Source organism: Malaclemys terrapin, chromosome 24 (assembly GCF_027887155.1).
Source record: "Malaclemys terrapin pileata isolate rMalTer1 chromosome 24, rMalTer1.hap1, whole genome shotgun sequence".
In the NCBI taxonomy this organism is placed as follows: domain Eukaryota; kingdom Metazoa; phylum Chordata; order Testudines; family Emydidae; genus Malaclemys; species Malaclemys terrapin.
The window spans coordinates 16,611,506-17,099,092 of record NC_071528.1 but is presented as its reverse complement, the minus strand read 5'-3'; the positions used below and the strand labels follow the sequence as shown (position 1 = coordinate 17,099,092).

General features: G+C 49.8%; 9 protein-coding genes and 1 long non-coding RNA gene across 18 annotated transcripts; 7 read left to right on the top strand and 3 right to left on the bottom strand.

The window, feature by feature from the left end:
• Positions 1–345: 345 nt before the first annotated feature.
• LOC128828664 (uncharacterized) lies at positions 346–7,413 on the bottom strand. Its single transcript, XR_008443221.1, has 3 exons — positions 7,347–7,413; positions 5,339–5,465; positions 346–2,116 (listed from the first exon to the last, which is right to left on the bottom strand). It is a non-coding gene; the product is annotated as an uncharacterized LOC128828664 (long non-coding RNA).
• Positions 7,414–7,567: 154 nt separating this feature from the next.
• On the top strand, positions 7,568–117,325 carry INSR (insulin receptor). Of its 2 annotated transcripts, XM_054013498.1 has the most exons (22): positions 7,568–7,657; positions 21,499–22,050; positions 77,813–78,128; positions 81,318–81,463; positions 81,893–82,037; positions 82,274–82,488; positions 84,617–84,743; positions 86,768–87,018; positions 89,457–89,624; positions 91,834–92,035; positions 95,310–95,345; positions 96,688–96,962; positions 97,234–97,376; positions 100,306–100,465; positions 101,279–101,378; positions 103,486–103,553; positions 104,780–105,009; positions 106,421–106,531; positions 106,627–106,786; positions 107,790–107,919; positions 108,160–108,294; positions 110,012–117,325. In XM_054013498.1, exons 1-22 carry the CDS (start codon positions 7,582–7,584, stop codon positions 110,364–110,366), a joined length of 4,101 nt encoding a protein of 1,366 aa, XP_053869473.1. In that variant the 5' UTR covers positions 7,568–7,581; the 3' UTR covers positions 110,367–117,325. The 2 variants fall into 2 exon arrangements, with proteins under 2 accessions (XP_053869473.1, XP_053869474.1); XM_054013499.1 differs by lacking the exon at positions 95,310–95,345.
• Positions 117,326–128,615: 11,290 nt separating this feature from the next.
• Positions 128,616–212,113, top strand: ARHGEF18 (Rho/Rac guanine nucleotide exchange factor 18). Of its 2 annotated transcripts, none has more exons than XM_054013418.1 (31): positions 128,616–128,708; positions 146,526–146,662; positions 147,829–148,331; positions 152,181–152,385; positions 153,222–153,336; positions 154,654–154,711; positions 155,286–155,330; positions 155,705–155,785; positions 156,283–156,388; positions 157,096–157,249; positions 173,550–173,617; positions 175,484–175,547; positions 182,558–182,702; positions 183,687–183,799; positions 183,961–184,101; positions 185,577–185,827; positions 186,623–186,748; positions 188,180–188,297; positions 188,734–188,982; positions 193,274–193,350; positions 195,840–196,018; positions 196,552–196,643; positions 198,017–198,205; positions 198,887–199,024; positions 199,472–199,596; positions 200,533–200,589; positions 201,065–201,112; positions 201,735–202,202; positions 203,440–203,767; positions 206,675–206,797; positions 206,891–212,113. In XM_054013418.1, the coding sequence occupies exons 2-31, from the start codon at positions 146,648–146,650 to the stop codon at positions 207,034–207,036; spliced, it is 4,527 nt and encodes a 1,508-aa protein (XP_053869393.1). In that variant the 5' UTR covers positions 128,616–128,708; positions 146,526–146,647; the 3' UTR covers positions 207,037–212,113. The 2 variants fall into 2 exon arrangements, with proteins under 2 accessions (XP_053869393.1, XP_053869391.1); XM_054013416.1 differs by lacking the exon at positions 128,616–128,708 and adding an exon at positions 132,497–132,657.
• Positions 212,114–220,791: 8,678 nt separating this feature from the next.
• PEX11G (peroxisomal biogenesis factor 11 gamma) lies at positions 220,792–236,915 on the bottom strand. Of its 3 annotated transcripts, XM_054013455.1 has the most exons (5): positions 236,814–236,915; positions 236,519–236,707; positions 234,716–234,894; positions 231,593–231,643; positions 229,063–230,678 (listed from the first exon to the last, which is right to left on the bottom strand). In XM_054013455.1, exons 1-5 carry the CDS (start codon positions 236,883–236,885, stop codon positions 230,453–230,455), a joined length of 717 nt encoding a protein of 238 aa, XP_053869430.1. In that variant the 5' UTR covers positions 236,886–236,915; the 3' UTR covers positions 229,063–230,452. The 3 variants fall into 3 exon arrangements, with proteins under 3 accessions (XP_053869431.1, XP_053869429.1, XP_053869430.1); XM_054013456.1 differs by lacking the exons at positions 229,063–230,678; positions 231,593–231,643; positions 234,716–234,894 and adding exons at positions 220,792–221,529; positions 222,656–224,462; XM_054013454.1 differs by lacking the exons at positions 229,063–230,678; positions 231,593–231,643; positions 234,716–234,894; positions 236,519–236,707; positions 236,814–236,915 and adding exons at positions 220,792–221,529; positions 222,656–224,462; positions 225,297–225,345.
• A 3,838-nt stretch (positions 236,916–240,753) lies between these two features.
• On the top strand, positions 240,754–249,664 carry TEX45 (testis expressed 45). Its single transcript, XM_054013495.1, has 8 exons — positions 240,754–241,321; positions 242,488–242,591; positions 243,246–243,340; positions 243,473–243,588; positions 245,396–245,514; positions 246,014–246,215; positions 248,755–248,843; positions 249,404–249,664. Exons 1-8 carry the CDS (start codon positions 240,754–240,756, stop codon positions 249,590–249,592), a joined length of 1,482 nt encoding a protein of 493 aa, XP_053869470.1. The 3' UTR covers positions 249,593–249,664.
• Positions 249,665–267,927: 18,263 nt separating this feature from the next.
• ARRDC2 (arrestin domain containing 2) lies at positions 267,928–274,093 on the top strand. Its single transcript, XM_054013494.1, has 8 exons — positions 267,928–268,236; positions 269,268–269,334; positions 269,552–269,699; positions 270,469–270,571; positions 270,943–271,199; positions 271,710–271,872; positions 272,139–272,290; positions 272,390–274,093. The coding sequence occupies exons 1-8, from the start codon at positions 267,960–267,962 to the stop codon at positions 272,441–272,443; spliced, it is 1,221 nt and encodes a 406-aa protein (XP_053869469.1). The 5' UTR covers positions 267,928–267,959; the 3' UTR covers positions 272,444–274,093.
• Positions 274,094–330,935: 56,842 nt separating this feature from the next.
• Positions 330,936–347,312, bottom strand: IL12RB1 (interleukin 12 receptor subunit beta 1). The gene is made up of 15 exons (XM_054013731.1): positions 347,137–347,312; positions 343,751–343,865; positions 342,683–342,852; positions 341,975–342,132; positions 340,283–340,328; positions 339,417–339,527; positions 339,164–339,237; positions 338,548–338,764; positions 337,929–338,102; positions 337,308–337,406; positions 335,507–335,653; positions 334,956–335,099; positions 334,284–334,380; positions 334,110–334,191; positions 330,936–333,461 (listed from the first exon to the last, which is right to left on the bottom strand). Exons 1-15 carry the CDS (start codon positions 347,174–347,176, stop codon positions 333,012–333,014), a joined length of 2,124 nt encoding a protein of 707 aa, XP_053869706.1. The 5' UTR covers positions 347,177–347,312; the 3' UTR covers positions 330,936–333,011.
• Positions 347,313–368,110: 20,798 nt separating this feature from the next.
• Positions 368,111–430,238, top strand: MAST3 (microtubule associated serine/threonine kinase 3). 4 transcript variants are annotated; one of them, XM_054013450.1, is made up of 28 exons: positions 368,111–368,239; positions 369,802–369,891; positions 396,029–396,117; positions 396,754–396,826; positions 397,607–397,627; positions 399,834–399,912; positions 401,101–401,258; positions 403,901–403,976; positions 405,229–405,438; positions 405,540–405,641; positions 406,741–406,873; positions 408,886–408,953; positions 409,512–409,597; positions 410,309–410,517; positions 411,554–411,692; positions 411,986–412,118; positions 412,330–412,495; positions 414,048–414,149; positions 415,234–415,356; positions 416,660–416,769; positions 417,488–417,642; positions 418,176–418,408; positions 419,281–419,481; positions 420,092–420,318; positions 420,531–420,653; positions 422,458–422,594; positions 423,342–423,523; positions 424,251–430,238. In XM_054013450.1, the coding sequence occupies exons 1-28, from the start codon at positions 368,193–368,195 to the stop codon at positions 425,462–425,464; spliced, it is 4,686 nt and encodes a 1,561-aa protein (XP_053869425.1). In that variant the 5' UTR covers positions 368,111–368,192; the 3' UTR covers positions 425,465–430,238. The 4 variants fall into 4 exon arrangements, with proteins under 4 accessions (XP_053869425.1, XP_053869426.1, XP_053869428.1 ...); XM_054013451.1 differs by lacking the exon at positions 397,607–397,627; XM_054013453.1 differs by lacking the exons at positions 423,342–423,523; positions 424,251–430,238 and adding an exon at positions 423,151–423,318.
• A 9,160-nt stretch (positions 430,239–439,398) lies between these two features.
• On the top strand, positions 439,399–476,474 carry PIK3R2 (phosphoinositide-3-kinase regulatory subunit 2). Of its 2 annotated transcripts, none has more exons than XM_054013487.1 (16): positions 439,399–439,481; positions 457,436–458,183; positions 463,336–463,428; positions 464,078–464,140; positions 465,324–465,455; positions 465,627–465,828; positions 466,619–466,704; positions 467,141–467,246; positions 467,508–467,606; positions 468,080–468,260; positions 469,070–469,195; positions 469,619–469,701; positions 470,047–470,223; positions 470,581–470,652; positions 471,331–471,501; positions 471,713–476,474. In XM_054013487.1, exons 2-16 carry the CDS (start codon positions 457,844–457,846, stop codon positions 471,903–471,905), a joined length of 2,124 nt encoding a protein of 707 aa, XP_053869462.1. In that variant the 5' UTR covers positions 439,399–439,481; positions 457,436–457,843; the 3' UTR covers positions 471,906–476,474. The 2 variants fall into 2 exon arrangements, with proteins under 2 accessions (XP_053869462.1, XP_053869461.1); XM_054013486.1 differs by having other exon boundaries at positions 469,619–469,761.
• Positions 476,475–478,567: 2,093 nt separating this feature from the next.
• Positions 478,568–486,564, top strand: IFI30 (IFI30 lysosomal thiol reductase). Its single transcript, XM_054013385.1, has 7 exons — positions 478,568–478,733; positions 481,570–481,752; positions 481,999–482,073; positions 482,886–482,981; positions 483,561–483,713; positions 484,892–484,960; positions 485,355–486,564. The coding sequence occupies exons 1-7, from the start codon at positions 478,611–478,613 to the stop codon at positions 485,427–485,429; spliced, it is 774 nt and encodes a 257-aa protein (XP_053869360.1). The 5' UTR covers positions 478,568–478,610; the 3' UTR covers positions 485,430–486,564.
• Positions 486,565–487,587: the final 1,023 nt, after the last annotated feature.

Sequence of the window (487,587 nt, the reverse complement as noted above, 5' to 3'; positions counted from 1 at the left end):
ATAGCCTTAAAAACACCTTAATGAACAGCATAGAGTCAAGGCTGATGTAGTTAGGTCAACATAGTGTCAGTGTAGACACTGCGTTGCTTATGTCGACTGTTACTGGCTTTCAGGAGCCCTCCCATAATGCCCCACACTACAATCGATACAAGCACTCCTGGTGAGGACACACACTGCTGACACAAGAAGCAAAGTGTAGGCATGCACAAGTGATGTAATTACTGTGGCGGCTATATACCGACATAAGTTAGGTCAATTTAACTTTGTAATGTAGACATGGCTTGAACTAAATACACGTTGGGAAAGATTGTTAAGCAGACGTAAAAAGAACAGGAGTTCTTGTGGCACCTTAGAGACTAACAAATTTATTAGAGCATAAGCTTTCGTGGACTACAGCCCACTTCTTCGGATGCATACAGAGTGGAATAAAGCAGACGTGGTAACACATGGTGGAGATGGTCACTTGGAATGAAGTGGGCAATTGCAGGTTAGATTGGTTTCAGAGTAGCAGCCGTGTTAGTCTGTATCCGCAAAAAGAACAAGAGTACTTGTGGCACCTTAGAGACTAACAGATTTATTAGAGCATAAGCTTTCGTGGACTACAGCCCACTTCTATATGCATCCGAAGAACTCCTGTTCTTTTTGCAGGTTAGATTGTTATGCATAAAGGGGTTGAAGTGGGCAATTAAGGGTATCAGGCAGTGTGGTATGTTACAAACTGTTGTAGTAAGCTATAAAGGCAAATTGTTAAGTCAATGGTGTCTAGCCGAGCTATGAATTTAAGTTCACAATGTTACCTCATGACAGGTTTCAGAGTAGCATCTGTTACAATTGTTAAGTTCACAATGTTACCTCATCTATATTCTCTCTCATATCCTGGGACCAACATAGCTACAATAACACTGCAAAAAAAAAAAATAAAAAAAAAAAATCAAATACATTATGAATGTAAGCTGTTCGTTGTGACCCTTGTGATGATTGAGAATTTCCAATTTTCCAGTGCTTGGACACTTCTCTTATCAGTGTTTTACAAATGACATGCACATTTATGCATGTCACAGCATTATACTTAGATAACATTATCTTACATCAAGAAGGAAAAATTTTAAATACATGATAGGAGAATGTGATTATCTCAAAGTTCCCCATTAGCAGTTGTTAAAAGATAAATTAATCATCTAGGGAAGTAACCAACGAACAAAGAAAAAGCTCATTGTTTTGGGGTACAGTTACTGTGTCAGATAAGAACACACCTTGTGTACTCAAAGGCTGTCTACATTTACCATCTTTGGGGGAGGAGGAGGTGGGTGTGGGTGTATATGGATTCAGTGGGGGTATCGTGAAGGCGGTAGGATAGTATTTAATGTATCAGCCCAATGATTTTGGCAAAGCGTCTTGAAGTCCATAGAAATTAAAACAGGAAAATGTCTACAGATCATCTAATCCAACTGCTAACGGAGCTCTAGGGAAAAAATGCATAAACAGAAAGGTATTGGCTCTGCTCCTCAGAGCCCACACAGCCGCTAGTTTATCTGATCTTGCAGACAGCATACTGTAGCATTAACAACATGTAAAACTGGCTGCCTGGGAGAGATGCTGGGGAGATTGCACTCTGGTGTTCTAATCTGAAATTAGAAACTGAAAGTAGTATCTTGGTGAAAGATAAACCTGTAACTTTAATCCTTCTGTGACAAGTTGCAAACCAGTATCAGTCACTTGATTTGGGACAGCTTGGCAGCTGGAATAGAAGGAAGTAATGCAAATGGAGCCCTACTGACACAGGTATAAATCCTACATGAGCCAGGGGTTCTAACTGACATTTGGTCTTGCATCTTTAAGTAGATAGTCAGTGGCAGACTAATTCACATTCGTAGTCTGAACAGTGCAGTGTTACTGTATATGCAAATACACTTTAAGATAAAAAAATTCTGTATTTCAGCTGTTTCCAAGCACTTCAACAAGTTTGGAGTCTCAACTGGTCACTAGTAAGAATCTTCCCATCCCTGCCGCAATGTTCTGTTTGTGCATGTGCATTTAGGTTGGATTTAGTGGTTGTTTGCAGTGTAAAGCAATTGAAGGCAGTCTTGGTGATCTCCAATGCTGTGTTTTCATTGTCCTAAATGGAGGGGATTGCAAAATACAAATAAGTAGCAGAAATGGTGAAGGCTAACTGAGACTTTAAACATTCTTTCGGTTTTAATCATCTTGGGTATTGTTTGTAACTCGGACAAAGAAGCTTGTTCAAAAAATATGAGCTAAGATTTTCAACAGCAACTTGTGATTTTTTTTGGGAGTCCCGCTTGAGACCCTTTAAAGGATCTAGATTTCCCCCCCCCCCCCAACAGATGGCAGGTGCTCAACACTCCCTAAAAATCAGGACTCTTTAGGAGAGCCTCAAATGAGGTTCCCAAAAATGGAGGGCCCCCTCTCCCCAAAAAATCATTAATCACTTCTGAAAATCTCAACTGTGATTTTTAAAGACCATCCAATATGCTAAGTGTTAATAACACAGACTTGCTCCCAGTCTGCAGTACAGAGTGATTTTTCTCCTGTAAATGTCAGTATATTTCTATATCCATTTAAGGGTTGTTAACAAATAAAACCGAGAGGGAGGAAGCTGATAACCAAAGAGCTGAAGGGGGAGGGATGGACACCTAGGGTATATCAACTCTGTAATGTAAGCCCAAGATTAGTAGCACTCCAGTAAACAGATCCTGGGGTTGTTAACCTTACGCTTGAGCATCTATACTCATTTGTAACCCCAGGTTAGGAATTTCTGAACCTTGGGCCCGAACCTGGGCTCCAGCATCTACATTGCCCGAGCCCAACTATGCCTATCCCACACTTCCTAGCACCATCCCAAAATGTGGCTGCCGTAGTCCTATGTTTGTGGTGCAGTGTGGGAAAACTTGACTGTCTAGAGCAGTGCTTCTCAAAGTGGTGGTCCGCGGACTGGTGCCGGTCTGTGAGCCATCGGCTGCCGGTCCGCGGCGAGTTTCCTCATAAGAGTGTTGAATAGGATAATAATATGGCACCAGTCCCTGGCACATTGGAGAAAAAAATTGCCTGTCCCCCACATCAGATAGCTTGAGAAGCACTGGTCTAGAGGACAAAGTTGGCCCATGGCATTGTGGGATATTTTTGGCAGACTCCCAGAGCACAACTCCAGTGGGGATGCATCTACATTGCAAAGCAATAGGACTTGAACCCTGGGTGGCAGCTTGACTCAGGCTTGGACCCTCCACCCCCTGGGTTAGTGCTATTTGCGCATAGATGGAATGGGGGGAGGTAGGCTTGAGTCAGAGTTCAAATCCTGGGCTACAATGCAGTGTAGACGTATGACCTCTAATGGAAACACACAACAGTATGACATTTACAATAGGCACTCTCTCAGGCTCTCACAACTGAGGCCCAATCTGGCAGGGGCTGAATAACCCTCCTGAGACTTTATCCAGGGCAGAGATTACTACTTTCTTCAACTCCAAGGAAAATATATTTATCTTTAATCAACTTCTTCTAGATAAGCCCAAAGCAAGATCAAGTGTGTGGAGGAGAGAGCATTCCTACCAGGCCAGTTCTGCCATGTGAATACAGCCATACATCAGGCAGAAAGACATACACGTTGAAGGATTTGTCACACACAACACCAGAGAAAATTCAGCAGAGTGTTGTTGCTTAAACCGCACTTTTTGGCTTTCTAACCATGCTGCAAAGGTGAAGCCTGTTACATAAGTACCAACCCAGTTACTCATGACTCACCGTGGAGTAAAGAAGAGTGAAATTTGGGCTCAGCAGCAGCAGCCCAAACTCCCAGCCATGTGCTCTAATCACCAAGCTAGGGAACCTTAAACCTTTTCACAGTATGGACCACACCTGAATAGTCTCATGGACTAATTCCTCTGTGGTTTGTGAGCGGGTGGACCACTTTCTCACCCATTCATGATTGTGTAATATCCCTGTACCAACTGCAGTAACTGTTTACATCGAAAATTAACAGTGGGAAACTATTTAATACAAATTAGTAGATGGAAAAAAGGAGGAGAGCCAACACCAAGTGACCAGCCAACTCTCTGCAGACCACTGGCAAGTGCTCTGCAGTCCACCAGTGCTCTACGGACCATAGTTTGAGAGCCTCTGCACCAGGTTACCTATCAATAAATATAAAACTGAAATAAATGGTCTGGTACTGGAGAAGGAGAGGCAAAGATTTTGGGAAAGAATAATTGTTTACTTATAAGGCATGTTAGAATTATAAACTCTGTATTAAAAGAGTTTGTATAACTCACAATCTGGCAGCAGTGGGACTGTGCAAATATCAGACAAAATTATTGGAAGTAGTTCTCTTGGTTGCCAGGAAATGCGTTGTGATGCATTAGCTCAAGGACAAACATTTAAAGAATGGAGGAAAAGCATCAAAGTCTGTATCCCACTGGAGCAAGAAGACGACCAGACCTTTGGAACATAGATCTGGACTGTAATCTTAGGCACTGAAAAGGCCAATGGTTAACATAGCATACCCTCTCCTGCACATCGCAGGGCTGAACTCTAGTAGAACTGAGCTTTTTTTGTCAGGAGTTCTGTTGGGAGTGAATGAAAGAATGCTAGTAAAATTAAGATTTTTAAAAGAACCATATCATTTTCAAGGTGGCTTTTAGCCTACGTGTAGAACTGACTTGGCCAGCCAACCAACACTAAAAACAAATGACTGTTTCAGTAAACCTTAGATATATGACTTATGCACTTCTAACTTTAAGAAGTCAAAGCTAGTATGAGCGTGAAACTATTTATTCTTGTTATAACTTTTAAAAGTGATATAGCTTGAATATCACCCAAAATGTAAACTTCATCAAAACAATAAAACAAATCAACACTGCAGGGTGTGAAAGCGAAACATTGCAGTACAAAGGCCCTGAACTTGCAAAGACTATGCACTCAATAGACCTATAGACCGTGCACAAAGTTAACCATGTACTAGAATTGGGCCCTAGACATTAAATCTAACTGCAGATGAATGTGAAACTGACTTCTGATTTTTTTTCATTGTAAACAAGAATGTAAACATTGACCAATAAACTGGATTTTAAAATATACGTGTTTTAAAATATTGTTATAGCATCTTGGATAAAGATATCTGTATACAACATTTTTTAACCAGGGCCTTGAAATTAAGTGATGAATTCAGATACATAGTAAAAGTTCTGAGATTCAAATACTGTCACATCTTAGCCATTATATGAAAAACATTTTCTTTTAAATCTGTAAAGGTTATGAAAACAAACTTGCAATTTCACCTTAACTAAATTAATTTCCACAGACTTACAGCAATGGCATGGCATACCTCTACTCAAAGGAAAATACGTGTAGCTTTCCAGACTGCATGATTTTGGAAAGGTCCCAAATTCTGGCTCTCCAACAGGTTTAGCCTATTCCTCAAAAAGGTCAGCCTGTTGCAGAAGCCCTTCATCCTACAAAAACAAGCACCTTCACAACTGCAACCTAATGAGGAAGTGGGGGACTTGTAGCAAAAATTGCATGCCCTCCCAGGCCAGATCCTGGTACCAGGTGGGGTTAACCATGGCTAGCTGACACTATGGTCCTTGTCTACATTAACTACAAAGTTGGGGTCAGCATTGCCTCAGCTAACTAGATCCTTAACATTTGTGTTTCTATACAAGAATGTTTCCTAATGTTGAGAAGGCCTGTGTGTGCAATAGGGACAGCATTGGTGACTGGGGTGGCACAGGGTGAGGAATTTGGGCTGCTCTACACATGGTTTTTGGACTGCTGTCATCTATCTTGGTTTAGAAACCAACAGTTAAACGGGTGCAACTTTGCAGGGCAGTTAGCCAGGTATAAAGGTGCTCATCCCAGTATTCAAGGCCCTGTACATCTCCTGCGCTCCAAAGTGTTACATAAATGTGACATTCTTAGTTATTTAATAATCTGCCATCATTCAAATTCCCTTTTATTCTCCTATCTGCTGCTGCTCAGCTTGGCTGTTCAGTGTCTGCCGGTGTGTGACAGTGGTCTGGGTCTGGGATGGATCTGTGCATTTGCAGGGCTGGGCACTCTGCATGGGGGTAGAGAGGGAAGGGGACTCCTGTGCACAGAGAGAGGGTGCCAGGGGGGAAGGGCTGCCTGGTGGAGGGAAGTGGTGGTGCAGTGGCACTGGTCCTGGGTGCAGGGCATGTTAGTACCCAGGGGTGGGTGCAGAAGCACTAGTGCTGGGTGCCAGGCACGGGGGGTGAGGAGGCCAGGTGCCAGGCACTGGGGGGACAGGGGATGGACACGGGGTGAGGGGGACTGGGTGCCGGACACAGGGGGCTGAGCACTGGGGGGCGGGGGGCTGGGTGCCGGGCACTGGGGGAAGGGGGGCCGGGCACTGGGTGGAGGGGGGCTGGGTGCCAGGCACTGGGGGGCGGGGAGCCGGGTGCCAGGCACTGGGAGAAGGGGGGCCAGGCACTGGGGGGAAGGGGGTTGGGCACGGGGGGAGGGGGGCTGGGTGCCAGGCACGGGGAGCTGAGTACTGGGGGGAGGGGGGCTGGGTGCCAGGCACTGGGTGGAGGGGGGCCAAGGGCCAGGCAGGGGGTGAGGAGGCCAGGTGCCAGGCACTGGGGGGACAGGGGATGGACACGGGGTGAGGGGGACTGGGTGCCGGACACAGGGGGCTGAGCACTGGGGGGACGGGGGCTGGGTGCCAGGCACTGGGAGGAGGGGGGTCGGGCACGGGGGGGAGGGGGGCTGGGTGCCGGGCACTGGGAGGAGGGGGGTCGGGCACTGGGCGGAGGGGGGCTGGGTGCCGGGCACTGGGAGGAGGGGGGTCGGGCACTGGGAGGAGGGGGGCTGGGTGCCGGGCACTGGGAGGAGGGGGGTCGGGCACGGGGGGGAGGGGGGCTGGGTGCCGGGCACTGGGAGGAGGGGGGTCGGGCACTGGGCGGAGGGGGGCTGGGTGCCGGGCACTGGGAGGAGGGGGGTCGGGCACGGGGGGGAGGGGGGCTGGGTGCCGGGCACTGGGAGGAGGGGGGTCGGGCACTGGGCGGAGGGGGGCTGGGTGCCGGGCACTGGGGGGCTGGGGGCCGGGGGCCGGGGGGGGGGTGCGGGCCCCCGGGAGCGGGGTGCGGCGAGGGGCGGCGGCCGGGGCCGTGTGGGGAGTGAGCCGGGCTCCGGCAGCTCGTCACGCCCGCGGGGCCCGGAGCGGGGCGGGCTCCCTGGCCGCGGGGCCCGGCAGGTGGATGTCGCCTCCCCGGGGCCCCTCCCCCGGCCGCGTCCCGTCCCCAGCCCGACTCCGCGCCGCCTCTTGCCGCCGCCCGCCCGCTCCCAGCTGACGGGGGCAGCCCCTTGTTTACCGGCCAGGGAGGCAGCGGCGAGCCCGGCGGAGCGGCGCGGCGCGGGGCGAGCCCGGGCAGGACGAGCGGGCAGGAAGGGGCCTGGCTCCCCGCTTCCTGGGCAGGCGGCCGGGCGCTATAAGGGGGCGGCGGCCCCGGGCTCTCGCCGGAGATGCGGCTCCGGGCGCGGCCCCCGAGCCCGCGAGCGGCGGCCTGAGGGCGGGCGGGCGGGAGCGAGGCGGGCCCGGCCCGGACCATGGCGCTGAGGGCGGCGGCGGCGCTGGCGGTGGCGGCGCTGCTGGGGGCCTGCTGCGGCCCGAGCCGGGGCGAGAGTAAGTGGCGGGGGCGCGGCCTAGTGGGCGCGCGGGGCCGGGCGGCTCCGTCCCGCTCCGCGCCCCTCAGGGGGAGCCGCGCAGCTGGCGGGGGCGGCGGGGACCCGGGGCCGGGCTCGGGGCCGAGCCGTGCGCGGCGGGGCGGGGCGGGGGGCGGCTCCGCTGCCCTGGGCTGTGTGGGGAACAGCGGGGCCGGGTTACGGGGTGTCCCCCCCCCGGGCGCTGCCCCCCGGGTCCCGGAGCTGCTCCCAGGCCCGGCCCGGCCCGGCCCGCGGGTAAAGGTGACTTTACTCTGCCGAGCTGCGCTTGTCCTACCTGGTTCAGCAAACCCAGCCCCGGGGAATGGAGACCTCGAGCTCTCCTGCAACTACACACACCCCATACCGCTGTACCCAGCGCCATCCTTCAAAGGGGAAAACCTCTTGTTCCAGACAGTGTCCGAGTGTCCTGTCCCAATAGGGCACTCTGGGAGCTGGGGTCACCCCCACAGCCCTCACTTGGTACCCTGCTTCCCAGCCGGTCTGCCACCTTCCCTCCCATCTACCTTGTACCTGAGCAGCCAGACCTGGGTACGAGCAGACTGCCTGGATATTGGAGCAAATGCTCCAGGACTCTTCGTCCTTAGCTGTGGACTTTCTTGCTTTTAATTTTTTTTCTGTCACAACCAGTGTATTTCTTAAATGTAGGTTTTGGGGTCTGAAGTATAATTATGTGCAGGAGTTGTCTTAAATTATCAGAAAATAGCCTACTGCATGTCTGAATGTTAAAAGGGAAGTGTTCTTTGGAAGCTCCCAGAAATTCAACTAGTGTGCGAAGTACCTGCCTATAGCTGAGATCGCCTTTTAAAAAGATACTGTGGGTGTTTATTTTGAACAAACAAAATTCCTTTAAATAGACTTGGTCATGAGTAAAATACCTTATTCCTACTTTGCTTGGCCTACTCTAGTTGGAGTTATTTGTTTTTGAATTTTTATTTTATTTTGATTTGGGGATAAATGAAAAATCTTTAGTTTTCTGAGTTGCTGGTAACTTTACCTTAGTGGCCATTAATATTTACTTCTCCAAAATATTTTGAAATGGGACCTCTAAATTGACTTCTGAATCAGGTTCTAAAACTGTTTCTCTTAAATGTGGCATTTGGCATGTGAAGGGGGTATAATTGTATCATCTGTCTATATATAAAATAGGGATCTGAGAGACTTAGCCCATGCTTTTCTGTTGGCATTTACGCTACAAGTAATAGAAGGGTAGCCGTGTTAGTCTGTATCCACAAAAACGAGGAGGAGTCTGGTGGCACCTTAAAAACTAACAGATTTATTTGGCCATAAGCTTTTGTGGGTAAAAGTACAACTACAAGTAATGCCTTTGTGGGTCTAATTTGTTTTAAATATGACAAAGCATGCCACTCTAGCCTTTTCTATGCCATGTTAGAGGATTCTAACTGTAGTTCCCTCTCACTTCTCTCTTTTTTTGGTTAATTTCAACACCAGATGTAGTTCCAGAAGGCTCTTAGCTCAGTGTAGGCTTAGAGTTGCAAGGGTATGAAATTAACCACAAAAATATTCTTAGGCAGGCCTTGTAGTCTACAGGTATTAAAAGCAAGGGTGTGGAGAGAAGTTACATTAAAACAATAATAGTAAGAACCTGCAGTAGAGGGATTGGGGCGACTCATAAATGAAACTCACAACTATCTTAGTTAGCTAATGTCAGACCATTGTTTTCTATGGCTGATTTTGTTGGATAAGGTTGCTTAAATAAATTACTTTAGCTAGATTTTTTTGTTTTAATGTAGAATGTTTGTTTGTTTTTATAGAAAATGAAAGCACCCATTAGTAAATATTTTCATAAAGAGAATTAAGTACTGAAATTTGTTCATTTAATAACTTTCATTGTACTTGGCACATTTCCCACAAAAGGAATTAATATCAGTAGGGTGGTTCAGAGTCCAGATACTGCAATGATGGACTTGTCACATACATACAATAATAAAGGGTACAAAGCAGGAAACACCTCTGACTGCTGGAAAATCAGGCTATTTGGCTGGTCGTGTAATCAAAAATACCTCCCCCTCTTCACTCACAAGCTCTTTAAAAAAAAAAACAAAAAAAAACAATTATTTATTTATTAACAACAAATCTTGAAAAGGATTACTATTGTATTTTTCATCTAGGAGTTGAGGTACAGTCAGCAAGCAGCCCAAACTGTGGCCTGTGGAGATATGTGAAGTTTTCTCTCTCCAGTGCACAACACTAATATTAATACCGTTACAACTTTAATCCACGGACCTCAAAGTTCTTTACAAATTGTTACTGTTACAAATTGCTGTTATTGTGGCTTTCTGTAGCACCTTTTGTTCTTGGATTGCATGTGTGTTTATGAACATAATGAATTAATTCTCACATCATCCTTGTGAAATAGGGAAGTATTATTTCTGTTTTACAGATCGAGAAATGGGAGCAATGCCCATAGAGTCAGATTATAGCAGGGCCCATAATGGAATTTAAGGATATTTCTACATAATTTTATTATTTAAACAGTGCCATTAGTGTCCTAGGCATGTTACAGATGTGTAGGAAGATGAGGTCCCTAGTCCAAAGAATTTTCAGTTTAGTCTTGACTCCTGTTTCTCTGCTCTAACCACTAGACCACATATAAAACTCTGTCTTTGTAAAGCTCCTTAAAAGATGCCCCTCCTTCCCCCAGTTCTTTTAGTTCTATCATATGCTGAGCATCACCCTGGAAGTCAACTTTGCTCCTGTGAGTTTATAATATGAAAAAGTCAATGGTCGCTACAGTTATACAGGCCTTCTCTCTTGTAGTTGTAGGGTTCCATGAAATATTATTTTATAAATGGAAACTGTCCTCTGCCTGCAGCCTGGAGAGGTCCTAAAATGAAAAGCACTTATCACCAAAAATAACCTGTTGAACCTTTCACAGGGCAGTCCTGGGGATGGCCATCTTGCTGAAAAAAGTTAGAGACAAGGTGGTGAGGGAATATCTTTTATTGGACTAACATCTGTTGGTGAGAGAGGGAGAAGTTTTCAAACAACTCAGAGCTTTTCTTCAGGTCTGGGAAAGGTACAGAGAGTGTCACACTAAATACAAGATTGAACAGATAGTTTAGCATAAGTAGCAAATATTCTAGGGCAGGGGTTCTCAAACTTAATTGCTCCATGGTCCCCTTCTGCAACAAAAATTACAACCCGACCCCAGGAAGGAGAACTGAAGCCAGAGCTCCCCCCACCACCTCGGGTTGGGGGACACAGCCAATGCCCAAGAGCTTCAGCCTCAGGTGTGTGTGTGTGGGGAAAGCGGCCTGTAACTTGAGTCCCATCACCTAGGGCTGAAGCCCTTGGGCTTCAGCCCTGGGCGGTGGGGCTCAGGCTTCAGCTTCTGCCCCAGCAAGTCTAATGCCACCCCTGGTGACTCCATTTAAAATGGGGTCATGACCCACAGTTTGAGAACTGCTGTTCTAGGGGATCATTCCAGATGAAGTGGCCTGGTAACAGCCCTGTGGTCATAAGACAAAAAGGGGGATTAGGGGGTTACAGATTGTTGTAATGAGCCATAAATCTAGTGTCTTTATTAAGACCATAATTTTTAGCATCTAGCAAAGTTATTAATTTAAGCTTCCAAGCTTATTGTTTGAAAGTGTTGTGTAAGTAAAAAAAAGTTCTCATTTGTGAGACTGGCAGCATATCTGCCTCATGGCAGAGACTTGAGGCCTGACTGCTTCCTCTGAAGTCAATGAGAGCTTTCTACCTGAACTCAAACTCCTCTAATATCTACTTTTTCACCCTTTTGGTTGTCTAGTTCCGAACACCTTGGCTCAGTGGATTCATCTTTGGTTGCTCCAGTCTGTCATTTGTCTTTGTAGAGGACAGGCACAGCAGTAAAGAAATAGGCTCCTGGGGCAAGGGATAGCTCAGTGGTTTGAGCATTGGCCTGCTAAACCCAGGGTTCTGAGCTCAATCTTTGAGGGGGCCATTTAGGGATCTGGGGCAAAATCAGTACTTGGTCCTGCTAGTGCAGGCAGGGGGCTGGGCTCGATGACCTTTCAAGGTCCCTTCCAGTTCTAGGAGATAGGATATTGTCATTAATTAATTTATTTATAACTTTAATATATAGAACATAAAAATGGTATAGAATCCCAGGTTTGGGGCGGAATGCAGAGTGCAGCAGGCCAGGCTATGGCATTTGTGTGTGATTGGCACAGGAGAAGCTGTCTCCAGGACACAGGGGAATTGTCCTTGCCTTAGCAGAGGCCTTCTCCTTTCTTACCTACAGGAATGAATGCAGCAGCTGCCTCACAAGGTCATCTGAGGTAGCTTAAGGGTAAATGAACAGACTCTCACCTTCATCAGAGCCTTACCTGAACCTGCTTCACCACACAGACCTCGCTATCAGGGGTGGCAAACTGAAGTTTAAAATTAAACAGTTTAACCATTAGATCTTTTTCTGTTTGTTAAACCATTAAAGTAGGTTGAAAACTGGCTTTTGCAGTCCCTTGCATTGAGGTCTGACCTGGCTGGTAGTACTCATGACCTCTCATCTCAGCAAGGTGGACAACCCCAGTCACTAGATTCAGAAATTGCCATACAAGTAAGAGAGAGAAATACTCAGAAGCGCTCTTTCCTCTTCCCATATCATATTCCTCAAAACAAGAGTTTATTATGTGTAAAGTGTCATGCTTTTGGATTGAGCAAAATGAATGTTGTTTTCTGTTAGTGATTCAGTTACTGAGGCAGGCTGTATACGTTTAAAAAACTATGGCGTTAATATGTTAAATGGTCTGTGGTCTTCTTTTCATGAACAGTACTATGTTATCTCTGACTTAATGGATAAAGAAACAAAGCTCTGGAGTAGTGAGTCATTAAGGTTTATTATCCACACTGTTTACTATAAATAAAGTTTAGGTTCCAGAATTTCTCCCAGTCACTGTATTTTGAAAACCAAAGCTGACATCAGATGTAGTTTCTCCATTCAGTACCTTAGTATTGCTGCCAAACTAGTTTGTACAAGAGGCTCTGCCTGTCTTTACGGCATGTATTTTAGAAAAGTTGCTGTGCCTTGCCATTTAATTCTTTCTTGGTGGCCTGATTAGAAAGGTCTAGAAATGGTTTATTTTATTTATTTAATTAAAGTTACTTTGAATAACTTGATAACCGAGGATGCAGGAGTATTTTTTACTCCTCCCATATGGCTGCTGTCCTATTTGGCTGTCCCTTCCCTTTTTGTTGTATGGTGGAGAGAGAGAGAGCATGCAGCCTGGGCTTGATGCCTATTCCCATTGAGATTAGTGTCCAAATGTATTATGTGATGTCATAGATAAAATTTGGCTCACTATGAATGTTGTCAGCAACTTTAGTGGGAGCAATGGTGGACCCTAGTATATACAATATGGTGGAGCAGATATTTGAGGCTCGATCCCTTTCCTTAAAGTTTCCAACATCAAAGCGGAACTCCGCTTATTTGTCTTGAAGAAAAACTCACTAACTGGCTTCTGAACTTTTGTCTTTCTTTTGGGAGCTAATTTGACCATTTTTCATATTCCGTTGTTGCTGAATTTTTCCCCAAGAAGAAATTGCCAAGAGAAGCTGGGAAAAAAACCCTTGTTCCTTTGGTAATATGAAGTTATAGGGCTGACGCGAGAGTGGCAGCAGCACAAATAGAAGGCTCAAATAGCTGGGTGGAATTCAACAAATATATTCAGGAAAGACTTTTTTTTCTATTCTACAGTTCTGAAGTTTTATAAAATATTCTTAACTGTCTAACTTTGTGATGCACCATGAAATGGTGTTCACATAGCATGGTGATGGCCGTAGAATGAGAACCTGAATAGAATAAGAAGTCATGAGCAAAATCCCTTGTAAGTCAATAGATAAATTATGTTTTTTTTTAAGAATTTCCACAGAAATGTGAAATTCTACAAAAGTTTCAATACAATTTCATTTAAAATTGCTATAACCTTAGATAGGTTTCAGAGTAACAGCCGTGTTAGTCTGTATCCGCAAAAAGAACAGGAGTACTTGTGGCACCTTAGAGACTAACAAATTTATTGGAGCATAAGCTTTCGTGGACTACAGCCCACTTCTTCGGATGCATAACTTAGATAGGTTGTGCCTTTAAAGAAGTTGTTGGGTATTTTAGAAAAGAAGCTCTTGACCCGTGATTGTTTTTTCTAAGGATTCACCTAATGCTAACTCTTAAGCGATAAAAGACTTGGATAGTTAACTTACCATTGCATCCATATACTAAATAATTTGCAGTCTGCTATATGTGTGTCTAGTGGCCTTGAACCCTGAGCTTTTATTCTTGGTAGTAATTCCTTTCTTATGGAAAAGACTTGAGTAATATTTATTGTCTTTTTCATTTCCTAGAAGTTAACTGTATATATTTAAATTACATTAAACAGAGCTTTATATGTGTCAAAGTAGCTACTCCTGTATAACAACTTTGTCTGCTGAAACTTGTTACCTGTGCATTTGGTAAGCAGAAACCAAGAATTAAGCTGATTGTGTTACTAATCCTATTTTAGTTGCACTTGTGGTTTATGCATTGAATATCAACGTATTGTGATGGTTTTTCTTTCTGTTGTTTCTCCTTTTTCTAGAGGAAACCTGTGTTTTAAGTGTCAGGTTAAGTTTTATTTGGTAGTCGATTTATGTTCTTTATGAAAAATAGCTTGATTTTTTTACCTTTAATAATACTCCTGATCCCTTTTTAAAAATTAAATTTTAATAGAAAATATTCTCTTTTCTGGCAAGACACTTGAATCTGCTAATGGGAAAATAATAAAGAAACTTGCCTCCCTAGCCATCAGTTTTGCAGTTTGTGTGTGGCTGCCGAGAAGTGCATGTTCCTTGCTTCAAAGCATCCTTAGAAGAGTTTGCTGAAGTTTTGATGCTTGGCACCGATTAACTAATAATCATGTTACTGCTCCTACATATTCCTCTTTGTTGCCCCAAATAGCATGTGTCCTGGCACTTCATGAGAAGCAGCAACAAGGCCTCCAGCAAAGTTGTTGGCCTCTTGGTATGGCCAAAAATTTAAAACTGTATTTGTTATTTTGAGATGTCTTGATTTTTAAATGGAAAAATGATGCTGAAAACATTTGCTTTGTTAGAATGAACAAACTCCTTACCATGTCATTTCCCCCAGTTCCCTCCAAGATTATTTCATATCTTGCTAGCTATTATCTAATTTAGTGTAAGGCTAGTTACTAGGTTGGCAGAAATAGTGCATATAGATGAGATACTGCTGAGCTAAATGTAATAGTTTGTATGAAATTTTAAGGCTTTGGGGGAAAGCCCCACTTTGTGGGTGTCACCCCCAACATGCATTTGCTGTCCTGAAAGCATCCTTCCCCTTCTAACTTGCTCTGAAGAAATACTAAAACCATCCATGTATGATGTGTTTAATTTTCTCCCAATATTTCTCATGTTTGGGGTGCCCAGTGAGAGAGTTTGTTGATTCCCTCCCACCTTACCCAGAAGCAAGGGTGGGGTAAAAGAGGTTCTTGTTAGCTGGTCACAAGATTCCCTGTCCCACTTTTAAAGGCAGACATTTTGATGTGCTGTGTACATTGTAAAATTCTTCTGCTAATGATTTTTGAAGCAACTTGGATGTAATGCAAAAAAAATCCCATTGAGTAATATTATTGCTCAGTCTCTAAATATTGCCAGGTTTAATTTTTATTTGCAATGAATCAGTTTTATGAACAATTGCTATGAGGTTTTCCTAGAAATTATATACAATTGTTTTTTTAAAAAACACCACCACATTAGGGGTCTGTGGAAAACTGAGCTCAGAATATTCATTGCCTTTAAACTGCTAGGTTGTGTGTTACACCAGTTAGTAACTTCTTAAAATGGCAACACGCGTGGTGGTTGTATAATGAGTGAGGCTTATGTATATCGTGGCACGTGGCCAAAGGCCTTGTGCTTCCAGCACCCAAGAAGTGTGTTGTGGGAAACAAGCCTTCCCTGTAGTGTGTTCCTGCACGCCCTTGCAAAGATTTTTGCTTCTCTTATGCTTTCAAATGAGTCAAACAAATAGAACTAAGCGTTTTTTAAAGACTAATCTAATGCACTGTGAGCCTTTTTAATATGTAACTTTGAGTATGTTTTACTGCAAGATCCCAAACGCTAGTGTCTTTGAATGCATTGGACTCAGTAAGCTACTGTGAGAGTAGATGGGTTCAAGTGGATGTGGGTGGATGAGCAAGAAACTAGGCCTTATCTGTGTGGCTAGACTCCTATGTTCATGCAGGGGGTGGCACTCTCAATCTTTATTCCTTTATAAGCTGCAGCACCTATTTTCTGTTGGTAGGGTGCTTTGATTAAATTCTGATTTAACACACCAATCAGTAAGCAAGCCAGATCTCAAATATTAAATGGCTTAGTATTTAAAGAGGAGAACCCATTAACTGTGCCTCACTTATTTACAAGCTAATCTAAGTGGTCGTATTGTGAAAGCGTACATTTAGACAGCTTTAAAACAGTGACTTGCCTACCAGGCCATAATGGCCCAAGATACTTGGAATTCATCTTGAATGTCTGTGTTCAGTGGAAGAGTCTCTGTTAAGAAACCACATAAATGACTTCAGGGTGTGGTGGTGGTGGTGTTGCATATAGTCTTTGTGAGGAAAAAAATTCATAGTGTAGCTTTCATATGCGTGTAGAAGAGAAAGTAAAGGTTGCAGGAAAAAGTTACAACAGTCTTTGGAAGAGCTCTTTTCAGGGTGAAGTAGCTACGGTGGCTTTATTCTATAAGAGAACCCAAGTGATATTATTTTTTTAAGTTTAAAGTTATTACTGTAAATGTCAACTGTTAAACAAAACTGTTTAATTTATGGTTTGATTTGTATTTGAAGTGGATAGAAGGCCTCTATAGTAAGTTAAACTAGTCTGCCTTTGCGTTCAGTGTTGTGTCCTTTGGACTCAAACATTGAAAAGTACTCTTGGATTGGTGGCTAACTTGATGTTTTGGGGTTTATGAAAGAGGTAAAATCTGAATTCAGTTGCCTAATGTTACTCCTGTTGGCTTTATTAAAGTAAATGTAATGAAACCAAGTTAAGACAATCTGTTGGCCAACTTGCGAAGTACTGTGCTTTCAGGCTGAAAGCAAATCTTAGTAGTAGTATGTGTGCTAGGTACGTCCATGGCACTGAATACAGGAAAAGTGCAGTGTTGTTTTTAAGATTTATTTTATACTTACTTGCAAACCACATTTTGCAATTAATCTGCTAGAAAAATGGCTAAATTATTCCAATTATAATTAAAAATCTCTCGCTGCCTCTTGTGTTGATAAGAAGCTTTGAATGTGGATTCTAAAGCTTTCAGCCACCCAATCCTCATTTAGATTCTGATTCAGGAAGGGATTTCTGCACATGCAGAGATAAGTCTTTACTGAGATAGCAAAGCAACTAGACAAGGAGAATTCTCACAAGTATGAAAGTTCTAAACGTATCACGTTTATGTGCTAATTAAATTTCTATGGAAAATTGTTTTAACACCTCAGCAGAAAGCAGGGATGATATCAGTGATAGAAATCAAAGATAAATGCATCACATGCCTTACAAAAGTTAAAATGAAGAGGCACAAAATGCTCTGTCTAGACTGAACATGCCTCAGTTGTTGGTGTTGTTTTGAAAAGTAGCCAACTTTCAGTCTTGAATTTCCATATAGTGATACTCAGTTGCACCACTAATAGTTAATACTTTAATTTGTGCAGTGCTAGCAGCATGCTAAGTGTTTTACAGATAAGTATGGAAACTATCCACTTGCCACAAACAGTTCTGTGAGCATGAACAGGGTCTAGATTTTAGAAACCTCTCTTCTAAAGCTGTTTTTATCATGTAGTGCCATAAACGTGCATGTTTATAATACAGCTGAATAAGTCTACTCCAGCTAAAAGCTTAGTGTATAAAATCATCTTAAGCTTTTGCTTTAAAAAAAAAATTTGACTTCAATTCAGATTAATGGGAACAGATTTAAATAATTCTATCTTGGAAGATTTGACCCTGATCTGTGTGGTACTTATCTAAAGATCACAGGTAGAAGGAGTGACCATGAAAGGTGCTTATTGACAGTGAGGTATTTGAGTAGTGGCTAAAGAGTTTTAAGAACAGAATTCGATGTAAAGAATTTGTAGAGGTTTATTCTCCTGTACCTGTGACCTTTTAAAGGGATCTCAGTCAAGGGTGACAGTCTGCAAATTGTACTTAAAACTTTCATCTCACAGCAACAAAACAGTGTATACATGCAGTGTCGCTGTGGCATCTGATGCAATCCGAGCAACAGAGCTGTTTGTATGGATGTTAGTTGAATTAGGTTACTGGCTCTGGATGGTATAATTGAGATAGAAGTTCATAATTTGCAATAGAGATGAAAAGTCTGTATGATCTTGCACGGTTTTGTTTTCAAAGGCATTTATTGGTAGCTGCACTGGAAGATTGCTAATTAAGTACGCAAGTAGATATACTGGTACATTCAGGTATGGAGTTAGACATGCAGGTAAATGTTATTAATGATAACTGTTTTAGTTTAGCATTGTTGTTTACATACAGTTCGATAAGTAGGTGATTGGTCTGACATTGTAATATCCAAATAGAAAATCCTGGATCTTCAAATATAACTTTTTGAGAGAGGAGCTGTAGACTCTGAATCAGAAGAGCTGTCACCAGGGATCATTTTGAAGAATGCTTCCAAAGGAATTTTGATAGGTTAAGGAGACTGCAGCGTCCAATGCTGTTAGAGACACACACATTTAAATAACTCAATACGTAGTCCGAATACTAAGGTTAGAACCAGTTACTAAAGGAGTTATAACTTTAACTAACACTGGGATAGGCTTAGTATGTCTCATGTTACTCACATTTTGGTTAGTAGCTCCTGCTCTGCAGATTGCCTCTTGCAAATAAAAGGTAGGATTGATGTATAAAAGCAAACAAACCAAGAAAAAAAACCCACCCAGATTTAATGCTGATTTTCTGTTCTAGTGAGTTTTTAGCTCACTTTCCACTTGACTTTTATTTTGTGGTGGCAGAATGTTTACAAGCATCCAGGAATACACACATCTTTCTCCTCTGACAGGAAAAGAAGGGTGTATGCTAACGGGATTTTAGTATCCTCGGAGTGATGTCAAGAACAGGTTAGATGCAGCTGGTGCAAATTGGTATTTGACTACTACTACCATCTGACCTTTTCACTTTAGCCTTTTACCTCTCTTCCTCCCCATCCTTGTTTACCTGAAGCAGTTATCCTGCATTTGGGAAGGCAAGCTGTTACCAGCAAGGGTAGGATTCTGCTTCATGATCTGTTTCTGGGGATGCTGCAATGAAACATATGCTATATCTGACCATCCAGAGGCTGTGTACGCTTGTGGAACCCTCCTTGTATCCTGTGCTGATTAGGAAGCAAGTTCGCCCTGCCATTGGCATAACATCTTGCACAACAGGATTTTGTTTTAATATTTCCATGAACAGAAGTTTTTTTTAAAGAGAACTTGTGATACAAAAAGGCAAAATATTATCCTACCAAACCCCCTCTCTCCTACTAAAGGAAATTCAGGAAGATGGGAAAAGGGTTACCAGATTCCATTTAGTCCATCCCCTTAGACCGTGCTCCTTACAAGGCTTTGTCCTGTCCCTTTACAAAAAATGCCAAGAAATGGTACTTTTGTTAAGAGTGCCAAGAGCCCTATACTGTGGATATGTTATCAGTCCAAGTGCCATATGCATTTTTATGTGCATGCAAATTTTACTGCCTTGTAGATTGATCATTAGAACTGTATTTATTTTTCTGGAATGAATTCATTTCCCTCATTTCCAAAAATCCTTTGATGGTAACTAGTATTCCAGATGATAGGGGGTGAGGTGGGAGAAAAATAACCTTTTTCAATCAGACTAGGAAGGCAATTGAGAGTTTCAGGGAGGATGTTCTAGAGAGGTCATGGTGTTGGGCATAGAGAAAAGAATTTTGCATTAACAGTTGAAAGTTTGTGTGAAAGGGAAGAGCAGGTTGGTGCTAAAAGAATAGAGGGGATGAAGAGCAGTCTAGAGAGAGAGACGAGATCTGACAACAGCGGGAGCAAGTCCACGGAGGATAGGAAAATCAAGGAAGATAACTTTGACTTGATACTGAAATATATGATCAGCCTGATTTGAAGAACAAGGTGATGAATTGTGCATTCTGTGCAGGTGAGCAAGGGCTTGGGGGTCACAGGGAACAGAGTGGCAGTAGTCAATACAGCTTGTTCAGCCTGGGGTGATTGAAAAGGGAAAGAAGAATCAGTAGACAGAGTGAGGGATGTCTGCCTCCCCTCCCTTATTGCCTTGAGGAGAGATGGACTGAGCTGAAGATTCAAAATTAGAACCCAGATTTGGTTCCTTCACTTGGCAGTGTGGCTAGACAGAAGGCCTGAGCTCTGTGATGCAATAGTGGAGTGGGTAACTTCAGCAATGGTTTGTTTGGGGCTTTGCAAGACATCTTTTCCTGTAGTAGGCTTTTTCAGTAGACTCTGTGTTTTGATACTGTAGTTCTCAGCCTGGTTTTGTAAAAAGACTCAGTCACATGTGGATTTTGCGCTGTCACCCAGTCCTGCACCAGCTGTTGCAATTGATCTCCTTGGTGAATTTGTTTTCTGTGCCTAGAGCAGGGGTTCTCAGGACAAATTATTTGGTGGCATCAGAGTGCTGGTGGCCATTCTCACACTTTTTCCTAAAATACTTATTAGCTTTAGGAAAAACAAACAAATATGCACATATACATGTCCAAATTATTGTAATTTATTTACTGCTAGCTATAAGTCTGTTGTGAAAAGTGATATTAATAAACATACAAGTATCACTTTTCACAGCAGACTTACTCAGCCCTGGATGGGAGGTCAGGGAAGGCAGACTGGGACTGGAGCCTGAAGCCCCACAGCCTGAGTTCAAAGCCCTGTGTCTCCAGCAACCAACACCAAGGCAGTGCACCCAGGAGCAACAGGGAGGGGGAGGGGCCGCGACTTTGCCTCCCCCACATCACAGCCCGGGAGACTGGCTGCAAGAAAAGCCCCAGCTGGCAGCATTTGAGAAATGCTGGTCTAGAGTTGTAAATACACCCAGGTTTCTTTGGTTCCTTGTTTCATTGGTACCTGGTCTTACGTTTCTGTTTTTCTTCTAATTTGAGCCATGTGTGATTGTTCACTTTGCCAGTTTTCTCTCTGGATTATTGGTTCTATTGAATAAAATGCTTAACTAGATATTGCAGGGAAAAGGTTTCCAACCTTGGAATGTAAAAACAATAAAATAAACTAATCTAGAAATATCATTATTACCCTCTCAATAAAGGCCAAGCTAGAGTATAGGCTGAGTTCTTTCATTTTCACAAAATTTCCTTCGCTAGCTCAGTCCCCTGCATACGATGCCATATTGCCCAGTTACTCCCATTAAATCCTTTTGCATTAATTGCATAATCTGACATGAGGTAGGTATGGTGTTCTCTTTAAATACTTGCCAAAAATCCTTTGCTGAATACATACTTATTCGTCTCTTGTGAATGACAGATGGCTGTCTAGAATACTGTTGCTTCAATGTGGAAACTCCATTCACAGCAAACAAAAAATTCTAGAAATTGCAGATAACAAAGACCTATGAAGTCTTCTAGCCCACACCAACAGGCACATATATGCAGGATTGTTCCTTGCAATATTTCCTAGTGCTTAAGCCATACTACTTTAAAATGTACACAGTCATGTTCCGACTGTGCAGTGTATTGTACAGTGGTTGAACTTTTTTTTTTTTTTTTTTTTTAAGAAAATGGTCACTTGCTTATTTCTGTTCTTTGCCTTCCAGTTTGCGGGAGCATGGACATCCGGAATAACCTGACCCGGTTGAATAGGCTTGAGAACTGCACTGTGATCGAGGGCCACTTGCAAATATTGCTGATGTTTAAAACCAAGCCTGAAGATTTCCGTGAGCTCAGCTTTCCCAAACTGACTATGATTACGGACTACTTACTGCTCTTTCGGGTATATGGCTTAGAGAGTTTAAAGGGGCTTTTTCCCAACCTCACTGTGATTCGAGGAACTCATCTCTTCTTTAACTATGCTCTGGTCATTTTTGAGATGGTTCACTTGAAAGAGATTGGCCTTTATAACCTGATGAACATTACTCGAGGTGCAGTGCGGATCGAGAAGAACAATGAACTGTGTTACTTGTCCACAATCGACTGGTCTAGGATTTTAGACTCTGTGGAAGACAATTACATCATTGCCAACAAGGATGACACGGAAGAGTGTGGAGATGTGTGTCCAGGAACTGTGAAAGGAAAAAGCAGCTGCCCATCTACTGTAATAAATGGCAATTTCATTGAACGCTGCTGGACCCATGATCACTGTCAAAGAGGTAGGAATACAGAGCAAAATATTGTTTTGATTTTGAGAATGCTGTGCTGGCAGCTTTGGCACCATCCTTGCTGCCATTCAATATGTCTAAGTACTACTATATATATTCTCTGATAAGCTGCTACCTTTTATTTCAAATGTGGATTTACATTTGTCTTCAAATGTAAAAAAGAGCACAGTTAAGAGAGTTTATGGCATTTTAATTTTTCAAACATTTTCTTATTGCACAGCTTCCTTTTTAAAAGGACCCCATTCTAAAATAGCTAATAATACCCTAAGCTGCATATTCAGCTTTTTAAACTGTTCCTGTAATTTTTTTTTACCTCTCTCCCCAACCCCACCCCTGGTTATGTGACTAATTAATGGAAATTTCTTCAAGATCCCCCTTCCCCAAAATAACATCATTATCCACCTGTCATCTAGCTTCTTTATAAAGAAAATTACTGAAATTTTAAATTTGTAAACAGTTTAATGATCTGTGTGTATGTGCACGTGCTCTTTCTTCAAATGAAGAATGTGATTATATATAATGTTTACATTTCAACTCTGTAGTTGCATGGTAACTTTAAAAAGTAAATACACATTTAGTTTGCTTGCTTGCAAAGTCATTCACACACACACTCTCTCTCTCTCTCTCTCTCTCTCTCTCGCATATTTTCGTTTCCTTTTACAAAACTTGGTCAAAATATTTAGAGTGGCAACACTTGTAATTGACATCCAACTTGAAAAACATACTTGATAAGTTGTATTTTAACTTACTTATCTTTGAATTCAAGAGCTCTGCAATTTGTGTTCTCAGTAGGAATGTATATTTACTTATTCTCTGCCTGCCTACCTCAAGTTGTTTTGTTTTGTTTGTTTGTTTTTAAGTTAATTGTTTTTAATCAGTCATAAGTGGTGAAAGTGTTAACAAACATGCACACTAGTCTCCTGGTAACTATAGCAGAGATTAAATGACAGTTCTCGAGCTGAATGTGTTACTGGATCCTTGCTGCTTCTGTTCTTGTGCCATCCACAATAATCTTCAACCAAGGTTGCCTTAAAGTGTGTGATTGTTTTGCTAAGCTTAAGGTAAGCTTGTATGAATTGTACTCTGGTTTTTGTTTGTCCAGGGGGTTCTCTGGAACAACTCCTTATGCCATAGATATCAGTGTCTTGAAATCTGATCTTGAAATCTGCATTTCTGGGGCTTACCTGGTGACCTCAAACAACTATTTTTTTAAACTACTGAGGCTGAGACGAAATGCAGTCAGTTGATCTGTCAAAGTTCTCAGTAGGATCATTGTTTTGGAATAAAATAAACCTTGCTGAGGTTTATATTTGGAGTTTAATAAATTAAACTTAATGCAGGTTCTTCATTTTGGTATTTGGTGCGTAGATGCTAAGGTGATGGGTGCTTTAAATCCGTGATTCTCAAACTTTTGTACTGGGGACTCTTTTCACATAGCAAGCCTCTGAATGCAGACCCCTTTTTTAAATTAAAAACACTTTATATAACACCATTATAAATGCTGGAGGCAAAGCGGGGTTTGGGGTGGAGGCTGACCGCTTACGACGACCCCCCACATAGTAACCTCACAACCCCCTGAAGAGTCCCGACCCCCAGTTTGAGAACCCCTGCTTTAAATGCTTAAGGTAGATACATAGTGACTGTAGAGAATATGGAGGGAGAATTTTGCCTAGCTTTCTCCAATTTGAATTTCTGAAATGTTGGCTTTCCCTCTTCCTCCTCCGTTGTTCATAGAACCATAGAATATTAGGGTTGGAAGAGACCTCAGGAGGTCATCTAGTCCAATCCTCTGCTCAAAGCAGGACCAACACCAACTAAATCATCCCAGCCAGGGCTTTGTCAAGTCCGACCTTAAAAACCTCTAAGGATGGAGATTCCACTACCTCCCTAGGGAACCCATTCCAGTGCTTCACCACCCTCCTAGTGAAATAGTGTTTCCTAATATCCAACCTAGACCTCCCCCGCTGCAACTTGAGACCATTGCCCCTTGTTCTGTCATCTGCCACCACTGAAAACAGCCGAGCTCCATCCTCTTTGGAACCCCCCTTCAGGTAGTTGAAGGCTGCTATCAAATCCCCCCCTCACTCTTCTCTTCTCTTCTGCAGACTAAACAACCCCAATTCCCTCAGCCTCTCCTCGTAAGTAGTGTGCTCCAGCCCCCTGATCATTTTTGTTGCCCTCCGCTGGACTCTCTCCAATTTGTCCTCATCCCTTCTGTAGTGGGGGGACCAAAACTGGATACAATACTCCAAGTATGGCTTCACCAGTGCCGAATAGAGGGGAATAATCACTTCCCTCGATCTGCTGGCAATGCTCCTACTAATACAGCCCAATATGCCGTTGGCCTTCTTGGCATCAAGGGCACACTGCTGACTCATATCCAGCTTTTCATCCACTGTAACCCCCAGGTCCTTTTCTGCAGAACTGCTGCTTAGACAGTGGGTGCACAGCCTGCAGCAGTGCATGGGATTCTTCCTTCGTAAGTGCAGGACTCTGCACTTGTCTTTGTTGAACCTCATCAGATTTCTTTTGGCCCAATCCTCCAATTTGTCTAGGTCACTCTGGACCCTATCCCTACCCTCCAGCGTATCCACCTCTTCCCCCCCCCCCCCCCAGCTTAGTGTCATCTGCGAACTTGCTGAGGGTGCAGTTCATACCATCATCCAGATCATTCATTGTTCTCATTTTCTATTTGTAGAGGTATTGTCATTCCCTGCACTGCAACATTTCCTCTAGTCACAGGAATCTTTCTTTTAAAAAAAATAGTTGTGTTGCTGCAGAGACAAGATACATAAAATAACTTTTGAATCCTCCCTCAACCTGTTTGCATTGCCTGAGCTGAAACATCATGAATAACTGATATATTGATGAATACTTTCATGTCCAGTGTTTGAGCTGTAGTGAGTTACATATTATGTGGGAGAATTCTCCTCTCAGAGATCATTGACTGATAGAAAATCCACATGCATAGGGACAGCAGAAACTCCAAGATGAGCCATGTGCCTCTAGGAAGAGAAATTTGTCCTTCATCTACTGCTCCGCTTTCTCGGCCTTAAGAAGGTGAGTATAGTAGTTGCTTCCAATTATATTAAAATAAAGAGCTGTCTACCTCTCTAAACAATGTTAGACGTCTTCCCCTTTTGAACTGAAGTGTTCACCATGTAGTGACGTGTTCTGAATGGGAGCCGTGCTCTTCTGAAACTCTGGCCCCAGTTGTGGGTGCTGAGCGTGCTTTAAAGTCTCTGGCCTTTTCACTTCAGGGAAGCTCTTGCAGCTCATCCTTTAAGGTATCTGAGGCTTAAAATTTACTGCTCAATTCCTGCCCATTCCCCAAAATAAAATAGAGACCGGCTTGATTCTGATTGTGACTGTTACACAGCAGTTTATTTGTAGAGCAGTTTAAAGATATATAGTCACTCCTTCTGGCGTCACTCTGCTGTCTCTGTGGTTCAAATTATGCCATGATTGATGATTGGAGCGTGGATTAAATACCTCTATTCATCATGGAATTTCCCTTACCAAAGTTATATATTTGGAGGGAGCAAGCAGAGCTTTAATTTTCTAGGTAATGCTGCTAATAGAGGGATCAGTATTTTTCCATTCAGGAGCAAATAAAGGAACAGCTCATTTTAAAATTTTACCTATCAGGCTCTTGTCACTTACTTACCATTATGCTCTTGCACTTGGGATTTCTCACATGCTCTTTTCCTTCATATGACATGAGCCTGGTCTGCTTTTCAACAACAATTTTCAAAGTCACAGCAAATTGGATTAAACATTGCTAGCCCTGCTCTGAGTCAGGCTTCCCAGATAGTTCTGCTTCAACACTCAGCTCCCCACAGAGAAGATCCATCTGACAAACCTTACTAAGTCTGGCCTGCTGGGACTCCACTGATGAACCGCAGTAGGGGAGCAGGATGAGTAGAGACACAGAAAAGTCTGGTGTGGCTGGTGCTGGAGGGTAGCTAGGGAGGCAGCAGACCTAGGGAGCAGGGCTTCTGTCTGTCCAATTTGCCTCTCCAGTAACACTCCATACACTTCCCAAGCCCAGCTTCCTTTTCTCCCATCACCTTGTCTACTGCACATCCCTGACCCATTTCATGTTTACTGTTTCTCTTTCTTTGTTTTTACTAGGGCTGTCAATTAATCGCAGTTAACTCATGTGATTAATTCAAATTAATCGCGATTAATCACAGTTAAACAATAGAATAGCAATTGACATTTATTAAATATTTTGGATGTTTTTCTACATTTTCATATATGTTGTATTCTGTGTTGTAATTGAAATCAGATTGCATATTTTTATTATAAATATTTGCACTGTAAAAATAAAATTATTTTTCAATTCACCTCAGACAAGTAGTGTAGTGCAATCTTTGTTGTGAAAGTACAACTTACAAATGTAGGGGTGTGTGTGTGTGTGTGTGTGTGTGTGACAGACATAACTGCACTCAAAACCAAAACAATGTAAAACTTTAGAGTGTGCTAGTCCACTCAGTCCTACTTCTTGTTCAGCTAATTGCTAAGACCACCAAGTTTGTTTACATTTACAGGAGATGCTGCTGCCTGCTTCTTATTTATAATGTCATCTGAAAGTGAGAACAAGCGTTCGCATGGCACTTTTGTAGTTGCAAGGTATTGCAAGGTATTTATGTGCCAGATATGCTAAACATGTGTGTGCTCCTTCATGCTTCTGCCACCATTCCAGAAGATATGTTTCCATGCTGATGATGCTCATTAAAAAATAATGTGTTAATTAAATTTGTGACTGAAGTCTTTGTGGGATAATTATGTGTCTTCTACTCTGTTTTACCCACATTCTGCCCCATATTTCATGTTATAGCAGTCTCGGATGATGACCCAGTTTTAAGAACACTTTCACAGCAGATTTGACAAAATGCAAAGAAGATATCAATTTGAGATTTCTAAAAACTAGCTACAGCACTGGACCCAAGGTTTAAGAATCAGAATGGCCTTTCAAAATCTGAGAGGGTTGAGGTGGTGGAGCATGCTTTCAGAAGTCTTAAAAGAGCAACATTCTGATGTAGAAACTACAGAATCCGAACCACCCAAAAAGAAAATTAACCTTCTGCTGGTGGTTTCTGACTCAGATGATGAAAATGAACATGCATCGGTCCGCATTGCTTTGGATCGTTATCAAGCAGAACCCATCATCAGCATGGACACATCCTATGGAATGGTGGTTGAAGATCAAGAGACATATGAATCTTTAGCACATCTGGCACGTTAATATCTTGCAATGTCGGCTACAAAAGTGCCATGCGAATGCCTGTTCTCATTTTCAGGTGACATTGTACAAAAGAAGCAGGCAGCAGCATCTCCTGTAAATGTAAACAAACTTGTTTGTCTTAGCGACTGACTGAACAAGAAGTAGGACTGAGTGGACTTGCAGGCGCTAAAGTTTTACATTTGTTTTATTTTTCAATGCAGTTATTTTTTGTAGATAATTCTACATTTGTAAGTTCAACTTTTATGATAAAGAGATTGCACTACAATACTTGTATAAGGTGAACTGAAAAATACTATTTCTTTTTTACAGTGCAAACATTTAATCAAAAATAAATATATAGTATGCACTGTACACTGTACAAACAACATGTTTGTAATTGAAATAAAAATATTTTAAAATGTAGAAAACATCCAAAACTATTTAAATAAATGGTATTCCATTATTGTTTAACAATGTGATTAATCATGATTAATTTTTTTAATCGCTTGACAGCCCTAGTTTTTACTCCTTATTTTTATCAGTCCTAATACTAAAAACATTGACTTCTGCTTCATAGCTAACTGTGTTTCAGCAAACAACTATCCACAAGGCACATGTCCAAGTCTCTGAATCACACTCAAACAAATCACTAATTCTTGCCAAGAATTTTTTAGTTGGAAATCTATAAAGTGTTATTTCCAAACTAAAAGTATCTATTTCAGTAAGATTTCCATCACTCTGAGGTCAGAGTTAAGGTTGTGCATGAGAGCAATTGCGCTCACATTCTCCGGTGAGATTTTGAGGCAGTCTGGTGTGTATAAGGTGTCTCTTCTATAAAGACTTTTCAGTCATTTACTTGTGAACCAAGGGTGGACTGATTTTTATATCACCAGTTTTAATCCTGATTTAAATCTGCAGGTAGGAAACCATGATTTAGGTAATTTTAATCTTGTTTTGCATTTATATATTTTTAGTTATTTTCTTAAAGAAAAGTTGATTCTCATTGGTTTTTAATCTTTGAAACATGTTGAACATGCTACTAAATATAGCCTTTACACTAATTACATTTGGTACTTCTTTTTAGTAACCAGAAAAATACACTACATACACTTTTATTTAAGTAATTATATAGCTTAACATGCATTTAATCCGCTTCTTACATTTCTTAACATAAATGTAAAAAGTTATTTACAGTTTTTCTATTTACCAGATGACTTTTTACTTGGGGATTTAATAAACAAAATAAGTATTATCTGTAGTTTAGTTCATGATTGTTTTTGGTCACCATGTCCTTTAAGATTTTAGAACTAGTAGATCTCACCCAACCACACCTGGTTTGTATTCATATATTGGAAGTGGAGAATAAGTTTTTCTGTCTTTTCAATTCCCATTTGGTTTCTTAATAGACCATTCAAAATTCACAGACCTGAACTAGTTGAATAAACTCACATGAAGAAAATATTCTCTCTGGACCTGCAGAAGCCATTACTGCTGTCAAAAGCTGGTATAGCACTTCAGCAAACTGGTTCCAAGTGCTCAGCCAGTGACTTCCACCACTTCAATAGTTTCACTTTCTTGAAAACTTTGACAGCAGACTTGTACTGCTTAATATTTTTTACATTCAGTGATTAATTGATTATAGTAAATTTAGGCCTTAACAATGGTTGTCCGATTTTGAGTTATTTCTGTTTTTAAAAAACAAAAATAATATTTAATTTAAATAAAAGTATAATTAAAAATCATTTATTTTTATCCACCATTTTCTGAATACATGATCCAAATTATTTGGAGGAGGGGAGAAGAACCAGGAGAATGGAGAGCGGGGAGAGGAGAGATGGATCAGTGGTGTGTAGAGAGGTGTGGTTTTTTTGTTTTTGTTGGTTTTTTTTAGTGTTTGGGTTTTTTTTAAAGGTAAAGTAACTTAATCTAAACTCAGTATTTCCCAAATGAGAAGCATTTACCCTAAGGTACGCTACTGAAATGTGTAAAAGAGGAAGAAAGGTGAAATGGATGAATAAAAATGGGCTGTAAAACAAGACTTGTAATAGCTGGATATCTATCTGAGAGCTGCATTTGCAGAGATGAGGTTCTCATGTCCCTCCCAAATAAACTGTCTGTAACATTCTCTGAAAATCGTGATGTCCGGTATCTGCGGAATTAGAAGTCTGTGTGACTCACTAGTACAGGTTACTTACCAAGTCTGCAGATATGCACTTTCTTCTAGTCCCTCACATCAGTTCGTACAGTCTAGACCAGAGGTAGGCAACCTATGGCACGCGTGCCAAAGGTGGCCCGCAAGCTGATTTTCAGTGGCACTCACACTGCCTGGGTCCTGGCCACCGGTCCAGAGGGCTCTGCATTTTAATTTAATTTTAAATGGAGCTTCTTAAACATTTTTAAAACCTTATTTACTTTACATACAACAATAGTTTAGTTATATATTATAGACTTATAGAAAGACCTTCTAAAAATGTTAAAATGTATTACTGGCATGCGAAACCTTAAATTAGAGTGAATAAATGAAGACTCGGCACACCACTTCTGAAAGATTGCCGACCCCTTGTCTAGACTGTATAGTAGAGCTAAACCTATTAAAACAAAAAGTGGAGGGTATGTGTAAACACTTCAGGAGAAATTCAAAAGTGATGAATAAGGTGGTGTAAGTTATCAGTCAATAAGTAGGTCTAAGGGACTATGATCTGGTCTGGTTTGCATGCTGAAAAGCTTCAAGAGAGGGACATGGACTGGAATGGGTTACCTAGGGAGGTGGTGGAATCTCCTTCCTTAGAGGTTTTTAAGGTCAGGCTTGACAAAGCCCTGGCTGGGATGATTTAGTTGGGAATTGGTCCTGCTTTGAGCAGGGGGTTGGACTAGATGACCTCCTGAGGTGCCTTCCAACCTTGATATTCTATGACATAGCAGGAAAAGTAACTAGACAAAGCTTGTAGGACTTTGTCTTCAGGTTTCTGGAATGTTTCTGCAGCAAATAGGCTTGGAAGGTGGAGAGAGTCCCTCCAATCTTCATCTGTCTCACTGATTGGGAAAAAAAGGAAGAGATTGTGGGGATGAGATAAGGCAGCTTTTTTCTGTTCCCTTTTACAGGGGACAAAACCATAGCAAAAACATATGATCAATGCTCTTATAAACTAGTGTGAAATAGACCTGATGGCTCTTAAAGATGCTACTGCTCACCGAAATTCTGAAACCGTGAATATCTTCAAGGCCGGTCTGAATAATAAAGTTCAGAGGTGTGTGTGGGAAATGTTTTGTGATGTTTACTTAGGTAGAAATATTACTTAGCAACAACTTCCTGTGATTTGTATGTGCTGGGAATTTCTGTAACCATAAACTTGGTTTTATCACCTCTGTGTGGGAAAAGGGCCTTGAAGGCAGTACAGAACAGACTTAGCCAATCTCAAGGGCAAGATATTTTTAAAGTTTTAAACACAAAGAAATGTTTCCAGTTGCTAGCACATGAAGTGGAAGTGCTCTTTTTATTTGGAGATCTGATAAGAATTGGCTGACCCCCCCAATCCTGTGCTAACAAATGCCAGATGGAAGTTGACACCCGATAATTTCAGTGGGGCGTCTGTTCTGAACCTTGCCAAGTGACAGCTTTATTGAGCACATACAGTGCTTGTGCTTGAGGCTATTGTGATGCTTGTAAAAGACTGGGCATCCTAAACTAATTCAGTTAAGAGATTTGTGGCACTCTGTGGCATGATGTAACACCCCAATTCTGAAGAAAAACAGATAATGCAGAGAGGGATTACATTTTAGAATGAATTATGCAAATCACTTTTTAAGAAAGTGCTGTCCACTTAAAAGCAACACAATAAAAAAAACTGGCACTGTGCAGATTTCTACTTTGACTTTTCTCTTTAGTTTAACCATTCATCTGTCAAGGGAGCCACAAGAGGAATAGATGAGTCATTGTGTGATGGGTTCGATCACAGAGACCCCCTTGGGACTATCACCTGATGTGCTGAAATTACCTCTGAGCCCGTTTTCCCTCCCAGCTTGGGACACCAGAACCCTGCCTTGTGGAGCCAGACACGCTAGCCTGCTGCAACACAGACCCAGGGTCTGGGCCACGCCCCCAAAGCTGCAGACTTTAACCAAAAACAGCTCAGCAGGTCACCTATCTCCAGCACCCAGACACCCAGTTCCCAATGGGATCCAAACTCCAAATAAATCTGTTTTACTCTGTATAAAGCTTATCTAGGGTAAACTCATAAATTGTCCACCTTCTATAACACTGATGCACAGCGGTTTGCTCCCCCATTTATTAATCACTTACTCTGGGTTCATTAATAAACATGATTTTATTAAGTATAAAAAGTAGGATTTAAGTGGTTTCAAGTAATAACAGACAGAACAAAGTAAGTCACCAAGCAAAATAAAGCAGAAACAGGCAAGTCTAAGCCTAATACATTAAGAAACTAATTACAGGTAACATCTCACCCTCAGAGATGTTCCAGTAAGCTTCTTTCATAGACTAGACTCCTTTCTAGTCTGAGGCCAATCCTTTCTCCTGGTACAGTCCTTGTTAGTTCTAGCAGACATCTCAGGTGGTAAGCAGGGGCATTCTCGTGACTGCCCCTTTGTCCTGCCCAACCCCCTTTTATAGCTTTGGTACAAGGTGGGAATCTTTTGTCTCTCTGGGTCCCCACCCCTCTTTCTAAATGGAAAAGTACCAGATTTAAGATGGATTTCATTATCAGGTGACATGTTCACATGTCACTGTAAGACCCCAGCCTCCATTCTTCCTGGGCTGGCCCACACATACACAGGAAGGTTTGCAAGTCATTTACAGTTCATTGATTCTGAAGCACCCTTAATGGCCTGCAGGTTCTACCTCCTGCAAGACCAGCATTTGAGACATCAGCTACTCTTTGACACGTGCCATCTAATGCAGAGAAGAATTGGTGCTGTGACACACAATGAGAACACAGGTTCCCAGACGAAGCAAAAGGCTTGCAAGTAATGGGTATTGAGAATTCTCTGTGATGCCAAAATAGCTGCATCACTGTACATAAATCCTGTCGCAACAGAAAACATGGCAAAGAGAGAGCAAGCATTTCCTTGCCTCTGCTGCTACAGTGGAAGCTGGAAATGTCTGTGTTCCTGTTGGTTCTAACGTGCCATTTTCTTTTTGGTTATGTCTGGACTTGGAGCTGGATGAATGATTCCCAACTTGAGAAGACAAACTTGTGCTAACTCTGATAGAGCTGGTGAACCGAAAATAGAGTGTAGCCACGGTGCCACAGGTGACCGGATAAGCTAGATACACTGAGTACGTACCCATCTGACACCATAGGCATGTACTTGGGTGGCTAGCTCATCTTGCTTCCATGGCTACCCTCAATTTTTCAGTGTGCTAGCTCAATCAGAGCTAGTGAGAGCATGTTTTCCTCATGCTGGCAATCGCGTCCCTAGCGCCAAGGCTAGACATAGCATTTGTTTTTTCCATGGTGTATGTCACTGCCTCATTAGTCAAGGAGGTTAGAAAAGAGTTAACATTCTGCTTTTTTTTTCTCTCTCATGACCTGTATTCACCAGCTCTCCGTGCCTAATATGTATGACTTTGCATAGTTACACTAACTTTCCACTCTCCATAGCCTTATTAATAGTCCTTTACCTGTTCGGTCTTTCTGGAAAGGTTTGGTATAAACATCATGGTCCCTCCCTCTTCCCTATGTTCCATATAAATAAGTGGGTGTTTTTTTGGTTTGGTTAAGATCCGGTGAGAATAAAACACTTTCTGCTCGAGGACTCTCGGGTGCTGCCTGTTGTCTTCTGGCATCAACTAGAGCTCCCACCAGCATAAAGATTTAGGTGCTTAGCTCCCTCTGGTTCACCTGTTTCTTCTCTACCTCTTCAAAGTCTCAGTTCTGAGCCAAAGAGAGCTAGGTGCCAAAAGCTACTTTCAGAGGAGAACTGTCCCTGATGCCGAAGGAGGAGGAGGATTAGCTCCTATGTCAATATCAGTGAAGCCCTATGTGATGTAGAACCGTTTGACACTTTCAGTGCCACTCACTAACTTTGTGTCTGACACCTAGATTCTGTGTTGATAGATAGAAAAACAAGTTACAGGGAGGAACAAAAAGTGTATGTATGTATGGTTTGTTTTGTTTTGGTGGAATGTTTTATTTTTGGCATATTGGTTCTGAAAATCTGACTGTGGATAGGAAAGAGATGTACTTGTACCTTTCCCCTCCTCTCTGGAAAGTGACCATGAATAAAATAGCAATGTAACAACATGTTAGTAATGTATAAAATAAATCTATCAACTGCCACAGAAAACAGAATTTAAGAAATTTAAAGTCTCATCCTTTCAATGTAGCTTCTAATTCAGGCAACAATTTCATTACTTTTCCTTTACGATGCGCACCCCTAGGTTTTCAGGAAAAAAATTGAGAACTGGTGTGGGGGTGGAGGGAATCCCTCTAAAATCTGCTTTAACTAGTTTCCTGCATCACTTCTCATGTTGAGCTAATACTGTGTTTAAAAGACATGAATAACCAGAAAGTTCTCACTTGTTTCGGTGAGCGGAGCAGTAGCATTTTTAAATTTATCCTGGCAAATAGACTATGGATTTTAAAATACAAAGCAGCCCAAATTCTCAAAATTATTTTTCAAATATTTAAATATTTGTAATGAAAAGTATTGATGTAACCGTCTTTCGTTTGTAGTATGCCCAATCCAATAGACTGTAGATGTGGGTTCTACCAAAATGGATTTCTGCCCTCTACTCTCTGTAAACTGAGGGGATGAAACTAGTCTGGCTAATTTTTCATCTTATGAATAATTCACAGCCCTCTCAGGGTTGAAATGCAGCAGCTGGTTGATGTAGCACAGCAACACTGAACATCAGTAAGGAGTAAGGAAGAATATATCAAACTGTTGCACTAAAATCTCAGGGGCAGGAGTAATCCTCAAGCAGGAATTTGGCCAGGACGCAAGGGTTGCCATTTGGACTTTTAGCAAAAGTGCTGAAGGATCTTCTATGATCAGATAATTAGGGGCTCAGTTTGTCTCCTCTGAAAGACTGTGGGTCTTGCAGCACAGTGCCTCCTAGCATTAACTTGGGGGAGGAAAGCAGCTTGCTTAATACACCTAATAGTAAATCGTGCCTCGTCCCTCCATAATCTCCTGCAAGATGCACTTACGTACTCAGACACATTCAATGAGGGAGAGAATTAAAAAAAAAAAATTTTGGACAAACTCATTCAAGTCAGAGTGAAACACCAATCTTGCCTGCGCGGTGATGCACAGGAAACACCCATCTCCACATTGCACACTTACAAATGAAGACTGTTATTTGACATGAAAACAGCTACTGTAATTTTTGCAACACATGATGCAACTAGATAGAAGTTACTAGGAATTGGTGCCCAAATTAAAGAGCGAGAGTGATTGATTGATTGTTTTAATGAAGAGCAACATCTAGCCAGCATCAAACAGACCATGGGAGGAGGGGGGAAGTCAAATGCAAAACAATCAAGTGCTATTACATCAAGCTCAAGTCCTGCCACAACCCAAATTTCAAAGCTCTGGATTACAAAACTGTAAAGCAAATGAAGGGAAGAGGAATGGGGATGGAGGGGAGAGAATAAAGATTATTTTTTAAAAAAGCAGATCTGATCACAATCCAAGCTAGCTTCAGGATTTAACTAAGGTTGCAATAAGGAACACAATCTTACCCAGCTAATGTTGTGCACCTGCTTCTCACATCCTTTTTTTGGGAGGGAGGGTGGGAAGGGAGGAGAAAGTTCCCCCATCTCCTAACTGGATGTAGAATACAATGTTCTACTTTCTTTAAGGACTGTCTACCTAAGAGGCACCACAGGCTACTTTTCAACCTTCCTGGTAAGACACCAATCAGAGAGGCCATATAGCTACTCATAAAAAAATCTCTTTCTCGAACCAAAACCATAACTCTGTTAATAGGGCTGTCTGGCACTTAATGCTGGGTTTTGTGGAGGCACAGAATATTGCATATCAGACTATTGTGTGGAGAAAATAGCTTCTAATTTTAGAATAGATCCCCATAAGCAAAGAAAGGGGATCTCAGTACAAGTTTTTTTTTCTGTAGCAGAAGAGTGAATTTTACTCCATTCACCTTAGCTAATGTATTGGCAGCACAGTTTAACCCTGTCTCTTTTGGCCAATGCAAATTCAGTGAAAGTATCAATTATCCATCTCCTCCCACAAGGCAGTGTCTTCTAGTAACCCTACCTGTCTTGCCAATCATCTATATTTTGTCTAACAAGGACTAATCCAGTTCCTTAGTTCTTGTAAACAAGACAACTTTGGCATTTTTGCCACTTCAATTCCATCCTATCAGAAGTATTCTTGGCATGCCATCCTCAGTAATTACAAGTTGTCATCAGCTTTGGACTTTTTTTCTGCTTAAAAAGATCCCCAATCAAAGGACTTTTTTGGCTTTAGCACTCCTCTGAGTAAAACCTGAAGGCCATCAGTACTCTCCACCTTGGGAAGCAGACTGTAGGTTGAATACAGATCCTCACTCATTGCATTTTGAGTAGAAAAAGCAGTGGATTTGTCATCCTAATAAACCCCTGGGAAAGTAGCTCGTTTGAATATATAACGCCAGAGTCTAATCTCCGTTATAAGGTGTGTCTCAGTGCATATTTTTGAAAAAGTCTGTTATTGATGCTGCATGGGATTTTGAGCTAAATGGTGGATCTTCCTTGCTTTGAGGGTAAGGTTCCCATGCAGTTCTGTACCAATGAAATGCAAAAGTCAACTTCACAAATTTCTTTATGCTGCATTTCCTCCTACTACTTCTAATTGTACACTTACGGCCAGATCACTTCTGAATGTACTCATTTAATTTCACAAATCAAGCAGGATTGTTCTAGTTGTCTAGGATGGGAAGTGAATGAAGTTTTAGGGAGCAGTGCTTTTTCTGTGCTTTCTTACCAAAATGGCTTAGGCCTTTATCCTGGTTTGTTTGTTTTGTTTTGTTTTTAAAATTAGCATTTGAGAGAAATTTTACTTATTTATCTTTGACATTAAGATTATTGCCTTAAACTATTCCTTTTAAAGGTACCAATTTTCGACTTTTTTTTTGTAAGAATCTTTCTCCAGCCGGAATTGAGTTTAACAAGTATTACTTGTGTAAATAAACTGTGTTGAAGTACTGTGATGTAAGTGTGACCAATGCAAAGGTGTTCCCAACACAGGGCTTAAGGATTTGAGGACCTTTTGACTCCATTATGAGGTTAGTCAAGGAGTAGTCTGTCCTGGAGGAAGTGACACCAAACCTTTCTCATGTTGTAACAATAGCTGTTGAAAAGTTCAGCGATTGTGCTTCCCGAATTATATCCTCTAATTGTGTGTGACTTCCTATTGGAAAGGAGTGAATGAACTTACTGCGATTTTATGTTTTTTATTAGGACACCTTGTAGCGCTTTGCTGGCTAAAAGGAGTGTTGAGTGGTAGGAGGCTGGGAAGGTTCCAGTTGTGAATATTTGGCAAAGATTTCAACTACTTAATCCATGCCCATAATTTATTCGGATACTGCTGTGGATCCGTGTTCATGCTTGCTGTCGATGGCATATTGCATATGAAGCCAGTGCTCTGTGGTTCACTTGTTAACTTGTGAAGTACTTAACTGTGCATGTCAGTACCTTCTCCAGATGGAAGATGGGAAGCTGGTGGCACTATGGCAGTTGAGCTAAGGCCACCCAGCTAACCTTAAATTTGCTTTCTCCATGGCTTGCTTTTTCCCCGTTGTGAAGAGGATAATTAACTTGAATGTAAAAGCTTTCTCAACTCCTCTTCTTCAAGGCTTCTATTTAAATAATTAAATAGAATAGTTGTTGACATGTCTCCAACTTCTGATTTAAAGGCTTTTTTACCTGGGAATTTACTGCCTGCCTTTTTTAAACGTGTAAGAATAGCTCTGACAGGAGTTACCAAAAATGGTACCTCTTGAAACCAGGAGAGAGCTGCTGGCAGGGTGTTCTTGGGGGAGTTCCTCGCCTCTAAAACATAATTTCTTTGTTGCCTCACCAAAGGCTGAATCTGCTAAGTAGGCATGTTGCAAACTCCAGGGCTCCTTCTCAAGCATCATGGAAGACTGGGGGTCCCTAGAAAGAGGCGCAAGAGAGGAAGGAAGATTTGGATGTGCTCATTTGGTATGCTTGGGTAGAGATGAGGTCTCTGTCTAGGAGAGTCTGATGAATCTAAGTATTATACTGAATATTGTCTTCCATTTTAATTTTGTGACTGCATGTTTTTAGTTCTTGGGAGGTACCTAAAGCTCTGGACAGGTGCTAGAGAAACAAATAATAACCCAGCTAAGGAATTAAGTGTGACTTTAATCTTTTGTATAAAAGTTGCTCATTTTCAAGTCAGTAAAATCTACTGTTAAGTGTTTTAAAAGTCATGGTTAGCACTTCAAAGGGCTGTGCAAACATGAGCTGTTTATACCAACCCCTTAATTGTACCTGCACTTTGACTGCTTCAAAGTGTTGTGTTGTATTGAAATTTTGTTTCTATCAGAGTAATGAGTGTCACAGATATCAAAAATGTTAGTGTCCACCAGTGTGCGTGTGATGGAGGCTATAATGTTAAGAGCTGTTGCTTTGGAGAAAGGGAGGTTTCATTTCTCAAGCAGTTCGTAGAATTTCACATCAGTTGTTTTTCCACTTAACATATAAGGCTTCTGGAGACGTGCACGTTGCTGATCGTTTGGAATTGCTGTTGCTGTTGGTGTGTGGCCACGCTGGAATTTCTGGGCCTTGACATGAGGAGCCCTGCCTGTCAGACTCCGCTCAAGTTACAGGGGAAGACTGCTGGTTTTTAAGTCATGCATATTACATTATTGCACACTGCATGCACCACAAGATTGTTTTTAAAATACTTTGTTAGTAAAAGTATTCATAAAATTCAAATACCAGAGACATGGTGCTTGACTATACAAATAAACAACACAACAGATGTACGTACTACAGGTTACAATTACATTTATTATAAGTAATATTAGCAAGAGTGGCTTGTTTTTCCTTGTCTTTAGTCTCTAAATGTTGTCTTTCTGAAGCAGGGTATATTGCACTGGGAGTGTTTACATAACTTCAGTTCAGACTGAATATGTCCAGGAGACTTCCCTCGTAAGTACCCCTCAGAAGCTCCGAAAAAGCCAGAGACAAAATGGAGTTCTTCACAGTGTGATGTCTGACTGTCTGAAAGCCTCACCCAGCATGCTCTTAATACAAATTGAGGAATTAGGATTTGAGTTTTCAAAATAAATTTGAAATGAAACCTTTAAAAGTTGATGTTTCTTCTTGCTTCTTCTGTAAATCTGTGCAGATTGATGTAGTTCTTGCCAAATTGAAAGGATAACCTGCAAAGCAGTGTTACTAGCTGACTTGGTGACAGGGGCAATTAGGTGGAGGCTGAGTTGTAGGTACAGTGATTTGCCATGGCAATGAGACAATGATTCTGGCACTTCATTGTCACTGACAAGGTTCTACATCCATGGAAAGACTAGAAGTCTAGGGGAGAAGTGAATCATGTAATATATAGAGATTACTTTCTCCTCAGGATTATTGTAGTGTGGAAGCAGAGGCTATCTACAGTGCCATTCACGTGATTTGTGTGTAGCGTTCATGCCTTCTTCAAGGCTTGAGTAATGTGACTGTGGCTTCACATAAAATTATGAAAGGTCTGTTTACAAATAGACCTCTTCAGCATATATGGCATTACTCTGGAGAGTATAAAATGTAAATTTCAGCCTGCTTAGTACTTTAATTTTAGAGCATGGGCATGATAAACATTGATCAGCATAGATCAAACATTGATCAAATATATCACATTTCAGCATGTTCAGATGTTTCTGATAACTAAAGGAACTCCAGATTTCATTTTGGAACAAAGTCTTTTCAGGCATAACTGTGGTTAGATAGATTATCAGGCACCTGTATGACAGGAGCTAACTATGCGAAGAATAATTTAGTCTGAAGAAGTAGTATGGCTTCAAATCCTTGCTTCCTATTGAGATTTAAAGGGATTGAACTCACTGCAGTGAATTGCAGAGTATTTTCTTAAGGTAGTGTTGCCTAGTGGTCAGAGCACTGGACTGGGACTTTGGAGATCTGTGTTCAATTCCCAGCTCTGCTGCTGGCCTCCTGGGTGACTTTGGGCAAGTCACTTCTCTGTGCCTCAGCTTCCCCATCACTAAAATAGGATAAAGATACTGAGCTCCTTTGTAAAGCATTTGGATATCTGTGGGTGAAAAGTGCTGTATAAGAGGTAGGTAAATAAAATAATTATAAATAAATATAATTTAAAGCTGCAACAGGATAGCACAGCACTGGATGAGCAGATGTTAAACAAGAGCATTGTTTTCAGTAAGAGCCTGTCTATACTGATATTTGAAACAGTCTTAGCATTTTCAAGCAAAAATCCTGTGCTGTGGAGGTGCTCGCATGACTTCAACTCTGTGTAGACAGGATCCCAGACAAATATCTTCTTTTTAGATGGATCTTGTCTGTATTGCAGCTCTTCCAAGGGGCTTTATCTACACTAGGTTCATTTTAATAAAATTTCCTTCAGTTGCTACCACTAGTTCAGCTCCACCAGTGGGTAGCATCAGTGTGAGTGTTAGTGTAAAGGGATCAGCAGCTGCTAGGTTTTAAACTGCTCTCATCTAGACCTGGAATAGCTTCAGTTAGGGTTGGCAACCCCATGCTTAGCCAGTGGACTTCCATCAGTTCAGTGGTTTGATTTGCTTTAAAACATTGATAGTTGACCTACTGCTTGAATATTTTTTTATTTAATTTCAATTATTTTAATAGATTATAGGGATTGAAATGTTTCAAGCAGTGTATGTGGGATCTGTAGGTTGACTTTAGGCTTGTTTCCTTGATTATTTTTAGCACGTCATTGAACTTAAAGGGAAGTAGAAGTGAGAACATTATTTAATCAGACCCTGGTGAAGATTAGGCAGATGTTTCCTTCCAGTGTCCATTGCTGGCAGAAAGCTCCTGTAAAGCTTCCATTGTTTGTTGCTATTTGCGTTGTTCTGATCTCCCTGTGTGTGTGGAGTGTTTTTAATGACCTTTCTGGTATAAGAAAGACCCCAGGTCAGGATGGATGTGAAGCTGGGGAGAGAAGCCTTTATCCGTGATCATTTCTGCAAATAGGCTGTTAAGTTTTCCTATTTCAGAAGTTAGTCTAGCCTTTATCAACAGTCTTCATAAACTTGGCTAGGCAAGACATTTTCGCAACTTCTTTTGTTTATTGCATTGGTGTGTTCTTCTCTGGTCACTTGTGCAATCCCTTTGGGGGAAAATATCTAAATTTAGAAATGCATTTAAGACTAGGATAGGATAATACTTTCATTGAGAAAAGCCATACTTAATGCATCTTTGGTGGGTAGGTCTGCATGTCAGCTTGTGTAAGTATCTAGGCTAGCATGAAAATTATAGGGTTGGTAACTGGGCTTTTGTTCTGAGAGATGCCTACTCATTATGTGGAATGCCTTTTGTAGAAATCTCATGAGCAAGCTGACTTCCTCCACTACAAATATGTTCTCTCCTCCTTTTTGAATTCTGCCATTTTCCTTGCTAAACAGCTCTAATTCTCCAACTTAATTTTGAATTCTATGCCCACAGTTCCAGCCATCTTTTTTCCACCTTGACTTGTTCCTCAGGCCTTGGCTACACTGGGGCTGTACAGCGCTGCAACTTGCTGCGCTCAGGGGTGTGAAAACGCCGCCGCACCCCCCCCCCCCCGAGCGCAGCGAGTACAGCGCTGTAAAACACCAGTGTAATCGGAGCCTGCAGTGCTGCACGCTCGCTCGCAGCGCTGCAAGCTATTTCCCTTGGAGAGGTGGAGTACTTGCAGCGCTGCGAGAGAAAATTGACAAAATATGTGACCACCCCTCCTCTCAGCTTGCCGTCTCTTCCTTGCAGGGTGGATAAAAAGTTAATTATCTAGTAAATAAGCAAATACATTCACCATTTTCTAACATATAAAAATGTACAGTTAATAGAATCTTAAAATATTAAGGTATATAGTTATAGTGTGCCAGTCTAGGTAGCAAAAGGATGTACTAAATATAGTGAAATGACTCTTTAGTGTAAATCACATGTTTTATATCAACCAATGAGAATGCACCTTTCTTTAAAATTGATTATTTAAATTCAGGTGTTCCACATAATGATTTAAATCATGACTTAAATTGTTGATTTAAATCACCTTGATTTTTAAATCAGTCCATCCTGATGTGATTTTTGGACACCAACTCAAAGGAGCAGGCCTGACATGCTTGTCAAAAAGCCGCACAAGAGCGGAGTTGTAAGCACTAGTTAGTTTAGTGTATTTACAGCTTCGTATCATTATCTCGATCTGTACTTTGTGACACTCACTCTGCCTTTAGCAATTCTGCAATGTTTTGAAATCAAACTCCATGTTTTGAGGTTTCTTGTTTGATTCCCTGGAATTTAGTCAGAACTCTGAAGTTGTTCTTTACTTGCTCAGATGGATGGGGTTAGGACGAGGCTTTTCATTTTTTGAGGGTTGTTTTTTTTTTTTTAATGTTTGTTTTAATGCACATACACATGCACATCCCATAAAGCCCGCCATTCCACCTACTATAAACAATAGGAATAGAAGAGAAGAGCAGGAGTGAAAACAAGCAAGGAAAGGAGGAGAAAACAGGTGGAGAATAAGCTCTCTGACATGACTGGGCCATTCAGTGTTCCTTACGGCTTGGCAGTGAGGGATGGAAGGGAGTTCTGCCGCTGAAGACCTTGGTCCAAGGCGGTCTTGTCTCTAGACATAGGAGCTGACTGCTGAGGCACCCCATTGACTCCATCTGCTGAGCAAGGTAACTGAGGCAGAGATTATGAATGGGTTTAGACACCAAAATGAAGATCTTGAATTGTAGCCTTTGGCCTTTTCAATCAGTGCAGCTCACTTGCAGCGCTATATAAATTGATAGTAAAAGAAGTAGGGCTGTCAAGTGATTTAAAACAATTAATCCTGATTAATGCTGATGATGGGTTCTGCTTGATAACGATTCAACAAAACAGTGCAGACCAATGCATGTTCATTTTCATCATCTGTGTCAGATGCCACCAACAGAAGATTGATTTTCTGTTTTGGTGGTTTGGGTTCTATAGTTTCCGCATCGGAGTGTTGCTCTTTTAAGACATCTGAAAGGATGCTCCACACCTCGTCCCCTCTCAGATTTTGGAAGGCACTTCAGATTTTTAAACATTGGGTCGAGTGCTATGTCTATCTTTAGAAATCTCACATTGGTACCTTCTTTGCATTTTGTCAAATCTGCAGTGAAAGTGTTCTTAAAATGAACAACATGTGCTGGGTCATCATCTGAGACTGCCATAACATGAAATGTATGGCAGAATGCGGGTAAAACCGAGCAGGAGGCATACAATTCTCCCCCAAGGAGTTCAGTCACAACTTTTAATTAACATATTCTTTTTTTAATGAGCGTCATCAGCATGGAAACATGTTCTCTGGAATGGTGGCCGAAGCATGAAAGGGAATATGAATGTTTAGCGTATCTGGCATGTAAATACCTTGCAATGCCAGCTACAAAAGTGCCATGCGAACACCTGTTCTCACTTTCAGGTGATATTGTAAATAAGAAGCGTTATCTCCCGTAAATGTAAACAAACTTGTTTCTTTGTCTTAGCGGTTGGCTGACCAAGAAATAGGACTGAGAGGACTTGTAGGCTCTAAAGTTTTACGCTGTTTTGTTTTTGAGTGCAGTTATGTAACAAAAAAAAATCTACATTTGTAAATTACACTTTCACGCTAAAGAGATTGCACTACAGTACTTGTCTGAGGTGAATTGAAAAATACGGTTTCTTTGGTTTATCATTTTACAGTGCAGATATTTACAATCAAAAATAATAAAAAGTGAGCAGTGTACACTTTATATTCTGTGTTGTAATAGAAATCAATATTTGAAAATGTAGAAAAATATTTAATAAATTTAAATTGGGATTCTGTTAACAGTGGGAATAAAACTGCGATTAATTTTGATTAATTTTTTTCATCATGATTAATTCTTTTGAGTTAATCGCATGAGTTAACTGCAGTTATTAATTGATAGCCCTAAAAAGAAGCATGTCCGTCAAATGTGCAAAGGTACTGTGCAGATCATGGCTTGGTGACTTGCTTCAGACTGCAGCAGATGATCTCATTATACTTGTTCGTTGTCTTCTGCACTCCTCTCGGTCTTGGCTGCAAAAAACTGGACTGGAGAGTTTGGAAACAATCCAGTGAGGGAGCAGCAACTTACTTTGCCATGAATAGGGTTGCTTCAGCTGGTAACAGACAAAGAGGTTCATTTGCTGTGTGATGCACCGGAATTAGACTGTTGCTATCCCTATTAATGCTAACCAGTGTCACATGACTAAACTACACATTGCACTGACCATCCACATTGTTTTTTGCCTGCTTGTGCCCCACCAGTCCCCAGAGCTGGGGCCAAGGATCCAAGAGGAACAGAGGGAGGAGGATGCTTTGCCTCTTCCACCCCCCCCCCCCCCATCACCGCCCAGGAGGCTGTCGTGGCTGCACAAAAGCCCCTGGTGGCTGAGTGTGGCCACGGTGGCTGCATTTGAGAAACGCTGTGCTAGTGCCTCCTTGCAGCGCAAGCAGATCGGCTCGCTCTGCCCAGAGCACGTTATAACAAGGCTCCGTTAACTTTCTGCTTTTTACTGCCAGCTAATAAAACACTTTGTATGCATTTTAAATTCATTTTATTGGTATTTAATAGCATGACACAGACCAAACTGCAACTTAATAATCCTGTTAATCCTGGGCTGTTAACTAGCTGCTGTACAGGGTCTTTGAATCCGCTGCAGCTGGGAAGAAGAAATTGCCTGTAGCAGAGTGAAGATCAATGGGCGTCTTAAGACACTGAGTTCAGTCTCCTTAAAAAAATCTGTTTATTTCAGTGAAGACTAAAGATGCTGTTTCTCCCTGGAAATGTCCCCATCAGTTTCCTTCAGCTGGTTGTGTGCAGGAGTTTATCATGACTAGCAGACCCTGTTCATTGGAGGCCCAACACTGAGATAGAAAACGATGTAGCACTGGGGCAGAAGTGCGTTGCTGTTTCTGGCCACCCTGTGCCTGTCTCCGACCAGTTAAGTTTCATGAGCACCTAACAATTGCTCTGGCTCTTAGGGTACGTCTACAGTATGAAATTAATTCGAAGTTATTTATTTCGAATTTCCAGAATCGAGTTCATATATTTGATGTTGTGTCCCCATTAAAGCGCATGAATTCGGCGGAGTGCGTCCACAGTACCGAAGCTAGCATCGAATGTCGGAGCAGTGCACTGTGGTAGCTATCCCACAGTTCCCGCAGTCTCTGCCACGCATTGGAATTGTGGGTTAAGCTCCTAGTGCATGGTGGGGCAAAAACATTCTCGCGGGTTTTTCTGGGTGTGTGCCGTCACTCGCTCCTCCCTCCGTGAAAGCTATGGGAGACGCCATGCTGCCAGCAGACGGAGCAGCATGGTGCACCACCTGTTTCCTGGTATGTTGCATCTACTTCGAATGTCCTCTCCTCTTTCTATCTGCTCTTTCATCTAACCATTTCCCGCTGTTTCTTGGCCATCGTGAACAGAGCCGCACAGCTTCCGCCGCAAACTCTGCTCACGCTTCTGCCGCAAGCTCTGCTCTTGCCACTTTTTCCATGTTGTCTTTCCTGGGCTCCTGTGGCAGCTACAGAAGGCAACAATTCCCCGCCGTTTCTCGGCCATCGTGAACAGAGCCGCACAGACAATCTGGAGAAAGCGGTGGAAACTGTCCTGGGCTTCCATGGAAGCTACAGAAGACAACCATTTCCCGCCTTTTATCGACCATCTTGAACTGAACAGCTCATTTTGTGCCCTTTTTCAAGGATTACTCGTGCAGGCACCATTGCGTGGCAAACATGGAGCCCACTCAGATCTCTGCTGCAGTTTTGACCATTGTAAATACCTCGTGCATTATCCAGCAGTATGTTCAGTACCTGCAAAACCGGGCGAGGAAGTGACGACAGTGCGATTACTATACTGATGAGGACATGGACACAGATATTCCTAGATGCACAGCATGTGGCGATTGGGAGTTCATGGTGGCATTGGGCCAGGTTCATGCCATGGAACGCCCATTTTGGGCCTGAGAAACAAGCACAGACTGGTGGGATTGCATAGTGTTGCAGGTCTGCGAATTCCCAGTGGCTGCGAAACTTTCGTATGCGTAGGGCCTCTTTCATGGAACTTTGTGACTTGCTGTCCCCTTCCCTGAAGCGCAAAGACACCAAAATGAGAGCAGCTCTCACCATTGAGAAGCGACTGGCCATAGCATGGTGGAAGTTTGCAACGCCTGATAGCTACCGGTCAGTCGGGAATCAGTTTGGAGTGGGCAAATCTACAGTAGGGGCTGCTGTGCTGCAAGTAGCCAACGCAATCATTGATCAGCTGCTATCAAGGGTAGTGTCTTTGGGAAATGTGCAGACCACTGTGGATGGCTTCAATGCGCTGGGGTTCCCTAACTGCGGCGGGGCGATAGATGGAACGCATATCCCCATCTTGGCCCCGGCACACCGTGGCGGCCAGTACATAAACTGCAAGGGGTACTTTTCCCTGGTGCTGTAAGCACTGGTGGATCACCATGGGACATTTCACCGATATCAATGTGGGATGGCCAGGAAAGGTGCATGACGCTCGCATCTTCAGGAACTCTGGTCTGTTTGAACAGCTGCAGGAAGGGACTTACTTCCCAGACCAGAAAATTACTGTTGGGGATGTTGAAATGCCTATAGTTATCCTCAGGGACCCAGCCTACCCCTTAATGCCATGACTCATGAAGCCGTCACAGGCATCCTGGACAGTAGTAAGGAGCAGTTTAACTATAGGCTGAGCAAGTGCAGAATGGTGATGGAGTGTGCTTTTGGACGTTTGAAAGGACGCTCGTGCAGTTTACTGACTTGGTTAGATCTCAGCAAAACCAATATTCCAATTGTAATTGCTGCTTGTTGTGTGCTCCACAATATCTGTGAGAGTAAGTGGGAGACTTTTATGTTGGGGTAGGAGGTTGAGGCAATTCGCCTGGCTGCCAATTTCGCACAGCCAGATAACAGGGCACTTAGAAGAGCGCAGCAGGGCATGCTATGCATCAGAGAAGCTTTGAAAGCCAGTTTCATAACGGGCAAGGGTACGGTGTGACAGTTGTATGTGTTTCTCTTGAAGTTACCTGCCCCCTATATATATGAAAGGAAATAAAGTCAAAATTGTTTAAAAACTGTTCTTTATTATTTGATGCACAACGCATTGAGAGAAATTAGAAGGTAGACTGGGAGTGGGGGGATGGTTGGGTTAGGGGGGAGGAGGAGGAGGGATGGACAAGTCCAGAAACCAAATCAAAAGTTTGCATATGCCAGCTTTCTGGTGCTTGGGCGATCCTCTGGGGTTGAGTGTGTGGGTCCCCGTAGCCTCCCCCCTCATGTTCTTGGGCGTCTGGGTGAGGAGGCTATGGAACTTGGGGAGGAGGGAGTTTGATTATACAGGGGCTGCAGCAGAAGTCTGTGGTCTTGCTGCCTTTCCCACATTAGATCCACCATACAGCGCAGCATGTCAGTTTGCTCCCCCATGAGCTTGACCATAGCGTCCTGCCTACTCTCATCGCGCGCCTCCCTCCTCTCTTCGTGTTCCTGTAATGCTTTATGGGACTCCACAATTGTTTGCCTCCATGCATTCAGCTGGGCCTTATCAGTACGGGAGGACTGCATGAGCTCAGGAAACATGCCCTCCCGAGTTCATTTTGTCCGCCTTCTAATCTGGATCAGCCTCTGGGATGGAGTAGATAGGGGCCAAATTGAAACATTTGCACCTGAGGTAGGAGAAAAAGGGAGGGTAGTATTTTAAAAAATTCATTGCAGAGAACAAAGGGGGCACTTTGGTATGAGTAAGCCATCACACACGGCCAGGCAACAGAATTCATCTTGCAGGCAGCCCCTAGGGGCACGTGGTGTTCTGCTTCTTCTACATTCATTTCAATGCTTTCAAACTGCTGGGCCCCCTTTCCCATGACAAGCAATGCCTGGTGGGTTTGCCATATAAAAGGAGGGCCTGCGGGCTCTCTGGGATGATCACTGCACGCAACAACGCCCCCCACTGCGTGGCTCCAATCAGGCTCTCACTCACCAGAAGTACCTTCTCCAGGGTCATGGAACAGGAGCCCGCCTTGGGAGTGAGGGGAGGCTATTGGATCCAGCGTTAAGATTAGTTCCGGCTGTGGGGGGAAACAGATTCCCCACTTGCCACCTGTGCACTGTCCTCCTCCTCCTCCTCTTCGGTCTCCAGTGTCTCTTCCTCCTCGCTCTATGCAACTCCCCCTTTGCAGGTGTTCACAGACAGTGGTGGAATAGTGGTGGCATAACCCCCCATAATTGCATGGAGCTCATGGTAAAAACAGAATGTATGGGGCTGTGACCCATAGCGCCCATTTGCCTCTCTGGCTTTTTGGTATGCTTGCCTGAGCTCCTTGATTTTTGTATGACACTGCTCTGTGTCCCTGGAGTAGCCTCTTTCCGTCATGGCCCTGGAGACTTTAGCGTAGGTATTTGTGTTTCTTTTTTTTGGAATGAAGTTCTGCTATAACAGACTCATCTCCCCAGCGTGCGATGAGATCGAGTACCTCCCGTTCGGACCATGCTAGAGCTCGTCTGCGAATCCAGGACTGCGTGATCTCCTGTGATGGTGGACTCTGCATGGTCGCCTGTGATGGTGGACTGTGCTGATGGTCACCTGTGCTGCTGGTGACCAAACAGGAAATGAAATTCAAAAGTTCCTGGGGCTTTTCTTTCCCACCTGGCTAGTGCATTGGAGTTGAGAATGTTGACAAGAGTAGTCACAAGAGAGCATCCTGGGATAGCTCCCGGAGGCCAATAATGTCGAATTGTGTCCACAATACCTTTAACCTGGGATTGCGATCTCGATTTAAGTGCTACTCCACTTTCCGAGGTGGAGTACAGAAATCGAATTAAAGAGCCCTTTAAATTGGAAAAAAAAATTTGGTCATGTGGAAGGAATTTTTTTTTTTCGGAATTAGCCGAGTTATTTCATAAATAACAGGCTAGTGTAGACCAGGCCTTAGGAACATAAGAATGGCCGTGCTGGGTTGGACCAATGGTCCATCTAGATTTTGTCAAATCTGCAGTGAAAGCGTTCTTAAAATGAACAACGTGCTGGATCATATGGCAGAATGTGGGTAAAACTGATCAGGGGACATACAATTCTCCCCCAAGGAGTTAAGTCACAAATTTAATTAACACATTGGTTTTTTTTTAACGAGCGTCATCAGCATGAAAGCATGTCCTCTGGAATGGTGGCCGAAACATGAAGGGGCATACGAATGTTTAGCGTATCTGGCATGTAAATTACTTGAGGTCCACAATGTTTGCTGAGATCTCGTCATGGATTTGGTGAGGGTCTCAGCATCTTTGTCAGTCCTTGCTAGGCTGGCCACCATGAGCACAGAGGTGCCCCAGGTACATAGTGGGAAACCCTAGCATTGTACGAGTCTTGAAAATGGTATTGGTCTTTCTTTGAGAAATTTATCATAGCTCCAAACAGGTATGTAACTTGTAAGGAGTTAGGAAGTGAAATATGCTTTTCCTATCCTGGTGATCCATGAAAAGATAATTGTGGTGGTCTCGTAAAACATGTCAACAGAAAGACTTCCCTTTACATTCTAGTAACAGTAATGTTGTTTTTGGAAGTCGCGGTCTATGGGAAAGGAGGCACCTGCAGTTAATTTTATCAGTTCCTGTATAAATAAGGCCCCCTTAGCATTCCCAGCTCACAGTTCAGAAGGGTCATGGCATTGTGTACTGTACTTTCTTATTTTATAAATAACATTTTAATTTAGTGCTGATAATAAAACCTTGAATTTATCTGGCACTCTTTCATCACCAAGTTCATACAAAGAACTGAGATTCTCAGTACATTAATAACGGCCCCCGGGCCAGGTGAGTGTCATTGCTACACTCTGAGAGAAACTGAGACTTGGTGTGTCCAGTGTAATAGGGAACGAAGGGTGATGAAGGTAGCCAGAGGCAATTAACTTGAAGACCATGAATAAAAAACACTATATTTTTCTAGTGCATTGTTGTGATGCTTCCTGGATCTCACTTGATGAGACCATAGTTAGCAACCTGGTCTTGGACATAGTACTATTCTCTGTGCTAGTTGACGAACAACGATCACTTTGTAAAAGAAGTGTGTAAATTTGATGTTTCCTGTTCCTTTTCTAGGTTTTTCTGGATTTTTTTGTTACTCTGGTAGGCCCTGTTAGCAACTCTTACGTACATTGGCTTTTATCAGTTATATCACCAGCTTTTAGTATTGCCTCTGGATTGTTAAGAATGCTACAGTCACTGTAGCCTTGGCATTCACCATCCCCTGCCTTCAGCTGAGCAAGTTGATCTAAACTCCCTTCACCCACTGTGATCTGCTAGGCATCTGGGTTTATACCGTTACTCAGTATTTGGACTTCTTCTTTATTTTTTGATAACACAAGCACTGGGAAATGGTAGCCCTTAGCCTGCAAAGGGAAACCATTGGTAGGGTTTAAACTTGAGCTCCTCTGGGCTTGGTGACACTAAGAAATGGCTCAAGGAAGCAGAACACAGTGCCAAGAAAGAGTTACAGAATACTGCTTTCCTTACAGCAGCCATTTTAGAATCTCTTATGAACTCTCTCCCCCTTACAGAGTGTCTAACTCCATACTCTTGTTTCACATTTGTATGTAGTTGGGATTTTTTAAATAGGCTCTGATCGTCCACCTTAAATTATATTAACTTGTTCTTTCCTGAGTCTAACATTCCCCTGTATTTCCATGTTTGTTTGTTTGTTTTCCCCCCAAGTATTTGAAAGTCAGTCCTATTATTTTCCATTTTCAAACTTTTATTCCCTTCTGTGGTGGGGTGATGCCTCACCAGCACGACGCCTCCTGCTGGTCGTCTCGGGAATTAGCTCTTCCAGCCAGGAGCGCCTTCTGCAGGCCGGTGTCTCGTCTGCCGCTGGCCCCCATGTCCCTCCTGGCCCCCGGTGTCCCTCTCTGTCAGGGTTCTGCCCCTGGCAGTAACCCACAATCTGGGTCTCCCCACCCTGGGGAACCCTCAACCCTCTATCCCCACCTTGCCTCAGTGGCTACTGCCAGTCACCATCTCGCCCCCGCTCCCTGGGGCGGACTGCAGTCTGTAAACCACCCATCATCGGCCAGGGGGTTAGGACCTGCTGCCTTTGCCTATCTCTGGGCTGCCCCTCTGCAGCCCCAGTACCTATTTGTAGGCCTGCAGCCTGGGGCTCTGCTAGACTGGAGCTCCACAGCTCCCTCTGCCCTTCCCAGCACGGCTCCACCCTAGATACCCTTCTCAACTTCCCAGACAGCCAGGTCCTTCTCTCTCAGTGAAGCTAGAGAGAGTCTCTCTTTCAGTCTCTGGCCTTCAGCCCCCTTTTAGGGCCAGCCATGGCCTGATTGGGGCGTGGCCCCACCTGTGACTGTTTTCCCCCCATCAGCTTAGCTTTTCCCCCAGCCCTCTCCCAGGGCTGTTTTAAGCCCTTCAGGGCATGAGAAGGGTGACCACCCTGCTACACCTTCCCTCCTCCATCCCCATAGTCCCCCAAAAAGCAGCTTGTGTGTGCACTCAATCTGGATGCCATCTCAATATGTTGCTACCAAATAAATGGGCATGGAAAAAATGGATTGCCATGACAGTTTGTAGCAGGTCCTATATAATTTTTTTTTAAATAGTACTCTGCAAATGTTAATTAACAAATGCCCAGTGTAATACCATCCTATTCAAAGAGCAAGAGAAGCACTTGAAAAAAAATGTTTCTCCTGTTTCGCTTGGCTTAGCGGGTAGAAAGTTCAGAAGATGAAGTGTTTCTACAAAGGTGAGTGTTTAAAGCACAGTACAGCCTATGCTAGGCAAAGCTTAAAGTTTTGAGCCATGAAAGCTCTCGCCTACCCACTGATGAGGTGGAAGAATCTGTGTGAGCTGCAGGTAGCATAGGTGCAGAGTTTTTCATCTCCCCCTGGCTCTGCCCAGGCCCTGTCCCCACTCAACCCCTGCTCCGCCCCCCCACCCCGCCTCTTCCCACCTCACCCCTTCCCCACCCAGTTCCGCCCCCTACCACAAACGCACTGCGCCCTCACTCCTCCCCTTCCCCCCAGCGCCTCCTGATGCCACAGAACAGCTGATCTGTGGAAGGCACTGGGAGGGAGGGGGAGATGCTGGTTTGTGGGGCCTGCCAGTGGGCAGGAGGCGCTGGGGGGGGGGGGGGGGAGGTTCTGGTAGGGGGACTGCTGGTGGGTACTCAGCACCCACCATTTTTTACTCGTGGGTGCTCCAGGGCTGGAGCATGGCATCTATGGCAGGTAGCATTCTTATGTCCCTGTGGAATGAGGTGTCCCTCTCTGATTCCCCTTCTGTCTCCTCGAGAATATTTTGGCATTTTGGAGCCTCTTTCTATGGGGTGCCTGCCTCTGTGAGCTTCCCACAAGTTACAAACCAAGGGGAAAATAACAACCGTATTAAGAAGGGGGAAGAGTGGTCCAATTGTATACACAGCTGTGTCCCTGTACTGACTTCAGGACCCAGGTGAGGCTTGCCATTCTCATTACCTGTGCTGCAGGGCAAATGCTGTCTGCCCTGTAATTGAAACCATGCTAGTAGTAATTATGTCTCAACAGTTTGCAGATTTCCAGCACAGATTACATGGCTAGTGTTGACTGGGATTTTTTTTTCCTGAGAGACATGGTGGCTGTGTTGTGCTGTCAGTGGATTGTCCCAGGTGCTTTTATAACCTGGTTCTCCAGAACAAATTGCTGTCCACAGTAGTCATGGTGAAACTGCCATGGGCCCTACAGATATCTGTTCTTTGTTACCATGGAGATAAGTAGCTTAGAAATACATAAAATTGAAATTCTCTGCCCTTGAACTTCCACAGACATTGAGGGCTCTGTATGGATTGTAAATTCAAATAGGAATTTTGGCTTGGCTACAGGATGCCCAGTTAGTCTTGTAACACAGGAAAAGTGCTAACAATTAAACTTTGTCATATGCAGCAGTGCTATAAGGGTTACTGCAGAATTGGGGGCAGCCTGCTGTTCTGCCTAGGGTAGTTGCAACTGCACTGTTTCTTTCTGTATAGCAGTGCCTCGTCTACAGTACTCTCCTGCCCTTCTTGTAGTTGCTGTGGTGTGTTAACATGCATATGCTGGCCTATGGTTTGATCCTCTTGTTAGAATTTATTTCAGATGAACTAGAAGCCATGTAACCACATCGTACCTGACACTTCTCTATCTTAGGCACTCTCATTATGGTGCTAGGTGCAGTATAAGAACTAAATAGAAAAGCGCGTCCAATAGAAGAACACCTGCAGTATCTGGAGATTCTCTTCAGAAGTGGCTGAATTCGCTTTCTGTGTTGGGAGGTTAAAGTTTGGAGGTTTTGAGAAGGGCTGTGTTAAGGTTATAATTTCATTGTGTTGCCATGACTATAATTGTAGGCATTTGTATATATTTGGCACAGCTACCTGTGTATTACACTTGAAATAAAAATAGTTCAGTTTAATAGGATACTCCTCTTCTTTACATGCTATTCCCAAACCTTTAGGCTGCAGATAAAAACTCCTATAGGATTGTGTAGCGTACATTCAGACCCCATATGTAAATTTCCCATTATTTGTAAATCATGTGATTGGTTTTTTTCCTAAGGAAGGTAATGTTTATATTTATCAGAGTACACATTCCTAATAGCTGCAGCCTAATAAAATGTTGGCTTGGCTTCCAAGATTTTACTAGCATATTTTCATGCCTATCCTCAACTCTTTATTAAAGCAGACAAGCCACCATTAGGAGTGAGAGAAAAGGCAACTTCATAAGTCTTATCGAAACAAACCTTCAATCAGGTCTGGCCTCATCCAGGTTTATTATATTTGTACTTCCTCACCATGCTGTTTATGGTAAGCTCATTGCATTTGAATCCTGTTATTGTTAGTTTAAGAAATATTGAAACCAAACCATTCATTTGTAAAACTGTTGTGAAAACATAACCAGTTTTATTTGTAACCATTAGCAGAACTACATGTTCCTGTTTGTATATCTGAATACATAAGGCTGGATGAGTAAAGTGTTTTTTAGAAGGGAGGTAAACCTTCAAACTTCAGGGCATGAGTCAATCATTAACTGCTGGGGTTGAGTGGGTTAGGAGGAAGTGTCTGTCTGCTCTGGGTAGGTATTCCATAATTGCAAATTGGGCAGGGGGTGAGTTGCACCTTCCTGTGACGCAGTTGGTAGTGAGCACTCTTGGAGGCAAAATACTGCACTGGATAAACCAAGGGTCTGATTTGGTGTATCTTTTCCTATGAGTATTAAAGCCTCAAACCTTGAGAGGTAATGCTGCACCAGCGTTTCTGTTCTGCACCCCATATTTGAAGAGTTTATTACTCTTCCATAAAACATTTGCTTCAACTTGAAACTTGTTATGCATGGTCTTAGTCCAGATGTGTGAGTAGTTCACATTTTAAAATCATTCTTTCTCCCACCTTTCTTGGCACCGACTCCAAGCCAGCAGAACTTTTTTGTATTCCTTTTAAAAATCAAGCTTCTAAATTAACAAGTATTTTAAGCATTTTCTTGTCATCTAATATGATATACTGAACCTGTGCAAAACTAATGTCTCATGCAAAATGTGTAAAACATCCAATTTTATATAAAATAAATGTCAGGGTCCTTGCAGAAGGATTAATGAAATAGTCTTTATATTGCAACTTGAACAGTTTTTTTTTGTCAATTTCTTTACTAGAAGAAAATCCTTTTTTAAAATCCAACAATATTTAATCCGTGATTTACTTGTTAAATGCTGCCACTTCACAATATCTGTCTTCGAATGTGCGAAATAATATACCACTCATTAGGGTTGTGGTAGTAGTAACTTCATTGTGTGACTCTCTTCAGTCACTTCTAACCCCTTTTGGATGAATAATCTCAGGTCCGAGATGGCCATGGGTGTGTGTAAAGTTCAGTCAAATTCTGGTTGGCCATTTTTGAGTTAACAAAGAATGTCAGGGGGGAAAAGAGGTACTCTGGGCAATGCAGAGTTGTGCTCTAAACGTTCAAATAGACCATGTCCTCAACAAGGAGAGAAATGGACTAATTTTGAAGAAAAAAATCAGTTGAGAAATCAAGAAGTGAAAATTATACACTATGCACATAAATTTCCACTAGTAATTTCAAATTCCTAATGACCGAAGTGGAAATTATGGCTAGTCTACCTGTATGAAAATTTGCCCACGAGTGCAAACTACAGAGCTCTAAAACAATGTAATAAACACATTTGTATTTTGTTGTTACATACAAACCCACTGCATTTATTTAATGCAGTGTGTGATTACTCTGAAGTTTTCTTCTTTCTCTTTTTGTTTAGAACAAATATTTTTTTCTCACTTAATACATTGTTGTTGACATGATATGAAAGTCGGGAAATTCAAAGTTTTAGTTCCCACAGCAACTGTAACTCTACCATGTTCCACTTGCATGCGTGTGTAATATACATAAAGGCAGAGAAGTTATTGCCTTATACAGTAAGAGGGGAAATTATATACACGAGTGGGAAGGGAGCACAATGTAGTGTTTCTGTAGGACGATGGCTTTGAATTGTGTTACTCTTGTGTGTGTAACATTGCACAGTAAAAGCACACTAACCTGGGCTTTGGCATTGAACTGCAGAGATCGCAGCCAAAACAAGCCATTTTAAGCTGTCTCAACATTGGATTCAATTTTTTTCCTCCTATGTTTTTCTTCTAGTTATAAATATTCTTCATAAATTAAAGTTCACGATGAGAGACACTTGCCTTAAATCCATACATTTTATTAGTATAATGTGTCTTATTGAATTTCACCCTGAGAATTATATAGAATAATTCACATGGAGAGAGGATCTATTTTTTTCTTTTTCTTTGTCTGCAAAGGGTTAAGTGTATGTTTGCTTTGTGCAGAGATAGAAAAAGTCGTTGAATGGCTCCCTAGCCTAGGCAGCAAACACATTGGCTAAGGGTGAGGGCGGTTCTCCTGTCAGAGTTGTTTCCTGACCTGGATTTCTGAGGAACTGGAGCCTTTAATTTTTCTTAATTGTCTTGTTTGTAATCAAAACACATTTGGGTAATACTTGAAAACCTCTCTAATTGTGAAAAGAGTCTCCTTTCCTTTCTGCTTTACTTGTCAAGCCACTGTGTAGAAAAGATGTTTGTACAGGCAGCCTTCCGACTGCCTAGCATGGATCGAAAAGAAGGATCCATGTTGTTTGCGTTCTAGCTATGTTGACATAGTATCGCATGAGGAAGGGGTTTTTATTATGAAAAGACAGGAGCCTATCAGTCCCTGAACTAAACAGCCATAAAATAGGGCTTCTCTCTCACTCTCTAGAATAAATAAATCGATGTGCACATAGTCTATGATTTCCTTTGAATCTGTTTTTAAAGTATTTATAATTTATACAGTCTTTTAATTTCACCTAAACTTCTACCAATAGTTGAATGTTCTACTGTTTTATCAACTCACTTTGACAGAACATATCTATCCAAATCATACCAATGTTAGGGAACTCAGAAGAAATAGAACCTTCCCAAACTATACCTTTTATCTTTTTTTCGACTCAGTGCGACACTGTGCTGCTAATCCAGTTATTTCATACAGAAACAGGAAATAAGGGCTAATCAATGCAAATATTTTTATGATGCTTAAACATTCAGATTAGGCTACTGATTAGTAGCTGGATTGTTTAGTGTTTAGCCCTTTTCTCTGCTTGCTTGTGTCTAGCGAATATTTTACATTGTTGATGTATTTTGTCTGCAGGTGAAGCACAGGAAAGTAATTTAAAAAATGCAAAAGGTCCATAGGCTTGAAATTCCACTGTATAAACTCTGTCCCCTCTGCTGGGCCTCCGCAGCAGGAAAAATTGTCATCTTGAATCCATAATCAGAAAGTTTTGTAAAATGCATTATTTCCTGAGCCTTCGGAGACACTCTGGCCTACAAGTTAAATATTTGTTCACCACTGGAACAACAGGTTTGAATCCCAGCACCATCAACTCTATCTTCCCGTCCTCTGAGGGAAATAAATTCGGTACTGTGCCGTTTACTGGTTTTCAGATGGGGCGTTCAGGATGGAGCAGGGCACTTTTTGTAAGACTAGGTTTTATCCTGGTGTCCTGGCCAGAATGTCTCCTCAGAGCAGCAGTGTTCAGGGTGCTTGCTTCTGATCTCTACCCCAGAAGTGGCTGCATTTCAGTGTCTCTCTATTTCTAAAGCTCTTGGAATCCTTTTTCTCCCATCACTTGTTGTGTTGTTGTGTCTCACTCCAGGCTCACACGAACCTTGCCTCCTGGGTCCATGCCGCCCTGTCAGTGCTGGACAATGCTCCCAGAACTTCCCACTCCCAGTTAGTGTTCCCACTGGGGAGAGGGCCGTCCACCTCAGTTGACTGCTATATCCTGCAATGCTGGGCATGTTTTTAAACACAAAGAAGAGATGGACCTGTCTGTGTTGGCTGGCAGTTCTGGGGTGTGGGAGGAACAGTGCAGCGAGAAGTGGCTGTACCCTCCATTAGCTTTTGGAGGGAGTGGGCCATGGAGAGTCGCACAACCTGAAACCATTTAGGGATGTGAGAGGAGAGGTTAAATGGTGGACGTGAGGCCACATAGATACTTAACAGAGGCTTACTCACACCTTGGTTGAAGGGTTTTTATTGTAAAAAATAACTAAGTTATTTAGCATTTGTAGGGTTACCAACTTTCTATTTGCAGAAAACCGAACACCCTTGCCCCACTTTCTGCCCTGCTCCTTTGAGGCCACACCCGCGCTCACTCCACCCCCCTCCCTCCGTCACTCTCTCTCCCCTACCCTCGCTCACTCATTCGTTTTCACTGGGCTGGGGCAGGGGATTGGGGTGTAGGGGGGGAAGAGTGGTGGTGAGGGCTGCTGGTATGGGCTCTGGGGTGGGGCCAGAGATGAGGGGTGCGGGGTGCAGGAGAGGGCTGCAGCCTGGGGCAAGGGTTTGGGGTGCAGGAGAGGGCTCTGGACTGAGGCAGGGGTGTTAGGATGTGGGAGGGGGTATGGGCTCTGGGGTGGGGCCAGAAATGAGGGGTTCAGGGTGCAGGATCTGGGATGGGGTAGGGGGTTGAGGGGTGGGGGTGAGGGCTACAGCTGAGGGTATGGGCTCCTGGATGGGGCCAGGGTTTGAGCTGCAGAAGGGGGATGGGCTGCTGGGGGTGGATGAGGGCTCTGGCTGAGGGTGTGGGCTCTGGGGTGGGGCCGGTGTTTGGGGTTGCGTGGGGGGGTGCAGGCTCCAGGCGGTGCTCACCTTGGGGAGCTCCTGTGAAGCTGCTGGCATCTTCCTCCAGTTCCTAAGCAGAGGCGCAACCAATTGGCTGTCCCTGCTGCCCGTACCTGCAGGCACCGCCCCCTCAGCTCCCATTGGCCACGGTTCCTGGCCAATGGGAGCAGGTGAGCTGGCGCTGGGGCCAGGGGTAGCATGCTGAGCCCCTGTGGCCGTTCCTCCACCTAGGAGCCAGAGGGAGATGCTGGGAACTTCCTGGGAGCCATGCCGAGCCAGGTAGGGAGCCTGCCTGTGCTATTGACCCTTACTTTTAACGGCCCAGTCAGCAGTGCTGACCAGAGCCATCAGGGTCCCTTTTCGACAAGGTGTTCTGGTAAAAAAACCAGACACCTGGAACCCTAAGCATTTGTATTGTGGCTAACCTGGTCAGGGACCACTGTGCCAGGTGCTAGTACAAGCACATAGTAAACAGTCCCTTTCCCAAATAAATGCCTAATAAAATAAGAGTTGTCCTGGCTGCCTTCCTTTGTTCAGTGCTGTTTATAGAAGCGTGAACAGCATTTGCTACCAGTTTTTATTAATGCTCCTTCTTCTCTTCTGCTTCAAAACAGCTAAACTTCTATTTAGAGAAATCTCCAGCGTGGAGAACTTAAACCAGTTTCTGCTCTGTGAATATTTGCAGCCAAATTCATAAGCCATAAAAAATAAGCATAGGAATTTGGAGTCCTGGTTTTTATTACAAATATAAAAACCTTGTGTGGCATATTCTAAAATACATGCCAGGTACATTGTCATTAATAGTCCTGTGTGTTCTGCATTTGGGCTTGTTCTCTCACAATTACCTGCCTGATGCATGAAGTCCTTGCTGCAGTGAACATTAGTCTTTTAGAATCTCTTGGGAGCTTCATAGTTCAAACCCTGATGTTTCATGATATTGTCAGAGTTTAAGGCAGAAGGGGCTACTAGTTGGACCTCCTGTATATCACCAGCCTCCAGCAGGAACGTGCACACGCGTGCACACACATGGGAAATAGCCTCTTCTCTTCTTGATAGAACCTATCCAATATATCCTGACTTTTTTGCTTTTTTTGTTTTCTATGACTTTCTCCAGCTTTTTAGGAGTATATTTAATAAGGGCAGGAATTAAAGATGCGGTAAACTTCCTCTATTGTCACTAGCTGTGTTTTAGGGTATGCTACGCCGCAGTCAGAGGTGTGATTGCAGCATGGGCTGGCATACTCACACTGGCACTAATCTAGCGAGGCTTAAAAATAGCAATGAAGACCCAGCAGCAGGCGCTTCAGCGAGGCCTGTAGTAGCACAGCAAAGGCCCCGGGTAGGTATCCATGTTGCTAGCCTGTGCTGAAGCCCATGCTGCCGCATCTCATTGCTATTGATAGCTGTGCTTAGGGTTACCAGCTTTTGACATGCAAAAAAAGACCCAGCACTCCCCCTGCCCCAGACAAGCCTGCCACAACCCCAACCGCCAACCACAAGGCAGCTCCGCAATCCTCCACCTTCAGCAGCCACTTACAGTATTTAGAGTGATAACACGTATAGAGAAGATTGATAACATCATTGATAACAAACGGGTGTTTGTTTTATCAACACATTTTGCCAGCCGGTCTTTGTAGACTCTTTCATTTAGCCAGTTGTCACTGAGTGTGCAGTTTCTGATGGAGTTTTTTTCCCCCCCGAGGGTATAGTAGGATCAATCGCATCTTTGTCCTTATCTTCCATTATTTAATATGCCTCGCACTTCTCCTCACTCTTGCGTGACTCAAACCCTCTTTCACGCACATGCGGGGTGCAATTGCCTGTTGATAGGCAGACAGCTGCTGTGTTTTCAGCAGTTTTGAGCTGTTGTTTAATTTATGGAAGTGGGAACACTGTAGCATCTTTAGTTGGACACAAACTTTTAACATTAGATATCCCAGTGTATTGTGATGATAATGCAAATCTTTAGACCCACATAATAAAACCCTGGCAGATTTAAATTATTTTTTCTGGCAACTGGCAAATCCATAAAAAAACATCCAGGCCTGTCAAATACCAGCCAGGTGGTAACCCTAGCTGTGCCAGCTAGGTTAGACCTAGTGCGAGTATGCCAGCCCATAAGATTGCAGTGTAGATATAGGACAGGGATCGGCAACCAGTCAGGGAAAGCCACTGGTGGTTCGCCGTCCCTGGCCAATGGGGGCTGCGGGAAGCAGCGGCCACCAAGTCCCTAGGCCCACGCCGCTTCCCACAGCCCACATTGACCTGGAATGGCACACGGCCAGTGGGAGCTGCGATCAGCTGAACCTGCAGATGCTGCAGGTAAACAAATCATCCCGGCCCGCCAGTGGCTTTCCCTGACAGGCTGCATGCCAAAGATTGCCAATCCCTGATATAGCGAATTATTGATGCCTCTTTGTGTAGTTGGTGGGGGGCACATATGGAAAGAGCCAAACCTGCAGAAATGCAGTACAGGACACTATTGATAATTGTGGCTTACTCCACAATGCCCCATCATTCGTGTACAAAACATGCACATAATACGCAGGCCTTGCTTGAAAAAACCCAAGCATATGCTTTCTAGCTCTGCACAGAAATCCCACCAGAATGGCTGCCTGCTCGTATGCTTGCTGCTGTAGGCGATTGCGGTAGGGTGTAAGTGAATACGCAACACACCCATGTAGGTGAGAGCACAGTGTGATTAGTGTGAAGACACCTTCATACCTAGGACTTTGCTGATCCCTTGGTGGATCAACAGCTTGTGTGACTGGCTTGCTGGAATCGGATGCTGTTCAGATCGCCTGAGCGTAAGTTATTTTCCTCTGCTCAGCTTGAGCATTTCACACTGGTGATGGCGCTCTTGCTCTGGCCTCCTTCCACTGTAGGCTAGACCACGCCTCCATCTGGTAGCCTAACGCTGCGCATAATGGCATTTTACTGTATGTTCCTTGGCATGGGTACGCCCCTGGAAAGGAGATCTGGGTTCAATTCCCACTCTGCCAAGACTTCCCGTGTGGCCTAGGAAATCACTTCTCTGTGCCTCCATTCCTCTGGAGGAACACCCTGTGACAGTGTACCCCATAATGCTATATGAGGACGGGTGCTCATAAATGTATGTATGATATAACTGGAATAGGGTTTTGCTACATATGCCATAACATATCTATGTAAAGGTTATGATCTACTGGTTATGTTCATCCTAGTTTGTATGCAGGCACCAGGCGTGTGTTCAAAGTTATGAACATTGGCTGTATAATTGCTTGATTCTAAGTAGCCTTAGTTAGAACATTTGGTCACTTGGGAAAGGAATGTGCAAATTAAGTGCTCAATCAGGAAGCACTTAACAGACAAAAGAGCTTGGAAGACTCCAATCCACATAAGAAGTCTATCTGAGGATGTTCAAGGTAGCATGTGGGTAATGGCTGCTACCTGCAAGTCCTGAGTCATGCATGGGCATGTGACTTGCCCATGCGATTCCGAATCTCCATTTTGTGACTGGATTCTACACAGGGTGAGGAGGGGTTCTCCACCCACAAGAGAGTCTGTTTAAACCCCTGGGAGATCCTGCCATTTTGTCTCTAACCCCCTCCCCCCCCGCCCCCAGGATACTTGAAGGAAACTGGAACAGAGGACAGTAACTACAGGGGGTGTGAGTGATTGCTGGACCCAGGCTAAAAGGAAGCATTCTGGAACTGGTGAGGATCTTATCTGTATTTAGTTTGATTAGACATAGATTTGCGCATTTTATTTTATTTTGCTTGGTGACTTACTTTGTTCGGTCTGTTACTACTTGGAACCAATTAAATCCTACTTTCTGTATTTAATAAAATCACTTTTTACTTATTAATTAACTCAGAGTATGTGTTAATACCTGGGAGAACAAACAACTGTGCATATTTCTCTATCAGTGTTATAGAGGGCGAACAATTTGAGTTTACCCTGCATAAGCTTTATGCAGGGTAAAATGGATTTATTTGGGTTTAGACCCCATTGGGAGTTGGGCATCTGAGTGCTAAAGACAAGCACACTTCTGTGAGCTGTTTTCAGACAAACCTGCAGCTTTGGGGGAAGTAATTCAGACCCTGGGTCTTTGTTGGAGCAGATGGGAGTGTCTGGCTCAGCAAGACAGGGTGCTGGAATCCTGAGCTGGCAGGGAAAACAGGAGTAGAGGTAGTCTTGGTACATTAGGTGGCAGCTCCCAAGGGGCTTTCTGTGATCCAACCTGTCACACACACCCCATCTCACAGGGTGTTCAGACTTAATCTATTGTTCTGTGAGGTGCTGAGGTACACGGTGAAGAGCACTTACACAAGTGCCTATAAATTAAACAGACTTCCCTTAATGTTACCTCGTATTGCCTCTTAACTTCTTCCTATGTGCTTCTTATCATTCATGCCCTGTGACCCTTGTTGTGGAATTCCAGTGACTATTTTAAAAGCATTTATTAAAATTCACAGATTCCAAGGCCAGAAGGGACCACTGTGATCATCTAGTCTGTTCTCTTGTATAACCCAGACCATAGAACTTCCCCACAGTGGTTCCTGGAACCAGTCCTTTAGAAAAATATCACATCTTGATTTAAATCATGTCAGTGATGGAGCATCCACCATGATGTGTGGTGTAAGCAGTTCCAATGATTAATTACTCACTGTTTAGAAATGTACGCCTTGTTTTCAGTCTGAATTTGTCTAGCTTCAACTTCCAGCCATTCTGTGTTAGATTGAAGAACCCATTATTAAAAGTTTGTTCCTCATGTAAGATATTTATAGACTGTAATCTAGTCACCCTTTAACCTTCTCTTTGTTAAACTAAATAGACTCAAGGACCTCAATCACTATAAGGCATGTTTCCTAATACTTGTGGCTCTTCTCTGAACACACTTTCTGATTTATCAAAATACTTCTTGAATTGTGGACACCAGAGGAGGACACAGTATTCCAGCAGTGGTTGCACAAGTGCCAAATACAGAAGTAAAATAACCTTTCTACTCCTTCTCGAGATTCCCCTTTTTATACATCCAAGGATCGCATTAGCCCCTTTGGCCATAGTGTTGTACTGGGAACTTGTGTTCTTCTGATTATCCACCATGGCTCCCAAATCTTTTTGAAAATCACTGCTTCCCAGGTTAGAATCCCCAATCCTGTAAGTATGATCTACATTGTTTGTTCCTAAATCTATACATTACATTTAGCCATATTAAAACCCATATTGTTAGCTTTAGCCTGTCCCCATTCGTTATTTATCACTCCCCCAATTTTTGTGTCATCTGAAAACTTTATCAATGATGAACAAAATGATCTTCCAGGTCATAGATTAAAAATATTAAATAGCATAGGGCCAAAAACCAGTCTCTGGGGGACCCCACTAGAAACACCTGTTTGATGATTCTCCATTTACGCTTACATTTTGAGACCTATCAGTTAGCCAGCTGTGAATGCATTTAATGTGTGACATGTTAATTTTATCTCTAGTTTTTAATCAGTGTCATACAGAAGAGTCAAATGTCTTAGAGAAGGCTAAATGCATTATATCAACATTATTACATTTCTCAATCAAATTTATAATCTCAGCAAAAAAAGGATAGCAAGTTAGTTTGATAGGCTCTACTTTCCATAAACCCATGTTGACTGGCATTAATTATATTACCCTCCTTTTTAATTCTTTATTAATAGAGTCCCATATGAGACGGTACATTATCTTGCCCAGGATCAATGTCAGACTGACAGGCCTATAATTACCAGGGTCATCCTGTTTGCCCTTTTAAGATAATAGCACAACACTAGCTTTCTTCGAGTCATCTGGAACTTCCCCAGCGTTCCAAGAACTATTGAAAATAAACATGAACAGTCAGCAAGCTTCCCAGCCAGCTGATTTAAAACTTTTGGATGCAAGTTATCCAGATCTGCTGATTTAAAAATGTCTAACTTTACTAGCTGTTGTTTAACATGCTCCTGAGATACTAGTGGAATGGAAAGTGTGTTATCCTATGATGTAACTACACCTGTTTTTCCCAGATGCAGAACAGAAATATTTATTGAACATTTCTGCCTTTTCTCCATTAGTACTGATAATCTTACCTTTTCCAGGACCAATACCATTGTTAGGAATCTTTTTATTTCTAATATTCTTAAACTCCTTATTGTCCTTATCTCTGCTGGCTATAAATCTTTCCTTGTGTCCCTTCGCTTTTTGTCAGTTTTCTACCCTTCTTAGCTTCTGATTTATATTCATTACTTTCAACTTCCCTTTTCTTCTATTTGTTATACATTTTATTGCTGGCTTTACTTCCTCTCTAAAACCAGGTCATTTTTTTAAATCAATATGCCCTTGTTCCTTTATTGTGGGATTATGATTTTTGGGGGGCATCTAGTAAAGTGTTCTTAAACAAGTCCCAATTATCATTCACATTTTTCTGATTAAATTCTTCCTCTCAACTAATTTGGCTCCTAAGTGTTTTCAGCTTTTTGAAATTTGGTCTTTTTAAAGCACTAAGTATGGTAGTATCACTAGTCTGGACTTTATTCTGTTTGCACATCATAAATGTGATCAAGTCGTGGGTGTGCCTACACAACAATAAAACGCCTGCAGCTGGTCTGTGTCAGCTGATTCAGGCTTGTGGGACCAGGGCTTGCAGGGCTATAAAATTGTAGTGTAGATGTTTGGGTTCATGTTGGAGCCCATGCTCTGGAACTCAATGCGGGTGTTTTATTGCAGTGTAGACATACTTTAAGTTACCATCAATTTTTACTTCTGTGAAGACCAGGTCTAATCTAAAACTCCCCTGTGTTGGATGCAACACTTTTAGAGTTAAGAAATTGTCAGCTATAATATTTAGAATTCCAAGGATGTTTTACTACTGACCGCTACTGAGACGTCCACTGTATGTCACACAAATTGAAATCCTTCATGACCATGCAGCTTTCCCCCCTACAATTTACACATAGGTGTGTAAGGAGCCTGTCATCCTGTTCCCTAGTGTGATTTTGTTGTCTATAGCGGACACCAACAGATACCCCATCTTGTGCTTTATCTGGTAGGACATTGATCCATAAGCATTCAAGATCATTTTCTTCTGAGTTACCTGTGACTTAGAAACAGGTATGCCATTTTTTGACAGAGTGCCACTCTCCCTCCCTTTGTGCCCACTCAATCCTTCCTAAATAAACATTAGTTTCAACATTCCAGTCATGGGAATCATTGCACAAAGGTTCAGTAATACTGGCTAGATCAAATTTATGCTCATAAATTAGCAATTCCACTTCCTCTTGGAGTTATTTAAAATAACAAAGTCTGAAAATGTACAAAAGAGTTGATGACTGCATAAAATATCATGGAGAACCACCTTAATTACCCAAAGCTTTAGTCTGCAAACACTTTATTTTTACTTTTATTTCTTTGTATTTAAATGATGATAATAATAATAATAATAATAAAGATGTGTATACAAGGCTTTAGTACCCTAAGGCATAATGAACAGTACAACAAAATCACATTAGCATTAAATCAACCATTCAGATAGGGACTCTGCCAGCCTCCCACCTACAAAAAAAAGCTCCTTTCCACCCAAGTTGATAAGTAAATGATTAAAAAAATTATTATTCTTTAAAATGTAAATGAAATACAGGTTTATTTAAAAAACACATTTAAAATTAAATATGCTATTGACAGGTTATGTTAAGGCCTAAACTTATTATAATTTATTAAATCGTTTAAATTAAATGCAAAAAATATTTAGCAGTATATGAGCAACAAAATGATTAAAGGTCTAGAAAATATGACCTATGAGGGAAGGTTGAAAAAATTGGCTTTGTTTAGTCTGGAAAAGAGAAGACCGAGAGGGGACATAACAGTTTTCAAGTACATAAAAGGTTGTTACAAGGAGAAGAGAGAAGAATTGTTCTTCTTAACCTTTGAGGATAGGACAAGAAGCAATGGGCTTAAATTGCAGCAAAGAAGGTTTAGATTGGACATTACGAAAAACTAGAGAGGTTGTGAAGTCTCCATTGGGGATTTTTAAGAGCAGGTTAGACAAACACCTGTCAGGGATGGTCTGGATAATACTTGGTATTGCCATGAGTGCAAGGGACTGGACTAGATGACCTCTCAAGGTCCCTTCCAGTGCTATGATTCTATGTTTGCTGCCAAATTTTAAAGAAAGTCAGATCAATGAACTGGTGGAAGTCACTGGCTCAGCATTGGAAACCAGAGTTCATTGAAATTCTAAACCAGCTTTTAACAGCAATAGCCTTTCCTGTAGGTGCAGAGAGAATATTTTCTTCATTTCAGTTTATTCAACTAGTTCATCTCAATAACGAGTTCGTTCAAAGTTAAGAAATCAGGTGGGAGTTGAAAAAAGCAGGAAAGCTTGTTTTCCTCATCCGGTCTCTGAATAAAAATTAGGTGTGAGGGAATGAGATCTGCTAAAGTCTTGAAGAACATGGTTACCAGAAACAATCAGTTAAGTTTATTAACTACAGATAATACTTTTTTAAAACAAATCAATTAGCTTTTAATGCAAAACATGTTTTGATTAACTTTATTCTTGTGTATCCAGTACATCTAAGGTGGTTTTGTTTAATTAAAAAATAAAATCCAGTTTTTGTGCATTTTAAATTGAATTTCCATGGAACTTGATACAATTGTAAGTAAAAAAATCAACTAGTGAACAGGCAATGTGTCGTTCACTGATTTCTAACATAATATAAAATGGAAAAATTGAGAATCTGAATAAATGTAAGTTAAGCTATGTAATTGCTTAAGTAAATGTTTATAGATGTAGTATGTCCTTGTTAACAAAAATGAAGCACCAAAATTAGCATAAAGGCTGTATTTAGTTGCAAATCAACATGTTTTAATTATTACCAATCAATGAGAATCAACTCTTCGTTAGGAAAATAAGTAAAACATATAAATCATAGAATATCAGGGTTGGAAGGGACCTCAGGAAGTCATCTAGTCCAACCCCCTGCTCAAAGCAGGACCAATTCCCAACTAAATCATCCCAGCCAGGGCTCTGTCAAGCCTGACCTTAAAAACCTCTAAGGAAGGAGATTCCACCACCTGCCTAGGTAACGCATTCCAGTGCTTCACCACCCTCCTAGTGAAAAAGTTTTTCCTAATATCCAACCTAAACCTCCCCCACTGCAACTTGAGACCATTACTCCTTGTTCTGTCACCAGAACAGTCTAGATCCATCCTCTTTGGAACCGCCTTTCAGGTAGTTGAAAGCAGCTATCAAATCCCCCCTCATTCTTCTCTTCTGCAGACTAAACAATCCCAGTTCCCTCAGCCTCTCCTCATAAGTCATGTGCTCCAGCCCCCTAATCATTTTTGTTGCCCTCCGCTGGACTCTTTCCAATTTTTCCACATCCTTCTTGTAGTGTGGGGCCCAAAACTGGACACAGTACTCCAGATGAGGCCTCACCAATGTCGAATAGAGGGGAATGATCATGTCCCTCGATCTGCTGGCAATGCCCCTACTTATGCAGCCCAAAATGCCTTCTTGGCAACAAGGGCACACTGTTGACTCATATCCAGCTTCTTGTCCACTGTAACCCCTAGGTCCTTTTCTGCAGAACTGCTCCCTAGCCATTCGGTCGCTAGTCTGTAACGGTGACTGGGATTCTTCCATCCTAAGTGCAGGACTCTGCACTTGTCCTTGTTGAACCTCATCAGGTTTCTTTTGACCCAATCCACTAATTTGTCTAGGTCCCTCTGTATCCTATCCCTACCCTCCAGCGTATCTACCACTCCTCCCAGTTTAGTGTCATCTGCAAACTTGCTGAGAGTGCAGTCCACGCCATCCTCCAGATCATTAATGAAGATATTGAACAAAACCGGCCCCAGGACCGACCCTTGGGGCACTCCGCTTGAAACTGGCTGCCAACTAGACATGGAGCCGTTGATCACTACCCGTTGAGCCCGATGATCTAGCCAGCTTTCTATCCACCTTATAATCCATTCATCCAACCCATACTTCTTTAACTTGCTGACAAGAATACTGTGGGAGACCGTATCAAAAGCTTTGCTAAAGTCAAGGAATAACACATCCATTGCTTTCCCCTCATCCACAGACCCAGTTATCTCCTCATAGAAGGCAATTTGGTTAGTCAGGCATGACTTGCCCTTGGTGAATCCATGCTGACTGTTCCTGATCACTTTCCTATCCTCTAAATGCTTCAGAATTGATTCCTTGAGGACCTGCTCCATGATTTTTCCAGGGACTGAGGTGAGGCTGACTGGCCTGTAGTTCCCCGGATCCTTCTCCTTCCCTTTTTAAAAGATGGGCACTACATTAGCCTTTTTCCAGTCATCCGGGACCTCCCCCAATCACCATGAGTTTTCAAAGATAATGGCCAATGGCTCTGCAATCACATCCGCCAATTCCTTTAGCACCCTCGGATGCAGCGCATCCAGCTCCATGGACTTGTGCTCATCCAGTTTTTCTAAATAGTCCCGAACCACTTCTTTCTCCACATAGTGTTGGTCACCTCCTCCCCATGCTGTGCTGCCCAGTGCAGTAGTCTGGGAGCTGACCTTGTTTGTGAAGACAGAGGCAAAAAAAGCATTGACTACATTAGCTTTTTCCACATCCTCTGTCACTAGGTTGCCTCCCTCATTCAGTAGGGGGCCCACACTTTCCTTGACTTTCTTCTGGTTGCTAACATAGCTGAAGAAACCCTTCTTGTTACTCTTAACCTCTCTTGCTAGCTGCAACTCCAAGTGTGATTTGGCCTTCCTGATTTCACTCCTGCATGCCTGAGCAATATTTTTATACTCCTCCCTGGTCATTTGTCCAATCTTGCACTTCTTGTAAGCTTCTTTTTTGCATTTAAGATCAGCAAGGATTTCACTGTTAAGCCAAGCTGGTCGCCTGCCATATTTACTATTCTTTCTACACATCAGGATGTTTTTTTTTTCCTGCAACCTCAATAAGGATTCTTTAAAATTCAGCCAGCTCTCCTGGACCCCTTTGCCCTTCATGTTATTCTCCCAGGGGATCCTTCCCATCAGTTCCCTGAGGGAGTCAGTCTGCTTTTCTGAAGTCCAGAGTCCGTATTCTGCTTCTCTCCTTTCTTCCTTGTGTCAGGATCCTGAACTTGACCGTCTCATGGTCACTGCCACCCAGGTTCCCATCCACTTTTGCTTCCCCTACTAATTCTTCCTGGTTTGTGACCAGCAGGTCTAGAAGAGCTCTGCCCCTAGTTGGTTCCTCCAGCACTTGCACCAGGAAATTGTCCCCTACACTTTCCAAAAACTTCCTGGATTATCTGTGCACCAGTGTATTGCTCTCCCAGCAGATATCAGGGTGATTTAAAGTCTCCCATGAGAACCAGAACCTGCTATCTAATAACTTCTGCTAGTTGCCAGAAGAAAGCCTCATCCCCCTGGTCTGGTGGTCTATAGCAGACTCCCACCACGACATCACCCTTGTTGCTCACATTTCTAAACTTAATCCAGAGACTCTCAGGTTTTTCTGCAGTTTCATACCGGAGCTCTGAGCAGTCATACTCCTCTCTTACATACATGCATAGTGTGATTAAAATAGATTATTTAAATAAAGGTTTCCTGTTTGCTGATTTAAATCATGATTAAAATCTGAGCTTTAAATTGGATTAATTCAAATCAAAATTCCTTGTTTCCACCCCTTTTCCATTTTGGGGATTTTAATGTTGTAAAGTCTGGCTTAGGTTTTTGTTTGCTAGTAATTCTGTGATGTATCTTACTCTGAACCAGTATGCGTGGAGCTTAAAAATGGAGTGGAGAGCTATATACCTGCCTTCTAGTTTCTGCACCAAGAGCACTAAGCCGCCAAGCATGGTGAGAGATGAATGAAACAGACAGACTTTCCTCTTTCATCCAATTTTCACATTTGATGGCTATAGAATTGATAGGTTTTGGTGTGAGATTTTGGGACTGAGCTCTGGACTTTTCTGTTGATTTACTTCTGTTGGCAATATTTTCAGTAAACTGCTGGTTTGGTTTTTGTTGTGGTTGCCAGAGTTGTTCATTTAGTGCCAGTTCCAGGTTGTTTGCTCATTTTTTAAGCATAGGTCTCCTTTTGATCTACCATATTGCGCTATTTAATTATAAGCTCTGAATTAACTCTCTGCCACATCATCTGTTGCTGGACCACGTTCTGTGTTTGTGGGCTGATGAGGAATTATGTGAGCATGTCTTTTTGCAAGCTTCCCAGTTTATTTTTATGTTTAGCCCAATATAAAGGATCAACTGCAAGTTGTTTTTGTTTGTTTGGCTACTCAACTTAATTACCACTTCTAAGTATCAAGTTAATAAAATAAGCATTATTGCTCTAGGAGTGCAAAAACTTTGCTAATGTAAAAGGGAGGAGGAGGGACAGCTCAGTGATTTGAGCATTGGCCTGCTAAACCCAGGGTTCAATCCTTGAGGGGGCCACTTAGGGATCTGGGGCAAAATCAGTACTTGGTCCTGCTAGTGAAGGCAGGGGGCTGGACTCAATGACCTTTCAAGGTCCCTTCCAGTTCTAGGAGATGGGATATCTCCATTTGAAGGGGGGGGGGAAAAAAAGTGAACCCACATTTCTGTATTTTTCTGTATTTTAAGTCGGAGTATCAATTTACTATACTTAACTGCTACTTAAAAGTATGTGGGTGAACTGTTCAATTTAAAAGACATTTGGTCCAGCCTTCTTCCCCTCTGCCTCATTGACTTTGATGGGAAGTATGGCTGCAGAGCTGAGCAAACCTGTGCATTTCTCTTTCCATACTTTGAGCATTAACTAGAATTTTTTTGTTTATTGCTTTTCGCCCCTTAAGTGCTGAAAGGAAGATGATTCACTATTAGCAAAAAAAAAAAAAAAAAAAAAACTCCATGTAGTTCTTCACCTAGAAAAAAATAAAGCAATTATGCAAAGTATTCTGATAGTTTATAGGCCTAGTGCATTACTTACAAATCATTGCCTTCATACTGAATCATTCTGAAATCTGTGGCTTTGAAGCCAGAATAATGAACTGGTGAATGTTCTACAGGAAACAAAACTATTAAATTAGATGTGAAATTTCTTTTCCCAGTGTGTGTGTGTGTGTGTGTGTGTGTGTGTGTACGCGCGTGCAAAGTTTCCAGTCACACAACAATGGAAGCAGTCACCTGTTACTCCTTTTTAAGTTTCTTATGTGAGTCTTTGTAGCAGTAGCACACACTTGTGAAAGCAACAGCTCTCTAGGGCTCTTTTACTGACATCAACAAACACTGGATTTGGCAAGGTTTGAATGATCAACTAAACTGAAAGTTCAGTTTAAATATCATTAATAGCATTCTTCTATGGTTATCCAGTTAGTTTTAGTTGGTAAACTATATATTATGTCACTCTAGTGTTCTCTGAGAGAATTATCTGCAAAATTAAGGAAAATAAGCTGTCATGGGATAAGAGGGAAGGTCCTCTCATGGATTGGTAACTGGTTAAAAGATAGGAAACAAAGGGTAGGAATAAATGGTCAGTTTTCAGAATGGAGAGAGGTAAATAGTGGTGTCCCCCAGGGGTCTGTACTGGGATCAGGCCAATTCAACATATTCATAAATGATCTGGAAAAAGGGGTAAACAGTGAGTTGGTAAAATTTGCAGATGATACAAAACTACTCAAGATAGTTAAGTCCCAGGCAGACTGCGAAGAGCTACAAAAGGATCTCTCAAAACTGGGTTACTGGGCAACAAAATGGCAGATTAAATTCAATGTTGGTAAATGCAAAGTAATGCACATTGGGAAAACGTAATCCCAATTATACATATAAAATGATGTGGTCTAATTTAGCTGGCATCACTCAAGAAAGAGATCTGTGAGTCATTGTGGATAGTTCTCTGAAAACATCCACTCAATGTGCAGCGGCAGTCAAAAAAGCAAACAGAATGTTGGGCATGATTAAGAAAGGGATAGATAATAAGACAAAATATCATATTGCCGCTATATAAATCCATAGTATGCCCACATCTTAAATACTGCATGCAGACCTGGTTGCCCCATCTCAAAAAAGATGTATTGGAATTGGGAAAGGTTCAGAAAAGAGCAAAAAAAAATGATTAGGTGTATGGAACAGTTTCCATATGAGGAGAGATTAATAAGACTGGGACTTTTCAGTTTGGAAAAGAGACTACTAAGGGGGGATATGATTGAGGTCTATAAAATCATGACTGGTGTGGAGAAAGAAAATAAAGAAGGGTTATTTACTCCTTCTCATAGCACAAGAACTAGGGGTCACCAAATAAAATTAATAGGCAGCAGGTTTAAAACAAACAAAAGGAAGTATTTCTTCACACAATGCACAGTCAACTTGTGGAACTCTTCGCCAGAGGATGTTGTGAAGGCCAAGACTATAACAGAGTTCAAAAAAGAACAAGATACATTCATGGAGGATAGGTCCATCAATAGATATTAGCCAGGATGGGAGGGATGGTGTCCCTAGCTTCTGTTTGCCAGAAGCTGGGAATGAGCGACAGGGAATGAATCACTTGATTATTACCTGTTCTGTTCATTCCCTCTGCGGCACCTGGCAATTGGCCACTTTCGGAAGACAGGATACTGGGCTAGATGGACCTTTGGTCTGACCCAGTATGGCCTGTCTTATGTTCTTAAAATTCTTTTCTCTCCTGAGACTGGCATACAGGGATTCAGCACAGAAAAACTAAAATAAATGGCTTGACTGGCTATTTTTAGTGTCCTACATGAGGGCTGTAGATTGTGCAACTTGTGGTTTTCATACATGTTCTTACTTGAACTTCACAGGTGTATTAAAGAATGTGTGTCTGAAGCCTTTATTCTATATATACAGTGCTCGATTTTCTTGATATTTGCAGTTTGTGTAGAAGCTTCAGCTTATGCAGTAGTTACTCTTCACAGTCTTTACACATTCACAAATTACTCTGGATCCAGAATACACAGTGTGCAGGTGTTGGTTTCATTCTTGTCATGCTTAGTCCTGATATTTCCTTCTAAGCTGGGGGCAAAACACCTCCATGAAAATATTTTTATACACAAGGTTTCCAGGGGTTAGGGTGGGATTAAAATGTATTTTGGAGTAAACTAGGTAATCTTTGTCCAAAATGTTAGAACTTTTATAGTGAAAGTCAGGAGGCCTACGTGAGAGGAATCCAGGAAAGTGGCCTGTCTCCTGTTGCCCCTGGGTAAGGTGATCAGATGTCCCGATTTTATAGGGACAGTCCCGATATTCGGGGCTTTGTCTTATATGGGCGTCTATTACCCCTCACCCTGTCCCGATTTTCCACACTTGCCCACTGGTCACCCTACCCCTGGGACTTGCTCATACTTAGAGCCCTTCAAATACATGGATAGCCACAAATATCTGGATCCACAGATGCAGTTGTATTGTTCAACAATTTTGTGGATTGGATGTGGATCCAAATTTTTGTGTCTGCGCAGGGTTCTCTAGTTGTACCTTTCCTGGAAGAAAACAAAGGACCCTAAACGACCAAGTACTAGGTCTGAGTGTTTAGCTCACTAGTTTGTGTCAGTGTGAAAATGGCATGCAATACCATGCAAGTCCTGCTCTTGCAACTATACATTCATTGCACTCTGCCTGGGATGTATGGGAGGGACATTGTATCTCCATTATAAGGATAATTTGAAGTTCAAGCTGTATCAGTGTAATGATGAGAGAAGTAAAGGTGTGAATAGTGAACTAGCCCAGTCTGAGGAGGGTGAAATCTTGCCTAGAGAAAAAGTGAGGGTGGAGTGGCTGTCTGGAAATTGTTTCCTCAGCTGGTTAATGTTGTGAAGGCAATAAAGTGCCTTGGCAGCAGGGAAGATTTGTACTGAGTGTTTCATAGAATCAGAGAAGTGTAGGATTGGAAGGGACCTCGAGAGGTCATCTAGTCCAGTCCTTTGCTCTCAGGGCAGGACATTAATGTTTGTCATTAAACCATTTGTTATGGAAATTGTAGCAGAAATAGAGGGGGTTCTGATGGGTCACAAGAATGATTAGGAGCCTCTCATGTTGGGGAGAGACTGAAATGACTGGAATTGTTTTTCTTAGACAGGATATGTGATACATGTACAAAATAACGAGTAGTATAGCGCAAGGGGACATTGGAAAGGCAGCAAATTCAGAATGGATAGAAGGAAATAATACTCTTTCACACAACACCCACCTAGCCTGTTGGATTTACAGATCTAAGACATCATCGAGGCCAGCAGGATTGAAAAAGGGCTTATATCTGTATATGAATAGCAAGAAAACCTAGAGTAGTTATAGTAAATATTAAAAATAAGAGGTTTTTTTGAGGGATAGAAGCCTTCCTGCTAGGGGCATAAGCCACCCCCTAGCTAATTGGGGTTATGAGGAAACTTTTCCTGGGGTGAGGCTATCCTATAACTGGCTAATGCAGGATTTCTTACATCTTTCTCTGAAGCAACTGGTACTGGGGTAGATGTACCCTAGCTTGATTCAGCCTAGCAGTTCCCATGTTCCTATGGATCTTCGCTATATTTCCCAAACTGTTTAGAAGATGAATCGTAGGGGGCTTTCAGTTGCATGAGTTCAGTTTTGTGCATGCTGAGGCTGAGTCTAGGAGATGCAGGAAAAAATGTTCTCTTGACCAGGCTGCATGGAACAGTCGTATACATAAGAGATTAAAATTAGCTTTGTGATCATTAGAATTCAAATTTTAGACCTCTAATGGCTGAACATAAGACTTGCCAGACTGGAACAGACCAGTGGTCCATCATCTGGGGAAAGATTGAGTGAACAAAATTTGATTTGTTTAGTCTGGAGAAGAGAAGTCTGAGGTGGGAAATAAGTCTTCAAGTTTGTAAAAACTTGATATATAGAGGAGGGTGATTAAATTGCTTTCCTTATCCACTGAAGACAGGACTAGAAGTGGAATCCCCATCATTAGAGGTTTAAAGAACAGGTTAAACAAACACCTATCAGGGATAGATAATATAGTGCAGAGGACTGGATGACCTATTAAGGTCCCTTCCTGTCCTACATTTCTGATTCTCTGGCCATGGATAATACTAGAAACTTCCAAGAAAGGCATTAAATTCCTGTAATGCCCTTAATTCTGCAATATCATACCTTCTTCCTAACAAGGGTGATCCCATTATAAAAGCATCAATGGCATATTGTACTGTTGAGCCTAGACACTGCTAATTTCATTGAACAAAACTAAGCCATATTCTAGTATTCATCTGTTTGAGCATATTAGGCAAATGTATGTTAAACATAGTATTCTAGTCCCTGCACATGGGTACTCCCCCAGTTTGCACTTTCTATGTTCGTGCCTAACATCCAGAAAACTGAGCTCTGGGGGCTAAGGGATTCTGTCTGCACTACAAATATAAATGTGTTGTGGGAGAGACCCTATACCAGTAGGGTTAAAACATGGTTCAGTCTTGCAGTGTAGATGGAACCTAAGCTTGCTCCAGGTCATGTGAAAGCCTTGGATGCATCCAAGGTTTTAGTATAGTTGAAGGACATGTTTGAGGTTCCATGTGGTCTACAGAATGGACGCATGTTGTAGTTGAGATGATTGTATCTGTAGTGAAGGCACAAGCCATGTTGACTTCTCCCCTAGGTGTACAGAGCGCAAACTATGCTGACTGGACCCTTGCTTCTGCTACACATTCACGTTTTGAACCCACACTTACATATAGCATAACTCTTGCACCATTTGGATGGGATTTTTTTTTTTTCTTCCCAGGCAACAACATACCAAAACTGTGCCCTCTGGCAGGGCTCAAGCCACTGCTTGTAACTGACATTGTGGAGGCAAAGCATGCTACCATAACAGGGTTTAGAAAATTCTTTCCCACAAGGTTTCAAGTCCCGTTGTGGGCAGAGTCTTGTGTTGCAGCCTGTTGCTAACAGTGGTGCTGGGTTATAAGAACTGCCAGGTGAGCCCTGTGGCGTTTTACACCTGCAGATATGCTTATCCCTTGAGTGTTTAATATTGAAAGTCGTGTTTGCAAGTGAAGTATTTTATCTGTTCAGGGAAGGTTTATGCAAATTGTAAGTGTAAATACAGCTTGACTCTTTCTGTATCTGTAGGTGGGCCCAGCACAAATATTTTGTCTTTACCACATAGTGGCTATAAAAAAAAAAAAAAAAAAAAAAAAAACCCTCAAAAATGCTCTAGATTCTAAGAATTTTACACTAGGTTGATTGTTGGGTTTCAGCCACTTGGCCAAGAGCCCTTTGTCAGATGACCAATGTGTGTATATTTCACTAGTTTTAAAATAAGGTCTTGTGAGGGGGTCCTGCGCTTCCATGAAGAAGCAGTGGGCTAGCTATGTGATGGGCGTCTGTCCTTGGGGGACATGGTGAGGACAGGAGCTGCTCCTCTGACTAATCAGGGAACTGGACAAGAGAGGAAAAGGAAAAAGTGATTATGTGGCCATTTTTGGCAGAAAGTGTGGCCAGCTGTATGAGTCAGTGGCCAATGAGGTACAGAGTTACCTGGTCTGGTCTCCATAGATGACAGAGTTCAACTAAAGATTTCTTAGAGAGTGGCGGTGAGAACCAGTTCTACAGATGCCACCAAATGCACCCTCAGACCAAAGGCCCAGAACCTGTTCCCCGTGGGCAAAATGTCCATTGACTCCAGTGAGAACAGGCTCATGTTCTGATTGGATACTTGACAATACATTATAGTCCAAATGGTATTCGTTATCCTACAATTAACTCTACTCCCACCCATGCTGCATCCCTGTCCTTAAATCTTGCCTACTGTTATTTCATTCGCCACACTGGATCAAAGCTGTTTATATTTGGCTTATTATGATCACTCTGTTAGAGTTGTTTTCAGACTTTCATTATAACATTCTGAACTGAAGTTCATTGGCTGTGTTTTGAATGAAGTAATTGCATTTGATTTACTCCTCAATCTAACATTAATAGTAGGACTAAACCTGAAAGTCCTACACAAACAGTGAGTGAAGTGGCAGAAAGGTACTTTCCTTTAGCACTTTTCGGTTTGCTCAATGGCCCCGCAGTTCGTCACTCAGCTTTAGTTATGGTATTTGCTCCGGGCTATATTGCTGTGTGGTTTCTGGTACAAACCCAAACCACTCGTTAACGAGTATTGTGAAGCACTGAGTAGTGGATAATTAAAAAAAAAAATAAACCATGAAAACCACAAGCAGTAACACTTGTGGGTTCCCTTCTTCTTGGGTTCTTTGGGGAGGAATGTTGAAGTATTTATATTGGGTACCCTTCTTCTAGGACCTCAGGCTTGTCAGTTTCCCCTCCTCTTCTTCCCCAGCAAAGATCATGACAGGTTAGTATAAAGCTAAGAGACCATTGAGAATATCCAGCTAATGCCAAGGACTAAACTAAAGGATCATTGCAAATAAATTTGCTGCATCATCATTAGGAGCTTCCTTTTGAGTGAGTTGTGAGGAGCTCCATTTAGTTTAGTGGACTGAGGAACTGGAATCTGATCATTCTAATTGGTTATCCCAAGGTCTGAAAGCTCTTACTGTATGAGGCTTATCATTCATTATCCATTACCACCTGGGATTTGATATTGCAAAGTCATCAAAGCACTTCTTGTGAGCCCCAACGTGCCGTACGTAGAACGTGTTCTAGAAAAATAAAACTGAGATTAAGAACTAGAAAAATCTGCTTTAAACCTACATTTAAATAGGACCAATAAGTTGTCAAGGTGGATGTACAGAGGTAGAAGATGCCACCTCCATGTAGCAGCATGGGTGAAAGCCTGGTATTTGGAACTGGCAAGTGGAGATAATCAGACATCCAATTCAGCTTCTGAGCAGGTGTCGCTACAGAAACTAAGAGCTTGTCTTCACTGAGGAGCAGTGTGCACTACAGGCATGTGATTTCTAAAGCAAACAAACGTGTTGTGCACTAACTAGTATGTGCAGACCCTGCAATGTGCACTAGAACTTCCCTACTGTGCTTTAACATAGTACGGTTTGAAGAGTCTACACATTCCAATTAATGTGCTTTAGAAATCGCACGCCTGTAGTGTACATTACCCCACCATGTAGACATGCCTGAAGTTGCAAAGCTGGGGGGATGATGCTGTGCAGCGAAGGGACTTTGGGGCCTTATATCAGCAGGCTCTCAACAAGTGCTCAGGTGTTTTTCATTTTTGTCTTTGCAGTTTGTCCATCTGCTTGTAAGTCACAAGGCTGCACCTCTGATGGTCACTGCTGTCACAGCGAATGCCTAGGCAACTGCTCGGAGCGCAACAATCCTGAGAAGTGTGTGGCTTGCCGTAACTTTTACCTTGATGGCAAGTGTGTGGAGACCTGTCCAGCCAAGTACTACCGCTTCGAGGGGTGGCGTTGCGTGACCTTCAGCTTCTGCCAGGAGCTGCACAACAAGTGCAAAAATGCCAGGGAATCGGGGTGCCATGTTATTCACAACAATGAGTGTGTTCATGAGTGCCCATCGGGATACATCATGAACTCCAGCAAGTAAGTGATGTCCATGTTGTTGCCCAGTGTTGTTGCTTGAGTTGTCAATTGTGTATCACACTTATTTAGACACACACACTTGCTGTAGCATAGGGTTTGTATTCTATTTCTTGATTGAGAAACAACTCCAGTGTTACGTCTTATTGATTCATAGACTTTAAGGCCCGAAGGGACCATCGTGATCAGCTAGTCTGATCTCCTGCAATACATCGCAGGTCACAGAACCTCACCACCCATTCCTGAAATAGGCCCATAATCTCCGGCTGAGTTACTGACGTCCTCAAATCTTGATTTTAAAGACTTCAAATTACAGAGAATCCACTATTTACTGTACTTCAGACCAGCAACTGGCCTGTGCCCCATGCTGCAGAGGAAGGCAAAAAAATCACAGGGTCTCTGCCAATTTGATCTGGGGTGAAATTCTTTCCCAACCCCAAATATGGCAGTCAGTTAGACCCCGTGACCAACCCGCCAGACACCTGGGAAAGAATTCTCTGTAGTAACTTAAAGCCCCCCATTTAATGGCCCATCTCCAGCTGTTGGAGATATCGTTTAATAGCTGTTGTGGATGGGCCATATGGCATTGTAGGCAATCTCATCATACTATGATAAAGGGACAATGTAACAAACAAGTATTGCATGTGCAGAAGAGAGGATACAGTCTTTCTGACTATTCTTAGGGCTTTAAGGGCAAAAGAATAAAATAATGTACATAGTTATATGCTGTTGATCGCAGAAAATCTGACTCATCACAATAAAATTACATATTGTGATGAGTCAGATTTCCTGTGAATATCTGTAGTTTTGTGTTCATGTACATTTGCTCCTTGATTAACAAATCAGGGAATTCATGCTATGGCTGGATTTTTGAGTCTATTTCCTGTTTTGTATTTCAAACATGTGAACCAAGAGCCCCAAAAGTGGGCTCTGCATTGCTTGTGTAACAGCAAGGTCCTCCTCTTGCCCGCCCCTGCTCAACCAGTCCTTCTACCACTGGGACTTGCTCACAATGTCCTGGTGCTTTTCCTAGAGGAGATGACCGTTTTCCTCTGAATTATACTGGAAGTCGGTGCTGGTGTCATAACTGCAAGAACAGCTTGTCTTTTTACTGCCATTAAAAAAACAGTCTCCTATGTCCAAAACACATCAATATAAATCTGTTTACCTTTTTTAAATATAGTTCTATGAACTGCCTTCCAGCTGTTGATAGAGAAATCCTAGGAAAGGTCCTGTGTCCTGTTCATGAATTATCTGTTTGGTTAACTCCTTTAAGATGAAGGATGGGCCTGGCTTTCTTGCTGTTGGGTAAAATTAATCTCTTACAAATAGCATTAATTAACCCTAAGAGCAGGAGCTACAATCTTGTCCTCACAAAGAATCATTTTCCCCTTCATGTGAATGACTTTGAAAAGCCATGGGCTTAAAAAGTTCAGGATCTGGCATATTAGCAAGAGGGAACAGAGAGCTGTTGGTTCTGGAAGATCTTTACAATATTTTTTCTCCAATAAATACCATTTGAGTTGGAGCTCAGCATGCAAACATGCCTAGGTGAGAAGAAAAGTAGCTGTTTTCTTTCCTTTGTCACCATAGGAATTTCATCTTAGTAGAGGAACAGGTCAGTGCTTTGAGTTCTCTCATTTGGATTTCTCTGGGAGGTTGGCTGGTTAATTGTGGGCTTAATTTGCATAGGACAAGAAGCAATGGTTTTAAATTGCAGAAGCGTCGTTTAGGTTGGACATTAGGAAAAACTTCCTAACTGTCCGGGTGGTTAAGCACTGGAATAAATTGATGGAGGTAATGGAATCTCCATCATTGGAGATTTTTAAGAGCAGGTTAGACAAACACTTGATGCGTCTGATGAAGTGGGTATTCACCCACAAAAGCTTATGCTCATAGACTCATAGACTTTAAGGTCAGAAGGGACCATTATGATCATCTAGTCTGACCTCCCGCATGATGCAGGCCACAAAGCCGTCCCAACCCTTTTCCTTGACGCTGCTGTTGAAGTCCCCAAATCCTGTGGTTTAGAGACTTCAATTAGCAGAGAGTCCTCCAGCTAGCGATCCCTGCCCCATGCTGCGGAGGAAGGCGAAAAACCTCCAGGGCCCCTGCCAATCTACCCTGGAGGAAAATTCCTTTCCGACCCCAAATATGGCGATCAGTAGAACCCCGAGCATGTAGGCAAGATTCTCCAGCCAGACCCTCATTGGCCATTATACTATTTACCAGCGATGGCACGCTGTTCCTTTGACGAAACTCACGTTATCCCATTAAACCACGGCTACCCCTTTGATAAGGGATGCTCTAGATAATACTTAATCCTGAGATGAGTGTTGGGGACTGGATTAGATGACCTCTCAAGGTCCCTTCCAGTCCTATGATTCATTGTTGAATTAAAATCAAAGCTACTTAGATCAGTGGTTCTCAAAGCCGGTCCGTCGCTTGTTCAGGGAAAGCCCCTGACGGGACGGGACGGTTTGTTTACCTGCCGCGTCTGCAGGTTTAGCCGATCGCGACTCCCACTGGCCGTGGTTCGCCGCTCCAGGCCAATGGGGGCTGTGGAAAGGGCGGCCAGCAAATCCCTCGGCCTGCGCCGCTTCCCGCAGCCCCCATTGGCCTGGAGCGGCGAACCACGGCCAGTGAGAGCCGCGATCGGCCAAACCTGCAGACGCGGCAGGTAAACAAACCGGCCCGGCCCGCCAAGGGCTTTCCCTGAACAAGTGGCAGACCGGCTTTGAGAACCACTGCTCTAGATAATACTTAATCCTGAGATGAGTGCTGGGGACTGGATTAGATGACCTCTCAAATTCCCTTCCAGTCCTATGATTCATTGTTGAATTAAAATCAAAGCTGCTTAGACCATTAGATGATTCCTTCTTTATCAGATCTCTCATTCTGGTTTTGATCCTCAGACTGGTGAGGAGAAATTGTCCTCTGTCACAATATCTTGTATTCCAGTGCTGGGACTTCAATGAAGAAAAAAGTAATTTTTAGGAATATTCAAGTGTTATGTGAGGCTGTTTAGAGCCAGGTATTATGTGTGATGCAAGTAAGCCGCTCAGCATATTGTCAAAATACCGTTGCGTTTTCAATTGATTACCCTGCATGTATGAATTCTGATGGAGAAGCCCCAGTTTATGCTCTGCAAAAACATCTGTCATATATCTTCTGCACTCTCTTGTTTTTCAGCCTGCACTGTTCTCCATGTGCAGGGCCCTGTCCGAAGGTTTGTGACTACGGCAAAGAGAAGATAATTGATTCAGTGACATCTGCACAGGAGCTTCGTGGCTGCACCATCATTAATGGAAGTTTAGTCATAAACATCCGTGGAGGAAGTAAGCTCTGCATCTTATGAGCTGCATCAGGGAGAACTCGCAGAATGTGGAAAAGCATGACAGTAGGGAGAGAGAACTGCATGTCAAAAAAGACAATGAGGCAGTGTCCATTGAGCCTGAGATCTCTGCAGGGCTTTTAAAGCTTTGAATGCGGAGAATTTGTTTGCAGAAAGCGTGCTTCAGCCCCACAGTGATTCAGGAATTAATCCCTCTATGTAGTTAGTTATTGAAACGTAAGTTAAGTTTCATAGATTGAAGGCTAGAAGGGATCACTGTGAACATCTAGACTGACCCTCCTGTATAACACAGGCCATAGAACTGCTCCAGAATAATTCCCAGAGCAGATCTTTTAGGACAATAATGGGATCTGGTACAGTGCTCATCACCATGGTATCAGAGAGCCTAAACCTATTGTTTCCCTCTCCCCAGATAACATAGCAGCTGAACTTGAAGCGAATCTTGGCTTGATTGAAGAAATCTCAGGTTACCTAAAAATTCGCCGCTCCTATGCCTTGGTTTCTCTTTCTTTTTTTCGTAAGCTACATCTGATTAAAGGGGAGACGTTAGAAGCTGGGTGAGTTTTTATATAAGATGCTTCAGTCTATTACACATTGGGGGGGCCAATGTAAGTCATCAGGAAAATGTTAGCAAATTATTTTTAAACGTGTGTTTAATTGCAATCTGCCCATAGTTGCAGCCTGTCCTTGTGATACTCTGTGTGGGGAACTTTCATGTGATGTCTGGATTAGTGCATGAGAAAAGCCAGTTTAATAATGAACCCATCCTCTTCCATTCTGTCTCTTCTCACAGGAATTACTCCTTCTACGCCCTTGACAATCAGAACCTGCGCCAGCTCTGGGACTGGAGCAAACACAACCTCAGCATAGCAAGGGGGAAGCTCTTCTTTCATTATAACCCCAAACTCTGCTTGTCAGAAATCCACAAGATGGAGGAGATCTCTGGGACTAAGGGACGTCAGGAGAGGAATGACATAGCCCAGAAGACAAATGGCGACCAAGCCTCTTGTAAGGAAGCTTCATAATGTGAAGAGATCTGTGCCGTGTGCACCCCCTTGCTAACCTCCTTGTCTGTCTTATGAAGTTCTCAGGGCAGGGACTGCCCTGGTGCTCTCTGTGTAAAGCCCCAGGCACATCAGTTACTCTGTAAGCTAGCTGAAGGGACACTCTCAACTTGCGACGAGTTAAAAGTAGTTTCAGGTCTGATCTCTGCCCTCGCGGCCCCCTGCCAGCTTTTGTGGTTATATGGTTTTTCCCCACAACATTTTGTGGTGCCCTTCCCCCTCCCACTCTTTGACTGGGAGCTCTTCAGGCAGGGTCTGGTCAGCCTTGTGTCTTTGCGCAGTGCGTCACATGCCACAGCCTCGATCCTGAGTGGGGCATCTGGGCCCTGCTGCTGTACACATGTCTAATTGTCTCCTTTCTCTGTGCGATGGGAAGTGGTGACAATGAACAAATGCTGCAAAATAAACTGAAAAGGAGAGAGTATTTCTGCTCAGTTCGTCTGGAGCGGTTGCTGTGACAACCGTCGGAGAAACTTTTGAAGCAGAAATGTGACTTATTTTTAAAGGCTGGCAGTTTCCTTTCAAGTAATAATAAGGAAGGTCCCATGTCAACAGAGCTAAGGAATACAGAGGGGGCAGCTTTGCCTCCAGCAGCATTCCCAGGCCTTAGCCTGAGTGCTCAGAGCCAGCATCTCACCCTGTTCCCAGCCAAAGATACCACTCAAACAGGCTTTCCCATGGCTGAGCAGGGCACAACGGGTGCCAGTCGAGCCTCTCAGACCCGCTCCAGCCCTAGATGAGGAAGAGGGAACTGGATCTGAGGGTGCTGCCTCTGCAGGATTCCTATCCCCGCTCCAGCCAAACAGCAGCAATGGGCTTTTCCCAGAGCCAGAGGGCGCTGCCTCTGCTGGCCCAGGGAGTGAGCGGCTGGATCTGGGGCCCAACCGTGCTCTTGTGTGGTTGTGTGAGACTCTTGGTGCAAAGCTGCCAGGCAGGCTGTCCAGTTTGTCTTTCAAGCAGCCCTCCTCCCTCCCACTGCTACCTCTGGTGGGCTCAGCTGTGGTTTGCTCCTCTGCACCTACCCATTGTTGATGTGTTTGGCTTTTTGTTTGATTCAAGTCTAGTTTTCAAATTGGCAGCATCCTCTTTTATACAAAAGAAAAAAAAATCCATTGTTTTTTCTGGACTCGGCACCAGCAAACTTAACAGCCTTCCTCCCTCGTGCAGCTACTGCAGAGATGGCAAATCCAATCAATGCTTCACAGTTTATCCTTCCTGGGTCCCTTGGAAATAATAGACTGTAAGCCTTCTCACCTTGCAATGGCTTCTGTCGTTCATGTTCTTCCCTGGCAGGACTGGGCATTTCATCACAGTGGAGGCAGACGCTAGAGCAGCTTCACAAACCATTTCATTGGTCTTGTCTCTGCAGACTAGCATGAATTTTAACCCATTTAGGCTTTAGATTTCTGTCTGTCTAGGATTGAGGCAGCTTTTATTTCTTTATCGCTTTAAATAATTGACTATGGGTTCTCCTGGGTCTCCATTCTGTAGACAGTCCAGATGTAAACATCGGATTCTTCACTAGATTTGGCTTATTAAAATCAGTTCAGCTTTGCTTTTTCCTCCATTTTTCTGCCGCTCAGCCTGGCTCATTTTTGTCTGCACAATAGTAGGTAGGTGTGTCACCATGGCAAGCATGTGCTGTATCACTGCTGCAATGTTAAGCAAAAAGTCCTATCTCCGGTTCTTGCTTTAATGCTTTTTATTCTCAATGCCAGCTCATGTAAGTACAGTTTCTTTTATAAGAATTTTTATAAGAGTGTCAGTTGTTTCTTACCCAAGATATCTGCACAGTTTAAGCAAGTACTAGTAGGTAGATCTGACAACAGACATCTCACTGAACAGAGAACCTGTAAACTGGATATGTTGAGCAAACCAATCAATAAGTCCATTGGATTGTTCACAATCCTACCATTTTACAACTGTAATCTAAAATATACAGTTCTTCCTAGCTCTAAGCATTTCCCAGAGCTTTGGTTCTAAAATGTGTTTATGAGAAACAGGAACTTAAAAGAAACCGCATCAGTTTTAAAATAAAGTAAAAAAGCAATATCCTTTGTCTTTTGCTTTAGGTGAAAATGAATTGCTGAAGTTTTCGTCTATCAGAACATCTCATGATAAGATCCTACTAAAGTGGGAGCCGTACTGGCCACCTGACTTCCGTGATCTCCTAGGATTTATGCTTTTTTACAAGGAAGCGTAAGTTGAGAAGTCTGTACGATAACTCTGGGGAGATGCCAACTCAGATGACCCCAAGCCACGCAGTCCCCTAGTAGCTCAAAGTACTTCCACAAACTATTTCTGACCTCAAAGAGCAGATTTCAGACCAATCACTGTTACCACTGTTTAATTCTTGTAAATGTCTGACCATTTCATGTACATTTCCAATGTCACTTTTCTGCTGCACAGGTACTAATTATGATCCCTGCGTAGCTATGTCAGGTACAGCGAAAATACTCTAAAGAATAACTTAAAAATCAGAATTGAAGCTCATTCAGTTCAGCACTTATTACAGAAGCCGTAGATTTTTGTCACCTCTCCATTTGCACTGAGGAGTGGGGCATTTCTGTTCCCTTTCAGACTAGAGCCATTTTTAAAAAATCAGGGATATCAAACTGGCTCTGCTGAGGCCGGCCGGCCGCAATTGGCCTGAATTATAGCTCACCCCACACATCCAGAATTTCTGTGAGATGTGGGAGGCGTTCGTTGGTCCATGGGCTCAAATCAAAACCCTTGTCAACAGGCAGAAAGCTAAGTGGATTGATGACACCAGCGGTAAAATAAAGATTTCACAAAATCCCTTCCCAGGCAACTGCACCCCCTTTCGTGAACTCAGAGCTCTGAGCTGTCCCATGGTAGGGAGGTCTTGCACAGCTCATGAGCTGTAGCTTGCTTGGGGAGCTAAAATGCATTGTAAGGAATGGTATTCCTGGACCCTCTGACTGGAGATTACTGAACTTCTGGAAAGGAGCATTTATTTCCCTGTTTCCTGGTGAGCAGGAGAGAGCTCTATAATACTTAATTTTAAAAAAATTATTTAAACAGTAAAATTTGACTGCTTCAGTTTAGCTGATAAGAAGGCAGGACTGGTCAATATGACTCTGTGCTTCCCAAGGAGGGCGACTTCCTGCTGAAGTCCCAGACGATAAATATTTCCTTCCCTATGTGCCAGATGTTCTGTAGGGACTACCTCTGCCATGGCCCATCTCCTGCTCGCTCCTTGGGGTTAGATTCTACTGTGGCTGGAGGAATATTGGTCTTTCGTATCTGGAATGGTTGTAGAGCCCATGCCCCTGAATTCAGTTTTTAAAAAACAAACCAGCCCAGATGTGAGAAGACTCTGGGATTCCTGAGCATCTTTTGGCTCCTTGAGTGCTGCTGTGTTGTTTTCTCAGCGGTGGGCAATGCAGCTAGTGACAAGAACTAGTTTCAATCCTAGAGAGAACTGTTCTTTCCGCATGGGGTGACTCAAGCAACTGTTCTGAGCTTCCTTATACCAGATCAAGTTACAGCCACCTTTGTCTGATTGCCATTTCATTCCATTCTCCTAAACCAGCTGTAAATCGCAGGCTTTCCTTTAGCAGGGCGGCAGATTGAGTAGGGCATCGTTTGGGACAGGCTGTATGAACAGAAGGGCAAACACCTGTCTCCATATGTTGAAGCAAAAATAGAATTCCTCCATTTTTGTTTGTGGAGAAGCTTTGGGTTCTGGCTGCCTCCTGCTTCAAGACGTCAGCTGACCGTTTGGAAGAAATGATGCCCATCCCCCTATCCAACCCCACTCACTGCTAGGCCTTTGCACCGTGGGCTCAGTGGGTTCCTTTGAGGTTGTTGCATTTTCCTTTATCTGACTGCTGTGGTGAGAATAGTGTTCTGCAGACGAGTGGTTGCTCTGGCTTGGTAAATCCTGTGTCTGTGGAGCAGTGACTGATGATGAGTTGTGGCACCATTAGACAGCTGGATGTCAAGATTACAGGGTTCCTGACAGACTTCCTGGATGGACAGACTCCCTTCACCTCTCTGTGCCTCAATTCCTCCAACTGATAATAGCCTCCCCCCGCCTGGATGTTGTGATGCTCTGTTTGTAAAGCTCTTGGCAATCCTGGGATAAAGGATTATCATGGTCTTTGGTGTTTCATATTTGTTGTGATTATTTCCTAAAAACCTGCAGTTTGGATTCTATTAACGTGAGGCCTTTGTCCTTCTCTTTCCCTTGGAAAAAGTCCATATCAGAATGTGACTGAGTTTGATGGACAAGACGCCTGTGGATCAAATAGTTGGACAGTGGTTGATGTTGACCCTCCCCCACGGTCAAATGAGCCGAAAGCTCAGGCCCAGCCGGGGTGGCTCCTGCGGGGGTTGAAGCCGTGGACTCAGTACGCTGTGTTCGTTAAGACACTGGTCACCTTCTCGGACGAACGAAGGACATACGGTGCAAAGAGCGAAATTATCTACGTCCAGACCAATGCTACTGGTGAGTTCTGTCCCCTGCTGGAAAGGCGTAACGAGTGGAGTACCGCAGGGGTCTGTTTTGGGACCGGCTCTGTTCAATATCTTCATCAACGACTTAGATATTGGCATAGAAAGTACGCTTATTAAGTTTGCGGATGATACCAAACTGGGAGGGATTGCAACTGCTTTGGAGGACAGGGTCATAATTCAAAATGATCTGGACAAATTGGAGAAATGGTCTGAGTTAAACAGGATGAAGTTTAACAAAGACAAATGCAAAGTGCTCCACTTAGGAAGGAAAAATCAATTTCACACATACAGAATGGGAAAAGACTGTCTAGGAAGGAGTACGGCAGAAAGGGATCTAGGGGTTATAGTGGACCACAAGCTAAATATGAGTCAACAGTGTGATGCTGTTGCAAACAAAGCAAACATGATTCTGGGATGCATTAACAGGTGTGTTGTGAGCAAGACACGAGAAGTCATTCTTCCGCTCTACTCTGCTCTGGTTAGGCCTCAGCTGGAGTATTGTGTCCAGTTCTGGGCGCCGCATTTTAAAAAAGATGTGGAGAAACTGGAAAGGGTCCAAAGAAGAGCAACAAGAATGATTAAAGGTCTTGAGAACATGACCTATGAAGGAAGGCTGAAAGAATTGGGTTTGTTTAGTTTGGAAAAGAGAAGACTGAGAGGGGACATGATAGCAGTTTTCAGGTATATAAAAGGGTGTCATAAGGAGGAGGGAGAGAACTTGTTCACCTTAGCCTCTAAGGATAGAACCAGAAACAATGGGTTTAAACTGCAGCAAGGGAGGTCTAGATTGGACATTAGGAAAAAGTTCCTAACTGTCAGGGTGGTTAAACACTGGAACAAATTGCCTAGGGAGGTTGTGGAATCTCCGTCTCTGGAGATATTTAAGGGTAGGTTAGATAAATGTCTACTAGGGATGGTCTAGGCAGTATTTGGTCCTGCCATGCGGGCAGGGGACTGGACTCGATGACCTCTCGAGGTCCCTTCCAGTCCTAGAATCTATGAATCTATGAATCTATATGGCAAGGAAAAACATACCCCCCCAAACTCCTTGCCTGAATGGTTCTTGGTCTCTCCACTGGCGCTGTGTGCCCGAATATAATGCATGCAGGCTCCTCGTTCATTCTTTGTGCATGATCGTGTTCACACGCTGGTGTAACCCTGCTGCAGTGTCATCAAGTGCCATTGAATCTGGGATGGGGGAGGCCTGAATTTTTTTCTGTGCAGGACATTTCTCCCTTCATTTCTGTTTGTTTGCCTGGTAAAGCAAACTGTTGAATCAGGACAAACCAAGTAATGTTGGAAAAAGGTGAGTCTTAATGTTCTGAGGCCTGGTTGGAAGACTATAAGGAAATAATTTACGAGGGAATTGACCATTCATTGGGGAGAGAGCTGAATTGAATCCCCATAATTACTTGCTTCAGTGCTGGCAATGTGTGTTTTCACTGTGCAAAACACACAAAATATAAAGATAGTCCCTGTCCAGAGAAGAGACAGGTGAAATCAGGTGCATTGAAAGACCCAGAGTAAGCTTACTTTTTTTTCCCCTTCTCTTATTGTGATGATGATTATCAGCAATGAAGTCAGGATCAGGGTCAGTTTGTGTATGTTTAATTCAGGGGGCAGTGAGAGGGCTCCAGTTTAGTGAAAAAAGTCGATAGACTGTACCAGACAATAGGTGAGACTGGTACTGGTACTAGCACTGCCAGGAGTCCTGTGGGGAGGGCAGGGTAGCTCTGATCCTCCTGTCTCTAAGTTGGGGCTGGCTGAGAGCGGTAACACAGTAACTCTCATAGACTTTAAGGTCAGAAGGGACCAGTATGATCATCTAGTCTGACGTCCCGCATGATGCAGGCCACAAAAGCTGACCCACCCCCTTTCCCTTGACTCAGCTGTTGAAGTCCCCAAATCCTGTGATTTAAGGACTTCAAGTCGCAGAGAATCCTCCAGCTAGCGACCCCCGCCCCATGCTGCGGAGGAAGGCGAAAAACCTCCAGGGCCTCTGCCAATCTACCCTGGAGGAAAATTCCTTCCCGACCCCAAATATGGCGATCAGTTGAACCCCAAGCATGCAGGCAAGATTCTCCAGCCAGACCCTCATTGACCATTGAATTCTGGGACCCCTGCAGATGGTCACAGGACAGACGGTTTGGGGAAAATTCGGGGCTGGGAGGGTGTTGGGATCATTCTGCAAAAAGTAACTGGGTGGTGGAAGCCAGGTGTGACCTGCTTGGTTGTAGGCTGGCTGTTGGTGTCAGGGCTGTGAGCCATGGCAGCATAGCACAGAAGGCACCCAGAGTTGCAGGGCAGGCAGTGACACAATCCCTCCCTGGTCTGGGTTGAATCCCAAAGTGTCACAATAATTCTTGCCTCGTATCCTCGGTCTCTTTTGGTACAGTGATCTGAGTGACCTCTGTGTTTTTCTCCCTTCAGTTCCCTCAGTCCCATTAGATCCAATATCGGTTTCCAACTCTTCGTCCCAGATCATTCTGAAGTGGAAGCCGCCCTCTGAGCCGAACGGGAACATCACACACTACCTGGTGTTCTGGCAGAAGCAGCTGGAGGACAGCGAGCTTTTCGAACTCGACTACTGCCTGAAGGGTAGGTGCCCTTTTTTCCCATCCCGCATCCCGGGTTTAACATTCAAGCTTCCGGCCTCTGCTAGTCTCATACTACCTGTGGGGTTTCTTTCTCTGTCATGTGGGAGGTGGGTGGGACACAGGATCATGGCGTGTTAGTGGATGATGCTCTTGGAGCACACAGTGATGTAGCCAGAGCTGTTAAGGCTGTGTTCTCCCACTGTCTTTTTTGCATTGACCTGGTTGCTATTGCCAGGCCTGCCATCAGAGATTGTGAGGAATGGCTGGTTGGTTGGTTTGAACACAGTAAAATCATATGTTTTAAGCCTTCTGGGATCTGCCTTCTGCTCTTGCTTCTCTTAATCTGGTTAACCAGTTTTATCAAAGCTAATAAGAGTGAGATGAAAATATTGTTGGGCTTCTGGAGACCTGGGATCAGATTAGTCTGAAATGTAACCCCCTCCATGGCTTCCAGATCTGTTTTGGGGCTAAAGAGATTTACGGGTGTCTTTCCAAGTGTCATGACTCTTCAAGCACAGATTGGAGCCAAAGGCTGTTTCACATCTGCAGACTAGAGACTTCTAGACCCAAGGTGTGAGAGGACTGGCTGTCTGAATGTTTCATGAATCCAGCAGCCCCTAGTTACAGGTTATAGGCTTCACCCACCCCAGCTGGCAAAGTCATGTTAGAAGACCCTTTTGGCTACAGCCAACAGTATGCTGTGCTTAATCCTGGTTTGAAAGCCAATGTAGACAAGCCCTTAAACATGTCACCAGTGAACAATGCCCTGCTGTCTTGCTGCGTGTATCATAAACATCCATTGAAGTGGTGAACTCTACCTCACCTATCAGAGAGGTAGCCGTGTTAGTCTGAATCTGTAAAAAGCAACAGAGGGTCCTGTGGCACCTTTAAGACTAACGGAAGTATGGGGAGCATAAGCTTTCGTGGGTAAGAACCTCACTTCTTCAGATGCAAGTAATGGAAATCTCCAGAGGCAGGTATATATCAGTGTGGAGATAACGAGGTTAGTTCAATCAGGGAGGGTGAGGTGCTCTACTAGCAGTTGAGGTGTGAACACCAAGGGAGGAGAAACTGCTTCTGTAGTTGGCTAGCCATTCACAGTCTTTTGTTTAATCCTGATCTGATGGTGTCAAATTTACAAATGAACTGGAGCTCAGCAGTTTCTCTTTGGAGTCTGGTCCTGAAGTTTTTTTGCTGTAAGATGGCTACCTTTACATCTGCTATTGTGTGGCCAGGGAGGCTGAAGTGTTCTCCTACACGTTTTTGTATATTGCCATTCCTGATATCTGACTTGTGTCCATTTATCCTCTTGCGTAGTGACTGTCCAGTTTGGCCAATGTACATAGCAGAGGGGCATTGCTGGCATATGATGGCATATATAACATCGGTGGACGTGCAGGTGAATGAGCCGGTGATGTTGTAGCTGATCTGGTTAGGTCCTGTGATGGTGTTGCTGGTGTAGATATGTGGGCAGAGTTGGCATCGAGGTTTGTTGCATGGGTTGGTTCCTGAATTAGAGTTGTTATGGTGTGGTGCGTGGTTGCTGGTGAGAATATGCTTAAGGTTGGCAGGTTGTCTGTGGGCGAGGACTGGCCTGCCTCCCAAGGTCTGTGAAAGTGAGGGATCATTGTCCAGGATGGGTTGTAGATCACTGATGATGCGTTGGAGAGGTTTAAGCTGAGGACTGTAGGTGATGGCCAGTGGAGTTCTGTTGGTTTCTCTTTTGGGCCTGTCTTGTAGCAGGAGGCTTCTGGGTACACGTCTAGCTCTGTTGATTTGTTTCTTTATTTCCTTGTGTGGGTATCGTAGTTACCTCACCTAGGACCCTACTTGTAACCTGTGATCGGCCAATATGTACACCCCTTTCAGGGCTGAGGAGGGCATCAGCTATGTTGTATGCTGGCCCAACGTGGCTAAGCGGAGCTGATTTAGTGTTCGGAAATTCATTAGACTGGAGCATCCCTGGCTGGATGGTTCACTGCTGCTGGTATATATGTGACAAGCTGCCAGCCAGGATGCTGCGTCTGGATTTCAAGACTCAATGTGGGGAAGAGACATGCCAAAAGGAATGTCAGCTCAGTGACCTTCAAGGAATAATCTGGAAATAGTTCTGACTTTTTTTTAAATCTATATGACTTAAACTGCTGTGCCAATCAGCTAATGACTTTTGCAAGGCGGTGTGTGTGATCTAAGAATTCTTTTCTCCATAGGACTAAAATTGCCGTCGAGGACTTGGTCTCCCCCTTTTGAATCTGAAGACCCTCATAAATATAATCAAAGTGAAAACGAGGACATCAGTGGAGACTGTTGTTCCTGTCCAAAAACTGACTCTCAAATACAGAAGGAGCAGGAAGAGTCTGCCTTCCGCAAAATGTTTGAGAACTATCTGCACAATGAGGTGTTTGTCCCCAGGTAACAAACTCTGCCACTGCTGCTACGTTTAGTTGGCTTGGGGTGGGGAAATGTAAATTGACAAAGACTGAAGGCAGGGTTTGGTCATGTTGCCAGTCTCTCCAGGGCACTATGTCAGACAAAGATATCTACAGGGCTGTCTAGAGCAAAATCTGGATGGATATGTGGCTGAGACTGGTGAAACTAGAACTCAAACAACTGATGTTACCTCAGTTTTGGGAAACCCCAGTTTGCTGCATGATCTCGGCATTCTCCTCAGCCTGACCTCATAAACTGAGAAATCTCAGCGAATTATTAAAAACCTGGAAGCTTATTTAAACTCATCTGATGCCAGAAATGACCGTTTCTTCTGCCTGAAACTTTTTTGCAGCTTTTGCGCAATAGCCACTTAAAAATAAAAGAAGAAAAAGGGAAGTTTACCATGCCACAGCCTTGTCTTTTACTGCGGTATTTGCGGTCTTCCCTGTACTTAGCATGGGAAATACCTCCAATACCATGAGGAATGTAACTGCTGTGGGTGGTAAATGGCCTGTTTTGAATGGCACACACTGTGTCACATTAAGTGACGTTGAATGTGTTCGCACTTCATATGAGTTACAGAGAATGCACTATGGGAATCAAGTTGGGGTTGGTAGTAATTTTCTCTCTAAACTATCATAATGAGTTTCAGACATCAAATCTGTTCTCTGCTGGTTGCACTTAACCAGAAAATATTTATTTGCAGCTGCCTGACAAAGGCCTAGCTATGACAATGAATGCTTTTATTTAAAGTGCAGTACTAAACAGCATTCCTCTCTCTGAGCCTGAGTGAGTGATGCCTGCCATTGGCACATGGAAGCATCTGCAAAGTCCCTTACTTCTCTATTTTCTTGCTGCTTGTGCTGTGGTGATGAGCAGGTTTCAGTGTGAAATGTAGAGCTACAGTGGCATTGCCCAGGACTCTGTGTACTCAGCAGGCAGAGAGGATACAAGCCATTATCACATAGGCAATATCCTCTTGATCTAGGCAAACGGTTCTTATAATGTGATTTTTAATTTTATTGTGCAGCCAGCCCAGGATGCTTCTCAGGCCAGTTTCTGGGGTATGTATTCTAAGAAGAAACCAATAACCAAGACACCACCTTGTCAGCCTGCTAAGGAAGAAACCTCCAGCCCTGTTACATTAATTAATTCACTAATACAGGGCCCCTTCACTGTCATAAGCCAGCAGCAGAGACGCAATTCTCCTGACATCTAGTCTGCCTGCTAGGTTGACTTTTGTGATGAGTGGCAAAGTGAATTAGAGGTTGTTTTGCTGCTGTTTCTTGCCTGCTAGTCTGCTCCAGGGCAACTTATCCAGGGTCTGGCAGCAAAATAGGATATGTATTTAATTCCATATCTCATTTCTGCTGCCGCTAACTGCCAGTGGCCTCCTCCCTAACAGCATTGCAGAGACCCCTACTTGAAAGCAGAGCCTGCTTCGTCATGAAAAGGAAGACCAGGCCCTTGTAGGAGACCAGCAGGAGGCTTATGAAATTGTGCAGGGTTGTAAGCAGAAGGTGGTAGGGGTAGTAAAGAGGGGGCCCATCTCTGTCCTGATTGCCTCCCAGTTGGCTCTCCTTGCTTCCTTTCGGCTTTTTTCTTCCTCTTTCCCCCTTCCCTGTTTGTTACAGGAAACCTGTTCCCCAGGCAATGTCTGTGCCCAAAGCCGTGCCCTGCCACAGACACACCCAGCCAGCCTGAATCCCACTGCTTCTCTCTTTTTTTTTTTTTTTTTTTGTCTGACCCACTCTCAGGACTCGGTCTGGGAAGGAGTGTCACAAGGACTGCTCCCTGGCCAAGTGCAAGGCGGACTGAGTGGGGGTGGGGTGGGACTTGCACAGAACTTGTAGGCTAACTTCCTTTTGCATTGATAGAATAGGCTATGGATTTCTTAAGGCACTGCCTTCCCATAGCCCCCTTCCTAGCCATCAGTAGGGAACTTTTCACCCCAGCTGTGAGATTCGTGACTTCCTCTTGCAGCTGAACGCAGTGGTGGTCACAAGCTGATGTTTTGTTTCTTCTTTATCACATGGTTTGCTCTTGTACTGAAAACAGTTTCACACAGGGATGAGCAACAGTAAGGAAGAGGCTTCCAAAGCAATTGGAACGTGAGAGCTCGAATTGGGGTGGGGAGTATTGCATCGGAAAAAAACAGAGCGAGGCTCAAATGCCCCCTCCTCCTGAAGGCTCACACCTGAGAAAGGACTATATGGCTGCTACTGAGCCACTAAATGCTTCTGATTCAGCCAGGGCCATCCCTGGTGGGTGTTCCCAGGTGTTTCCCCTTCTCTGGGACTGAGCACTCTCTCACAGCGCTGCTGGACCCAGCCTCTCTGGGGGACAGGGAAATCTGGGAATGGAGACCAGACTGGGTATTTCACATAGCTAACCACTCAAGCCACCTGAATAGCCTTGGGTTGTATTGAAAAGAGAGGCTGGAATGACAGCGAGGAGAGCAGAGAGGATTTAGCAAGGGAGTTGCCATAAATCTAGGAAGGGTTAGTTAATTATTTTTTGTCAAGATCCAAATTTATTGGTCAAGGTCCAGACTCCAGAGAAAATTTAAAAAAAAACAACAACCCAACAACAATAATAAGTAAATAAAAAGATTTTGGGGTCTGTTCAAAAGCGTCTTGCGGTCCAATTTGGCCCATGGTCCGATCTAGAACAATAAAAGACTTGGAGTTCTTGAGTTTGCAGCTTCAGAAGCTTTTCTTATTCTCTAGCATTTTAAGAGTTCTTTCTGTATTTTTCCATTCACAGCTCTAAGTTAGAGGAGAGTGCCGAGTAGCACAGCTCTCATCAGGGAGATTACTGTTGTACTTGTGAAAAACAAAAATAATCCCGGACTTGGGAAACTGCTGAGTCAGCACTTTGTAAACAGTGGGGAAGAGCTAAATTGTGAAGTGTAAACAAGATTCTAGTTAACCATAAAGATTCCTCGGGATGGGTGGGAGGTGATCTGTTTTTAATTGTGACCTAGTATTGCATCTTTGAACTCTGCCTCATTATTAGAGAGCACAGTTCAGAGCAATGCGCAAGTTAGGAGAACAACAACTTAAAAATGGTTTGTCTGGAGTTAATTAGTAATTACAGGAATAGAAATCTAAAGCCGAGAATGTGCTGTGCTGAGCCTGCCATTTGGGGTCACGTTCTCTCTTGCCAGTGAATTTGTCTGTATTACTGTGCGAAACATAATGTTTAATTCTACATTTTCTATCTGCTTTCAAAGTGGCTGCATTTGTTTTTTCAGAAAAATAACATCAGGGAATGGAACTGAGGACTCTAGGTAAAGACCTGACCCATGCAATCACCTGCTGCAATTTTAGTTAGCCAATCATGTGCTTGATAGCCTGAGGGTGGCAGTGGAAAGTTCAATTCAGCAGCAAAGATTTGCTTCAACGGCTTGTTGCATTTGTAAACTCTGGAGATGTTCATAGTGCTGTTCCTTTCAGATGACTCGCTTTAATAGCAAAGATCACAATTGTCCCCATTAACATGTGATTTGGATTTTAACGTGTTTGGTAAGAGAGTGATGGAAAATTCTCATTGAGGGAAACAGGGAACATGGATTCCCCTCATGCAACTAACATTGATTGTTCCTGGCATAACTTGGATCCCCCAATTCACTCAGAGTTCCCAGCCTGAAATTCCTAGTTGCAAATGTGATCACAGGATTCAAATGCTGATTGTAACTGTCTTGATTTAACATAATTTGGGGGGGGGGAAGAGGGGGGAGAGAATCAGGCTGGTGCTTGGAACTGAATTCTAGTGAAACAAAAATGTCCCCTTTTTCTGGTTTTGAGGTTAACTAGCAGCTCTCTCTTACAGTATGGGGGACTGCCAAAGTCATGTCTGACAACTTGATAGTCACAACAGCAAGAAGTTGAAGTAAATCTGCTAACTAATATACAGTAATTTGAAAGAAAAACTTCAGTTAACCACTACTGAATGTTACTAATGTGTGCGATGTGAGTCTTGCAGTACTGGGATCTTTGTTTAACTTTATTCTTTAAAATGTTGAAAAGAACATTCAAGACCTGGTTGGTGTGAAAGGGTGAAAATTCTCTTCATGTACAAAACAGAAACTATAGGGCTCAGAGTAGTGGGCACACTCCAGTGAGCCATGAAACCAGTCTTATGAGTTTTAAATGCAGGTTTAGGATGCCTGGAATATGTGCAGCACCCAATATGCTCAAACTGAGGGCTTAGGACATGATCCCATATGGTCAAAGCTACAGTAAATGGGGGTGAAGTCTTGAGTATTGCAGTCTTGTTAAGGCACCATCCTACCTCTGTAGAACCCAGAGATTAATAACATCATTGCAATGTTCAGCTGCGCTGAATTGGGAGAACTTGAGTCATTGCATACTTTGGCCTTAGCTTTTATTATTTCTATGTACAGTTATGAAACAAAGGTAGATCAAGATCACAGGCACCACTAAAAGGTAACGTTTCTGCAAAGACATTGAGACAGGGTTGTTAGAACAAAAAGTTCTGAATTCTTTAGTTTGTGCTGCATTGCAAGTGCACTCTACTTGCATTTGAGTTTTCAGATGAACTCTGAACTCCCAGATAAATATGTTTGAGCTAAATATGGTGAATAATTTCTTAAATGTGTTGTTCTGCAGGCCATCACGAAAACGAAGAGATCTTGGCAGTGTGGCTAATGCCACTGTGGTGGTACCCACCATCCCATCTTCGTTGAATACCTCCTCTGCAATAGCACCTGAAACTGTAGAGGAACAGAAACCTTTTGAGAGAGTTAAGTCTAAGGAGTCCTTGGTTATCTCAGGTCTGCAGCATTTTACAGGGTATCGCATTGAGCTCCATGCTTGTAATCATGATGCCCAAGAATTCCGGTGCAGTGTCGCAGCATATGTTAGTGCCAGAACCATGCCAGAAGGTGAGTTGCCTTTACTCAGCTTTGCTTCAGGGGAATCTAATATTTTTAAATGGCCGTTTTCTCGATGTGTTAGCTGCATTTCAGAAAATGCCTTGGGAAGCTCATGCTGATGAACTAGGCTGTACCTATTGCTAATAAATATCCCTGTTCGTTGGTTAGGTGGGAAAGGCTGACATATTGGGCTGGGCCAGGTTTGCATTTTGTAAAATATTTTAGAACTTAAAGAAAGTTTTTTCTAAACATAACTTTGTAACAAATCTGTTGGTTTTAGCAAAGGCTGATGACATTGTTGGTCCAGTTACCCATGAGCTGGTCGAAAAAAATGCTGTTCATTTGAAGTGGCAGGAGCCAAAGGAGCCGAATGGGCTAATTGTGCTATATGAAGTGAATTATGGGCGTCTTGGGGAGCCAGAGGTGAGAGCTTCTTTCATTCAGCCTGTCCATGGATGGTATGTGAGTAGGTGTGCACTCTACACCCTTGCTCTAACATGGGGAGATAGCTAGTAGTGGCAGCTGGGAAGTTGAATTTGCATATTGCTACATTCCCTGGACTCATCTCCTCCTTATCAAGTGTCAGGACAAGATCAGAATTGAGGCTGTTTGAAGCAGAGCCCACCAACTGCCTCCATCACCACTGGTTCGGTAGCTTTCTTGGTATGGACATATTAGAACGGAAGACCAATGAATTCCAAAGTGTGTGTACCAAGGAATGCTGTGACACAGCCGGCAATCGTGTGGGCGCCAGAAACTTTGGTGGCACAATCAAATTGCCAGTGATGGACGTAAACTGAATATAGCAGCACCCCCTTTAAAGAGCTAGCCAGAGTGCGATGTGGATGGTGCTCAATCTTCAAGGAGACCACATCCCTTTGGAATTTGCCATGATGATAAAAGTGCCCTGGAATGTCTGTCTTGGTAATCATAGAATATCAGGGTTGGAAGGGACCTCAAGAGGTCATCTAGTCCAACCCCCTGCTCAAAGCAGGACCAACTCCCAACTAAATCATCCCAGCCAGGGCTTTGTCAAGCCGGGCCTTAAAAACCTCCAAGGAAGGAGACTCCACCACCTCCCTAGTAATGACTGGCTGCAGCTATGCACTCCCCTCCTGCAGGAGTAACACAGAGCACAGCTCTGCCCGTAGGTGTATCACTATAGCTGCAAGGGAGGACTGGCTGCAGGAGTTCATGGAAACCAGCTGTGGAAGTTCTGTTTTTCATGATGTTGCTCCGGAAATGCAAGGCATTCCACCCTGCCCTATTGTTCTAGTTTGTCTGGTTTCTTTTTTGCATGAACTTACCAGCTACTCTGGCACAGAAATGTGCCCACTCTTACCCTCTGGGAGTGTGTTCCATGGTGATGGACAGCACTACATATCGGTGTCCTCAGCATGAGTCTCTCATTTGTTAGCCTGGTGCAGGGATTTCTGTAGGGATTTTAGTGCACAGAAAGCTATGGAAACAATATAGATGTAAATCTCAGCTGCTTATTGCGAAACAATTGAAGTTGCAGTTCAAGGATATAGTAAATGGCAACCCTGACCCTGCAAGCTGAACTGCATGGGCAGAGCCCAATGCCTGGGCAGGGTTCCAGTGGGGCTCTGCATGGGTGGAAGGGTTTGCCTGCCCAGTACAAACGGCAGAATTGAGGCCCAGTACAGCAAATGGCATACGTCCCACCTGATATAATACTACTTAACAATGAGAGGCAAATCCAGGATATACCATTATAATGGGGAAGATCGGAGCATTCCAACACACAATTATTTGTCTCTTTGCCATTCAGGAGAACTATGGGGGGGAGTCCTCATGCTAATAACCTTTAAAAGGTATCCATGGGAGGACTTCATTTGAAATAGCTTGTGATTTAGCTCGTCTTCCTTTGGTTACTTGTTGTAGCACTGTGCTTGGTATGAGCTTCCTTCTTGGGTGATCAGCAGAATACTCCACTTGCAGAGTTAACCTTTGGACTAACATAGCTGTTGTTCTCGTTTGTTTTCTTGATCTTTGGGCAACATGTTTTTATGGCTTTTCTTTCTTTGCCTTTCAAATCCAACTCTCAGGGTGATATGCAGCCCTTCCCTCCCTGCAGTGGGCTGGGTATGTGCTGAGATCGGTGAATGATTTCATGAATAAATAGTGTTAGGAATAAACTACTGCTAGTCACTGAACTTCTTTGGGTGTTAAATATGTGCCTAAGTTATGAGTTGGTAGGAAGGCTGAAGTCTTGGCCTTTCTAGCTCTCCCACCCTTTTGTTTGTTTAAGAACTCTTCTTTTGGTGTTTTGAATGTTGATTTGATGCCAAATGAAAATCACCATTAACAAGGGTATTAGAATTCTCAGCGGCTTTCATAGGAAACTGCCCACTGGCTGCAATAAATCATTATGGCGTTAGCTGAAATACATTTAAAAGCCACCCAAATGTTAGTGATATAAATAAAAGCCCTTCCTAGACATCCTTCTGGACAAAGGCAAAAGGACCCTGGGGACTCATGGCGCTCTCCTGTTCTGACTTGCAGTAACTGTATTTGATTGTTTATAAACAATGCAGGTAATAAGCTGCCATGCTGTGCTCTGGCTGCCTGCCCACTAGCGTGTTCAGATACATAGGAATGTCTGCTCTAGCAGACTCTGAAATCCACCCCAAATGCCAGAATTGCTCTGTTGTTACATGGCCCAGACTCTCCACCCAAGTACAGGTGCTGGAAAGCTTAACTAATCTGGGCTCTGGCAGTGAGCTGGGGGTGAGGGGAGACTCCAGAATGTGGGGATAACCCTTGCTAGCAGCATCCACCTATTTACATCCCATTGGCAGAGCCAGCCCCCACGAAATCAGGCCCTGAGTGACTTAGTGCTTTAGAATTTATAGTCTAAACCCACCACCTGGAATCGCACTTGGAAACGTGCAGGGAGCTAGCACCGATTATGGTGCTGCAGTTCATCTTCCCCAGCGCTGGTGTCTGGGAGAGTTCTGAGGAACAGCCATGTCTTGAGGTGCAAAGGGCCCGGATGACTGCAACAGGGGCTGCATGTCAAAGAAGTGCACGTGCTTGTTTCATTGGGCACAGGTGGAGAGCAGCGCTCTTGAGTAACAGCCTTAGGGCAGGGCAGATCTGAGAGCTCATAATTCATGGTCACAAGTTGCTATTTCCAGCATCATCTCAGTCTCCCTAGACACGGAGCTGTTGTGCTGTGCCCTCTGTCTATTGGGGTTCAGCAGGGGCTGGGCGGGGAAGATTTGCAGATTAATTTGTGGAAGGGAGGTTGATTGTTACAGGCCTCCTGGCTGTGCTGCATTCTTCAAGAGGCAGTGAAGTAAAGCTGTCGTTTTCCATCCTCCTGCAGGAGGCACACCGCTGCGTTTCTCGTAAGCAGTTTGCTAATGAACAGGGCTTTAAGTTACGTGGACTACAGCCTGGAAACTACAGCGTCCGAATCCGAGCCACCTCGCTGGCAGGAAATGGGTCATGGACAGAGCCCACATATTTCTACGTGGCTGACTATTGTGAGTTTGCTTATTCAAAGTTTAATGTTTTAATAGAAATCCGGGCTATTCTCTGGAGAGGGAAGCACAGCACAGAGCAGGTGCACTGGAATAGAAGTGCATGGGGAAAAATACGGTGATATGGGGATTACAAGTGGCAAGCGCATTAGAGAAACTTGAAAATCAGTCTCTTAAAAGCTGATCTATTTCCCTCACTTATTTGTTAACGCTGAGGTCACAGTCCTGGGTGGCCGTGCATTGCTTGCCAATGGCTTCAGGGCAAAGCGAACTGTCTTCCTGTGTGTGAGCTTAGAAACCTCTGGAAATGGGCTCTTTGAAACTGAAGAGCTGCCTTCTGCATTGAGTTAAATAGCGAGAAAAGCAATCCCATCCACTTTGTGTCGGAAATGGCTTTGCTCTGCATTGAGTTTGGGAGCACAAGAAGGCAGTGGAGATGGGAGATCATTTGGGAGCCGCCTCTGGTTCTGTTCAAATTTCCCATCATCAGGGAAGTTCCTAAGCACTTTGATTTGCCCACATTTGACATGAATTAGCTAGCTAGCTGGCTCGTCTGCAGCCGTCAAAGTGCTGAGGTGCTTGCCAATCTCGTTCTGGGTGGAGCACAGCAGGTTTGGATAGGAAGAGATTCCTGCTTTGTGCACTGTTGGGCCAACTCTGTAGTGGCATGGAGCACCTCTGACTCCTGTCACTTTGGCAGAATCTCACCCTGCACTCATGGGTGTGCAGGTGTTCCTGGGGGGATTTCAGTCAAGAAAAGGCTAAACTGCTTGGAAGCCCACGTAACACTTCTCTCTCTCTCTCTCTTTCTCTCAGCGAACACTCAGTCTAATATTGCTGTTATTGTTGTCCCAATCCTTTTTTCCATAATAATTGTTGGAATTATTGGAGCTGCCTGCGTATTTGTGAAAAAGAGGTGGGTGATATGTATCGCTCTCAGCAGAACAAAAAAATGTTTTACCAAAGAGATATGCTAGTAGTTTTCTGTGGCTTTATAAAAGAGGTAACAGATTTTAGCAGAACAGCTAAATGACTTGTCTAGGAAACATCTTGCATTTGGAGATCTAAAGTTCAGGAGCTGTTATCTGTCCTGTGCTTTGGGAGTTGTTTTAATTGCATGGCTGTATGTAGACTCTAAGGGCATATCTACATGGCAACTAGACAGCTGCGGCTGGCCCATGCCAGCCGACTCTACTTTGCGGGACTGAGGCCACAGGGCTGGTGGAGCCCGGGCTCTAGGACCCCGCAAGGTGGGAGGGTCCCAGAGCTCAGGCTCCAGTCTGAGCCCAGAAGTCTACACAACAATGAAACAACCCCGTGAGCCCAAGTCATAGAATCACAGAATATCAGGGTTGGAAGGGACCTCAGGAAGTCATCTAGTCCAACCCCCTGCTCAAAGCAGGACCAACACTGACTAAATCATCCCAGCCAGGGCTTTGTCAAGCTGAGCCTTAAAAACCATTAAGGAAGGAGATTCCACCACCTCCCTAGGTAACCCATTCCAGTGCTTCACCACCCTCCTAGTGAAATAGTGTTTCCCAATATCCAACCTGTCCACATGAAAGACCCCCTAAGCTTATTTCTACCAGCTTAGATTAAAAACTTCCCCAAGGCACAAATCCTTTCCTTGTCCTTGGACGGTATTGCTGCCACCACCAAGTGATTTAGCCAAAAATTCAGGAAAAAGGCCACTTGTTCTTTTAAAATCCTGAAGTCTGTGCTTCTGGTTCAGAATGATCCCACCGCGCTGCCACCATGTCAGGGTTCCCCTAGACCAGGGGTTCTCAAACTGGGGGTCAGGACCCCTCAGGGGGTCATGAGGTTATTACAAGGGGGGTCGCGAGCTGTCAGCCTCCACCCCAAACCCCGCTTTGCCTCCAGCATTTATAATAGTGTTAAATATATAAAAAAGTGTTTTTAATTTATAAGGGGGGTCGCACTCAGAGACTTGCTATGTGAAAGGGGTCACCAGGACAAAAGTTTGAGAACCACTGCCCTAGACCCCTCCCACTGCAACTTGAGACCATTTCTTCTTGTTCTGTCATCTGCCACTACTGAGAATAGCCGAGCTCCATCCTCTTTGGAACCCCCCTTCAGATAGTTGAAGGCTGCTATCAAATTCCCCCTCATTCTTCTCTTCTGCAGACTAAATAACCCCAGTTCCCTCAGCCTCTCCTCGTAAGTCATGTGCTCCAGCCTCCTAATCATTTGTGTTTGCCTTCTGCTGGACTCTCTCCAATTTGTCCTCATCCTTCTTGTAGTGGGGGGCCCAAAACTGGACGCAGTACTCCCGGTGTGGCCTCACCAGTGCCAAATAGAGGGGAATAATCACTTCCCTCGATCTGCTGGCAATGCTCCTACTAATACAGCCCAATATGCCGTTAGCCTTCTCGGCAACAAGGGCACACTGCTGACTCATATCCAGCTTCTCATCCACTGTAATCCCCAGGTCCTTTTCTGCAAAACAGCTGCTTAGCCAGACGGCCCCCAGCCTGTAGCTGTGCGTGGGATTCTTCCTTTCTAAGTGCAGGACTCTGCACTTGTGCTTGTTGAACCTCATCAGATTTCTTTTGGTCCAATCCTCCAGTTTGTCTAGGTCACTCTGGACCCTATCCCTACCCTCCAGCATATCTACCTCTCCCCCCAGCTTAGTGTCATCTGTGAACTTGCTGAGGGTGCAGTTCATCCCATCATCCAGATCATTAATAAAGATGTTGAACGAAACCAGCCCCTGGGGCACTCCACTTGATACCAGCTTTCTATCCACCTTATAGTCCATTGATCCAATCCATACTTCTTTAACTTGCTGGCAAGAATACTATGGGAAACAATATCATAAGCTTTGTTAAAGTCAAGATATATCACATCCGCCGCTTTCCCCATATCCATAGAGCCAGTCATCTCATCATAGAAGGCAATCAGGTTGGTCAGGCAATCAGCCCCGCGAGCCCTAAGGTGACAAAAACACAAGGCACAAAACTGTAGAAATACTGAAACTTTTTATGTATCTGTCTTGCTTCCAGACAAACTGAAGGACCAACTGGGCCGCTCTATGCATCCTCTAACCCGGAGTACCTGAGTGCCAGTGATGGTGAGAGCATGCTGCAGTTCTGACCATTCCAGTGCTTCACTTGGTTTTGAATTATGACTTAGGAAACATGGATCAATGTATAAAAGCTTAAAGGATGTTCTTGTCCCTTCCTGGGTGGGCAAATGCTGCTACTAGAGCAATTCTAGGGTAGAGAAGAGGAGCTCAGTTAGTTTAAAAAAAGATAAGCCCACTTTTGGGTTGGCGATAACTATTGGGAAGTGGTGTGCTCTTAACATGCTCACTACTTCAAGCTGTGTGCTGCAGCATAGGAACATATTTTACTGCCACTCTTGGCTGTAGTTTTTCTCCAGGTTTTTTTTGCTCAAGAGTCTCTGGTACATTGATGCTTTGCAAAGAATATCTAATGGGATCACAGTCAACACCTGCATCTTTCGCATGCCCTGCATTTCTCAGGGCTGCTCTGTGTAATCCACTGAAAAGGGTTTGGAAAGGAGTTTCCTCCCTTTCCTGCTGTAGGAATGCCTGTCAGCTTGGACAAATACACTGTGTTTAAGCAAAGTACTGTGCATCTAATTTCATTGTGTTCAAAGGCGTAAGAAGGGGGCTGTTTACTGGAATCCAGCTTTAGCTTATTTCTTTACTGAAGCAGTCATGTTTGTCCTCTCGCCCAGGCTTCTGCAGTACAAGGCTGACAGTCTGAAAAAAGCAAGATTATTTTAAGATGTTGAGTTTTAGAACAGCGTCTTTGTATCCGTTATTTGTTTAGATTTGTTATATCTTCGTGGAAAGTGAGCTCGGTGCGGAATAGCACATCCAGTACAGGAGCGAGACATGGGCGTTGGAACTAGTGAATGCAAATGCTGGATGTCTGCTTGTGGATCATAATCCCCTTTTGACCTGCATTATGCACTTGCTGCTGCGTTCTGTCACTCATCCTGCAGATTCTCCCTGGCACACGCTTTGCAAGACTCAGTCCTACTGTCTGTGAGACAGATGCTCCTCGCCTCACCCCTTGTGCAGACATTTGCACCGGGATAAAGTGGGAATGAAATACTGCTGTCTGATTAGGCAGTGTTTCACACCCACATGTAAATGGCTGCACAAGGCGGGGGTGACTTTGGCTCCCAGTCTCTAGTCTAGCCCCTGTCTTGCTGAGGTGGTAACAGTGTCAAGGCCTGGGTGTTCCTGTCTCCTGTGCCTGATTGCAGAAACCTCTCTCCAGTAACCGCTCTGCTCATTCAGAAATGTCTTTCTCCATGTGACAGTTTATGTGCCCGATGAATGGGAAGTCCCACGAGACAAGATTAACCTTCTCCGAGAGCTCGGCCAAGGCTCCTTTGGGATGGTGTATGAAGGGATAGCCAAAGACATAGTGAAAGGGGAGCCAGAGACTCGGGTAGCTGTGAAAACCGTTAACGAATCTGCCAGCCTCCGGGAGCGCATTGAGTTTCTGAATGAAGCTTCTGTAATGAAAGGGTTCAGCTGCCATCACGTGGTAAGTGAAGTTTCTCTGCATTAAATGACTTGCTGGTGAAAATCCCACCTTTGAACTAATGTCCCTTTAGTGCTTTATAATGCTAGAGAATCAGGCTGAAAAAATGGTTAAAAGGGAAGCAAAATCCATCAGTGAGAGAGATTGGCAGAGTCTGGAAAATTCATCTTCCTGTATAATTTCCCTTGTGCTCTTTCAACCTCCCTCCCCCCTTCATGATAGAGCCCCGTGTCCCATGACAGCACTCTGGGATCTTGCTACAGAAGTGTTGGTATGACCGGAATGGGGCCAGTTATGGTCACTCAATTAGGGTGAACTGAAAGAATGGGGAAGACAAAAAACTGGTGGATATTCCAATACTTAGATTTACCAAGCCAGCATAAAACAGCTTCTTTATTATCTTACTAGTTACTCAGAAGTCCAAACAACACAGTTCTTTTAAAAGTGATCCAGCCTCAGGCCTCCAACCAGGTACCTAAGTCAAATATGATGATTTCTGAAAATCTTATTTCATCATATAAAAGAAAAGGTTCTACCAATCCCAAAGGATCAGACACATTACCTCCCAGGTTAATGAATGTTTCAGATCTTAGTCAAATACACGCTACAGCCAATTCTTATTAACTAAACTAAAATGTATTAAAAAACAAGAGAGAGAGAGAGTATGGTTAAAAGATCAATATACATACAGACATGAGTTCAATCCATTGAGGTTCAGATTCATAGCAGAGATGGTGAGCTTTGTAGTTGCAAAGAGTTCCTTTAGAATTCAGTTCATAGGTCATAGTCCAATGTCCAAATCTCATATTCAGGGCATACCAGCATAACTGGGACCCCAGTCTTACGACTCAAACTTCCCCTGACGACGCCTAAGCAGATCTGAGATGACAGAATCAGGACACAAGGGTCTTTTTATACAGTGTTCTAGCATCCACTTGACCACACAGTCCTGGTTAAACAATAGGCTTTTGATGTAACCTTTTGCTTTCTAAACATCAGTAATTAGTTACACAAATTAACAGAGGGCAATTTATCCATTAGGCAGTCTATTACAGACTTCAAAGAGACATATAGACAATGACATTATTTTACCCAAGATTCATCTAAATGTTAATATTCCCTTTTGATCTCGTCTGCTTACAGGGAGCATCTAAGATACACACAATTAGTATTACTTCTAACAATATAGGTTTGCATTTCAAAGTTCTAGCCTATTTAACATGAATGGCCCTAATTTATCATTCACGTACCTTTCTAACATGACTTGAAAGGTGAGCTTTGGGTCATTCAGCCTGCGAGCTGTTTAACCCTTTCCAGCCATGCATCACAGTTGGTTTCATTGTAAACTCCATTTTCACAAATGTGCCATGCCCAGACACAACGTTAAGGGAGAATCCCCATTTCTGTTTTTCAGGTTCGCCTCCTAGGGGTGGTCTCAAAAGGACAACCCACACTGGTTGTCATGGAACTGATGGCACATGGAGATCTGAAAAGTTACCTTCGCTCCCTCAGACCTGATGCTGAGGTAAAGGTGGGAGAGAAGCGATATTGGAGGGGGTGGGGGTATCATACAACAGACTGACTTGCTTTGGTCTTTAATACTTTCTGACTTAACTTCAGAATAACCCTGGCCGTCCCCCACCAACTCTCAGAGAGATGATCCAGATGGCTGCAGAGATTGCAGATGGTATGGCTTACCTGAATGCCAAAAAGTTTGTCCACAGAGACCTTGCAGCCCGTAACTGTATGGTTGCAGAAGATTTTACTGTAAAAATTGGAGGTATGTAATGTGTGTGTCAAATCTAATACTAAGCTTTCCCCGTTGAGAAGGAGTTCTGTGAAATCCTAGACTAGTGCTATAAAAAGCCAGCTGATCTCCATTGGTTTTTAACTGTCTTTAAAGTTCTACACTAAGGTGAATCTTCTTTGTCCAATATCTTTTCCTGAAGGACCTGCAGGCACTTTGGTAAGTGGATTGTCTAGGTGAGCCTCACTGCAGCTTCTATAGCTTCTACTGAAATGTAGTTAATAACTTCCTCTAATGAGAGCTCCTCAGGAAATGTCATATTATTTCTTGCTTCCATGAGAACTGTGACAGAGAAAGTATCCTATTCATGGAGCATAAACTAAAAGCTAAGGACTGCTAAAGATATAATTAGGCCCAAGGACTAGTTTTTATGGAGGACAAATGTCTAAAACAAGTTTTAACACCAGTTGAGTCAATAAAATTTAAAAATAATCCAAACCCCACTCAAAGCCTCCTCTGGCCTCAGGCCAGCCACCTGGAATTTCAGACCAAAAGGAATTCTGTTTTCATCAAACGAGTGGGAAGAGATCAGTCAAAATAGGGCTTAGTTACAACTGTGAGCGTGAATGGTACCATGGCTGCATAATAGTTTAGGAAGGAGATGGGGGGAGGGGGGAATGTGCTCATTCCCCCAATACTCTCAAGATAGCAGCATGACTGAAAGTTGGGGTGTCATAGGCGCAATAGCCTGACCCTAAGGAAAGGAATTGTTTTCTGTGGTGTAACTTAATATAGTTGGAGTAACTGGGCAGCAGGACAGACTCTAAGGCAAGCGACTGTGGCTCCCACAGTGCAGAGATCCAGGAGAGGATTGTGGAAGACACCTGTGGAATGAAGTAGGCAGGAGTCCTGCGCTGTGGGTACCTGGCCCTGCCTTCTGTGCTGGTACACCGTGTTAATGTGCACGTGTTACAGAAATCGGAGTCCTTTCAGCAAGGACTGGGCATTAGTAATACATCCTAATTTCTTTTGTCAGACTTTGGCATGACCAGAGACATCTATGAGACCGACTATTACCGTAAAGGAGGCAAAGGGCTACTGCCTGTGAGGTGGATGGCACCCGAATCGCTAAAGGATGGTGTCTTTACTGCTTACTCAGATGGGTGGTAAGTTGCACTCTGCATTCCGTGATGAATTGTAGCAGGAGCCCTAATAGGGACATGGGTGACTCGATCTGTGTGTGTGTGGGGGGGTAAGTTCTTCAGAGAACAGGAAATTATATTTTGAAACCGCTTCTTAAATATGTAGTGCATCTTCTAAAATCTCCCTGCACCAAAAGTAAGCTGAACATTGTCTTCTCTAGATCCTCAATATCAGTCTGATCAGTGGTTCTGGTCTTTTCTCAGGTCATTTGGAGTTGTCCTTTGGGAGATAAGTAGTTTGGCGGAACAGCCATACCAGGGACTCTCTAATGAACAGGTGCTAAAATTTGTAATGGATGGAGGATACCTGGATCAGCCAGACAACTGTCCAGAGAGACTGTAAGTACTAGAGGCGAGTGGGAACTGACCAAGTTATGCTCCTTTGGTTAAGGTATGGCCAGTGAAAGTGGCTGTAATTCCATCCCCCTCCCACCCTGATGAACGGAGGGAGCAAAGCTGAATTTTGAGAGCCACCTGACAAAGAAATGTTGTCACCCCATCCTGAGTGACCCAGAGATGAAGAGGAGAGTCAAGGGCAGCTCAGGCGACCAGAAAGGAAAGCCAAACTAAACTGGGCTGTATGATCATAAGAAGAGAGAGTGCACAACAGAGGGTGTGAAGGCCAGAACACAGGGAAAGTCTAAAATATAAATAGGCCAAAACAAAAGGCCTTTTCCCATCACTGCATTTTAATGCACAGTGATTCACCTCTGCAGAGTGATGTGCCAGGGTTGTGCTTGCTTCTCTGCAGTTCCTAGCCAAGTGGCTGGAAATGCTGGGGAGAGGCTCGTCAATCAAAGGGGGAGGGGGCTAACGCACTGTAGAAGCTGTCTGCAAATCGACACCTGGTCATACGTCTGTGTTAGACAATTCCACCTGGTTTGCTTCTAGGCATGAGTGGTGGCCACTTTCCATGCATTAACTTTCAGGAATCCCTCATATGATGAATGGGAAGGGAGGGCGCAAAGTGTCTTGTCTTGTGCTTTTTCCTGTCTCTCAGGCATAGCAAGGGCCCTAGTTAGTCTGTCCTCTCCAATGGTTTTGTCATCCCATCAGCGTTTTATCCTTGCCCAGCGTGTGCTCCGTGTTTGATTCTGTAGCCAGCCTCAAGGGAGCACTGAAACTCTCCTCTCGGATGATGGGAATAACAATAGGCTAACCCCCTATGGCCCTCAGGTGGGGGGGTTACTAAGAGAGTGATGGTGCTTAAGAGCTGGAGTGCTAGCTCCAGGGTTTAGTTTTTAAAATGGCAGTGGAGCTGTTAGTGCCCTGCTACCCAAGCCTAGCCAGCTCTAGACTGTGTGTTGTCTGGCATGTTAGCCATCATCTTCCAGAGCCTGCATTTGGAACGTGAACAGGACCTGGGCTGCCCACAGGAGCAGCTGGGAGGAGGAATGGCAGGGCAGGTAGAGATGAGAGGGATGGGGAAAGGGCAAACACTGGAGGTCAGAAATACAGGGAGGCTTGAAAAGAAAACCTCTTGTAGAGAGAGAGAGAGAGAACATTAAGCAGACTTGGAAAAAGAATAAAATATAGTATAAATTGGCCATGGGAAAATTGAGACTGGAAATTAGAAGAAGGTTTCTGATCATTACAGGGGAGAGGTTCTGGAACAGCCTCTCAGGAGCAGTAGTGGGGCAAACAACTGAACTAGTTTTAAAATGAAGCTCAGTAAGTTTTATGAACAGGGTTATATGATGGGGTGGCCTGCAGTAGCAGCGGAATGGGCTCCATGGCCAGGAGGTTCTTTCCATTCCTGTGTTTCTACAATTGAATTAATCTGAGGGAGTCATGGGCCCTGACAGACATAGAAGGAGAGGAGCATGAGGCTATAATAGGAAAAGTGGAGACCAGGAAGAGAAACTGGAGAGGAAGAGAAGAAAACATAAGAGACTGTAAGTGGAAATGTTCGACCCGGGAATCAGAGAGTTGACAGCCATTGCAGGGAGTTTGTCCCAACATTGGTTTGGATATTAAATGACACCAGCCCCTGCTCAGGTCTATGCCTGTGAAAGAGATTCCCAGATGCTGACTCTCTTCTATGTCCCCTTTTCAGGCACAGCCTGATGCAGATGTGCTGGCAGTACAACCCCAAAATGCGCCCTACCTTCATCGAGATCATTGAGATGCTGAAGGAGGACTTGCACCCCAGCTTCCAGGAGGTGTCATTCTTTTACAGTGAAGAAAACAAACCTCCTGAGACAGAGGAGTTTGAGATGGACTTTGAGAACATGGAGAGCATACCCCTTGACCCTTCCTCCTATTCGCAGAGGGACAAAGTACTGGGGCGGGACAATGGGCCCTCCATGGGCCTCAAGGGGAACTATGAAGAGCATATACCTTACACTCACATGAACGGTGGCAAGAAAAACGGGCGGATTCTGTCCATGCCTAGGTCGAGCCCTTCCTAACACCTCCTGTTTGGCCCAAGGGTTGTGTCTTTGCTTTTCCCCTCCGTGAATCTCAGGACTCTTGTTGTTGCTGCCACAGCGTATGACATACAACTACAAATTCTCTGTTCAGATTTTTAATCATCCTATGATTAAGAGACTCTTTTTTTGACAAATTGAGTGGTTGTCAATGGACTTATCTGTGAACATAAATGGAAAAGGTTTCCATGGTGGCTGTCCCTTCTGTAGCCATGGTTCAAAACAGGAACTGACCTTGTAAATTAGGTTGAAAGAAGAGAATCCACATTTGCCAACAAAGGAAATGAAAATCAATGATATCTGAGCTACATTATAAAAGTGCAGAACAAAACTTCTGCAGGACATAAATGTTCTCAGTAGAATTCCAAGCTTTATGGCATCCTCTTCAGAAGTGTTTCTTTCACTACAGCCGAAGGATTTTAACACCCATCAATTGGACACGCCATTTCCTCAGATTGACCAATAGCTGCTGCTTTCATACTTTTTTAATTAGTTAAATCAGAGTGTGTGTGTGTGTGTGTGTGTGTGTGTGCGCACGCATAGTATATATACATGGTGTGTGTGTGTATGTGCGTGTGTATATATATATATATATATATATATATATACACACACACAAATATACACTTCTTTTGTACATAAGTTTTGTATGTTCTCACAGAAGCTTTCCTCTTCTTGGAAGTGTGTACTCCTCTTTTTCCCAGTTTCCTGGAGTGATTGAACCCAAAACAGATTATTTTTGTACTAAGGACTCTTGGGAGTAGTTTTCTCTCATTAGCATATGAGGAAAAATATGCTAGGAGCCAAAGGAGTAGAAATCTGAGATTTGTGGCTACTTTCAAGACCAAACAAAACAGGAACCCCTGACCTGATATCAAGCTTTCTGTCCTTATAGCATTGAGTATATATATTGTTTGTTGTAACATATTTAAAATGTTTTTAGTTTTAAATGTTAACTACCATATAAATTATTGCGTGTTTATGATTCTTTTGGGGGGGAGGGGATTGGGGAGTTTGTTTGGTCTTAAAGTGGTCCATGGATTTCAGAATGAACTTTATTTTAGCTGATTACCCTCTTAGGAACTATGAAGCACATGTTAAGCTTGTACTTGACAAGGCTTTAAAATATAGTTTCGTGATTTATATCACACAGTCAGCCAGCTCCAGCTAAAGCCCCAAGATAAAGTTGTTTGGACTTGAGTTGGTTGGCGGAGGCTGACAGACAAAGCATTGCCTCAGCCCTCCGTCGCTCTGCTACTTCACTTTCTTTCCCTTCCATGTGCACTTTCCCACAGACATTGGAGAAAACGGCGCCAGGTGAAAGAGCAAAAACTCTAACAGAACAACAGACACTAACCCAACCCAAAGGGGGAAGTGCCAGGCTCCTGGCTCCATGAGTGGAGCCGAAGCTGAATGTGACTGTGGTGAACTAGTCTGTGCCTGTCTGCAGCCTGCATGGGCATTTGGCCTGGCACAACAAGTGGGACTTTGGCGTTTTCCTGAGATACCTGCACCGTGCCCCGTGGATAGTTACGGGGCGGTTTTGTTCTTAGCCAACGCCTCCAGCTCTTCAGGATGCTAACTTTTGTGTTTTGGGCTGGGCTTTGTTTTGCTGCTGTTTGCATAAAAGGCAAAGCTGTTTAGCTTAGGGTGTTAGAAAAGCATCATGAAATTACATGTCTCCTACAGTGATGAAAGGATGTACTGTCAGGGAAAGGGGCTGAAGCAGGGGGGGAGTGAATGTACTAATAGGCTTGAAAGAAGCAAATCCCTAGATGGTGCAGGCGATTGTAATGCAGGTGATGGTTTCAAAGGGAGACCGAAGGTGAAAATCAGCAGTTTTTCTTTGTGACCCCTGTGCTGGGTGCAGTCCTGGCTCATCTGGGTGGGGCACTAAGCATGCAGGTGTGTGGCTTGTTACTCCAGACCATGTGTGGCTGCTTCGGCGTCCCTGCAATTGAAAGACCAATCACTGAAAATAAAATAAGGGTTGGTGCTAATAGGGAGCACATCACTGATCCCTCCCTGCTAACCCAAAACTGTAGACGCCTGGTAGTACGGCACCTAGATAAAGGATTATGGACTTCCTGCACCTCTTGAAAGGAACAGCACCCCCTTATGTTTGTAGGGCCTGACTCAGTTGAGACAAAGGGAGAAGGTACAAAAAGATTGTTCACAAAATGAGATGCAAAATGTATTGTATAAATCTGAGGCCAGAACGTCACAGGTCGAAAGGCCTAGCTTGCATTCTTGTGCTTTACAAACTAGTAACTATTTAGCAGCTCTACACTACACTGCAGGGAAGAAGTATTCACACACTTTTCTAATTGAGAGAGGTTTTCTTATTAGGAAAATTTTTATTTATTTTAATATAAAATAAATCACTGTAAAAACAAACAATTTTCTTTCTTAAAACATACAAAGCGTGTACATTTTTATCTTTGAAAACTAGGCAGGAGGGTGTGGTGGGTTTTTTTGTTTTTTGTTTTGTCCTATTCTGGCACAGTCTACCTCAGTATCCCATAAGGCTATTTTTAATATTGTGCATCTCTAGACTTGATGAAATATTCTGGTCTGGACCTATTATGAATTGGGGAAAATCAATATCAACTGATTGCAATACGAGGGACCATTCATCGGAGGGATGGGAGAACAGCTAATCGTTATTTATCACTTAACTTAAGCAGTAACGACCAAAGACCCTATTTGTGGCTCTAAGTACACAATGGCCAAATTTGACTGATGCAATCCTCTTAGTTCTGCTATGATCAGGAAAATATCCTGATATGGACAAAATAGCAATTCCCAGGGCTAAATATTTTAAGTATTTGGACGTTCTTCCTGATGCAGTGCCCTGAAATAGAATAAATGGCGTTTGTTTGGAATAACATGTGACCAGTGTGGACCAGATAATCAACAGTGCGTAATAGATCTAGTTTGAGTTGGACAGCTTGGATCATGTCCATGTTCTTAATTTATACCAGTGTGAATCTGGAGTAAGTGATAGCAAGATGTGACCCTGAAAGTACAACTTTCTCACCATATTGTTGCTTTAGGAACATTGCAGAATTGAAGTGATTGTCTCTGGCTGTTATTGGCATTGTAGAAGACCTTATATGTACACAAATATTGGAACCCCGTATTGGGTTTGGCTAGCTTTAGTTGATATTGGTTGGCCCTGTGTAGTGCACATGACTTGCAATGTCCAGCTCTTTGAAGAAGGCAGGGAATACATACTGTGTTGTGTGGTCCAGGCAGTCCATTCACATTGCATAAATATATGTTCCTCAATGGGTTACTTCAAACTTCTTTTCTCTTTCTCTTTCTCTCTCTCTCTGCATGCGTGTGTGGGGGTGCGGGGGTGGGTGTTGAAATCGAGTTCCTCTCAAAAAAAAAAAAAAAATCAGTTGTTACAGCACTTAGCTTTTAAAGCTGATGCTTGTTTTCCTGTAGAGGTGAGAAGCACAACTGAAAATGCTCTGCTAAAACCCAGCGTTTGCTTTGGGAAATCTTCATTTTTAGCCCACAATTGACATTGTGGTCCATGCTGTTGAAATTGTCATTATTCTGAAGCGTGTTGGGGCTCAGAAGAACCCTGGCATTGTGTCTTGCTGGGAACTACTCCTGTAACCCCAGCCCAGAGGCAGCAGGGCCCGTGCATGGATATAGTTGATGAGATCTGTGTGTGGTGTATGACAGTTTCTGGTTTTGAGCTGTTCCTACTACCTCATTTGCAGAAAGGGTGTTAGCAATAATCGGCTTGTTCCTAGTCCCTGGGGAGCTCTGTTGCTCTCATGAACTTAACAGAGTCATATCAGAGCTGAAAATACTGTGACGGTAACAGAAGCACAGCACGTGCTGAGGGAGAAATCCTGCCCTTTGGTGAGAGGCGAGGAGGAGGAGAACAATGTCCAGGACCCAGGGTGGAATGGCTCAGGATGAGTAGTTGCAGCACACTACTGAGAAGCCCTCTTTCTCCTTGTCCAAAACGTGTCTTTCTGGCTATCATTGGTACTGATGACCACAACCTATGTCTGGATGGGCCCCCCTTCCTAGCAGTCACCTGAGAACCCGTGAAGCAGGTAGGAAGTTCTCCACATCCCCCACTGCGAAAGGTGTCCAGCCCCATAATGAAACACTATTTCTAAAGCTAGCAAAGCAGAAGAGATGAGCAGTGAGTCCCTGTGCACGGCTGTCTTTCTGTAACGCAAACGTTAAAGCGTGAGAACAGACAGGTTTCTCAGAAGCATTTGCACGTTAAATTCAGTTGCCACTTCCTGAATGCCTCTTGCGAGGCTGGTGGTACTTCACTTGCAATACAGCACACCTTGCACTACAAAAACCTATCTGCTAGGTTCAAAAAATGTCTGTTGTGGCTACTTGTAAATATTCTATCGTAAAATAGAAGAGCTGATTATGGTAAACTAACTGGGCCAGCAGTGATTAGGTTAGACATGTGACATGACATAGACCAAGCTGGAGCTTCACAATCTTTCTTACATTGAGTAGTAAAGCAGCTACATCAGATGGGAAAAGGCTGCTGTTAAGTTGCTAAAGGGTACTCTGGATTATGGGTAGTATATCTGTTTCCTGTCAAATTTGTGTGGTAATATTGGGACACTTTTTTGATTAATTTTTAGTATGTTGCATATGATAATGGTTTCTCTTTGGAAAATCTCAGAGTTGTTTCCCATGCTATTTACCTAGAATATGATGGAGGAGGAGGACAGGAGTGAGGTAGATACTGTGCCAATTATCCTTGAGCCTCATTTTCTTGGGGGAAGGGGAGAGGAGAGCAAATTCCCTCTTGAATATCACTGTGCTATGAAGAAGGGGCCTTGAGGAGCACTAAGCCTTCACTACAGAGCTGGTGCCTCCAGCTATTACTGAGACTGTACACTTGCTTTACAAGTTAGAAATCAAACCAAAATTTTTTGTGCCATAAACGTTTGCTAAAGAGGCTCATGGTGGGAGCCCCGTCAATCCATGTGAGATGGGTTCCGAGGCTCCGCTCTGGCATCTCGAATAATACCAGAGGAAGCAAGAAAACTGCAGGAGAACCTTTGATCCTCTTTATTTCCTAGCCTGCCTCAAAAGCCGCCTGACTAAACTTCTCTTGGATCTTCTCTTTTACTTGGAGACTAGGTGGGCATGTTTTATGTCATGAACTAATTGCCTTTGAAAGCACAGCTGGTGCCGCCTGTCAGTTTCCTATGAGTAATGTCCAGGGAAAGGAGCTGTTGAATGAATTGGAATAGAGGAATAGTAACTTCAGAAATACATAAAGTCTCTGAGATAAGATTAGTTGTTGTTTCTATGAACTTAAATTAAAATTGGCCTTTTTATTATCTTCTGCTTGGCTCGATATTAACTCTGCTTGCATACTGTACACAAATGTTGATGTAAGAGCATTAACATGCCTCAGCCTGTTCTGTTTTGGCTTGCCTTGTTATGAAAATCATAAGAATGAGGCCAACACTAAATTTTCCTTTGGAAGAATTTGAATATTTGAAGGCAATTTTAAAACTTCTGTTTTTATCAAATACCTGCTGCCATGAAATATGTCCTTTTTAAAAAAAAAAAACAAACTATTCGTGTCTTTCCTGAAGATAAGCACTTATTCTTGCAGTTTAACAAATGTACTGCACCACAAAGCAAGCTATAAGAGTACAGGTGGAGAAGTGGTGATTTTTTTCTTGTATAATAAAGTTAGTATTAATTTTTACAGTGTTACTCTTTTTTTTGCTGAAGTAGTTGCAGTCAGCAAGAAAGAACGTTCCTGAAAGTCTTTTTTGTTCTTAACGCCCTACATTGTCCAAAATCCTAGTAAATGGTTCATTTCACTCATTCCAGAAAATCATGATTGATAGACGCTTTGGCCCAGACTTCAGTGGTTTGAGCATTGGCCTGCTAAACCCAGGGTTGTGAGTTCAATCCTTGAGGGGGCCATTTAGGAATCTGGGGCAAAAATCTGTCTGGGGATTAGTCCTGCTTTGAGCAGGGGGTTGGACTAGATGACCCCTTGAGGTCCCTTCCAACCCTGATAGTCTAATTATGAACTACATGCCTAACTTTTCGAAGTACTTGAGTAAATCTCATTGACTTAAATTAAGGCATGTGCTTGAGCAACTAGCTGAGTCAGGGCCAATATTAACACACGGCAAAGTATATTCCCAGTTCAGCTCTGGCTTTGTATTACGTTGAACTGGGAAATATTGACTCAACTAGAAAGTCCTTGCATTTCTCTGATGTACTATCCCCCTTGTTACCAAAGCACTCTTATCTAATTTAAATTCTCCCAGCAGCACCCAGTAACCCTTCAACACCCATTACTGAATATTTACCCCCATCCAACCCCTAAAGATGGAATTTTTAGAGAGGCCACTTTTGACTTTGGAAGACTGAATTAAAATTTTAAAATCCTACTTAAAATTAAAAACTTTAGCTTTATGTGGGATGCAGATACACTTGTTCAAGTATCAAAACAGTAGGTTGTGTTTGAGGAACTACGCAGATGTGGGTACTGGTCATCAGCTTTATCAAACTCAGCCAAAAGTGAATATTGTTCTGCTTGTACCTTAAATAAACTGAAGGCAAATCCAGTTAAATGTTAGGTGAAGTTCCGTGAAGTCTTTATATTTTCTGTGTTTAATCTTGCTGCTCCTGCCTTCCTTTCTGCACACACAAGATCCCAGAATGCTGATAGTCTTGCATATACCTCTTTTTTGAAATAAAGTAAAGGATCAAAATGTGCCATGGTTTTAAAAAAAAAATTTAAAAAAAAAAAGCTTGATTTATTTTTTCAATGTTTTCATATAAGAGCCAAGCAGTGACAAGTATAAAAAATACCTTTGAATATTAAAAATCTTGCTGTGTGTAAGATATTGAACAATTAACTGTTTATATTAAAATTCTGAATAAATTATCCCAGAATAACTCTAGTAATTTGTGTCTCTGCTCTCTGTGCACTGAATGCTGCTTCACCACATTAAAGGCGTTCGATTCACCTCTTGGAATAAACGATACTTTCACTGGCAAAATGAATGGTGTTAAGAAAAAAACGGTCAGACCGGCCAATTTATAGGCTTGTGGTTTGAGGTGTGTTTAACTCCTCTGCATAATTGCTTGTGTGATCTGTCCTGGGTTCTGGCCTTAGGGCAGAGGAGTGTGTTGCATGAAGCCATTAGATAAACATTGGCAAGAAGGAACGCCTTCTGCCAGGAGACGTCTGGAGCTGCCTTTCTGTTACACCAAGGGGAAAATTAGTGTTTGATTTGGTTTGTTTTTTCCCCCCACTGTTGCCTTTTGGAGAGAACTTGTCCCACACAGGCAGGTTAAATAAGACTGTTCCAGGCACCTCCTTCATGCCTAACCAGAGAGTTGATAGAACATGCTGATGACCCATCTAGTCTGGTGTCCCGTGACAAGCATCAAGCAGTGCTGGATGCATTGGAGGCAGATGTAAAACCATTTTTTTATTCATTTATTTATTTTCCCACTTGCACCTTGTTTAATTTTTTTACCAGAGGGAGAAATTTCCTTCCTGACCCCAACTGAAGATCAGCTCCAACCATGAAGCAGGATTTATAGTTGCTATTGTAATTGCAGATATTGTTTCCTACTCAGTTAAGTAATAGATCCTGCTTACAATTTCCTGAGTCGTAAGGCTCAATAGTTTCCAGTGCCGGGCAGTTCTACACTGTGTAAAAAGCATCTGCTTCCATTTGTTAGAAGCCTTGTCGCTCTGTGTTATGGGATGGAGTGAATGCGAGCCCCCGATTGGCTCCTCATACTGCTTCACAGACTAGAGCCCTAATGCTGCAATGAGCCCAAACTCTTCGAAGAATCAGGGCCAAAATACCCCTCATCTTTTTAACCTCTCCCTGTGTGAATGTCCACTGAATCATGTGATTATCAGCGCCTGTCTCTAGACCTTCCTTACTCCTGTAAGAAGGAACCCAAACTGAACGCAGGATTCTAGGGAATGGGCATGCCACCAATTTAAAGAAGAGCCTGTTGGTATTTATAGTACAACATAACCCTGTTTTCCTTAACTGCTGCTGAGTGGTGAGTGAATGTCTGCGCAATGCCTAGGAGGTTATTTTCCTGGGAGGCCAGCTAATTCAGAACCCCTCAGTGTGTGAGAGGAATTCAAGTTGTCCCTTCCTTGGGCATTATCTTACACTTACAATAGATAAATTTAATCTGCTGTTTTGTTACCCAATTTCCTAGTTTTGTTAGTGCCTTCTGAATCTCCTTGCAGTTCATCCTTCTCTTCACTAACGCAGCCTGGACTGCAACCAGAAAATACAGCCACCTGTATTCCACCCCTTAGGCTAGGAAAGGGGGTGGCCTCAACTTTTTAAAACTATGCCACTTGAAAATGTTTTACCTGCTGTTATTACAAGTAACCCCTGAAATGGCTAGAACCAAAAGACTGGAAGGAAACTTTCCAGTTAGTTTGCTGTGTAGATTCACCGGCCTTTTGTATAGTCTTTCCCCTCTAAGATCAGCCTTCTCTGCTGTTCATCTGGGCCTATCACAAAGCAGCAAGAGTGAGAAGAATGTTTTAAAAAGAAACTATGTTGGTAAAACCCATAAAAATTGATTTTGGGGAAGTATAGGACCTGAACTGCTTTTCACTCAGTTCCCCCTCCCAAAAGGACTAGATTTCAAGCACTGATGGCATTTCTTTTAACTGTGGTGTCCCACCCACTTGGTCTACAGGTTCATACAGTGGACTGCCACGTGGGATGCTAACATGTAACGTGTTGTATGTGTCATAAGATGAGAATGGTACAACTTGTGGCATAGACCGTGATCTGTGATATATCACGGAATTGTTGGGGCTGGGAAAGCAGGTGTCCGACGGTAGGTTCTTGGGTGGAGGTGCAGAACTTTTCTTCTGACTCACCCTTGAACCCAAACCAGGTAAGTCTCATGAGCCCCACTAAGGAGCTCACCAGGCTGAGTCTGTATCTGATGCAAGTGGGGGCAGAGGCAGAGAAATCCTGCTCGGGAGGGAGCTTGTGGGCTAAGGATTATGGGCTTGTGTCCCAGAGGTGCTGAGCACCTGCTGTGCCCGGTGACTCCAGCTGGAGCTGTAAATGCTCTTCTCTGTAAGGACTGGCTTGTGTTGGGGCTTTCCTGGGGCAAGCTGCAGGGAGGGGGACAGGGTCTGGGTGACATCCATGGTGTGAGTCCTGTCAGATGCCACCAGTTAATGCAGACCATTGAAAAGGTAAATCCCTTCTTCTGGAGCAGGAACCATCCATATGCCCTCTCCAGGCAATTCAGCATGGTGGTTGTGCTCCTTGCCCAGACACTTGGCTATGGCTACAGCTAAGTCCCCACAAGAATTCACTCAGCTCAGGCAGATGTATCGGACTCTCACCGAATGGGCTTTTCCTGGAGATCAGAGCGATTTACACAACTGCGCAACGGCAAAAGGAAAACGTGCTTTGTACCAGCAGCATGAATCCAAACTGAGTGTAGTGCGCAAGAGGAGCTGCAGCTCTGGTAAGGATTCATCCCGCACGGTCTGATCTCCGTGGAAGCCTCGCTCGTGGTCGGGGCAGTGGTGGCTTGTTCTATAGATCGTAGCAAACGGTTGGGGAAGAATCTTCCCCTGGCAACTGTAGTCACGGTCCAGCCTCCCTGGGCGATCAGGAGAGCGTGGCCTTGAGACAGAGGCAGGAGAGACTGGCTCGTGCGCCGCACGGCAGCAGCCTGACGCTGTCTGGCCTGTAGCTTTAATAGCAGCAGCAGACGAGTTTGGCCTGGAAAGACACAAATTGGCTCAAAGTCTTTGGCTTGGGAATAATACCAAAAAGCTGCTTGTGCAGCGGCTGGCGACGGAGCAGTTTAGCAATCAGCACAAACCAGGTTTGCACAGTTCAGTAGGGCCAGAGAGGGCACCTCCACCCCCCCCAGCCCACGGGATCTGGCTGCACAGAGCCTTCCTGATTCTTAACAGTCTTAGGACCTGGCTTCCGAATGCTAGCAATCGCCCCCTGGGTCTGGAGAGAAAAGCCAGCTGGAGTGGGACAAACCCACTGCCTGGCGGGACGAGAGCAGTATCTGGCAGCCCACGTGGCCATGCTATCTGGGTGGCCTGCCACTGGGCTCAGTGACTCTGCAGGGCCGTCTGCATGATCCTTCCTGCGTGCTCTCTAAATGCTAGAATGTACTGGAGGGCATCTCCCCACCCCATAGCCAGTCACGCACATGCCACAGGAAACCAGGTGCTGGGAAACCCCTCCTGGTGGCTGCTCCTCAGGGGCTGGAGGTCTCCCACTCTGCAGTTCTGTGGGAGCCCAGTGGCCTGTCCCAGACCAGGAGGTGGCTATTCACTTTCCGACCTGACACCACCTCTGTCTCCCCTTGTGAAAGCAGAGCCTTGGGGCCAGGATCCTGTCTTTGGGGGGAGGCGGGAAGGAAGAGGCTGGTCCAGGTCACTGTTTCCTTGACATGCGGCACATTCTCTTTCCATCTCCCTGGTCAGGGGTTTCTCGTTCCTTCCCCTCCGAGGCTGGGGGACAAGTCAACCCCCCACCCCACTCCTTTCAGCTGACAAGCTTCTATGCATTGAGCATCCCAGGCTCATTCCCCTAATTCTGGGAGCACTGGGGATGAGAAGATGCCAGACTGGGTCAGACCCAAACTCCATCTGATCGGTCTCCTGTCTCCCACAGTAGCTGGCACCAGTTGCTTCTGAGGAAGATGCAGGAACTCCATAGTGGGCACTCCCGGAAGGGCTCATCTTAACCCCTAACAGATATTAGCTTGAGGCCTGAAGCTTGTGGCTTTAGCTGTAAAAGGCTTTGGGTATCCGTGGCACTGAGCTTCAGAGCCTGTGTCAATTGACTGACTGCGAGGTCTACAAATGGCAGTGTAGATGTTTGGGCTTGGGCTGGACACCGGACTCTGATACTGTCCGGGCTCCAGCCTGAGCCCAAACGTCTACACTGCAATTTTAGCCCCACCGCCAGAGTCCCACAAGCCCTAGTCAGCTGATGTGAGTCAGCAGTGGCCATGCCACGAGTCTCTTATTGCAGCCACAAGTACTCCTATTCTTCTTATTGCAGCGTTGATGTAATCTTTGTTAACGCTGTGTGCAATCCTGCTTTGAATCTTGCTCAGTTCTTGGCCATAATGACATCTTGTGACAGTGAGTTCCACAGACTAACTTCATAGTTTGTGGAAATGTATTTTCTTTTGTCAACTTTGAATTTGCCACCTTGCCTCTGGTACTTTGCATCCCTCCCGCCTGTCACACTGAGCATTGTTGGCTGTGGGAAATGGTTATTTATACGTTAAACAAGTAAACAAAAAATCTGAGGAAATTCCAATCCTGAAAAATGAGGGAATCCAGTGCCCGTGGGGAGCAAAGGGAACAAGGCAGAAGACCGAACTGAGGTCACAGGAATGGCCATGGGCTGGGTCAGACTAAGGGCCCATCCTGCCCTGTGCCAGACTTTTCTGAAGAAGGTACCAGAATTCAGTAATGGAAAATGATAGAGCAACTTGCCAGGGGGAAGTGCCTCCTGAAATCCTGTTAGAAGCTTGGTTATGCCCTAAGGCCAGGACTGTTTATCTTTGCAAGGTTTTGTCCCGTCGTTTAGTTGTGGATGTTCTCATTACTCCAAAAGAAGGCTCATTTTCTTCTGAATCCTGCTAAGCTCTTGAACTCAGCAAGATCCCGTGGCAGTGAGTTCCAGAGACTAATTTAGGGTTACCATATTCAAACATTTAAAAAAGAGGACACTCCACGGGGTCCCTGCCCCAACTCTGCTCCCTCCTCTGAGCACCCCGCATTCTCCCTCCTCCCTCCCCCTCTGATCTTGGTTGGGGGTTGCTAAGTGCTTCCCTGCTCCCCACTCGCCCTGCAGCCCCTGCAGCCTCTGTGCCCCCTGCTCCCCACTGACCCTGCAGCCCCTGCACCCCCCACACCCCTGCAGCCTCTGCGCCCACCGCCTGCCCTGCCCCTGCCCCCCCTGCCCCTGCAGCCTCTGCGCCCACCGCCTGCCCTGCCCCCCCTGCCCCTGCAGCCTCTATGCCCCCGTCTGCCCTGCTCCTCCTCGCCCTGCAGCCCCTGCACGCCCCTGGCCCTGCAGCCTCTGTGCCCCCTGCTCCTCCTCACCCTGCAGCCCCTGCACACACACCCCGCCTGTCCTGCTTCCCCGCTCCCCCGGCAGCGGCTTCGGATGCTCAGCGGCGACCGGGGCAGCGCGGGTCTCTGCAGCCCCGGGACACGCTGCACTCCCTTCCTGCCGCGCGGGGTGACGGGGCTGCAGGAAGGGTCCCCCAGTGGCCAGGGAGTCCCCGCCCGTGAGGAAAGCCCGAGCCACTGGCTGGGCCTGGCCTCCCCATGGTCCTGCGGGCTCGGATGGGGCCCGGTCTGCGGCTGCGCGCCTCCCCCCCCCCCCCATCCGAGCTCGCTACAATGTAGCCGGGCGGCAGGGCTGCACTGCAGACCTGACGGGTCGTGCTGGGGCCAGGCAGCCCCTGGCTTATGCTGCCTCCCTATTTCCCCGGACATGTCCGGCTTTCTGGCAATTCCCCCCGGACGGGGATTTGAGTACTAAAAAGCCGGACATGTCCGGGGAAATCCGGACGTATGGTAACCCTAGGCTAATTGTGCATGATGTAAAGAAACAAAGTAAGACCTTTTATCAGTTGTTTAAACGTCATTGACTGTTCTCTTGCCCTTGTATCATGAGCCAAGGTAGCAACGGAACAGCAGGCACGGCCCACCCTGCCTTGTCTAAGACAGGGCCTTTCCATGCAGGCAGGAAGCCTGGCTAACCGTGAACTCGTTTCAGAAGAGGTGTGAGTGTCAGGCAGCAGCTTGTGCAGTGCACTGCAAGGTCCGGTCTGGAACGTGATCAGCTCCCAGCTAGAACTGCTGGCTCGCCCAGAGGGGGCTCACTCCTGACCTGCAGCAGATCTTGGCTGGCCCTGGGAACTGGGAATCTCTTCAAATGATCAGCCCGTGACTGAGGGGTAGCTGCCCCCATGGCAGGGTGCGGCACTGTTCATTTGGAGGCTGTTTTCTCATTTTCTTGCTCTCCTCTTCCTCCTCCTCTGGAGTGAGTTCTAATCCTTGGGGGCGGGGTGGGGAGCTTCTGCTGCCAGCAATGTTATGCCTGTTTGTTTCCAGGGGCTGTTCCCAGACAGACGGGGAAATGTACCAGTGTCCCACAGAGGGACACGCATCAGCCCAGATCAGCAGTTCTTGGGGCCATCTGTATTCTGGCTCCAGGTCCAGTCAGCTGGTCTGATCAATGCTAGAGACTGCCGTGCCTAGTAGCTGCAACATCAGCTGCCTAGAGGAAGCACCTTTGGACCCCCCACTCTCCTGGCCGCGTGCTCAGACTTGTGGTTGGCCGTTCCCGCTCTGCCCAGGCCTGGTTTGATGACGGGTTGAGGTTCTGTGGGATCGCAGTGCTAAATGCTTCACGCATAATGCTCGCCATCCTGCTGCTGAGCTCCACAAATCCATCATGCCGTCAGAGCCGGGCCCAATGGCAGACCTGGCGTTTCAGGCCCCACCATGGCCGGTGCTCCCCAGTCCTTCCTGCCCAGGGCAGAGACTCTGTGTGCTCACTGCTGCCCAAGCCCCTCACTGCTCTCTCCTGCCTTGCCCATCGCCAGCCATGCCAGGTTCCTTTGTTAATACTGAGAGCCTGCACCACGTTGTGGAGCTTAGCTCCCCAGAATGCCATCCCTCTTCTGCGGTTAGCGCTATGTAATCGGTGCTGCAGCTCTGAACGGTCCCCAGTCCCAGATCGCAATCTCTGCCCTCGCAATTGTGACGGTCTTGGCCCCATCTTGGCTCATGCTGCGCCAGGCCCCCAGAGCCCTTGGTCCTATCCCTGAAGGCTGCTGTTCACTTCGTACTGTTACGAAACACCGGGCAGCTTGTTGCATTTTATCAGTGTTTCCCTCACCCGACCATGCTGGAATCTGCCAGGGATGCACTGGAGAGAGAGTAAAGGGCTGAATAATCGCCGTGCTGTACTGATGCCATCTAGTGCCTCTAACAATCCGGGGAGAAGCCCCTCGTGTACTTGCAGCTGGCTGAGAGTCCGCACCAGGTAATGGTCCCGGATGCAAAACTCACATTAAAGTGCTTGAAATAGCGCAGCCACCTTTCAAACTCTTCCATATAGTCCTTAAAATACGACCGCAGCGCGATCCACCTGACTTCTAAACTAAGTCAGGACCCGGCGTCTGGTGTGCACACATCTCCCAGGACTACAAAAGGCAAACCCACCTGCTGGGCCTCAGCCACAGAGTTCAGATCCAAACCTTCAGGCTCTTCGGTGTCACACAGGAGCCAGGTTAGACGCTTGTATCTGGCTGGGGATTTTCTCGGCGTTTAGGAGTGTTTGGATCCCAGGTTTTGGTTCAGGCCCATCTCTCGTTCATGGGAATTCAGGGAGGCACTAGACACAAACACAGATACGTCCGTCCCGGTGAACTCCCCTTTCTTCTTGTTGAGACTCTGCCTGGAATATAACCAGCATCTGGCTTGGTTCCGGGGCATCATGGATTCCACACTACAGAGCCTCTTGCACAAGGTCTTCAAACCACTTGATTAATGCACGAGGGACGCTGCAGGTGGCCTGCAGATCTGGATACTGCAGTGCCTACGCTGGCCTTTTCCTGAGGAATTCTCCGCTGAGATGAGAGGTGCCAGCCTCCTAGCCATTGCCCCCGGAGTTCTAGCTGCTCCCAGCAAGTTGAGATCACACTAGTAACAACTCTGGCAGGGGGGTGCTGGAACAACTTGTACAGTGTGGGGCTGAGAGCCATTGAACCAAACTGTAAACCCTGTCTATAATGGAAACCACTTAAAGCCAGGGGGTGCGGCAGCCCCCCTGCACCCCTAGTTCCAGTGCCTATGCTCTGTCTACGCTGGAGCTGCCCCCCCATTGCTGCCCCCACTAAGCGGCACCAGTGCTGTGCCTCTTTCTGTCGGCAGATCCCTTGCCAGTGTCAAAGGGGATTGCTTTAAAAAGAGCAGCAGTTGGCTGCATCCTTCTGGAGCCAGCAGCACTGAGGGGCTCTTTAGTGCTGGTCTGAAGAGCATCTGGACGGAGCAGCTTGCGCTGGAGTCCTGCAAAGGTGAGAGAGCAGCCGAGGCGGTCTGTAGGTAACTCGTTTGGCTGCATTGTGCCGTGCTGGCGTGTTATGGAGATGCTACGTTCCTGGCTTGAGAGGCAGGGTCCTAGTGAAAATATTTATCCTTTAGAACAGGAAGGGTCCAGATGGGCTGCAGCTCTGCCAACAGGTTGGGTGCAAATAAAAAACATCCATTAATCTCCTGAACGTGCCCACAGTGAGCAGATCTTGTCCAGGGCATGCAAACCTCGGCCTACTGCTGCTCTCTGTGCTCAGGATTCCCTTGCTTTGTCTTTGTGGGGGCTCGTTGTAGCAGAAGAATCCCATGCACCACTACAGGCTGGGGACCGACTGGCTAAGCGGCAGTTCTGCAGAAAAGGACCTGGGGATTACAGTGGATGAGAAGCTGGATATGAGTCAGCAGTGTGCCCTTGTTGCCAAGAAGGCTAACGGCATATTGGGTTGTATTAGTAGGAGCATTGCCGGCAGATCGAGGGAAGTGATTATTCCCCTCTATTCGGCACAGGTGAGGTCACACTTGGAGTATTGCATGCAGTTTTGGTCCTGCCACTACAGAAGGGATGAGGACAAATTGGAGAGAGTCCAGTGGAGGGCAACAAAAATTATTAGGAGGCTGGGGCACATGACTTACGAGGAGAGGCTGAGGGAACTGGGATTGTTTAGTCTCCAGAAGAGAAGAGTGAGGGGAGATTTGATAGCTGCTTTCAACTACCTGAAGAGGGGGTTCCAAAGAGGATGGAGCTAGACTATTCTCAGTGGTGGCAGGTGACAGAACAAGCAGCAATGGTCTCAAGTTGCAGTGTGGGAGGTCTAGGTTGGATAGTAGGAAACACTATTTCACTAGGAGGGTGGTAAAGCATTGGAATGGGTTACCTAGGGAGGTGGTGGAATCTCCACATCATCATAGGACCTAAACACATCAGCCACACCATCAGGGGCTCGTTCACCTGCACATCTACCAATGGGATATATGCCATCATGTGCCAGCAATGCCCCTCTGCCATGTACATTGGCCAAACCGGACAGTCTCTAAGTAAAAGAATAAATGGACACAAATCAGACATCAGCAAGCTGTCCTTTTCTAACCAGACCTGCAGCACTCACTGATGGCTGGGGCTCCACTCTGCACATGGGGCTCTGGGGGAAAGGGAAAGCTCTGTGGCCATGTGGGGATCCCAGAGCCTGCAGGGACAAATCCTTGACGTTCCCCAAGGGCAGAGCATAAAGCACCCAACCACCATTAGACCTCCCTGGGTATCATCCCAGCCAATGTCCCCCCAGAGCTGCTGCTCGGCTCCCTCGAGCTTTGGGTCAGATGCCTCTGCAGTGGTGAAAGCAGCTGTGGCTGACTATGCCTTGGTTGGGCAGGACGGGGAGGTGGGCGCTGGACGGGGGCAGTAAATGCAGAGCAGGGAGCAGGAGGCTAACAGCACCTGGCTTGTAGACCGACACTCCCTCTCCCTTCTGCTAATAGAGCAAAGTAGTGTGTAGCACCCCCAGCTCTGGACCGGGACCCCATGGTGCGAGGTGCGCTCCTGGAGCCGTGAGGGACTGAGGCGCACTCTCCCAAGTGGCCTGGGCACGGTGGGCCTGGAGCAGGTGCGTGGCAGGTGGCTGATGCTAGGAAGGTGGGGATGGGAGAGAGGGAAGGTGACTGTGTTTAAGAAAATCCAACAAACTGTATTTGGAAAACACTCTCCCAGCAAGAGGCCAGGGCATGATCGGGCTCTCCATTCCCCGCCCTTTGGGGCACCCCTGCGCCTCGCTCTGCTGAGTGGCTGTTTATAAACAGGAGCGCCAGCAGCTTGTTACGTGCTATGCAGCTAGAAGCAATGTCCCTTCCTCGCTTGATCTGAGGGTGACTCGCCCCCCATGCGGCTGGGGCACCCTGCCCAGTGTGGGACAGTCTGAGCTCAGATGCTTATCAGGGTCTTGCAGCAGAGGAGTTAAACCTTGATTCCTATTCACTCTTGTGGTTTCCTGGAGCCCAGAATAATAGCTGTTCCAAGCGCTGCCGAAGCCACGGTCTCAGTAACTGGAGTACGAGCGACGCTTGTTCTGGTTAGGGCTGGGGCTGGATTGGCTCGCCACAGCATGAAACAATGCTCACACCAGTTAGGCTGCAAGGATATGTCAGGAAGGATCCTGCCCTTGGTGACTCTGAACCAGAAACTCCCTTGTGGCAGCACGTCCCAGGACTTGCAGGGCCCAGAGCTCAGCCATCTGGACAGCGGTGCTGAGGGCGAGGAGATGCCCCCACTTCCTTTCCTGGGTCCCACTGCTAGAGGGAGGGAGCAGGTCAGCCCTTCACCTAGAGCTCTCCCAGGAGTGGTGGGTTCGTTTGGGCTTGGAGCCAGCCTGGGGCCCAGACAAGGAAAGCGTTTTTGTGGCATCCAACTCCCCCTCTTGCTTGGAGAGCAGAGGAGGGTCTGTCCCGCTGGTGAGTCGGTCTCCATTAGCCAGTGCCAGTTGTACTGCGTGGTGCAGTATCCCATCATCCCACCTCTTCCCCTGTCATGCTGGGACCCCGTCTGCAGACTCGATCTGCAATTGGCATCTCCTGTTTGCTTTCATGCATCACTGTAGGGCTGCGCAGGGCATCAGGCAGGCCATGCTCAGGGCCTGGCAGCAAAACACTGTGACAGTGGAGCGCTCCAGAGAAAAGGGCACGAGGCTGTGGATACTGGAAAGTATTAGGCAACCTCCCCTAGGAGCCTCGCTGCTTTCTAGGAGCGCCGGAGGGAGGTGGGGTGCTGAGCGCTTGTGCGCAGGCAAGTGCAAAGTGGTTTCTCTTTGAGCGGAACAGGAAGCCATTTGTGGCAGTTGCTGGCCGCACATCCACTGCCGACTCGGGCTGTGCTGTGAGCTGCCAGCCTGGGCGCCCCTGGGGTGCTTCTGGGCTTCTCCTGTCCATGTCACCCAGCAGGGTCACTGCAGGTATCTGCAAGCAACGGAGCTACCTTGGTCTGAGCAAATCGCAGGCCGGGGGGGGCGGGTTTGTTTGTGACTCAGGAAAGGGGAAGTGGCAAGAGGATTGATTGAGCCATCAGCTACTGACACTTCTGAGATGAGCCTTGATGTGTGTCTTGTCCCGATACCCGGCGGAGACTCCCGGGGCCTGGGCTGATGAGACTGCTGCCGCAGTGTACTGAGGAGAGGCCTCCCACGTCCTGGGTAAGTCACACTCCCGGGCCCTGCCTCGTTGTTTGCTTGCTGCAATGGCCTGTGGGAGAACCGACTAGCTCTGGGTCGTGGGCTTTTGTAACTCACCCCCCCACACCACGCCCGCTGCCTTGCTGCAAGGACTGGCCCCTGGGAAGGCCCCTGGGATGCAGGGCTCCAGGCCAAGACGGGGGATGTTTGGGGTAACGGGAGAGGTTGAGGGCAGTGGCTGTAACTTGAGGCCTCCCCTCTGCCCCTGTCTGTGGAGGTAGCTGAGGCATTCGGAAGCACTGGGCTGGGCCAGCTGCTTGGGGAAGATGCTCTTGGCCTCAGGTAGTGAAGTCTCTGGGGTTGGTGGGTCGTGTGGTGAGAGGGGTCGCAGTGCCGCTGGCGGCAGAGGGAGCTGGGGTTTGGGCACATGCTGCAGCTGCCCCTGGCTCTAAAGCAGGGTCAGCGTTTGTGTGGGGTGTGTCTGGCACCCCACAGTCATCAGAGGGCAGCCCTGCACCCTGGGAGGGAGGGAGGGAGGGACGTCCCTCCCTCCCTGATGTTCAGTCTTTCTCACCCTAGCGTAGCGCCCCGCCTGCGCCCTGGCCCCGGGTGCTAGAACCCTGCTGGGATTGGCCTGTTCTCCTCTGGGACCTGGGGGCCGTGAAACCTGCCGGGCACCTTGTCCCTCTCTCGCAGTGACCTGCAAGCCCCCCTCGGTCCGCAGTGCACAGGCAGGAGCCTGGCCCAGCTGCCCAGGGCCGGCCTGCCTGGGGGCGAGATGATGGCTCAGGTGCCAGCCGCCAGGTGGCAGCACCGCACGTCCAATCGCGCAGAGGCCTGTCTCCCAGCCTCACAGCAGGAACCCTGATGTGGGTGGCCCCCGTCATCCCCACACATTGGGCAACTGGGCGTCTTGTGACTCAGGCTTCCTGGTTCCCACGGTAGCCGGCCCCAGGCCAGGCTCTCGCCTGGCTGGCTGCAGACAGGCCCTAACCCTGCGCCGCCTCCCCCACGCCTGTTCTCCTTTGCAAAGGTGCCTGCCCCCAAGCTGAGGTGAGGGGCTTCTGTGCTGCTCCCAGGTGCCTGCGGGCGTCACTTCGTCAGGAGTCCCAGGCACCAGCTGTCCTCCCGCCCGCTCCAGCGGCGAACCCCCTTGCACCTAGCACCTCTGGCAGCTTGCCCAGGGGAGGTACCTTCAGCTCTCCCCAGCTCTCCCCTGGGGTGATGGCTGGACTGTCCGCATCGGCCTGCATGCACAGCTCCCCACTCCAGGAGCTCTTCCACCCCGCAGTGGGGGCTGGTGTTGGTCTGACTGGCGAAGCAGAGGAGGAAGGGGCACCCGTGCTCTGCAGGCCATGGTCTGGGACAGGAGAAGGTTGTGGGGCTGCCCCATGGCTCCTGAAGGAGGAGCCCCACTGGACTCCAGGCCCCCAACACCCACCCACAGCACTGAGGGAGGAGGGGTGCCCTGGAGCCATGGCTGGGATTCTGGAGGAGAAGCTGGCCTGGAACCCGGGCAACAATCTGGACCCAGCCCTATGGGCCCTGTGCAGTCCAGCAGCTGGAGCCTCGCCCAGGGACTGGCTTCAGGGCATGTTGCTAGCGAGAAGGACCACGTCCCCCACGGGGTGGTGTCACCAGCCTCATGGTCTAGGGAGGGGCAGTGGAGACGGGCCCAGGGAGTGACTGACCCCCAGTCACACAGTGAATTGGGGTCAGAACCAGGAGCCCTGGCTCCCAGCTGTAAGCCACACCCTGCTAGCTCCCTCGGGGCCTGTTCTCCGGCGGCTGGATGCCCCCAGAGGGCAGCGTGCAGGGAGGGGGCCAGGAGGGGCTAAGCTTACCCACTACAGCCTGAGGTGGCTGCCTCCCCTTCCCCTATGCCCAGGGGGAGGAAGTCCCACAGACCAATCTCGTGGAAAGGAGCACGGGCGCTGCATGGCCATTCAGCCTCAGAATAGGTTCAGATGGGAGGAGAAGCCCCAGCTCCCACTGGAACATCTCCTGGCGTGAGCTCGCTCGGCAGACTGGAGGGACAAGGCCTGGACTGACGCTGTGACAGCGGGTGAGAGCTCTGAGTCCCTCTGGTCCCCCACTGGTTCAAGTGATCCTGTCACGGGCCCTGGCCTGGGTGGGGCGTGCGCTCCGCTCCTGGGGTCAAAGCAGCCTGAGCGTGGCTCTCTATAGTGCAGGCAATTCTCTCCCAGGCCGTTCCCAGCTGAGGCGATGCTCTCCCTACTCTGGGCTCTGTCCTGCTCGTCCCGCTCTGCTCTCTCCTCTGGCTGTGGCTGGAGCGGCAAATGCTCAGACTTGGTGGCCGAGGAGACCCCAGAAGCCAGTGCCTTCTGCTCCACAGGGTTAGGTTAGCAGGGCCTCCCACAAGGCATTTCTTGGAGAAGCAGGCTTTGAGGGAGACCAGCCTGAGAGCAGGGCCTGGCCGGGGACAGGGTCTTTTCACCCCAGGCAGCCTGTCCTCTACTTTGTAAAGAGTCAGCCACGTAAGCGAGGCCTGGGAAATAGTGAGCCGTGGGGAGCAGACTCGGCTGTAGGGAGATTGCCTAGATCAGTGGTTCTCAACCAGGATTAGGTGTACTCTGGGAGGTATACCCCAGAGGTCTTCCAGGGGGGACATCAACTTACCTAGATATTTGCCATGTCTTACAACAGGCTACCTAAAAAGCACTGCTAAGTCAGTACACACTAAAATTTGATACTGCCAATGACTAGTTTATTCTGCTCTATATACTATGCACTGAAATGTAAGTACAATATTTATATTCCCATTGATTTATTTTATAATTGCATGGTAAAAATTAGAAAGTCAGCCATTGTTCAGTACTAGTGTGGCTGTGACACTTTTGTAGGTCTGATTTTGTGAACAAGTAGTTTTAAAGTGAGGTATCATTTGGGGGCACACAAGACAAATCCGACTCCTGAAAGGGGTCCAATAGTCTGGAAAGGCTGAGAGCCACTCGCCTAGAGCTCAGGCAGGCTTCCCATGGCTAGAGCTCTGCTTTCCCAGCCTTGCCACAGGGCCAAGGGGTTGGGTAAAAGTTTGGGGCATCAGCTGGAACAAAGGGGTGGGGGGAAGTAGGCTGAGTTACCAGCACAAAGTCAAGGGGTCCACTCAAATTTTGGGTGAAGGGTCAGGTCTCTTATTCCATCTGAAGCAGCTTGACGATGCGGGCCCCCCTTAGCCTGATCAGATGCTATGGGGAAAAGGAGCTGGAGACAAGTCTGTTCTGGGGCAGTTTCTCCTGCTGATGGTGGGTTTGCTGCAGAGCTGCCCAGAACTGCTGGCTTGTCAGAGGGACGGCTTCCCAGGCCTGCACTGTGGAACTCGCTCAGGCTCTGCCTTTGCACTTGGATACGCTGCCAACCAAAGCTGTAAACGCCAGGCCCGTGTGCGCGTGGTGGTCATCCTCTGTTTCCATGGTACGAGTACACGGGACCCCGCAGCACTGATTGAGTGGCTGATGGATTTGGCAGGCTATCATCATCGTGACCAGGAGTGGAATGGGGAGCTGTTTGCCAGCCAGGGGAAAGTTACCGATGTGCTAAGAGCTTGTTTTTGTATTTAGTTTCAATCCGGTAAGTAGTGCTTGGTGCTTAGGGAGCAGAGCCGTCGTCCTAGGGGCACTCACTACTGCAGGAAGGGTGCGCGGCTCCTTCGTGCAGGTGGGCAATATGAAGCTCAAGAATTTCCCTCTGGCTGCCTCTTCTATCAGCTGATACTTTTGACAAAACACTTGGCTTCTCCACTCCCCCTCTTGGCAGCTCCAGGGCTGGAGTCTGCAGAGCTGCCTCAGACCGTGCCGTGCTCTGCCTTGCAGCGACTGCATCCTCGCCTTCTGCTTGGGCTTTGTCCCCCAACGGGGCTCGGAAGGCTCCCCAATGGCAGACTCGCTGCTAAACCACTCCTGGCCGTCGTTCTCAAAGCGCTGGATGAAGAGATGGTCGTTTAAGCGAGGTAACGTCCCACCCGTGGGCCATGGACGCTGGTTGGAGCCGTGCTCGGTGGTCCTGGGTAACTGCTGCAGAGTAGTGCAGACACCCAGACCCGGAGCTAGCGGAGTTTTGGCTTGCTTTGGCAGAGAGGCTTATGTTTGTTTAGAAACGAGCCTTTCCTTGCCGGAGGGGATGCTGCATAAATATTTGTTCATGCTTTTCCTTGCCTTTAATCTTCTCTTCGGGGCACCTTCAGTGCTGCTAGCAGCTGGGTAATTGGTTAAATATCAGTCTTCTGGTTTGATAATGAACTTGATTCATTGCTCCCAGAGGCCTGGAGAGCCTAAAGTTTATAGAGGCAGCTGCCTCCAGGTGAACCTCTGGAGTGCTGCAGGTTATGTCATGCTGAGAGCTCAGCTCCCAGAGCCATGTGTGCAAAGGGGCTGAAGGCCTCTGGTGCTTTCAAGGAGACCCCCTGGAACTTGTGGGCTAACAAAGCCTCAGCACTTGACAGGAGCAGCCTGTGATTTGAGGAACGTGGTGCGCCGCACAGTACTGAGTAAGGCCCCCGCGGTGTTATTGAGCGGTGACAGAGGAGACTGATTCTGGTATTAGGGTCCTCAGCTCCCAAACACCGCATAACTGTCCCTGAAAATGTTGTGTTGCTTTTGGCCAACACTAGAGCCAGAGGCCTGAGGAGCATGAATTTCGCAGTCACTTGGGGCTTGGCTCGTCCTATGCAGACATCATTTCCCCAGTGAATGTTTACAGCGTGCAACTGCCACGCTGCTCTGATGCTTCCAGGTATTTTTACCTGCGATGTCGGAGCTCTCAGCCTGCTCCTCCCCCTCCTTTTCACCTGGCTCTTCTCTCCCCACATCCCTGCCTGCCTTTTTCCCCCAGCACTCCCCTCTCCTGAGTGGACGAGCCTTGGATACAGGGTGGATCTGAGACTCAAACTGAGCGAAACACGGAAAGTCATTCTGGACGGGAACCAGAAATTGACACAGGACTAGGCTCCCAAAAGGCTGATTCAGGCTAACCCTTTCCAAACCTGGATGTGCTGTGGCAGCTGGCTGGGGCACAGGGAGATGTGAGGCAGCTGATGAGAACTGAATTTTGCTCAATTCCAAATTAAGCTCATCTCCCTTGTAACGAGGTCGTGGTACTAACTGGCTCCTACGCATTGGGCTGGAGAGTGTCTGTCTCACACCAGCCCCCCTCCTGCAGCGCCGTAGGGTCTGCACACAGGGTTCAGCGAACACTGCCTCAGAACAGATTGTCCTTTTGGGCGTTTGCCTCACGTGCACGAGACATTCAGCCGCAGCTCAGCTCCGCCCTGCAGGCCTGTGCTGCTGCCGGGGATGCACTGTCTCTGGGCCAGCAGCAGAGGAACCAGACTCTCAAAATGCATCTGAATCCCCCACTTCCCTCCCCACAAGTTACTGTATCTGGGACCTTCCAAAGTGCTTTATCAGTGTGACAAACACAAACTGGGCTGGGCTCACGCCATCCTCCACTGACGTGCCGCCGTCTCTGGGGTGTCACAAAGGACTTGTGAAGGCAGTGTGCCCCAGCTGGTGAATGAGAGACATCCCTGCACACACATCCTTCATCCTGAGCCATGTGGTATGGGCTCTAAGCACTCATCTAGTGGGGACCGCCTGTTAACCACATCGGTGTCAAACAGACCCTAGCTGCTGGGGAACTCAGGAGCCGAATACCCCTGTGAGATTCTCCGGGAGCCTTTCTCAGCAGGACCCTGGCAAGCTCGCAGTCCAGGTGGAGCTGGTTTAAAGAACAACGCCAGCGCTTCGCTCGCCTCCTGCCCAGCGGCTGCCCCCACGTGGCTGAGGGCTGGCCTGTGGGGAGGGAGCAGGGGATTTGTGTCAAGGAGTGAGATGGGGAAAGGGCACTGGGCTGTCTTCTGGGTCTCTCAAGCCTAGAGCGGAGTAGGGCAGGCGAAGCAGCTACCAGCCTCAGAAAATGGACAGGGGGTGTTTGGTTCAGCAGCACGAAGGGAGTGAGAACACGCGCCCGGAAAACAAACCGGTTCAACAGTAGCAGTCATTGCCAGAAATCCTGACCCAGCGCGGTCAGAAAGGGTCTGGAACCGGTGACAACGTGCTGCCGTTTGCTAAAGGAAGCTCCGAGTACGGCACCCAGCAGGCTCGGGGGCTGATTTAGGGGAAAGAGGAAGAAGCTGAGCATATGTCACTTGGCCCTGGGCCCACGGCACAAAGAGTGATTGCTACGGGGAGGGGGAGGTCCCGAGGGTGCTACGAGGGGCTACACCCCACCGTAATGGGGAAATGGAGACCGGACCTCGCTGTGACGGATCCGGCTGCGTAATCCTCTCTGGGGGGAGCTCCAGTGCTTGGGAGAATTGAACTAAACTGGACAAAGACCTAGCAAATAGACAGCCAGGAACCACGCTGCCCTGGCGCCCAGGAGGGACCAGAGGGGACCCAACCGGGACCTTCTGCTGCCTGTCTCCCTAAAGTAGTGGTAATCGAGTTCAGTGATGAACATCATCCCCACGTCCCTGCGTGGGTGCACTGGTTGTGTGTGGGTTCGTTTCCTTAGCAGTCAGCAATCCCTGCCTGAGCCCAACAGCCAGGCCTGGGCACTGCTTGGAAGAACGGCTGGAGACTCCCCTGTATATGGCTGAGAGTTACTGTTTGAGTCAGACAGCTTGTCTCCCCTCCCTCAGCCCAGCCCTCATGAGCGAACGGCTGCTCACGCATGGCATTGGCACATGCACCAAGGGGCCGCACTCATTCAGAGCCCCCAGGAGTGGCAGGTTTATTGTGCACTCTGCAGCTGTCTTAGTCTGTAGCTCTAATAATCCGGAGAACCAGCCGTAAAGGGTTGGCTTTGGGGCCAGGAGGTGGCTTCCTGATTTTTCTTTTTCGCTCTTAAACTTGCGGTTGTTATAAGTTTCCAGGAGTCTCTGTTCAGGCTCCTGGGAAATCCCCCCGGCTGGGGCCCAGCCATTCCTGCTTGTGGAATGATTACACGGCGTGGTGTTGCTGCCTTTCTTCACAGTGTCTGGTGTTACCTTTTAGAAAAAAGAAAGTAGTGAGAATGCCTGAAACGTGGAGACCCTGAGCTGCGCCTACGGAATGTGCACTCTTGATTTTTCTCCAGCATGCTTCTTCCCCAGGCGGTTCGCTGACTCATTCACTGAGCCTCACAAAACCCTGCACGCTATGGAGTGGGGGAAATTGAGGCCCAGCTAGGGGGAAATGTCTTGCCCAAGGTCATATAGTGAGTCAGTGGCAGAGCTCGGAATAGACCCTGACAGTCTGCTTTGCTCTAACCACTAAGCAGGTGCAGCGTCCACATCGGATTCACCTGGTAGCCCAGTCTGCAAAGAACCAGGGACCGGTTTATCAGAGGTAGCAGCAAGGACTGCACTGATTGGGCTTTAATCCTTCTTGGTGGTGGTGGTGGTGGTGGGATTTAACCCCTTGTGGTGGGGTTTCCTGGCACTTTCACACAGACTCTGCTTTAACTGAGTGGAACCTGCTGAGCTTGTCTGTATATCGTCAGAGCCAGAGAGGAGCTACAGGCCTGCGTGCCAGTCTGTGTGCCCCCAGAGATGGAACTCTCCTGGCCTGGGCCAGCCCTAGGGGCTGAGGGGCGCAGGGAGTTAACCTGAGCCAGTGGCACAGAGTGGAAGAGGCTCCAGTGTTGTCCCTTCCTTTGGGGCCTGGGGGCAGATTCACCCAGGCCACAGGCCTGCCCTCTCCTAGCTGCTGGGCATTTACACACGTCCCAAACTGTCCTGTCGTGCTGCATTTCCCTTCCCTTCTCTCCGTGCAGGAGCTCCGCTCCGGGACCAGGTGTCAGCCATGGAGCCGGGCTGTGGCTGACCCTTAAATCAGACCAGGCTCCCAGGCTGCTGGTGGGGCCCGTTCCAGTCCTAGGGAACTCGGAGACCATTTCCCCACAAACTCAGCTCTGGGGATTCCACGGCCAGGCGCTCGCTCGCTCGCTGCAGCAATACCCTTTTATGGTTCCCAGCCAGAGGCGCGTTAAGCAACCACAGTCCTAATCTGCTTAATGTTTCCTTAAAGCAAACAGTGAATGCTCTTGAGAGCGTCACTCTGTCATCTCATCTCCAGCCTCCGGCTGAGCAAAGGTGGGAGCTGCTGCTGCCTGCCGGAGGGGTCTATCCCCACCCCTCCAGCTGTTGCTGCATTGGGCCTGCCTGCCCCGAGGAGCCTGCATCTTTTACAAAGGAGAAACACACAGAGCCCAAGGCCTGGTCTATGCTTCAAAATTAGACAGTCCGAGCTATGGCTCTCGGGGAGGGGATGCATTTTGTGACCTAAGCCCCATTGACGACGCAGCCAGGTTGATGGAAAGATTCTTCTGCCTGTTGGCGAGGAAAAGCCCCTTCTGTTGCTGTGGGAAGCATCCACGCTACAGGAGCGCAGCTGCAGCACCGCAGTGATACTGTGATAGCGCCCGCGGTATAGACACAGCACTGGCCCAGCGACTGCGCTGAGCCCAGAGGCTGCAGGTTCCTACTCAGAGTGTGCTGTTGAGTGCGGGGAGCCTAATGCTGCGTGTCCTGCCCCGTTCAGGGCCATGGACTTGTCCAGCTCTCCCAGAGTGGCGCTGGGGATGCAGGGCCGGCTCCAGGCACCAGCACAGGAAGCTGGTGCTTGGGGCGGCCAATGGAAAAGGGCGGCACGTCCAGGTCTTCGGCGGCAATTCGGCGGCGGGTCCCTCAGTCCCTCTCGGAGGGAAGGACCAGCCACTGAATTGCCGCTGAAGAATGAAGCGGCGTGGTAGAGCTGCCGCCGAAGTGCCGCCGATCGCAGCTTTATCTTTTTTTTTGTCTTCGCCACTTGGGGCGGCAAAAAAGCTGGAGCCGGCCCTGTGTGGATGCCCCTTGCCACGCAGTCTGCTCCTGTGCTTGGCAGGCACGTGTCTTAGTCCTGCCCTGCAATATTGCTCCAGGGTCACTTTGTCCCACCTGGGCCTGCCCTGCTCTCACTTGTGCTGTTGGACTCAGAAAGGTGTAGGAGGGGAATCCTGCCTCTGGGTTCCTGCCAGGCTACTTGGGGGCTTCCTTGGGGCCAGGAAACCCCTCCCACTCAGCAAAGGACGAGGGATCTTCTCAGCAGTTGCTGAGTGGCTGCTCTGTGCAAGTGTGGATTGGGTCTCGCCCAGTTGATTCTTGTGTGCACACCAGTCTGTCCAGCCAAAATTTGAGAATTTCAGAGGCTGGTTTGCGAATGTGGTGCGCCTGTCCACATGCCAAGCTGTTATGCTTGGTGACCAATTGTGTGTAGCTGATAGTGGTGCTGACTTAGTAGGAGACTCTATCCTGGGAGGGACTCTCGGAGCTGCTCGTGTTACGTGGATTAGATCAGGGGTTCTCACCCTTTTTCTTTCTGAGCCCTCCCCACCCCCCAACATGCTATAAAAACTCCAAGGCCCACCTATGCTACAACTACTGTTTTTCAGCCCTGCCAAGGTGGGGCTCCGGCTGGGATTTCTGCCCTGGGACCCAGCCAGTCTAATGCTGGCCCTGCTTGACAGCCCCCCTGAAACCTGCTGACAGCCCCCCAGGTGAACCGCTGGATTAGATGAACATGGCTGATGTGACATCACACCCTACCTCACAGTCTGCACTGGCTCAGGGCAGTCTGGGAGGGTCTGTCAACTTGGGCATTTGCTTCTCTTGGCAGTTGGATGAATCCAGTCGGACCTTCGGGGCATCCGACAAGGCTCCTCTTGTTTGCTTAGTCTTTGGCTCCTGGGAGGGTTTGCTGGGGAGGTATGTGGATTGCTTTGCTACTTGGCTACCCCTTCACCTCGTCTCTCTCCATGGTACTAGCTGGAAAGGAGTCACTGCAAAGGTAGCGTGGGGCTTAATTTGTCATGTCTGGCTGTGCACACATTGCCTAAAATGGTCTCCCAGCCCTATAGCTCTGGGCTCTATATGCTGCTGAGTAATGATGCCTTGCTGTGCGGGGCTGTGTTATGAAGTTTACGGGGGCTGGTGTGCAGGACTGATTTATCGAGTGTTGAATAGGAGTGTCTGCAATGCACAGAGAGGATCTATGTTGTGCTGTGGGGTGAAGTCTGTGCCTCTGTCCAGATCCCCAACCCCGGGATGGCATGAGGAGAACAAACTGAATGTTTTCCAGGATTCCAAGAGTGCTGGTTCCATTCCAGGGTTCCACTTCAGCACGGAAGATTGAAGGCCGCCGTGTAAAGGCGCGATGGGCCTCTGTCTGGAGCGGCTCCGGCAGGCAGGACGCGGCTGCTGCTGTTAGAGGAAAACACTTTATTGGTTTAACTTCGACGCGTGTGACTCAGAGCTATCACCCACCTCGCAAAACGCGTGTCAGTCTGCAGTGACTGCCTGGTCCCTGCAGCTGGCTACCTTTAGGGCCCTGACAATTCCCTTTCAGAGAAGGTTCCCTGTTTCAAAGGAGGCATGGAAACAAGAGGCTTCCTTTTTCTTCCCTTGTTCTAGACACCTCTCATTATGAAAGCAGAACTTGCTCCCCTCCCCTTGGGCGCTGCTAGCTGAGCAGTCCCTCCTGCTAGTGGCATATCTGACATGGAGGCCAGTCACTGTGAAAGTCTTGGGGATCCTGGCGGATAATCACCCTAAGATGAGCTCCCAGTGCGATGCTGGGGCCAAAAGGGCGAATGCGATCCAGGTCCATGGGAGGGTCTACATCGGTGTCTAGCCCTGTCCGTCAGGAGTCTCTTGGTGGCTTTCATCACACGGGGCATCCAACTAACTGCCTATTTACTCTCAGCCCAATGCCTGTGCTGTAACCAGTCAGCTTGATTTAGGTTTGTGACGTGACTAAGTGTGAGATGTCATCTCCACTCCTGCTGCTACCTATTAAACCTGAGGAAATCCAGCACAATCCTGTGACAGAGTAAACAAAAGCCTTTAGAAATCTTGGGACATTTTAATGGGGGTGTTTATGCTGATAGCCCATAAATAAAAGATTAAATTCAAATGTCTTTTATGTGGGATTTCAGTGTAATCTTTTAGGGTTTTTTCTCTCATATGAACCAATTAATACATATGGGAAAAAATAAAATTAAAAATGCATATTGCCAGACACTTGCCTCTGCTGATTGGTAGCAATTGTAATTTGAAGTCTCTGGAAGGAACACATAATTCTTAAGATTCAGGAAGGAAAGATTAACAGCCATCAAATAGCTACATCATTGCATGCCAAGTTCCATGTAACGCATTAGCATCCAGAGGGAGGTTTTACGCTTACTCTAGGACAGTTCTGTAGGGCTTACCCATCTTGAGGCTGGTTGGCCTCAAGGAGCTCCTGGCCCTCAGAGACCACGTACGGACTCTGGAGGCAAGGGTGGTGGAACTGGAGGAGCTAAGGGAGGCAGAGAGGTATGTTGATGAGGCTTTCCGGGACACTGTCGAATTGTCCCACCTCCAGTCAGACAGCCCCTGCGCTGTTGAGGAGGATGAAAGGCCCAGGGAAGCAGAGCAGTCAACGGGAGCAGAGGGAAACCTTCCCATAGTTGGGACCCTCCTTCCAGACGTTGCTGGGGTTGCCTCTCGCACTGAGGTTACCTCTCCGGGGGAGGGAACTCCAGTTGCTAGGAAAAGGCAGGTATTAGTAATGGGAGATTTGATCATTAGAAACATAGATAGCTGGGTTTGTGATGACCGGGAGAACTGCATGGTGACTTGCCTGCCTGGTGCGAAGGTTGCGGATCTCTCGTGGCATCTAGACAGACTTATGTGTAGTGCTGGGGAGGAGGTCGTGGTACATGTAGGTACCAATGACATAGGGAAGGGTAGGAGAGATGTCCTGGAGGCCAAATTTAGGCTGCTAGGGAAGAGACTGAAATCCAGGACCTCTATGGTGGCATTCTCAGAAATACTCCCAGTTCCACGTGCAGGGCCAGGTAGGCAGGCAGAGCTTCAGAGTCTCAATGCATGGATGAGATGATGGTGTAGAGAGGAGGGGTTTACATTCATTAGGAACTGGGGAAACTTCTGGAATGGGGGGAGCCTATAAAGGAAGGATGGGCTCCACCTAAACCAAAGTGGAACCAGACTGCTGGCACTAAACATTAAAAAGGTTGTAGAGCAGTTTTTAAACTAGGAGATGGGGGAAAGCCGACTGCTGCAGAGGAGCATGTGGCTCGGACAGAGACGTCTCTTAGGGGAGAGTCTAATGATAGAGAATCTCCAGGGTATAGTCAGGAGCAGAGGATGGAAGAGGATAAAGTAGGGGCCAGATCAGATGATAAACATTCACATAAAAAAGAATCTGATACATCAGAAAAGGACAGACAAATAAACAGTGACAAGTTTTTAAAGTGCTTGTACACAAATGCTAGAAGTCTAAATAATAAGATGGGTGAACTAGAGTGCATTGTGATAAAGGAGGATATTGATATAATAGGCATCACAGAAACCTGGTGGACTGAGAGCAATCAATGGGACACAATCATTCCAGGGTACAAAATATATCGGAAGGACAGAACAGGTCGTGCGGGGGGGAGGGGGAAGTGGCACTATATGTGAAAGAAAATGTACAATCAAATGAAGTAAAAATCTTAAGCAAATCCGCATGTTCCATAGAATCTCTATGGATAGAAATTTCATGCTCTAATAAGAATATAACATTAGGGATCTATTATCGACCACCTGACCAGGACGGTGATAGTGATGATGAAATGCTAAGGGAAATTAGAGAGGCTATCAAAATTAAGAACTCAATAATAGTGGGGGATTTCAATTATCCCCATATTGACTGGGAACATTTCACTTCAGGACGAAATGCAGAGATAAAATTTCTCGATACTGTAAATGACTGCTTCATGGAGCAGCTAGTACGGGAACCCACAAGGGGACAGGCAACTCTAGATTTAATCCTGAGTGGAGCGCAGGAGCTGGTCCAAGAGGTAACTATAACAGGACCGCTTGAAAATAGTGACCATAATACAATAGCGTTCAACATCCCTGTGGTGGGAAGACCATCTCAACAGCCCAACGCTGTGGCATTTAATTTCAAAATGGGGAACTATGCAAAAATGAGGGGGTTAGTTAAACAGAAGTTAAAAGGTACAGTGACTAAAGTGAAATCCCTGCAAGCTGCATGGGTGCTTTTTAAAGACACCATAATAGAAGCCCAACTTCAATGTATACCCCAAATTAAGAAACACAGTAAAAGAACTAAAAAAGAGCCACCATGGCTTAACAACCATGTAAAAGAAGCAGTGAGAGATAAAAAGACTTCCTTTAAAATGTGGAAGTCAAATCCTAGTGAGGCAAATAGAAAGGAGCATAAACGCTGCCAAATTAAGTGCAAGAATGTAATAAGAAAAGATTCATAGATTCTAGGACTGGAAGGGACCTCGAGAGGTCATCGAGTCCAGTCCCCTGCCCGCATGGAGCCAAAGAGGAGTTTGAAGAACGGCTAGCCAAAAACTCCAAAGGTAATAACAAAATGTTTTTTAAATACATCAGAAGCAGGAAGCCTGCTAAACAACCAGTGGGGCACCTTGATGATCGAGATACAAAAGGAGCGCTTAAAGACGATAAAATCATTGCGGAGAAACTAAATGGATTCTTTGCTTCAGTCTTCACGGCTGAGGATGTTAGGGAGATTCCCAAACCTGAGCTGGCTTTTGTAGGTGACAAATCTGAGGAACTGTCACGGATTGAAGTGTCACGAGAGGCGGTTTTGGAATGAATTGATAAACTTAACATTAACAAGTCACCGGGACCAGATGGCATTCACCCAAGAGTTCTGAAAGAACTCAAATGTGAAGTTGCGGAACTGTTAACTAAGGTTTGTGAACCTGTCCTTTAAATCGGCTTCTGTACCCAATGACTGGAAGTTAGCTAATGTAACGCCAATATTTAAAAAGGGCTCTAGAGGTGATCCCGGCAATTACAGACCGGTAAGTCTAACGTCTGTACCGGGCAAATTAGTTGAAACAATAGTTAAGAATAAAATTGTCCGACACATAGAAAAACATAAACTGTTGAGCAATAGTCAACGTGGTTTCTGTAAAGGGAAATCGTGTCTTACTAATTTATTAGAATTCTTTGAAGGGGTCAACAAACATGTGGACAAGGTGGATCCAGTGGACATATTGTACTTAGATTTCCAGAAAGCCTTTGACAAGGTCCCTCACCAAAGGCTCTTATGTAAATTAAGCTGCCATGGGATAAAAGGGAAGGTCCTTTCATGGACTGAGAACTGGTTAAAAGACCGGGAACAAAGGGTAGGAATAAATGGTAAATTCTCAGAATGGAGAGGGGTAACTAGTGGTGTTCCCCAAGGGTCAGTCCTCGGACCGATCCTATTCAACTTATTCATAAATGATCTGGAGAAAGGAGTAAAAAGTGAGGTGGCAAAGTTTGCAGATGATACTAAACCAGTTAAGACCAAAGCAGTCTGTGAAGAACTTCAAAAAGATCTCACAAAACTAAGTGATTGGGCAACAAAATGGCAAATGAAATTTAATGTGGATAAATATAAAGTAATGCACATTTGGAAAAAATAACCCTAACTATACATACAATATGATGGGGGCTAATTTAGCTACAACAATGTCCACGCAGTGTGCAGAGGCAGTCAAAAAAGCAAACAGGATGTTAGGAATAATTAAAAAGGGGATAGAGAATAAGACGGAGAATATATTATTGCCCTTATATAAATTGATGGTACGCCCTCATCTCGAATACTGTGTACAGATGTGGTCTCCTCATCTCAAAAACTGATATACTGGCACTAGAAAAGGTTCAGAAAAGGGCAACTAAAATGATTAAGGGTTTGGAACGGGTTCCATATGAGGAGAGATTAAAGAGGCTAGGACTCTTCAGCTTGGAAAAGAGGAGACTAAGGGGGGATATGATAGAGGTATATAAAATCATGAGTGATGTGGAGAAAGTGGATAAGGAAAAGTTATTTACTTATTCCCATAATACAAGAACTAGGGGTCATCAAATGAAATTAATAGGCAGCAGGTTTAAAACAAATAAAAGGAAGTTCTTCACGCAGCGCACAGTCAACTTGTGGAACTCCTTACCTGAGAAGGTTGTGAAGGCTAGGATTATAACAGAGTTTAAAAGAGAACTGGATAAATTCATGGTGGTTAAGTCCATTAATGGCTATTAGCCAGGACGGTTAAGGAATGGTGTCCCAAGCCTCTGTCTGTCAGAGGATGGAGATGGATGGCAGGAGAGAGATCACTTGATCATTGCCCTCTGGGGCACCTGGCATTGGCCACTGTCGGCAGACAGGATACTGGGCTAGATGGACCTTTGGTCTGACCCGCTACGGCCTTACTTATGTTCTTATGTATACTCATCACCCAGTTCGATGCTGGACAGTCCTGCTTGAGTAGAAGATCATTAAGCCAGCCTAGTCTAAACAAGTCTAAACAAGTGAACCACGTGCATGAAATGTGTAGTGTTGTCATTGCAGAGAGTGAATTTAAACAAGTTGAGAGTAGTTAGTTCAGATTTCCTGCTGTCAGATACGGGGTCAGCAATAGAGATCTACAGAATACTTTGTTTCATTTCAATTTTGAAGTGTGTTGTGGTATTCCTTGCAGAGTTAGTTTGTCCTGTTGGGTCAGCTGGAGCGTTTGGCCTCTTACAGTCTCTTGCTTTGTTCTCTGCATCTTCAATTATCCACCACAATGTTTGGTCCGGTGGCCTGGCTTCTGTCCAGTGTGTTCCTTAGAGATGGCATCTGAATTCTCCATGAGTCACGCCATGGTTAGAGATCATGGTTAACGTTTTCAGGGTGGCTCGCTACATAGGAATGTGCTGTAGTCAGCAGGATGATGCATTGTACCGTGAACCATGTCAAGCCTTTGTTTTATTTCTCAATGAGCGATCGGGTTGGGTGCATACACATGCCTCTCTCTCTCTCACACACACACACACACACGCTCCACAGTGCAGAGGACACGGACGTAGGAGCGTTCTGACACCAGAGAATTAAATCCTTCCATGCTGCTCAGGACTGTCATTAGAACCCCAGCGTATGGCTCTAGCCTCACACCTCCTGGGCTGTAGCCTTTAAGAATAAAGGATGAGAGTAAAATTGTTGGATGTGTTTAAATCTTGTAGGTTTAGCATCTGCATTCCCATGGAGGGCAGCTGCCTGTGGGCCCTCGAGCAAACTCATAGGACTATAAACCCCCTGAGAAGTGCCTCAAAGCTTGTGACAACTGTCTGCAATCCAGGTCTGGAACAGGGCATTGCCCCGACTGCTCTTTACGTGCTTTAGCTGAGAATGCTAATTTCCTCTTTTCAAGGACAATGACTCTTTCACTGTTGGGACTTATTATGAAACAGCTTTTCATCCCTGCAGTATTCATGTGTGGGGCTGCAGACACTGATCATGGGCTTTCATGCCATGAGTCTGGAGGAATCCTTCCCCAGCCAAGGATGCAGATGCACGTGACCAGGCTGGTAGGAAACAGCTTGCACCCCATTGTTCTGAGTGACTTCGGCACTACTCTGTGGAGCCCTTCGGGTAAAATCTGTGGGTGCTGGACAAGCCCATCTTTCTCTGGGACAATCCAGACTATCCAGGTGAAAGCAGGTTACACACATGGTGGAGATGTGCATTTATGGAGAACAGAACCTCACCTGCGCTGAAGAACCCTGGCCAGCGAGGGGAGGAGATGGGGGGCACCCAAGGGCATTCCTTGGTGGAAGCCATGTTCTCCTTATTGCACAGAGTTGTCTCTGGGTGTAGCTGATCTGGGCTCTGGGCCCCTTTTTCTTCAGTGTCACTTTGGAGTATCTGGGAATTTGTTCTGCGGAGAAGGCAACTGGAACGCCTGTATGGGACTCCTCCCAGCTGACAGGTGCAGGGGCCTATGGGCTCACCGAGGGCTGGGAGAACAGTGCAGGTCGCATGCCATGGAAATCACCTGCTGCACAAAATTCTGTCACTTGCACACTCTAGGGCATCCCACCTCTACCTAGTGCTCAAGGTGTAGCCCGGTTCATTTAGGCACCCCCACCCTTTCCCAGTTCCTAGGGCTCCAGGCACCTAACTTTACCCCTCTTCCGGGCTCAGAGCACATACCCATTCCCTGTGGACTCAGGGCTGAATCTTTTGCGGGTTTATGGGGTCTTTTACCAGTGAAAGAGTCTTACACAGTACTATCCTACTTAACCTGTATTAACAATCACCAAACCAGATGCACACGCTAACCGTACAGTGCTCACCACTTCCACTCCCAATCAGGCAGATGAACTTTTCTTGATGGCCAGTCAGGATCAGGTCATCTGGGGGACTCCAGTTTCTGCACCATGTCACTGGCAGAGTGTTGAGGTCTGGCAGCTCTGATCTTTGGGGCGGTGTCCTGGAATTGGTTCCCCAAAGAACTTCCTTTTGGACCCCCGTTTATATAGTGAAACTTGAGTCCTGCTTAGCTATACCTTAACCAATCATTTTACTAACCAATTCTAATATATTGTAACAAAATTCTCTAACCTAATCATCCCACCACCTTAATTAATTTACACCTAGCAAAATTAATTATGTAACAGACAGAAACAATCATGGGCGGCCGGTGACCTGGCTGTCTGGGGAGGCTAACCCCCAGCCCCTCCCCTTGTGCCCATGGCCCCCCAGCCCCGGTGCGCCGCAGCCACAGCTCCCCCAGCCTCGGGGCTCTGGGCGGCCGGGCAGCGCGGCTGAGGTCACAAGGGCCCCTGGCACGGCCACCATGCAGGAGCCCGGGGGCTGCGTGCCATCTGTCGGGCACTGGGGCTGCCCTGTTCTGCACTCGCTCTGCGTGGCTGCATCTGATCCATTGCTGCCCTTGTGGCTGTTCCCGTTTCCCTCTTGCTGAGCGACCGTGACCGTCTCTCTCTTGCAGGGTCAGACTGCAAGCCATGCTCGCGGGAGTTCGCTGCCAGCGGCATCCCCACGTCAGACTGCAGCAGCCCAGACACCATCTCCCCATCCCTGATTGCTGAAGATGAAGTCTTCTTCACCAGCATGGCAGAGGAAAAGGCAAGTGTGGCCTACAGGTCTGCTGGCAAACCACTGTCCTGGGGGTGAGAGTGCTGAGTGCGCAGTCTCCAGCTATGTAGGGGCTAGGCTGGAGTATCCAGTGTACTTCCTGTCCTCCACTCCCATCCACAGCCCCCGCTGGAATCACAGGGTCTGTGGGGCCGCCTCTGACCGGTGGTAGTCTCGCTGTTCTCCGCAGGGTGCTGTGGATGGACAGTTGTTTCTCTGGGGAAAGTGAGTGAGATTTTGCTGCACCCAGGATGCTCTGCTCAGCCAATAGCTTCACTTGCAGAGACCTGACGCTTGAGCCCTTGGCTTTGGGTCTGGATCCAAGTGAAAGGGGTCAGAGGTTAGTCAGCCCAGCCCCCAGCCAGTGTTTGTATCCCCCACGCTCTGGCTTTCGATTCGGTCTCCTGCAGAGAAGGGTAGAAATGTCCTGGAGGATTTGCCCTGGTATGAGACTGGAGAGCAGGGCCACTGGGGAGCCTGGAGGGCTTGGGAGATGCACGTCCCCTGTTCAGGGGGCAATGACACACTCCCCTTCCCTTGGCATTAGTGGGAGTCAGGCACAGGAATGTCACATGCCATAGGGCAGAAGCATGAGGCATTCCCGTGCTAAGGTGGCAGCACAATTCACCCACCAGAGAAGCCCTTTGTGCCCTGCTCTTCCCCCTCCAGTGTTGAGACCAGCGACTGCCCTGCTCTGGGCATGCAATGCCTGCCCTGAGGCAAAGTGCTCTTGGCGCGGGGCGGCAGCACAAAAATCTCACACATCTGAGACGTCTCAGTCCTCAAAGCCAGCCAGGTGATCAGCCATAATCATCGGAAAGCCTAACTCCAGCCCTTTGCGCCTCTTCCCCTGTGTACATGGCGACAGCGATATCTCCCCCCACAGGGGAAGGTGGGCTGGAAGCTTGGTGTCTTTCCGAGGTGTCAGCAGGGATAACACATTAAGTGTTAATATTCCAAAGCCCCAGAGGGAGGGATTAGCTGCCTTTGGACGGGCCCAGCTGTCTCCTGGTTTGTCACAAGAGGTGAAAGGGAAGCTAGTGAGAGTGGGCGCGTGCCCCTTTCTGAGGCCCAGGCAGCGTGGTCTGCCCCAGCCATGCTCTGCTCTGCTCTGCCTGGTCTCGTCCCAAGGTATTAAGCTGTTGCTCCCTTGGCAGGAAGACTCGTCGTCTCCGGAGCCGGATGCGCTGATGGGTGATGTGCACAGCAGCACTGAGGATCTCCTCTCCATAGACTTCGCTCTCCACGGCACAGAGTATTACAGAGACCTGGGGCTGCCGAACCTGCCAGAGGCCGGCGTGACTCCAGCAATGGCCATGCTGCCAGAACAGACAGGCCAGGCGGCACCCAGCTGTCCTGTACCGGAAGAGAAGCCTAGAGGCTTGGGGCGAACGCTTGTGGGCATTGCCTGCCCCGATCCCATCTCCGGCTCAGTGCAGTCCAGGGAGGCCAGCTGCCATTTCCTGAACAGTGACTCTGCTTGCTCCTGTGGGGCAGGGCCCCAGGACCGCCCCCCTGTGGGGGGGTGCCTGGCAGAGCAGGGTAAAGGACTGGAGTTGCAGGAGGATGAGCAGTCCTTCCCCGCGCTAATGAGATCCATGTCCACCTCACGGAGGCACAGCTGGGAAAGCCCCGTGTCCCCTACAGAGAGCGGGCGCAGGTACGGCAGGCTCAGCCAAGCTTGTGTGGGGCCTGTGGGGGGAAGGAGGGAGAGAGGATGTGGTGAAATGGCAGCTTTCCAGACGTCTGGAATCAGGGTTCGAGCCCCCGGCAGGTGAGGGGGGGCTGCTGCTTCCTCGGCCTGGGATGCACCTGCATTTGCTGTGTGACAAAAAAACTCCCCTAGGCTGGGGGTAGGGCCAGTGTCCCACTTCTGGGCTTCCCGCGATTGGGAAGGGGGCAGTTCTGGGTCTTCCCCTTGGTTATTCATGTTGTGGCTACATACGGCACCCAAGGGTCTGAAGCGGGCCCACGTCCCGAGCAGGCTTTTCAGCATAGCTGCTGTAAGCCCAGTGTCTGAGGGAGATGCTGCTTCCTTCCCCAGCCGGAACTCCCCAGAGCTGAGCGCTGGCTTGTGGCTGTTCACCCCAGGCACCAGACTGGGCCCTGGGGCCAAGCTCCCCTCTAGTCGGAGGTGGCAGGACCAGGCTGGGAGGAGCTGCTGGCTTGACAGTGACTGTGCCGTCTCTGTTCTGCCCCAGGACACCCCAGCCCCAATAAACGTTCGGGCAAAGGACTCCAATTCCCCGGGTTGCCCTGAGCCACCCATCCAATGGGCCTGCTCCCTGCCGACATCTCCGCTCCTCCCCCTGCAAGAGGCTGGCTGGCGCGGCCCACCCAGAGCCGCAAAGGCCTGTGCAGTGCTTTGGCTGGAATGCGCAGGCAGCCCAGATCTCTCTCTGCTGCTGGGTGGTCCCCTTCCCTAGTCAGCCTCTGCCAAGGGAGGCCTGGAAGCCTCCCACTCCCTGTGGTGTGTGGGATGTAAACTCTTGCAGGAGGCCTGGGTGTGGGGGGCTGGGAGAGGCTTTTGCACCATCAGCCGCTTGGCAAGGGGCAGCAGCAGCAGCAAGAAGGCCCTTCCCAGCAGGCCCAGGAGCTGGAAAGGGGATCTCCCCTCCTGGGGTGAGTGGGGTCCCTGCCTGCATCCCTTTGCCCCAGTGGGGGAGCCCTGGAGAATGGCACCAGCCCATCCTTGTCCCCTCCGCTCCGGCCGTGCCAGCAGGAGAAGGTGTTGGGTGCGCAGCTCTGCCAAACCAGCTGCTCATGTGCTCCCAGCACTGACTCTGCCCTCCCTGGCAAGCCACATCCTCCTCAGGGTTCCTGTGGCTGGATGTTCAGTGGGTAAGGCTGAGCCAGGGCTGGGGCTGCCGCCTCCGCGTGTGCTCTGTTACACACAGGCCTCTGGGCAGGATTTCTGTGAACTTGTGTGTCCTTGGGATGAACATATCGATCTGTCTGCCGGCAGGGAGGGAGCTGTGAGCCAGCAACGACTATTTTTATTTCCTCCTCCTTATAAGGTGCCCTGGAATTATCTTGGGCTGAGATCTTGGCAGTTCTTTATCAGGCGCAGGCTTCGGTCCTAAGACCTATTGTTGTTCCATGTGCTGTGTATCGTTCACGGCTTAAGTTGTGGCAGGAGCCTGGGAGCTAGTGCGCAGGCGGCCGGCAGCAAGCCACGGCCTTGGTCAGTCCCCTTTCTGGGTGATTTACGACGTGTGGAGAAGGGGAATGTGTCTGGCTAGCAGGAGCCAAGTGACAAGGATCAGCACCGAGGTCCCAAAGGTAGCATCAGATTTTCCATTGGTCTCTATTCATCACTTCGCTCCTATGAGGCTGGCATCCTGGCAGTGCTTTCCCTCAGCACGCTAGGGATCCCCAGGGCCTTGGGGGGCACGGGAGAGTTATCCTGGCCCGTGGCCCCGAATGAGAATTTCTTTGTCCTGCCTGTTTAGCAGCTTCCACTGTAAGTGGGTGGTAGCAGGGTTTACAGGGCAGCTTCACGGCAGTGGCTCCCTGCCTGCAAAATCAGGCTTTCAGAGGGAAAGCCCGATGTGATCTCGATGGAGTTTTAGCCAACAGGAGTACAGCATTCAAATGGAGTCAGGCCATGCTGTCTGGGCAGCTGTCCGTGTCTGTTCCAGAACCTCACAGGGGCGGGGCAGGGCTCAGCAGTGTTTGCTGGCACAGTCTGCCCTGCGGGGTAGGGGCAGGTCATGGACATGCTGATGATTGGAAAAGCTCATCTGTAAATTCTAGAGTGATGCACCAAATGCACCACAGAGAGCACAGCTCTGGGCACTGGGACTGGGCATAACAGATGCCATCCATGCTTACCATGGGCTCCCCCATCATTTTGTGGGTGGGGATGTACAGTGGCTGGTAAAGTTGGGCTGGAGCCTCTAGAGAAATCATCATCACCCTCTGATCGTAGGGACTCTCTAGATCACTCCAGCTTTGCTCTGAGTTACACAGTGTAACCGGAACCCTGGAAGGTGCAGCTGTAGCGTAGTTATTATCTCTTGCATCATCTACCCTGGTCCTCCACCCGCCCTCTCTCCATCCGTCTAGTTCTAAGGTGAAAGCAGTACAGAGAAAACGTATTAAAAACACGAAACGAGCCCACAAGCATGCTAATGAGCTCACCAGAGATCATTCCTAATGCCAGCTGGTGGACGTCCTTCAAACCCCCAGGGGTTTGATGTGTCTACAAGTAACGGCTTTAGCTCAAAACAAGAACCACCATGAATCGGTCACACTCTGCTTTCTACAGGTCAGGCTTTAGCTCCTCAGATTCCAGGTAGTAATTAGCAGACAGTGGTTCTGTCCTCAAGGCACAGCTGGGTCTGGTGGTGTGAATTTACATTCATTTCCCCAAACCCACTTCACTTTGTCCCAAAAGAGCCTCCGTGTCTGGCCCGTTGTTTAGAACAGACCTTCGAGGCGCACAGCACTTCACAAGGTTTACTTCGGCCACATCTCCCCTTAGAGAAGTTGCTTCCAATTCCCCAATAATCCATAAACTTAGCGTTCAATACAGTGGACTCTACCCCACAGATAACTTAAACTTAATTCAGTGCTGCGAAGGGTTGGGGCCTATCTTATAGCACCTCCTCCTACGTACCAGGCCAGGTTTGCTCTTGGAGAGCCAGCTTGCTGTCTGGGGTCGTTCTGTCTGAGCTCCCTTCAGAGAACCCAGGGAAGCAGTTTCTAGCTGGGTTTGCTGTTTATTTTAACCCTTCTGAACAAAACAAATCAGACCTCACGGATTCTTCCCTCAAAGTCTGTGCAGGCGGAGTGGTCCCTTCCCCACGTCTGGCCCTCACACCAATACCTTCAGCAACTCAAAATTCCTGGCTCTGACCTCAGAGCCTCAATAATCCAGGACTTCCCACAGTCTCCATTCTGCCCATTTGGTTTCTGGAGCAATTCCTTTCTGCAATGGCTCCAGCAGCAGTCCGTTAGGGACACAGCCCCTGCCCCTCAGCTTTCTGGAGTCTCTCCCTCTCTTATAAAGATCAGCTAATTAAGTTTCTGCTCGCCTCTCAGGTGCAGCGGGCAGGACTTGCAGGTAGCCAGCTGCAGGCCTCAGACCCCAAAGGAATTGTGTCCCTTATACCTTCACAAATACGTTTTTTCCAGGCTATGGCAGGAAATTGCCCTATCTGTCACCCCCAGGCTGCTGTCCAAAGTAGTTTGTGCCTGTAACAGATCTTTCTTGTCCTCAGCTGGCATCCCCTAGAATGGGGACGCAGGTGTGGTTTTATTTAGCCAGCCTCTGCCCACCATCCACAGACTAACGGCATGAATCACTGGCTTGGGCCCTCACTGAGGGCCAACAACCTTTGTGGAACAGACGTGTCTGGTGCAGAATTGGGCCTGGATTTCCTGTCTGTCCCTGGGGATGAGGCCCTTGGACAGGTGGCTGTAGAGGAGGGCACGGACCGGTGTCCTCTGTTGACCCCCTTGCTGCCTTCCCATGGTCTAAGCTGGTTTCTGTTCCCTGAACTAGGCTAAGCCTGGATGCCTCCGAGATCGCCAGTGACCTGGAGCAAGAAGAGCTCGAAAGGAGCCTGCCCTGCCTGGCTTCCTGTGTGTCCCTGGAGCTGCCCACGGCTGGGGAGGAGGCCTGGGGAGGCCATGGCAGCACTCTGATAAAAGTGGAGATAGAGCCCCTGCATCTGAACTTCGCCATCGTGCCCGATCACGAGGACACAGTGAGTGGGCATGAAAGCCGTGCCCGTGGCACACTGTGGGGAGGGGGAGATGCTGGACTGCAGGACACGCAGGCTCAACCTGTGCCCCGTCCCTCCAGGCTCTGTTCCTGACAGCACTACCCCCAGGGACCTTGGCACCTGTGAATCCTCGACTGTGTCCTCGCTCTGCTCTGGGACAAACCGCTCCAGCCCCTGGGCCCCGAGGGGTCACGGACACATGTTCCTGCATAATAAAAACGTGGGTCACTTGGCAGCTTCTGTGCCATGAGGCTCTCAGACCCCATCAGAGCCCCAGAGAGGAGGGACATCTCCCCCATCTTATAGATGGGGAACCTGATGCAGGGGTCACTGAGAGTCCAAGCCAGTTAGGAACAGAGCCCAGGTCTCCTGATTAGCAGCTCCACCCAATATCTTTGTTTCTTTCTATTCACTATATGTAAAAAGGACACCTGTACAAAAGTTCTAGGCACCCTAGCATGGAACCAGCCGGTAGACAACAGATATCACAGCAGCATATACTTCTTCCACGCCATCCTAAAGCCCAGACCCTCAGCCCTCCCTAGAAACTCTAGAAAATAGATGGGTTTTCCAGCGTGTGCTGTGATCATAACTCTGGTTAAATACCAAAGGGTGGCACGGGATGTCCGCCTATTCCCGGGGTTTGTTTCCAGTGTAATCAGTTTTGAAGGGAGGCCCTGATTTGTGCTGTGTGGTAACTATCTGGCTGTGACTTCCACCAAGACGGTGGGGTGGGGTCATCAGCAGAGCCCTGCAGGTGCTCAGGACCGGAGTGAACCACGTGCCCCTGAAACGTTGCTGATTCTTGTCTTTTCCAGGAATATGGCAGCAATGGGAAGAGACTGAGGTCAAAGTCTGTTCCTTCCGCCTGCGACAAGGTTTCCTCTCCTCGAATCTCTCACAACCTGGAGGTGTTGCTCCCAGTTGCCAAAGGTGAGTAAATGCCTGGCATGAAATAGGTTAATTGTACAGACGTAGTCTTAGGAATGTGCGCTAGCAGGAGACCCTGTGGAGAATGCTGAAGTCTGGGCAGACCTGGGTATGGACTCGGCCAGCTAGCCCATGACGCTCCCCATTTAGCTTCAGCGACACTGTTTGTTGCATGCTAGCTGAGTCAGAGCTAGCGTGATTATGTCTTCCCAAGCCAGAAATTACAGCCCCGGGTGCGGTGTAGACGTACCCTGAGTCTGATCTAAGGGATTTCTATGCCCCCGTTACCATGGTATGTGATGTCATAGCTGTCTCCAATGACACACTGCCACAGAACGTGTCCGTGGCTGGGTGCGGTGTCGGATCCCTGGTTGCACACAACAACAAGCAGTGTCCTATGGACAGAAAGCCGCAGCCCAACAACGCCGTCTGTACATGAACCTCAGTCCCACCTGCGGGGCACAGTGCAGGCTTCCCCTGGTAACCGAGCGTCCAGAACGGCCCGTGAAGTGCAGCCAGCAAGTACTGAGCCTGCCTGGGATGGGATAAACCAAGGCAGGGCACAGCCGTTAGAGCAGAATCACAGAGATTCTCATTCCTGGATTGGACGGGCTTTAGGAAAGCAGAGGCAGGCTAGAGAGAGAACTGACCATCGCCTTGCTGGGTGTCCTATTGGGGTTTATGATCCCTTTGTGAAGTTCCCCAGGAAAAGCTGCTGACACACAATCCCTGCCCAGAAAGAGCCCCTTGCCCTTGATTCCTGCCCATTCAGAAACCCCTTGCTTCAGAGCAGGGTGACGAGACAAAACTCGTTCGCAAGCATGAGGAACCCACGAGAACACCAGGATTTGACCATGGCCTGTCACCTCCAAAGCCTCCCAGCTCGCAGGAGCTCTGTTCTGTCCACACCCAGGGAGCCTGCTGCTGAAACCTCCATTAATGAGCCCACCAGGCTGCCATCAAGCAATCTGCATGTATCTCCGGCCCTCAGCTGGGAAGAGACGGGGAGGGAGCAGAAAGAGGATGTATTGGAGAAGTAGTGCAGGAGGTCAAGTAGCTTGGCACATATGTGATGAACTGAGCTCTTGCCCTCCGATTTCAAGGAGAATGTGAAGGAGGCAGAGCAGAGAACGGAGCTAAGAAGGGACACCTTCTTGGGAAACCAAGGCAGACTCCACAGCGACCCTCCTTCCCCATTAAAGGGAGAGTGGGAGCCCAGCAGGCCCAGGGTTAATTGTACCTAGCTTGAAATGTGACACTCTGCCAAGGGACAGCCAGGGAACTGGCATCCCCACTGACCATGTTCTCCCTGGGTTCCAGGTCTTGAACCGCCTGTGCTGGAGACGATTGAAAAGGACCATGTGGCCCCAGACCATGTGTAGGTGTCAGTGATTCTCTATGTTCTTCTGAGTTGCTGGGGATCCAGATTCAGCCTCTAACTGTAAGAGAGCAAGAAACGGCGGTGCCATGAGCAGTGGCAGTGCCTGCTCTGGGACGCGCCTCGGTCCCAGGGGATGCTCTGGGATGCGCCCTGGGCTCACTGAGATTGTCAGCCAAACAGCTGGTGTTTCATGCTGGGAGAGGCACAGTGTGGCCCTGTAGGTAGGTCTCTGTACCTGGCATGCTCCCTCCACCAGGGCTACCCAGAGTATTCAGGGGGCCTGGGGCAAAGCAATTTTGGGGGCCCCTTCCATAAAAAAAGTTGCAATAGTATAGAATACTATATTCTCGTGGGGGCCCCTCTGGGGCCAGGGGCCTGGGGCAAATTGCCCCACTTGCCCCCCCCCCCCTCTGGGCAGCCCTGCCCTCCACCAGCTGCTCCTTCCTAGTCACCAGGGTACGAGGGCTCTTGCTATCCCCAGGCATGAATCTTGCCCTGGGATGGCCTGCGTGGGAGTTTGGAGCAGCGGCCAGTGGGGAGACTTCCTAACCCCCTTTCTTCTCCCTGGCAGGCTGATCGTCCAGCAGGTGCTGCAGGAGCTGAAACAGTTTCATGGGTGAGTGTGGGGCTGGGAGAGGGGACCTGTCACCTGGGGGCTGGACTAGTCTCATGGGCTGTCCTACCACCCAGTGCCTCCTGGGACAGCTCCCATGCAACAACCCCCTAGAGTGCACAAGGCCCACCAGGATCCCCCCAAGACCTTCCTGGGAGCTGACATCCACAGTGTACATGGGCCCCAACACCAACCTGGGAACAGGTGTGCAGGGCTTGCCAGGCACCCACACGGAAACTGCCCCACACCAACCCCTCCACAGGGTGGGCAGCGCCTGCTGGGGTCCCCCTGGACAGGCAAAACTTGCTCCCTTCAGAAGCTCTGGGGAAGTTTACTCTTCCTTCCAGTCTGATGCCTTGTCCTGTTCCCCTGCGCAGGGTGAAGCAAAGGGCCTGCACAGCTGAGGGCAGCAACGAATCCCAGCAGAACCTCACCTGGTTTGAGTTCCTGACTAATGAGTAAGTGAGCTGTTGGCAAGTGTGCCCCATGTCCCCATCCCAGCTCCCCACCTATCCAGGCATCCCAGCCAGCTGTCCCAGGCAGGATCAGGGCCCCATTGTGTTGGGTGATGCACAGATGCAGCCCCTGCCCCAAGGAGCTTACTGTCCAAATAGGCGGCAGGGTTACTCTCCTCCTCTTGTAGACAGGTGCTGCGTCACGGAGGGGAAGTGACTTTCCCAAGGACATGCAGGAACAAGCTGGGACTTGAACCCAGGTCCCTGGAGAGCTCAGCACCTTCACCACAAGGCTGCAGATGTGGGAGGCGACTCGCACAGAACCTGATGCTCATGAGATTTGGGGAACTCAATGTTGCGGGGGCCTGACAGCGAGCTCCATCGGGAGGCTCTCCTGGGGGCATTGTGCGTGGGGCACATACCTGTCCCAGGGCTTCCCTGGCACTTCCCGCCCCCCTTGCCTTCCCTTTGGATGAGACCGGTTTCCTGGCTTGTTTCAGGGCTGAGGACAATGGGAAGAGTGACAAGATTGAGAGAGGCACCAAGGTGAAGCGCCGGCTGAGTTCCCTGCGGAACCGCGTCACCGGGTCCTGGCAGAAGGATAAGGTGAGGGAGAAAACCGGAACCCATGAGGGGCTTGCAGCACTGTCACCAGACAGGATGTAAGCTCCCCTGGCTCTAGGGTAGGGTCCAGCAGGGCTGCTTTGGGACACGACAGCAGCCCTGTCCCTAGTACCACCTGCTAGGAGTGTCGCTCCCTGGGCCTGATTTGCTCAGGACTTGTCCCGGCTGCCCAATGTGCGGGGAGTTCCAATCAGGGAGGATGTTTCCTCCAGGTGACAGCACGGCCTCCTGTGTGGGGCAAGGGTGAGGAGGGGTCTGGCAGGGCTGGCTGCTGGGCTGCCCTGGGGAAGCTGTCCTCTTTCCAGTGCATGGACCCCGCCCGGAGCACAGCCCATCCCCAGGCAACACCCCCCGGGCAGGGAGCAGGTGTGAGTTTATATTCTAGGGTGTGGTACAGATGTTTTGCTGCACACAGGCTGCATCCTGCCCTCAGTCACATGAGCACCCACCCTAGTGGGGCTGCAGAGGTTCTGGGGCTGTCTCAGTCCCTGGGGAACACATTCGGGCCAGGCACTAACCCCACAATTGAACTAGCACTAATGAGCCCAACGTCCCTGCTGAGGGGTCAGCTGTGTGTGTGTGTGTGTGTGTGTGTGTGTGTGTGTGTGGGGTCAGCTCTGTGTGTGTGCGCACGCACCCATAGCGAACTCCTGCTACTCTATGCCATGACACTGCTTTCCCCCTTCTAGGGTAAGAACAAAGACCAACAAAAAGAGAGAGAAAAGAGCCAAAAGTGGAAAAGGGTCAATGGGCACCAGCTGGCGCCAGGGACTTTCTCCAGCTTCACCAGCTGTTCACTGTGTGCCAAACCTCTGGTGAATAAACATGGTCTGCAGTGCCTGAGTGAGTATGGCTGATACCATGGCCTGGCTGTACCTACCCACCCTCCCTTCTGGCCTGGCTTGGCCTGGCTGTGCTTCCTGCCTGGCCTGGCTGTACCCGCTCCCCCATCTGTGCCTGGCTTGGCCTGGCTGTACCCGCTCCCCCATCTGTGCCTGGCTTGGCTTGGCTGTACCCGCTCCCCCATCTGTGCCTGGCTTGGCTTGGCTTGGCTGTACCAGGAAGCCTGGCCTAGCTGCTTTGTTCCCAGACTCCCAGGGCATGGCACCCTGTTCATTCTCATTGGTCTTAGCTGCCCAGGCATCTCCTGTCTCTTTCCCAAAGGAGGGCTCAGGGTCAATTTGTTCCTTTACATTTTATATTAACAAAAAAGGGAAGGTCAGGAAATGCTCTGTCCTTCCGGAGTAGCCCTGAGAGCATTTTTGGGCCTGCCTGGGGCTAGCCCCGCTGGGCTGCCTGGGCCCAGTCTTTCCTTCCCAGAGACACAGATGTTTCAACTCCTCACGTGATGTGAGAACAGACATGGGGAGTCAAAAAACCATCCAGGGCTTAGTTAACCAAAGCCAAAGTGAAATGCTGTCTCCCTCCCACCTCACACACACTGGGGCTTGGCCCTCCCCTGTGGGGCTGCATGGAGAGCGCTAACACTGTGCAGAGGCAGGACAAGCTCAGTGCATCTAAAGAGAGGGAAAAACATCCCTAGGCTGCGGGGGGAGGGCTCTCCTCTGTGGAATGTGCTGGGCAGACCTAGGACTTTATCCTACTGCATGTTCTCACCCCTGGGCCTTGTCCCCATGCTTGGTGCGCGGGTGAAGCTGCTCAGGGCACTGCAGAACATTGGCCTGCCAGAAGGAGCAACAGGAGTTTGGAAATGGCAGGTTCTCTTTCTGCACCCCATGCCCCTTGGCAAAGCTCACGCCCAAGCGAGGGATCTTCAGAGGTGCTCAAGGTCAGTAACACCTTTCGAGGGGGAGGAAAGGACTGGCCACCCCATGTGCTCTCCATGGGAAACATCTTTTCCTTAGCGGCGCCTCGGTCTGGCTCTGAGGTGTAACAGGGGCTTTTACAGACACAGGCGGACCCGCTCGTATAGGGCCTTTAGCCGGGTTTGTAACACAGGCTCTGATTGTTTTGTATTGCGGTAGCTCCTAGAGGCCAGGCCCTGCTGTGCTGGGTGCTGCACAAACACGTAACAGTTCCTGCCCTAGAATCTATGAATCTATGAATGAGATCCCACCAGCCATGCCTGGAATGAGGGACACCCTATGGTATAAAGTCCCTTAATGAGGGAGGTGAGGTGGGTAGCCCCCCCCCCCCCCCCCGGTGTAGACAGTGCTTCTCCTGTCAACGTAGCTACTGCCTCTCAGGGTGGTGGAGTACCTACCCCGTCGGGAGATGCTCTCCCATTGGCATAGTCAGTGTCTTCACTAAGCAGCACTGCTGCAGTGCTGTAAGTGTAGACAAGCCCTTAGAAGTGAGATGCCAGCAGGACTGACTAGGATTCAAACTAAGTGGGTCATCTGCAGCAATTGTGACCCCAACACTGGAGTCTAGATGGAGACAGCCCCCATTCTCAAGCATGGAAAAGGCGGTGTGTCTAATTTAATCCTTTCTCATAAACATGCTCCCAATGTTTATGTAACAGGAGTTTAGATGAATCCCAGGAAGCCACTGCCAGGAGTAGAGCTCTCCAACTCGGCTGTGCCATGGAAGGGAGCCAAGGGTTTGCCATTGAATGTGTTACAGCAGGATTGTCTCTGTTCTAGTGGATTAGGTTTGACCATTGGGGGTTTTTCTGCACCCTGATGAGTGACGGGTTACATGTCGAAGGCTCTGTGAGGCAGTGTGCAACCCTCAGTCCCATGGGCATACGAAAGAGGGTCTGTGGAGATCTACCTGCCAGGGACATGCTGAAGTCTATAACTGTGGCCAAAGCACTTTGCAGATTTCAGGGAAGCTCTTCTCCTCTTTGAGATTCGATGTACTAGTGTGTTACTAAACCCTCGTGAATCATAAAGGCTGGGGGACTGGCTGGCTCAGGTATCAGCAATGGCATATAAAGCCTTTCACCCTGATATCACTATTGCCCATCTGTCCCAGTCTGACCCCCTGCTGGCTCTCAGTGGAGAGACTCAAAGGATCTTGGAGAATGAACTCCTGTTTAGACCCCAGTGCTGGGCTGAGGAATATTGGTGAAGGAGGCTTGCATTGCTCTGACCCATGCTATACCTGTTCTGTGGCCATCAATCTCTGGGGTTGTTGGGCCAGCATCTTTCACTAGTGGTGAATTAATTTCTGAAGAAGAAAACAGGCTCAGACATCTCTTCTTTGTCGCATGCTTGGGTTTTGACATATTAATGTGACCCCCTCGTCTTGCCAGTTGTTTAATATATTGATGTCTGCACATTTTTGCCCTGGGCTCCCCAGTGCAGCACCAGTAAGCTAATGTAGGCAGGCAGTGCTTGGCCTGGAAAAGGGCTGAGTTCTGTGAATTCCAACAGGAAACTTCTGCTAATAGCCCTGACAGAGGCCAGAGGACTCTGAAAGCCAGCAGCAAACTTGAAACTTGACATTTCTAGAAAGAGAGAGTGCGGCCTAAAAGCTTCTATTTAGGGAAAAGAGAGAGGGGAGGTTTGGCTATTGTGACATGGTGACAGTGATAAATGTGCTGGGAATCCCATCTGGAATGGGAAATTACCGACAAGAGTCCAAATAAAACAACCAGCAGAACCAGAGAGCCCACGAAAGGCCATGGTGATACTGTGCTAACATTGCTGTAGGCCGGAACCAGGCGAGACTTCAAGCAATCTGTGAAGCTGACTCCAGAAGGGAACCTAACTGGGAATTTGCTGCCACATATCTGCATCTTAGTGGATGCTCATTGCAACACCAGGAGTTTAGAGAAAGGGGGCAGGCTGCCTCTTTGCAGTCAGATGACTCTGTTCAGTGCTTCTCCTTTTCGCTTTTCATCTCCTTTTCCTTGCAGTTCAGCATTGCTTTTTTACTTGCCCCTCTGTGGAACAGTTTCAGGATCCTGTTCCCTCCGTTGCCTGAGACAGCTCCAGGATCTTATCTCCCCTGCCTGGGGAGTGGATAAGCAGGCCTGAGACTGATGGAGCTTCTCTTGATGACATGTCTGGGTTGTTCCCTATCTCCTATTTGTTCAGTGCCAATAACAAGTGTTTTATCGTGTAGATTATTAAACAGCATTGGAAGGATAATGCTGTTTTCTTTGTCACTAGCCAACCCTCATTTGGGTTTGGTGACACAGTATTTGAACTGGTTGATGTGCACACTCTATACTGATGTTTTTCAGATGCCCCCAGGCCCCCAGCATAACATGTTTTTCCTGTGCCAGTTTTGAAAAATTATAGTGACACGCAGGGCTGGATTTAGGGGCAGGCGACTGCCTGGGGTGGGAGGGCCGCCGGGCTCAGGGGGCTGTTTTTGTTGTTAGTGTCAAAAGGGAAAATAGAATCTTTGAAGTAAAATGTTTCAGGTATTCTGTAGGTGGATTCATTTTTCACTAACCTCCTAGAATGTCCTGGACCTTTGCGTGCAAATTGATTGTCTTATATGACAGGGATAAATCATGCATGCAAATAATTCATCAAAGTTGTGAATTGGGCTACAAATACAATAAAAAATAAGGTATTCAAAAGTTTAACAAGTGAAGGGAGAGCACTGAAGACGCTCCTTGCCTGGGGCACCATTTGGTCTAGGGCCAGCCCTGCTGACACGGTCTAGGCTGCATTGCACTTGCGTATGAATCTCATCTCAATGAAGCACAAATACAGTCTGTTTCTTAGGATGATTCTGTCACCAGATGACAGCCTTCTGTTTACCCCCAAATGGCATCCTCATTTTTATTTATTATTTGTATTCCCACGGAGCCTAGGAGCCCCAGTAAAGGGCTAGGTGCTGTACAAAGACAGAGCAAAAAGATGGTTTCTGCTGCAAAGAGCTTATAATCGAAGTATAAGATAAGAGCCGACAGATGGAGACAGGGCGTGGGAATACAAGGAAACAGAGACTATATAGGCCAGCATGATAGGCAGTGGTCCCAGCACACCAGCGGTCTAAACATGCCCCAAGTGTGAAGGGCAGCCTGTGTGTTTGAAAATTTAACTAGTCAGTGATGGAGGCTGGCATCCTGGACCAATCAGAGGTGGGAGTCGACATTTGAATAGTGAATGAGAGAGGATCGGCAGGGTGGTGCTAAGTCATGAAGGGCCTTGGAAGTCAAGACAAGCAGTTTGTTTGATATGATAGAGACAGAGAACAGTGGAGGGATTCAAAGAGAGGGATGTTATGTTCAAGGTAGGGCTAGGAAACTGATCTTTACAGCAGTGTTCTGAATGGATATGAGTAGGGCAGGACTGCATTTGTTAAGGTCAGTGAAAAAGTTGCATCTCATCATTAGGCCAGACACAGTTATTTTCAGTCCTTGTCATGTCTGGGTCCCCTCCTGGAATCTGGTCCGTCACAACTGAACTTAGTATTATGAAAATAACTAGGAGAGTTCGTTGTTTCAGTTTGACAAAACTGATGGCAAAATGAATTTAAGTGTCTCATGTCTTTTAGGGCTGTGTTTAATCATTGACATTCAGAACTTTGTGTCTGATCAGTTCAGAATCCAAGTAGGGAAGAAAATATGTTGTTAATGATAAGATGAGGCTGTAGGTGAATTATGCTCTGTTCACTGTAGGATGGCGTTTGAGCATAGACAGTGATTGAACAAAATACTGCAGTGTCTCATCCACTTGAATATGCAGCTTTGGAACCATTTCACAAGAAACAAATGGACTTTATAGTTAAGGACAGTATTTTCATTCTCAGTTGTGCTTCTACACAGTTTTGCTAATGCACTTCAGTACCATCTGAGGCACCCAACTCTCCTCATCATTGCAGTCAATCCTGCACAGCTTTGTTGACACAGCCAAATCCTGTCATGCAAGTGACATCCTAGTTTTGCAGTCCTGGGCTTCTCTTGAGCAGACCTGGACAGTTCCAGATTTTAGTGTGTTGATTCGGTGATAACTAGGCTGAGACCCTAAACTTATTTTGCTTTGAATACATGAGCTTGTGTTGCTTTTTTTTTTTCCTAAGGGTATTTTAGTAGCCAGATACTGGAATCAAAGGATTAGCTTGCTTGTCAGAATCCTTCTCAATAATGCAAAAAATAAAAATAGATTGTTTTTATTTCCAGCAGAGTGAACGTATTCATTCATATAATACAGCATACAAGCTCTGCATCAAATGCGGAAACTAAACTTACTTTACTGTATAATGTCTCCCTCTATGGCAATAGTTGCTTTGGAAATACATATTCATATTAATGCCTTCCACTCTGCTGGCTGCATGGGACACACGGTAACTCATAGCTGAATTCTGCTTGAAAAACTTCTCCATTGCTGCAGGATGCCCTGTCCCTGGCTGCAATTGTCTTAGCTGACAAAGATTTCAAATACCACTTTGGCGCTGTCTTTATTGAATGGAAAATTGCATCATAAGTTTAATACCACATTTAATGTAACGCCCTAAATGATCTTTACACAAACATATGAACTACCTTGCTAAAGCTGTCAGTCGAGGTATTATACACCATTAATTACAAGCCCAGCTATTTTTTTCTAATCACAGACTTTTGCTGATGAAAGGCAGGGCTTCTGGAAAGCCCCTTTGGTGAAGATTCTGTTTATCTATAAGCTCCTACAGCTCACGTAGCTCTTTGAGAGGAAGAAAGTTTTGTCATCCATCCCTAGGATTAGGTTCAAATAAGTTATTGGTCCTATTTATAAAATGCCAAATGTTCATAAAAAAACAAATGCTCTTGTTTCAAGTATTTGAAGAGGGAACTGACTTGCTGTCTGAGCATGCAAAGAGACTGTGAGCAGTGGCCAGTGGAAATGGTCAGGGAACCATAGAAGGGGTAAATAGCGTCTCCTGTGGATTCCTCTCCTTTACCTGTGAGGGATTCTTTGTGAGTTTGGATGGGCCCTCATTACCTGCTGCTCTAAACCTGCACCCTCTTGGAGAAAGGGTGTTGATGTGGTTCAGAGAAGCCCCTCAGGGATCAGTTCTCCATGAGATCGATGTTCTTTTCCCTACAGATCCTGGCTTCCCACAGGCTTTGGAGGCCAACCTCCTCAGTTCCTGAAGGGAGTATTTGAAAGAAATGCTGAGATGGCCCTCACAGAATGACCAGAACTCCTCACCCTTCTGTCTTGCATGTCACTGATAAGTAGGCTTAATGAACACAGAGCTAGGGTGCCCCTACGCAGCACATGAAAGCCAGTGTGCTGGAAAACGACAGTGCAAAGCATCTTGCTGATTGGGAACCTTGGTCTGAGCACACAGCTTGCATGCTCATCTCAGCTCTGGCCCTGAATCTATCTATGCAGCTGGGCCCACTGCTCTACCTCCCCACGGGGTTTGCAAACTGCTATATTGAGCCTCTTTATACAAATCTATCTCAGTTAGGGGTCCCAGAGCTCTGGCTTCAGCCCAAACCTGAATGTCTACACTGCAGTTTTACAGCGCCTCTGCCTGAGCCTGTCAGCTGACATAGGCCAGCCACAGGTGCTATACCGCAGTGTAGACGCGGGTCTCTTCTTGGAGGCTGACCTGCTGAGTTGTTTAAATTTTATATTGTGGCAGCACCTAGAGACCGTTGCAATGGGTCTGATGTGCTGGGGACATGGCCAGCCACGGACACTACCCCACAGCATTGGTGGTGGTGGTGGGGAATCACTGACAGGCCTGGCTTGTTGCGAGCCTCGGGGTTCCAGGTTTAGGCCTGACTTTAACCTGCCCCCCCAATCACAGACCTCCCCCTCCCAGTCATACCCTTTGCTCCCCCCTCCCAGTCACAGACCCCCCTCCCACTCACACCCTCTGCTCCCCCATCACAGACCCCCCCAGTCACACCCTCTGCTCCCCCCAGTCACACCCTCTGCTCCCCCCATCACAGACCCCCCCCCAGTCACACCCTCTGCTCCCCCCATCACAGACCCCCCCCCAGTCACACCCTCTGCTCCCCCCAGTCACACCCTCTGCTCCCCCATCACAGACCCCCCCAGTCACACCCTCTGCTCCCCCAGTCACACCCTCTGCTCCCCCCATCACAGACCCCCCCCAGTCACACCCTCTGCTCCCCCATCACAGACCCCCCCCAGTCACACCCTCTGCTCCCCCCAGTCACACCCTCTGCTCCCCCCATCACAGATCCCCCCCAGTCACACCCTCTGCTCCCCCCATCACAGACCCCCCCCAGTCACACCCTCTGCTCCCCCCAGTCACACCCTCTGCTCCCCCATCACAGACCCCCCCAGTCACACCCTCTGCTCCCCCCATCACAGACCCCCCCCAGTCACACCCTCTGCTCCCCCCAGTCACACCCTCTGCTCCCCCCATCACAGACCCCCCCCCAGTCACACCCTCTGCTCCCCCCATCACAGACCCCCCCCAGTCACACCCTCTGCTCCCCCCAGCCTGCAGTGTGTGTGTGTGTGTGTGAAAGAGGCACAGCCCCCCCCATCTGGCGCATGCGCAGTGCGGCTCCTCTACCTGCCGCGCTCTGTTTCCGGGTCAGAGGGGCATTTCCTGTTGCCTGGCGGCGGCGGCGGCTCCCCCCGGACCCTCGGTAAGTGCCGGGGGCGGGTGTCAGCGCCGCCGGCCTCGCGCTCCACAGCCGCCGCCCGCCCACTGCCCGCGAGCGCAGCCGCCTGTGGGGCTCGTCGCGAACCCGGCCGGGCCCAGGCTCTGCCCCGCGGGCTCTGCAGTGGGCGCGGCCCGGGGGCCCGAGGGCCCGAGCCCGCCCGTGGAAGGGACCAGCCTGGCCCGGCGGGCGGGGGCTCGGGGGGGGGGGCGGATTGTGGGTTTGCCGGAAGTTCTCGGACCCGCTGCAGAGCAGAAAGGGGGAGCCCGGGGGGGGGGCGGAGCCGTTCCCCAAACGCCCCTGGCTGGGGGCGGGGGCCGGGGGGGGTCGCTGGATGGTTCCCTGTTCTGCCCGTTCCCTCTGGGGCACCTGGCCCTGTCCGAGCACAGGACACGGGGCCAGATGGACCTTGGGTCTGACCGGGCTTGAGTCCTCCTCGCATTCGGTTTCAATGTACTGGGCATGGCTTCCCTGACCCCAAACCTGTAAAATCCCTCAGCCCCTCCTTGAGGCTTGAAGTGTGTGTGAGAAAATCCCAGAGTTTAGGGGTGGAAAAGCCCCAGCAGGGGGTCTTGTATCTCCTGCTTAGGCAGGGTTGTGCCTTATGCGGCAGTCACTTTCTCATGGTGGAAAGACCCTGGTACTGCCTAGCTGTGTAAACGAAAGGGGTTTCTTATTTTGTATTCTAGCTGCAGTGATTGTACGTACAGCACATTTCCCACTCTTCAGTAGCTAGGCGGGTAAAAACTCCCAGCTTTTTCTGTGGGCTGCTGCACTGTCTCTCTAACTGGTCTTGTGTAAAAACAACGAGGAGTCCAGTGGCCCCTTAAAGACTAACAGATTTATTTGGGCATAAGCTCTGGTGGGTAAAAAACAGTTCCCTGGGAGCTGATAGTTGGAGGCTTATATAGCAGTAAAGCAGTGTACTAAAGTAGAGGATAACTTATTTTAGTTGATTTTATGTTGTGATGTACATAATCAAGTTGGGGCATTAGGAGATGAGCCCCTGTCTTAGGCCTGGTCTACACTAACCCCCCAATTTGAACTACAATACGAACCTTCAGCTACGTGAATAACGTAGCTGAAGTCGACGTACCTTCGTTCGAACTTATCGCGGTCCAGACGCGGCAGGCAGGCTCCCCCGTTGACGCCGCGTACTCCTCGCGCTGAGCAGGATTACCGGAGTGGACGGGGAGCGCTTCTGGGTTGGATTTATCGCGTCCAGACAAGACGCGATAAATCGAACCCAGAAGTTCGATTGCCTGCCGCCGAACCAGCGCGTAAGTATAGACAAGCCCTTAGAAAGCTGACCATCTGGGATGTTTGAAGGAGGTTATTTTCTCATATTTGGGCAGTTGCTTTGTGTCATATTCATTCACTTTTCCTGTAGGACAGCCAGGACTTTTATTTTTTGACCTATGTAAATAAAACACGAGTCTTCAGAACAGACTTGCAGAAAGAATATGTATTCTTTGCCTATTCAGTATTTTTATAGTATGAAATAAATAGAATATTCTGAAAAAAAAAGTAAGTAGAGTTAGTGTCTTGTCTTGCTGTCAGATACATGGGATTAGTTGTACACATTTTCCTCTGTATTTAGTTTTCATAGGAAAATTTTATACTGCAGTTTTTTGTTTTTGTTTTGCAATATCAGACTGTGTATGTGTGTCAAGTCTCCTAAGCAGAATTAGTAATGTACTGTCTAAGAGTTTTATACTGCATGCCCGTCACCATAATATCTGGCCTTCTTCCACCTAAAATCAGCAGCAAAAGTGAAGTCACTAATGGACTTCCTGGAGTCTTTGGCACATCTCCCTTATGGAGGTTAAAAACTCTGCTTGAGTGTTTGTTTGGTACTTACAGCTGCAAAGCAAAAATACACATATGAAATATGGCTCTTAAAAAGGAGCTATCAGACATTTTGTGCTGCCCTTCCACTTAGTGTTCACCTATCAGATGTTTTAAATATCTTTTGTAATTATGTCTCAGTTGCTAATTCACTCCCTTAGCTATAACTCCATAATGCTCATAATAGCATGTTTAGACACACTTTCAGCACTTGCAATTTGCAGTCTGAGAAACTTGAAATGGAACAAATTTTTATTTTAGGTTAAATTGCTCATTTTGTATTGCAACAGTTCAAAAAGAAACAAAGTGCCTGATCTGAATCAATTTTGTTACTGAGTTTGTGTTTAAAATTTTTTGTGTGTGGTGGTGGGAGTGATTTGAAAACTACTTATCTAACACTTAGAATGGAATTTGTTAAAAACAAATAAATTGAGAAAACATCCCCTTGCTTGTTTTAGGAGCGAGAATAGTCTTAATAAGGAAAATGAAATTACTCAATAAGTACAGGTTTCATTGCTTTTCAGCATAGATTGTTCTTGCTGCTACATCAGATTGTACAGTTTTGCTTCTGCTCTACTCATTTAGGTGTTAGCAGAACAAGCAGGTGCCAGTCACTGGAGCCACTAGGACAAAGTTAAATCTGTTCTGAACTGATTAGGATACATGGCCTGGATTTACTGAATTCAGAAACTGCTGCAAGTTCAGCTGAAACTCCACTTCCCTGATGAGATTGTCACAGACAGTTCCCTCTTCTGGAACTGTGTACTACCGGTAGTAACAAAAGAAACTGATTGCATATCTTCAGGTCTATTCATCTGCCTTGGACTATGGATACATCAAAATGTTTATAATATTTCATAGATCTTACATAAGAACAACTTAATTTCCATAAGCATGTGATGGTGTGTTTTTAGTGACTAATCCTGGATGCACTGGTGTTGGAAAGCACAGTTTGTGATTTAATTCTAACTATTTGTGCTGTGAATCAAAATGGAGTTACAGCAAATTAGTGTTTTAAAGCATACTTTTAAACAAATACCTTTATAGTTAATCTTTCAGAAGCACATTCATCATGAACTACATGGCATTTCCTATAGAGTCAGGCTAGAGAAATAATCTTGTTTTTCATACGGAGAGAAAAGGTTCCTTTTTGGTCTCTGAAGAATCCAAGCATGTCTGACAGCAGAGAAGTCGTTAATGTCAAGGGAAAGGTATTGGTTCACAGTTCATTTCGGTTAGGTCAGATCCATTAGGTAGTGAGTATATCCTTGGGCAAGCTCTGTACCTTTGCAAACAGTGACAGAGATTGCCAAATCTTATATTATAACTGAATTGTGCTTCAAGGATGTTTTCAGTCTTTCTCTGTCTAATTTAAAAAAACCAAATGCTCCAGAACCACATCGTGACTATTTTAGCAGTAAGAATTCAACCTAATTACAGCATACCTAGATGTTAGCCACAACTGATTTGCAAATGACCAGTTAAGAGTGATTTTACTAGGCAATGCATTTATTGTCCAGGGGGCAGGGTCATGCCCACTCATCATGCCTGGTGAGTCAGAGCTCCACACAGGAGCCCAATATTAATTATTGGACATTCTCGTATCTGCCTGTCAGTCTTGTTCTAGTTGCTATGGGAGGGAATGTATTGGCAGGTCCAATTTGGCTTAATGGGTCAGTGACTTGTCACTGTGGGTCAGCATAACCTGGCAACATCTCTTGGGCTATCTAATGTGTTGTCTAATAAAAGCACTCCTACATGTTGACTTGTAAATTAGTAGTGCCGGTAGCAGCATACACCCTGAGTAAATATTAGCTGAATCCTAAATTGTCGGTGGTGGTTCCAGAGCAGCTGGATTTTGATAGGTGCTGAAAGAATTTCAGTATTCTCAAATTGTGCAAGATATCTTGTTACATTTTAGCCTGTTGGGCTTATGGTACTGTCTTAAATATTGTTATGAATCTCAACAAGTCTGGGGGAGAGCTGTTTATTTTTATATAAAGCAGAATTTCAGATCAGTCATACACCTCAAATGTTTTATTTAGCACTTTGTTTTGTATAAACTAACTTTTGGGAAGGCAAGGAGGAACTTTTGTATTCTACTAGAAAATAACTTTAATATCTTTGGTCATTAAAATGATATTTTATGATGTTTGTTATTGACTATTTGCTCTGGAACATTGGAATTGCCATACTGGATCAGACCCATTCTCCATCTTGTCCAGTATGCTGTTGATGAGTACAGATGTTTCAGCGGAAGTAAGAAACTCCACAGGAAGCAGATGTGGGATAATCTGCCCTCCCGAAAGGCCTTCTCTTAATCTCTAATAATTAGAGTTTGGTTTAAATCCTGCAACATGAGGTTTTAGTTCCCTTCCAATACTCTTTTTGTTAGTGTTAATTGTTATAACTCTGGGTTTTTTTGTTAAGCATATAAATGTCCATTGCCTCTTTGAATTTTGCCAAATCCTTGGCCTTAGTAAAATCAGGTGGCAGAGAGTTGCACAATCTAATTATATGTTGCATGAAAAAGTATTTTCTTTTGTCAATTTTGAATTTGCCATTTTTCAATTGCAGAAGCTCCCATCTATCTTTTCTAGACAATCCATTATTTTATTTACTTCTTATTAATCTCCTTTCTATGGTAACAATCTCAATCTTTTCAATTACTCGTCATTTGAGTTTTTCTATGCCCCCAATCATTCTTGTTGCTCTTCTGTGAACCTCTCTAATTTTCCAATATTCTGTTCAGAAAGGTGCTCTGAAGGAATAGAGAATGCGGAAAGCTCTTGTGTTTAGAGAGAAGAAATCAAATCCACCAGTCTGCAAGAGAATGAACAAATGTATATTATTTCACCTTTAACTATAGTGGCTGCTGCACTACAATAAGAAGGATGTCAAATAGATATAACTGAAGCATATTTTATAAAATTTGGTGGGATTATAAAAGGCTTTATTGGTTTCTTTCACTCTTTTCTTTTCACATTGGGTGGGCAGTTTCAGATACAACACCTGCCCATGAATTCTCTTGCCAATCTTTGAGGCTTTACAATTGCATTTTTTCCTATTTTCTAGTGTGTTTCTCTCTTCCTTGCTGTGTGAAAGACTTCTACAACAAGGGAAACAATGAAACTGACTGCTCACACAGTACTGTCAAATACATAATTAATCTCCCAGATTTGGTAATTTTAGGTGTTGCTTGTAACAAAGATAGGTGAACAGTTTTCAAACAGAAGTATATTTTTCAATTGATGTCCCTTTTAAAGTTATCTTAACAAATACATAAGTCTAGAGAATAGGACATGGTCTTACTAATCATTAAAGAAAAAGGAACTGTTTAAGCTAATCACTGAGGGCGGATGTACCCTTAAAACGCTGCATCGGCACAGCTGCAGCGCTTAAGTGAATTCCCGTCACCATAGTTAATCCACCTCCCCAGGAGAAGCTCTCCTCTACACTGGGGGTTAGGTTGGTATAACTACGTCGCTCAGGGGTGTGGATTTTTCAACCCCCCGAGCAACATAATTATACCGATATAGGTCTGTAGTGTAGACCTGGCCCAAGTCGATGATAGATTTAAGAGTAGAGTGATACAAGTGTCCGATCAATTTGATCGATTGAATGTTCATGGTAGCTTTTTGTATTATAACTTTGTAAGTGAATAAAAGATTTAGAGAGTCAATCTGAAGATTTCCCTTTTTACAATGTTTTAAATATATTTGTAGTCTTTTGTGGAAATTTATTCAAGCTCACCCAAATAGTTATAAATGGAATTCTAATGAAGCTTGTAGGTGCTTACAGTCAGCATTCCTAGGTGTACAGGAAGCTGAGAGATTACTTTTACAAAAACATGACATTAGCAAACTATAAAATGCATGTGTACTGACGACGTTACACCTGTGACCTTTTGTCAGTGGAACACCTAGACTTCAGTTTAAACCTATCAAGCGCTGTAACAGTGGCATAATGTCCTTATTCTTAATTTCTTTTTTTTAATTTAATTGTGTTTAGCTGGTGAAAGGTGCTAGATTGACGGCTCTGGACACTGGTTATTCACACAGCTGGTATAGTGCAGGCAGTGATTGGTTGGGGCAGCGTTGGGGAGAAAGTTATCCAATGTGCCTCAGTCCTGCCCCAAGGGTAAGAAGGGAGTTCAGTCTCCAGGGCCCATTCAATCAGACATAATGTCATTAAATACTTTGTTTCTAATTCCTGTTTTATGGTGGTTTCATTCTACAGTTTACTGGTTTGTTTCATGGGTGCGTTTGCCATTGGGCACTTCATTATGTCCATTCAAAAATCCATACCAAATATTGAGAGCTTTTTTTTGGCAACTTCCTGACTCTGCTGATTTTTGTTTCCCTTTTTTCTTTTAGAGCTCTTCATTTTGTGGGATGCTTGTGTTATTTTAGTGGGTTCATCAGTTTGTACCCCACGTAGAATGGCTAATACAGAATTCTTTCTTCGGTTTAAAGTTAGGACTGAAAGCACTTCTAATACATTTAGCATCATCCAATTTCAGTATCTAGTTCATTTTTCGCAGTATTTCTAGTTTTAGTTGCCAGAATTAAGCTTTTTGCAGAGATATTTTCTATTGAAAATTCTGTATGTGACATGCACGTACACCCCTCACATGTGGAAAAAGCATGCCCATATGCACCTTTCATTTCCAGTTGTCATCCCATCCTCTAACGGGCCTGAGTCTGTGACTGTTATTAATTTAGTGAGAGAGACAAGGAGGGTGAAGTAATATCTTTTATTGGACCAACTTCTGGTGGTGAAATAGACAAATTTGGAACAGCACAGGGCTCTTCAGGATGTTACCTTATCCTCCTTGTCTCTCTAATAACCTGGAACCAACATGGCTGCTAACATTAATTTATTTAGATATTTGGCCTGGATAAGCATGTTATTTGTATTCTCTTCTCAGACATCTATTGTAATTGTGGAAAATACTGCTGTGTAAATGAGCATGTAGCGATCTTACACCAGCAGTACTTAAAACAGGTCACCCTAGTTGCTGCTGACTGGCACCATAACGGGTTATATTTCTGCATGGATGAAGATTTCTTGAACAGTTTTCCCCAGTGCATTAGGCACAAACAGCCTTTTCTCAAGCAGTTACAGTGCAAGTGTTCCTGTTCTAGCTGTCACCTTAAGCATGTTTTGTGTCCATTGCAAGAAGAAAAAAATCAGGTTTCCCTTAATATTTGAGTTTCTGGTGTCCTGCTTCTGTTGTCTCCAGATAAGGAAAACATCTTAATTTACAGAGGGCCAGGGGAGCTACTGGAGGATGTGTGAGAGTGGTCCCCTCCGCCTTGCCCACCCCTTGGGTTATAATTATTTTGATGGGGAAAGGGCATTGGATTTAATCTTGGTTGGAAAGGTCTTGTGTGTTATCTCTTATCTCAGGATGTTCTAGTGCCATGATGTGGAAGCAATTGCCTTATGCCATATAAAAGTGGTGGCATCTGGATCATTGACACTACTTTGAGGGTCTTTAAATTAACTGAAATAGGCAACAAATCAGTTCCTAGTCACCATCCACATGTAAAAAGACTGTGTACATTGTACATGAAGAATTACCCTAGTCTCTGAATTTGTTTGGTATATTGTCTGAATTAGGTAACTTGATTCAGTTTGCTTTGGAATAACAGTTCAGAATCTGAAGAATATGGTGGTCTGACAGAGGTGGAAATGAACCAGAAGAATATTAGTGAATAATGTGCTCTTTACATAAAGCAGTGAGAGCTTTTAACAAATATCATCCTTACAAGAACTACTAGAATTAATTACATCTGTTACTTGCAAGATTTTCTGACAGTTATATTTTTGTTTGGGTGTGTGTTTCTCTGCTTTGTAAATGGGCATGTAATGCTCATTTTTCGTTTCATTAATGTTTGTGAGAATGATTTTGAAATATGAAGTTTATGTATACTTTTCATTTTGGTGAGGTGGGGAATCAGAGGTGAGATTAATGAAGAAACCAGCAACCAGTTTTCTTCCTTGAAGTTTAGTTAAAAGGTGGTGGCAAAGGAATAGACTTGATTAAACAAGAAATGGTTCATACATGCATATGCATGCACGCATACAACAAAAAGAATAAACTTGCAATATATAAGGTTTAAATATTGTAAGTTATAATGGAGATATACCTATCTCCTAGAACTGGAAGAGACCCTGAAAGGTCATCGAGTCCAGCCCCCTGCCTTCACTAGCAGGACCAAGTACTGATTTTTGCCCCAGATCCCCAAGTGGCCCCCTCAAGGATTGAACTCACAACCCTGGTTTAGCAGGCCAATGCTCATACCACTGAGCTATCCCTCCCCCCGGGATAAAAGGGAGCAATTAACTGCACTTTTGTAGGAGACTGAAATATTTCCTATTGCCATTAGGAGACCATGCAAATGAAGAATATTGTTCTGTGCCACTGGGTTACAATATGAATCTGCTATATCCATTCTACTGTACTAGGGTTGGAACAAGCAGCATATTTATGTGGTACTGTTCCTGCCTTAGGTTGCCATCTGGAGATGCCCCAAAGGTGCTCTGGTAATGGTGTTCTTTCATACCCAGTACATCTTGTTGGTATGAGCTTTTCTAATAATGGCTCTTATCTTTATTCTTACAAGTTTGAGCATTTTGGTGTAAAACCAAGAGTTGAAATTTCACAATAAATATTCCCAATGGAATACCTGGAGTCATTTCCTGATCCTTTCAAATCTGAGAAATCGGTTATTTCTCTCTGTCGAAATGGGGAGGGTAAGAATAACTTACATATTTTGTACATTTCAGACTGTGCAGTGAATGTCCACAAGAACTGCAAGACCTTACTGGCTGAATGCAGCAGTACCAGACCCAAGGTTGGTTTTACAACTTTTCTTCCATTATAAGATAGGAGTAATATCACCTAAATACAGGTTTCAGAGTAGCAGCCGTGTTAGTCTGTATCCACAAAAAGAACAGGAGTACTTGTGGCACCTTAGAGACTAACAAATTTATTTGAACATAAACTACTCCTGTTCTTCTCACCTAAATAGTGTGTTGTATTCAGTGGAGTTACTCTGATTTACACCAGCTAAGAATCTGACCCTGTATCTTCAAATCCTTGAATAGTTTTAACTGGTCCAGCTAGTATCCCTTGATGGTTTATGTATGTGTGAGGAAACTGAGGCAGAAATGTAGCCTTAGGTAAATCCGCCTAACAATTCAGTGTTAGATTCACCCTCAGGAATTCCTGGCTCTTTTGAGCCCATTATTTGTTCCTGAAACATTCTATCTCTCTAAAAGCAAATTATGCATATTCTTAATTTTTGTTAAGAATTTTTAATGCCACTGCATGGATAAATAAGTAACACAGCATTGTTGGTCCATGTTTGAGGAGGCTTGCATGAGAGGAGGGAGGTTGATCAGAACAGTTACCTGCTAATTATAATCCGAGCTCTGTAGAAATAGTGGTTTCATGTTCTAAACTGTAAAATCTTCTGAATCTTTGCAAGCCATGGCTCAATGCCTTGACTTCTAGCCAAGCAGTTAATTTTTTACTTATCTGTATCGAAATATGCTCATAGGATTCCATATAAGGTTATTGTGTGGTCATAATCAACTATGTATTTGTAAAAAAAAAAAAAATTGTAGTCCATTCATGTGTTTTAAAACATGGTATTTGAATATTATTTCCTCCTTCACTTACCTATTGAGACTTGCATTCAAATTTAGGTTTTTTTTTTTTTTTTTTTTTCCCATGTGCAACTGTTGACTTCAGAGACCTAAGGCAGAGCAGGGAGTAATATGGGGAAGAACAGAGAGTACAGAACAGCTCAAGTCTTGGCAGTCAAGAGACGAAGGAATCAATTTTCAGCCCAGTCCTGAGGGCAGAATTATTGTTGGTTTTCTACTTTGAATTTTCACATCATCCTGTTTTTTTTTGTTTTTTTTTTAACATGCAAACACTATTGCGCCTATCTTCTGTGCAATAGAATGTTCCATTTGCAGATACAACTTTCTACAAACTCTAATACATAACCAGGCTCCCACAAATCACTCTTGGAACAAGAGAAAGGAGAGAGAAGTAGGCTGACATAGAACAGAAGACAAAATAAATAATAAAATGCAATGAGACCCCCATAATAATTACCTGCTACAGAAATGTATTTATTTTTCCTGCGTATTGACATCTTGGCTCTTAACAGATTGACCTTTGGACATTGCCCTATTATACGAATGAGGACTTGTCTGTGTGAGAAAGTTGCACTGATGTAATTAAAGTTATGTTTTAAATTGCTTTAACTAAACCTTCACAAAGACCTGTGTAGACACTCTACTTTTGGTTTAAACCAGCTTAAACCAATTAGGAATTGGTTTAAAATAAGCTACCCTTAACCTGAAATAAGTGTCCACATGGGTTTTCGCAGTTTAAATAAAGCTATTTAAATCACATCTTTAAACTGTGCAGCTTTCTGATGTAGGCAAGGCTTAGCCTTGCTTATACTCTGCAAAGCATTCTTAGCATTTATTTGTAATTTTTAAGTCTAGATACATTGTTTTGTTTTAGAATGTGAAAAAATTTTAAAACTTTTTCTACAAAAGCTTTTGCTTTCCTAGTTTAAGTGTAAGGATCCACCTGTAATCTGTAATTCATGATACTGAAAATATGGTTCACTGTGAAATGATGCTCTCATCTTTGTAGTTAAGGGCACCCTTTAAGAATTTTTTTTTTTCTCCTATAGCAGAAGGATTTGCAACACAGACCTCCTGGATCCCCACAAAGTTCACCCCAGTGCTTTTACCCAGGTTTGTACTAAAGAATGATTGCTGTGCTCAAGGCTTGTCTGTTGAGTTTTATACTTTTTTCTTTAATATGTTTTAGAAACAATATACAGTGTATTATTGAAGGTTAGAAAAGGTCTCGTTTAATAAGATGACTTCATTTTTCTCCATTGGGAATGAGCTAGAAGCGCTTAGAAGTCTCCTATGTGTTTTTATCCGTTTATATTTTTATTCTATTTTATACCTTCTTGCTGTGTAACCTCAAAATATTGCAGTGAAGAAAGATCGATAAGCTAGTTTCTCATTGATTGCCTATTCTCTGGCTTCTGAAAAGACTAGAACTGTGAACTGGAACCTTCATTTTACATCAGATTTTCATAATTGTCTATTAAAAATTTGCCTGCAGCTGGTGCTAGCTAGCAGTCTCTGAGACAAGCAGGCATTAGCCGTCTGAAAGATATATCTTTGTTGTCATAAATTTGGAAAAAGGATTGGGGGGAAATATTTGAAAAGAGCAGTTACTTTGAAGTATAAGCTCTGAAATAGCTTTTTGCTATTGCCATGAACCTTTCAAGCACCGTTATCAAATAGACAAATCATTTTTCTCCCCCCACCCTCCCTATGGCTGTGGTGCTGAAGCTGTGCTGAGGCCTTTTGGATCCCACCAAATGGGCATTTTCACCATCACAGAACTTGCTCTCGTCAAACAGTCTGTAAGATTCTGCACCTTTGCTCTGAGTTGTTTCTAGAATTTGGATACTGGTGTTTATTTTGAGGTACAGCTATTCTTTTCAATCAGTGATTACATAAAATGCTAACAAGGTGTTCTCCATCTAGTGGGTCATAGTCAGCTCTCTGTGTTAGAACTGTTCTGTGTTTATGCCCATGTAAGTGAGATCACAGTCCAGCCCTGTGTGTGCGTAAATACAATTGTAGGTGGTAGGAGTTGACAGGTGAGTGTTCAGGGGAGAAACAGACTCCTCAGGTTGTAAGATGACTCGGTTGATCATAACAAGGACAAAATTAGTCTCTGCCTGGATGTATTGGTCTCTGTTCAGTTGTGTTACTCACTGAGACACATTGTAGATGAGGATGTCTGGTATCTGGAGTGCCAGTGTGTGTATGGTAGGTGGTGGCTGACTTACATTTCAAGGTTTGTTTGTTTTTTTAAACGCTTTTACTGTGGAAACAGCACAGGGGGACTAATTGTTAGAATAAGATAAGTGACTGTTTTTGTTGCCAAGAATGGCTTTGTCTCCTTATGGAGAGGTTTAGAGACTAAAATAGGAAACATGAAAGAATAATGAAAATGGAAAAAGTTAATCCTAGGTCTTGTCGTTGGAACAACTCTGTGGTATACAGTCTGGTCTGGGGTGATGAGCTAACAGCAATCAATGATGAGACTCAGCAGTGTGCAGACAGTGCTAATTGAACTCAGAAAATGACTTTTTCTTTAGTGCCGACTCTGCTAGGTAGACTGAAAAATGGGAACATAGTCAAAAGTAGAAGGACTAAGAAGTTGAAAAGAACAGCTAATGCCATGGGCAGTACATGTCTTTACTCATAGTATACGCTGTATTAAAACAGTAAGTTAATACAGTGGGCATTTTTTAAAGTGAAAGTAATTTCAAGAGTAGGTCCTAAGATGCAAGGAAACAGCACTGAAGGCCCCAAGATCGGTTTGGCCTTATTGGCATTTAGGAAGATTTTGTGTGTGTTCTGCTTGGTTTTGGCAGTGAAAAGATAAAAGCTGTTGGATTTGCTTATAAATACATATTGAAGGACTTTTTGGAATGTGGATGACGGTTCTGAAAGACTATATTAGCCTCTTTAATACTGTAGCTTTCCTTAAAGGCACTATATCTGCCACATACACTTTAGTAAATTTGCAGTCTGAAATTCTCAAGGAAATTGGCATATACGTGAAAATATTACACACTTGGTGAACAAATTTGCTTCTAGCCTGATGGTTCAGCGGACTACCAAAAACCAATTTTTTGCAACCTTCCTTTACCAAATTCTAGTCCTATCTAGTGTGGCATTGGCTTAATGTCTGAAATATTGTTTGTTTAGAAGATGATGGATATACTGCACTTTCAGGGGATGGTTTGTTAGCACTCTTCCTTCTCCAGCTTTTATAAAAGGGCCAAAGCTATTGCATCAATAAAAAGAAGAAATTCACTTTTAAGCCAGGAAAGTCTGAAGTCATTTTCTCAGTATAGTTCTGGAGTTGCTGTAGAAGACAGCAGGTTGCTGTGAATTGGACCATTCCTGGCTGGTGAAAGCAAGCTGAGAAATACTGTGCCTGTTGTTAGCTGAGGTTGTCGCCATTTCCCTGCTGGAGACTGGATTCTCGCTATCCTCAAGGACATTGAGTCCTCTGCTCAAGAAGCTACCCTTTGACGCTGACCTTGCTAACGATTGACCAGTATCCATCCAATCTTCCTTTTCTGGCAAAGTCACTGAGTTTGTGTCAGGAAGCTCTGGCTTCTGATTGGGCTGTGGAAATCAGTCAGGTTTCAGACTTGGGAATGAGACACATAGGTTCCATTGGTAGAGGATTTCCTCTTGTTGATGGATGATTCTCTTGGGTCTGTCAGCTGCCTTTGCTACAACTCACCGCTAGGTTTTACTGATACATCTGCACTTCCTAGCGGCAGGGACAGAGTTGCTTGTTCTACTCCTTTCTTCATGAAAGGGTGCTTTTGGGCAGTTTCTCTTTTACCTGGAGGCAGGTCACTGTAGGGGTCTGATTTATTATTCCTTCTGTACATGGGCAGGAGGAATAGAGGCTACATTGTTTTCAGTATACTGATGATCCTTGGATCTATGTCTCTTGTATGTCAGACTTGGCAGGTACAGTGGAATGAGTGATTTGGTGTCTGTGAGTGGGATGTGGATGATAGGGGCTTGCTGAAGTAATGTTGGTAGGATGTGGGAACCAACTAGGAACGTTAAGGAAGATGACATTGTCCATCCAGAGGAGGCAGCGACCTGTATTAGAGGTTAGCAAGTTCAAGGTTTTATAAAAGAGGGAGTCCCTGGTTGCTTAGATAGCAGCTGAGGCCCAGGGCACTCAGTCATGTGCACCTGACTGTCAGATATGGACCTTGCCTCAGTTATCCACACCTTAGTCTCATGTCACAGTGATGATAGGTGGCATTCTATGTGAGGCTGTACCTTGGGACTGCAAGGAAGCTGAAGTTAATGCAGAGCACTAAGGATTTTTGTTAAGTAGGGTTTCACTCAGGGGACACGTAACCTCTGTAATTTGCACTAGCTGTCTTTTAGCTGCCAGGTGGTGGTCAGGGTTAGTAAACAGCCTCAAGCAGTTTGGGACTTGGCTACCTAGATTAGGCGGCATCACTTCCCAAGTAACACTACCGTGTTTGTGATCATGTGCTCAAGGCAGCACCTCTACTCCATTTTCAGAAAAAAGGGGGTAGCGGCAGTGTTAGGGGAAGGATGTCTGACTTTGGAACTCGCTCCCTGCCTTGTTAGCCTGGAGGGGTTAGACTAGATTTGTTAGCCTGCAGGGGTAGTGCAAAGCCCCCGGCTTTTGATAAAGAATAGTTGTGACTTGATGGTCAAATGAATGTGGATATTCTGTTGTATTTTGGGAGGTGAATACTATGAATCTGTATGGTTTTGTCTCGGTGGCTTATTTTTGAATTTTATTCTTATTTAAAGGGACCCAGTCAAGTTGAAATATAGTCGGTTAACAGCAATTTCAGAACCTGCACCTGCCAGTGTGTGGTGTTTTACCATCACGCTTTGCTAAATTTTAAAATGCTTTTCTGTCCCTGGTTGTTGTGTGAATGACCCATGCAAACTGGGGGGCTGACCCACTTCATATATGGAGCAGGGACAACACAGTCAAAATGACTATATACAAAATGCTTCATATATGCAGTGTAAACAAATTGAGAAAAATAACTGTTGTTGTCTTTCAGTGGTAGTGATCTTAGGGGCTACATATAAAAATAGCAGGTGAAAAAACTCCTTACAAAAGTGAGTGTGTAGTTTTTTTTTTTTTTTAATGTTGATGGCCCGTTTCGTTCTGGTAACTATCTGGAGCCATGGCTATGTGTTTGTTAAAATATATAAAATCTTTACAATGCTAGCTTCTTTCTTCAATCCTTTATAATGGGTTGATTGCCTTTTCTGAAATGTTGTTTAAACAAGATTGTTTGTAGGCTTTAAATTGATGCTATTAAAGATTTACTTTAATTGGTAAGGTGGACTGTAATTAAACTGAACTTGCTTCTTTCTCCCCACACTTTTGCATTACTTTTTCTATATATGTGGGCCCCTTGTTTTGACAGATGAAAATCCAATGGCTCAGTACTACAAACTCAACACATCTTTGAAACCTAGAATTATTCGAGTGAGATTCTAGTTATATAGTAAAATGATGAGAGATGCAAAGGCTCACGATATTAATACATGCCCAGATGACATTCTTTACTAATGAGGTATTGTGCTAGTGTATTGAATCTGGGCAATATCACTATGAGTAGGGATCTAATTACCGTAACCTTTTTTTGTAGAAATCATAGAGAGATGGGTTGCAATCATATATTTTAATGCACCCTTCAGAACAGTGGTTCTCAACCTGGGGCTGGGGGGCTGTGAGCAGGTTTCAGGGGGATCCACCAGCCATGGCGAGTATTAGACTTGCTAGGACCCAAGGCAGAAAGCCAAAGCCCTGCCACACAGGACTGCAGCCCCGGGACCCCAACACCCGGGGCTAAAGCCGAAGCCTGAGCAACTTAGCTTCTCAATGCCCACTGTGGCGTGGGTGGCTGGGCAGTTGTCCTGCTTGCTACCCTCTAACACCAGTTGTTGTGGGCCATGAAGTTTTTATAGCCTGTTGGGAGGGCTATAAAAGAAGGAAGTTGAGACCCCTGTTTCAGAATCTTGTTCCAAGTGGCATTGTCAGGACATAAGTAGAGCCCAGTGTCTCGCCACTCCCCCCAGAATAGAAGCCTGACCTTCTAAAGTGCGCAACATCAAAGACACTGTTACTTAATGGAAGGTCACCACTGTCTTAAAATAAGACTTTTGAGAAGATGCAGTTCACCTGGAACCTGAATTTCAAACGCCCGTGATACTCCCAGAAGGGATACTCGTTTTTGGGGCTCTCTTGAGTGATTGTTGACGTGATCTTATCAAGGCTTAGTTGCAAATTTGTTACTTAAGTGAACAGAAGATCAGTTTGCAGTTGCCATGTTGGTGCTGTGGACTAGCAGATGTATGGGTCTCCATCAGCGACATTCAGGACCTCTGAAAATCAGATTCAAGCTGTTTGTTCTAGATAAGAACTCCAAACACTGAGCCTCTAGACACAGAACATCTCTTTAATTCTCGCTTTTTGTTATGATCACGGCATTAAAATATTATGTTCATGATAACAATAAAATGATCTTCCCACGGACTTTAATCAGGGTTTGATACAAACCAGCTGGCTTTGTAGGCCAACATTTCGCAATAAATGGAACATTTTCTCATGAAAGGCTGGATCTTGCCACCTCTTAGGCACTTAGTCCACTGAAGCCAGTGGAACTCTTCCTATGATCAAGTGTTTGTGGGATTGGGTCCTAATACTGAAATTGATTTTGTATTTAAAGACTTGTAGCCTCTTCCTCTGAAGAGAAATTCAGTAGCCATTGGCCCTCCTCGCGTGGAAGTCAATAAAACAATACACAAGGGGAAATCTCTGGCATTTGTATATTCCCTGGAATAGCAAGTTGAACATGATCCATCTGCTGCTTAGCTGAACACTAATTTCTGTAGCCTGGAGTAGTAAAGTCTATACTTTCATTGAGGTGTTTTGGTAGCTTCACCAATCCAAAGACTGATTTATACATGTCACCAGAACTGCAAGATGGAATTAAAGCCCCATTATATGCACATATTAGTGATTATATTTAATAATCCCTGGTTTTTAAAAACTTTACCCATATATCTGTCCTTGGCATCATCATGCTCCCCATTTGGTGGAATTTGTGCTGCTCCCTTCCTCCCTTGAGTTCCCTTCATGAGCTTTCCACCTCTCCTCTTCTGGCTTTTCTTTCTGGGAGTCAACTCTCTTCCTGCCCCTCTCATTTCAGCAGAGCACTCCTGTGGGTATTAAGAGCACTTGGAAGAAAGGGCAGCTGCAGATTTAATCAGCGATGTGAAGTTTTAAAGATTGTGTCTGGCTGGTTTCTCCATCTGTGACTTTTCTAAAATCATTATGAAAAATAAGATTAAATTAATGCATTTCGTCTCCAGTTCCTTATTTTACATTGCAGGCATTAATACTAAAAAATTATATCTATTACAGGCTTCCATGCATTGTATACTAGTGATTATAGGTTTAAATATCTTTCCAGTTTGCAGTCTGTATAGATTTTAAAAGAATTGAAAAGTTGAAGTATTAAAATTCAGTTTAGCTGTGGTATCTGTTAGTGTGTGTATAAATCACTGTGTAGCAATAAGCATGTCAGAGAACTGTTGGGTTTTTTTGTGATCTGAGATTTTTCTTGTTTGACATGAAATGTTCTATGCCCTTGTACAACAGAGTGCGAATAATTGTGTGTAGATTATGGTGTTTTACTAAAGGAGAAGATACTTTGTAATTTCCACACTAAATGGGCACAGCAGGGACCAATTTCCTGCACTTCAGACCTGCTGATTTAGCCAATACAGTACGTTAAGTGGCAGCTAGAAGGATCACAAGGTAGTATAAAAACAGTGCATCTGTGGGGCCACTTTACTGCCCTAAATCGTAGGGCAGCCAGTTGCAAGCATGGGGAATCCAAATTCAAAAAGCAGTGGCAGAAACAACACAATGCCAGCTCCCCCAGAGCTGTCTTTTTGTAGCTCTTTTTCAAGAAAATGGAATGAGAATGTCTTTTTGGACAATGAGCTCTTGACATCCAAGATCTTGTCTGCTCTCCAGCCACGTTCAGAGAGGAGGGGTTTGAGAGCAGGCAATTTGCAGTGTGCTCCTCACTTTTTGAGCACCAATTCAGTTTTTGCTTCTGTAGCAGCCTCTCTGAAGGAGCAGCCCCGAAGTGCCCTTCTGGGATCGGATGGCACCCCAGTTCTGTCTCGGCATCTCGGCATGACTATCACCCAAAGAGGAAATTCGCCGTCTGCATTGAATACTGCTGTTTCTGTTAATAAATTTGGGTAAGTAGACAGCTTCTCTTTTAAGCCACTTTGTTTTTCCTACTGTACCTGTAAAAACAGTTACAGAACTAAATCCCTTTCAAATGAAGGACATGCATTTATTGCAAGCTGTAGAGAGTATTAGATGAACCCTTACTGCTGAATTGCATTGAGAAATGCTCTCCAAATGGACAGCTGTTTGTTTCTTTGTGAAGCTGCAAAGTCTCTGTAGTTCCTTTCTGCTATAGATAAAATACCATGGATTATGGTGAAATTTGGATTGTGGTATTTGAGTACCCTTGCCCAAGCTTTATTGTCCATCGAAGTCTTTTGCCATTAGGTCTCTGGAAACCTAGGAATAGTTTCTTAGCCTGAATTTTTTGGGCCAAGTAGTGTACTTGACAATGCTGTTTAAATTGAAACAGTCCCCTATTTTAATCAAGGGATATTTCAAAGCTATGTATCACATTTTTGTTTGCCACAATTATGTCCTCAATATATGTTCCATTTTATGCATCCGAAGAAGTGAGCTGTAGCCCACGAAAGCTTATGCTCAAATAAATGTGTTAGTCTCTAAGGTGCCACAAGTACTCCTGTTCCTTTTACAATTATGTGTGTCATTTTATTGATGGAGCTGTTAGTTTTGACCCTACATAGGGAATACAGTGCCCCGTCCAGTTCATCAACATAAAATTAGGTGCTTTTAAGATGTAGTACCAAAAGTTGTTCAAGAGGTGATTGGTCAAGAGAAGAGAATAAGGGACTTTTAATTTAAACTGGAAATGTATCCATCGAGTTTCAATGTTTATTACCAAATTGCATTTGACTATTTCATGTCAAAAAGTGAGGATAGTCTTTGTGTTTGTTCTAACAAATTAGCTCCATAATAAAGGAAGAGTGCAAATTAAAATGGTTTGTTACAGATAATTTAGTTGTGCTTTTCTCTCAAAAAATTAATATTCTATGTTAAAGTAACACAGTTGTATAATTTTTTTGGCTATTTAGACCAATCACAGGAGAAATGGATGAAGGGGATTCGGGATTTATAAAATTTAAGCAGACATCAGATGATGTTGTCTCACTTGCACCTTCAACAGCAGAATCCATTTTTCTGGAAGGTATGGAACTTCTGTCTTTTGAGGATTTCCTGCTGTGGTTTTTACAAATTGAGTCTCAGAGAGACTATTGAAATGTTTTAACTCCTTTTTATGTTCATAAAAGTTATTGCGGATATGTCCAGGGCATAATGTTAGTTAAATGGAATGTGCTTTTGATCTAGATGTATACTTTTCCTCTCTGAGAAGTGAGATAGAAACAGATGCTCATGAGTTTGAGGCAGAATCTTGGAGTCTCACAGTGGAACAGTCTTATGCAAAGGAGCAAAAGAGAGCAGTTATGAAAAGGCAAGATGTCATTTATGGTAAGAACAATTTATTTCTGTCATTTACATAGTGCTTCTATTTTAAAATGTCTCCTATTACTATTTTGACTAGTATAATAGGATTCAGTGATTTCACTGCCTCCCTGTTTTCCCTTGTGCTTAGAAGCCAGGATTGTGTGAAGATTTCCCCTTTTCTACCGCTGGACATGCTGTGTACTTGGGTTCTGATTTGTTACATTGTGGTGTTCAGATTGCTAATGTAAGCTGTAAATTCCACCTATCAAACAAGGCACTATTCATAGCCACCATCTCGAGCCATGATCTGAAGAGGATGTAATCTAATCAGGGTCAAACTTGGTCACTACTTGATTGGAAGATTTCCCTGGAAAGCGTCGGTCCCTTAGTAGAGCAGTGATCTTTCCTCAGTACTGATCCAGTGCCCCAGAATGGTGTTTTTATGCACACCAGTGTGGCTGAAGGCACAATCCTTCTAATGAGACATAAACTTAAGACTCCATGTTCTTAAGGATCCCATGGATCCTTTTGCAAGAGTAGGCTTGTCAGCCCTGTTGTCTTGGCCAAATTGCAACCTATAATCCTAAAACTCCCTCTAGGGTTTTAATTGGATTATAAGGAGTCTTCATTTCTCCTTTCAAGAAGTGTTTCCGGTTCAGAATGCTAGCTCGATTCCAGCCCAGAGATGAATGAAATTTATTTTTTTTATCCTGAAGTTCTTCACAAATTGCGTGAATAGGGATTATTATTGCTGTCGACATTGATTACTGTTTCTGCGCTGCATACTTCAAAATGTTTACGGCTGCTTCATAATGCAGACTACAGAGTTTTAGACAGACTAGAGAATTTAGCTGTCAGATTTGCACAGTCCTCAGTTGTGTTGCATGCCCAGCTTTGAGCTGATCTGTGGAAAGTCTTTAGCACTACCATGCTGGTATATTGCTGCTATAGTCCTTGGCATGTACTGGTGATACTGCTTTATTACTGTCTGGGAGAAATCCAAAAGCATCATAAATGAGTTTTCCTTAGGCACAGGGTGGCTTCCGTAGCTGTGAGAGTATCTCATGTCCCATGTTTCTATTCTAATGAGATGTTTAGATTACACTAGTTCAAGGTCTCCTAAGCTTTGACTTGAATCATAATAGAAGCTGTCAGTCTTCACCTGACCACTGTAAAAGTAAGGCTTTTTTATGGATACTGAAAGCACTCCCTCAGAGGAATGCACAAACTTCACAGCATCCAACACACAACAGTATAATATCGTCTGTCAGTTTCTCTTGCCAGTAGGAAGTGGTGGGTGTGTTTTATAAATTCAGAATGAAGTAAAATAGCTGAGCTGTTGATGCCCATCGTTATTTCAATGCTGCCTTTGCTAGCAACATGCACCAGAAGTGTGGTAAGTGGCTTGCGATGGCTGCTGACTTTCACAGCCTGCTGTGCTAGATGCTTGGCCAGCCGCTGCCTAACATTTCTAAACGACTAACATTTTTTCTCTCCAGAGCTCATGCAGACTGAAATGCATCATGTCCGAACACTGAAAATCATGCTGAAGGTGTACTCCAAAGCACTGAGAGAGGAGCTGCAGTTCACGAACACTGTCATCAACAAAATCTTTCCTTGTGTGGATGAATTGTTGGAGTTGCATGGGCAATTCCTGTTTCAATTAAAGGAGCGACGGAAGGCGTCCTTGGAGGAAGGCAGTGACCGGAATTACATTATCCAGAACATTGGCGACCTCTTGGTACAACAGGTGTGAACTAAGCTCTAATAACGTTAGTTAACGCTGTATTTAACTTCTCAGAACTGAACTGTAATATTGAAGTTGGGTTGTGTAAAGTTTGAATGTAGTGGGCCCTTGACAAAACACTGGGTTTAAAGTGCTCCTTCCAATACCACATTTGTCTTTGGCTTCCAGAAATGCAGCTGGTCCCTAATCGTGTGAAATGTTGAACATTTCCTTTGTGTATTTATGCACAACATGGCATGCTCCTGGGAAGGGCTTGGTGCTGCTTCTTGTCCACTCCAAAATTAAAGCAGCACACCACTGAAGTTCTTCAAAGGAGAATCCTCACATCCCTCCTGAACACAGCTTTCCTGCATCAATTGCTGACCCTCTTGGGTTATAAAGACTCTTGCTGTAGCTGGCCTTCCCTTTTTTCAGCTACTCTATATGCTCTCCTTCACTTGGAATGATGCAACAGAAACTGTCTTACATCACCACCAATTTGATGTCCCCCTTGTCCTTTCCAGCTCCAAAAAAGCTCCGAGTTCGAGTCCCAGAAGCTCTTACTCACTTTGTTGTCTTTCTGCCAGGAGTAAGTGAATATTTGGGTACATCACTGTGTCTGAGCCACTCCACTTGCTCAATGTCTCCTATTTCTGGTGCAGGAGAAGAAGCTGGAATAGCAAAGAAATTTGACCCCAAAAGCCAATCAGCACAAAGCCTAATTAAACCCAAGAGTGTTAGACTAGCCAAGCTCTCTAGGAGTAACTGGCTGCATTTTAAACTGGCTAATTTAATGTCCTTCCTCATGTTTCCAATTAGTTTTCAGGCGAAAGTGGAGAGAGAATGAAAGAAAAATACAGTATGTTCTGTTGTGGTCACAATGAAGCCGTCAGTCACTATAAGGACCTGCTGCAGAGCAACAAGAAGTTCCAAAACTTAATAAAGGTAAAAAACCCAGCCAGTGACCCAGTCTGTCCCATTTCCAAAGAGCGAAATAGCTCTGATTTCTTGGGTTTGGGTTTGAACCAGTCTTAAAGCTGAAAGGAGTGTGAGCTTGTTACTTGGGTGGTTCCTTCTCTCTCTCTCTCTCTCTCTCACAGATGTCTCATGAGCAGTTTGCGTGTAACAAAGGCCACCAAGAGAACTACCGCTCTAGAGAGGCCTGGTGGATAGAGCACTGGACTGGGTCTCAGGAGACCTAGGTTCTATTCCTGGCTCTGCCACTGGCTTGTTATGTGACCTTAGGCAAGTTGCTTCACCTGTCTGTGCCTCAGTTTCCTCATCTCTAAAATGGGGATAATCATTCTTTGAGATCTACCATAAAAAGCGCTGTATAAGAACTAGGTACTATTGTTCTAGTTTTGCCCACTATGACATATCTCCAGAATCAAGAGACTGGCTCCAGGGCATGTCACTCTCTTGTGCACTGGAATGTGCAGCCTAACATAGGTAGAACAAAAGAAGCTGCAAATGGAAACATTTGACTATAGCCAGTTTGTAAGGAGTTAACCTGAATCTTAGAGGAACATTGCACGGTCCAGATGGATGAAATTTTCTAAATCCTAGAGGTCAGTAATTCTGAGTATTTCCCACTATTGTTCTAGATTCTAGATCTTCTTAGGTGGTGTCTTTTAAAGGGGACAATTCATTACTGTCAAGAATTTAAATAATGAGTTTAAAAGTGCAGTGCATTCTGTTTTCTGCGAAGAGAGGATCCATGAATCTGTAATCCATTATGCTGCCAGAATCCCAGAGTACCTGGAATCGTACTGACCGTTGGGGTTCTGATGCTTTCATTCATAAGTGGATCTGTACTTATTAGCATTAAACTCCAGAAACCCTGGTAAAGGAGACACCTATACATCATTCAGTAGCAAGTGTAATTCAGTTCAATTCTATTGTTGAACCTGATTAGAAGATGTTTATAAATATATGATTTAAAAGTGGGCATATTATAAAAGAAAAAAGAAAATCCATCGTTAAATGGGAAATCCAACAATTTGAAGTTGGATTTTGCTCTGCTTTGGTCCAGGTCTGTGTTGTACTAGCTGTAAATAACATTTAAAAACAAATTTTTCCTGTGATGCAAGTCAAAATAACAACTTTGGTTTGCCGGGTGCAAGAGATGCCTATTGCTAGTTTGTGATTGACACTAATGGGGCTGTGGTGCAAGAATAGCCACAGTGTCATGTAGTCAATGGAGATCTTGTTGCATAAAAGAGAAATTTCAAGAGGTAAGGAATGTGTAATTGGGGGCGGGGAGGAGACGGAGGGCTATCTCAAATGCAGATTGTATCACAACATGCAGTTTATGCCACGTAGAGTTGTCTAACCACTTGCTCGTTTTTTGTTGTTTTTTTGTTTTTTGCTCCCTAGAAAATAGGTAACTCTCCTATTGTGAGGAGACTTGGTGTCCAGGAATGCATCCTCCTAGTCACTCAACGCATTACGAAGTACCCAGTGCTGGTGGAGCGTATTATTCAGAATACAGAAGGTATATGGGGTGCCCTGTAATACCTGCCCCCCCTGCCCTGGCTGTCTTCCTTTGCACCACCCTCTTCTAAACATGGAGGGTTGTCTGGGACTCCCTTTAGGCTCTGCCGCTTCACTCCTTTATCAGTTGAAGGGTTGTTCTTGAGCCACAAAAATCAGGCTATGGGGCAGCATTAGATTTAACTCTAAAGACAAGAAATCTTGGTGTTTTAGCCTCTTAGTTTGATCAGAATTTGATGCTTTGGCTTTTTTCAGACTTTGGCTACAGAGAAACACTTTGAACTCCTAAGCACAGAGCCTGTCACATTAGGTGATGTTTGGGATTTGTTTAGAAGGGGCATTGTGTGTCCTGGAAATCTAAATAACTTTCATTTTATGAATTATTTCCTTAATTTCTGTAGCAAAGTCAGACTAACCAACACTCTGCCTCTTTATAGCTGGCACTAAGGATTATGAAGATCTGTCCCAGGCACTCAGTTTAATTAAGGACATGATCACTCATGTAGATGCCAAGGTAAATGAGTGTGAGAAGAGGCAGCGTCTTAGAGAGATTATGTACAAAATGGAGCTGAAATCATCAGGGAAATTCAAGAATGGGCTGCTCTTCCGGAAGAATGACATGGGGCAGCGGCAGCTCCTGCTGGATGGGATGCTGTTCTGGAAAGCCGCATCAGGGAGGCTCAAAGGTAAATAAAAGAGCTGAAAAGGGGGAAAAACACAACTGGAAAACAAGATTTCCATTTGTTTGTTACTGATCGATTGAGTAGAAAGTCAGATGATGATGATAACCTGCTAGTTTCATAGGATCCTGGAGGAAATAGCACTTGTTCTATTCCTGACTTGTCAAATAAGCAACTCTGTAATGGTACACGATAAGTTCCTTATGCAGTTTGCTTATAATCTGCCCAATTCATATGGGAGATCTTTAGATAGATGACAAGGTGTTGAGTCAAACCTTCTTAGACTCCTGTGAAAAGACATTATCTTGTGCGAGCTCCGGTTCACACTTTGAAAAATTGTCATGTCAACCTCATGACACCTTCCTTCCACCAACTGACTGACTGGTCAGAAAATCAAAATGGCTTCCATAAGCTGAACATGTTAACCACTTGTTTGCTGAAGAGTACAAGGGGAGAGCCTCATTGGCTCATCTTATGTAGCTAGAAGTATCTGGTGCCTGTGGATTTCACACAGTTCCATAAGATTTTGCTCTGGGACAGAGGCATGTTCCCTCTTGAGCAGATTGGATTTATTTGTTAACCTGTGCCTCAGGAGAACTTTTCATCTTCAGAACTCTGCAAATATTTTAATGTGTTCCTTTTGTATTCCTGCAAAAAGTGCATTCGATCGGGCTGTGTATGTGACCATTGCAAATTTAAAGGAATAATATACCTGATATTGCAATGCTGATCATATGAAAGGCCTGTTGAACAGTGTTTAGAATAGTTGTGAATAGTTAGCAAGTATTTCCACTTTTTCCACTTACCTTAAAATTTTTGCTTCTTTAAACCTAAGCTTTTCTTTGGGATGGAGGTCCATAATCATAATGCATTAGAAATAACTACATGGAGCTGCAGATAGGTGTCTAATCTATATCTGATCTTCTGATATAGGCTGTGCCTATCACTAGTATCTGAGAGCAATAAGTATGATCAATCCCCTATGTATTTGATGTTGCCAAAGAATTTGCTTTGGAATCCACCTGGTTGCAGAACCTGCTCCAGAATCTAAGCTTTCCTTATTTACAAAGATTGTTGTGGTAGAAATGACCCTTACACTCAGGTCATGTTTTTAAGCAATGCAGTAACAATGGCTCTGTGGGGTGATCTACTCCATTCCTCTCAATAGGTTTTAAATCTCAACCCCAGCTAATTACAGTTAAATGTCAATATTCTTAATTACTTCACTACTGATCACTTTAACAGAAACCTGCTGATCTTATCCCAGGATCCCAAACTGCCTAACATGCCTTCTTAGGGACAAAAGCCCCCGCTAGTCAGCCTCTGACTTGACCCATGACAGTTAAGTGGTTTTGCTTTTTAGTCCTAAGTGGATCACAGGATCTGGTACAAGAGGTGAATATAGTTGAACCGCTCGATAATAGTTACCATAATGTAAATAAATTTAACATCCTTGTAGGGGAAAAAATGCCAAAGAAACCCACCATGGCTGCATTTAATTTTAAAAAAGGGGAACTACACATAAATGAGGTTAAACAGTAATAAAGACAAACTGCCTGCAAACTGCATAGAGGCTACTTGAAAACCCCATAATGGAGGCTCAAACTAAACATCTTACCCACCCATCCTCTGCCCCCAAACAAAAAGTAAGAGAACAAAAAAATGCCACTATGGGTAAACAGCAGAGTAAAAGAGGCAGTTAGAGGCAAAAAGACATCCTTTTAAAATTGGAAGTCAAATCCTAGAGAGGACAGTAGAAAGGAGCATAAACTCTGGCAAGTCGAGTATAAAAGCGTAATAAGGTAGGCCAAGAAAGAATTTGAAGAGTAACTAAGGACACACTAACTATTAGCAAAATTTTTTCAAAGTACATCAGAAGGAGAATGTCTGCCAAACAGTCAGTGGGGCCACTGGACGATGGAGGTGCTAAAAGAGCACTCAAGGAAGACAGTGGTGCTGCAGAGAAGCTAAATGAATCCTTCATATCGTACCAGTGCAGAGGGTATAGGAAAATCCCCATACCTGAGCATTCTTTTTAGGTGACAGATCTGAGGCCTGGTCCACACTAACCCCCCATTTCGAACTCAGGTACGCAAATTCAGCTACGTTAATAATGTAGCTGAATTCGAAGTACCTTAGTTCGAACTTACCGCAGGTCCAGACGCGTCAGGCAGGCTCCCCCGTCGATGCCGCGTACTCCTCTCGCCGAGCTGGAGTACCAGCGTCGACGGCGAGCACTTCCAGGATCGATTTATCGCGTCTAGACAAGACGCGATAAATCGATCCCAGAAGATTGATTGCTTACCTCCAGGTCCGGCGGTAAGCAAAGTGTAGACCTACCCTAAGGAACTGTCCCAGCTTGAGATGTCAGTAGAGGAAGTTTTGGAACTAATTGCTTAATTCAGCAGGAATAAGTCACCAGGACCAGATGGTATTCACCCAAGAGTTTTGAAGAAACTCAGATATGAAACTGCAGAACTACTAACTGTGGTATTTAACCTATTGGTTAAATCAGTCTCTGTACCAGATGACAGGCGGATAGCTAATATGACACCAATTTTTAACCAAGGCTCCAGAGTCGATCCTGGCAATTACAAGCCAGTAAGTCTGACTTCAGTACCAAGCAAATTGGTTGAAACTATAGTAAAGAACAGAATTATCAGACCCAGAGATGAACATGGGGGAAGAGCGAACACCACTTTTGTAAAGGGAAATCATGCCTCAGCAATCTATTAGAATTCTCTGAAGGGGTCAAGAAGCATGTGGACAAGGGTGATCCAGTCAATGTAGTGTACTTGGGCTTTGGAAGATTGGAAACAAGGGGTAGGAATAAATGGTGAGTTTTCACAATGGAGAGAGGTAAAAGGTGGGGTCCACCAAGGATCTGTACAGGGACCTGTGGTGTTCATGCCTTTTTCCAGATAATTTGTGAATATGATGAACTTAAGTGGCAAAATTTGTAGACAATACAAAATTACTTGGATAGTAACGTCCAGAGTTAACGGTGAAGATTTACAAAGGGATTTCATAAAGCTGGATGGCTGGACAAGAAAATGGCAGATGAAATTCAATGTTAAGTGAAAAGTAAGGAATCCCAACTATATGTACAAAATGATGGGGTCTAAATTAGCTGATACCACTCAAGAGATTGTGAATTCATCGTGGTTGGGTCCCTGAAAATATTCGCTCAATGTGCAGCAGCAGTCAAAAAAGCTAACAGTGTTAGGAACCATTAGGAAAGTGATAAATAGACAGAACTATCATAATGCCACTATATAAATCCATGGTCCACCCACACCTTGAATACTACGTGCAGTTATGGTCATCCCATCTCAAAAAAACTATATTAGAATTGGAAAAGGTACACAGAAGGGCAATGAAAATAATTAGGGGTATGGAACATCTTCCATGTGAGGAGAGATTAAAAAGACTGGGATTGTTCAGCTTAGAAAAGAGATGACTAAGGGGGAATATGACAGAGGTCAATAAAATCATGAATGGTGTGGAGAAAGTGAATAAGGAAGTGTATTTACCCCCTTCACATAATTTCATCATGTAACCCTAGTTCTTACGTTAATAGGCAGCAGGTTTAAAACAAAGAAGGAAGTCTTTCTTTCCACAATGCACAGTCAACGTGTGGAACTCGTTGGTAGGGGATGTTGTGAAGGCCAAAAGTTATAACTGGGTTAAAAAAAGAATTAGATAAATTCATGGTGGACAGGTCCATCAATGGCTATTAGTCAAGATGGTCAGGGACGCAACCCTGCTCTTGATATCCTTGGCCCTCCAACTGCCAGAAACTAGGACTGAACGACCGTATCACTTGATAATTGCTCTGTTTTGTTCATTCCTGCTGAAGCATCTGGCACTGACAACTGTCAGAGACAGGATACTGGGCTAGATGGACCGTTGGTCTGAGCCAGTAGGCCATTCTTATGACCAATATAAAATAAATAACACAAGGGCTACTTGTCTATATTCATTTTAGTAAAAGCATCCATTTGTTGTTTATTTAAAATGAAGCTGCAGAAAATGAGAGTCCTTGCCACATAATTGAGGTCTAACTTGGTACGGAGTACACAGGGCTTTGATTATAATCCATCCAGGTAGGCTGCATCACAAAGTGGCTCATCACAATGTAGAATAGTACTGAAAGGCTTCTGGTACCAGAACATTCTCTGTAAATCATCTGCACTGTTTGACATTTACACTGTATTGTTCACTCAAGTGCTTGCTTGTCTGCATCAAGTCTTTTGTCTTTTAAAACCATTTCATTTTTCTCCTGTTGCCTTGGTAGATATTCTGGCTGTCCTGTTAACTGATGTACTTTTGCTGTTGCAAGAAAAGGACCAAAAATATACTTTTGCATCTGTGGTATGTATTTTTCTGCTTCATTAAAATATTCATATTCATTCACAATATTCATGAAAGTGACAGTGACGTAAAAGAAGAATGTTGGTAGTGGTATTCATATTAACTATGTATATTATGGTAGTGATCAAGCTCCCCAATTGAGATCGAGACCTCATTGTGCTGGGGGACTGCACAAACATGCCTGACTGGTCTATGGAATTCAGACCCATATACCAGCTAATATGGAGACTCCATCTCTGTGGGTTGGGAATCTGTCACCACTGGAAGTGCACGTGTCATTGTACATACTAGAAACAGAAGAGTAATGAGAGCGGAGTTTGTTCTAAACTAATGTCGCCTTGTGAGCTGCAGGAGCACCCACTTAGAAGAATCAAAAAGAGAAAATATCCGAAAGAAAAATATGATTAGAAAACAAACCAGGTATCTTGGGGTCACATAAGCCAAACCTGGTTCAGCCCCAGAACTTTTCTTAGTACGGAACTACTAACCCAAGCAAACTCTCTCACTTTCTGTGGCATTGAGCACTGTTCTGTGTTCTTTTCACTGCTCCCCATATTGCTGAGTTCTGTCCTGGGTTGTGTATGCTGGCAGCATATGAGGAAGTGTGCTAGAACCCTGCTTTGAAAGGCCCCGATAAACAGACCTTTAGAGAAGGGGGAGACTGCTGCTCAGCTCTCCTTCAGTGTGTTAATTTGAGGCTTGATGAAGGAAAAAACCCTGTCATGTCATCTGGGGAAATGGTAACCTGTGACTAGGGTAGCCTCCAAACTGCTGGCAACTGAGATTTTCTTATGTAAACGTAATGAGCACTAACCCATATGTAATTACTGCAGCAATTCGGAGCACTCGTGGATTCACTTGTTTTTCAGGGCCTTTCCTAGTGGTTCTTAGGGCACTTTGTTAGCGAAGGACAGATGTGTACATTTGGAACTGACCAAAGTTCAGTTGTGACTGTAACAGGATTTACTAATTACAATTTTGAAAGGGTTTTTTTATTTTAAATCGTTATTTACTTTGTCCTGATATTTTTCAACCTATCAAGACTGGGGCTGAATTTCCCTGGCAAACCGTATCACTTGACTTCAATGGGATTTAAGCAAGTACTTAAAATTTTAAGCATATTCCTATGATTTCTGGGTAGAGGTATTTTTCTTGAATTGGGGTGTCTAACTGTAAAGTTGCTGCACCGGGGCTTTTACATCATATTCATCCATTCATGACAACACACACCCAGTCTGACTTTCATAGCACTGGAGTAGAGTGGAGTATTTGCTTCTGGTCTGTTTCCCAAAACATACTCATTCAGGTTGAATGTTAAACCCAAATGTAATACCTGCAAAACTACAGCTGGAGCACTTGGATAGTTGTCATGAGAAATGTTTGAGTTTCCTCCTCCGCCCCTCTGTGTGGCTTGCAGCCTTTGTGTCCTATGGGGCTGTTACTGTATTTGCAAAGCTACTTCATAGCTCAACTCCTGCTACAGAAGAACCTAGATATCGTGTGTTAGAATGCTAAAGAGCATGCAGCCTCTCGTCACCACCCCAAATCTCTAATCCCTAGTGGAGGGTACCTTGCCCGGGGGAATATTCTGTCCATAGTCATGGATTGATCTGTTCTTGGCACCTTTATATGTATGGGATCTGTTTAAAATAAGCTAAATATTAATCCCCCCTAGATAAATTAAGAGAAGGGAAGGGAGTGAATCGGTCTACCTGGCTCTCCTGCATTGTCCTAGTGACCCCAGCACACAGCTTGCATGGGAGCCCAAGGACAGTTGGCAAAACTTAGTTTTCTTGATGTCACAGTTTCAGGAATCTCCTCTGCTTCCCCTCAGGATTTATGCAGTGGAAATGGAACATGTTCAGCAGCCTGCAAAATAACTCCTTTCTCCCCTAGTGCTGGGTTATCTAAGTGATGTACATTGGCTGCAATACAAAGTGTAGCTAGGGACACTAGTTACAGATATCACCCTTTTAGAAACCGTTTATCACAGAGAGCTGCTGTTAATATGTTATATACGAAGGGTTTTACCTTTTGGATCTGGTTTCAGTTTCCTAAACCTGAAGGTGACTCTCTAGCCCTGTCCTATGAGCTAACCTGCCAACTTGGCACCACCATTGCTTCCTGCTGTTCTCTCCTTTCATTTTTATATTCATGTCCAGTGATGTTGGTTTTTTCCCTGTTCTGTTTTTATTACTGCCAAAAGAAGCAAAGTCCAAACTAGTTCATGCTGCCCTCCCTCCTGGGGAACTCTGAAGAGCCAAAATTCACAACTCGCAAGTCTCATGTTTTTAGAATGTAGGTCCTTGAGACTCATCTGTTCTGTGCCATGCACGGGTGCAATATAAAATGGCCCCAGCAATAGAACTGCACCGTTGCAGTTTGTCTTCTTTGGTCACAGACAGACAAGAAACCTTAACCCTAAAGATGCTGTGTGGTCTAGTGCTTCAGCAAAACTTAACACATCAACTTATATTTCTGTTCTGCAGGACTCTAAGCCACCAGTTATTTCATTGCAAAAGCTAATTGTAAGAGAGGTAGCTAATGAGGAGAAAGCAATGTTCTTAATTAGTGCCTCATTAAAAGGACCAGAGATGTATGAAATTCACACCAGCTCCAAAGAAGAGAGAAATTCTTGGATGGCGCACATTCGCAGAGCTGTGGAAAGGTAAATTATGACTGAAAGTTGGAGGGTTTGATTTCCTGATTGTGTGTTTGATCTCTCAGCACAGCTGAAAGTTCTGCTTGTGGGGTAAAGATAAATTTGACTAATCTGGTCCCTCATGCTCCATTTCACATCCTTGCTAAGGTATATACTAGTCATGTCAGTGTGGCTTCTCTCAGGAGGCCAGATAGATTTTACTATCTTTTAGTTTTCTGTTTTTGCTGTTGTATTTCATGCTCTTGGTAAGAGTGGAGCATGTTGCTTTGTCCATGCTTACCTAAAGGAGACAGATCACAGCAGATATGAGAAGATTAAGGGTTTTATTGGTCAGTAACTTGACCTGGTCAGAAGATTGAGCCTCCCTAGGAAGCGTGTTTGCCCACTACCTGACATAGTAGCGTTCTGGATGCGAGATACAAACAGGCTGCAGGATAAAGCACCTCCCAAGCAAGGATGCAAGATTTGGACCAACGCTTTCAGTAGGTTATCTATGCATAGATCAAATCAATCTCCTCCTGCTTTGCCTCATTTTATAGCTGCCCTGATGAAGAGGAAGGAACATTCAGTGAGCCTGAAGAAGAAAGGAGACTGGCTGAAGCACGAGTTGCTAAAATAAAAGAATTTCAAGGTAATGGTTTATGCAAGTATCACTAACTCTTCATGACCCTCTTATTCCTGGTGGCCACTTAATGACTAAGAATGTGAACCCATCCTGTGATAATTTCAGGCAAACTACTATTGTAGGATTGCAGGTAAATTGGGCTTTTCCTACTGTTAAATAACACATCTAAAAAATCCCTCTCACTTTTTGTTGAGATGTGAGAAAAATGATGAGGGGTATGGAACAACTTCCATATGAGGAGAGATTAAAAAGACTAGGACTTTTCAGCTTAGAAAAGAGACGACAGTGTGTGTGCGGGGATATGATAGAGGTCTATAAAATCATGACTGGCATGGAGAAAGTGAATAGAGAAGTGTAATTTACTCCTTCCCATAACACAAGAACCAGCAGTCACCCAATGAAATGAATAGGCAGCAGTTTTAAACTAACATAAGGAAGCATAGGTGCTGACTCCATGGGTGCTCCAGGGCTGGAGCACCCACGGGGAAAAATTAGCGGGTGCTCCGCACCCGCCGGCAGCCAAGCTCCGCACCAGCCGGCAGCCAAGCTCCGCACCTGCCGGCAGCCAAGCTCCCCCCTCCTCGCCTCCTTCTCCCCCCTGCCCCTGCAGCGTGCTGTGTCCCCGCTCCTCCCCTTCCCTCCCAGTGTTTCCCGGGAGCGGGGACTTGGAGCGCTCAGGGGAGGAGGTGGAGAAGGGGCAGGGCAGGGACTTGGGGGAAGGGGACAGGGCTGGGGTGGGAAAAGGCAGGGTGGGGTGGGGACTTTGGGGAAGGGGTGGAATGGGGGTGGGGGGTGGGCTGTGCAGGGACGGGAAGAGGCGGGGCCAGGGGTGGGTGGGGGGGGTCGAGCACCCACCGGGGACAGGGGAAGTCAGTGCCTATGTAAGGAAGTACTTCTTCATATAACATACCTGTGGAACTCATTGCCTGGGGATGTTGTGAAGGCCAAAAGTACAACCGGGTTCAAAAAAGAATTAGATAAATTCAGCGAGGATAGGGACCAAGATGGTCAGGGATGCAAACCCATGCTCTGAGAGTCCCTAAACTTCTGACTGCCAGAAGCTAGGACTGGGCAATGGGATGGATCACTCACTAGTTGCTCTGTTCTGTTCATTTTCTCTGAAGCATCTGGCACTGGCCACTGTCAGAGATAGGATACTGAGCTTGATGGACCATTGGTGTGACCCAGTCTGGCCATTTTTATCTGCTTCCTTTTCTGCCATTTGCCTCTTTCTGGCCATTTATGATAGTAAGAGCTTCAAACAAACAGAAGAAATACAAAATAAATCAATATGATCTTCTGAAATTAGCATTATGTTTCTGATACTGATTTTACAAACAGCTTTGTAGGGTTTAAATTAGTTTGTTTTTTTCCCCTAGACCGTCTGAGCATGAAAGATGATCTGATTTTGCAAAGTCTAAATGAGAAACAACAGATTTATCTAGAAATGTCTGAAATGAATGGGTTTGAAGATCTTTCCCAAGGAGCCCGATCCAAACTCCTCTTCAGGGGGGAGACCTCAGAGAATCTGCAAGGAGAGGTGATCCTGAAATCTGCAGTGACAGAAAGTAAGTGCAAAACAGGAACATGTGTTTGTGTGTGTAGGTAGAGAGATACAGCTGCAGATAATATAGGTCCTATGTATAAAGAGAGAGAGGCTATGGGGTTTATTGGTATCTAAAAAGTTAGTACTTGGGTAGTGCTATTCAGACTCTACATTCTCAGAGCCCTCCTGTGAAATGGGTGATGTGGACATTCCCTACAAGTTACAACAATATTTTTTAAAAGTTAGATCGAATTATGGAGCCTAGACATGAGTCTGTTCAGATATGTGGCTACTGAGTGCCCCGACAGCATGCCAGCGTGCACTGAAATACTGTGCAAGGGTCCCAAATGAAGGGAGGTTGGGCTGCCTGTGAGAGCAAGGATGGCATGAGCACAGACAACAAACATCCCCTTAATTGGCGACTGATGTGTGAAGAGTCATTGATTTAGCCTTCTGAAAGTCCATCCAGACTGGCCTAATGACCTGAGTCCCCATTTGAGGATGAGGCCTCATCTTTACATGCATCTTTCGGTTTCAGAGTATGAGGTAAGGGAAAATACGTCTGTGCTGCAAAGAGGCTCAGTCTGATCTCTAGATGCATGTCAGAGTTTTGAATGGTTGTATACGTAACATAATAGCATGGTGCCAATGCCTCATTGTATGGACATGACTCCTTAAAATGACCTGTGCTTCTCTTCCCTAGTTGAGAATCTCCAGAACCTGATCTTCACACACTTAGCCAACGGGACCGGTCGTTCTGAAGACAGCTGTGGGTTGGGGCTACCCAGGAGAGCGGAGACCTTTGGGGGATATGACAGCACCACCACAGTGCCAAACAAAAGTAAGACTGTGGGGCCTTCGGGGATCCAGTACAGGACTGCAGACCCAGTGTGTTAGTGAGAGGAGCTGGCATTCTGGTCACCTTACTGATCTTTTCGGTGAAAGCCCAGGATGTCAGCTGTTCTCCAGCACAGTCGTTCTGGTACTAGCCCCATGGGCTATGATGGCTGTTGAAATTGCCGACGTGGATGGTAAAATGGCTTGGTGTTGGTAATCCTGATGCGGCCATTCCATTGTTGGTGGCTTATGCACGTTTCTGAGTGTCCGATCGATGATCTTGATGGTGATTGAGTAAATCAACAAATTGCAAAACTATACAAACTTCCAACCCCAGAGTTGTTCTGCTTTTGCCCATTAAATTGTTTCAATTTTTACATCTTTTTCCTAATAGAAAGTACCCAGTGTTGCACAGATTGGTGTGTGTTGACTGGGTTACTTTCTTTTTCAGATGGTAGTTTTAAGAAGAAGGTCTGTGGTAATGACCAGAGGCTGAGGGACCGGAGAGGCCCTGCAATAAGTTCAGATGTGCAGCTCCAAGACCTTCCTCTTGATGCAGAAGAAGGACCTCCCACAGTACGTTAGTCTTCACTCCCCCTTGTAAATGCATATCCTGGTAGTCCTAGACAAACATGGTGGTGTCAGAGAACAAGTCACTGAAAACCAGAAGTCCCAAAAGCTGCTGCTGTCAGCTCCTTGGCAGAGTCCTACCTCGTGTTAAATAAGTTGGCTCCATTAAGACTACTGTTCTTTAAGGTTGAACTCGTGGTTTGTAGTTTTACATTTGAAGTGCAAGAATCGGCATGTACTTACTTTGGCAACTTTTACATTTGTAGTGCTTGTCCATTATGTACTGTTTACATGTAGTTTTTAATGATTGTGCATCTATTTCAACCTGGAATTTGACTAAAATATTTCCCATGTCCCTCCTCAGTGTGAGAGCCCTTGGGGAAGTTGCCTTTAATTAAGGCCATCTAGGTAATGCCACACAGTGACATATCAGGAGATGTGTGTTGTAATGGTCCCACTCCCTGTGCTTCATTTTTTCTTCAAATTAATGTTCTTAGCACTAAAATGATTTGGGGAGTTTCATAGAATAGAACCTAATGTGACTCATTGCTTTAAATTGGATTCTTATCAGCATTAGTCATCCATTTCAAAATGAATTTTTAAAAAACAAGAACATTCTCTTTTGATACTTGAGAAATAAATTATTATTGGACTATTTCTCTATGGTACTTTACTATTTACTTGTATTGAAGGAATATGGTCTTCTAGGTCTGCAAACACTTGCAGTGCTTTAAATGGGTCTGACACTGCCCAACTGAAATAGGGCTAATCAAATGTTCTCTATTGAAATGACGGTTGTAAAATTTCCATATGAATATGCCTGCTCCCATTGTAAAGCTGAGAGCGTGACGACAAAGCAGCCTGTGTGCACTGACGCTGAGAAGAGCTCTGTGCTCTTATCTACAGTATGCTCTAGGACATCTGTTGCTTGTCTTTTTCCAGAGTGATGTAATGAGACTGGATTACAACAGCAGTTTTCAGCCCCTCCTGGAATCTGAGGTACTAGAATATGCTATGTTTGTGCTTTAAGACCGTGTAAGGCTCCATAGTATACAAAAGAAAATATAGCATTTTAATGTTCATAGACTCAGAAACTTGTCAACAACCTGGACCTTCCAGTTAGTTACTTGGATATAATCAATGCAGAGAGTAAAATCCAATCTGAAAATGAAGATGGGTTTTAGGTATAGTGAGCTAACTACTTCCCATTCACTCTCAGTCCACTAAGGTGAAACTGAATCTCTGAGAGATGGCTCGAGCAGCTGCGTGTGTGTCATAGCTCCATGCTGGTGTGTTGGAGGAAACCAGCATCAAGTCCTTAAACTGAGGAAAGCCTAACACGAGGATTGCTGCCCAGAATCCCAGCGTGGTGTTAGTGGGCACTGATACTCTAGCTGGACAACAGATTAGTACTGCCCAAATGAATGTTGCCACCATAACCTCCCCGGAATATAATGCCTTTTTCTTTCCTCAGCTTGTCCAACGGATACAGAGGCTGTCCCAGTTGCTCCTCAGCCTTCAGGTAAAATGCTGCTCTCCAAGAGATCTGTTTAAAGCTGAACTAATCAGTCTGCGGAAATGTAGGTAGTGATGGTCGTTTAGTACAGCACTGGAAACGACCGAGGTCCTGCGGGGGCTGCAGGGTTTGTCTCAGACTTGGGTGCCAGAGTAACCAATGCTATCCCCAGTATTGCAGAGGCAGCCTAGCCCCCTGTGCCTTTATAGGATGGAATCCTTCGCTCCCTTCTTTCGACCTCTCTGAGCTCCGTTTGGTTTCCTTACTGCTGAGATCCTCCGTACTTCCCACGATGACCCTCTAGAATACACACACCACATCTATGTGGACGTGTATAGATAATCCCGTCAGATACAGACTGATAATTAGGTTCAAAAGATGGATCATTTTGAATGATGCAAGTTAGTTTTTTTGGCTCAAGGTCACATGTTGTACCAAGTTAATGGCAACCACAGGTTCCAAGTGGGAATTTAGACCCCTCGTGCTGAGGGGAATGGGTTGGGTAACCTAATAGGTCTCTTTACCTTCTGAGATTTATACACTGGTAGACAATGCAGTCTCTGACCTCGCTTCTCCTGTATTTTTCAAGCCCATGTGTCTTATGACTGAGTTGTGTTGTTTTTTCCAGGCAGTGATATCACAGCAGGACAGCTACATTGAAATCCAGCGAGCCACCATCATAGATCGGGAGAAGCAGTATCGGCTGCAGTCCACGCGTGGGAACCTGCTGCTAGAGCAGGAAAAGCAGCGCAACTTTGAGAAGCAGAGAGAAGAACTGGCCAATGTACAGAAGCTTCAGAACCAGCTGAAGGTGGAACAGCAGCGTTGGGAACGGGAGAGGGACCGGCAGCAGAGGGAGTTTGAAAGTATAGAGGCACGGTTGCAGGAGCGAAAAGAGGAGACTCGGCAGCTGAAGGATCGCTTGAACCAGGAGAGGGAGGAGCTGGAGAGACAACGAGAGGCCTATCAGCATGACCTGGAGAGGCTACGGGAAGCGCAGAGAGCAGTTGAGAAGGAGAGAGAGCGTGTGGAGCAGCTAAAGAAGCTGAAAAAACAGAATACGGTGTTGGGCGCGTTCTCCCCAGAAATGGGACAGGTAAGGACTGAGTATCAGAGCGGTAGCTGTGTTAGTCTGGATCTGTAAAAAGCAACAGAGGGTCCTGTGGCACCTTTAAGACTAACAGATGTATACTGAGTAAGGACTGAGTTGTCTTGAAGTGGATGCTTGATTTCTAACTGCCACCTTCACATAGACTTCCGAATGGAAGTCTCGCTTCTTTACAGCAGTTGCTACATCTTAACCACGTAACTTTCCCTGGGGACACAGCTGCCTCTTGCAGGGTGTCATTGCACCTTCCTCTGAAGAAGCAGGTACTGGCCACTCTTGGAGACAAGGCAGTGGGGTAGATGGTCTTGTTGTGATTCAGCCTGGCAACTTGCGTTCTGCGGAGCGTGTGATAGAAGTTGAGGAACTTGCATTTGGTCCTATGGCTGGAATAGGATTTGTTAAACGAAGGCACTGTACTCTGCCATGGAGATGATTACACTAGAGGGGTTTAGTGGTGACATTCTGTCAATTTCCTGAATTCTGTGCTTTTAAATTCTAAAAACATGCTCCCCCTCCAAATTGTGACCTTCTGCCTCTGACTGCCCCCAGCTCCACTGGTTCAGCCCCGCTCCAGGGGGAGGACTCCAGCCACAACAGGCAGCATTGAAATGACAGGGCTGTAAAATAGGTGCCCAAGCTCCCTTGCTGTGTAGAAGTACAACAGGCCTGGATACCCCAGGCAGAGTTGCAGGTGATAGTAGCTCAGCCCAGACACTTCTTAAAGCCTTAAAACTCCATTTTGTTTTAAATGCCTATTTGAGCCCAGAGCACACCTGCCTGCTGGATGTCTGTGGGCGTAGCTGAGGTTCTTAGCCTGATTGTAACACAGGTGTGTGCTGTACTTGCCCATTCTTAGTGCTGGTCTCTGATCTCATGTCACTGCCCCGCTTGCTGGCCCACAGCCTCATCTGTCGGGCTTGTTTGCTTGCTTTTTTTTTTTTTTTAACTTCCTGCCCTATTTGCACTTTGTTGTCAACCAGCAGTCCCTTTCGAAGCCCTCTGCTAGGGATGATATTAAGCAAGGTCCGAAGCTGCCAAGATATTTCGTTTAGTTTGCCAAGATTTATGCAGACTGAGTTTTTCTTGCCCCTTCTTTTGTGCGGTAGCATAAGGGAGGTCCCGGTGTTGGCCACAGGAAGGTGTGTGTCTTTTGTTTCCTCTCCTCCTCAGTCCTTGGGGGATGTGAGGTATCAGCTTCATGTAACACAATTCTTCTCTCATTTAGAGTCAAATGCTGAACCATTCCGTCAGTTTCAATGGAGAAGGGCTAGAAGGGTCTGTGCCACACTTGAAGCCCTCTGGGAGGGCTAGTGTCTTGGGAATGGATTATGTGGAGCGGCCAGAGCTGGTTCGCAGGGACAGTGCCATATTGGAGAATCGTCCGGTTCTTGCAATGAAGAATGAAGTGCCAATCCACCTGCTGAGTGCAACCAACCAGATACAGAAACCGGCTGCAGTTCAGCAGCAAATCCCCACCAAGCTTGCCACCTTCACAAAAGGAAGCAAAGAAAAGGGGGGGAAGAGCAAAGCATCGCACAGGACAGACAGCTCAGGTGAGTGCACTAAGCATATCTCTGAGCTCTGCTGAAATCACAGATGCACACAACACCATATGGAGCAAATCTGGCTATCTCTATCCAGCCAAACAACCCCTACAGGAATTCATAACCCACAAAAAGCACTAGGACCCTGCTTGGGGTGGAAATGTAGCTGAAAATTGAATGTCCTAAGTAACCCAGCATGGAACTTAAGGCTGATTTAATCCTATGTCTCCCTGACCCTGTCCTCGGCTGCTGTGACACTGAATGTGGAAATCGGGGGAGGGGGTCGCAAATAGAGCATCCAACTCTGCTTTGGGCGCACACACATTTAAACAACTCTGAGTGAATCTCACCCTAAATCCTAGCTTGTTTTGTGACTGCCGAGCGTGTCTCTTATCCTCATGGTGGTGTATGGAATATTCTGGGCCTCTCCTGCTCGCCGTTGTTGGGTACCCCGGCATGAGAGAGAACTGGCTTTCCCCCACCTCCCTGCGGGCAATGGCTTGTCCAGGAAGATTTCTCACTTGCAAAGGTCGTTCTGAAAATCCCAAAGGGGAAGATGTGCACTTCCTAGTACAAACCTGCTAGTTCTAATACCTAGCCGTCTTCTCCCCTGGAATCTGAAATGCAGTAATCTGCCAATGTTTCTCACCCTGTGAACATGAATCTCCAGGCCAGAACAAGGGTGCTGAATGTATTGCAGAGCTAAAAAGAGCTAATTCTGTCAGAAATAGAAAGGATTATAAATGCAGTCACAATGCCATGGTGTAATTTCTGCTTCTAAGAGCTGGGTACTAAAATAGTGGCCTTTGACAATGACAGACAATGCAAAAACCACAGTTTTCCAGCCACTTGAAAGCACTTTATTTCCAGCTGTATGGAACAGCCTTTAGTTTTGAGTTTTATATAAATATCTTTTTAGTTCCATGCCAGATTGTCCTGGCAAGTTTACACATCCAACAGGTCCATGTTTATGTAGTGTGGATAGTGTCAGGCTTCTCCCGGTGCATTGTTGAGGCATCTTCCACCCATGCTCTCCTATAGTACTGGTGTTTAAACTTAACTTTATTTTCATAAAATGAATTGGCTTATTTCCAGCACATACCTGTAACCTCGTATCCCCTCACCACTGAACCAAGTGGTGGCAACAGAGAAAACAAAGCTGTAGTGGTACAATTCCCCAGCTTGATTTTTTTTAAATTGCTTTTACCAAGGTGGATAAAAATCAATTCTTTTTTTTTTAAAATCAAAAAAATTATTTAAAACATTATTTAAATCAGATTTTTTGGATAAAATGCTTTTTGAGGGAAAATCCTATCTAAAGATAGATACATTATAGCTCAAAGATATCTCATGGAATAGGGATTATAAATTCTGATTCTATAGTATGAGACAATATATTCATGTAATGTTTAAGAAAAGTTTTGCACATAAATTCCAATAGTTCATGGATTAGGGACCCAATCTTATGGGGTTCCAGGGGTCTTCTGTATAGATTATTTAGGTTAATCTTTCTATCTACCCAATGGGACTCAGTGCTCAGTCTAGAAGATACCATCAGAGATGCTTAGTTTTGCAATTCTCAAACTGGATTTGTGTCTCCAGAGATAACATGCTTGTTAACAGCAAAAATGTTTGTTTGTTTATTTACAAATAAATATAAAGAGATGAGAAATAACAGACCTCAACCCTATTGTCCCTTTACAGATTTGTTTACACAGTCAGTCCCTTACCTCTCTCTAAAAGTGCAAAGTTTCAAAAAGTTCAATGAATAGAAGATTGCTGGGGGAATAGATCTGGAAAAGGAGAAGTCTGGAGATAAATGTGAGAAGGGAGGGACAGGCAGTAGAAACAAAAGTGAAACTGTTTGAGCAGCATATTCCAGAAGTCTGGAGGTCTTTCTGACTGTAGCCTTCATTGTTTTGAGATCTACCATACCATTCTCTCACTAGAAGGGAAAACCTATAGTGGCAGCAGGCTGTAAAAGGGACCCAGTTTGGGAATATTTTAATTATGTTCCTCCACCTGTGAAGAATATGTATTAAGGCTATAACAACCAACAAGAATACATTTTTATGTAGAAATCCATGATTAAATCAAGTCTTCCTGATTGATTTAAATCAGTTTGAGTTAGGGTTAAACCTAGGGTTAACCTAACCCTCACCCTTAAATTAAATCCACCCTGGCTTTTACATAGTGATGTGTACAATGGAAATGTACTTAGTAGTTTTTCATCAGCTTATGAGCAAGGTGTGAAACCCAACCTATTGGGTTCTGTTCTCATCAGCACTAATGGGATGTTAGATATGAGAATAAAATGTAGCAAGACTTTCTGCACCAGTGCCATATAGTTTAGAACTGTGTGTCTAATTTAGCTTGTAGGATGCTAGGTAAGGGATGGGCATTGGGATGTGGAGGCCTTTGGGACTGGAATGATTCAATTCCCATTGATTGCTTTTACTTTTGGAATAAAAATATTGGCAAACTAGCCCATCAGAGCAGCTGTGTTTCCTCACTGCTGCAGCTGCATTGCAGATAAGGAGCACGGGTAGATTCATGGTGACCTTTGTAGTCGGGAGAGTGGCAAGAGCCATTTTGGTTCTGCGTGTCTGTGCCAAAGGTGTTTCTTGACTATACCAGACCATCATAAAAATAGATTAAAATCTTCAATTGTCCTTGGGGGGCCACTTGGGAGTTGGGATGTCTGTGTGTAACTAAATAGAAGCTGCGGGGTAGGGGAGAGGGAGGGTGAATGCTCATGGTCTGAGCAGTTGAAGAGGTAAAGTAAGTTTATTAGTACCAGCCCCTTTGAGTGTGTGAGGAGTGGGAAGTGGGTATAGGTGTCTGAATCCAGGCTTGAAACAGTGGAGTTGGCAAAATGTTACCAAGATTGATGTGTAAAGCAACTTTTCTTTTCAGCATCTGTTGACCTGAAACAACTGCTTACACCTAAACTTGTTGGGAAAGATGAGGGTGCACTGAAGAACAGACGGTCAGCGAGCCCGGTCCTCCCGAACAGCCAGAGCATTGCGTTCCAGCCAGGTAAGTCTTGCCAGCGAGCAGTGAGCAGCCTCTCTGTGCTGAGACATTCTTGTGCACTCTGGTGAGTCTTTCCTCTCCCTCTTTCTCCCCTAGAGATTTACAGCCCAGCTGACAGCCAGCCCGAAGCAGTCAATCCATCCAAGTCCAACAGTGTTCACGTCCACACCTTGGTGGCCTCTCCGCCAGCCCTGATAAATGCTGAAGACGATACCTGCAAGGAAGATGTCATTTTTTTCTAAGCGTTTCCTGTTCAAGGAGGTCCTTGTGCCATGCCGTTTCAAAGAATGGAAGCTCAGCATTGTGGATATCCTTCCACCACTGATCCAGTGGAACAGGATTTCAGTGTTGCTTGGTTGGCTTCTCTACTGACAGCTCAAAATGAGTTCACCATAGTAACACACTTTTCCAAGCGTGAGAAAGTATTGATTTTATATGGCTTAGGTGTATAAATTCAAAGCCTGTTAAAATGTTGCCATCTACTGTAATTTGCTCTCTTCGGTGAATTCGCAGTAGCTCTTGGTAGATCTTTTACCTGTAAAGCAAGTCAGTTTTAGTTAATGTTGGGCCTCTCAGATTTTTTTATGTAGAAGTTTTAACAATAGGCCCTCAAATGGCTGAGAAGTTTAATTCTGTCTTTACGGAGCAGTGATCAGTGTAATGGATTATTCATTTTGTTTTAATAACTAGCCAGACCGCAAGCCAGTCTTCTCACAACCAGCGTGACAGAGGAGAGCTAGCCACTCACATGAAAGGAATAGCATCTTGTACCTTCTAATGAGTTCAGCGGAACATGTGCTCACTGCACATGCACAATGTAAGAGGGACTGTAAACCTCTTTAACATTCAAAAAATCCAAGGGCCAAAAAACTCCCCCTAGTTGTGGCAGCAAAGGGTTGGACATGTATAAACTCTCTAACGTGGTAATGAATAATTGTACTAGGAGAGCACATTCCCTGGCCATCACTTGCACTAGGTCTGATGTCCATCTTCGGGAAAGGCTCCTTAAAGACACATCAAGTAGAGAACCCTCTCCATGTCTGTGAGTGTGTTGGTTCAAAATTAACTTTGAGTCTGGGGTTTTCTTCCTGCTGAAGATGCTGACCATAAAGAGCTGGTTCAGCATGCAGTTGGTTACTGTCCTGTCTAACCTCTTGTCTCCTGGATCTTTGTCTGTCTGCCACCTCAGTGGACATCACGCTAAGGACTGGAATGTAACAAAGCTGCTGTTACTGCCGAGAGTGCTCTGCCACACTGTGTCAGGAATGAAGGGAATAAGGAATATTTAGAATAATTTACCATTAACTAAATCATCTTACAGCTGCTTTGACATCTCCTCTTATTGGATGGGTCGGGTTTAGCGAATCTTGGAATGGTGACAAAGTTAATACCGTTCTGTTCAAATGGCAATGTGCATTTCGGGAAATCATTCAGCATATTACAGGACTCCAGTGTGTCTCAGTTCTTGAATATGCACTACAGCTAATGAACATGTAACCTGCACATGGAAGTGTCTGGTCCAATATACTGCGTACAATGATATGCACCCAAAGGGATTGTTCAGAGGGGACGATGCCATAGGAAGGGAAACGTCTTTCTCGACCTTAGGAAGCTTGGGAAATGCTTCCCAAAGTCCGATGGCTGGAGACTGGGCGCACAGAATCCGGGCTAACGTCATTTCAGCACAAGTTAGGACAATTTCCCAACCAGAAGCATTGGGATATGCTGCTTTATTCCAGCCTGAGCGGAACGCGAGCCGTTCCCTCTGAACGGGCAGAGCACGTGTGACCTGCAAATAAAATACTCTATGGCACTAACTTCAATTCAGCCCAAGTATTGTCGACTGTTCAATGATGGAAGCCCAGGAGGTCTTACAAAGTGTCAAAAGTATTTGCTGCAGAATACCGTCTTGGTTTCAAAGTGGCTAAATGGTATAAGCAGGATTATTGCCCCAAACAAGCTCAGCTACAGTTGGGAAACTCAAATATACTGGAAGTCTGTGATCAGTGAGGGAGAAAACACAAATTTGGAAGCCAAGTGGCACTGTGCCTGCTGTGCTGAGCAAGTGCCATCTCCTGTGGTGCTGCCTTCGACATTGCTGGCTTAATTCTCCTCTCTGGTGCAAATCAGGAGCAATGCCATTAAACTCAGTGGAGGTACACTGGTGTGAGAAGAGAATCAGGCCCCAAGTCGTTTGGTTTATCTCCAGAGAAGTGTCCTCTAGACGCTCCTATTGAATTTTTTTTGTTTTGAGACAAGTTGTTTGTAAATCAGGCCCCTTTGGCTGTGGTGTTGAAGTGCTGCTTGCGGATCTGCAGCCTTGCAGAGCTTGTGCAGTTTGTTATGGAGCCGAGGGGCAGAGAGCTGGTCGGTCACATCAAGAGACCGCCTGGTGCTGGCATCACGATACTGCGGCGTTGTGACGCAGTGTGTCCTGTTCTTAGTGGTTAGGACACGGGCCCATGAGGAGTTTGTGGCTCTCTTCATTTGACAAAGTCTGTCTTCTTCACCCTCTTGCTGGGCTGGAATCTCTTCTCTCCTTAGAGTAAGATGAGTTCTTATCTAACCCGTGGACTCTGGAGACCTGCACGAGGGCCCACCGAGCCGCCCAGTAAGGGTTGATTTCTGTATTTGATCTGCTGATGCTGCAATTCCAGTCCCGTGTAAAAGAGACACACACGTTTCCTTATGTGAACGTACATCAAAGCAGCAGGCATGCAGGACTGCAAGCTGAAACTCTCTTCGGCCATTCCCTTAGAACCCCTGGTGTCAGGAGCTACACTTACGGCCGTGGTCCCAGTCCAGGGGGTGGGGTGGGGGTGTTAAACCCATTTTCCGAAACAATTACGTCATTTGATTTCTGTCATTCTAACATTGTGGGAGATAAATAGTCTATGGGTCTACAAGGCTTGTTTAGCTGCTGCTATCCTCACCCCTCCCTGCAATAAATGCTCTGAGGTAGAAGAGTGACACCTGAAACCGCTAGGTCTGTAACGAGATCTCATCAGAAATATAACCCGAGTTTTAAACATCTGCTTTATCAGTGTTGTTCCCAGGAAGTGATTGCAGCTACCAGTGAGCAGACGTGGTGCCTCTTGGGCGGCATCCCTAGGGCTCCTTCCCTGATGGGGCCTTCAATCCACAACTAAGGAGCTACCTTAAGAGTTAGCATCTGCCTCAGTGCACACGTCTCACTGCTGCTAGCATTTGTGCAGGGTGCATGCATCTGGTGTGGTGACTGGATCCCTTTGACTCTTGGTCTCTTGAGTCAAACTCAGGTTTGTTTGTTTCTTTAAGTGCCAAGCTAGGCATTGATGTGATTTTTCTGTAGGGTGACCGGCCTGAAGAGGCGTACTGGTGAATTAGCGAATGAGGTGCTATCTTAATGATAGTGTGTGCAAAATCTGTAACTGTCCAATGCTCCAGACCAAAATATGACATTCACCTACCAAAATGCAAAATAAATCATTTGTGTGGAGCTGAGGAGAAAAGGCAATTAAAAAAAATCACCTGTTCATTTTTGCTAAGTCAGAGGCCTTGAAATTTCATTAAATTCCTCCGATTTCACTAGACAAATGTTGTTGTTAAAAAAATAGCTCATTTGGGGTATTTCGCCCAGCACTAGTTTTTAAGCAAATTTTTTTCCTGAAGCAGACTAGATTCTAAAGATACTGTTCAAGTCTGGGGTAATTGACGTATTCCTAATGATCTTTAGTGAAGAACTTACTTATTTTAAGTGGGGGGGAGGGGGGAAGCTCACTACCGAATGTTTGCTTTTAAATACTGTTGCTACAAATCAGAAGCTCCATGCCGCCCTTCCTGCCTGAACTCACCCTTTGGTCCTTTACTGCCCTGAGGTATGGTTGGACCTTTGAACTACTTGGGTGTTCTTCGCTTTGTGTCCCAGCCTTACCATTACGGATCATGTGTGTGTTTCATATTGTGGCTTTGAAATGTTAAGGTTGCTTGTAGTCTTTGATCTTCAGTTTTAAAATCCAGTCCGAAGGCTGCTTCCTTTTTCCTGTCAGTTCAAACTGCTGTCACTTCATGTTTCATGCCTTTAGATTCCAGTATCTTCATCAAGTTTGCGCTTACTCTGACACTCTATCTTAAGGGCTTTGTTAGCATCTGACTTTCCTAGCTGTGAATTGTAGGTGCAGCAGGTCCAGCAAGTTGACTTTTGAAATCAGTGTCCTGTGTGGGGGGAAGAGTTGCTGATTTCTGGAGATGCCTGTTCACTGCATACCAGTTACCAGTGTGCCTGGACAAACAGGGGTAACTCCGAGAAATGGTGGCAATTCCGCCTTTCTAAATTGTCCTCCATTTTTAGTCCTGTAGCCAGATGCAGGTGACTGTTTGAGTCCATTCAGGGCACTTGTTAAAGCAAATGGCAAAATACCTAGAATCAAAGTCGCATATTAGACTGGAATATGGTTAAAAAATAATTAAAAAAAAAAAAATCCTTATACCTGATCCTGCAGAATCTAATTAACCTGAGTCTCTGCTAATGCTAGTGAGTGACGTACCAGTTCGTTGCATAGATTCCTCTCCACAAGAGAATGCAGGAGTATTTTGTCGTCTTCCCAGTTCTCAGCATTTTTTAAAATCTCCCTTTGCAGTAGATTTTACCGCCGTCATGGCTGCAACCCTGCTGATTGAGAAACCAGGAGAACAGCCTGTCCCCCGCTTCAAGGCCAGTCCAGTACCTTTGAAATCGTTAGCGGCCCTTTATCCATGGTGTGTGCATGTTACTTGTCGAATTCCATTTGTGCCATGTTTCCAATCAGTGTTTTATATTTTTGTACTGAAAAAAATTGGAGCACTTTAGGAAGGTTTATTTTAAATTCCTCTTCTGTTTGTCCCAAAGTAAATGCTCATGAAAGTAAATCCTGTTGTATCTCGCTCAGTGAGTTGTGAACTGTCTTAATGCTGTTTAGTCTTAGGTCTGGTTTAAAGGTACCCTGCGCTGCAATGATTAATGAATAATCATGATTTATGGTTACATGGGATTTAAATTGACGATTTTGTTGGGGGAATGTCTCGGTTGTTTTCCTTTTAGGATGTAAACATTGTAAATAGTTCTTCTGTCAATAATTCAGTAATTCAACTTCTTTGTAGTCCTTAATTTTATTTGTAAAGTCAATGGTTAAATGTTAATATTCTCTTGAATTGTGCACGTCTTGGTTAATTGTAACTGTGATCTGAGCACACCAAACCATTGATTTTTTTCAATGATGGCAATGTTTCTCCACTGAAGGGTTTCAGAGTGGCAATAGATCTGAAACCAACTTCCAGCAATAAAAATACCCTCAAAAACTAGCTGCTTGAAGGCACTTTTATTTCAATTTAAGATTCAGTGCTGTCCTAAAACAGGTCTGAGAAGCAACCATTTCTCATGTGCATCTGGTTTTCTACCCTACAGACAAAATTCCTAGTGTGTTAGTGACACCACATCTGCTGCCCAGAAGAAGGGGGAGGCATATGGTGCGTCAGGGCAAGTGCAAGGGTCTTGACAAGTGTAGAGATCTCTAAGGGCTGAAGCCTCCACGAAGGTGGTCTGGTCCCAGAATGGCAGAAAGACACCATAGTCATGGGAGTGGGACGGTGGGAAATTACCTTACATTGGCAGACAGCAACTTGGGCCAGTCTGGTTTGAGATGCTGCTGGTGCCGCTTCAGTCAGTTTCCATCTGCAGCATATTGAACTCTTTCTGTGCCAGCCTGGTGGCTGCTGCTAGGTATTGCCAGCATGGGACTCATTCGACTAGTTGTACTCGGCCCCTGCTGCAGGTCTGACCATGTGCATTCAGCGGGGAGCGCCTCACAACACTCGGTATGGACAGACTCCAAAGGAAGTCCCAGTCAGCCTGCCTTGGCCTTAGTAATGCAGGGGATTGAGGCTCAGGGGATTAGACCAGAGAAAATGAGGGAAGGCAACAGCGGGTTCCTGGACTCCAGCAGACTGAAGGCATTTTCCATTCACCCATTCCATACGGAGTCTGCTGAGGACCCTTTTGGCCAGATGTGCAGACATGTGTGAATGTAGCAGACTCTGAATGATTAGGTTTGTCTAATAACGCTAAGATCATATCAATCTCAAAGTGGTATCGAGGGATCTGGGCTCTGTCTCTGTTGGGAGCTACTCTTCACCTGTGAAATGTTCTTAGCATCTCAAGTTGTGGGTCTTCAAAGTTCATGTTAGATTGAGGGTCCCAAGTATTTTCCCAGCATATGTCAACACTGATGGATGTATTGGTAGAGCTGAGTGATGCGTCAGAGGATGGAGCTCTAAAAGGCGTGTAAATAGATCCGTACTTGCATCTGCCTTGAGGACAAAACAGAGTCTCATTTGTGCTTATTCTGGCCCCTGGTAAGCCCTCTCGGTGCTCAGCTGCAATGGCAGTTCTATGCATTTCCTGTTTGGGGGGTAGCTCACCAAAGTGCAAGTGAAGATTCACTTTTTTAAATATTGTACAGCAGCAGAAAACGGAGCTTTGCTGTTTCTGGTGGGTGACAGCTCGGGGAGGGGCTGTTTTATGGCTGGAATTAAAGGGCAGGTGCTGCTGGTAGGGCTGGAGTCTTTCCAGCTAGATCTCGGGGGGTGAGGTGAGGAGGCCCAGACTGGATGCAGGGTTCCCAGAGCAAGAGCCCAACAAACAGTGGCCAAAGGAAAATTGAGGCTGACTAGGACTTTGCTGCCAGTGAGACTAGGGAGCTGCCTCTCAGAAGTGCTGACGTCCCCATTGCTGGAGCAGGTTGCAGGCAGATGGGGCAAAGTGCAGGGGTCTAGTCTGTGCTGCGGGGAAGCAGGAAGGTGGGGGCAGATGGCTGGATGACCTGCACGAACTACAGCTGCTCCTTTAGTGTCCCAGGCAGTGTGGGGGCGTCCCAGCAAAGACCCCAGGGGAGAGAGGTGGGAAGAAGGGCAGGGCTGGGGTTGGCGAGACGAGCACGGAGAAAGTGGTTTGGAAACGAGGTGGCTGCGGTGCTCAGGAGGGCCAAAGAGATTGGGAGGCTGCTAGAGCGGTGGCGTGACTGGCAAGTGTTTGCAGCCGGGTAGGAGGGGACCAGTTCCAGCCTGCAGCACAGGCTGAAAGTCCGCCATAAATTCATGCTGCTGGTGGTTACATCGAAATTGCTCACCCACATCTGTCATGCAGATGTGCCAGTCAGGCAGCGGGAAGGGAATCTTTCTGCCAGCGACAACAGACTCACTAAAGCCCAAGGGAGACTCAGGGCAGTGGCAGATAACTATTTCACGAAGGACGGGCCATGGCGAGAGAAAGTGGCTGGGAATGGAGACCCCGGGGGGTCTGTTCTCAGCTCTGCTGCTGGCTTGTGGTGAGGCTCTGGGCAAATCATTGCTGCTCTGTAAAATGAGTATAAAGATACTTCGGCCCTGACCTCCCCTCACAGGAGAGTGTTTGTTTGTAAAGCCCCTGGACAGCTGCTCTGTTACAAGCTTTCCCGGTTAGTCCCCCCAGAGCCAGACTCCGAACCAGTAAACCTCGTACCTCAGCAAGGGCAGCAGCTCCACCTGCCTTCGCTCATTTCAGATCGGACACTGATTAAACTCCAGCCCAACCATCGCCCCTTCTGGAAGGATGAATCACATGGGACATGGGGAATGACAAGTTTCATGCTGCGAATGGTCCCTTTCATGTGGGGGAGGCTCGGCTGCACATGCATCTGAGCGCCACTGGAGAGCCAGATGTTGAAGGAAGAGCACTGGGTCCATCTTGTGCTGCTGAGGGGGGAATATGCTGCTTCCTCACCTCTGAATCAAAACCAGTCCAGTTTCCTACCCCAGGAGGGGGCCAGTCTGCTCTGTGTACAAGGGAAGGGGTGATGTCTGAGGTGCTTGTTTCTGGCATCGTGGGGTGGGATCAGAGAGAGACCCTTCCACGCCAAGGTAAGTGCCACATGCCAGTGCTTTGGGCGACGTGTCTTGGCAGCTGGCAGCATTGGAGTGTCACAGGGATGGCATCGGGCCATGGGCACTGGGATCTCTGACAAGGCCACAGCTGCATTCTGCTCCAGGGCTGCTTTTCTTCAAAAAGGCTGAGAGTAAAACTACAATCTTGAAACATCCTCGGGAGGGTGCCCTGGGATGGGCCAGGCCTGCCCCTAGCCCTCTGGACAGTAACAGGCATCACCGCTTTCCAGACAAAGTCTGATGTCTCTTTAATTCTTAACGTGAATTAAGCAATATGAAGTAACCCCAACTACCCCGGAGGGCTGAGATCAATGGACAGACCCAGAGGCTGGCACCATGTGCAACAGCTACAATATTCGAAGGGATTTCAAATGGGTGACAGAGGGTCCGCTCTTAACTGCGCAGTGAGCTCCACAGCAGATCAAGTTTAAATATTATCAGAACAAAAAGACGAGAGAGAAAACAGTAAATACAATATGGGAGGCTATTCCCATCCCTCCCCCGACCTGCTCTGAGACTTCGGGCAAGTCACTTCTCCCTCTCTGTGCCTCTGTTAGAGGAGAGAAAGAATAACAGGTAGCAGCCCCACACAAAGCGAGTACTAACACAACCACTTAATCGTTCACACCCAATATAAACTCTGTGCGCGCAAGTGTGGGTATAACTTCGACAAACCCCCCCCAAGGTCACTGGAGTTTAGAAAGCATCTTATTTACAGTGTCAGCTCCTCAGCAGAGCCACGTCTTCCCGATACAAAGTCCAGTCTTCCAGAGTTGGCTCAAATGGAGTTTTCCCTCTAGGAAGCAGAACACTTTGCACCCAGTACTGACCTTGGCCTGAGGGGGGCCTGGCAGGCAGCGTACCCCTGAGGTGACACGGCCGGCTCAGCCTGGATGATGCTGGTCCGGTATTTCTGTGACAGATGCCTCGCCGGGTACCTGAAAGCTCGTTTCCCTTCAGTAACGTTTGGACAAGACTAAATCATATGCCCAGTAATTACTGGCGTGGCCCAGGCATGTAATGGAGACCCCTCAAGGTGAGGATTAAGGAGCATCCTCTGCTCTCCTTGGCTAGCAGGATGGTGGCTGCAGCACAGGGCCTCTTGGGGAGGGATAACCAGGACAGAACTAAGCATGAGGGGCAGAGGCGTCTTAGGAACATCTCCAGCCCTAGCTTACAAGGCAGCAGAGGACGATGAATAATGAACAGAGCTCCGTGTGAAGCGAGAGGTCCCAACATTACTGCTCTGTCAGAACGGATCACGTGGGCACCCAGCCTGAGAGCAGCAGGGCTGGCCTGGTATGTCCTCCGTGGGCACCCAGCCTGAGAGCCACAGGGCTGGCCTGGTATGTCCTCCGTGGGCACCCAGCCTGAGAGCAGCAGGGCTGGCCTGGTATGTCTTCCACGGGCCAGTAGCAGGAGATGACTCCCAGGGTGCAGCTGAGAACCCAAGGGGAGGAATTGTGGGAACGTTTGCCTCAGCATTTGGTTCTCTAACCGAGGCTGCTGTTTGCGACTCAGCGTGTTCCCCGTACTACAGCCACCCAGGCCAGGTGTGGTGTGGGGTCCAACTAGGCACCATGGCGATAGCCTGTTAGCTATAGGGAGGCCCCACACGCCAGGGCCGCTGGCAGTGCCAGCTGTGCAGCTCAGCCGAGGCTCGGCTGCCGGTTCTGTGACTGAGGCGTCTCAGCTTTTTGTTAAATTCAGGATTTAGAGATAAAGACTTGGTTGGTCTGCGGACTGGGATTTCTTGGCCCTTTGAATGCCAGCTGCACGAGGCACTCGAGGAGCTGCCATGGCTCCACTTCCTGCTGAACACGGGCCACGTGTGCCAGTTGCCTGGCTGTGTGGCATGTGGCCATGGGGGAGGGGGGTCGGTTTGTTTAGTGTCTGGCACCTGCTCCGTATTTAAGAATCTGGTTGTGCAGCTCCCAGGCTGTGTGGGGAACGTGCTATGGGAGTGTGAAGTCACAGGGCTGGGCGGCCAGGACCGTGAGGTGTACAGCCCTTGTTCTCGCTTGGCAGGAGTGCAGCCCTCTGCCCGGCTCCACGCAGGGAGGGTCTCGCTGTTCTGCTGCAGCACGGCTGTTGTAGGACATCCCGGTCCTGGAGGGACAGGCCACTTCTCCCACAGCTCAGGCCAGCGCCGCAGGCGGCTTTGAGGTGAGGTGGAACCTGTGTCTGGGAGTTGTTTAGGGGCCTTTGCTCCCTGCTCACATCCCAGGGGAGGGAATGCCAAGCCTCATGCTCCTAGGCTGTGCTTCCTCAGCAGGCACCTGGAGCCCTCCAGCGAGGTGGGGCGGGAGAATAGGGACTGCTGGGCCCAGCAAGCGATCTGGGTTCCCGCAGCATAAAGGGCTTGGTTGACAAAGCAGTGGCTGCCTGGAGAACCCTGGGGGACGCTCCTATTCCCCAGGCCCAGTCAGAGCCAGCAAGTGCTGGGCCTAGATACTATGGTGCTGACGAGACCCGGACCCAGCGGGGTCTGTGCACTGCCCTTGCAGGGGGCCAGACCCGAGCCTTTGTCCTGCCCCTCTCCGTGCTGAGGCTGGCGGACAGGGCTTGGATTGCACCGGCAGGTCCCTGCGAGGGGATGCGGTGGCTGCGTGACTGTGTAAAGCTCTGTCCCCAGCACAGCAGCGTGCACAGGGAAGGAGGGAGAAAGGGAACAGACTGGCTCAACACGCCAGGCAGGTTTGGCTTTCGGGTGGGGCCGGGCCCATAACTGCTATGAAATATTTAGTGTTGTTTCCTGTCCGGAGCTTGGCCTGGGCCCAGCTGGTAGCCTTGGCACAGGGCAACAAACTGCAGATAGCTGCTGCCTGGAGGGACTCCCTTGATCTTAGAAGTGCTCCAGATAAGGCAGGCCAGGGGGTTCGATAAACATCCTGCTTACTCCCACTGCCTCGCCCCAACCACCCAGCTAGAGCGGCTCGGCTCGGAGCCAGTCCGTGTAAGGCTGCGGGAGGCTTAGTGCTACTGGAGGAGAGGGGGGGTCATAGCTGAGATGGCCCCGGTGGTTCCCAAGGCTGCCTTCCCTCCAGGACCTGGCTCCCGGGAGTCCCTGGGCTAACCCAGTGACTGGGGAGTAATCGAAACATTGTCCTGTGCAGGGCCAGCTCCTGCATCTCCTGCTGCCACCTGCCCAAGAGCTCAGCTGAGCGAGGTTCACAGCCTGGCACAGAGCCCGGCCTAGCAGCTGGGCGGTGACTCACTGGCTCATTGGGGCACCGGAGCTTGGCCACTGCGACTGCTCAGTAGCTGGTTCAGATGCTGGAAATAGCCTGGCTGCTCATTAACCTGCTATGAGCTGCTAAGATCCTAGAGCCTGGCTGGCGATTGACAGAACAGGCGCCACAGCTGTTGTGCTGGCATCGGTCAGACGGGGCGGCTGCTTTGAAACCTTCCCTGCTCCTCCCTGACGTCCGCAAACTGGTTTGTGCTGCGGAGCGGTTTAAATGTCCCCTGCCAGGCCCAGAGCATCCGGATCCAGGCAATCACCCAACCCAAAGAAACCCACTCGGAAAGGGAAGCTGAAGCAGCTTTGGGGCCTCCTGGAACTGAGCTGTGGGGCAGCAGTGCAAGTCAGGTCCAGTGTGCTTGGGGCTTCATGTACAATCAGGCCTGGACACTAACACTGCACCAATTATGGGACCAGTCTGGCTAAGGGGAGGCCCACACCCAGCCGTGGGAGCCTATGCCCGTGCCAGAGGCTGTCTGGTTCGAGCAGGGTTGAGTCTCGTATGGTTCGCTCAGGTGGGTTTCTGCTCCAGGGAGCAGAAGTGGATCTGCAGCTGCCGCGGAAGGACTGCCGCCCGTTCAGTCTAACGGGTGCTGAAATGGTTACGATGGGTTTCCCAGCTCCCAAGTGGATCCATGTGCAGATGCCAACAGAGGAGCTGGAATCTCCAGCCAGGAAAGCAGGTCTGCGTTGCACACGACTGAGGCCCATGGGACACAGTAAATAATGGGGCTAAGGCTTCCCTGGGTGTCCCCTCAGTAGCACTGGAAGCTGCACTCCACAGGGGAGAGGGCAGAGCTGGGGGCAGGACAATGCTCAGTGCGAATAGCAAGGAGGCCAGAGCGACCCACTGCAGTTTTTGTCTTTATTACACAGCAGCCAGGGCCCTTGGCCGGGCAAACGGATCCAGCCACAGAGAAGGAGGCCGGTGCCCTTTCCCCATGAGAGTAGCGTTAGCTCTAAAGATAGTGCAAGGCGAGGAAATGACTCGCGGATGCTTATGAAGGCTCCAGCAGGAGAAGTGACCCTCAAAGAAAAACGCTGGGCCCAGAGCTCAGATAACATCCCAGCGCCCAGGGCAGGAAGCAGACGGAGACTCAATGGTGCTGCAGCAGCAAAAACAACACTGTCCTTGCTGCAAAAGCAGGAGGTGGCTGAGAACCCGAGCGCCGAGCGTTGCCTGGCAGCATGAACAAAACAGGGGTACACAAACGGCCGAATGAAACCGTAAGTGTCTGAGCTTATTGGAGTCAAGCTGGACTTTGCCTGGCCCTTGAAAGCAGCCGCTGGTTTAAAGGGGAAGGAGAAGCTTCCTGCTCGGTAACAGCTGAGATTAGATAAGGGAAGGGAGGGAACCCGGCTCTGCAGCGGTCCGGCGTTGGAAACTGAGGCCTCAGCTCACCCTTTGTGACACCCCCTTGGTACCTGCCTGCCCTGCTCAATGGCAGAGCCAGCAGGTGCAGAGAGCTGCAGCCCTCCTGTGACTGGGTTTCTAGCTGGCTCTCCCTAGGATGGCTGCCGGCTCCTCTCCCTACCTTGCGCCTGGCCCCCAGCTGTGCTGCAGGCTCAGAAGGGAGGGAGGAGACACCGCGGGAGCAAAGGTTACAGAGAGAGGAACCTTGGCACACAAGCAGGGGGCAGGAGCCCTAAACATAGCCTGCGGCTCAGGGGACGAGGATGCAGAAACCCTTCCTCCCTTTCACAGTGGGCTCTCTGCCTGCCTACGGGCTGGGCCCAGCCTGTGACATTGAGTTCAAACCCACACTGCGCTTTTCCCCAACAGACACTTGATTGCACGTCCAAGTTTGCTTCCTGTGAATAAGTTCTGGTGTTTCTAAACTTCAGCCCAAACCTTTATAGTGGGCTGCTGCTCCCGACTCCACTCGCTGGCAGCAGCAGGGCCCAGCACTGACTCTGCTGCAGGAGACAGAGCGAGGGCAAAGGAGAGAAGTTTTTCAGCCAAGTGGTGCTGTTCTTAGACGCGTCTGCACGTGCAGCCAGCACAGCGGCTCCTTGGCGAGCAGGCGTCGGTTGCTGATGCAAACCAGAGTCCTGCAGAGGAGCTCGGTTTAATAGGAGCCGTCAGGGCTCCACCTAGCCCCAGGCTGTGCAGCTGAGCCTGTGGGAAGGGGCGGCCGGGGGGTTCTACCCCTGCTACGTCTGTGCTCGGACACTGAGCGAGGCCCTGCCCTGAGCACCTCAGAGGGGCTCGTTGTAGGGAGAAGGGTTGTGTCACAAGCACTGTTACATGCGGCCCACAGCTCACGCTCCATGTAGCCCCTGGAAAGAGCCTCCCAGCTGGTGCCACCTCTGGCAGCCAGGGCAGCCTTTTGTTCCCTCCTCCATCGCAGAGCAGCTGGGGTGCCCCGGGGCTCTAGCCTGAGATCACATGAAGCCCCTTCAAGGCAATCACTCGGCTTGAACACAAACCGCCGCCTTAAAAGGAACTAAAGGTGATTTCAGCAGGGCACCGAGCAGCCATGTTCGCACAGCTCCTAAATGCTGTATTTCCTTCCAGTGCCCAGCAGCATGGCATTGCAACAGGGAAGCATTAGCTCTTAGCACGTCTCCTCCCTCCCCTCTGCCCTGCCAGGGGAAAAGGACTGAGAGAGGCAGGTAATAGCTTCTCTCGCCTGTAAAGCTCCCTCCATCCTACCCTGCGTCACGTGGCCATCAGAGAAGGAAGGTGAATGTGTGACCTGCCCATGCCAGCACATGCTGGGGTTTGGACTGTGCAATCCCCTCGGCTACTGCTAAACACTGTCTCTGGGGCCGGCTGGCGAGTGTGAGAGAAGAACCCCAATCAGGAGTGAGGCGGTGGGTTTTATTATGGTTTATTGAAGCAGCTCCAGGCTGCTGTATAAAAAACATGGTACAGAACTAGCTCGGGGGCCCTTGACAAAGTGTTAAGACATTTCATGCACTTGTCACTGGTGCTGCAACAGAACCCAGAGGCCAGCTGCTCCTGGCTAGGAATCTTGTTCTGTCCCTGCCAGTGAACAAGTGTTCCATTCAAAATACTGCTTTGCTCACTCGCAGCTGTGACACAGCCACCTGCCTCCCAAAGTGCTGCAGATCCCGGTGACAGCAGGCGTTACTGGCAGTGCAGGGGCAACTGTGGGAAACACAAAGGGATCCTCCCTTCTTAGACTGCTGCCTGCATTGACAATGTCTGTAAAGGAAAAGGACTACATCCCCCCAGCTCCTGCTGGGAGATCCCTTGCATGAAAGGGCAAGAATGGAAAATCTGTCCTTCCCCATCAGCTTCTCCAGGGAGAGCCGGGCAGCCAGTCTGGCTGGAGCTTTGCCCACCAAGCTCCCTTTAGAATCTATCCTAAGCCCGAAACCGATGTGACTTTGCAACCAGTAATTGACACCTAAGGGGACTATCCTGCCCTGCCCTGCACGCCTGGTGCTGATGGGTTCCATGTCCAGCGGGAAGGAGGACTGGATTGTGGGGCACCCCCATGACTTGATAGGTTGTGCTCTACTGCCCAGGTCTTGCGTGCCGATTCTTGGTGAAGTGGAACATGAAACTTGTTGCTCCTGGTGAAACCTGTAACGCAGAAGGGGCTGTCGTGAGAACGCTAAGCACTGAAACCAGAAACTGTGGCAAGGTCAGTGCTTAATTTGTGCCAGGGCTGAGCCCTGGCACTTCTGGGCTTGCTGCATCAGTTATGAATGTAAAAATAACGTTGCGTAAAGCCCAGCACCTCTTTCATTACAAATTAAGCATTTGGCAAGGTGAGCCCACTCCCCTCAACCTGGCCTTGCACAGCAAGCCTGCCTGCATCCGAAAAGGAATGTCCTTTAAGGCGCAGGATTTTACAGGGAATATTTGGCTGTATCTAACAAACCCATCCAGACACAAGGACACAGGATCACGGGTAAGATGTAGAATGAAAGGCCTAGTGACAGAGCGTTCAGAAAGGGTTAATTCCTGTTCCAACTTTTTTAAAATTAATTGCTCCTGCAGCAGGAGGTAAGTGGCATGAATGGGACCAGAGGATAATTAGAAGGAAGAGACCCTGTGTTTATATGTAGACAGGGCTTGTCTTACAAATGCAATTACAAGCCACACTGGGACTAAATCCCAGCTGTAATCTTGTTCTGGCACCAGCTCTCCTATCCCCGCAAGTGATGCTATTTGAGTGTTCCTGGCAGACTGACCCTGGCACCATGCGGAGGAGCCTGCGCTAAAACAAACCAGTCTGTTATTTATGGCAACCAGCTCTAAGTTTGGGCTCCTGCCGTTTGTTGCAGACAGACTGGGAGCTGCTCCATGATAACATAGTGATCAGCAAGCCGGGCTGTCCCATACCGTGGACATCAAATCCCATCTGCCAACAACATTTCCCAAAGGCTTCATATAGGATAGGACTCTGGGGAAGTGCAGAGATGCCAGATGGAGCATTTTCCCCCTCCTGTTATGTATACAGCCCTCCTCTCTAATACCCTACGGCCTAGAGGGACTCCTCCTCCTTCACTGGTTGGGCTCTCCCACATCTGAAAGCTGGGGTTTGACAGCGAGGCTGCTGGGTAGAGTTCCCTCCCCCACTGGGCAGCCCTCGCTAGAGAGGCCATGCCAGCATCTCTCAGCCTGGAAGGTTTAACCTGTCTGCTTCTGTGCCCTGCTGGAGCAGGGAGGTCCCAGGGGGTCAGCGTGGAGGGTAAGGACTTACCGTTCTAGTCCCGGGGCGAAGCTCAGGCAGACAGGTATTTCCAAGTGCTGACGAAGGCAGTGGGGATGAGCGAGTAGGGCACGGTAGTGACGCTGCTCCAGGTGTCGGAGGAGGGGTCGTAGCAGTCTAGAGTTTTGCAGCGTTGGGCCCCGCAATAGCCCCCTACCACGTACAGCCTGTTCCCAGATGTGACCGCGCGACAGCTGATGCGTTTAGCAGTCACGTCCCCGAATTTGGACCACTGGTAGGTGTCGCTGTGGAAGCGGTATGCGGAGCTGGCCGAGAACTCCGTGTCTCCCCCGATCACGATCACGTGGTTGCCCACGACGGCAGCAGCCGTGTAGCGCCAGGGCTGGGGACAGCTGGCAGGCACCGTCCAGCGGTTCTGGCCAGGGTCGAAGCACTGCACTTTGGGCAGCTTCTCCTGGTTCACGCTGGTGCCACCAAAGACAAACAGCTTCCTTTTGGCCCCCACCACAGCAGCGTTGCTCACGCCCTCCCGGAGAGGGGCCACCAGGGACCACTTGTCCGACTGGGGGTCATAGTGTTCGACCTGCTTGAGAGAGACGGAGGGCGAAGCTGGGAAGGAGCCGCTCACCGCTGTGTGGCCTCCGACCACATAGAGACAGTGGTCCAGCTCAGCAGAGCCATGGCCAAACCGGGCCACCAGCATGGGCGCAGCTTTTGCCCACTCATCATGGAGAGTGTCGTAAACCCAGACGTCTTTGGAGGCGCCGTTCTCAGAGCCCTTGCCGCCGGTGACGTACACTTTGCAGCCGAGGGCACAGGCGCTGCACTCCTTGCGTGGGCTTGGGATGTCGGTGCGGGGGATGATCTCGCTCGTTTGACGGTCAACCACGTAGATTTTGTCACACACGAACGTCTGGCCCCCGAGCAGCAGCAGGGCCTGGCTGACCTTCCGGGGCTGGGCACAGAAACCCGTCACCAGCCCATCGTTCTGAAGGATCTTCATCTTGCAGCGCACGGCGTCGGCCACGATCTCCCCTCCCAGCTTGTGGCTGGTCACCAGCTCCTCGGAGGCCACCTGGTTCCGCAGGTAAGACTCTGGCAGGAGGGCCAGGCGGACCGAGCGCAACAGCTCTGGCAAGTCCTCGTGCCGCTGCGGCAAGTCGTACCGGATCCAGCCGATGACCGCTTCGTATACCAGGCTCTCGTCCTCCACCTCCAGCTCCTCGCTCTCCACCAGCTCCAGCAGCTTGTCTTTGGGCAGCCGCAGGAAGTCATCAGTCTGGTAGAGAGACGCGAAGTTGGCCAGCGCCATCCTCCAGGACAGCTCCAGAAGCCTCTCACAGCAGTGGGCGTACGACAGAAGCAGCATGTTCAGGCAGTTGGCTGGGTGCAGGTTTTTCTCCAGAAAGTCGGCTGAGGCGTCGCGGATGTCCTGGAACTGCAGCATGTCCCCCGCCTCCAGCAGGGACTCCGCGTTCTCCTCGTTGATCAACACCCGGGCCGAGTAGACGTAGTCCAGCAGCAGCTCCAGCACCTCTGGGTGCAGGGAATTGTGGAAGTTGACTTCCGCGTCTTTGCTTTCCTTCAGCCCCCCGCTGAACATGGCATCGAAGTACCGGCTGCAGGAGGCCAGCACGGCCCGGTGGCAGTGGAAGGCTTGGTTCCCCGCCCGCAGCACCACGTCGGTGAAGAGACGCCGCTGGCGCAGGAGGTTGAGCTGGGTCAGGAGGCTGTCGGCATGGCCCGGCTTGTGGAAGAGTTGGATGTTCATGGAGCCGGAACTGGAGCGGGACTTGCGGTGCTCGTGACTGCTGACGGACATGGTCACGACGCCAGTCTGAAAGGAAAACAGCCGTGACCCTAGGCTCCAGAAACAACATCCCCACCTGTTTCTCTCCTGCCTCCCCCAGGCGGCTTTCCAATGGGCTCACGGTCCCCTAACTCCGTTCCCATCCGCCCTGCCAGCTCAGGGACCGCAGGCGCGAGCAGGGGCAGCGCCAGGCTGGGGTGGGAAGGTGGGTTCGGTGCAGGAACCCAAGTCCCAGCATGAGAAGAAAGTGAATCAAAGGGGGAAAAGTTCCAGGAGAACTGTAACTGCAGCCAAGGTGCGAGCTGGGCAAGGGCCGGGTTCAGCCCGAACTCCCCCCGGGGCTGCGCTGCCCGAGGGCGGGGGCGGAACCCTAGACACACGCCCGGCCCCGTGGGGCAGCCGGCAGCCCCGGGCCGGTCCCCCCCTTCCCCCTCCCCGGCAGGGGGCTACCCGCCCCAGCCCCCCAGGGACCAGGCCGCGCGGGGCGGGGCGGGGGGGGTTCCCCACGGACTCGGGGTTCGCCCGAGTGTGAAACCGGCCCGTGGGGCCGGAGCCCCCGGGAGCGCCCCGCGGCTGGAGCGGCCTTTGACCCTTCCCGGCCGGGGAGCGGCGCTCGGAGCTGCAGCGCGGCCGGGCCGGGGCCGGAGGAGGGGCCCGGCCCGCAGGGGGGGCGCAGGGCCCCGGGCAGGGGGGGGCTGGGGGTGGTTCTGCCCGCCCCCCCCCCCGAGCCCCCAGCCCCGCCCCGGGGGTGACCGCTCCGCTGCGGCCCGGAACCGGCGAGCCCCAGCCTGGGTCCCTGCCGGGGGGGCCAGACCCGGGAGTCACGTGACCCGGGCAGGGCCAGTCCCCCCCCCCACTCACCGCCGGCCGGGTGCTCGCTGGGCCCCGCGCTCCGCCGCTCTGGGCCGCCGCCGCCCGCCTCGTGTCCTTCCCGAGTCGCCGGCTCCGCCCCCTCATCAATATGCAGTGCCCTGAGCCAATCAGCGCCCGACACCCTGCTTGGCCTCGCCCTGGGGCATGCGCGCTCCCACGGCTGGAGGGGGCGGGGCGGGGCGCAGCTGGCTGCGGGACGCGCAAAGAACCCAGGCGTCCTGCCCTAGCCCTGCGCCCCCTGCCCGGGCGCTGACCCCGGCTGCTGGCCCGGCGCACCCAGCAGCGGGACCAGACAGCAGGGCTGGGGGGTAATAGGAGCCTAGATAAGAAAAAGACCCCAAAATCGGGCCTGTCCCTATAAACTCAGGACACCTGGTCCCCCTGTCACCAGCCGGGCTGCCCTGGGGTGCCAGGCCCCAGCCCGGGGAGGAGACGCGCAAAGCGCCAGGGCTCAGGCTGGTTTCCGGCCGTGACTCATTGCCCAGGCGTTTTTACACGCTCGGCTGAGGGCGAGGCGCTGTGACGGGTGTGGCTACGGTGACTTGCTAAAAACCAACCTGGCCCAGGCATGCGGCTGCATCCACCATGTTGTCTGGGCCCCAAGCCGCAGACCAGCTCACCCCTCCCCTCCCCAAGGGCCCCAGTAGGGCTGCCTCTGTGCCGGCCCAAGGCCTCGCAACTGCGAGGAAGGGTGGTCGCAAGTGCTGATGGCAGCTGCAGGTGTCTTAGGCATCGGCCATGTCCATTGGGTGCCTCAGCTCTGTTCCCGGACTGGGCACTGCCCATCCCCCCAGCAGCCAACTTTTACGGAACAATGTGGCCAAGCGACTAGAGCCCTTTCAAACCACACACCAACAGCTCTGCCTCAGCGACATCTACTGCAAAAAAACCCGAACCCACAGTAACAGGTCTCAACACCCTGGTCTCTAGACATAGGCGCCTGCTATGCCGCTAAGTATAGCCATGTAGGGGGCTGGAGCTTTGGCTCTGAAGCCCAGGGAAGGGGGTGCTGGTGGGTGCTTGGGCGCTGGCATGGTAGCCTAAGCCACAATGGCTACATGGATCTCTTACTGCCCTAGCCTGAGCCCGCATCCATAGACCCAGGCGCTGAGATGTGCTGCAGCCAGGCTTTTTCCCCCTTTGCCTTGTAGCTGTACCCTAAGAGTGGAGTCTGCCAGCAGGCCTGATTAGGGCGCTTTGCTTCTACTGAAGCGTACCAGCCACTGTAATGGGCACATTCAGAACTGGCAGCACTGATGTGAAACTGCAGCACCCCCCAGCCTGTTTTGAAGTGCAACACTGCCTTACATCCCCAGGAAAGACTACATACCTGGCTCCCCAGCTGGAAAGAGGGGGGCGGGGGTGTTCATTACACTCACCTCACCTTTGGGAAGTGCTTTGAGTTCCATAGCTGGAAAGCACTGCCTCTCCACAGTACTAACAGAGAAGGGGAAGGTCATTTGCCACATAAGGACTCATGAACCCTGGCCTTGAAGACTGTATCTGAAAGCTGCATGGCCTCTGAACCTCTCCACTTGCAGTGTCAGAGCAGGATATTGTTACGTTTCCTATGTGGGGAGTGTTATTGACAGAGCTGGCCCTCAGTGAGCAGAGCTGTTCACTGGGTCGCACTGATAAAGGGCCATAAAACAGGAACCATGGTTCTGAGCCATCGCTATCAGTCACACAATACAAAGCTCAAAGTGGCTGATCGGAACCCTTCCAGCTCATAGCTCACTGACACAGCACCTCCATGGCCAAGTAATCAGTTAAAACTCCCATTGTGCAGCAAACACGCTTTCCTGTAATGTGGTAGAACAGGGACTGAATGTGCACAAAGGCCTAGTGGCAGTTGCAGAAGGGGAAAATGTATTACTGTTTCTCAGGCTCGTTCTACGATGGAGAGAGCCGTTCACCAGTCAGTGACTCTGCCTTCAAATCACTTGCTGGGGCATTTGGTGTGCAAATAAGAGCAGGTGAGCCGGAGCAAGTGCAGGGCTGGACACTCTCTGCAGCAAGCAACAGCTGCCTAACCAGTAAGTGATAAATAGTTAAAGGAAGCATTGCTCTATGGTAAATTCTAACCATTCTAGAAAGGGGTCATAGCTGGGGCCAGAACTACTTCAGAGAGTAGCCTTTACCGTTTCAGAACTGGTCCGTATGAGGACTCCAGCTACAGACACCCAAACTGATTTAAGCTAATGCACTTTTCTCCTTGGCTCGGTGCTGCTGCCCACTGCTGGACACAACAAGCATGTGTACAAGGAAGCAGCTGTAAAACACTCTCGTGAGATGCTGTGGTGAAAAGTGGCCATTCTGATAGTAGCAGTAAAGCGCTGATGTGTTTAAGCAACCAAGTACAGGGGGCCACCTACCCACCCACTTCAAGGGAACACTGGTCCAGTTGTAGGGTGACTCAGGTCACCCACCCAGCTGGAGTGCACTGGAAGGTCCGAGACTAGTGATGCAAGCGGGGAAGAAAGAGAAGCCTCGTCCAGACACGGCTCTTGTTCTTCTCTTACCGATGCTCTTCAGTCCAGATGCTTTGTTTCCTGTCAGTCAGTGACAGCAAGTGCTTAGCCAAGTCCAGTAACATGCTTCCTCCATGCCAATCACCACCTGGCAGAGGATGAGCCAGGCAAGCAATCATGCAGAAAATAAGGTGAACCCAGAGGCGAACTTCCTGGAAGGCTGGTATGTGATAGTGGCAGCTGCATGTTCATAGAGTTTAAGTCAAGAAAGAACCATTAGATAGCTCACCTAGTCTTCTCTCCTGGATATCACAGCCATTAAATTTCACCTGGTTATAAATTTCACCTTGTACTGAGCCCCATAACTTGTTTGGCTAAATCATAACTTTCAGAAAGGCAGCCAATGTTGACCTGAAGACAGCTAGAGATGGAGAACCCACCACTGCCCTTGATAGCTTGTTCCAACGGTTAATCATGCTCACTGTTAAAAATTTGTTCCTTATTCTAATTTTAATTTGTCTGGCCTCAGCTTCCAACCATGGTTCTTGTTCTGACTTTCTCCACTAGAGACACTTTAGTCCCGGTGAAGTGCTTGGACACTGTAATCAAGTCACCTCTCAATCTTCTTTTTGATAAGCTAAACAAATTGAATTAAGTCTTTCTCTATAATTTTCTCCAGCACCCACATCAATTTTGTGGCTCTTTTCTGCACCCTCTCTAGTTCTTCATTTTAAAATATGGACACTAGAAGTGGACTAGTATTGGTCTCACCAATGTTGTATACAGAAGTAAAATCACCTCTCCTACTCGCTACTCCCTGGTTTACACATCCAAGGATTGCATTAGCCCATTTTGCCACAGCTTTGGCCTGGGAGCTCAGATTCAGTTGCTTGCCCACCATGACCCCTAAATCCTTTTCAGAGTCACTGCTTTCCAGAATGTGGTCCATTCTGTGAGTATGGCCTGCCTTCCTTTTTTGGAGATGTAGAACTTTGCCTTGGGCTATATTAAAATGCATTTTGTGTGGCTAGGCCCAATTTACCAAGCGATCCAGATCACTCCATGTGACTGCCCTGTTCTCATCATTATTGATCAGTCTGCCAATCTTTGGGTCATCTGCAAATTTAGTCAGCAGTGATTCATCTTCATCTGGAAGTAACTATAACAAGTGTTGAATGGCTTTGGGCTTAGCACCAATCCCTGCTGTTTCCCACTAAAAACAGCCCCATTTGATGATGATTCCCCACGGACAACTACTCTGAGATCTGTCAGCCAGTTCTTAATACATTTCATGTGTGCTTTATTGATACTGTATGTTAAAGTGCTACATGGGAGATTAAGCACCCCTCGGAACAAGCAGATGAGCAGCACAGCCCAAACAATGTATCTCCAAGACATCGGCCTGGAGGCCATGGAAAAACCCTCTGCGATGGAAGGGTAGATAAGGGACAGTCTGCACCTGTTCTTGGGCAGGTTTAGCTAACACCATACAGCTTCAGCCATCATATATTCTGCTGTTTCAGAGCAGCTTGGAACCAGCAAAAGCCAGATAAGAAGAGTTTCTTTCTAGCTCTGAACAGTAATGATCAAATCCTCAGGCTACGCTTTGTAGTGTTCACTTCCTTTATTACTGGCACTGCCAGAGAAATAATTGTGAATATGATCTTTGGTGCAAGCTCTGATCTTAGCATTCAGTCAATTGATCCATTACAAGGATATTAAATATGTATTTGATTTTTTTTTTTAAAGAAAGTCTGTTGGTTGGGGTGGAGTCTGACAGAAGAGCACCCACTGGAGAACTCCACACTGCGGCTGATGTTCCATGTGACAGCATCTGAAGGTACACTGGACTTGACCAGTACAGGCAAAGGTTTCCATTTCTAGCATAAAGGGCTACCTAGGATACTGATAACTAGCACTTCACCATATCACATGTGGCCTGAGCAATAGAGACTGCCATGAAAACAGACCCTTTAAACATCTGCTTCTGTTTTGTAGCTAGCAGCTCTGACCTGGGGGCCTAGGACCAGGATATTTTACAGGAGAAACAACACCTCCATAGACTGAAGACAAGCAAGCAAAACCCACTTCAGCTCAGATGTCCCTGGCTGCACTGGCCAAGGCAATTTGGAAACTGACAGATACTTGGCATGCTCCATTACAGCTCCCGGCACCTCTCAGGAATGCTTAGATCAGAGCAAGAGGGTGAGTTTGTGGAGTTCTCTCCTCTGAGTTTCACAAGTCATAATTGTGTCCATTTCCCCACCCCACAATGAGTTTCCAGACTTCTCATGTTCAAGACACCAGGGGAGGTGACATCCCCACCTTTTGGGGATGTGGGGACAAAATGAGAGAAGTCACTTGCTGTCCCTGATGTAATTTTCCCCATCTTTTGGAAAACTTCAGAGTCAGTCTCTCCTAATGGTAATCATAATTTCATTTGCCCTCATACCACAGAGCATATCGATCAGAGCTGAGATTTCTCCCTATACAGAGGATGCAGTTAAAAGATTCCTGCCCTGATGAGGAAGAGCTATCAACACGTTAACCCTAACTAATCACATTATAGAGACCTTCTGATCACATTCTAATTGCATGCTGCACTGATCCATAACGGGAAGCAGTCATACTTTACCCACAAAAAACTTAGCCTCCTGAAACTTACCCCATGGTTCACACAGCCCCAGAACCTGCCCCTACAGATGTTTGGTAAACACCAATCAGGGAAGATATGGTCCCCATGAGACCCACTAGCCATGGAGGAAACTGTCCAGCCCAAAGAAATCCTGGAGGCAGCCAGTGGACAGCATTGGAGAGATCTGCCATACTGCTGAGGATGCTCAAAACTTCAGATTTCACTTGGGCGTCCATTTCCTTTTGACTCTGCTCCAAGGATTCACTGTGGAGAGAAAAAGGCAGAAATATATCCATCCTCCAGTCTGCCACTAGGGACTCTGGCAGAGTCACACGGCTGAAATCCCCATGATGTGTGTAGTGACTTTCAGAGAGGAAAAGTATCAGAACAAATGATTCAAGCATAGACAGGAGGATGTGTTTACATCTGTAAATCTATCATTGGCTATTCCTTGCACCATCTGCCTGATAGACTAAAAATTATTGCAACAAATCCTAGAGGTTCTCTGCTGAAAAACAGTTCAAATGGCTTGTTCTTTTCTCTGAAAATTCGACATCTACTTGGAGTCGTATTCTCCTGTCCTGTACCACTGAATCACAATGATGTCTATTACCTCTCCCTCACCTCAGCCTCTTGAAGCTGACCCCATGATTCACACAGCCCCAGAACCTGCCCCTACAGATGTTTGGTAGACACCCGTCAGGGAAGAGATGGTCCCAATGAGACCCACTAGCATATAGAAGATGAGCATCCTCTCGTTCATTGCAAGGACACCCGCTTTTGGTCTTCTATCTTACTAGCCTCCAAGGCACAGCATTACTTAACAGAGTATCAGATATGTCGCAAGGGGATTAATTCCAGCTCATTTGGGATCTACCGCAATAGCTGTGTCCCTTCTCCTGATCCACATTTACATTTGGGAAGCCAGTGAGACCAGATAATAGCAGAAGGATTTAGGAAACACTAATGTGTATTGTGCATAATTATAAAGTAGACACAGAGGCTGAGAAGCATCTTCTCAGGAAATGTTAACTGATCAATTATCAGTAACCAAGTTTCTGAGTATAGGCTTCCTCATTTGAGATGGATAAGTAATAATTAGTGTCACCTTGGGTGAGCTATTTCAGGGGATAAGGAGTATGTGTTAAAACGACTATTACATAGGACAGAACGCATACCCAGTGCAATTTCTCAGCTTCCTTCTTAGCTGAAACAGAATTCTGAGAGACCTGAAAACAAGAGAGAGATGACGGTAAGAGTCCAAGCTGTCTGTGACCAAGAGAGACTCTGACACCATCACCCCTTGAATGCTAAGGGTCCATCTTAATAAGAACCACCAAATGCTAGCACTAGTCTTTGCCATGGGTAGAGGCATCCTTGTTAGAACAGGTTGTATTGCCTACAGGGATGGAAAAGCATTGTTCTACAACCATGATAAGCTACAGGGGGTTAGCCTCGGGCTAGATCAGAAGCAGCATGGTACTCTCCCTCTCAAGAGCTCAAATTCTTTGCCAGTCTGATCAAAACCAAATTCTAAGCTTGGTACAAATTTTTCTAGATTTACCTGAACTTTGGGCTTCTAAATAATGTAAGGAATATGGAATAAAAGGGCCAGGGACAATAAACTGTCCTTAGTGAAGATTTTTTTTAAATAACATCGATCACGCAGCAAAAACAACTGCTGGGGCCCTACCAGGGAAAGAAGATTCTGATGCCCTTCATAGCTGTAAAGTTGCTTACAGCTAATTTTGCAGAAGAAGTTTGTCTGAATCTGCCACCAGGGCTTCTACATGGAGCAAGCAGCTGGAGTAACGTTCAAGCTACTCAACCTAGCTGGAATAAAATGCCCTTTTAAAATTGTATGGATTAATGTAGCTCTTAGATCAGGGCTTACTGATGGGTAAGTAGTAGGGTTTCAGCCCCTCACTATAACTCAGAGAATTCTTCCTTCTCCATGCGGGAAGGAGACTAATGTGGAAAGTTTGATTTTACTAATGCACAAGGACATAATTACGACCATACTGTCAGATCAATGGCCGTCTTGCTCAGTATTCTGTTGCTTGCCAGTGGCTGGTGCTGGATGCTCCAGGAGTGAATGGAAAAAGGCAATTTATCAAGTGATCCATCCCTGTCAGCCACTCCCAGCTTCTAACAATCAGAGGTTTAGGGACATTCAGAGCATGGGGTTGCATCCCTGACCATCTTGGCTAATAGCCACCGATGAACCATACTCCATGATTTTATCTACTTCTTTTTTTAACATAGTTATATTTTTGGCCTTCACAACATCCCCTGGCAACACATTCCACAGGTTGACTGTGCGTTGCGTAGGCTTGCCAGCCCTCCAGGATTGTCCTGGAGTCTCCAGGAATTAAAGATTAATCTTTAATTAAAGATTTGTCATGTGATGAAACCTCCAGGATTCTGTCCAACCAAATTTGCAACCCTAGCATCTATATGGCATTATGGGAAGAAGTACTTCAGGCTGTTTGTTTTAAACCAGCAGCTTATTCATTTCACTGAGGCGACAAAGAGTCCCGTGGCACCTAACGGACGTATTGGAGCATAAGCTTTTGTGGGTGAATACCCACTTTGTCAGATGCCAGACTAACACGGCTACCCCTCTGATACATTTCACTGGGGGTGACCCTGTTTCGTGTAGCAGTAAACAACACTTCCTTATTCACTTTTTCTACACCACTCATGATTTTATAGATCTCTATCAGAGCCTCCTTTGTTGTCTCTTTTTCAAGCTGAACAGTCCCAGTATTTTTAATCTCTTTTCATGTGGAAGTTGTTCCATACCCCTAATCATTTCTGTTGCCCATCCCTGAACTCTTTCTAATTTTAATGTATGTTTTTGGAGATGGGGTGACCAGATCTGCATATAGTATTCAAGGTTCAGCCGTACTATGGATTTATTAAGTGGCATTATGATATTTTCTGTCTTATGATCTATCCCTTTCCTAATGGTTCCTAACATTGTTAGCTTTTTTGACTGCTGTCACACATTAAAGCAGATGTTTTCAGAGAACTATCCACAATTACTCCAAGAACACTTTAAGTGGTAACAGCAGAAAGTTAACTCAATGTGGAAACTAGAGGATTCACTTACTGCAGCAAGAAAAAAAGGAAATGGGACAAAACTATCTTGAGATAATTTTACAGTAAGAGTCCAATTCGGTTTACAATTGAATCATATTAACCAGCTAAACATCTGGCTAACGGAAGGGAGGGCTCTTTCAGGATTCCCATGTTTTCCCACTTGGCCTCATTTGCTTGTGTCGGAAACTGAACTGTTTTCCCCATTTACTATTTCATTAGATGGGATAAACAACGTAACTAGGAAACAGCTCACATAAGGTGACCTACAAACTGGGTGTGGCTGGAAGTATGTGTGTCTTTAGGTGTCAGAAAAAAAGAAAGCCATCTGAAAGGGTTTTTATTGTCAGAAGAGGAGATGGGGCAATTCTGGTTGTTTTTACTTTAGAAACAGCAGATGTGCCAGCTCAGTCTTCCTCGAAACATATACAAGAACTGAATCTCTAGTGTAAAATAGAAGATAAAGAAAACTTAAAATCTTCCAGGCCTTCACTCATAAGGCAGCCAAAAAAAAAGGGCATCAGTCCCATATCCTTCTCCACATACTTTTGCAAGCCCTTTTAAGGCAGAGCTTTAGCTCAGCCTGGCAAATTTGTATTTGCCTTTTCCCCTATAACAAGGAATACATTGATGGGTGAGGAAGATATTTATTTTTTCGTCCTGGTGGGTGGGTCAGCAGACTGCCTCTGGACTAGAAAAGTCTCATGATTATTTAGCAATATAGTAATAGTCACCTCTGAGGATTTACCAATACCCTACAGGCTAGGAGGATTTCTAGCACTATATTTTAGGATCACTCAAAATCCCCTTAGTTTCCAGGGTGTCTGTTACAAATAGTACAACTTCCTTCTGAAGATGTATGGTGTCAAGTATCAGGGGGTAGCTGTGTTAGCCTGTATCTACAAAAACAAAAAGCTTATGCCCAAATAAATCTGTTAGTCTTTAAGGTGCCACCCGACTCCTTGTTGCTTCTGAAGATGGACGCCAAGGCTTCTGATTCTGAGGAGGAGTTAAAACTTCAGAAGAGTAACAACAAGGTTAGTAGATAATCCAAAACCACAGTGTTCCATTGCCCAGCCCCCAGGAGCAGCCAGAGCCCCTCCTAAGATCTGTGGCCAGTAAGCCTTTCTGCCAGGCCCCAGAAGTGGAGAGCATGTTCTCCTCATGCCCCTTTAAGAGCTGCATCTAGTGAACATTACCGTACAATGCCCAGGACAAGGGAGAGCCCCCAGAAAGCTGTGCTTAATGTCCACCACTTGTGTGAGTTTGTGCGAATAACATCAGCATCAGCAGCCCATGCTACGTGCTCACAGGGGTAGTAGAGCTGATCAGCCAGGTTACTGAGGACAGAGAGCCAGCGGACAATGGTATCTTCTTCCTGTAGCACAGAGACAGGCAAGAACTTAATACTGGCTGCTTTCTTGCATAAACACCACAGGTTAGACTGTACACTGCACCTTGCAGCAGCGTTGCTAATCCAGCTTCCTTGCAGCCCTGAGAACAAGCTTACCTCTTCCTGAGAATGAAAACAAGCACATCACTAACATATCCTGTATTTTATACCCAACATACGGCAATGATCTTGCACACAGTTTCTGATGAATATCCATCAAGCAGGGACTCTCACCTGAGCCAGCAAGGGACATCTCTGCAGGAATTTCCGCAAAGGCCAGCAAGGTTTTTGCTCTCACCCTATTTTGTTGTTGTTTAAAAAATAAACATTTCATGACGATGAAAAGTGAAGGAGTGAGAGCCCTGGAGGCTGCTATTCTGTTATAATTTATTATTTGTATTATGGAGCCCACTGTGCTAGGAACAAAAATACAGTCCTTGCCCCAAGCAGCTTACAATCTCAGAATATGAAGAGAGACAAGGGCTAGAAACAGATGTGGAGTAAAAGGAAATAATGAGATGCAATTGGTCACTATAATAGACTGTGGTCTCAGCACACCAGTGATCTAGCTGCTGTCAAGTTTTTTGTAAGCATCATGCCAGAGAAGAGTTTTAAGGAGAGATTTGAAGGTGGATAATGAGGTAGCTTTACATTTACAGAGCGTGCCTTCCATGTGAGGGGCAACATGGGAGAAAACAGGAAGGTGGTTGTTTGAAAATGTAACAAGTGGTTGAGGAAGGCTGGCATTATAAGCCACTGAGAAGTAGAAGTCAACCTTTTGCTACTGCAAGATGATGGGAAGGGGAGAAGAGATAGGCCTTGGAAGTGAAGGCTGGATTGGAACCAGAGACATCCGTGGCCCTTTAATACTCCCCTAACAGAGTTAGGCCAGGGTCCCACACTTCTGTAGTTGCTTGCACTTCTATAGCAGTTACAGGACAAGCCTGTATTTGTCTTGAAATACAAAGAACAGTGAAGTTTACAAATACCATTTCTTGGAACGTGCTTAGTCCAAAATACATTTTAGTGAACAGGGTAGTTTGCAAGCTTGAGAAAGCGAGCCTAAGCACGATCTTGTCTGTAACATTCACTTCGAAACTCCACTGGATCTTAGCACTGCCGTGGAAAACTGTAAAGATTTCTTAGAGTGCGAGCTGCCAACGGCGGCAGGACCCATGTCTTCCTGGGGGTCTGGACAGCACTCAGTGCAACAGGGCCTGAGCCCAATGGGGGAATACCACAATTCAAATAAATAATACAAATACTTCAGAGAAATACATGGTAGCTGAGGCCCCTGGGCACAGGCGAGGTCATTACAACTTGGGTAACGCTGCACAGCAGGCCCAAGCCTGCAAGGGGACCAGATGTCTAGGTATTTATATGGCCTCCATCACCTGCACGCGCCCCCTCGCAGGCAGCAGCGTGGGAGAGCTCAGCATTTTGCAGGATTAGGCCCTTGGATGTCAAGCTCCGCAGGGCCCTTGGTCTCCCACAGCCCCGCGTGCCCTGTCTACCCCGATCCCAGGGGAGAGGGGGGCAGGCCTGCACCTCCTGGGGGGGGGTGGCTCAACCTGCCAGGCCTGGGGACGGGGCAGAAGGGGCTGGTTACCTTGGCACCCAGCCCGTACTGGCGGCTGTAGGCGAGCATGGCGAGATCATCAAAGAGGCGCAGCACCGTCCGGCAGTGGCTCAGCTGGGCCGACACAGCCAGGAGCCTCCTGCCCATCTCTGACTCCGAGGGGCTTTTCCGGGCCAGGACCCCCCCGGCCAGCTGGCAGCCATAGCACAGGGTCCGGATCTGGGGGGAGGGGAGGGTTAGAGCCACGGTACGGCCCAGTGCCCCCCCCGGGAACCCGCCCGCCCCGCTGCACCCGCCGCCAGGGGGGGGGGAGCGCGTCACGCACCACTCGGTCGCGGCCCCGGTACGACTCCAGCACCGAGACCAGGCTGCTGAGCGGGTCCGCAGCTGCCGCCATGGCAACACTTCCGGGTTACTAGCCGCCTTCCGGACGTACGTTCGCAGTCTGATGACGTTCGGGCACCCGGCATGCCACACGGGATGGCGCGGTGCCTGCTGGGGGATCGCTGTCGCCATGGGGACCATGCCCCTTCCCTGGGTGTGACGCGGCGGGCTCGCTCTCTGGCTAGGCCGCAGCTCCCCTGCCCCGAGGCCGCTGGGACTGGCTGGAGCCGGGGCGGGCAGGGCCTGTGCTTCCCCCTCGGGGCTGCGCGTCCCCGGCCCCCGTGTAACGCCAGCGGCCCCTCAGCCTCGCTCCCCCAGGCCGTGTGGTGGGTCCACTCGAGACCCCGCTGGGGCGAGCGCCACGTGGCTGCTGTGTGTTATCAGCCCCCTGGTGATACCAATCCGCCAGGCCTGTTTCCGTGGGGCTCGCTCCCCCCACCCCACCCCACCCCACCCCCCGCCAGCTTTCCTCACCAGGGGTCTTGTTCACGGCCCGGGGGCAGGCGGTACGGGCGGGTAGCCGGTGTGCTCGCTGCAGCCCGAGGGTCCGCACAGCCCCGGAGAGCAAAGTCCTTCACGGCCTGCAGCAGTGCCAGCTTTGCCAGGAATTAGGGTTACCATACGGCCGGTTTTTCCCAGTCATGTCTGGCTTTTTGGTAATCAACCCCCCGTCTCGGGGGAATTGCCAAAAAAACGAATGTGTCAGGGAAAAATACCGCCGGCCGGGCTCTTCCCCTCCCACGGCTGCTGTGCTCCTCCCCTGACTCTTCTGCTCTGTTTAAAGCCGAGCTGCCCGAGCGCTACTGGCTTCGGGCTGTCCCCATGCCTCCGGACCCTGAGCCGCCGGCCAGGCACTTCCCCTCCCGGGCTCCGGGGGCGCAGGGTCCAGAGGCATGGGGCTGCCCGAAGCCAGTAGCGGAGTCAGGGGAGGAGCACAGCAGCCGCGGGAGAGGAAGTGCTCGGCCAGGGGCGCAGAGTCCGGATGCAAGGGGGCTGCCCGAAGCCTGAGCGCTACCGGCTTCACGGTTTGCCGGGCAGCCTCCAGACCCTGCGCCCCCGGCTGGGCACTTCCTCTCCCGGGCTCCAGCTGCGCTGGGGAAGCGCCGGCCGGGGACACAGGGTCTGGGGGCTGCCCGGCAAACCATGAAGCCGGTAGCGCTCGGGCAGCCCTTTTCACGTGGCTGGGAGGGGGAATGCGGGGCGCTCAGGGGAGGAGGCGGAGTTAGAGCGGGGACTTTGGGGAAGGGCTGGGTGGGAAAGGGGCGGGGCCAGGGCCCTGTGGAGTGTCCTGTTTTTTTTTATTTTTTAAATATGGTAACCCTACCAGGAATGCCCTTCCTGGGGTTCAAGTATCAGAGGGGTAGCCGTGTTAGTCTGGATCTGTAAAAGCAGCAAAGAGTCCTGTGGCACCTTATAGACTTACAGACGTTTTGGAGCATGAGCTTTCATGGGTGCATCCGAAGAAGTGGGTATTCACCCACGAAAGCTCGTGCTCCAAAACGTCTGTTAGTCTATAAGGTGCCACAGGACTCTTTGTTGCTTCCTGGGGGTGTTACTGTTGAGACTGACTGGGAGTGCCCTTTCATGGGCAGCGGAGCTGGGGGCTGAGGATTTAGAATCCCCTTTGACCTGGGCCTGAAAGTCTCCATATCCCTTTCCCAGTCTGTTGCATCATCTGATAGTTCCCAAACCCTGGGTGAAGAACACCGGGACTGTGATAGGAACTAGCAACTTCTTGAGAGTGTGTGAGAAACAGCTAGGTTGTGTAAATGTGATGTGTGGTGCTTCGACTCTGAAGCTGACCTCATATCCCCTTCTCCTGCATTACTGGTTCCCCAGGGAGCAGAGCTACCATACTAATTCACAAATTGCACGTTCCATTCCGTATCTGTTCTGTGTCTACCTCCTGCTCAGCAGTTTTGCTGAATCAGGCCTCAGGTTTGCGAATGAGGGTATGGTAGCTCTGCTCCCTGGGCTGGGATAGAGGGTTGTTAACTGGCTGATTTACCTTTGATGTCACAGTCCCACAATCCATGAGCTGTTGTGGGGCAGGAGGCCAGGGTTTGACCGGGATGGTACTGATCTTGCCTATGCTAGGCTTAGGCTACCAGTTCATAAGCAGACGTAGCATTGCTGCTTCTCTGAAATCTTGTGGCACTGGCCCCTGTAACTTACCCTCTCGTACGCATATTCTCCTTCTCTTTAGCCCTCTTCCTCTCCAGTCATTTCTCTGTTTCTTGTTCTCACTTTCTCCATCTTTGTCACTCCAGATATCATCTTCTTCACCTCTCCGCTGCTGAGATTCCATTATGACATGATGCTTTTATGATAACATCACAGGACACTGAAAATTCTGCAGTTGATTGTTTAGCTTTGGGTGGAGATGAGTTACAGTCAGCTTGTCTCAGGCGCAGTGAATGGATGAGGAGTACCGTTTGAGGGTTCAAAGGAAGAGAAACATTGATTAGCATTATTGTGTGAGGCCACAGTTCTGTTGTCAGATGCTAGTTAGTGTGTGAACTCCTGCGGAGCCAGCTCCCTTTTTAGGATTTGCCCCATAGGCTGTTACTCACTGGGTTTAGGTTGTCTTCAGTTTTTCTTTTCTAAGTCTAAATAATTCCTTTTCTTGTCTGGAGTCTTGTGTTTGATGCGTATGGCCAATTTATGGCTATTTAGGTTGTAAACTCTTGGGGATAAGGCCTGTTATTTCCTTGTAAGCATGTACCAGCACAATGATTGCTGATTGGGATGCAAGGAATAATAATACACACTGATCAAAGTCAGTCACCTTGGAAAGATAATTTAATCTCGTTTATAGGAAAGACCAACTCTGGTACGCATGCAGCTGTTTATTAAACACGCTTACATGCTTTGCATTAATTTAGACCATAGAGGTGCAAGGCCAGCCCACTGCCGAGTGCTCTGGGCTAGTGTCCACAGATGCCAGCTGGCATGTGGCTCTATCCAAACTCATGAGTCACATGCATGGCCATTTATATAAGAGAACCCATTCAGGCTCTTCTGTGAGAGATGGGAAGCGCCTCTCCCAGCCGAGACCAGGTTAGCACCACTCCTTTGACCAGCTTGGCCATGGGAAGTGAGTCTCAGCTGAGACTAGGACAGCGTGGTTTTTACTCAGCCAGAGGGGAGGTGACTCCCAGCCCAGTTTAGTTCAGCATGGGTCCTATTGGTTTGCTTTTGGGGCAGGCTGCCTTTGGTTCATTCTATAAAACTGCTTTCTGAACTACCCGGGTAGACTGAGTTTGAGTCTCAGCTGTGGTAATAGGCACTGACTGTACACATGGCACATCCAATCCTGGACGGAGGAGCTTGGCTAACGTCCCTCTATCATCTGGCCCCATTTGGCCATGTTTTAAAATATTGCCCTTTTGGTTCCAATAATCCTGTTAGAAATATCCCAGAACCTGGCACGGGGTGATTAGCAAGTAGTCCAAAAGGCCAACTTCCTGCATGCTAAACTCCCATGAATCCCTGAGATTCTGTGGCCGTTTCTTCCTGGTAGTAACCCTGCAATGTCCATGGATTGACAGCAGAGATGGATTTGTATCTGAGGCAGGACAAAGCCCCAGTTGCTTCTGGGTTGTTCTTATCATGGCACTGGGGGAGAGCAGGACAGCTCCATGGGAGGATGTACCCGCAGTTCTGGGATTGCTGGGAGCTCATTTCATTGCAGAGAGTGCGAATGTTTGCTGTTCAAAAGTGGCTGCTTCTGGGATGATGCAGGCTCCTCCTACCAAGGGCCTTACTTGGACATCTTGTAAGGAACAGTCAGAGAATAAAGATCCTTATCTCCTGTTCCTTCTTATCTCTTGGAGGCTCTTGTTCTTTGTTCTTTAGGAAGGGACCAAGGCAGTGATATCATGTCTCTTCCTTTACAGGGGAAAATGGCAGCCACTGGCCAGTCGTTAATCCCAGCCCCGCTCACAGGGATTCCCTTCCTAAAGGCCTCACATTTTCAGATAGGGTTTGACCATAGACCACAGGGAAACGTTGTTGAATCTCCTTTCCGCACGGATTTCCCTCCCTTATGGGGCAGTTACAAACCAGACCCAATTCTGCTTCCAAACTCCAAGGGTGTTTTGAATCAGGATATGGATAAAGCCAGGGAAACCTGGTCAGAAACCCAGCTGGCATTTCCAGTGAGATCCCTGGAACCAAAGCCCAAAGTCTGTCCACCAGAATCTCACCTCCAAATGCATGCAGATTCCCAGACCAAAATTTTCACCTCAACTGCAAGGGAGAGCTACCCTTGGCCAGACGTGACTCTGCAGGGACCAGCCTCCACCAGAGCTGATTACAATAAGGAGGAAGATCATTTTCCTTGTGGAGACAAAGACAAACTGAAGCTCCTGCCTTCTGTCTATCGTTTTTCATACCCAGCGTATGAGATATTCAAGCCCATTGCCAAAGCGCCATGTGTGCATCTGGGTGAGTTGTTTGGGGCTCTCTCTGTCAGGCTGTGGCCTCGTAAGTCTCAGGGCAGGTGGCATGCACGGGCACTGGGGTTTTCATTGGCTTGGTTTAGGTTTCCATTACAACCAGTTTAAGTCTGTATTTACTGTAGTGAGTGGAGTCCTTTATCATCAAAGTGCTGAGTTCTAGGATCTAGAACTATTTAAATATCACTGGTCTCCCTTTTATAATTTCATGTGTGAATTTGGTGATCATGACAGTGAGAGGCTTATAGCAGTGGCTGGCGGTGCATGTGATGATACAAGCTTTCACTATGCAGCTCTGCCAGTGCACCTTCCTCTTTACCTGTAGCACCCTCTGATATTCTAGTCTTGGTCCTCACCCCATAGCTTGGCTGGTGCACGCAGTCCTGCCTTGCAGCATTCCCAATATCCCTGGTTTCTGTTACAGTCTGTGCTTCTCTTTAGGACAGGCTGCCAGTTGTGCAAAACTGTGTGGTGGTTTTGTGTTGTGCACAGATCAGGTCTACCTGACACAGATACATTAGTGACCTAGTGCAGAATTTGGACCCAGACCTCCGGAGTTGAAAGGCCAGTGAATGCGTTTACTTGCCGTGCCAGCCAGTGACCTCACCACTCTAGGCAATTACAGGAGAGCCAAGATGCAATATTGTTAAAGAAGTCAATTCCCACTCGCAAAGCCTGTGCTTAAGGGCTTTGCTGAACTGTGGCCTCAGTTCCAGAGTAGGTCCAGTGGAATTTGCTCCTTTGGTGGTGGTCTGTTTGTTTTTGGTCCAGGAGAGAGTGATCTTTGATCTGTGGAAAAGGCCACTTTGTGCCCTTGCTATCAGACTCTGATTTCTTAGTTCTGGATACTTGCCCAACCTGAGAGCCACCATGGTCTCCTAAACGCAGTGACTGGGGGATGGGCAGCACAAAATCCCTTTTTTCTAGGCAGACCGTGCCCCAGGCTGAAGGGTTGTCAGGGATGAAGTAGCCAAGGCAGAATAGCGTTTTCCTCTAGTTTTAGTGGGTAGATACTCCAGGTCAGTGTGAGACTGGGCAGAGAGCAGCTGTCTTGGAACCCTAGATCCCATGTCAGTTTCTTACACTTCCTAAGAACTGTAATTGAGAACTGCAAAGGAGTAACTCAGATCATTCCCTCCCTGTGTTGTTTGGCAGGAGGAATTCCCACAATTAAAGGTGACAGATGCTCCTACTATGGCACTTCTTATCAAGCACAGTTTGAGGGTGGCTGGATCCCTCCTGTGAAGTCCTGTGGAAAGGTAACGTCACAGTCCTATAAATTCAGCCATGCTGCTTCCAATTCATATTATGATGGGACTAAGCCTTCTAAAACACTGCTTCCCACTCAGGCAGCCTGTGGACGTGGAGCCTAGTGGTTAGCTATGGGGAGGGGAGCATAGGAATTGCCAGTCCTGCGGTCCTGTCTCTGAACACCTGCTTCAGAAGAAGGTGCAGGTTACTCTGTAATGACCTGTCCATATGGGAAGCTGCTTTCTAACATCAGCTGGTGGTTGGCTTGTGCCTGAAGCAGGAGACTCTGTAGCTTGTGTATATATTTTATCCGATTTGTAACGCTGGCTGTTCTCATTATCCATATAAATATCCAGTCCTTGCTTGGTACCTTCCAAGCACTTGGGCTCAGTATCTGTTGCAGTGAATATCACTAATCTTGACTGGGTGTCACAACTGCCAGAATGAAGGAATAGTCTCTTTGGAACTGGGAATTCCAGTAGGCAATGAAGGGGTGATGTGTGCCCTTCATCCTCATGGTTTCTGCACCACTGGTTGGAGTGTGTGCTGGGGAAGCCTGAGTGCTCGTGGAGACAGTCAGCAAAGTCCTTGTTTCCCTTGTAATTAGCTGGTGAGGTCTGCTCTGTAGCAGACAGCATCACTCAAAAGTGGTTTCTCTGTAGAGCAAGTCTTCCATTGTGTTTGGAGACCCCAGGAGCAGTGTCAGCACCAGCGAGGAGAAACGTGCCTACGCTCTCCAGGACACAAGGAACCACAGGTAGCCAAGTAGTACATCTGAGGGGTTGTTGCTGTCCCAGGCTCTGTGGTGCTCGCTAAAGGCAAGCTGTCTTTGAGCACGTCACTCACAGCTCACTACCTTATCTCAGCAACTCACATCTTATGTCTGCAGAGTCTATGACAAAGAATGTGCTGCCTTCCAAATACACAAGACAAACATCAAGCCAGGGGATGGTTGCACCAGATTCTTTACTGTGACACTGGAGTCGTTCCCACGGCGGGAGCTAGGTATGGAGGGATGGTGACCTGACACAGTGAGAGATCACATAGATAGTACTGTTGTGCCTTCCTATTGGCCAGAGAGTATACTCCTGGGGGAATTCTGCGCCATTACACGCACATCATTCATGTGCTGCACATATTTTTAATGTTTTAATGAATGGGAGAGGCTAGGGGTCAGCCAGGGTCTGCATGGGGGAAGCTCCCTAACAATCCCTACCTGCCCCCCCAAAAAACATGTTCCAGACTTATTCCCACCCAAAACCCTCCAAGTTCACACCCAGGCTCCTTCCCAGCAATTACTTCCCTCGCCCTCAGCTCCTCCATTACCCCTGACTCCACCCAGCCTTCGCACTGCTGCTGAGGGATGCAGAAAATGCGTTTTTTTATTATAGTTAAATGATTACTCAGAGTTCTGTATTAATATGCCTAATAAGGAATCTATTTGTCAAAAAAACATTTCCTGAATATTTTTTGTTGTCTGTATTGTTACAGACTACTTGCTGACAGGTATTTTGAAATAATTTACCAAAATAATTGAAACTGGTATGATTATATTGTGTTATTTTGACAAACAAAATATGCAGAATTTTAAAATATTGTGCGCAGAATTTTTAAATTTTTGCCACAGATATTCCCTCAGGGGTAAGCGTAGCATTTACAACTGACCTTTCCTGTGCCATGCTCCCTGCTCGCACTGTTTTCTACTTTCTGAAGATATTCCCACCCCATTTCAAGGGGCAGACAGATGTGTGCTTTGAGAACCACACCTGTTAATTTCCTTGGCTTGACTCTTCCTCTGGTGCATGGGCTGGGGAAATTTGGTCTCCCTGTTACTAGCATGCTGCAAGATCTCACTGTTATTGCCCCTACTTGACTAGTGTAAAACTTGGATGACTTTGTTTTTGCAAAACCTAAGCCAGTGCTTGGGGGATCAAATCTGGGGCCAGTTTTATCCCAAATTCGATCGTGCTCAGAGAAATTTCTCCCCCCATCGCTAAGTCTCAGAGACCATGCTGGGCCAGATAAATGCCTGACGTAAGTAGGTGTACATCAGTTGACTTCAGCGGGGGGGACCTGCTTACACCAGTTCTGCATTTGGCCCATAGTCAGTGAAGATATGGCCTCCACATGGATAACTGTCCTGTTCCTACCCCTATGTTATTCCCACCCTTGGTTTGTCCCAGAGGCAGCAGATCCTGTGTCCAGAAAGCTCAGCTGCCAGCATTGTGCCTCAGCTCAGACAGAACTGGGGGCCACAGCTACTCAACCCTGTATCCTACCCAGTAGTGTTTGTATTACATAGCAACAAGAGGCCCTAACCATGGCAATGTGTCCCATTGTGCTGGGTGCTGCACATACACATAGCAGGAGATTTCTGTCCTGAAGAGCTCAGAGAGGCGGGAGAAAGGAAGGATTATTGTTCCCATTTTACCGACAGGGGACTGAGACTCAGAGATACTAAAGTGTAGATTGTCAGGAGCTCAGCTCCTACTTAGGCACCAAAATCATTGGCCAGATCTTCCAAAATGCTCAGGACCCAGCATCTCTGACTGGGAATGGTGAAGAGCCCCCACCTAAGCTTGGGACCCTACGTGACTTACCCAAGAAAAGGCGTCTGTGGCGGAACTGGGAAATGAACCCAAATCTCTTGCCCCCACCTAGTGCCTTAACCACAAGACCAGCCTTTTTCCACGTGCTGAGGACACAGCTGGGAGGGTCCTTCCAGCTTTCCATCCCACCCAGGAATGCTGCGGTAGCGACAACCTGTTCAGAATTGGGAACCCTGACAGGACTCACTTCTTGCCTTTACCAGCCCCCGTGAAAGTTACGTGTCTAAGCAAACAGACTTCATCGATCCCTAAAGGCGACGAAGACCTTGAGAGGAGTCGGGAGCGTGCGACCACCACCACTAACCGATTCTTCCACACCCAGGTCTGTGCCCTGCCTTTCACCTTTCAGCAGCAGCTATCACGGAGCAGCGCTGTGTTCTAAAGATCACTGAATGTGCCACAGGACCAGAGCTGCTTCTGCTGCAGGCTGGGGTCTCTAAAGGACACTCTGTCCTTGCTCACTCGTAACATTCACGCATGGCCAGTCTCCTGTCCCAGTCTTTGGGCACATACCCTAGGAGGCCTGGCTCCTGTTCCGACTCCCACAGTGCACCCTTCGCCAGGGCTTGCGGAGAGCCTCCAGCGAGGCCAACTACAGAGAGCTCATTCTCCAAAGGCCAGCTGGCGAGAACCGCAGGATCATTGTGGAGTCACCATCCCTAGGCAGAAGCAATGCAGGATGCCAGAATCCTGCAGCTAACAGTGGGGACCTGGGCCCTCTCTGTGTTGTCTGAGTGGGGTGCTCATACTTACAGCTGGAAGCCAAGTGGAGCATTTGGCTACAGCACCTGCCCGTTAACTTCTGCTCTTGTTTACTCCAGATTGACCTGGGGGAACGTCCACCTCAGCCAGACGTGCCACCGTGGAGACAACAAAGCAAAGTGCCCCTGGGTGACAAACATTTAAACGCCTGTTTCTTCAGCACGACGCAGCACTCGGACTATCAGCCGCCACCCAAGAGCCAGAGGGAGACGTCCAGCAGCAAGAGCCACCTTGAGAGCCACGTGCCCTTTAATTATCCCAGTAAGGCGAAGTCCCTCGGACCCTAGCGCGGCTCCCAACCCTGGGACACGTCCCAGGAGCAGCTTCAGGCTGCTGTGCCAGCCGGGTGCTCTCGGCTGCTCCTTGCATGGGATCCTGGTGCTCTGCCCCTGCCAGTCACTCTGCCTGCAGCGGGGTGAGCTGGGTATCGGAGTGATGGGCGTGTTTAGGTGGGAGGCTGCAGGCCTGTGCTGCACTGCGATGGGGGTTGTCTTTGTCTACAAGAATGGGACAGTGACCCCAAAAGCCAGGCAGGGAACTTGTGCTAGCACAGCGCCTGGCTGTGCTAGTCAGCACTCCCCGGGACTTGCAGGTGGATGTTAATCTGGAAGGCTGGCCACCTCCCCAGAGGAGCAGTGTCGAAGTGCTCAGAGACCAGAAAGGTGCCACCTGTGTGAGCCTCAGGGTTGCACTGCCATCTTGTGGGTGGCTTGTAGCATATGCCGTTGGACACGAGCCAGACAATCGCTCTTCTCTTCCTCTTGCTGGAATTTCCACAGCTGACTTCCAGAAGCAAAGGCCTTCTCTCTCTCGCTGGGTTGGAAGAGGTAGTGGAGTGTGTGAATTATAAGCTTTGTTTGTGCAGTCCCAGGCCGGGATTTATACGGGGCTTTGTGTGGAAGAGGCTAAAAAGATCCCCTCTAACCTCTTGGTTCTTTGCTCTGGAATCTACTGAGAGAGAGAGAGAGAAAGTGTGTGTGTGTGTGTTCCCATTCCTTGTTATTTGCATTATTACTGAGTGAACGTATCCTGCTCAGTGTGGCCACCACCCGAGCGCCCCCTTGTGGCCCAGGGTGCCTCTGCAGTGCCCTGCCTATGTTTTCCCCTTCTTCAGGGCTCCTTCAATGACAGTCCACACAGTGCTGCTCAGTCAGTGTCCTGGTCTGGGTTTTTATTAAATGAATGAAGTTCCCAAAAGCAAACACACACACAGAGAAACATCCATCCAGTCTTACACTGGGCACAGCCCCTCCGCCCTGAGGCATTGTCCCTTCCTTGGGGCTTAATGCAGGAGACCCCCTTTCTCGGCAGTTTCCTCACTGCAGGAGACCTGCTGCCTTTTCTATTTGAATCACCTGGTTCCTCTCAGATGCGGTTCATCTTATCATCCGGGCTGGTTTTAGGCAGGACATTCATCCGGTTTTACACTGGACAGTCTGGCTTTTCTAATGTGAATCCCTTGCCGCTGCTGAGATAGAAATGGATATTGTTTTGTTCAGTAGCAGATGGGAGATCCCATAATGAAGAACACATGGTCTGGCAGCGTCACACACACCGTGCATGCAAAGTCAGGCCAGCAGTAGCAGGCCAGCGTGCCCCCTGTGTGGTGTGAGCTCATGCATTGTGCATGCAAGGTCACGCTGAGGGGGATGAGGTCACTCTGAAGTACCAGAATGTCCAGTAGCCTGGGTCTGTGTGAGTGGCTCCCCTAGCTGGCTTAGCCCCAGGCTCTCTGGACCACAAGCCAGTCACCCTGTCACGACACAGCTCTGGAGCTATCCTGCTCCCCCTGCATGTGCAACCTGACACTCCCTTGCTCCTAGGCTGGGAGAGCTGGGATAGGGTGCTGGGATGGCAGGCTGTGCATTGTGCGGGCTGTACAGAGCTGCCCCTAGCTTGCCTCTCAAGCTGGCAGGGGATAGAGTCCAGGTCTCTGAAGCACTGGGAGCAGGAATCTTGGCAGGTCGAGTTTTCCTGCACTAACCTGGGAATTTCTATAGTGATTCAGAGCAAAGGTCCAAAGTAATCCCCTCTCCTGAGTCTGACCGAGGACAGCACCCTATGCTTCAGGGAAGGTGTTAACCCCATAACGGACAGTTCTACAATAGCCTGGCTGTAAGAGTAGATTCTCTCTAACCCGTGTCGAGAGAGGCTGGCTGAGGGGCAGGAAGGTCTAACAATGGATGTTTATGTTCTCCATATAACGTCTAGTCCTGATGATGTCTAGTGACAGTGAGTTCCACAGGTTGGTTATGCATTGGGTGAAGAAAAATCCTCCTTTGATCATTCTTAAACTTGTTGCCTTTGTGTCCACCTGTATATGACAGGGTGAACAGTGACCAATCTGCCTTTTCCGTGACATTCATGATTCTGTATATTGCTGTCATGTCCTCTCATTCACCTCCTCTAAAATAAACAGTTAGTCTTCAACATTTGTCTTTATAGAGAAGATTTTCCAGAGCTCTAATCATTCTCCTCCCTGTCTCTGAACTCCCTCTAATCCTCTTGTGTCCTTTGAGATCAGGTGACCAGTCCTGCACGCAGCATTCCAGATGAGGTGGCACCATTAATGCATAGACTGGCTTTGCAGTGTTTTCCATATCATTCTTCATCCCTTTCCTTATGCACAGTGGCAGTTTTTCTGCCTGCATCTGTGCAGAGAGCTGCCCATGGTGAGGCCTGTGTCTCTACTCCCAGTCAGTGCAGACCCCAGACAGGTCTGTGATTGAGTCAAACTGCAAAACTTGCCTGTTTCCTGCTCATTTCATGCCTTGACTTTGCTCTTTATTCCATTTGTGAGCAGGTAAAGGCATTGTCACGACCACACAGGCTATGCTGGTCCTGCACAAACAGCGGATGCTCCGGCCCTCAGAAGAGTCGCTGCAGCAGGTACGGCAATAGCTGGCATATGGGGCCAGGTTCAGGACAAAGGCCTGGTGAGAAGGATAGCTGAGCAAGTCTTCATGCCCCCCAGCAGCTGGGAGGGAAAAGGACACTGCAAGTGGACCCCACAAGTAGGCCTCTCTGGAGGGAGCAGGGAAGGGTCGGGGGCTGCCCACCTCTGAACTTGGGCCCAGTTAATAGCCCAGGACACAATGTGCTGCCCCCCAGTGGGCCTATTTAGATACCAAAGGCTCTCCAGTGAACAGACTGGCAGTGGAAGGGTGCGGGCGTTACTGGGTGAGGCCAGAGCCACCCCAGCTGCCATGGGGATCTGCCTCTTCCATTGTCAGCAGGGAAGCCTCTGCTTTTCTGCCAGAGGGCACGCAGGGTCAGAGCAAGCGAGGGGGCTGGCTGCTCAGAGCCGCTGGGTGGCCTAGACTTGAACCCTGCTCCCTACAGGCTAGTGGTCAGCAGCCAGAGAGCTGAGCGGTGGTTGACTTCTAGGGGTTGTGAAGTTAATGACGGAATCCCCACACACACCGCAATGGCCTTTCCTGTCTCCCCAGATTAAATACTCTCACCTAGTCCCGCCATGGCAGGGGCAGCGCTTCTTTGGGACTGAGCATCAAGATGAGTTCACCCCCAAGTACAGCGGCCCTGTGACTATCTGCGGGGGGAACTTCCAAGTGAGCAGCATCCCCCTGGGCACCCTGAAGAAGTACAGCCCCCAGAGGCGCATGGTCTTTGCAACATGACGTGCTGCCTTCCTATAGTGGCTCTCAATGCCACCCTCCAGGGGCTGCCTACAAATAAACACAGGTACCTGGCTTCTGTGGAGATGCCCTCCCTGGGGTCTGTAGCACCTGGCTGAGGTCTCGGTGCCAAACTCATCTCAGGAATTGGACAGAGTCGTAGCAGGGATGAACTGGGCCAGCTGGCGACAAACCTGCCTCCAGGTCAGCTGCTCCTGCTGAACTCCCATTCGCAGAGGGGGTCACAACCTAGCTCCATTTCCCCTTGATGGGGGTGGGTAACACATCCCAGCTGGGAGCCGAGCCCCCTTGTGCTGAGCGCTGCTCACTCACTGGGCAGGAGACTGTCCCTGCCCTGTCTGAACTGACCAGATGGACAGCGAGTGAAAAAGGGGACAGGCACAGAGATGAAGTGGCTTGCCAAGGGGCATGCAGCAGGTGAGTGGCAGAGCTGAGGACTGGCTAGGGAAAAGAGGCGGTCGAGTGAGTAGGGGCTTGGGAGACCCAGGTTCAGTTCCCAGCTCTGCCGCAGCCTCATTGTGTGACATGGGGTAAGTCACTGAATCTGCCCCGTGAAAAGGGGATGATACTTCCTACCCCTGTGTAGCTAAAATTCATTGGTTGTGACATGCCCGGGCACGACCGGGAGGAGGCCAGACAAGTACCTTGCTAGAAAAGAGCCCAGGTCTCCTCAGTCCCAGGTCAGGGTCCTGTCCACTGGCCCCACCCTGTATCTGCTGCGGAGCCTTCTCCCTTCTATTTCTCTGTCTTATGGAAGCAGAGTTTTATGGTGGCACTGTACCCACACAGACGCCTGTGACTTACCTCTGCTCCCGAGGCGGCACCAGGGACACCATGGCAGCTTGGGCCCCTGTAGTTCCCATCACACTGTTATGGCTTTGTGCCCCCACCCTGAAGTGGGATATGTGTAGGGCCCAGACACCCACAGAGAGCCCCAGTGACTTCAGTTAGGGGTTGCTGTTGTTCTGCAGGACAGGGACTGGGCAGAGGTAGGGCACCCAAACTCTCTGGCCATGTCCCTCCAGCTCTGGAGTTCAGGAGGTGCAAAGGGGTCAGCAGCTGAAGGGTGAAGAAGGGATTCACGTATCAGGGGGTAGCCGTGTTAGTCTCTATCTACAAAAACAACAAGGAGTCTGGTGGCACCTTAAAGACTAACAGATTTATTTGGGCATAAGCTTTCGTGGGTAAAAACCTCACTTCTTCAGGTGCATCTGAAGAAGTGAGGTTTTTACCCACGAAAGCTTATGCCCAAATAAATCTGTTAGTCTTTAAGGTGCCACCAGACTCCTTGTTGTTTCTGAAGGAATTCACGTACAGCTGGAGCTGAGCGGGGTCTTTGGGCCAAGCGATTTCCCTGCAGCTGGGGGCAGCAGCAAGTCTAGCAGGAGGGGAGGTTTCAGGCTAGTACTTAGCAACCAACAAAGATTTTCCCTCCCTTCCTGCCATGGATGGGGGGGCTTGTGGGGGAGAGTTCGATTGAGATGGGGAAGCCTCCAGGTATAAGGGGGAAAACGGCAGCTGAGGAGTCAGGGTGTAGCAGTGCCAGAGTTTGAGGCCACAGAGGAAGAACACTGGAAAACAGCCCTGCTGTGACCACCCCTTCTATGGGCAGCACCAGGGACTTCCCACCCCTGCAGCTGATCTGGGTGCCCAGTCACCAGTCTGGTAAAGCCCTGATCTCACAGCCTGGCTGGGAAATGACACCCCCGTAAAATACTTGAGCCACCTTCCTCACTGCCAGCCTAAAAAGGAACAAAAGGACTGGTGCAGTGCATGTGGGCGGCAGGCCGGTAGCTCTCAGCCCCGGTAGCAGCCACTCTCTGCAGTAACTTGGGGAGTGGAGGGCTGAGTGTGAGTGAAAGTGGGGGGGATGCTGCACTAATGGGGCTAATTGCACACTTCCCACAGCCTCCAGTCCCATCTCTGAGTGCGAGTGCAGGGAAACACTAGCAAGGCTGGGAGGGGCTCCTCTGCCGAGGCACTCAGTTGTGAGGGGCTGTAATTCCCTGCTGGCTGGGGGGGGGGGGGGTGACATGATGCAGTGGGTAGTGCCATGAGAACCCTAGGGCAGAGTATGCCCCCTGTTGCCCACCCTGCTGAGCAGTGACTCACCCACGCAGTGCTGGTGCCTTCCGTGCATCTGCGTGATATCTGCTCCCCGGCATGCGTACGGCCTGTGGTACTTCATGCTAATAACCCACCCTTCCTCGCTGGCTGTGCAGCGCAAAAGCGTCTGTTGCACAGAACCAGGGCCTGTGTTCTTTGCTCCTTTGTTGTGCAGGAGCAGGTGGTGGGAACCCACGCGACTGAGAACAAACCCTGGGAAAACAGCCCAAAGCTGCAGGGTGATTCCCTTCGCTGGAACCACTAGAGAGCCTGGGCCCATGCCTCCAAGAGCCTCTTCCCCAGGCTGTGAGCTGGCAGGGACAGAGGGATGTGTCACCTCTCCGCTGGGTTTAGACAGAGATCCAAGGCAGAATGAGAGATACTGTAAGCTCCAAGTGTGGCCTGGAGTCTCTCCCCTCATGAGCACTGGCTGCATTTCAGCACAAGGGCTTCATACAAGGTCGGTGAACGCTAGTGCAGAGAGGAACCCGAGGCTGAGGAGGTGGCAGAGCAGGGCTGTTCTCCAGGGGGTGGGGCAGTGTCTTTGCTACTGGAGTTGTAGCTCACTGTTTTTGCCTGGATGCTGAGTTTGCACTAAACCTTCTCAGCATGAGGATTTTAATGCTGATTCAGTGCTGTACTCTAGGTCTCCTCCCTGGTGTGGAAGCAGAGTGAGGGGTCAGGTGCTGCCATGCCAGCTCCCCCTTCTCATGCTCTTCCCTGGATCTCTAAAAGCAACATCAACGAGAAAACAGACTGTGGTTTACTAAACCATTTCGACCTACTGCAACTCTCATGTGGACAAGACCCTCCACGTTAAACATCTTAACGCTCTGGGAGATTTTGAGGCTGCTCTCTTCCCATCACCAGCTACAGACCCCTAGGAAAGCTCTGGTTTTATGCCTGAAGATGTGAATTCCTTAGGAATCCTGCATCTCACGGGACAGGACAGGGCTGGTGGTATGAAACAGCCAGAACCTAGATTTGTGCTGAAAAGCTAAGACCAGCTGTCTGAGGATTCATGGGGGCAGCGGGCTATGTAGGAATGTTCTCTAGGGATATTTACCTGCTTACACAGAACAAGAGAGAGGCCAAGTGTTGCTATTTCCTGGTTCGTTAACTGGTATCTCATGTTAAGAATGAGGCTAATACTCCAGGCTGTCTGGATTGTATGATCCCTGAGGTAGGGAATGTGGCCAAATCCCCAGCTGGTATAAATCATTTACACCACCTGAGGAGCTGGCCCATGTCTTTTACCTGACTGTGAAGTAGCATCTCCATCTGTGCTGCTGTAGCAATAAATACTCCTACCAAATAATAATTAACCCCCCCCCCTGCCTCTGATCTGGCCCAGCTGGGCTGGAGATTGGTGCAGGGTTATTGTGAGTGAGGGGCTGAGCTAACCCCGTGCTGTCACTGGAGAGATTTGCCAGTATCCAGAACATGTCTCCGCAGAGCTGGGTGAGGCTGGTGTCTGTGGAAGCAGTGTCCGGGGGGTACACCTGACCGTGGCTGGTGGTTGTTGCTAACCCGCTGGGGTTTCTTACATGCTGCCGTCTTTCCCAACTGGATTTGCACCCAATTTCAGACAGTGAAGTGACAATTGGCTCTTGAGGGAATGGAATCTGCCTTGGAGCCTCCCCCTGAAGTTCTTCCTTGTTCTGCTCCCCAAGAGTGCGCGCAGGAATGGCCTGTGCTTGGTGGAGGAAAGGCTGGCCGCAATCTTGATTTGATTCCAGTGGTGACGTTCAATCTGCAAAAGGAAAACTTGTTGTGCAGCCAATGCACTGGCCCCCTCCCCTGTGCTGGAGCAGTCGGCACGTAGCAGCTACACGTCAGCTGCTTCTGTTCTGCAGAGATAAGCGGAGCTGCGTTAGGATGGTTTAGATTAAAAATAAGTAACGTGCCCTGGGTGTTCCCCAGCTGGCTTCGCTCTGACATGACTGAAGTCATGCAGAAACCCAGGCCGGGGCGTTTAGTGCTGGAAAGTGCTCAGATACCACAGTGATGGGGCCATTTACGAACCAGCCGAGACTAGAGGGGCTTCTGAAAAGATCCTCCAGCAAACTGCCTCTTGCCTCATTCCGCAGGGCCACTAGATACAGCTGGTGGTAGCTGGAGGGGCCCAGCACTATGTTCTCCCTCCCAGACAAGAACACATTATACACATCCTTGGGCTGGGCCTGGATTCTGATATAATTGTAAGTAGCCTGGTTCTTGTGAACAACACACAACAGCAACACTAGGGCAGTGGCCTGTGCCCTGGGCAGGGCTCTAGACCAAGGGTGGGCAAACTTTTTGGCCTGAGAGCCACATCTGGGTATGGAAATTGTATAGTGGGCCATGAATGCTCATATAATTGGGGGTTGGGGTACGGGAGGGGGGTGGGGCTGGGGATGAGGGGTTGGGGGTGCAGGAGGGTGCTCTGGGCTGGCACCGAGGGGTTTGAGGGCAGGAGGGTATTAGGGCTGGGGCAGGGGGTTGGGACATGGCAGGGGGGCAGGCTCTGGGGGGCACTTACCTCAAGCAACTCCCAAAAGCTGTGGCATGTCCCCCATCCAGCTCCTACGCGGAGGCGTGGCCAGGCAGCTCTGCGCGCTGCCCTGTCTGCAGGCGCCACCCCTGCAGCTCCCATTGGCCACGATTCCTGGCCAATGGGAGCAGTGGGGGCAGTGCTTGGGGCGGGGGCAGCGTGCGGAGCCCCCTGGCTGCCCCTACGCGTAGGAGCCAGAGGGTGGACATGCTGCTGGTTCCAGGAGCTGCATGGAGTGGGGCAAGCCCCCGACTCCACTTCCCGCCTGGAACAGGGCAAGCTCCGGGCCCCGCTCCGCAGCAGGAGCTCGAGGGCTAGATTAAAATGCCTGGAGGGCCAGATTCGACCCCCAGGCCGTAGTTTGCCCACCCCTGTTCTAGACCCAGCGTCAGGGCAACTGGATTCTATTCTCACTTGTGCCACTGGCCTCCTGGGTGATCGTGGGCAAGGCGCTTCCCTGCCCAGGGCCTCAGTTTTCCCATATATAACATGGGAACCAGGTACAGCGCTCTGAGCTGTCCCGCTGACAAGGGCTGCGCGCTGTTGGGTTCACTCGTGGGCTGCTGCCCTGGAAGGCAAACGGGACACGAAGGGAGCCGGGCTCAGGGCAAAGCGCCTTACATGGCCATGGGCGGCGGAGTGCGGGGAGCCGGGGCCAGCCGCGGGGCGGGGCTGCTGCGCTTCTCGGGCGGTCCCTGCGCGGCGCAGCGCAGCTCATCGGGGAGGTGTGGCCGGGGCGCAGCGATAAGCCGAGCTGCCCTGCGCTAGCGCCGGGACTCCACGGGGCCGAGCTCGCTCTCCGGGCCCCAGGCCCGCCGGGGAGACGCGCCCCCGGTGCCCGGGCTCGGCTCGGGGGACAGGAGTTTGCCAGGCCCCGCGGCGGCCATGCAGCACCTGGGCAAGATCCGCAGCTTCGCGCTGGAGCTGGCCGGCGGCCCGGCGCAGGGCGTGTACCGCGGCGGGGAGCTGCTCGCCGGCCAGGTGGTGCTGGAGCTCGCCACGGGGCTGAAGGTGCGAGCGCTGGAGGTCTGCGCCCGGGGCTTGGCCACGGCGCACTGGCTGGAGAGCAGGAGCGTGGGGATGAACACGGTCTACAGCGACTACAGCGCCTACGAGCCCTACCTCCGGTCTCGCTACCAGCTCATCCGCGGTGAGTCCCTGGCCTGGCTCCAGGCTGTCCCCGTGCCCAGCCCTGCCCGCCTGCGGGAGGTGTCCTTGGCGCCCCTGGGGAGCCACATCGCCCCCCCCCTTAGCTGTCTCTCTCCCAGTGCCCAGCCCTGCCCGCCTGCGGGGGTGTCCTGGCGCCCCTGGGGAGCCACATCGCCCCCCCCCCCCCTTAGCTGTCTCTCCCAGTGCCCAGCCCTGCCCGCCTGTGGGCGTGTGTCCTTGGCGCCCCTGGGGAGCCACATCGTCCCCCCTTAGCTGTCTCTGTCCCTGTGCCCAGCCCTGCCCGCCTGTGGGGGTGTCCTTGCACCTGAGCAGGGCGTTTCCTTCATGTTGCCCCCCCAGCTGCTTGTACGTGGTGCCTGTTTTGGCGATGAAGGGTCATGTTTGTCCCCCTGGTTCTGTTGCCCAGGGAGGATTTGGGTCCGGGAGCTGGTGCTCCTTGCGGTGTGTGATTGGGATGAGTGAGGTGGCCGTGCCAGGCAGCACCGCGGGATGGTGGTGCAGTGTCTGCTCTGCGCAGAGTCCCGCAGGAGCCGCTGTTGTGTGAATGCCCCAGCGGCTAACTTCCAAAAGCTGTGGCTCTCCCCTTTCGCTGCCCAAGTTATTTACTCCCGTCTCCAGAGCTGGGAGGCAAACGGGACCTCGATGAGCTGCGCCAGGCTCTAGCTAGGAAGGGGATGGTGCTTGCACCCATGTCTCGGGTGTAGCTCCTTACCTCCAGTGCTGGCACTTGTGGGGGTGTGATCTGGCCAATCAGCATGTTCCCATTTCTGTAGACAGGTAAGAGCTTGCCCACTTCATGCAAGATTTCCCACCTCTCTGCATGGGCGGGAAGGCAGGATCAAGCAACGTGAGTTTTGCCTGGACTAGCCCGTCTCTGAACTAGGGTGTCTGGGTCAAACGCAATCAGACCCCCGGCTGTGGGCAGTCTAGATGTGACTCCAGCCAGAGTATAGTGGTGCCAGACATGCAGGGGCTGGAGATCCTTCCTGACTAAATACATGCCCTGGTTTTCCAGTAGCTTGAATTGACCCTTTCGGGGGCTGTTCCTTGCCCCACGTGGAGGGGGAGTGAAACACATCAATTTCACACATACAGAATGGGAAAAGACTGTCTAGGAAGGAGTACGGCAGAAAGGGATCTAGGGGTTATAGTGGACCACAAGCTAAATATGAGTCAACAGTGTGATGCTGTTGCAAAAAAAGCAAACATGATTCTGGGATGCATTAACAGGTGTGTTGTGAGCAAGACACGAGAAGTCATTCTTCCGCTCTACTCTGCTCTGGTTAGGCCTCAGCTGGAGTATTGTGTCCAGTTCAGGGCGCCGCATTTTAAAAAAGATGTGGAGAAATTGGAAAGGGTCCAAAGAAGAGCAACAAGAATGATTAAAGGTCTTGAGAACATGACCTAAGAAGGAAGGCTGAAAGAACTGGGTTTGTTTAGTTTGGAAAAGAGAAGACTGAGAGGGGACATGATAGCAGTTTTCAGGTATCTAAAAGGGTGTCATAAGGAGGAGGGAGAGAACTTGTTCACCTTAGCCTCTAAGGATAGAACCAGAAACAATGGGTTTAAACTGCAGCAAGGGAGGTCTAGGTTGGACATTAGGAAAAAGTTCCTAACTGTCAGGGTGGTTAAACACTGGAACAAATTGCCTAGGGAGGTTGTGGAATCTCCGTCTCTGGAGATATTTAAGAGTAGGTTAGATAAATGTCTATCAGGGATGGTCTAGACAGTATTTGGTCCTGCCATGCGGGCAGGGGACTGGACTCGATGACCTCTCGAGGTCTCTTCCAGTCCTATAATCTATGAATCTATGAAATTAGCTCAGTATTGAACCGTCCATCGTTTGCAGGGTCTATCAGCCTCTCCCTGCCCACAGGCCCCTTGCAGAAATAAACCCTCGCCGAGGAGAGCGAGGCATTGGGCTCTCACGGGAGGGCAGGCGATGCCTGGCTCATGCTCAGAGCAGCACTGGCGGGGCTCTAGCTCTGGGCAGGTCCAAACTCTAAATCAGCCATGGAGCCTAGTCCGCTCCCCATCCGGCACTGGCTAATGCTGGTGGGCAAGGTGTCATGCTGACAGCACGGCCCAGGAAGCATTCCTCTGCCAGGCCCTGCAGACAGGAGATGCCAAACCTCAGAGCAGGGCCAGCATGACCCCCCACCCCCGATCTCGGTGCCTCTCCCACACCTGGCAGGGAGCAGCAATGAAAGCTCTCACCAAGAGCTCTGTGAGAAAAGCCTCCTGGCTCTGTGGAGCTGGGGAGGCCAGCGCATGACCCAGGGCACCAGATGGGGTTTCACAGGCGTTCACTCCAGAGGGGCTGTTCGGCTTCAGGCCTTTCACAGAGATGCTGCTAGCGAGCTCCAGCCCCGGCGGGCTCATGACCACAGCTCCTGTAAGGGCAGGTTTGCCCTGTGAGATGCTGGGGCGGGGGTTCAACATGCCTCAGTGACCTACGAGCACAAGAGCCCTTGGCTTTACTGGACGTAAGCCCCGTTTCCCACTGAAAGCCAAAGGCACTCGCAAAGTGCCTCTGACTCACCTGCTCCCACACCAGCATCCCCTCCAGGGAGTTTTCTCTTCTGCCAGCACCAGGCCTCTTTGGCCCAAACCTCTGTCCTAGGGGCTCGGCCCTGGGACACACAAAGCTGCACGGCTCTTAATTTATTTGTACAGAGAAGGGTAAACAGCGAAGTCGTCTCAGGTGTGAATGGAGCATTTAGCTGCCTGGCAAATATTTGTTCTTGTTCCATGGCTCTGGCCCAATACACCCCTCCCGGACTTCACCCTTTATCAGCTTAATAGACGCAGCCTGCTCCGACCTACCCAGCACAAGGCAGCCAAGCTAGGATGGACAGGACCAAGAGCACGGGGGTTCTGTGCTCATTAACAGCGATCAAGCCGTTAGCTTTGCCTTGTCTAATGAAGATGCTCTCGCCAGGAGATACACAGGGCAGTGATGGTCCATAGGGAAACCCTGTTCTGCTTCCCAGTCGGCCTGGTTCTCCCCACCCGCACTGTGACCGTTGGCATTTTGCTGAAGTGTAAACGCTGACCCAGGTACCAGGTGGAGGAAGCCAATCCCTGTGAATTCACACAGTGGCCAGGGGGCTGTAGGGGTTGAGCTGGGAGTGGATGTGTGACTGCCAAGCATGTAGTTTGCAGATCTCTGGCCACGTCTGGCATGGGAACCAGCCGCTCACCCCAGAAGGACACAAGCGACATTTCTGGCTAGAAGAATGTATTAAAACTGAATAATCAGATGTGGGATGCGAGGAATCGCTGTCCCAGGTGGGGTGGATCGTGTTTGTGCCTTTGGCGAGTTATTTTCTTCCAGGTAAGCGCGTAGGGCCAGATTTGCTGGTTCACGCTGGCTGCTCTGTGCCACCACAGCAGCACGAAGCAGCTGTAGCATCCTGGGGAATCCAGCCCTTGGTTTCCCTCCCCTTTGAGCAGGGCTGCGTCTCCTGCACTGCCACTATATGTTGCAATGAAAGGAGGGTGAGTAGATGAGGGGGTTGGGGAGAGGCCCCGCCATGAGCTCACGCAGGGAGGTGCTCTCCTGGTTGCATGCAGCCGGGAGGGTGATTTCATGAGCTAGGAGGAGGATGGGGGGTGAGTTTGGTTCCCCATTAATACCCGCTGTGATTCTCCCCTGGGAAGCTGTGAGCCGCTGTCTGTGTTTAGATCTCATGGCTTGGTTTGCATGTTGCAAGAGCCCCCTGGAGCCACAGGGGAGGCGCGTAGCCAGACTCCAGATGCTCTATCCTGGCAGGACCCTGCTGTGGTGAAGCTTGGAGCTGAGACGGGTATTTCCATTGCTCTGCTGGCCCCGGCCTCACCCCCTGGGGTGGGAAGGTTTAGCCAGGCCCCGTGGGGAGCTGCGGTGGGTTTTGCCAGACTCCAGGGTTTGTGATTTTATTGACTTTGACCTTGTGCTGGGTTCGTGCCTCCCTGGGGCACCGGGTGTGTGATCCGTGCTTCCTGAAGGACAGGAGGAGGCGAGGGACGTGCTACAGCAGGCAGCGCACCACGTACTTCTGAGAAAAGCCATTGTGCAGCCAAGACTGCTGCCCTGTGGCCCCACCCAGCGCTCATAGCCCTCACCAGGAGGGCTGCGGGGCCCCTTGGTGAGGACTGCGTGGGGTGCAGAAGGGCCTGTCGTCAGCATCTGTGCACCACCCACGTGGCCTCTCCTTGCTTCTCCTGCAGCAGCTGCCGCTTCCTGCTGAGGTCTACTGGTTGCCTGGGGTTTAAACAAAAATGCAGCGGGTGCCATGGTAACAACAGGGAGCAGAGCCCCAGTGGGCGGGGTGCTGAGCGGTGAGCGCCTCATAGCCCCTCCCGCGTGCAGCCACGCGCCCACCAGGCGCTGAGCCTGGGGAGATCTGTGCAGGCAGGGAGCAGTGGCTTCCCCCAGGATGCACCAACATGGCTCCAGCCAGCACAGCTCCACAGCCTGTCGTGCGGGGGGGTCGTGTTCCTGGGGTGCCCCCGGTTTGCACTAGCCCAGCTCAACTCGGGGTTTACATCCTCTCTCCGTTCCCTGCGCCGATCCTCTGTCCAGCCTGCAAAGCAGCAGCATTTGTGCCCCGGGCTGCTCCGCGCCCTGGTGCTACGGCAGCCTCTGTGTGCTAAGGAGATGACGGACAATCATGCCAATCCCTCTGGAAACCCCAGCCGGAGAGCCCAGACTTTCCTCCCCACACTTCTCCCTGGCAGGCTGGCAGGCAACGCACAGGAGGCAGCTGGGTCGTGCCTCCTTTGGGGAACCCTCTGTTCGGACTGAGCGTGAGGGCAGGTAGGCTCCTGCTCTGTAAATGCCCTACACAGACGGACAGAGGAGGCTCACTGGACAGAGGCAGAAACAGCAATCTCCGTGGATTCTTCTGCATGAAATAACACATCGGGTATTCAGAGAGAGCCTGTACCCAAAGCTGCCCTTTTCCAGCGCTGCCATCGGCGATCCCAAAGCACTTTACCTGGGGTGTTGCGCTGGTCGTGTTTATTATCTGCATTACGGTAGTGCCCGGAGGGCAGACCCCACTGTGCTGGGCCGTGCACAAACCCCCAGCAGAACCGGTCCTGCTGCGCCCAAGAGCTCAGTCTAAGAGTAACATTTTCAAAAGCACCTCAGTGTCTTCGGAGCCCACGTTTCATTGACTTTCAATGGGACTTTGGCCCCGAAGTGCCTATGTTAGTTTTGACAATGTCACCCTGGGTCTGGGTTTTACGATACCCGTTTTACAGCCAAGGAACGAGTGGCACAGAGAGACGAGGGTCTTGCTGGTGCAAACACACACCAATGGGCGTAACTCTGAGCACGTGATTTCAGTGGGTCTGCTCACCTGCTTACAGTTAAGCATGTGTCCGTGTCTGCAGGATCGTGGCCACAGGCGAGTCACATAAACACCAAAAATGGACTGTAGCGTCGTTGAAGAACCCGGCCAGAGACACTAAGTCCACTTCTCCCCTGCAGAATCGAGAACCCAGAGTCCTGACTCCCACTCAGGTTAATCTGTTGTGCTTGGTTCTCCTTTGCCCTGCACCTCCTGTTTCCATTTCTATCGATGCAAAGGGAGTGCAGCATGGTGGTGAAGTGAGCTGGGGGTGTTTTCCACTGGTGTTGCACTGGAGAAGTGTCAGGGCGATGCAGGATCGGGCCCCTGTGCAAAGTGGGCGTGGCACACTGCCTTTCTGACGTGACAGCGTTTGGTGCCTGCTCTGCATTGGTGTCCCGAGGTGCCAGGCAGGAGGGAGCTGGGTCTCTTCCAGGAAGCTCCGTTGCATTTGAGTCAGAGCTGCCCCTCGATAATTGACAGCACCCTGGTGGGCTCTTCCCAAGGGCCCTGCCCCGTGGGTGGAGAAGGCACGTGCTGCGCACGCCCGGCACCAGATCTGCACATTGGGTGGCTGGGCCTCCCCTCACCTTCCATGATTGCATCTTGTCACAGGGTCTCAGTCCTCCTCGGCCTGCACAGGTATGCCCTGGCTAGGCCTGGTTAGGGGCAGGGTAGCACCTGGGCGCAGGAAATATGGGCCTGGGTGCTCTGGAGCCCGAGGCAGGTCCAGGGAGTGCCCTGTGCGCACTGGGGTATAAGGAGTTGGGAGAGAACTGAGGCTGAAAGAAGCCAAGGGCCTGAAGAGCAGCGGGGGGTTCTGGCCACTCTCGGTGGGGGCTGGATGGAAAGCCCAGGGGAGCATCTCGGTGGCCGCTGTTCCGTACGAGGGGAAGGGAGCTGGAAAAGGACCCAGCAGGGTTAATCCAGGCGAGCAGATGTGGGTTGTGTGTTATTGCGTTGATGGAGCCTGTGACCTCTGGGGGAGTGATTGGGGGAGGAGGGAGCCCAGGAAGGAAGGAAGAGGGGGACTGAAGAGGAGTCCAAAGGGACAAAAGGCAGCAGAGCTGGAGGTGTATGAGTTACAATGTGGGACTTTAGTTTACTTTGAGACGTGCATAATAATAAACTACCCTGGGACAAGGGTGTTCTCGGCCCAGGGGAGTGTTAGGACGGACCCCAAGGTGTGTGGGGGGGACTGAGGCCAGGTGACTGCGGGGCAGCTGGGAACCTTTGGCTGAAACTGGGCAGGGCCAGTTCTAGAGTCCCATTATTGGGGGAGGGGGGAAGTGGGTACGTGGGGCCATGGATGTCGGTATTTAAAAACTAACCTCCAGGAGTCCAAGGGCTAGTAAGAGCCCTGGAAAATCTTGGATTTCAAGAATTTAGAAAAGAAAAGTTTGGCTCCTGTGTCAGTATTTTGCTGTGATTTGTAATTTATGTACAGGATGAAAACTGTACATAATATACATATTTTGGCCTTTCTGGCAATAATTTGGGGCCTCTTGAAGATTATTTTTTGGGGGACAAATATCCCCTTCCCCCCCCCCCAGTATCACCAGCAGCTGAAGCACCTGAAGCTGGGTTGAGTTTTGAGTTGGTAAAGTACCCCCTAGTCTACAGGACAACCCCCAAGGGCAGATGAAGTTCGCCCACAGACGGCGTTTGTCTGCCGGCTTAGTAGCCCAACTGCCCCAGATGACATTAGCGAAGCTGAAAGAAGCTCTCTTCTGTCAGTATAGCTGCATCTACGCTGGGAGTTTTGCTGGCACAGCTGCGTTGGCTAGTGGTGTGTGGCTTTTTCACACCCCTGATCGCTATAGTTATTATGTCAACAAAACTTTGGGCAAGGTCCCCGATGGGCCAGCCTATGTCTGGTGACCGGTTAATCGTGTGATTCTGCTATTTGGCCAGTAGGTGCCTCTGGTTCCCTGCTCTGAAACACCAAGGCAAAGACGCCTTTTGGTTCCTCTCTCTGAGTGTTACTGAGCGGAGGGACTCTGGGCTTGCTTTGCTCCGTGGCTCCCGCTGGGTGGCGGTGCAGACTGCGGAATATGTAACGCTGTGCGCTAGACAGAAAATCCCTGTGATTCTGGAGTGCCTGGCTCTGTGCAAAGCCCTGGTGGGAGCAGTGGGACTAATCACGAAACCAGGCGCTGCCTGCTAGTGACGATTTTCCCTTTTGTACGTGAGGAGAGCACGTTCACTGTCAATGGCACCGTCACCACCTTGTGATGCTTGTGCCAGGGAACTCTGGGATCCTGTCTGAGCACAGGGAGAAAAGTCAACCTCTTTCCTCTGCACAAGGTGTGATTAGTGAGTGGGGAAACCTGCGACACTGGGAGGAAAGGGAGAAGATCGGAAACCAGCTTCCTCTACCATGGGAGTGCAAATGCTATTTATCCCCATGGTAATCGCCTGGCATCACTGTGAGGGCAGCTAGGGCTCTTGGGGGGGCCTCCGCTGTGCATTTGGATCTTTCGCATGTTGGGATTTCTTTTATGTTTGACTTTCTCAGGGAATTGACTGTGTTTCAGCGCCTGTCCTTAGGATAAGTACAACGGCACTGCAATAACTGATGCATCCTTAACTCCCATTTAATGTGGGTGTATTAGGGAATTAAGGGACCAACACAGATTTGGGTGGGGTGGGTGTAGCCCTGATGGAGAACTCCATGGGTACTTTAACTGAGCTAGATTTGTCTTTAATTTTCTTATTTGTTCTTCCATTAGATCACAATGCTGAACGCTTATATCATGCTCTTCTCTTCAACGTGCTTTACAAACGCTAATTAATAAGCAGACCTGGTTATCTCTGACGTTCTTTCTATACTCTAGAGGTTGAAATGGGCTATCTTTTGTCGCCAGAATGGCATAAGAACACGAGAATTACCATACTGGGTCGAACCATGGTCCATCTTCTCCAGTGTCCTGTCTCTGACACTGTCCTGCACCAGAGCTTCGGGGGAAGTGTACACAACAGGGTAATGTATGGAGTGATCCATCCCTGTCTTCTACTCCTGGCTTCTGGTAGTCAGAAGTTTAGGATCACCCAGAGCATGGGGTTGTGTGTCCTTGATCATCTTGGCTAATAGCCATTGGTGGACCTATCCTCCAGGAACTGATCTCATTCTTTTTTTAACCCAATTATACTTTTGGTTTCACAACATCCCCTGACAATGTGTTTCACAGGTTAGTTGTGCATTGTGTGAATAAGTACTTCCTCTTTTTTGTATTAAACCTGCTGCCTATTAATTTCATGGGGTGACTCCCAGTTTTATATTATAGGAAAGGGTAAATAACACTTCTCTAGTCACTTTTCCACACCATTCATGATCTTATAGACCGCCATCCTATCCCCCCTTCGTTGTCTCTTTTCTAAGATGAACAGCCTAATCTTTTTATTCTCGTATGGAAGCCGTTCCATCCCCTTGATCATCTTTGTTGCCCTTCTCTGAACCTTTTGCAGTTCCACTCTCACCTTTTTGAGGTGGGGTGACCAGAACGGGACACCGCGCCGTGATTCATATAGTGGCAATATGCTATTATCCCTTTCTTAATTGGTCCTAAGCTATAGTTAGACTTTTTGACCACTGCTGTGCATTGAGCAGAAGGTTTCAGAGAACTATCCGTGGTGACGCAGAGATCTCTTTTTTTTTTTGGGTGGTAACAGCTAATTTAGAACCAGCGTCTTGTATGTATGGTTGGGATTATTTTTTCCAACGTGCATTACTTTATGCTTATCAGGGCAGGAAGAGGAAAGGCCGCCGAAACTCCTGCAATTAGATTTGGGTCCCTACTCCACAGTGCACTGCACTGAACAGTGGCTTTCTCACAGCCCCTTGAAATTGAGGGGGCTCACTGGAGTCAGGTGCAGAGCAGCTGGTGCAGGCCCATAGACACCTTTACATTGCCCAGCCTGCTAGAACTGGACTGCTACAGGTGAGCCAGCGTGGACCGATTAGCAAAGCTGATGTGTCATAACACTGCCGCCCCAGGCGGCCAGAGGATGCGTGATCGGCGAGTCACACCAAGACAATGTTGCTCTTCCTATTGGCAAAGTCTTCTGAAATCAGATGTGCGACATTCCATTCATGTCAACGGGACGTTGTCTAGTGAAATAACATTGCAGGGAAAACTTTTCCTCCACCTGCCCTGGCAGCATCATGCTCACCTCAGCAGACAGGCAGTGACAACAGGCTTGGCAGCAGGGCTCAGTCCCGCCCTCAGACTCGGGCGCACAGCTCGACGCAGCTTGGAAAATTCCTGCCTCTCAATGCATCTGTGCCTACTCCTATTCAGAACCCAGGCACAAGCACTGCGAGGGGCCAGTGGAATGCATGGGCCAGAATGCTCTCTGGAGAGACAGAGCATACAAAGAGCATGGACAGGGAGGATGTTCCAGAGTTTAGGGAACGTGGGTTCTCTGCTATTGGTACCCACACTAGGTAGGTCAGGCCTGCCTTACATGTGCTACGATCACACCCCCCTCCCCCCGATTGCAGTGCAGACAGACCTAGAGTCTCTCTGTGACTCGGTTCCCCATTGCTAACATGCAGACAGTACTTCCCTCAAAGATGGTCAGGATCAGATGCAGGGGTTTCGGGGCCATGGACAGAGTGGGGAAATTTTCAATCGAACTCCCACTGAAGTCCGTGCAAGTCTTTGCATTGACTGCACTGGGAGGTGTATCAGGCCTTAAAACAGGACAGCAAGAATGTCTCTGGGCGTGAGGAGTGATTGTACCCTGAGGTACCCACAGGGATGACAAGAAGCCTCCCAGAGCTCCCTGTCACAAATTAACCCTTCCCATGCTGTGGCACACACCCCATTCCTATTGGAATTCACATGTGAACTCCCATTGCATGTGGTTCCGCTCCTGCAATCTTTATTGCGGTTTGCATGGTGGTAGCGGGTAGGCCCCTGCCCCCGCTGAGCAGGGCACTGCACATACATGTAACAAAGCAGCAGGCCCTTTCCCTGGTGCTGTACCAGGCAGAAACCTCCTAAGGAGTTAAACATGGAGCTTTCCGAGCTGACCAAGCCTTGCACGGCTTCAGCCCAACATGCTCTACCATGGCCGAGAGAATAACGCACTCAGAGCAGGAGTTCTGGAGAGGCAGGTCCTGGACAGCGTGGCCTGAAGTGATGCTATATTATAGTCAGGCTTTCTCCAGCCCATGGTGAGTAAATTGTCTTCCTTGGCCCACCGCCACCTCCAGGCCTGGGGGCAGAGCACACTCGATGCTTAACAAATTAATTCATTAAAGTGAAAACTGCTGGAACTGCTTTAATCCCTTCGGAGTCCTGGGCCATTTTACTGCCTTCAGTCACTTTCTACAGCCAGGCACGTGTCTTTGCATGATTAACAACAGAGATACCTGCACCGAAGATCAACGCAGTATCCACAGAGCCTCCAGCACAACATTGTCTTACCTTTGGCCGAACACCGTAAGCAACATGCGTGTTTGTCCTGGGTAGTGGCGCACTCCATTTACATGAGAGATGATGTAATTGTTTCTGGGCTTTGTAGATGTGAAGCGTAGCACAGGGCTAGGCCACTTACAAACCTTGTACAGCACTAGACTTGGCCTGGTTAAAAACACAAGCAAGACAAATTGCTCATTAAGTAATTGCAAGAGTTATGGGTAAAACACACCACTTTACAGCCCTGGGAGTGTAGAATGTGATTCTCTCTGTGGCTCCAGTTTGGTAAATCAGGCTGGGGCAAGTATTGAGTTCAGTGCCTAAGGCTATATCAACGGCACCCCTGCTTTTAGGAGAAGAGGGGGTGTCTCCTGCTGTACAAGCACATGGGTGGAGGAGCAGCTAACCTGAGCTGTTCCACGCAGTTCCCTAGTGAGAAGCCCCATAGCATCTATCTTGTCAACCAGGCTTCTGGGAATGTGGATTTGGGTCAATACTGTACTGAGTGCACATATACAGTTGTTGTGGGGACGCTGGGCTCCGCTACATTGAAGTGGGAGTGGGGAGCTGCTGGGTTATTTCCTTTGAAAGCATCAAACACTAAGATCCTGAAACTCCTCTTTGTGCCCCGCAAACACGCTCTGTGGGCCCAGTCGCCCCAGAGAGCGCGGTGGCTGGGCTGACTTCTTGCCTGCAAGCGTGCTGGCAAGCTGCAGTGTTCTGGGTTTGGCCCAGTGCTTCGCTTGTGAGCTGTGCAGTTTGTGCATTTAAACTGTGGCACCAAATGCACGTGGGGCAGCTGCACTTGACTCTGTTAAGTCGCATGGGGATGCAGCCGAGTAGCGAATGCAGAGCGGCAGGAGGGGTTTTCGGCCTGGCCTGTACTGTAGCTTGTGTTATTGGACTGTAGGACGGGAACAGTTGGGAATTTGGAGGTGGAGGAGCAGGTGGCATTTGCAAGGGGTCAGAGGAGGCGGCTGAAGAGGGCCTGGGGACAGAGGTCACGCGGGCAGGATGTGGCATGTCCAGAATTGAGAGATGAGATGGTTTCAGAATCCCTACCTTTCTGGCCATCATCTGTCTAGACCTAGGGACCCAGCAAGTGATCACCGGAGGGTCAGCCTTGCTGGGGGACCACTCCCAGCCCAGTGCTGGGCGAGATGACCGACAATGCAAGGGGCAGTTTCCTAATGTTTCATAGACTATCAGGGTCGGAAGGGACCTCAGGAGAGGTCTAGTCCAACCCCTGCTCAAAGCAGGGCCAATCCCCAACTAAATCATCCCAATAGAATCACAGAAGTGTCTCTGGTCCCGTTTAGAAAGAAAGCGCGGGTTGTCTCGGGTGTCTGCGGGCATCTATCTGCCCTTCTCCTCCGCCAGCAGTTCCCAGCCAGGGCCCCACTTCCCGGGCAGGGCAGGGCAGGCTCGGAGCGGGGATCGCGGCTTTGCCCAGTGGGGGAAAGTTGATCTCCAGAGCGCGGGGGGGGAGTCGCTGCATCCCGCGGGCTCTGTCTGCAAAGCCCCAGCCAGGGGGGACCGGGGCTGGGGGCTGCTCCTCTCTCCCACGCCCGGGGCTTTGTTTTGCACGTCTCGGCCCATCAATCTCCCCCAGCGGGGCCGCCCCCGCGCGGGATAGGCCGGCGGCGCCCGGGCCGGCGGCTCATTGGGCGCGGGGCGAGGGGGCGGCCCGGCCCGGCCCCCCACATGGCATTTAAAGGGCCGCGGCGCTGCGGCTCCCCACAGGCTGCTCCGCCCCGACAGCTCCCGGCCCCGCGATGCTCTTCGACCGGCTCCGGCGCTTCTGCGTCCTGCTCGACTGCCCCGAGCTGGACTCGCCGCCCGTCTTCAGCCCGGGCGAGGCGGTGTCGGGCCGCGTGGTGCTGGAGCTCTCCGGGGAGGCGCGGCTCGGCGCCCTGCAGCTGCACGCCCAGGGCTGCGCCAAGGTGCACTGGACCGAGTCCCGCAGCGCCGGCTCCAGCACCGCCTACACCCAGAACTACAGCGACCAGGTGCCGTTCCTGAGCCACCGCGACACGCTGCTGGCCCCGCCAGGTAGGGCCCGGCCGGGGCGGGGCGGGGGGACCCGGATACCGGCCGCAGGGGGGCGGCCCCGATCCTGGGGCTGGGGCGCCGCCAGGCCCCGGCTCTCGCTCCTGGCCGGTTGGCTTTGCCCCGGCACGTGTCTGGCAAGGGCCCGGCCGGGGGCTCCCCGGGGCTGGCGAGCTCGGAGTGACCCCCGGGGCTGGCTCGCTGTAGCCAGCTCCGAAGACTGCCCCGACCGGGAAAAGCTGACACCGCTACTCCGCCGCCGTCTGCTAAACTTCTGCAAGACGTCGGCTCGACCCTCAGCAGAGAGGCACAAATGACAGCCGGGGCTAGTCTTGGTCCCACACCCTTACCTAGCCGGGAAATGGTGCCGGTGATCAGACAGGCGCGGGTCCTAGGGGGTGTTTCGCGGGCAGAATGACGGGTCACCCACCCCCCACAACACAGCAGCAGATCCCACAGAATGTGATTTAATTTTTTTTATTTAAGTTCCCCTCTCTGGTTCTCCCCCCCCATCTCTCTCTCTCCTTGGAAATGTTTGAAGAGGGATTGTGTGTGCATGTTGAGCTGTGGGGCAAAAGTTTGTTTGCATATCAGTTACTTCAGTCAGACTAAATTGAGTTGCCGTCTCTTTTGCACGCTGCAGTGCAGGTGAGGAAGATTTTGGCATGTGGGTTTCGGTCGTTATTAACCCTGGAGCTCCCTGGCATGTCTTCTGGGTTCTTAATAGTCAAAATATATTTTCAATAAATCTGATATTGCTCTATTAAATGAAGAATATTTTGTGTTCAATCTAAACGACACCCTGCGAAGCCTCATCCTGTCCTTGTGACAACTGTTGTGAATTCAGGTCTTTATTTTACTTTTCTGCGTCAAATGCTTCAGTAACTCCTGAGTCAGAATGAAAGTAACTACAGGAAGTGCAATCCAGCCATTAGAAACGTGACCGCCAAACAGCACTCTTCTGATAAGGAAGTCTTGCAAGAAATATACAATCATACTCACCTTAAATCTTTTTTTTTTTTTTTTCTCCCCAGACAATGGTGAAGTCACAGTTCTGCAGGCAGGAAAACACGAATTTCCCTTCACGTTTCAGCTCCCAGAGTAAGTTCATTTTTATTCTTTGTGTTAGCACCACTGCAAGCGTCTGCGGGACAGGGGGAGGGGGCAGTAGAACTGTTTTAGTACATCAGCAGCTCCCCAGAGTAAGCCCAGTTTAAATATGCGCACACTGGGTGTTTGCTCTGTAGGTGGATAAAAGTGTCTCCTTGTGAATCCTGGGAAGAACCCCTCCTAACCATTGTCACTTCTCCCTGGGCAGGACTCTGGCCACCTCCTTTGAGGGCCGGCACGGGAATGTGCGCTACTGGGTGAAAGCCAAGCTGCACAGACCCTGGTCCGTTGTCAAGAAAGCGAAGAAAGAATTCACCGTGATCGAGCCCATTGACATCAACACCCCGGCCTTGCTGGTGAGTGAACGCCGGCGAGAGTTCAGTTCAGAGAGCTGAGACCCGAGCCGGTGTGCTCAGACTAAGATTGAGCCGGAGTGACGTGGGGGGGCCTGATTTGAGATGCCTTTAAAGGGCTGGATGTTCCGAACATGGCACGCACCTGCCCTCTAAAAGCATGTCTGCAGCGGGGCCCCCCAAACCCGAGGTGCTCCAAATGGAGCGTCTCTCAATCCCACTTGAAAACCTTGTCTTAAAAACGTGGGCAGCCAGATTCGCGTCCGCCCTGCCTGTTGTGCTGGCAGGGGGCCTCTGCACAGCAACACAGGAGACCTGTGGCAGCGAGTCTCCGAGCCCAGGCCAACTGACTTGGGCTCGCTGGACTTCACTGCAGGGCTAAAAATATCCCGGTGGACATCTGGGCTTGGGCTGGAGCCTGGCTCTGGCCCCCCCAGTGAGGCGGGGGAGGGGTCTCGGAGCTGGCATGTCTACACTGCTAATCTTAGCTCTGTGTGCAACTCGGGTGGGTTGACCTGGACCCTGAGACTCACTGCCGGGGGTTTGTTCTTGCTTGGTAGATGGGACCAAAAGATGCGGGAGGAACCATCCCTGGGACTTTGCCCTCTGCTCGGTGGATGACTAATCTCCAGGATCACAACTTTGGCTGGAGACAGCAATATGAGGGAGGGCTGGGCCGGGCCGGCTGTGTGGAGATCCTGGGAGGGAGAGGTGGGTGGTGGCTCCTGACTAGAGAGCGCTGAAAGTGACTCGCTTCTGTCCCTTCCTCTAGGCTCCTCAGGCAGGCGTGAAGGAGAAGCTCGCCCGCGCCTGGTACTGCAACAGGGGCCAGGTCTCTGTATCCGCCAAGATCGACCGAAAAGGCTACACGCCAGGTAACTCAACGGGCCCTCGCTGCTCAGAGGGTGCTGAACGTAGCTGCCCCGGGGATGTAGAGGGGCTTGAAAGGACCTGAAGGGTTTATGGCAGTGGGGCTCCTAGAGCCGTGCTGTGACTGGGCTCTTCATACTGGTGTGAAGCTCCAGAAAGGCCCCGGCCCCTGATCACTGCTCAGATGTGCCCTTGGTCTGGGCAGCTTCCTGGGAACAAATGCGGGAACGGGATGGCTGGAATTGCAGGAACAAGGTGTAGCCTCACAAATGCGACCCCAGGCAGTTCTGCAGCTAAGCCATGCCTGGTTTCTCTGGTGCAGTGCACGTCACGTGGCCGGGCCAGTGGGTTTTATCAAGCCTGTCTCTCCTGCCAGGTGAGGTCATCCCCATCTTTGCTGAAATTGACAACTGCAGCACCCGCACCGTAGTGCCCAAAGCTGCCATCATCCAGACTCAGACGTTCATTGCCCGGGGCGCCAAGAAGCAGAAGAAGTCTGTGGTGGCCAGCATAGCCGGTGACTCCATTGCAGCTGGGAAGAGGGAAGTGTGGCATGGCCGAGCGCTGAAGATCCCCCCAGTGGGCCCCTCGATCCTGCAGTGCCGCATTATCCGTGTGGAATATGCCCTCAAGGTAGGCTGGGGAATAAATCGGACCCGCAGCATGAGGCCTTGAATAAACAGACTGATGGGCTTCTCTGGCAGCTGCCTTAGCTGATACATGTCCCACTTCCCAATTCTTACCCATGTCCGAGTGGGGCTTGGTCACTCTGCCGAAGTGCCCTTTCTGTGCTGGGCCCCTCATGCCTGTGGGTCAGCTGCCTGTTTGAGGTGCGGCCTGGCTCTGTGGGGTCGGTGGCAGGGTGGATTCTTGGGTTCTTATCCTGTGCTGATATCCAGTCCCTCCTTCCCCGCTCCATCATCAAACTACGTATTTGCCTGTGCGGGTAAAATCTCGTATTCCTGCTGGAGAGGCTGTCTGCCAGCTTCCTCCCAACCCTGGCGTAGCAGCCTACCAAGGGAACCTGTTGCTGGCCAGGCCGTGCGTGCACCCCCCACCCCATCAGGGGGAGAGTTGGGTGCTGCCTGTCATCATGGGCTGAGGGAATGCTAAGAAGTGACCCCTGTGTCCTCCCCCTCACAGGTCTGTGTCGATATTCCTGGGACCTCCAAGTTGCTCCTGGAATTGCCGCTTGTGATTGGGACAATCCCATTGCATCCGTTCGGGAGCCGCACATCCAGTGTCAGCAGCCAGTATAGCGTCAACCTGGACTGGCTCCGAATGGTGATCCCGGAGGAGCCGGAGGGTAAGCGACTGTTCTCTGTGCATTGGGATCCAGCCGCATGGGGTGGCAGCTCCAAGTGAGAGCTGGTCCCGAGGGAGCGTCTGGGCAAACTGGCAGCCTTGTCCTCTGCCCCTGGACTCTGCCTAGCATGTGGCTTTGTGGGTCTTGTGCTGCAGGGACCAGGTATCCATGGGAGGGGATGTGGCTGAATTTCAGAGGTAACTACCTGCATGTCTCCTGCTAGCAGATTCTTGCCTAATCACACAATGCCTCTGTTCTCCTTCCAGCTCCCCCTGAATATTCATCTGTTGTGTCCAGTGAAGAGTCGGCGCAGAACCTGTCCCCGCCCTGCCAGGATGAACTTGGCAATTGCTTGGAAGGCCCTTTCTTTGCTTACATCCAAGAGTTCCGCTACCGTCCTCCTCCACTGTACTCCGAGGTAAGTATGGCATCCCCCTGGGGGGTGGGCTGGGGGACCCTGGCTGGGATAACTCTCCCTCTGGTGTCTGGTACAACACGTCTGAACTTGGCCTTTCAGGTGGATCCAAACCCCACATCGGACAGCATCCGGCCACGCTGCATGACCTGTTGAAGGAAGCGCCATTGAGTGCAGTTACTAGAATACAAATCCTGTGGGGATGAGAGGCTTGCAGACTCGCAGGACTTCAGCCCTGGGTATCCAGATCGGCGTCCAAGAGGCTATTGCGAGGCCGGCGCTCGTGTGGAGCTGAGAACCTGTTCGCTCACTGCCGCTTGAAACCACCTGTTGCGGCTACATCCCATGGACTGACTCCTCTTGCCCCAAAGCTGAAACGAGGGTGTTGGACTTGCCATGTGGGGTCAGAGCAGTTCCTGAGCACGTGGTGCAAGGGAGGCAGAGGAGGGCGGAGGGTTAAGAAATCTTCTGCAGGAGTATGGGGTTCAAACAAGCTCCTTCATCTTGCAGCTACCATGGTCCTACTCCAGCTAACTCCTGCCAATAGAAAACAGGACAGGGAAGTGCTTCTCAGGATTACTGGAAAGCATTTTAATCTTGCTCTGGGTAAGGGTTTAAACACCATGGTAATCTGAGGGCACCCTCCAGCTACTGCATTCTTATAAAGTCACCAGGATTTCAGTCTCTGAAGAATTAAATGGGGTTGTTCTCCCCAAACTGCGGCTCGGCCCTTGGTGTCCAGCACCCATGAGCCTTAAGTTGTGTCCCGGGGCGCCTGCCGCTGGGGCTGTGCATTGCATCTGGTCTAACACTCCGAGAATTAAATGTGTAAAGACTCTTCCCTTGAGTCATGGATTGTATAGGCGCCAGGGGGCGAGAGCTGCGAGCTCAGGGAAGAACTCCTGTTCTATAAATAGCAAGACTTACGGTGCCGTCTTGGTCACCAGATCTGGTTTGGTCCCTGCCAGGCACCAGACAAACATGCCAAACCCACTGAACCTCCCGCTGATGCAGAAAGCTGTGATCTTTAAAAGGCTTGTGCCTTTGGGGCTGCTAGAATTGTCCCAGTAGCATTTGATTGCCCTCAATATATGCCTGAGTAAAAGGTGAATGGGAAATCGGGAAAGCTGCCAGCCGCAGGGCCACACGGTCGCTGACCTGCTCCGTGTCGGGTAGCCCAGCACTGGCGGGTACATGCAATGAGGCCTAAAGACACTAGGCTGAGTAGGGAAGAGCCTTAAATCCAGTCCTGCTGCAGGTGGACTTGCCTGTGGACTTGCTGCCTTGTTAACACTTCACCCAGCACCTCATGGGTGGGGAAGAGCCACAGGTCTGCCTGCCATTAGCAGAGTGAGGCAGATGCTGCTGATTGTAAGCCCTGAAAGCTGGTAAATCCTGTTGGGAAGGGAAGAAGAGGTTGTAATGAAGACTGCTTGGGTGCATCTGCCTTTGGCTTCAGGCTGGTCTTACTGCGCACGGTGCAGACTTGACCAGAGATCTTGGCCATTGATGGTTCCGTGGGGAATAGTGCATTCCATGATGTGAGGCTAAAACTGCCTGAAGTGGCCACCCCCAGCCTGGGGGTTAGAACCACTGACAGCCACGGTATTCCAGCTCCGAGCCAAAGCCAAAGGTCCCTAACCCGCTTACTTTAGCTATGCAGTAGGTTTCCTCCGCTGGGAACTGGAAAGGCTATATTTATATATTTTTATATATATACCTGTAACTGGTGGGTTTTTTTATATTTTTGTCTAATTCTGCTTTTGTACAACTCCAGGTTTTGAAATAAACTCTTGTTATACTGAAGTTAATGTCTGAATAGTGTCTTGAACGCTCCCTCCTGCCCTCTTCTGCTGGGCTCACCTGTTCGCATGAGCCCAGTTCTCCAGGGCACATGAACAGCAGCTTGTACAGCTGTGACCTGGGGGGGGTGGAGGCTTCGGGTCACCAGTTTCCATCTGTCCCTCACTCCCTGGATTCCCAGACCCAACCTGCCATCTTCCTCGCTGCACTTGTACAGCTTGTATTTATGGGGTCCCTGGGTTAGATCCTCATGGATCTGGTGTCTGAAAGGGTGGTTGTTCCTTCTAGCTGGCGCTGCAACCAGCCTTCTCTCCTATCGGAAGATCAAGCTGCTCTCCTTCCCTGTCCGCTCTGAACTGGGCTAGGTCTTGGCCACTAGCTCCCCTTTCCAGGCCTGAGGCTCCCACAGGTGCGGCAGGGCAGGGCTAATTGGTTTCACAGGCTCTCATTAACCCTCTTGTTGCTGGTGTGGGGCCTGTCTGCACCATCACAGCCCATGTGCACCGAGGTACCTGCACTAGCTGCTTCGGCTTTGGAGCCAGAGTAATGGTGGAGACCTGCACTCCTGAGTGGAAAGTGCATGAGCTAGTGGGGAGGGGATGGGGCCAGGGCAATCCCCGGATGGTCCCAGCCAGCTCGAGGAGAAGCTGTACCTGCTGCATCTCCAGTTTCTGTAGGTGAAAAGTTACTGGCAGTCCTGCCTCTGACTTTCCATGTGGATCTTCTTCATTCCTCCAGTCGTGCTGAGTGGCTGTCCCTGGGAGCGGCAGCTGCAGAATGTGAAGCAGACATTGGGACCCCACAGGCCTGTGATCTCTGCTCCAGCTGCACAGGGAGGCTGCTCCGGGGAGTCCTGCAACACCCTCTGCCCTGGGATGGAATGGGGGGGTGATGCTGATGTGTATTTCGGGGAGTTCTCAGCCTGCCTGGCTCTTCCAAGCAACAGCAGCAGCTCCCTGCTAATGCTGCTGCATTTCCATCGTCCCCAGCTAGGGATGTCTGTTCTGTCGATGCCCTTCTATGCTTGGGGCCCAGAGCTGTTCCAGACCCTGACGTGCTAACCTGGCCCTCTCCAGTCACTGGGGGTCAGCCCCCCAGCTTCTGACAAGCTCAGGACTGCTCTGTACAGCTGTCCAGGGGATCCCAAAGTGGCTCCTGATCTCTCCTGAATTCAGCTGCCTCATCCCAGCCCGTGGTGGGAGGGTGTCACTGACCCCTGCTGCAGAGGGATGCTGGAGTGCACAGGAGGCCACACAAAACGTGGGAGCTGGAACTGGAACCTGAATCATGACCCCAGGTCTTTGGTCTGAGCTGCAGCCAGGCTCAGAAGTAGGCCCCACCTGTACTGTGCTGAACGCTGTGCGCTATTTGGGGCGGGGTGCCTTGTGAATGATTCCAGGCTCTGCAAGTGGAGCAACGGCAGGTGCTGGAGTCAGCAGAGCGTTGGGGGTGGTCGGTGTTGTCCAGGCAGTGGTAGCTGGGAGGGGAGGCGAAGTAGAAGTGACAGGTGCACTAGGGCTGTCTGACAGATAACTATCCCCCAGTGCTTCCTACAGGACCTGTGGACTGGGCAGTGCACGGCTCTTGTAAGCACTTAGTGGCTATGCATTGTGGCCTGGCTGGTCCCTAGGGCCTGATCGCCCCTCCAAAGCCTGGAAGCAGCCCGTGTGGGGAAGGGTAGGTTACCCCACACAACTCCAAAAGACCAGCACAGCGCCCTACATTAGCACTGAGCCCCTTGCTGGGGGCGGCACTTTGGGGGCAATGACTGTGGAGGTGCTGGGTAAGGGAGGTGCAGCAGGACACCCAACCCCTCACACCCAGTGTGGGGCACAGGGCGGCACGCCAGGCTGGGCACAGGGACTCATACAGCTTTTAACACGGTGCAGCAGCGCCCGGTCTGCTCTGTGATGGTGCGGCTGGGGCCAGAGGAGGCGCCAGGCTCCGGTGCAGAAGGGGGCACGTCAGCTGCTCGTTAAAGGCGTCTGCACACTTCCTCTTCTACCACCCAACCCAGGTTAATCAGGGTCCCAAAGCAGACGCTGTGCGTGACACTCCTATTACCTGTCTCTGCATGGTGCCCTGGGGCACTGCCTTGGCCTACGTTTGCTTAATTAATTTCCTGTTTTTGGGACTGTATTTTTCCACCCGTGGATTCTGTTCCTACTGCAGCAGCCAGAGTGCTGTCCAGAAGCCAAACGCAGCCGCCCTGATACTACGGACCTGGTGGGCCGCAGCAGGGAGCCACTTGGCTCAAATTGGAGCCCCGTCTGCGGGGCCCTGTCAGCACCACGGGCTGCACCCTTGGCTTACGCTACAGCACTTTGTGCCATAACACAGCGGTTTGCAAACTTTTTTTTAATTTAAAGACCCCCCTAAAAAACGTTGCATGGCTGCCCGGCCCCGTCTCCATGTGCCAGTGGGCTGTGGCGTGCTCTGCTCAGACACCTCGCAGCGTTCGTGCTGCTGTTTGCAAACAGGGTTATGCCTCTGTAAAGAGGTGTGCTTTGGTCTGGGTGGGATGGGGCTGCGCCTGGGACAGCACCCGGGTTTACGTTTGGCACATGTGCCCTTGCTCTTTTTTATTTGTTTTCCTAGTGAGTGCAAAAAACAGCTCACTGTTTATGGGGAAACATGTCCCCTTGTGATGGCAGCATTCCCACAGCCCAGCTCTCCCCGCGTGACCCCTGGCATGGGGACAGTGTAGTGTGAGCTGGGTACTGGCCTGGTGCCTTAGGGCATCCCACCCAACTAGGCACCAAGTCCCGCTATGGAATGGGACTAAGGATACATGTTGTTTTTCAAGCAGAGATTCTTCCAGGAATTCTCCCCGGGTTTGTTGTAAAGCCATCATACGCGAGGCTAATAAACCCGTTGGTGCATTAGGAGGACATGCTATGTCTGTTTCTAATCAGAGGAGGCCTGGAAAATGTCTTTCACCGTGTACATAGCGTATTACACATAGATGTGCTGTGCCTAAACCCTGGACGCCTACGTAGTGTGCGTTTGTGTGCAGATGAGACAGGCTGGCATCATGCGACCAGGTTTCATAATAGAAATAAATAATGTATTTGGTAGGTGCTTTGACCTTTTTACTCACAAATCTGTTTATCTCCGCAGGTTCCAATGTCTTGTGTAAAGCCCTCAGCCTGCCTGTGTATTTACAATTCCTTTGTTTATAAACTCAGCGGGGGTTTTGTGTGTGATACTATTTACCATCAGAGTCCAGGTGCGGATGCAGCGACTATTACAGCAGCGTAATAATAATAATAACAGCAACTCTCCCTTTCGCCCACCCTCTGCCCAGCGTCTCTGGTTGCCTTGTCCTGGCCGTGAGGCGGCGGCACCTCGCACCATGGGCACCAAGAGTTGTTATGAACAGGAACATTTGTCAGTGACCGGTTGCAGTTCATTTCCCTGTTGCTCTTGCCCCCGCTTCCTTGGATTGGTCAGTGGGCGTCGGACCAGGCCTTTAGGGCTCAGTGTCTCTCACAAATGTGTTTTACAGCTGCCCATAGAAAAGCAGGAGCTGTCACTCCGGCAGGCACTCCCCCTCTAGCTCCCTGTGGAGTCCTGGCTGGGGATGCAGTGGGTGTGGGGCTCCCAGGTCCCCAGCGCAAGCCCCTGCTGCTTGGCCTTGTTTGCTAGTGGCAGATGCTGCAGCGTGGCAGGGACGGAGCATGCCGCTGCCCATCTGTTTGGTCACAGCCATGACACAAGGGGCTCTCAAGCAACTGACAGTGAGCGAACAAACAAGTCGTTGCAAAATGCAGCCAGTGCTGGGCTGGCTGGTGGCCTCAGGGATTTAACATTGTGACTTGAGCTTAGGCTAGTGAGCTGACAAAACCTCCACCCCCTTTGGCTTAATTGTCTCCACTGTCGGCAGCCGCGCAGAGCCTCCGAGGAGCAACGGGCTTGTCTGGCTTGACTGAGGCCAGCGGGAGCTGAGTCGAGCCCTGCATAACCCTCAGCCACAGAGCTCCTGTTGTGTGCAGGAGGTGTCGTATCCACGGTTGCCCAGCCAGAGCTCTGCGCCGGCCACACATCCACACCCCCTGAGCTGCAGAGCTCCCAGCAGCCTTCCCCATGCGCCAGGCTGGGCAGGGTGGGTGCTGAATCCAGTGTGTGTGTGTGTGGGGGGGGGGGGGAGCCAGGGGTGATCAGCCGCCCGCAGAAGTGCCCAGCGTTGCGTTGTTTTGGTTTACTCGGTCAGGAAGGCGCCGTCCTGCAGGGAGGCACAGACCGTCCTGTACGACGCCACTTACACAACGGCACCCAAACAAGTGCACAGCGTGAGCGGCACATGTGCGCGACCCGATCCCGAGCAGGAGGCGTGTTGTGGCATTACAGTGCTGCGCCTATTTATAGAGCCAGGCCCAGCTGGGAGGAAAGGCTTTGGAGACCCGTCGGTGGTCGCTAGCTCAACTCGCTCCCTTTTCTCAAATTTTATTTGATGTAAGGGTTTGTTTAGGCTCCTTTTTTTTTAAGCTCTCTCCCCCTAGCCAGGAAATGGCCCAGCCCGCAGCTGGCTCTGGCCCACTGGGCCCCTCCCAGAATCTCAGCCTCCAAGCAAGACACCCTGAATTGGAATCAGCTGGGGCTGTTTGCTGAGCCGTCCAGGGCCAGCCTGTAACCTTCCTTCGGTTTCCTGGTACAGCTGCTTTCAGCTAACCTAACGGCTTCCCTGGATTTCCCCTTCCTCAGTTCACTGTCAGCAAGCCCTGGCCCTGCTCACCAAGTGCCCCTGGGGTCTCTCTTTCTGTCCATGTTGCACAGGGAAGGCAGGGGCATTTTCTGGGTGTTAATCCTCTCTGGCCAGACCTGTGAACATGGAGTGTGCGTGTCCCAGGCGGGAAAGCAGAGAGCACCCCACAGCTGAGTACCAAGGCAGACAGGGAACTCGAAAGAGCCCACACCAGTGGCCGACACACAAGGCCAGCAGTCACTGTTCGACCGATGCCTCCTTGGGCTGGTGCCGCAGTTGGTGAGTTGGAAACAAGGTGCAAATTACCGGGATGCTCCCATGAGCAGCAAACGGGCAGTTTACCCAGGTGCTCCCATGGCAAATGCAGCAAGGCTGGCTGCTAATGGCGAGAATCCTGGCCACACCTGGAATGAGCCACACCTCCTTTTTGGGTCAGGACCCTACAGTTACAGCCCCGTGAAATTTCAGATTTAAACAGCTGAAATCATGAAATTTATGATTTTTAAAATCCTATGCCCATGAAATTGACCAAAATAGACAGTGGATTTGGTGGGGCCCTGCTGATGAGCTTTCCTGCTGCTCATGAAACTGATATCCCCAGGTAACTAATCCCCTTCTTGAGGTCCTGCTGTCCCTGCTGCTTCAGGGTAACTTGAGGGCAGAGGCCAGCGGGCCCAGGGGGTGAGGTATTGTACTGGCAAGCTGTGTGTTTATGGGTGGAGCTCTTTTGGGGTCATTGTCCTCTCCAGCAGAGGGTTAAAACTCCCTGGCTAGTGGGGGGCAGGCGAACCCGCCAAGTGTGAAATGCCAGGCTCGTGGGATCAGGTGGTCTGGCCGGCTGACGGGGACAGACTGTGCGGCGAGGGGCGCTGTGACCGGGTCTTTGCCAGAAGGTGCGTTGGGGATTAGTGGCCTGGCTGCTGTCTGCGGATCCCGGAGCTGCAGCTCCCCCCAGAGAGAGACACGAGCGAGCCCAGCGCTGTACTGGCAGTAGCTTGTGCACCTCAGGCTGGGCTGGAGCAAACCAAGGGAGGGGCTGGCTCTGCCCGGCCTGGGCCCCTTACGTGCGGGCAAAGGGGGTGTGCGGCCAGGCAGCTGCCAGAAAACCCCTCGTGCTGGGGGTTACCAAGCCACACAGGCCTGAGCCCAAACAGGCCTGGCCCAGAGCCGTGCAGCCCCATGGCCCGACGAACGTGGGGCTGCTTGGACCCATAGGAAGCTGGGGCTGACCTGGTAGTGACTGGCTTTAAGCGCTTTGCTGCTGCTATTGTCCTTTTCTCCCTCTCTCACGCTGCCCATGGGCTTAGACCAGTTTCCTCCAAGCTCTCTGCTCTTGCGTGGATCCTGTCCCCCCCACAGTGCGCCATGTTGATCGTCTGGGTCACACTGGAAGCTCCTTGGGGCTGTTTGAAAATAGCCCCATAAACATCATCTCACTACTTCACAGCCTCAAAACCTGCCTGCAGTTTCCCCTTCTCCTTATGTGCCCGTCCCATGGGCCTGGGCAGGTGGCACCTGAGTGACCCCATTGTGCAACTTGCATGGATGATGCAAAACAGGGCAGCAGAGGCATGTTGTGATGAGTGAGAATCAGCAGCTCCTCTCCCGCCCTCTTGTGAAACACAACTCCCTGCAAACAAATAGCTTGAGCCTCTAGTGGAAAGTTTGGGGAATGTGTCCCTGAGGGTGGCCCATTCATTGCAACTGCTTGTCACAAACATCCCATTAACGTCAGCTCCACCCCCCTGCGCTGGGAGTGCCAGGACACTGCTATGCACTGGTTGGGAGCTGCCTGGCCTCTTGCATACGGTTCTGCTTCTGCACTTGTAGTTTCTATTAATATAAAGTGTATAGGCAGCATGTTTAGAACAGAGACAAGGAAGTATTTCTTCACACAACGCACAGTCACCCTGGGGAACTCATTGCCAGGGGATGTTGTGAAGGTGAAAATTATAACTGGGTTCAAAAAGAACTAGATGAGTTCATGGAGGACAGGTCCCGCAATGGCTATTAGCCAGGATGGTCAGGGCCACAGCCCATGCTCTGGGTGTCCTAAACCTCTGACTGCCAGACACTGGACAGCAGAGGACCAGGGCTGGAGACATTGTCACGTGCAGCTGAATCAGACTATCAGGGTTGGAAGGGACCTCATCGAGTCCCACCCCCTGCTCAAAGCAGGACTAATCCCCAGACAGATTTTTACCCCAGTTCCCTAAACGGCCCTCTCAAGGATTGAACTCGCAACCCTGGGTTTAGCAGTGCAACGCTCACACCACTGAGCTATCCGTCTCCAGGAGGGTTTTCTCAGGCGTCCCCCTCTTGGGAGCAGGGTTGAAAGAGCTGCTTTGTCGAGTAGGACTGGTGCTCTTGGTGCCAGTATCACTGACCGGCTGTTTCAGCTCAGGCTCAGGGAGCTCTTGGTAGCATTTGATGGGGTGCTGTGTCTGACTTCAGGGGTGCAGCCGGGCCCAGGGAAATGCTCCCTGGTAACTTGAGTCCTCTCTTGAGGGCCTCAGCCAGAGAACAGCGATATGGCACCTCCGCCTGGTGACCCTGCTGTGGGGCGCGCTAGCGTGTGGCTAAGGCACGGGGCTGGGAGTCAGGAGAGCTGGTCTCTGCCACAAACTCCTTCCTCCTCTGACGCAAGGGGAGTCACATGGGCTCTAGTCCTCGTTCCCATGACGTATTAACGGGGACAACGCTCCGCGCTGCCCGGGAGAGGGCTTGTGAGCAAGCCTTCCTGTCGTGTCTCGGCCAGGCCCTGTCCCAATGGATCGTCCTGTTTGTTCTGTTCTCTTGTCCTTCGCACCCATGCTGTCCCTCTCAGTTTGATCCCCCTGCTGTGTCTGGGGGCTCTCTGAGTCCAGGCAGCCTCTGTGCCCGGCGCTGTCAGAGCAATAACAATGCTGCTTTGAGTTGTGCCTGGGATTCCTAGGCTCTGTGGTAATATACATCAGCATCCCCACCCCCAGAGCCATTCCTTGGCTTCGCTTGCTAGAACTGTCCACCATTTGGGAGCTAAAAGAAACCACCACCAAGCCCCCTCTGCCCCTTTCTGTTTGTTCTGCCGCATAATCATTAAAAAATGGATCGAGAATAAGACGGAGAATATCTTATTGCCCTTATATAAATCCATGGTACTCCCACATCTTGAATACTGCATACAGATGTGGTCTCATCTCAAAAAAGATATACTGGCATTAGAAAAAGTTCAGAAAAGCCCAACTAAAATGATTAGGGGGCTGGAACGGGTCCCATATGAAGAGAGATTAAAGAGGCTAGGACTTTTCAGCTTGGAAAAGAGGAGACTAAGGGGGGATATGATAGAGGTATATAAAATCATGAGTGATGTGGAGAAAGTGGATAAGGAAAAGTTATTTACTTATTCCCATAATATAAGAACTAGGGGCCACCAAATGAACTTAATGGGCAGCAGGTTTAAAACAAATAAAAGGAAGTTCTTCTTCACACAGCGCACAGTCAACCTGTGGAACTCCTTGCCTAAGGAGGTTGTGAAGGCTAGGACTATAACAGGGTAAAAAGAGAACTAGATAAATTCATGGAGGTTAAGTCCATTAATGGCTATTAGCCAGGATGGGTAAGGAATGGTGTCCCTAGCCTCTGTTTGTCAGAGAGTGGAGATGGATGGCAGGAGAGAGATCACTTGATCGTTACCTGTTCGGTTCACTCCCTCTGGGACACCTGGCACTGGCCACTGTCGGCAGACAGGATACTGGGCTGGATGGACCTTTGGTCTGACCCAGTACGGCCGTTCTTATGTGATCAGAACTCCTCAGTATGTGGCTCCCATGCAGAGGAAAATCTACGCAGACATTTCCTCTTGGTTTTGCGGTTTCATGTGCTCCTGTTGCAACAGAGGCATCTTGAAGTCACATGACTTTTTTTTACAAATAGGCTGTAGCACCCGGCACAGGCAGCCAAAGCTGCTGCCGCTTCCCCCCTCCTGTCTATCTCTGACTGTGGCTAAACTCGCCTTGGGCTGAATCCTGATCGCACAGACATCACTGTAAATCCAACGTGACTCCGCTAACGTCCATGGAGTTACTCCAGATTTAGGCCAGTGTAACTGAGATCACATCCTGATGACGCTGTCACTAGCTGTATTTGGCTTCTAGGCCAAGTTAACTAGGTTAGTGGGGGAATACACTGAATACTTTATGGGACATGACATGTTTAACGAGTCTGTTTGCAGATAAACATACCTGCCTAGATTCCCTGCACACCCACAACTGTGCTACTGTTCCAGAGCCAGTGTCGCGACGTTTCGTTAATACCCTGCCTGAACTGAAGTGGTCGTAGGTGACGCCTGGGCCATTTCTAAGCTTGGATTGAAACCAGTAATACATTGCCTACGTCCCGTGGTACCCTGCAGTGACCTGTCAGGGCCCGGCCAGTTTGCTGGTGCACGGAACCATGTGGACAGTCTGGGAGCCGGAAGCAAAGAGCTCTGATCCTGCACAGCCAGGTGGGGTGGGAGCAGCAGATCACTGTCTGCCCTGCCAGCAGGCCCTGCCAGCCCTGCCCTGTCTAGGGAGGAGAGGCAAGTTCCGTCTCCTGGGCTACTCACTGCTTGGCCTCAAGGATACAAGCAGTGCCAGCTGCAAACCGTGGGTCTTGCCATGTGGGTGCCTGCACTGAGAGCACCCACCCATCTCGGGCTTCGGTGCAGGATGCCACAACGCAGCCTGGCAATTGGCACCCTAGCATTGAGGCAGGACAGGCTTCTCCCGTGCCATGGGGCAAGTGGGTTACAGGAGAGAAGGCGCTGGAGAGAGCCCTGCAGGCTACGGGGCTCTCTGAGCTGAAATAACTCAGCCTCCCCTTCTCCTGAGCTGGGCCGGGTGTCTCCAGTGTGGTTTCCCCCTAGCCGAGGCCATGTGCATGGGGCAGGCGGGGGATTAACCCTCACGAAGGCGACATGTGTTTTCAATTCTGCTAAACCCGGGAAGTACCAGGTCAGCATTTCTGGGCTCACCTCTGCACTGGGCCTGGCCACTGCCTTCGCAAACAGGAAGCAGGAGCCTGTGGAGAGAGAGCCGTTGGGAAGTCTGCAGCCAGTGACAGGGAGTGCCTATGCCTCATGGTGGGCATGGGGCTGCAGCAGATGGGGGCAGCTCCCCTGACCCTGACTGGCAGAGAGCCAAAGACGTGAAGGAAGTCAGGAAATCTGTATCCAAACTACAGCCGTGACACCCTGTGTCTGCCAAACGGCCAAGCCGGGGCCTGCAGGTCTGGTCAGCCTCCTGGAGATTCCTCACCAGGTCTCTGGACTGACCCAGCAGAAGCAGCTCCAAAGAGCCCACCCACAGTGTTACGCTGGGCCTGGGGCATGCTGAGATGGGGCTTCGGGGCTCTGTACCTGTGGACTAAGATGCCCCGCTCCTTCTGAGTTGTTGGGTTTGGACCCTGCTGGATCTACTGCTGCGGGCGCAGTCCCCTGTGTGCTGCTGTGTCACTGATCGCCCCGCAGGGCATGCTGACCTCCCTCGTGTGACAACGAACCCCCTCGTTCTGGCACGGAGCAGTTTGGTCTGAAGCAACGACCTCTATTCCCAACCCCGCTTAACATCCCAGGCAAACTCCTGCTTGTGCGTCCCAGGGACTCTGCAGGGAACCTCGCAGCACAGGCCTGCCAGGGCATGAGGCAAATCCCACAGCACGTTACCAGACTCGCAGTTCAGACATGGCTCTAATCACACAGGGTTGGCAGCAGGAGGGTGGTGAGATTCCAGGCATGGAGCCCAGGCCACCCTGTGTCTGAATAGAGCAGGGGAAGGCAAATCATGTGGTGCAGTCAGCTATTCCGCCTGTGACGTGTCACCTGTGTGTCTCCGCTCCCCCCTGTAAGATGGGGTTGATATTGAGGCATGCTGCCGGGAGGAGCAGCACGGTACCAGGAACGGGCTCTGGGTGTTTAAAACACTTCCCAGCAAGTGCCTTGTTGCTTTCTTTCAGAGTAACAGCCGTGTTAGTCTGTATCCGCAAAAAGAAGAACAGGAGTACTTGTGGCACCTTAGAGACTAACAAATTTATTAGAGCATGTACTCCTGTTCTTCTTTTTGTTGCTTTCTGTTATGTCACCCCTTGAGTAGAGAGGGTCTCCCTGGTACCATCCACTAAGTCACTGTCGTCCCGCAAACACTCCTCTGCCCTGATGCCTGCAGAGCACTGGACTGGTGAGCAGCGACTGGTGCTGACCTGGCCAGCATCGTCTCATTGTTTCTTTGCGTTCTCCTCGGCTGTTTGTAGCCACCTGTTGTTTTCAGGCTTGTTCCAGGACAGTAAGTGCTTTGGGGCAAGGACTGTCCTGTCACGTTTGTGCAGAGCCTGGGCTGGGGCTTCTGGTGTCACCCCTGGAGGGAGAGACCTTCTGTCCTGAGGCTCTGATTCTGAAGGCCACAAAGTGTGGGAGGCTCAAGGCTGTTTCCCAGAAGCCGTGGGGCTTTTCCACATAGCTGTTTGCCACGCAGCTTGTTGATGCCCCAGGCCCCACTCTGCCCACTGCCTCCCCACCCCGCCTGCACCTTGCCTTGTTATTCACTTTGTTAAAAACAGACCCTTGTTTGTCTTCTCTGGTTCCCTTTGTTCCTAACATGTTGTTGGCATCACTTGCTCAAGAGACTCGCTGGGGCTGCCCCAGGCTGCTCGCTGTTGTTTGTTGGTCACTTCCTCTGACAATGGAAAATTTTTACTACTTCTTACTCTTGCGCCAGTTGTTTCTGAAGCAGGGAAGAGGCTGAGCCCAGCTCACAAACATGTCTATGTATAAACACAAGGGCTCAGCAAGGCGTCTGCTTCGAGAATAACAAACCGTGCAGGCGTGCTGCTACCATTCCCTCCATTTGGGGCAACGGTTTGTCCTTAGCAGAGGCCACCCCTAAATACACGGACTCCAGCTACAAACAGAGCCAGCTCTGCTGGGCGTGGTGAGAGCTAGAGACACGGTCTCAGTGGAGGATGTATAAATCTCTCCTGTCCCCACACGGTGTCAGAGCGGGCGGATCCTCCCAGGGAGGAAAGCAGAGTGCACCGAGTGTTTTTATGCCTGGACTATTGGGCACCTCTGGGACTGGGGATGGGAAAAGGAGCTTTTCCCCTCTGCCGTGTGGGGCAGGGACCCGTGTTGTGTTTGTGCAATGTCAATACTAACAGGTGACTGAGCCAGCCCTAGGTCCATAGTGCTGCCAGTGCTCGTCGTGTGCAGAATGCCCAGAGGCCTCCGTGAAATGTGAGGTCCGAGCTCAGGTCACAGGCAGGTAAAACTGGACCCTGGGATGGCCAGGGACAAATGACCCTGGAGGCTGGCTGCACTCGCTCAAAGGGATCCCCTGGTGAGGGAGCCACCAGCATTGCTCCTGGCAGAGCCGCACCCGTTCTGGGGATCCATGCACACCGGTCGCCCATTACCACTGCTGGGCTGAGGAGGGGCAGGATTCAGAGAGTGTGAGGGCTCCCGCAGGGAGAGCCAGCAAAGGACTCGGCCACGCTGCTGGGAATGTGTCTCACCAAAGTGCCCCGGTCTCCTCACTTGCCGAGGCCCTGTGCCCAGCTCCGTGGTGTCTGCGGGAGCCCCGATGGCCTTGGCGCGAAGGACGGGTCCTTTGCCTTGTGCCGGTTTTCTTGGCTCACTGGTCCCATTCAGTTGGCTGCTGCAGAAAGCCAGGGTGTCTGGCATGAGTAGGAGGGTGCTTGGGTTGAACAAGGTGGCAAACCTGTAGGAATCGAAGCAATTGGTTTGGAAACCACAGCCTGGGCCCATGAGCGGAGGTGCTGATCACCAGGATGGGTGAGGGCAAGCCACCAGAGAGGCCACAGCTGGGCTGTCGGCCGCAAGCTCGGCACAAACGATTGTGGGCCCCAGGGGACTTTATCCCCATACTGCTGGCCAGCAGATTTTCACATAGGAACTCCTGCTTCCCCATCTCCTCTGCTTCTCTTCCATCCTCAATCCCTTTCCCCTCCCTCTGCTCTTCCCACACTGCTGAGGCCCACCAACTTCTCAAGGTCGTTCGTTGTGAGCTAAATTAGCTCAAGTTTGCGAAGTGTTAGGAAAGGCCAAGCCAACATGATGTTGTGTTTCATTCTGTAAACTGCGCTCCTAATATAACCTGACACTGCCCAGAACTTTATTGTGTAGAAAGTCTTTCCACTCACAAAAATAACCAATCTCGCCTGAGGGAGACCCAGAAATGGCATTTCTGGAAGAAAGGTGAGAGGGGGAAGATCCGTAGTGTAGCTATAAATAAAGATGAGGATTTTGGAGAGCTACAGTAAAATCCCCTCTCTCCTGTTGTCTTGATGGAAGCGGAATATGGCTGAGAACCTGGCACCCATCGCAGTGGGTCTCGGTCGGGTGCTCTGACACTTCACGTGATGGAGCTGGCATTCTGCACACCGGGCAGTTGCAGATGTTTACAAGAAATAGCACACCTTACGATGTAGCAACAGAGTCTCAAACTGGTGGGAAATGTTCATTGCCCCAAGGTAAACGTTTCCGAGTTTCTCACAAACACAGTGAGTTTAAAAACATTCCAGAATCATCTGACTGAGGCACATGACGTGTTGACATATACACAGAGCTGAGATGCCCTAGTTAGTCTGGGTGAGCTGGCAGGTCATGGATGGCTCCTGTGGAGAGGATGCGCCGTACTGTAAACACTACGCCAGAGGCTGCTGCCCTAACACGGAGGGCTATGAGAACTAGAGTCGGAGCGACCTTAACCCCTCACTGTCCCTTTTATCCCTGTAAATAGCCGGGGGCCCCCTGATGGCTGATTAGTTGCTATTCGACAGGCCAGCTGCCACTGAGGACAATCCCACTCCAGGGGCAGGCCCCTCGCAGTCCTGTCACTCCAGGCCCTGGGAGCAGGGCCCATGGACATGTTGGACATGACATTTCTTCTGGCTTGTATAGTGTGATGCCTTATTAACACCCCCAAGGACTGTAACACTCAGGATGCCACTGGGGTGGGATGAGTCGGGCCCTTGGTTCCCCTCAGGGCCCCCAAAGACCTGTACCCCCAGCTGCAGCACCCCAGACAGTGGGAGAATCCTAGATATGGCCTGGCCGGAGCAGGCGATCAGAGGTCATGCCCCAAAGCTTCTAGCTGTGGGCCTGTGAGGTGACAGGCTGCAATGTGGTTCTTCTGCCTGTCATGGGACATGTGCTTAGTACACTGCCCTTTCACCGCCTCCCCTCAGTGTCAAGCCCTCCTAGGAACCGTGAGACCGTCTCATTCCGTCCGTCTCTACTAAGCAAAAGGTTAATGGGGTAATGGCAGGAGAGTCCATATCAGGCTTTAAGGACACCCGTGTGCGGGAGGGCTGGGTGAACGGCACAAACACCTTTCCAGTAATGGATCCCCATGGCCTCCGAGCTGTGCCAGCCGGGCACCTCCCCATGCGATGGGTTTGAAATCCAAAGCTGCTACACGGTGTGAACTTTATCTGGCATGCCCAGTTTGCTTCAGCAGGGAAACAGGCATTTCCAGTGGAGACTCTGAGGGATAGGAATTCTCTGCTGAGTCATTGCTCCACTTCTCCCACTGGAATGAGCCGCTCTGTTGCTTTTGATTGGTAGTCCCAGGGATCGGGTAGGACCTAGCATGAACACGCCCTACCCCAGCTATGACGAGCGCGGTCACTAATCTGCCCAGTGGAGCTCACGCGCTTACACAGAGTGAGTTGGGCCCAGTAACCCAATAACACCACACCAAACACATCCTACTGTTCCTCTGCCCTTCGGATAGAGCTGGGAGATCCTGGGTTCATCCCACTGAGACGTTAGCTGATTAAAATATGACCATATAGATCATTGTTGCAACCACTGTTATATATTTGCAGCAAATATTGTACAAAGGTTGTTGAGTGAGGTGTCTAAGAAAAGGTTATGATTGACTGGTTACGATTATGCTATCTGTATGCATGTATCATTTTTGTATGTGAAGTTATAAGTATTGGCTCCATACTTGGATTTCAAATGTTTACTACTGGGATGGAGGGAGGGATAGCTCAGTGGTTTGAGCATTGGCCTACTAAACCCAGGGTTAGGAGTTCAATCCTTGAGGGGGCCACTTAGGGATCTGGAGCAAAAATCAGTACTTGGTCCTGCTAGTGAAGGCAGGGGGCTGGACTCAATGACCTTTCAAGGTCCCTTCCAGTTCTAGGAGATAGGATATCTCCATTAATTTAAGAAGTAATTAGCCAGCATATCTTAGAGGGCCTATTAAAATTGAGTGGCCCATTGAAAGAACATTTAACTGACAATGGACCATGGGAGACACCCATCTACACTTAATGAAATTTCCTGCTGTGACTAGGCAAAATGCATGGACATGTGACTTGCCCATGTAACTCCAGACTCCATCTTGTTGATGTAATTTTCCACAGTAAGAACAACGGGAAGCCCTCCACATGGCAAAAGCTATAAAAGGCCCTGGAAACACCTCCACTTTGTCTTCAATCCTGCTTCTTACCTCTGGAGGAACTTTGCTACAAACTGAAGCTCTGAACAAAGGACTGAATGACCCATCCCAGCTGGGGATGTACTCCAGAGGTTTCACTTAGGTCAGCAGTTTATTCCATCACTGCTACAAGCCTGAACCAAGAACTTTGCCATTACTTTAACCAGTTTTAACTCTCACTTTTCTTTCTTTTTATAAATAAACTTTTAGATTTTAGATACTAAAGGATTGGCATCAATGTGATTTTTGGGTAAGATCTAAGTTATATATTGACCTGGGTGTGTGGCTGGCCCTTTGGGATAAGAAGAACCTATTCTTTGAGATAGGTCGTAAAGAACCACTCATCTCTGAATCCAGTGATTTTGGTGGTGATATAAGAACTGGAATGCCTGAGGAAACTGCCTTTATGTTTTCTTGTTAGCCAGTGTGGTGAAACAGGAGTTTATTTTGTGGCTGGTTTGGTATATCTTATAAAAGAATAACCACCAGTTTGGGGTTGTGTTTGCCCTATTTCTCAGCCGTTCGTCCTGAATTTGGCATCCTCAGTTGTGACCCACTAAGGCACGGTTACTCCCACACTGGATTTTTCAATCGGTATGTTGAACCAGCCCATCCGGTGGCTATTCTGGTAGGTCCATCAGAGGGGAGGGAAACACATCTAGTGGTGAAAGCAGGGCATTGGGATCCAGCAGTCCTGGGTTTTAGTCCTTTCTCAGTGGGGAAACTTTCAACTCTCAGTGCCTCAGTGTCCCCATCTACACTGGGGCTAATATTTTTTTGGGGGTTGAAGTTTAATGAGCGACTGTTTGTGAAGCTCTACATAATCTTCAGTTGAAAGTGCACAGTCCATGCATGCATGTATCTGGCAGAAGCATCCCTGATGTGGATTAAATGTTGCTATCGCTTGTAAGGTCTGTTTTTTCTTGTAAGGTCTGTTTTTTTTTCCTGGCCATCGGGAAGAGCAATGCAGCATGTGGTGCTGGCTTTTAGGATCCAGCACCCTGTTGTCCCAACCTGAGCTGGGCGACACTAGGCTGCCTGTCGTGTGCTGTGATCTGTCACAGCTGGAGAGACCTGGGGACGAGATCTCCTCTCTGGTGCTCAGTCGAAACCAGCTGTTTGTGTGTTAAGTGCGGCTGGTGCATGCTCCAAGCTCAACTCTGTAATTCTATTTGTATTTTTCGACTAGTTTCCAATGAAACAAAAGGCTAACAGAGGAAATGAGCCAAGCGGATAACACTGCAGGCTGCCCCAGCAGACAGGCGACGTTTCCTACGTGAAATCCAACGCTCTGTTTATTTGGGCTCTGTTCAACTTTTGGGTGTTGCACAAACATGTATGGTAATGAGCAGCGGTTTGTCAGCCCTGGCAGTCACCAGAAGGTCTGAACTACCCACAGGGGCTTTGAACCCAGAGGAGCATGGTGGGGATCACATGAGGCCTTTCACCTCTGATCTTTGGGGATACAAGACAGCAAATTCAATTTCAGTCCAGCTCTGAGGGGGCATGTGCTCGCTGCCCACTCCTGAGTGTATGGCTGAGACCAGAGCAACCAAGGGCTGGAAGAATGGGGGACTGCAGGCCAGACTGAGGGGTGCTGTCAGAGTTGGAGGGTGAGGGGCTGCAGGACAGGGCTATGGGGCATTGGCAGAGCCCAGAGGGCAGCAGGGCTGGAATAGTAGAGGTGCTGCAGGTCAGTAGTGGGGGGGGGATCATCAGAACAGAGGTGGCTGTGGGTCAGTGTGGGGGGCATCGGCAGGACGGGGGGGCTGCAGGTCAGTAGTGCAGTGGCAGAACGGGGGGGCTGCAGCAGGACAGGGACTGTGGGTCAGTAGTGGGGGGGGCCTCAGCAGAAGGGGGGGCCTACATGTCAGTACTGTGGGGCAGGGGCAGAGGTGGGTGAGGGAAGCTGGCCCAGCACCAACTTGCTGTACACTGGCTCTAGGCAGGGATATCAATCCCTCAACCCCCCCCCCCCCCCCCGCTTTTTTTTTCTTCCCCAAAGGGCTGTTTCTTCCTCCCTCGGGAAGAACCAGGTCAGTGACGCACGGTGCCGGCAAAGGCAGAAGCGGGCGGGAAGTTTGCCCCATGTCAGAGCAAGAACAATGGCTGGTGTGGGGCAGAGGAGTGCCGGGGTTCTGTGGGGGGGACAGGGAAACAGGGAAGGGGTTCATGCTGGGCCAGTGACCCATGGCGATCGGTGCTTGCTTGCCTGTCACCACGCTGGAGGAGGGTGTTGGCTCTGTATGTAACCAGGGCACCCCGGGGACTGTTGGATACAATTCCCCACCCACCTCCCAGGCAGTCACTATTCTTCTCCTTTGGTTTTCTCTGCTGTCTCCCTGATGAGCTCACTGGCGGGAGGCACTAAAAGCCCAGGTATGAGGATGCACTTTTCTCCCTCCTTTGATATGGTGCAAGAACTGCTGCGTATCCCTCCAGGGCTGATGTTTCATAAATTAAAATAAATAAAGCTACCCAGACAACTAGCCTTTGCCTTCCAAAACAGCTTGGCCTGGGGATGTAAGGGGTGGTGAAAAGACGCTGATTGTATGTTTCAGGTGGGGCTTTGCCGCCTGCAGTCTGGTGTCAGAGGGGAGAGCACCCCACACTGGCTCTGCTTTTAGGGTGTCTCTTGGTAGCCTCTCCTATGTAAGGTAGCTTCTGTTAGGGAGGCAGGAGGCTTAGAACCCGGGCTTGGGAATCAGGAGACCTGGGATCCATGTCTGGCTCGGCCACTGACACTATGGGTAGGTCCCCCACTCACCTGGGGAACACTCCCCTTTCTCACAGGGCTTAAGGCACATTCGGTCACAGAGCAGGGCAGCCTCAAAAGTGATCACTGATTTGTATTACTCTATGTCCTCAATAGGCAAATTAGCCCCTGTCCAGACTCAATGTGAAGGGAAAGGGGATCGTGGGGGAATAGGCAGCATTTTACTGCTCAAATGAATGTACTCAGCCAGGCTAATGGTGAGAAAACGTAAGCTCTTGTCTGTGTGTATCTGTCTGTCTTTCCATCTTCCCAGCCTGTCTTGTCAGAAGAAGAGGTTGAGAGGGAATGTTTGTGGATACTTTTGACCTCCTCCTGTTCGTCTCTTTGGGTTGCTGGGTGTTTTTCAGTCACACAGCTGCTGTACAAACAATGGAATGGTGCCAGATTGGAGCACTGAATCTGGTTGCCCAGTGTGAACCTTACAGGGGCTGGGTTAATGATCACATTTAGAGTTGCCTGCTATTCAGTGAAGGCTTACACTGCGATTGCTTTCCCACCCTAACTCTTCTCCCCACAACCTTTCTCTGGAGATGTGTCTGCTCTTTGTATCGGCAAAAACAATGAGGAGTCTTGTGGCACCTTAAGGACTAACAAATTTATTTATTTATTATTGCTCTAACACGGCTCCACTCTGAAACTTATCACCAGGCAAGTCTCTGTATCAGGGTAATCACACAGAATGGCAACATTCAGGTCTCAGCATGGTTTGGTGTGAACAGACTCCAGCTCCCTCACTACTCTGGAAGTCAGTAAAACGAGCGGGGAGCTGGAGACACTCTCTCCAGCCCCCAAGAGGCATAAATCAGTCATGTTGCTTAGACCTGTACCCATTCTGTTAGCAATCCAGTGATCTCCAGGCCTGAGTTAGCCTCTAGCTTTTCTCTGACTCTTGGGGATATGGACATTAATATATAACTGATTAAAGGCTGGTAATGTTAGTTTAATGGTGTTCTGCCAGCATTTCTCTGCCAGCCAGTTATTTTAGCTGGATTTAAAGAGTTGGCTGCTTTTATGATCAACAAAAATAGCATCTGTTGCCCTGTGAGCTAAGTGCTCCTGCTGCAGGCTGTCAACTCATGGCCACAGGGTTCAGGGCAGAGAAATTTTCCTCTCCTATGCAGTGTTGCACAACTGGCCAGGTGCATGATGGTGAATTTCGCCTTCCTGCAAAACATCGAGTGTGACCCCATGGTCTGTTCTCAGTAGTTCTGTCTTAGTAGGATTGTGATTTTAGTTTAAATCATCCTCCCAGCATTGTCTGTCGCTATTGTCTGATGTTCTGGCTGCACACGGCCCTCTGCTTGGACACAGTTATATTGATAATAAATCGATCAAGTAATTAAACAGAAGAAAGATTTCAGAGACCAACAGTGTAACTTCCCCAGTGCTACTGCAGTAAAGACACGCTGGCTCTGAACAATTGGGCCCCCTGGACGGTGAGACCATCACCTGCCCTCTGGCCTGGCTGGCCAGTCTGTGGGTTCCTACACAGTATTCCCCCACAAGCTGTATAAACTTCCGTGGGCTTCAACAAACGCTTCACACGACAAAGGCTTCTCCTTTGCAATTGCTGTCAGTTGCACCTGTGCAAAGCTGCAGTACGTACAATTAAATCAGTGGAGTTACTCTGGGATTATACCAATGTAACTGAGAGCAGAATCTAGCCCCAGAGAAACTGCCCCCAAGAGCCCTCATTGCCCAGCATTTCTCATCCCCCTGTTACCTTTGGAGGACATTGCACAGCAAACTTGAGGGGGGGGAAAACCTCTGGAAGTTTACAAGCAACAATTATGCCAAATATATAATTGTGGGAACATTATTTATGAATTAAAGGTAGCTGATAGATATGGATTTCTGCCATCAGAAAGTAGTCCGGGAGCATTAAGGGAAAAGGCTAGACTGGCATTTTTAGTCATGCTCCCTTCAAAATGGGGCCCAGCCCTAGCTGACTAAAGCCCCAGTAGCAGGTGTGTAAAAATGTAAGAACCGACCATTTAAAAAAAATGAGATAAGTCAAACAGCTATTAACAATGGCTCTCTTCTCTAAGTACCTTCCAGCGTTAAAGGGCTGGATGATGTCATCAAAAGAGAAAATGCTCAGAAAACCCCCCATACTCGGACTAGATTGTTTCAAGACAGTCATTGCGGGGATGGGAAAAAGGTAATTAGTTCCTGCAGGCATGTCCTGGGTTGTATTGCCCTGTCAAACAGAAAAACTTGGGGGCTGTATTGTTGCAGAATGTTCTCTAATCAAAACGTGCCACGTTCTGTATTGTAACAGTTAATGCGGTAACTTCCGGTGCTCATATGATAGTGATTTGTAAAAGTACTGATAACTTTCTAATGAAACCATTAGTTTTAAAGAAACAGAACCGAAACAAATCCAATGTTATGAGCTGGCTTCGGCTCTCCCATCCCTGCTAGAAACTATCATATTCCAATCCTGAATAGCAGACAAAATCTCCCCAAAGGAGCTCTCAAGTCCATTCACTCTGATCAGGCTGGGAAGCGTTCACAGCCAGGGCCCAGCATTTGGACACGTCAGGAGCATAATGACATGGTACCTGTTGTGGGGTGGGTGGAGGGATCCCTGTGTCTATAGTCTGGGATGAAAGTGGGTGATGTGCTGAGGCAGGAAGATGGACTAGACCATCTAGTGAACCTTTTCCAACTCTCGTGATGTCGGAGGTAGGTACTAGGGAGCTGCAGGCTGTTGTTACTGCTTTTGGATTGCCAGTAATGGTTCTCGCTGCTCTTTTCAGTGTTAGGTTTGGCCATGGTGGGTCTTTCCAGCTGCCAGTTAGTCATTGACTCAGTCAATGTCTTTCCTGCTCCAGCAGAGAAGGGTAGTTTGCTGTCAACCTTCCTGCCAGCAAGAATTGTCACTACCTCTGAGGGATTTTGCTTAATTACTTATATGATTATCATCCTCCTATTTCTATTGGTTGTGCGCTGTCAGCATGCTCCATGACAGGTCACCTTAGTGAGGGTTTATTTTAACTTCCTATCTTGCTGCTGGGACGATGGCTGGGGGTGACCTTTTCCCTGCTGTGCTCCATGGCCTCATCCCTGCTTGGTTTGCACCATCTGGGCTGTATGTGATCCTTGCAATTGGAAGAAATAAATGTCGTCCGAAGGAGTGAGTCATTGGCTGGCACGCACTAGTTCTGCATTTGCAAGTTGTTTCCTTTTAGCCAGGGAAGGGTTGCTTTATAGAGCTGTTCAGGAGTCATGCAATGTTTTCAGGCTCCCTGTGCGTATGGTAAATACAGAGATTCGCAAGTTAGCTGTTTTGCCCAAAAATAGAATTGTTTGTTAAAGTCGGAGAAACATTTATGGGGCATGGCCGCAGGAAAAGCAGCGCATATGTATAGAATCTGTCATGCTGAGAATATTCAGATGGAGTTGGATTATTTTTCTTCATTAAATAAGTTTTAGTTGTGCCTAGATTTTATTTTATGCCTTGTTGGGTCCTAACTTTTTTTCCTGGTAATGCTATGTCTTTGGTTTTGTTACTGATGAATGCACTTAAAGGGCCAGACTTAGTCCTGGTACAAGTGGATACACCACCACTGAAGTCAGGCTGAATTTGTACCGGATATCTCTTTTAATTGAATTTATTTTTTCTGTCTATATATTTTAAATAAACTACAAACTTCTTATTATATATTACCTATTTGCTATCTAATTGTAGCTATATGTGAAATATTTAATTTTGTTATATATATGAATGGTTAAAATATACATCAATTAATTGTGTTACACAATTCAAACAAACCAAATTTGTTTATAAAAATCCAACTAGCTAAAGAAAAAATTAAGATAATGTGAGAATAGAGGCAAAATTCAGAGGAGTGGAATAGAGATGGGAAGGGAAGGAAGTAGGTAGAGAGGAGGGGAAGGCGAGGGGGCCTCGTGTATTTAATAGGATCATTTGTGTCCTATCTTAAACAAACTGAGGACTGTCTAAATGTCTCTTTGCTAAGATGTGTTTTAAAGCAGACTCTGTATATTGGCAGACCATTCATTCTCACTGGTTCTAGGCCAGGGCTGGCTTCTGAGCTGTGACACTGCCTGGGCTGCCCAGAGGATTCAGGGGGCCTGGGGTCTTTGGCGGCCGGGGGTCCCTCCACTCTGAGTCTTCGGGGCCCTTCGGCGGCAGGTCCCGGAGCAAGTGAAGGTCCATGTTTCGTCTGTGTCCCATCTCCGTTTGCCAGCTCCCTGTAGCCCAGAGCTCTAACTTTTATTTGGCATCAACTGGGGCTTGATCTGTGTGGCTCCCAGTGGCCGGAGTTCACGTGACCCCTTCTCGACAGTCTGACACTTTCAGTTCTGTTTGAAAACACGGCACCTTCCAGCTGATGATGCAGCTCTGCCTAGCGAAACGAGATGAGCCAGATGGTCCCAGGCTGCCAGGCTCATTCCATTGTTCATACTGTGGCTCATTCTGAGTCTGGTCTGCAGGACTTGCTGTTAGAACGAAGGCGGGTGGGTTAGGGATGCCGCATGGCCAGGTGCCGCAGCAGCTGTCTAGTTTGGAATAGGTCAGGTGTGAATGGTAAATACCTCATCCCCTCTCTCTGCTCTAACCCAGTCAGTATATTAACCTACCTCGGAAGCACCCCAGCTTTGAATCCCAGTAGCATAACTCAGCCCTTCATCCTTCTAACTAGAGCTGTACACAGGTCCTGGGCAAATGTTCACTGATGGATCTCCCTCCCAACCAGCAGCACCACGCTCTGCTTCAGTCCAAGGGCAGGCCTCTCCTGAGCAGACGGGGCTGAGCTGAACCACCATGTGACAGTGTTGTGATGTACAGTGTTAAAACCACAAACTACTGTAACTCAGCTCACTTTCCCATTGACATCACGACTCCGGAGATGAAAGCAGTAACTCGCTGTGCGGCTGAGCGATCATCTCTCTCACTATCCATAGCCACTGCCCCATGACAGACGGATCTCATGTCTCATCTCATGCCAGGCCTCAGGCACTCTGAGGACCTACTGCCCATGTGGAACCTGTAGGCTTGGGAATCTTCAGCAGGGCTACAAATGTAGTTTCAATCCATGACTCATTCCTTTTCTGTATCCAGAAATTAGCTTCTTTCTAGGCATGGCTTATTGGATCAGACAAGAAGGAACCTCTCCTGAGGATTCTTGCATGGTCTCTCGGCCAGTTCTAAAAATGAAGGTGAGGAATGTAAATGGAAGACATGCCATGACTTAGTAAACCATGGTCCCGCTCATCCCATTCCTGGATAGCCTCGCGTTCTCCAGAGTGCCCCCTGCCATTCTGTGGGGAACTTAGATCGAGCTTTTCAGAAGCATTAATTGATATTTATTATTGATCTTTCAGTAATGTCGGAAGGTCCCATCCCCATTGTACAAACACCCTGCCCATACCATTTCAGTATAAGACAAGAGGCAATAGATGGATTATTAATGATCTGCTACAGTCAATAATAATCAGAGCCTTTATATAACAACAATACTTTTTCCTTCTATAGGACAATTATTATAAAGATCTCTAAGCCAGGGTCCCAGCCCCTGCCAGGATTCTCAATTAGGAAACAGACCCTTTTTGGCAGAACATAGAAAAACTGCTCAAGAGAGTGCCTGGGTCAGTACACTCAGATACTAGTGTGCTGAGCACAGACACTCATGGATACACACATTGGTACATAGATAGACACGTTAATTCAAGCTGTGAAGATCACTCTGTTTTTTTGTTTTTAAACAAAATTCTCTGGTTAATTCACCATTAAGACACAAAAAAGGCAGGAAACTCAATATCCTCGTCCTATAGCCCCAGTAACTTGTCCACATTGTCGGTATGGCTAAACACGCACATGTAACACCAGCACTGCATAAATGCAAGGGGCTAAGAGGCAGTTTCTTTGCTGAATTTCATTTGTTGACATTTGGAACCATGGTTCATTAGTGCAGTTTCTGGCAATTCACTAATACATGCTTTTGTTATTAACTGAACCTGGACTGAGATATTGAGGAAACCGTTAGTGCCACCTAAGCATTTTCTTTCCTTCTCACTCATAACTTCACGACGTGTTTGGACAAGATTTAAATGAATTTCCTTTTCCTCAGAAATGAGGCACTTTGCCAGCCAGTCGCAAATTCATATGACAACTGGTGTATCTGTCAAAGGCGACCTCTCTAACAAGCCTCTCTCATTGTACAGCCTCACCGACGATCCATCGAGTTCATATCCGTCAGAAAATGCCCCATCACAGCCATGTTAAGTGCACAGTACAGGGCCAATTCACCCTCTGTGATGTGCTGCCCACATGGAGTCTGCAGGATGTGAAACCCTATGCCAGGGGTTCTCAATCTTTTTCTTTCTGAGTCCCCTGCCCCCCTGCTATAAAAACTCCACGGTCCACCTGTGCCACAATACCTGGTTTTCTGCATATAAAAGCCTGGGCCGGCATTAGGGGACAGCAAGCAGGGCAATTGCCTGGGGCCCCACACTACAGGGCCCCCCGCAAAGCTACATTGCTCAGGCTTCAGCTTTAGCCCCAGGTGACGGGGCCTCAGGACCCTGGGCTTCAGCTTTCTACCCTGGGTCCCAGCGAGTCTAATGCTGGCCTGCTTGGCAGCCTCCCAAAACCTGCTTGCAGCCCCCCAGGGAGCCCCAGACCCCTGGCTGAGAACCACTGCCCTATGCTGTGCCAACCTACGACATACTCCTTCCTATTATTTTCTTCCTGGGCATCACTCACTGTACAAGATGGACCCTATCCTGAGGCCTCCTGCATGGTTAGTTATCCTGAGAACTCTAATTTCACCTGCTTACCATAAAGGTAGTGCAGCTTCAACAAAAAAGAAGCACCAGGGCCAGTCATGCAAGGCCCCCCTCTATTATCACAGGTGGATGAGCTTAGACATTCAAAACTCCCTAGATTTCAGAGTAGCAGCCGTGTTAGTCTGTATCTGTAAAAAGAACAGGAGTACTTGTGGCACCTTAGAGACTAACAAATTTATTAGAGCATAAGCTTTCGTGGGCTACAGCCCACTTCTTCGGATGCATACAGAGTGGAATAAATATTGAGGAGATATATATACACACATATATATAAACTCCCTAGAGTGGTTTCTCTTCTCCAGAGAAACATCAAACTGATGAGGCTGGAATGCACCTGAGGTCCACCAAGTCCAGGCCTCTGCCTCCAACAGTGGCTGGTCCCAGATGCTTCAGAGGAAAATGTCTGACCCCCTGAGTGTAGCAGATGTGGAGTAATCTGTTCCTTCATTAGGTCTCCTCCTGAGCTCCAAGAGTTAGTGATTGGTGTCGTAAGCTCCAACGCATGAGGTTTAATATCCCTGCCACACTACGTATTATAATTAGAACTCTGGACATGGAAGGGAATGGAAGTGAGCAGAGAAACATTTGGGCTGGAAATCAGGAATAAATTCTTAAAGGTTGTCTCTTGGCCTAAGGAATAGTTCCTTGACTGCACTGATGTATTTCAAATGGATTCTCTTTTCATTGTGGGCAAGGGACTTTTTTGGGAGCCTTACGGATGAAACTTAAACAATACAGACTCTCCAGCGGGATTGAATAGGCAGTCCACTCTGTGACTTGTTCCATTTTCACAGACAGTCATTATTTCCCCCCCTAAATATTGCTATCCGGATCAGACCAGTACAAACCTCTTCTGAGACCTCCTGGACACCCACTCCTTTGGTCTCCTGGCCAGTTCTTGGCATAAAGGTGGGAGAATGTAAAGGGGAGAGGCCTATCACCCAGCATGGAGCCATCACCTATTCAGTTTATCTTCAGCACATACCAGAGATGCCTAGGCTCCTTGCATGAGCGGAGGCGGAGGCAGCAGGTTGCATGACCTTTTGGCGCTATTAATAATGTTTTACACCCAGAAATAATCACAGCTTTTCTCACAGAAATGCCATCAGCTCTTGAATGGATGGAAGGAAAAATGGTCTTTCTGCGCGGCTGGTGCTAACTCTTCCCTCCTGGCATGGACCTGGGCTTCACACAGACTAATTCCTTTCTGAGAACACTAGCGCGCATGACCGTAACAAGGCCCTCTCACAGCTGAACAGTGGATAGGCCATGGAGGCAGCACGGACATGAGCCCAGCGGGATCCCAACAAGGTATCCACCTCCCTGGGGAGTTCTGGGCTTAGAGCACCACGGCCGACAAGGTCAGACACCGAATGTCTGATTATCAGAGCTTTACTGGCCAGGTTCAAGCATCCCTTTCCTAGCATAGATGAGCTCTTGGCTGCGACCTGCAGCTCAACCCCCCCTTGCCGACTAACATCTAATGTGTACCGGTGGCATCTCCTGTTTCCTCTGCGGCTGGGGGCGTCACTTCCACCTGCCATTGTACCAGTGGCTGTGACTCGAGTGTGAAATCCTCACACCTGGGTCATGAACCCTTTGCCTGCTGAAAGGCCCGGTCAGCTGGGTGTGGGGCCACCAGCTTTCTGTACAGCCAGGCCAGGAGACCAATAACGAGGGTTCCAGTGGCTGGGAAGCAGAAGAGCAGGGGCAGGAGCTGAGTCCCGCATGGTGCTCACAGGCAGCGGGAGCCAGGCTGTGCAAGATGCCCAGAGGGAGAAGGTGCTCACAGGAGCCCAGTGCAGTGGCAGGCAGCGCTCCAAGGAAGTGGGGCACATGGTGGCCAAGTCCCATCACGGTGCTCAGAGGGACCGGGAGTTTGGAGGATCTGAGGCTGGGTGTGGCACTCAGAGGGAGCGGGAGGTCCTAGGCGGGGAGCCGTGTCCCAACACAAAGGGAAGATCTCCCTTCGTGTCCCTGGGGTATTCTACATGGCCAAGGAAGCCTGGGAGAAATTCCCTTTGGAGCCCATTTGCACCTCTGCTAACGGCATGGCTACTGAGCATTGCAATGCCATCCTGCAGGGCTGGCTGGTTCCCCTGCCGGGCATAGCCAGGTCCCCTCCCCAAAGCTGGTGTCCGTGTTAATCTGCCTTGAAATGTTTTGCCACCTTTGAACTGGGTGACATTCGTCTTCACTGCCTCTCTGCAATGAAACGAGGGGTGAAAGCCTGGCCCTATTGGAACCAATCACTTTACTGGGGCCAGGACGTTACCCTGGGTGTAATGGATTGTGTGCCAGGAATTCCACAAACCAAAACACCCACTTTGTACCTTCTCTATTTTAATTTTGCACAAAACCAGAAGGCAAGAGATTCAGAACAGGTCTGCTAGGAGACTGACAGCAGCCTTCTGTCATGTCTGCTCCTTGTTTACTCTTCCAGGGTTGGCCCAGGGTCCCTGTAACGACACCCTTCCTCAAATTCCCCCATCCCCATGTAGCCAGGAATCCACTTTCACTGCCCGCTGGCGCCCTCTATGGGAGAGTTGGTTTAATAGGCCTTTATGCAGAGGACTACGTGTTATTTCTGTCCACGTAGCTCATGTATGTGGGAACGATCAAACAACACAGAAACGTCTGCATTTCTCAAACTACGGCATTAATTAGGTCTGGATTGTCTTTCATGGAGCAGGGATTTCTCACGTCCTGGTGCCGCCATCAGTCTCATGAGCAAAAGGAATTAAAAGTGAAAATGAGTTTCGCTGTTTCACAGAAACCTCTGAGTGGAAACCAAACCCGCAGCCCTGCCGTGAAATCACAGGCTGGCCCAGCAGTGCTGGAAGGACCCAAATCTCTGTGCAGGGCATGTGGGGCAGCTCCCACAACCTTATTTCAGGAGCTGGAGGGGTGGGGTCAGAACTAGCTGCTCAAGGCTGAGAGCTTTGCCAAATAAATATAGGCTGGATGTCTTGTCTCCCCTGACCTTGCTGCTGTCTGGTCAGAGTCTTACATTTGGTCATTCCATGGCTTCTGTATTGTAATGTTGATTCTCTTCACACACACTGAATTTTTGTTTGTGTTACAATTTGTAACATCAGCGACCCAGTATTTTGGAAAGTTTCCGTTGCCTTTTAACACAAATATTTGCACAGGAGAATCTAATGTGTATATATTAGTTTTGCCGGCCTTGAAGTGATATATTCCCACTTTTCTGGCGTACGTCTTGAGTACCAGGAATTCATCTTCTGCTCTGAAGACCCAGGCTGGCTTCCAAAAGGCGGCAGTTTGGTGTAAATCATGCTACGCTCAGTATCTTCTGTCTCTCTCTGTCGTCCTCCGCACAAGCCATTTGTACTTTTGTTTTTATTGGTCTAATATATGGGAATAAATGCTGTACAAAGGATGATTAGCTGGCTAACAGACAAATAGCCAACAACGAATCGTCTATTTGACATTAACAGGGACAATCTTTGTTACAGCATGTGCTTTGGCCCAGTCATAATTTTAAACGGAGTTGCTTAAATATGTTACTTAGCACTGTTCCTTCTCATAGCACAGTGCAAACATTGACTAATTACATCTCTATGAGGTTGGTGCTATCCCCCATTTTACAGAGGGGGAAACTGAGGCACAGCAAGGGATGTGCCTTGTCCACAACCATCCAGCCAGTCTCTGTCAGAGCAAGAATAAGAGCTCAGCATTTACTAGTTTCCAGGCCTGATCTCAGCCAGACTTCCCTGCTCTGTTAACTGATTGCTACTTGTTTGATAAGACCAAATGGCTGTGATAAAACCCTTCACCATTCCAGCGATCTGCAGGGCACCCTTGGTGCTCCCAGGCCAGGGCTGGCCCTCTCATTCCACAACCTATATTGCCTTGTGCTGGGAAAGCCTTTGCACTGATGTAACTGAGCAGTGACCAATCAGGGTGCAGCAAAAATTCCCCCTCTGAAAGCAGCTTCTCCTTATTTGGGAGCAAAAGACACAGGAAAGATCTAGTATCAGGGGGTAGCCGTGTTAGTCTGTATCTACAAAAACAACAAGGAGTCTGGTGGCACCTTAAAGACTAACAGATTTATTTGGGCATAAGCTTTCGTGAGTAAAAACCTCACTGTTTTTACTCACGAAAGCTTATGCCCAAATAAATCTGTTAGTCTTTAAGGTGCCACCAGACTCCAGGAAAGATCTAGGTGGGGTTAGCCCTGTGTCTCCCTGCCTCGATCAGCATCACTTCCTGCCATTGCCGGGGTGCTGCAGTTACACCAGTTCCCATAAAATAACTCCTCAAAGTTGTCTTCGTACTGCAATTGACAGATGAAATCGCCTTTGTCCAGAAGCTCTTAGGAGCCCATCTGAGGCAATAAATAGTTCAGTAAGGGAAGCAGCTGCCAGGCAAAGGGCAGGGCAGAACATTCTGCATTCTGGATGCTGCTGCATCCTTATCTCGTGATGCTGTGAAAATACCAAGAAGCCATCACAGCACAAACTCAGGGGCAGTGTTGGCACGGGTCCGTGGTAAGTGGCTGCCTACAAATATCAAATCAGGGGCCCCGGCAGCTGCTCCAGGACTTGACAGCTACACCCACCTGAAGCCCTGGGGAGTGGGGTTCCGCTGCAGGTGCACTGCGGCAATCTCAGTGCTGAATTCCTGTCACAAAGGTTGCTCTGGGGGTATGTAAAGTCTGGGGGATTTCGTTTCTTGTGGGGATCTTTACTGTTTGTGGATGGTAAGAAGTTCCCCATCCCAGCTCCTAGGCACCCACTAACTGCAGGGTCCCTTGCTCTATATTTTATACCTTGAAAAAAGCCTCTCTAGCTGCCCTGATGCATCTGCTTTATGCCACACTTTGCCATTACTCAGGCGGGTTACTTACCACAGACCTCGGGCAGCAAATGCGCCCCCTTTCCAGTCCATTTTACAGGAGTAGATCTGAACCTAGCACTGAGTTGTACTTGGCCTTTAACCTTCTCCAGGTGCTGCTGGGAACTGTCTTGCAGCCCCCTGGAGTCTGGCTTCGAGTTTTGGGTTCAGATTGATCCATATACTCAAGTGAAACTCGATCAAAGCCTGTGGGTTTCATGTGAAACCACAGAAAATAGCCAGTTTGGGCTGGTTTCAACAGCAAACCATAGGGGGTCCCTATGAGCTGTAGTGAAACCTGACACCAGGTGTGGTGTCAGAGCCTTGCAGGCTGTTGTGAGATTGCAATGAGTGTGTGATTAGATCCTAACTGCTGCAGGGGACAGAGGATCTGTGTGTCCTTTGCTGTGGCTGGGATCTCCTCTCCTCTTTTACCAAGCTGGGGCCAAAGGTCGATGGAGAGGCAAATCTGGCCCTAAAACCTTTTAAAGACTCTTGGTGGGTGTGGAGGACTAGTGGGGGAGGGAATTATCTAGTGACAAGACTGGGTAACTACACCCAGAGATGAGGAAATCTGATAGCTGATGGGAGAGGCTGGGATTTCCCCAGGTGAGTCCTGACAATCAGTGTTGAGAACTGGTTGAAAGCTACTGGAAGCGGTTGGGGTGGGTTGCAGCAGGGCAGTGCTGAGTGGAAAACAGTGACCAGAGCAAGGGGCGCTGGGTGGACGTGAGAACAATCAAAGGGGTTTATTGCACTTTTGCTGCACTTCAAGTCAGAGCAGTTTAGATATGATGGGGGTGGTGCCTGCCTGTCAGTTTTTCTGCTTCCTGAAGGATTTTAGTAACAAAATCACCGGAAAAAAGAATCGGCTACCAAAGAGCTAACAAAGATCAAACAAATAACCCCCAGGCAGAGGAAGTTTTGGGGCGAATGCTGGAGTGGTGTTCTTGCTACTAAACTTATTCGGGAATCATCCTCTGGCTCTCACTGACCGTAAGGTTTCAGAGGAGCAGCCGTATTAGTCTGTATCCGCAAGAAGAACAGGAGGACGTGTGGTACCTTAGAGACGAACACATTTATTTGAGCATAAGCTTTTGTGGGCTACAGCCCACTTCTCTGTAGCCCACGAAAGCTTATGCTCAAATAAATTTGTTCGTCTCTAAGGTGCCACAAGTACTCCTGTTCTTTTTACTGACTGTAAGGTGCTTGCATTCCTTCCTTGCGAAGAGACTTCTAGACAACCATGCACACTTACAATCTCATACCCCCAGTCTATTGCAATGGGCCTGTGAGTAGAATTCCACTGGCAATGGCTGGTGATGTATGTAGCCTTTCTACAGAGCTTTACAAACTGACGTATCAGAAGCATAACAAGTGGGAGAAACTATGAGCCTGGTTAAGCTTGGGTACACCTAAAAAACAGGCAGGCCTTTCTTCTGAGAGCTCTTGGGACCTATTCAGTCCATCTCCCTAGCAGCAAAAATCACACGGCTCTGCTCAGTCTAATTCTGAACATGCCAAGTGATGGAGGGTCTACCAGGCATCTGCCACTCAGGTAGGGATTGGGCTTGCTGCAGAGACCAGGATTAGAGCACTCTGGAGACCAGGAGCAGCCCTGTGTTGGCTGGCAGTGTGGTGGGTGCAGCTTACTCCACACCACTCCCTTCAACCAGAAGGATGGTTGGCAGCACACAGGACCTTTCTGGAGTGATTACATCTGAGACGTAAGGGGGATCAGGAGGACTCCTGACCACCAAAAATAAATTAAGCTGTTTTCTAATCACATGGAAAGTCGGAGTTTTAGAGGCAACTGTAGGACAGGCTGCTGGTGCTCAGTGCTTGAATTCTGAGTGGGGCTGGCTCTTCTTGCTACTGTTAGGGGCCACTTCACAGTCAGGGCCCCCTTACTCTTCTCCCCGTAGCTCTGCATTGCTGCTGCTCCTCCTGAAAGCAGGGCAGAGCTGTCTGAGGCTGGAGTGGCCTGATGTAATGGTAGGTAAATGATGCTGTCAGGAAGAGTGACAGGAGAGCCAGAAGCCCTAGCCTAATCTGTAGGAATGTGAATCCTCCTGCTGGGTGCATTTACATTGCAATTATGGTGATATTTGTAGGGGAAACATTTTCTATTGTTGTGTTAGTTTCCTGATCCAGCTGGTTCAGACTGACCCAGTCTCCTTCTGTTGTTTTTTTTTTTCTTGGCCGAGCCACCTCTAGCAGCCTGGCTGCCGATGATGTAGGAATGTCTGTTGCTGTGGACACTGCTCATACTTGACATGTATGAACCTTCCCCTGCACAGTCCCCCTGGAGTGGGAATGAGACACTGTGACTGGTCACTGCATCCTAGTGGTACGGAGCTGGCTTTCCTCTTCCCTCGCTGCACAAAAAGCCTAGCATCTTATTGTTGTCTGTGAAACTACTCTCCCCACTCTGCCCTCCAAAGCTGTGTGTGTCCGTCTGTCTAGGTGTGTCTGACCCTCACCACCACAGGATCTGAACTCCGTGTGCTTCACTATCCTTGTTTTCTCCCTTTGCTGCTGCCCCTAGCTAAAGTTTCAAACCGCATCCATTAGGATAAGAAATTCAAGGACAGAACATGTTAGAACAGGGTTGAATTAAGGCAGGATTCTCTGGAGCGGGGCACATGGATACATCATGGTAAGGGGCAGAGATGCAGCTCCCTGCTATGGGCTGGGACTGTCTCCTGCAGGGAGGGGCCTGAGAAACTTCACCTAGAGCAAAATCAAGGAATTAGGAGTGGGCGAAAGACAAATCTCCATCAGGTAGGGGGAGGAGAAAGTCGAAGACAGAGTCTTGGGGCACAGGGGAGCTCAAAGTTTTTCTCGTGTCTTCTTTAGCCTTAATCCACCCCTGTTTAGCAGAGGGAGCAAAATATGTTTATGGTGCAAACCTCTGGAAACAGTCAGAGGTGAATCAAGAGGCATGTGTGCGATGATAGGGCAGCATGTCCTTTCCTGGGAGATAATCTGATAGCAGGAGTTGGTGAGATACACTTTGAGCATCTCCTGGGGCTTGCTTTGTTTTTGAGATGGGGAGTGGAAACTAAAGTCACAGCTGTTATGGTCACAGTTGTTTCAATAAATAGCCATAGAAAGTCCCAGGAATAAACACCAAGGCAAGGCTGCCCCTCCTGTTTTCCCTGTGTGGAGGCAACTGCTTGGCACACACCCTCTTGTTTTCTAATGTAACAGCTCAGCTCAAGAAATATCCCCGGCTTTCCACACTGTGTGAAGCTGCCTGCCAAAGCCCTGGCTGCAGGACCCTGATCTATGCAGCGGAGAGAGTGGCTGGCTGCAGAAATGGTAAAACCGTAGTCCTGAGACTGACCATTCCTATTAGAAGTGAAGACTCATGAAGCTGATATTGTAGGAGGAGGAGTTTTTTTGCACTAAAAGCATGAGCCCCTCAGCTGTTTAAGTTCCCTACATGAATAATTGGTTTGGGAGTCCTCACCCTAGGGCTTGTGTGTTTCATTCCATAGATGGCAGGAGCTGTTTGAGAGGTATGGGGAGCAGGCCACCACGGAGTTCTTTTGTCAGTCATGTGGAATTGGGGGTAAGCCGGGAGATGGCAACATTTGCAGAGTGCCTCCAGTGATGTAGGTTGGTGAAAAGTGGGGAAGGCTGTGAGGGGCTGCAAAGGGCAGCCTGGGGCCAGGCGAATGGGCAGCACCAGGGCAGGTGGGATTCAAGGCTGGCCAATGCCACGTACTCCAAGCTGTTCAGCTTCCCAAATTGCCCAGGACTCTCCCCATTTCCCAGGCTCCCAAGCACCTGCGTGTCTCTCCCATCTCCATCTGGGGAGCAGAGGGCAACTCCAAATCATAAATACCCTTTGGAGTCTTCCACATCCGGCACAGCCCCTCCCCCACTGGTGCTGCTCTGTCTAGGACCCTGGGCAGTGTGATGGACAGAGGGGTGGGATGCAGGTAGGCCTCTAGCCCTTACAGCCAGGGCTGAGGAGCTCAGCCCCGTGTGCAGAACAAGAGGTTGGGGTGAATAAGGAACGGGGCAGAGAATAACAGGACAGTTGTTATAATGCAACTGGGCGCCCTCCACTGGGATAAAGCGGGGATGGGCTGCTTGGAAAGGAAAGGAATGAGAGAGGGCATTTTAGAGGTGTGCAGAAAAAATGTTATGTTGGAGAGAAGGTAGATCTGGCCCCCTTACTCACTCTCCATAGAACATCCCTTCTGGCCCGACACCTATGCAACTTGAGGGCAGCAAACGTAAAGCTGATAAAAGGCCAGGCGTCCTACCATCGGGTATTTATCACCCTGTTCCCACTGACAGCAAAAGCTTAGAGGGATTTAAGATAGGTTAAATGTTTGCATGGATAATAAGAGATGCTTCCGGGCATAAACCAATCACAGACTGCCATAGGCTACAGAGAGGCTTGATTAGAGAGGCAGGATTAGATCAACACATGGCTAAAAACACCAGTGACCATTACAAACACTGCTACCGCTCACACCACTGGTGCTCAAGAGACAAGGTGGGTGAGGTAACATCTTTTATTGGACCATCTGCTGTTGAAAGAGACTAGCTTTCGAGTACACAGAGCTCTTCGGGCGCTAGACAGCTTCAACTCACCCCATTAGAAATCACAGCAGGGCTAAAATCATCCCAGGGCCTTTGAAAACTCTGTGTGTCACTACAGTAAGGAACAAAGAGTCCTGTGGCACCTTATAGACCAGGGGTCGGCAACGTTTGGCACGCGGCTCGTCAGGGTAAGCACCCTAGCGGGCCGGGCCAGTTTATTTACCTGCTGACGTGGCAGGTTCGGCCGATCGCAGCCCCCACTGGCCGCGGTTCGCCGTCCCGGGCCAATGGGGGCGGCGGGAAGCCGCGGCCAGCACGTCCCGCACCCCCCACTGGCCGCGATCAGCCGAACCTGCCACATCAGCAGGTAAATAAACTGGCCCGGCCCGGTAGGGTGCTTACCCTGATGAGCCGCGTGCCAAATGTTGCCGACCCCTGTTATAGACTAACAGACATATAGGAGCATGAGCTTTCATGGGTGAATACCCACTTCTTCGGATGCATCATTCACCCATGAAAGCTCATGCTCCTATATGTCTGTTAGTCACTCTATAAGGTGCCACAGGACTCTTTGCTGCTTTTACAGATCCAGACTACCACGGCTACCCCTTTGATACAGTAAGGAAGAATCTTTCCCATCATTATTGCATGGCCAGACATTGAGATGTGGAGGCCTTGCTTCATTCAGCAATAAGACATGGCAGGGTGTGGTTATAAACAGTTCCATTGTCAGCGCTCTATCAGAGCAGCTAGGTATGAACGACTGCACTTTAATCCACACCCTGCAGGGCCCTGTTGCAATTATAAAATGTTCTTAGAGGAAATAAACACTAAATATGTACCTAGGTAAGTAACTTTCCATTAAAAGAATACAGACTTGTAAGAAAACTAGTAAACATTTAGTTGAAAGAATTGATTGGTTCTCATTTGTTTTTTAGCCTAGTCAATGCTTGAGATTAGGTGACTGTATTTGCAAAATAAGAAACCAGGACACTGTTGTGATGATGCGATTTTTTAGGGTTGCAAAATAGTGATAAAGTATGTTTTGAGTTGTAAATGCTGTTGTTGATATTGCATGAGTCTGAATCAACAGCGCCAGGTGTATTTCTCAGAGTGGAGGATTTTTGTCTGATAACTTGGTGTTGTGTTGTTAACATTCACACCGAGCAAGAGAACAGCTTTCAATAGCATCTGTGCTTCTCTGACTTTTCACTCCAAACACCGATCTCACATTGAACAGTCAAGTTGCTGGACTGTTTCTAATAAACACAGAACAAATTTCATTCAGTGTAGCGATGGGTCTTGAAGAAACATAGTGTAGTTGATTAAAAACAAAACAAATTTTGTCTAATGAAATAAAAAAACAGGATAATTTAGGGCTTCTGGGACACTGAGAGATCTCATGAAAAACTGGCCCAAGTGGGCAATTTCTCTTCAGATTAGACTTCGTTTGGACGCCAGAGCAGGATGCGTCTGAGTTGCGTTGTCTCTCTAGATTGTAAATCTCTGGGAGCAGGGCTCATGCCTTCTTTGTGGGTCGTAGAGAGCCCGGCATACTGGGTGCTAAATGAATAACTTTCCTCTCCTTTTCTTCCATCCAGCTCTTCTGAGCCTTGAAATATGGTGATGAGAATGTAGCTAAAGTATGCTGTGCTGAAAAAGAATTGTTATGGCTTTTTGTGAAGCCAGTGTGGCATTTTGCTCTGTATATGCAGAATACTGTACATGCAGTTCCCCTGTTTAAGTGGCAGTGCTTAAAGGCTGCTTAAAAAAAAAAAAATCCTAGGGATTGATTTGTTTTCCCAAAGATTAAGTCAAATCAACTCCTGTATCAACATTTAATTCTCTCCTGAGCAGGTTACACAGTTTACTTCACTGGGTTTGTGGCTGTTTGCCCAGTAGATAATCCTTTTCTGCGCTAGAGCTTGTTTTCAAGTTAGTTACCCTTTCCAATAACTATCTGGCATCAAACTGGTCTTTCCCCTCCAGCATCCACTGGGCCTCAACATAATAATATTCACTTCTGCTTTCCTATGGCTTGGAGGTAAGGAAGGAAAAACATGCTACATAGTAGGAAAAAGTCCTTAACTGCAAAAGTAATTAGGCAATGGAATGGAGGGAGGCAGAAATAGCACTCTCTCTGAAAAAATACAAGAACAGGCTAGATCAGGTATTGGTGGGGATGAGGTTGGGAGAAACCCTGCAAAGTGCCAGGAGATCAGATTGGCTCATCCGGTCTGGTATTTTCTGGCCCTACTATCTCTGAGTTTTGTTCTAAATCTCGAAGTGAAGAGCTGCTTGACCTTTGGGTTGAACTCACTTCCCAAAACTGGAATAACTCCTCAGGCCTATGGTCATCAGCACTTTATTTGCATTTCTTGAAGTGCTCTGCAGAGAGGAGAGAGCAGACTCTACCCTTCCGGATAGATATGTGAGAGGTCCATGTGCTGCAGGAGGCATGCCAGCTCTCAAGTGTTCAGCCTGGTTTTGCCAACACAAGAGCAAAGGATGTGAGTGTGTTGCATGCAAACTTCAAAACTCTTTGCAGCGTGCCAGGACTATTTAGGAGGTGAGATGAGCAGAAGACCTAGAGGGGTTTAGTAGTATTTCCATTGTCCCCGACCAGCTTCCACCCCATTTGTAAGATGGGGTTTGACTGTATTTATTTATTTGGTAGTGGTAAGAATGCTACCTGCACAAGAATCCTTCTCTTTTGCATACAGACTGGCACCTGCGTCTGGCATCTGCTGGAAGGGAGGGTGTTCCCTCGGGCACAGGTTACTTGCAGCCTGAGGGTCAATGTTGTTTTTATAGTCAAGAGATTAATATTATAATTAAAAACAGGAATCCTAGCCTCATCCGTGTGAGTAGGTGCCGTTATCCCCCATGGAGAAGTTGACGCTGAAAGGTTAAGGGTACGTCTACACTGCAAAAAAAAAACAACCCTGTGGCACCAAGTCTCAGAGCCTGGATCAATTGACTTGGGCTTGCGCTATAGCGTGAAAAGTGGCAGTGCAGACTTGGCACTGGGGCTGGAACCCAGGCTCTGAAACCTGGTGAGAGGGGTGGGTCTCAGAGCCCAGGCTCCAGCCCCAGTGGCAATGTCTGCACTGCTAGGTTTAGCCCCATTGGGTGTGTGAGCCTCAGTCAGTATCGGGGCTGTGAGACTGGCTGCTGCACAGGTCTGGGTTTTTTACAGTGGAGCTGTACCTTCAGGGACTTGCCCAGGGTCTGAACAGGCCTTTGACCTCGGGGGTTCTGGATCCCTGTGCTGTCATCGGGCCGTGATTGGACTGTCTTTCTTGCAACAGATTTTATTTACTTCCAGCTCTGCCTGGCTGCTCTCTCCAGCAGCAGGGAGGGGAGCAGATTGTGTTTCTCTTTCCTTCCTCAGCATTAAATCTGGGCTAATCTTTTCCCTCCTATTCCCGAATGACTCCAGACTGTAATGCTGGAAAGGGATCCGTGCACGAGGGAGTTAAATTATTCAATTTGGCTTCTACCTTTTTAAAGGCAGTTCATTTAGGGACTGATTCACAGAGGGCAGGCTGCTTCTGAGAACAGAGGAAGTCTCCAGCTCCGTGACTGATTCGCACACTCGCTAGGGGCATCTGCTTAAAGCCTGTGTTCATTGGCCTTGCTAAATATGGGTTGTTGCTAAGAGCATGGCTCAGCTGAGGCAGGGTTGGCGGTGGATATCTGCATTGCAACAGGCTCTCTACTGTGGGGCTGTTATTATTTGCTTCTGCCAGGTGTCCTAGTTGCAAATCAAACTGCGAAAACAAGCATTATGATACTTCCTGGTTCAGAAGTCTGTGGTAAGACACAGCCACCAGCAGAACCGGCTGGCTGCTAACACTTTCTGGAGATGGGAAGCCCTTTCACTGCCTTCAACCCACTGACCCACATTCTCCTTCTTTGCATGAAACACGCCATCCACTTTCACATGGAAAACATGTATTGAATCAAGGGCCCTGCTCCGGTAGAGAGGTGACGAGGTAGCAACCAGGGTGTGCGGCTAGAGCCTTGCTTCTGTTGCTGCAGGGCTGGGCAGCATGGCTCTCCCTCTATAGCGGGAGCGGTTTTCTCTTTGATGTGTCTCTGAAGCAATGTTAAAGCTGCCTACTTGCTTGTCTCAATGAATAAGAAACAATGTAAAGGAAGACACTGACTCACCCAAGCTGCCTGTGACTCATTGGGTAGCACTTGTCTCTGGTCCAGAGTCCCACCACCCCAGGACACAGGCTGGCTCATGTCCCGTGCAGGGCAGTACTGGGGAGCTAGGGGTTACCTGGCTATTTCTATTGATTATCATTTGTATTTGTGTACTCCTCCCTGAGTACACGCTATCCAAAGGGATACGAAGGCACAGTCCCTGCTTCAAAGAATTTAGTGTTGTAGCCCTGTCGGTCCCAGGATATTATTGGACCAATTTCCTTGTTGGTGAGAGAGAAGCTTACACAGAGCTGCTCTTTGGGTCCAGAAGCAAGAATGTCTTGCTGTTATCCCACAGGGCTCCCATACAACAACCCCCGGAAGAGTGAATGCTCCTTCTCTCCCTCCAGTAGCTTGCACTGGACTTCAGTTACTCAGAATCACCATGGAGATGAGCAAATCTTTGGGCACTGGTGGCCATAGGAACAATCTTATCAGTTTGAATTGCATGGTGCCTCCTTCCTACCCTGCTAGCTGAAATGCTAACAGACAAAAGTATGATTCAGGAATGCACCAAAATAACATAGACTGAAGTAGTGGGATTTTCTGCAACACTGGACATTCCAGGGATCTCAAAGCCCTGGACAGGACCGGCAGTTACACGCTGTCAGTGCACGGGCTGCAGAGGCACACAGAGCAGTCACCGGGTACTCAGGAGTAATTCACGCAGCTCGAGACATCAGGGCCATCCCCTGCTCTGAAGAACATGGCCAGGCGGATCAGCCACATGCCATTGTAGGCAGTCCCTTCAGACCGTCCCCTCCATAAATTTATCAAGCTCTGGCTTCAAGACAGTTCATTTTTTTGCCCCCACTGGTCCCCTGGGGAACTTGTTCCAGAACTTCACTCCTGCAGTGATTAGAAGCCTTCACATAATTTCAAGCCTAAACTTGTTGATGGCCAGTTCATATCCATTTGTGCATTGCAGGTAGCTCAGAAGTAATTGACTTGCAGCCAAACTAATGCCTACTCGTTATCGTTTGTGCAGTTCCCAGGGCACTTTAGCACACTGTGGGAGTCTGGGGCTTTGGAAATTGTTTCTATGACTGCAATGTACAGTGTTAGCACTGAGTGGGCAACAAGACTTCGGCGATGGAGACAGCTTCTGATTCTGGGAAAGTGTGGTGCTTCCTGAGAACCCCTCTGGGATCGGTTCCAAAGAGCTCGTCTGATTTGCTCTTGTTGTTTGATTTCCTCCAAGTTGGCAGGATGTGGCCAGATGGATGGAAATCATTAGCCGATCTCGGTATTGGGTAATGGACCCAGTGTTCGGTTTTGTTTACTGCCTGGCTCCATGTGTCTAATTTCAAACACAAACACTAGGGAAGGAGTTTTAAACCACCACTTACTAAACCCATAGACATGTATAAACAACTGAGGAAACTGCAGCATCTTCACTGTTGTTTACAGTCCTGTTTCTGAACTGATGGGGGAAGGACCCATTTGGCTGCCCCACCCCTAATCTGTGGGTGTAGATGTCAGTGATACAGCAGAGCTAATCTCTCTCTCTCTTGCAGCATGTAAGGAAGCCTGGCTTCCTTGGCTCAGAAGTCAGACTCTGTGTGTGTGTTATGTGAGGAAGCTAGAACCAGTTTGTACTGGCGGAGACAGGCTAAGAGATTCCAGATACACAGAGCAATTTCCCAGAGTAGCACAGAACAATTCAGAGCTAGCAAACAGGTTCGCTCGGCTCTGTTCTAAATCTGCCCCTACAGGGCCCTTTTACTGAGAAACTTGTAACTGGAATCCTTCAGACATGACAATCCAATGTTTAATAACATTGCAGCGTCGCTATCATCCGACTGGGTAGCTCCGGCGTAGCCCAGACTCACTACATTCTTCCTTCACTGACTGAAGAACAGGAATTGATACATTTTTGGCTCATTGCTAGGGCCCTTAGTAACCATCTGTCTCTGGGTTTTTGACCCTTGAAAGAGCAGGAACTTGGTGCTCTTTGAGCATGTGTCCGTTTGGATGCCATTGTAGAGGTGCATGGGCTTCGTGCACAGGAACGTGGCTTTCTATGAGTAGCAGTGACCATTGGGGTCCCGTAGCACCCTGTGCTACCCTGTGCTCCCATGCGAGGGCACAGAGGGTGGAATGGCCATGACCCTCGCTCAGTTCCAGGCAATGGAACCCAGCATGTGTCCAGTCCATGGCTCCAATGGAGCTTCACGCTCTTCCTTTTTCGAAGTAATTTGTGAAGAAGTCTGTCTTTTACCCTCCTCGTTCTTTAGCTCTTTAATTTGGATGCCTCCCCTCCCCCCAGAAAGGTAAAAGACACTCTCCTGTACGGGGGGGAGGTGCCTTCACCTGCTGCTCTGGCAGACTCAAAATCCGGTGGTTTTAAACACTGCCCCAGCCTGCAACAGACTCATCCGCATGGTCAATGGGCCTGGCTGATGGGATCTTTAGTGAAAGAGAAGTTAAAATTGCTGAACGGCACACGCCAGGGCAGGGACCCCTTCTTGGGCACAAAGCCTACTCATCTGCTTTGCTGCCATTCTGAGTGGCAAACTGTCCGGCACTGTTTGCAGAGTGTAACTTCCTAACAGGGGAAAGGGTGACCCTTGGTGTTCTGTAGCATTCCCTATAGAAAGGGGAAGAGCTAAGGGAGATCGTCAGAGAAGGCCAAATGGCTGCTAGAACAGCCCCGCAGAGAGCCCGGGGTGCCACCGACACAGCCTGGATTTGGAAACGAGCCCTTGGAACAGGGGTTGCCAAAGATCCTTCATCTCCAAGGAGTCAGCAAGAGCTTAGCAGAATTCCTGAGCAGATAATCAGTGACCAACCATGAATAGTCCTTGCACGGATCATCCCAGAAGTGACATTCTGTCAGTGGGGTTCCTCCCCAGGATAGAGTTACTGGCCACCAGAGACAATGCCAAATGCCAGAACTTTTGCATGCGAGGAGGCCTGAATCCACGGTCACTACTAGACGCCTTTCCCCTACGGGAGAAGAGAGGTTTGCTGTACGCGTTCCCACCAGTTCTCCTGATTCTAAGGGTGATTGCCACGATCAAAAGGGACATGGCCATGATCATTCTGGTGGCTCTGTATTGGCTGAGGCAGTTCTGGCTGATGGATCTACCACAAATGGCCATTCAGCCTCCAAACCAGCTCCCAGACCACCTGGATCTGATCTCACAGCACCATGGCCAGATATTCCATCCAGACCCACCGCACCTGAGTGCATGGCGCTTGGGTGCTGAGCACCATGGACAGAGGACTGCTCCTGACAGATCCTGGAAATCCTGATACAAAGAAGGAAAACATCCACCAGAAGAACATATTCTTCCAAATGTAAAAGTTCTTGGTGTGGGCAGCCCAATGAGGCCCATTCGATGAATCTTCTGTTGGGCAACTTCACGATCTTTCCCAAAGGGAATGGAATTTCATCATTTCTCACCACAAAAAAAGCTATTTTGGGGATAGTAATGTCTGTCTGTCCTTCCCTGTCTGTTTTTGCTTGTGTCTCAGGTTTTCTGTAATGATATATATGTGTTTATTTAAATTGTTTCTAAAAGTTCAGCAGCCATCCTAGTAACAGAAGGTTTTGATTCCTGGAGATTAACCTTGAATGTACGTGTGTGTGTGTGTGTGTGTGTGTGTGTGTGTGTGTGTGTGTGCGCGTCTGTCTACTAGTCTTGTTTTAAATGCATCTAATGAAGAGGTTCCTATACCTTCCCTTGGGAGACTCTTCCGTAGCCTGATTCCTGATTTCCCTGTTCTTCATTTCACTCAGTGCTCCTAGTGTTATAGTCTTTCGTAGAACCTTACATAATTTGTCTCCCTCCTTGGAGATCAGCCTCTTCACATATCTGTAGACTTACCAAGTCCCCTTGCTCAGCTGTTGCAAAGACAATTTATACATACTTATCTCTATCTTTACTGATAGTCTCTCTAGTTCCCTAATTGTTCTTATTGACTACATGGAATTTAATTCAGAGACATGAACCTCTTTTGATAATATGTTAATCATTCTGAAAGCTGAACACAGTATTTCAGGTGCATTTATCAGAGCTACCGTTGGTCACACAGACAACTATTTGCCTGTCTTGCGATGTCATTTGCTTTGATCTGACATGCGTCAGTCTATGGTAAGCACCAAATGAACACATTCCTCCTGACAAGTATAAGCTGAGCTCTCCCTGCTCTCTGATACTTCTGGGATGGCTCTCAGATGAATCTTTTGGAGCAGTGCACAAAGATTCAGAACGGGGCTGCTCCTGACGGGGGGGAAGCATGCAGACTCGGGTCGATGGTCTGTAGCGATAACAGCTGCACAATAGCCTTTGTTTGCTCCTCGTGCTGTGCTCCTTTTTGTGTTTGGCCTGTCAGTGGGCAGGCCAGGGAATTAATGTTTGTCTTGCAATGGGATTTGTAAGTCATTTTCATCTGCAACTGAATGCCATGTACAGTTACCTTGCTATATATAACTCGGTAATTTCAGGAGCCATTTCAGTGCCATTCTCCCCACGCAGACATGACAGACAGTCCAGTCGAAGAGAGGTCAAGGGAGGACTTGCCCTTGCACTGAGTTGTGTATTGCTTCACTTGCTTCAGCAGACTCTTGTGTCATCCAGTCAGAGCTGTTCATGGGCATTTCATCTGGGAAATATTTCTATGAAAAGTAAAGCTAATTAGGAACCATCTATTTGCATTATTTTGCAGGCTGAATTACAGGGCAGCCTAATTAGATTGTACTGCATAGGCTTGTGAGGTATTCCTTACTCAGAGCACATAATTCAGGAAACAAGTGGAAGCTCATAGGGACAGTGCGTGCTACCAGCAGAAATCAAGTCAGGCACCTGATGTGACTGAAAAAGGCATGTTTTGTAAATGCAAGAGCACTGCTCTGCCCTGTCCAATACAAGTGTATAGGGGGCTTTCCAGGAAGGGCCAGAGTTATTCTGTGGAAGGGTGTAACGTGGGCCTAAATATTTTCTAGTTGAATGCCACATCCTGTATGCACATTAGGCTCAACCTAGAGATAGTGAGCAAGGAAAACTTCCAGTGGCTCTCTGATCAGGGGGTTGAATTTGTGTAGCACTCTGGAGAATCTGCAGTTTCTAAATAACTTTCCTGTTTGTTTTAAAGCAAGAATTAGAAATTGCCATCCTGGTTTAAACTTTTTGATCCTGTGTTGTTTACAGAACAATTTTATTCTCACTGCATCAGTGGCACTGAAAACAAGTGACGTATGTTTGTATCGAATGCTTTACACAAGACATGGAACATTTCAGGAACCAGCTTACTGCATTGTACTGTAGCTGTCTTCAGGAGTGACTGCTATAGTTAGTTACAAAACACTTTAATTTATAACCTCCAATTTTGGCTTGCTCATAACTTTCCGGAAAAAAACCTGTTTAAAAAAAGCTGAAATTTTCCACACTTGGTCTCTTCTCTCGACTCTTGGAAAATTTGAGCTCGTTGTGTTTGGCCATTTTTCAGGGTGAACCTCCACCCCTACCCATATTTGCTGTTCTGACCACCAGATATTGTCAAGTAGGTAACTCAAAAGGAGCAGAATTCTGACTCTTCAAACCAGGGAAGAAATTAGCTATCACTTATGGGTTTATAGTGCCCTTCTTAGGGTTTGAACAATTCTGGATTTGTGTTCTGTGTGAAAATACTACTTGGTGCATTTGCTGTGGTGTGTAGGAATCTCTTAAACCTGTGTACTTAATTTTTCATGATTGTTCAGAAGCACCAATCAAGACTTGGCATGCAGTGCCTGCTGGGTCGAGCCCATGGCTGTGATGTAATGGGGCAGAAACCGTACATTTTGGATTGTTAAGCCATGCCAGAAGGAAGCCGGAGGGAATGAATGTGGTTTAGTTAGCTCGCTCGCAGCTCTGTTTACTTAAAATATCTGGGAATAACCAGCAATAAATTATACAGTGCAGGTCATCTTCATCTCCTTAAGAATTTCCACATAATCCTACAACCTGGTCCCAGCCATCCCGGTGTTGGGACCCTGCCACCCTTCCCTTGTATGAGATAAAAGGGGGCTATAAAAGGCCTGGGATCGGTTCCCTGTGTTTCAGTTATAGAAATGTCATATCCTTCTTCCTTCGCTCCCTTAAGGGGGTTAGAAAAAAGAGGGCGGTGTCTCCCTGCTGTTCCAGTCATAAGCGCCCCAACCCCCCCTTACTCAGTTCCCTTAAGGGATGCTTTCCTTCCCATCTGTTTTATCCAATAACTGTATCCCTTTCATAACGAGTACATGCCCTGGATGTCTGCCACAAGTTTTACTTGCTTGGTTGTGATTGTGACATTATAACCTAGCCTCCCTACCCCACTGGGTCCCAGACCTGCTGTGGGGAAGGCAAAAAACCCCATCCCACTTGGGCAATCTGACAGTGAGGGGAAAATTCTTTCCCAGTCCCCAAGGAAACCTGGTCCTTTTGCAAATAGCGTGGGTGGGTGCTCTTGGCAGGCTTCTCCAGTACTGCACGGGGTATAACTATCACCCCCCTTCCAGGCGGCAGGAAGAGCACCTGGCCCAACTGCATCCTCCTGGGGCCCTGTAAGCCTTTCCCTCCAATGCCTGTCGTAATACGGAGGGCACTCTTAGAGAGTCAAGAACCCCCTTTTCCTCCGACAAGTCAGACAAGGATCCACCACTATAAAAGCTCCAGTGAGCACAACATCCTGTCTTTGGGATGTTTGCCTTGTCAGCCCCAATGTACCATTGATGCTAGATATGCATTTAAAGATACGCTGCTGCACTAATCAGAGTCTGACCAGAACCCTTCTAACTTGTTCTGTTTTTATAAGGTCCCCCGTGTGTGTAGGTACACAACATTGTGAGGCACAGTTACCCAGTTTCTGGGGCCTTATATAACACTAGCATGGAGTTTGAGGCCACCAGTGTGGCTGAACTGAAGTTGCCTGGTCCGGAGGCTGTTAGCAGCAAGAGAGAGAGGTTATATAAGTTCTTTTGCTGGCTGTCTCTTCCCTTCTGTGACAGCTGCCTCTGGGTCAGAAAAACATAATCAAGAGCTGTCTGATACATTTGACTCAAAACCCAATAGCTGTCAAATTTGGTCTTGGTTTGAATTCGATCTGTGTGTGAAATAGCAGTGATTCATTAGAACTTTGTGTGTGTGTGTCCACAAATGATCTGTCAGAGTCTGCCTCCATCTAGAGCTCTAACAAAGTACCGGGGCTTGTAAGTTCGCTTTGTTTGATGGAGAACGTTGCATAGTATCTTCCTGTACGAGCACTACTTCCACTTCTGGCAATAGCATATTTGCCTATGTAATTGCCATGGGAATGGTAAAATTGTTAATGATCATGATGCAGAAACGGCAAACGTGTTCAATAAATATTTGTTTTGCATTTGGAAAGAAGCATCTTGATATACTTGTATTATATGACAATGATGAAGTACTTTCCAATCCGTTAGTAACTAAGAAGGATGTTAAACAGCATCAACTAGGCATTAACTGATTTTAAATCAGCATACTGGGACGACTTGTACCAAGAGTCCTAAAGGAATTGGCTGAGGAGACCTCTAGCCCACTGATAATTTTGAATGAATCTTGGAATATTGAGGAAATTCCAGAAGATTGGAAGAGTGCTAATGTCATGTCAGCATTAAAAAGGAGCAACCAAGATGACCCAAGGAACTGAAGGCTAATTAGCCTGACATCCTGGGAAAAATAATGGGAAAGATGATGCAGAATTCAATTGATAGAGTTAAAAGATATGCATATAATTAATGCCAGTCAACATGGTTTTATGGAAAACATGTCTTGTCAAACAAGCCTGAGTTCGTTCATTGATGAGGTTACAAATTTGGTTGATAATGGTAACTGGGTAGATATAATAGAATTTTGTAAGGAATTTGACTTAGTACTGCGTGACATTCTGATTTAAAAACTACACTGTACAATATTGGTGAAGTACATGATAAATGGATTAAAAACTGGCTAACTGATAGATCTCAAAAAGTAGTTGTCAATGGAGAATCATCATCAAATGGGTGTGTTCCTAGTGGGGTTTTGCAGGGTTTGGTACTTCGCCCAACGCTATTCAATATTTTCATCAATTATCTGGAAGTAAATATAAAATCATTGCTGATAAAATTTGTGGATGACACAAAGATCAGCAGAGTGATAAATATTGATGAGGACAGGGCAGTCATACAGAGTGATTTGGATTGTTTGGTAAACTGGGCCCATTTAAATAAAATGCCTTACAGTCAGAGTCTTAAAGAGCTCAGTTGGTTTATCTCATCAAACAGAAGACTGAGAGGTGACATGATCACAGTCCCATCTGGCCTTATACTCTATGAATTAGTCAAAGGCAACCACAGGGGGACTGGGGTTAGTCAAACCCAGGTACTTTTGAAGTTCAGGGTCTACACATAACATGGTGAATCCATTTTGAGCGGAAGGTACAAAAGTTTGAGTCTGGCAGCTTTTAATGCAGCTGCAAATTGGCTGAAGCATCAGAAATCCCCCCATAACATGCTTTGCAGTAAGGGTCTCTTCCAGTTCCCTGGAGTAGCTTCAGGATCGCTTTTGAAATCCAGCCAGAGATGCTCGTTGTTAATGAGTCACCTGTTCAGCCACGGACTTGACTTTTTCCTGTTTAAAAAAATCCCTTTCTCTTGTTGTGGGAAGGGGGTTCTTTCCCTTAGAACAGCTTTGTAGCAGATACTCTGGGTTCATCATTTCAGAGTCACTGTGCATTTCCCCCAGAGTAACCAGCCACTGACCTTACTAGAAAAGAGGCTGCTGTCCTGAGCAGGACAAGCCAGAACACATCAGCCTCTGGCCAAGGGATATTCTGAGCTGCTTGTGACTGGAGTATCATCTCTGCTTGACACTTTCTGTTTCCCAGCTGCCTGCTGAGTCATGGCTCCAGGAATGTGTTTATCTCTAGGCTCTCCCCTGTTGACCAGACTCGGCTGGAGATACCCAGCTCTGAGCACCAGCTAGGTAAAATCCAGTAAGACTGTGTGGAGTTGCCATGTCAAACAGGTGAGGGTGGGCTTATGCCTCCCCACAAAGGGATATACCCCAATGCCTGTGATGCTTCTCTGCTCCTTCCCTGGGCTTCCCTCTGCCATCTGAAAAAGCCTGGCACCAAATAAATGTGTTGGTTTTCTTTTTAAATAAGAAAAATAATCCCTTCCCGTACTAGAGCTGTCCAGTGATGCAGAACTGTCATCTTTGTGGCCTGGCTGGCCTCCTTGCCCTCCACTCTGTGTCGTGGGTACAGCATCTGCTTCCAGGGGCATCCCCAGAACTACTGAGTCCTGGTATCCTAAGAAATCCATGCAAAGCCCGAGGTGGAGCAGTCCTGGTGCACGGTCAGGGCGAGGTACGTACGGGGTCTGCTCTGGGTGAAGTAAAGGGTGTCTCCTTGAATCCCACCCCCCTTCCTCTCCTGTCTGCTCAGTCGCCCCCGTCCTGATGGGTTTGTGTTTTGTTCAACAGTAGGTGCCCGGCTTGGTGCCGGCAGCCTGCCTCAGTGTCTCATAAATATCTCTGGAGATATTTAAGAGTAGGTTACATAAATGTCTATCAGGGATGGTCTAGACAGTATTTGGTCCTGCCATGCGGACAGGGGACTGGACTCGATGACCTCTCGAGGTCCCTTCCAGTCCTAGAATCTATGAATAAACACAACTGACAGCCGGGAATGCCAAGGCTTTGTGGTTTTAAGCCTAGAAAGCGCAGTGTGAGGCTGGGCCCTGCCGGCTCCTCCGCTAATTACAGAGTTTAGGAGGCTGTAATCGGAAACTGACTGCCACCGTTTGTGTGTAAACACCTAATTACAGCAGTGGGTGTGTGCCACTGGGGCCCTTGTGCAGCGTGAGCAGCGAGCCAGGTCGGTCAGACACTGGGAGCGGGAGCCGGGAAACCTCGCCCGCTGCCTCGCCTCAGAAGTTACCTCAGGCAGCCCAGCCCCGCCCAGCCCAGCGGCTCCCTGGCAGGGAGGTGGGAAACAACCAATTTTACCTCAGGCTGTGGGGGGTTGTGGCCTGGATCTCTCTGGGAGGGCTTGACCCTTGATCCCACCAGGGCAGGGGTTCTCAAACTGGGGGTCGGGACCCCTCGGGGTCGCGAGGTTATTACATGGGGGGTCACGAGCTGTCAGCCTCTACCCCAAACCCCACTTTGCCTCCAGCATTTATAATGGTGTTAAATATATAAAAAGTGTTTTTAATTGATAAGGGGGGGGGTCGCACTCAGAGGCTTGCTGTGTGAAAGGGGTCACCAGTACAAACGTTTGAGAGACTCTTCACTAGGGGACCTGGATCATCCCAGCTCACCCACCCTCCAGGCCCTGGGCTTTCCTGGGCCTCTCGCTGACAGTGGAGGTGGAAGGGGGACCCTGTAGCTGCCGCCACCTCTCAGCGAGTCAAAGTGGGGACAATGACATGGCTCCTTAATGCCCTGAGCCTGTCAGTTCTCAGTCCCCCCGCTGTGTGTGTGTGCCCTAAGTCGGGGGCACAATAGCTCCTGGAAGGCTCCTTGGTGCTACAGTAATACAAATATTTGAATCTTCTAGTGAGTGAGCTAGTCCCACTCCAGATATGAAATCTGTCGAGCTTTTCCAGTTCTAGTTGGTTAAAAATATCACTGAACACTTAAACCGGCAGCAGTGCAGCAGAACCAGCTCTAGAATGGTAAAGAAACAATCCAGTGACTGAGCAGAGGTAGCCTGGAGCCAGGCTGATGCCATTATTGTCATACAGTACTTGGTGCACAGAGGCCTCCGTGGTCTCATCGTCAGGGCCGGCTTTAGGCTGATTCCCCGGAATTGGGCCTCGCGCCTTCGGCGCCTTTTTAATTTTTTTTACTCACCCAGCGGCAGGGGGTCCGCTCTGGGTCTTCGGTGGCACTTCAGCGGCAGGGGGTCCTTCAGTGCTGCGGAAGACCTGGAGCGGACCCCCTGCCGCTGAATTGCCGCCGAAGACCCAGATCGCCGCCGGGTATTCGAATCGGGCCCTGCAGGTCCTAAAGCCGGCCCTGCTTATCGTCAGGGTGCTGTGCGGGGGTGCGCAGCCTCCAAATTCACTCTGCAAGTTCATGGACAAATTATGTCACAACACTGAGTTCTTTCTGTTCATGCAGATGCTGTAAACGTGTCTCCGATGAATGAATGTGTCATGACTGCTTGGTGGGTGCCACTGCAGGTTGAACCCAGGACCTTCAGGGCTAAGGGTATGAGCCTCCGGAGGCTGAGCTCAACACTACCCATGTGCAACCTTTTCTTGCTCCGCAGATTGCAACATAACTGAAAAAGCCCTCTGCTGCCACCAGTGACTTCCAGCTAATTTCTGGGAGCTTCAGTGCTTGTGCTGGTTTGATTTGATAGTGGATGTGTCCTGTTGGGTGCTTCAAATGCACCGAAAGGAAAAGAGTCTTGTTAGATGACTGTCCTGAAACGAGGAGAAAAAGCCCCAGATCATAGAGTTGCTGCACATGGGAATAGTGCAGTGTTCTCTCAGCACCTTTTCAGTTACCGTATCTGCACCCAGAAGTAGTTCTAAGTATTCTCAGGTGTGTGCGGTGTGAGGAACATTCAGCAATGATAATATCACAGGGACACCTCCTGGAAGAGATGATGTATCCCCTCCCAAGGAACACGAGAGTGAACTGAAAAGCACCAGGAGCTTCTAACTTCCTTGGGCAGAGAGATCCACAACTCCTCTTTGCAACCCTGACTGTTAATGGTGTCAAATGCACAGCCTAATACTTGCAGTTCAGTGACAGCTGTTAGAGCACGAAGGAATGGAACAGGATGGGTGGGATACTTGCTGACTTGCCGTCCTGTTCTGGGAATTCGTGGTGGTATAAACAAGGGGATGACGTTCTATTCTAGATAAAATGGATGTCCTGACCCTTTGTCGTTAAAGATCCCAGGGTGCTTCTCACGAGTGGGGGATGTTAACCTGGTGTCCTGCCCAGTTTCCAGTCTGGACAATTCCCCATGCCACCCCCAGAAGTGGCATTTGAATGCAGTATTCTTCACTTCCTCCTCCTAATGCGTGCGGTGTTGCTGTGCAGTTTAAAACCCCCTCGGAGGGAGCTCTCTGCAACGGGGAGTCAGATGGTCTCTAGCTATGGATTGTTAAGCATTTTGGGACCTTGCAGAGTGAGGGGCAATGGGGAAATCTCATGGTCTATCACTGAGCTGCCAACTTACCACTGCTCTCAGGACTGGAGATTCATGGCAACTCTGGACTCACGACTCAGCGGGGGAATTTAACACGCAGAGCCTGCCTGCTGCAGTGGGCAGTGTTCAGAATGCCCCTCACGCGCACATGACAAAAGGGGTTTTAAACTTGCTTTGCTTTCTACAACGTTATGCTTTCACTTTGACTGTGCGACGGGCCTGGCTGTCTTCCTAACAGGTCAGCCTCAGCTGATCGCCCAGTTACCAGGAGCCGGCCCCTCTCTGCACCACCGTGGGCTTGTTGAGCGAGCAAGATTCATTGACTTCCTGGCTCCTCAGTCGTCAAGGCTCAGTTCTTGTTAGGGTGACCAGATGTCCCGATTTTATAGGGACAGTCCCAATATTTAGGGCTTTTTCTTATATAGGCTCCTATTACCCCCCACCCTCTGTCCCGATTTTTCACACTTGCTTTCTGGTCACCCTAGTTCTTGTTCCCGTTTGCCCCGTTATTCAGTGGCTCATCACTTAGCCCTGCATATTCCTGGTCTGGAGCCTGAGGAAAACATGAACCTGAATTCAGTCCCGTGTAACTCCGCTGAGGTGGGATGAATTTGGCCTATTTGTGTCAGTGTGCTTTCCGGGAAAGACATTGCTGTGAGGGAAAGGGCTAGGCTCCAGCTTTCATGTACGATGTGCTTTTGCTGCCACCCTGTGGCCTGCGGTAGGCATGTTATGGTATTTCCAGATCACTTTCATTGCTATCCTCGTGCGTGTGTAAAATTAGCCCCTCAATCCCTTGCTCTTATTCTGGAAGAGAAAGCAACAGTCCTACTGTGAGGTGCATGCTGGGCATCTTGGGGCACACCATTCGAGACTTGGTCATTCAGTTTCCCTCATGATTTTACTGACATGGAGGCTACTGGCCTGAACACAGCACTGGGGGCCAGGAACTCAAGACTTCGAATACCAGACTTAACACTGACTCCCTCTGTGGGTTGGCTGTGTCATTTCATCTCTGCTTCAGCTCCCTGACCTAAAATCCAGGGGCAATAGTACTGACTGTACCTACCTCACGGGGACATTGAGAGGATCAGGTGCTGAATGCTTGAGGAGCACTGAGAAGCTAAAAAAGCACAATGTTTTTATTTTCACTGGTACACTAGTAATGATAGCCTGTTAAATTAAAGCTAAAAAGGTGGAAATTAATAAGGGACTCATGCGCTCTGTCGCCAGCTGATGTTGTGAACGCTGCACTAAGGGTGATAACATCCAACTCTCAGCCACTGGAGATGTTGGAGCAGCAGAGAATGGATCCGGCTCCAGAGAAAACCCGTTCAAGAACAGCTTTGATGAGCGGATTTCCCTGGACTGACCTGGGGAGGTTGCTGGGCAGTATCCAAGACATTGTCAGGACTCTGAGGATGTTGGTTAATCTGTTGATGTAAGGAGAGGAATCTGATCTTAGATGCCATCATCTCGATCCTCCATATTTCTGTACATGCCTTCCAATATCACGTAGCAGGATGTGCCCTCTGCCACCAGGTGGCAGGACAGGACACCTTTCATGCTAGAATTATCCCTAAGCACTTCAAGTCATGAGAGAGACACTAGCAGCGCAAAAGATGTGTGGTCAGCGCAGAGGCCTCTCTGGATACAGCAGCCTATGTATTCTGCACTAAGAAACAGCCCATCTATGGCTTGGAATATTAGAGCCTCTTACTGAGAGAGAATCGAGGTGTAAAATACTGGCTCAAACCCACCCCCTGCCCACATCTCTTTTACGCTCCCCTCACCAGTTTGAAAAGCACCCTGGAAATCATGTAGGCACGTAAGATTGACAGCCAGATCTAGTCAGGTATCCTGTTCCTGCAGTGACCTGAGGCTTTAGGGTGAAGATGGGGGCAGAAAAAAAACCCAATCCAACCCCAAACACAAATGTGCAATGTAAACTGTGAGAGGAGGAATCTTTCCTGACTCCTCCGGCAATCTGCTTATACGCTGAAGCACGAGATTGGATTGCCCTGGTCTGAGCATGTTCAGCTTCATCCCTGGTACAGACCAAAGGGGAGTTTGGTGATCAAAATACCCATGTTTTCCATTGCCCAAATGGCAGTAGCCAACATGTAGCAGGACAGCCTTGTGGGTAAGGCACTGGACTAAGACTCAGGAGATCTGTCTTCCATTCCCAGCTTTACCACGGTCTGCCTGTGTAACGCTGGTCTAGCTGCTTACCCTCTCCGTGCTTCAGTTCCCATCTGTCAAACAGGGCTAATGCTCCTCCTCCTTCTGTACGTCCTGTCTCTTTAGATTATAAGATTTTAGGAGCAGGGACCGGGATAATGGAGCCCCAGCCAAGACTGGGGCCTCAAGTGCTACCATAACACAAATAGAGCCTGTCTAGATGGAAATTCATCCGTGTGTGCAGTGCAGCAATTGATCTTACCTGCTTTGTAAAACGCAGAGAGCGACTGATGGAAAGCGCTAGGTGGTGGTATTGTTGCACACCACTGGCTGCCCCACAACACCAGACGCATGAAGGCGCTGTGATGATCAGAAAAGACAGCAGGTTCCAGGGTGGCCAGCTCCCAAGCTCAGCTCCCCTTCCCTAGCACAGGAGTTTGGAAACGTTGGCCTCAGCCAGCGTCACAGATCCAGGCTGAATGCAGGCTGGGGAATGCGCCGTTTATTCCTTCTTGCTGGTGTTGACTTATTCTGATTCCTTGTTGCAAACTGTTCTGGGGAGGGCGGGGGGAGACCTTGCTGACTGCAGCTTTGTTTGGTATTTTTTATGCAAAGTCCTTCCATCAGCTTAAAGAGGGTTATTGAAATAAGTTATAAGTTCATAAGAAGCACGAAGACCTAAAGCTCCTGCCGTCACAGAACAAAGAGAACGTAAAGATTTTTTTAAAATGCTGGGCCAGATTCTCAGCTGGCCTAAATCAGCATAGCGCCATTCATGTCAGGGCTGACTTGCACCAGCTGAGGACCTGGTTCTCAAACAATGTAATCCACGGGAAAGGGCTACCAATTACACAGGAGTTAATACTGAAAACACACTTCGAAACCAGGCTATAATCAGGTTGCAGAGACCTGCATTGGAAGCAAGATGAGAATCAGCCTTAGGTGCGTGGGGTAAATCTTCTGCAGGTTGGTTTAGCTGAGACTCGCTTATTATTTTTATTTGTGTTGTGGTACACTCACTTCAGAGATGCCTGATGTTTATCTCGTAGTTAACACCGGTGATGTTTGGTTTCGATAGATTGCATAATCAGTACAAGTCACAGCATCTTCTCCAAGTCCCTTAACAGCTCTCCTATGCAGCCTCTCTCCTTGGCTGTGAGTGGGAATCTTCCCTGGAATGTCTGTTCCAGCCTTCAGCTGAAAGGACCAGCCCGCTCCTAAGGCAGAAGGGGGAATTTGATTCCAGACCCAAATTATTCACTCCTTCACCTCTGCTGAGCTACCACCAAAGGAGGCCAATTAGCGGTGAGCTGGTCAGTGATACACCAACATGTTTCACCCAGGTCAGCCACTACTATCAGATGTGGCTCTGCAGCTGTGCAGAATTCAGGCTACCTGTGACTAGACTCGCGGAGAGCCCTTAGCAGCATCTTGTGCTAGGACCCTGTCAGGGCCAACATTGCTGCGCATCCGTGAGGATGGCCGGTACTCTGAAAAGAGACTGACCACTAATGCCCAGGTGCTGCAGGAAGTGGTGATGGTTATTCTGCAGATGATATCCTTCCCTCTGAATTAGAATGAAAGAAGCGCCCAAGCATGGGGTTAGGGGACACTCTCCTACTAGAGAAGGAAGGATAAAACTGGTCCTGCCCAGCCGGGCTTATTAAATATCTCATGGCACTTTCCATAAGAGTGAATCGTGTTCATCCTGGTGCCTTTGCCAAATTCCAGCTCTGATCATTGCATTCCAGCTCCCTCCGTTTTCCTTGGTGTTTCAGTTGGATTGAATATTCCCTTCATGCTCTAAACACTTGTACACCGTGGCTGAGTGTTTGGAAGCAGCTGTCCTGTTTCATCCTGAAGTGGTGACATTTTGATGCTGGGTGAAGAGATCCATGTGCCTCGTCTGTAAAGCACTTTGTCCTCACTCAGAATGAAAGGGGCTCCCAGCTTCTAAATAACAGAGATTTTATTGCTGTACAACTTGGAATAGAAAAAAACAGGGTGGGTGACTATTGATGATGATAAGGTCGGTGTCTAAAGTCCATGGAAAAGTGACAAGCAAGTGAGCAGAAGAGCTAGATGTCGCATCAGGAAGTGAGAGGATGATGCAGAGCGCTGATAGGTTTCTTAACTTGCTGCTACAGTTTCAGTGTTGGTGACTGGGTGAAGAACAGTCTTACTTTCCATTGCCAGGTCTAAGAGAAAAGAGCTCTCCAGTCATTTTCCAGAAGCCCTGACGCTCTGCTCCCTCCCCTAGTTGAGAAAGTCCCCTAGTCAGGTCACAACAGCCCAGATAAGCCAGAGGCCAGGGAGTGAGCTGTGATAAATGATTATAAAGACTAAGGATAAAAAACTGGCTTTGTTGGAGCCAATGGCAAAACTCCCATCTCACCCTAAGTATAGGCTCGATGTGTAGTTGGCAGCCGGTATTAAGCTGAGTGCCCCAGGGGTCGGTCCTGGGGCCAGTTTTGTTCAACATCTTTATTAACGATTTGGATAGTGGGATGAATTGCACCCTCAGCAAGTTTGCAGATGACACTAAGCTGGGGGGAGAGGTAGATATGCTGGAGGGTAGGGATAGGGTCCAGAGTGACCTAGACAAATTGGAGGATTGGGCCAAAAGAAATCTGATGAGGTTCAATAAGGACAAGTGCAGAGTCATACACTTAGGAAGAAAGAATCCTACGCACCGCTACAGGCTGGGGACCGACTGGCTAAGCAGCAGTTTTGCAGAAAAGGACCTGGGGATTACAGTGGATGAGAAGCTGGATATGGATCAGCAGTGTGCCCTCGTTGCTGAGAAGGCCAACGGCATATTGGGCTGTATTAGTAGGAGCATTGCCAGCAGATCGAGGAAAGTGATTATTCTCCTCTATTTGGCACTGGTGAGGCCACACCTGGAGTATTGCATCCAGTTTTGGTCCCCCCCACTACGGAAGGGATGTGGACAAATTGGAGCGAGTCCAGCGGAGGGCAACAAAAATGATTAGGGGGCTGGGGCACATGACTTATGAGGAGAGGCTGAGGGACCTGGGGTTATTTAGTCTGTAGAAGAGAAGAGTGAGGGGGGATTTGATAGCAGCCTTCAGCTACCTGAAGGGGGTTCCAAAGAGGATGGAGCTCGGCTGTTCTCAGTAGTGGCAGATGACAGAACAAGGAGTAATGGTCTCAAATTGCAATGGGGGAGGACTAGGTTGGATATTAGGAAAAACTATTTCACTAGGAGGGTGGTGAAGCACTGGAATGGGTTACCTAGGGAGGTGGTGGAATCTCCTTCCTTAGAGTTTTTAAGGTCAGGCTTGACAAAGCTCTGGCTGGGATGATTTAGTTGGTGTTAGTCCTGCTTTGAGCAGGGGGTTGGACTAGATGACCTCCTGAGGGCTCTTCCAACCCTAATCTTCTATGGTTCTATGCTCTGGGCTTGTCTCCAAGGGAATTTGTGAGCAAATGACTGTCACCTGGATTGTAATGTTCTTACATCTGCAGAGATCTCACCCTGGGGATTAGTTCTCCCTCCACCCCCAGGAAAACTGTTCTGCTCTATGCCCACAATCTCCTGGTTCTTACTAGCAAAGCTCTTGTTTATGGGAATTCCGATGAGATTGGAGCAAAGCCACACTTGCGCTCACAGCACCCCGTGGACTTCAGGCAGTGCTAGGGGCTGCTGGGATCACACGTGGATTCTAGGGACACAATCCCATTACTAACACCTTCGCTTGTTGTTTGTCTCTATTCCGGTAGTACCCAGCGGCCCAGTCAAGATCAGAGCACTGCACAAACGTAGCGTAGGAGACAGTCCCTGCCCCGAACAGTTTCCCATCTAAATAGACCGAGCGAGTGAGGGAGAAAGGGATGCAACGTGCCAGCAGAACGATTGTTTGCACATTAGGTTAGTACCACAGTATTTGTTGTAGTTGGATTTTGTTGTTTTATATAATTGTTTTTTGAGGAGAGCTATCTATTTTACTCTGTGGGGGGGGTGTTACATGTAATCTATGGCGGGGGGGATAAGGAAGATAGGCAAAAAGAGAGTCACTAAAATCTGGCACATTAATGATTTATTAATAATAAATTCACCCTACAAACTCCCAGCACTTTGCGGGACAGTGATTTTTGGTACTGTATGAGCCGAGCAGCTCTGCACGTGCATTAACCAGTGGCACTGGGACTAGATTCACCATTTTAGGCAGCTGGTATCTTTGCAGGGTGAGGGACACGGCGGCTCCCCAACTGTGTCTCGGGTGGCTGTGTGCCCACTGAGCCTGATTCATATGCCGCTCACGTTTTTGTACAGGGAAGGTCGCTGAGCATCTGATAGAATCAGGTTTTCCCTGTACTTTCCCGAGCTGCTAAATGTTTTGAACATTCAGCATGCACTGAGACTGTCTCCGAGAAATGTATCATGTAGGCCAAACCACAAGTTAACCCTCAATCCTCAGTGCTGATTCAACCTTGCCTTAACTAAGACACGAATTACCTGCAACAGCCTAAGCTTGAAACATGAAAGCTAGTCTCTGAGCTGCACTCACGGAATAAACTCTGAGTCGAGGATTTGCTCCAATTACTGTGTGTGGCATACTGGTGCTCTCCAAGCTTCCTACTAGACCAGGGGTAGGCAACCTATGGAACGCGTGCCGAAGGTGGCACACAAACTGATTTTCAGTGGCACTCACACTGCCTGGGTCCTGGCCACCAGTCCGGAGGGCTCTGCATTTTAATTTAATTTTAAATGAAGCTTCTTAAACATTTTAAAAACCTTATTTACTTTACATACAACAATAGTTTAGTTCTATATTATAGACATATAGAAAGAGACCTTCTAAAAACGTTAAAATGTATGACTGTCATGCAAAACCTTAAATTAGAGTGAATAAATGAAGACTCGGCGCACCACTTCTGAAAGGTTGCCGACCCCTGTACTATACAAACAATTGCTTCGTAGTATTAAACTGGCAGGGGTCATTGGCACAGCAGTTGAGTGAACTAGTCTCAGCTCTAAAGACTTGACTTCAAACCCTAGCACAAGTCTGAAAGGAAGATACGTTTGTTAGTCTCCAGCTGATCCTAGTCTCCATTTTTGCATCCTAAAACCACCCCCTCATTTGGCATTATTGGGTATTTGTGCTTCTGTGCGTAGTGAGTGAACAGAGACTTGGATCTGTAACCAGCTTGTCAGTTTTAGTGACCAAAGTCTTTATCCAGGAATGATTTTGTTCAGCAGTTGGTATATCCTTTCCAATAGGGTCTGCGGTGCGAGGCTGACTCCACAGGCCAACACTGACTCAGAGACTCAGTGGTACATGGTTATCGCGAGCAGTACACACCCTGCTCCTGAGGCCTGTGATCTGAGGGATTCTCTCTTGCTGAAAGTGAGGTTGTTTGGTGTGGGGCAGCAGAGGGAATGCAAAGGTCTCCTGAAACAGACCTTTACAAACAGAGGAGCATGCTCATGTTCCTGATCAGTGCCAAGAACAAACCTCCGGGGGTTTCTTAGGTGATGAGATGATCCCCATTCTGTAAGGAAACTCCCGCCTGCAAAAGCACGACCACCAGTTATTGCCACTGTACAGAATATCAAACAAGGAAATGACGAGGAGTCTGGTGGCACCTTAAAGACTAACAGATTTATTTGGGCATAAGCTTTCGTGGCTAAAAAAACCACTTCTTCAGATGCAAAAGCTTATGCCCAAATAAATCTGTTAGTCTTTAAGGTGCCACCAGACTCCTTGTTGTTTTTGCGGATACAGACTAACACGGCTACCCCTCTGATACTAATCAAGGAAAGGGGCTCTGGAATATTAGAAAATAGGAGACCATGGCTGGATTATGGGACCTTTTCTCACACATCAAAATATAAAGGATGTTTGAACAGTTCATTCTTCCTATTCAGTAAAAACAACTTATTGTTTTTGCTGATACAGACTAACACGGATACCGCTCTGAAACCTGTCTTCCTATTCAGTATTTCATTGTGGGACTGGGGCGCGTGTAATAAAAGACAGTCCCTGCGGCAAAGAGTTCACACTCAAAATCTGAAAACAGAGGCTGAGGTCGGAAGTCTCTCAGGAGATCTGCTGAGGCTTCTGTGTCCTGCACCATGGGGTCACTGCAACACTCGGTCTTCCCAGGCTGTCCCAAGCTGAACCCTTGTGACCAGGCTCACTCATCATGTCAAAGGTCAAAGCTGCCCCCACTCTTTATTATGACGGGCTTGTCTGAGAGCAGCAAGGAGAGCTGCACCAGAGGCCGAGAGAGCCCTGTCCGCTCCAGGGCAGCACCCTCATCTGGGTGGGGCTGAAAAGGGCCTGTGCCTACTTCGGCAAGGTTATTTTGACCACAAACACCAGCGAATTCTCTGAAATCATCTTCTTCCTGTTCCTCTTCCGCTGGGGTCAGAAGCACCTGCCTTCTATACTCAAATGGCAGGTCATTCTCAGAGCCTGCCTGCCCCTCCTTGGCCTGTAACATCTCTGCCGTTTCTTCAGTCCCGGCGTAGAGATGCAGCGAGCGAGTCTCTGTGTTCGTGTCAGGCTCCCCTTTGACCGAGATAAATTCGGTCACCAGCGGTTCTGTGGGGCTGACTTTCTCTGACGGCTCCACAAAGCCTAGCCGGGGCTTCACCTGGAAAGGACAAAGCACGAATTCAGTGCAAAACAGACTGATGTGCGGCATGTGTGTGTCAGTCATCTGTGCGCTGAGTACAAACCGTCCTGTCGACATGCCGAAGGCAGAACAGACCCTGGTGCATTTCAGGCAAGAAGCGACACAATTCCAAGCTCTCAGACCCTGCCTGGGCCACCATGCTGCTGGGACACAGGTCACATGTGCAGCACGCTGAATTAGGGCCTATGACTGGATTCCCTCTAGCTACTGGCCACAGCGACTCTAAGAGCCTGCTACTTGGGGAGCGCTTCCTGAACTTGGGTGGGAAAAGACCTGTGTTTCGGGAGCTGAGGGACCCAGTTTCAAATCCTGCTGCTGACTGTGGGTCTGTATATCTATGGCACCTGGTCCAGACCTTTCCCTCCCTATGTTAGGCCTTTTGGGGCAGGGTTTGGGGGTTAGATGTGTTCAAATTAATATTTTATTGGCACATTGTTCAGCAATTACATGAGAGCTGCAATGTCTGATTTGATCACAACTCCCCATGCAGCTTTGCTCTCCCTCGAACAATGGTCTGACTTGTGTCTCATGAGTTATTTCCTTCCCCCCAGCAGACCTGGCCTGTAGCTTCTTCCCAGGGGTGAGAGTTCGGGGTCAGAGACTCACCTGGCTCATCTCCTCAGCTGGGAACTTGATGGCTTCGCTGTCCATGGGGTTGGGCAGAGGCGGGAACAGCACTTTCTTGGCCCTGGAAGACGACAGCAGAGGTTGGTTAATGTGCAGAAGAGCGAAAGGGCAGGGAGAACGGGAGCAATGGGAGAGCAAAGTCCGTGCATTCACCTCTTTTTGATGAAGTGGTAAAACACAGCCAGGACAGGGACGCCTAGGAAAATACTGAGGAACCTGAGGTTGAGCTTCCACTCTGCAGGGTTGGGACCTAGGAGGAAACACAGTTCTGCTCTTAGAGCCCTCTGGAACCGGCATTACATGGGACAAGGAAAACATGCCGGCTTTGTACAAGTGACCATCCCTCACCCTGCCCCAGTCCCAGCACTTGGCGTTCGTTCCCAGCCAAGAAGGCAGTGAAGGGACTAGCCTAGCCTATAGCTGAGCCTTGAGGTGGCCACTCTGAGGGCATGAACATGGATAGTCTCCTTCCCCCAGCACAATCCCTGGTTGCTTTCCTTGGCACGCCACCCTTCCCGGGAGAGGCGTGAGTTGGTGTCCTGTGCTGGTCCCTTGTTTCTGCTGGGAACGTCCACACTGCAGTTGGAAGTGAGCAGCCCCGGGGGAGAGAGTGGGGCTAGCGGGGGCTCGAGCAGTGAGGACATGGCGGCTCGGGCTGTAGCTTGGATCTCGAGCCTGGGGGGACGGGCGGGCTTGAGAGCACAGCTCCCGCCTGAGCTGCTTGAGTCCCTCTAACACGAGTCTGTGACAGCTCCTGCAACATGTTCACTTCAGTCCCCGCCCGGGGCCAAGCAAACGTGGAGGGAAGGATCCACTGGCTGTTACCAAGCTTCGTGGTCTTAAACAGGTGCTGGGGACTGCAGGGCCCATCTCCGTCTGCTGTGGCTGCCTGAATCCCAACTCGATAGGAGGTGCTGGGCTGCAGGTCCTGGAGGGTGTAGTGTGTCGCTGAGGAGTTCGCTTCATGACCTGATTAGATGATGACTGATTAATTGAGCTATCAACAGCATGGAAACCCCTCCCAATTCTGCTTTCTTTCTGAAACAGCTTGTCCCAGTTTCAATTCTTAAACTGCTTACCACACCCTCCACCTACAGAACAGGGGCCCATCAGCCCCTTTCCTTCCTCCCGTCTCTCTTTCTCTCTCCCTGCCCTGCCCAGCTTCTCTCTGCGCTCCTGTCCCTAGATTGATTTGGCACATGGACTCACTGACCGTTCTAGAGCAGGAGACAAAAGAATCAGGTGCGCTCACTGGCTGATTTCTGCCCAGCTCGGTCATGCGGACTGCCTGCCTGTGAGCCTGGCCATGCCGCAGCCCGCTGGGGTCGGTAACGCGTTGGAAGGGAGAAAGGCAAAGCGAAGTGTTTCACACTCACATGCCGTTCTGTTGTCCTGCTCGCTTGTGTAGCAGATAATGTATTTCTTCAGCATGCCGGGGCATTGGGAGAGCGGTGACGGCTTCCACAGCAGGAAAGCAGAGTTCGCTGTGATGTTCCGGATCTGAATGGGCCCATCCAAAGAAGCTGTGAAAGGAGAGGTAGGAAAGAAAAGCAGTAATTGGCTGAGTGCACATGGATTCCCAGCTAGAAAACAGGCCGGGAAGCCATGGATCTTCTCATCCCGGCTCATGTCATCTGCCCATAACCTGCTACCTTCAGTTCACTGGATCACAAGAGACAAACTGAATGGTTTAGGGAAAATAAGAACTGACAACATGAGTCTTCAGCCTTTGCTTGAACACAAACTGAACCCTTAGAGGGCTGCTTGTCCCTAAAGAATTCCTGCCTCTGCGGAGTGAGGATTATACAGGCATCTTGCTTTCCCACGAATACAGACCAGTGCTCCGAAGAGCCACCCTGCGAGCCATGCGGGTTTGGGAAAGGCCCCTTGTGTAGGGCTGGGGAGGACTTCCCCTTGCCCTCTTGCATCTGTTCTTGTCATGCACTTATTGCGTGATGTAAAACTAGGATTACCATATTTAAAAAAATAAAAAAGAGGATGCTCCACCAAGCCCTGGCCCTGCCCCTTTCCCATCCCAGCCCCGCCCCAACTCCGCCCCTTCCCCATCCCAACTCCGCCCATTCCCCAAAGTCCCCACCCTAACTCCCCCTCCTCCCTCCCAGCCACGCGAAAAGGGCTCCCCAAGCGCTACTGACTTCACGGTTTGCCAGGCAGCCCCCAGACCCTGGACCCCCGGCTGGCGCTTCCCCAGCGCAGCTGGAGCCCGGGAGAGGAAACGCCCAGCCGGGGGCGCAGAGTCTGGAGGCTGCCCAGCAAACCGTGAAGCCGGTAGTGCTCGAGCTTCGGGCAGCCCCCATGCCTCCGGACCCTGTGCCCCCGGCCGGGCACTTCCCCTCCCGGGCTCCGGCTGCTGTGCTCCTCCCCTGACTCTTCGGCTCTGTTTAAGAGCCGAGCTGCCTGAGCGCTACCTGCTTCGGGCAGCCCCCATGCCTCCGGACCCTGTGCCGCCGGAGCACAGCAGCTGGAACCCGGCAGGGGAAGTGCCCGGCCGGCGGCTGGGGTCCGGAGGCAAGGGGGCTGCCCGAAGCCCATAGCGCTCGGGCAGCTCGGCTCTTAAACAGAGCCAAAGAGTCAGGGGAGGAGCAGAGCAGCCGCAGGAGGGGAAGTGCCCGGCCGGCATTTTCCCGGACATGTTCGGCTTTTTGGCAATTCCCCCCGGACGGGGGTTTGATTACCAAAAAGCCGGACATGTCCGGGAAAAACCGGACGTATGGTAACCCTATGTAAAACAGATGGTCCATTCTGCAGGGCAGGGACTGTGGCTTTGTTTGTTTCTCTGAGGGGCCTAGCACGTTTCGCGCAGGGCCATAACGAATAATTTCTTGCTCCCTGGGTGAGGGCAGAAGGCTGCACGGAGGGAGGGGTGTTTCGGCTCTGGGAGGGGTTATTACTACACGTAGTAATAACCCCTCCCAGAGCCTGGGCTGGCCAATTTTTAGAACTGGACAATTTTTAGAACATGAGAAAAGAATCCCTCCCCCGAACAATGCATTTAAAAAGAAATAATTCCACCATCAGCCCCTCTCTTCTGATGATCACAGGCCCTGCCTACCCCAGGTCATCTGTGAATCACACTCTGCCCAGCACTTGTGTGATAAAAGCAGTTTTAGTGGGTCTTGCCCTTCCCCAGTGGAAACACACCATATGCAGACTTACTGTTTGTAGCAAAGTGGTACATGGAACCGAACGTCCAGTGCTTCTCTGGTCCCCCTCCGTGAATGGCAATTCTGTAACACTTCCTGGGTTTCACTGTACCTGGAGCATAAAACCAGGAGACATCATCAAACCTCCCCACCCCTCCCCCCTCAGATAAGGGGATGGGAGTGACCTTTCTGTCTGCACTGCCTGATCCCCAGGGGAGGGCCTGGCTGCGCCATGGTGTGACTAGGACTGGGCCACAACAGTCACTGAGAGGCAGGCTGCATATCTCAGCTGATTTCCCGACTTGGCCAAGTCGAGTGAGTTTCCAGCATACGTAAAAGAACACTGTGAGAGGCCAAAACATGGACAGGCCCCAAATGACAGCTGGGCTCATCTGCAAATTGAACTTGGAAAGCACGGTTGGCTTTGGCACCAAATCGAACCATGCACTTGCCTCACCCTGACTCTTCCCGACTCTGATGCAGAGATTCAGGCTGACTGCCGGGGTTTTGGATCAGGCCGGCTGTTACCACAGGGGCATTTAGTTTCCAAACAACTAGCAGAAGAGGAGGGTCCCCGTTGCGAGAGGGAGGCTGAAGAAAGGTATGTTAAAGAGGTGGGTTTTGTCCTTGTTACCTGTATCCACATAGTTGTCCTTTTCAAATAATTGTTTGTGGATACATTCCTCTTGGTCCTCCTGCGGCTCTTCCAGGGATTGCTTCTCAAAGCAGTAGAAGGTCCCATTGGTCTTTGCTGCCCACTGCACTGTCACGCTGCTGCCAGCCGAGCTGATGTTCAGAAAGCTCATTTCTGGGAGGAAATACAAGGAGACATTTCAGCAGAAACACGGCACCAACGGCATGAAGACATGGCACCAAATTCACGGCATCCAGGGGCAGGAAGCACTGGGGCAGGGGCACAGTCTAGTTCTCTGTTCGCCATCTACCCAGAGCCCTGATCCTGCAGTTGCTCAGAGAGGGAGATGTGGGCTCTTGTCTCCCTGGCAGAGGCCTCACAACACTGAGAGCTTTGGGGATGGAGTTAGTTAAAATCCCAAAGAAGGAAATAACCCAGGGAAATGGCTGTGAGTTGCTATGCCATGGAACCCAATGCTCTGTCTTCAGTCCCTGTCTGGGGCCATGGCAGCAGGGCCAGCAGTGAATGGGTCTGGTCCTTTCAGGAGACTTGTTAGGGTAGTGGTTCTTTGGAGGGACCGCTGGTCCGAGGCCGGGAGGGGGAGCCAAGGTCTCTGTACCTGTGCGATATTCTGGAGGAATGCGATACGTCTGCACAGGACCTCTCCCTGCTGGGTTAGATGCGCTCATAGAAAGGTGATACTCTGCCCCAGAGAGAGCCAAGGTCAGCGTCGTCTCGTCCTTTTCAGGGACCTCCTTCTTCAGCTCTGTGCACCTGCACGCTGGCATGTAGAGAGCCAGCATGTAAGTGACTTTCCACTGCTCCTCACGGGCTTCCTGACAGGGGTTTGGAAAGGTGACAGTAAGTGACGAGATCCTGGCTCCCCTGAAGCGCGCTGTGTGTGTGTGTCTTGGGTAAATGCTCATGCAGTCTGGGCTTGTTTGCAGGCCTCATTCAGTGGCCAGGAAGCTGCTGTCACAGCTGCTGTGTTACTGTGGCCGTAACCACCATCAGATTGAACATATCACAGACCCATCTGGGCTCTGAGTCGGGGAGGATGTCGGCACTACAGCTTGCATCCTGATTGGACAAGACGTAGCCCTGTCACAGGGCAGTTAAAGCACCACCTGAGGCCCCATTCACACTGCGCACGGGAACTGCATTGTGACAGGGTCCCCGGACCTGACTGCGTGTGTCTGGTGGTGGAGCTGTGTCCCATCCACACACTGCATTACCTGCCAATGGAATGTCACGTTTCTCTGCCCGTTCCTCCCGAGTCTGCCCACCGTGTAATTCACCTCTGGAATTTCTGGAACAACAGCAGGGAATTCTGGCCACCTGTTCGTTTATCTCTGCAAAGTCCTGCCCCCTGGCTTTCCTCCCCTCAGCTGCCACTTCTTGCCTAACTTAATTTTCCTCCCCTCCCCCAAAGGCAGCCTCTCTTCTAAGCCCTTCAGCCCACAGAGTGAACCATGTGAAATCTCGCACCCTCAGGAACAAAGATGGATTTGCTCCAGTCGCTCCAGTAGCTGCTCCAATGGGCTGTTTTGTGCCGAATCTGGACTTCGCAGGCTGCTGTTGTTCCCAAGTTGCATATCACTAAAGCAAACCAAGACAGTGGGGACTGAGTGAACAATCCAGCAGGAGTTTTCAGTTTCGTGTGTGCACCGTGCCCTTCTGGCTGCCATGGAGCCGAAGCCTGGGCCTGTGGGGTCAGAGAGGCTTGGGTCCCCTGAGCATCAGAACGGAATTCATGGGACACTACTCTTACTTGGTGCTACTGGGGGCTTAAGGCCACGCTCGTGTCAGATGAGAAATTACCGCCCAGCAAGAGCGTGAAGGAGCAGGTGGGGGTTTGAGTGACTGGCAGTGCATGGATTTGATCAGCAGCTGTAATTCTGAATGCCTGGAAAGGAGCAGAGGGTGGAGAGAGGAGGCGACTGGGCACTCCCCCAGCTGCAGCGTGTCTCACAGAACAGAGGTTTTGCCACCGCTTTCCTCTAATGACACCCGCTCTCAGTTTCTCTCCCTTTGAGGGCTGTGTATCCGTTCCCCTGGCGCTTCCAAGGGGGTTTTTGTGGGACGTGGGGACTCAGCGCAAGGGCTTAGAGGCTGTGAGCAGCCGCACAAATCTGGTTCATACATAAACCAGAGCTGGGCAATAGCGGTGTTGATTCGGAGGCAGAGAGGGCTCCTCTCCTAGGAACGTGCAGTGATATCGAGAGGAACTCTTGGGCAGAAGGTGCAGGGAGGGTCCCCAGGCCTTCCCAGCAGGTGTTTCTCTCACTGTGCTGGGAGCAAGAGCTTGAAACGGCATTGACTGTATCTGCGAGGGTACAGTATGATAAGCTGACCTGTGATGTTGTTACCCTTGTATTCACCTCGTGTCTGACACGCCACCTAAAAACAAACCGGACAAGGCTTATACAAAGGCAGTATTTCTTCACACAGCACCCAGCCGCCCTGTGGAACTCATTGTCAGGGATGTTGTGAAGGCCAAAAGTATAACTGGGTTCAAAAAAGGATTAGATGAGTTCATGAAGGACAGGTCCAGCAATGGCTATTAGCCAAGATAGTCAGGGACACAACCCCATGAACTGAGTGTCCCTAAACCTCTGACTGCCGGAAGCTAGGACTGGGCAATGGGATGGATGCTCAATGACTGCCCTGTTCTGTTCACTCCCTCTGACACATCTGGCACCGGCCACTGTTGGAGGACAGGACACTGGGCTAGACGGACCGTTGGTCTGACCCAGTGTGGCCATTCACATGTTCTTGGAAAGTGCTTTGGTGGTGGGGAACCCACCTCTTATGAGCCTCCTGCAAGGAGTTTTCTGCAAAACAAATACAGCAGGAGAGAGAGAGTCTGAGACCGTCCGGGGCAAAGCTGGCACTTTCTCCGCAGGAGCAAATCCTGCAGTTTCATTGCTCTGTGAGAAGGATCGAGGCACCTGCTCCATCCCAGAACAGTGCGGATCGCAGTGCTAAAAAATGAGAACTTGGGAGCAAGTATCCAAGTTCTGGCCCTCTGGCCTGGTCACTATTTTATCCACCTCTGCCGGGATTACAAAGCCCAATAGGACAACTCTCCAAATGATTATCTCCAGATGGCGTTCAGCCCCAGCTCGGGGCTCTATGCCATGACACCAGTGGCTGGCAGGGGAACCCGGGCCCACCCTCTACATCAGTTCAAGCCCAGGGACCCAGCAATCAGGTCTGCTCCGTTCCAGTCCTTGTTGCTGTTTCCCTGGGCTCCTTCCTGCCCAGCCTCTCTCTCCTCTTGCCTCTTTCTGGGTTTGCCACTGGAGCTTCCTCTACTCCCTGTGGCTACTTCACCCCTGCCATGCCTCTTGCCAGAGTCCTTCCTCCAGGGCAGGATCTCTGGGCTTTCTCTCCCCTTGGAGTCTCTCCTTGTCCCTGACATCTCCCTCATCCCAGGGACCGACTGCAGCCTCCTTCCCCAGCAGCCCCTTTCTGCTCTCAGCTGCTTGGCTCTCTAGTGCTGGGCTTCGCTCTGTTAACCCTGGTCCTCCTGCTCAGGTGAGCCCAAGAGACTAACTGGCCACTAGCCCCACCCCCCAGCGCTGGTGTGGGGTGCTGAGGCCTGGGTGCTGTTGGCCGGTGCAGTGTCTGAGAACGACTTCACTGGAAACAAACTGCGGGGTTTTATTATTATTATCTGGGTTTTTCCTCCTATGTAATCCCTGCCAACAAGCCCGAGATCCTGTCACGTGTGAGAGCATAATCCATCCCTGGGAAAGAAGGGGAGACGTTATTATTCAACGAAACAGATGGAAGGAGCAGCTGGGCTGCGGGAAATACGTCATCAGGGCACTGAGCTGCTCAGGCCCTGGGTGCGCTAGACGTACTTACATAATGGTAATGACCATTAATGACCATCAGCTTCCACAACCAGCGTCCTCACCGTGGGATTACTGGGAGGAGACGTCGTGAGCCTGAGCAGGGTTGGGGTCACCCGCCTTAGCATCCCTGCCCCTTGGGACTTCACTTTTCTGAGGGCAGGTCACTGTGTCTGTTCAACCCACCTGTGTCCATTCAGTGCCCTTCATCCGTCTGTACCGAGCTTCCCTTCGTAACGGTTCGTATCTGACAGTCCAGTTATCTAGCTGCTGCAGTGTCAGCGTCAGGGTACCATTGGATTTAGAGAATGTTATTTGATCAGGCGGCAGCGTATCCAATTTGACTGGAATTACAATGTGACAATCGGAGTTATTGGGGCTTGTAATAGGTGGGGCAGATGGGTGGAGGGGGTGTGTGATTCAACAGGGCCAAGGGAACCTCAGAAACAGATCACATGTGTGCACATACATATATGCACGTGCGCGCACACAAACATGGTGGTGTCCATGTCACAGAAAACCCCAGCACAGGTGCCACCAGCTGCCTGCTGCCATGTTGGGAGACCCAGGAGAGAGGCCCAGAGCTAAATGGCTGTGGAAACTGAGCTCCTCTCTTCTGCTAGCCCAATCTGGGGCAGAGCTGGGGGACAGAGTGGCGGGATAACATGTGGAGCCTCCCCTGCCACTGTCGTCCTTTGGGCAGGACTGAGGATGTCCGTCCAGCTGCTTTCACAAGCTGTAGATTTTACATCACAGGGAAGCAGCTGTTTGCTTCCTAAGGAGGCTCATGCGGCCCCCTGCTAACCCAGCGGCAGCAGCAAGGGAGCTGGCATTAGCCCCCGCCCCAGCAAGGGCCAGTGTTACAAAGAAAGCACACTTCAGAGGGACGCTTACTGGCATTCTCCAGTTGCAAAGTGATGTTCTGGGTCCTCTCAACTCTGCCTCCACTGTGGGATTCCACCCAGGCAGTGAGGTTCGGGAGGAGCCGCAGTTTCCGATAAGAAAAGCGGCAGTGAGTGGAGGACGCTGTGTTGAATTCCGTGCAGGGATGGGTGCTGTGATAACTACGGAAGGAAGAAAGCTGGTTGCTGCAGTGCCAGCATGTGTCCGTTATTGACTGCAGCGTGTCCGGTGTGCGGTGCCATAGTGCCGCTGCTCCCCATTGTTACCCAGGCCTTGCATTGCTCTAGCCAGCCTTGCCCAGGGAGGAAAGCTGGAACCCCCTGCTCTTGGCGAAGGCCCACCCGCTGCCTTACTCTAACCGGGCTAGATCCTGAGTGTGTCTGAGCGAGGCCTGCGCCAGCTGTGCCAGGCACAGTTCAGGGCAACATGGCCAGCGGTGATGGAAGGGAGCGAGCCAATCTGCTTGTCTCCACCCTCTTCCCTACTGCTTGAGCCAGAGGGCCTAACGCGCACACTCTGCAGCCCCAGCGCTGAGTCTTATCCCTCTGGCTGCGTGCTCAGGCCGCCTGGCATTCAAATATCTTCACCTTCCACATGTACAAACTGTCTGCAGGCTTCCGCGCAGGAACTCTCACTTGTTTCTAGTGCCTATGTACAGGGTCCTGGCAGAGAATTTAGGGAGATGGATGAATGCTAAGTTCCCCACCTCCCTGTCCAGATCCTACCTACCCCATCACCTTCACTGGCATTCCACTTACCCTCCCCTCCAGTGGATTTCTGTCTTTCTGTCCCCTGTTGCCTTCCCTGACTTCTATCCATCATCCATCTCATTACCTGACATCCCAAAAACGTACTAGTGAGTTCGTTTTGTGTGCTTTGAGATGTGCCATGATACCTTCTCCATCACCACCTCCCACTCCCTGGGGCATGATGCAGGTGGGTTTTTATTTGCTTGATCTACCTATCCATCTCTATTGTGCCCATCAGGTAGGCAGACAGCGTCCTCACAGCACTATCCTTCCCACTCATGTGGTCCCACTGTTGGGGCTTCCGACTCACCAGAACTTAAGAATATAGGTGGCATTTCCTGACGTGGCCTTAGCTCTCCAAGCGCAGGTGAAATCGCATTGGATGCAGTTCCTGTAGCAAACCAAATCCGGATCCTCCGTGGAGCCTGCGGGATACAAAGAAGCAGTTGGAGTTGTTCTTTCCTGTTCGATTTCCTTAGCAGATGTGCAGTGTTAGGAATTACCAGGACTATGTGTAGTGAATAGCAGGAGGCTGGTGCCAGTGTCTGTACAGGGCAGGGACTGGCAGGAACCACTTAGGCTACAGAAACTCAGGGGTTTGCCAAAGTGTTGTTTTCCTTTCCGCCTGCCCACACAGTGGGCTGCAGGTTTTCACTCCCTGCCAAGTGACCCTGCCCTCTGGAGCTGGATTCAAGGTCCAGGGCAAAACTTTACCAGGATCCATAGGAACTGCCCTACACGACAATGGGCTGTGCCTGTGACAAAGAGAGAGGCACTTTTCCAGGCCTGGCCTTCGATTCTAGCCTTGGCCTGCCTGATAATGGTAATGGGCTAAACCCCAGCACAGGGGTGAGCATCTGCAGCACGCTTTCTTCCTCTGCTCGCAGCACATGCTGCAGTGGCCGGGACCAGCATTTACCTCCGCTTCTTTGTCTGTCTTTTGGGTTTTCAAGCCTTCAGAGATATGTCCCGTCCCCCCCCAAGTGCAAGAAAGACTATGGGATCATCTGGGGCTCTGTGGGAAGCCTGCTTTCAGCCCGTCTAACTGGGGAAAGCACCTGTACCCTCTCCATTAGCCACAGGCTAAAATGAAGCAAGCCCCCCAAGTCCACAGCAGATCTGCCCTTCTCTGCAGGAAAGGTAAGAAGGGTTTGATGCTTCCAAACTGCAAGTTTGTCTGTGTGTGCAGGGGTATGTCCAAGGGTGTATGGGAGAGAGAGAGAGTACGTGAGGGACTGTGACTGGTGCCTCTGTGTGCTAAAGAACATGTGCAGGGGGTGTATGAGTGTATGAGTTCGTATGGGGCAGAGGGAGAGAGTGGGGAGGAGAGAGAGAGATTCTGTTTGCATGTGGAGTAAGAGATAAGGTCTATGTGGCATTTGTGTTTGCATGAGGTGTGTGGGAGGGGGGAAGAATGTGTGTGGTTTACACTGCCCCCTTGCAAGGCTTCTGTTTCTCTCTGCTCAAAGTCCTGGTGAGCGCATCAGATCCCCAGAGGAAAATCACCTCTGTCTGAAAGGCACTAGGTAGCTACAGCCCCTATGACTTACGGGACCACAGCTCCCCAGGTGTTGCGTTGAGATAGCCTGGGTGGAGGAATAATTTTCATTTGTGACATGCAATGCAATTTTGTTTGTTCTTATTGCTTTTGTAACAGTTTCAGGCAGGTTGTGTAAAAAGGCCAGTAGCTGCAGGCTGTGTCCTGCCGATAATAGCTTTCTTTGAAAGCGTAATAAGCCTTGTGGATGGGGGGAAGCGGTAGATGTGGTATATCTTGACTTTAGTAAGTCTCTTGATACTGTCTCGCATGACCTGCTCATAAACAAACCAGGGAAGTACAACCTCGATGGAGCTACTATACGGTGGGTGCAAAACTGGTTGGAAAACCGTTTCCAGACAGTGGTTCACAGTCAGGCTGGAAGGGCATATTGAGTGAGGTCCCACAGGGTTCCCAGTTCTGTTCAATATCTTCATCAATGATTTAGATAATGGCATAGAGAGTACACTGATAGTGTTTGTGGGTGATACCAAGCTGGGATGGGTTGCAAGTGCTTTGGAAGACAGGATTAAAATTCAAAATGATCTCGACAAACTGGAGAAATGGTCTGAAGTAAATAGGATGAAATTGAATAAGGACAAATGCAAAGTACTCCACTTAGGAAGGAACAATCAGTTGCACACATACAAAATGGGAAATGACTGCCTAGGAAGGAGTATAGTGGAAAGCGATCTGGGGGTCATAATGGATCACAAACTAAATATGACTTGACAGTGTAACACTGTTGCAAAAAAAACCCAACATCATTCTGGGATGTATTAGGAGGAGTATTGTAAGCAAGACACAATAAGTAATTCTTCCGCTCTACTCCGCGCTGATAAGGGCTCAACTGGAGTATTGTGTCCAGTTCTGGGCGCCACATTTCAGGAAAGATGTGGACAAACTGAAGAAAGTCCAGAGAAGAGCAACAAAAATGATTAAAGGTCTAGAAAACATGACCTATGGGGGAAGATTGAAAAAACTGGGTTTGTTTAGTTTGGAAAAGAGAAGACAGAGGGGAACATGGAACATGGTAACAGTTTTCAGGTACATAAAAGGTTGTTACAAGGAGGAGGCAGGTAAATTGTTCTTATTAACCCTGAGGATAGGACAAGAAGCAACAGGCTTAAATTGCAGCAAGGGATGTTTAGGTTGGAAATTAGGAAAAATTAACTGTCAGGGTGGTTAAGCACTGGAATAAATTGCCTAGGGAGGTTGTGGAATCTCCATCATAGGAGATTTTTTAGACAAACACCTGTCAGGGTTGATCCAGATACTTAGTCCTGCCTTGAGGGCAGGGGACTGGACTAGACGACCTCTTGAGGGGTGCCATAGGATCCAGGCAGCTGGCCATCTCCAACTCAATAAGGCTGGGTGCACTCACGGGCTAGGTGCTGAGCAAAGACCCTTTCCTCCCCCTCTGCCTCTCTGGGGACTGGAAGCTCATTTCTCACTGCAGAATGATTGTGAAGAATCGGACACTTTCCCCCAGCCAGGAGCAAGGCCTGGCACTGCAGCACCTTTGAGTGTCCCCAGGGCACTATGAACGAGACATCTCGGGGGGGCTTGTGCCATTGTGGGGAGATTCGGGTCAGGACAACAAAAAGGAAGGGGGAAAAAAGCAGCGATAGGAGTAAGGTGATCAGGAAATGCAGCTCCCCTGACCAGTCCCGCTGCCAGGCCAGCTCAGCTCTCTGCACTAGAGACACGCAGCCTAGGAATAACTAACCCAACCGTTGCCACTTCAGGAATTCAGATGCAGGTCCAAACGTAACAGACGTTGGCCAGAAAATACGGGCTCCTGAAATGGAGGGTTCATCTCCTCCCAGCTGCACCAGCCTCATACGCATTCTGGGAAAGCTGCTTGAGAAGGACTTCGGCCCGTGGCGGAACCGCAGAAACTTTTCCAGTGGCTCCTGCTCCCTTTTGCCCAGGGCAGATTCTCAGCACTGAGCCCTTGTAATTGAGTTGTGACCCTGTCACTGTTGCTTTAGACATAATCCCCAACCCCAACCCAAAACAGCAACAATTTACTGCTAAACCCCTGGTCTGTGAGAGTGAGAGTAAATGGAGGGGAAGCCTCGTTATCATCCAGCATCGCTCCTCTGATGGTTCTTTTAACGGTATCTTTAATCTCCATATACCACAGAATCACTTACCGCTCAGCACTAGCGCAGCCAGCAACAGCAGCCAACTCATCGTCTGTCCCGTTGCTCCCACACAGTAACCGAGGGGAACAGGCACCGAGGGCTCAGCACTTGCTGACTTTACTCCATGAACAGTGACCCTCCCGAGCCTCACAGAGCTCCTGGACTCAGAGCAATCTCTGACAACTCATCTGGCACTCGCGTTTCTCATAAAAGGTGACAAATTTCCCCATGCATACTAAAGGTGCTCACACATTGGAGCAGAAACTGAGGTGTCATTACATGCCTCACTTTTACCAAAAGCAAAAGAGAAACAGAAAAAACGATTCCACTTTGATATGTGCACCACTCTGTTCAGTCACTTCGGGGATGCATCACCAAAGCCACAAGATCACCACACGTAGAAACCGGAGAGAGAAGAGCAAAGTAAGCAAAAGCATTGTGTTCTTACGGACCCCACACTGGAGTCCATCTCTATCACGCAGGACTGACTCTGGAGTCAGTCCACCGACATCAGTTTAGTTACTGCAGATTTACACCAGCGTAACTGAGATGAGAATCTGCCTGACACATCCAGGTGTGCATGAGTGTGTGTGTTTGAACGTCTCTTATATCCAGATATGACTCCGTGTGTGTGTGTGTGTGTGTGTGTGTATATGTGCACGCGTTTGTAGGGACGGGTGAGTGTGTTTGCCGTGCATGAAGAAACTTCTAGTTTTTCTGATGCTGGCATTTCTGGGTGGGATTTTCCGTCCCTGATTTATTTAGGATTTCTAAGGCAAGGTTATTTCAGAGAAAAAGTAATCTCTTTAAAGAGGCGCTTTCATTATGAAGAGAACACAGAGCTGCGATTCCTCCTTTGATGAAATCGTTCCCTTAAGCCCTAGCTTCCCCTTTGATCAGATCCTGGCATGATCCCTTGCTTATGATACCACGGCCTGCTGTAGAAATAACTGTGACTGTAATAAATTCAGCACAGCAGTGTCACTGGAGGATCCACAAGAGGAGAAGATGGGCCAGGATAGAAAAACCTCTTTGTTTAAATAAAGAAGTAATTAGCAAACGTGCCTGGGGAGAGGACAAAGCCCTCAGGAAAGTTTACAAGAAGCTAAGTTTTATGTAAAATGTGTTTGAAATTTCCCCCTCATGCCAGTTCCCTGTGTCTAGACTTGAAGTGAGTGGCCATTACTGCTGTTCACCCTAGAAGACTCTCTCTACCTGAGTCTGACCTCTTGGGCTCTTAGGGTATGTCTACACTGCAATCAAACCAACAAACCCCACGACAGCGCCCGTCTCAGAGCCCCAGTCTGCTGACTCAAGCTCATGCTACAGGGCTGGAACCAGAAGTGCAGACATTCCTGTTCAAGCTCTGACACCCAGTCAGAGGGTTGGGTCTCAGAGGCCAAGCTCCAGCCTGAGCGTGAATGTCTCCATGGCTGTTTGTAATCTTGCGAATCCAGAGTCAGTTGACCAGGGCTCTGAGACTCTGTTGTGCTGTTGGTTTGTTTTGCAGGGTAGATGTAGCCTTAGAGGCACCTTCCAGCCAAGGGTCTCAAGCCCTTTACAAACATCAGGGAATGAGGCCTGCTACACCCTGGCCCAGAGAGGGCCCCCCAAACGAGTGGTGGTGTGACAGAGCCATCCAGGTTTGGCCCAGCCACCCCCCCCCATCATGACAGAGGGGGCCGGGCCAAACCAGAGTGGCACTGTGACCCCATGTGCCAGTCGCAATGCTCAGCGTAGGGAGCCGGGTGCAGCCCGTGAGGTAGGAGCCACCATTGTGGGGTGAGGGTGGAGTGGGCCTAGATCAGAGATGGGCCTATTATAGGGTCTGCTGGCTGCCATGAATATTCCTAAGTGTTTTGCCTCTTTTGCCCATAACTAACTTCCTCACCCTCATCATGTCAGGGTGTCCTTAGCCTATAGGCGAGTACATTAATTATCCCAAACTTGTTAGCACATACATCAGCTGGTTACTATGGTAATCCTGCAGCTATGCACCTGCTGAGGTTGCTATCTCAAAATACCCAAAACCAGTATCAACTGACTTCTCGTGGTTGCCAATCAGCGTTTTATGCAAGATCGCAGCAAAATTGCATTTTGCACAATAAGATCTTGTGCACTGGTTCTCCCTTCTCTTCACGTGTCAGTATATAATGCCATGAAAGCTTATGCCCAAATAAATCTGTTAGTCTTTAAGGTACCACCGGACTCCTTGTTGTTTTAATAAGATCTCAAGGCATCTTGTGACTTAGGATCACTGCTGGTCAACTTACTTACATTAAGGCTCCTAGGCCCAACTGCCTTATGCTAATATTTGACAGGGTTGGGCCTGGAGGTTCCGTGCATTAGTGCTAGAGATGAGATCTTCTCTTAAGGGAGGTTTAAAATCCAGAATGTATCACATAAGCTACACCGAGGAGGGTGCTAGAAGATAGGCTCCAACCCTTTACAGGAGTAGAACCTGAGGCTTCCCTCCCTCGCTTACATGTGCTTGGCCGTTGTGCTGGGCCCCAGTGTGCCATTGCTGCTCGCCAGGACTCCTCTTGCAGTGCAGAGCGCTCCCAGCCCTGCACTAGCAGGGCCAGACTGTACCCCAGGCACTGGGTGATGCAATGAAACCTCCTCTTCGTAAAACAGCACAGGTACCTGCAAAGGTTGGGAACCACTGACTGAGAGCCCAGCAAGAGGGCATGTACTTGGATAAGCCTGTGTTGTCCCTCCAGTAGCCTTGGCTTGGCAGGTCCTGGAGCTACTATACTTCTGCAAATACTGTGGTTCCCTCGTCTGGTTGCCTGCGACTATGGAAGGGAGGCTGAGTGAGTCTAAGTCAGGGGACAGCACACAGGGACAGCATCTTCCTAAAAGCAGCTTCCCCTTTGACAGCGCCACACAGGCTGCAAGGCAGATCTCCAGGTACTCTGCAACTCTGTCTGAGAATGGTGAAAGAGAACCAGAGCAAGAGGAAATGTCTGCAGACAACACGGTGACAGAGCTGCCATTCTCTGAGTGACAGAGAATTCACTTCCTCTCCTCTAGCGTTGTGTCCGAGCCAGCAGTCTCTTGCTGAAGATTAGAATTGTAGCCCAGTACTAGACCCAGAAAGCAAACCCCACTTTTGGGAGGATGAACAACACCTGGCCAAGCAGAGTCCACTCCAAACTAAAGGTCAGATTATACCATGCGACTGTGCTGACTGCAGCTACCGCTCCCCCGGCACGCAGCCCCTATCAGCTGCCTGGTGCACCCGTCCGCTGAGTGCCGCATGCGACCCACAGCGGGAGGAGGTGGCAGGTGCGAGCATGCGTAGTAGGGAAAGCTTGTTCCCTATGCCCCCACCTGCTCCTCCCCTCTCCTCATCCTATGCAAGGCTGTCCCCTAGCGCCTACGCAGCCCCTTTAACTCTCCTCCTGCCTGGATCCATGCCCAAGGACTCTCCCACCCTGCTCCCCTCCTACTGCCCCCGTCCCAGTCCCTTAGACCCTCTCAGGCTCTTTCCCCATCTCCCTTCCTGAGGCAGCACGGTCACCCCAAGCTCGGGTTGGTAACTCTCCAGGATTGTCCTGGAATCTCCAGGAATTCAAGATGAGATTGGGTCATGTAATGAAACCTCCAGGAATACATCCATCCAAAACTGGCAGCCCTACCCCAAGCCTTCAACAAATCATTAGTCAGGTCCCCAAAAGGCAGGAGAAAGGCCTAAAGACACCATGAGACTTCAAAATAAAAAATAAAATACATTTGGTCTTCCTTCAGGTTTGCTGAGTTCATGGTTTCAAGCTTTTTCTCTCGGAGGCTAAGGACAAGAACCCTTTTGAAATGAAAAAAAGAGGAGAGTCTCAAACGCCGCATTGTGAGAGATGCACGAAAACTGTGAGAATTGACAACAATGCTAAGGTGAGCTTCCTAGGTTTCATGGAAATAAAGATCCTCTATGAAAAACACATGTTTAAGAGACCATACCCTGGATGTTTTATTCATAGTACAAAATCACACACAGTGAATGAACTTTTACGTTGTTCCATTGCTGCAACTCCAAGTTGAATAAAGGTCACAGGACAGCAGCCATCGAATAGGGAATGTTTCTTACAGAAGGGGCGGTCACAACATTTGGGATCATCCTAATCACCAGTGGTTGGAAATCCTATTCTAAAGCGTTCCCCGTTTCAAGATGAAGCCTCAGCTATCCTGTGCCAGTCAACTGCAGATGAACGTGTGTGGGGTGGAGCGGGGACGGCAAATGAAGGAAAAGGGTCTCTCTGGTATCACAGGCTTTACCTATTGAATGCTTCACAGGTCAGGACCACTGCCTAGGAGGACTTGATCCAAACCTGGAAGAGAATCCAACATAGGGTGCAGAGTACGGTGCTTTCTTTGGATTTAGCAGGCTGACTTCTCTGTGGTAGACAAGCTGTGGTTTTTGTGTGGTCTTAGGTTTTAACCTCAGGTAGAGGAGAAGTTCAGCCTGGAGGTAACGGGCCAGGTCATTAGGACTAAAGCACTGCTGCACAAGATGCTGTTCTCTTGCTAGGTGAAGCTGAAAGAAGGCAAGCCCGAGGATGTTGCAAATAAGCATTCAGGAGGATGAGTGAGCCTTTTGGGGGGCCCTGAGCTAGAGGATGTGGACAGTGGCTCAGAGGAAGATGAGCCCAAACTCGAGAGAGAGAGCAAGGAAAGGGCCAGTCTGGAGCCAAAGGGAAGAGCTGCCAAGATCAACGGCAGAAGAGGAAGGCAAAGGGGAGTCAGAGAGCAAGCAGACAGACAAAGGGAAGAAGGAAAAGCAGTTGGTGTGATGAAGTGGGACTGTTCTTAATGTTTCCTCTGAATACTGTGTGGGTGCCTCAGTTTCCCTATGCATTTCTTAAGTCTCCAGTGTGCATAAATGGCCGGCACTCTGTCTCCTAGCAACAAATGGCAGGACCCTTCCCCCCTGCAAGGGGATAGCTAAAGGTGAACAAAAAGATCAGGTGACCTCCTGGCCCGGGAAAGAGACAAAGGCCAGAAAGGAGGGGCTGGAGGGGGTTTCAGTTTGGAGCTGGCTGGGGATGGGGAGTGAGGGCAGACGTGGGTGTCCGGCTCGCTGGGCCCCAGAATGGACCCGGCTGAGGGGTCCTGTTCTCTGTACCTACAACAGGGCTGGCTCCAGGCACCAGCTTATCAAGCAGGTGCTTGGGGCGGCCACTCTAGAGAGGGGCAGCACGTACAGCTGTTCGGCGGCAATTCGGCGGACGGTCCCTCACTCCTGCTCGGAGCGAAGGACCTCCTGCCGAATTGCCGCCGCAGATCGCGATCGCGGCTTTTTTGTTTTTTGTTTGGCTGCTTGGGGTGGCCAAAACCCTGGAGCTGGCCCTGACCTACAAGCTCTTCTTAGACCGTGTTCCTGACATCTAATAAACCTCTGTTTTACTGGCTGGCTGAGAGTCACGTCTGACTGCGAAGTGGGGGTGCGTGCAGGACCCTCTGGCTTCCCCAGAACCCCGCCTGGACGGACTCGCTGTGGGAAGCGCACGGAGGGGCATATGCTGAATGCTCCAAGGTCAGACCCAGGAGGTGAAGCCGTGTGAGCTTCTTGCCCTGAAGACAGTCTGCTCCGAGGGAGAGGAGGCTCCCCAGAGTCCTGACTGGCTTTGTGGGGAGCAGTTCCAGAGCATCGCCCGGGGACTCTGTGACAGTTGGTTACTCCTGCCAGCAGGTAGCCTGCCCTGCTCTCCACTTAAAGCAGGGAGTGGCCTCTTGGCCTCATTGGGCTTTTCGATGTCAATCAGAGTTTGGGATGTGAAGAGCTGTGCTGGATGATGTCTCCTCAGTCACCCTGGGTTATCGTTGTGACATTCTGTGCCTCATGGGAACACCCCACACCCCCATGTTCATCCTTGTAAAATGATTGTGTGGTGTCCAATGCAAAATTTGTCATGTCGGGTGTCTTCGGAAGGCTCATGATGCACTGAGCATTGTTGTTATAGCGATGTTATAGTAATTGTCGTTACAGTAATGTTATCGGCTGTAATTTCTTGTATATAGTTATGAGGCTGAAAATGTGTCTTCATAGCTTAAAATAAGCCCAGGCAAAAGCTCTCTAAGAGCAGAGGGGCAGTTCACACCTCATCAGGGCATGTCTGGGACAAACCCAGCCCAGCCTCACAGGAACAAAGGACGCTGGCCTAGGCAGCAACAAAAGGATCTGTTGGGCTCTTGGGTGGGTCACCCCCCTTCCCTTGGTCAGTTGGGGACTACGGTGAGGTAATGCTTACCTGGCCCTGAAGGTGGGGGGCAAAGCCAAGAGGGAAGAAAGGACATGATCAAAGGGAGAGACTTTGTCATGCGCTCTCTCTCTTCCACCTACATCTACAGCCACCAAGTGACTGAAGCGCTGATCAAAGGGGAGAGCCTGGCTGAAGAGCAACCAGATAGCCTGTGGTGAGAAGCATCTACATTTGTAAGGGCACTGAGAGTGTTAAAATCAGCTTAGAATGTGTTTTGCTTTTATTTCGTTTGACCAAATCTGACTTGTGCTTTGACTTATAATCACTTAAAATTTGTCTTTGTAGTTAATAAATCTGTTTGTTTGTTCTACCTGAAGCAGTGCTTGAAGCATGTCAGGGACTCCCCTTGGGATAACAAACCTTGGGCATAACATTTTCTTTGTTAAATTGATGAACTCATCTAAGCTTGCAGCATCCAGGGGGCATAACTGGACACTGCAAGACGGAGGTTCCTAGGGTTGTGTCTGAGACCGGAGATATTGGCTAATGTCATTCGGTTGCACAATCCAAGCAGTTTACATGCCAGAGGCTATGTGTGAACAGCCCAGGAGTGGGGGTTCTCACAGCAGAGCAGGGTAAGGCTGGCTCCCAGAGTCAAGGATTGGAGTGACCTAACAGATCACCAGTCCAGACAACACCAGAGGGGACGTCACAATTGTTAATGTGAGACACTCACCTGTTATATCCTTGTGCCTTGCTGTGCTCCCTGCTTTTGTGGCCCACGGTGGGAGTGTTAGTGTAGACAGACTCTGGTGCCTGGTGGCACTTTGCCATCTTTTCTAGCTGCATTGGCAGCAGAGGGGGGTGACAGTGACTGGCTGCTGCCGCCCATGGTGTGGCACCAGTAACAATGGTGGGAATCAGAAAGAACACAGCTATGGCTAGTGGGGGCAGCACGTAAGCCCCTGGCATTTCCTTCCTGTTTCCATTGACCCTGTAGCAAATGCAGCAGACTGCGAAGCGTGGGGTCCGCTGGAGCCATGTGGACCACACAACGGCACGTGCGGGGAAGCAGGCCCAGGGTGGGATCTGTTACTCAGCTCCCTCAGATGGGCAGAGGCTGTGAACGTTTGATGCAGCAGTCACTGGGGCCTGGCATGGTGCCGCGTCTGGGAGCGGGCATCACGCACCAGAGATGGCTCCTGGGGCGTTTGACATTTCATGGACAGGTCACAATTACTCACGACCACCGACCAGCCTGGCTAAGTCTGTGCTGGCAGTCCAGAGCCAATGGCACAGCCTGCTTGAATCCATCGTGGGCATCCATCGCTCTCCCATGATGCTCCATTCTCACAGGGATAAACAACTGGGGTCCAGGGAGGTGGCAATGGGTGTTTGTTTCCTGGGGGGAGATGAGGCCCCCCCTGTGGGTGAGGACGGATTCCTGAGATCCCGAACAGACACAATGTCCCGTCCCGCCCCCTGCGCTGAACAAAAGCCCCAGTGAGTGCCACTGGCCGGGAGCCAGAGGCACAAGGGCTGCCTCTGAATGCAAAGCATTAGTCACAAGCCGCCTGTGTCACTGGGAGCCTGGCGGTGGGGCCGGCGCCGCCACATGACCAAACAGATGACTTAAGGCAAACAGTTCCAGGTGGCACCAAGGCTTAGCACAGAGTCCCCATTGTCCAGGCAAAAAACAGCCCTTGCTCCGGGGATTGGCCCCTGAGGGAAGGTGGCGCAGATGAGAGAGCCCTGGCCAGCCCCTGCCCCTGGAATGAAGGCTGTGAGGCTTTCTTGACATGCTAAAGGGATGAGTCCCCCATCACTCCCCCAGCCCCTCTGCCCCAGTGAGCAGGGCCCAGCGGACACAGTCATTACCCACTGCCGGCTCTCCTGCCTCCTCCCCTTATCCAGTCTCCCCCTGTACGGAGCCCCCTGCCGACGTGGAAGCCAGGTCCCTTGTGAGCCCTGCACCTGCTCGGAGCCTGTCTGCGGGGCCCGGGATTCACTGCTTCTTTGGATGCTAGGCGTCATCGACCCACCTGTTCCATTTCTCTCTCATTCACACCCACACACCAGGTGTCTCTGCTCCAGCAGCTGCTCGCAGCATTTCACATCAACCAGTGGGTCCTAGCCCTCGAAAGGCAAAGAATCCACCTTTCTCCCCTCTCTCTGGAGGCCCTACGCACTCAGCCCCGGCTCTAGACAGCTGGGCAGGTGAGCACCCCATGGTCTTTTGGGCCAGGCAGTCATTTCAAGCCTGGGTTATGTTTTCTCTCAAATGGAAGCAGATGGGGCCTCTCGAGTGGGGCTGGGTCTCTGGAAGGGACTCTTCCATCGCTACTCTGTTCTTCCACACACAGGGAACTCAGCAGGGCTCTGTGAAGAGCCATGTTTGGTTGGAGCAGGCAAAAGGAAGATTGATGGATTTGAGCGCTGAGAGACAGGAGGCAGCGGAGAAGGAAAAGTTGCAGCAGGCCCGTCAGCCAGCCCCATTCCTGATCTCAGGACAAGATTTGTTTCTGGCCGTGGAGGCTACATCCTCCTGCAGGGACCAATGACACACACAGTCAGGAAGTTGAGAGCTGAGGCTGCCCGTCTGCCCAAGAGCAGTTAAAACAGAGCAGCCCATTCAGAGCAGAAGAATGACCATGTGGGGTCAGACCTATAGTCCATCTAGCCCAGCATCCTGTCTGCCCACAGTGGTCAGTGCCAGATGCTTCAGAGGGAATGAACAGAACAGGGCAATTATCGAGTGACCCATCCCTGGTCGTCCAGTCCTGTGCCTGGCAGTCAGAGGTTTAGGGACACCCAGAGCACGGGGTGGCATCCCTAACCATCTTGGCTAGTAGCCATTGAAGTACCTATGCTCCATGAACTCCTCTCATTCTTTTTTGAACCCGGTTATACTTTTGGCTTTCACAACATCCCCTGGCAACGAGTCCCACAGGGTGACTGGGCGTTGTTTGAAGAAGCACTGCCGTCTGTTTGTTTTAAACCTGCTGCCTAATCATTTCACTGGGTGACCCCTGGTTCTTGTGTTATGGGAAAGGGTAAATAACACTTCCTTAGTCACTTTCTCCACACCAGTCATGAACGTACAGACTTCCATCATATCCCCCCTAAATCATCTTTTTTTCTAAGCTGAACAGTCCCAGTCTTTTTAATCTTTCCTCGTACGGAAGCCGTTCCATACCCCAAATAATTGTTTTTGCCCTCTTCTGAGCCTTTCCCAATTCTAATACGTCTTTTTTTGAGATGGGATGGTCTCCCCCTGCAGCAAGGGTGAGAGGGCAAACGGCAGGTTCCAGAAGCTAGTCACTGCCTAATGCACGGCTGGATGTCGCTCGGATACTATGATGCTGAGTGTGCCAGACAAACCCCACACTGCCAAGAAAGTGTTAATGAGCCGCTGTGGGCTCAGTCAGCCCTGCCCTGCCGCCCCTGACCTGCAAGCCTTGGTGGGATGGGCTAAAAGGGGGGACAGGCCCACTCAGGTCAGTGGGGCTGCTGGGCTGAACAGCGGGTCTCATGCTGATGGCCGGGCCTGGGGAGGGCACCTGGGACTGGCCTTGGGTGGCTTTGCTAGTGGTGTCTTGCCTGGGGTTTCACATACAGGTGCTGGCCTGCCTGAAGGGGTTGGCAGCCAAGTAACACAGCTGAGCTGCGGTTTGTCCGGAGCCCAGCGGCTGCCCCAGGTCGCTGTGCCAACCCCTCGGCACACGAGGGGGGGTAGGGAGCCAGGCCTGGCCAGGTGCTGACAATTTCAGTGCAACTGAAAAGCAAAAGCAGATGTTGCTGCCCCTCCCCCATTCTCTGCTGCCCTCTGGACAGTGGGGGGTTGCTGCGCCTAGGGGCTCCCCAAGGCAGGGAACCAGGGCGGGGCGCAGGGAGGCTACGGCTCAGGGGACCTGCGCCCCGGGACCCTCCCTGGCTGCGCGGTCCGGACTGGGGCCCCCGCGCACCGGCGCTGGGCAGGGCGGGGATCAGCTGACGGGCGCAGGCTGCGCGGAGGGGCGGGCGCGGAGGCGCAGGCTGCGCGCAGCGCGGGGCCGGGAGCGCGGCATGGACGAGCCCAGCCTGCTACGGCGGCGCGGGCTGCAGGTGAGCGCGGGCCCCGGAGCGCCCGGCCGGGGGTCGCTTCCCCTGGCCGGGTCCCGGCTCCTGTCTCGGGCGCTGCGGCTCCCCGGGGAGCCCGGGCTGGGCGGGGGAGGAACCGGGCAGCGAACGGGACTTTCTGCAGCGCTGAAACCGGGGCGCGTAGCCGATGGGGCGGGCAGGGGGGTGATGGGGGTGGGGGGCTGTGTGAGGTGATGGGGTGGGGGGGCTGTGTCTGGGTGGGGGGGCTGTGTGAGGTGATGGGGTGGGGGTGTCTGGGTGAGGGGGGGCTGTGTGGGGGTGAGGGGTGATGGGGTGCTGTGTCTGGGTGGGGGGGCTGTGTGAGGTGATGGGGTGGGGGGGCTGTGTCTGGGTGAGGGGGGGCTGTGTGGGGGTGAGGGGTGATGGGGTGCTGTGTCTGGGTGGGGGGGCTGTGTGGGGGTGAGGGGTGATGGGGTGCTGTGTCTGGGTGGGGGGGGCTGTGTGAGGTGATGGGGTGGGGGCTGTGTCTGGGTGAGGGGGGGCTGTGTGGGGGTGAGGGGTGATGGGGTGCTGTGTCTGGGTGGGGGGGCTGTGTGAGGTGATGGGGTGGGGGGGCTGTGTCTGGGTGAGGGGGGGCTGTGTGGGGGTGAGGGGTGCTGTGTCTGGGTGAGGGGGGGCTGTGTGGGGGTGAGGGGTGATGGGGGGCTGTATGGGGGTGATGGAGCTGGGGGGCTGTGTCTGGATCAGGAGGGGCTGGGACAGTTTATACAGTGGGGATGCTGGGAGCTATTGAACCAAACTGTTTGGGGGGCTGCGTGTGTACGATGGGTGTGTCGGGGCTGCGTGTGTTTGGGGGGCTGCGTGTGTACGATGGGTGTGACTAGGCTGCGTGTGTACGATGGGTGTGACGGGGCTGTGTGTTTGGGGGGCTGTGTGTGTGTCAGTGGGGGGTACTGGGCTGCGTGTGTACGATGGGTGTGACGAGGCTGCATGTGTACGATGGGTGTGACGGGGCTGTGTGTGTGTCAGTGGGGGTACTGGGCTGCGTGTGTATGATGGGTGTGACGAGGCTGTGTGTGTACGATGGGTGTTATGGGGCTGCGTGTGTTTGGGGGGCTGTGTGTGTGTGTCAGTGGGGGTACTGGGCTGCGTGTGTACGATGGGTGTTATGGGGCTGCATGTGTTTGGGGGCCTGTGTGTGTGTCAGTGGGGGATACTGGGCTGCGTGTGTACGATGGGTGTGACGAGGCTGCATGTGTACAATGGGTGTGATGGGGCTGTGTGTGTTTGGGGGGCTGTGTGTGTGTCAGTGGGGGTACTGGGCTGCGTGTGTACGATGGGTGTGACGAGGCTGCGTGTGTTCGGGGGGGCTGTGTGTGTGTCAGTGGGGGGTACTGGGCTGTGTGTGTACGATGGGTGTGACGGGGCTGCATGTGTTCGGGGGAGCTGTGTGTGTGTCAGTGGGGGGTACTGGGCTGTGTGTGTACGATGGGTGTGACGGGGCTGCATGTGTTCGGGGGGGCTGTGTGTGGCCGTGGGGGGTACTGGCCTGTGCATGATGGGGAGCTGAGGAGCTGTGCAGAGCCAGTGTGTGTATGTGATGGGGGGGCTCAGAGGCTGCACAGCACCCCATGGATGTGATGGGGGGGGGACAGAGGGATGCACAGAGCCAGGGTTGGCCCCTCTTGGCAGGGGTGCAGCAGAAAAGTCTCTAAGCAGCTCCCTGAGAGTGACCCTGCCCTGCTGTGCCCTGGCCCTAGGCGGCCCGTTCCCGTGTACCGTGCTGGAGTCGTTTTGCTCCCCAGTCTGTGCTCTTTGCATATGGCGACCGAGGCCGCATGCCGGGGTCCAGGCTGGCGTGTGGCATTGAGGTGGGATGTGGGATGAGTCGGGCCAGGAGCCACTGCCCACAATGCCGGGGGTACCCGCGCGTCCCACTGCTGCTCGGAGACTGGCTTTCGGCCTGGCATCACCTGTAGCTCGTGGCTGGCTGCACTCAGATCCTGGCCTGGTGTCTTGGGCACCAGGGAGTCCAGCAGAGGGGGGCTTGGTCCCCTGACAGCTGTCTGCCCCCACGCTCCAGAGGGGTGAGGGACCAAGGTCGGGACTGGGGCTGGGCGCCCAGGGTTTGCCTGCAGAGTGACGCTGCGCATGATGCAGAGGGGGATGAGGTGGGTGGCTGCAGAGCCTGCAGGTGCTCACCACTGTGTCTCCACTGCCGTGGGAGGGAAAGGCCGTTACCCCGGGTTACTCTGGTGAATCCAGAGCCCCACGGACGGGAGCGAGGGAAGGGAGAGAAGGGCCATGCCCTGAGTTGCAGCAGCACCAGACTATGTGAGCACAGAGCTCCAGTGACTTCTGCTGCGGCATTGAGCAATTGTGTCCTGGCTGCTCCGGCCAAAGGAAACCTCCTGCTGTGTGTCCATTGATTCTCCACTCCGATCCCCACGCCTCCCCCTGCTAACGTTAGCCAGTACCACTCAGAAACCTGTGTGAGTGTCCCCTCCAGTGCTGTGCTATGGCCTCTGGCTGTATGTACACCCTCCCTGCGATCGTCTGTGCCAGGCCCTGCTGCAGGGGACCGGCTGGCTGTTTAATGAGCCACGTGTTTAGAGGAGATGAAGGCTGGGTTCTGCACATACAGGGTATGCAGGACTGGGGGTGGTTTGTGCCGGTCAGACCCAGTGCCCCAGTATGGCTGTGGGGTGGGCAGGCTCCTGTCAAAACTAGCTTGGAAATTCCTTGGGGCAGGGACTGCATCTTCATTTCTTCTTTAAGTGCCCCATCACGGTGGCTGGTGGCTCTAGTTTGCTGTAGGAGGTATAAGACGAGATTGGGGTTACAAGCTGCAGGCGTGACACACTCGGGAGCTAGCTTGTACTAACAGCAGCATCGCATGGGCAGGGGCGAGAGGTGGGAGGGGTTAGCCGCCCCATGTGCTACCAACCCACCCGGGGCCCCACGGAGATGTACTCAGGGCGGTTAGGCTGTGCCACCACTCGCTGCTTCCTGTGCTACTGTTGCTACATTATTTTTAGCATGTTAGCTCAGCGAAAGCTAGCAAGAGTATGTCTCCGTAACTTGGGAATCCCACCCGCAGCTACCAGTGCAGTTTTAGCTGTGAATCAGGACTCTGGGGCGCTGTTCCCAACTCAGGTTTGCAGTGTGACCTTGGGCAACTCACGTCGCCGCTCTGTGCCTCTGTTTCCCCATCTGCAAAAGGCGCTTGTGATGACCAACCCCTGTCAGGGCTGGTCTAGGTGTACGTGGTCCTGCCTCAGCATAGGGGACTGGGCTGATCGTCCCTTCCCTTCCAGCTGTACGGTTCTGTGCTGCCAGGGGCTTGTGAGGTGCAATTGCTGAATGTCAGTGAAACTCTCTGCGTTGTGTTACTGTTGTTTAATCTGGCAGCTCCCGGGGCAGGCGTGCTGCACTGGCTGCCTTGTGTTCCTATATCTCCATTGGGAAACAGCATCTCGGGAGCAAGTGCACCATGCGGAATCACCCATAAGCACCCTGCAGCATGCGGGTGTGATGTAGGGGGTGTGGGGTTGGGGTGTACAACGGCCCCCCTCCTGCAGAGGCAAATCCTTCGTCAGCACAATTGCTTCTCAAAGTCCTAAAATACTCTTGCCAAAACCTGCTCCTTCCTTTAGTGCGTGTGACTGCAGGGAGGCAGGTGAGAGTGTGGGGTGCTGGGCCCTGGAGGGCCTGTGGTGTGGGGGCATGCATGGAAGGGAGTGTTGTGCAGGGGTGCGGGACGTGCACTATGGGGGGGCTGCTCACGCTGTAGGAACCTGGACAGGAGCTGTGCCAACTGTCAGCCCCCTGCAGCCTGAAGGAGCTCCCAGATTCCCGCACTCTCCCCTCGGCTGGGGCACGTGGCCCTTGGATCTAATCCCAAACCGTTGAGCATCATGGCCATCCCGATAACAAATGTTTAATCTCTAACCCCTGGCTCCATCCTCTCCACAGGGCTCAGGGCTCAACGGCTCCTCCAGGGAACCCGCTGGCTCATGCATGCCTTGCACAGGGGTTGTCTCCAGCCATCCGCTCCTGAGCGTGACATGCGGCCTCCAGTCGGCAGCATGGGGAACAGGCACTGGCCGCGCAGCCCTTGGGATGGCTCCATGCTGGCCTGTCAGCTTGCAGGAGGAGGGCTGCCCAGCCAGGACCATCTGATTCATAAAAATACTGCACGAATGTAGGGCTTTTATGCTTCCTGATTGGCCTGTGCACACAATAAACCTGTTTTCTAAGCCAATCAGACTGCACCTGATAATTAACAAACAGGATAGGGAGCATCCTATTGGAGTTATTGGGGGTGGAGGGTAATTGGGGAGGGGATAATCTGAGTAATGGGGTTTATTGGGGGAGGGGATAACTGGAGTAATCGTGTCTCAAACAATTTTACTTGTTTTTTAATGTGCTATCTCCAAATTTTGAAAAATTAAAACCCTTCCATGCCCTGCCCCACAGCATCCCTGATCCCGCCCCACAGCATCCCTGACTCTTCCATGCCCTGCTCCACAGCATCCCTGACTCTTCCATGCCCTGCCCCACAGCATCCCTGGTCCTGCCCCACAGCATCCCTGACTCTTCCATGTCCTGCCCCACAGCATCCCTGACCTTTCCATGCCCTGCCGCACAGCATCCCTGATTCCATGCCCTGCCCTTGCCCCACTCTGCCTGCATCTATCTGCTGCCTTATTGTTGGCCTTTGGGAGACAGCGTGGTCGAGTGGATGGAGCAGGGGGCTGGTATTGGTGCGTGTGTGTATCAGAACATCTGCTGCCTGTTCCCAGCTCTGCTGCTATCCCCCTTCATGTCTCTGTGCCTCCTTCCCTACCTGTGAAAGGGGATACGACACCCAGTCCACACACACCCCCGCCAGCAGCTGTGTGGGTTACTTCGCAGGGTGGAAGACATGGGTGCTAAGCCCCGCTGGTGGGCTGAGGCCTGGCACGCGCAGGGGCCGTGGGACGGCTGCAAGGGGTGGACAGAGGTTGCAGCGCCAAGAGCTCAGGAGTCTGTGCACAATTCCTGCTGCTCCTGCTCCCACGAGGCAGTGACTGCTCCCCGCCCCTGCCATCCCCGAGAATCCCTGGCGCTCCGGGGCCATCACTGCACCGTGACATCAGCGGTTGCCATGGCAAATGCCTGCCTGCCTCTCGGCATCCCAGCTTTGATCTGGGCCGAGAGAAGCCTGCTTCTTGTGGCTCCTGAATGAAAAGCAAAGCCAGGGACCTCCTTAGCCCCTGGGCTCCTAGCACCCGAGCAGCAACAGGAAAGGGCCTGGTGGGGCCCCAAAGGACTAAATGAGGCTGGAGAGCAGAGGAGGGGGTTGGTGCTGCTCTGACACCGTGGCATGTACTTCTGGTGCATGCTCGGGTCAGGCTTCTGTACCAGATGTGGAGCGGCTACAAAGCTCCTTCTGAGTGCAATAGGCACCAGATGTGTTCAGTGTAAGTTCCTTTAATGCTCTGCCAGGTGGGGCTAAGGTTAGTCTAAATACGGGGTGTTACACACCACGCCACCGAGTGGCCGACCAGTGTAACAGTTTAGCATCGCATTCCATCTTCCCCTTTGCCTTCTACATTTCTACCATTGACAAAGTTTACATCAGCATCACCACACTGTCTTTGAGGTTCAGCACGGATCAGTCTGTTAGGTGTCTCTGAATTGTACTGGGTTTCTAATTACACAAACGGAACATGTAACAACTTGGCCATCTGCCTGTACATTAGTTGCCACGACTGGCTGTGGTGGGTTTGGAATCCTTATGTCATCTTTTCTGCATCCGCCATTCGTAGCGTTTGCTCTGTTGATTGTTCTTTCTGAAGAACAAACTGTAGATGTTGATGGTTTCTGTTGAACTCCCTACTGCCAGTCTCAATCGCATATTGGCCATGAATTCTTTTTCTGTGTGACAGCTGGAGTTGTCCGTCCTTTTTCTCCATCCAGTTTGACATGCACATGATCACCAGGTTCTAGACCCGGCAATTCTCTGAGTGACATTTGTTATAAAAGGGTTCATAATCTCTTTTTGCTTTTCTGTCCAATTTGACTAGTCTCTTACTGTCTGGCCACTTTGGAGACAGATTCTTTTCCAAAGTTGGAATGGTAGTTCTGAGTTGTTTTCCTATCCCCTGTTGTGCTGGACTATATCCAGGAACTATTGTAGGCGTTGATCTGTAGCTCAGAAGAGCAAGGGAAGGATCTTCCTGCTGTAGCATTTTCATGGATGTCTGTACAGCTCTCTCAGCCTCTCCATTTGTTTGTGGGTGGTGTGTGCTGCTGGTAATATGATCAAAATCATAATTCATTTAGAATGACTTAAATTCTGCTGCAGTGAATTGTGGCCTGTTGTCTGTCACTAGTTCTTCTGGAATACTAAAGTGAGCAAAAATGCATGTCAATTGTTCAATAACACTGTGTCCCAGTTATGTCCTTCAAATACACTATTTCGATATGCCTGGAAAAATAGTCCACTATGACCAGATGATATCCACTGAATTGCCATAAATCTGTAGCTAGTCTCCTCCACGGTCTCTGCTGTTTATACACTGTAGGGTTCAGCATTGTCTCTTAAGTTAATTTGTCGGGGATCCCCTTTCCAAAGTCCAGTATCATCAAATAATCCACTGAGTCCTTTCTCACTTGGCTCCTCATGGCCGCCAGCCTGCATCTGAGAAGGTCTGTTTTTAATTGTAGCTGCTGTGAAAGGTTTTTATCTGTTAACCCAATAACCAGCCTGTCCCTGATATTTTCATGTTTTGCCATCCCCAAACCCCAACTTGCAGTGAATGCATGGAGAGCTCGTAGAAAACAGTCAACATTTTCCCTCATTTCTTGAATTCTCTGGTGAAATAAAACGTGCTCTTTCATAAACCACATTTCTCTGAGGTGTAAAGTATACATCAAATGTAGACAGGACCCTGTCCTAGTCACCTCTGTGACTGGTGTCAGTAAAGGGAAAAGATTTAAAGATATGTTCTGCTTGCTTCACCGGAGCATTGATTAAAGAAGATACCTGAATATTATCTGTTTCCTGGTGGCGCTCGGAAGTTGCAAAATCTTGTTTCCAGCCTGTCCACTCTGAAGGTTTCTCCCAGGCACTGGAGAGGGACAGGTTGGTGAGAGCCTGCAGCCATTGTTGCTTTGTTCCTTGTCCTTTCTGTTCTCTGGTCCTAGTTTACTTTCAACACCAGGTCACGCTCCTGTGCCAGATATAGACCGGCTACAGAGGTATTCGCTCTAAGAGCCTTTCATGTTCTGCCCGGTGTGGCTGAGGTTAGCTTAAATAAGGCGTGTTACACCCAGCTCCACCTTGCGGCTGGACTGTGTAATACAGTTTAGCATTCATTACTGTATCATGGGTGGGGGTTTCCCCAGTCTGTGAGGGGGGGAGATAGGCTGTGCAGGAAAGAGATATGCAGGCTTGTGTGTGGGGATGGCAGGGGTGTATGTGGTGGGGTTGTGCTGATATGGGTGTGTTTGAGTACATGTAGGGAGCACACAGGCATGTGTATGTGGCCATGTCGGGGGGGGGCGTGTCTGGGGGAGCAGGCGTGAGTGTGTGCAAAGGCCCTAGAGTCATGCCAGTAACTCTGTAATTTCACATCTGTGTCTAAGCTGCTGACGGGGCTGGGGCAATGGGGCAGTGGGGGTGGAGAGGTGCATTTGTTAGCCCATTGCTGGAGAACGTGAGAATCTGAGCAGGTGTGGGGCTCAGCATGTCAGGCCTCCGGCTGCTGGCAGGGTAGTGGAAGAGGCACCAGCCTTAGCAGGGGAATGTTCCTCGACTTTAGTGCAGGCACCGGCACCCCCCGTACAGTGACACACTCACACAACCTACCCTTTGTGCACCCCACCAAACACACACTGAGTGGAGCCTGCGTCTGCGCCCCTCAGCACACAGACATGCACACCCAGATGCAGCTGCACCCAGCACCACCCTCTGATATTCCCAGGGGCCTCCGAAGAACTGACCTTCGTCCCCTCATGCCACACGCCAGCCAACAGCTCTTGCAAAAATATTCCCAAAGGAGGGGAAAAGTAAACAGGGCTTTCTGCCCGCTGGCTGCTCCACGCATGCTGTGGGCTCACGCTGGGCAGGTGCCAGACCTCCAAGCAAAGCATCATGGGATGGGCAGCCTTTCACCCCCAGCCCAGGGGCTGAAATGCAGCTCTGCCAGCTGCCGTACAATGTCACTGTTCTGCTTCCCCTCCCCCATGCGTCTGTCTCCCTCCTGCATGCTGGGGTTAGGGATCTTTGCAGGGAAATGCCACTCGCTGGGCCTGACCTTCTGGGCAAAGGAGGGGATCCGCCAGGGCTCTGCGATTTGTTAGACATTTGCGTAGGGGGTGGGGGTTAGCGTGCTGCTCCCACAGGACTCCGAACACGAGGCAGGGTCACGGGGGGCCGATGTTCGACATGGCTAGGGTCGCTTTAAGGGGAGCGTCTGTGCCTTGGGGAGAACCCGGACGTGGGCAGCCCAGACACCCGTTAGCAGTCTGACCCCGAGGAGAGGTGACAGACCAGTGACGCAGGAAGAGGCCCAGCAGGGTTGCAGCTTGCCAGGATGCAGGGAGAGCAGAGCTGTGGGTCATTGCAGGAGCCTTCCGCAGCCTGGAGTGAGCTCAGTCGGACTGGCCCGGCTCCCTACTCAGCGCCCGGCGTTCTCAGCCTCCCCCGCTAGGCAGAGGGCTGGCTCCCCCAGATGAGGTGCATGCCAGCGAGGCCTTATGCGCCCCCAAAGAGAGCACTGTCCCAGACGTGCCCAAGGACCTGCACCGGGCCAGCACGGGAGCAGGAGTCCCCCTAGTCCTGTGTCTTAGCAGCCATAACTCGCACCCAGCTGCGAGGCTCACGCGGTGGCACCGCTGGTTGGGAGCTGGAAGAGGCTGAGCCGCGGCCATTTGTCTCCTCCCAACTGGCAGAGGGGGCAGGGGCAGAGCCTGTGCTGGGCTGTGGGGTCCGATGCGCTGGCTGGGCACTGTGCCGCCTGGCGCACTCTCTGCCTGAAATCCCCCCGGCTGCTCTGAGGCTGCGGCAGTCCCGGTGCTGGCAGGAGCTGCCATGGCACGGCGGGGGGAGCGGCTCGCTGACCCCTCTCTTCTCTTCCCTCTCCTTGCAGAAGGAGCTGAGCCTGCCCCGCCGAGGAAGCATGTAAGTATGAGCGGACGGACGGATGCCTGCCCAGCCCTGCTTTTCCGCATGAGCTTTAAGGTCCACCTGGCCCAGAACCTCTGGGATGGGATTTCTCCTGGGAGAGAGTTCTGGCCCTTCCCTTGTGCTGCAGGGCCCAGCTGGGACTGGGACGGCACCGTGGTCCCTGCTGGAGTCAGGGGTGGGGGGTTCCTTTTTAAGGGTGTCATTTTTCTTTGCTCGACTCATTTCCCTGCTGGGACGGGCCCTCGCCGTGCGGAGCTCCAGCGATACGCCTCGGTCCAGCCAGGCCCAGGGCAAGGCCAGGGGCTGGGCGCAGCAGGGCTCTGTTTGGAGGTGATTGGTGGTGGTTTGCTGTCTCCTTCTGGGCTGCTCTGTGCTCAGGGCGGCTCCATCCCGCACTGGCTCCAGCGCAGCCTTTCCATGCCCAGACAGCACTGAAGGCTCTGGCCGGAGTCTCTCACTGGTACCTTGTGGAGGGACTGACATGGGAGCTGCTCGCTCACCCCGGGCACCGAGACAGATCCCTCCAGCATCATGCCAGTGGGGTCGAACCAGGGATGGGTTTGATCCTGTGTCTACAGTGGCACCTCAGTGCAGCACCAAGGCCTGTGTCAGGAAGCAGGGAGCCCGCAGGGCCGGGCCCTTTGGCCTGTGAGCATGTTTGGCCCCTGGTCTCTTCTGATGCATTGTGGAAATCCAAGTGAATCTGAAGGCCAAGCTCTGTCGCCTTCCCAGGCTCAGCCGCCCCCTCGGGCTCCTGCACGATGCCCAGCGGGGGCTGGGGAACCCACGTTAACCCTTTGCCTGCTGATCTCCATGGAGGTGCCTGTTCTGTGCACATACTTGTGCGGGCAGCACATGCGGGTGGGGGAGGTTTTCATGGCTGTGCCACAGGCTCTCCCAGTGATGCCAGGACCAGCTGCCAGATGGACGTGCTATGACAAGGCCCTTCCCGGCGGAGGGTTTGCCATGGATGTGGTTTGGGTCTGACCCCTGCACTGACTCCCGGCTGGACCAGGGCCTGTGGGTGAGACCCGAACTGGACTGGGGGCCAGGAGTAGCCGGCCTCCCGCAGGGGGGCAGATTGCTGTGGGGCTGAAGGTTGCCCAGACTCTGGGCGAAGGGCTCAGAGCTGGTGCCACGTCTGTTGCAGTACCGCAAAGTGAGCCCGGGCTCAAGACCCAGCTCTGTTAGCCGAGGCTACCGCAGGCTCATGGACCTGTATGTGGCCCAGGCCCTACGGGAGAGCGTGGGGGGGACCTGGACCTTGCACTGCCTGGGGCTCCCCTCAGGTCTGGGGAGGGGGTGGGCCTGTGCCCACCCTGTGCAGCGCCAGGTCCTCAGAGCCCGGGGGGGATGGCAGCCCCGGTGCGCAGGGAGGGGGCCCCGGTGCCCGGCCGCGCTGGGGGCGGGGAGGGGGGACGGAGCCAGCCCCGCAGAGCGCATCGTGCCTGCGCCGGGGCGGGGGCCGCCTCCCCTGCGGGAGCCGCAGCTCCTGAGTGACGGGCGGGGGCGGCCGGTGCCCAGATCGCTCCAGCGCAGGCTGGCGCCTGGTGCCGGCCGCTGCGCGCTGCTGGGAGCCGGGCGGGGACGGGCGGCCGCCCCCAGCCATGAAATCGCGGCGGGACCGGCTGAAAATCCCGTCTCTGACCTTGGAGTGAGTCCGGGGCCGGGCGGGGCGCGCGGGGTAGGAGGGGGGCTGCGCGGTCCGACGGGTCCCCGGGCTGCGCCCTGCGCTGCGGGACAGTCTGCAGCCGCGTTCCCGGCCGGGAGAGCGCAGGGTCCGCGGACCCTTCCCCAGGGAGAGCCGGCGGGGCGCGCTTCTCTGCGCGGGGCCGCCGGGGCCTGGCTGGAGCCGTGGGTACCCGTTCTGGTGCCCCTCGCTCCTGACCCACAGCCGCGCCCGCTGCCATCCAGCCCTGGGTTTCCCCCATCCCGATCTGCCAATGCCCTTCATTCCCGACCTGCAGCCCCCTCCTTCCCCAGCCCTGGGCTTCCCCCCACAGCTCTCCCTGTTCCCCTCAATCCCAACCCCCTCCTTCCCCAGCCCTGGGTCCCCCTCCCGCTCTGCCCGTGTCCCTCGCCCCTGACCCGCAGCCCCTCCTTTCCCAGCCCTGGGCTCCTCCTCAGAGCTCTCCCTGTTCCCCTCAATCCCAACCCCCTCCTTCCCCAGCCCTGGGTCCCCCCCCCCGCTCTGCCCGTGCCCCTCGCTCCTGACCCGCAGCCCCCTCCTTCCCCAGCCCTGGGCTTCCCCCCACACAGCTCTCCCTGTTCCCCTCAATCCCAACCCCCTTCTTCTCCAGCCCTGGGCTCCCCCCCCGCTCTGCCTATTCCCCTCAATCCCAACCCCCAGCCCGCTCCTTCCCCAGCCCTGGGCTCCCCCCACAGCTCTCCCTGTTCCCCTCAATCCCAACCCCCTCCTTCCCCAGCCCTGGGTTCCCCCCATCCCGCTCTGCCCGTGCCCCTCGCTCCTGACCCGCAGCCCCCTCCTTCCCCAGCCCTGGGCTCCCCCCCCCCAGCTCTGCCAGTTCCCCTCAATCCCAACCCCCTCCTTCCCCAGCCCTGGGTCCCCCCCCCCCCCCGCTCTGCCCATGCCCCTCGCTCCTGATCCGCAGCCCCCTCCTTCCCCAGCCCTGGGCTTCCCCCCTCCCCACTCTGCCAGTTCCCCTCAATCCCAACCCCCTCCTTCCCCAGCCCTGGGTCCGTCCCCCCCGCTCTGCCCGTACCCCTCGCTCCTGACCCGCAGCCCCCTCCTTCCCCAGCCCTGGGATCCCCCCATCCCGATCTGCCCATGCCCCTCGCTCCTGACCCGCAGCCCCCTCCTTCCCCAGCCCTGGGCTCCCCCCTCCCAGCTCTGCCGGTGCCCCTCACTCCAGACCTGCCACGGCTCCCTGCCAGCCCAGCTCTGGGCTCCCCATCTGCTCTGCCCAGGCCCCTCGCTCCCTGCCCCCAAGCCCCTGCAATTCCAGTTCTGGGCTCATTGCACATAAACAGCAGTGCTGGTGCTTCTCACCCCTCCTGATAGTCCAGCCCTGCCCCCACCCCTGAGGGGCCTCTCCGTCCTGATCCTCAAGACGTCCCATAGGAAGCCCCACTGGAGGGTCGGTGCAGCCTGGAGGAGTGTGGCCTTGAGTGCCTGCTGACCAGCCCTAGGTTGCACGAGGCACTGGAGGGGGCGGCATTCGAATTCACAGTGGTCTGGTGCATCTTGCTTTACAGTTTGTCTCCAAGTAGCCAGAGCCCGACCCTGCTGAGTCCTTGCAGCCCCTGCAGTCCCTGCAGCCCGTTATTAACCCTGCATCCCTGGAGGTAAGACCCTGGGCCCCTAGCCCCACCAGCACAGAGCTGAAAGGGAGCAGCCCTGGGGGCGCGCTGGGGCACGCAGCAGGCTGTAAACCCTCTGGCTGCTGTTCTGAGTGGGGGCCCTTCGCACGGGGCAGCAGGGCGCAGATCAGTAACCCCAGCGCCCTCCCGGGCAGGGCAGGCAAGGGAGGTTCCTGCTGCAGTGCTGAACGCACCTGGCGCGTCTGAGTGCCGCCGTGGGCTGTGCTCTGCCACGCAGCATCCCTTGTACCTTGGGGGGGGCATTCCAGCCACGCCAGGGGGAGCGCGCCCACCCCTCCTCTGCACCTGGGCCCCCAAAGGGGCCTGAACCTTCTTCCTGAGGCTGCTCGAGAATGGCCCCCGGGACGGGGGGGGGAGTGAGTCCAGCCAAGGAGCCCACTGTGTTATACCCGGGATCCCCTGGGTCAGTGCGGGGCCCAGCGCCCTGCTGCACCCCATTGTCACTGCGCAATTAACCTGCCCCTCCCCTCAAACAGCTGGACGGGGCAGTGGCGGGGGGCGGTGGGCGGCGATGGGGAGGGTGGGTTGGAAGCCTGCAGCTGGAGCCGAGATCCAGTGTGTGGCTTGTGCTCCCCCTGCTGGATAAGGTGGGGAGCTGCAGGGCTCCCCTAGCACTGCCTGTCGGGACCGGGCACTGCAGGGCTCAGTCCATACGGGGCCCCGGCTGGACTGAGTGCTGCCCTCGCTGGTGGCAGGAGACCTTGTTTCTCTCGCTATGAAACGGGGCCAGTGCCCGAGCGCCAGCACTTTTAACCCCAAGCAGGCAGCCTCCCGGCCCCGTCTGTGCGTCTCTGACGTGGGGGACAGCCTGCCCCACTGCCTTCTCCAGCCAGTCCCGCTTGTCAGCAACTCCCTGGCTCTGAGCACTCCTCCCTCTGACCCCACTGGCCCAACTCTGCGGGTCGGGCTGGGGGTCCTGGGCTCTGCTCCTGGCTGTGTGGGTCGGGTCTCTTCAGGCTGGGGGGGGGCATCTCTGTGGGGGGACTGGCTCTCGGCTGTGCGGGTTGGGACAGGCTGGGGGGCTCAGCTGTGCGGGTCAGGCTAGGAGGGGCTGGCCCTGTGGGTCAGACTGGGGTCTGTGGCTGTGTGGATTGGATTGGATTGGGCTGGGCGGGGGGGCAGCTGTGTGCATCAGGCTGGCGCGGCCTCTCTGCATTACGGGCTAATAGTTCACCATCTCCTCTTGTCTCTGATTCCAACGGGGAGAGACTGTTAATGGGGCAATGGGAAGGGTTTTGTCTGACAGGTTAATTCCCACGCGGCCCCTGCTCCAACTGAAATGGGACATTAATACTGGACTGCAGCTGGAGAGCCAGGCCCTGCCTGCCCCACGCACACGCGGTGGTTGTGCGCTGGAGAGAGACTGGCTGGATCTGAGAGCAGTCGGACCCGGGCTGCCATTAGCCAGACAGGCGCATATGTAACAGCAGGGAATTGTACCCTCTGGGCGTCTCTGTAACTGTCCCCCTGGCTCCCCGGGGTGCTGCTCCCAAAGCGTGCCCAGCAGCAGAGGGGGTGAGGGCATTTCCGGTGGCAGGGACTTGGGTTTCTCCAGGCAGGGCATGCAGCCCCGTGTGTGTCCATCTGAACCAGCATTGTGGAAAAACAAGGGTTGCTTAGCAGTGCTCCCCTGCAGCAAATCCGTGGGTCTGGGGAGAAAGGGCTGCGTATGCGCGTTTGTACTTCTGGCCCAGATCTGTGCTTAGTTCAGTCTGGGCACTTGGGAGGGATTTCAGCCCAGGAGCCAGCCGAGAGCTTTGTCTTGGGAGGCAGGGCCTGGCCCCAGTTTGTACCTGGGATCCACGGAGTGTGGAGGCAGAGCTTGGTGCTGCACTGAAAGCCCCGAGAGCGGACGGTACTTATGGGCCTCCATCCCACGGAGGTACATTCCCCCAGATGTTCATGCCGGGTCACTGCTGAGCTGAGTGACGTGAATTCAAGAGCAGCAGAGCAGAATGAGCACGTTTCAACCTTGCCCCGGCCAGGCGACCTTGGGTGCAGTGTGTTTTGCAGCCGTAGCGAGGGGGCAGGATGAAGCCAGGGTCAGAGAGAGCTTCCTCAAGGGCCGTGCCCCAAGTCCCCCGGGCAACGCGGTTTGGGTTCCGTTAATTTCCTAAATCCCGGGATGTGCTCTGAATCCAGCGCCCCATAATGTCGGCATGGCCAGTTCCTGAGTCTGAGTCTCTGGCCATGGGCTTCCCTGCCCTAGGGACCCTGTTCCCTGGGATTCAAAGTTCTCTGGTTTCAGGTTGGCCAAAAAGGGCGGAGAAGCAGGGAATGGCCAGTAGCAGGAAGGGAACCCCTCAGCACAGGGAGCCTGCAGGCTCAGGGCCGGAGTGGCTGCGTTTTTCCTTTGCAGTCTCATAAAGAAGCACTTTTCTGACTGAGCATCAGGCTGGGAATGAGAAGGGTGGCTTCCAGGGCAGGCTGAAGAGCCGTGTTTCTCATGAGATCAGATCTAGTGGCAGCAGAGATGAGGGTCTCAAACTCTTACAGCTGCAGTGGGTACTTGCTTACAGCTAACGGGAACACTGTGTGCATGTGCGTGTGCGCGCTCTGCTCTGTGTGCGTGTGTGTGCGCATGCTCTGCTCTGTGTGCGCGTGTGTGACTTTATTCTGTGCATCCTGTTGTACACAGCGGCGGCTCCAAGCACCAGCGCAGCAAGCGCATGCCTGGGGCGGCCTGCTGGTCCCTGCGAGGGTGGCAGTCAGGCTGTCTTCGGTGGCATGCCTGCAGGAAGTCTGCCGGTCCTGCGGATTGGGCAGCAATTCGGCGGCAGGTAGCCGAAGCCGCAGGACCGGCGGACCTCCCGCAGGCATGCCGCCAAAGGCAGCCTGCCTACCGTGCTTGGGACGGCAAAAAAGCTAGAGCCGCCCCTGGTTGTACATGCTCTATCCCAAAGTGCTTTGCTGAATTGATGCGTTTACCAAGTGTAACTAAGGACAGGTGAAAAGAAGAACAGGAGTACTTGTGGCACCTTAGAGATTAACAAATTTATTAGAGCATAAGCTTTCGTGGACTACAGCCCACTTCTTCGGATGCATAAGGACAGGTGGGAAAGGAGAGAGGTTTGGGGCAGGGCCATGGAGAATGGGGCTGAGATCTGCTGGGGGGCAGAGATGTAGGGAGGCTGATCCAGATGGAGCCTGCTCCTGCCCCAGTGATGGTGATTGTTGGGTGCACGGAGTGACGGAGGCGGGGCACGGAGAGACACAAGGTCCAGAAGGTGTCGCTGTGGTGGTGAGGTGGGTAGGACCCTGGATCCTGCACATGCGAGAGTGTGGAGTGTTGGCACAGGGCAGGCCTTAGCGATTGGCTGGTCTGCACCAGGAGGCTGCATGTATGTGTCTGTTACACGTCGTGTTATCGTTTTCCAGACAAACCTGTTGTGATTCCCAAATCTGGATTCTCTGAGATCACCCCAAGGGCCTGGTTCACTGCCTTGACATTAGCGGTGCAGGATCAGGGCTCTGAAGCCCCTCCCAAAAGGCGTCTCTCCTACATTACAGGGTGCGGGTCTGCGTGACACCTCACACGCCATGTCACAAGGGCATCAGCAGAAAGGCTCATGCTCCTTCTCACCAGGATGTTAGCCTAGGAACCCTTTGATTCCTTCCTCTTGTGCTAATTAGACTTGAGTGCATATTGAGCGCAGTCAATTCGCTGTGTGTGTGCGTGTGTGTGTTTACTTGTGCTTGTGTGTGCCATGATTGCGTGTGTGTGTGGCTGTGCAGACTCCATGTGTGCCAACCAGCCCAGCATATGCTGTCGATAAACCAGAGGCTAGAGACTTTTTGGTTGAGTGCATTTTTACATGAGCAAAGGTGGGGGATCCATGGTGCTTTGCTCTCTCATGGTCCAGCAGAGGGCGTTCTGCTGGCTTGCACCATCCAGCATCTGTCTGGGAAGCTGGGAATTGACTTGCCATTTTCCTCCTTGAGGAGTCTCCCAACATGTAAATCCAACCCCCCGCTGTGGGACTGACACTTCTTGTGGGAAGAGCAAGTCTGAGAGTGCAGAGCCCTCAGAACATCCTAAGAAAGCAAAATTCTAAACCTTCCTTGAGCTGAACCCAGGAGAGACCCTGGGGTGCTGGTGGTTGTTGGATTGGCTGTGAGTTTCTAAGTGGTTTGTGTTTCTGCATCAGTTAAATTGGCAGTAGGAGCACCAAGGTCTAAAGGGATGAGCTGCCATTTTACAGAGAAGGAATTCTTTGAGGTAACTGCACAGAAACAGTCAAACTAAGAATCACCTCTTCTCTGCTGAGCTTAATTGTCCTGCTAGAGAGCTTGATGCCAACCTCTGATTCTGCTTCATTACGGCACAGAATTAAGCAGGTTCTTTCTCCGGTAGTTATTGTTCTTTCCAGAGGGGAAAAGATGCTAAACCAAATCACACTGGGGAGATGCTGCAGTGCCACAAAGCTTATTCCAGATGTCTGTTGCAGCTGGGGACAGATGTCTACATTCAACTTATCTCCAGTTTCAGAATGCACTGCAGGGAGATGGGGACTCATAGACTTTACAGTCAGAGGGGACCATCGTGATCAGCTAGTCTGACCTCCCACACATTGGAGCCTGGAACCTCATCCACCCACTCCTACAGTAGACCCCCAACCTCTGGCTGCATTCCTGAAGTCCTCAAAGCGTGGTTTAAGGACTTCAAGTTATGGAGAATTCACCATTTACACTAGTTCAAACCTGCAAGTGACCTGTGCCCCACGCTGGAGAAGAAGGTGAAAAGTGTTGCTTTCCTGAGTGAAACTTCTATAGGAATAGAATCCTGTGGGTGGCAGGTGCTTGTTGTTGAGGATTTTGTTGCTGATATTTAGTTCTTAGGCCTGTTTGGTTTCATTCTTATACCAGTAGGATTATGGGACCAAAGTCTCTTAAATCAGTGGGGTTGCACCTGTTTACCCAGGCAGAAAATTTGGCCTAGGTAATCTGCAAGCAAAATAGTAGTTCCAGAATGATTCTTCAGTGGTTCAGGCCACGAGCCGGACCTTTCATGGCCAGAGAGAACTCCTTTTAAAGTCTCTGCCCTGCTCTACACCACAGAGTTAGGTAGATGCAAGTTAGCTTATGTCGACCTAACTCTGTAAATGACTACACCAAAATTTCTCTCCCACTAACGAAACTCGCCTGCTACATTGACTTAAGGACTCGACCTCCATGAGAGATGTAGAGGCAATGTCGATGTAGTTAGGGCAACACGGTGAGAATGTGAAGAACTGCGTTGCTGACATCGACTGTAACTGGCTTTCAGAAGCCGTCCCACAATGCCCCACACTGACTGTCCAATTGGTGCAAGTGCTCCTGGTGAGGATCCGCACCGCCAATGCAAGGAGCAAAGTGTAGACGCACACAAGTAATGGAATCACTGCAGTGGCTGTATGCCGACGTAAGTTAGGTCAATTTAATTTTTGTAGTGTAGACATGGTCTCTGCGCCTACAGAGATTCAAACCATGTTGGAAGCTCTCTAGAGAACCTCTGACACTTAACTGCTCTTGTTCACACGTTCCAGATTCTTGCCCTGTTTGCTGCAATGTTTTGGTTTAACAGTTGCCGTTTAAAAGGCTATAGACTGTGCTTTTCAGGCAGCTGTTGTATATTTTCTGAAAAGGTGGTAACAAGCAATTTACACGTGTGATCACTTAGCACCTGCCCTACTAATCAAGCCAGGGGAGGAATTAAAACATGGGGGGATTATATCTCTACGTTTTTCCTTTCCCTGTTGCAGGCTTTCCAATATTGCAGAGATCTCTCTTGATGAATATAAATGCATGAGAGAATTCTCCAACTAGGGTGACCAGACAGCAAGTGTGAAAAATCGGGATGGGAGGTGGGGGGTAATAGGAGCCTATATAAGAAAAAGCCCCAAATATCAGGACTGTCCCTATAAAATCAGAACATCTGGTCACCCTATCTCCAACACAAGTATGTGATACTGTGCCCAGAAGCGGCTGTACAAGGCAGGGTGGGTACAGGAGGTCTCTGATGATAAGTGACCCTGCCAGCCAGTCAGCAACCAGTTTAATCATAAATACAGCAAGAGTCGTCCAAACTGCACTTTGCAGGGTATGAATGGGTGAGGTGTGGAATCTGTCTGGTGGGAAAGCAGCAAGCCTACAAATCTTTTTTTTTTTTTTTTTGCTGATGTCCACTGTAATAATCAGATTCATGGGTCTCAGGAAGGACATTTATTTTGCATACAAAAATAAACTTTCTGGGCATGACAATAAAATTGCCACTTGCTTTCTGCACAAAGGCAGGGAAGTGTTTAGCAAGGGTTGCTGACCTGCAGGCTCTATACATGTCTAGGCTAGGGAAATTCTGTAAAGATTGCTAAAGCCAACTCAGTGCCACAGGTGTTAGCACAGCTGCCTGCGAGGCTCTGAGCAGGGTTAGATTATCAGGCTTGGAAGGGACCTCAGGAGATCATCTAGTCCAACCCCCTGCTCAAAGCAGGGCCAATCCCCAGACAGATTTTTGCCCCAGAGCCCTAAATGGCCCCCTCAAGGATTGAACTCTCAACCCTGGGTTTAGCAGGCTAATGCTCAAACCACTGAGCTATCCCTCCCCCTTAAAACTCTAGCTGCTTATGTAGAATCTTCTGAGGGACATGAACAGATGTTAGCAATGGTGGGAGATTCTTGCAAAATTTCCGCAGTGTAGATAAGGCTTAGGAGCCATGTTTGCAGTGTGGGAGGACTCCCTTCTCTAGGTGCGATTTAATCCAGGTACAGTACTTGCTCTTCTAGCTACCTTATTGCAGGGGAAAGAGTGGTGGTTGGAAATTTACTTCGAAGGTTTGGTCCTCCTTGAATCCAGCCCTTGGGCAGGGCAACGTACATGAAAAAAGGCAAGCTAAGGCCATAAGAACGGCCACGCTGGGTCAGCCCAAAGGTCCATCTAGCCCAGCATCCTGTCTTCTGACAGTGGCCAATGCCAGGAGCTTCAGAGGGAATGAACAGAACAGATAATCATCAAGTGATCCATCCCCTGTGGTCTATTCCCAGCTTCCGGCAAACAGAGGCTAGGGGCACTTCAGAGCATGGTTTTGGATTTCCCAGACGGAGGCCGCTGGAGTTGGTCAGATCATCATGTGCTAACTGTTCCCTTCTTCAAACTCACTAATAAAAACCATCCGATGCTTCCCCAGCGTGACTGCTGAAAACACATTGCTGGCACTCAGGAACATGTCAGTTGCAGACGCTCCTTTCTGCATTGGAGCTCTAACTGCAGCACCAGGAAGAGTGTGATAGAGGAAGTTGTCATGGTGACGCAGTGCTTCCAGCATAAAGGGTCTTGCTAGAAGCGCAGTGATGACTGGGGGTGTGTGTGTGTGTGGCTTGCATTATATAGGCACGGTGTGGCTGAGCTCTGGGTGTCTTGGCAGCCTTCAGAACTCCCTTCCTCTAACGACTGTGTGTCTTATTGTTTGAATTAATTAGGCTGCACCCATACTACCTTTGGCTGTGATCTTGTCAGATCTCAAATGAAGCAGGGCTGGGCCTAGTTAGTACTTGCATGGAACCCTCCAAAGCACCCAGGTTCAAGCATGTATTTCCCTTTCCTGCAGTCATGAACAGATGCTCCAACATGCAAAATACTGTTGGGGGTGCTGTTTGGGGGATAAGATGTAAACTGAGGTCTTGGCCACTTGTGGTCATTAAAGATTCAGGGGCACTCTTGGTAATTGTAGTGTCCTAGCTAAAATCCAGGATGAGTAATTGCTTCCTGCCTCCCTAAATCCCCTGTGTCATTTTCCTTGACTATGGTATTTGTCTTCATTTCCTGTCCTGAAAAGTTGTGTAGTGTTCTCTGTGTTGTGAAACGCGTGCTGTGTCCTGCTCGAGAGGAAACTGCTTGTCAGTCCGGGGCGAAGTAATCCCTATAGGCCCTGATCCTGCAATGATGTCGGCATAGGTGGATTCCTGGGCTTGCTCAGAGCACCAGTGGGGCCATGGACAAGCAATGGGGTCTGTCCATGTGGTCAAGTCCATCAGGAGAAAATTGGGGCCCAGGTGCATTGTGTTTGCTGAGGCCCCACCACCTTCAATTTCACCCCAGTCATATGTTTTGGGGGCCCTCCTAAGTGTAGGGCCTCAATGCAGTTGTTCCCCTTTGTCCCTGTTTTTTCAGCCCTGCATGTGGGTCAAGTCCATGGTTTGTAAAATGCACTGGAAGATCCATCTGGCTGAAAAGCATTGGACACTCTTCATTATGTGTGATTGGCAAGAGGTGGATTTCTCATTATTGTAGCTATAAGAAAGCTGAGATTGGGTCTAGGTTTCTCTTTTAAGTTAGATTGCTAGGCACTAAACTCCTGGTTGTGTAGGAGCTAAACTATAACAAAGGAAGAGATGGGAGGCTACCAATGTTAATTGTAAAAAGGGAATGGTTGGAACAGACAAGCCTCGTAATTGGAGAGCCAGACTCACTTGGTACTGCCACATTGATCTCTGCCAGCAGGGCTGAGTTTGGCTTGGTGCATGGGGATTGTGATTCATCTCAAGGGTGAAATGCAACAAGAGCAGTGGGAAGTTCACAGCTTTCTGGGGGGCTTGTCTAAACACGGAAATGGAACCCCATTAACTGTGCCAGTGCAGGTAAAGCAGAACAGCTCCCCAGTGCAGATAGCGTATTTCCTCTATGCTCATATAAGGCACCTTTTTACTGGTACAACTGCATCCACACGGGGATTGCACAAGTATCACTATTCCAATAGAAACTCACACCTCTAGCCACATAGTCACAGACTGATACAAACACTGTGTGTAGACCAGGCCTAAGAAAAGAACATGCAAAGTCTGTAACGTGCTGGCAGGAGCTCTTCTGCCAATGAAGGAAGAAGCTAGGCAGATTTAAAAATACATTTCTGCAACTTTGAGGCACTCCACACGATGTGACCACAGAGTGGAAAAGCCTCCTGCTCTTGCCCAACCCAATTCCCTCGCTGTAGAGGGGATTGCTTTCCTGTGGCTCTGGGGTTCTGTTCCCGCAACGACCCATTTGCTTAACGCCTCCTTCACTGAGCAGAGAGGTGTGCTTAAAGGAGGCTTTTCATCCCTGGCAAGCCCCAAGTAAGAGAACATTTATGCAAACAGCAATTTAACTTTCTTGTAACATTCGGTCTCCTCCTCCTACCTTAGTGCTGAAGACCCTTCAGTTGGCCCAGATGGGCCGGCTTCTCTTGTCGGAGTGCTGCTGCATTGAGTATTAATCAGATGGTCGCTGTGGAGACAACTGGGATGTTACAGATTCAGTATTAATTAGGACTTTGAGTAGAGGAAAAAGGGAAATTGAGCTTAAATTTTCTCTCTCTCCCAAGTATCTTGCCAATGCTGTGGCCAGCTGAGACGGTGCAATTCCTGTGGGTGAGATGATTCCAATTCCTCGATTGTTTTGATGTTTGTGTTCAATGATGTTTCAAATGACGTTTTGGTTGTGTTTGTATCGTGTCCCCTGCACTGAGGGGCTGAGATGGACACTGAGTGGTAGAAATATGAATGTGATAGGCACGGCAGCAGCAACACCTGTGCTTAAGGTTCCTTGACATGACCTGTTCTAACCCTTTTTCAGTTGCTTATAACTTTAGCAAACTGTTTAAGTTGAAATTTTCCAGGCTTGGTCTCTGCTTCAGGTTGAATTTTTTGTTGTCAGGTTTTTGGAGTTTTGCTCAGTCGTTTTAGAGAACGAGGTTAGTGACAAATAGGGCTCTGTGTGATAGACCAACGCCCTTTGGAGCTGCTGGGAAGACTTCCATTAGGTCCAGTGGGAGTTGGCTCACCCTAATGGGCCAGGATTTTCAGATGGGCTCAGAATCCACAAATGGGCCCAGCTTTCAGGAGTTCCCACTAGGCATTGAGGGGTTTTGAAAATCTGGCCCGCAAAGGCAGCGCCGGCTCCAGGGTTTTTGCCGCCCCAAGTGGCAAAAAAAAAGCCTTGATCGTGATCTGCGGCGGCAATTCGGCGGGAGGTCCTTTGCTCCGAGCGGGAGTGAGGGACCGTCCACCGAATTGCCGCCGAATAGCTGGACGTGCCGCCCCTCTCTGGCGTGGCCGCCCCAAGCACCTGCTTGGCAAGCCTGGTGCCCGGAGCCGGCCCTGCTCAAAGGCAGTATGTGGTTGCCTGGTCAGCTTCCTTCTGGCATTTCCTCACTGGAGTGCTTGATTTTCTTTTTGCACTTGTGGCAGTCTTCTTGTCACATGGCCGTTTGTCTGGAATTAATGTCTGTCTGTAAGGCGGGAAGGGCCCTCTTTTGCAGGGTGTCTGCTGGTCCTTGCTGCACAGGGAGGGGCGAGGGCTCCGTGGCAGAGATGTGCATGGGAGCAGCAGGGAGGTTGTAAAATTTGAATGCACCTCGCTGTGATTTCGGTGGAGTTCTGCGAGGCCCCCTTGGGCCTGGCTGATTTGACTGCATGGGCGAGAGCGCCGAGCAGAATGTGGCTTGCCCTGGTACTTCTACAAATGTATTTATTTATATGTGGTTTAAACAGCAGGAAATACACCAACGCCACCCGGTGTCCATGACAACCACTCTGGCTCTGCACACACCACAGCAAGGTGGGTACAGCCAGTGGGACAGGAAGGGTGGATGGGTGCGGGGTTCGCAAACAGCCGGACAGTGCCTCCGAGGACCCCACTCGCCAGCCAGTGCCCCCTTCCGCAGCCACAGGGGCAGTGCAACCCCTCCTGGGCGGTGGGAGCGGCAAGCCTATTAGCTGGGGACTGGGAAAGAAAGGGGGCATAAGATCACCCTGGGGGCAGGAAGGGGACTGAGTCCCTGGTGAAGGGGGCTCAGTGGGGGAGGAGGGATGATGGATAGGTTCTGGGGGACAAATGGGGCTCAGTTAGAGGGGGGATACTGGGACTGGGGGGGGCTGTGAGAGGCCAGGGGCTCAGCCCCTCACATGGGGAGAGGGAAACTTCCCAGCTATGTGGGACAGCGTGTGTGTGGCTGGGTCAACACGGGCTGGGAGAGGAAGGGGGGTTAGTTAGAGGGGGTTTTAGGGCTGCAGGGGGTGGGTTGGGGCTCAGCAGAGAGGGGCTGGGAGAAGGGGTCTCAGGCCTTCATATGGAGGGAAAGGGGGTTCAGTTGGAGGAGTACCAGGATTGCAGGAGGGGCTCTGGGTTGGGAAGGGGGTCAGTGTGTGTGTGGTGCTTGGGGCAGGCTCAGACGGGAAGGTGGGGTGGTCGTGGGGGGAAGGCTCATTGGGGTTGGGTCTGGAGGCGGAGGTGGGGGGCTCAGTGGGGAGGACTTGGAGACACAGCGGTCTCAGTGATGGTCTTGGGGGCAGACTCCGATGGGGGGTGGGGGACAGAGGTCCCAGTGGGGGGGGGGGGCTGGGCTCAGAGGGGGGCTCTCAGTGCGGGAGAGGGGCTCTGGGGGGGCTCAGGAGCTCGGGGGGGGGCTGGGCTCAGGGGGGCTTGGGAGCTCAGAGGGGGCTGGCTCTGATGCGGGACTGGGCTTGGGAGGGTCCAGGGGGGCAGAGGTCCCGGTGGGGGGCTGGGCTCGGGGGGAACTCCAGGGGGGTTCGGGAACTCAGGGAGGGGCAGGCTCCAAGGGCGGGGCAGAGGTCCCGGAGGGGGTTCCGGGGGGCGGGCCCTGGCGGGGGCGGGCTCTGAGGGGGGGCTCGGGAGCTCCGGGGGGGGGCAGAGGTCCCGGGGGGGGGCGGGCCGGGCGCGGAGGGGAGGGGCGGGCCCTGGCGGGGGCGGGCTCTGAGGGGGGGCTCCAGGGGGCTCGGGGGGGGGGCAGAGGGCCCGGAGGGGGTTCCGGGGGGCGGGCCCTGGCGGGGGCGGGCTCTGAGGGGGGGCTCCAGGGGGCTCGGGGGGGGGGCAGAGGTCCCGGAGGGGGTTCCGGGGGGCGGGCCCTGGCGGGGGCGGGCTCTGAGGGGGGGCTCCAGGGGGCTCGGGGGGGGGGGCAGAGGGCCCGGAGGGGGTTCCGGGGGGCGGGCCCTGGCGGGGGCGGGCTCTGAGGGGGGGCTCCAGGGGGCTCGGGGGGGGGGCAGAGGTCCCGGAGGGGGTTCCGGGGGGCGGGCCCTGGCGGGGGCGGGCTCTGAGGGGGGGCTCCAGGGGGCTCGGGGGGGCAGAGGGCCCGGAGGGGGTTCCGGGGGGCGGGCCCTGGCGGGGGCGGGCTCTGAGGCCCAGCCCCGGGGCGGACCGGGCAGGCCGCGCTGGGAGGCTGCTGGGCCCGCAGCGCCGCGCTCTGGTGCCGGCTGGGCCCGGCGGGGATGTCGGACCCGAGCTACTGGGGCGCGGCGCCGCCCGGCTACCGGGGCCAGCGGGGCCAGGGGGACCTGCTGCAGCGCTCCAAGAGGTGCGGGGGGGCCGGGGCTGCGTGCGGGGGGAGGAGTGGGGGGGTCAGTGCTAGGTGTGTTGGGGAGGAGTGGGGGGCTGTATGCAGTGTGGGGGGGTCAGTGCTAGGTGGGGGGGCGGGGCTGCATGCGGGGGGGGGTCAGTGCTAGGTGCGGGGGGGGGCCGGGGCTGCATGCAGGGGGGGAGGAGTGGGGGGGTCAGTGCTAGGTGTGTTGGGGAGGAGTGGGGGGGGGCTGTATGTAGTGTGGGGGGGGTCAGTGCTAGGTGCAGGGGGGCCGGGGCTGCATGCAGTGGGGGGGGGTCAGTGCTAGGTGTGTTGGGGAGGAGTGGGGGGCTGCATGCAGTGTGTGTGGGGGTGAGTGCTAGGTGCGGGGGGGGCCGGGGCTGCATGCAGGGGGGGAGGAGTGGGGGGGTCAGTGCTAGGTGTGTTGGGGAGGAGTGGGGTGCTGTATGCAGTGTGGGGGGGGTTAGTGCTAGGTGCAGGGGGGCCGGGGCTGCATGCAGTGGGGGGGGTCAGTGCTAGGTGTGTTGGGGAGGAGTGGGGGGGGCTGCATGCAGTGTGGGGGGGTCAGTGCTAGGTGCGGGGGGGCCGGGGCTGCATGCAGTGTGGGGGGGTCAGTGCTAGGTGCGGGGGGGCCGGGGCTGCATGCGGGGGGGGTCAGTGCTAGGTGTGTTGGGGAGGAGTGGGGGGCTGCATGCAGTGTGTGTGGGGGTCAGTGCTAGGTGCGGGGGGGGGGCCGGGGCTGCATGCAGGGGGGGAGGAGTGGGGGGGGTCAGTGCTAGGTGTGTTGGGGAGGAGTGGGGGGCTGCATGCAGTGTGTGGGGGGGTCAGTGCTAGGTGGGGGGTTGATAAGAAGCAGGATGGAGCTCAGGCTGGGGTGTTGTGCTCTGGAGGGGGAGCCATCTCAGAGTCAGGCCAGTCCCCAGCTAAGGAGATAAGTAGGAGGATTCGGCAGCGGGGCATTTGGTCTGTAAGATCTTTGGGGTTTCTCAGGCAAGACTTTTGCCATCCAGGTCCTATGCACACTCCAGCTGGAGCGGTGCTAGCAACACCAGCATCTCTGTCCTTATCATCTAGAATAGATTTCAGTTCTTGGGACAGGAATTTCTGCCCAAATTAGGCTGGGTTTAAACCTAGCCATTAAAATAGCCATCGCTAGCAAGGTTTCTGCCATGTGGATAGGGCCTTAGCAGTGCACTACTCAAAGCAAGTCAACGCTTAAAATGCTGTGTTGGCGCAGCAGCCGCGCTTTAATGAAGATGCTGTACACCAACAGGAGAGAGCTCTCGCATCAGCGTAGTTAGCCCACCTCCCTGAGAGGTGGTAGGTGTGCTGGTGGGAGGAGAAGCTCTCCCGCTGACGTAGCTCTGCCTACACGTGGGGTTAGGTCAGTATCACTATGTCGCTCAGGGGTGTGGATTTTTCACACTCCTGAGCGATATAGGTCTGTAGTGCAGACCATATCTCAATTTTGCAAGTATTTACCGGTGTTCCTGCTCTCTCCCCCAGCCAGCACCCAGGCCAGAGCATTTCACCCTTCTCCCTCCAAACAGGTCTTGTTCCCAGACCAGGGGAGCTCTGTTTGCCCTGAGCAGCAGCACTAAAAATGACTGGCTGCTGCTGGAATGGCCAGAGCTCATTTTTTCCAAAAACATTAATCTTTTGCTGTTGTGTATTTTCTGATTGTCTCCGGGACTAGCCTGTGTGAGGGCTGAGTGGCTTCACCGTCTAGTTAGACAAGCTCAGAAATGCTTCCCTAAAAACATGGAATCCAGCTTTTATTCAAATTCAAAAGGGTGATTAATCTACTTTTTTAAATGTTTGCTCCCTAAAAAGGGATCCTATTTATTATTTGTATTATCTTAGTGCCTACGAGCCTTAGTCAGGGGCCAGGACCTGTTGTGCTGGGAGCTGTACAAACACAGAACAAAAAGACAATCCCTGGCTCAACAGTCAGCGCATAAGCCAAGAGACAAGATGTGGTTACAGACCGGGGAGTGCAAGGAAACAATGCGACAATAGTGGTCAAGGTGACAGGCAGTGAGCTCTGCATGCCAGCAGCCTAGCCATTGCCAAGTTGTTTGTAGCATCAGGGCAAAGGAGAGCTTTGAGAAGGGGCTTAAGGAGAACAGTGATGGGGCTTTGAGGATGTGTACAGGGAGTGAGGGGCAGCCTGGGGGAAAGCACGAAAGTGCGTGTTTGAAAATTTAACAAGTGAGCAATGGGGTCAACATTTCGATAGTGAGCTAGATTTGAAATCTCTGGTGCCACATTTAATCCAGGAGTGAGCGTCTTTGATATGTTTATACAATGTGGGCATTTAACTCACTTGCACACAGACTGAGATACAACTGTAAAAGTGCCTACCTCAGTCTCAAAATGGCATTGCTTTTTATTATAAAGAGGAATAGGAGAGTGTATTTTCTTAGCAAATTCACTGATCCTTCCCGTTCTTGGGCCCAGTCCTGCAAACCACAGCTTTAAAGACTTTGTCTCTTTGACCCACATGTATAAAACTTGATGAGTGTTTGCAAGTTTGGGGACAAAATGTCCCAATTTTAAAATGACAGGTGGGGGGGAGGGAAACAATTTCTGGATAAAGTGTCACTTCAGTTGTATTGGTGGGAGTATAAGTGGCACCACTGTATCTTGTCCTCATGGAAGCACATCTGTGAAATGAATGTTCTGTGAAATGACTTTTTAAAAAATACACATAATCAGAGTGATAATCTACGGAGTCATGCATCCAGCTGAACCTAAGGAGGCCGTAATTCTCCCCAAGGGCTTGGGCAATGCTCTTGTGGTTCATTAGTATTGCTAGACCCAGAGACAGAATTACAGTGCGGTGTATTTTATAATAGCTAAGAAACAGACGCTGTTATTTGGTGTGATGAAGAGCACTGTGCTGTATGAGGAGTTCTAGCTTCCTGCCGCGTGGCTGTTGAAATGGTTGGTGCAGTGCTGGAACAGCTCAGCAGAGCAGGAGGGAGCAGCCTCTGAGTGATCTTGATTTATCTTGATATTTAACTGACCCTTTTTTCCTGCCTGGGTGTCAGAACTGCATGTTGTTGGTGTGACGGCAGCACAGCACTCTGACATCAGCCTCTCTTCTAGCAAAATCTTGCTAGCACATCTGAACTCTAGTGTCATGCGCAGGTGACTGCAAGATGTTTAGTCGTGCCCGTTGTGTTAGGATGGGGTTTGATTGATTAAGGCCTCAGGACTCAGCAGCAAATTTAGGCCCTGATCTTGCAAGCACTTAAGCATGTGCTTTAGCTTTTGTTCAAATAAGTTTCTAGCCCTCATGGCTGCAGGGAAAAGCTTGAAAATGTGACCAAAGTGTGACCTAGAGGCTCTCCCCTCACCCCTCAGTTAGTGCAAAGAACCTGAAACACATTTGTTTTTAGAATCTCATGAGTTTTAAGCCCAGCTTGTGATTTTTGGGGGTTCTGACTCATAGCTTTTGGACAGCTGGAGTTGGTGATGCTGCTGCCGGCTCTGTGCTGTACTCCATTATATTGCAATAGGCAGTTCTGAAATTCTTTGACAATGCAGACTGTTAAAGAGTAAAGAAGTCACCATGCGGAGGAATTGTCTGAACCCATTGTTGAGTTAGAACAATGTAGAGAGGAGTGTGTGATTGGGCTGGGACAAAGCACATGCATCACAGCTGCTGTCTGTAAATTGATCTGAGGTGAATGGCCCAGACAGCATACGTTTTCAGGCCTGGGTAAGCAAGCTAGCATCTTTCTAGTGAGCTGCAGTTTGTGCTAGAAGACGGCTGATACTTTCCCTGAATGGTGTAGACAGGGCCAGCTGAGTGATACTGTCATCTTGAAGGCAATAGTTTGGTTGTGACTGACAGCATTTTGCAATTGTTAGCCATTTAAACCCTGGTCAATACTAGCAAAATTACCTGTTGCACCCTGATCTGATTGCCTGATGCCAGTTTTGTTTTTAAAAAATGAGTGCTACTTTACATCGTGCTTTCAGTCCAGCCGTCTCAACGCTCTTCACTGGATGTTGCCCTTTACCCATTTCAGAAGTGAGGACACTGAGGCACAGAGTGGGGAAGTGACTTGCCCAAGGTCTCACAGCGAGTCAGTGCTGGAGTCGGGAATAGAACCCAGGAGTCCGGACTCAGCTCCTTGTCTCGTGGTTACAAGGTGCACTGTGGCCTGCCTACTCATTGAGACCCTGTTTTTTAAATGAAGGTGTAATTCTCCTGTGATATCAGATTGGACATATTGAAAATGTGCCGGGGTGACTCGTGTGGTTTGTATTCTGTCCCATGCACCTGTGTGACGCTCTGAGGGCGAGGAGATTGGGCTCATCGGGGTGGGGGCTTGGAGGGAAGCACCTGGGATTGCTTTGCAATCCTCATTCAGCAACAGTGCGCACTGTGCCTGCGTAGTCCACAGTTGGGTCTTGTGCAGCAGATGCGGTTTCACTAACTTGAGTGGACTTGCTTGGCCCCTTGCGTGGCTTTTACTTGAACTAAAAATGTTTGGGTTGAATTGAATGCTGGTGAAATGTGCAAGAGTGAAATCCTCCAATCCGAGTCAAACTGGGCAGCCACAGTGCAAGCTTCACTCTCTGCCTCATCCTGCCCTGGCAGGGCCACCAGTGCAGGAGCTCTGTGTCCAGGGCTGTGGAACCCAGAGCTCCAGACCGGGCCTGTTTTGAACATCCCTCGGCCCGTGCCGCTTCCCACAGCCCCCATTGGCCTGGAGCGGGGAACCGTGGCCAGTGGGAGCTGCGATCGGCCGAACCTGGAGACGCGGCAGGTAAACAAACCGGCCCGGCCCGCCAGGGGCTTATCCTGATGGGCCATGTGCCAAAGGTTGCCGATCCCTGGTCTAGACCATCCAGTCCTTTCCCACAGGCCACTAGACAGCAGCCAGGTGATAACAGGGGCCTGTGTCCTGTTTTTCTGAGCCAGCCCGGCCTTGTGGTGCATTGGAAGGTGTTTGTTTCTTTAAACATTTAATGGAGAAATGTGACAGGCCCCATCTTAGGCCTGGTTCTGTAGGAAAGGAACAAGACACCTGAACACATTGTGCACTGATGTTCTAGCTCTCAGACTCTGCTTCCTGTCTCGCTTGCGGGGCAGCCTGGGGTGGGACTGCCTTGCTCATATTCATGAAATAAATCTAAGACTGATGCTGTGGACATGGCCTGGGGCTGTGATGAGATAGGTCAGATGATGCAGTTCTCAGCCTGCTGCGGAGTTTACTTCCTGTCTTCTGTAGCAGGCTTTCTTGTGCTGTCACAGGTTGTTGTGAGGGGCTTTTGGGTCACAGTTGCTGTAACAGTTTCCTTATCTGTGAGAGTGCGCTTGACGGTGTGATAGTTGCTGTGGTGCTGCTGGAAGGTGACTTTGGAGATGTGCCGCACTGAGGGTGCGTTGTCACATTCTTCTGTAAATAACCTGATTTTTGCTGACTGCTGTTTTCCACTCCGTTTTTGGCAAAACTTACAAATGTAGGATTAGAGCCAGAGCATTGGGGGCTGGGTTGGTGCCCCTCACTCCTAACTTTAAGCGTAAGCAGCCGTTTTTGCACGTTTTTGTTGTGGAGGAAGGGAGCCAGATGCAGCTGATGCATCAGGCAGGGTTAAAATGGCGCGAGATAGCTGTAGCACCGAGGGTGGAGTGCGCAGAAACAGGAAATATTATCAGAATCTGTCTGTATAGCGATTACTGGAACTAACCTAGCCAAAGGTTTGTGTTCACTTTAAAAATAAACCTCCTGAGTGGGAGTGTGCAGGGTGGTCGTGTCTCTACAAAAAATGATGCATTTTATTGCAAAAATCAGTGACCTGCACCAAGCTCTTCAGATTTTACATGCTGCCGTTGTAAAGATTCTTTTGGGGGAAGTCCTATGGCCTGTGTCAGACAGGATGTCTGACTAGAGGGTCACAATGGTCCCTTCTGGCCCTGGGATCTATGAATCTATGGAAGAAAGCAGTGGCGTTCTGCACATGTTCGCTGTCGGTCTTGATTTGCTGTGATTAACTATTTACCATTTCTCTGGAGCTGATATCTTGACATGAGTTAACGAGGTGATATGAGAGCTTGCTCGTTTATTAATCAAAATCACTGCAAAACATCCATTTGAATTTGTTTTGTTAAGACAAGCATGTTTATTATTCTTGAGGTATCTTATGTATGTCAGTCAATCTTCATCTCAGTGTAGCTACAAATTAGCATTAGAAATTTGCTAACATGGAGTTACAGTGAAACTGAACCCTTATCGGTCCATGGGTCAGTATTTCAAACACTTGGGGGTCAGAGGGGAGAGGTTTGCTATTGTAGCTGCTATAACTTGTTTTAAAAAAAATAAAGTCAAATACCAAAACAAACCCACTGGAGTGGGCCAGGAAAAAATGGTGGGGAGGAAGACGGGAACTTCCGGAGCACCAGTCTAGTGCCCTGTGGCAATCCCTAGCTGCTTTGGAGGAAGGGCAGTAAACCTTGTGGTACAGGGTCCCTCCAAGGTTTTTTCTTTACCCCTGTTAACTAGAGGTCAGCTCACGTCTTTCAGCAAGAGCCGTAGAGCCATTCCAAACGTCTGATTTTTACACGCATTTACTGTTGCAATTCTGGATGTTCGCGTTATCCACAGCAAGGTCCAATCCTTTTCTTGCGTTCTGCTGAGCTCTTGGCCTCCCAGAGCTCTGTGTGGGCTCTGGAAAATGCCTTTGCAGCCAGGGGAAGCAACTGTCTTTCTAGGCCAGGCATTAATATGGGGAGCACTGGGGATATAGCTCCAGCGAGGTAGATACCAGAGAGACTGCAAGCCCAGTCATTACCGCAGCTGAGAAAAGACTGCTGGTGCCCCACCCCTGAGTAGAGAGAAAAATGCTTAAAGACACATCCCTAACCCTTGGTTTAAAGTATTTCTCTCTTTCCATCCCTCATTGGCTGTCAATGCTGCATTGTTCCATCAGCTGGGTAATTAAAGTATGGCCTCTAAGTAAACAACTTCCCTGATAGGAGTGGCAGGCACCACAAGGAATTTGCAGGTGAGAAATGAAGAGAAGGAAGTGCCAGTGAAAACGCAGGCAAAGGGGTGGGAAGTAGGAGAAGTGGCGTAGAACCCGTGGAAGCTTCCTGTCCATCCTCCAGTGACTAATGAATATTATTCAGAAAACAATGAATGTGCATTGAAAAATGTTCACGCGCTGCCCTGTGGGTACACTGTGTGTCTGCATCAAGCCAGGCCAGGCGGTCCTCCTGCCGGGGGGGTGTTGGGGCCCCTGCATGGCAGAACAGACGAATGACCACAAGGTGACTGGGTCAGCCGCTGGGGTTTGGTTAGTGTAATCGGTAGCAGCTGGAAACTTGGTGGTGCGCTGATGCAGTGAGAATACATACAGCAGTTATGGAGGGTCCGCATGGGGGTTGCTAAACATTGGCTGTCTGGAGTTAAAACATTGTATTGCCTTACTCCTGGTGTAAACAACTTCTCTGCATTCATCATTAGACCCCACAGAGAGCCTTCTCAGACTCCTTGGTTTTCTTTTCTCTCCTTGGAAGCTCTGAGCTCATGATGGTAAACGGAGTTAATTATTTTTAGTGCCCACGCGAGGGTTTCTGTTCCCAGCTTTGAATGGAAATTCTGCACTGCCTTTCTACTGAGCAGTCTAGGGTAGCAGCAATCCAGGAGACACAGTTTGACTTACTTTATTTAAATCTGGCTCTCGGGTGTATTCATGTTTTCATGGAAGATGTGTCCTTGGTCTGACATCTATGGAAATCTCTCCTAAGTTTAGTTCATGACGCTGTAGATTGTGTTTTCCTGCTTCCGGTCAGCTCTGAGTGTTTGCTACTTTTTATTCATTGTTAAATAATGAATATTCGGTGTGTCCAGAAATATGGCAGGCAGTCTCACTGGCACGCAGACACGGGTCTGGCCCCCAAGCACATACTGACTCTGTTTAATGGGAGAAGAGAGGAGAGGAGATTGGAGCAATTTATCAGTCGAGTCTGTTTCATTATATGCTCCTCACATCAAGCAACTCTGTCGAGGCTCTGAAAGGCAGCTTTTTATACTGGCCACGCAGGTCTGTGATGCAGCGAGGCGTTGGAAGTTACCAATGCTGGAGGTGAAACTCGTTCTCCTGTGTGCAATAGAATATACTGGATTTTTAATAAAAGCTATTCATGAGGAAACCTGGCAAGGGAAAATCTGCAAAGGTCAGAGGCCTGCGTGTCCTTTGCTCAGAGGAGCATCTTAACAGTTTGTGCAGGGAGAGGCACATTGCACCAAGGATAAACTGAATTATAATGGAAAACGTGAGATGAAAATCGGTGTTCTGGAGTCTCATGCGGCTGGCACCTGTTGTTGCTGAAAAGGAAAGTTATTTGTTACAGCAGATCCCGAAGGAGGAGACTGAGCTAGATCCTGCAAATGGATCCTCGAGGCCCAGCCCTCTGGCTGTGTCTGCTATCCTGCTCTCCGTACGTGAGACACTCCAATGTTCAGCCCAGTACCCGTGCTGTCTCATGTGCCCCTTTTCAGCAAAATGGAGGGAGGCCTGGAAGGAACCACTAATTATAACTGAATTTCAATTAAATTTTTTTTACAGCTTATACACTGCGAGAAATGCTTAAGGTTATGGGAATGGCTTTATATTGCACTGTGTAGAATTTATATCGCAACTTAAAAAAAAATAGAATGCATTGGTCGATTGGTGGTAGGCACAAGCAGGATGAGTGAGTAATTGTATCAGGAATCTCATGATAATTGGCATTCAGACTCCAGCTGCTAGAGTCATGTGAAATTAAAAATATATTTTTTTAAACCAGTAAATTTCTAGCCCTTACAGAGAAAACCATGAAAGTGTGACCTCATGTATCCTAAATACTCAAAAACCTGACCTCAGACCTTACTGCCTCTTGTGCCACAGACATTTCTGGCAATCCAGTTCCTCCCCTGATTACGGTCAGTCACTAGTTTCAGGGGGTAGCCGTGTTAGTCTGTATCTACAAAAACAATAAGGAGTCTGGTGGCACCTTAAAGACTAACAGATTTATTTGGGCATAAGCTTTCGTGGGTAAAATCTGTTAGTCTTTAAGGTGCCACCAAACAGATTTATTTGGGCATAAGCTTTCGTGGGTAAAATCTGTTAGTCTTTAAGGTGCCACCAGACTCCTTGTTTTTGTAGTCACTAGTTGTGATACTTCCTCCCAGGTGATACCAGTGTCTTCAATATCCTCTGGCACTGTCTTCTGCTAGTTCCCCCTGGCCTTCCTCCCTTTCTCTTTCCTCTCTCAGGCACCCAGTTCAAGGCTGGCTTAGCACATCTCCCATCTTCCATGTGGGGTACGTGTCCCGATGTCCTGAGCCATCTTTCTTTGATGATATTTTCTAACACGTCTGGCTCTGGCAGCTCCCTGACTTCCATTTGTTATTTTGTCTTTCCTGGAAATGTGTAGCGTCTTCCTCAGTCATCTGTGATGGGCCACCTCCAGTCTCTTCTTGTTAGTGCCTGCCCTCGGCCAGGTCTCTGCGCCGTACAGTAGCGTGCTCAGCACAGTCGCATGGTATAATCTGACCTTTAGTTTGGAGTGGACACCTCTGCTTGGCCAGGTGGTGTTCATCCTCCCAAAAGTGGGGTTTGCTTTTCCTGATCTCCGATGCGTATCTTTATCCCAAATGCCATCGCACTCTACAGAGAGAGGGACTTGGACCTGTTTGTTTTCATTTCCATCCACTGTGTCAGGAATCAGGGCCTGCAGCAGAGCTAGTCTCTGGGCAACCGAACACACCCAGCTGTCCTGTAGTAGGCTGCTGGATTTGGTCCACCGCCCGATTGGTGGGAGGGTCAGCACACCAGCTCTTCAGCCAAGCAGCAGCAGTTCAGCTGTGATGGCTCTTGTGCCTACTAGTTCCCAGCCTTGCCCCTTCCTTGCCGGACTCTAGGTAACCTGGCTCTGACCGTTGTCTCTGATTCCTGACCTCTGGGTCCAGTTCTGACCCTCTGCTCTGATTCTTGACTTTTGAGTCTGGCTCTGACACTGGGGTTCCTATTCCTGGCTTCCGACTCCTACTCTGATCATAGGTTCCAAGGCCAGAAGAGACCACAGTGATCATCTGGTCTGACCTCCTGTATAACACAGGCCGGAGACCTGCCCCGAAACAATTCCTAGAGCAGATCTAGGAACCGCTAGGCCTGAACCGCCCACATCCCTGTCTCTGATACATGTTAACCTTTGCATCTGTTCTCCAGTTTCCTGCCTTCATAATCTTGGTTTTCTCTACATTTATTTTCAGTCCAGTTTTTGCTCCTGTTCTACCTCTGATGGAAGGGCAGTCGTTCTGTTCCCCGTTGTGCTTTGTAAAGCAGTGTCGTTGGCAAAGTCAACTCGTCTATGCTAAACGATTTTACCCCTTCAACAATGCCTGTTGTTGTCTGCTTCAACACCCAGTCCATCAATAGTACAAGGCAAATTGAGGATAACAGACACCCTTGTCTAAGTTAAGTCACAATATCGAAACACTCACCCAGGACTGTATCTGATCCTACTGCATATTTGCTTCCATCATATAAATTCCTTATTATGTTGATAGCTTGTCTGGTATCCCATAGCTTCTAGCAATATTTCATGGGTCTCTCTATGGACACTATCAAACTCTTTCTTAAAGTTAATTCAGATGGGTTTGCCAAGCAATAGCTTTTTCAATGATCTGTCGAAGAGCAAATATCTGTTCACAACATGATCTACCTGGACAGAACCCAGCCTGTTCTTGTAGTATGGCATCCACTGTCATCTTCATTCTGTTCAGCTGATGGTAGCCAATACTTTACCTGGCATTGATAGCCTTACAATACCTCGCCTGTTCATGCCCTGAGTAAGATCCCCCCCTTTTTTGGCAATGCCACGATGATACCATCTTTCCAGTCTTGTGGCACTTGTTCTTTCACCCATGTTTGGTTAGTTTTGTTAGCTGCTCAGTCAGAATATCGCCTTCTGCCTTCAGTACCTCTGCTTAAATTCTGTCAGTCCCGGGAGCTTAGACCTGTTTGAGGACTTCGATGGCTGCTATAATTTCATTGGGTGTTACTGGTCCCGCTTCTATTTCTAACTTAGTGTTGGCATTTCTCAAACCTGTGCATAATCATCAGCTCTGTACAGTTTAATGTTCTTTCCGTTGTCTGGCTTGTTCTTCAGATGTTTTCAGCATCTGTCCATGAGAGTCCCTGAAGGGCATCACAAGGGATGGTCTGGTTCTTCCTGAGAGGTTTTTCACTATTCTGTAGAGATGCTTGAAAGTTTCCCTTCTGTGCTTCTGCAACCTCCTGACCCCAGACATTTCTCTCTTGCCTGCATCTCTCCTTTATTTCTTTGTCCCTGTCTCTGTCTCTTGCAGCCACCTCCAAGAGTTCTGCCTGTCTTGCACTGTTCCTTTTTTGCCTTCAGAGCTTTGTCAATCTTTGCTCATATTCCAGATGTAATCCATGCATCTTCCTTCTGCCTCCTTCGGTGGCCCACTACTTCCTCTGCTATCTTGACTACCATCTGTCTTCCAGATTTTCATCAGCCTGGTCCCGTAAAACACTGGAATGGTTGCTAAGTGCAATCTGATCTGTGTTTCTTTGTCCTTGAACTTCTCTATTGCTGTAGCACTCCTGTTGCCCATCTCTGTGATCTTTTTGAGTCTAGTTGTAACATGGCTACTAAAAGATAATGATCTGAGCAAACATCTGCTCTTCTGTTGATTCTGACATCCTTCAAAGAAGATGCCCATCTGTTAGTTATACACTCGTGGTCTATCTGATTGACAGTCACATGGTCTGGTGGACTCCCTGTGAGCCTGGGAGTACTCTTGTGCTGGAAGAGACAGTCTCCTCTCTTACAGGGGTTTGTGCCACAGAGATTCAAGAGCCGTTTGCCATTATCAGCTTGGATGCCTTCTGCTGCTGAGCCCTGACTTCTTCCCAGCCAGTAGAGTTGTTGCCACTTTGTGCTTGGAAATCTCGCCTGTCATCAGCTTGATGTTGTGGTTAGGCACGACATCCAGGACTGCCGCACCTGCTTGTAGACTGAATCCTTTTCACTGTTGCTTGCTGTGCGTTTGTCGGTGCATATCCTTGGATTATTGTTCCCTTGACATGTCTTGTTTCAACCTGGTGGTTGTTCTGTCTTTCACTAGCTCCCAAGCCAGCAGGATTTTCACATGATGTTGTCCAGCATAATTCCTACACTTCTTTTCTATGTTCCTCCTGAGTCGACAATTGTAGCGCCTTCAGAGATCAACTTCCCACTCCGTGCCCATATCGTCCCACTATTACATCAAGGATGGTCAGATGGTATTTTCTCATTTCTCTTGTAACCTGTGCCAGCTTTGCCGTACCATACAAAGTAGGTACATTCCACCTGCCTAGTCTTGTTACAGCTTTGGTCATTAGGATTCCATGTCTCAAGATCTCCGCTTCCTTTCGGCTTTTACTGAGCTCTGTCAGATGTGGGTTTTGAGTGTCCTCTGCACCCACTGTCCCCAGGTTTTGGTTTAACTCTTTCTGTTGCAGTAACTTTTTAGCTGAGTGGGTTGCAAACCTAACTGCAGAACCCTCCTCTTTTATCCATGCCTGGGACCAGTACTGTGGCTAACAGTGGCAAAGTTCTCAAAAAGAAAAACCGCAATAACAAAAGGAATCCCCACATGTACAGCTTAAAAATCATGAGATTTTTGTTACAATCTCACGATTCTTGGACATTTGGGGTTGGAGACTCTCTGTTAAGGGCACTTACGGGGGGATCCCAGCACCCAGGGACGCAGCCCATGGGTCTGATTCCAAGACGATGAGCCTTCCTGGATTTGCAGGCTGCAAAGCCTCTCCTCTGTGCTGTAAGAGCTGATATAGGGATAAGTCAGAAGATTGGGTTATCCATGGTTATAACACAGTGATTCCTTTGCTTGGATTGGATTCTTGAATAGCTTTCCAGCTAGCAAAGGATTCTCCGCTTCTTCCTGGCCCTGTTGCGCCCTTGGTTTCTTGCTCCTGCTTTTTGCTTCCTTTGTGTAAAGAAGGCTCTCCAGATTGAACCTCTGGCGGGGAGGTAGTCACCAAAGTCCTAGTGTTTGAATACAGACACGAAGCGCAGCTGAAAAGGGAAACTGATGCTGTAGCTGTCTTTTATGGAGCAAAAGCCGGCACAGCTTCACCAGTGGTGTGTCTGCAGCTCTGGCAATAGGGCATGCTAGTCCGTTCGGGCTCACAGGTTTCAGAACAAAGTGGTTTAAAGTTAGACCATAAACAACAGTGATTTACTGCGGGTTTTGGTTACGACGGTGAATTTAGGAACCAGAGGGGCTTTTCCATCAAACTGTCATTTATGGGCATGAAACCACTTGGCAGTTTCTTCTTTGCTTTCTCTTTTTTAGGTCCTTTTGGCTCTTTTTTATTCTTCTTTGCTGGATATTGGCTGACTGTGAGCTCCATCCTTCCCTAGGTCCAGCTGGAACTGGAAGTGGGACCTGGGGGAGACCAGTTTCCTGTTAAATAAATATAGTCACACCAGCCCTCTTTAAAAGCATTCGAGAGGCCATGCTCTCCCCTTTTGCTGGGCTTGTCATGCTCTGGTCTGAGCTCGGGGCTGGCGCTTCGGTGGGGCTCTCCTGCATGAATTGGGGGTGCTATGGTTGTAATGCAAAGCACTTGGAGTGTTGAGATGGTTTATAAATCCCAAAACCTTATAAACTTCCGCACCCCCTTTGCTTTGGCATCTGGGAGCCGTGCAACAATGACACTCTCTTTTCCCTTTCTAGCTGCCGGAGTAGTAACAGGAAAAGCTTGGTGGTGGGAACGCCGTCTCCAACCCTCTCACGGCCTCTCTCCCCGCTCTCTGTGCCTACAGGTAGGGAAGGTCTGAGCTCCGGGGAGCAGGCTATGCACCTGCCATGGTTTTATCCTGGTTACTTTGGAGGGGCAATGCATGGCCCTAAGGTACCTTGCTGGCACCTTCAGTCCTTGCAAGATTCCTTTGTTGGAAGGACTGGAGAGGCAACACCAGGTTGCCCTTGTGGGTTTTTTTTCTTATTCAGATGATTATGAAATTCCTTCTCGGTGGTGCATGTGCTGTGTGAAGATGCTGTGTGCCAGCAGTGTTGGTTTCTCTATTTTAGCAGTAACCTGGGTGTCAGCCCCTTGGGACGGGCGTGTGTGTTAGACTCGGGGGTTGTGTCTATTGCAGAGTGGCAGCTGCACATGACATGAGTTAATAAATAAAGATAGGAGTGGGGGGAGGCCATGTTTTAACTTTGTCCTTGTAGTAGTTGCGGTTGTCGTGACAGGGACAGTTACCTTCCCACAGGATGTCTCCTGTCTTCAGGGAATGGGTTTATTTTCCAATAGGAATATAAGAAATCTTTACATCACAATTTACTTTGTGACTGTAACCTTAAGTAGCCCCTGCTGTCAGAGGCAAGATCCCAGACAACAAGCCAATGGGCTGGATCACATGTTGCATTAATTTCTCTCTCTCTGTCTGCAGCTGGGAGCAGCCCTTTGGATAGCCCCCGGAACTTCTCCACTAGCACGTCTGTCAGCTTTCCCTTTGCTCGCAGGTAAGTGGGGCTTGCTTCCTTCTTCCCTCTCCTACCCCCAACAGAGAAAGTAAATATCAGCCGACAGTGTTGGACTGAGAAAGAAGCGAAAGACTCGGCTCTCATGTATAGTATTGCTTTCATGGCAAAAGGCGGTGCAGTGGGTAACTGCAGGCTGCTGCCTTTCACCTCCAGAGAGCAGTGTCTGCATGGTGCCTGTGCTTGGGCGTCTCATCATGTTCTTTAATTAATCCATGGCACAGCTCAGTGTGATAATCTGTCTTTGTTCAAGAGTTGCCCATGGCTGAAGTAAAAGGGCCAGGGGGATTTGCAGGGCTTGGACTGACTTGGTCCAATGGCAGAGTCACTGCACAAACCTTGCCTGCTTTGCACCTGACTCAAGCCAGAACTAACATAACAGAGGAAAACTCCTTATTTTGGGTTGTGGGTGGGTGTTTAGAGACAGCCCCAGCTGGGTAGGAAGGGGGGAGGCCCGCTTTCCTGAGTCCCTTCAAAGCACTTGGTTAGCTGAAGCATTTGTCCCCAGAGTTCTGCTGTGTGCAGATTTCCCCCCTTAGCTCTTTGGAGACTGCATGAGCGGTGATGCCTGCTAGAGCTGTCACCGTTCCCCACGAACAGAGAGAATACGGTAACCCGTGCACCTAGGAAACGACAGCAAGCCTGGGAGTGTGGTTCTCGGTTACCGTCTTGTTCTTTTTTTCCTTCTTTTTGTTTGTCTCTTTCCTCTGCCTCTGTGTCTCGCTCCCTCTTCCTGGCTGATAATCTCCCACCACCCTGCAGTCATGCTGCTCGGACTGACAGGTAATTACGAGAAGGAACCAAGCCTTTCCAGAGAGAGGTGCGGAATGGAGGGGGCCTGTGTTCAGTGGGTAATGCCTGCTCCACTTTGACGTGTCCCTTGTCTCGGTGTGTTTGTATCTCGCTTGTCCTGAGCATAACCCCCATTGTGGCAGTGCCCGATTTAATCAGTCTGTGACTGGGCTCCATAATTCTCTGCGGCTCCAGGAACAGACACGGCTCTGTTCCCCTCACGCGGCTGTTGGCCAGGAGTCCAGACCCAAATTCTGCCCCACTTTAAAACTTCTCACCAGATTATAAACAGTGTCCTGGATTCTACAGCTGCTCCTCAGAAATCTACAACTAGGTCACCAGGAAAAATCGCCAATGCATGTACAGGGTGGAGATGGGAACAGTGCTCTCCAGCCCTGCTGGGTTGATGCCATTAACCTCCTTGGTGTATGTAGGCAGAAATAAACAACCAGGAAGTCAGGTTTAATTTCAAGAATCATTAGGGAAAATGGGGACTGTTAACTCCTTGTTTGCCAAATGGGAAGGACTTAGGATGGAGCAAATGAGACTTTATTCTCAAGCTGCTAATGATGCGAAAACAGAAAAATGATGATGCAAGCAACTTACGAGGCTGAGCCGGCTCCTGATGCGAGAGCCCTTGGCACCGCTAAAGGCCTTACTGTGGGGGCTTGGCCGATTCTCATAACTTATCCCGGCGAGCTGCTGGGATAAAGCGGGAATTTTCTGTAATATTTTCATGAATCCTATGTGTGCCTCAGTTTCCCTCTGTACTTTGTATTGGTACCCAGTGAAGGGAAAAGGGTCAAGTCTGCTCTTGGGGACAGCACAGGACATGAGGTCCCCTTGCTGGCTGGGCTGTAGCGAATAAGCTCCTTAGGAAACTGGTTGAAACTGACCCAAATCAGCAGAGGGTCCAGCAGGACAAGGGAAGCCCCAAGAACTGGACAAAACTCTGGGGCGGGGTGGGGGTGAACTCAGCATGGCCCTGCCTGGAGACAAAGGACGGGGAGGTGACCAGCAGGGGATAAAGAACAGGCTTCTGCAAGAAGCTGGCAGTTCTCACCTGGGACTGGCTAAGGAGTCCGAGAGAGAGACAGCCGGTGATGGAATTTGCTGCAGTTTGGCTGGTGGATTGCTCTGGCTTGGCTGGAATGAACTATTTTCACCTTCATTTCTCTGTGCTAATCTGAGGACTCCCAGTGCCGCGTTCCAGTTGACTAATTAACCCTACTGTGTTTGAAAAACACTGTGTGGTGTCCTGCACATCTGGCTGTAGTGCCTCACTCCCTGGGGCATGTACAAGTCTCGAAGTAGGAGTCTCTCAGTTGGACTCCCTGAACAGAAGTCACAGCATGAAGCACGATGGCTGAAGCCCAGAGGCTCAGTCTCGAAGGCAGTGTGGCTGCGTGGCCGTTCCTGAAGGAACAGTGAGAGACCTTGGGGGTCCTCCAAGAGATTGTTTAAAAGCTGGGGCATAGCCCCGAGCCTGTGGCTCCGTGGCAGCTGGGTTAGGCAGATGGGGAAGCTGAGGCCAGAGAGGTGAAGTGACCTACACAGTGAGTCAGTGACAGGGATGTAGAGCACTGGGCTGGGCTCCCAAGCCCTTAGTCTACTAGAAAACACTCCCAGCAAAAATACTCTTCTAGGTTTTAAATTTCTGGCATCTTGTTTATAGCGGGGGCGGGGTGGGGGCGCGTCCATTGTGCGTGTTCACTTTTCATACGCCCGTAGGAATCGTGCTGTTCTGTAGAATAAAATCCCCGGGGCCCAAATTTGACTCTCATTAAAAATCCCAACCTAACGTTTTCCCCTCCCTAAGTGGATTTGTTCAAGCGCAGTCATGGAAAGAACACAGAATAGAGCTGTCACCCGGAGTTGTCACCCGCTCACTGACTGAGAACAGCACCAGTTCATAGGGACACGTGCACCAGTTTGTCCCTCTGCTGCAGCAGGGACATAACCTAGTTTCTAGGATTCTGGCATTACATTCCCCTCAGCCATAAAATTAATTGTACAAAGTCGTTACTACTTATGTGAAGTGATATCAAAATACATCTGGCATAAGAGGCTTTGGATTGCAGCTGGCTGGGCCAGAGCGAGGTGCCTGTTCCTGCCCACAGCACTTTGACATTCATTGTTCCTTTGTTTGCATTTAAACAAAGTTTTCCCTGTGTGATCCGTGTGTTTCCTATTGCAGGGCTGATGGCAGAAGGTGGTCACTGGCTTCGCTACCCTCGTCTGGCTATGGGACTAACACCCCCAGTTCCACTGTCTCGGTAAAGCTATCCAGCCATCTGTAACAGGAGAGGGAAATCTGAAATAGTGGCTGCCTGGTGTGCCTGCCTCAGTTTCCCCTTCAATTGTTCCCAGAAATAATCTAAACACTCCTTGAGTATAAATACAGCCCTTGGAGGGTTAACTTAATACAAACAAAAGCTCTTTGTGTACGAACTGTAACAACACAAGTCCCCACAGTCCATCCATGAACCTCAGCATCTCTCACCACGCTCTCCTCTCTGGTATGGTGTTAGTGTCCCTCCCCACGCCTTGTGCCTGGGCTTCAGCCTCTCTAAGGTCCTCTGGCTTCAGCTCTACAGCCCAGAGAGCCAGCAGGCATCTCCTGCCTTCTCTGGCATGGGAAGATCAGCAGGCTAGCCCCATCTGGTCTCTCAGCCCTTCTCAGCTTCCCGGCTCTGGCTCTCTGGTGGCCCCTCCCTTGGCTTCCTGACCATTCCTCCCTCTTTCTCGGGAGGGCCTCATGAGCCCGGACACCTTCTCCAGTCTCTGGTCCCTAGTGCCCTCACCTGACTCACCCAGTCTGTCTCCTCAGGCCCAGGAGCCTCTTTTAAGCCTAACTGGGAATCAGAGGCTCTAGACTCTCCTCCCTCCGAAGGGGCCAGTGCCACCATGTGACATGGGGTTTAAATCTCCCCTGAGCTCTGTAGTCTCCATTCCTCAACATCGCATTCTCTGGGGCTTCTCTGCATGGCCAGATGTTTTGTTCAGACGTTATTTTTACAGTGTGCTTCTGAGTTAGCTGCAGCACTTTGTAGATGGCAGGTTCTTTTTTTGCAAATGAATACTGGGGGCTGCACATCCGGGTTGGGGTGTACTGTGGAGCTGTTTGGGGAGCCCAGGGCTGTAACAAAAGAGGATGCTACAGACTGGGACTGAGAGTCTGTAGGGAGCTCGAATAGCCGAGGAGTCGCAGGTCAGAGCTGTCTGGGGCAGCTCGGACCGTGCCTGATCTCATGGTGGTTGAGGTGGTGAATGCAATCCATTTTTCACACTTGTGTGCAGCAAATTTGGGAGCGTTTGTAAAAGGCCCACAGGCTGCCCGTCGGTATTTCCAGTCTATTAAAGGGGTCCGAGGCAGCTGTTTCTAATGAATTCTCTGTTTCCATCCTGCTCCTATGGAGGAATTTAGCTGTCTCCTAACCACTTGCATTTGTTGTTCTATCCAGTCGTCTTCATCCTCTCAGGAGCGTCTGCACCAGTTACCGTACCAGCCCACCCTCGATGAGCTGCATTTCCTCTCTAAGCATTTCCGCAGCACAGAGTGTGTCACGGACGAGGAGGGGCGCCGTTCCCCTTGCCTGCGGCCACGATCCAGGAGCCTCAGGTATCCAAAGCCTCTGGCTGCCCCGAGTTTTCCAAAGTGTGTGTGTGTGTGTGTGGGGGGGGGGTGTACATGTGTGTGCACACATGCGTGTACGTGTGCGAGATTTTGTGTCGGATGCCTGTAAATGATGCTGGTGAAGGAGGCATTTCATTGTCCCAGGCACTGCCAGACTGGAGCAGGCCCATCTCTGTCTGATGCAGGCTGGCACTTGCTGCTTCAGAGGAAGGCTCAGGAAGCCCCCTAGTGGACAGTTATGGACTAGCCCGGACACAGGTTGGCTGTACCAGTCTGATTCTCTGCTCTCCGTGAGAGTCTGGTGGTGGGAAACTAGGTACTTCTTCTGCTTTACTACACAGACACTGTTCTGCAGAAATGCCACTGCTTTCCCTGAAGCACTTCCATGAATGGAAAATGGTGGGAGTTTGATTCTAAAGTACAGTGCAATAAATCTCACACTAATTCTTTTGGTGCTCCCTGGCCTCTCGGGAGGCTCTCCTCTGGACTTGGTGTACAGGCCATACACAAGTCTGCTAGCATCAGGCTTTTGTTACTGGAAACTGTTTACGCCTGAGACGCAGGCTCTTGAAGCTGAGATTACAGAAGCTTTGTTTAAGCGCCTTGTTATGTTTATTTTTTGTCCCTCTGTTGGGACTCGTGCCTTCATGCTGACCCTTGGGTGGGTCACAGACATTGAGAGGTAAATTCTCAACTGATCCTAAGATCAGATCAGGGCATACCTGAAAATCTGTCCTTGCAGACCCTGCTGCAGGTTGAGATCAAAGTCAAGAGGCCAGGAATCAGACTTACCGTTGAAAGATTTAAAAAAAATCTGTTTATGTAACTAGATCTAGGAGCATTACGTGTATTAAATAAAAGCTAGGTACTCTGTGTACATCTGTTTGCAATGCCTTTTTTCTTCCCTCACCCCCGTTCTCCACAACCATTGCTTTTTAAAACCCAGAACCGCAAGCAGGTGTACAGCATTCTCAGAGATTTCATGCAGTGTATTTGTGTGTAGATGCATCTGTCTGTTCCCTTCTTGTGCATAGGCACATTGCATGAAATTCACAAGAAAGGTCCAGCATGGGAGTGCAGCAGAGAAGTACAAGCAAGAGTGCCTGGCAACTCCTCCTCAACTTTTGCAATTTACAATAGACTAAACATGAAGACCTCCTGAATTTGACAGTGCCCCTTCATAAACTTGCTGTGCATTGGAATGTCAAGTTTCCATTCATTGGTTTGTTCTCCAGTTGTCAAGTGCAGCAAGTTTGCATCCTTACAGGGAATATTTCAGTTAAATACTTTTTCCCATTGTGGAATGTGTTTAGAGGCCTTACTTGTAACCAGGCTTCTCTGGGTTCTTATTGGGCAAGAGCTGTAATTGGTCCTGGGCTTTGTCGCCTGAAATTTCATTAAAATTAGATTAATTATCTCAAGGGCTTTACAAGTGGATGAATGTTTTACCAAAGAAATGCTAGTTATATGTCTGCCATCACTTGTACGTAGCACATACAAAGAGTCCCTTGCTAAGCTGTGGCTTACTTCTTAGTTACTGAAATGAGAACAGGGGGAGAGTTGAAACTGGTTTTGATCTTGGCATTTGTTATATCTTGGTTAACGAGTTGGTGGCTGCTCCCTGTAACTGGCTTTGTGTAACAGGATTAAGATTCTGGTGGTGGCGTTGTGGCCAGGGGAGAAAGGAGGGTCCGCTGAATTCACTGGTGGCCTAAGAAAGATAAAACAATTCATGTGAAGATCCCTCTGTGCCCTGCAAAAAACAAAAATCAGTTGTTTTGCTGCCAGCAGTGAAAAGGCAACTACAGCAGCAGATTGAGAGACCCTGGGTGTCTGTCACACTGCTGGCCTGCTCACAGGTGGCTGTGGTCTAGGCATCTCTCCAGTGGCATTATACTTTGCTGGGACTGGGGCGAAAGGGAAAGCAAAAGGACAAGCCCTTTCTTTAATGGACGCATTAGTCTCTTAGCTCTGGAGACCTAGATTCAAAACTACCTTGGCTTATAAATGCCATGAGTTTGGAGGTCGGAGTAGCTTATTGTTCAGATCAGACAGCTGCCAAGCAGTCTCTTCTGTCGGCCAGTCTCTCCTCCTGGAGAGACCTGTGGTAGACTAACAGGTAGGGGTGCCGACTGGGAATGTGGTGGGAGATGGTCCACAAGGGGCGGAGGGATAGCTCAGTGGTTTGAGCATTGGCCTGCTAAACCCAGGGTTCTGAGTTCAATCCTTGAGGGGGCCATTTAGGGCTCTGGGGCAAAAATCTGTCTAGGGATTGGTCCTGCTTTGAGCAGGGGGTTGGACTAGATGACCCCTTGAGGTCCCTTCCAACCCTGATAGTCTATGATTCTAAGTCAGGAATGAGGAGCAGTTCCTGAGGGGAAGCTTCAGGGCAGCAGTGAGTTGTGTTGCTGGAGGTGCATTGGGGAGCTGTATTTGGGGGTGCATGTGCCCTGGGGGAGTCACTGACTGTCAGGATGCTGAGTGCTTGGTGTGAATGTGCTTTAATGGCTTGTGAAACGTGGCAGTTGAATAGAAAACAAAGCGTGATGCGTCTCCAAAGGCATTTAAGATGGCACAAACCCATAATTACTTGGTTTTCTGAAGATAAACCTGTTCTTTCCCCCCAGCCCTGGACGAACAAGTGGAGCTTTTGATAATGAGATTGTTATGATGAATCACGTCTACAAGGAACGATTCCCGAAGGTAACTGCCCCGAGCTCAGAAAGATGATTCAAACATAATGTATCTTCGGCTTTTCAGCAATTCAGTCTCCAGCAAAATTATTTCTGTTCTTTGTCCTGAGACACAAAGTGTACCTTGCAGGGGCGGTGTCTGAGGGGGCTGGAAACCTGGTAATTCACTAGGGGGAGAGCAGAAGATTCATAATGTCCTCTCCTGGTCACCGTGGAGCATGTGTTACTGCAGCAACATGAAACTGTCTCAGTAACAGTCTCTGGAGACCACTTCTTGGTTAAAACAATGTCCATGTAAGCACGTGAATATTGTGCTGAGATTTTCAAATGAAAGAATATCAGTGCAGTTGCAGCGCAGTCTAAAATAGCGAGACATAATATCACAAAAGCAGGGAAATTCTCGTTCCGGCTGTTTGTACAGCTGCATTGGTCCTAGGGTGCCACGGCACAGCTCAAAGTCGCATATGTAAGAGGCACATTCTTTCCAGCTCATCCCTAATGTGAGGATTAGTACAGCTATTTTGTACGCCACTGGCATGCTGCAGTCACAAAGCACAGCCCAATGCGTGCCAGCCTCCGGGTCTGTGCTAGCTGAGATCCAGGCTTAGGTGCTGCATTACCTGGGCGCAGCAGCTCAGAGTTAACGTAGCTTCCAGCAGCAGCTTTTCCATTTTGTCAGCTGGCAATTTCCCGGCTGCGGGCCTGCCCGGGGAGATAATAAACAAAGCAACAAGCCCCTTTGTTTTAATCCTTCCTCTGGTTTCATATGTTTCTACTTAAAGGTTTATGGGGGGAAAGAGCTGGTAATGCTGAGTGCCAGATCACTTGGAAATGACCCATCTCTGATGCGCTGTCATACTGAGAGGCCTGTCCTGCAGCTAGGAGTGTTTGGACCACAAGGGTCTGCTCTGCAATCTTCTCAGAAGGACGTTCAGGAATGGCCACTCGCGCGCGCGCTCTCTCTCTCTCTCTCTAAATGAACCCAGGCTTGGGTGTGCACTGGGGCTTTTAGGCAGTGGGGTAGCTGCACCCGTGCAAACCACAGGGCCAGAGCCTTCAGCTGGTATAAACTGCCATAGCTCCAAGTTCACTCCAGCTGAGGATATGGCCCTAGTGTGAATGTGCTGCACTTGTGCAGATCATGGCTTGCCCCGGGGCAGCGCACTTGAGTTTGCACTGGGTCAGCTGTGCTGATGGCTAACACCCGGATGTAGGCTCAAGGTCTCAGTCCCACTGTAGTCATTTCCTGCTCTGCCCTGCAGGCCACAGCGCAGATGGAGGAGCGCCTGCAGGGGACCATCACTAGCTGCTCGTCGAGCAGTATGCTGCCCCTTGCTGATGGCGTGCTGGGGTTCATCCACCATCAGATCATTGAGCTGGCCCGAGACTGTCTGGCCAAGTCCCAACAAGCTCTCATCACGTCACGCTACTTCATGGAGCTGCAGGAGAAACTGGAGAAAATGCTCCATGATGTGAGTGTTTGGGTGTTCTCACAATCCCCCCTCCTCCCAACCCTGGCCCCCCACTGACACTGGCTATTTGGTGACCTGGGCATTTGTCTCGTTCTCTGTAGGCCCAGGAGCGTTCAGAAAGTGAGGAAGTGAGGTTCATTGACCAGCTGGTCAGGAAGCTGCTGCTAATAATATCCCGCCCTGCCCGCCTTCTGGAGTGCTTGGTAAGTAGTACTGCGTGGCCTGCCAGGCTGTGCGCATATGCAGGTCTCTGTCATGGGTATGCCTCATTTGGAAAGGGAAGTGCTCGTTACTCATGGAGTAAATTAGAAAGAATCACTTCCTGCAAAACAGCTTGCTCCACATTGGTGCACCCAACAACTCAAAAACAGTGCAGCTCCTCTGTTGCGTGCACAGTAACTGAGTAACCCTAACACAAGCTTACCTGTACTCGCTAATCCGACCACTGGGCTTCAGACTCACCCTTAGGGAACTTGGTCAGGGGTCAGAGAGAGACGATGAAGACATTCAGATCTTTAGATCCATGAAGATTACAGTACAGGACGGTGCTGGGTTTCCTTGTGAGGTGGGAATGTCTAATCTGTTTTTCTTTTCTTGTCCATCTTTACCATTTATCCGTTACACTTAACCTCCAACACACATTCTCCTTTGGTTATTAATCCACCTTGAAAACCTAAAGTTATCGGTGGCATATTTCCAAATCTCTCTTAGTAGGGCTAGTCTGAGAATCGTTTACAGCTGGAAGGAACATAGGCATGCCAGCTCAGGCATACAGCCAGCTTGCCCCCTGAATTCTGGGCCATGGGCACATGGCTGGATTTTTCAGCCAGGGATTACACTGGAAACGCAGACACAAACCCAAGATCAGGGGAGCTGTGGTTTTCCTGCAGAGGTCTGATGCCCAGGTAGCATCCCGTAACTCCAGAGCTAAAGGGAACCCTATCATTGCAATCTATGATAGTGACTCTAATTCCATTTAAGAATATCATAGTATATCAGGGTTGGAAGGGACCTCCATAGGTCATCTAGTCCAACCCCCTGCTCAAAGCAGGGCCAATCCCCAATTTTTGCCCCAGATCCCTAAAATGGCCCCTTCCAGGATTGAACTCACAACCCTGGGTTTAGCAGCCAATGCTCAAACCACTGAGCTAATCCTCCCCCCTGCGTACTGTGGTGCCTGGGACACAGAGTCGTGTCTGGCTTTCTGCTGGGGAAGCAGCCTGTGTGGTGGTGGAGGTGCTTTTATTTAGGGACACAAAGGCAGAACTCATTTCTTGACTGCAATTTTTCTCCTTTGGCTAGGAGTTTGATCCTGAGGAATTCTATCATCTTCTGGAAGCCGCGGAAGGACATGCTAAAGTAGGCCAAGGAATAAAAACTGATATCCCGCGGTACATCATCAGCCAGCTGGGGCTTGCCAAGGACCCTCTGGAGGGTAGGGATGTTTTACAGCTCTTGGACTGTGTTTGGCTGAGTGACCAGGGGATCAGGAACAGGAGAGGGAGCTTCTCGCACATGGCTGTTGCCAGTTAGAGCTAGCATGTGTTGGAAGGTCTCTGCTACTCCCAGGCTAGGAGCTGCCCAAATCCCAAAAGTCACCGCTGCAGTTAACACTAGTGGCAGCTTGCTGACATTCTCAGCCAAAAGAAGGACTGAACAGGCTCTTCTGAGGGTGGTACCTCCAAGGCAAAGCGGGGTGGTGGCGTGGCAGCATGGTGTGGAGACGTTTGTGCTGCCCCTGCCTGTGCTGAAAGTGCTCCACGGACAGACCGAGAGCTTGTTGCTCCAGTACACCTCGCTGCTGGGCAGAATGACAGAGATGGACCCGCACTATGAAACGAAACCAAAGCAGATGTGGCACGACTGTCAGCAATCGCTATGCAGCCAGCAGGGCGGGTCTAGGTAGCTGTTGGTGTATCCTCTGGGCTGCCCTTTCCCCTCAACTCTGGTGAAGTGATAGTGTAGATGTTTCCTAACGTGTGCATAAGGCAGTAACCCCCTCCCAGGCCCGCAGTGCAGGTGACTGCTGCAGGATGGGATTTGTGCTTTCTCCCCACTGGATCTTGCTCTGTGGTAAGTGTATAAACATTGCATCCCCAAATCTGGGTTCACGCAGAATGCAGGCTGCGATGTGACCTGCCCAAGTGTTAAGGTTCCGATAGCATCACATTGCATTGGAATAGATGCTTATGAGGCCAATCAGGAGATCTCCCAGACCAACGGGTAACTCTTTCTTCAGCAAGTTCTGGCTGATCCTGATTGGAATTAGCCTTGAAGTCGCTGCTGTTGGAAAGGTACCTCTCTCGATGCTGTGGTAGCGAGGGTTCAGATGGCTTGTCCAGGGATTCGCGCACAGGGCTGAAGCAGTCTGTGCAGAGATAAAAGTGCATCAGCTTCCAAACCCACCCGTGCTTGGACTATGGCAGTGGAGTGGGATGTGCATTCCAGGCCTGTATCCAAGTCTCTCCATGCCAGAACCAAATTCTCCTTCATTATCGCTCGCTCCATATTAAATACAGTAGATTAGTTTCAAGAACACTTAATCCATGGGAAGCCAAGGCCTGTGGGGGAACGCAGAAAGGACTGTGCAGAGTAGTTAGAATTATATAAATGTTTAACCCCTTGATGCCAGGACCCTGAATTTTCCCTGCATGAATGGGGCTCCAGGCGGACAGACATCAAAAAGTTTGGGCCTACAGAGTTGTTAATGGGCATCTGCAGAAACATCTGAACACAGAGTGGGGTATGGATGGTGACACTTTCTACTTTGGGCATTAGTTTTTGTTAGTGGTAAAGGCCTCAAAGAGCCCAAAGCTTCCATTCTGACAGATATCTGTGAGTCAGGCTGCCCGCTGCCTGCCAAGCTTCCTTGTGGTGTTTTGGTGCTCCTAGCCCTAGGAGGAACTGAGCTTGGACTTGCAGAGGGATGGGGGAGAGACCAGAAGTTAGTCAAGCACTTGAGGATGGCAGAGGCTCGATGTGGGCAAAGTTTTGTATGTGTTCTTCTTTATCCAGACCAGTTTGCCGATCCCACGTATATAGCAGCCCATTACATCTGCAGTCAGAATATTGGCTGCAGAGGGGTTGTGTGTGTAGCAAACCCAGACAATGCAGTGGGAGTAGGCCAGGAAAAGCATCGCGGTGGCTTTTGGTGAAGTTGGCACCCAGTGCAGGTTGCTCAGTGAACTTGTGCGAGGCATCTCGTGTGTAGACGGCACCTTCTGCTAGCCCGATACTAGCTGCGGCAGCAGGGTCAAACCTATGTCTGGAAAAGGTGGTCAGTTTTCTAACAAAAAGCTTCTCCAGAAGGGAGCAGTGTGCAAATCTCAGTGGAATTCCCTCAGTCCAGGGTAGATGGTTTCAGTTCCTCCTCCCTCCGGAGCAGCAGCAGTGTGTCTGTGTAGTCGGTTGAATTCCTGACAGCTGGCTCTTTCTGTTTTTCTGCAGAAATGGTTCAGCTGGATCATTTCGATAGTGGGAACACCAGGACCCCAGAGAATGACGACTCCCAGGAGGTAAGGCCATCCAGCCTGAGTTAGTGTTCGCATTTCCCAACCAGCTTCTCTGACACTGAGCAAATTAACTCTTGGCAACCCGTATAAGGCAATGCCAGGAGGCTGTCTGCATTCCCAGGGAGCCTGGAGATGGAATTGTCCATCCATAGAGAGTTGCTGAAACTGTGTGAATTTTTGAAGGTACGTGTATTATGGACACCCCTATTCCTGTACATGGATCCTCCTGTTGGCATCTGGACACGGGGACCAGGCATGTGTTTGAGGCAGTTTTGCCTTGACGGTTCACTGTTTGCCAAGTGCAGTTGATTTCTGATGTGGTGGCTTCTAAGGACGCTGAGTGCTAGCAGCCTGCTTTGAGTGTAGGTCTAGGTTTGCTTGTACTGGTCGGACTAGCGAAAGCGTCCCTTTGTGTGATGGGCACCATAGCGGGAGGGAAGGGTGGGCAGGAGCGTTTCCCAGGGCTAGCGAATTGTGGAGGGGAAGCATACGCTGTATTTACAGTCACAGTGCCGGGATGTGCACAAAGATCAAACACCCCTTTGTGTGTGTCTCACGCAGAGCCGGGCCTCAGCTGCCGCTTCTCGGAGGAAACCCTGTGAGAGTGACTTTGAGACCATCAAGTTGATCAGCAATGGGGCCTATGGGTAAGTTGGAGAGAGAGCCTCTGCTTCAGTGCAGGGCGTTCAGGAGCTTACCGGCTTGGGGCTGCGCTGAGCAATCCACCCACTGGCTTCTTTTTGCAAACGATCTAAGTGTGAACTAATCACCTTAGCGTTGGGCCTGGCCTGGGCAAGACCAGCTCCTCTGGAAAGAAGGCACAATGCTGGTGAGTGCAGAGAGGGACAGAGCAGGCCAGGTATCTTGCTTACTGTGTCGGTCTTGGCACTTTAACGCGACTCCATTGAGTGTGTCATTACAGCTACTGCACATAAATCCTTCTGGCGAGGAGCAGCTTGCCACGTTTGACAATGGCGCCTGCCTTGCTGCTGGGGTTGTAAATAAGGCCAGTGTTCAGTAAGAGGATGCGGCTGGCAGCCTGCTTGCAAATGCCCGTTGTAATTGACCTTCTTGTCAAATATCACCCTTTGCATGGGGGGGCGCAGTGCTTGGCAGGTTAGTGGCTAACCTCCCGAAACCCCATGCCAGAGTCCTGAGCGCCTGCTCGCTCTCACTGGAACTGCTCCGGGTGGTGGGAGACGCAGGTTTCTCGATGCTTTACAAGTGTTTTGAAGCAACAAGTCCAGCTGTTCTGGTCGATACACTTGACAGCAGCTGCGGGAGCCCCATGCACTCAGTAGTGACCCCTGCAGTGCCTGCAGCGTGGAGGGCGCTATCATCGCTTTCTCCCCTCCTAGGGCCGTGTATCTGGTGAGGCACAGAGAGACCAGGCAGCGTTTTGCTATAAAGAAAATTAACAAGCAAAACCTCATTCTGCGGAACCAGATCCAGCAGGTGTTTGTGGAGAGGGACATTCTCACCTTTGCCGAGAACCCCTTTGTGGTCAGCATGTTTTGCTCCTTTGAAACCAAAAGGCACCTGTGCATGGTGATGGAATACGTGGAAGGTGAGAGCCAAGCTGGTCACCCAAGGGCCGAATGGGGGCTTTACACTGCGGTTGTTAGAGTGGATTTTTTTTTTTTAAAAACCCTTAACCTGCCATCCTAGGGTAGGAAAACAAAGATCCCCAAAGTGAGGGCTGCCGCCTGAGAATGCTTTTAGCCCTCGTGGCCACCAGGCCCCTTGGTACTGAATGTCTCTGCGATGTCCTGTGTGAGCACACGTCATGCTGCCCTCTGCTCCCCGTGCCTGTCCTGTTCCTGCAGGAATGGAGGGTCCTCCTTCCTTCGCAGAGCAGAGACTGCAAAACCATCTGCTGCCCGTTGAGAGAGAGAAGCTTGGTCTGTGCACACAACTTGGAGACAGGTGCTCCCTCGTGTTACCCTCTCTCTGCCTCCGTTTCCCTTTCTGTAAAACATCATGTGCGTGCATGCGCGCAGGGCGAAGTGGTGTTAGCCACTGGCATTGTTTTGGAATACAGTAAATTAAAAATACCCCCCTGCTTTAATCTGTTCTTCTTTCTGAAGCAGTTCTGTGAATGGTGATTTAATGTCTCTGGTGTGTTCCCTCTGCCAGCCTCTCCTGTCCATCTGCATCCAAACACATAACAAACATGCATTCGCCAGGTAACCAATGTCTTTGAGCTGCAGCAGACCCTCCTTGCTGGAGTGTCCTCTGATGTGTCTCAGTCTTAGACCTGCTGTTCTCCGCTTGTACCAATGCAACATCCCAACAACTGGAGAGCTGAGTGCTGCCTGAAGCAGAGCAGCAGGGGCTGGCAGATGGGTGGCCACGCAGGTTCAGAAAGAAAGGCTTTTCTGCCATATGCAATTGGCCAGGGATACTTTTCCTCTTTCTAGCATTGGATTGCGGCCACTCGGAGGCAGTATCCAGGACTTGACAGCTCAGGGTCTAATTTGGTGTAGGGAGTCCTATGTTCCTGTTAAGAAGAAGTTGCTAGAAATCCTTGAGGATGCCCTGAGCCCAGTCCTGCACGCTGCACAGTTGCCTGTGGCTCATGGAGGGTTTGTATGTTTCTGTAGGAGGGGACTGTGCCACGTTACTGAAGAACATGGGTCCTCTGCCGGTCGACATGGCCCGGATGTACTTTGCAGAGACTGTTCTAGCTCTGGAATATCTTCACAACTATGGGATTGTGCACAGGGACCTGAAGCCTGACAAGTAAGGACAGGAAGGGGGCTCAGGGTTGGAGGAACATGGGCAAGAGGCTGTCAGATTCTAAAGTAGGGAAGTGGGCGGCGGGGGGGGGGGGGGGGGATTCCTTTGTGTCCCCTTTCCCCACTGAGAGTGATGGGAGCTGCTTCTGGCTGAGTGATCCCAAGTCATGAGCAGAAAGCAGCCAGCCTTTTCAATGTAATTCTTGGAGTGGGGCCCTGCCTCTGCTCTCTTGCTTCATACCAGGCTCTGCTAGGGAGCGAGCCAGTGAGATTACACATGCATCTTCTCTCCTGCAGTTTGTTAATCACTTCGATGGGTCACATCAAACTAACAGACTTCGGCCTGTCAAAGATTGGGCTGATGAACATGACCACGAACTTGTATGAAGGACACATTGAGAAGGACACTCGAGAGTTCATGGACAAGCAGGTATGTCCAGGATCTCAGTAGGCTCAGATTCCACGCTGTAGTGGGTGGGGCCATTGGTTCAAACAATCTCTCTTGGTCCCCGGGGGAGGGTGGCAATGCTGTATCCAAATCTCCCCATCTCGGAAACAGCATAGTTCTGGGCACGCTGCAGCAGTACCTGGGTTGCTATGGAGAGCAGAGGTTCCAGTTACCAACACCTCTTTGAATGCAGGTGTGCGGCACTCCCGAATACATTGCGCCAGAGGTGATCTTAATACAAGGCTACGGGAAGCCTGTCGACTGGTGGGCCATGGGCATCATCCTGTATGAGTTCCTCGTGGGCTGCGTCCCCTTCTTCGGAGACACCCCAGAAGAGCTCTTTGGGCAGGTGATCAGCGGTAGGTCTCTAGCAATGGTCAATACCCTGAGCCATCCTCTCGTCTTCGTTCCGGGAGCTTTCTGGGTCTGAGTGTTCCTAGCCCTTCTTTGTCTTGCGTTATGTCAGCACCAGGTATGGGGCGTTTGGGTATTCGGGTTAGTGCTTCCGGGACTCTGAACCATGCGTGCACCGCTTCCTGTTATAGGCCCCAGAGCACAGCTCATCTGCATGTTAACAAGATGAGATTTTGCCCTTCTGTAGCCTCTTCCATCCAAGGTCCTCAAAGGGCTTTGCAAATGCTTACCAATGAACATTTGCCTGCAGGGGTTCCTGGGCTTCTCTGATGATTATGACTGGACGTTGGCACAGCCCTGGCTTTGTGGCAGGTTAGAGTGTGCAGCTGGCTTGCTGGGCCAGGCATGTCGTCTTTTGAACTGATTCAGTGGCCCCAAGGAGGTTGGGATCCTCTAAATGAACATATTCCTTTTTACTCCTGCCTCCTTTTGACTCCAGGCGATGGAGGAAGGACAATGTATTCCCTACCCAGAACAGGAGGAAGAAAGTAGAGATGTTTTGGAAGCTGGCTTAGGAGAATGTACAACCTAATTGTTGCCTGTAGAATGCTGTTCCTTAGCATGGTGTGCTCTGGAATGAGGGTTGGGCCACAGGGGTGTTTCATCATCTGATTTAGATATGAGTGTTCTCATAGTGTAGATGGTTGGGTTTCGCTTCCTTCCCAGGCTTTGGGGGAAGCGTGGCTTGCAGTGCTGTCCTTGTACAGCTGCCATTTCACTTTTCTCTTTTGATTGCTGCTTAATTTTTCTTTTAACAATAACTCTTGGGATTAGGTTGTTGGGCGTCACCCAGGTCTTGCAGCACCCTCGCCATATGATTAATGAATCAGAGAGATGGCTGTGATGTAGCTTTAAAGTCACTGAGTGTGGACATGGGAGTCTTCGCTTTCCCAGAGTTAGGTGACTAGCACATGCCTTGCAGTTATTCTGGCATTTTTCTTGTGCAAAAATAACTTCCCTAGCAAAGTATCAGAGGGGTAGCCATGTTAGTCTGAATCTGTAAAAAGCAACAGAGGGTCCTGTGGCACCTTTGAGACTAACAGAAGTATTGGAGCATAATACTCCCAATACTTCTGTTAGTCTCAAAGGTGCCACAGGACCCTCTGTTGCTTTTTCCCTAGCAAAGGTACTTTGCCTTTAGGTTCCAAGTCATAATGACCTTCCTTCAACTCGCTCTGAACTCCGACCCAAGTGGGATGCTCCCTGCAGCCATAAGGGCAAGAGGGCTGAGGTGCTCATTGTGAGAAAAACAGGCCATGAATCTACAGCTTCCTGCCCCCTCCTATCCCAGCCAGCCTTGGGGTGCCCGTTGCTTGGAGTCCCAGATCACTAGCTATGGGGGGCCCCAGGAAGTAGTGCAAGTCATCTGTGGAGTGGTCAGTTACAAGTCTCCAGTTGGTGTGTCTATGATCCGCTTTCTGCCCTGGCTGTTCTGATGCAAATGGCCTTTTGCTGTCAAGGGAAGGGGTCACCTCATGATTTTCCGTTTTGTTTCAGATGAAATTATGTGGCCTGAAGGCGATGAAGCTCTTCCTGCTGATGCTCAGGATTTGATCACGAGGTTGCTGAGGCATTGCCCGCTGGAACGATTAGGCACCGGTATGCGCTTACTGTACCCTACTTTTACAGCTTACATCCGCCAGGCGGCACAGGGCGTGGTCACTGGTGAGATCTCCTGGCTGATCGGCATTTGTCTGTTCAGTTGATGTCTGTCTCACCTTTGAGATGGCTTCCTTAGGCAATTAGAAGTATCCCCAGCATGTTTATAAGAGCTCTTCTTTAGCCTCTAGCTCATGGGCTTTGCTCTCTCATGCGGTACTGCCCATCTCAGCCTTGAGCATCGCTTTTCTACAAACCGTATTCTGCCGTTGGGGTAGAAACATTCCCCTCCCCTCCAGATGTCTGCTTCCCTGGAGAATCTGGGCGGTGCTGACTGCATGTTGGCACCCGATGTGGATAGGTACTTGATGGGATTAAAGCATGCTCCTGATGTCCTGTGGCCACCTGCAGTTGGAAACCTACAGCAGTGCTTAATAACCCATGGCTTGTGCTCCTGGCTCCGGCAGGTGTTGAAATGTTAGTGTGTCTATCCTGAAGAGCCTCGCTTCTCTCTCTGGTTCCCATCTAGTTTTTTGTTTGCCTTTCATTTCACCTTCACCTTCCTGCATTTGCAGGCTTCGCACAGTTGCTACCCCTCTGTTGGTGTATACAGCCCCGGGCATAGCTACAGTTCTGTGCCACTGCGATTTCCGGCCTTAGTGTCCTGCTGTCTCTTCCTGTGCTAGCCATTGCTCATTGTTCTCTGCCTTGCTAATGAGAAAGCTCCAACAATAATTTTGACAGCAGGCCAGATCCTGTCTCTGTTCCTGCCACGTAACTCTGTAAATGTCAAGGAACTACTCTGGATTTCTCTTTGTTGGTGTAACCGAGAGCAGAGTCTGTCCTGTTGTTAGAGATGTGCTGGGGAGACCAAGGTCAGACTTTGGTCTCGTGAACCTTGTTGGTTGGGATTGGCTTTGGGAACCTAAATCCAGGCTGGTTCCATTCTATCCAAGCCATCTCTCCTGGGGGTCAGATACAAATAAACTTGTTTCCAAAGTGAGAGCCTCCTGGGCTGTGGGGACAGCTCTGGGACTCAAAGTCAGGCCTGCTCTAACCTACATGATTCTGTGCTGGACACCAGGTGGCGCCCATGAGGTGAAGCATCATTCCTTCTTCCACAACCTGGACTGGAATGGGCTGCTGCGGCAGAAGGCTGAATTCATTCCCCAGCTGGAGGCTGAGGATGATACCAGTTACTTTGACAGTAAGGCCAATTCTTGCTTCTCCTCTTTTGGCTCCATTGTCCCAGCAGTGAGTCTGGGTAGAATTATCCAGAACAAAGAAACCCTCTCCAGGAAGCTATGGGCAAATTTCTGATAGTGACTTTGCTGTAGAAACGAATGATAAAGTCACTGCTGCATGGAGTGAAATTCTCCTGATCATGTCTCAGGCGGCAGTGCCTCCAGGTGCACCAGCTCCTTCGGTTTGCTCGTATAAGCCCTTTGCTGATGGTGCCCCTGGCTCACAACCTCCTTGACGCGCTACTTGCCAGGCACAGCGGGAGGGACTGGCAGATTAGGTTGAGTGCAGAGGGCTGTCGCCAGAAGGGTTCACTTGTGGGATTTTGCACGCAGACACTGGTGCTGCAGATAAGACTAAAAACAGGCACCAGGGTGATGGTTCCTAACAAGCAGTAGAGGGACTTTCTGGCTGAACCTTGCTTTGCTCCCCTCAGCTGCCTTGGGAAGTGGAAAAAAAACATCTGTGCATCCCTGCTGGGAAACCCCAGCCCTCAGCGATGTGTATGGAGAAGAAAGCTCCTGCTGCTCTGCCCTGCATGCCAGAAGGCATTGCTTTCTCGTGCACCCGTGTAGCTGACAAAAAAAATGGTGCATCGGGGTTAAAGCTGGAGTTAAATGAGTGCAAGGCCGAGTGCACGGTAATCTGAGGCTCCCTGGGGGTCACTTTGGGGGTTGTAAAATGCATGGTTAATTCCCCCACTCCTGCAAGCCAGTGACACGGGTGACCTAATTACTTAGAAATTCAGTGTGTTTAAATTATGGTCTGTTCACACGCTGAGGAACATGGGACTTGCTGGACCATATCAGACCCATAGTCCATCTAGTCCAGGATTTTGTCTGACAGTGGTCAGAACCAGACACTTCACAGGAAGCTGCAAGAAACCTAATCCCTGTTATCTAGAGACTGGCATAAGCCCTGAAGCATGAGCTTTAAGATCCGTTCCAAAACTTCCTAGCATCAGCAAAAGAAAATAACTTTCACTTCTGTGCCAGGGCTTCCCTGGGATTTAAACCTCGGCCCTCTGGTACTGTAAGCAAGAGGTCTACCCCTGTGCCATTTGCCAGCAGTTCCCACGTGACAGTGATGGTATCCCTGTGTCAGCCTTTATTTCTGCAGTGGGGGGCTCTGGCAGAGAGCAGGGGAGATGTTATTATTTTCTGTACACAGTGAGTGTGGCCAAGTTGCTGGGTTTGTAGCTCCCTGGAGGAGTGACCCACCTTCATGGGAGGACTAGTCCCGGCTGCATTATCACTTCTTGCTTTCAGCTCGCTCTGAAAGGTACCATCATTTGGGCTCTGAGGATGAGGAAACTAACGATGAGGAATCATCTGTGGAAATCGGCCAGTTCTCATCGTGCTCTCACCGCTTCAGCAAGGTACTGGAAATGCCCCTTGTGGAACCAAGTGGGCTTGGGGGTTTAGAGAGACCTTCCCTCTCCCATGGGGCCAAAGCCCCCAGCTGTCACTCTCTGCCAGAGCACAGGTTTTACTAGTGACCTGAGAGGGGCTTTCTGAGCTCTCGGGCAAGGGAAAGCCCAGGGAGTCGGCTCACCTGCTGCAGGAGCACCATTGAAAGCTCTGCAGGGAATGCTCTGGGAAAGGCTGCTGGTGATTCATGGGGTGTGGAGGGGTGCTCTTCCTTCCAAGTGAGCACTGACCCAGCACCCCAGCCTGGTGCTAAGGAGGAAGGTGTTGCTAGAGGTGCTGCCCTTCATAAGAGCTCAAGTCTGGATCTTGACTTTTCTGGGATAAGGATCCCATGGCACTGTGCTCCAGGGTAGGAGAATTAACCCTGGAGTGTTCACCAAGGTCCCATTTGGCTGGTTGCTTCCTAGAATCCTCCTGGATTTATTATTCTTCACTCTGTCCTGAATTGTTTTGTGGAGTTGCTGTGAGATGTGGTAGCTGTTTGACCTCAGAGGTGGCTGCATTTCATTGGTGGGTGGGTGATTCCTGTAGACGTGTGGTCAGAGTCTCTGCTTCGGTAATTCAAGTGACTTTGGTGGAGCCATGCCAGCAGAGGCTGGACCATAAGGTGTAAAGTGCTGTGGGTTCCTGGCTGAACTCTACCTTCTGCTGGCCTCTTTGCTACAGGTTTATAGCAGCTCTGAGTACCTAGCAGCTCACTCCAACTTGAGCTTCTCGTCCTCCGAGCGCAGTCAGAGCGAGGAGAAAGAGGACAGGACAGAGCGGTGGGACAGGAGCTCAGGAGACGAAGACAAGAGCCGGCTGTCGGGCACAGAGACCAGGTGAGCTGGGAGGGACGATGCTGCAGAGACCTGGCTGAACTGCCACTGGTGCAGACTGTCCAGATCTCCCTCCATGGAGCACGAGGCTCCTGTGCCTATAGGGGAAAGCGGACTCCCGAAGGCAGCAGGGGTGAGTGGGGTGTGTGTACTCTCACACTGTTGTTATGGCCTGGCAGCTCAGTCAGCCCTGGGCACTGCCGCTCATTTGTACTGGGCTTTGCTTCTGCTCTAGGTAAAATACGGGGATTTGCTCCCAGCAGTCGCCTGACAGAGGGTGGGGGAGTCCCCTTGCTGAGGGGGCGGCAGGAGATCCAGCCGTGGGTGAGTCTTCTAGGAGGTCTTCCTAGTTTGGAACCACGATGAGATGGTGAAGTCCCCAGAGCAGGGACCTTGGCTGCTAGCAATCCAGTTAGCCCTGAAGTCAGAGAAGTGGTCCAAGGGGGCTGTGCCCTATAGTATGGTGGTGGTGCTGTGTCAGTGGTGGTGTCCCCAGCCTCGGTTACTCTCTCAAACCATCTCTCCCCTATCAACAGGCTCCGATCGTGGACGTCCTGCGGCTCGACGGCCTACTCCTCCCGGCATGAGCGAAGCTGCAGCCCTGCCACCCTCACCAACACCTTCAGCCTGGAGACTATGCCGAAGTTTGCTTTCTCCTCCGAAGATGAGAGCCCCTGCCCAGGCTCTGTAAAGGCTGAGAGGCCGATGTTTGTGCTGGGGGACCCTGAAGCAGGGGCAGGAGGAGCAGCAAAGTCCTCAGCGTTATCAGGTACGTGGGTTGTGGATGGCGGAACTGGGTATTCAGGACACCGCAGGCGTCACCTTTGCCATTTGGCAAAGCTCTGCGCTAAGTCTGGGTCCCAGCGTCGCGTCTGGCCTTCTGCTGGGGAAGGAGCCAGTGTACATTGTACAGGGCATTTACGCTGGGTTGGCTGGTAGAGGACCAGGCCACTGGAGAGCCTCCAGGTAATCCTAGCTCCAGGGTTCTCCATTACTCCCCATGGTTCCAGTGCAGGGGAGAGATGCTCTGTATTTATGCCCTGTTGGCATGGCACACTCTTCTCTCTCCCCCATCATTTCCCTGCCTGTCTTGACAGGTACAGTTGGAGACCTGCAGAGTAGGTGTTTCAAGCTCAGAACAGCCTGCACCGTGCAGAGTGGCTGGGCGTTCGAGCTTGCGGCACTTGGTAGTAGGGGGCTCATCACGTGCCTCAAGGGGACGGTGATTGCTTCCCCTGTGTGTGCTAGCTCGTCTTTCCTTGATCCCTTTTGGGAGGGACGGGGTGGCAGCGTGTGTGGTCCGAGAGGGTGCCCCACATGTACCCTTGAATAGGCACTGACAGGCTAGGGAGGGAGCAATTGATGGAAGAGGGAGCCAAATGGGGGAAGGGCTTCTGGGGAGACAGCCATGTGTGGGAATAACCCCCTGGGGACAAGATGGCCCTGGCTGGGCATTTGCTTAGCAGCAGGGTCTAAACCTTGCCAGTTCCGGGTTACCTATGAGGAGGGGGAAGTGACAGGAAGGGCTGTGGCCCTTAGACATGATACTGTTCCAGTGAATGATTCAGAATCATCCCCAGCCGGCCAGCAGCAGAATGGCACTGCAGTAGCATTGTTGCCCCTTTCTCCCTATTTGTCCAGCTGATATTGTCAGTCTGAACCGCATCCGCCTGCGGAGCAACAGCACCGGCACCAAGAACTCCACCCCCAGAGCCCTGGAGCCTGGGCTGGGCCGCAGGCTGGGGAGTCCGAAGAACACTCTGGAGAAGCAGAGAGTGTCTTCAGGAAGCAGAGTGCCTAAATCTGCTTCTGTCTCAGCCCTGTCCCTGATCATCACCGCAGGTCAGTGGGAAGCAGCTAGTGACTCTGATGCACAGTGTTAGCTGCGTAATTAGCGAATGCATGTTTCAGTCTGGAACCTCTCTACCATGCACTCCTGCGCTTTGGCTCCAGCTGCCCTGCCCCCAAATGGCGGGCCTGTGTAGCTTTGATTGTCTGTTACACTTTCACCAGCTTGAGCATTACCAAGGAGGCCTCCCAGGCAGTCCCTGCTCAATTATGCCCTCTTGGGTTCCTCTGTGCCCCTCGGCAGTGGGACCCATGCAATGATAACCCTGAACAAGAGCCACAAAGTGGAACCAGCTCTTGGCAAGAGGGAAGCTGGCAAATCTGCCCTCTGCCTAAGCTGAGAGAGTAGCAAAGGGAGACAAACTGCGCAGACAATGGTAAGGGAGTGAGATTTTTAGGCTCCTTTGTGGGGTGGACTGAGGTGCTCCTCATTCGAGCAAAGAAGTTTCTACATACGGTTGTCTGCCAGGCCAAGTCCTGTTAAAAACAGCAGAGTTTGGCAGCCCTGTTACTCTTTGGTGTGAGAGGACTGACTCTCCGCTGCTCAGAGTGCCGGCAGGCGTGGAGGATCCAAGGTGAAACGGACACTGTCTGTTGTTTGTAGATGACTGTACCAGTGGAGCCCTCATGAGCCCCATCTCCCCACACTCTCTCTCTTCCAACCCATCTTCTCGGGACTCGTCCCCGAGCCGGGATTCCTCCCTCAGCATCACCAGCCTGCGTCCGCCCATCATCATCCACAGCTCTGGAAAGAAATATGGCTTCACTTTGCGCGCCATTCGTGTGTATATGGGGGACAGCGACGTGTACACGGTGCATCACATGGTGTGGGTAAGTGACTGGCTGGGGATTCTGCACGTGAAGGGAGCAGCGTCGTGCTGCACAAAGCACTGTGCTCTGCATGCCGAGCAGCAGTGGTGTAAAGGGACTAATGTTTTCTCAAGAGGAGAGGGAGGTGGCGCAAACTGGCAGTGAAGCTTAAACGCTGTGTGAATAATCCTGAAGATCTGCCTAAGTAACGTTTCCTGGTTCTTCAATTCCAGAGCGTGGAAGATGGGAGCCCTGCCCAGGAAGCTGGGCTGAGAGCTGGGGATCTCATCACACACGTGAATGGAGAGTCTGTGCTAGGGTTAGTTCACATGGATGTTGTGGAGCTGCTGCTAAAGGTAAGCAGCCTGCTCTGGACGTAAACGTGCACCAGGTGCTTTGCTCTTTGTGCAGCTTCTTCTAACACTTTGCTCCCTCTGCACACGCCTCCTGAGCCCCCGGGAGCGAGCTGCTGGTCAAGACTTGGAGCAGCAAACTTTTAGTTTAATTATCTGAAAGAGAGAGAGGGAATTCACAAATCAGCAGGAGTCCAGCGATAACACCCTCTCTGTTGTTGCTTGGCTTTGCCCACGACAATGTGGCTCTGACTCGCATGCTGCGTCTGCTCCCCTGGAGCAGAGTTCTCAAACATGGGATATACAGAGCTGGCAGGTCACTGGGGCCTGGCTGTTCCTCCTTGCTTCCCACCGCAAATTCTATTAAAAGAAGCTGAAAATCCAGCCGAATGTAGTCTCCCATGTAAGCAGTGATTGGAATTGGCTTAAGGATTTTATGAGGTCCCAAATGCAAGAGTGGGTGGGGCTGCATGATTGCAAAGGGGTGGGAAGACTGTCTTGACTGCAGGACTAGCTGTCTCTCTCTGGTCTCTTGCTGCTCCCCTCAGGTGTCAGGCCGCACGACTTTGCCTATCCCAGGGTGTAATTTCACATTTCTCTCACTCCTAGACTTGGCCGTGGGCTAGAGCACCCTGTGTACGGACCGTGCTTACCCATTAGAGTTCAGACACCCAGGTTCTTCCCTTCGGGGTTGTGTGACCAGAACTGTTCCATGACCAAACAGCCGCCTTAAACCTATTGCTTATTTTAACAGTAGGAACAAAGCTTCTTCAGAAAAGAGGATTTTAATTCAACAAACAGTCTCCAGGCATGTCTGTGGCTTACCACCAACGGAACCGTAGGCAGGACTAACTTCTTCAGACACACCCAACAGGTGTCTGAACTCTGGTTCCCTTCTCTTCAGAGCGTGTCCCTTTTAAACTGCTGTAGACCCTTTTAAACTGCTGTGTTCTTGGGCTTAGACCCTTCTGGACAAACCCAGTCCTGTAAGCTCAGCAGGATATCGAGCCTGAGTCCTCAGAGCCAATGGCCCATAATAGCCCGCAAGTGTTGGCTGAGGGGCAGTTTCTCTTCCTGCTTCTTTTTCCTTACAGCCCCCTGTTAAACTAGACCAATATGTGTACACAGTAATATCCCAGTGACCAGGTCAGCATACAGTATTGATAGAGTATTGCAGAACAGCTGCACATCCAACGCAGTGCTCTCTAGAAACGCTGTGGAGAAGTTTGAGAAGCCCCTTGCCCTAGACGCCGCTGCCCAAAACATCTGTCTCTTCAAAAGGCAGTTTTCGTGGGGTGGTTGGGACCTTTGTGTTTCTGCAGACTGGGCCCTGGGGGGGGGGGGAGGGTCCGCTCCCTAGTCCTGTCTCCTTGACTCAGCAACAGTGAGACAAGCGTAGGTATGTACCGTGGCCCACAGACGAGAGATTTTTAATGGGGTTTACACCCTTCCTCAATGTGGTTAATTACGGGGGACCCCTCAGGGCAATGGTGCATTCCATAGGCTGTGCTGGAGACTGAAACTTCAGTGTGAGAGCACCACTGAAATGGAAGTTCAGCCTCCTCACTAACATATGCCAGGAGCGAGGCGTGGTCTAGCAGTCTGAGCAGTGGACAGGGAGCCAAGACTACCTGAGTCCCGATCCCAACTCTGACAGTGACTCCTGCTGTCGGCTTGGTGGACTGAGTCACTTATTCCGCGGGAGGTCAGACAAGATGATTCTGGTGGGGCCCCTCTGGCCTTAGAATCTGCTGTAAACATGCTCGTGTCTTGTGCGTCGCAACAACTCGCTTGGTGCATTTCACAGAGTGGCAACAAAGTAGCGCTGCGAACCACCGCCCTCGAGAACACATCCATCAAAATCGGTCCTGCTCGGAAAAACAGTTCCAAGACCAGGATGGCCAGAAGGAGTAAGAAAAGCAGGAAAAGGGACAGTCAGGACCGGTGAGTAGAAATAGTCTGGGAACAGGATGACTTCCGTTATCAGGCATCTCTGTGTAGCTCTGATGAGAAGCCGGCACGCGAGCCCTGAAGTATCTTGGGGAGCTATGAGTTTATTCACCTAAGATGGGGAAGGAAAAAGTCTAAATGCTGCCTCAACCAGAGAGAATGATTCTTCTCAGTGTTATCAGTCAAAGAGACCAGCGCCTTCTGTATTTGCTCTTGGGCCAGCATCCCCTTGCTTCACACAAACAGAAGGGGTGGGAATTTACTCAGTTTCTTGAAGCCACGGTACCTGGCAGTGATATGTTATAGCATGCCCTGGGGAACAGAGGTCGAAGGCTCAGTGAAACAGGCTGTGGATGTCAAGGGCAAAGAATAGAGATTTTTACTTTAAAAATGCCCTGGATGTTAATGGCTGCAGTAGCTTTTAATGGTAAGGTTCCTGTATGTGCTTGTTGGCAGATCTGGCTCTTTGCAGCTTGCTAAAGAATATTTTTATAAGGCATCTTTTGTCTGAAATGGTGATGCAGTAAATTCCTTTCCCCATTGTTCATAGCATGCAGAATCCTGAAGAGTTGAGTTTTTGGCTGAAAACTCAGCCTGGAGTTGGAGACCTCCCTAGAAGACAGACTTGGGAGAAATCTTGTTTTTTAATGCCCAAGGGGAATAAAAAGAGGTTTTGTGAAGTTTGTTTCTAATGGGCCCTTCCATGTAAACCCTGCCCCTGGGGCTTTTTTCTTCTCAAAGGAGAAAGTGCCTTTTCAAAAAGATCTCCAAGCAAACGACTGTACTGCACACCAGCCGGAGCTTCTCATCTGGCCTCCATCACTCCCTGTCATCAAGCGAGAGCCTTCCAGGATCTCCCACACACAGTCTGTCACCTGGACCTACAACTCCTTGCCGCAGCCCTGCTCCAGACCTCCCATTAGGTAGGGGTTAGTTCTGATCACACACCCAACTATAGCTTCTGCTACTTGTGAGATGGCTTGCCCCGTGCTCTGTCCATTCAATGGGTGGTGTATGTGGCTGTATAGTGTGTGCCCTCAGGCTGTTCCTGCAACAGGATCAAGGCTGGGAATGCGACTGGGTCTCCAGGGTTCACTCAGGGGTTGTGGACGCTCTGAGCCTGCTCCCCCAAAGGAGAACACGTATGCTAACTTGTACAGATGGGTGTCTCTATCACTCATGCATTTATGGTGACAGTGCTTTGTGCCAAAGGGCTTGTCTTCCCCAACTGCTAACTTGCCTTTCGAAAGGTATTTTGACATGTTGGAGGATCATAGTGGCTCTTGGGAATAATCTTCCAGAGTAAATGAACATTTCCCTGCAAATTCACAGTAAGGGGCAAGGAAGGAGAAACGCAGTGTATAAAGCACAGGGTAGAATGACCAGAGGGAACACTAGGTCAGCTGCGGTTGCAGCTGGGTTCGTATGCACGTGGATCCCCCTGTAACTTGCAGTGCTCCTTAGAGTAAGGTAGCCAGGTTCCATACCATTCAGGAAGTGCCTTGATTTGGCGGACATTTCATTCAGGCCCACCGTATGTGAGGCTGATGCTGGAAATGCAGACCTTGCCCAAGCCTGTGATGTGTAGGGAATGTGAGCATAGTATTCATCTCGGGTGAGCTGATCTCTCTTTCTCTCTCTCTCTGGCAGATTCTGTCTCCCCACAGAGCACCTCCCCATCCTCTAGCACCCCCACCTCTCCTGCAGGACACATCAGACCGAGCTCTCTTCATGGGCTAGTGCCGAAGCTCAGTGGTCAGCGTTACAAGGTGGGGCGCCGCAAGTCCACCAGCAGCATCCCCCCATCTCCCCTTGCATGTACTCCTTCCTCAGTCCCACAGCCGCCTTCTCCTCAAAGGTCCCCATCGCCACTACCAAGTTACACCAAAAACGTTCATTCCTTCCAGGGCAAGACCCTATCTCCCCCCACCATTGTCAGGCAAGTGTCTCGGCCCAGGAGTGCCGAAGGCCCCAGGTCCCCTCTGCTAAAACGAGTCCAATCTGCTGAGAAAATTGCTACCTACCTAGCAGAAAAGAAAACCATCAGCAGCCGGAAGCTCACACTGGAAATGCCTCCAGGAGATGGGATGGGGGAGGCTCTGGGGGAGCGGGAGACTCCTGTCCAGGCGGGAGACCTGTGTGCTGTGGCTTACCCAGGGACCCCCCGAATGAGAGACTGGACAGGGGAAAGGCATGACCGTGACCAGGAGGTCGTTGTCATGAGGAGGCTAAACCTGTCGGAGCGCAGAGACTCCTTTAAAAAGCAAGAAGCTGTCCAAGAAGTGAGTTTTGATGAGCCAGAGCTGGTGCCTGTGAGTGAGGATGGCACGAAAGTAGAGGCCAAGCTGGACAAGGAGCGTGCGCCATGGAGACTTGCCCCTCATGCAGCTTCCTGGGTGGAGACCAGACCAAGTTCAGCATTTGGTAGCTCTTCAGAGCCCCCAAACCCAGAGCAGATGCCTACTGTGGTGCCGCAGATAGCAGTTCAAGGGTCAGAGAGTGATGAACAGGAGACTAACACAGCTGAGTGGGAATGCCAAGGGTCCTACCCTATCCAGTTGATGGCCAGGGTCTATACTGAACAAGTGGATGGAACTACAGCAGTGGAATACAAGAGTGTCTCCTCCCAGTGTAGAGAGAACCGGGAGCAGAGAGAGCTCTGTGCAGGACAAGAGCCCTCACCAGCGTCTGGGTCCCCGCATAGGACATGTTGTGGTAAGGACATGGTGGGCTCACCCCAGCTGAGCAAAGCACCTCCAACGCTGAAGTTGTGGGGGAGCTCAGGAATGCAGGAGCATGAGACACCCAGAGCAAATCAACAAAAGATGCATGATCAAGCTCGTAAAAAAGTCAAGGATGAGTAATAGCCACACGTTAAGCAAAAGGAACTGCTAAAGGTGAACAGGTGACAAAGTGACAGGGCTTCTTCAACTCTGCATGAACTCCACAAGGGATCAGCTTCCAGAAAAAGCACATCTGTGTTGGAGACTGACATACCATCCAGCTGCTGAGATGCGCTCTTCAAATTACATACCTGCATTTTGTGAAAGTAAATGCATTTGAAACATTTTTAACATCAGACCTGGCAGGGGGTGGGGAATAATTTGACCAATTTACTTACAAAAGGTTTTTGTACTAACTGGAAAGATGTTAATATTTTTGTAGAGCTAAGGAAGCTGCTCTGTTGTGATGGCATTTCCTCAGCAGGACCCCGTTGTAAATAGAAAGGACTAGACGTGAATCCTTATAACTAATTTATTACCTTTATAAGCTAAGAGGAGGCATCTGAGGGCATCTCAACTGACTGTGCTAGGAGAAGCATTACCGCTGTTTTGTAAGTGTTTATAATCCCACCTCTGAAATGCACTATATGTTTTCTGTCATTTCTAAGAACCACTAGTTTTGCCCCTTTTGTTATTGTCAGTTTCAGGTGGCAAGGCACAAAGAAAACAGTTAAGAGACAAGCTTTAAAATACCGTTTTTGGTAGGGATATGCATAACAGGGTATGTCTTGGTGCTTTGATCTTCATACAGGTGTCTTATTCCTCCCAGAAGAGCTGGTCTTCATTAAAGGTAAAAGCAGTAACTTTATAATGATGGGATTCCTGTTCTGGAACAGACCAATGGTCCATCTAGTCCAGTACCCTACTCTTGCCAATGCCAGATGTCTCAGAAATAGGCATAAATTTCCCTCTCCCCAATATGTTTGTTTGGGAAGAATTTTTGCTTTGGTGTTTTATGATGCTCCTGGGCAGGGGACACGCATGTGATTGATGCCCACCAGGAATGTATGAATCAAGTATTACAAATCCCAGACAAACCTTGTTGAACAGTTTCCATATCCTGGCCTTGTGCTGTCACTGGCATTGAACATTTCTCCCCCAGAATGTCGTATATACATCTCAAACAACAGCTCCTCTTTAGTGTGTGCGCTGAACCGTTACTCTTCCACTTCTTCTTCTTTGACATGTTGACTTGGCCAATTCTAGGACACAGTGGTACTGATAAAGGGCAGCACGGCTCCGGGCCTCTGTGTGCGTTTGCCAAGATGAGATTGATTTTGTATGTGAGAGTGAGAACTCCCTTGCTGTGTGTGGCCGGTTCCCATCTATGTTAATTGATGCTGCATATAAGCAATGGTGTTTGGGGTAGAAAATGAATGTTTTAGTAACCTATAGAAGTTGCCTCTGGTTTTTTCCACATTGTGGTTATCTTTCTTGGCTAAGTAAGCTTGGGTGGTAACATATTCAGAGCCTTCCAGTGGCTGCTAGCTCAGCCAAAGGGGTTTTTGAGCTGCTCCCTCCTAGGTGCTAATTGTGTTTCCTCCCCTCAGAACAAGAGACTCTGCTGAGAATCTTACCATGTCTGCCTCATGGCAATGAGGGTCACCAGGCTGGGCTCATCAGGAGTGATTTAATCATGTGACTCTTAGTTGCAAGAGATGGAGCTTGGGGATCTCCTGGCATTTGGTGATTGATCCAAATTGCTCTTTAGCAGCTGAGGAAGTTGAGGGATTTTCACTTGAGGCGCTGCTGGCAAGTGGGGATGCACCAAGGGATTAGACTCCTTTAAATCATGAGAGCGAGACCTGATATATTGGGCTAGAATATGCCTTAGTGTTAGTTCATAAGCCGCTCCAGGATTCCATCTGTTGGAATCAGAAGATGACACCTAAGAAGCAGTTTGACAACTGGGATTAGCCCATGAGCAATATCTATCCTCCTCTTGTCGCATTGTTAGGTCCTGTGTTCCCTGTCTTCATGCACCTTCTAGTCCAAATCAGAGGACTAGACATGATGGGCAAGGAAAGTCTGGACTGGCTAACGTCCCTCGGTGCTTTCTACCTTTCCTTGAATCTGCAGCATGTGAGGAACACTGTCATGATTCAGCTCAAGGCCCTGTTGTAAAGGGTGAGCCTGCAAACCCTGCCCTCTGGCTTGACGTGCTGAATAAGCAGCCAAGTGCAGGTTACCTCTTGGCACCAGATGTCTAACCTTGTTTAACTGTTCCTGTTTTCCAGCTGCTCTTTTTTTTTTTCTGGTCCCATTCATATTGTGCGCCCATGTTAAAGGGAAACAAGAAAGACTATGAATTTAACTTGACAAGAGACACCTTCTTAAGCTCTTTACTGTGAGTAGAGCCAGGGAACATTAAGAGATTTCTTCAGAGGAACTTGCAGATTTGTCCATTTTTCATTTAAAAAAAACACTTGAACATCTCTCCCCCCAATCCCTCATTCAAACCTCATCACCAACAAAGCTGATGTAATTATTTAACGTGTTCTCTACCCCAGGTATGTCCTTTTCCTCTCTCCCATATAACCGTGCTCTCAATGACAGCTCCCAGGAGTAGGGCAGGGCAGTACCACCTGCCAGTCTAGCTTTTCCAACTGAAGCTCTCCTAACTCATTTGGAAAGTGTATATTCTTTAATAAACAAAACACAAATAGAATGTATCAGTGGCTATTTCTGTTGTCAGCCTTGTTCAGGGGCTAGAACAGGAACTCAACCCTCAAACAGAAAATAATAGCTGGGGTTTTGCATGTAGTGCTGGGGGGTTTCTTTTTATGACATCTGGGCAGATTATGTGAACTTTCAAGGACTCACTGGTGCTTCCCTGTCACTTGTGCATTCCTGCCACATTAACAGCATCTCAAGATTTGATTCTTTTTTAACTTCCAATTTTAAACTTTTTAAAGGAAAAGAAAAAGTAGAATTCTCGTGGTCTGACTTCCAAAGACTGTTTGATCTTGGACACACTTTTAAATGTCCATGCAATGGTCAGTTTATACTTTCAGACATGTAGGCAAAACCTAGATAGTTGTAGAGGTTTGTAAGAGTTGTATGATCACCCCATCTGGTATCTTGTGCATGAGAACTACAGCACTGTACTGCTTAGTCCTATTCTCTGAAAGTCTTCGTTTTTTCAGGCTTTGTGTAAGCAATAGGATTGCCAATGAAGATATAATAAGTAGGCAAGCTATGGGTTTGATAGATCTGTCAGACCTCAAAGCTCATTCAGGGACATGTGTGTCTGAACTAAATGAAAATTAGCTGAAGGGTTACTGATTACTTGTGACTTTTTAGAATGGGGAGGGGGGGACAGGACTTGTTTTCAGACTGCCTATTTTAGACAAGATTGATTTTTATAATTGTATAGAGGGTTTTCGTTTGTGTTTAATGCTTTTTTTTTCTTGTAACAAGAGATTTAAATAGCTCTGAGCCAAAATAAATTAATCAGTTTGATCATCTTTTCTGAGATGTTCCACATGAGAGGGAGTTGGTTAGGAAAAGCACAACTGGAATTTATCCATCTGTTTCCTTCCTTCCCTGGGCCAGGTTTCAGTATCTTCATGCAAATATTAACAGAGTTTTTGTTTATTTTCAGTGATTTGTAGTTTCTCTGCTGTATTCTGCTTACAGTTAGTTTCTAAAACCTTCCCCAGGATGTGCTTTCAGAACATACAGACATTCCACAGAGGTTTCTGAGTGAACGGAGCATTTAATTAGAGCCCTACATTTTTATTAAAAATGTAATAAACTACACTCTGTGTTGTCTCAGTTGTCTTTTGTTGTAATTTCTGAACTCCCTTTCCCTCTTGTGCTGGTGGATTTTGTATGAAGAGTCCCTCTGGCATTTTCCAGCATTTCTAAGGTTTTATATGATGTAAATGTTTACATTTGATAATGCATGTGTGTTTTTTCTAACTGCAGTGTTTGCAGAAACTGACAGTGCAAGTATTGGGCTTTTATGTCAAAACACTTATTTATATCCCTCCCTGTATAGTTTGTATTGCGATGATATCTAACCATGTGCGCAAAGTTGTCAGAAAGGTATTTTTTTATTATTATTTGTATAATGCTAATGTCTATGCCATTTTGTAGCACCAATCCCACTGTAAAGTGATTCCTTTTCCCACCCCAGACTTGAGAGTAACTGGTGATGCTAGCTTTCTATTTTGATTGCTTATTTAAGCAGAATTTGTTTTTTTTACGTTTGTGTGGCTGTTTTAAATTGACTGCTTCTCCTGTGTTAATCCTTGTAGTAGTTTACCCAGAAAACAAGCAAACAATAATGTTGGTGGCCAAGAGCATGTATTAATTCCACATCATCAGCCTGTGGAGGCACAGAAGCACTTTCTGGTCTTGGGGTTTAGTGAACGAAATGGTTCTTTGCTAGATGACAATGCAGAATGAAGTGTTTTTGCTTCTGAAATGACGTTGCCAACAATTACTCTCTGTTGTAATCCTGTTTCTGCAGAATCAGTTGTTGTTTCCTTTTTTTTTTTTTTTTTTTTTTTTTTTTCTCTCTCTTATTTAGGATAGGTTTTCTGCTTGCTTCCTCTGCCTTCTCTATTAACCACTCAGGAAGTTAGCATTGTTGTTTCGAAAAAAAAACTAAAAATGGACATCTCCTTTACCCTGAGCAGGTGTAAAAGGGTCTCAACAGGACAGTGGCTGAAGAACTATTATGTAAGAATAAAACTCGTTTCAGAAGTTGTATGCAAAGGATTTTTATGGAAAATGTCTTAAAAGTAAGCAGGACCTTGTCTTCCTGTATTGTACTGAACGCTGGTCTTGGTATGAATATATTCAGAAAAAGTTTCCTGTTGTAATAAAATTGTTCCTTGAGATGGAATTGAAGTTCATAGTCTTCTGTTCTAAGGGGGACTACTTAGTTCAGAACTGCTGATATTGAAGCTTTTAAAGAACATTTTGGAAATAAATTTCTTATTACTCCTGCATGTTCACTACCCAATCTTCCTGATGTGTAACACGAAGTAAATGATGTGCAGTGTGACAACTGCTTCAATTCCTTCCAGATTTTGCAATTCCATGCCTTTGACTACACTGCCTGTTTGTTCCTTTGTGTGAAGATCTTGTTGGATGGCAGTTCACATCCCAACTTCAGCCAGTAGATTCTAGAGTAAAATCCTGAAATTAGCTGAAGCACTAGCCTGATGCAGTCAACTCAGCCAGCAGGCTCAAGGCCAGGATTGCATCTGTGGCATTGACAACTGATCTGCTCAAGTAAAAGGATGCACAAGAGTGACCAGCTCAAGGAGCTAGAGTATAGTACCTGGCACCACCAAATATTTCCCATTCATGACCTCCTTCCCTTCCTTTGCTCTGCCTGTAACAAGCTCACTGCAACCCATGATCTACATCAGTGGTGCACAAACTTTTCCAGTCGTGCTCCCTTTACCATTGGTCACCCTCCCTCCCCCCCCATCACTTTTAATCAGAAGTAATCCCTTACTTCTACGCTGCTGCTGGCGGCGGCGCTGCCTTCAGAGCTGGGTGGCTGGAGAGTGGCTGCTGTTAGGGCATTCATATTGTTTCCAGTACAGGAGGACTTTTTTTTTTTTTTAATCCTGCTCCTGACCCGCTCTGCAATACTGTCACGGAGTCCCCAGGCAATGCTCTGGAACTGCTCCCCACAAAGCCAGTTGGGACTTTGGGGAGCCGTCTCTCCCTCGGAGCAGACTGTCTTCAGGGCAAGAAACTCACACGGCTTCACCTCCTGGGTCTGACCTTGGAGCATTCAGCATATGCCTCTCCGTGCGTTTCCCACAGCGAGTCCGCCCAGGCGGGGTCCTGGGGAAGCCAGAGGGTCCTGCACCCCCACTTCGCAGTCAGACGTGACTCTTAGCCAGCCAATAAAGCAGGTTTATTAGATGACAAGAACACGGTCTAAAACAGAGCGTGTAGGTACAGAGAACGGGACCCCTCAGCTGGGTCCATTCTGGGGCCCAGCAAGGCAGACACCCATGTCTGCCCTCCCTTCCCATCCCCAGCCAGCTCCAAACTGAAACCCCCTCCAGCCCCTCCTTTCTGGCTTTTGTCTCTTTCCCGGGCCAGGAGGTCACCTGATCTCTTTGTTCACTTTAGCTATTCCTTTGCAGGGGAGAAGGGCCCCAGCCATTTGTTGCCAGGATACAGAGTGTCGGCCATTTATGCACACTGGAGACTTAAGAAATGCATAGGGGAAACTGAGGCACACACAATATTCAGAGGAACCATTAAGAACAGTCCCACTTCATCACAAATACCTACTCTTTTTATCCCACTCCCGCTATTATGGCAGTGGGTCCTGTAGGATGCATGGGATTCTAGTTTCTTTGTGCCCCCAATCTCTTGTGCCTCCCTGGGGGGCATGCCCCCCACCAGCTTGTGCACCATTGACCTCCATCTCACTTCCTTTGTCTCCTCACGCTTTCTGAAAGCCAGTTCTCTGCCTTTGGCTGCAGACTTTTTGCTCCCCTCACCAGCGCTGCTGTCAAGCTTCTCTTTCATTTCCAGCTACTCTCCCATGGCATCTTCTACAATCCAATCAACCTGCCTCACTCTTCTCTCCTACTCCTTTGGGTGGCTGTCATATCCCCCACCCCGTCCTCCAACCTCTCTGATTTGATGTCTTTCCCTTTACTTTGCTGAACTGCATAAGGCCTCCCAATCATGGCCTGGACTGACTAACAATCTTGGTGACTCACTTGATGTGGTCTTCATCAAGCACTGCATGCCCTCTCTTTCCCCATCTCCTCCCCTTTCATCTCTGTTCCCTTATTTATTTGTAGTGTGGTAGCGCCTAGAGGCCCCATTCAGGGACCATGGCACAAGGGTGCTGCACAAACAGGAAGATGGTCCCCACCTGAAGAGTTTAATCCCTTTCTCCACTCTTTGATTTCTTTCAAAATTGGGCACACTCTTCCACTTCCTCTTGCACAGTTCTGTGACTTCCCTCCTCTCCTGCCTTGCTCAGAGCACCTGCGCTACTCCAGCCTTCTTTGGTGTGTGAGAGCTTGTCAACCACTTTTTCCCCAAACCTAAGGAAAAGCCCTTCCCTTACTGCCTCCTACCCATTTCCTCTCCTCCCTTTCCCCTCAAACCTCTTTGGGGATGTGCCCTCTATCCACTTCATTCTGGCTTCTCTCATCAGGGTCAGCACTGACCACCTGGACAAATCAGAAAGCCTGTTCTTTATTCCTTCCACTCCAGATATTTGCGCCATTGTCTTCCCAGCTTACTCTGTTTGACTGGTTGTCATCTGTGGGAGGCCTGAGTCACTCTTTGATCTGAAATTAATTTAGGATGGACAAACTGACTCTGGCAGCACCCTGGATCCTCAGAAACTTGCATAAACGACAAAGTGCTCACTAAACATGGGCCAGAAAATTGGATTTTGTATTTATCCTGGACAAAAATAAAACTGCCTCTGTGCATTCTGAAACGTATTTCCAGTGAGCCTTGTCAGCCAGTTCCCAAATCCAGTGTGCTTTGCTGGCAGGTGAGCAGCATCTCCTCAGCACTCATTTAAACACGGAACTGGGCCTGTTCTCACAAAATATGTAAACTATGTTTTAGCTGAATCTAGCTGCTCTGTTTTCCCACCCTGCAAGAGTCATCAGCTAGCAAAAATGTGCAAGACTGAAAAGGCAAATCTTCCTTTTCCATATGTACACAATTACCTGTCTGACACCTACCAGCTGAGATGTGTCTGCACAAAATCACACTTCCAGCTGCCTGTCTCACATTGGCATGGATTTCAGTACAACAGCAAAAGAAGAAAAGTCAGGCTGCTCCCACTGCCACCATGAAGCTTCCATTCTGCGGGGAAAAGATGTTACTTAAACCTTTTGGAGCTAATCACGCCTTTTTTTTATTTTCCTCCCTGCTTTCTGGGCTGGGAGCTGGGCTGGGCATGGCAAGACTTGCTGCCGTAAGCATCAGTGCTGGGATTAGGCCAGAGCTGAGCTTCAGTAGATTGAGGAGGCCAGACTAAGGCCTTGGCTACACTTGGGGATTCACAGTGCTGTAGTCGCGCCGCCAGCGCTGCGAGAGCTCTCTCGCAGCGCTGCAAGTACTCCACTTCTCCGAGGGGAATAGCTTGCAGCGCTGCGAGCGAGCGTGCAGCGCTGCAGGCGCTGATTACACTGGTGCTTTACAGCGCTGCGCTCGGGGGGGGGGGCGTTTTCACACCCCTGAGCGCAGCAAGTTGCAGCGCTGTACGCCAGTGTAGCCAAGGCCTTAACGAGAGCCCCAGTGTCTCTGGGCAAAAATGACAAGAACATAAGAACAGCCAGACAGGGTCAGACCAAAGGTCCATCTAGCCCAGTGTCCTGTCTTCCGACAGTGGCCAATGCCAGGTGCCCCAGAGGGAATGAACAGAACAGGGAATCATCAAGTGATCCATCCCCTGTCGCCCATTCCCAGCTTCTGGCAAACAGAAGCTAGGGACACCATCCCTGCCCATCCTGGCTATAATTGATGGACCTATCCTCTGTGAACTTATCGAGTTAATTAATTAATTTTTAATTAATGGAGATATCCTATTTCCTAGAACTAGGAGGGACCTTGAAAGGTCATCGAGTCCAGCCCCCTGCCTTCACTAGCAGGACCAAGTACTGATTTTGGCCCAAATCCCTAAGTGGCCCTCTCAAGGATTGAACTCACAACCCTGGGTTTAGCAGGCCAATGCTCAAACCACTGAGCTATCCCTCCCACCTTTTTTTGAACCCTGTTATATTCTTGGCCTTCACAACATCCTCTGGCAAGGAGTTCCACAGGTTGACTGCGTTGTGTGAAGAAATACTTCCTTTTATTTGTTTTAAACCTGCTGCCTATTAATTTCATTTGGTGACCCCTAGTTCTTGTATTATGAGGAGTAAATAACACTTCCTTATTTACTTTCTCCACACCAGTCATGATTTTATAGACCTCAATCATATTCCCCTTAGTCGTCTTTTTTCCAAGCTGAAAAGTCCCAGTCTTATTAATCTCTCCTCATACGGAAGCCGTTCCATACGCCTAATAATTTTTGTTGCCCTTTTCTGAACCTTTTCCAATTCCAATATATATTTTTTGAGATGGGGCGACCACATCTGCATGCAGTATTCAAGATGTGGGCATAACATGGATTTATATAGAGGCAATATGATATTTTCTGTCTTCTTATCTATCCCTTTCTTAATGATGCGCAACATTCTTTCGCTTTTTTGACTGCTGCTGCACATTGAGAGGATGATTTCAGAGAACTATCCACAATGACTCCAAGGTCTCTTTCTTGAGTGGTAACAGCTAAGTTAGACCCCCATCATTTTATATGTATAGTTGGGATTATGTTTTCCAATGTGCATTACTTTGAATTTATCAACACTGAATTTCATCTGCCATTTTGTTGCCCAATCACCTAGTTTTGAGAAATCCTTTTGTACATCTTTGCAGTCTGCCTGGGACATAACTATCTTGAATAGTTTTGTATCATCTTCAAATTTTGCCACCTCACTGTTTTACCCCCTTTTCCAGATCATTTATGAATATGTTGAATAGGCCTGATCCCAGTACAGACTCCTGGGGGACACGACTATTTACCTCTCTCCATTCTGAAAACTGACCATTTATTCCTACCCTTTGTTTCCTATCTTTTAAACAGTTATCAATCCATGAGAGAACTTTTCTTCTTATCCCATGACAGCTTACTTTGCTCAAGAGCCTTTGATGAGGGACCTTGTCAAAGGCTTTCTGAAAATCTAAGTACACTATATCCACTGGGTCCCCTTTGTCCACATGCTTGTTGACTCCCTCGAAGAATTCTAGTAGATTGGTGAGGCATGATTTCCCTTTACAAAAAACATGTTGACTCTTCCCCAACAAATTATGTTAATCTGTGTCTGACAGTTTTGTTCTTTACTAGTTTCAACCAGTTTGCCCCGTACTGAAGTCAGACTTACCAGCCTGTAATTGACGGGATCACCTCTGGAGCCCTTTTAAAAAATTGGTGTCACATTAGCTATCCTCCAGTCATTTGGTACAGAAGCTGATTTAAATGATAGGTTACAGGCTGCAGTTAGTAGTTCTGCAATTTCACATTTGAGTTCCTTCAGGACTCTTGGGTGAATACCATTTGGTCCTGATGACTTATGACTGTTTAATTTATCAATTTGTTCCAAAACATCCTCTAATGACACCTCAATCTGGGACAGTTCATCAGATTTGTCACCTAAAAAGAATGGCTCAGGTGTGGGAATCTCCCTCACATCCTCAGCCGTGAAGACCGATGCAAAGAATTCAGGTAAAGGGAAGAGCCTTCTGTCCACCTGCGAATACTGAGGAGGCTTTTCCTGCCTGTTAGTTTGCTGATCTGAAAGAAGACAGGATCTTTAACTCTGCCCTTTAAAGTGACTTGTTTGGGTTAGCCTGGTAGAGCAGGCCTGAGGCCCAAAGTTAAGCCAGTAAAAGCTATATTCAGCCAGTCCCTAGTGCAGTGTGAGTGGTCCAATGGAGTGTGGGAAGTTTGCATGTGTCTAGCTGTGCATGTCTGTGCAGCGCTGCCATTGCTGGTGACTTTTTTTTTTTTTTTTAAACCAGTGAAGGGATTTGCTTGGGGCTGGAGCCAGGCCCCGCCACGATGCACTGAGCTGTTCCAGCCTCCTAGTTAAGTTAACCCTCCTGGGTTAAGGTTAGAGGCGAGAGCAACAAGGGTGATGTCGTGGTGGGGGTGTGCAATAGACCACAGGATCAGAAGGATGAGATAGATGAGGCTTTCTTCGGACAACTACCTGAAGTTTCCAGATCACAGGCCCTGTTCTAATGGGGGACTGCTGGGAGAGCAATGCACAGACAATCCAGGAAGTTTTTGGAGAGTGTTGGGGACAATTTCCTGGTACAAGTGCTAGAGGAACCAAGTAGGGGCCCTGCTCCTCTTGATCTGCTGCTTACAAACAGGGAAGAATTGGTAGGGGAAGTAGAAGTGATTGGCAACCTAGGCAGCAGTGACCATGAGATGTTTGAGTTCAGGATCCTGACAAAAGGAAGAAAGGAGACTAGCAAAATATCGACCCTGGACTCCAGAAAAGCAGACTTTGACTCCCTTAGGGAACTGATGGGTAGGATCCCCTGGGAGGCTAATATGAGGGGGAAAGGAGTCCTGGAGAGCTGGCTGTATTTTAAAGAAGCCTTTTGAGGGCACAGGAACAAACCAACCCGATGTGCAGAAAGAACAGCAAATATGGCAGGCGACCAGCTTGGTTTAACAGTGAAATCTTCTGTGAGTTTAAACTCAGAAAGGAAGCTTACAAGAAGTGGAAGTTTGGACAGATGACTAGGGAGGAGTATAAAAATATTGCTGGAGTATGCAGGTATGTAATCAGGAAGAAAAAAGCTGAAGTACTCAATTTTTTGCCTCTGTCTTCACAGACAAGGTCAGCTCCCAGACTGCTGCACTGGGCAACACAGTATGGGGAGGAGGTGAGCAGCCCTCAGTGGTAAAAGAACAGGTTAAGGACTATTTAGAAAAGCTGGACATGCAATGCATCCAAGGGTGCTGAGGGAGTTGGCTGATGTGATTGCAGAGCCATTGGCCATTATCTTTGAAAATTCGTGGTGATCGGGGGAGGTCCCGGACGATTGGAAAAAGGCAAATATAGTGCCCATCTTTTAAAAAGGGAAGAAAGAGAACCCGGGGAACTACAGACCGGTCAACCTCACTACAGTCCCTGGTAAAATCATGGAGCAGGTCCTCAAGGAATCTATTTTGAAGCACTTGGAGGAGAGGAAGGTGATCAGGAACAGTCAACATGGATTCACTAAGGGCAAGTCATGCCTGACCAACGTGATTGCATTCTATGATGAGATAACTGGCTCTGTGGAAATGGAGAAAGCAGTGGATGTGATATATCTTGACTTTAGCAAAGCATTTTATACAGTCTCTCATAGTATTCTTGCCAGCAAGTTAAAGTAGTATGGATTGGATCAATGGACTATAAGGTGGATAGAAAGCTGGCTAGATTGTTGGGCTCAATGGGTAGTGATCAACGGCTCAATGTCTAGGTGGCAGCTGGTATCAAGCAGAGTGTCCCAGGGGTCGGTTCTGGGACCGGTTTTGTTCAATGTCTTTATTAATGATCTGGATGGTGGGATTAATTGCACCCTCAGCAAGTTCGCAGTTGAGACTAAGCTGGGGGGAGAGGTAGATACGCTGGAGGGTAGGGATAGGGTCCAGGGTAACCTAGACAAATTGGAGGATTGGGCTAAAAGGAATCTGATAAGATTCAACAAGGACAAGTGGAGAGTCCTGCACTTAGGAAGGAAGAATCCCATACACTGCTACAGACTGGGGACCGACTGGCTAAGCAGCAGTTCTGCAGAAAAGGACCTAGGGGTTACAGTGGATGAGAAGCTGGATATGAGTCAGCAGTGTGCCCTTGTTGCCAAGAAGGCTAACGGCATTTTGGGCTGAATAAGTAGGGGCATTGCCAGCAGATCAAGGGAAGTGATTATTCCCCTCTATTCGGCACAGGTGAGGTCACATTTGGAGTATTGCATCCAATTTTGGTCCCCCCACGACAGAAGGGATGTGAGGACAAATTGGAAAGAGTCCAGTAAAGGACAACGAAAATGATTAGGGGGCTGGGGCACATGATTTACGAGGAGAGGCTGAGGGAACTGGGAGGGTTTAGTTTGCAGAATTGAAGAATGAGGGGGGATTTGATAGCTACCTGAAGGGGGTTCCAGAGGATGGAACTCGGCTGTTCTCACTGGTGGCAGGTGACAGAACAAGGAGCGATGGTCTCAAGTTGCAGTGGGGGAGGTCTAGGATATTAGGAAACACTATTTCACGAGGAGGGGGCTCTGAGGGGAGCACCTGGGGGGGGTCACTGAGGGGAGTGAGCAGGGGGCAGTCTGAGGGGCGGGGTGGCTGGTCACTGAGGGGAGTGGAAGGGGGGCTGAGGGGCAGGGGGGTCACTGAGGGGAGCGGCCGGGGGGAGCTCTGAGGGGCGGGGTGGCCGGTCACTGAGGGGAGAATGGGGGGGGCTCTGAGGGGAGCACGCGGGGGGTCAGTGACGGTGGTGGACGGGGGCTCTGAGGGGCGGGCGGTCATGGAGGAGAGCCGGGGGGGGCTCTGAGGGGAGCACCTGGGGGGGGTCAGTGAGGGGGGTTGACGGGGGGGCTGAGGGGCGGGCGGTCATGGAGGAGAGCCGGGGGGGGCTCTGAGGGGAGCACCTGGGGGGGGTCAGTGAGGGGGGTTGACGGGGGGGCTGAGGGGGGGTCACTGAGGGGAGCGGCCGGCGGGGGGGGGGCGCTGTTCTTGGCGCTGCTGAGGGACTCGTTGCCCTGGGTGGGGGCGCTGCTGGGGGACCTGTCCCGGCGGGGGGGGGGGGGCTCTGAGGGGCGGTGGGGGTCACTGAGGGGAGCGGCCGGCGGGGGGGGGGCTCTGAGGGGCGGGCGGTCACTGAGGAGAGCCGGGGGGGGGCTCTGAGGGGCGGGGTGGCTGGTCACTGAGGGGGGTGGCCGGGGGGGCTGAGGGGTCACTGAGGAGGGTGGCCGGGGGGGGTCACTGAGGGGAGCGGCCGGCGGGGGGGGGCGCTGTTCTTGGCGCTGCTGAGGGACTCGTTGCCCTGGGTGGGGGCGCTGCTGGGGGACCTGTCCCGGCGGGGGGGGGGGGGCGGACCCACCCGGGTATAATTTGGGGGCAACAACAATATTCTTCCCCTTTCTCTAAAATAAACATCGGTAAAAAAAATGCTGTGACGTGAGGGCGGGTTGTGGGGCGGGGGGGGGGCGGACTCGGGTGTTTCCGTCCCTGCTCGGGAGTCGCCGTTAGTCCCTGTTGGCTCCGGGAAGGGGGCGGGGCTATCTGCCCCGCGCTCGGGTGTCTCCGGAGCCGCCGAGGGCCCTCCGGTTGCTTCGGGTGTCTCCGCCTTCGCTCGTGGGTTTTCGGGAGGGGCCTCGGGTCGTTCCGCTGCACCTCGGCTGTTTCCGCCGGGCGGGGCGGGGCGAGGCGAGGGGAGACAGGCGAGCTCGCCGAGCTCGCTGCTGCCTGGCTGAGGCGGGAGGGACGCGGGGCTGCGGCGGGGCGGATGGGGCTGGCGCCGGCGGAGAGGTGGGTCTCGGCCCGGTTTGTGTGACTGTCGGAGCGTGGCTGGGCAGGCGGCACGTGCCCTAGCCGGGGGGAGGTGAACTGGGGGTGTGCACTGCACCCCCCGCCCTGGGGAAGTGAGCTGGGGGGGGGGTGCGTGCACTGTACCCCCCGCCCTGGGGAAGTGAGCTGGGGGGGGGTGCGTGCACTGCACCCCCCGCCCTGGGGAAGTGAGCTGGGGGGGGTGCGTGCACTGTACCCCCCGCCCTGGGGAAGTGAGCTGGGGGGGGGGTGCGTGCACTGTACCCCCCGCCCTGGGGAAGTGAGCTGGGGGGGGTGCGTGCACTGCACCCCCCGCCCTGGGGAAGTGAGCTGGGGGGGGGTGCGTGCACTGCACCCCCCGCCCTGGGGAAGTGAGCTGGGGGGGGGTGCGTGCACTGCACCCCCCGCCCTGGGGAAGTGAGCTGGGGGGGGGTGCGTGCACTGCACCCCCCGCCCTGGGGAAGTGAGCTGGGGGGGGGGTGCGTGCACTGTACCCCCCGCCCTGGGGAAGTGAGCTGGGGGGGGTGCGTGCACTGCACCCCCCGCCCTGGGGAAGTGAGCTGGGGGGGGGTGCGTGCACTGCACCCCCCGCCCTGGGGAAGTGAGCTGGGGGGGGGTGCGTGCACTGCACCCCCCGCCCTGGGGAAGTGAGCTGGGGGGGGGTGCGTGCACTGTACCCCCCGCCCTGGGGAAGTGAGCTGGGGGGGGGTGCGTGCACTGTACCCCCCGCCCTGGGGAAGTGAGCTGGGGGGGGGTGCGTGCACTGTACCCCCCGCCCTGGGGAAGTGAGCTGGGGGGGGTGCGTGCACTGTACCCCCCGCCCTGGGGAAGGGTGCGTGCACTGTACCCCCCGCCCTGGGGAAGTGAGCTGGGGGGGGGTGCGTGCACTGTACCCCCCGCCCTGGGGAAGTGAGCTGGGGGGGGTGCGTGCACTGTACCCCTCCCCCCGCCCTGGGGAAGTGAGCCAGGGTGCGGGGGGGGGTCTGTGTGCACTGTACCCCCCCCCCGCCCTGGGGAAGTGAGCTGGGGGGGGTGCGTGCACTGTACCCCCCGCCCTGGGGAAGTGAGCTGGGGGGGGTGCGTGCACTGTACCCCCCGCCCTGGGGAAGTGAGCTGGGGGGGGGTGCGTGCACTGTACCCCCCGCCCTGGGGAAGTGAGCTGGGGGGGGGTGCGTGCACTGTACCCCCCGCCCTGGGGAAGTGAGCTGGGGGGGGGGGTGTGCACTGTACCCCCCGCCCTGGGGAAGTGAGCTGGGGGGGGGTGCGTGCACTGTACCCCCCGCCCTGGGGAAGTGAGCTGGGGGGGGGTGCGTGCACTGTACCCCCCGCCCTGGGGAAGTGAGCTGGGGGGGGGTGCGTGCACTGTACCCCCCCCGCCCTGGGTAGTGGGGTAAGGGGGGGGCTATGTGCACTGTACACCCTCCCCCGCCCTGGGGAAGTGAGCTGGGGGGCTGTGCGCACTGCACCCCCCAGCCCCAGGGAGGTGGGGGAAAGGTGAGCTGGAATCTGTGTGCATTGCAACCTCCCATCTCGGGGAGGGACGGTGGGGGGAGAGGCTGTGTCCATTGTATCCCCCACCCTAGGGTGAGGTGGGTACGGCTGGGTGCGTTGCACCCCTACACTTCAGGGAGAGAGTGTATGCATTATGCCAGCCCATCTCGTGGAGTGGATGAAGGAGGAGGATGGTATAAAGGGACTGCTGTCTGCATTGGGCTCCCGATGCACCGGGGTGCTGGAGGCGTTGCAGCCTCCCCATAGGGGCGCAAGTGCCCCCAGTGTCCTGGGTGATAATGCTCTCCCCTCCTGGGGCCATTCTCAGTGTGCCTGGGGAGGGGGCTGCAGGACCTTCCCCGGGGCTGTCTGTTGGCTGTGGGTGCAGCGTAGACGGGGGTGGTTACAAGGGGATCTTGGATGTAAAACCCCAAACTCATGTTGACTCCATCTGCCTGGCTTTTGACTTCCTCAGAAACCATGGAGTGTGTCTTGGCTGAGCCTGGCCGTCAGGAACCTGGCCCTGAGAGGCAGTGTATGTGGAGGGGGTTTCTGAAGCTTGTTCTAGGCTCTGGCTGGGGACAGGCAGGCTCTTAGCATGGAGTGGATTTGAAATGACTGTAAGGTGAACTTGGAGCGCTGCCCAGGAGAGGTGTGTGTTTGTTGGTGTTGTGAGTGGTGCCAAAGGCCCTGGCTGGGCTCTGTGCAGATTTAAAAAGAGAAACCCTGCTGGGGCTTAGCGTCCAATGCATCAAACAGACTATGGGGATCCAACAGACAAGCAAATGAGTGTGGTGGAGACTTAGCATGGCCCATTGTGGCTCTAGAGAGAGTTGGTGGAGCGGGCAGTGACATTTGCCTGTAGAGGCCTAGTGGGGGGATCCTAGCTGAGCTAAATGGCCTCTCCGTGCAGACTACATGGAGATTGATGCTTGCAGCTCTTTCTGATTTTTGATGCCATTTTAGAGGCTGGCTTTAACCCTTTCTGTTAGGCCGCCCATAAATGGGGATTGTGGGCATCCTCTTTGCAGATGGCAGAATCCTGGAGCCTGATGATAGGAATTCACTCATTCTGGGGGGTCTCCAGGCAGAAAGCCTCTCTTTCTTTGGCTTGTCAGCTGTAGCCTGGCCTCCTGTGTATTAATGACTGCCTGGCTTGGTTTCTCGGTCACGTCTGTTTGGAAAGTTTAACATTTTTTAAAAATGGGAATAACGGCCGGGCTGGGAGAGGGGCGCCTCTCTCCCCATCTGTTTGTGTTAGCAGCTGGGCCATTTTGTGTGTGCTACCCAGAAGTACTGGGACTGACTTGAAATGATTTTGTAAAATGAAAGCTGAACCCAGGAAGTTGGTGGAAGGAATTAATGCTTTGATACGGACGGCTACTGATGAGCATGTCTTAGACTCGTTGCAGCTGGAAGACTGATCCAAAGGGATGAGAAATGTAGCGATTTCTCTTACTCAAAACCCAAGCAGTTGTATTCCCCATGTAACACTCTGAAGTCCCAAGACGGGGGCAGACCTGCAGTGATTCTGACCTGTTTACAGTATATTTTGCAGTTTCATTTATCAGATTGCAGGGACGCTCTCATTCTCTTTGGGAGGAACTTTCTTCTGTGTCCACTGACTCCCAAGGTTGATGTTTGACACCGAGGTGGGAAATAAAATCTTGTGGAGATGCATGGGATTTGGCTAGCTGAGGCCCTTCAATCACTGCCCCAAAACGAGCTCCCCAAAAGTGAGGAGGTGTGAGTACCCTGAAATGATATGCCTACTTGCTTACCTTTAATGCTGACACTGTCTCCTTTGGGTGCTAAACAGCCTTTCTAGTGACAGGAATAGAATAGCAGCCTCCTCTGCTCCCCCATTAATATATACAGTATTATTTCTTTTATTTTTAGAGCAGTTCTCAGAACCACCAGGGATTTCACTCTGTGATTCTTGCTGCAAGAGCAGAGAACAAAGACAGCTGAGTAAATACAGTCTAAATAATTTCTTTTCTGCTCTTCCCCCCTGTGATGAAGTGGGACTGTTCTTAATGTTTTCTCTGAATACTGTGTGCATGCCTCAGTTTCCCCTATGCATTTTTTAAGTCTCCAGTGTGCATAAATGGCTGACAATTTGTTTCCTAGCAACAAATGGCCAGGGTCCTTCCCCCCTGCATGGGGATACCTAAAGGTGAACAAAGAGATCAGGTGACCTCCTGGCCTGGGAAAGAGACAAAGGCCAGAAAGGAGGGGCTGGAGGGGGTTGCAGTTTGGAGCTGGCTGGGGACGGGAACGGAGGGCAGACATGGGTGTCTGCCTCGCTGGGCCTCAGAATGGACCCGGCTGAGGGGTCCGGTTCTCTGTACCTACAAGCTCTGTTTTAGACCGTGTTCCAGTCATCTAATAAACCTCTGTTTTACTGGCTGGCTAAGAGTCATGTCTGGCTGCGAAGTGGAGTGGGGGTGTGTGCAGGACCCTCTGGCTTCCCCAGGACCCCGCCTGGGCGGACTCGCTGCGGGAAGCACATGGAGAGGCAGAGGCTGAATGCTCCAAGGAGAGACCCAGGAAGGTGAAGCCGTGTGAACTTCTTGCCCTGAAGACAGTCTGCTCCGAGGGAGAGGAGGCTCCCCAAAGTCCTGACTGGCTTTGTGGGGAGCAGTTCCAGAGCATCTCCCGGGGACTCTGTGACACCTCCCTCCTGCTAAGTTTAACATGGGAGGGTAAAGTGGTGTGTTAGCACATGCTGCAGTCACTAATATCTCCAGAATGTGGGAAAGGTCAGGTGATAGTTTGGTTTCTTCCGCGATTATCTATTTGTACTCTGACCTGTTGGACTTGCTCTCAGATCCTGCTATGGAACTCAAAGTAGCCGTTACTGTGTCCCCAGCTCTCATTTCTTAAGATACTTGCATCTTGGGCACTTCTAAGGGTAATTACTCCAAACCCCTTATTTTGAACTCAGAACAGCATTCATCAATTTTGCTCTTAGAATGGGAAAAAAATCCATCCTCCCTCAGCCAACTCTTGTTGGACCAAAAACTCTGGGTTGGGAGAGAGGCCACAAATCAAATGGAATCCAGTGAAGAATGGACCTGGCTGCCTCAGTGCCTCAGTTGAGGAATTGATGCATGTTTCCAGTGGAAAATATTTATCATATTGGAGGCTCCCTTAGTTCCTGAGAGAGAATCTGGAGCTGCTGCCTGCAGCTGATGTGACTTGAGTAATGGGAGATAAGCTGGGAAGGGGAAAATGAACTCTGATTTAGACTGTAGCTCCCTCAACTCCGTAACTTGTGCATACTTCCAAATATTTCAGGGAACAAATAACATTATTCCCAGCAAATGCCTCGGCTGAAAGCGTGGCTAAAACCTTTTGAAAGATTTTCTTATTGGCTTTGGAATTGTAAGTGACGAGTGACATGTCCAAAATACAGTTAGCGTTTTACTTCTGCAATGAGGTCTTCCAGGAAACCAAACATGCAAAGAAGATGCTTCTAAAATGGGGGCGATTTACTCTGGCTACTCAGGGATCCAAATTAAGGGATAACTGAGCAATGGGACAGTTCTAGCATGGGGCATTTTTTTTTTATTCCCTTCCAAACATTTCAGATACCCCTTCACATCCACGGCTTCAGTAACAAAGCAAACATTTACTCATTAACACTGCAGAGGTCAAGCAGAAAGTAGCCTCCCCTTAGCATGCACACAGAGTAACGGTCATGGACAGGACGCTGGTGGGGTCCTTTGTGTCCATGTTCTTGGCAGGAGGAGGCAGCCAGGTTCAGAAAACTGGGTCTATGAGTATGTCATCATTGCAAATGAAAGGTGTGTTCCTAACTTGGGTTAGTAGCTTGAGTTCAGCCCCAGCTCCCCTACAGGCTTTCATTCGAGCAGCTAATCTGAGTTAAAAGGCGAATTGCTGGGTCTTCACTGCTAGTTTAACCCGAGCAAAGCACACACCACTTTTTGCAGCGAAGATACTCATGGTCTCCGGTGAGAGATTATGTGAAAGCAGCCAGCGGGGCGGGACTGCAGCCCACACACAACAAAGGCATCCATAGGAAGAGGTGCTTGTGGTTCCTGGCAAGGCGTACTCACTGTGAAAGCCAGTAATCCTGGACCTGGGTGTATTTCATGTCACGGGGGACCAAGGAGACCCCCAGCATGCCTGGGAGGGTCATGACTGTCACCTGCCAAGATACTGGAGAGCCTCAAACAACGTTTGCCTTTCAGTTCCCACTTCTTGTCTGTGGTGAGAGCCAGTAATTGAGAGTATTCCAGCTTCCTCCTGACTGTGCAGATAGTCCCAAAGTAAACACTTCTCACTTCCACTCAGGTCAATCCCTCCCTCGCGCTGTGAGTTCTTGCCTTGTCTGCTGTCATGTCACGTCTTGCTCAAACTCTCCTATAAACGGGCTCTTCCAGTGAGGCTTCCCTGGAACCTCACCCTCATGCTGTGATCTCATCCAGTCTCAAGCTAAGAAGGGTTATGCCTGGGTGGAACTTGGATGGGAGACCTCCAAGGGAAACCCAGAAGTGGTGTCTGTGAGTCAGTACTGAGCCAGCGCCCGGTGCAGTAGTGGGGAAGGGAGCGCTGGGCTGTTTGGCATGTTGTCGTTAAGGCAGTTATTGTTTGTGTTGCAGTAGCACCTGGAGGCCCCCATCAGGGCTCTGGTTCTAGGCGCTGTACAGACACAACGAAAAGATGGTCCCTGTCCCGAGAGCGATGGGAGTGAGTCTGCTTGGGTGCCTGGTGGAATTTTGGTGCCTAAAGACCTTTGAAAACGTGGCCCCATGACCGTCAAATGTTTAGAATGAATAGAGCTCCTCTCCCACTTAGTTTTCAGTCCTCGACTGGAATCAAGGGGGAAACAAGCTCTCCTGCTGCTTCAGCTCCCAGTTGGTTTCCCAGCTTTGAAGGGACTAGTCCAGCTGAAGGCAAAGCTCTCAGGGCACTTGCTAGCTAAGCTGACTCCCAAAGGAATTGAGGTGCAAAAGCTTTTTCACACAACAAACTGGAAGTGCTCCCAAAGGGAAGATGTAAATACCAGCTCTCATGCCATTGTAGCGATCAAAAATAATACAGATACATACTGCAGCACGTGACATTGTTCTGGGTCCGGTTCTGTTCAATATTTTCATCAATGATTTAGATAATGGAATAGAAAGTACACCTATAAAGTTTGTGGGTGATACCAAGCTGGGATGGGTTGCAAGTGCTTTGGAAGATAGGATTAAAATTCAAAATGATCTGGACAAACTGGAGAAATGATCTGAAGTAAATAGGATGAAATTCAATAAGGACAAATGCAAAGTACTCCACTTAGGAAGGAACAATCAGTTGCGCACATACAAAATGGGAAATGACTGTCTAAGAAGGAGTACTGGGGTAGAGCGATCTAGGGATCATAGTGGATCACAAGCTAAATATGAGTCAACGGTGTAACACTGTTGCAAAAAAAAGCAAACATCATTCTGGGATGTATTAGCAGGAGTATTGTAAGCAAGATACGAGAAGTAATTCTTCCACTCTACTCAGCGCTGATTAGGTCTCAACTGGAGTATTGTGTCCAGCTCTGGATGCCACATTTTAGGAAGGATGTGGACAAATTGGAGAAAGCCCAGAGAAGAGCAACAAAAATGATTAAAGGTCTGGAAAACATGACCTGTGAGGGAAGATTGAAAAAATTGGGTTTGTTTAGTTTGGAGAAGAGAAGACTGAGAGAGGACATGATTAACAGTTTTCAAGCACCTAAAAAGTTGTTACAAGGAGGAGGGAGAAAAATTGTTTTTCTTAACCTCTGAGGACAGGACAAGAAGCAATGGGCTTAAATTGCAGCAAGGGCAGTTTAGGCTGGACATTAGGAAAAACTTCCTAACGGTCAGGGTGGTTAAGCATGGGAATAAATGGCCTAGGGAGGTTGTGGAATCTCCATCATTGGGGATTTTTAAGAGCAGGTTGGACAAACACCTGTCAGAGTTGGTCTAGATAATACTTAGTCCTGCCTTGAGTGCAGGGGACTGGACTAGACGACCTCTCGAGGGCCCTTCCAGTTCTGATTGTGACATTTACAATACCTAGCTTCAGCTGACCTGAACAGCTAGATGTTTTCCCGCAATTCTGTAATTAAAAGAGCAGCAGCACACAACCCTTTAACTCCTTAGCGCTGGAGATAGGGCTCATTGACGCAGTATTGTTTTTTGTTTAAAAGGCTTTAGGAGATTACAGGAAGTTTAGGTCTTAACGTACGTCTTCAAAGTTTCAAATTTAACATTAAACAGATTTATTTTTAAAAAGAACGTTTAAATAAAAAACTGATTTAAATAAAAAGAAATCCAAATGTTTGTTTTATCTAGTGTTGTTATAGTCCCCACCCTGCCGCTTGTGGTTTGGGTGTGGAGTTTGGGCCCTGGGGAGCTGGAGACTGCCTGCCTGCTCTTGACTTGGGTGTGTAGGCTGGCTTGGTGAAGAGGGGGAATGACAGGTGTTGAGCTTTGGTACCTGGATCTGGGAGCCCATACTCTGTACCATGGCCAGGAGAACATAAGAAAGGCCACACTGGGTTAGACCAAAGGTCCGTCCAGCCCAGTATCCTGTCTGCCGACAGTGGCCAGTGCCAGGTGCCCCAGAGGGAGTGAACCGAACAGGTAATGATCAAGTGGAGTTGTTCCATCGGCTGTTGGGGGTTTGGGACTGGCCATTCTGGAGGTGAGGGGATTGGGGTGTGAGGAGACCCTGGCCTGGTGGTCAGAGTAGCAGGATGTGATAGACCCTCTCCACGCAAAGGATCCTAGTCTCAGTTGCTGTGGTGTCTCCCCTGGCCTGCTGCGGCCTGTGGTGGCCGGGCTCCTCATCACTGTGGTGTCAGCCCCACCCCTCAGGCTGGACAGGAAGCAGCAGTGGCAGTCTGGGTTGGAGCTCAGTGTGGAGCGAGTCTGGCCCCTTTCCTGGCCTGCCTCCTCCAGGATGGGATCACCCCACTAGCCTCCCCAGCAGAAGCAGGGATGCCCAGGTCAGCCTCCCTGCTATGGGACAAACACAGCAGTGTGGTGGAGGCTCGCTGGCCATGCATGTCTCTTGAAATGCAAATATTCACCCAGAACATTGCTAGGAATTAAAAAAACAAACAAACCCCAAAACTGCAATTTTTGCAGGGCCTCACCTTTGGGGCCCTTGTGCTGTGGCACGGAGTGGCTACTCATGTGTTCCCGGCTGGCCGTGTGTTCCCCAGGAGAAGCCTGGTGGTGATGGAGACACAGTGCATGTGTTCAGAACGGGCTCCCACCTCCAAGTCAGTGGGGGATTCTAGGGACTATGGGTTTTTGGGGGGGCTGAGCTAACCCCAAATCCCCCAGAGAAAACAATCACTATCTTTACACAATATTAAAGCACCTCCGTGCTGAGGGTGTGCCCCTGGGACAGGCGTGTGCATGGCCCCTATCCTTGGCTGACTGCCCTGCTCTGGCACTTCACTCCCAAGCGTTGGAGCTGCTGGTTCCCTCCATATATCTATTTATGGGATTTGGCGCATAAGCCTCATCCCCAGCACAAATTCTGTCATTTGCTTTCCATTGGGCGCCAAGGTTTCCTGATCTGTGGTTGCCGCTGCACGCACAGTTAAGCTGCTTGCCTGGATTTGTGGCAGGATATAAAACAACTGTTTCCCCTGCAGAAGACAGGTGCAGACACCGGAGATGTAGGCTTGTTTTACCTGGCCCCACCTGCACAAACGGCTGGGTTGGCTGAGCCAAGAGAGCAGGCGGGTAAGGGGGTTGCTTTAGCCCATGTCTGAATTCAGTTGAGCTTTACTCTTGTGCATTTGAGCAAATGCATTATTGTCGGAGGCTCTGTGGAGGGGAGGCAGTGTAGAACGTGGTCTCTCTCCGAGTGTGTGTGTGAGGAGCACCTAGATAGAGCGCCACTGTGGAAGAGCAAACACCCAGGTGAAGGGAAGATGTCAGAGTAAGCCATCTGGTTAATGGCACCCCCACACCTTACCCTCATGGAGCCGTGGGATCCTGTGTCCGGAGAGACTCCTTGCACCACTGGTGGTGTTTGCCTCCTTGGGTCCCCTTCGAAAACCAAACAAGCACCTTTGTCCCTTCCCCACCCCATCGTTTCCTGACTCAAGCGTAGAGGCCACAAGAATGCAAGGTGCTTTGTTGCGTCTAAAGCTTTGTGCTGGGATTCCTGGAGATGTGGTAGGTGCTTAGCAAGAGAGGCGCTAACCCCAGTGCGCCTGTTCTCCATTCTGCTCCAGGGTTCTCTGCTGGGACTTGCCCTCCATGGCAGAGGAGAAACTGGCACATTCCTTGGCAGCTTGCGCCCTTCCTGGCATGCAGCGGCTGCACAGCGCTGCTCAGACCCCTGTTGCTGGGGCACTTGCCACCGCTTTGCTGAGCCCCTGGGCTGTCCCCCACCCTATCAGGCAGAGTTCAGAGGGGCGAGGGGCAGAAAGCTGAATTTAATCCTCTCCTCCTTTATGTTGTGGAGTATGAAGTAATCTTTTCCTGGCTGGAGCGGACTGAGTTCTGGAAGTGAGGGCTCTGTTGCGAGTTCCGCTCGGCGGCTGCCGTGCCAGGACAGCGTGAACTCTCTGTGCCCTTGCCTGGGCGGCAGTACTGTGGTTTGAGATCTGCCTTCCCTTCCACCAGACCAGCGGCTTGCTCACATTCAACGTGTTCTTCTGGCATCCAGATTCTGGGATCCGAAACAGGGCAGAGCTTTGGCAGTTCTCAGTAGTGCTATAAAGCAGGTCCCATCCTACTCTTTCTAGCTTTGGATTTCTTGCAAAGTGGGGCAGTTTGTAACTGTTTGAATGCTGTAGCCTGCTCAGTCGGAGAGGAAGGAGGGTGCCGTGGTTAGGGCTCATGCCCTAGGACATGGGAGCCCGGGGTTCCAGCTCCTGCTCTTCCCCAGACGCCCTGTTTGACTAAGCCTCTCTGAGCAATGGGGATAACGACACTGATAAAGACCTTGAAGATTGTGAGGTGCTCAGATGCTGCCCTAATGGGAGTCAGGTGGGGAGAGCGGCTTTCCACCCTCCCAGCGCCTCGCGGGGCTCAGAGGAGGATTTCACTCTGGTGTATTCAAGTTGCACTTGTATCGCAGTAGCACTGTAGGGGCCTCGTTGGGCCAGGTGCGGTTCAGACACATAGTACGGGATGGTCCTGCCCACAGAGCTCACGGTCAGTCAGTGCAGATTACGACCTGCTGCTCACTTCACAAAGCGGCTGTGGTCCCAGTGCCTGTGCGGGGAAGCAGTCTATTCGCTCTGTTTCACAGGGGCAGCCAAAGTTACAGGATTACTGCAGGCTTTGCTGTGCAGAGGCCTTGAATCAAGCCGCAGGCAGATATTCTGTGTGCTGTTTAACTCCTCTGTGTGTGTGAGAGCCACCCCTGGCCAGAGGGGAATAGGGACTGCAGGCACTTTGAGAGGTGGAGGAAAAAGTTCACTGCATCCTTCAGTGAAATGCTGCTGTGCAGCTCTGTACCCTGCACCCCGGGGACTCACAAGGGCTCTCCCTCTGCCTGCCCCGGGGAGCTGCTCTTCCCCTTCTGCCAAGGGTGGAAACACACTGGTGTGTCACAGGGCGGCTGTGCTATTGCACTGGTCTGGCCTCTTGTGCTTAAAATGCAGTCCTGGAAATGGCCTGCTGCACGGTGTGCCGGCGGCCGGGGTGTTAACCTGGCACCCAAAGGAAGTGCTGCCTCCATGCAGTGGGTTGTCCCCTCCCACACCACCTGCATGCACCATCTCCCGGGTTGCAGGTTTGGAGCCAAAGCTCTGACAGGACTTGGAGCCCAGATCCAAACAATCAGGGGAGCCTTGCAGTAAGGCCGGTCTGCGTGGCTCCGTCACCACCAGCGCCCAGGCTGACGGCAGCGAAGGCGTCCCCACCATTTTGCGCTCAGGACATGCCCATAGAGGTGGGGTATAACATGTGGCCCGTGAGGCCAGAGCTGAGGAGACCTTAGGAGAGGTCTCATTAGGGGCTTAGGAGAGCCAGCCGCTGCAGGGGCATGCTGTCCTACCACTACGCCCATGCCAAGGAGCCAGTGATGGGAATTCTACCCAGGAGGGCAAACCCAGAGTGCCTCTCTGGAGCGAGAGGTGTCGGTCCTGTGACAATCTGTGGTTTGATTGGCTTAGAGGGCCAGCCTCACCCCATCGGAAGGCCCCCTCGTTTGGAAAAGGACCGCTCCTTTGTAATGAAATGGTGTGTGGTGAATTGCCCTGTAGCCCCATGTCTTGGGGGGGCTGTGGTTGCGGGGAGAGAAATGGGAGGTGCCTCTGGGTGGAACTGACATCCCAGAGGAAGGACTTGCCGTTCTGGCATTAGCCCGGCCTAGCTGCTCTTAGGATGAGGCTGGATGTGGGCTGTGGTGGAAACCTCGTTTGGGTTCCTGGGACAGATGTGGTTGCTGCTGGCCGGTGAGGCCAGCTATAGATGCAGTGTGTGTCTTTTGCATGACTTTTGGCTGTTGGTGAACCTTGAGCCTGCAGTCACAGAACTCAACAGCTAGGGAAGAACTGGCTCCTTCTAGGACCTGCCCCTGGGCGATGGCATGGCTGGGGTTTGCATGGAACATCATGGGCCCCTTGAGGGGCATCAGACTAAGGCAGAGCTTTGGGGGTGTGAAATCCTGGACTGTGCCATGCAGACTGGGAAAGGGCCTCGGGGCCAGACATTAAGGGAGGGAACGAGAGGACTCGAGGGTTCCGGACCCTCGGCTCTGCACCAGCTACATAAGAATTCGCCCAGGTTCCCACGTGGGGGAGAGTTGGAGGCTTTGACGGGGGCAGTCTCCTCCCCCCAGCTGCACGTGGTGTGATGCGGGGGGCTTATCGCTGCGGAGGGTGGGAGTTTGTCAGTCTGGTTCAGGTTTTGAGTCTAACAGAACCTGCAAGTACCCAGCTCCTGGCTGAGAGGAGCCTTCCCTTTGATTAGCACGAGGAGGGTGCAGATCGCTGCCAGACACGTGAACTCATGGTTACAGACATTCTCCCCCCTCACCTCGTTTGCAGTCTCTTTCGTGGCCCGTCACCTTGCTGTTTCCTACCCACCGTGTCTCCTTGTGGGTCAGGTCCCTGTCTGGTTCATAACCTGGTGGCCCCCACAGGTCTGACGCTGCAAAGTGGGGAGGGCCATAGAGAAGGTAGAAATGGGGTCTCTGAGCTGCATGCCCAGCCTGCGGGATGGCTCCTGGAGCTCCCTCCCCGGCACGTGACGGTGGAGCGCTCCAGGTAATATCATGCACGTGGGAGAACAGAGGTTCTGTGACGTTCTGCAAGAGATTCATGCTGTGGAGATTCTGCTGCGTCTTGTTCTTGGGCCTGTGGAAGCTGTTTAACCTCTGTCTAGCTGTCCCCGTCTGTGACCCACACACGTGCAGAGGGGTGCTCCAAGGCTTCAAGCCCATTCCCTCGGGGTTAGCACAAAAGCACCGGCAGCTCTCAGTGCGGCTTGCACCAGAGTCCAGAGGAATGTTGTTCAGGGTTTGAGATTTCCTGGGTCCTGGTGAACATAACACGAGCTGTCTTGTCCGTGTGCCGACATGGAGCCTGTGGGTGTGAGTAATGGAGAAATTCTTTCTCCCGGGGTTCCCAAAGCCACCCCGTCTGTGTCAGGAGAGCGCTTGGATTTGGGCAGAGGGCGGATGCCATTCTGGGGCTGGAGGGGAGTTCACTGCTTTTGAGAGCAAAGGGAAAGTGGGGTGTGGTGCTTGGAAAAAGGTGTCTGTAAACACTCCCCTGCCCCAGTGATGCCAGATACTCGGGATGCCCTTGCGGCTGCAGGATGGTGAGTGAGATACCCTGTTGGGCTCAGAGGCTGAGTTGACTTGGGGAATGTCAAGGTTCCTTCCCCACTCTGAACTTTAGGGTACAGATGTGGGGACCTGCATGAAAACTTCTAAGCTTCTCTACCAGCTTAGATCTGGTTTTGCTGCCACCACTCCCAAGTACTAACTCCCTTCCCTGGGTAGCCTTGAGAGACTCCTCCACCAATTCCCTGGTGAACACTGATCCAAAACCCCTTGGATCTTAAAACAAGGAAAAATCAATCAGGTTCTTAAAAAGAAGGCTTTTAATTAAAGAAAAAGGTAAAAATCATCTCTGTAAAATCAGGATGGAAAATAACTTTACAGGGTAATCAAATTCAAAGAGTCCAGAGGAACCCCCTCTAGCCTTAGGTTCAAAGTTACAGCAAACAGAGGTAAACCCTCTAGCAAAAGGTACATTTACAAGTGGAGAAAACAAAGATAAACCTAACACGTCTTGCTTGGCTGTTACTTACAAATTTGAAATATGAGAGACTTGTTCAGAAAGATTTGGAGAGTATGGATTGATGTCTGGTCCCTCTTAGTCCCAAGAGCGAACAACCCCCAAAACAAAGAGCACGAACAAAAGCCTTCCCCCCACCAAGATTTGAAAGTATCTTGTCCCCTTATTGGTCGTTTGGGTCAGGTGTCAGCCAGGTTACCTGAGCTTCTTAACCCTTTACAGGGAAAAGGATTTTGGTGTCTCTGGCCAGGAGGGATTTTATAGTATTGTACACAGGAGGGCTGTTACCCTTCCCTTTATAGTTATGACAGGGAAGCTGGAGGCAGCTGGTGTCTGGACAAGTCTCATGTGAGTGAGCACAGAACCCTGAAGGGGAAATGGTAAGGGGTGGACGTGGGACTGGGGCCCATCAGTCTGACCAGCTCCTGGGATCGAAATCCTGACCCTGAGCGGGACTCTAGTGGATCCAGAATGAGTTTCCTGCTTTCACCAGGAGCTTGATAACTGACAGACCCTTTGATGTTACCATGTCTTTCGTTGCGTGTCCCTTTGTACTAACCTGGCCCAGCTGGGGGGCAATGGCCAGCCCCAAACAGACCCATCTCTCTCGGTCAGTAGCAGCTCTGCAAAAACACATGGCTTCCTCGCAGGGCAAATTTAAAAAAATCTGTGAATTTCTAATTATGGGAAGGAGCCTCCTAGTGCCTCCATCTCAGCAGCATTTGTTTAGTCCTAAAAATAGCCCTGGCTTTTGCTAGCTGGGTTGGTGCTGGGGGCTAATCAGATGCTTGCTGTAGAACGGGCTGGTTCCTGTGACCTTCAGAAGTGCTGCTCCGAATGCTGTCAGCCTGACTCCATGGAGACGGGGATGTCCATGTGCCATCCGAGTGCACCTCGCACAGTCTCCACTGCGCCAGTAGTACAGCAGCACCTAGAGGTTCAGGCAGCGTCGGGGCTCTGTTGTGCTGGGCGCTGTGCGAAGGGAGAATGGGGTGTGGAGGTGCATGTATAAGAGATGGTTCCTGCCCGGAACGTCCTGGGCCAGCACCCTAGCCATTCTGCACACCCTCCGTGGCAGGCCTCCAAGCTTCTGCGTGTCTCCTGTCTGCAAAGAGAACTTGGCAGAACCCAGGGTCGGAGGGCCAGTGAAATCTGGCAGGAACTGGCCTCCGTGCAGATGGTTGGGGGCTGGAGGAGCTAACTAAGTACAACAGCGAAGGGAACAGAAACCAGAAGCGTGTGAACACTGCTGAGGGGAAGGTGCTGTTCGGGGCGGTGTGTGAGCTGTGTGGGGCAGTTATTGTCCCTGTGTTTGCTGAGTGCCCGGCACACTGCGGCCTCACCTGGCTGTGCCCTCTGGGCACTGCATCGGCACAAATGTGATGACAATCGATGGGAAGTTTAGAATGGACACCGAGTCCTGCATGGGAGCTGGGCCAGGTCATGTCCCGTGGGGAGGCAGGGAGCCCTGTCACTGCTCAAGATGGCCCTAGGAATGGAGGGAGCCTGCACTACCAGGAGGGAGGGATGGGTCCTGATAGGAGTCCTCCCTCTCCAGGTTAGCTACTTCAAAAGGTAGAAACCTCAGCAGCCCTATGTGAGTGCCAGGCCCTTCCCCAGGACAGCAGCTGGGGGCCAAAACTCCTTGTGGAGCATGGTGATTAAAGGGCCAAATGTCCTTCAGCTGTGTGGACGCTGCTGGCTGCAGCCCATGGGCCCTGCCACAGCATATCTGGTATCCGGGACAAACCTTGGCAGCTGACATACGCCAACAGGCTGCAGGGTCCAGGCTGCTTCTGTGTCCCCTTTGCATCCTGAGAGCATGTGGGTCCTGGAGGCTTTGTTCTAACACCTTACTATCGATCGCTTAAAGCCAATTTAGTTAATGTGTGCAAGCCCCAGCATGGGCCCACGGACGCCTCTTTTAATTAATTAATGGAGATATCCCATCTCCTAGAACTGGAAGGGACCTTGAAAGGTCATTGAGTCCAGCCCCCTGCCTTCACTAGCAGGACCAAGTACTGATTTTGCCCCAGATCCCCAAGTGGCCCCCTCAAGGATTGAACTCTCAACCCTGGGTTTAGCAGGCCAATGCTCAAACCACTGAGCTATCCCTCCCCCCCTCTTTGAAGCTGGTTAGCTCCATTTAGCTTGTACCAGGAAGTGTATTGTCCCACGTACTGGGTAGCTGCTCCTCTGCCACCTCCCAGCTGGAGCACACCCCCTTTGTGGTGGGATCCCACGATTCTGCCAGGCTCCCCCGGGCCCTGGGCTGCAGTCCCCCATGATCGCTGGCTGAGACCCGCCAGGAGCAGTGCCAGTGGTTCATATGCTGACCAAGCACAGCGGTCCTTCGCTAGAACCAAAGCATTTTGAAGCCACCAGACTGGACATGGAGCTGTTGCCTGGCTCTAAGCAGGCCCCCCTTCCTTGCCTGAGAGGGGCTTTTAACCCTTTAGGTTTCTTCTGTGCGCCAGGCTTCCTGCTTTGGCAAAACCAGCCTTGTCAGAGGTAGGGTCCTGGATGCTAACGGCTTCCCCATTGTCTTTCAGTTGGGTGCTGAGGGCTGCTTATCTAGATCTGTCGTGTTGCTTTCCTGTTTGCTCTTTCCTGTTAACTTAGCTCAATAGAGGGGCCATACTAACCCCCCCACCCCCCAGTTATACCGCACTGTAACTTTACCTCTCTGCCCAGGTTGTGTGCATGCAGATAAGCCGACCCGCTCCTGGGGGCGGCTGCAAGAGGGAGATGAAGCTATTGTCAGATGGCTTCTGGCATGGACCTCTCAAAAGCAGCTTGAGTAGCTAATAGGAATGGCATCCGGACTTCCCAAAGACATTGAAGACTCGAGGAATTCCGGTTTGATCTGCTCTCGGTAGCTGCCAACATCCTAGTGCCACTGTAGTTTTTGATTCAGCTGCGTGCCGTGCAGAAATGCTGCATCTTACCCCGAGCTCAGCTGAGCCCAATGGGAAGCTTGGGCACTTCAGAGTGCTGTATGGGAGGGGGGGGGGCATGCCAGAGTGTTTCATTGGACTCCAATTATTGACATCCTTCTCTCCAAATTAAAATGCTGTTAAAAAGTTTGTTCCTTTTGGCTGCTTTCTGGGTCAGGCAGGCCCCATGTTCTCCTGCTCTTTGTATTTTTGAATCACTTAAAGGCAACTGGTGGCTCTAAAATTCGAGTAGAGTTGAGGGCGTTAACGATTCATTTCTTCCTAACTCCCTCCCCCTCTCACCTCCCTTTGTCCAAGAAAAATCCCTCCCCCAGCACCGTGTCGCAGGCACTCGCCTGCACTAGGCATCCAGCAGCAGAAGCGATTTTGCTTCAACCTAATCTTTGAACCTCTTCTGTGTGGCAGCTGCAAGGCATCCAATGAGCCTGTAGACTCCAGGTGCAGAGACTTCGGCCATGTCTACACTCTGGGCCCTGCTGCTGGGCCGGTGTAGCACCCTAGCGTAGAGACGCGACAGTGACGAAAGGGGTTTTTGCATCACTGGTGGGGATCCACCTCTCCAGGTGGTCGATGGAAGAACATTTCTGTTGACACAGCCCTGGCTACACTGGGGGTTAGGTTTGCTGTCGCTGTGCCGATGGAACTTTTCTGTGTAGGCCACAGGCCTTCGCGGTGGTGATCTCCAGAGATTTCTTAGCGCGCAGGAAAACAGACGTTTGTGAAACTTATTCAGTTTAACACAAAAAGGAAATTGGTGACAGGTTCTGCTCCGGGTGGCTTGGAGGGCTCCTTTATCTGTTTGTAAATGTTGCTGTGTACAAGACCCTGCAAACAGGAAAACAATTAATTACTTTCCGCAAAGTGCTGTCAAAGAGAGCAAACTGCAGACATGCAAACAAGGCTCTGTGATCTCTTTATCTTGCAGTTACCTTGGGTGTTGTAAGTCCCAGGCAGCAGGGTGATCTTGCAGTGAGCTGGAGTTTCTCTCATGCTTTTGCAGTTTATGGATCAAGTCAGTCCCATGCTCTGATGTTCCTGTGCTTGGGATCCAGGTGTCAATAAGGGACTGACTTGATTGCCTAGTGGGTGGAGTTTGTTTTACTGAAGTGATTAGCATGGTGGGAGACAGCCCTTTGGATGTTGGCGTTTTGACAGGAAGGGCCGTGCACTGGGCGTTTGGCCATGAAGTAACAGACCCTCTTTCTTCCCTTTTCCAGGCTCTGGGAAGAGAGAAGCGGCAGCACACGCCATGCTTTGCTGGAAACGCACCGTCCCCTCGCCCTGCAGACCCTGAGACACCTGCCCCCTCCTAGGACTGCGGAGCCCTGAGCTGCCCCCTTTCTTTGCTGCATGCCCAGTCACGAGTGCTGGATTATGTTCGTCGCATTCTCCCTCTGCTCCATAATTTGGTTGAATCGTGGCTTCAAGTTAAGGAAAAGGGGCTGTACTTCAGCGTGCGGGAGCTTGAGCGTGCGCGGGGCCATCCTCACCAGGCTTCGCTCGTCCTGGCTCGTGCAAAGATGGTAAACGCACAAAGAATGGTGCAGGGCTAGAGCAGCGCCTGAGCCTGCGCCCGACGTCCCGAGCAGCTGGCCCGGCTTCAGCCACCCTGTGCAGCAGAGAAGATGGGCAGCACCGAGGGCTTTCAGTACCGTGCGCTCTACCAGTACTGCAAAGAGCGCAACGAGGACATCGACCTGCTCCCCGGGGACATCCTGGTGGTGAGCAAAGGGGCCTTGCAGGCCCTGGGCTTCAAGGATGGAGACGAGCAGACGCCCAACCAGATCGGGTGGATCCCGGGCGTCAATGAGCGCACCAAGCAGAAAGGGGATTTCCCTGGCACCTATGTGGAGTACATCGGGCCCGTGAAGATCTCCCTCCCTTCCCACAGACCCAGGGTGCAGAGACCCCTGCCAGCGACTCCTGGGGCCAGCACCTCCCGCATGCAGGAGGCGCTGGAGCAAGGTAAGCCCTGCCCTGCACTGCAGGGTCTCACTAAGGTGAAGCTATAAGGAAGTAACAGCTTCTCTGCCTCCACCTGGCCTGCGAAGGCTCCTCCTCTCCAGTGGGGTTGAGAGCAGCAGGCAGGGGGGTCAGGACTCCTGGGTTCCAGTCCCAGCTGTAGGTCCTCATGTGCTCAACCCCCTTCCCCGCCCCGCTTAGCAAACTGAGGCTGTGCCTTCCAAGGCTGCTGAAGGTTAATCTGCTTGTGCGGGAGGTGTTGATAGTGCAGATTCAGGTCTGGGGAGGTGCGGGCTGGGCCCCCGCCTGCCACTGTTGCTCAGCTGGGTTTTCACTCTCACAGCACAGGCTGGGGGGGCATCATGTGAGCCCTTTCCCTCAGCCCATGGCTTCTAATCCCAGAAGGCGGAGGGATGCAGGCATCCAAGGGGGGCTGTGTCAGATGCAAGTCCTGGGATGGATTTCCGTCCGGGTGAAGCGTCCTCCATCCCAGTGCTGCTGTGCCTGCATCCCGTGCCAGCCGCAGGAGCCGTCATGTGCACCCTGGCTCAAGTTTGTGCAGGTGCCAAATAGCCTCTCTGGCCAGGCTGTCCCGAGTGCGCTGCCCAGCCAGTCGTGAACCATGGCCCCTGTGGTTTTCAGCTGGGTTTGAACTTGGTCAGCCACAAAGTGCAGTGCAGCCAGCCAGCCCCCGGAGCCCCTTGGCAGCATGTCATGTGCCCCGCGCAGTGCTGTGTCTGTGTGAGAGGAGCCTGCACTCTAGGACTGTGATGGCACGCTTGGGGCGTGGGTACGTTGCGCATGCCCTGGCGTGCACGGCTGTATGTCCTGACCATGCTGCTCTGTGTCTAGCCAAGAGCAGGGAAGGATGTTTTTCTGTTCATCTCTGCTCGGCACTGGCAAGCCCCCAGCTGAGCACAGCGTCCAGTTCTGGGCACCGCACGTTAGGAAAGATGTGGACAAATTGGAGAGAGTCTGGAGGAAAATGGGAAAAATGAAAAAAGGTTTAGGAAACCTGACCTATGAGGAAGGGGTAAAAACCTGAGGCATGTCCAGTGTAGAGAATAGAAAATCGGGGGGGCCTTGGTAAGTTTCCCCCTGTGCTCTAACAGGGAGGGGATCAGTTGTTCTCCCTGTCCACTGGAGGTAGGACTAGAAGTAATGGGCTTGATCTGCAGCCAGGGAGGTTTAGGTCAGATGTTAAGAGAACTTTTGTGAGGGAGCTCAGCTCCGGACCAGGTTCCCAGGGGGGTTGTGGAATCCCCCCTCACTGTAGGTTTAAGAACAGGCTGGACAAACACCTACCAGGGAAGGTCTCTGGGCTTCGTGCAGGTCCTGTCCAGCCTGACATTGCTACAATGCTGGGATTCTCTCTCCACTTAGCTTTGGGTTTGGAGGCCGGGAGGAATCTCTGTTCTGGGCTAAGAGCCTTCCTGTCCGGTTGGGTTTCTCTTGCTCGTACCCTGGCAGAGTCAGAGATTCAGGCTTTCCCCTCATGGCCTGTCCCGCCTACCTCTCCTCCCGTGGCTGTTGTGGGGATGCCCCGGGCACTGCTCCCGGCTGCAGGCCCTGCTGACGCATAGGACGGGCTCTGGGGAAGACCAGAGCAGTCATTGTCTGAAAAAGCATTTCTTCAAAACGGAGCGACTTGCTTGTGTGTCTGGTGCTGGGCCCCTCCTCCAGCGAGTGCTGTGCTGCATCGGATGCTGGGCGCTTTCCCCCCAGGCGTGTCTCGCTGGCGGGTGGGTCCTGGGCCCTGAACACCTGTGACCCGCTCTGCCTCCCTTGGGAGAAGTTGGCCAGGGCGAGGGACAACAGGGTCCTAGATGGTTCTGTGATACAAGTACTCAATAACTGCCTGGAAAGCCCGAATCTGTGGTTTGTGTGTAAATCTTAACCTTTCTCGTGTGTCAAAAAAAATACTGGCTTGGGGCGTGGGGGGGAGGTGGGGTCTGGCGGGGGCGGAGGAGAACAGAGAAGGCGCAGTCAGCGGTGGGGGGCAGGAGAGGAGGACGGGGAAGGCAGTGGGGGGGGGAGGAGGATGACAAGGAAGGTGGGGGTCCAGCGGGGGGGGAGGAGGCGGAGGGGAAGGTGGTGTGGGGGGAGGAGGAGGAGGAAGGTGGGGGTCCAGTGTGGGGAGGGAGGCGGTGTGGGGGGAGGAGGAGGGGAAGAAGGTGGTGTGGGGAGAGAGAGGGAGGAGGAGGGGAAGGTGGGGGTCCAGCGAGGGAAGAGGATGAGGAAGCCATAGGCAGCTGGCAGGACCACGGTGCCCTCCTGGACTGAACTAGCCCCTTACAAAGAGCCCTGCCAAGATGCAGTCCTGAGCAGTGGAGAGCTGCGCTGACCCCTTTCCTGGGCACACAGTGGGCATGGTCGGGGGCGACCCCTCTCTCTCCCCTCCTGGCCCTAAAACTGAAGGGTCACAAGCCATTCCTGGTCTGGGGCGAGGGCTCAGCGTCTGAAATGGGCAACAAGTGGCAGCTGCCCTGTGCCAGGTGAATGCCAGGGCTCAGCGGGCTCGGGTGTGGCTATGCCCTGGCAGGCCGTGTGTGAACGTTTCTGGCTAGGGACTGTATGTGGAAGTGCCCCCCCCCTTGCAGCAGTGCTCATGGCTGCGGGAGGCAGGTCCTCAGCCAGCCAGGACCCACAGCCTGGAGGGACTCCAATGTGCGCAGCCGTGTGTAGCTTGGGCTCGGGGTGACGCTGCAGCTCTGGACCTACCTGGTGACTGCTTCAGCTGAATGCAGGGAGCCCGTGGTGCCCAGGAGGGCCAGAGAGACGAGCCTCACTGTGACCCTGCCTAGCTCCAGTGAATGCAGCCCCGAGCATGAGAGCTTGTAGCCGGGAACGTGTGGTGAGTCGCTGGGTCTGGCTGCATCTCACAGGCGAGGAGCTGAGGCCTTGCCCTGGAAGCGTCTCTGTAGCAGCCCCAGGTTACAGTCTGGACGGCACACTAATGGGCATGGCTTAGCATTCATGCACAGAACACACTAGCTTGTCTGGGACTGCCAGGGACCCTGGCCGGGGGCCGAGGCTGGGTTGGTGCCAGCAGCGTGTGGATGCACTGAGGGAAGGCAGGCAGTGCTTTAATGCCCTACATCTTTCCCATGGGTCTAAATCTCCCGTTTCTAGCCCTGTTGCTTCCCAGGCACGGGAGTGAGGAGCCAGGTAGCTCTGCGAGCTCTTCACGGCGCTCGGAACGGTAACAGACGGTGAAGCCAAGCACTATCCCACGTAGTCTGGGCGAGCTGGGAGCCTGTGGAAGCGTGTTCGGGTCTGGCAGCATCCTGACACACCCAGGTTCTGAGTCAGCGACTGTGATGGGCTTGCTCCCAAATAGTGACCGTGTTCTTCATCTGTAACCAGCCTTGTTCCCAGCACAGAGCCCTGCCCATGTGAAGGACGAATCGCTACAATAACTCGCTGTTTGGCCCTGGGATGGCTGTGCCACGCAGCCGCGGGGCCTGCGATTCAGCAGCCTTCTGCTTGCGTCTCTGAGGTGGCCGGGCTGTCCAGCAGACGCTGCAGGGCCCAGCGTGCTTGGGGATGTCACGCTGAGACCTGTAATATCTGTGGGCCCTGCTTCCTCCCTGAAGAGGAGGGTTGCAGACATCAGTTCTCTGGGTCCTGACAAGTTGGCCTGGTGTGACCCCTCTGCGTACCCAGCAGGCCTTGCGATTGGAGTGCAGCACTCGAGCAGGGGTTCCTGGCCCGCCTGCCGAGCACAGACTCCTGTGAGCTACGATGCAGACACAAAGCAGGGTTAGGGACAGTCTTGGAACCCCGCAGTGCAGCCCTAGCCTGGAGCTGGAGCAGAGCTAGAGAAAGCAGAGGAGAAAACTCTGCACAAACTAGCTCACCCTGGTTCGATTTCAAGCCTTGTTGTGTGCAACAGTCATATGCTCAATTGGTATCTGTGGTTAGGGCAGGGGGGTGGGGGTCCCCGACTGATCCTCCAGCCGCTGGGAAGGGTGAGGGGGGACCTGGGCCCGGGTCTCTGCAGGGAGTGCTGGGTAGCAGCTCCTACGGGGACACTGGCGCTGCTGCCTGGGGGAGGCAAGGGGCCAGTTTCCATGTTTAACAAGCAATCAAGGGCAGGAATGTGCTGACATGGCATTCTCTCTGGAGCTGAGGATTAAGCCTGGCTCCCTGCAGCCAGCTCCTCCCCCCTCCCCAGTTCCGCCAAGCCCCCCTTAGCAGCCAGGGCCAGGCCCTAGATCCGGGCCTGGAAGGTTTGGATACTGCATTAACCCTTCCTGTGCCTGGCCGGGTCAGTCTGGCAGGAATTCATGAGTCTTTCCTCCCCTTGGCTGGGACGGGGGCGCGTGGCTCTAAGGAGTGAAGTAGGGGAGGGTTTTATCCTTCCCCCGGAACATCCCCCTCCCTCCTGCCATTGCAGAATTTTGCTAGTTTAAAACTTCCCACCAGTGAGCCCTGGCTAGCGGGAGAGACACAAACCTGGGGTCTGACCCAGGCCCAGCCTGGGCTGTGCTCAGTGGGCGACGTGGTGGGTCTGGTTCCTCTGAGTGTCGTGCCCAGTTCGGTTCTGTTGCGGGGTGCGCCACCGCTTCCTAAACGCCTGAGCCTCAGGAAATTCTATCCCTGCTTGCAAAAGAATTGTAGCATTGCCCTCGGCCAGCAGCTCTGGCTCCACATGGCCCCTCTCTCCTCCCCCCGCCCCAGTCAGCCTGCCCGGAGTGGAAAGTAACTTAGCCCTCCCCTGAGTACCAGCCCCGCAATGTGCGAATTCCCCCCAGGGGCCCTCCCTGCCATCCTTCCCCCAGCCCTCCATCAGGTCTCCAGCGGGGCACCTCCTAGGCCCCTGGCTTGCTGCTAGCACAAGGACAGCCAGGATCAGGGCCTGGTTGTGCCAGGCCCTGGACAGGCAGGATGAGAAGGTCCCTCTCTCCAGGGCACTGGGTGGGCTGCGGCACCTTGGCTTGCGGAGTCCCTGCTGAAGGAGCCAGCTGCCGACCTGCCCCTGGGTGCTGGAGCGTCGGGTCGGCCCCCCACTGGCTGCGGACCCACCAAGCCGCTGCCGTGGGTTAGAAGCAAGCCGTGCAGTCAGAATTAGTCCTGCGGCCTCGGCGGAGCCTCTGGCTGTCGGGTGCTACGTGGGCGCTAACTGCCCCCTCTCCCCTGCTCTCTCCATCAGGTTGGCTCCTCCCGGACCTGGCGGAGCAGTTCATCCCCCCTGAAGTCGCGCCCCCGCTTCTGCTCAGGCTGGTGGAAGCCATTGAGAAGAAAGGTGAGGGGGAGGGGATTGGGGTCCTGAGCCCCCGTGTGAGCAAATGGGCAGCATCCATTATTAACCCCTTCTCTGCCAGGCTCCCTCCAGGCACAGCGACTCCGCTTAGCCGCTGGAAAGCTGTGCTGGGAACGCCCGGCAGGCGTCAGGGAGCCGGACAGTCTGGCAGGCTCGTTACCAGGACGGGTCTGCGCCCTGGTGCCACCACAGCGTGAACTCGCCATGGGACTGTGGCCATGTGCCTAGCTATACGCAGCATGTCCAGGCACTGACCCTTGGCCCAACTTGGCAACCGCTGGCCCAGGAATCCTATGCTAGTCCAGGGCTGGCGTGTGGCTAGTTTGGAGGCCAGAACTTAGGCTGGGTTTCCTAGTGGTCAGGGACCTAAGTGATTAGGCCCTCACCTCGGGAAAACGGCAAACGCTCTGTCTCTAGAGTCTGTTAAAACAGCGTGATCGGAGGCTGGTTAGCCCTGGTGCAGCTGACGTGACTCTGAAGCCCTGATCTGCTGGGACATGGCTGGTGGGCAGGGAATGGAGCTCGCGTTGGGTTAATAACTGCTGTGGCTGCAGCTCAGAGATTATCAGCACTGCTGAAGTGGCTGCCTCTATTCACAGAGCTAACATAAACCGTCCTGCACTTCCCACAGGCTTAGACAGTGAGATGTTATACAGGACGTCTGGCTCGGAGTTGAGACAAGCACTGAAGACCGGTAAGAACCAGTTCTGTATGGAGGGGAGGCGAGCTGGGTCAGATGGATGAGATTAGTGGATGTGACAGCGCCAGCAGTAATGAAATCCAGGCCAAGCTTGTCTTCTGTCCTCAGCAAGTTGTAACTCCCAGCAGCCGGCTGCATGGGAGAGGACAGGCCCATCTTGCTGTGTTGGTGTAATTGCACACAAGTGTCGCTTTCACGGCGGTTGCATTTTCCTGCAGCTTGGCAGGAGGAGGAGGAGCCTTGTGCAAGGGAACATGGTGGACACGAGTTCTGCTCATTGGTCACAGGGCCTGGAACTGATGTCGCAAGCCAGTGCCTCCTGGCTCTTCTGCTACACACTGAGCGTGGTGGGTCCTGTCCCCTCCCCAGCCAACTCTGTGTTGATGGCCATGCTCCCACGCTGCCCTGGCAAAGGTCTAAATGCTGCTTCCTCATCTCCAGGCTGTCCCAGGGATCAGCTCAGCCGTGTCACTCGGGTTCCCGGCTCATGACGCCGTTTGCTCACTTCCTGCACATGCAGCTGCAATGGCAGCTGATCTCGCTGTGCCAGCTGCCCTCTTGGCTGGGCCCTCGGGGTCCAGGTTCAGGGAGATGGTTCCCTGCTCTCCCCCCGACTGGGGTGCAGCCTCCTGGGGGTCGCTGCTGCTGCTGTGTTTCCCCAGGGCTGCCTGATCCTCCTTGTGTAGAGGTCTAAAAACGCAAAGGCCCTAAACCAGCTGGAGCAGGGAGTCTCTGGCCTGCCTGACGCCCGCTCCCTGCCAAGCAAAGCCAGGCTCTGGGGCTCTCTGCTGGGAGTGAGTAGAGGAGCGAGCGTTTGTGCTCATGCCAGTGGAGTTGCACTGGGCCGCATGGAATTTGCGGGGCTCCTATCCGGGCTGGGGCGGCGCCGCTGCCGTCTGTGTCGCAGAGCGAGGCCTGGATGCCGGGGAGCCGCTGGGGATGGGAAGCGGAGAGTGTGTCTGTCCTTGGCAGCTCTGCCCTGCGCCAGGCCCTGAAACAGACCCCTCCCATATGCCACCTCCTTGTTGTGCCCCAACAGCAGCCGCTGCTGTGGATTCTGGGGCCTCTCGTGCCCCCACGTTCCGCGCTGGGGAAACTCTGGGCACATCCTCTAAAGCTGAGCTGGCCAGGGAGCCGCCGGGGGCTGCCGTTGTGAGGGTCTGTTTGCTCTGTGCAGATTGGGTGCTGGGCGACGTGGAGCCGCTCGACGTGCATTCCCTGGGCGAGGCGCTGCGGGGCTTCCTGCAGGACCTGCCTGCTCCCGTGGTCCCGGCGTTGGTGCATGGCGAGATCCTGCGCATCCTGCAGGGTAAGGGCTGGGCTGCGGGGGGAGGGGAAGCTAACGGGCAGGAAGTGGGGGAGGGCACTGATGGGCTCCAGGGCATTAACCCCGGTGCACCAGAGGCAGGTGGGTTACAGTGCTGGAGCGTGAGGTAGGCCTGGCCCCTGCCCTTCCAGCGTGTGTCTTGCTTCTCTCCAGAGATCCCGCAGCCAGAGAGCTGCAGGAGGCAGCTGCTGCTGGCGCTGGAGTCTCCTGCGGTCCCTCTCCAGAACCTGCTCACCTTGCAGTTCCTGCTCCACCACCTGGAAAAGGTGTCCCAGCAGGCCGAGAGCAACGGACTCCACCCTCGGGCCCTGGGCGAGATCTTCGGCCCTCTGCTGCTCCGGCTACCTGGCACCAGGTACGTGGACTGGGGGCTTGCGTCTCACCAGTGGGCAGATGGGCGAGAGCAAGACATGGCTGGTGGTGCTCTGCCCAGGAGCCGGCCTGCCAGCTGCCACGGGCCGGGTGTCTGAGCTAGGGGTGTGCAGGAGCCCGGAGTGCAGCTGAGGGCCCTGTATTCGACCCCCTGCATGGTGACGCTTTGCAGGCAGTGACCCCTGACCTAACCCCATCACACCCAGACCGCGCTGCCTCCTGCACCAGCATCAAGGGTAGACGAATGGGGTCAGCCCCTCGCTTGTGGTCTGTAAAGAGACCCTGACTTATCAGCAGCTCATCTCCAGCAGGGCTGTGAGCAATGGGCGCAAAACCCAAACCGTAACAGCCGGTACCTCCCCATGGCCTCTGGCAGCTCCACCCCGCAGCTGGGTTCCTGTTCACCCCCAGAGTGGAGACCTGGGGCCACAGGCTGCGGGCAGAGATGGGACTAGAAAGTGGGGAAGACCCTGCGTCTGTCTATCAAGGAGCTTGCACTTTGCTAGCTGTAGGCCAGGCTTGGTGAGCTGGGAGCAGTAGAATGAAGTTCCCTCCCCTCTCCACCCCGGGGTTACAGGCTGTCTGGATAATGCAGCATGCTCCGCTGCTCCTCTGAGAGCGCACCCCAGAGCCAGTGGGGAGGGGGGGGCTGGGGCAATGAACCCCCGCCCCCTCTGGCTCAGGTTACAGCCCAGCACCTGCCGCCATGCCTCCTTCCCGGGTCTGTTGGCATCTCTCCCAGGTGCTGATTTCTGGTCCCTGTCTCCCTGCAGTGCAGAGCTGAGCCCCGATTTCTCAGGGCTCTTCCTGGAGACGCTTCTGCAGGCGAAGGACTCGGAGCCGGAACAAGTGCCGCCAGGTACTGAGCCCCACAAGCTGCAATGCCCTGGGTCCTTCCAGGCTGCTGGTCACTTCCTGGGTGGCTTAGGGAGGAGGTGGCCATTCAGCCTCCCACCAGGGCTGTGTGTTTGGCTCGTTCCCGTCAGCCCCGTCACGGAACGGGCACCGCGCGGGGACTCACTGAACTGGCCCGAGTTGGTCTGGGCGCAGAGACGGTCTCTCCGGCGCGCTGAGAGACGCTTGGGGGGGCACTCGGGAGTGGGTGCTGCTGGAGGACGCCGCTTCGGGGCTCTCGAGGTGGCACCTTCGGCATGCCCAGCACCAATGCGGTTTGGCGCCCGTTTGGAGCTGTGCCAGGGCAGCCCGAAAGCAGGGCGTGGGGTGCGGTTCTGGGGCTGGTGGCGAGCAGATCCTGGCCGGAGCGGGGCCCCAGTGCTCACCCAGCTTTCTTGCAGCTCTGCCTCCGAAGCCCTCAAAGCCGAAGCCCGGTGGAGCCAGCCTGGCCAATGGGAGCAGCGCGCCCCTGCAGGAGGCGGAGTGGTACTGGGGCGACATTTCCAGGTACCAGGCTCTTCACACCGCGTTCCCCTGGGCAGCGGGCCAGCGAGAGCGCCCCCCACCGCCCCTGGGTAGCTGTTAGACCCCCGGGAGCTGCGAACTGCGGGGGGGGGGGGGGGAGCTGTTTGGGGATGTGTGGGGCAGGGCTGGGGTCGGGCAGGGTGAGATTGACTAATCCCTACGCTCCAGCCCCCCACGGGAGAGGTGGGTTCTGTGGGTCGTACCCTGGCGGCTGTGACCACTCGTGCCCTGTCCGCTCCCCAGGGAGGAGGTAAACGAGAAGCTGCGCGACACGCCGGACGGCACCTTCCTGGTCCGCGACGCCTCCAGTAAGATCCAGGGGGAGTACACGCTCACGCTGAGGTACGTGCGCCCTGAGGCTGGGCTGCGGCAGCAGGGCCGCTAGCCGTACCCCTAGGTAGAGCCGGGCGGCTGGCCAGGCTCTGCCCGCTGTACACTCTCTGTCTGGTGCTTCACTGCCCCAGGACTAGGACCCTGAGCCCCATGTGTCCCCAAGCTCGTGCTGCTCTGAGTCCCAGTGTGGAGGCAGGGCTGCAGCCCCGATAGCCTGCCAGCTTCCAGACCAGACAGGCTCACCCGCTCCCCGGGTGTCTGTGAGGGGCTGGGGGGAATGATGCAGTGTGTGCATGTGGGGGGGCGGAGGTTCGTCCTTGTCCCGTGCGAAGCCTCCATCACTCCCTGGTGCCGGACTGAGGGGACACCCGTCGGCTAGGCTAGTGCTGGGTGCTCCGAGCCCTGCCATGGCCCCCGGGGGTGTCACAAGGGGGTCTCTGCCTGGCGCTGAGCGCGATCCCTGCCCCACTTCCGCTCCGCAGGAAAGGGGGCAACAACAAGCTGATCAAGATCTTCCACCGGGAGGGGAAGTACGGCTTCTCGGAGCCCCTGACCTTCGGCTCCGTGGTGGAGCTCATCAACCATTACCGGCATGAGTCGCTGGCCCAGTACAACGCCAAGCTGGACAGCAAGCTGCTCTACCCCATCTCCAAGTACCAGCAGGTCAGGCTGGGCGGGGGGATGTTCTGAACCCCGTGGCCGTTCCCCACGCTGAGCGCCGTCTGTGTGAGCACAGGGGCCAGCCAGGCCTATGGCAAGGGGACGTGCCCAGGGCCCGGGAACAGGCCAATGCTGGATTCCAGGTCCCTGACTGAGCTGGCAGCAGACCCTCCTGCCTCCCTGGCGCGTGTGAGGCCCGGCTGCCCAGAGGATACTCTTTGGCCAGGGAGCCAGCCAGGGGAAAGGGGAGCCACGTTTGCATGGCGTCCTGGGACGCGCTCCTCCCGGCCCAGCTGCATCCCCTGAGCCGCGGGGGGCTCGGCCCCAGCCTGACGCTGACGTCCAAGGGGCTGTGGCCAGGGTGGAGGAGCTGGGGCTGCCCAAACCATCCCCTGGGCAAGAGCATGGCCTGGATAGTGGGACACCGGTCAGCAGGGGCCACGTCACAGGTAAGGCAGGGGGCTGGGCCAGGCTGCTGAGGGGCACAAGCAGGGATATGTGGGCAGGCCCTATGCCCTGGGGCTGCCTATTGGGGCCTCTGGGTGCCTCCCACTGCAAGGTAATTCTGTCCTGTCCACAGAAGAGGCGGGGCTTGGCGCAGGCGGGCACAGGGCCCCACATTGCCCTGCGGTATCTCATCATTCCTGGTGCCCCGGGAGCTCCCCCGATCCTGGCCCTGACCCACCTCCTTCCCTCTACCTATGGCCCTCTCACTCCTGGGCAGCGCTGGCATGGTGGGCCTGCTCCATGTCCTGCAGCGAGAGTGCAGCAGTGCCCAGCTCTGACTCGTCCTGGGGCCTTCTGTGTGGCAGGACCAGCTGGTGAAGGAGGACAGCGTGGAGGCTGTGGGGGAGCAGCTGAAGGTCTATCACCAGCAATACCAGGACAAGAGCCGGGAGTACGACTTGCTGTACGAGGAGTATACGCGCACCTCGCAGGTACCCCGGGGCCACGCGCCCGCCCCCTCACTGGTACCCCGGTGCCACACATGTCCCCTCCTCCACTGCCGTTCTGTCCAACACTCCAGCCAGCACAGGGGTGTTACCCTGCACGGCTCCTCGTTGCCAGTGTGGCCTGAGCTCTGGCCAGCTTGCCCTGCTCTGTAGGTGATATGGGCCCTGGAGAGCCCTGGGAGAGCCGCGCTGGGGTGCAGATACCCAGCTTGCTGGTGAAGGGGGAGGAATCAGCAAAGTGAGGGGCTGTAGGACCTCCGAGGAAGGTTCAGGCTGGGAGGGCTGGGCTGGGGATCAGACCATTGCTGGACAGCCCAGGGGTGGAGTGGGGTTGGGGTGTTGCTGGGAAGGCAGGGGACTGGGCTGGGCCCCGATCCTCGGTTCACTCGACGTGCCCGCTCTCCCCAGGAGCTGCAGATGAAAAGGACGGCGATCGAGGCCTTCAACGAAACCATCAAGATCTTTGAGGAGCAGTGCCAGACGCAGGAGAGGTGCAGCAAGGAGTACATCGAGCGCTTCCGGCGGGAGGGCAATGAGAAGGAGGTGCAGCGGTGAGGGCGTAGCCTGGCGCTGCCAGGGGCACAGGCCTCAGGGCAATCTCCGCCCCAGCCTCGGGGCCGGGCGGGGCCTGAACGGAGCAGGGCTAGTTCCTTTGCAAGGCAAACTGCTTGCGTGACTTTCCTGTCACCCAGCAGCCCTACCATGCTGCAGCTGACCCCAGTCCTTCTCCCCTCCGCCAGCCGGCTCCAGCTGCCCGGCAGCCCTTCCCCTTTGGCTCCAGCATCGGGCCCAGGTTCCCCTCCCCAGCCCGTAACTCCTGTGCCCTCCCCCCCCAGGATCCTGATGAACTCCGAGAAGCTGAAGTCGCGCGTCACTGAGATCCACGACAGCAAGATGAAGCTGGAGCAGGACCTGAAGAAACAGGCCTCGGAGAACCGGGAGATCGACAAGCGCATGAACAGCCTCAAGCCGGACCTCATGCAGCTGCGCAAGCTCCGGGACCAGTACCTGGTGTAGGTGCCGCTGCCGGCCCCTTCTCCCTGCCCCGGCTCTGGCCTGGGAGTGACGGAAGAAGCAGCCCCTGGGCCCTGCCATCGCCTCCGTAGCCCCAGTCGTGATCTGTCCTTGCTGCTCGCTGGCTCCCGGCTGGGCCTCCAGCCGTGTTGGGGGCTGTGGCCCCGGTGCACCCGCCCTGTGGCTCAAGGGGCATGGCCCTGCAGCATCCCCGGCCTGGGCCCCGATCCTGCCTGCTTGGCTCATTCCGTGGGGGATGCTGCCCCCTGCTGGATCAATTTGTGAAGGAGGCCGGGATGAAAAGCTGCTCCTCTCCCAGCCCTGCAAATCGCTCAGTTCTCGTCTTCCTCCCCCAGGTGGCTGACGCAGAAAGGGGCCCGGCAGAAGAAAATCAACGAATGGCTGGGCATCAAGAACGAGACCGAGGAGTAAGTGTCCCAGCGCTGCGGGCTGCTCGGAGTCCTTCCGGCCTGGCCTAGGTTTGAGTGGAGTCGCCCGAGCATTGCTTCCCCCGCGAGGCCTCCCTCTGCTATTGCAGTGCAGAGCCCTGCACACACGGCCACCCCCGGCGCCGTGTTACAGAAGGGGGAACTGAGAAGCAGAGCGGGGCAGGGACGCGTAGCCAGACAATGGCTGGGAGCAGGAGCTCACCGTCCCCAGCCCTGTGCTCGCCGCAGGCTGGCTGTCGAGCTCCTTCTCACTGGGAATCGAGACGTGATGCAGCTGCCCATGTTTCAGGGGCTTGTGTCGGCACTGAAGGTGCCTCCGTGGCAGGGTCTGAGGGCTGCAGGCTCAAAGCTGATACCAGGCCCTGAGGCTGTCAGCCTCCCTCAGGTTACCGTGAGAGCCCCCTGCATGCGTCGGGTGCCCGGTGGAGCAGGGGGCTGGGGACTGAGCCATGGGGAAGGTTCAAAGGCCCAGAGGGGTATTTGGGAAGGTGCTGGCGCTGGGGAGGCACCACTCTAGGCTGGGGGCTCCTGCATAGCGACGTAGCTGTGTGTGTGTGTGTGTGAGTGGGGGGGGAGCGGAGCTGGCCTAGCTTCCCCCAGCAGTGGGCGCACACCCTGTGGGGGAAGGGTCTGCTCAGCCCCGGGCTTGCCTTGCAGCCAGTACTCCATGATGGACGACGAGGAGGAGCTGCCGCACCATGAGGAGCGCACCTGGTACGTGGGGAAAATCAACCGTGTGCAGGCGGAGGAGATGCTGTGTGGCAAGCGCGACGGCACGTTCCTGATCCGCGAGAGCAGTCAGAAGGGCTGCTACGCCTGCTCTGTGGTGTGAGTTCCTTCCCCCTCTTGCAGGGCCACCGCGGTTCTCCCTCCCGCTGCCAGCCCCAGCCCTGGGGGAGTGGAGGGGGGCTGCCCCTGCGAGGCGGGGAGTGGGGGCCGCTCTCGTCTTGCCTGGCTTGCGGGAGGGGTCCCTGGTGGCTCATGTCCCCATCTCCTGGTGGCAGCCCCAGTGACTTGTGCGGTTCTGCTTCCCCGGCAGGGTGGACGGCGACACCAAGCACTGTGTGATCTACAAGACGGTGACCGGTTACGGCTTTGCCGAGCCCTACAACCTGTACGCATCCCTGAAGGACCTGGTTCTGCATTACAAACACATGTCCCTGGTGCAGCACAACGACTCCCTGAATGTCACGCTGGCTTACCCGGTCCTCTCCCAGCCACCTGCCAGATGAGCCACTGACGCAGAGCACAATGGCTGCTTCCACCTCCTCCCCAGGCTCTGGCTCTGTCCCTTTTCTGCCCCCCAGAGCCTGGGGGATGTCGTGACCTGTCCCTGGTGTCCCGCTCGCTCAGCAGTAGAAACCCAGCTGGACGCTGGCCGATGGGGAGGCAATGCTGGGCCGTCGGCTTGGGGTGTAAAAGCTGTTTGTGACTTCAGCCTTTCCGAGAAGGAGTCCAGTCGCAGGCTAATTGCTATGGGGGGGCTTCATCTCTCCCTTCGCAGTTCCCCGGGGGTGTTTTTGCTCCCCTTCCCCCCGCTGTGTATCTCTGTACAGCTCGGTTCCTAGTTCCTGTGTGTGCCGTGGGGTCGCCAGCCCAGCGGCCACGTCTCACGTTATAACTGAGGTGCTACCCCTGCTCCGGTGGGACCAGCCCTGCTGGGAAGGGGCGGGCAGCGCTCTCTCCTGAACCACAAGTGGTCGTTGCTAAAACCGTTCTCTCCTTTCCCTTCCCTTCAGTAATCCTGGAGTGAGCGCCGGCCTTTGGTCTGAGGGGTGCCAGCCTCTCCCAGAGAGAGAGCTAGAAAGGGGGGAACTTGATCATTGAAGGGGTTGGTGAGGGCACGGCACACTGGCTCCTTGGCAGAGATGCCAGATGTTCCATGTAACCCCTGGGTGTGGCTTGCAGGGGAGGCTCCGTTAGATTAGTTCGTTACTAACCCACCTGCCTCGTCTTGGTTGTGCCAGCTAAGCTGTGAAATCCATGTTGGTACCAGTGCTTCCCTGGGCTGCGTCTGGGGGATGCACAGCTGTGCTTGTCCATTGCTTCTGGGGAGTCTCCTCCGTGTCACTGGTCAGAGCTCACTGTAGCCATGTAAATACGGTTATTTTATAATCAGCTGCTTGCTAGTGCCCGTTCGTATGCAGAACCCTTGTTACAACATGCACCCCTCGGGCAGCGACAGACCAAGCGCATCCCTGGGCCAGGGAGAACGGGGAGCCAGAGGTGGCTGGAATGTCAGACACGCTGCGAGCCCTATGCAGACGGAGGCCCTCTCTGCAAGGGAAGGGTGGGACTAGGCCACGCCCCTCCAGCCCTGGGGCCTCGGCATGGAGCAACGTATATGCGTGAGGTAGAACGATGTATGCGGAGCCAACTGTTTCTGAAGCACTTCTACTCCTGAGTACTGTACGGAGCCGGTACAGAGCTGAGCCCTGGGGAAGGAGCTGGGGATTTCTGTAATATTTCCAGTCGTGTCTGTTTTAGTACAAGGGAGCAGGAGAATTGCTGTGTGTTTCCTGATGGTGCCTGAGCCAGGCAGCAGTGCAGGGCATGGGTCTGACCATGTGGGGCAGGGGAGGGGGCCAGTGTTACCTACCGGGTGAGATGGGGGGGTTCTCTTCGACAGAGCAAAATGGTTTGGGAAGCTTTCTGGGCGGGATGTGGTACCTCTCCCTCCGTGTCGGGCATCAGTGGGCACCAGCACCTGGCAGCGCCTGCCCCTCTGCCCCAGCATGGCTGGCAGCGCCAGGGGGGTGGAGGGGTGATGCTCAGGATCCCACAGCTCTCTCCACTCAGCACTGTGCCTGCCCAGCTCTGGGGAGGTGCCACTCGCCCCCTTGATCCGTCCCCAAAGGCCCCATGTTCCGTCCCAGCAGGAGGTGGACGCTTGGTCTGTCTCGGTAGCAGCAGGGTGGGAGATCTCAGCTGACAGTGTCGGGAGCACGGGTGTGATCTGCTGGGGCGGGGTGTGCATACCGTGTGTGGGCGACACTGGGGCGTGGCACAGGCTTGGATGCTCTTCGTTGTCACGACCACGTGACTCCCCCCGCCCTTCCCATGCCTGCACCATCGGCTCTGCTGTTCATGCCCTGCTGCTCTGGCCTGGTTTCCTCTCTCGGTAAACGCTGGGGCTGTCTCCAGTGTGGGTGGAGCCAAGTGCGGCAGCCTCGGGCGCTCGTGGCGCTGGGAATTGCGGGAGCTGACGTGGCCTTACGTGTGGCGGTGTGAGCATGGGTCTCTGTTCTCACCTGGGTGCACGTGCTCTATGGCATTGGTGCCTGCACTGGCTGGAATGGACTCGGGGCTCAGCGAGCGAGTGCTGGCATCTCCTCGCCAGGCAGAGTTCGGCTGTCTGAGCACCCTGGACTCTGCGCCGGTGGACTCACGGCTGGGCCCAGCCACGTGCTGCCAAAGTGAGCCGTGTGTGTGGGGCAAGAAGGGGATTAGCTTCAGGCTAAGGCTCCTTCGACACCCACCCACCCCCCGGCACGGGGATGCTGAGGTTTGGATTTGGGCAATGAAGGGCAGAGCCAGTGAGTTTAGCCCAACGTGGCAGCTGTCAGTAGGTGGGAGGCGCAGGGAGGTTTTCTCCCTCGGGAGAGGCCTGGGAGATGGTGACTCAGTTGGTCAGGAAGTTCACCCCCAGCGTTTGGCTGGCTGGAGTCCATGTCCCTGCGCCGGGAGACTGCAAAGCACACGAGACCCCCTGAGAAGCTGGGCAACTCTACCTGCTCCCCCAAAAGCTGACTTGCTCTTTGAGAAATGAAGCCATAAAAATTGACCCCTCTATTGTACATATTAATATTAATACTTAGCCACTTACTTCCTCGCTGCTTGTGCCCTGCCTTCCCCACACCGCAATGTGGCGACTTGGCTCAGTGCCTGTCTGTGCACTGTCTGAAGCCTGTGCCGCCAGATGGTGGGATTTTTGGGGTAGGGTACAGTACCTGGGCTGTGGGTAGAGGCACACGGGCTGGCAGGTGTTACATACACTACATCCATTTCACAGCTGGGGATGGTGCGTTCCGGCTCCTTGCTCCTCAGCGGTGCTGTGCAGGTCTCGTCCCGTGTTTGGAAGCACCTTGTTAACTCCACCAGCATTGGGTGTTGGGATCCTGCTGCGATTCGGAAAACCTCTCCCCTCTGCTTCTAGCCTCACCCTCGTCTCGCTGGTGGGCTTACCCACCTCTCCCTGCATGGACGATTCTAGCTCCTTGGGAGAGTCTCGCCCTCTTCCCACTTTGCCTGGTCTCTCGTTGCCTGACCCAAGTCTGCTTCTCCTCAGGGGAATTTGAAATTCCCCCTTTGCTCCCTGGGAGCTGAGATGGCTCCATGTGAATGCTCTGAGTGGTGGTTACACATGGCTTTACTTCTGTGCGTCTGATAGCACTGCCCTTTCTGAGTTGTTAGAACACTACTGAGGATGGAAACGTGGTCTGTGGCTGCATCCTGTACCTGTTGCAGAGGGAAGGCTCTGCTCTCCTCCAATCCAGTATGCAATGAAGAGAAAAACCCACCGACCCACCCCCCCTTCCCTCCCCTGGTTACTTTCTCTGATGGTGACTGACTTGGCTCTTAGAAACTTGGCTTTTTCTCCTCCTCCGGTGGAAGAACAGGCCCCTTGAATCTTTTTTTTTTTTTTTTTAAACTGACGCGGCTCCTTTGGAATAAGCCGGTTGTGATTTGGTCTTTGCTTTAGCTGTTGCTGTTTACGTCTGGATTAATCCGTGAGAACACTATTTTTGGATTCCCTTGGTTGTGCTCTTCTGCCTTCAACGTCGGTCAAGGTGTGAACCAGAACCTCTTGTGCTACTAGGCCCATCTTCTGCGTGTCCTCGTCCCACCTGGCAAATGTCAAATGTCAAGCTGCAAGCCAGGGAGTCGGCTAGTTCTGCTTTTAGTTCTCCAGGCTGCCCAACATGAAATAGCCCCCAGCCAGCCTTCCCCTTTGGTCTTGGCTGCCATGTGGGGGTGGAAGAAATTGACCATATCTCCTTGAAATGGGGCTTTGATTTGAGACCAAGTGCCGGGTTCCTGGCCAGGCCCTTTGCTGGTTCCCTTGTTTCTCTCCACTCCTCCATCCATTGGGCCTCTGCTATGGGCCTGGTGACTGCGCTGCCAGCGTTACTGGTTAGGGAGGAAAGTGTACATCTTCCCCTGGCATCAGGGCAGAGGAGATTTGGGCGTGGGGAGCGGGCAGTGTCACAAGGGGAGGGGGGAAGCTGAGCCACTCCTGCTGCTTCCTGGCTCCATCCATTATATTTTGTGCAGCACTCGGAAGCTCGGGGGCAGGAGCACACAGGCCAAATTCCCAGAGTCACAGCCTGGGTGGGAGGGACAGCAAAGGAAGCCCTGGTCTAGAACCCCCTTGGCCCCAGGACCATGGGGCTTTGTGCAGGATGCTGAAATTCTGCTGGTTCTGCGGGAAGCTCTGGGCTGCGTTAGTCAAGAGATGGATTGTTTTAAGCCTGCAGGCTAATTTCATTGAAGGAAAGAGCGTGTTTGGGTTGTGAGCACACCAGAGCCTAATTCCTTGCACGGGTCCCTGCCTGCTGAGGGGGGCTGGCTGACACGCCGGGATTTGCACTCTGTCTGAGAGGAAGTTGGCTGGTGAGCACTCCTGAGGTTTTAGCTCTTACGAGATATGCAATAATAAATACTCTAATCGCCATTTCTTCTGTCTGCTAGCAGAAGCCGTTCTCTGTGCACGTTTACTAACGTATGCCCAGGATTTGTTACTGTCAGATCATTTTTGTACGGTACTTTAAACAAAGGAAGAAATAAACTGAAAGAACGAAGCTGCTGGATGAGGGGGGTTAATTCTTTTTAAACGTTCTTGTCATTTCAAGAGTTTTTTTCTGTGACTCCTGCCTTTTCCCCAGAGCGAGGGTTAAATTATCCCCCTGGGGAGCTCTGGTTACCTGTGCTGCAGAGAACAGCAGGTAAAACTGGCCCAGTGTGGGAGTTCCCCACCACTCGCTCTCTGGCGGGCAGCACCCACCGCCTCTGCAGGGCTCCAGGTGCTTCTGGCAGGGAGACGCTTGCCCAGTTGTTTAGAAGGTGTCAGTTGCGGGGAAAAGACCCTCCCCTCAGAGTCCAGCCGTGCAGCTCCAGGCCTGCCCAAGGAGGCTGCAGTGCTTGGGGTTAGGTGGATCCAGGCCCCCGTGGCAGTGGAAAGCTCTTGTGCCCAGCCAGCTTGTGATGGGGTGGATGTCCCATAGCACCCAAGGGATTCAGGAGCACAAGTCCCACTGAAAGTCACTGAGTCTCATGCACATTAGGGCCTGGGTCTCTAACTGGGGGCTGCTGGGGCCCCAGGCTCTCCCTAGTGTGCAGGTGGAGATGTGGCCCCCAGGGAGACAAGCTTGTGACAATTCGACCCCCCCGACAGGGCAGGAAGTGGCCAGCTGTTGGGTTTTCCCTGGAAAAGGGAAGTGGGAAGTTCCTCAAATCTCATGAAAATGCTGGCCGCAGTGACGTGCCATGGGAAGCGCCAGCACTTCTGGGGCTTGGTGTCCTCGGGCAGTGTTCAGGGGGCTGTTGGATCAGCGTGAGGGTCACATGTAGAAGAGTCTCCCCATGACCATTGGGGACAGTAACTCGTGGCATTTTATCTATGGAACCGGCCGTACCACAGGGCGTGTCCGTGTCCACCGCAGCATAGACCTGCACCCAGGCTCGCCTGGCGCTTTCCACTCTGCCCTCAGCAACAGCTGCCTGCCTGGGGGCTGGCCAAGTCGCACAGGGAGCCTACGGCCAGGGTGCCAACACAAGCTGTTCTGCCCCGGAAACATCCTGAACCGCTCGACTTCTCACCAGTTCAAAACTGCCTCTGCTGGGTAATGCCCGAGGCCCCTTGTTCCTAATCGAATTGGGGGGCCGAGCCTATGGCTGTGCAGACCCCTCTGCTGCCAGCCTGCCCCCAATATGCAGCATGGGGGGCTGAGAGCCTCTGGGGCACGGATTCCATGAGCTGGGGGGTCACCAGCTCTCTGCTTCTGCTTCCAAGGCTGCCTGCCCCTGGGAAGCTGCCTTGGCTCTGGGAGCACCGAGGAGGCTGAAAGGGATGGGGTTTGGCCAGGGGTGGGTTACAGGTAGATGCACCCGCCTGTGTAGACAAATCCCCCATTGAGCAGGCCCTAGCCCAGCCCAGGAGCCTCCTGGTCTCAGGACATTTGGACGTTAGGAACAAGTTCCTGACTGTCAGGGTGGTTAAACACTGGAATAAATTGCCTAGGGAGGTTGTGGAATCTCCATCTCTGGAGATATTTAAGAGTGGGTTAGATAAATGTCTATCAGGGATGGTCTAGACAGTATTTGGTCCTGCCATGCGGGCAGGGGACTGGACTCGATGACCTCTCGAGGTCCCTTCCAGTCCTAGAATCTATGAATCAGAGCGCTCCAGGGGGACTGCTGCTGATTTCAACAGACACAATGGGGGCCAGGCAGCTCCGGGCAATGCTGCCCTGGGACTGAGGGAGCCCCTCCCTGTCGGTCTCCACCACACCACTGTCCTGCCCTCCTGGGCCCTGCCAGCCTGCTGCCTTCATCTCCATCCCACTTCTGCCTCACCCGCTCGTCCTCGTCCTACACGTAGACTGAGCGCTCCTTGGGGGGGTGTACAGCACCTAGCACCCTGACCCCTCCCCGGGGTTTTGAGGCGTTACCCCCATACAGCGAAAGGTGGGTGCAGGAGGTGGTCAGCGCACGGCTCGTTCTGGACCCTGGACCCTGTCCCCCTCTCCGGTGCCCAGCTGTGGTTGTGGTTCCGGGTGTCAGCAGGAGCTGAGCGGGAAGGTGGGGCAGGCGCTGGAGGAGGAAGAACAGGCTGAGTTGGGCAGGCAGGCAGCTGAGGGCGGGACCAGAGAGCCTTGAAAGTCCCAGCTCCTTCCCCAGCTCTGCTCACTCTGGCTCCCCTCCAGGCTGATCGCACCATGAGCCGCTGGCTGCTGGCTGCCCTGGCCCTCTGGGCTGCGAGCGGTGGGGACTCCCTGCCAGCCTGTAACTACCCCCCCAGGCTCTTGTGCAGCTCCTGGGAGATTGCTGTGGCCTGCCAGGTAAGGGGGACGACTCAGGGCAGCTCCAAGCGGGGGCTGCGGTGCTGGCATCTCGCCCTGCTCTGTCCTGTGGGTTTGGCAGCAGCTGCCTCCTCCGCTCTTGGGAAAGAGGAGAACCTGCCCAGTCCTTTCACAGCAAGGCTGAGCCGAGCTTCCCCCTCAATGACCCTGACCTCCAGAGAAACCAGCTCCGAGCCCGGCGAATCGGGGCAGTACATGTCCTCACTGATACTCCAACACAGCAAGTCCCTTCCCATCCCTTGTCCCCTCGCTTTCCCTGGGGCAAGGCTGGGAAAAGGGCAGCCAGTGCTGATTCCTTCCCCCCGGGGCTGAGGCCTTGCAACCCGCTCAGCAGGGAAGAACTGGACCCAACCTGCCCCAAGCCCCTGGCTACTGTGCTGGGGATGTGTCCGTAAGAGGAGGTGGTACCTGGGTGCTGTGGGGAAGGGAGAAAGGTTTGTCTCTAGGGGCTAGCCCCCCCTGCAAACTGCAGCAGCAGCAGCCCCGTGAGCTTCAGGCTAGGGGCTAAGCAGGGAAAATAAGCACAAAGCTGAGAGAAGCCCCTGCCCCCAGCCTGAGTTCCTGCCTGCCCGGCTTAGAATGTGCCCATCACCCCCCGTCTAGGCGCCGGGATCCAAGCTCTTAACTGTCATCTCCTGTGCCTCGCTGGGAGCAGCGCTCCTCTTGATGCCGTGCAGATCGCGCTGTCCTGCACCTCCGCCCCCCGAACACATGGGTTGTACATGGGACCCAGCAGCTGCTGTGCCCAGCATGTGTCCGGTTCCTGCTCTTTACCCAGCGGGACCATTTCACCCTGTGCTCCAGGGGTAGCCGTGCCAGTGCTGCCCATGGCGGTGGCCCAGGCCTAACGGGGCATCCTGCTGGCAGTGCCTGGGGCATGAGCTCTTCGTGGTGCTGACCAGTGTTTCTTGCTTCTCAAAGGGGGGAGATCCTAGCTCCAGCTAACTCCCTGCACCTCCCCGTTCCTTAGTCACCCCCAGAGCCGAGCCCAGGCCTTCAGCACCGGCGGGAGCCTCGGGGTGGGGGGTAGCCCCTGCTCGGTGCTCCAGGGCACTCGGACCCTGCGCCTCACCTGGAGAGCTGCCCGTGGCCCCCTGGCGTGGGCAGGCCCAGCACTGACCCCCAGAGCCTGCAGGGCTGCGTGAGGTGGCTGGGCAGGGGGACCTGGCCCTGGTCCCTGGCTCAAGAGGGAGCGCTGGTCCATCTGCCATCCCCACGGGAGAGCTGCTGCAGTGCAGCTCCTGACCTCTGTCCCCACACCCTCGCCATGGCTCCTGCCTGCTCGGCCCTCACCCCATCCAGCTGTGTGGGGGCATTGGTGATACTTCTGCTTTTTCTGCCTCTCTGAGCAGCCATTAATAGCCTCCCGTTCCGGAGCGGGAGCGGGGCCTGACGCTGCACAACCACAGCCACTGCGTGGGCTTCAGGGTGCAGGGCTGAGAAACTGGCAGCCCAGACCCAGCGCTACTCCAACCTCTCAGCTTCAGTCCCTGAGCCCCGCAGGCCCGGCCTGGCGACGGGAGCCAGAGCCCCGGGGTCTGTCCCCGTGAGCCCCGCAGGCCCGGCCTGGCGACGGGAGCCAGAGCCCCGGGGTCTGTCCCCGTGAGCCCCGCAGGCCCGGCCTGGCGACGGGAGCCAGAGCCCCAGGGGTCTGTCCCTGTGGGCCCCGCAGGCCCGGCCTGGCGACGGGGGCCAGAGCCCCGGGGGTCTGTCCCCGTGAGCCCCGCAGGCCCGGCCTGGCGACGGGGGCCAGAGCCCCGGGGGTCTGTCCCCGTGAGCCCCGCAGGCCCGGCCTGGCGACGGGGGCCAGAGCCCCGGGGGTCTGTCCCCGTGAGCCCCGCAGGCCCGGCCTGGCGACGGGGGCCAGAGCCCCGGGGGTCTGTCCCCGTGGGCCCCGCAGGCCCGGCCTGGCGACGGGAGCCAGGCTGTGCCGTGTGTTGCTCACAGGCTTGTCTACTTGTGTTGCTCCCAAGTTGCTGGGTTGGATTCGGCCCATTGAACAGAGGCCGGAACTGGGCCTGATGGGACATTGAAGCAGGAGAGAGTCCAGGGCCCCGAATGTGCTCCCGGACCCAGAAGGAAAAGAGCCCTCGAGTGCTCTGGACCTGGATGTCTCCCCCACCCCCCAATCCCTCCGTGGGGTGTGGATTCGCTTCGCTAAGCAGAGCTGCACATTTGAACCAAGTGGATTGAGGAAATCCCCTTGGAAAGCCCCAGTGGCTGCTTGGTGTGTCAGGGTCTGCTGCAGCTCCCCAGAAAGCCCCACTGAAAGCCCCGGCGTCCTGTTTCACTTCCCTTCTGGCCCGGCTCCTGGGGAAGGCTGGCAGGTCTCCCTGCTCTGTTCCCTCAAATACAAACAAGCTGGGCTGGAGGCCAGAGGCCGGGCAGAGCAAAGTCCTGCGGCAGGGACCCTCCCTGTGCCTGTCGGCACCAGAACATTTGGTTGCTATTTAAACAGTAACGTGACTGCAGGTGGCACCCCCCGTCCCGGCCGTCCAGCGCCTCTGGGGCAGGCACTTTGTCCCCAGTCCCTCGCCGGCCGGTCCATACACGGGTTAAGCCCAGCAGCTGCTGCAGCACTATGGGGCCTCCCAGCAGGGCCAGGTTTATCCTCCGCATGCCCCAGGAGTCTCATGACCCCCTTGTGCACGTTGAGTTTGTCTGTGACAGAGCCGGAACCAGAGCTGGGGGCTGCTCTTTGGGGCAGGGCCAGCCCTGAGGCGGCACAGCCGGTCCGGGGTCTGTGCTGGGCCTGGTTCTGTCTGTCCCAACCCTGCTGCTCATCCCCCCTCCCCGTATCTTTCCCTGCCCGCAGGTGGAGAAGCTATGCCCCAAATTCTACCACCACCCCCAGGCAGCCAACCCTGTGTCACTGAGCTTGTATTACGAGAGCCTGTGCCCGGCCTGCCGCAACTTCCTGGTCACCCAGCTCTTCCCCACCTGGGTGATGCTCAGTGACATCATGGACATCACACTGGTGCCGTATGGAAATGCCCAGGTAAGCGCCAGCACCTCTGGCTGCAGGTGGGGGGTGGGAAAGGGACCTGTACCCCAGTTTGAGCCAAGGGCAGGGGCCGCAGCACTCTTCTGTCCTCATAGCCTGGTCTTCCCTCCCCCACAGCCCTGATCCTGGCCGGGTGTGTGGGGCACACGCTGTGGGGCAAGGGGGAAGAGTGAGTGCTGGGAAGGCATGCGGGGGGGAGGGGTAGTGTTATCTTAGGCTCTGACTCAGTTTCCCTTGCAGGAGAAGAACGTCAGCGGGAAGTGGCAGTTCGAATGTCAGCATGGTGAACTGGAGTGCAAGGGGAACATGATCGAGGTGGGGCTGGTCCCAGGCGCGGCATTAGGATAGGGGAGGGGGGGATGCTGCCTGTGGAATGTGCAGGATAGCGGGGTGAAAGGAGACAGTGGCTCCTGGTTAGGTGATGGGACACCCCACCCCCGTGTCACTGAGCCAGGGACAACTTGGACTCATTAGCTGTGCTTGGGGTGGGGGAGGAAGGGGCAGGGCTCCCTCGTCTCTGGCCCCGAGGTGGGGCCCACGGTGAGATCTGCCTGGGCTCTGCTACGGGACTAGCCTGGGGTGGAAATAGGCCCTGTCCCCTGTGTGGCCTCAGCATAGTCACCATGTGACACGAGCTGCTGAATTTCACGTCCTCCCTGGCCCAAGGGAAGGATCAAGGAGGCCCCTTGCTCCGCAGAGCAGAGTCCAGGAACCACTCGGGCAGCTGTGCTGGCATCGGGAGCCGGGCACCCAGGCGTGATCCATGGGGAGGGTGCGTGTCAGCCAGGACATCTTGGGGTGAACGTCAGAGAGCAGCAACACTTTCCTTAGGGCCTTCCACAGATAGCGGATGGGGGGGGGGTGCCCCTCACCTGCCCCATTATGGGCCTCTCAGCCTAGTCCTGCCTTGGGGAAAGGACTCTGTAGGACTTTCCCAGTTGACCGTGAAGCGTGGGGCTCCCCCTGCAGCCAGTCCCCTCGCCGTAGGAGGAGAAGCTGGTCACGCTGGGCTCTGCTGGCTGGAGAACCCCAGGGGCACAGCCTCTCTGGGATCCTCAGGTAGGGCTCCTGGGTGCATTCCCGCTGGGCTCAGGGCACTAACACTGTGGCTTGCCCTGCTCTTCCAGACCTGCCTGATGTACCAGCTGAAGGACCTCGATCACTCTTTCCCTGTGATCTTCTGCATGGAATCGGCGGGCTCTGTGGTCGAGAATCTTGAAGCTGTACGTTGGCGGCGCTGGGCGGGCCCAGAGCTATAAAACTCCGTGGGTTCAAGTCCGGGGGGGGAACTGCTTCAGCCGGCTGGTCTCTGCACCCACCCCACAGAAACGCCCCTTCCACTTGCCCCTTGTTCCCCTGCCCAGGTCCGATCAAGTGTCTTGACCCAGCGCCTGGAAGGGCTGGCATTTCCTGCCAGTCTGTGTCTGGTGGGACACGCGGCTGTAGCCATTGGCAACTTAGTGACAAGGCCACGTCCATTTCTAGCCATGCCTCAGCCATCCCACGTGGCCTATGAGGACGCTTTCCCTGCTATGCTGCCACCAGGCACCTGCCCTCACTCCGCAGCGCCCAGGTGGCAGGTGAACTGGGACGTGCTCTGGAGACTCTAGCATTATGCAGGGGAGTGGGGGAGGGTGTCGCCCCTGGAACTGGCTGAGTCCCAGGGCGCCTTCTGCTTCCAGCCTGCACTGTGGGTGAATGAGTTCACAACAGATAAGAGCCCCTGGCCTCAGCCTTCCTGTGCGGTGGGGGATTGGGCAACCAGCTCTCTGCACTGGTTCTGACACGTCCTCCCCTCCCAGTGCCTGCAGGTCTATGCCCCAACTGTCCAGGTGGCTGAGATCAAGTCATGCGTGACAGGAGATCTGGGGAACAAGCTGATGCATCGCAATGCTCAACTGACCGATGCCCTCAACCCACCCCATAACTACGTGCCGTGGATCCTCGTCAATGGGGTAGGAGACATGGTGCCTCGTGGCCTTCCTGATGAAATGCTGGCGGGGCCCACGGGCATTTCCACACGAGGAATCAGGGGGCAGCAACCAGAGCCAGAAGTTCAGTGCAGAGTCCATGTGCTGCAGATAATAGACGTACATGGGAAGCAGGGGCTAGAACCTAGGACCTTCAGCTCCCAAATCCAGGCCTACTGCCCTTGAGGACTCTGATCATGCAGGGCGGTTGGTGGGTCTCATAGCCAGAGGGCCAGTCTCCTGCAGGCCCACACAGAGCCATGTGGTACAGCATCCCAAAGCACATGCCTGTTCATGCTAAGGAGCACCTGGTATCTAGCTGGGGTAGGTGACTTGAGTGCAATGCATTGTGGGAGTTGGGAGGGAATAAACTGCTCTGAGAAGCACCCGCAGAACATGACTTTGTGGTTAAAGTTGTGGCCGAGTCTTTGAGGAAATGCTTTATCTCAGCAGCCAGGCCCTGCCGCTGTCTCCTGCATGAGCCTCGTGCCCTTGGTTCCCCTGCAGTGAAGACAAAGGGGCAGGAAATGTCCACTTGCTTTGTGGTGAATCTGTTCATGAAATTGAACCAGGGGGGCTGGCTCCAGCCAGGTGCGGTGTGAGCTCCCTGCAGGCAGTTCTGCTGTGTCCCCTTGAGCCTGTCCTGTTTGAGGCATGGCACTGTCCTGCCTCGCATCACGAACCATCACCCCCACCTGGGCCAAGTGGGGTCTGATGCTGCCGTCGTACCCGCTTGGCCCAGGTGTGACCAATGTCCCCCATGGGCAAGGGGATTTCACACTGGCTTTCCCTGGCGGGCTGCATGTTCTGTACCCGGGCCAGAGCCCCCAAGAGGCTGCGCTGTGCTCAGAGACAAGCCCTGGTTTTGTGCTGACAAGAAACACACCCATTCTGCAGCTGCTCAAAGAAACAGGGCCCCAGGTGAATGCTGAGGGCACCAGGCAGGCAGCAACTGACGCAGCCCGTAGCGCCATCCGATCTCACTCCATCTCGTCCTGTGCGGCGGGAGCGGAGCTGTCGCTTGTGTTCCAGGCAGCAGCCCTAGCCAGAGACTCCTGGAGGAATTACCGAGCCCCTGCCTGCTTTCTCCGGCCAGCGGCTGAGCCTGGGCACGGGCTTGTCCAGCCGCTGACGCAGATTTGTCCTCTCTCTCTCCTGCTCAGAAACACACGGACGCTCTCCAGGCGCGAGCCCAGAGCGCTCTGTTCAGGATGGTTTGTGAGCTGTACACGGTGAGTGGACCCTGGAAATGCAGCTGGTCACAGCGCCCTGCTCCCCGGGCTCTGGGCAGCGAGCGGCAGTAGCGCCTCGGCCAGCTCTTGCCCGCTAGCCAGATTCGGGGACGCCCCTCTGCTGGTGAAACTGCTGGGCTAGCTGTTGGCCTGCCTGCCCCAAGAACAAGCAGCTCTAGCCTGCCTGCCTCCCTGGCTGGGTGCCCACTGGGGCTACAGGCCAGGGGCTGCTGGGAGCCTCCACGGCTGGAGGTGAGGGGAGCAAGGCAGGGGCAGGGGCAGGGGCCGAGGCTGTTAGTGCTCCAGCGGTTCAGCGCTGCAGCCGTTTCCTCTCGACGCCCCTCCCTGCGTCTGGAATGTCGTGGGGGTCCCTGACCGAGCTCTGTCTTTGCAGGGTGAAAAGCCAGATGCCTGCAAAGACGAGGGGCTGAGTCCCAGTGCTTCTGAAGACCGAATCTCTCTGAATTAACCCCCAGCGTAGGGCTGCTCCCTGCACCCCAGCGCCTGGCCTTGCAGTTGGGGTGACCAGACAGCCAGAGGCAGCAGGGGATCTATTTTTGCCTGGTATGATGATGTCAGCTCTGGGCTCATGCCCAGTAAACTCTGCTGCAGGTGGGGGCAGTTCAGTTGGGAGCGGGGGGTTGATGGGAGAAAAGGCACACGATGGTTTGAATTTGGACATGGGAATTCGAAGGATCTCTTCACGCAAGGTGGCAGCACCAGGAGCGGGGCTGGGGAAAGCCCAGCTTTGTAAGCAGGGAGAGCAGCAGCAGCAGCAGAAGCCCTGCAGAGGGCAGGAAGCAGCAACAGCGGGAGAGCTGGATAGTCTTAAAAGAGCACATGCTGCTGGAGCGAGGCGTCCGGTCCCCCTGACTCCAGCAGGCAGCCTGGCTGAGCAACCTGGCAGCAGGGCCTGGAAGGGCTTCTAGGCATCTAGGCCAGTGTGTAAGTGTGTCGAATACACAGCCTTGGAAGCGCAGGAGCAACTGTCCACCTCAGGGAACTCCATGACCCACTCACCCCTTCCCTCTGGCCTCTCCAGATCTCGGTGGAGATTAAAGAAGGGAGGGCACATTTCCGCTCGCTCTCCCTGGAGCTGCTCCAGCCCTGGGATGGAACCTGCACCTCAACCAGCAGAAATTCCAAACCAGGACAGGGACCCCACACCTGCCCTGTGTTGCCCCAACCTTGGGCACCAGCATGACTGGCGGCCGATCTTGCCTTATGCTCTGCAGCTTGTAGGGTGCTGTGACCAGTGGGGGACAAAGCTTAAGCGCAGCAAATTGTGGGGGACACGCTACATTTGCTTTGCTGATTTGGTGACTGACACCTGACCCTTTGCCCATACTGATGCCTTATGTGAACTAGCTCCACCGGCCCCACAGACGCTGACATCTCCATGTCTTCAGCCCACTGGCCTCTCCAGGAAATGGGCCTGTGTCACTAGGCCCCATCCGCCTTTCATCCAAACAGACTAGTGCCTTGCCCTCCCCAGCCTGCTGCACGTTCCCTTCTAATTGCTCTAATTGTATTGATGTCACAAATGCAGATTCTTGGGACTCAGGATAGGAATGCCCTTCCTGCAAATGAATCTATTGAGTAACTTCCTGGCCTAGTTCTCTCTCATTTTGGGTCTCTCCTGCGTCTAGCCCTGAGCCCAGGGCGGGGGGTGGGAGGAGGGGTGATGGGTAAGGCTGGTGTGGGGACGCTGGTGCCATGTCTACACAGGGGCAATGTAACAAAGGATTTCCCTCCCGTGCAGCTGCTCTCACTTCACCCTCAGGCTGGGGACGCACCTTGCTCATGGGTATCACAAACATGGGCATTAGCTCATGGGGCTCTTGGAAGCTCCCCCTGGGGAGATGCTCTTCGCTGTGGCATGGCCAAACAGTGCTGTAGGAAGCCTGGACCAAGGGGAGGCAGAGACCCAGCTCTGGGGGCCAGATGCTTCTCTGAGCCTTGGGGAACTACCACAGGACTGAGCTCAGGAAATGCTCAGTGTCTTTAAGTGCTGTCACAAGTTCCCTGTGGTTTTACGGCAGTAGCTTTGCATTTGCCTAACCCCTGATGTGGTAGCTGCTGAGCCCAGGTGACTGGAAGCAGGGGCCCCCGGCCTTCTACCCGGCTTTTCATAAGGTCTTGCAAAGTGAGGTTAAGCTGCTGACCAGGCCTAGGCCCTTGGAGGATCACCAGGAGAGAGAGGATGTCCTTCACCTCATGAGGGGGACCCACGTGTACCCCTCTGGCTGCTCGCTTCCCCATCCACGGCCATAGGAAGGGAAGTGAGGCGTGGGCAACTCCCGAGAGGGGGTGGGAGGACAGACTATGGGGTGTCGGAGAGGAGAAGGCACCGGGCAACCTAGGAAATAGTTACAAGAGGGGAACCCAAATGGCACAGCCTGGAAGGAAAAGCTGAACCCGTCTCGGTGACTCCAAAGCACCCGCCGAGCTGCGGGGGCAGAGGGCAGGGCGGGGCGGGGTGTGTGTGTGTGTGTGTGTGCGCACTCCTGTCGGTGATGCCCTGTGCCCGCCCAGGGCAGGGCGAAGCCGACGCCCTAGCAGGGGCCTGGTGTGCACCCGACCAGCTGCACAGACAGGGCCGTGAGCCATGGGCACCAGAACCCTCA

Excerpts from the sequence above, each read along its gene's own strand:
- INSR (XM_054013498.1), top strand. The coding sequence starts at position 7,582 with ATGGCGCTGAGGGCGGCGGCGGCGCTGGCGGTGGCGGCGCTGCTGGGG. Across the intron at positions 78,129-81,317 it reads TACATCATGAACTCCAGCAA|CCTGCACTGTTCTCCATGTG; the intron begins GTAAGTGATGTC and ends CTTGTTTTTCAG. Across the intron at positions 97,377-100,305 it reads GGCGTCTTGGGGAGCCAGAG|GAGGCACACCGCTGCGTTTC; the intron begins GTGAGAGCTTCT and ends ATCCTCCTGCAG.
- ARHGEF18 (XM_054013416.1), top strand. The coding sequence starts at position 132,582 with ATGGCAGACTCGCTGCTAAACCACTCCTGGCCGTCGTTCTCAAAGCGC. Across the intron at positions 157,250-173,549 it reads ACATGGTCTGCAGTGCCTGA|ACTGTGCAGTGAATGTCCAC; the intron begins GTGAGTATGGCT and ends TGTACATTTCAG. Across the intron at positions 206,798-206,890 it reads GAGCATTGCGTTCCAGCCAG|AGATTTACAGCCCAGCTGAC; the intron begins GTAAGTCTTGCC and ends TTTCTCCCCTAG.
- PEX11G (XM_054013456.1), bottom strand. The coding sequence starts at position 236,885 with ATGGCGGCAGCTGCGGACCCGCTCAGCAGCCTGGTCTCGGTGCTGGAG. Across the intron at positions 236,708-236,813 it reads ACCGGGGCCGCGACCGAGTG|ATCCGGACCCTGTGCTATGG; the intron begins GTGCGTGACGCG and ends CCCTCCCCCCAG. Across the intron at positions 224,463-236,518 it reads AGTACGGGCTGGGTGCCAAG|ACTGGCGTCGTGACCATGTC; the intron begins GTAACCAGCCCC and ends TTTTCCTTTCAG.
- TEX45 (XM_054013495.1), top strand. The coding sequence starts at position 240,754 with ATGTCTCTTCCTTTACAGGGGAAAATGGCAGCCACTGGCCAGTCGTTA. Across the intron at positions 243,341-243,472 it reads CAGGACACAAGGAACCACAG|AGTCTATGACAAAGAATGTG; the intron begins GTAGCCAAGTAG and ends TTATGTCTGCAG. Across the intron at positions 248,844-249,403 it reads CAGAAGAGTCGCTGCAGCAG|ATTAAATACTCTCACCTAGT; the intron begins GTACGGCAATAG and ends CTGTCTCCCCAG.
- ARRDC2 (XM_054013494.1), top strand. The coding sequence starts at position 267,960 with ATGCTCTTCGACCGGCTCCGGCGCTTCTGCGTCCTGCTCGACTGCCCC. Across the intron at positions 271,200-271,709 it reads GTGTGGAATATGCCCTCAAG|GTCTGTGTCGATATTCCTGG; the intron begins GTAGGCTGGGGA and ends TCCCCCTCACAG. Across the intron at positions 271,873-272,138 it reads GATCCCGGAGGAGCCGGAGG|CTCCCCCTGAATATTCATCT; the intron begins GTAAGCGACTGT and ends TTCTCCTTCCAG.
- IL12RB1 (XM_054013731.1), bottom strand. The coding sequence starts at position 347,176 with ATGAGTTGGCTGCTGTTGCTGGCTGCGCTAGTGCTGAGCG. Across the intron at positions 338,765-339,163 it reads ACGTGACATTCCATTGGCAG|GAAGCCCGTGAGGAGCAGTG; the intron begins GTAATGCAGTGT and ends AACCCCTGTCAG. Across the intron at positions 335,100-335,506 it reads GCAGGACAACAGAACGGCAT|GTCATGAAGCGAACTCCTCA; the intron begins GTGAGTGTGAAA and ends TCATCTAATCAG.
- MAST3 (XM_054013450.1), top strand. The coding sequence starts at position 368,193 with ATGAAATCGCGGCGGGACCGGCTGAAAATCCCGTCTCTGACCTTGGA. Across the intron at positions 405,642-406,740 it reads CCCGCCTTCTGGAGTGCTTG|GAGTTTGATCCTGAGGAATT; the intron begins GTAAGTAGTACT and ends TCCTTTGGCTAG. Across the intron at positions 416,770-417,487 it reads GCTCTCACCGCTTCAGCAAG|GTTTATAGCAGCTCTGAGTA; the intron begins GTACTGGAAATG and ends TCTTTGCTACAG.
- PIK3R2 (XM_054013486.1), top strand. The coding sequence starts at position 457,844 with ATGGGCAGCACCGAGGGCTTTCAGTACCGTGCGCTCTACCAGTACTGC. Across the intron at positions 465,456-465,626 it reads GATCCTGCGCATCCTGCAGG|AGATCCCGCAGCCAGAGAGC; the intron begins GTAAGGGCTGGG and ends GCTTCTCTCCAG. Across the intron at positions 470,224-470,580 it reads CTCCGGGACCAGTACCTGGT|GTGGCTGACGCAGAAAGGGG; the intron begins GTAGGTGCCGCT and ends TTCCTCCCCCAG.
- IFI30 (XM_054013385.1), top strand. The coding sequence starts at position 478,611 with ATGAGCCGCTGGCTGCTGGCTGCCCTGGCCCTCTGGGCTGCGAGCGGT. Across the intron at positions 478,734-481,569 it reads AGATTGCTGTGGCCTGCCAG|GTGGAGAAGCTATGCCCCAA; the intron begins GTAAGGGGGACG and ends CCCTGCCCGCAG. Across the intron at positions 482,074-482,885 it reads GCAAGGGGAACATGATCGAG|ACCTGCCTGATGTACCAGCT; the intron begins GTGGGGCTGGTC and ends CTGCTCTTCCAG.